This window comes from Anabrus simplex, chromosome 1, assembly GCF_040414725.1.
Source record: "Anabrus simplex isolate iqAnaSimp1 chromosome 1, ASM4041472v1, whole genome shotgun sequence".
NCBI classification, from domain to species: domain Eukaryota; kingdom Metazoa; phylum Arthropoda; class Insecta; order Orthoptera; family Tettigoniidae; genus Anabrus; species Anabrus simplex.
The window spans coordinates 107,782,975-108,339,451 of NC_090265.1; the positions used below are offsets into that span (position 1 = coordinate 107,782,975).

General features: G+C 40.8%; 1 protein-coding gene across 1 annotated transcript; it reads right to left on the reverse strand.

Annotated features, from left to right (window-relative positions):
• Window positions 1-75,637: 75,637 nt before the first annotated feature.
• Window positions 75,638-391,384, reverse strand: LOC136862242 (homeobox protein Nkx-2.4). The gene is made up of 5 exons (XM_067138871.2): window positions 390,774-391,384; window positions 211,918-212,075; window positions 159,803-159,898; window positions 95,093-95,179; window positions 75,638-79,107 (listed from the first exon to the last, which is right to left on the reverse strand). Exons 1-5 carry the CDS (start codon window positions 391,321-391,323, stop codon window positions 78,733-78,735), a joined length of 1,266 nt encoding a protein of 421 aa, XP_066994972.2. The 5' UTR covers window positions 391,324-391,384; the 3' UTR covers window positions 75,638-78,732.
• Window positions 391,385-556,477: the final 165,093 nt, after the last annotated feature.

Here is a 556,477-nt window from a genome sequence, read left to right on the forward strand (position 1 = left end):
GGTAATACGACTGTTTTGCAGTGTCTAAGTTTGGCCTGTCTTGATACGCTTTCCTTATTATAATGTGACCGTGTGAGTTTGTATGCTTTCTGGAGTTTTTCCGTTCGTTTTATGTTAGATGCCTTGTTTGATCCTCCTATTTTTATGTATTGCCCTAAATACTTAAATTTTTCGACTCTTTTTACAGATCCATGTACAGTATGCATGGTGTGCGCATTGTTGTTCTGTCGTTCCATGTATATTGTCTTCTCGTAAGATATCTGTAGACCTGTTTTGGCAGCTACTCCATGTAAGCGTTCCAGTGCTTCCTTTGCCTCCTGTGTATTATTGCTGAGTATGGCTATGCCATCTGCAAGTGCCAGACATTTTATGATGGTTTTTGTTTCACGTGTTCTTTCCAGCTGTATTCCTTTAACTTGTTCCCCCCACTGCTTGATAATTTTGTCTAACACCATGTTGAACAAGATTGGTGAGAGCTCGTCTCCTTGTCGGACACCTGTGTGTATCTGGAATGGTTCCGTAATTTCTCTCATGAACTTGATCTTGGAGGTGGTGTCTGTAAGCGTGTGTTGTATAAGTGCTATGGTTTTCTGTCAATGCCATATTCTTCCAGTACATCAAAGAGCGTCTGTCTGTCTATGGAGTTGGACGCTTTTCTAAAGCCCACAAAGGTAATTACAGTGTTTCATGTTTGTCTTTCAAAAGTGTTCTCAGGTTCCAGATCTGTTCGATGCATGATCTCCCTTTTCTGAAGCCTGCCTGGTATTCCTCTATTTGTGGATCTGCTTGTGGTTCTAGCCTGTTTAATAGCTCCTTAGAGAAAATTTTGTACGCAACTGGTACTAGCGAAATACTTCAATAATTATTATTTGGATCTGACTTATCACCCTTTTTATGTAATGGATGGATTAATGCACATTTCCATTCCTCTAGCACATTATCTGTGACCCAAATTTCTGTGGTAATATTGTACCATTATATTTAACCGCGAGAATGGATATTTAACGCAGTAAAAATTTTGCAGTGGGACGCCGCTTGTGAGGGCGTGATGCTATATGGGGCGCGGGAATCGAGAAGGTGATTTCCCGAGGCAAGGCGTGGTCATGTGTGACGAAGAAAGAATATGTGAGGAAGAAAGAAAGAGAGATGGGATTTTGTCTGGGGGAGAGACCTGCCATCTTAACAGAGATTTTTAGCGGGAGCAGACAGGCCCACCACAATACGGAAATTGAGTCGTAATTCCCGTAATTGGAGGTTTCTCAGGAAAATAAAAAGATGGAAATGATTGCCAGAATTTTACGAAGCTATAGATACCTCTAGGTTTATTAACATAGAATTAGATCAATAAATATGTAGCAAGCAGAACCACCGTGGGAAGCTCTGTAGTGGCCACATTCCAGACTCAAGTTGTTTCTCGGGGCTTTCCCTGGCGTCCTTTGGTGTGTTGCCTCATATAAAAGCTGAGTGATATGGGGGGAGATCATCCAGTCGACGATCATATTGCTGCCAGTACGCGTCGCACGTCTCCCTAGATTGCGCCAGAAACCTTTTGTTTAGAACAAAGACAGTGTGTAATTATTGCAGTGCGATAACTTTGATCCAGTGGATCGGTGACTTACAGAGTTACAGGTGGTGGATTTATAGGTGGGGCGATGTTCAGATACCTATCAGTGAGATCGCGTGTGGTTAATTGTATCAGCAACAAAAGAACGCCGTACTTATAGACTCTGATAAATAGCGGTAGGGGCGAAGCTCCCGAGGTGCCGAGGAAGAGCGGACGATCGGCTAAGGGGGTCTATATTTATCCTCTGATAGACTGTTGAATCCAAATTAAGCGGGCATAAAAACACAATAACCGAGTGGATAGTCTCTAGAGCAGAAAATATTTTGTGGCATAGTGCACAAGTTAGCGAGTATGCAGTTATACAAGAATTGAGGACAAGCAGTTGTGATATTGCAAAGTGTTAGAGCTGTATGCTAACTCAACATAAACGAAAGTCCAGAATGATGTGTTGTGTTTAAAGTGAATATTTCATTGTAGTAAGAAGTCGAGATATTCCGAGGGAAGTGAGGTGCAAGAACTTCAGAACGTGGCTTCGAAGACGCTACCTTGAACGAGGCATCCCTCAAGAAGAAGACAGCACCATGGGCCAGCGGGGCGGGAAGACCGGACTCCAAGAATCGACCCTGGCCGAGACCTCTACCATGATGGGCTAAATCATGATAGCCTACCCGGAGGGAGAGGGGAGGAGATCCTCATAATGAGATAAGTGGACCATGAGATACCAGACATGTAGTAGAGTTAGGGTGTCACGCAGAGATGGTAGAATTAAACTTGTAAATATTAACATAGGATTTGATTGTGGCCCATCAGGCTGCATATTAAGATAGTTTGGATATATCTAAATGGTAAGTGTAGATAGGTTTTCTTTCCTTTATGTAAAGCAGACAATGATGTAAATTTGTTAACGCGGCAAGAGGTAGTGTGCCTAGTTGATACATATTGTTTGAGTACGATAGACCGGGCATTTTTCTTTTGGGTCGGTTAGTTGTATACATGTCCCTTGTAGGATTAGGATCACTATGTGTAATTCCCATTATATCCCTGGGGGAAGGGCAGTCATACCTGCGTAAGATAAGGCATGCATGCTGATGGTATTTATTTAGTTAAGTGGCTCTATTTACGTGCCTTAGACGGGCATAAACTATAGCGGAGGCGCAGGTTTTAACGCTATTCGGCTCTGTGCTACTCTGCAAACGTTGGGTTTGAACCTCTGACCCCCAAGGTTACTGTTGACGCGCCGCATATTGACGGTGATGGTTTGATGTGATAGTATGGTAGAACACTTTACGTGATTCAACTGCGACCCGTGTGGGTGGTTAACTGAAGTCAGGTGCGCAATGTGAGATGTGTCTTTTCTCACTTATTTTGTGGCCATTTGCTGCTATGAGTAGAAGCTTGAAAGTCCCTTTGTGAAAGAATGTAGGGTAAGACGTCTAGCGGTAGTTTGTGTACAAGTTTTTTTTTGATGTAGGGGAGGCTCCAGATCAGACTGCGGGTCAGTGTTCGCCTGCTCTGTGTTGGGGTGAGCTCGGCCATTTTTAAATCGCTCTGGAAGTAGGTCATTCTCCTTTGGCAAAGAAGCATTTTGCAAACAAAGTGCGTCATTTATTTTAACCATTTTACCTCCCTTTTCCTTTCTTGTTTGATTCGCATTCTTAGGGTTGCGTATTTTACTAATGTGATCTTGGCACTATGCTACTGTTATGATTGCCCTGTTGACACAAAGTTCTGCCTGGTGGACGTGGGTTCACGTCCGTGTAAATATGTCATTGAGGGCGCTAGAGTAGGTTATCTGAGATTATTTTTATCACTTATTGAGCTGCTATTTTTGTGTATATAAATATCCCGATATGGGAGGAAACTTTCATAATAGCGGTAATCTCTGCAGTTATCCTTAATTCTACCATCATGTCATTTTATGTCGCTGGCATAGTGATGATGTTTTCCATGTTGGGGACACATCCGTTTCGTTTCCTGGTTCACAGATCGACAAACTTCAGCACAACGTCATAACCCAGATTATGTTTTCTTTTGAACTGTAGACGTGAGCCTTTGGGACATTTATTTTGGCACTACAGGTGAAGTCCTTGTAAATAACTTGTGTTGTGAATACAAACTTATGCTCAAAAATTCTGATCACAGCGAAAGTGTTCCTCATTTCGTAGTTTAATGTAATTGTACTAGCCCCCATGATCCTCTCGTCACAAGAACCCAACTATCGACCATTTCTGCCGACTGCAGCTGAGCTGGTGCCCGTATGCAAGAGCAGGTGAGCAGGTAGGTATGATCCTGCAGTGTTGATGTGCCCTGTAGGGTACAATATTACGGATTATTTTGGTGATATTTTCATCTTGGAGTGTCCAGATCTCGGCGGTAATAACATGCTCTCCTGCTGCTCTGTTACTTTTCATTTGTTTTATGATTTCCTCTATCTCTTCTATTGTGGGTGGATTAGGATCGGGGTTGGATGTAGTTTTTTGTAATACTAGTGTTTCTGTGGGTTTCTTGCAATTAAGAAGTTTATCAAAATAATGTTTGAGAATTTTACAATTTTCCATCGTAATTGTTCTTCGGAAGCAGAGTCTAGAAGGTTGATAGCCCTTAATATTTTGTGTGAAAGTTCTGTAAAAAATGTCTTGGGTTATTTCTCTTGAAATCTTTCTCAATTTCTTTCAGCCTGTTTTTGTCGTATGTTCGTTTTTTCTGATTTCCTTCGATGATTGTTTCTGAACTATGTGATATTCCTTCCATGTTTCTGATGTTCTGTTACTGCTGAACTTCTCCCATGCTTGTTTCTTCTCTCAATGGCTTCATCAAAAATTACGTTCCACCATCTATGTTTTTGATTTATAGGAGGTTGTCTCCAGCGCATTGCCTTCTGAACTGTCGTCGCAAGATCTGTCCAAGTGTCTGTTGAATGTCTATGAATTTCTTCACCGATTTTATCCCTGTTTATCTTCAAGTAATCCGGATCAGGTTTGACTATTTTGTTTTGCGCTGTCTTTTTCTCTCTTGGGATTGGCCTACTCTTAACTTGTAGTAAATAATGATCAGACTCTATGAATCCTTTATTCGTTCCGAAATTTAAAATTTCCCGCGTATTTTTCTTGGAAATGGCCACCTGATCAATCTGGAATTCTCCCCGCACTGTGTTGGGTACTTTCCATGTTGTAAGTTTTCGTCTTGGCTTTTGAAATTGCGTTGACAAAATTTTGAGGTTAACATTTTGACAATATTTTATGAGGTATTCCCCATTTTGGTTTGTGCGAATGTGTGCGGAGTATGGGCCTGTTATTTGTCTGTATTTTCTCTCCTTACCTAATTGCGCATTGAAGTCTCCCATTAAAATTTTCACATGTCTTTCTGGTACGTTGTTGGTTACTTCTTCCATGTCTTCCCAGAAGTCTACAATTTCTTGTGGCTTCTTTGTGTTATGGTCAATTATAAGTGCATGTGCATTGATAAATGGGTATGCTTTGTTAGCTGAGTTGAAGATACGTCTTGATATGGAATTGAAGTCCATGATGTTATCCACGACAGATTTGTGTATAGCAAATCCGGTACCAAACAATAATGGTCTGCCTCTTCTGGCAGCAGGTTTACCTTTGTAAATCCTGTAATGTTCTGTGTCAAAATGGTTTTCGTCTATGAAGCGCGTCTCTTGAATGGCAAGAATTGTGATGTGAGTCTGTGAGTTGTCTTAGTTTTCCAAGTTTGAAGAGATTGTTTGCTTTGAGAGTGCCAATGTAGTGTTTGCGAAGAGATTTTGAGAAGCTACGATTCTTCTCATGATGTTCCTGGTCCCCCAGAATCCGATGACCAGGAAAACCCAGTGCGTTGACTGGGGCTTGGAGTAGCGGATTTCTTTCCTTTTGTTCCATCATCATTACTTCAAGCTGAAGTTGATTGTGGTAATCTTTAATAAAGATCACAGTAATTACAGACTTGATCTTTGAGATCAAGCCATATTTCTCTGCCACACCAACTAGGTGAACAGTCGCAGACTAATTGTCACTGGATACCGGAACAGACACTAGTGGATTTCTTGATGTTGTGTGTTTGGTCCGCGACACGCCACGTCAGAGTATCACCTCTCCGCCTGCTACGACACAGTAGCAGGTTCATGGCATTATTATTATTATTATTATTATTATTATTATTATTATTATTATTATTATTATTATTATTATTATTATTATTATTATTATTATTATTATTTGTCAAAGTGAGTAGCTGCTCTATTTGATTAATTTCCTATAGTATCCCATACACTGTTTTTGGACGCCAGCTGGCGTTGGTCGCCACGTGGCCCGCAGCACACAGGAGCGGACGTCGCAATTACAAGTCGTCAGTGAGAGGAGCTCAAATAGAGTTCGTCTGGCTGGATATTAGCGCCCCAGGGAGCCATCATTAGACTGTGGCTGCTGTCACCAAACTTTCAGTGATGGACATCACCCAGCCACTTACTGTACCGTTCAGTTTCACCTCATTAAACCTGTCAGATTTCAGAATTCGTCCCACATATGCAGAGGCAGAATAAAATATTCATTCCATGACGGAGTGGCTGGAGCATTCCATGAAGTAAGAAAAGTAATGTTGATGTTAAAATAGCAATAATAATAATAATAATAATAATAATAATAATAATAATAATAATAATAATAATAATAATAATAATAATAATAATAATAATTAGCAAACGTACCCGTGCTTCGCTACGGTAATCTACAGTGTATACGGATATCGAAGTAAATTACCGTACATGCATTGAATAGGATTTTTTAAACTCCCTGACCCTTAGCGTTATCCAGAAAAAATAGGAGGAGGTTACCATACGTTGTTTCCAATGTAAATTGACGAGTTACGGATTTGTGATGATAATGGCAGGTTCACTTGCTTACTGCCATTAACAATCGAGTGGGTAAATTTTCATTACAATGGGATGCCCCATTACCTACTGCGCGGCCACAATCGATTTGACGGGTTTTCGTTATAATGGCAGGCACCACTTCCTACTTCCAGACAGATTACAATTGGAGAGATTTTATTATATTAGCAGGCAACATCCCTACTGCCAGTCAAAATTGAGTTGTGGTGTTAACATAATAACGAAAGGCCCCTTTTGTTAATGTCAGTCACACTGAGTTGGTGAGTTTCCAATAGGGATGGAAACCTTAGCACGTCAGTCATCATAATACAGTTCTTCGCAATGATATTCTACATTAAAAAATTCAGAGTTCATGACTTCATAAATTTATAAATTAAAAGGAGGAATTCCAAATTTTTTAAAATGATAATGTAATTGTGATACAGTGATGCATCACTTCCCACGTCCAGGTAAGACACAGCCATAAATTCCAAACAGTCAGATGTAATCTCAGGGTATCTCATCAAATAAGAAAATTATTTAATTTTTCTTGTAGGTTAGGCCTTACCTGAATTCAGAGAAAAACGTAGGGACCGTACGCGATAATCACCGATGAACGTCTCCATCCTATCGCATAGAAATGTAAATTCATCACCGACCGCATAATTCTAACGCGAATCGCATGATAAACACCTTACAAACTTACAACTACTACAAATTATCACTCAATGTATTATAAAATAATGAGAAAACATATTTATTAAACTGAGAAATCTAAGTAAGAATTGAGAACTCATGTCATTATAATCTTCCAGAATCGTTGCTCAAAATCAATAATTATTCGTGAAATTCAATTACAAAACAAAATAATAAGATATAATGAATTCTATATTTCTGAAATGAACTCAAGTTTCCATATTTATAATCATCTTTGAAAAATTAAACTAGTCATTTACATGCATCACTGTATCATAATTACATTATCATTTTAAAAAATTTGGAATTCCTCCTTTTAATTTATAAATTTATGAAGTCATGAACTCTGAATTCTTTAATGTAGAATATCATTGCGAAGAACTGTATTGTGATGACTGACGTGCTAAGGTTTCCATCCCTATTGCCTCTTAAATCACGGCTGCTAATCTACTATCTTCTCATTTAAAATTTTAGCATGAATTATAAAACAACACTCAAAATATAAAATAATCTATCTTACTATTCTATCTAAATAATTCTTAATTTATTGTTATTCAGCTCAATATGCATTCGTTAAATTTATCTCAAATATATCATATTGCAAGTAATTCAATAAGTGTCTACGTTATGATATCTCGGTACTATGAATATACGTCGCCTCAACTATATATATCGTCTTAAGATACCTCACACTTCACATACTGTATGTTACGAGAATACGTCAACAAATTCATATATCTTAATATTAACAGCTGTATTCGATACTACATCACCTCTTAAATCTCAACTATATACGAATATTCACCATCCACACCTTATCTCATGCCACTCCCGCGGTGTAATTCTTTCCCTGTGCTTGCATCGGCTAATGGATCCAATATCATTCACATTTAGCATCTACCATCCATAGATATGTCTCATAATTACCACAACGCACATTATCATATTCAAAAATCAATTCATATATCTTCTTACTACCTTATAAAACCTTCAATTAATTCCATTTCATCTTTCTCAATATCTATTCTCACCATTCATAACCTCCTTTATAATAGTTGCAACTACTGAGACATAACATTCTTCTGTACGTAAATACTCTTTTACATTGATCAATTCTCTTCCAAATTACGATGCTTAACCTTAAATACTGCGTTTGTGCATTTAACAACTTTACAAGGAATAACTCGACTATATCTCTCACTTCTCACATGCGGTCCACCTGTGACGTAATCTTTGACTGAATGGTTTCGCGAGATTCATAGATATTATTCTCCATATGATCATCCTTGCAATCAGCTATAAGATAACTTTTCTTCCTACTCGTATTATCAACTACCTCGTTGATCCATTTGTTCATACATAGTCATACTTCACGAGATATCTATTTAATTATACACTAACTTCATACAGTACTAGCAGCTTAAATGTAACGCACTTCACTTCACTGTTTCACTTGCACTCTTGAATATTTCACACTTAGAATACTCTATTCTAATGCATATGCCTAGTTAAATTAAGAATTATATTACTTATTATAAACACTTAGCTCGTCTTTCATCATATCAGCCGTCAGTTGCTCTCCTCCTGCTCAACACAGGGCTGGTTCATTGGCCCTGGTTCGAGGTTCGGCTGGACTCCTCATCTCATCTTAGGTAGGTTCGGCTGGGCGAATCCTTCCTCTCATCTTGGGTAGGTTGAGCTGTTTGGATGATATCTCCCTCCAGGCTGGTTCACCTGGATGCTTAGCAATTCATCTTCTTCTCGGAATAAGTCCCAATAAAATCAAATATTATCGAGAAGTAAATATTCATTTTAAACTATTCTTAGAGTAATATTTCTTTGAAACTATTCTCTTAGTCTTCTCTTGTGTTATAATTGACCAATTCTCTAAGTCTCCGTAAGATCACTCGTCTTGTATTACGAAACTCTTCAAATTTAAATTATTTATTTTCTAAAATATTATTCCTTCCTCGATTTTCCTTCTAATGGAGTAATTCTCTCCTATCCTTTTCTCTTCTTACGGCTTCCAATTTGTGATTTCCGAAGTATCGCTGATCTTGCGCCTCGGGTCTATCAGTATACGTATTTAAATAATTTCTCGTATATCTCGGTGAATTTATATCCTCCACAGTGTTTCTGTAGGTTGTTTTGCCGTCTTCTTTCAAATTATAATAGCTTTTCTTCAAAATTTCTGCCGTATTTTTACAATTTCCTCTCTTCTAAGCAGCAACAGCAATTTGCTTCTTGTCTTCTCGAGTTCAGTTTTTCAAGTAAGTTTTTTCAATAATCTATTCTATTTTACTTGGTTTTTTGAAACAATTCGCTTGGCCTTGCTCTGTTCTGCACCGCATTTGAAATGTAGTCGTTCCAAGTTAATCATGGCCTCTTATTTTATCTATATGTTAAGACTTTGTTGTATACTCTCTTGGGTCTGAGTGGTCTGTACCTTTCCTAGGCGCCATTTTGGAACACGTCCAAAAATGCAACGGGCACAATAGTAAGGCCACTATCCTTAATGCGATCACATTTAGATGGGTAAATTCGTTTATAATGGCTGGCACACTTGCCTACTCACAAACACAATCGGTTAGGTGAGTTTTGAACAAAATTGCATGCTCCCTTGACTTCTGCCAGTCAAATCTAGAAGGGAATTATTAATTAAAATGGTAGTCCCTCCTTACTAATGCTGGTTACAAAGGAGTTGGAGAAGGATCCCATTCCTACTGCCAGTCAAAGTCGACATGGAGAGTAATGATTTCAATAGCAAACACCCTCCTGCTGAGAGTCACTATATATATAAATTAGAATATTTCAAACCTTCATTTACAGATAAACTGCTGCTAAACGATACATCATATCGACAAAGGGATTGTACCATAATACGCCACATTTAGTGATCTAAATGACTGGTATTAAGATATTTTCTCTTGTCTCATTTATTTATGGGTAAAATTGAGTTAGAAACGTTGAATATTGTAAAATTTGGGTAAGGTTTTCTCACAGTGAATTACTTTTGAGTACTAATATGACAGCTACAAACATATAATTTGTCTCTCGTATGGATACTAGGGTGGCCAATGTTCTTGTAGTATTAGAGGAATCTATCTTTCGTATAAGTGATTCGTGCACAAAGAGCAACATGTAGGTATAATCGAAAAATAGAGACAAATCTAACATATAAGGAATAGAGATACGACGAAACGTCATAGGACCAAAGTTGTAGATCACTCCAAATTGAAGTGAGATGTGAGATTGTACAATCCGTTTTGTGATAGGACTTACAGTTTAGCCACGAAATACCTCGAAATGGAGGTCTGCAACGTCATTAAAATTGCCTCGATAGCCTATTTCGATATTCTTCGTGGATATAAAGTGAAAAATTATAAGATCTTGGAAACTTTCCGTCAGTTACAGGCTAAAACGTATAATTATGCCTAATTTCAATTTTCTAGCTCATCTGCCAGATTGTGCCGCAATCTTGATTTTGGGCGAGGGAGATAAAATTTAGGACCTTCAGAAAACTATATCTAAAAAGTATGCAGATGGTCATTAATACCCCTTAAAGGGATAGCTGTACGAGAATTTTGCCGAAGTAGTAAAAAGATTCCATCAAGGTTGGTCGATTTCCAGTCATGTTGGTCTTGTAAATATTGTGCAAGAGTAAAATCACTGTTTCGGTTCCCTATAAACTCCCAGTCCATTACGGAAATTTGAAATGGTATGGACCTGAAAACCTACCTTTGGACAGGTGGATGCTAAATACAAAGTTTGGTTGAAATATCTTCAGTAGTTTTCATGTTATAAGAAATACGCTTTACATGCACCCGCTCTGGAGTTAAATCCGGTGGGACTTGTACCGAAAAACGGTCCGTTAATGATATCTCCCGGATCCCTCTTCTCGTAAAATTTAGCCACAATGATCTTTTTTTTTTTTTTTTTTTTGCTAGTTGCTTTACGTCGCACCGACACAGATAGGTTTTATGGCGACGATGGGACAGGAGAGGACTAGGAGTGGGAAGGAAGCGGCCGTGGCCTTAATTAAGGTACAGCCCCAGCATTTGCCTGGTGTGAAAATGGGAAACCACGGAAAACCATTTTCAGGGCTGCCGACAGTGGGGTTCGAACCTACTATCTCCCGAATACTGGACACTGGCCGCACTTAAGCGGCTGCAGCTATCGAGCTCGGTCACAATGATCTTCTGTCACCAGTTCTACCCAGTACCTCTTAATTCGTGATTCGATATATCCATCTCACCTTCAGCATTCTTCTGTAACACCAAATTTAAAAGCTTCCTTTCTCTTTCTTTCTGAGGGAGTTACTGTCCGTGTTTCGCCAGCATGCATTACTTCACTCGAGAGGAAAGTCTCCAAAAATATTTTTCTAATTCCTATATTAATGTTCGAAATGAACAAATTTCTTAAAAAAGGCCTTCCTTGCTTGCGCTAATCAGCTTTTAACATAAGTTACTCCTTACATCGTAAGTTATTTTACTACTCAAGCAACAATATTCATCTACTTCTTTTAAGACTTCGCTTTCTAATCTAATATTACCTGTATCACCTGACTTCGAACGACGGCACTCTATTGCTTTTGTGTTGGACTTATTTGTTTTCATCTTGTACTCCTTACCCAAGATCCATCCATACCATTCAGCAATGACTCTAGATCTTCTGCAATCTCACATAAAATAACAATATCTTCCTGAAAACTCAGGGCTTTGATTTCCTCTCCTTGTATTGTGATCTCCTTTCCAAATTACTTTTTTACTTCCTTTACTGCCTGTTCTGTGTAAAAATTCAAAAGGCGTAAGGACAAACTGGAGCCTTGCCTCACTCCTTTCTGGATTGCTGCCTCTTTTCATATCCCTTGATTCTTATCACTGTAGACTGATTTCTATATAGAATGTAGATATATCTTGGTTCTCGGTACCTGTTCCCGATCAACTTCAGAATCTTTAATAACTTGGTCCAATGAACATTATCGAATGCATTTTCTAGATCCACGAATGCCATGTACATGGGCTCGTCCTTCTTAATTCGATCCTCTAAGATCAGACGTAAAGTCACCATTTCTTGAAGTGTTCCTACATTTGTTCTAAAGTCAAATTGATCTTCTCCCAACTCAGATTCAACTTGTCTTTCTATTCTTCTGTAAATAATACGTTTTGAATTCTGCGGGCATGAGAAACTAAATTAATGGTTCGGTAGTTTTCATACTAGTCAGCATCGGCTTTATTGGGAATAGGTATAACAGCATTCTGCCGAAAAGCGGATGGCACTTCTCCGGTCCCAAATGGAATACCTCGCTATGGTGGTTTCTCCGAAAGCAGTCAGTTATTCAGAGGAAATGTCACTTTCAGGTGCCTTGATACTCTTTAGGTCTCTCAAAGTTCTGTCGAATTCTGACCTCAAAATTGGGTCTTCCATTTCATCAGCATCAACAACCTCTTTTTGTTCTAGAACCATACCATCTACGTCTTTACCTTGATACAACTGTTGGATAATTTGCTGCCATCTTTCTGCCTTGTCTTCTTTCCCTAGAAGCGGTTTTCCACCTGAGCTCTTAATATTCATACACCTAGTTTTCCTTTGTCCAAAGGCTTCCTTGATTTTCCTGTATGCAGCATGTACCTTTCCTAGGACCATACAACCTTCAACATCGTTGCAATTCTCCGTCATCCATTCTTCCTTAGCTCTCATGCACATTCTATCTACTTCATTCTTTAATCGCCTGTATTCTTTCCACCCTCTTCTTTTTTTGCATTCTTGTATTTTCGTCGTTCGTCGATCACGTCTAGTATCTCCTGAGTTTTACATTGATTCATAGTTGATTCCTTTCTTCCTAACACTTTTTCAGCAGCCCTATTGACCTCATTCTTCATGACTATCCATTCTTCATCTACTGTGTTTCTTTCTATCCTTTCATTTAGCCATTGTGCAACATGTTCCATGAAACAATCCCTCATACTCCTTTCTTTCAACTTGTCTAATCCCATCTTCTTGGATTCTTTCCTTTCTTCAATTTCTTCAACTTCAGATGGCATTTCATCACCAACAAGTTGTGATCAGGGTCCATGTCTGCTCCTGGGAATGTTTTGCAATCAAACACCTGGATTCTGAATCTCTGCCTAATCGTAATGAAGTCTGTTTGATACCCTTCAGTGTCTCCAGGTCCCATCCATGTATACAGCCGTCGTTTGTTGTGTTTGAACCAAGTATTAGTAAGGACTAAGTTGTGATTGGTGCAGAATTCTACCAGCCTACTTCCTCTTTTATTTCTTTGTCCCAATCCGAATTCTCCTACTGCATTACCTTCTCTTCCTTGGCCTACCATTGCATTCCACTCTCCCATCAGAATTAGATTATGATCACCTTTTACATATTGTATTAAATCTTCTATCTCTTCATATATTCTTTCGGTTCCTTCATCATACGCTGAAGTAGTAGGCATACAGACCTGCACTATTGTGGTGGGTATTGGTTTGGTGTCTATCTTGACAAAAATAATCCTTTCACTATGCTGGTCGTAGTAACTTTACCGCTCCCCCATTTTCTTATTCATTATTAAACATGTTTAGTAAGAGTGATGTGTTGAGAATCAGTTGTTGATGTTGCGAGCTATCGTAGATAAATCGTACCATATTGATACTGCTTCGTAGATCGATTGTAAATTTATGTGTGTAGGGCCTACACAGTATTTCAAGTCTTCTTGTACTTGTGCTAAGTAAGCGTATTCAGTGTTAGTAGGGGTATGGTTATTTATCTATATCGGTTCAGCTACATCAAGGCGAGTTCCGCAACTGCTGGATCATATCTACGAGTACTATACACGTGGTGAAAAATATGGACCTCATGGTGCTGAAGGTGTGCAAATTTGTTTAGTAGGCCTACTAATAAATGTCATCAAGATAATTTCAAGCCTATGCTGACCGGATAATTTACTTCGACACTATCTAACACGCCGTACGTATTTTACACCAAAACTTGCGATCGTGACTCCAACACAGCTTCATTCGATTTTACCTTTCTTTCCATGTGTTGCTAAACCAACTCATTGAGGACCTTCACCTGCCAAGGCGACAGCTGCCCTGACAGGTGGTTGCAGACATTGGGGTGTCTCGTGTTCAGCTAGAAGAGTTTATCAGCTGCATTATTTGACGTCCTTGATTGCTACCTCATATTAGACAGCTTCTCAGTTCGCATCAGAAAGCTGAGCGCAGCCTATAAGAGCATCATTCCAGAATTAAAATTGTTTTCGGGAGCAGAAATCAAACCTGTGGCCTCTGGGTAAGGGGCAGGCACATTACCTCCACACGAATGAGTTGATAAGAATTTGTTTTGCTCCTGGTTTAACGTCGTACTAACACATGGAATGTTCTGGGAAACGGAAGGATGGGAAAGCGATAGGATTCGGAAGGTAGTGGTTGTGACCTTACATAAGGTCCAGCCCCAGCATTTGTCTGGTGCAAAAATGGGGAGCCATGGAAAACCATCTACAGGGGTTGGGATTCAAACCCACCATATCCCGAATGCAAGCTCACAGGTGCGCGACTTTAATCGCATGACCAACTAACTCGGTAATAATAATAATAATAATAATAATAATAATAATAATAATAATAATAATAATAATAATAATAATAATAGATTGAACTAATAACACCAAGCCAGTAGGCTCGCTATTGGCTTGCTTTTGGGAGATAGTGAGTTTGAATCCCGCTATCAGCAGCCCTGAAACTACTTTTCCGCGCATTTCCTTGGTTTTCTATTCTCAGACAGGAGAAAAGCTCTTCATAATAGCCACGGACACTTCCTTCCAAGTTCTAGCCCTTTCCTATCACATCGTCACAATAATACCTGTTTGATTCGGTGCGGCGTAAAACCAACAGAAGAAGAAGAAGGTAATAATACCAAATGACGGATAAGGGCTATTATTATTATTATTATTATTATTATTATTATTATTATTATTATTATTATTATTATTATTATTATTATTATTATTATTATTATTATTAGTCTATTATTATTATCATCATCATAGTCGGTTATTTTAAGATTATATAAATACCCTAATGCTCTACAGCGCACATCTTATTTAAGGTAGGGCTGAATGGTTCCCTTCTGACAATTGAAACTTTCGAGTGCATTTAAGAAGTCAGATAGCCAAGAGAAATGGATATGAAATTCCTGAGGAGAATGGTAAATTATCTTATCTTGCAAAGGGGTTGCCACGAAGGGAGCCTGAGATGAGGACGACAAGTAGTGCTTGTTCGGTTGTAGACTACTTGTCCTTTTGTAGGAAGGCCAACTTCATTGAGTCACCAACCAAATGTGTAAGATGTTGAAGATCCTCATGCAGTCTTGAGAATATCGATTGTCTGCCGGTAGAGGCACGTACGAGAAGTGGACTAGTGGTGGCTGATCTACCTGCAGTCACCCAGCCAGCCTTGTGACAGTAGCTGTGAGATTGTGATAACTAGAGGACACGCCACGCCCCTTATCCGCCATTACAACTTACTCTTCTCTCTTTTTTTCTTTACATTTTTTTCCTATCATCATTCTCTCACCCTCTACGAACTCTATCTCTCTCTTTCCCTTTCTCTCTCACTTCCACCTCATTAATACAGCTCCCGCCCACACATTGAGCGCGTGCGCGCCCTTCTCTTGCGAGCCTCAATCACTGCCGTGTGCTGCTTGCTTGCTAGCTTGCTTGCTTGTCAAAGCCCAAACAAGTGAACAAAGCCGAGAGAGAGCTAGCTATAGAGAGAGACATAGAGTAGAAGATAGGGAGAGAGCGAGAGAAATCCACTTGTAATGGCGACGCTACCAACCATGTTCTAATGACGTTTGAATCTTAATGACGCCTGGAGGGGTTGGTAATGACTCGCCTTGCAAGTGAGAAAAAACCCACAAGACTTGCCTCTGCGCCCTCCCCCATCCCTCCGTCGCACCCACCGACTTTCCTTAGTCCTCCTCCTTTCTTGTTCTTCCTCTCTACATTCTCAAAGGCATTCAGCGGAGATCTGCATTTCTGAATCCAAACAAAAATATAAAAGAGGGGGGAAAAAAGCTTCTCAATAAGGAAACTGACACTGAGAAACATTCTTGAAGTGACAGACAGAGCTGTGACGTCACGTACTCTTCTAGACCGTATCTTTGGAGGAGTGGAACCTCTCTCAGCCGACATTTCATGTTCCTTGTAAGAGGCTTAATACAAGATATTTTAAAGAAATGTACTACAGTAATTGTGTTCCTATTCACGACGATACAAGGGAATGATGACAAACTGCAACTACATAAGCGAGTTTGAAGTTTATTGTTAGACATGTTATTGGTACGTGTAGTGGACAATTATGGTGATATAACGGTGTGAGGCCTGGTGCAGGTCTTTCGATTTGACGATCTATAGGCGACCTGCGAGGCTGTAAGGATGGTGTCCAGCATAAGATGAATTCTAATGATGAAGACGGAGTAAATACCTAGCCCCCGAGTCAAAGGAATTAACCAGTGAATGTTAAATTCCCCACTCGACCAGAAATCGAAACTAGGATCCCTCGGACCGAAGGACAACATGCAAACCATTTATCCATGGAACCGGACTATAATGATAATAAGGAATTTTTAAGAATGTTTGCTGGAATCCAGACGGTCAGAATGGCAAATTCGTGAGCAAAACCTTTGAGACCATCAATTCAAATCTTGGAGCTACTATTCGTTATCTGACGAGCAACCAATCCCACTTCGAGGGCGCACAGTGGGTAATTTCTAGCATCCAGCCGGCCAAAAATAATATTTTCAACCCTTGTCTTTGGTGCGCATTTTCTGTGAGTCGTGTTTATAAGACTCTTGGGTACACTAATTAAGTATTGAAAAGTCGCGCCGTCTAATTACCTAATCTCACCGAAGGCCTAAAGTGGCTCTCCTCCGTTAGGGCATCATATTCTGGCGAGGCGAGCGCGCAGTTATTATTATGTGAGGGCTCAGTAAAGACGTCAGAACTAAATATTTCTTTAACTTGCAATGTGATTATATTAGATGAAGGTACGTATTTTACATAGTATGTAGCATTTTCTGAAAATTACTATATTGTTGTCTGCAATACGCACTTAAAATTCAGGCACACGGTGTCCAAGCTCTATCTAATTATACAAATTTGAGCTGACTTTCAAAATGGATTGCCTTTGATTTCCGCAATGAAAGTCTTTCGGATGAGTTATCTGTACTTTAATGAATAGAAAACTGTGACTTTTTGCTGCGACCAGGCGCGACCATGAGAGTAATTAATTTTTTTCAGAAGCCATGTACTCTGTAACCCGGAGGTCGGTTTTCGAGCTGTTGAGGAACAGCAGGGAATATAAGCGGAACGGTCATATTGCGAATGTTGTAATTGAACATTTAGGCTTTGAGGATTGTTCTGAGGATATATCCAAGTCAATAAGGAAATCTGTCAGTAGTTTGTGTGCTAAAATTCGATCACGCTGGACAAAATATAGTAGAAAAAGGGGCAAATTGCTGAAGTACAATAATAGTTGGTTCAAGCAGAGAATGAGCCTTGCAAAAGGACGTGCATCACAACAATGTTAGGATGAGCCTGCCAGTACTATAGCTCATTCCATGTTAAGAAAACAGTATTGTTCTTATAACAACAGCACTGCCATATCGAATGGATCCGCTCAACGCCATCACGGGAAAACGGCGGCACATAAATTTCCGAAATTCATTATGTAAGTTCAAGGCAAATGGCTGAAGAAACTAAGCTACAAATTACTTTTATGAACTAAAGGGGATATGGGGTTTACAGGGGCCACTTTTGGTTTGTACAGAATCAGAGGTAAAGTACGGCACATAAGAAACATCAGCACTGAAATATAAGGCAAATATTGCGAGAGAAAATAAACAAATAATGGGCTCGAGGGGCGGGGGATGTATTTAATTACATTTAATAAATTTATCCAGACAATAAAAGATAGAAAACAGACGCAATAAATACATACTGCAGATGACTACAAAAGATCACAGAATTTATGTCAAAGAAATAAATCGCACACGTAGGCTTATCGCATAACTCTCACTCAACACAGTACATTTACGCACTGATTTAAAGCCTAAAATACACACGCAATAAATAAATACTATAGATGACTTCACTACAGAAGTTCAGGGAGGAAACCCGTCTATTGGTTGATATCCGAAGCAAAGTGCTGGCAATACCAATGATGGAAACGGCTAGAAGATTCTTCAGAGAGGCTTCCACTTCCGCGGATATAACTGGAGTACATATAAATTTAATAAATCATCTACGTGCCATCGTAGAAACTCTTTCGAATGGGTATGCCATTGATAAAGTGACATTTGGCATGAACGCAAAGGAAATTATACAATTGTACTTACAAAAATACAAATCGTACTACATGCCTGTAACTTTGCACGAACTTCTGGTTCATGGAGAGGAGGTCATTAGGCACTGTATTATACCTATTGGACAACTCTACGAGGAAGCCCAGAAGACCAGGAATAAAGATAATAGGAAACCTTCCAGAAAGACACAAATACTGAGCTTTTCCATAGGCTGCTTATATTACCAGCTTAGGCCAATCAAGGAGGAGGATGTTGATTCCACTTTCACGAGAAGTACTCAACTTACTGTCGGAGCCTCCTCTATCTGGTTCTGCCGAAGGAGATAGTGACAGTGACGATAACGATTCTGATGTAACTGCATCTAATGAATAACTTGTTTGGCATTTACATGTATTCCTGTATCTCTTTTTAAACATTCTAAACAGCATGTCCCACTATTAACATCTATTTAATTTCTTAAAGCTATAACGAAAAATGATTAAAATTACAAAGATTACTAACGCTTCTTTCCCTCTTACTTGTCTATCCCTTCCTATCTTCCCATCCTCCGGCAAGGCCCCTGTTCAGCATAGCAGGTGAGGACGCCTGGACGAGGTACTGGTCATCCTCCCCAGTTGTATCCCACGACCCAGAGTCTGAAGCTCTAGGACACTGCCCTTGAGGCAGTAGAGGAGGGATCCTTCGCTGATTTAGAGGGAAAAACCAACCCTGGAGGGTAAACAGATTAACAAAGAAAGAAAGAAAGGTTACTAATTCTATTCCTGGCGTAGTAATTTGTTCTTTGTTCTTAATTGACCACACACTTAATTATCTCCAATAATAGCAGTTACATACTAAGTTTTATGTAAATCGGTCCATTAGTTTCCGAGATACGATTTTTGGCCGGCTAGATTCCTGAAATTACGCACTGTGGGGCGGGAAAGCACGATTTCATACATTGAAAGGGGCAGACAACATTCAGTTTGCGTGGCCAACATTAGCTGCTAATTACAAACCTTCCAACTTCTTCGAAAGAAAAGGGTAGCTAAACAATTGATAGGGAATCTGCCCCTGGGCGACAGCCCTAAATGCAGCTCATTGGTAATTTACTTAATTATTCATTTTGATATTATGTATTTATTTATTTAGACCCCTATTTATTTATTTATTTATTTATTTATTTATTTATTTATTTATTTATTTATTTATTTATTTATTTATTTATTTATTTATTTATTTATTTATTTATTTATTTATTTATTTATTGGTTGAACATTGTCTACATGAGAACGGTAAGAAGTTAAAACGTGGGTGTAAGCAAAAAGGATCTGCTTCTGAACGGAAATATATATTTATAGTAGATATAATTTGCATTTCACTCAGAGGTCATTTTCACAGGTAGCAAAATGATGCTTGTACCATGAGCAGTGAATAAGGAATAGATGTCTGTACTTTAACGAAAAAGTTCACTCTATCTGAATCAAAAGCGGACTCCTTCAGGACGTTCTTATGTGTAAAATCAAACTAAAGCAAACCCCATGACGCAACAGCCCCGACAGCTTCTAAGCCCGAAGGCCTGCAGATTATGAGGTGTCGCGTGGCCAGCTCGACGAGTACTCTCAGCCGTTATTCTTGGCTTCTTAGACCTGTGCCGCCCTCTCACCGTCAGATAGCTCCTCAATTGTAATCACGTAGGCTGAGTTGACCCCGAGCCAGTCTTCAGATCCAGGTAAAAGTCTCTGATCTGGCCTGGAATCAAACCCGGAGCCTCCGAGTAAGAGGCAGGTATGCTACCGCTACACCGCAGAAGCGGTGATCATATTATGCGTAATCACACATTTGAACACATCGCACATTTGAACCACCGCACTATACAGACATGATTGCCCTGAATCATTTACCACACTAAAGAAATTCGTTTTTAGGTAAATACAGTAGACTGAAATTTTGTAATCACTGTAATGAAAATCAACAGCCTATTTCCAGTCATTCAACTTGGACAGGAATGAAAATGAATGAAGCCCCCTTCTAGCGGCGAGGATATTGATTGTGCTGGCAGCCGTAGCCTGTCACACTCCCCTGGGGCAATGATTAATGAATGAGAAATGAAATGATATAGGAGAGTGCCGATGGAATGAAAGATGACAGGGAAAACCTGAGTACCTCGAGAAAAACCTGTCCCGCCTCAACTTTTTCCAGTACAAATCTCACATGGAGTGACCGGGATTTGAAGCACGGAACCCAGCGGTAAGATGCCGGGGTGCTGCCGCCTGAGCCTGAGCCATGGGGGCTCTGTAATCAGAGTAACCAGATGTTAATATAAGGAAAGATCTTCATTGGCTTAATCATAATTAGGAGATTGTAAATAAAGGTTACAGATCTCTTCATACAGTTGTGAGAGTATTTCGGGGTTGTAGTAAGGATGTAAGGAAAGGGAGTAACTTATAAGATTCAGGTAAGACCCCAATTGGAGTATGGTTCCAGTGCGCGGGACTCTCAGCAGGATTACTTGATACGAGAACTGGAAGAGATCCAAAGGAACGCACCATGATTTGTACATGATAATTTCCTGCAAACGAGTAGCTTTACGAAAATATTCCAATCTTTGGGCTGGGAAGACCTGTGAGTAAGGAGACGAGTTGCATAAGTAAGCGGTATCTTCCGAACTGTCAGTGGAGGAATGGCGTGGAATGACATTATCAGACGAAATATTTAAAGATAACGTTAAAATTCAAGAGGACAAATTAGGGTGATTATTATTTGTAGGAAAAGGAATTATGGATTGGAATAATTTATTTCTTCTCTTTTCTTAATCCGGTTACCCTCCAGGGTTGTATTTTCCCTCGGACTCAGCGGGGATTCCACCTCTACTTCCTCAAAGGCAGTGTCCTGGAATGTGAGAATCTGAGTCGGGGTTACAACTGGAAAGGATGACCAGTACCTCGCCCAGGTGGCCTCACCTGCTATGCTGAGCAGGGGCCTTGTGGGGGATGGGGAAATTGGAAGGAACAGGCAAGGTAGACGGAAGGAAACGGCTGTGGTCTTAAGTTAGGTACCATCCCGTCATTTTCCTGGAGAAGAAGTGGGAAACCACGGAAAACCACTTCGAGAATGGCTTAGGTGGGAATCGAACAAGCCTCTACTCAGTTGACCTCCCGAGGCTGAGTGCACCCCGTTCCAGCCCTCGTACCATTTTTCGAATTTCGTGGTAGAGCCGGGAATCGACCCCAGACCTCCAGGGGTGGCAGCTAGTTACACTAACCACTGCACCATAGAAGCGGACTATTGCAAAAATTTACCTAGGGAAATGTTCTAATAATTTCTAAATTCCTCGAAATCATTTAAAGAAAGACAATCTAAGCCGCTGATAGGGTATCTGCCACTTGGGCGATCAATGATTATTATTCGAATAATTGATTGATTGATTGATTGATTGATTGATTGATTGATTGATTGATTGATTGATTGATTGATTGATTGATTGATTGATTGATTGATTGATTGATTGATTGATTGATTGATTGATTGATTGATTGATTGATTGATTGATTGCGACTCAGTTTTCATTTGCTGCTCATGACATATGCTAGATGTCTCGCATCGCTGTGTGACATCTGGCAACGACCTATTTGTGAAATGCAATTACTTCTCCCGTAGTTAGCCCCAATCTTCCCAGTCAGAGACAGGTGATTTTTGCCGCATCCAAATAATATCTTCCCATCATTCTCCTATGAACAAGGCTCTTCATTTACATTAGCAGGTTATATTGCGCTTGCGAAGTAGACATTGCATGGCACTTTCAATGATATCAATATAATAACTTAATCTTCCTACTTCGAAGTACGATAGGTTCCGTGTGAGTGTTACTACTTCAGGAGCTTTCTCACACTCACTCACAGAAATATTTAAAGTTTGGGTCCATCTCCGGTGAGATATACCTTTTACAGATCATCATGTCTTCGATACGGTCTGGAACAAGTCTGAGTCTGATTTTCTTCTTTGAAAAATAAGAGGGTAATAGTGGCAGTGTTTTAAGGGAAAGTAGAACTAGGCACTGACGATGCAGAGGAAGACGTCAAGGCTCGAATCCGGAAAGCAAATAGCTCATTCGTACAACTATACCCTATTTAAAAGAATAGCAACCTGTTACGGAAACCAAAATCCGACTTATTAATACAAATGTCAAGTCAGTTCTCCTTTATGCCTGCGAATCATGGAAGGTCACTAAACAAGTCACACACTAACTCCCAGTATTCGTGAATAGCAATCTACGGCGTATAAATATAATGATCATAAACAAAAATCTGTGGAAGGAAACCATCTAGAAACCTACTCATGTAGAAATAAAGGAAAGGACACACAGAAAACAGGACGGAGCAGTTGAAAAGTCTATCTTCGAATGGAATACAAAAGGTAAAAGGAAATGTGGAAGACCCAGGAAAAATGAAAGCAAACTGACTGGAACTGGGTAAAAATGGAAAGTAATAGACCCCGCTGCAGATCGCACCGATTGGAGGTCATACCTGCATGCCATTTGCTCCACATGAAGAAATAGGAATTAGATAGATACAGAGTCAAGTATCCCCTTAACAGAATGAACAATTCGAAGAATTCCACACTTCGAAGTATGGGACATCGGTAAACGCAAAGGAAAGGTCATGATGGTGGTGAAAACTAAGTTTACGTGGGCATAAAAAGAGGAAACATATTGGCCAAGAGAGGTCGGACAGGAAATTTGGAAGCAATGAACTGGCTCAGCTAAGAGGAAGCAATGCCGGGCTCAGCTGTGGCCTCGAGGTCAGTAAATGTTCCTAAGCAATGGCTACCTCTTTTAGCCACTTTGTACGACATACTGGAGATGATATTAATGTATTGTATCCCCGCGTCCATTGGGGAAACAATATGAGAGTGATTAAGATATGGGCAATAGGCCCTACTAGCAACTCAATTTCTGGTATAACTTTATATTCAATGTGATGACTGATGTGAAATTATGGATTGTAGGATCGACTGGTCTATATGTTAGTATGGATATGGTATTGTTTCTACAAGAAAAGCAACAGGAAACTATCGCGCTCCCTATTTCCCTAGTAGATTCTTCATTGATTCCAGTGCTTTCCACACCAGCCGAATGCAGAGCTATTGGGGAGACTGCCAGCCTTCAGGCTGAGGATTCAACATACACTAGTGAAAAGACTTTAAGGTATCATAATATCCCAGTAGCACATAGGCTACAGTACGCACATTAAATATCTTAACATGCCAGTATTAGTAAATCTTAGCACCACCTTGAAACAGTTATATGAGGTTGGTGAAGTACGCAGGTCAGTTAAAGATATAGCTAGGGGTTTAAGTTCGGACACCCTTTCTAGGTGTTAATATAAGAAAAGATCTTCACTGGGGTAATCACATAAATGGGATTGTAATAAAGGGTACAGATCTCTACACATGGTTATGAAAGTATTTAGGGGTTGCAGTAAGGATGTAAAGGAGAGGGCATACAAGTCTCTTGTAAGACCCCAACTAGAATATGATTTCAGTGTATGGGACCCTCCTCAGTATTAGCCTACTTGATTCAAGAACTGGATAAAATCCAAAGAAAAGCAGCTAGATTTGTTGTCGGTGATTTTCGGTAAAAGAGTAACGTTACGAAAATGTTGCGAAGTTTGGGCTGGGAAGACTTGGGAGAATGGAGACGAGCTGATCGATTAAGTGGTATGTTCCGAGCTATCAGTGGACAGATGGCGTGGAATGACATTAGTAGACGATTAAGTTTGAGTGGTGTCTTTGAAAGTAGGAAAGATCACAATATGAAGATAAAGTTGAAATTCATGAGGACAAATTGGGGCAAATATTTGTTTATAGGAAGGGGAGCTACGGATTGGAATAACTTACCAAGAGAGATGTTTAAAAAATTCCCAATTTCTTTGCAATCATTTAAGAAAAGGCTAGGAAAACAAGAGATAGGGGATCTGCCACCTGGGCAACTGCCCTAAACCCAGATAATTAGTGATGTATTTATTTATTTATTTATTTATTTATTTATTTATTTATTTATTTTTTTATTTATTTATTTCCACTACGTACTACCTACCCTGGTGCAGCCGTTGTTAGGCAGACCCCCCCGACGGAGGTGGGCGCCATCTGCCATGTGTGCAAATCTGCATGTTAATGAGGTGGGGAATAGCGTTGTGTGTGTTGTGTGAGTTACAGAAATTATGGGGACAGCTCAAAGACCCAACTCCGACGGAATTAGTCTAATCATTTAAGAGTTAAATCCCTCGACCCTGCCGGGAATTGAAACCTCGACCCTCTGAACCGAAGACCTCGACTCTGATCATTCAGTCAAAGAGCCAGACACATAAACAATGAAAGATCTGTGCTGTAAAGCCTTACTATCTGTAACTCCCGAGCAGTGGAAAAATACGTATTCAACATGCTCAGAAAATTCAAGATCATTACTGGGAGAGGGATAACTTCTGGATGAAATTCCTTCTGTGGAGCCATTTATAACAAGCATGGATAATTCTGCCACATCTGAAGACAGTGACTCAACAGTTTTAGCATAAGCTATTTTGTGAACTGGAGAATTTCATGCAAATTATAATTATGTAAATAGGAATGACGCAGAGGAAATGTGACGTACGAATATCATGTAGGCTACGTAAGTAAAATAACATTTAATTACATCTCTTCTGAGACCAAACCTTTTTAAATATGTCGTTGGAGGTCGAATGATCACTTGCAAAAGTGCGAAGGGGCAAGTTTGGTATAACTGCACGAAACATTTTTTTTGCTAGGGGCTTTACGTCGCACCGACACAAATAGGTCTTATGGCGACGATGGGATAGGAAAGGCCTAGGAGTTGGAAGGGAGCGGCCGTGGCCTTAATTAAGGTACAACCCCAGCAGTTTTCCTGGTGTGAAAATGGGAAACCACGGAAAACCATCTTCAGGGCTGCCGATAGTGGGATTCGAACCTACTATCTCCCGGATGCAAGCTCACAGCCGCGCGCCTCTACGCGCATGGCCAACTCGCCCGGTAAACATTAATTTACAGTACTTTATCTGTTATTAGGGGCTGCCGGGCCGAGGCGGTAAAGGCGTGCTCGGTTCCCCCGGAAGGACGTGGGTTCGAATTCCCGTCAGGAAGTCGTAAAATTTAAGAAACGAGATTTCCACTTCCGGAGGTGCATATGGCCCTGAGGTTCACTCAGCCTACATCAAAAATGAGTACCAGGTTAATTCCTGGGGGCAAAGGCGGCCGGGCGTAGAGCTAACCACTCTACCCCATCACGTGCCGAGGTTAACAATGGTGGAAGCCTTTACCTTCCACTCCTCCAAGGGCCTTCATGACCTGTACGGAGGTGACTTTCCTTTTTTTAAATCTGTTATTTCGCTGTCAGTATCTATTGCGTTCAGTCATAATACAATTGAGGCAACAGTGAGTCCGATCATCATCAGCTAGGGGCCAATGACCTAGATGTTATCCCCCTTTAAGCAACAATCATCATCACCACCGATCATCGCTATGTTAACCCAGCGGCAAGCATTCGCTCTATCAAATAAAATTCTGTATGAAGTCACGCATGGACCCAAGTTTTCCGTAATTGTTCTTTATAAATACTCATTTGAGAGCTTGTAATGACGCTTGGTATGACTTCATCCGATCTCCTAACACTGAGAAAACATGTCTACACTTTATTAGTAATAACATTTTTTGTTTTGCAATTGTCTTTACGTCGCTCCGACACAGATAGGTCTAATGGCGATGGTAGGATGGGAAAGGACTAGGAGTGCGAAGGAAGTGGCCATGACATTAATCAAGGTACATCTCCAACATTTGCCTGGTGCGGAAATGGGAAACCACAGAAAACCATCTTCACGGCTGCCGACAGTGGGGTTCGAATCGACCATCTCCCGAATGCAAACTCACAAGTGCGCGCCTCCAAATTGCACGGCCAACTCGCTCGGTAATAACATAGATAAAATTCCATAATTTCAGACGCTTGTTAAAGAAAATTGAAGCTACGTTGTTATAAAATTTGAGTACGCCCGCTTAGTAAGGTTTTATTGTACGTGTTTTTTAAATGGTAGTAGGTCCGTAAAGGACTGAGAAAATATTCTTTTTTTTTTCGATACCATCAAATTATCTGAAGCATTAAACAAACGAAGACACTTAGAATATACACAACTTCTACACTTTAAAAGGAAGGGGATACATTTTGGTGTATTGTATGTTGAAATCGGACCCATCGTTCAGTATTTATGGAGATATAAACTCGAGTCTTCATAATTTTGAATCCCACAGGGGTACACAACTTCAGTGACATCTAGGACATCCATGGAAGCTAACAGTGAATCTGTCGGGGATGCTGTCAACCCTTGGACTTGGGGTTGAACATTACTACATTGAACAAATAAATGAAGTAACTACAGTGTGAAATGTGGCTAAGTGTTTCGGATATTCCCATTTAAATTACACTTGCCGAGCTGAATAGTTCAGAGAATTTAATAGCTGGACATCTGAGTTCAAACTTGTAATTCGTATCCTGGGTCAGTCCGGTGGACTTTGAAAGTGCTCAAATACGCCAGATTCGGGTCGATAGGTCTACATGCATGTAGAACGAGTCCTTCGGGATAACATTCCGGCTCGCCTGGTCTCTGACAACAGTAAAACTAGCTAGCGAGTCATAAAAACAGCAATACGTAAAATTACTAAAGTACACTTCTCTTCATTCCTCTACATTTTTATTTTGCTAACTATTTAATCCCGTAAGTGTTACGTGTTCTCCTCTTAGGTTCCAGGTGAAAAGTTTCAGTTAATACTATTTTATCCAGGCTATTTTTCATGCCGGGCTGAGTGGTTCAGACAGTTGAGGCGCTGGCTTTCTGACCCCAACTTGACAGGTTCGATTCTGGCTCAGTCTGATGGTATTTGACGGTGCTCAGACACGTCATCCTCATGCCGGTAGATTTACTGGTACGTAAAAGTATTACTGCGGGACTAAATTCCGATTCCTCGGCGTCTCCGAAAACTGTAAAAGTGGCACGTAAAGCCAATGACATTATGTACCGGTTACGACCTGTACATGAGTATTTTTTGAGCATAAGTTACGTTTATTTACCACGCGTAATGTTTCTAGCGCGTCTGGTTTGTTTCCCAGCAGCGAGGACCAGCTAGCGAAGTGTATGACGACTGTGAGCTGTGACGTAGCCACAGGGGCTAGCTAGGCCGCCCGCTCGTCTCAACACGTGTTGCCAGCCTTGACTGGTATTTTCTGGATTCCACGTCACTTGTTCTAGTGAGTTCGATGGAGAAAATTTGGAAATTTCTATAATAATTGTGCTACCGAGTGGAGCGATATGTCATCTTGTTTGGGATCACCTAAACGTCCCAATGCTCGAGTTTCAAGCAAATCCATCGAGGGATTCGGGAGATATTCAATCAAACCGTATTATGACGTAGACATCCCGGATTGAATAAAAAGGGGACCTACTGTAGCCTATTCACACAGTCTCAGCTGAGTAGTCAGCGAGGACACTCTTGCTGCTACTATCATCGTAGAACATTGTCATTATACAAGTGTGGGAAGACGATTCTTCCAAGTTTTATCAAGTGGACTCATAAGACTTCGAGTGTTGTGGAAATTTTTCTAAGTCTTCGTAACTGAACTCAGAATATTTACAAGTGTTCATTGAATGGACTTGTATTATTTACGTGTCATCGAAGTTGGAATTTTTCTAAGTGTTAACTAAATGGACTTGTATTATTTCCGTGGGTTCGAGACCCGAATTCTTCTAAGTGTTCACTGAACATTATTTACGTGTCTTCGAAGTTGGAATTTCTCTAAGTGTTAACTGAATGAACTTGTATTATTTACGCGTCTTCGAAGCTGGAATTTTTCTAAGTGTTCACTGAACGGACTTGTATTATTTACACGTAAACGAGATTGGAACTTTCCTAAGTGTTCGTAAAATGGACTTGTGTTTTTTACGTGGAATATTTGCAACTGTTGAGGAACTCATTCTTCTAATAGACAGTGATTGATTAACATTGCCAGTGATGAACTTTAACTTTCCAACGGCTTTGAACAAAGTTAGGATTTCACTTGCATTTACTCAAAGACTTGTACATTTGCCAGTGTTGGTTTAAAAGACTTATAAATTTCGTCAGTGAATTTATTTATGTGAATGGACTTGTGTTTTCGTCAGTGGTCACTCAAAGACTTTATGAATTTCACCAGTGATTAACTTTAAATATATTCAGACTTCCAAGTGAATGGACTTGTGTTTTTTCGTTCGAGTTTAGGCAAAGACTTGCACCTTCGCCAGTAATGAACTTTGAGTTTAACTATAATTTCGCAAGAAGGGACTTGTACTTTTCGTTGCCAAACGTTATTCAGAGAAGAAGATTTTCCTAGTGATGAACTCTAAAATTATTAATACCACTCATATCATTTTAGGAGTGTTGAAAGTCTTGATGTACAATTATCAAGATCTCTGCTTATAAGTTGATCATCCAAGGTGTTCATGGACTCAGTGCTACTAGTGACCTTGGGAACATCAATCCTCTCAGTCTCATTAGACTGAGGTAGTACGTGACTATCTACAACATCGCCTGGATCATCGGGGTTAAACCCGGGCCTCAGAGTTCGAGACATCTCTACTTGCCGTCAATCCAGACAGTCCAGCTGCCTCTGTCTGGAGTATCTGGAGTCCCTGGAATCCCTGGAGTCTTCTGGAACGTGCTTCAACCAGCTTGGCTTGGTGAGCTGGAGAACCCAAGCCATACTATTGGAATACGAGGAAGACAGTCCATTTCTACTTAGAGGTGATGTGCAAATTCATGACTTATTTGAATAAACTCTTATACAATCAGAGTCAAAGTTTTTCTGTAGATAGGACCCTACCTCCTGTACCGAGCCCTAGCTACAATTAATCCAGTTTTGCCCTGAGATTTCTATTTCATGCCCCTATCAAATTTAATCTGAGAGTCGGGCTCTTTTACTGGTACAATTATTACATATGACATTATTATTTATCTATTTTTCATGACATGGGAAGTTAAAATCGACGTTTAATTTACCGATTCATAGAGGAATATCAATGGCAACAGCCGATACAGCATCGTACAGTTTTCTTTTAAATTGCATGTACGTTCATAAAGTCGTACGGTGTAAGTCACTACTGGTATATATATCGGAACGGACGGTCTTCTTCTTCTTCCGGAATTTTTTCGCAATTCATTGGGGTTGAAACCTGTCGTGAATTTGGTCCAGTTTTACGGTCGTGTGCCCTTCCTTACGTCAATCCTAGGCTAAGGGATGCATTCACTATTGCGTATTTCTGTCGTGATTGGTAGTGTGATGCGTTGTGTGTAGATAAGGATAAGTGTGTAAAGACGAACACAAAGAGCCAATCACTGACCCCGAAGGTTAGGCCCAACTCATATGCTCATATGCAGTTAAAATCTTTAGCCCGGCGGGGAATCGAACCCGGAGCTCTCCGAACCGAAGACAAGTACGCTTACCATTAGCCGAGGAGCCGGATTAGTATATATTGAACAGTAATTGAATAATATTTTAATTCCTTTTAATTTAGTATTGAAAGGGCCTCCGTGGCTCAGGCGGCAGTGCCCCGGCCTCTCACCGCTGGGTTCCGTGGTTCAAATCTTGGTCAATCCTTGTGAGATTTGTGCTGGATATAGCGGAGGCGGAACAAGGTACTCCGGTTTTTCCTGTCATATTTCATTCCAGTATCACTCTCCAATATCATTCCATCTGTCAGACATTAATCATTGACCCAGAGAAGTGCGACAGGCCTCTAAACGGGGATTTCATTCTTTCCAATCCTGGCCCGGTTGAAACTGGAAGCAGGCTGTGGATTTTCATTTTAACTATTGAAAGGTGTGAGGACCTTAAAAAGACATGTTGCGCGTCGAAGTATCATTATGTGACAACGTTGGGGAAAGAAATACTGACCCGCAGCACATGTATCACCTCGTTGATACAGTTCAAGCAATACTGCACCTTAAATAAAGGAATCTTTCTGGTCTGAGTTCTAAGCTGAAATATTATCACATAGCGGTTCTTCTAGAGGCAGCAACGATATATAGAATAAGGAAACTGGAAGTGGTTGATCTGATGATTGGCGCCAGAGGAACTTTAACTAAAGAAACCCGGTACTTCTTGAGGAAGATAAAAACACCTCAATCCCCCATCCAGGCTATAGCAGACTCGGTGCCAAAATACTCGTTATCAATTATCAGCCATCACCTGCAACATTTTTGTTAATATATTTTTACCTTTTGATGCCCTTGCCGGCAGGTTCTAGTGTTTTTAGTGTACAATGTCTTCTGATATGGGCTAAAATAGACTTCTTGTTACTTTCATAGACCTGTCCATGTCTCATCCTTGACTTCGATAATATTAAAATGACTGAGGTATGACCGATGTTACTTACACCATTCCTTTAGGCAGCCAGTTCCTTATATGGAAGGGCGTGAAAATCTCCTCTCGTATGGTCGGTTGGTATATGCATTTGAGTGGGATTGGCAGACTGCTATGTATTAGTAGCCTAACTTCTGGATCGACGAGGTAGGCAACGGGAAACTACCTCACTCCTAATTTCTATTGGAAGCATCTTCAGCACCACCTAGACCATCTATGAGAATTGATAGCAGAGATTTTGAGGACCCAACCAGCCTTCTGGCTGAGTACTCAACATACACATACTTTTCCCTTACTGATTAAGAACCATAATGTTCTATAATTTCATTATGACTGGATAAAACAGTATTATCAAGTAGTTAGGCATTGTGCTAAATGGACCTTGTTTGTAATTCTGTCGTTTTGATTTCCACGACATGACTGTTTGTGTAAAATGATTCAAATATCAGAAAAATGTGCAGGAAATGCAACAGTTAACCCTCATGCTTATTACCAGATAAAAACCTACGTGTCTGCCTCTGTGGTTTAGGGGTTAGTGTGATTAGCTCCCACCCGCAAAGGCCCGGGTTCGATTCCTGGCTCTGCCACGAAATTCGAAAAGTGACACGAGGACTGGAACCGGGTCCACTTATCCTCGGGAGGTGAACTGAGTAGACGGGGTTCAAATCCCACCTCAGCCATCCTCGAAGCGGTTTTGTGTGGTTTCCAATTTCATCTCCAGGCAAATACCGGTATGTTACCTAACTTCAGGCCACGGGTGCTTCCTTTCCTCTTCCTTGCCTATCCCTTCAATTATTTCCATTCCTCACAAGGGCCCTGTTCGGCATAGCAGGCGAGGCCACCTAGGCGAGGTACTGGTTTTCCACCCCAGTTGTATCCCAGACCAAATGTCTCACGCTCCAGGACACTGCCCTTGAGGCGGTAGAGGTGTAATCCCTCGCTGATTTCGAGGAAAAAGTCCTTGGATGGTAAACTGATTAAATAATGATAATAATAATAATAATAATAATAATAATAATAATAATAATAATAACAATAACAATAACAACGCTTTTTTGTTATTTGCTTTACGTCGCACCGACGCAGATAGGTCTTATGGCGATGATGGGATAGGAAAGGCCTAGGAATGGGAAGAAAGCGGCCGTGGCCTTAATTAAGGTACAGCCCCAGTATTTGTCTGGTGTGAAAATGGGAAAACACGGAAAACCATCTTCAGGGCTGCCGACAGGAGCGTTCGAACTCACTATCTCCCGGACGCAAGCTCACAGCTGCGAGCCCCTAACCGCACGGCCAACTCGCCCGGTGATAATAATAATAATAATAATAATAATAATAATAATAATAATAATAATAATAATAATAATTGTACCGGGTGGTACACCTCTACGCCGCGCGTCCAAAATGAGCGCCTAAAAGAACTCCTCTATCTATTAAATGTGAAACCAATAATACAACAAGTTAGAACTTTACTCTGAAGATGTCACCACTAAAGTCTGATATAATTTTGTTATTGTGAAGTTTCCTGAACTGTGTGAATTTCTACTTGCTTTGTTTTCCATTAATCAAGAAGTTTGGACATTCTCTCATAGATAACACTTCCAAAGAACGATGATCATGCACCCTGGTGCGATGTGAAAGAACTTTTGATTTAAAGAAGTTTTGTATTCATAAGTTTTTTTCTAATTGATGTTCATTTATTTTTGGGTTGGCAAATTTCCTTTTTTATTTCCGCCATTTTTGAATCTAGCCAATCCCTAATTTATGTAATTAATTTCCTACCAATCACAGTCTTCTTCTTCTTCTTCTTCTTCTTCGATTTTCAGTGTAACTTTTAAATTCACCAATAAAAGTGAGAGGGTGTGGCTAGTTTAATCTTGAATGATCTCGAACTTTCCCCGAGGGTTTATAAACTGTGAATTTTCACGTCTCTTGGCCAATTGATCGTCATCCTACGGAGTGTGTATGTCAAGCAGGAGGCGGGAGGCCTCTTCGTCAGCTGCTTGAACTTCTACCAGGTAATGGCCACATAACATCTTTCTTTCTTTCTTTCTTTCTTTCTTTCTTTCTTTCTTTCTTTCTTGCTAGCTCCGCAGTTTAACCCGAGGAAAAGGTCCGAATCATCAACTATGTAACCTACTTTTCTGAAAATGTAACTTTCTGCCGGCTAATGCCATAACTTCATAAAATCTTCAAATGTAAATCGGGGATAGAGAGTGGTGTACCCTCTCGAGCTCCCCTTCATCTTGATTTGAGGTGCAACGCTTTTGTTTCTGCAATGTGTTTAAGTTATTTCCATCCGTGCTACCTCAATAGTTTGGGAATAGCCCCTGTTTCGTCGGCCAAGTGCCCTATAGGTTCTTTTTTCTTTTTTTGGAGCTCAGTCTTCGACTCCATTCAAATGGTACTCGGGCCGTTTATTTAACCTGTTCTTTTTCACTAAGGCCCTCTAGGTTGGGTACACGATACCTCTGTGTAATTCTATTTCTATTTGTAAATAGTGTCTTGTTAGGCCAGAGATTATTAGATTTTCAGGCTATGTTGCATTGATATAGCTTGGAAAACTGAGAGCATGTTAACTCTTTTTCAAGTCTTGTAAGACTGCCTCTGGGAGGCTTGATATTGTAATTGACGGAGCAAGTGCTCCATGTATTATGGGAGTTCTGCCCTTGTGTAAATTTGTGATCTTTGTAAATTTGAGCGGGTAGCTCAGGAAATGTAAAGCTAGGGGCTTAAAGCCCAAGGTGTTGTGGTTCTGAATCTTGGATTATTACCAATCCTGTTTAACGTTTGCTACTTGTAAAAATTGTCAAATTTTGATCTCAGAAAATATAACCTTCAGTTTAGTTTTAAATTCATTCTTGACATTGTAGTTACACCCATTCATCCCGGCACCTTCTTTCACCTCTGCGATCCACAAAAAACCACGGAATAATAATAATAATAATAATAACAATAATAATAATAATAATAATAATAATAATAATAATAATAATCATAATAATAATCATAATAATAATCATAATAATAATAATAATAATAACCATAAACCTACTTGATATAACAATAGCAATAAAAGAAAAAATCATAGTCATAATTATTGTTCTGTGTGAATTGATTAGGAGACTGAACGTTTCGATTCCATAAGATTCCATAATAGGGGCAGCTATCTTTCGTTCATTGTCTCAGGTAAGTAGAATTGTGGCATGTATGAATACTGCGTTTAATTAACTAGTTAGAGTAGCATTACATCCCCAGTTACGTGGATAATAACTCCGGTAAATGAATCTCCAGCACTTCTACTTGCATTAGGGTACTGTTTGTTTGAAATGTTTGGTGACTTTTGTAAGTAGCTGTTCAAGCTGAGAACAATGGTGGGTCTTAGTTTGGACTGTCAGACATTTTTAGGGGCAATTGTTTATTCATTTCAACTATATATTGTGAAGACTACCCATCAGGATATATGTGATTGTGCAGTAAATTCTGTAGAGCTTCATTCAGACAGTGTGATGCAGATGAAAGCCAGCTGGTTTGGAAGACGGATCAATGATAGTAACTAAGCTATCAGGAGGTTATCTTCACCATTCACCTTTCCAGGTATCTCTACGGTTGAACTGTGTGGTTATCTGGCTGTAGGTTACTTCAGCTTAAAACAGTTACCACTACTACTGCCACAACCGAATTCACTAGCGCTCTCTGTCAAGTATTTCAGAACTTAACAGGATTTTATGATTTTTTATATCCAATTAATAATATCAGTTCCGTAGCAAGTAACATAGCCGGCAGAGCAAGACTGCTTTATATGGCTGCTCAGGTATGCTCCTGGACAATATTAAGACAGATCGCCTCATCACTCTGCCTACCCATCGATTTTACTCGTCTTCGCAAGAAACTACCTCACTCGGCACATCCAGAAGATGCAAAGTATGCAAGGTTGCGCCTTTTTCTCAGTAGGCAACGTATGCGTTTTATGCCGCGGCCAAAAATGTAATAGAAGAAAGATATGATTTTTAAGAGTGGTCCATCAGCTCCTTAAAATACATGAAGATTTGCAATCTATTTTACAATGTTAGTACTTGAGGTTTACACAGCTCTACAGTACTTGCCACCTAAATGTCAACAATATAAAACGAGCCAACTTAGCACAGGAAAATTAATTTTATTATGGAATCGTCACACCAAGACAAAATGATCCATCCACAAACATTATTTCGTCTGTTATAACATATGTTGGCCTACTGCTTAATACTATACAGTTGATAGTTGCGTGAAGTGATCTCTTGTGGTGAACCCTCAATAAATGCATTTTTTAGAAGTTGCTTTACGTCGCACGGACACGGATAGGTTTTAGGTCGACGATGGGATAGAGAAGGACTAGTAGTGGGAAGAAAGGGGCCGTGGCCGTAATTGAGGTACAGCCCCAGCAATTGCCTGATGTGAAAATGGGAAACCACGGAAAACCATCTCCAGGACTGAAGACAGCGAGGTTCGAACCCCCTGTCCTCCACATGTAAGCCCACTCCTGCGCGCTCCTAACCACACGACATAAGTAAATGCATTAAAAGATGACTTAGTGATATGATGTCGAAATGAAATGCCGAGGTGAAAAGGACATGAATCAGTAGGGCGCCTCTTGCGAGCCAAGTGTGCGTCGTCATTGTGGATGCGTCGGTAAGGTATTCGAGAATTGAGAATGGTACCTTGGTTTGAATCTCTTTCTAATGAGATAGTTCTGAAGTAATTTCCAACTTCATTGCATCGAAGTACGGAAGAGCGTTTGTTTGGATACGATAGCACACTATTATTGATTCCTTAAGGACTAGTATTCAAACAGTAGGAAGTGGCCACTCTCCTGAGATATTTTTCGCGTTGTGCAAACCCCATTTCTATGTGCCCAAACATCCTACAAAACATTTGATCACAATATCTGTATTCAGAAACACAATGACGGCGACAGTGTTCCGGTTGCTCGTGCACGTAATATAATAATGGCGCGCGAACTCCAGATATTCCTGGTGCAAGTCTTTCGAGTTGACTCCTGCTCGTATGTGAGAATGAGGCCCTTCCTGTGATGAATTATAATGACGACGATGGCAACCACAACCAGCCCCCGACCCATCGGAATTAACCAACGAAGAATAAAATCGCCGACCCGGCCGGGAGTCTAACCCGTGCTCCCTTGGCTAAAGGCCAGCACGCGAACCATTTAGCCATGGGGCAGAAAAAAGTGAAGTCGTGCCCTCACGCGCAGGAGGTGCAGTTCCTTTCAGGTACACCTGTAATGGGAGTGAGCTGCGTGTACCATTTTAATAAAATACCAGTCCTCCAGCCAGTCTTAAATCTCTGACAGTACTGGGAATCGAACCCAGTCTTCCGAGCACGGCAGCTAATCGCGCTAACCGTTACGCTACAGAGGTGGGCACTCCTGCACATGTAAACATCTCTTGAATGAAGTGGGGCCAAGTGACCTGAGTCCTGTGTGATCGACGCAAGCTCCTGCATCTTAAGTCGATGTTCTAGAGGACTGTAGTGCGCCCATTCACCCTCTATGGATAAGAATGTTGGCCAGCACAGCAAAGCAGATGCAGGTTCTGCTCTTGAGGAAATGCAGATGCTCAGGTAGTGTCTTGGGTTTGACCATGGCATAAACAATGACGTTCGACGAAGGATTGGAGTTGCGCCATTTGGGGCGAAATGGTGGTAAACCGGGCTTGGGTGGTATGGACACATGGTACGCAGCAATGACAGCTCAGTTGCAAGGACAGGCTTGCGCCTTGTTTATGATGGACGGAGACCACGTGGTGGATGCAAGAAGTGGTGGAGGAATCGTATCATGGAGGTCACGGAGTATGTCAGCATCACCCATGAGGATACGGGACGGGGCCAAGTAGAGGCGAATGTGCCAACAACTGAACACCGCCACAGTGCGGGAATAACGCTAGGATGAAGAGGATATGTATTCTGCAAACGACACAAAATTTGATTTACGTTGATACTGTCCGAAATTTCACTACTGTTTGCTAACAAAAGGTTATTCTCTAATATTCTGGCATCACTTACATGGATATCTGACTCGGCACTAATAGTAACTCGAATATATCTTCTTTTCATTCAGCGAACGACTTGACCCCCACTTTTGTTCATAAAACGCGTTACTTGAGATTGTCACACACAAAGCCATAGTGATACAGAAATGAAATTCAGTTTGAATCGATGAATAACATATACCCGGGGCATAATTCGAAAGCATTGTAAATGTGACATAAACTCCGAAACATATCAGAACGTTCATAGGCCATATTCCACGTGTAGTAGGGAACATGCCGGTACGTGTGCAGTAATTGAAAGGTAAAGGATGTATTCTGCTCGAATTTCAGATCTGTAAAAATGGTCACAAAACAATTCTTGTTTATTGACTCATGTGGGGGAAGTGCACACAATTGCTTTTATTAATCTACACTCGTGGCATTTTCTAGTGAAAAATACGTCAGCGTGTTACATAAGAGAATACATTTCCTGAGAGAAGAAATTAGGCAGCCAGTACGTTCCACAGCCTTGAACGACATTTGTGTTCAATTGAGGCACTTTGGTATTATATAACGTTCGGTCATAATAAGGAGGTTATTTTAGATGCTTTCCGGAATGTCCCTCATATCGGTACACAGGCAATTTCACAACAGACCAACGCCAGCTGAATAATCTGTTATGTGAGTGTTGCGTTAGTATTAAAGTTAGTTCAAACAAACGGGGTACCCCAAGGAGACCCCTTAAGCTCGCTGCTATTCAGCGTAACAATAGCTGATATTAGACAAGTAATGCTGAACTCTCCCTCGACTACGCTTTCAATGTTGCTTGATCAATATGACCCTCCCCAGTGAACCATGTAACCTTGCCACGGTGTGGAGGCTTACGTGTCCCAATGAAGCAGGTAGTCAAGCCGTAGGTGCAACCATACTGGATGGATATCTGTCGAGAGACCAGAATAACGAGCGGTTCGTCGAAAGGGCGGGGGGGGGGGGGGGGGGATAGCAGCCTTTCGTAAATTACAACGGTGGCAGACTAGCTAATTGACTGATATGGTCTAGTAACTATAATTATTTCGTATGGCAAAACAAGGATACATTATAAATACATATTTCTTAAATAAGTATGTAATTTACAGGCCAGCATTCAAAACTTAATGGCCAGACTGTAGAGGCACTATGTAATTCTTGAACAGATCCATTGAATCTTCTTTTTGGGCAGTCCATAACAACGTGCTGGATGATCTGAGGCACATTATCACAGTCGCAGAATGGGTCTTCAGATTTTCCCCACTTGTGAAGCCAGAATTTACACCTTCCATGGTTTATCCTAATTCTGTTTAGAGATGTCCATTCCCTTCTCGGTAAATTGAAACCGGGAGGAGCTCTACAAGGATGGTGGATTAAACCCAGGTGGTCAGGATTTGAGGAGGTCCATTCATCATGACAGATCTCATCAGCATCAAAATGTGTTTCCAAGAGCTGCTCGCCTAACTTCCATGATGGGTTTCTGGACTTTAATCTGTTCGGTTTCTGAGGGTTGCAGTCCTGATGTAAGGGTAGTTGAGAATTACTGCGACATTTCTGCCATTCTCTTAAAAGAGTCCGTTCTCTTCGTATGTGAGGGGGATGGATGTTGGATAAAACAGGTAACCATTTTAGGGGTGTCGATTTGATGGTGCCTGATATTGTCCTTATGGTATCATTCAGTTGTGTATCAACTTTTGAAGTATATACACTGTTAAGCCACACAGGGCAGTAGTATTCTGCAACTGGATAGATCAAGGCAAGAGCTGATGTCCGTAGTACCGTCGCGCTAGCTCCCAATCCTGTTCCACTGAGCTTGTGTAATATGTTGTTCCTTGTTTTTATCTTGGCTGCAGTGTTAGAGAGGTGTTGCTTGTATGAAAGTGTCCGATCCATTGTGATGCCCAAATACTTTGAATATGGGTTATACTTACGTTTTTGGCCTTTGAATTTGACTTGAGGTACATAGTTGGCTTTTTAATTGTCTAGGTGGAAGCAGCTTACTTCAGTTTTCTTCAAGTCAGGTTTGAGTCGCCATGTACTGAAATATTTGTTCAGGTTATGGAGATCCTTTGTGAGTAAAGTTTCTGCTGTTTTGAAGTCACTCGATTGGGCAGCCAGAGCTATGTCATCTGCATATATGAATTTCCTGGAAGTAGTTTCTGGAAGATCTGCAGTGTAGGTGCTGAACAGTAGAGGAGCAAGAACTGATCCTTGGGGTAAACCATCGTTTAGTATATAGGGCTTACTCTTATTGCCGTTTAAATGTATTTCGAACGCTCTATTGCATAGCATGTTGTTCGGCAGTGTTGCAAGATTCTTACAGGGAATGATCTTCAAGAATTTCAAAATCATCCCTTGTCGCCATACTGTGTCATAAGCTGATGTCAAGTCCACAAAAACAGCGATGGTCTTCTTCTTGTCTTGAAATCCGTTCTGAATGTGTCTGGTGAGTGCCAAGACCTGGTCACAGCAGCTTCGGTTAGGTCGGAATCCTGCTTGTTCAGTTGGTATGTGTTGGAAGGCTATGGTTGAGATTCTGTTGTAAATCATTCTCTCCATTAACTTGTAGCAAATACTTAAGAGTGCTATTGGCCTGTAATCTTCAGGACTATCTCCACTATTTCCGGGCTTTAGAATGGCAACTATTTTAGTTCTCTTAAGCAAGGATGGAAGCCTACCACTTCTTAAGATATCATTAAAGAACATAAGTAACCAGTGTAGAGTTCTAGGTCCACAATGTATCAGGAATTCTGGACATATCCCATCCACTCCTGCTGCTTTGCCTGGTTTTATTTCTTTTAGATCTGTTGAGATTTCTGCAGTTGTGAATTCCCCTGAGAACTGGGGGTTTGATTTAGTCGAGGATAGCCTAGTTTTTAGCTCTTTCTTGAGTTTTTTATTCATCTTTATTGACATTTTCTGGTATTTTGGGTAGTTTAATGATTCTTTTAGCTACATCTACTGGAGATACCTCTGAGCTCTTATTAATATATTTGGGAGTACAACTACCAAGTTTTCTAAGAAGAGTCCATGCTTTTCTGCTTGTGTGTTGGAAATTCATGCTTGCTGTCATTGAGTTCCATTTGTCTTTTCTGGAAGAATCTAGGCAGAGCAATAGTTCATCAGCGACTTCTGTTCTGTTGCTGATTTGGTATTCTTCGTACAGCTCATCACATCTTCTATTCCATCCGGGGATATATTCTTTTCTAAATCCTCTGGGAATGTGTTTCTTTGCTATGGAACATGTTAAACTAACAAATCGCTTATAGTTGTCCAGTTTGGGTGGAATCCATTGAATATTGTGATCCAACTCATTAGTAAACGCTTCCCAGTTTGCTCTTTCAAAATTCCAGCCCGGTACAGGTGTTGATCTTATTATTGGGACTTCATTGCCAATTTTTAGAAGAATTGGTCTATGTTGACTTCGGGGAAAATTGTTCAGTACTTTCCTGCTGCACTGTAAAGGTCTTCGTGCTCGTCCCTTGAAACAAAACAGAGGTCTGGGTTGGTGTCCTCCTTCCATCTTCCTGAGTGAAAGGAGCCTCTCTCTTTTGCATCGTACACAAGGAAAACATCTTCTGTTTCAGACCATTCTAACACACCAAGACAATCTAAATTAGTTATCTCCTACTGTTGAAATCTCCCATGATGGCTGCCGGATGATTTACATTCTTGATGACTTCATTACACCAAGGTTGAGATGGCGGTTTGTAAATGTTTACTATTTCCAAGCCTGCAACTTTAATCCTGGTGGTGAAAATGTTATCAGAGCTGATGTCAAGAATTTTTACTTGCTCAATATTATTTCGAATGTGCGTAGAGATGCCATAGGTTTTATGGAAGGTAGCTGCAACAAGATTGAATCCGGGTAGTTTACATCTGGAGTGAAGTTGGTTTTCATTCTCGCAATGTGTTTCTTGAAGTGGTACGACATCTACACGGTTGTCTTAAGCAGTTTTAAGAGGTAGTCACTTTTGGATCGGCTTATACCCTCAACATTCAGTTGTAGGACCTTCAAATTGGGCCCTATGTCCTTTGTTTGGCTCTGAAAAGAGCCTTTTTGATTGGAATAATTTTCCGTCATTATAGTCGAAGTTTAATGTATCCTCTATTTGCTGGAATATCCGTTAAGCAGAGCTTAAGGTCCAGCAGCCAATTACGTTGCTTACTTAGCACCACCCGGGAGACACGTGTAGGGTAATTTAAGGTTATACCTACGGACGTAAAGCAACGCTTGTCTAGTAATAATACTTAACATGGCTTAGCTTCGTTGATACCGCTCCACGGCTGAAAGCAACGGGTAGCTATAGCCGTAAGTAACTTCAAAGGACATGCAGCTCTGTTTGTGAATGATGCATCTGTTGATGGCTTCCTCCCGGGTAAAATATTCCGGAGGTAAAATAGTCCCCTATTCCGATCTCCGATCAGGAAAATGGATACTGACATCCTGCGAGTCGGAGCGTGGAATATTAGAAGTTTGAATCGTTGTGGTAGGTTAGAGAATCTGAAAAGGGAGATGGATAGACTAAAGTTAGGTGTAGCTGGTATAAGTAAAGTACGTTTGCAAGAGGAGCAGGATTCTTGATCAGGCGACTATATAATTATCAACACAAAATCAATGCAGGAGTTGTTTTAACAATGAATAAGAAAATAGGGCAGCGGGTAAGCTACTACGACCAGCATATTGAAAGGTGTATTGTTGTCAAGATAGACACCAATCCAATGACCACCACAATATTGCAGATCTATATGCCTACTAAAGCGGAAGATGAAGAAATCGAAATAACATATGAAGAGATAGAAGATTTAATACAATATGCAAAAGGTGACGAGAACCTAATTGTGTTGGGAGAATGGAATGCTGTGGTAGGCCAACGAAGAGAAGGTAATACACGTGGGGGAATTCGAATTGGGACAATGGAATGAAATAGGAAGCCAGCTGGTTGAATTCTACACCGATCATAATTTAGTCCTTACTAACACTCGGTTCAAACACCACAGACGACGGCTACATACATGGACGAGATATGGAGACATTGGAATGCATCAAATAGACTTCATTATGATTAGGCAGGGTTTCAGAAACCAGATGTTGGATTGCAAAACTTTCTCATGAGCAGAGGTGGACTCTGACCACAACCCGTTGGTCATGAAATGCCTTTTAGTTGAAGAAATTGAAGAAAGGAATGCAAGGAGATGGGATATAGACAAATTGAAGGAAAATAGTGTGAGGGTTTTTTCAAGGAACATGTAACACAGGGACTAAATTAAAAGGCTGAAGGAAACACAGTAGAGGAACAATGGACAGTCGTAAAGAATGAGATCAGTAAGGTTGCTGAAGAAAAGTTAGGAAGAAAGTAAAGATCAATTAAGAATCAATGGATAACTCAGGAGATACTACACTTGATGGACGAATGACGAAAGTACAAGAATGCAAACAATGAGGAGGGCAGAAAAGAACACAGGCGAATAAAGAATGAACTAGATAGAAAGTGTAGGACAGCTAAGGAGGAATGGCTGAAAGAGAAGGACAAGGATGTTGAAGGTTGTACGGTCCTAGGAAAGGTAGATGCTGCATAAAGGAAAACCAAGGAAATCTTTGGAGAAAGGAAAACTAGGTGTATGAATATTAAGAGCTCAGATGGAAAACCACTACTGGAGAAAGAAGACAGGTCAGAAATATGGCAGGAACATATCCAACAGTTGTATCAAGGTAAAGAATTAGGTGACTGTGTTTTGGAACAAGAAGAGGCTGTTGATGCTGAATACATGGGAATCCCAATTTTGAAGTCATAATTCGACAGAGCTTTCAGAGACCTAAGCAGGAACAAAACACCGGTAATTGATGACATACCCACAGAATTGCTGACTGCCTTAGGGAAACCAGCTTGGCGAGGTTGTTCCGTTTAGTGTGTAAGATGTATGAGACAGGAGAAGTGCCATCCGATTTTCTGCAGAATGTTGTTATACCTACTCCCAAGAATGCCGGTGCTGACAAGTGTGAAAACTATCCCACCAAAGATGTAGTATCTCACACCTGCAAAATTTTAACACTTATTATTTAAGGAAGAGTGGAAAGACAAGTTGAATCTGAGTTGCGAAAAGATCAATTTGGCTTTAGAAGAAATGTGGCAAAACGTGAAACAATCGTGACTTTACATCTAATCTTAGAGGATAGAATTAATGACAAGCCCACATACATGGCGCTCGAGGATCTGAATAAGGCATTCGATAATGTTGATTGGACCAAGCAATTTGAGATTCTGAAGGTGAACGGGATCAGATACCGAGAAGGGATAATTATCTACAGTCTGCTAAATAAATCAGTCTGCAGTGATAAGAATTGATGGTTTAGAAAAAGTGGCAGCAATCCGCAAAGGAGGCAAGGCTGCAGGTTTTCCCGACTTCTTTTCAACGTTTACATAGAAGAGGCGATAACAGAAATCAAAGAGGAATTTGGAGATGTAATCAATGTCCAAGAATTGGAAATGAAAACCCTGAGATTTGCTGACGATATTGTTATTTTGTCTGACTCTGCAAACGATCTGGAGAAATTGCTGAATAGTATGGACAGAGTCTTCGGGAGGGAATGCAAGATGAAAAAAATTAAGTCCGAAACAAATGTAATGGAGTGCAGCCGAACGAAGTCCTAAAGGATATAGGTGAGTACTGTTACTTGGGTAATAAAATTGATGATCGTAAAAGTAAGTAGGATATAAAATGCAGACTAGCACATGCAAGGAAGGATTTTATTCAAAAAATCAATTTTTCACCTCGAACATTGGTATAGAAATTAGAAATATATTTTTGAAGAATTTCGTAAGGAGTGTAGCATTGTATGGAAGTGAAAAATGGACGGTAACTAGCTCAGAAAGACAGAATATAAGCTTTTGAAATATGGTGTTACATAAGAATGCAGAAGGTGAGAGGCATAGATCGAATCATGTATGAAGAGATACTGAACAGGACTGGTGAGAGGAGATCGATTTGTGCGGTAAATTGGGGAATATATGAGGGACAGCGCCAGTTTTCAGTTTCCATTTATCTCTAGGAATGTCCACCTGTTCGCTCTATAAATCTGGTTTAACTATAAATTCATCAGAAAAACGTGTATCACACACATAAAACAGAGCCTCCGACCCTCGGACCCTGTTACAGCCCTCATGCCACTTTTAATGTTTCTTGGCAGAGCCAGGAATTTAATCCGGGCCATGTGGGTAGCAGCTAATCACACTAACCGTTACACCACAGGGGTGGCCGCGGTTTATTTACCGACACTTTAGAGCATTTGCTCATTTTGATTCATTCCGGAGTACATAAAGACAGAAGGAGAGAGGGCAAATGTTACATCAAAACTGGACGGTGGGAATCACCTTTCCCCGTTTTGAAAATTCTGCTTCATTTTCAGGTGGTTTGAAGAAGTGTTATCTTTCGTAGTTTTATAGCCAGACTTACAACCTGCAACGAAGCAAGTAGGCATTTTTTCCTCCTCGGTATGTCTGTACGTTTTATAAACTCAGCACTATGTTTACACGAAATAAATGAATACCATCACCAAATCACACGCTCTTCACTTTAACTTAATAATAATGCACAACATTTAAGTATTTTGCCTTCACAGAACAACACTGCCGAACATAAATATATTACAACTACAGATACCAAACGTCAGATAGTAAAGGAGCTGTCCCTAGCAGACGATTCATCACAGTCCCTATACTAGCCAACAGGGAACAACTTAGAAGCTCACACTTTTCCTTCCACTCGTTATACATATAGGCCTACCATGTCGTCCTTGATGCGATTTATTCACGTTTTTTTCGTTCGACCATTGATTCGCTGGCTTTCATGCTCCAAACCAATGGCTGTCCTCGCTACAGAGCTCTCTTTGCTGTGAACGACTTGCCCATACCATCTAAGTCTACCTTCCCGTAGTTTTCTACAATTGGTGCGACTGTCAGTCGTCGTCGGACATCATCTTTCTTTGCGTGGTCGAATCGCAACCTGAGCCCAATATTTGGGAAGCAAGGCAATGCCTGTCACAGATCAGGACAAAGAGCGAATAATGGAGGAGGAACACCTCTTTAAAAACCTCGGACCAGTTAGCCCGGCTGGTAGATCCTTGTGAGCGCCCCTTTCCAGGGTTACAGAAGATGGTCATCGGCTTTTTATGCGGAAGAGGATCATACATCCTACCGGCAGATAAAACTTAGGAACAATCTTCATTCAGCAACGTATGCCCTGGAGTGAAGCGGCTGCAAGAGGCGTCTGTTCTCCATAGGAATAGCCACTTATTCACACCTTGCAGTAGGTAAAAATGCCTTCAAGACAGATGGAGCTTTACATCAGTTAGAGTACGCCTTGGTCTTTTCTATGGTTACACCTAGTCAAATTTTGGTTATGAATAATATTATATTAAATGGCTACAGTTAATTAAAATGTGCTCGGTCTCTTCTGCTGCCACTCATCTCAACTCAATGGGTTATGAACACTTACTTTCTGAAATATTGTACAAAAATTGACCCGTTAACGACGGGAACAACAGTTTGTAACTAACTAAATAAAGTATAACGATTCACAAGATGTGCTGAACACACAATATTATGCATAAGTATATAGAGACAGCTGGTAATTCCATCTGCATTTCATTACTTTCGGCTTTAGGATTATTTCGTGATATTTTTACGTCCGTATTGTAAATAGTTCACCTCGTCGTTAACGAGAATTATTTCTAAAAACGAAACGACTTTCCTTGAGTTCTATTATACCCAGTAAAATATTTATTATCCCTATTTTAAAATCTAACCCCTTAGAGGTTCTGGAACAATAAATAATTTTTATGCTCATAATCCTGAAGGTGGAGAAATGTGTATTACTATAGGATATAAGTTAGCTGCACGCGGATAGAATCCACCGTTCCGTACAAAGCGCTCTGCCTACAGGTAAAGGATTCTGCTTCAATGAGAAAGGTATTATGGTCCGAGCACAATATCGTCTGCCAAATATGACTGAGGGATTAGTGAAAAAAAGAGGTTTTTTTTTTGCTGTCGTAAGCAAATTCTCACAAGCCACTTGTGAAGCAGTGTTCAGTGGATATTGAGAACGATTGGAAATGCGCCGTGCCATTCCTTTAAAATATAATTACGCCTCCCTTATACGACTTTTGCAATTATACTAATATTTTGCACTCCGTCTGATAGACGGGTTTCCATTTACTTTGCCAAATAGGATCTATAGAACATAAATCAGGAATGGAACAAGTATTGTCTTGCTTCATTAATTTTTGTTTTAACACTCGGCTTCAATTTATACTTTAGATGTGTTTCTCAAATATCTTAGGTCATGGACCAGTGCTGATGGAGAGAGTATGTACGTAGATTAATCTCGCTCTTTCAATAAACTAAAATTTCATTGTCTGGAAGTAAACAAAAGTAAATTAGAAAGTTAGGTTGACCAATTATTCATTCCTTTCCGTCTAATATTACATTACTTTATTTTTGATTTATTACTCTACTGATCCTCAACACCGAAAGTCATAAGAAGGCAGCACAGTCACTTGATTGTTATTGTAGTGATAAGTATGGTATCTAAAAGAAGAGAGATATTAATTGAGAAGTGGTCAGTGGCATTTATGTGTGAGCATTCTGAGTTACTGAAATAAAAGATGACATATGTTCTTGAGGATGCTAGTAACAATGTAATCTCTGAGGCTCGTGGATAGTCTGAAGTTATAGCGAACTCCTCAAATGATTTCGGAATTGCACCACATGCATCAATAAGCAGACCTATTTCACTTACATTTCCCAGATTTTACTTCTTATGAAAATGTGTGGGATGTTTGGGTAATTACTACTGTTATCTTCCCGCAACAGTTGCAGGTTGCCCAAGGACAAAAATAAATTCCGATGAACGGATAATCCTTACATGAGATGGCTTACATAAGAATATGAAAAGAGTAGAAAAACACAGTGAGGCAAGTCAATAATTTATATGAAGTCCGTGGGCATGGTTCTTGAAGATCATGAATTCTTGAGGGCAGTATGTTATAGAAAAAATCTCTATTAATCACAAAGATATTGCAAAAATTTATGAAAGATGTAGTTATGGTTCCTCTGTCTCCTAACATCAAGACGATTACTGAGATATATGGGAACTTGTACGTTTGCTTATAATACTTGTGACTACTCCTACCACTACTCTTACACATTAATCTCCTTCACACAATATACATTACATTTGTTGAGCACCATTTGTTGCAAGAAACAACAAAATTCGGAGAGCATGCCTCTTATCTCAATTATCTCAAGGCGTGAGGTGATAAACTCACACATCTGCCAATATACAGGAATATGGATCAGGATATGGTAGATTACGGTTGCGTTTCCACAATTGAGGATTGCACATGTAAATAGAATCACTTATTATAATTAAAATAAAACTGAGTTTATGACTATAATTTACGTCACAATGGACAAGCATTGCCGTATTTTAATTTAACAAAAAAAAATATACCCAGTGCGATTTGTTGTTACAATCAAAAAGAAAATTTAATCTAAATAAAAAAGCTATTGGCATGAACTTGAAGTGAAATATGATATCGCCGCTGATTACATTCTTATTCATGTCATTAAAGCATAACATGTCGGATTCTGTAATTACCTGATGGCTGCACACACACCACTGTTGAACTTGAAATTCCTGGAAAAACCACTGAGTTGAAGTCAGAAGTAGTCTGCTGTAATCTTATATTATTATGTAACCTGGAGTTGACCTACATTTCCTTCTCGAGTGTAGTGACCTCCAATGCGGTTACGTCCACTCAATAGATTGTAAGAAATTGAAAAATACTATTGAAACACATTGTGAAGTCTATCCTCACAAGTAAGTGATGTTTCACTATCAGCATAGTACCAATCTCTACTCACATCCAACCACCACTCGTAGACTTCTTTGACGATTCTAAGACCTCTTGAAAAACACCTTTTAGCACTGTTTCCTTCACTTCTTAGCTCTCACCACCATCCTGAGACATCTAACCACTTCTTCTTAGATCACTAACCATCACTCTTCCTTTTCTCACCATTCTAGCATCGACTTTTATAACCTCATGATGACCACGCATCTCCCTACTCTCTGTTCATCCCTTCCACCTCAACATACGGTAGCTGGCGAATACAGACACTAGGTCGAAATCACGTGCCCACGCACTGATATCATCAGTCATGTGTCGTATTAGCTTGCCCACGCGGTCTACCGATGACTACCCTGCATGTGTAAGCGGAAAATCTACTTGCTCAATACAGTCTCGGTTAAAAATAGCCTCGATTGCAAAATAATATGCCAGCTCATCTGGCCAGAGTTACAAGCCACAGCATGACTATTTGAAAACAACAAATCTCACTTATTAATATACAGAATGATTACAAACAAAATTCACTTAACCTAAGATTGAATAAAATAATATGTGTGATACATAATTATATTACAGTATAAATGATGAAATCACAATATAAAATCTAATGAATCAGGTTAGTAAATAATAATAATAATAATAATAATAATAATAATAATAATAATAATAATAATAATAATAATAATAATAATAATAATAATAATAATAATAATGATAATAATAATAATAAATACTGAATGGAATCTGTAACCCTGTTGTACGGTTACATACTCCACCATTTTTTTCTATAAACATTTTTTCTTCATCGACCACTTCTCGCTGTTAGGCTGTAAGAGTTACCGTAGTTGTTATTTAAGACCTGCGAAGTTATGTTACTAATTTAATTAATTAATGGCATGTGGCCTCCGAAGAGGCCTGGTCCAGGTCTTTCGTGATGACACCATGTGGGCGACCTGCGCGTGTATGAGAATGAGCCTGTGATGAATTCTAATGCTGAAAACGGCACACACACCCAGCCCCGGAACCATGGGAATTAACCAATGAAGGTTAAAATCTCCGGCCTGACGGTAATCGAACCCGGGACCCTCTGGACTACAAGCCATCACGCAAACCATTTAGCCATGGAAGTGGACAGTGATGTTAATGAAGTACATCGGTATCCCGACGGCCTCGTGTCGATTGATATAGACACTGCGACCCAATAACTACACGTGTTTTCAGATTATACATCACGCAGTGGCCATGATGGCGGGGCAAAAGAACACTTTTGACCTGAATTCCAACACTATACCTGTAATTGTGCCCGTGAATATTTATTAATCCTTTACTGTGATATAATTTGGTATGTAGAGCTTCACAGAATGGTACATATACCATCTAAAACGGCTGCGGTATACATGATGACGATGGATGCTGAGTTCTTGATTTTGCCGTGGCAAATTACCTCATAGCTGATAACGCATTTTTCAAGAAGTGCTCCAGCCATCTCGTCGCCTACACCAGTGGAGGATATCCAAATTTAGTTTGTACTGGTTGTGTTTAGGTAATTCTATCTGACTGTGTAGCTCCTCATGGCAAGTTAGTTGCAACCGATAGGAAAAATTAGAAAACGTAGGAGAGGTGTTGGCTTAACTGGGTACGAAAAGATCAAATGATTTGATTTTCTTGACCAGGAGACAACCCTTATCCATAAGATAACGTTTCTCCCCGTCACTGCTGCCTCAGTTGATAATTCGCGAATCTGTTACCAGTGTACTACAAAACGAGATCACCCCATAAAAGCAAACATAGATTTAGAAAAGTAAAGTGAAACAGAAAGGGTAGCAAAAGAAGAATGTATACAAGTAGTAGCTATCAAATAACACCAATAAAAGTAGGAAGAATTATGCCATTGCACAGAGAAAATCCAAAAATAATATGGCAGAAGCAAAAGCAGCTCACTGCCAAGAAATCAATGCTCAACTGAGTTCTGCTGAGGTTGAAATAATCTACTACCTGTCTAAAGCACAGAAGAGAGCCTCACAAGGCAGAGACTATTACGTGTGTCGGAGGGATAGGAAAGGGAGAAGACTACAGGTCGAACACAAGATCTGAACTTGCTAGCGTGAGCACTTCGTGGAATATTCGAATGTTGAATTCCCATAGTTGGACCAATTCCACGAATAAATAGGCAAGAGATAAAGGAACCAATTAACAAATTGGAGAACATTAAAGCTCCTGGACCTGATAAAATTCCGCCAGACCTCTCGAAGCTCAATAATCTCTAGAGTATGACAATTGGTTGGCTGGTAACCTTATATAACGCAAGTGTAGAGGTATTTCACGTACCAGGGGATTGGCAAATAGTCTCTTAGTTACAGTTTTCAAAGGCAGAGATGATGCAGCAGTGTCATCCAATTATCGTGGCATTCGTCTTCTGTTTCACATAACGAAGATCCTTGAAACGATTTTCGGCAAGAGCTTGCATGACATTATACGGCTGAGACAGAATCAGCGCTGCTTTGGTAAAGGATGTGGAACAATCAATGCGATATTTACTGTTCAACAAGTCACTGAAATCTAGGAGAAAGGAAAACCTCTAACCATGGCGTTTCATGACCATGAAAAGGCCTTCGATCACATCCCCCACCAACTAACTAATCTGGTATTTTCAGCTTGAACATGGAGTAGTAGAGCAGCTCATATACCGGAATCAGATGCTCTGACTAAATACAGGGAGTCTAGTGAGGCTTGCCGCTGATGAGTCAGACAGCTTCCGCAGTAAGGTTGGTGATGGTGAAGGCTCTACGTTGTCACCATTAATTTTCATATGTATGAGGCGTGATCAAATAGTTTCCGTTTGAGGGAGTTGCTGCAGCGGACATGAAACGTATCGCGACTCCGATGCGGGTAGCTTATATACACACGGACATATAGAAACAAGGATTAGTATGGCAGCCGTGTCGTGCCGAGGTGCGTGCGATGCGGCCACGAGAACTATGGTGACGTTATTACCTACTGTATGTGTGGGACAGCTTATCGAAGACCACCGTTATGGAACGGTGCACCAAGTTTCGTACGGGTCACGTTGCAACATAAGACGCCGGTCGACCTGGGAGGCCAGTCTCATCCATTAAGGACAACAACAAGCGGGCGGTGGATGAGGCCTGTAGTCATGATCTCTATCCATGCGATTATCACACCTTCAGTACCCACAAAAAGGCATTGAAGGGTCTACGTTTCCTGTCGGAAGATGAGGTGCAACAAGCGGTCACGATTTTCTTCACGAAGCAGGACACGGTGTTTTAACACATGGGGATCTTCAACCTGGGGCGTCGGTGGGATTAATGCTTCAATACCCACGGCTTTGTCTGATTGGCATCCCGATTCAGGATTGTACCGACGTCGATTAGGGAAACTTTTTGAGGATCTGCCTAGATCTACAATGTGAAGCTCCTTGGAACCTGCATTATGCTGATGACATCATATTTGCCAGCACCATACGGGACGATCTGCAGCACCAGTTCCAAGACTGGAATGACAGATTTAACAGGTTTGGTCCACGACTTAACGTCATGATGACGCAGAAGTTGGTATCATGCTAAGGTGACAGTGAAATCCATGTCAATGGCGAGTATCTAGTGAAGGCGATTTACTCGTTTGTACGGTGGTACCGATGCCAGTGAGGAATTTTGAGCAGGGGGCGCGGTGAGGGAGGGGGAGACAAGCAGGATGGATATGCCGAAGAGAAGTCACTGGTGTGCTCTGTGACTGGAAGATGTCGATACTTATGAAATAAGGAAAATGTACCATACTGTATTTCAACCAGTAGTCCTCCATCGGACCAATAAAGCAGAGCACCGATTACACGTCATGGAGATGCGTATGCTGCGGTACTCAATGGGTATCTCATACCTCGAAAGCATTCCGAATGATGTCTTTAATGGGAAATTTTCATCGTCCCAATTAACAAGAAAATGCGTTACAAATGTCACCTATGGTACGGCCATGTTATGCGTGCTGCACCAAATACCACAGGTAACAGTGCTTACAATCTAGAAGCTGAAGGACATCGTGCGAGGGACATATCCAAACATTCTGGCCGAACACAACGCTGACATGAAGCTTCTGCATTTGAAATCAGACGACGATTTGATTGAGAAAAATGACGTTCTAAGATGTATAAAGTGGATACAAACTCGCGGGGCAAATACTCACATGACGTTTCTTTTCATCGTTGACAACTGCCGCTTGTTCAATAACCTATTCAAGTCGCATTGTGGGATCGATTACTAGCCTGTATCTGTCCACTCGACGCATGGGGTTTTTCACGTTAAGACCGACGCCCACTTCATGGACTTCAAGACCTCTCTCAGGGTGATGGCATTTCTCAGCAGCGAAATCTCAGTGGAAGGAAAGAGCTCATATGCTGAAAATATTCTTTATTCAACTTACCGTCTAAATTTATGATTGATTCCTTCCTAGGAAGTTCGTGTGGCAATTCCAAGGATTTCATTTGAACTTCTATATTTCGTAGACTAACAGAGATAACTAAGTGTTTTATGCAGTCGTAACTTCTTCTTCTTCTTCTTCTTCTTCTTCTACTACTACTACTACTACTACTACTACCGCTTCTCCCACATCTATGGGGACGCGGGTGCGAACTGTGTCGAACATGTGGATTTGGCCCTTTTTTACGGCCGGATGACCTTCCTGACGCCAACCCTATATGGAGGGATGTAATCACTATTTCGTGTTTCTTTGGTGGTTGGTAGTGTAGAGCGTTGCCTGAATATGAAGATGAGATTGTTGAGACAAACACAAACGCCCAGTCTCCGAGCCAGAAGAATTAATCACACGCTGATAAAATCCCCGATCTGGACGGGAATCGAACCCGGGACCCTCTGAACCGAAGGCCTCGTTGCTGACCATTCAGCCAATGAATCGGGCTTATGCAGTTATAACAATGTAAGAAATATGTTATTGTGTAACCAATTGCGATCGGTGCTAAATAAGCCCTTGGATGCTGGTCATTGGTCTATGGGACCCTGTACTGTTCGATTCTGGGCCAGGCTATCATATTTATACCTGGGATTGTTATTTCCTATGATTCGAGGACAGGGTGTTTGTGCTCTCTACACTTCCTTACAACAGATAGTCCTACACACATGTTTCTCCTCCACGCCTTTATGAAATACCTCAGATGGCAGACACCGTCCATTCAATGAAGGGTCGCCTGAAAAAGCTTGCACCCAGGTTATCTCAGTCACATGAATCTTATTCCTTCTATCACCACTTTCTATCTTATGTTTCACTGCGTTTCTCAGTAGGTACCGCTCAATGAAAGCCAATGAACCGTCTCATTGATTATCACTGCAGAGCCCAAATTTGAATTATGAGTAATATGTGTCGGCCGGCCCTGCGATGAAGGGGCAGCGCGCCTGCCTCTTACTTGGAAGCCCCGGGTTCGATTCCCGACTAGGTAAGGGATTTCTACCTGGATCTGAGGGCTGGCTCGAGCTCCACTCAGCCTACGTGATTAGAAATGAGGAGATATCTGGCGGTGAAATAGCAGCCCCGGTCTAGAAAGTCAAGAATAACGACCTAGAGGATTCGTCGTGCTGACAGCACGACGCTTCGTAATCTGCAGGCCTTCGGGCTGAGCAGTGGTCGCTTGGTAGGCCAAGGCCCTTCAAGGGCTATAGTGCTATGGGGTTAGGTTGTTTAGTAATATGTGTCGATAATGCAAGGCTCTGAAATGGAAGTAAAAATAAGAAGGAATCTGCTATTCTTCTGGGAAAATGAAATTGAATTCCACAGCTTACAGTATCTATCGGAATCTCACATATCTCAATATAATGGGACACATTGAACCCATAATTCTACGGGGAGAAAAATATTTTTTTCCCCAATATTTATTTCGTATCAACAAGCTACTTTTATCTTTGAGGGCAGCCATGTTGTGCTCCTAAGAGCCCCGATGTCGCGTGGGAAACATCTCACTCGCGGCAAGCTCGTGAAATACCGTGACACCTCGGCGAAACTCGAGTGCCCGATAATTCTTTAAATTCACGGAATTCTGCGTAACGAGGAATTTTGACAATACAGTAAATAAAGAAATAAATAAGTTACATTATTCGTAAACCCTACGTGAACACAGAGCCCCCAGGGAAAAACATAAATGCAGGTAAGCCTAAGTACATGTCAGCGTCAGATCAGTGAACTAGCTCCACGTGCCAAGGTCAATGGATGAAGAAAACGCGCGAAACGCACGGGCAGAAATAATTTATTTCCCCTGTTGTGAGTGTGGTAAAATTATAAGATTAACATCTAAAATAATTACAAGCCTGTCCGGTATTCTGGGACAAGTCTCATAAAAATCGGTCTATTGGACCCAAAATTGGCAGATTACGCAATCAAGCTTAATAGTGTGGATAGCGTCCCTCCTGAGATTATAAAAGGAACCCCCCACCGTATATTTTTCAGTGTCGATCTGGACCTTGAAGCCGCGGGAGCTTACGCCCGTCGTCAGTGGAAAATTGCGCCAGATTGAGCTACAAATATCTAAATACATGTCCGTGGCTGAGGTCCACATACTCGGTTAGCCAGAGAAGGTGATTGAAAGTTCTGAACGTTTGCCGACGAACTATGAAAGTGTAGGCGTTTGTTAAAATATACACAGCAGATTTTATTATATCATCTCATGTACGTTTGAAAGTGGTAAGAGAGTTGGGGAAGCTATTCAGAGTAGTTCTGCTTTCTTTATCTGTTGAACACCTGTTTATTGGAGTAACAGAGAGAGACAACTCTGGGAACGAGCCAGACAGTCGCAGTTGACTGCAGAACGAGGGAAGTTCGTGGTGTAAATTATAGAGAAAAGTGCGTGATTTGTGTGGTAATTTTTTTATCGTGTGAAAAAGGCAGTGTATGTAAGAGTGAGATGTTGGAAATGATAATGTTATTTGTGAAAATGTACGGCTAAAAGCACGAGGTCGGCTGGCGACGATGTAGCCAGAATACTGGGAATGACGCCATGTGCAGGTCGGTCTATATTTGTATTATGTTGTAGTTAGATTTCATTGTTCTGTCCCAACAAATCTTTCAAGATGATTGTCGGGTTGATATTTGTAATTATCAGGCGAAAGGTGTTGTAATTCTTGGTCAGCGTGTGAAAATTTCAGTGTGTAAATTTCACGTCAAGAAACTGTAAAATGCGACGTTTAAATTTGGTGTTAATGTTCGATGAGATATTGTCCAAAGCGAGGAATTTTTGGGAAGTTATAAGTGTAAATTAGTCGTGGCGAATATCTTGATTTCAAATATCAGTTGAATTCGGATATGTTTGTCGATAATAATAATAATAATAATAATAATAATAATAATAATAATAATAATAATAATAAAAATAATAATAATAATAATAATAATAATAATAATGTCTACCGCGGGATAAAGAAATTTTTCTATGTCAAAAGTGCATTTAACCAGTATATTTTGCAAGTATCGCAGGCATTTAAAGAAAATTTCAGTGAAATTCGATAGAGTTACATTTATTCATGGGAAGTAAAATTTCGAGACATCGTGTATATCAATGATACGAGAAAAATCGCGGTGTGTTCTTGGATTCTCGAGGTCCGAAAGTCGTAATAACAGTAAAGTAAGAGGTGTGTTTTATAGTGGTCGTTGTTTTCACCAGAGTATTGAATTAAGAAAAAGGGTCTTGGAAATATAAGAAAAAAGGATTGAGAGCGAAGAATTTATATGTATGTGGAGATGAGAGGTATAGGAATATTGAAGATGAAATGAAGCCTGGATTTTAAGTGATACCGCTGGGATAAGGCGAGGAGAATGAGTTTGAGACAGGCTATATTTTGCCGAGAAAGTATTTAGGAAACAGGCTGTATTGAGACAGGCTGTAGTGTTTTCTGCTACCAATCCGAAATTTGAGACGACTACTGTGTGAAGCACCCTAGATTTGTAGTAAGATCCCAAGTGAAAACGACTCTAGTAAAGGTTAAAAATCATGGTAGTAAACGCCCAGTGACTTGTTACGTAAAGCTCGTATGAATATTAAGATAATGTGACCTCAAGGATAAAAGAGCATTTAGAACATGGTTGGTGTTGTATTGAATTTCGTTCACTGGATATGTCATTGATATAAATAGTTGGAATTGACGATAGGCGATTTGAGAGTTTCTAATGCGGTAGGGATGATTATTATTTTGAAGGCATCCACTAAATGGTAGACGTGTGTTGGGGATTATGATTGCTTCCCTAAAAACTTCAGTGCACATGCTGAGATTGTGTTTGAGGTGGAGAATTGTATATTTATTTTCGAGTTAACGTATTGTAACGAGGTAGAGACTTACTGTATTTTTCGACTTGCATTCGTTTAATAGTAAGAGACGTTGTTCCGTTGTGTGTTATTAGTCAGACCAGGTTTAGTATTGAAATGTCAGAGTTTGTTTGAAATTGCTAGTTCGCCTGATATGTTAAGGGATGCGTAGTACGACCCATTTTTGACGCCCGACGATAGATTTAGGACGTCACATGTTATCCTTGGAGTTACTGATGATGAGACGTCCTAGTTCACGCCCGACGATAGAATTTGGAAGGTATCATGTGCATAGAGATTAGTGTTAGGATGTACAGATTTTAAGTGAGCCCGACGATACGTCTGGGATGTCAGCTGTACACACTCAAGTCTCAGATTAGATGTTTCTTTTGTTTTTGCGAAGTGGCCTGGACGAAGGTAGCACCTACAGTAAAATATAAATTATGAAGAGGGTCAAATCGGTAATGATGAGGCCAACTAGTGCGTAGCTCCAACAGCTGTTGGTGTTCCATAAGATAACGGGGCCGCTATCGGCGAATGAGGGTTGCCCAAATGTTGGATATCGACCTGATGGAGATGAAATATTTTTACTGTAATTCTCCGTGCGTGTTGAGTTTTAATGACTTCGATGTGTTATTTTATTTTACGGACTTAATTGTTTTGTCGTTCTGACGTCCGTTTCGTTTTGATAGTGTGCATATTGACACTCAGTGTATTAGTGTGAGACTTGAGTTGCGAATGCGGTTTCGATTCGTCAGCCAGTAACACTATTTTATTTTCAATCTTTGTCGTACTTTCATTTTATTCGTAGTTGAATTTAATTAAGTAATCACTTTATAAGTAGTGTGTTGGGACAGACAATAAATAGATAGATCTGTAATGGTAGTCATTGTTTTCAAGGGAAAGAATTCCTTAAAGTTGTAATATTTTTCAATGTGGATTGGTAATTTTATTAAGCGTAACAAAACCATTTCTAACCTGAAAATCGGTTCAATAATAATAATACTTTTCAAGTGACTTTCCACTTTTTAATAACTTCAGTGTTTGGCATTTCTTCTAAATGCATGATGAATAAGTGTTTCCTGCATTTCGCAGTTTTGTTCCCTTAGAACGACATAACGTAAGATCCTCACGGATCATGTTGTTGTTGGTTCCTTCCGAACAGCTGTTTGGGTGATGCACATTTAGCATCGGGATTACCTTATCACTTAAGGGTGTCATGAATGACAAATATATGGTGGAATTTTATTTCAATTGTGAATGATGCTGTTAACTCGTAGTGAACACCATGCTTTCCCATAACATTTCGCAACCTATCTAAAGCAACTGATAGTCAATTTGGTTCGATTAAGGGTCCATTCGGCGGGTGTTCCGTATCCGTAAAGGGTATTCGACTGGTGGATAACCTTAATTGAGAGAAAATCAGGCGTTCTACTTGTTGAAAGTCAGATTTTCCACGGATCGTGTGGATTAACTCTCAGTTCTCGTTTGGAATAATAAGTGCCCGGTTTTCAGGTCTTCCCTTTTTCAGTTTTTCAGTTTCGCTGTCCACTAATGTACTAACTTCTCCGAAGCAACTCTTCGATATTGTAAGAAACAAATCAACGCTATGCAATGTGACTGTGTTTGAAACATTCAAAAATAAATAATTCATTTTTTTATTATTTCAAGATTGTATATTAAATTAATAATGTTGTCGTGCTATTTCGATTTAATAAAAGTTAGTAAGCACATTTTGCTCCTCATTTCAAGTAGTTAGGCTCTCTTCTGAACCCCATCGTTTGGTTAAGATCGTGACCGAATTTATTCCCGCAACGACCCATGATTTAAGAGTTCTAGATTGTTCTACTGTAGCAGCCGTGGCCGACCAACGATGGAATGGTAAGTTCAAGGGCTCAACATGTCGATTCTGGGCATTTCCGTCCGTCTGTGAAATCCTATAAAGGCACAGTAAAATCACTAACTTCCGAGCCACTGAAATAGTGGAAGGAAATTTCAGGCTAACGTTCATAATCCGCCGACAAGTGTATTATTTAATAGGTTAATTGCTGCCTGCAAGCGATGAAGGTTTCCAATTTCTCGAAATGCATTTCTAGCAGAACGCCAAATACCCATATGAAGTTTCTTGACAACCGCCGCTTGTTCAATAACCTATTCAGGTCGCATTGTGGGATCGATTACTTGCTTGTATTTGTCCACTCGACGCACATTAAGACCGACGCCCACTTCATGGACTTCAAGACCTTTCTCATTTTCATATTCAGACAACTTTCTACACTGCCAACCACCACAAAAACACGCAATAGTGATTACATCCCTCCATATAGGGTTGGCGTCAGGAAGGTCATCCGTTCAGATAGTTCAAAGAACTGTATATGCTCCAAATTTAAAGTTTCCTTTAGTAAATGATTTGCAGTACATGTTACACGAACTTATATAAGAAGATTCTGAAGATGACTAAAAGCAATGCCGCACGGTGATACTAGCAATAATATTGTAATTGAGACCGCTAAAACTATTCGATGACAGATGAGGTAGCCATGTTGTTGGTTGGGAAGGATTGTGATAAATAAAATTAACGCTCCGAACCAGTGTCTATGGAGAATATCTGAAAGTTTTCGATCACAAGCTTCTCTGAAATACCCCCTGATGTTTTCTCGGGGAAAAGATGGCTGCCACTTTTAGCTGTACCATACAAACCCGCGAACCAGAGAATGAAAATTTCCTCTAAAGATAGTAACTGTTATTTTCTATTATTATCGGATTATGGCAAGGCTAAGTCGGATGCATTATTGGTACTTCTTCCATCAACTTTCTAATCAATTAAGGGTAGATATGTTCGGGAATATTGAGACTAAAAGTATAGTCTATATAAGAGCTCGTCAAAAGGAAGTAAGGGCTGAGACCTCTATTAACCTTGAGGATACCACAAAGTAGGTCTTAGGTAAATAATGAGATTTAGAATGGTAACTCATTTTACCGTCCAGCTTTACTTTGGTACCTGTATATATGCACGAGTGAACTCAAGATGTTATATGTGTAAGTATTCCTGTCCAGACCTTTCCATTACAATCACAACCAACCCAAAGTAGGAAGAAATCCGCAATCCCTCCTTGCAGCGATCGATTATCTAGTGATCGTCAGGGCATTACAACACGCGCATTTTACCTGAAAAAGTTCTCATGGACTTCACGTGAAGTATTAGGGCCAAATCTTCGTTTTATATTCTCGGATGAGTGGCAGTAATTTGGTACAGTTTCTGGCAGTTCCACTTATCCGTCGACGTAGTGCAACAAATATAAGGAGAGGTAGCAGACGAGCATTCTTACAACATGAGATGAATTCGCCATGCCTCTTAGAAAGGCATTCGAAGCAGTTGACCCAAGGCTGCGGTACATCTGTAAACAGTGATCACTTTAACCAATATTTTCATATTATTCCATGAGAGACAAGAGCAGATGGCGTTAACACATCGCTAATAGGACTGCCAGTTTGGGCAAATTTTAGCAATATCTCTCTGATACAGAATATTGGAAACAATGACAGGACCATTACTCACTATAATGCATTTTTTTCTGTTCGCTTCTATTGAAATTGTAACGCGATTGTATTCCGGATCCGAGGGGTCAACCTCATTAGCGGACGGACGATTTATTATTTCTTCTTCCTCTTTATCTGTTTACACTCCAGGGTCGGTTTCTCCCTGGGACTCAGCGAGGGATCCCACCTCTACCGCCTGGTGCTTCAGACTCTGGGTCGAGGGATACAACTGGGGAGGAAGACCAGTACCTCTCCCAGGCAGCCTCACATGCTATGCTGAACAGGGGCCTTGCGGGGGGATGGGAATTTTGGAAGGGATAGACAAGGAAGAGGGAAGGAAGCGGCCGTGGCCTTAAGTTATGTAGCCTGGAGGAGAGGTGGGAAACCACGGAAAACAACTTCCAGGATGTCTGAGGTGGGAATCGAACCCACCTCTACTCAGTTGACCTCCCGAGGCTGAGTGGACCCCGTTCCAGCCCTCGTATCACTTTTTAAATTTGGTGGCAGAGCCGGGAATCGGGCCTCCTGCGGTGGCAGATAATCACACTAACCACTACACCACAGAGACGGACCGATTTATTCTTTCTTTAATAAATCTCTCTCTCTAAAGCATTTCGTGGATAAATTTTATTCCAAGGAAAGAAGAATCCATCCTCACTATATTCTGTGGTAAAAAAAGGTATTTCATACGTTAGTGAATCAACTAATCAACTGTCCGTCTCCATGACTAAATGGTTAGCGTGCTGGTCTTTGATCACAGGTGTCCTGGGTTCGATTCCCGGCAGGGTAAGGAATTTTAACCATAATTGGTTAATTCCGCTAGCACTGGGGCTGGGTGTATGTGTCGTCTTCATCATCATTTCATCCTCATCACGACGCGCAAGTCGCCTACGGGAGTCAATTCAAAAGACTTGCATCCGGCGAACCGAACTTGTTCTCGGACACTCCCGGAACTAAAACCCATACGCCATTTCATTTCAACTAATCAACTCCGATGGGGATCACTATTGTCCTTGAGTTTCTTAACTCAGTAACGGTACCAGAGCGACCGCTCTGCAATATTTTAAAAACTATTTGCGCACCAATTCTTAAGTTGTTTAATAGGATTATACTTCAGATAAGAGCTCTCCATCTCTACTGAGTGTGCCCGGGAAAAGTTGTTACCTACACGACGACACCATTAATCCCGTCCAACTACCAATCTCAGGTCAGTGCCTGCAATTACCGGTGAAGCAGAGCTTGTTATGTACACCAGAAAACAGAACATGAAATGTTGTATAACAAGAGGTTCTTCAATGAGCCTTCTATTCCTACTTTTCGACACCTCCATTGGATGTTCTAAACTTATATCTACTGTATACTAACAGTGATCTATGGAAATAAATCCCTCCACATAGGCTTCGCGACAGTAAAGGCATCAGTCCGTAGAACTGGGCAAAATTTAGCAGAGTGCCGACCTCAAAATATGAGGAAAGGCCAAGAATAATAATAATAATAATAATAATAATAATAATAATAATAATAATAATAATAAGAACAACTTGTTCTGTGAAAATATGCTCCTTCCCGACAACAATGGTTAGCGAAAATAAGAAGAAGAAGAAGAAGAAGAAGGGGACGTGACAGATCCAAGCAATTACCGATGTATTTTACTTCTACTAATTGCCTTCAAAGTGTTCTCACGTGCCCTGCTTTCCAGACTGGAACAACAGACGAACATTTGATGGTTGAATACCGGGTAGGCTTCCAACCTGGCCGATCAAGTGCAGAACAGATCTGGAACCTCAAGATATCCTGCAACACTGCCAATCGAACCTCACAGTTGCCACTTTCGTACACTTCAAAAAAGCCTACGACACGATTGAACGCACCACCCGGTTCAATATACTTCGTGAATACGGTGTGGATAACAAAACTACTATATTCATCGAACAGACCTTGACAAACACATTCTCTAAAGTAAAATTCATGGATGAAATCTCCGAAACTTTTAAAATTAAAGCTGGAGTAAGAGGATGATACTGCCTGCTGTCATTGCTTGATGGATACAGTACTTTTGCATCCATCTCTTGGCACAGGCCAGAGTAAAGTGTAGCTTCCACCGAAGTCCCAGTCAACATCCATGGCTGTGACAATATGGACGCTGCTGGGGTATGGGTAGTGCTGAGTAATGACATTCAGAGCATAACTAGTGCATCTGAGTGTTATGAAAGGTGCTGCTCACAGGGTCAGTCGTGCTGCAATAGTACTTTCTGACCCAGTGAGGAAAGCAGTGGCAAACTACCTCACTCCTCATCTTGCTTAGTACGCCTCATTTTGGTGCTGCCATTGATTTTTGGGGTTTCCTTATAACCGCATAACCTTTGGTGGTGCTATTTGAGGATCCAACCAGCCTTTGGGCTGTTGACCTGACAGACAGACAAGAGGATGATGGACTATCCTCACTCCTGCTCAATCTGGTACTCGATAAGACCATCAAAACATGGGAGAATGAGTATGGGAACAAAAGATCAATGAATCAACATAAAGTACGACATACCAATAATTATCCGGACTCCCGAGGAAGCCTGCCAGTGTTAATTACCGGTTCTACGCTGCTCCTTAGAGGGCGATACGCAATATAATTAATAATAATATTCTATTTTCGGAAAGAATCAAGGTTTCAGAAATTTTATCCTGAAAAAGTTATTTTACGTACTAGTAAATCTACCGATACGAGGTTGGCTTGTTTGAGAACTTTTAAATACAATGGACTGATCCGAAATCGAACCTGTCAAGCTGAGCTCAGATGGTCAGTGCTCAATCGTCTGAGCTACTCGGTGCGGCTTTTGTAGTATTCCAGCTACTTTTACGGGCAGGCCTATGGAATATTTAAATAATTGAAAAGGAAGAATTGATTCATGGCTACGCTGTTTAATAACATACTTCGTATACTCTTGCAACCATATAAAATAGATATAAAAAATAATTCCGACTCATACAATTCAATCTGTCCTCGCCCGCCAAAATGACTGCTGTGCAGTTAGGTGATTTAGAGGTTCTGGAGTGCCATATACGAGTTGTTAGCGCCAAGAAATCTTCATCCGGTATTCCTACACCATCTTGACCGGGACCGATACCTCTTTTGTCAACCAGGTCCTCATTTAATCTCACGATGGACTACTTGAACATGGAGCATCAGGTTGTATGATTACCTAGTGAAGGAGTTCCTATAATCTCGGTTTATCACTCTTCAGTGGGTTCCTATGTATGTAGTAATAGAAACACCATAATGGCGATAATTTCTTTTAAGGAGAACATAATGAAAATATCAGCCTCTAATAGGAAGAGAATTTTGAGTTTTACAAACTGGAATGGGTATTAAATGAGTCCTCTTCAAATTTTCTTCGAAATCATCGTATTAATTATTTTTAAAAGGAAATAAGGAGGACAAATATGCAGTCTCGGTCTTTTTTTGCAAGTTGCTTTCCGTCCCACCGATACAGATAGGTCTTATGCTGACGATGGATAGGAAGGGATAAGAATGGTAAGGAAGCGCCCTTGGCCTTAATTATGGTACAACCCAAGCATTTGCTTGGTGTGGAAATAGGAAATCATGGAAAACCATCTTCAGGGCTGCCGACAGTGGGGTTTGAACCAATGTCTCCCAAGTGCAAGCTGACAGCTACGTGACCCAAACAGCGCAGCCACTCGCTCGGTTATTAATTTAATGACAAATAAAATACTTGAAAGAGTTCAGTTTGTGTGTCTGGGTGTTATGCAGTGTTGCAGCTGAACCGATGGGTAAGGCTGTGTGGCAGGTTGCATACATTTCCGGCGTTCCCTTCAGCATTCGATGGTCGTTTCGACTGCAGTAGATGGCCTTGCCACTCACAGTATCCATACGTTAAGTGAAAGGCAAACACATCCTAATTTGTTTAATGAAGATGTAACGTAAACCAAAGCATTCGGTTCTGCTAGGCACAGCTTTTAAAGATTGAGTCATAAGGTATGTTGGACTTTCTCGTTTGCATTAGTTCGTGTTGACAGAGTTATGCTTGTTTAGTGGTAGCTTCCTCTTGCAGTCATCACATTCTGCAACCTGCTTCCATTACACTTTGATCTGCTCTCTCTTGCCCTAATAATTGAATATAGATGAGTATTTCTAAAGCACTAACTACTAACGCTCTATTACAATGATATGCTATATTCCCGCATAAACGTTCCTCTGCAAAGTATCTTAGTCTTTAATAATACTAAAGAAGCATACTTGTAAGCATCTATCTTTCCCAGTCCTGTTTCTCTAACAAGAATATGCTGACATTATTCTTTGATTGTGTGAATACTTGCGACATTATACTGTTTTAAAATGGACACATTACTTCTGTGGTGACAGCATTCTTAACATTTACACATGTATCCACATTTCTAAAGCACATATTTTTTCTATGGTGTATTGTTCATGGTACAGGTTTCCGAAACACAGGTGGCTATGATGTAGCAATAATGCAGGCCAAACTTTCTGGACACATTCCTCACGTCTAGAAGAAGAAAATATTTTATATGGACATGGGTCCGAAAACGCGTTATTTCCACGTTGGAACTCTTTTTCTACAACTCTGTACTACAACGCCAACGGCTGTAGCCGTGTTGACACACCGGATCCCGTGAGATCTCCGAAGTTAAGCAACATTTGGCGTGGTCAAGAAGTGGATGGTTTGCCACGTGCTGTTGGTGGGGGCTAAGGGAATGGAGGAGCGAAAAGGAACTGGCCATCCTGGCGTACGTAAACTCCGGTTCAGGCACACCTCTGCGGAGGTTCGGACCTGTCTCCGAGCAGACTACACCCTTACCACGTACTACAACTCTACAGAGTACATTAATCTTTGGAAACACAGAAACAGAAACAGAACGTATCAGCATACGACATGCAACACTTTATTAAGTGAAATGTTCAAAATGCCCTTCATTAGCGTTGATAAATGCATTAACCCATCATCGCATTGAATCCCGGATACGCTGATTGCTGAGTATTTCCAAATTCTGCTTAGCATTTTGAGCTTTACTTATTTTTAATTTTCTCTCTTTGTCACATCCTTCTTTATTTCTGAATTACAGTTTCAACTCTTAGGTGATGATGTCAGAAATAATTCGATAACGCACTTTGGAATTCTGTACCTCATTCTCATCGTCGTCGTAGAAACTATTATTCTTGACGATAGGAAACAAATTTTTAAATATTTTTTCGCAAGTTGCCTTACGTCGTACCGACACAGATAAGTCTTATGGCGACGATGGGACAGAAAAGGGCTATGGATGGGAAGGAAGCGTCCGTGGCATTAATTAAGGTACAGCCTCAGCATTTGCCTGGTGTGAAAATGGGAAAGCACGGAAAATCATTTTCAGGGCTGCCGACAGTGGGGTTCGAACCCACTATCTCCCGAATACTGGTTTTTAAACCAAAATTCATTATTAAACAATATTGTAAAATCAGCATAGTAATAGCAATGCAATGTATAACTTACATTTCACTCACCCTTTTTAAGCTAGTGTTTGCGGTTCTGGTTTTTCGTTAGTTTTTTTTTACAACTGGCTTTACGTCGCACCGACACAGATAGGTCTTATGGCGACGATGAGATAGGAAAGATCTAGGAGTGGGAAGGAAACGGCCGTGCCTGGTGTGAAAATGGGAAACCACAGAAAACCATCTTCAAGGTTGCCGACAGTGGGGTTCGAACCCACTATCTCCCGGATGCAATCTCACAGCTGCGCGCCCCTAACCGCACGGCCAACTCACCCGGTTTTTCTTTAGTTACTCTGCTTTTGTAGAGTCTACTGTAAATGGAGTTTATTGTTGTTGTTCACTAAAGTAGGCAAGTAAATAAATAAATAAATAAATAAATAAATAAATAAATAAATAAATAAATAAATAAATAGTGACTCAAGATTCACAAATTATTTGGCTATTTCAAAACCCGCGTCCTCGGTGTTCTTAGAAACGTGCCTGATCATAATTAAAAAAATACTTTAGTCGTATTTCTTTTTGTTTCTGGATATGAATAAAGGTAATTTTTAATATGTGATTAACATATAAAAACATTTGAATATTTATTTGTATTTATCCGTGGTTTCACGCGGGTGGAATTCATTCCAGACTGATCTGAATTTCAACCGATGGTTGCTCGTACCTGCTTTCCCATGCCAGTGCTTTAGCGCTCCATGAGGACAGTATATCGATGGACTAGTTCTAATACCACGTATCTGACAACGCTCTTCTTATACATTACTTCCTTAAGACTGATGTAAAGGAAAATGAACCTTACCAAACGGTACTGTATGAATGTATGTTTGCGTGACGTATTTAGACACTCCTAGAGTATACTGTACTTCATTTCCCTTTATACTTTCGGATTCAACACAACGAACATTGTTCTGATGAACTGCATATCAATTTATGTCTGGGAGGCGTGACAAATCTTAAGAGAAATAATGGGTAGGGAGAGCATTGTGACGTACGAAGTGTTTTTTTTATTTTATTTTTTGCTATTTTGCTTTACGTCGCCTCGACACAGATAGGTCTTATGGCGACGATGGAACGGGAAAGGCCTAGGAATGGGAAGGAAGCGGCCGTGGCCTTAATTAAGGTACAGCCCCAGCATTTGCCTGGTGTGAAAATGGGAAACCACGGAAAACCATCCTCAGGGCTGCCGACAGTGGGATTCGAACCCACTATCTCCCGGATGAGAGCTCACAGCTGCATACGAAGTGTTGTTTCTTCACCGACGATTTAAGAAACCGGTACAATCTGTCTAGTACGTATAACGGTTATCACACTGTTGGTATGCGAGGGTGTAACGCTCTATTGACTTTCGCCGATCTCGGTAGCGTGGTCAGTAAGTAAGTATCTTTCTATTTCCAAGATTGGGGACTGAGGTTGGTACCATTTTTGTATTTTTAGCGTAAGGATTTTAGTGCCTAAAAAGGACCGTCTTTATCGGATGTTACGTAGCCAGATTGGACTACGCCATGATAGTCTGTAGGTAGGATGCAGGGTACCATGAATATTCACCACGATAAGTGCGTGAAATAGTGACCACATTAGTTTATGCAGATTTCAGCACAGTGTTGTAAAGAAATTCTTACTAGTTGTAACATCTTGGAAAGGTGTCCAGGATTTTTAGGCACATGTACATATACTGCTGGCTTTAAGTAACTCCCACAAAAATAAGTCGAGTGGGGTAAGGTTGGGTGATATGGCAGGCCAGAAAACGCGTCCTCCCCTTCCTAGGCATGTATTGTATGTTATGTGAAGCATGATGGTCGTTCCGGACGACAACTGATCGGTGAGGTGGTGCCGTTCCTACTTAACCCACATTTGTAATCAATTGAGCAGTGGCACGTGCTCAAGCATTTCTGGGGTGAAAACGAAGGTAGCGTGCTCCGGCAAATCACCGTCCAAGGAGTGTGGTCTGATTAGGTAGTCGTTCAATGTACCTTATAAGATATCTACCACCAATTCACTTGGCATGCCTGTATTACCAATGAGGATTCTTCACGCTCCAGTAGTGCATATTGTGCCGAAATCGTGGTTAATCTGAAAACAGGAACCTTAACAAAAGGGCCGCATCATTGGTCACACTGGGCAATGCCCATTGACAAAATGTTACTCGGGCATCCAAATCACGTCCGCGGAACTTTTGTAACAGTTGATGGTATAGGTGAAGTGTGTGGGTATCCAATATTCGCATAACAGACGACCGGCTGATGTTGGTGTGTCGTGCAAGTGTATGTGTAGTAATTTACTAATATGAGGATCATTCCAGACAGCGTCCAAAACAGACTCCTCAGGTGGACCAGACGTTACAGCCTCACCTCTAACAAGAGATTTCCTTGCAGAGTGCCAGTTGGCCACAATCATCGTTCAAGGTTTCGGAATTTTTTTTATTGGCTTTACGTCGCATCAACACAGATAGGTCTTATGGTGACGATGAGATAGGAAAGGGCTAGGAGTGTGAAGGAAGCGGCCGTGGCCTTATCTAAGGTACCTTACTGTACCGTATTGTAGGAATTTGCATGACATACTTACCCGCTCCTAGAGTATGTATTTAAGGTTCATTTTCCTTTAAAAAAGCGCATAGGAAAATGCTAAGGGCCCCTTTAAACAACAAGCACCAATAACACCGCCGTTCATTGTGTCGTTGATTACAGCAAGTGAGGCATGATATTTAATATATTTTGAGGCTATTAATAGACCATCACAAGGCTGCCATGTTTTAAGGTTATCAATTTGCTTCAGTTAATCTATAATAAGAAGGGCAAATTGGCATAATCACAGCTCTAGTGACAGGACGACCTTGGTTGCCCGTAAACTGGTATTCGACCAGTCATATATCTTTTGCGTACTGAGCGGAATGGATATGTCTCTGTGTCACACATCTTCTGCCCATGCTTGCGGTCAAGGATACTTTTGTGACATTTAATATTGTACATGTTAGAGATGTTTACTTGTGAACCAAAATGTGGAGCCTTAGTAACGTGCAGAACTACCTCCTTGAGGACAATGAGACGTATTAAGATTTCTGAGTTACTTAGTGGTGCTCTTGATGATTGAACTATAAACGTGATAATATTCCTGCTGGTATGAAGCAGCGAGCTAGTGCGAAAATGACACTGATAATACAAAGAGAGTGGGTTGTTAATGTTTCAAACGTCCAGACTACATAAAACTGTGTGGTTGGAAAATGAGAATGGCAACAAAATGTGTTTTCAATGTAACACGCTCTTGGCTTTCGTCACCAGCATTGAAGTCACACATAACGCACAGCTCGAAAGCAACCCGTCGTGACCTGTGGAGCTGTTAGGTATGACAGCAAATCACTTCTATTAGCCTATGTATCTATACCTCACTTTCGAGTGTCCCTTATAATATTCTGAGACCTAGGCTGCATCTTTGCTGGCAGTCTAGGACTCAGACAATTTTCTGCACGACAATGCTAGGCCACAAGTAGTAGTGAATATGTATGTCTGTTTAGGCCCCATTCACACGATCCACTGATTTCCACGTCACTCCACTTCACCACTCCACTCCACTCCACTCCACTCCACTCCACTCCACTCTACTCCACCAGAGGTAAAGTAAGGGAACCCTAGCATTCACACGAGACACTTCGTGTGGTGTGACGCAACCTCCCTCCACTCTCATCAACAGTAGGCTGCTGTCAACCGTCCTCATGTGTCTTCCACTCTTGGCGACCGGAAGATCACTAAACTAGATTAGGTCGTTCAGACGGTCAATATTGTGTGTGTCACAAGTTCGAAGTTTTTGTTTCAAAATGTCGGTTCTGTTCATATATGCTGAAAAGTTAATAATAGAAATACAAAACCTTCCTTGTCTGTGGGATTTACGAACGACAGACTATTCAAATTAGAAAACGTAGTATTCTTATTCCTCCTCAATCTTTTCGTAAGAATATAAATCCCAAGGGTAACGTTCGCGTCCATGTTCCAAAGTCAAACTGAGTCACAAAAAAGTGGTGGGGACTAGAAGTTGCCGGCAAGTTGCCGGAAGCGGACGGAAAAGAAAAATAGAGTGTCTGAGAAGTGGAGTGGAGTTGCGTGGCGTGGCGTCGCATGGCGTGGCGCGGAAATCAGTGGATCGTGTGATAAGAGCCTTAGCCTAATGATAACAATATCCTTCCTTTAATTTAGTCCGCTAGACTTCCGGATTTGTACCCCTTAGAAGTTTGCTGTGCGTTATCAAACGGTGGATGTAACATTGCAACCTGATATAGAAGAGATTGGCCATGGGCGAATGATGTGTGGATAACTGTTCCTAAGCATACTGTTGAAACATGTTAATGCGATACGTTGGTGAGTATGGCTACTTGTAGAAACCAGGGGTGAATATGACACGTTGATTTATTCTACACAACAGAAGCTAACAAGCTTACAGTATAACGTTAATTTTGATATCATTTTCATAGGCATGAAACTCCATTTGTGCGTGGAATTCAAGCTATATTTATAAATGTCATTGTTCATGAGATTCAGATACAGTAGAATGGGTGGTCTATCTGATCCGCTGTAGGAGCCTTGGTTGTGATGCATGAAACGGCTACACATTACCAGTGGAAGCTCGTGAAGTTTCACATAGAGGGTAATGCTATGGTTTAAATGAAAACATGTATATTAAAAGTGTAAAAACACATGTAAGTATAAACATTCAAATACAATATGTCAAAGTACCTCTTGGCTTACGTTATAATAAATACTTACGTCAGGTCAACTCTTCCTTCATTAGCCTGCGCATTTTTATATCAGTCGCCATTGGACTTCTCAGTAATTAATGTCTTTATTCTATTTAATGTAGAGAAAGATTGGTGTAGTTTATAATATTATTTTCAACAATAGGACATTCGGAAATACACATCAGTGAACAGTGTAGCTTTCTTTCTTCCAGGGAAAAGCTTGCTACCCTCCTCGGTCTCAGTTTCCTTGTGACCGAAGCTCTCTCATTACAGCAGGCCTCTTCTCCAAGCAACGTCGCCAATGACAACGTTAGGAGACTATGTAATTTAAACGTCTCTTCTGCGGTCACACAGGGTTGTGACCTGGAGCTGACATAAGCGACTTTACTCCCTATTCTGAAGCCAGATTTTGCAGTTCAGAATTACTAGTCACCTTCCTTTGGAATTTAAAAACCTATGTCCTCCGGTGTATAATGTATTGAGAAGTAAAAATTAAAATATTATTACTTATTGGGAGAACATGTGACCCTGTGATCCTATGTGCCTGTCCCTACTGCACGCTATAGAGGGAAGTCAGTCAAATTGCCGAATGTTTCTGAGGCTGCAGCAAATTGAGTTCTCGGTTAGCCTGCAATCCTTACCACGGGTTCAGATTTTGTTTACATTGTATTTTTGCATAAGAGATGATTTTGACAAGTATGTAATTGTCGAAATACCTGATAAGAATATCAGTCTGAGGCTTCTTAAAATTGCAGAAAAATGTGTGATTCATAGAATCTCTGTTGTAATCAATCAGCACTCGCCTTACACGAAGGAAGATGTATGTTGCAAGAGCCTACCTAAGCAGTTCAGGGAAATAACCGAAAAAATATGAATGGATTCCTAGATACAGAAGATAATACACGATATAATAAAAATCTTCCGGGCTATTGTTCCAGATGTTTCGACTACTGCTGCGGTAGTCATCTTCTGTGGCGTCGCGTAGGTAATACGTCTGGAAGGAATGAGAGGAGTGGACACGGCATAATAGCCAGGAAGACTTTTATTATATTGACACCGGCGTGAAAGCCATACTTTGATAATACACGATAGTTTGACAATTCGATATTGTTAATTGACAGATAGTTCTGTATAACCCGAGTCTATTAAAATAAATGCAATGCTTATCTGAATATAGAAGTTTGTATCTCTCTTAATAGTGTGAAATAGCTGTGTCTAAAAGGGGCATAATGCCGCATCCGATAGGCCGGGAAATGAAAATAGTAATGGAAAGCTCGGTCATGACGAAATTTTAGCAGTCATTTTCTTCATCTGGATAGAGAGGAATGCGTCTGGAACATAACTGCCAGAAAAATCATGAGTGTTCCTCCGGTTGTGGACAGTGGTTCAGTAGCGATCATAAGTGTTTTGTCAACAACGTTTTCCAGAATATATTTATTCAAAACATTGTTTTATCTCTTGTACAAACTTACCTTTTGGGAGTAGAATGTTGTTTGTAAAATTCAAAGCCCATAAATATTTTGACGAAGACATTTTGGACAAATAAACAAGTGTTAATTTTCTGACCGTGGCAATTAAAACTTCGTCGCATATCATTTTGCTTGTAGCACAGCATCACATCTCGCAGGCATGGAAGATTTAAAGGATCTAATTTTGACTTTAGGGAGTTTTGCCCATTCATGTTTCAAACTGCTAAAAAACTCTGCTTTATTTGTATGTGATCCTGTCCTCACCTATGCGTCAAGCAGCTCCCACATGGGTTCTATTCGGTTCAAATCCGGAATTTAAATTGGCCGTGGTAAAACTTTCATCATAATCTGCACATAATCAGATACACATTTACATCGATGTTTGGGATCATTATCAAGTTGCACCATTGTCAGGGTATACTTTTTCTAGCATACGGTAGCATTTGCTTGTCCGAAATATCATCGTAATCAGGATCCTTTTCTGTACCATCAATGTGTACTAATTGACCTACGTTCTGATGGACTAAATATCCATATGTGGCTTAGAGACGTGACCAGTCTTAAGGAAAATAATGGACAGGAAGAGCATTGTGAGATATGACCTTTTGCCCGAACAGCGACGATATGCAATCTTAATCCATGAAAATGTTAATTTGTCCAAATATTGATATACAGTACAACCTTCTTTGAGGGCCGCCTTCATTTCAGAGGGAATATTATGTAAATTCAGAAGTTTAGGACGTGATTGGAGATGCTAATATATGTATAAAGTATGCAAAGATTTACCGTTTTAAGCAATATTCTAGTATTATACAAACATATATAGTGAATTTGAATTTAACTGTTATGAAAAGTGATCATAGTGATCCTTCTTTTCTACCTTTAATTTTAAAATCTCTGCAAAGGATTCAGGTATGAAATTAAGTCATTTCTTTCGTGATTCTTTGCAAACCAAGACTGATTTTAGAAAATGAAACAAGTAATCCTGTCGTATAGAGCGTCCGTGGCTCAGGTGGCGGTGTGCGAGCCTCTCGCCCCTGGCTTCCGTGGTTCAAATCGTGGTCACTCCATGTGAGATTTGTGCTGTACAAAGCGAAGGAGGGACAGGTTTTTCTCCAGATACTCCGGTTTTCCCTGTCATTTTTCATTCCAGCAACACTCTCCAATATCATTTCATTTCATCTGTCAGTCACTAAATTATAATTGCCCCTGAGGAGTGAGACAGGCTTCGGCAGCACAATTCCCACCCTCGCCGCTAGATGCGGCTTCATTAATTCCATTCTTGACCCATTAGAATGACTAGAAACAGGCCATGGATTTTTCAATCGTGTCGCATGAACATTTACAGTTTTAAAATTAAATACAGTCGGTATGTCATTCACTTTAGTTCATAGATACTACTTAATTTAACGATAACTCTATTTGAGTTTATTTTTCGAAGTGTCATTATTTTTATTATTATTATTATTAATTGTTTTATGTCCCGTTAACTATTTTTACAGCTTTCGAAGATACCTAGATGCCGGAGTTTTGTCCCGCAGGAGTTCTTTTATCTGGTGGTAAGTCTACTAACACGAGACTCAAGAACTGGAGCACTTTCCAGTACCACTGGAATGAGGCGAGTTCGAACCACCAACTTGAGCTCAGTAGGCCACCGCTCTACCGTCTGTTCTACTCATCCCGGTAATAGCTACATTCTGTGGACTAGCACAAAGAAGAGTGCACTTCAAAGGATAATTTTCGAGTGAAAAGTGAGAGGCAAATTTTTTCTCTCATTTATTAAAATATCTCTGTACATTTGAAAGGAAATTACATTCCTAATCATCTCCTAAAAGATCAGACCTTACTTGAAAATCATAATGTAAAAATGCTGTTCCCGATTACATGATTAAATGTACGTTAAATCGTAACTATGATAATTATATAAATATTGACTTTTAGTCCCACTTTTCCTTGTAATATTAAGGACAACATCGTGAAGTTAATCCGTTTTTGCCTTCGTTCAACTCAGAACCGTTTCAGATGTGTTCAAACCCGAAGGTGTTTCCCGCTTTGAACAACGTTTGGGGCCAAGCAATTGTGCCAAATCATTTGCTTCATAAGTAATCTTTCAGAGAGAAGACCGATAGTAAAGAGAAGAGAGACACACTGAAGATTAAAATTACACGTAAATAAATAAATAAATAAATAAATAAATAAATAAATAAATAAATAAATAAATAAATAAATAAATAAATAAATAGACCCAAAATATAACAAAGAGTGGATACAAATCCTATTTCATTGAATAATGACAACTTACCTGTCTCAAGAAAGATACACCACAACTTACTTATTTCGTTTAAAAGTGATCCTTGATATACTTCAGTAAACTAATAATATAAATAATAATAATAATAATAATAATAATAATAATAATAATAATAATAATAATAATAATAATAATAAAAATAATAATAATAGTGTGTGACCTCTGGAGAGGTGAGGTCCAGGTCATTCTTCCTGGAACCCACGGAGACCTATGCGCTTAAGAGGATGGGGACCTACCTAGGATGAAATGTAATATTGTAGACGGCACAAAGATACAGATCCCAATCCAGAGGAAATGACCAATGAAGGTTAAAATCCCCAACCCAGCGAGTACTCTAACCTAGGACACTTTTGACAATAGCCCATAGAAGCAGTTAGTCACGGAGTCGGTTATTCAGTTAGATATCGCCTTTGCGCCTAGAAAACCCGCTATGTGATAATATTTCAGCTTAGAACTCAGACCAGAAATGTTCTCTACTGTAAAGTTCAGTATTGAATGACTATTTATATCAACAAATTTCCGATCTAAGTGGTACATGTGCTGCGGGTCGGTATTACTCCCCTTAACATTGTCGCAGCGGTATTTCGAGGCGCAACGACGATGTATTTGATGAAGAATACAAAATAGTCTTCAGAAGTGACTGAATAGTGTAAATTTAATGCGAGACCATTAAACTAGCCATGGACTGATCATACTGTATCTTTCTACATACCGTCGCTGCTGTACTAAAAGCGCGAATGTGACAATGCTCTTCCTACCCATTATGTTCCTTAACACTGGTCACGCCTCCCAGCCACATATTGATATCCTCGTTGCCGGGACAAAACCTCCTATGTGATAATATTTTTTAAGATATACTGACCCGCAGCACATACATTATGAAGAGGGAGAATGCTTTGGCAATATTCACACAATATTGCACCTTAGGACAGAACCTTAAGGCCAAAGTCATCATCATCATCGTCATCTGTTTACCCTCCAGGTTCGGTTTTTCCCTCGGACTTAGCGAGGGATCCCACCTCTACCGCCTCAAGGGCAGTGTCCTGGAGCTTCAGACTCTTGGTCGGGGGATACAACTGGGGAGTATGACCAGTACCTCGCCCCTTAAGGCCAAAGTTCTACGCTAAAATATTTCACATAGGAGGTTTTGTCCCGGCAGCGACGATATGCCGTCCATCAGAAAAAAAAATCGTTGAGTTCATCTTCCTATGCGCGCGGGTGAAGGAAAATTAACCTTAAATTTAATCATATTCTAGGAGTGGGTAAATATGTCATACAAACATACGTTCCTGCAGTACGGTACACACGCGTATAGGTAAATGAACTAAACAAAAATTGTTCTGTTGGACTTCGTATCAATATGGGTCTGGGAGGCGTAAACAGTCTTAAGGATAATAATGGATAGGAAGAGCTTTGTCAAATTCGCGGTTTTGACACAGGAACGGCAATATTTATTATTATTAACTAATTAATTATAATTTTAATAATAGTAAAGGTTATTTGTTCCATGTCCCAATAAATTCAAACCCCCACCGCGCAACAGCTCCGAAGAGCCTTAGCCAACCAAGCGACCAATGTTCGGCCCGAAGGCCTGTAGATTATGAGGTGTCGTTTGGTTAGCACGACGGATCCTCTGGGCCGTTATTCTTGGCTTTCTACACCGGTTCACGTCCCACTAACCACTTTTATTTGGGTGTATATATATATATATATATATATATATATATATATATATATAGGGAGAGAGAGAGATAGATAGATAGATAGATAGATAGATAGATAGATAGATAGATAGATAGATAGATAGATATGTGAATAGATAGAAAAGCGAATATAATACTTAAATGTATTTAGGGAATGGATAACAAGGTATAAATCATAACTTCAAGATCTTGGAGTTGATTTACCATTTATATATTTACACTTTTACAAATGACAAAAGAAACACGGAATATATTAACAAATGTTGGAATATTTGACGGGTTTTTCAATAAAACCTTTCTAATATTAACTTTAAATCTTCACCATGTGAACATGTACTGTTCTTAAATTTTATATCTTTAAAAAATTCGTAATGTTTTATGCATTTTTTGTACAAATTGCCCGTACTGATAGATCTTTTATTTGTTAAGACTATACATACTTTTTTAATGAAATGATAAAGGTTTTTGTTTATTTTGATTGAAACGTTCAAAACAACAGCCTATGATGTTTGTACGGCTGCAATGTCTCGTCCAATGTATACACCAAACAAAACACTACACAAGTCCGCATTCACTTGTTACTGGTCGACGCCACTTCAAAAGCTCTGTGACCGTAAAACATTTGCTACTTCATTGGCACATGGATGCTGTAGTGACCTGAATTCACATTAAGCCACGTTATTTTATTTAATATCTCGTTACATAGCCATTTGATATCAGGAGCGTCGATGTAATATCCCCAGCATTCAATTCATCAAATAATAATCTAGCTTTATATTTGCACCAAAATGAATGTTATGAAAGAGAGAATATCTCGCTTATTCTCATTAGATTTTCAAATATATTTGAATTTTTAAAATCTTCATTATGTGAAAAAGATCATATATGCCACTTCATACGACTGTAACGATTGAGAGTCACCTAGCAAAAACATAGGAAATAAAGGAATATTCATTTTGAGGAAATTGATCCATAACTTCTGTGGTAGATGTATTTCAGATAATGGAGTGATGCATCATACCGTCTCCTTGGTTGAATAGTCAGGGTACTGTTATTCAGTTCAGAGGACCCCGGGTTCGAATCCCGACAGCGTATGGCTCAGATACTGGATATTTGTGTTTGTCTCAGTAAAATTATCTACATACAACATATCACACTATTGACCACAACAGGGAGTGACTACAACTCTTCACATAGGATTGGCTTCGGGAAGGGCATCTAGCCGCAACACTGAGCCAAGTACATATTAATTGTAAACCCCAAGTAATTCGGAAAACGTCCAAGAATACGAGGAATAAAGCATCAGATGCCTTCCGGCATAACAATGTGAGGAGTCTGCAAATATGCAATTGATGAGATTTCCGACGGAAAATACCCTGTGGGTAGGGGTGGTAGAATAACACCCACGGTATCCCCAACCTGTCGTAAGAGGCGACTACAAGGGGCCGCAGTGGCTCTCAACTTGAGAGCTTGGGTTGGCGACCACAGGTCCCTTAGCTGAGTCTTAACATTACTTCCACGTACTTGTGCCGAGATTCTCACTTTCTTCTATCCTATCCGACCTCCCTTGGTTAACTCTTTCTTTTCCGACCCCGACGCTATTAGAGCATCGAGGCATAGGGAGTCTCATTTCCACGCCCTTCGTGGCCATTGTCGTTGTTGGTCGATACCTCCACTCTTCAAAGTGTCGGATTCCTTCCATTTTTTCTCTCTGTCGTATTATATAGAAGATGGTTGCCTAGTTGTACTTCCTCTTAAAACAATAATCACCACCACCACACCTGACAGAAACATTACCTACTAAATAATTTTATGCCGGGAACGGAACAGGTTACTTATTTTTAAGTAATCTATATCAATATAAGTTTTTCGGACACCTTATGGGCCATGGCATAACAATAGAGAGAGATCAATAACAACATTCTACCCATTATTGTACGTCAATATCAACCGTGCCTATAAGAGGCCTTGTTTCTCTTCTTCCTCATTCATAAGACTATACAAATATGTGACTCTGAGAGAGGTTGAGACCGGCCCCGTGGTTTAGGGGTAGCGTGCCTGCCTGTTACCGGAAGGCCCCGGGTTCGATTCCCGGCCAGGTCAGGGATTTTTACCTGGATCTGAGGGCTGGTACGAGGTCCACTTGATATTGCAGCAAATCGCCTTTGTATCTACAACTGTCCAGAATGATTTCGACTGAAATTCCTCGAGTATTGAATGTTATCCACTATTTCTTTATAGTGTACGGTTGCCCAGTTTTACTTCCTCTTCAAACAATAATCACCGCCACCATCACAACTTTTTTATATTTTCAGAAGCTTGCAGCTGTTTGTGGATTTTGACCATCCCCTGGCCAGAAGTGATTTCCAATCATTACTCTGAATAAAGGCACGAGAAATCGAGATGTCCATACAATTCAAGTGGCGGAAATGGGAATGGATTGGACAGGAAATGCAGCAACTTAGAGAGAGAGAGAGAGAGGCTTTGGGGAAAAGTAAGGACGGAAGACCAAGGCACTCATGACAAAGATATATCTACACTGGGGCACTAGAAGAGGGTAAGACCTGGAATTTAGTGAAGATTTTGGCCGTCAGAAGGACGAGATGGTGATGATTTGTTGATGTCCTATTTTCCACGAAGGACAACAGGAATTATGTCTGGTAAGTCAAGACATTCCTATCTTTACGGCTAAGCGCTATCAAATAAAAACTAAGTATTACTAAATTAACGATAATGTACGTAATTCTGGTGTACCATAAAAATGATATCATTTATAGGTACGCCTAAATGTATAAACACAATGCTGGTAATTTCATCGACCTAAAGATACGCTCGCAAATGGCTGAGTAATTAGTCTCATTCATCCTCAGATGTTTCAATTGACATTGTTTAGCATCCTCAGGGTACACTTCTCTGCTCCCCACCTATATCTACGGTCGCATCCAGTTGGATCATCCCTGACTATCATTCATTATGATGAAAATTTGACGAATGGAAGCGAACTTCGTAGCTTGTTCTATTAACTGGCGCTTCTCATATGTCGCTAAATTAGGGTGCGCGACATTGCACCGGGCATTACCTTCATTTATTTTCACTGGTATCCTTCACAGACGTGTTCCTGCATGTTGCTTCCAGCGCGAACAAAGGGCCTATAGCCCTAGGAATGCCCTTTAAGTCTCAACTTTGGTTCCGCTTCGGGAATGTTAACCATTCCCTTGCATGGTATTTCCAGTGCTGGATCGTACATCCAGACTTGGAGCTTTACCATCGAATGTTAATTGTGCCGCTATTACCAAGCCCGACCTTGGAGTGGCAGATAGGACGAACACATATTGGCAGTCTGTTGATGTTGATGCTGCATACCCATCCCCGCCAGGTTTTGACGCTGGTACGCCATGTTCGTGAGCAAGCTGGCCGTACTGCTACACGCGGATTGTTGTTGCTGCTGGTGCTGCTGTTGGTGCTGTTGTTGCTGTTGTTGCTGCTGGTGCGACATGCTCGATCCTGCAGGGCTGTGCGAGCAGTGGCTGCCCGTCTGCGGCGACTGCCCCGTTCCTCCCAGGGAGGATCGACCGCCCCCGACGGAGCCGTCCCCAGTTCCCGAGCACGGCTTGCCGTCCTTGACCAGCACTGGTACTGCTACCCGCCGAGGCGAACTCTGGGCCTGTAAAAAGGAGAAAACTTGTTAGGATGATCCAAGTGTTCATAGGGAGAGCGGGTTAGGGACTGAGTTTATCACAATTGGGAAGTGGTCGATCTGTTGATGAAAGAATAATTTATAGCATAAACGACTAAAATATATAAACATGAACTACTATATGTACAGTAACACTTGAATACGACGAGTGCAAGAATTTACTCAGAGAGTCAAGTATAAAATAGGACAGAGGGGATATCGTCGCAGCTGTGCCAAACCCGCAAATTTGAGATGGTTCCTTCTATCCATTATTTTGCTTAAGACTGGTCACGCCTATGCAGTCCACCTAAACAATGTTCGTTGAGTTCATTTTCCTATACCCGTGTGTAAAGGAAAATTAACCTTAAATACATCAGACTCTAGAAGTGGGTAAATTGTCATACAAACATACGTTCCTACAGTATAGTAGAGTAAGTGGTCTGCTGAAAGCTTTACGTCCCAATCAGACGGACGAATCACCATCTACAACCTCATATGTCCTCACTCCTTATGAAAACTGCGGAGAGGTTTGGAATTTTATCCAGGATTTTCGCACGCATTCTAGTGATTATAAATTGTATACCACCACCTCTCCTACGATATCGACCAACATTCTGATACCAAAAAATGTTTGGACCAATCAGTCTCGAACCGGCTAACCACGCTGTTAGACCATATAGACTTGACGCCCTAGCGACCGCGGCCGCCAGGCGAGATACAATTTTTGTGATGTGTCAGCATTTAAAGCAGGGCCTCTCAGGGTGCATGAACCAGTGCATTGCGTGGTGCACCGTGCAAAAGACGACTTCGCTTGGTTGACTAGAGTGCAGACCCCCCTCCTCGATTTGGAGCAATAGCGCTGTCTCTCTTTCCCCACACCTGTCTCGCTCGCTCCGCCTGTTTCCCTCTTTCTCACTTGCTCCGTAGCGCTCCAAATCCGAGCTGAGTTGAGCCGAGCTTAGCCGAGTCGCCCCGAGACGACGCGCTGGTCCGAACCGAGCCGAGTGGGACCGATAATAATAATAATAATAATCGTATGGACTCAGCTACCGTGTGCAGACATTTCAATTTGATGCCATCTGGCTGTCTGCTCGTCAATTTCGACGTTCCGTTTTACTCTAGGCCAACTAGATGGCAGACCGAGTAAACCGAAACTCTCTTGGGCGTCTATGGCTGAGATGTTAATGAATTTGTCGGGTAAACACCAAATGTGTCACCAGAGATCTTTTACATGCCGACATCGTACGACATGAAGTGATCCACAGAGGCAGCACTGTACATAGGACCACTGCGCCTCAGTTTGCTCTCGTGAGATATTGGGCATTTGAGAGGCCCTGATTTAAAGCAGTGCGAAAGGGAAAACTTATAATAAATACCTAAACATCCTATAAACATCCTAAAATATTCACTTATTATAAAGATAGAAACCGACCTGGCTTACGCCGGTCTCCGAAAACAGTAAAAAGTAGCTAGTGGGAAAGAAAGTTCGGGCATACCAGCGATTTCAAGAAAAGCCGAAGTTGGAAACAGGCAAGAAGTGAACTGATGAAAGAGAGGAGGCTCACACAAAGCGAATGTGGGAATACTGGGAAAGAATTAAAGCCCAAGGATTCAAACGGTTGAAATAACGCGGTCCATAGCCGAACAAAATGAAGCAGAGAGGATAATAATAATAATAATAATAATAATAATAATAATAATAATAATAATAATAATAATAATAATTCTGAGAAAAGCTTGAAACTCAAAAACTCATGGACACAAGAAAGACGGCAGGCCATAGTGAAAGGATGAGGAAGTTTTGGGTAGATAAGAATAACAAGAAGAAGAATACCAGTGCTATTTAATGGTTCAACGTGCTCCTTAGGAGGCTAAGCGAATGTATATAATAATAATAATAATAATAATAATAATAATAATAATAATAATAATAATAATAATAATAATAATAATAATAATAATAATAATAATAATATTCTAATAATAATAATAATAATGATAATAGTAATAATAATAATAATAATAATAATAATAATAATAATAATGAAAGTGCCTACCTAACCACAAGGGACGAGAATATGAACGAACGGGTTACATTTTAAAACAAATTAATTAAGTAATACTCGTATTTACATTAATTTTATCTTCACCCCATGCCACATTCAGTCCTTTAAGGGCTTTGGCTTGGAGTTACTGGAGTGATACGTAGACAACGTGACGTGTAACTTGGGTTTCGTGTCCGTTGAATCTCATATGAGACGCTCGTCAGTTGATCTCATAAGGCTGAATGAACCTCGTTTCAGCCCTAAGTCAAGAATGATAATCCCTGGACTGGCCGGGCATCAAACACGGGGCTAATAAACTCGTGTCCTCATCCCGAGGTGGTGCAGCTATTTTCAGACACACCAGCAATGGAGGTGAGTTGAATGTACCATTTCAGCCATATACCAGCCCTCCTGCCATTCTTAAATATCTGGCAGTACAGGGAATCGAAGCCGGGCCCCCGAGAACGGCAGCTAATAACACTAAACGTTACGCTACAGAGGTGGACTGTCCTCATCCGGAGGTGGTAGAGCTCTTTTCTGGCACACCGCCAATGGAGGTGAACTGCGTGTACCATTTCAACCACATATCAGCACTCTTGCCATTTTAAATTTCTGGCAGTACCGGGAATCGAACCCGCGCCCCCGAGGACGGCAGATATAACACTAACCTTTACGCTACGGCGGCGGGCAAATATTTCATATTAAGATGGAAAAAATTATCTAGAAATACATATGATGGTCCAGGATACTCAGAGAACACTTAGCCCTAATCACCCCGAAATTATATCTTTGTTATGCCCGGTTCCGCTGGAACAATACTGGAAAAAGACAGACGGTTGAGTGCTGGCCATCTGAGCTAACTGGATCACCGCTCATTCTCATGGTGTTTGGCTCAAATATACTAGTCTTGAGTCGGTAGTTTTATCGGCGCGTAACAGAAATCCGCGGGACGAAATCCCGGCACCTCGGCGCCTCCAAAAATGGACGTAAAACAATTGTTATTATTAGCATTAATATTGTTATTAATTATTCATGTCACTGTCATTGATCTATCGGAATGTAACAATGCTTATTTAATTCACATGCTAACTGAGAGTGAGGGAGTGTCAGTCGAGGGAAACAGATAGAATATCAATTTATTTTAATGACTAAACACTGAGATGTGAATATAAGGAGGTCTTTTAGAAACGCTCTCTGGGGTATGTATTCGATGTAGATTGTTATGCCTTTCGGCGTTCAGTCTGCAAGCCTTTGCGAATTTACTAAACGCCGCCACAATCCTCTATTTCTAACCAGGTCTGAGGCCTCCTTTAGTTCTAAACGTAGGTGAAGAAACAAATACTCATAATTGTGTTGCAATGCTCTTCTTAGTCATTATTTTCTTTAAGACTGGTTACGCATCCCAGCCACATAATATGGATATCCAGTCCATCAAAACAATTTCCGTTGTGTTCATTTTGGTATCCTGTGCGTAAAGGAAACTGAACCTTATATACAGTATACTGTAGGAGTGCGTAAATATGTCATGCAAAACATACATCCCTACAGTACAGTATGTTAAGGTTCACTTTCCTTCACACACATGTATAGGAGCGAGCTCAATAGCTGCAGTCGCTTAAGTGCGGCCAGTGTCCAGTATTCGGGAGATAATGGGTTCGAACCCCACTGTCGGCGGCCCTGAAGATGGTTTTCCGTGGTTTCCTATTTCCACACCAGGCAAATGCTTGGGCTGTACCTTAATTAAGGCCACGGCAGCTTCCTTCCTAGTCCTAACCCTTTCCTGTCCCATCGTCGCCATAAGGCCTATCTGTATCAGTGCGACGTAAAGCCAATAGCAAAAAAAGCACATGCATAGGGAAAATAATGAACGCAATGAAAATTGTTCTGATGGACTGCATATCCACATGTGTGATCTGTCTGGAACATAGTGGAGAGGAAAAGCATTGTCATATCCGTTCTTAGATGACGATATGGTGTTCACACGACAACATTAATAATTATAAACTCAGCCATAGACGCCCAAGAGAGATTCTGCTTACTCTGCCATCTAGTAGGCATAGAGTAAAATGGAACGTCGAAATTGACGAGCAAGCAGGCAGATGGCGTCAAATAAAAATGCTTGCACACTATAGATGAGACCATGAGATTATTATTACTTCCTAAGATTGTATGCTTTCCATTAACACTAGACTATATCTAAATAAATTCTTGAGTTAGAAACATTTTGCCTCCAGATCTGGTAAATTAGTTATTAGTACTATTTCTGTTTGAAGTAACCTGTATTAACACATTGACGTTGTACGTCTTTGACCACCCTTACTGCATGTGTAACTGGACATTCTTAGTGATGAGGTTAAGGATCATACAGATCAGAAATGTAGAAGGTACTCCGAAAGATGACAGGCACATTCACCTAACCTATAGAATTTGTTTTATTACACGGAAGTGATACCGTATAATTATATTTCATGCCACTTAATGTACCAAAGGTATTTCCCTTCTTAACGTTAATCTGATCCGATCTCTCTTTGCTTTGGTATTCACGAGAAAAGAATGTAAAACACCTGAAATAATCTGCTTGTCATTCAGAAAGCGCTCCTTATATTTACAAGTACCTACAATCAGACTTGTTTTTAAAATTTCTAAACATGACCAGCAAACCGTCTTCTTTAATGCTACACACCGTTCATATGTATTTTTTTAATCGAGAGAAAAATAATTGCATATGTACACAAATTCTCTTTGTGTTCTTGATTTTATGCCGCATGTTAAAGAGAGAGAGTGAGATTTATAAAGGAATAATACCAACAATTGGCCGCCACTTATGTGGAATAAACATGACTGCTATTTCATGCAGGAAACACCTCGTGCCTCTAGCACGAGTGGATAGCTGCTTGTCAAGTGGAGAGCAGTGGCGCGTAAAGACAGGAGAGCATGATTCCAACTTCGTGACAGCTTCTTGCTATCCGGGAACCTACTTAGTCAAGTCCGTGCTTATCCCAAAACAGGTGCACTATGCCTGTGTTCTGATTGAACATCAGATATGTCAACCCACCAAAAGTTCAAAATCTAAGCATTAACCCCTTTCAAACAAAACATGTCCTTCAGTATATTAAAAATGTTCCATGTGACGTAATTTATTTTACCTTTTAATTTGTTACCAGATGACTGGTAGCAATGAAGTAACTCAACAAATGATTAATGATAAATATTCCTTCACATGTCCGCCTCTGTGGTGTAGTGGTTAGTGTAATTAGCTGCCACCCTCGGATGCCCGGGTTCGATTCCCGACTCAGCCACGAAATTTGAAAAATGGTACGAGGGCTGGAAAGGGGTCCACTCAGCCTCGGGAGGTCAAATGAGTAGAGGTGGGTTCGATTCCCACCTCAGCCATCCTGGAAATGATTTTCCGTGGTTTCCCATTTCTCCTCCAGGCAAATTCCGGAATGGTACCTAACTTAAGACCACGGCCGCTTCCTTCCCTCTTCCTTGTCTATCCTTTCCAATCTTCCCATCCCCTCACAAGGCCTCTGTTCAGCATAGCAGGTGAGGTCTCCTGGTCATTCTCCCCAGTTGTATCCTCCGACTCAATATCTCACTCTTCAAGAGACTGTCCTTGAGGCGGTAGAGGTGGGATCCCTCGCTGAGTCCGAGGGGAAAACCAACCCTGGAGGGTAAACAGATTAAGAAAAAAAGAAAAAATAATTTCTTCATATTATAGATCCTATTCGAACGAAAAGAAAGTTAACACGAGATTAAATCCCTGGTAGAATGGTAGAGTACCGCAGGAGATCTCAGTATCACCGGTTCTAATCCAGCAGATATAGTCGAATTATTGAAGGGCGGGATAGTGTCCATTGCAACGTCAAAATTGACGTAGAGGCAGACTAAATAGTTTCAACTCAATATGCCTCCAAACGTTAAATGATCCCATGAGACTTCTATTATTATTACTTACATCGATACAGTCAACTATGCACTGCGGTTGCACAAACTACCTGTCTCTCTTTCTTAGATTTAAACCTTTTTGTTCATATTGTAACCAAATAATTTTTAACCTCACGCTACTTTTCAGCCGTTCTCCCGCTGGTTTATCTGGTTCCTTCTCTTGATCATCCCTCAACCCCGCAACTTTCTTCCTAAAGTTGGTCCTCTCCATTATGTCCCCTGGTCTTATATCATTTACCCGCGCCGGGCTGAGTGGCTCAGACGGTTGAGGCGCTGGCCTTCTGACCCCAACTTGGCAGGTTCGATCCTGGCTCAGTCCGGTGGTATTTGAAGGTGCTCAAATACGTCAGCCTCGTGTCGGTAGATTTACTGGCACGTAAAAGAACTCTTGCGGGACTAAATTCCGGCACCTCGGCGTCCCCGAAAACCGTTAAAGAGTAGTTAGTGGGACGTAAAGCAAATAACATTATTATCATTCACCCGCATAATTATAATTATTCAATCAGCGTGGACGAAATTTCTATTTTTCCTGAAAAGAGGGCAATTTTGCGCCAAATTCTTCGGGTGTATTCTCTTCAGGTGACCATAAAAGGTTAACCTTTGTTTTTCTATATTATTATTATTATTGGCATGATATAGGCTTTTGGGATTATGCCGTGTCAAGAAAATAAGGTGAATCTCTCTACGTTTCGCAGAGAACTATCCTCTGCGTCATCAGAAAAAACTTGACTGTCCACGAGAAAGCCTTCTCAAAGAATGAGGTTTGAATTTAGACTTTATAATATAATAATAATTGTAATATAATTACATTAATCACATTAATAATTAATTAATAATAATGATAATATAATTATATTACTAATAATATTAATAATCATTATAATTATAACGTCTAAATTCAAACCTCATTCTCTGAGAAGCCTTTCTCGTGAACAGTCGAGATTTTCTTCTGAAGACACAGAGCAAAGTTCTCTGCAAAACGTAAAGAATTTCACCTTATTTTCTTGACACGGCATGACCCCAAAAGCCTATATCATTTATGCAAGTACGGACCGTGAAAGCATCAATGGACCACTCGAGGGTACCTCGCCCAGGCGCCCTCACCTGATATGCTGAACATGCGCCTAGTGGGGGGATGGGATATTTGGAAGGGATATGCAAGGAAGAGAGAAGGAAGCAGCCGTGACCTTAAGTTAGGTACCAATCCGGCATTTGCCTGACGGAAAAGTGGAAAACCACGGAAAACCACTTCGAGGATGGCTGAGGCGGGAATCGAACCCAAGTCTATTCAGTTGACATCCCGAGGCTGAGTGGACTCCGTTCCGGCCCTCATACCACTTTTTTTTTAATTTCATGGAACAACCGGGAATCGAACCCGGGCCTCCGGAGTTGCAGCTAATCATGCTAACCACTACACCACAGAGGCGAACAAATTTATTATTGTATGTTCTTAATGTTCTCTTTCTTTTGAGTAAGTTACATACAAGTTAAACGAGTTTAAAGTAAGGTCTAATTCTTCCCAGAGAATTCTCAATTTATTGCGTAATAAAAGAAGAAGATAGCAATGCTTCCAGTAAAGAGGCAGTAGAGACGATTTTACAAGTTGCACGGGTCTAACATTCTTTCCTTGCCGAAATGAAACATAATTAACCCTTTATAAGGAGGTGGGAATTATTTTCCCACTTTTTTTATCATTTCTGGGCGCTGGTAGTTTATTTCACATGTATTGTTGTGTGCTCCACTGTTGGGAATATCTGTAGAACTATTCTGATCTCCTTGGAATCTTTAGCTTCTTTGGAAAACATCTGAATAGCGGTATCGTGCCAGCGCAACGCCTGTTGCGAACAAGATTTATGAAGTGAAAATAGCGTAAGAAATCAATATTTTTTTAGTCTATATACTATTTACATGAATTTTCTTTGTTTATTGTGCACTTTTCTCACTTGTTCTGAGACTATTTACTAATTTTGACCAATTGAAGAGTTCTGAGATAGGCCTAGAAATTTCTGTCGTATTGTGTGTGGGAATATGTTTCCCATAGCCCACACAGGTGTCCGAAGTATTTCTGCTAAAAAAAAAGGGAACTAACTGAACTGAAATGGTGTCCTTAGGTGGGCCATGGGAAATGGCAGACAGAAGGCGGTGGGCAGTAAATTACTATCTTATTACTGACCTCCTGAGCAATGGATTGTCTTTTTCCCTGTTCAATTGTATTATTTAGCACTTATAGAGCCTGTAAATAAAGTTAGTTAGGAAAGAAAGTGTTTTAATGAGTACTGCCTTATAAAGGTTAAACTAAATTACATGCATTATTACGTTGTGCAGATATCGCTTGGCGAAGTTAGTTCTAACGAAGCTTCGGTTTGCCAAGAAGACTAAAGCTCAATTATTTTTAAGGCAAGTAAGAAACGTTTTTCTCATCGTGAGTTTGCTTCCCCAAGATTGATTCCATTCAAAGGAGTTAGAGCGAGTTTAGCATTTCAGTATCTTGCACCCTTCAAATGGCCTATTCCCCTCTCCGCTTCATGGTGTCGCCTGCAAATGTCACGTCATAGAGGAGACAAAGAGTGTGTCCATTGTTCCCCGTTATTGCTCACAATCGATATGTGGACAAGTGGCATGGAGAGCAATAGCCCAATTAACCTCCTGTCGCCACCACCTCCTTATTGCTACCGGAATAAACATGTAGCTAGTAGGGTGGGATTCAAGATGGCCGCGAGCGCATCCATATAGACTACATGAATAATGAAACTACTTGTAAATGAAATCCAACTTGATTAACTCCATAAAAGGTGAAATGGCGTTATTGGTGAAACCTCACCCTCTATGTTCAGCTGTACAGTACATGTTCGAACCCTTATTTCTGATGTACAAATTTAGCATTTATGATTATTATTATTATTATTATTATTATTATTATTATTATTATTATTATTATTATTATTATTATTATTATTACACTTTAGGAAGGCTCGGATTGTCCCGGCAACATAATGGGATGACTCGGCCTAAGGAAGGAGTTACCCTCTTGATTATGAAACTATAGGTAGGCTACATATATCTACAAATATTTACAACAGAAATAATTACAACATATACATTTATACAATAAATATGCACAGATGATGTCGCGAAACAACTTCTTATCTCCCCGTTTTGGGAATATGTTCTTCAGTATTATTATTATTATTATTATTATTATTATTATTATTAGAGTATTATTATTATTATTATTATTATTATTATTATTATTATTATTATTATTATTATTATTATTATTATTATTATTATTATTATTATTAAATTTGATTGGACCGAGCTCGATAGCTGCAGTCGCTTAAGTGCGGCCAGTATCCAGTATTTGGGAGATAGTCTGTTCGAACCCCACTGTCGACAGCCCTGAAGATGGTTTTCAGTGGTTTCCCATTTTCACACCAGGCAAATGCTGGGGCTGCACCTTAATTAAGGCCACGGCCGCTTCCTTCCCACTTATAGTCCTTTCTTATCGCATCGTCGCCATAAGACCTATCTGTGTCGGTGCGACGTAAAACAAATAGCAAAAAAAAAAAAAAAAATCATTGCGAAACATAGACATAATTTTCATGGGCATGATAAAAAAGTTTCTGTCTCACTGTCGGCAGCCTCGAAGCGGTTTTCTGCGGGTATTGGTTATATAACTCCGAGAGAACCATTCTTTTAAGGCTACTGCCATACAGCTCCTGAATTTCCTGCTAAAACTCACTCTTGTAATGACTCCGGTTCGCCTCATGGCTGAGACTAGCTGGTTATCCGATGATCAATCATCTATTACGTGAATGTTGGTAGTTCCAAAGTACTATTTGCAAAAGTGGAGGATGCACTCTATGAGCAATAATTCATTATGAACTTGGACAGTAAAGCACGTTATAGTCCGGGAAAAGTCCGGCCCCGCGGTGTAGGGCGCAACGCGTCCACCTGTCATCCAGCGGCCCCGGGTTCGATTCCCGGTTGGGTCAGGGTCTTTTAATGATTAATGATTAATATCCCTGGCCTGGTGACTGGGTGTTTGTGTCGTCCTTAATGTTCCTTTCCTCAGATTCAACACTTTACACTTCCGCCCGCCATTTCGAAACACACGCAGGTTCACAACATATGGTGCAAAGTAGGGACAAGGGATCTTCTTAGGCCGACGCTCCGAATATATAGCATTTAAAAAAGAACACTTTATAAAGAATGATTGGCAGGTAAAGTAAATTGCTGGCCAAATAGACGATTGAAAAAGAAATCGTATTTCACCCACAATAATATACAATTTGTGAATTATAATAATTATTTCACATTGCGAAGAAGCATGCGAGGTCAATGTTAGCTACGAATATAATATTAGGAAACAATATTCAGTCATCCAATCCGATAAAGTTACGGATTGACGGATAAAGTAAAATGCTGGACAGGTAAAAGCTAGTCATGGAGGTAATGTTTGACTTGAACCTACAGTAACCTATAATTTGTGTGTTGAATTTTTTAAATTTGCTTTTCGTCGTACCGACACAGATAGGTTTTATGGCGGCGATGCGATGAGAAAGGACTATAAGTGGGAAGGAAGCGGCCGTGGCCTTAATTAAGGTACAGCCCCAGCATTTGCCTGGTGTGACAATAGGAAACTACGGAAAACCATTTTCAGGGCTGCTGACCCCACTATCTCCCGGCCAACTCTCCCGGTGTGCTGAAAATTTCCTTGCACACTGCGAATAAAGAGATGAGGTAAATGATAGGTGTGAATATACGATTAGGAAGATACAACCCTTCTGGACGTGGTGAACAAATCAATACATTATCGAAGAACCTGTGAGAAAAGAGGACTAATAAGGGACCCCCTTTCAATACAATACATTTACACAATTAGTATACGGTGATTATTAATTTCATTCCCATTTCATACTCGTGCATGTTTCGAGAAAAATCATTTCTCTTCTTCAGCGATAGGAAAATTCCAGACAAAACCTCCAACGAGATGCTTAAAATTACAATACATGAGATATCACTATAAAATTCTTGAACTGTATTGAGTGTATTATTCAAGAATTAGAATGTTATACTCAACAAACTGCACTCTGTTTTAAAATGTGAAAAAATGTTAATATTTTTCCTCAAGAGATAATATAAGATAGGTTTTAGGCAATGACATGAAACAAAATTATAAATTTCAATGTGTGATTTTGTTTATTTGGATATTCTGATCTGTAATACAACAATTTGCTTTACGTTGCACCGATACAGATAGGTCTTATGACGACGATGGGATAGGAGTGGGAATAAAGCGGCCGTGGCCTTAATTAAGGAACAGTCTCTGCATTTGCCTGGTGTGAAAATGAGAAACCACGGAAAACCATCTGAAGAGCTACCGACAGTGGTGTTCGAACCCACTATCCCCCGGATGCAATCTCACAGCTGCGCGCCCCTGACCGCACGGCCTACTCGCCCGGTAAGATCTGTTCATCGCTGTGTTTGCGAAAACTGCTGTGTGAAATATTTGAGCTTAGAACTTTGCCCAGTAATGTTTCGCCATTTAAAGTTCAATAATCGTGCGAGTTACCTCGTTCAAAATTATATAGTAGGTCTATATGTGCTCCGAGTCAGTACATCCCTAACATCACATAGCGGTTTTCGCAGGCACGATGACGATTTATACTAGGCTGACCATTTTCTTCGAGTTCTCCACCAGCCAATAACTCGCATCATCGATCAAATTAGCGAGAAAACGAATATTGCTTAATTTCGGAGATCTTTTTGGATGCCTGTTTCAGTACGACTGACTTGTTGGCTTCATTCCGCATTCATCACGTTTAGGAAAATCAACTAAATAATAATAATAATAATAATAATAATAATAATAATAATAATAATAATAATAATAATAATAATAATAATATTGTAATTTGCATCCCACTACCTAATTGTACAGCTTCAGAAGACGCCGATGTACTGGAATTTTACTCCACGGATGTTCTTTCAAATGCCGTTAATTCTGTCAACAGCCGGTATGAGTGGCTCAGACGGTTAAGGCGCTGGCCTTCTAACCCCAACTTGGCAGGTTCGATCCTGGCTCAGTCCGGTGGTATTTGAAGGTGCTCAAATACGACAGCCCCGTGTCGGTAGATTTACTGGCACGTAAAAGAACTCCTGCGGGACTAAATTCCGGCACCTCGGCGTCTCCGAAGACCTTAAAAAAGTAGTTAGTGGGACGTAAAACAAATATCACTATTATTATTATTATTATTATTATTATTATTATTATTATTATTATTATTATTATTATTATTATTGTCCGCCTCTGTGGTGTAGTGGTTAGCGTGATTAGCTGCCACCCCCGGAGGCCCGGGTTCGATTCCCGGCTCTGCCACGAAATTTGAAAAGTGGTATGAGGGCTGGAACGGGGTCCACTCAGCCTCGGGAGGTCAACTGAGTAGAGGTGGGTTCGATTCCCACCTCAGCCATCCTGGAAGTGGTTTTCCGTGGTTTCCCACTTCTCCTCCAGGCGAATGCCGGGATGGTACCTAACTTAAGGCCACGGCCGCTTCCTTCCCTCTTCCTTGCCTATCCCTTCCAATCTTCCCATCCCTCCACAAGGCCCCTGTTCAGCATAGCAGGTGAGGCCGCCTGGGCGAGGTACTGGTCATTCTCCCCAGTTGTATCCCCCGACCAAGAGTCTGAAGCTCCAGGACACTGCCCTTGAGGCGGTAGCGGTGGGATCCCTCACTGAGTCTGAGGGAAAAGCCGAACCTGGAGGGTAAACAGATGATGATGATGATGATGATGATGATGATTATTATTATTATTATTATTATTATTAATTCTGTCAACACGGGTCTAGCTTCTTGGCTGAATGGTCGGTGTAGTGGCGTTTGATTCAGAAGACCCTTGGTTCGATTCCTGGCGTGGTTATTTCTCTAACTGGGTGACTGAGTGTTTCTGTTCGTCTTAATATCTTCGTTGTTACAGCAAAACCTTTATACGTTTGCATAGGAAAATGAAGTCAGCGAAAACTGTACTGATGGAGTGCATATCCATATCGTAGCTGCTGTGCCGAAACCGCAGAAGTTACAATGCTCTTCCTATCCACGTTTTCCTGTCACATATTGATATGCAGTCCATCAGAACAATTTTCGTTCAGTTCATTTTCCTATGCTCATGCGTACCTGAGTGTACCGCACTGTAGAAATGTATCCTTGCATGACGTATTTACCCTCTCCCGGCCCCGTAGTGTAGGAGTAGCGTGCGTGCCTCTTACCCGGAGGCCCCGGGTTCGATTCCCATCCGGGTCAGGGATTTTTACTTGGACCTGAGGGCTGGTTCGAGGTTCACTCAGCCTACGTGATTAGAATTGAGGAGCTATCTGACGGTGAGATAGCGGCCCCGGTCCAGCAAGCCAAGAATAACGACCGAGAGGATTCGTTGTGCTGACCACATGACACCTCGTAATCTGCAGTCTTTCGGGCTGAGCAGCGGTCGCTTGGTAGGCCAAGGCCCTTCAAGAGCTGTGGTGCCATGGGGTTTGGTTTGGTTATTTACCCTCTGCTAGAGTATGCTGTATTGAAGGATCATTTTCCTTTATACTCGCGCATAGGAAAATGAACTCAACAAAAATTGTTCTGTGGGACTGCATATCAATATGTGGCTGGGAGGCGTGACGAGTCGTAAGGGAAATAATGAATAGAAAGAGCATTGTCGCTTTCGCGGTTTTCACATTGGAGCGACGATATATTAACACGAGACTGGTGTATTTGAGAACCTTCAAATACCATCGGATTGAACTGGCATCGAACTCATCATCCTGGTCTCAGAAGGCTAACAGTCATTCAGACCAGTTATGATTTTTCTTATAATCTACATTTCTTTTCATTTCCTAAGCAATTCTATCATATTTAACAGTTTTTGTTCTGGATTATTGGCTTTCTGTCGTAGACATAATAAAGAGAACAAATCATGAGCATTCTCTATTAAAGTTTGAGGGCAATGCAACTGCGGTTCGTACACCGGAGCCGTGAGCTGTGACAAGCTGTTTGGATCCTGTCCACATCACACAAACATGCGCTTGTCAGTTTTAACACAACCACTGTTATTTGTGCACGTGATCAAACACTAGCCAATGCCTGCAGGGATGGTGGATGTGACAAAAACATACGCCTCATTTACTGCACTAAATGCGTACTTGAACTTCTGAAAACCTGCACGCCATCCGCAAACAGAACACAGAGTCCCGTGTCATAAATTTATAATTCCTGCAAATCATGTGAGCTCGCAGTACCTATCAATCAAGTAAAATTATGAATTAATGAACGAGGGGGAAAAAAGGCTTGCAAATAAAATGTCAAGCTCGTTAATGGATTTAGTGTTTGTTCACTCGTTCCATTTATTTTCAAACACTCGGAGTAATTATATAACTCCAGATATTTCATGTCCAGTTGCATAGCTTTGTAGCAACTATTTTAAATAGTGAAAAAAATTTACACCCACAGCATCTATCGAATGGATTTATTTTCGCCTTTCAAAGATATGACTACCTCTGCGAGGCTCGATCCCGCGATCTTGGACTACAGAATCCGACACTCTATGAATGATCCAACTGAAGGATCTGTCTGCTACATTACTCTTCGTGGAATAATAAATGGTCATTGTTCGGGCAAAAGGTCATATCTCACAATTCTCTTCCTATCCATTATTTTTCTTAACCTCTTAAGACCCAAGGTCAAATTTAGACATTTGTTTGTTTAATGGGCTTTTAAATAACAAAATATGACAACACTGTAAAATAATATTTTAGGTGGGGGACAAACGTTTGGCCATGGGGGCCTTTGGGAGTTCTGTCGGGGAATATTTTGACATTATTTGAATTTCTTTTCTGTTCAGTTTGATCGTAAGGGGCAAAATACAACGGACATACCTGTAAAAGCAGTATTTTTAGAATATTTTGGAGAGGGGTTCTAGTGTTATTTTTGATACGTTTGGGACTATACTTAGTTTTGACATTTACTCGTGCAGCCCGCTATACCTTACAATAGAAGGAAATACAACAATTACAAACATAAAGCGCAGAATGTGTCATACAAAATGTGACCACAAGTTATCTGAGCCTGAAAAAGATAAAACACATGACGTACCGTACAGATATGATACAGAGTCGCTGGGGGCTAAGACTGGCCACGCATTCCAGCCATATATGGATACGCAGTCATCAGAATAATTTTCATTGTGTCCATTTTCCTATGCTTATGTGTAAAGGAAATTGAACTTTAAGCACATTATACTGTAGGAGTGTCAAAATAATTCATGCAAACATACATTCCTAGAGTGCGGTACGGTAAGGTTCATTTTACTTTACACGCTAGCATACGAAAATGAACACACGAAAATTGTTCTGATGGAATAAATAGCCATATCTGGCTGGGAGGCGTGGCCAGTCTTAAGGAAAATAATGTATAGAAAAAAAAAATTGGGAGATATAAGCTTTTGCCCGAACAGCGACGATGTATTCTCCTATGGTGCTTCCTTATTGACTAATAGAATAAGAGGCAAGTATAAGACACAAATATCGTAGATAACAGCAGACGTACGAATTTAAATGATGCCGCGTAATTTTTGAAGCTTCCGATGTTTCACTGATAAATATGTTCATAATTTTCAGGTGTTCAAACACATCACAAACATTATACTGCTAAAATCGAAAAGAAGAAGACTTATTTTCTTTCTTTTTTGCCCACTTCGACAAAACTTGTTCTATTCCAAATGTGAGTTGATGACATCCGAAGTATTTGAATTAATTTGAACCTCCAATCATTTAAACAAAAACTCAGAGAAGAACATACTAACAAAAATGAAATCAAACGTAGGAAACGTCGGGAAGAGCGAACACCTGAAAAAGCCGAATCCAATTTCCGATGGAAATTTTGGAAACTCAAACGCATAGAAGGAAAATTTATTTCTTGAAGAGTGTTACTTGCCTGGTTTTGCGCGTTCTGCTCCGCCATGGCCTTTTCTTTCGCCTGTCTCTTGCATTTGTACCGGTGGTTTTGAAACCAGATCTTCACCTGTAACAACAAAAAGGAAAGTGTTCTCTTATTTTTCCACAATATTCACATTCAAATTAAATTTATTTATTTATCAATATTATTTATCCCTCTAGTAATTTATACAAGATGTTGAACTCTAAGTATCACACTATGAGCTATTTTGAATACTCCCATGTGTAGTAAAAACTCGAAGTTGATGTGGTATTTAATCATCCCTCGAGATATATCAAGAGATTACTTAATAAGTACCTATACCGAGGTAAAATTACTCGTTAACTTTTCATAATGTATTCAGATTAGTTCTACTCTTCTACCGGCCAGTTTTATAGGTTTTTCTACACCCTCATATCCCCAGTTAGGTAGAAGCTACAACAGTGCACTGTTTATTCGGAGTTACACCATAACATTCATAATTACCAACACTATCAGAAGGCTGTGTAGTATTTAGAAAAAAAATATTTGTTACTGACTTTTTCTAAACATTAACAGAACACTGCAGTTTATATTTCTCGTTATGCATATCATGAATTTCCACGTTCAGTCAGCAGTTTTTATGAGTTAATTAAGCGCATCCTTGATCGACCAATCGCCATTTTTACCGTAGACTCTTCTGTCTCCTCAGTTTTGACCTTAAGATTGTAAAATACAGCGTCTAATCAATCGCCCCATAAATCTCTCTCTATACCTGTTCATATCCGCCACCGAATAATTTAGTGTCCTAGGCAACCGAATCTGGAAAGTAATCTTCACATAGCTCTAGCATTCAGCTCAGCTCATGCATACAATTTGAATACTTATGAATTGGCTGGGATTTGAACATCTAGTAGAGGATCAAGTAACAATCTCTCTTCGCGAACATTACCAAAGGTGGATCAATATTTGCGATAAATAGTCCGCCTGTGTGGTGTAGTGGTTAGTGTGTTTAGCTGCCAGCCATGAGGACCCGTGTTCGATTCCTGGGTCTGCCACGAAAATTGAAAAGTGGTACGAGGGCTGGAACCGGGTCCACTCAGCCTCGGGAGGTCAACTGAGTAGAGGGGGGTTCGATTACCACCTCAGCCATCCGCCACGGCCGATTTCATCCCTCTTCCTTGTCTATCCCTTCCGATCTTCCCATACTTCCACAACGTCTATGTTCAGCATAGCAGGTGAGGCCATCTGGGATAGGTACTGGTCTTCCTTCCCAGTTGTATCCCCAGAGCCAAAGTCTCACGCTCGAAGACACTGCCCTTGAGGCGGTGGAGGTGAGATCCCTCGCTGAGTCCGAGATAAAAACCAACCCTGGACGATAAACGAATTAATAAATTAATAAATCTTGTGTCTGGATTCTTGGCAGAATCATCAGCGTAGCAGTTCGTAAAGTCAAAGATTCGATTCCCGTACAGGACAAGGCATTTTTCCTCGTTTGATTAATAGTCTTTAGGATCAGGTGTTCGTGTTTTTCATAATACACACTTCTCTATTTATTCACACCGAGTCACACTCATAACCACCTCAAAACACACGAACGCATCCTTCTACACAGAGTTGACATCTGGCCATAAAAATGGCATGTAGTACCGACCCCGAGGCATTGCAAGGACCTGAATTAAAGATGTATTGGTCTAGTACGTGCGTACAAAGGAAGCGTGTACTTTTACGTGCCTGTTGATAACATTATCGTAGCCAAGGACTTCTAGCTTTACGCAGATTCTGAACCAAAGATAGGGGAATTCACTTTCAAAAGCCCACAAACATTAGTCGAAATTAAACCCACGGCTGCCTTCGTGAGATCCAGTAACAGTATTGCCATATATCACGTCTTTCACTTAAATAAATAAATAAATAAATAAATAAATAAATAAATAAATGCAAATTAATTAATTGTGTGCGGCCTCCGGAGAGGCCTGGTGCAGATCTTCCGAGCTGACGCCTGATAGCTGACCTGCGAATCTTTGAGAATGGAGCCTACCTCTCAAGAATTTTAATGCTGAAGACTACACACACACACACACACACACACACAGCCTCCGAAACATCGGAATTTACCAATGAAGATTAAAATCCCCGACCCGGCCAGGAATCGAGCCTGGGAGCACTTGGACCACAGGCCAGCATGGTAACCATTTAGCCATGGAGGCAGACAATAAATGTAAATAAAAAGCATACATACAGTACATCTTCATTGTAGACTGTTATGCCTTTCACTATTCAGTGTGTAAGCCTCTGTGATTTTACTATACGCCTGCCTCTGTTTGTAACCAGCTCAGAGTAATAATAATAATAAGAAGAAGAAGAAGAAGAAGAAATGAGATATTCACGATTATTTCATTTCTACACACTTCCAAATATCTCGGGATATATTTGTTCCATCTGAATCTTGCATGCAACAGAAGTTAATAGAAACTACAATTTCCTGTAATTTATGACTGTGAGATGTTTACCACACGGGATATGACAACAGACATATTTATGAATTTTGATATTTCCTGTGAAGTCCATCAACGCCGAACATCACTGATATTAAATTATTGTTCATTCGCCATGATAGTTAGTTAAATGGTGATGATCATCGTAGATGTCATGATTATTTTTTAAAGGTACAAAATCGCGTGACCATCAGCCCTTATTGTTCAGCACAACTTAGATAACCATCGAAACGTGAAGAAAACTAATACACAAATAGAGTCATGGAAGGAGGTGGAAATGAAAGTCTCCCTTGACCTTGGATGTCCTAATATCGCCGAGACGTAAGAAGGCTAAATGAGGGGCCCTACAATGTTCTAAATGGGGAATGTGATCAACAGTAGCACTATATTGACTTTCTCTCTTCTGCTACCATTCATCTCCGTTAGATGGCACTACCACTGCAATTGTATAAAAAGTCGTTCAACAACTAGTAAAGAAAAATATTATTTACGTCCCACTAACTACATTTTTATGGTTTTTCGGAAACGTCGAGGTGCCAATATTTTCTTCGGCAGGATTTCTTTTACGTGCCAGTAAATCTACCAACAAGAGGCTAACGTACTTGAGTAGCTTCAAATACTATCTAACTGAGCCAGGAACTAAACTGCCAAGATAGGATCAGAAGGCTTACCATCTGAACTAGTTCGCCCGGCAAGAAAGAAAGAAAGAAAGAAAGAAAGAAAGAAAGAAAGAAATGCTTCTTCTCTATTCCTTGGACGGGATTCTACTGCACTCTTATTCTCTATGGATATGTTACGGAAATTCCTCAGCCACTTGATTCCATTAGCCTGGAGGAACACCGTAGTAATAGCAGATAAACTTCCACCCACGACCTACTTGTGGTGGTAGTGGTGTTGTGACGAAGAGACATTTTTTTTTTCTTGTAGTGGTTGCTTTGTGTAGGCGGAATGCTCGTTGGAGATAAGTTGTAATAGATGAACGCAGTGTGCTGGAAATTCTCCTGACAATAAACTCAGGCAGGGTGCCCGAATGCTCTGCCTAACTTCCCACGCTATTCAGTCCGAGGTCAAGCGACTTGACAGGGAGACTAAAGCGCGCTATTCTTTAGCCATCCGCCAACGGTATAGGCTAATACAATAAGCCGAGAGGAAGATAGTGCCTCCAAAGTGTTTGCACAATTTCGTCGACAAACGTGAAACAACAGCGACGACGTGAATGGAATAAAATATACGAAAATATCATAAATTAATAAAACTACTTTCCCGGTTTTCGGAGACGCCGGGGTGCAGGAATTTCGTCCTCCGCTGGAGTTCGTTTACGTGCCCTCGAATTTACCAATATGAGGCTGACGTATTTGAACACCTTCAAATACCAGCGGGCTGAGCCAGGACTGAACCTGCCAAGTTGGGGTCAGAAGAAGCGCCTCAACTGTCCGAGCCACTCAGCCCGGCTTTTCAGGATGCGATTCAACCCTGAACTTTTGGTTTTTGATTGTCTTTAGAATTTATGTATTGGCGTTAGTTTAAAAAAATTAAACAAGAAAGGTTGTTCTTCAGACGGAAAGACTGGGAAATATTGGTCTAGATAGGACTTAGTGCTTATCAAAATGTGGTTCGCGTACCCCAAGCGGTACGCTTGAGACTTTTAGTTGGGTACGTGAGGAGTTTTCAAAGAAATATTTCAACAAGGAAAATTTAAAAAAATCAAGAAATCGAATATATATTCCGAAATTATGTATTATTCGTCGAATCTCGAACTGAATTGCTCGTAATGTTGTTGGTGAAATTTTAACTTTGCCGTTATCGATTCCGTCACAGCCTACAAAATATTTGACATTTATCAATGCCAATGTAGCACGTGTTTATGACTGTGACATTTCGAAGTTGGAAAAACCTGTGTTTAAATTGGCTAAAATATTTTACATCCAATCCCGTAGTAGGCCATTACAATTATTTCAAAACACACCAGTGACTGTTACAACGTTGATGAGTATTATTTCAACAATAGCGAGCATTTAAAACTAGGAAACGTCTTTAGAGTCAACAGTTTGTTGCCGCTTTCGCGTGAAATAGAGACTTGAGTTCAAAAATAATTTTACATTTTCGTAGAAATATTTTAGGCTAGCACCTAGTGTTTTGAAAACTTTAATATAAACAGGGAATGCTGTGTTCTTTTATTACCATCGCATTATAATTGATACAGACACATGTTTAAAAAGTGTGATGTTTTATGAAAACAGCATTTTCCTTCAAGGCCTTGTGTTATTTCTTAGAAAGAACAGTTTTTAAGCAATTAAAAAGGGACTTAATAATTCGCTAAGTACTCACATTTTTAAACCTGTCTTAAGGAAATTTTATCGAGGAGTATATTAAACCTTTAATAGGAGCGAAGGGGTACAATCTTAGAAATAAATGAGAAACACTGGTCTAGAAGTTTCGTATGCTGTTTGACACCTCATATGAAAATGTTGATGAACAAGTAGTCTAGTGGAATAGGTCCAAATCATTTATGACATCCTTACAAGTAGTATTTACCGTCTTCAGCAAAATATTTATTTTGAACTTGCAGCCTTTTTAAGGTAAGGTTAACTAATGTTTTTGTTAAGCAGATCTCCCGTCATGTTTCCATCGCTGACAGAAGGAAGTCAAAAGGATGGCCTGACGCACCTGAGTAAGCCGTGCACTTGAGGGTGTGGCCTCTGGTCATTGAACTGCGCCACAAGCAGGTAGCGAACAGGTGGCATTTAAAGCAGTCTACCGATTTGCTTTAATCTCTTCGAAATCCTGTTAGTGTCCTCCGGCTAAGCGCATTACGATCTGTATGCAATGAAGTGCTCACAATCCACTTGGCAGAGCAACTAAGAAGAGAAATGTAGTTTACCTAACGCTTTTGTGAAGTGAAATACTTTCCTAGCATTTATACACGCCTTACAATGAAGTAGCCTAAAGAATGCGAATAATGGAGTTCCAGAACAGTGCTTTGTGTGAAAGATTACAAAAGATAGAGCAATTTCCTCCTGCGTTAAATCATTACAAAGTGCCTTTGATACCTTTCCCAGTTCATAAAGACTTAACTTTTACACATTTTCCACTATACCGAGAGATTATGAGAACTGTCACATAACGATCACCCTTATTTTAGCAGTCGAAGTACACATATATTATTATAATAATAATAATAATAATAATAATAATAATAATAATAATAATAATAATAATAATAGTCCAATAATAATAATAATCATCATCATCATCATCAAACCAAACCAAATCCCATGGCACTACAGCCCTTGAAGGGCCTTGGCCTACCAAGCGACCGCTGCTCAGCCCGAAGGCCTGCAGATTACGAGGTGTCGTGTGGTCAGCACGACGAATCCTCTCGGCCGTTGTTCTTGGCTTTCTAGACCGGGGCCGCTATCTCACCGTCAGACAGCTCCTCCATTCTAATCACATAGGCTGAGTGGACCTTGAACCAGCCCTCAGATCCAGGTAAAATCCCTGTTCTGGCCGGGAATCGAACCCGGAGCCTCCGGGTACGAGGCAGGCACGCTACCCCTACACCACGGGGCCGGCTATAATAATATTAATAATAATATTAATTTCCTCAGCCTGTTTCCCAGTCATTCGACCGGGTCAAGAATGGAACGAATGAAGCCCCATCTAGCGGCGGGGATAGGAATTGTGCCCGCTGCCGAAGTCTGTCGCACTCCTCTGGGGCAATGATTAATGACTGACAGATGAAATGAAACGATATCGGAGAGTGTCACTGGAATAAAAGATGACAGGGAAAACCGCAGTACCCGGAGATGAACCTGTCCCGCCTCCACTTTGTCCAGCATAAATCTCACACTGAGTGATCGGGATTTGAACCGCGCAACCCAGCTTTGAGAGGCCGAAATGCTGCCGCCTGAGCCACGGAGGCTCTATATTTTAATTTATTGACGTATTGTATATGGAATGGCTAAATCTACGAAGCCTGCTTCTATGTCAAACCATTTCATTCTACAAACGTCCGACTCGCTGGCTGAATGGTCAGCGTACTGACCTTCGGTTCAGAGGCTCCCGGGATTTAACTTCCATTGTTTAATTCCACTGGCTCGGGGCTGGGTGTTTTGTACTGTCCCCAACATCCCTGCAACTCACACACCACACATAATACTATCCTCCACCACAATAATACGCAGTTACTTACAAATGGCAGATGCCGCCCAGCTTCATCGGAGGGTCTGCCTTCAAGGGCTGCACCCGGCTAGAAATATCCACACGAAATTATTATTGTACAAACAACGACGTCCTCAATTTATGAATTCCTTATCATCTTTTCCTATCCCGGCGCTTTTCCCAGGTATCTGCAGTCGGCACTATAACGGTTCAAATCCCGTTACAAGATGATATCTGTATTATTATTATTATTCTTATTATTATTATTATTATTATTATTATTATTATTATTATTATTATTATTATTATGTCGGTATTATTATTATTTTATCTATGATATTATTGTAATAATCACTCTTATTCAATTCAATTTTGCAATGCTTGTCGCTTGCAGGATTGTACTTAGATGTATGCATATATACGTATGTGTAGACAAACACTCAAGACATGAACAGTGAGAATTATTATATATCAGATGTTGGATATGACATTGCTATATTGTGCAATACTGCTGACATTTCTGTCAAGTCATCGCCACGTCATGGCTACGTCATCATGAGCATTTAGCAATGCGCTCAGATACTCAGGAGCCCCAGGGCATTTCACCATTACATGCAACAGTTTGAGGCGGGTGGGAGTAAGTTATTGTTATTTCTGGAGGTTACGTAGGTGTGCCACGCAACGTCTATAAAAGGTGGCTGCATATTGTAGCGTCAGTCATTAGTTAAACGGAAGCTGAAGAGTGAAGAAGTCAAATGGATAAGTGAACAGTCATAATTCTACTGGAAGCAGAGGCCACAGTTGGTCATTAAGGGAACGAGATGGAGAAGACTAAGTGAAGCATTAGTCTTTGGTCATTGAGAGAGTGAGGCCAAAGTTGGTCGGTCACCTAGTTGAAGATACGGACGCAAAGGCTTACCATGGAGTCATCGAAGGATACCACTTGCAATGAAGTAATGCCATCCAGACTTACAAAGAAGTCATATGATATGGAGAAGAAGCAGTCACATGGATACATCACCAAATTAGGCGTGACACATCTACACAGTAAACACCAGATTTAAGGAATACGTCGTAATTACACTCAAAGTGTTGAAGGTACAGTCAAGTGAAACAGTGAGGGATATATTTTATATAAATTGTTAAATGTCCGGTCAAGAAGAATTCAAATTCATGCCTAGTTTCTTTCAGTTGCAATGTCATAATTCCATATTCTCATCTGTTTTATCGTAACAAGACTCACTATTTTTTATATATTATTTAAAGAATATATTTTGTTCTATCAAACGAATTCATAGTTTTATTTCAGTGATAGTAAAATATCTTAACCTCAAAATTAATGGGGAAACCGAACGCCAATCTCCTTTTCCCAGAACTTATATGGTATGTTGTCAAAAGTAAGCTTATTACCGCACACCCTGTTAGTTGTTAGTATTAAAAATTTTACAGCACTAATGTAGATTAAGTCCATTTTTATGGCTGGCTGGGCTTCCTGACACCAACCCTATGTGGAGCGATGTATTCTTTATTGTGTTTTTCTTTTGGTGGTTGGTAGTGTGATCTGTTGAGTGTAAATGAGGATGTGTATACTTCGGGATAATACATGACGGCTTCAGTTCCTGGAAGCGAACTGGAAGCTAGCTGTCAATCACCCACTGCACGCTGCTGAGTTAAGGAGTTCAGAAGGATATTTGTGGTGTGGAGGTTGCCAAACCACCTTCTTCCACACTCTCCGGTCTTTACTCTTTCTTCATGTCGAGTGCAGTGTAGGGATCCTTTTAAGATTACTATTAGTAATCTTAAAAGGATGCCGCAAAAATAAATGCATAAATAAATTACCCAGTTTATATCGAACTGACAAATGATGAAAGCAATAAAAATATTCTCGCTCGGGCTCTTTTGGTGCTAACGAGTTAGACGATTTTGCAACTTCGGCTACAGTAGGCGTAGTAAATCCTATAAGCCGGTAAAAAAACACTGAATTGCCGCCGGGGCGTTGTCGTCTCAGGCGATGTCGTAATGATTTGTCCCCAAGTACATTAAGACGACCTCAAACAGACAGTTCCCGAGTTACAAGAATTAACGTGGTTAAAATCCTCTGTCCACCGTGAATGGAAACCGAGTTCCTCTGAACCTAAAGCTGCTACTCTGACCATTCATCCAAAGAGCCGGCCTTCTTAATTCCATACGGTATACATTCATTAAATTAACTAAATCATCTTCAACAGCTACAGTAATATAAGGAAAAGTTTAATTACGTAAAACCTAACCCCATGGCACTACAGCCCTGAAGGGCCTTGGCCTACCATGCGACCGTTGTTCAGCCCAAAGGCCAGCAGAGTACTAGGTGTCGTGTAGACAGCACGACGAATCCTCTTGACTGTTATTCTTGGTTTTCTAGACCGGAGTTTAATTACGCAAGTCACTATTTTCTTAAGTTTATGTCCACTCAAGCGCACAAAAATTGGCCGGCAAAGAAATATTTAACTTCATTCATTATCGAAACGCGTAGATAATCGTAAACCACTGATAGCCGGTGGCCATGGGGATAAAACTTAGAATTTTACCAACCGAAGAGGGTTTTTAAAAAATGGCCATCTTCTGGGACACCCAGGGTTCGTGCTAGATCTTCTAGAAGGCATGAAGACTATAATCCAGATCTTTGTATTGTTCCGTGGCTGGTTCAATGGCTTTTAGTGTGCATTCCTCACTCTCGTAACCTTGTTCCTAAATGTTGTTCTGTCCTCTATATCTTCCTCCTTGACACTCAATTCTGCTAGGTACTTGTGCACCTGTAGAAGTCATCCAGGTTGTGTTTTCCACTTCTCTTGTAGAAGGAGTATGTTCCTGGCCAACCTTGCTTCATTCATCACTCATCCTTTTAATGTGTCAATATCCTCATCGTTTTCATACTTTTTTTGATGATTTGTTAGAGTTTTAATATTATCTATATTTTTAAGACACTAGGCTGATATCTGTTACAGCGATTTTGATAGAACAACTGAACCGATTGACATCGTAAAGCATTCTGACGAAAGCTTATAGCCTGTAATTTTGCAGAGTGTCTTTAAAAGCATAAACATTTATTGCCGTATACTTTTAAATTATTAAAGAAAACTGTAGCATTCTGATTGGCCAAAGCGCTCGCCAGTACTTCAAGGCCACCTCCTGGTCCACTGCCAGCCATGTGCGCGACGGGAAATCTAAAAGGGCGTACACGCATGACGACTCCTCGGCTATGGTCTACATAACTGAGCGGTCAGTCGTGGACTAGTGGTCTGTGGAGAGTATTTCAGGTACAGTTTTCGCGTTCGCTTAGCTGAGTGGTGACAGCCCGAATGGCAGCTGGAATCGTATACATCATATCTATAGCGCTACGTGTAAATACATATAGTTATCACTTACTTTCATTACGTTCAAGGATCACCTATTTCCCAGACAATATGGGCTGTCAAAAGGACAAAGTTCCACGCGAAACCAAATAATATAAATTAAAAACTTTAAATTAAACACACAGCAATAATTCCAAAGCTACAAAATATATCGTAAAAACCTAGCGAGTGGCTGCGCGGTCTGGGTCACGTTGCTATTAGCTTGAATTCGGGAGAGAGTTGGTTCGAGCCCCACTGCTGGCAGCTCTTTAGGTGGTTTTACGCTGACCTATTTTCACACCAAGAGAGTGCTGGGGGCTGTACCTTAATTAAGGCCATGGTCGCCTCCCTCCCACTCCTAGGCCTTTCCTATCCCATCGTCGCCATAGATCTATTGGTGTCGGTGCGATATAAAACAAATTGTAAAACAAAACAAAATGTTCGTTAAATAGCATTTATCGTCACAATAAAGACATCTACAAAAATTCACTTTTTTCTAAACTTTTACCTTTTTTGGTGTTTCCTTTTCTCATTCCTTGTCTTCCCCCTTTCTTCTATTTCTAAGGACGACACACATACACAGTCTCCGAGCCAGTAAAAACATGCAATTAAGGTTAAAATAAACGACCCGGCCGGGAATCGAACCCAGGGCACCATAAACCAAAGTCCAGCACGCTAACCAATTAGCCATGGAGCCGGTCATCTCCCACGCAATTAACAGGTAATACAAATTCTGAAAGTAAGCGTTCAAAGAAGTACCCACGCAGCACATTGAGCAATTCTATATCAAAGTTATCCGACCTATTTATAAGGACGTGTCCTCTAATTATAACAATTATTATTATTATTATTAATCTGTTTACCCTCCTGGGTTGGTTTTTCCCTCGGGCTTAGCGAGGGATCCCATCTCTACCGCCTCAAGGGCAGTGTCCTGGAGCGTAAGACATTCGGTCGAGGTATACAACTGGGGGGAGGACCATTGTCTCGCCCAGGCGGCCTCACCCGCTATGCTGAACAGGGCCCTTGTGGGGGGATGGGAAGATTGGAAGGGATAGACAAGGAAGAGGGAAGGAATCGACCGTGGACTTAAGTTAGGTACCAACCCGGAATTTGGCTGTAGGAGAAGTGGGAAAGCACGGAAAAACCACTTCCAGGATGGCTGAGGTGACCACCTGAGGCTGAGTGGGCCCCGTTCCAGCCCTCGTACCACTCTTCAAAAAATGTCATGGCAGAGCCGGGAATGGAACCCGGGCCTCCGGGGGTAGCAGCAAATCACACTAACCACTACACCACAAAAGCGGACATTATTATTATTATTATTATTATTATTATTATTATTATTATTATTATTATTATTATTATTATTATTATTATTATTATTATTATTATTATTATTATTATTATGGATTAAAATTCCATTACTGAACTGAACATCAGCAATTTGAATGCCAGACTATCATACGTGATATCCTAGCAAACAAATAAAGCACATCGACTTAGTGAGAGTCAATACCAACGATCATTCTGAGGATCAACTAATTCGTAAACTTCGATTATCAATTCGAATCTGCCAGCTTAACATAGAGGGGATTAGCTGAACTAAAAGCATCCATTATTGGTGAAAACAAAGTTGATATCGTCTTACTTCAAGAGACTCATGTTGAGAATGAGATCCGGCTTAAAAGAAGGGGAAGAATTTATGGGTATGATCATGTTGGTGTTACATACCATCCACTATATGGCACTGCTACATACATCAGAAATGATATTGGAAATGTTATTGGTAGAGGAGTGTTGTCCAATGACATTTTTTCCATCGTCGTGGACATAGACGGCACAAAAGTTAGTAACATTTACAAGCCCTGTAATATCGGGTGGCCAGTCGTACCTTTCACCAGCTATGAACATCCTGCTATATGGGAGACTTCAATAGTCACCACACTAACTGGAAATACTCTTCCAATCACCAAAATGGGGAAGAATTAGTAGAATAGATGGATAAAAACAATATGCATCTGATATTTGATGTAAAAAATCGTGGTACCTTCAGATCTGCTGGATGGCATCGAGGCTGTAATCCAGATCTTTGTATTGTCACACCTGATGGAACTTAATCCCTCTCCCAGTCACAAGAAATGTTCTGAAGAGTTTTCGATATAGTCAGCATCGGCCTGTAATGGGTGAAACTGGATTTAAAAAATATATATTGTAATAAACAATGCTCTTTATTAATTCCTCGTTATTCGGGAATTCTTCCTGTTCCCTTGCTTGTAAATAGGTTCATTGTCCAATTAGAAGCTTTGATGAAGTCAAATCTTCAAAATAATTGATTATACAGTTCCACCTATTCAATACTTAATCATAACGATTATATTTAAAAATCACCTTAAACATCTAGGACTTGTTTCGGCCCTGCGGTCAAAATCACAGTGGTCAGAACAATACCTCGTCCTCGATGGAACTTTCAGAAGGCAGACTGAGAAAAGTTTGCAACTCAGCTTGATAATGTGATCAGGTGGATCTCACCAGAAGCAAATCAGTACAAACGATTTGTTAAAGCTACACATGCCACTGCTACGAAGTTCATACCAAGAGGCTATCGAAAGGAATACATTCCGGGATGGAGTCAGGAGTGTGATCAGTTATACTAAGAATTTATTCGAAATGGAGGGAATGAAACTGCAGATGACCTTCTCCAGCAACTTAGAAATGCCCGTAAAGAGATGTGAATCGAGCTTTTGTAAATATGAACTGTGAGCCTGGAACCTTCTCAGCAAACTTGATGACAACTGTTTTATGATTAAAAAGGAAGCTAATATTCATCTAAATGCAAATGCTAAAAGAATAGTACAATAGCGGGTACATCCCTCCAACAGCATAGCCATGGGGGAGGGGGTACTGGCGGGGTGGGGGGTGATATATCCTCGCATGGAAATTTTACAAAAACAAAAAATACAGAAACTGACAATTAACATTCCGAGACATAATTGTAGAACCAAAGGACATGTTGAATCTTTTTTTCTAGGAAGCCTCAAAAGTTGGATTTTACATAAACATCTACATTGTGTTCTATCATAATTTTGTAACTATAACCTCTCTATCCCCCTAACCCCCTCAATTGGCAGATCCTGGCTACTCTACTGTATCCCTCCACATAGGGTTGGTTTTAGGAAGGGCATCCGACCAAAAAACAGGGCCAAATCCACATGTGCTACGCAGTTAGGTCGCACCTGCAGCCCCACCAAGATGTGAGGAAAAGACTATTCAACCACTATACTGGCCAGCGGTTGTTTGAATTATTCTTAATCGGTGTTTCCCCCGCTCTACCTTGATTAGCAGGAATATCGTCAAGTAAAGGAGGAATTTTTCGTCCATAGATATCATTCCTGCCTGTATACAACAAAGGTTTTAGTTCTACGCCATACAAAATGTGAGAAATTTCGCAAGTTCTTAGTGTATTGCCAAGAAATTTACCCTGGGTTCTCAGAAGAATAGATAAATTGGTATATAAGGCCAAAATGTTAATTAAATGATGGCATAGATTTAATAAATATTTGAAGACGAAGTTCAAACCGGTTTCCGGTTTTGTACATATAACCTGAAAGTAATATCATATGTAGTATTCCAAGTCGTAAACACCTATATCAAAACATGTTTTTTCTATTAAGTTATAAATAACAATAATCGATGAACAATCTTCTAGAAAATAATAGCAGAAAGTCCTGCTCGCCAATTTACGGTTGGTCTGAACAGCAAGCAATTTGTCTCATTGTAAGCCACAAGTTTGTTTCCAGTTCATGTAACACGTATCTTGTTTACGTTTTCTTGGGCCCTTCCCTCTTCCTTGGCTTACAGCAAGCGCTCCCTTTGTGCGGTTTCCTGCAATCGATCATGCGTCAGCCATGATTTACCTTCTCACTAATTGAGCCTCATTTAACAATAAGGACAGCAGCAGGGGGGAGGGAGCAGGGGCACTTCATTAAATACACATCCGAATTGAGTTTATTTCATTTTCGTCGACAAGTGGGTTCCCTGCCAGCCTGCCTTTTGAAATCGCGTTCGGTTCTCTCCAGTCGGCCCATGCCAGACGGGGCGAGAGAAAGAGATGGAAAATCAGGGAGAAAATGACGGGTTCAGTAATTCGGGGGCGTCAGCTATCAAAACATGGGGATCCATGAAACTTTGATGATCTGCCTTCTATTGAAGCAAGTTCTTTCCCCTCTGTGTGCTTCTCTATTCAGCTTCCAGCTCGGGAAAGAAAGAGATGAAGAGAAGGAGAGAGAGAGAGAGAGAGAGGGAGGCGGATGCAAGAGAGAGAAAGACAGAGAGAGATGGGAGGGTAACTATACATAACTACCCCCTCCCCCTACAACACCGCCAGTACCACGACTACATTCATCTTCCTCATCCCTTCAGCAATTTGTATACAAAAACCTCACCATCTGTCCTCCCCAATTCTTTACACACCAAAAAATCCTCCCCCTAACAAACCACCCAACAATATACATCGCTTAACGCAACAATGCTCGATCAAGGGATAAAATGCAGCCTCGTTCGCGCGCTCTCTCTCGTCGATATACAAGTTTTTTTGTGTTATTGGTTGGTACTAGCCTTGCTACATTGTTCGGATGCATGCAGATTCTCTCTCTTGTATTAGGGGTACTTGAGTTCAGGCGATGTTGCAAGATGTGACAACTAGTATACAGCTTTCAGAGCCTATCAAGCGAGATAAACACATCAAGAAAACAGTTTTTAAAGCAGCCATGAGTAGTGACGTGGAACTGTTATATTCGTGACGATAATGCGCGATTACTCCACCACAGGGGGCTTTGGAGGCCAGATTTCTTTTATGAAATAAAGCCAACAACTTTGACAACATTAGACCAAAGATGCTGGTTTTAGATCGGTAACTAGTGATCCAACGAGTCATGAATAATGCACTTTACATATTATTATTATTATTATTATTATTATTAATTTAATATGCGAATAAGTCCATTAAAGGTACACACAGTACTTAGAGGCGCGAATCTGCCTTCCTCTGTGCCCATATTCCTTTCTTTTACGGTGGGCTTCCTTTCTGTCTTCAGACTGGTTGTTTCAGTCCTCTTCTGTACAATGGTCTGGGTCTTCCGAATGGTCTTGGTCAACTTGCCATTTGTGAATTTTGGATCTGAATATTACCCTGTTTTGGACATCTTCTGGTGTAAGTCCTGCCTGTTTCAAATCGGTTTTAATTTAGCGAATCCATATTATTATTATTATTATTATTATTATTATTATTATTATTATTATTATTATTATTATTATTATTATTATTATTATTATTATTATTATTATTATTATATTAATACTTAGATAATGCTCCATCATTTCGCTTTCATATCAGTATTCAAGATGTTTCTTTAATAACCTTGACCCAACATTCCTCCATGAATATTGTTGTATTGTTACTATATAGAGTATGCCTTGCATTTCGGACTCTTGATATGTTAAGTCATGTCCGGATGGTTGGAACTGCACATATTAATACTTAGATAATACTCCGCCGCTTCTGTGGTGTAGTGGTTAGCGTGATTAGCTGCCACCCCCGGAGGTCCGGGTTCGATTCCCGGCTCTGCCACGAAATTTGAAAAGTGGTACGAGGGCTGGAACGGGGTCCACTCAGCCTCGGGAGGTCAACTGAGTAGAGGTGGGTTCGATTCCTACCTCAGCCAACCTCGAAGTGGTTTTCCGTGGTTTCCCACTGCACCTCCAGGCGAATGCCGGGATGGTCCCTAACTTAAGGCCACGGCCGCTTCCTTCCCTCATCCTTGTCTATCCCTTCCAATCTTCCCATCCCCCTACAAGGCCCCTGTTCACCATAGCAGGTGAGGCCGCCTGGGCGAGGTACTGGTCATACTCCCCAGTTGTATCCCACGACCAAGAGTCTGAAGCTCCAGGACACTGCCCTTGAGGCGGTAGAGGTGGGATCCCTCGCTGAGTCCGAGGGAAAAACCGAACCTGGAGGGTAAACAGATGATGATGATGATGATGATGAGATAATACTCCATCATTTTGCTTTCATATTAGTATTCAAGATGTTTCTTTAATAACCTTGACCCAACATTCCTCCATGAATATTGTTGTATTGTTACTATATAGAGTATGCCATGGATTTCGGACTCTTGATATGTTAAGTCATGTCCGGATGGTTGGAACTGCACATAAAACTATAGGTTACGTGGTTATGTCGTCGCTGCACGTGCAAAACCTTGTATTCCACAATGCTCTTCCTGTCCATTATTCTCCTTAAGACTGGTCACGCCTCCCAGCCACATACGGATACGCAGTCCATCAGAGCACTTTTCGTTGTGTTCGTTTTCCTATGCGGAAGGGTAAACGAAAATTAACTTTAAATGCATTATATTGTAGGAGTGCGTAAAGTACGTCATGCAAACACGCATTCCTAAAGTACGGTACAGTAAGGTTCATTTTCCTATACACACTGTCATACGTGCCTGGGATACGTGACCAGCCTTAAGGATAATAATGAATAGGAAGGACACTGTGAGATACAGGGTTTTGCCGGTGCAGCGACGATGTTCCCGATATGAATGGTAACGTAAGATTTCAAGCTTTGTGTATGAGAGTATCACATGAAGAATAAACGAACTACAATCAAGTAGATTTGTAGTTGACATAAATATGTTTTATTGCTGGGGTCATCCGAAATTCTGTGGAACGAAATAGTGCCATGTAAAAAAATGTGTGACGTGATGTTACCTAGCAACAGTACCTTGAGAGTTGTACAGGCCATCGATCTGTACAAAGAGTACTGCACAGGCCGTGGACTTGTATGTCATAACCATCCATTAATGTTTCACATAACATCCTACATCGCATCGCACATTTTACTGAAAGACATATTTGTCATCAACTGATTTTGCTAGAGGAATGTTAATGACACTTATTATTGGTTATCTAGATCAAAAATCCCGCGTGGACTACTAAGCTCGGTTTAAATCTACCTGTTGTCATTATTTATTTACATAATTGTATTTCGTACACAAGAGGGTTTATTATGAACCCGAATTACAATATACCTACATTACTTATTAATAATATAGGCTACGACGCACCGACGCAGATAGGTCTTATGACGACGACGGAGTATTAAAGGGCAAGGAGTGGAATGGAAGCTCCATAATTAAAATACAGCCCCATCATTTTCCTGTTGTGAAAGTGGAAAACCACGGACATTCATCTTCAGAGCTGCCGACAGTGGGGTAATAATAATCGTATGGCCTCAGCTACCGACTGCTGGCTGCCTGATCGTCAATTTCGACGTTATGTTTTACTCTAGGCCTACTAGATGGCAGACCGTGTAAACCGAAACTCTCTTGGGCGTCTATGGCTGAGATTTAATCTATTTTGTCGGGTAAGTACCAAATGTGTCACTAGAGATCTTTTATATGTCGACATCGTACAACATGGAGTGTCGAACTGACTTTTTTTCGCCCTTCAAATATCCGACTACCCCTGCCGGGTTTCAACCCGCTATGTTGGGATCCGGAGGCTGACTCTCTACTACTGATCCAAATAAATATTACATTCATTATTAGTCCATATTAAATGTATAACTCAATTAAATATAATTAATTTAAATAAATAGCTCAAGAGAGGGGCACCAAATTACTGTAAATTACGAAGAATATTGTAAGTTATCTAGCGGTGTGTATCAAATATAAACTGACTGAGTTACTAACTAACTTGCTATTAATTCACAAAACGTTACATATGCTTCCACCGAGCGACCTGGCCTTGTGGTTAGGGTCGCGCAGCTGTGAGTTTGCATTCGGGAGACAGTGGGTTCGAACCTTACTGTCGACAGTACAGAAGATGGTTTTCCGTGGTTCCCCATTTTCACACCAGGCAAATGCTGGGGGCTGTACCTTAATTAAAGACACGGCTGCTTACTCCCCACTCCTAGCCCTTTCCTATCCCTTTGTCGCCATAAGATTTATCCGTGTTGGTGCGACGTAAAGCAAATTGTAAAATATATATCCTTCATGCCTTTCAGCATCGAACATACTGCATTTAATCTCGTAACACATCAATTTTCCAAAAAAATACCAAACACACTATCCGGTGACAATATTAAATTCCACGAGAAGCATCATGTCCCTTGAATTCACATTACTCACCACCTGAAGATAACATAGATAACCTGAAGTATGCGGTCTCATTTAGAGATGTTTACGTAAATGCGGACGTGATAAATTTAGAGAACAATCAAGCAATATACATACAAATAAAGGTCTGTCTTTTTTTCTTTTCTATTTGCTTTACGTCGCACCGACACAGGGTCTTATGGCAACGATGGATGGGGAAGGCCTAAGAATAGGAAGGAAGCGGCCGTGGCCTTAATGAAGGTATAGCCCCAGCATTTGCCTGGTGTTAAAATGGGAAACCACGAAAAACCATCTTCAGGGCTGCCGACAGTGGGATTCGAACACACCATCCCCCGGATGCAAGCTCACAGCTGCGCGACTCTAACTGCACTGCTAACTCGCCCGGTGGTCTGTCTTTTAACAGCCACAATTATCCAAAGAAAGCTCCCAAGTACAACTCGTAACATATATTCAGATCGCTTCAATTGATCAGCTGATGGCCTTCGTGCACTATTTTCAGCCTACAGCCTATACCATCACAAAAACATTGATGATAGTCACCACACGTTAGTCCGGCTCCATGACTAAATGGTTAGCGTGCTGTCCTTTGGTCACACGGGTCCCGGGTTCGATTCTCGGGAGGGTCTGGAATTTTAACCATCATTGGTTAATTTCGCTGGCACAGGGGCTGGGTGTATGTGTCGCCTTCATCATCATTTCATCCTAATTACGACGCGCAGGTTGCCTACGGGAGTCAAATCGAAAGACCTGCACCCTGGCGAGCCGAACGTGTCCTCCGACACTCCCGGCACTAAAAGCCGTACGCCATTTCATTTTTTACCACACGTTACACCAACAAATTTCTGGACAGTTGGTATGCTGTGGCCACCATGCAGCAGCACCTTCCATTTACAATTCTATGCAATCTAGAATAATATTAATCCGATATAACAACGCACATAAAGTATAGAGGATCTGCCTAGCCGAGGCGGTAAAGGCGTGCTCGGCTCACCGTGAAGGACGTGGGTTCGACGATGTTGACCACGATGTCCTATAGGACTATATCTTCTTGAAGCAAAAGCAAACCACATCAAATGGACTACCTTACACATGAAGTCGACGACTGCAGTGGTTGAAGAGTACACACCCCTGGATTCAACGTTTTTCTCTGGGAATTGAACCGCGGTTGAGGAAACATAATTTCATAGAAACTATTTAATGATGTCATGTATGACTGCGGGAAGCATGCCTGTTCATAATAAGAATAGTACTTGTTGTCCGCCTCGTTGGCTGAACGGTCAGCGTACTGGCCTTCGGTTCAGAGGGTCCCGGGTTCGATTCCCGGCCGGGTCGGGGATTTTAACCTTAATTGGTTAATTCCAATGGCACGGGGGCTGGATGTATGTGTTGTCTTCATTCATCATTTCATCCCCATCACGACGCTCAGGTCGCCTACGGGAGTCAAATACAAAGACCTGCACCTGGCGAGCCGAACCCGTCCTGGGATATCCCGGCACTAAAAGCCATATGACATTTCATTTCATAGTACTTGTTGTCTGTTTCTTGCTATTGCAGGAAAATTACTGTCAACAACCATATGCTCATTTCATGGTAAATCTTGAATTAGTAAACGAACCTGCCTCTCATACAAAAATAATTACACGCAGCTAATTGAACACTAGTAAGCTCTTCATCCTACAAAGTGCCTTGGTAAATGATTCAAGGAGATCACACAATATTGATTAAAATGTAGGCGCTTGTCAGATCCCCCCTTTGATTCTACAAAGTAATAATAGTTCTTAAGGACACAAGGAATCACTGTTCAAGGGGAGAAAGTAACAACCCTGAGCTTTCCATATTATAAAATTATTTTTTAGGTTTATAGACGACCGTCATATTCCTGAATAATAATAATAATAATAATAATAATAATAATAATAATAATAATAATAATAATAATCACCGCTTTTTCCACGCACCTGGGAGTTGCCCTGATTTATGAGCGGATGTACAGTGAGTAGGAATGTGAAGTATTCACTACTGAGGTACGATTTGCTGTGGTGGTTGATAATGTGGTGTGTTGTGAGTATATGAAGAAGAGTATATCAGGACAAACACAAACGCTAAGTTCTAGAGTCAACATAATTAGCCAGACGGAATTGAAATTCCCAGTCCTGCCGAAAATCAAACCTAGGACCCTCTAAACCAAGCCAATTGGTCGGATTCTGTTGGGCCATTTATGGTTAAATATTATTATTTTTGTCGGGTAAACACAGCCTCGATGCCATCTAGCAGATCTGAAGGTACCACGAATTTTTACATCAAATATCAGATGCATATTGTTTTCATCCATCTATTCTACTAATTCTTCCCCATTTTGGTCACTGGAAGAGTATTTACAGTTAGTGTGGTGACTATTGAAGTCTCCCATATAGCAGGATGTTTATAACTGGTGAAAGGTACGACTACAAAGACAAAGACACCTCCGTACAGGCCAAGAAGGCCCTTGGAGGTGTAGAAGGTAAAGGCACGTGATGGGGTAGAGGGGTTAGCTCTACGCCCGGTCGCCATTGCCCCCAGGAATTAACCTGGTACTCATGTTTGGTGTAGGCTGAGTGAACCTCAGGGCCATATGCACCTCCGGAAGTGGAAATCTCGTTTCTTAAATTTTACGACTTCCTGACGGGGATTCGAACCCACGTCCTTCCGGGCGAACCGAGCACGCTTTTACCGCCTCGGCCAAGCCAAGGGCCTTCATGGCCTGTACGGAGGTGTCTTTGTCTTTGTAGTCGTACCTTTCACCGGCTATGAACATCCTGCTATATGGGAGACTTCAATAGTCACCAAACTAACTGTAAATACTCTTCGTTGTAGACATGATATGGTCTTTTGGGCTCATGCCATGTCAAGGAAACAAAGTGAAACTCTTTAGGTTTCGCTTGTCTCCTTCTGAAGACGCGGAGCAAGTTCTCTACGAAACCTGTCTCGTGATCTCATTATCGTGGGTTCGAATCCGACAGAGGTAGTCATAATTTTGAAGGGCAGAAGAATGCCCGTTCACCACTCCATATATTACGATTAATTAATTTCGTGTGGCTATTGCTAGCCGAGTGCAGCCCTTGTAAGGCAGACCCTCCGATGAGGGTGGGCGGCATCTGCCATGTGTTAACTGCGTGTTATTGTGGTTGAGGATAGTGTTATGTGTGGTGTGTGAGTTGCAGGGATGTTGGGGACAGCACAAACACCCAGCCCCTGGGCCATTGGAATTAACCAATTAAGGTTAAAATCCCCGACCCGGCCGGGAATCGAGCCCGGGACCCTCTGAACCGAAGGCCAGTACGCTGACCATTCAGCCAACGAGTCGGACATATATTACGATGTCGACTTGTGTTTCTTGGCGTTTTTGCATTAGCCCAAAAGCCCATATCATGTCTACAAGAAGGGGCCGTGAAAGCATCAAGGTTAACAATTTCCGTTGTGTTCATTTTCATATGGTAAGGTGTAAAAGGTCCGCCTCTGTGGTGTAGTGGTTAGTGTGATTAGCTGCCACCCCCAGAGGCCCGGGTTCGATTCCCGGCTCTGCCATGAAATTTGAAAAGTGATACAAGGGCTGGAACGGGGTCCACTGAGCCTCGGGGGGTCAACTGAATAGAGGGGGGTTCGATTCCCTCCTCAGCCATCCTGGAAGTGGTTTTCCGTAGTTTCCCACTTCTCCAGGCAAATGCCAGGATGGTACCAAACTTAAGACCACGGCCGCTTCCTTCTCTCTTCCTTGTCTATCCCTTCCCAACTTCCCATATCCCCACAGGCCCCTGTTGAGCATAGCAGGTGAGGCCGCCTGGGCGAGGTACTGGTCATCCTCTCCAGTTGTATCCCCCGACCCAGAGTCTGAAGCTCCAGGACACTGCCCTCGAGGTAGTAGAGGTGGGATCCCTCGCTGAGTCGGAGGGAAAAACCGACCCTGGAGGGTAAACAGATTACGAACGAAAGGTGTTTTCCTTTCTTTCTTTCTTTCTTTCTTTGCTAGTTGCTTTACGTCGCACCGACACAGGTCTTATGGCGACGATGGCGCAGGGAAGGACTAGGAGTGGGAAGAAACCGACCGTGGCTTTAATTAAGGTACAGCCCCAGCATTTGCCTGGTGTGAAAATGGGAAACCACGGAAAACCATTTTCAGGGCTGTTGACAGTGGGGTTCGAACCTACTATCTCCCGAATATTGGATACTGGCCGCAGTTAAGCGACTGCAGCTATCGAGTTCAGTGAACGAAAGGTGTAAAAGGGAATGAGCCTTACCGTAACGCACTGTAGGAATGCATGTTTGCATGACATATTCACACACTCCTAAAGGTATTGTGTTGTAAGATACTCGGTATTGCTCGTGCAGCGACGAAATACACATTCGCTGCTAGGAATGTGGCACTTATTATTCGTGTACAGTTTATTGTAGAAGACATTCTAGTCGTCACGTGTCCTAAATTCTGATTTTGTTCGTTTCCATTCTGCAAATATTACTGAGTCGGTTGAATAAAAGTCTTCCCATATTCGATCTTCCTTCTCCTGCATGTTCCATAAAGCAGTCTTCACCGTAGCGTCTTTAGTAACAAGGTTTCAAAGTTAGATCTTCCAGCAAGAAAGTTTCTTTCACCATAAAGTAATTTAGACAGGATAGCGTGTATTTTAACAAACTCCTAGTTATTTCCAAGAATATAGCTTGAAGAGCTTCTATAATTTCCAGTCGTTTTTCAAATGGCCGGCTCCATGACTAAATGGTTAGCGTGGTGGCCTTTGGTTCATAGGGTCCTGGATTCGATTCCAGGCCTGATCGAGGATTTTAACCTTCATTGGTTAATTCTAATGGCACGGGGCCTGGGTATGTGTGTGCCATATTCATCATTAGAATTCATCATAGGTACAGTCCCATCCTCATAGACGCGCAGGTCATCTCGAAAGATCTGAAGCACGCCCCTTCGGATTATTATTATTATTATTATTATTATTATTATTATTATTATTATTATTATTATTATTATTATTATTATCCAAGATTATCTCAATCCCGTATGTTAACATGGGTAATATTTTTGCATCAAACATCATAGAAGATTCCAGTGAGAGAAGTTGAACAATTTTAATTTCGTTATTCTAATTGCTTTGACTGACCCTATTAGACTTTCCCTGAGGTGCAGTCACTTATATTGTAATTCCCAAATATCGGTACATATTTTTCTGTTTTTGAATGGTAACCCTTTACAGAATACTTCATCATTCAAGGCTAGTCTTCCGCTATTCCTGAAAATTATCAACTGTGTTTTGTCTCGGTTAATCTGTAGTTCGTCTTTTTCTGTGCATTAAACTAAAGAATCCATTCGTCTTTGATGTTCTTCCCTATGATTTGACGCCAGTACTATATCATCCCCATATAAGTATAACGATATGAACCGTGATACTTTATGAACTGAGGAAGAATATTAAAGAGCAGTAGGCTTGGAATAAGTACAGAAGACGTGTATTTCTATTTGGACAGTAGAGTCACGAATGGCGGCAGAAATAAGGAAAACTGAAAATATGACCCTGCCCAGGTAAAGAATGCCTTTCTTAGGAAGAGGCATTTTTTGAACATACAGTAGAGTAGGGCATATAAATGCATATTAGAATGATAATTTTTGAAAGAATTTTTGTAGAACGTTTAATAATATGTCTAAGTGAAACATGGGTGGTAGCGAATGCAGAAAGAAGGAGAACAGAACCTTTTGAAATCTGGTTTCTGGGTCGATGACCTACATCCCCCTTTAAACAATAAGCATCAATTTGGTTTCAAAGAAGCATTTTTTGATGAGGTTCTTAGATTAGAACGCGAATATTGAATCACGTTGGTGACTGGAGAATTAGTTTTCCAAAATTGCTCAGACTAATAGTACCTACATATCTTGAGACACATGCTATTTGTAGGCCTACAGTTGATTTTCGAGGGAAGGGGTAAAATGGCATTGGGCAGACCACGACATGAATATAACAGACAGATTAAAGTAGATGTAGGATGCTGTAGTTGTGTAGTTTTGAACAGAATGAAGTGGGGTGAAAGGCTGGAATAAAATAGTCTGCAGACTGTTGACACAAACAACAACAACAACAACAACAACAACAACAAAAAGGGCAAAACGTCGTCTACCTGCATGATAAGCTAATGAAATCTGTACTCTATATAACCTAAACATGTCTTCATAATTTTACTTTTTGAATATTAACCTGATATTAGGTTTTTGTACTGGGCAAAACAAATGCTAGCCTATGTCAGGTTCAGTTGTTTGTTTGTCTATATGTTACGGCATCACGGGCAAACGAATACTTCTTATTTACGTTTAGGATACGGGCGAGTTAGATATGATATTAGCTATAAATTGTTCATAAAAATGTACAGGAAGTGGAGAGGGGGATCCTTCAGACGGTGCTTAAACCATAAAACTCGATGCCACACTCCTGCAGTTGATTTTACAGGAAAATTGCTCATGAAAATGCCTTTTAGAATATCATTTACAAACTAGCCTACATATTTGCCGACAAGGTGAAAAATAAGGGAACTATCAGTGCCGGGCTTGTGAAAGTTTAAATCAAAGAACCGATAAGTCACTCCATGGAATGTTGTTGTTATTATTATTTCATGCTCATACGACTGCCAGCTTCCTCGAAGCCCCATTCTCGTATTTACTAGAATGGATGCGTGAGTCAGATTGGGAAGCTCCCAGCCGCCCTGAGAGCATGTGGCGCCAATTGCTAGTTTTGTGCTTTCCGTCTGAGGTCTCCATGGAGTTTCTGAATGGTGAAACTATTCTGACCATACCCAGAAGATACCAGAAGCCCATCAACAAGTACATAAAAGCAGGCTCGCCGCGAAAAAGATAGTGTTAGAGAGGAATGTATGTTAGTCATGTTAGCCGTGTTGAATTGTGTTGTGTAGTGTTTCCGAGTGATTGCGTTGAGTCATTCAGAGTGTGGATCAGTCACGTGAATTCATTGTGTGAGTTATCGACCTTGTCTGAAGTCGAGCCAAGTGTGCATTTGTCGTGCGTCGTGATAGCCAACGCTCGTATGGTCGAACCTGCCTGCATTGGAGCTGCTGTGTGAAATGACTGGTGCGTGCGTAGCCCATTGAAATGTGAGAGTTGTCAATCAAGATTACAGAGGAACTGTCCATTCCAGAGGAACCCTTTGCCGATTTACAACGGACATAAATACATTGTGGACTATACCAATAAAGATCAACTGACTGAATAGCGGTGAAATGAAATGGCGTATGGCTTTCAGTGCCGGGAATGTCCGAGGACAAAATTGGCTCGCCAGATGCAGATCTTTGTTTTTAACTCCCGCAGGCGACCTGCGCGTCGTGATGAGGATGAAATGATGATTATGAATAAAATTCCCGACCCTGACAAGTATCGAACCTGGGATCCCTGTGACCAAAGGCCAGCACGCTAACCATTTAGCCACGGAGCCGTAAATAGCGGTGCGTTGACTTCAAGGAAAGTAAAGTAAAGGAAGAATTACAAGAAAAAGTAATACAGTTTTAGGCGAGGCACGTCATGTTTGCATTCCGGATGAAGCAGCGAATGAAGTAAGAAAAAGGGCAATAAATGCAAAAACACGTGCGTGGGAAACGGAGGGTATGATTTAAACAATGTACAGCTCTTCAATTGAGGCTTTGTCCTTGTGACATCGCTGCCATTACACAGAAGTGCCAAGCAATTATTCTATCACATTCGACGGAAAAGACTAAGACCTACAAAAGACCCGATCGATTATGAAGGAGTAAACTTACAGGAAAACTGCATGGCCATGAACTAAGCTGAAAAATTCCTACTTGAAGAAAACGGGGGACCTAAAAGCAAAATATTGGTGTATGCCAGCGATTAAGTAAAATCTGCTTTATTAAGTTGTTCTTCTTTCTTCACCGATGAAACTTCAAAAGTTTCAACAAGCAGTTTGGGCTGTTATTTATCATCCACGCCGCTCTTGGAAGTTCTTGGGAAGAAACGAACACGATTCGAGCTGTCTACGCACTGTAATCGAACAAGAAACGGGAAACATATGATCGTTCCTTCAAAGCTGGTAATAACGACGTACCATTATGGAACTCTTTGGCACTTATTATAGACTTAGAAATCGCCTTCTTCCAGTCAGTTAAAATGCTGCTTCCTGAAGATGCGATATTTGTTGTAACTACCATTTAATCAGTGGCCTTGTTACTGCGTGCATGGAAATTAAAAATATCGACTTCATATTCGAATGTGTTCAGCACTACCGCACATTCCCCTAGAAATGATTGATGATGTTTGCTATGTGTTCAGGAATGTACGCCTGAAAACCAGAATCAACTGGTGTTTTGCGACTATTTCGTCGATCAGTGACTGGATAACGATCATATGCCAAGGAAAATGTGGAATTGTTGTGGAAGGGAGCACCGGATCAATAACGTTTTTGAAGGCTGGAACCAAAGAATAAACAGAGCGCACCCGAATGTATATTCACTGATCAAGATTCTTCGAGATGACACGGAGTACTACGGCCAGCAATTTGACATGATACCTTTGAATATCGATGTCAAAAGAAGGAAGAAATCGGCAGTGAAGATCAATGAGAAGATTTCAAAGGCCTTAAAAAAATTGAAGGTAATGGCAAACTAATTCATTGTTTACGTGGCTTACGCTCAGAAACTGCAGTGAAACTATTGCTGGAATATTACTGGACTACTATAGTAAATCATGTAAATAGTCTGAATCACTGCCTGCTGTCATTTCTTGATGGATGACGTACTTTTGCATCCATCTCTTGGCATAGGCCAGAGCACAGTGTAGCTTCAACCGAAGTCCCAGTCTCGTCAATGGCTGTGACAATATGGAAGCCCCTGGGGGATGGGTGGTGCTGAGTAATGGCATTCAGAGTACAACCAGTGTGAGTGTCATGAAAGGTGTTGCTCATAGGGTGAGTTGTGCTACAATAGCACTGCCTGGCCCAGAGAGGAAAGCAATGGCAAACTACCTCACTTCTTGTCTTGCCTAGTACACCTCATTTTGGTACTGCCATTGGTTTTTGTGGTTTTTCTATAACTGCATAGACTTTGGTGGTGCTATTTGAGGATCCAACCAGCCTCTGGTCTGATGACCTAACAGACAGACAGTCTGAATCAGAATTAAGGAAGGAAAAAATCCTGGCAGTGGAATATCACTGGATTATCATGTAAATTTGTACAAATTTTGAATAAGCGTTAACTTGCCAAACTTACATAAAGTGCAAAAATACAAGGTTTCTCTTATAAATCCAGACCGTCCAGTGGCATGTTTACTCTCCGAAACTTAAGCAGGTGTACGGGAGGCGCACACATAGTTCTTGACCTTGCATGTACGTGTTCGACCTAGCATCAATAGCCAGTCTGAATCTCAGCTGTTAACAAGGCGAGACAGTTATCATTGCAACACCGTACGTTCGTATGTAAAAGATTTAAAAAAAGTACAAATCGGTTCGATGGGTACGCGATGCATTTGTTGTGCAATTTTCTTGAGAAGTGCCACCTTCATGAGCACAGATTCACTTAATTGCCAATAAATTTTAAACTACTGGCTTGGTGCTCAATTAAAAACATGACGCGCACACGTATAGTTTTAACAGAAGAAACTTGCATCCAAATACACCACCGCGATTACAAAGGAAAGCGTGATGTATTCTAAACTTCAACGGGAGCAAAATGCCTGCATTCGATTCATTCTAAATGTTCCGCTCCATTCCTACATCAGCCCATTCCTCCATCAGATTATGTGATAGACGTAAGTACCATGCCGTTTCCTTTCTGCACAAAATCTGCGAACAGGTAAACCAGATTGCCTGAAAATAGATTTCAGCTACCTCTCTCCCTCAGGTAGAACACCCTCAAGGTCATCAACACGATCCCTGCTGTCCATCCCCACTCACCACAGTAGTATGTATAACAATTCATTTGTACCGGGGCCATACGTTCCTGGAATTCTCTCCCGGCTGAAATTACAGACATTAGCAACCTAAAGCTCTTCAGAGGAATGTGCTGGAAATTTTACCTACATTCAGAATAATTTACTCTAAGTCAAATGAATTAAATGTAAATGTAAGATTAGTAACATTATAAGTTAGTTGACAATTTTCGAGATATAGTTTTAATAACAGTAAATAATATAAATCAATTTTAAAATGTTAAAAAGAATTTATGATAATTTACATTTCAGTTAAATTACATTTCACGTTAATTTTAAATTATGTTAAACTTATTTTACATTTAAGTAGTTATAATGTTCAATACATTATGTTTATGCATTCTTTATGATTATATTAGACATGTTTGTGAAATTAATAGCTGGTTTGACAAAAGACAGTTTGGGTTTAGGAAAGGTTATTCGACTGAAGCTCAGCTTGTAGGATTTCAGCAAGATATAGCAGATATCCTGGATTCAGGAGGCCAAATGGACTGTATTGCAATTGACCAATCTAAAGCATTTGCTAGGGTAGATCATGGAAGACAACTGGCAAAAATGAGTGCAATTGGACTAGAAAAAAGAGTGACTGAATGGGTGGCTATATTTCTAGAAAATAGTACTCGGAGAATTAGAGTAGGCGAAGCTTTATCTCCCCCTGTAATAATTAAGAGGGGATTCCTCAAGGCAGTATTATTGGACCTTTATGTTTTCTTATATATATTAATAACATGTGTAAAGAAGTGGAATCAGAGATAAGGCTGTTGGCAGATGATGTTATTCTGTACAGAGTAATAAATAAGTTACAAGATTGTGAGCGGCTGCAGGGTGGCCTCGATAGTGTTGTGAGATGGACGGTGGACAATGGTATGTTGATAAACAGGGTTAAAAGTCAGGTTGTGAGTTTCACAAATAGGAAAAGTCCTCTCAGTTTTAATTACTGCGTTGATGGGGTGAAAGTTCCTTTTGGGGATCATTGTAAGTACCTAGGTGTTAATATAAGACCTTCATTGGCGTAATCACATAAATATGATTGTTAATAAAGGGTACAGATCTCTGCACATGGTTATGAGGGTATTTAGGGGTTGTAGTAAGAATGTAAAGGAGAGAGAATATAAGTCTCTGGTAAGACTCCAACTAGAGTATGGTTCCAGTGAATGGGGCCCTCACCAGGAGTACTTGATTCAAGAACTGGAAACAATCCAAAGAAAAGCAGATCGATTTGTTGTGGGTGATTTCCGACAAAAGAGTAGCGTTACAATAATGTTGCAAAGTTTGTGTTGGGAAGATTTGGAGAAAGGAGACGAGCTGCTCGATTAAATGGTATGTTCCGAGCTGTCAGAGGAGAGATGGCGTGGGAGGACATCAGTAGACGAATAAGTTTGGATGGTGTCTTTAAGAGTAGGAAAGATCACAATATGAAGATAAAGTTGGAACTCAAGGGGACAAATTGGGGCAAATATTCGTTTATAGGAAGGGGAGTTAGGGATTGGAATAACTTACCAAGGGAAATGTTCAATAATTTTCCAATTTTTTTGCTATCATTTAAGAAAAGGCTAGGAAAACAACAGATAGGGAATCTGCCACCTGGGCGACTGCCCTAAATGCAGATGAGTAGTGATTGATTGATTGATTGATTGATTGATTGATTGATTGATTGATTGATTGATTGATTGATTGATTGATTGATTGATTGATTGATTGATTGATATGCAGGTGTACAATTATATGGTTTGTCATTAATAGCAGACTTCATAGCCTGTGCCCCACCATGTACAGAAAGACATTATTAAATAAATAAATAAATAAATAAATAAATAAATAAATAAATAAATAAATAAATAAATAAATAAATAAATAAATAAATAAATAAATATTCTACGTGTCTATTAATACCGGGGTATATGACAATCGAGACTTGGTGCAAGTGTCACTCCGTGCAAATGTCACCATCCCACTTCTGACTCACCAAGTAGCCTACTGTTAGGTAGAGTGAAGGGCTCCATGCAAGTGTCACTTCGTTCAAGTGTTCCAACGCCAAGGTCGGTTTTCTTCGACTGTTTCCTTTGATCACTGTTACGGGAGGATGGTTGCCCAGTTGTACTTCCTCTTAAGGCAGTAATCACCATCACAACTATCCTCCAAACTACGGCATCAACAAATTAAACTCCTGATACTTATCGTTTATAAGGAACAGTAGATTACCGCCTCGAGGTGATCACAGCTCTATTCAATTCCCGATTATACCACTTGCTTTCATGAAAGTGTTAAATCTCTGTCGTGGATGTGGTTCTCTAATCTGTTCACGTAGACTTCATCTTGTCTGTGCCTCTTAATGTGATGTAAATAGAGTGATATCTGGGAAAGGGCATCCGTGATATTGAACGTTCATTAGAGACCACTTAATTCCAGTGATGGATTAACTGCTGTTACCTCTACGGCATTGAAAGGATGATTTATTTGAATTAATTGCTATATTGATGTGTAGGGATTGAATATTGCGTACACTGGTGTCTCTTTAAAACTAACTCGCTATAATCTCCCCTCCACCCCCAGCCTATCCACTCCCCTTCCCATCGTCAACGCTCACCCACACATTAACCAATTAAAAGCTTCTATCTGTTGGGCGAGAATGTAATTATTTATCCTGCTCCCACTTTGGTTTCCGGAAACATCCAATCAGGGAACACAACACACACAGAACTAACCAATGGGAATGCACTTTCCTCACCAAGTAACTTCAATTATTTTAATTTGTTCCTTGTCGACTTGTAGGAATGTTTCTCTCTTCTTGCCAGCCAACCCCCTCCTCCACCTCCACGCCCCACCAGGCCGTTCCAGTTCCGCTGAGACTAGGAGGTCAATATTTAGCTTGCCAATTTCATCTGACTCAACCGAGCGGAGAGGAAGAAAAAGCTGCGAAACAGAAAGAGACGAAACGCAAACGCGAGAGAATTGTTGACTCTAGCGGATGTACAGAACATCAGGCTCCCCAGGGTCGATAGAAAACGAAGAGCTATTTCAAATGGATTACTATTTATTTATTAACGTTTCTCTTCCTTCACTGAGACATCTGCGATAGAAATAATAAGCCTGGCAGTAATTTGGGCAATATTCGAATCTCATCATTTAATGTAATTGAATGATTTTGAACCCAAGGAAACTGCTTCGACTGTCAAAGGCCATTTTAACTGAATTAGCGCAAAAGTAAATGAATCTCTTTATATTATATTGACAAAAAGCAAAGCAAAGTCATCTCCGCACAGCCCATGAAGGCCCTTGGAGGGGTGGAAGGTAAGGGCCTCCACCACCCGTAACCTCGGCACTTGGCGGTGTAGAGTGGTCAGCTTTACGCCGGTCTTTGCCCCGAATAATTAACCTGGTACTCATTTATGCGTAGGCTGAGTGAACCTCAGGGCTTTGTGCACCTCCGGAAGTGGAAATTTCGTTTTTTTAAATTTTCGGCTTCCTGACGGGGAATTGAACCCATATCCTACCGCGTGAACAGACCACGTCTTGACCGCATCGGCCAGGCAGCCCCTCTACTATACTGACAGCTGGAGGTAAATTAAGTTCATCCAATAGCGTTTAAGTAACAATGAACAAAGATTGAGGTAAAATATTCCTTACCCTTTACAGAAGAAGGTCCATGGTATAGGGGTAGCTAGAATGAATCTTACCGAGAAGGGCCCCGGGTTCGATTTCCGACCAGGTCAGCTAGTCTATATTTACCGGAATCTGAGTTTTGTTTTGATGTCCATTCTTTCTACGTGAGAAGAATTGAGAAGGCATCGGACGGTGAGATAGTGAACCCAGTCTAAAAAGCCAAGAATAAGGTGAGCTGAAATTGAATCAATGTGTCGTAAAGCTAATGCAGTGAGCTCGCAGTTGCGATCAACAGTGTTCTGTAAGAGGGAAGTCAGCTCCCAGACGAAACTATCTTTACATCGGTCTGTTTTCAGACCAACTTTGCTTTACGGTAGTGAAAGCTGGGTGGACTCCGGATAACTTATTCATAAGTTAGAAGTAACAGACATGGAAGTGGCGAGAATGATTGCTGGTACAAACAGGTGGGAACAATGGCAGGAATTACGAGATGAAGGCTAAGTTAGGAATGAACTCGTTGGATGAGGCTGTTCGCATAAACCGGCTTCGGTGGTGGAGTAATGTGAGGCGAATGGAGATGGATAGGTTACCTAGAAGAATAATGGACTCTGTTATGGAGGGTAAGAGAAGTAGAGGGAGACCAAGATGAGGTTGATGGTTAGACTCAGTTTCTAACGATTTAAAGATAAGAGGTATAGAAATAAATGGGGCCACAGCACTAGTTGCAAATAGAGGATTGTGGCGACGTTTAGTAAATTAGTAAATACCATATGTTTCGAAATGCATATCTCAGATTTTTCGTGTTGTCTCTTGTTCGCGAGAAAAAAATAGTGGTCATGACTCAACCTCCATATAATAACAATAATAATAATATATCTGTAAACTATTATATATCAGACAAGGTGTCACACAGGCACTTTCGAAAAGAGGATGCGATAGGTGGTGAAGATTAGGCTAAATTGTTTGAAAACTAACGCGGTTTCAGACCACAGAGGCGGCATCACAACCATATTTTCAAAATGCGCCAAATAACTGAAAAAGATTACGAAAGAAATAGACATGTATGCTTGTCTTATAAATCTAGAGAAAGCATATGACTGAATACCAGGGGAATAGATATTGACAATACTGACCCAGATTACTTGATGTTCATATTGGTTAATATTCTATACAGTATATTATTTAAATTCTCGTATGCATGTACGAGTGTTAGTGAAATGCAAATCTGATAGATTATAAGTTAGTATATCTGTGGACAACAACCTTAAAACCGAGTGGTTAGGGGCGTGCAGCTGTGAACTTGCGTTCAGGAGACAGTGGGTTCGAACCCCATTGTCGCCAGCCCTTAAGATGGTTGTCCATGGTTTCCATTCTCACACCAGGCAAATGCTAGGGCTGTGCCTTAATTAAGGCCATAGACGCTTCCTTCCCATTCCTAGGCCTTTCCTGCACCATCGTCGCCATAAGACCTATCTGTGTCGGTGCGAAGTGAAGCAACTTGTAAAAAATAAAATAAAAATGAAATGACGTGCTTTGGTGTTAGGCGAGACATACTGGGAAGGGTTGGGAAGGGTCGGAGTGTCTGCAGCATTGAAGGGTGTTCCTCTCACCTTCGGTACTATGTTACCCATTCAAGGACAGATTTTCCTCCTCCCTCTAGTTCGTATCTCCCAGGATAAGCATAGCTAACCTTGTGTATAAGATAGTTGCAATCATCTGTAAAATATCTGAGCATCGAATTTCGATCGTTCTCAGAATTATAGAAGTGTAACTTAAGGAATGGATTAAAATATAGTAGAGCCGTACTTCAGATTTCGGGTTTTCATTAGAAGAATAAAAATGGGATACAGCACCCGAAATCTTATCATGAATTAGGATTTGGAGACGGGTAGTGTACCGGGCATACCAAACAATGTAGACCTAACGAAATTTCGAAAAATCAAGGTATTAAACTAATCTTAGAGTATCTCAAAGTCTTAGCTCGGTATAAAACAGTCAACACATTGTCTACGTACAAGGTGATCGGAAACGACATGAACCGGGCATATGAGCGTTGAAGGGTTGGTAATATTGATAAATAATTTGAAAAAAATAATTCGATATCTCGTGCCTTTGTCATTTTCTATCTTGAAGATAGGCAATCAGATCGTTTCGCGGGCGATTTCAAATGGGCTTTGCGAGGCGGAGTTGTTAAATCTCCACGAGGCTCAAGACCGTCTTGAGAGCACCAAACTTCGCCAGGGGAGGGACTGAAAACGGACCTCGTATCTGACAGAATCGCGCCACAACCAGTACGCTACTGTGGTACTGGTTGAAACCCACTGTGAGTTTGTCTTTGGGATTCTCATTTCTCGCCAGAAATATTGGTTAAGCAGCCATGTGGCATGTGTGCAGTGGACTTGGACTCACGCAACCCACTACGCTAAAATTACCCGGTTAACGTTGTTTCTGACTACCGTGTGTGTGTAGGCATACATACAAAAAATGATTATCCCTCGACCATGGCTACAAGAGGTAGTACAGCATAAAACCAAGTGGTTATTGTGTCCAGTAGTCTCCGTGTAACCATATGGTGGAATCACTTCCGATAAATGATTCGTCACGGACCGTTTCGTACTCTTTATTTGCGACTGATGCACTCAAGACTGACTCCAGACTGAGTCCGCGCTTTTTTTTACTTCAATCGGAGAGGGCACCCGAAGTCCGCTCCCACTCCCCCGAGTGGTGATCAACAAAATATACATCGTCTTCAGCATGCTGTTATTTCTAAGAAGAGTAAGATGCAGCAGAGAACGTTGTGAAATAGTGCCCGCTCCATGCTACGCATGCTATCAGGCAGATATTGTATTAAGGTGTGTTGTTCTGGAGGCTGGTAATGATAGCCAGGAGAAAATCCAATAGGCAGAATCAGAAATATTTTCACACCGTGTTATGAACATTAAATAATAATGTTACACGCGCTGGTAGTCGACCATATTGATTCATTTCAGAATGCAAAATATGATTGAGAATTTTTTCTGGACATTCTTCATTTCTGTTACCCAAGTTAGGAATAAAACGGAGATTCAGTGGTAACAGCGAGAAACTGCTTCTCTCTCAGATACTTGGAAAGAATAAACGAGGAGTGTGAAACGAAGTCGAGGGGAATATTTGATTTGCGATAGGAATCTCTAGATGATCAATATACGAGCTGTTTGTCTTTCACATTTTCCAATCTGCATAAGCTCCATCACAAAGAAAAACGTCTTTTAAAGGAGTAGTGAGGTTGGGACAAACACGTAAAAAGATTCTCTGAAAATAAACTGGTACCGTTCGTTCACATGTGAGTAGAAATCAACAAGCATACGAGTACAACACAGCAAATTACATTGTTATCGTTAATGCAGACGTAAAATGTGTACATGATGTTATATTAGAAGTGCAAGATCCATTATCAATGATAATAATAATAATAATAATAATAATAATAATAATAATAATAATAATAATAATAATAATAATAATAATAATAATAATCATAATAATAGCCGGGCTGAGGTGGTCTGATGGTACAACCCAAATTGGCTACTTCGATATCGGTTTAGTCCGATGGTATTTCAAAGTGCTTAAATACCCCATCCTTGTCTCGGTAGATTTACTGGCAAGGAAAAATACTCCTATGAAACAAAATTCCGGCACCTTGGCGTCGATGTAAACAGAGGGACATCAAAATTATTAATAATAATGCTGTTTCAGGTTATCTGGTGCCCGTAACACTAACATTACTGCACGGAAGGGAAGCGTATTTTATTATCAGTTAAATTCATTGTGTACAGTTAATCACAAGTTCATTCGCACTTGACTTGTCCACTCGACATAGTTTTTACTCACTTTACACACACACACACACACACACACACACACACACACACACACACACACGAACACCAGCGTATCGAAGCACTATTCTCCCTACGGCTACTCGCAGCGCAGTGTTCTTACAGAACAGTTGATAGTAGTAAGCCTCGACGAACTCCGCGTAACCGTGTGGTGGAATCACTTCCGATAAATGATTCGTCGCGGACTCGCAACCGTTTCGTACTGTTTATTCGCGGCTGATGCACTCAAGACTGACTCCAGACTAACTGAGAACGCGCTTTCTTTTTATTTCAATCGGGAAAGGCACTCGAAGTCCGCCCCCACTCCCCGCGTAGCAATCAACACAATCTACATCGCCTTCAGCATGCTGTTATTTCTAAGAAGAGTAAGATGCTGGTAATAAGAGCCAGGAGAAAATCTCATAGGCAGAATTAGAAAGATGCTTACAAGTAAAAGTTCTACAATAACACATTCAAGGATATCGCCGGCTTACTTCTAAAACCTCGTATGTTACAATGCTCTTCCTACCCATTATATTCCCTAAGACTGGTCACGCCTCCCAGTCACATATTTATATGCAGTCCATAAGAACCTTTATCGTAGTGTTCATTTTCCCGTGCTATCGTGTAAAGGAAAATGGACCTTATCATACCGTATTGCAGGGATGTTGATTTAATGGTGAATTTAAGCACTCCTACAGTTTAATGTATTTAAGGTTCATTTTCCTTTACACACCAGCATAGGAAAATGAACACAACGAAGATTGTTCTGATGGACTGTACATCCATATGTGGCTGGGAGGCGTGACCAGTCTTAAGGAAGAAAATGGATTGGGAGATACGAGGTTTTAGAAGTAAGCCATCGATATGCCCTGCAGTTCAGTATTTCGTCGTTGCCGGGACAATACCTCTTATGTGATAATATTTTTGGAGATATACTGACCCACAGCACATGCATTATGAAGAGCGAGAATGCCTTGACAACTGTCACACAATATTGCACCTTAGATGACAGAACCTTATCGGCCAAAGTTCTAAGCTGAAATATTTCACATAGGAGATTTTGTCCCGGCAGCGACGATTTATCCGGTACATAGCGGTCACATAGCGGATTTTTCAGGCGCAAAGACGATGTGCATCATACACAAAATAATTTTCCTTGTAGTTTCAGTTAGGCTATTCAAGAGATAGTCTTAGCACTGTCGGGTTCGAGCTCGGGTGCAATAGTGTCAGGCCTGTGGGACTGCAGGGCAGCCCCATGGTCTAGCAGCCAGTAGTCCCTGCCTCCGCGCTCCCACACATGCTCTTATATAGGCGTGCAGGAGATTCTTACAGCTTTTACCTCCAGATCACTCTGGGTACCTTGTTAACCAGCTTCTAGCTTCAAGGAGTCTCCTCATCGCGAGCGTCAACAATTCGCCGGCGCTATTGTTTTGCTCACTGTTAGCCTCTCGCTGGCTTTATTTTCGGCCTTCGGCCACCTTGTGTATAATAATAATAATAATAATAATAATAATAATAATAATAATAATAATAATAATAATAATAATAATAATAATAATAATAATAATAATTCCATTTTAAAGTTTTCGAACACAAAATACCCGATCCTTAAAAGACAATTGTTAGAAGTTGCTGTGAAGGTGACAGTACACTATTACGGACATTGGTACATAGACGCACCACCCCAGTCCCCTGCTCGCATGCATTATGCATCGGCGCCCCACTGGCAGCGCGCGGCCACTTGAAGTAGCGTGTGATCTGACGTCATCGCTGTTAAAGCTGCGTAATGAACTTCACTTCAGATTAATAATTAGTAATCTCTTCCTTTATTTGCAACGTCTGCACATTTCGTTGCAACCCTTATATTTACAGATTAAACATAAACTTTAAATTCAAGAGGTAGTTGTTAGTCAATTTCAAATAGTAATCGCTAGGAGATTTCTCCGTATTAAGGGAAAAATCATATAACCAGCTCTGTATTTCCCACTCCAGCGTCAAATCGGCCAGTTCACTCTATCTTCACACTCCTACGTTAGGATATCTTGAGGGAATATATGAAACAGCGAACATCTACAAGAGGATTGACCATCTAATTCGGAGAATAATCAGAGCTCTATCAAACTCGAACTGATGAAAGGTGTATCATAACAACTCTTCGACTATTCTGCACATTATTTTAAACTGTATTTCTTACGTAAAATGTATTAAATCACTTCATTACATTAATGTAACAAGGTTCTCTCTCCTTCATTGAACTCCAATATTCTGTTTATTCTTCCGTCAGTTGTCTGCTTAGGTCGTGACGTTTAAACACTAGACAATGGATTCAGACATTTATATCGCGCCTTCAGCCCGAAGGCTGATTGAATCCACACCCGGTCTACCATCAAAATTATCATTGACTAGCTGTCACTGACGAGAGAAATGAAAAGGGAGGAGAGAGGCAGTTTCTCATTGCTTTCCTCATCAAGCCAAGACGTGCTTCACAGGTCGGTCTGCCATGCCCATTGACACTGCAAGCGAAACTTTTACACCATTTACCGCAGGGGCTGAGTGTATTAGGAATAGTGTTAAGTTTATATTTTTATGGCTAAGGTGAGATTGAGACAGATCTATGAAAGCAAAAAATTTTCTCTAGCCCAGTCTAGAAGTTGCAGTGCTCTGTAAACACTACATCTCAACGGAGATGGATCTCGGCTTTGATCTAGAATAATCAATTCGAATTAGAAATAATATCCATTGGTTATACCCTTTATCAAAGATCTCTAATAAAAAATTTCATGACATCAGCAGATGAGGTTAAAAGAAGTTGGCAAGGAAAAAGTTAACAAGGCTGTGGAAAGACAAACAGATTTTCAACAACCTGAAAATAACGCTGGTGAGCTGTCTAGTCATGGCCATTATGAAAGAAGGAAGTAAATAAGATTGATGCAACAGAAATATTTTGCTGAAGAAGGATCTTGAGAATTCCATGGACCGATCACCGCACAAATAACTCAATCTTAAAAGAGTTTAAAATTGAAAGAATGCTCTTAGGCCAGATTCGGCTCCACGAAACTTAAGCCATTTGGTCATGTAATGAGAAGAGGACTAGAAAATATGGAAAAGTTAATCATTCAGGGAAAAAATAAGGGACAGAGGCCGCATCGAAGTGTCAGATTACTGGTACACGTGAAAGAATAATGCAGGCCTGTTATTGCATCAAGCAAGTCAATGACGGAGAAAACAAAATATGATATCACAGTGATCAGCACACCTCCTGAAAGACGTCACGTTTGAAGAGAGTCAACTTTAAACATCAACAGATGATGAGATCACAGATACCTTCTTCAACCTTATTTAGTGTGGCACATTAATTGCATAGTATTTATTGAATTATACAAACTGTCGAGTAGATATTTTAAAGTTTTTATTTGATAAGTAACCAGCTTATTTCATTATAGTAACTTTACGGGTGTAAGTTAAGGTCTACGTTCCAAATGGATTTCCGAATCAATGAGTAAGACTTCAGATAATTAACTTTAATTATGACTTATTATACATTTAATTTATTTGAAAGTCTGTCTTTCTGGCATGAAAAATTAATTAGCCATATTTACAGTCTCTGTTCCCCCTTTAATTATTTCATTTACCTATTTTATCACTTTGTATGTGGCGATTTAGGACTCTCGATCCCCTCTTACACTTGACTACAACATACAAAGCGGCATCATTTCAGTACCTAATACTGCGTGTCTGGGCTACAGTTATTAGCATTATTAACTACAGTAATAGTTTTATGTTAATAAGTATATAAATGATGATTTGGTGAGTTTTCTCCGTATATACACTAGCAGAAAAAATATACAAACACCAAGAAGGGGTTGTCCTAGATTAACGAACGTTGGTAGGCGTGTTTATTCTATCATCTGAAAGATGACGTTGATTCAAATTTCCCGCAAATCGCATTAGCGTGGCGCTAATGGCGGCCCCATGACGTTGCACATCAGGTTTGTTTTAAATACGGGCTGTACTGTGCGAGAGCGTTATTTACCTGTGATATTAGACGGAGTGACTGTGGGTGGGTCAAGATTGCCTTTACGACTTAAAAGAGGCCAGTATCAACAGCTCACTCCGGTTGAACAAGGTCGTATAACAGGGCTACATGAAGGTGGATTTTCCTACCGCGCTATTGCAGAACGACTTGGGAGCAATGTCTCCATTGTGCATGCGTGCTGGCAGCAGTGGTCACGAGAAGGTACGCTCGCAAGAAGATCGGGTTCCGGACGTCCCCATGGCACCACCGAGAGGGAGGACCGCCGTATTCGGCGTATGGATATGGCGCAGCGGACTGCGTCTGCAGCAGGAATTCGAGCGGCAGTTGGCACCACAGTAACGCAATGAACTGTTCGAAATCGGTTACTTGAAGGACAGCGCCGTGCCAGACACCCTGCGGCATGTATTCCACTTACTTCAAACCATCGCCGTCTGCGACTTCAGTGGTAGCAAGTATCCCACCTACCTATTCTGGATCTGAATTCGGGCCTCTTAGACCAGTGAACCAAAGTATAGAAGGCATGTCCCCAAAGTAGAGAGAGACAATAACGTAGACCAGAGGTAAAATTAAATGAATTAGGTTTATTAACATAAACTAGAGGGAAAATATTTGAATATAAGCATAAAACAAATAAATGGGGAATACAGGGAGTCAAATACTCACATACATTGTTTGTAAGGATACTCCAATCACAATGAAATCACTCGACTTATCAATCTGAATCTTATAGAATCTTACACCGTTGCAACAGAGGTATCGTGAACTGTGATCAAATTATTTTTATTTATTACAAGACAGTGGCAAATAAAACGTGATCCAAAGTATTTCTCTCTTAAGGACCATTTGCTATCATGAGGTGACAGAAACAGCTTTCACACGAAACAATTATCACGGCTCCCTAGACAAAGTCAAGGCCTTTTGTCAAAAGAACAAGGCTCCCAACAATCTCCATAGACACTGCATTCACAGAAATCACGGACGCCAGTGAACCAAGGCTGGCAGAAAAGTAAACGAGTATGGAACTCAAGGAAGTAAGGAAAGAAGTTGCCATAGTTACGGAAACAAATAAACATGAGTCAATAAAGTAAGCAAAATGAGAGAAAAGTCCCGAAATAAAAATATTCATTGGCTGAGGAAGCCGGAAAACATAACGAGATAAAACAAGAATAATGACAAAAGCAAATATCCATAAGATACTGAAAAGTAACACAGGTCCGATAACCATTCCACACCCACACACACTCAGAGACCAAACATCCGAAGCAGAGTGAATAAAAAATAACATAATATCAAGACACGTTAGGACAAGAATCGTAACAGATGACATGTATCAGTCAACGGGTCATGAGCTTGACCTGAGAGCCCAGGCCAGATACCTGGGTCACCGCAAAGAAGCCTGGCTCACCCAGTCAAAACACATAACGTAAATAACTCGCACGCCGCATGACACGTATTTATATCGCACCCCTAGGCGAACATGAATCGCGCTGTATCAGCGTTAAACCATAATGCAGAACATAAGATCGAGCCAAACGTCGAAGATATAGAGAAATAAAAAGTCTCCAGTCAAAAACTACAAACAAACTCATCACACACACGAATAATCGGATCGGTGCTACTTTTCGCTCTATGTAGGAACGTTTGCATAACAAGCAGACTAAAGAGAAAAAAAAGACAGTGAAATAAGTCTGTACCAAAATTATAAGAAAATAACGCACAGAACAGGGGTCTCTCAGAAAACAAACTAGCATAACTACGACAAGCCGAGAAAGGATAAGTAGGATAAATACCTTGAAATCGAGGAAATCATATTCATTGACTCTAAAGTAAGAGAGCCATACAAGATAAAGTGTGAATCTTTTTGTAGAACCATTTGTACGAGATGAAACCCGTCTCATAGACCAACGTCCCCGCCTTTTCTTTTAAAGCCATATTGTCCGAAGACCAGAGATAACTCGAATCAGAGAAAAGCTAGAAAGAAATGCTTTGGATGCTTTGGCAATCGGGACGAACTACACGTCAATTCAGGCGTAGGAAACACTAAACAGCCATAACAGACTGATCTATGACATTGTAAAGAATGCGATATCTTGTAATGTACAGAAGTAAGATATGAAGGTAAAGAGGTGCGGCTCACAAGCGAGAGCTAATTGGAGGATGGAGTGGAGTTCCATTGTGTTTTCCGATGAAATCCGGTTCTGACTTGGTGCGGGTGGTGGCCATGGGTTGGTTAGAACGAGGCCAGGTGAGCGCCTGCATTCCACCTGTCTGCGGCGTCGAAACACTGGACCTACACCGGGAGTTCTCGTCTGGGGAGCAATTTCCTATGACATTGGAAGCACTCTCGTGGTTATCCCACGCACCCTGACTACATATGTGCTGCCATTCATGAACAGCATTCCCGGGGGTGTTTCCCAAGACGATAATGCACGTCCCATGCCACTGTTGTAACCCATCATGCTCTACAGAGTTTCGACATGTTGCTTTGGTCTGCTCGATCCTCCGATCTGTCCCCAATTAAGCACGTATGGGACATCATTGGACGACAACTCCAGCGTCATCCGACCAAGTGAAACATGCATGGAACTCCATCCTACAAGCCGACATCCGGCACCTGCACGACACAATGCATGCACGTTTGCATGCTTGCATTCAACACTCAGGCGATTACACCAGTTATTATTGGAACAGCATGGCACATTTGCGATGGATTTTCTCGCGCGGATATTAATTTGTAGTCTTGTACCTTTAATCAATCAAATATGTTACCTCTACAAATATATTGACATTTCCGTATTCTACATTCCTTATGCCAACGGCTGTAGCCGTGTTGAAACACCGGATCCCGTGAGATCTCCGAAGTTAAGCAACATTGGGCGTGGTCAGGAGTTGGATGGGTTGCCACGCGCTGTTGGTTGGGGTTAAGGGAATGGAGGAGCGGAAAGGAACTGGCCACCCTACCGCACGTAAACTCCGGCTCACGAACACCTCTGCGGAGGTTCGGACCTGCCTTCGGGCAGAATAACCTTTACCTACTTTCCTTATTTCAAGGTGTTTGGATATGTTTTCCGTCAGTGTATTTTAACGAAGTCCGCCTCTGTGGTGTAGTGGTTAGCGTGATTAGCTGCCACCCCCGGAGGTCCGGGTTCGATTCCCGGCTCTGCCACGAAATTTGAAAAGTAGTACGAGGGCTGGAACGGGGTCCACTCAGCCTCGGGAGGTCAATTGAGTAGAGGTGGGTTCGATTCTCACCTCAGCCATCCTCGAAGTGGTTTTCCGTGGTTTCCCACTTCTCCTCCAGGCGAATGCCGGGATGGTACCTAACTTAAGGCCACGGCCGCATCCTTCCCTCTTCCTAGCCTATCCCATCCGATCTTCCCATCCCTCCACAAGGCCCCTGTTCAGCATAGCAGGTGAGGCCACCTGGGCGAGGTACTGGTCATTCTCCCCCGTTGTATCCCACGACCAAGAGTCTGAAGCTCCAGGACACTGCCCTTGAGGCGGTAGAGGTGGGATCCCTCGCTGAGTCCGAGGGAAGAACCGAACCTGGAGGGTAAACAGATGATGATGATGATGATGATGTATTTTAACGAAACTATAATTCTACTCTAACATTCAAACAGGTTGTTAACGTGTTTAAGACGAAATCTCGACAAGACCGCTTAAGTGAGGCTATTGAAGTGCTATTTCGCATACTATGAAGCAGGGAACTAGGCAGCCTTAAACCAGACACCAGGAGGGGCCGGTTGTATACTGACGAGTTATTCAAGTATAGTAATAAGAGGAGAAATCGATCTCGTGCTCTGCTCAAATTTGATGATAGGTATTCGTGTGTAGATTCGTTGAACAGTCGAAATATTAGAGTAGCAATGTGCAGGTTTCTTAGTTCTTTAGTTTTCAGCCATGAGAGATTCTCATGATAAGGGGATATGTGTGTCCTAAATTCCAAAGAAAATACAAATCGTATGCACGAGTTTCTGTAGTTTCATTGTTTGTTGTACAGTTGCGTCATATACGACATCATAGTAACTAATTATGGAAAAACTGAGTGTTTGATAATGATATTTCATCGTTGCACCTGCGAAAATCACTATATGAAATTATTTCCGCTTAGAACTTTGTCTGGCAAGGAACTGTCATCTAGCGTTCAATACTGTGCGACAATACTCAGTGTCAACGACATCTAGGTTCGTTACTGAATTTTGGAAAGGTATCACAGAGTATCAGTGTAAGTGGATGCGTGATGTTTAAGGCGTTTAGGACGTTAGGGGAATTTCAGCTGCAGGCAAATGGAGATTGTTCCTTTTCCGTCGAACAAGATACCTCCTTCCACAGCTTGGTGTGGAGAAATGTTAAATACTCTTCTTCTTCTTCTTCTGATTCTACCGTACTTCCCACACCTGTTGGGTCGCGAGTCCAAACTGTGACCCATTTGTGAATTCGGTCCTGTTTTAGGGCAGGACGCCCTTCCTGATGCCAACCCAGATGTAATCATTATTGCGTGTTTCTGTGATGGTAGGTAGTGCGGTGTGTTGTCTGAATATGAAGAGAAGAGTGTTGGGACAAACCCAAACAGCCAGAATAATTAATTAGATGCGATTAAAATCCCTGTCTCGGCCGGGAATCAAACCTGGGACCCTCTGAACTGAAGACCCGAACGCTCACCATGCAGCCAAGGAGTCGGAAAATAAATTTTTAATACATTAGAGCAGTAAAATAAATGATTTTGAAGCAATTACTGTAGGCAGTGCTGTTGAGAAAAATATGCCAGGCACAACAGCAAAATAAAATATTTGATTATAATTATATGTGTTACACCTATCCGTCCTCTCAGTAGAATGAACAGCATAGTGACCTTCTGTTCAGAGGGTCATGGGTTCGATTCCTTCATGATACGGATATTTTAGCCACGTCTAGATAATTCATCTGGCTCTCATTTATACAAACAACGCATCGCAATACCAACCACCAGAGAAACACACAATAGTAATTGTATACCTTCCTCCACATAGGGTTAGCGTTAGGTAATTAAAGTAGGGCTGGAACAGAGAAGAAAAAGATATACTGTACGAGGGTTGGGGCGTACGTCATGGCGACTCTTTTTTCGCACGAATGCAGCATCTTCAGACAAATGGAAATATACGGATGGGAGTGGAGTGCGTAAGACGCTGTGGAATGTCTGAAATATGCCGAGTAGGCTTACCAGGTGTGGATTATAAGGCGAGGACACTGCTAGCCATGAAATCCTTGTGCTACATCATGTTTATTCGCAGAGAGTGCAGTAAACTTCACGGTAAGCCCGCTAAGTAGTCTGCTAGATCGTCCACAACACGTCACCAACGACGAGGAAGACGTTGAATATCTGTCGCCTCACCATGTGTAAACTTTGCTATCTCATGTTTCACAACGTTGACAACGTCCTCCTGTGTCCTAAAATGTCTCCCACGCAATGTTCTTTCATTTTGTGATGAGGTCAAAATCGCACGGAGACATGTCCAGTGAGCATGGCGGGTGTTCCAGTGCTTCCCTCCCTCAGCCCTAAAGTTGCCTTCTCACATCAATTCTTCTCGGAGCCTGACTCACTACTGTAGTCCCATCTCCCTGTGCGTGGTACCAGTCCAACGCACCACCATCTCGTGCTATGTCCATGTACTATGAGTGTCATGCTTTCCAGGACGTATGACCATTGTAATGTAGCACCATGTAAACGTGAGAAAAAATTAGTTACCACGACTTAAGCCCCTGCCCCGCATATTTTTACGTCACCGGGCGAGTTGGCCGTGCGGTTAGGAGCGCACATCTGTGAGCTCGCACCCGGGAGATAGTGGGTTCGACTGTCGGCAGCCCTGAAAATGGTTTTCCATTGTTTCCCATTTTCACACCAGGCAAATGCTTACCTTAATTAAGGCCACGGCCGCTTCCTTCCCATTCCTAGACCTTTCCTGTCCCATCGTCACCATCGGACCTGTGTCGGTGCGACGTAAATCAACTAGCAAATATTATTACATCCCTTTATGTGATGTAGGAGACGAGGTGCTCGACTAAGTGGTGTGGTCCGCGCTGGCCGTGAAATGACAATATCAGACGAATAAGATAGACTGGAGCTTTTAAAAGTAGGATAGATCATGATATGAAGACAAATTTGGAACTCAAGAGGAGAAATTGGGCAAACATTTATTTATAGAATGGGGAGTTAGGGATTGGAATAATTTAGACCTACAAAAGGGAAATGTTTGATAATACTTCGAGTTCTTTGAAACTGTTTAAGAAAACGCTGCGTAAACAACTGATATGGAATCTGCCACTTGGGCGACAGCCCTCAATGGATATGATTGATTGATTGATTGATTGATTGATTGATTGATTGATTGATTGATTGATTGATTGATTGATTGATTGATTGATTGATTGATTGATTGATTGATTGATTGATTGATATTTGAAAATTCGGCCCAGAAAAGGAGCTCTATAACGTGCCCGTTGTCCGCCTCCGTAGCGTAACGTTTAGTGTTGTTAGCTGCCGTCCTCGGGGGCCCGGGTTCGATTCCCGGTAGTCAGAAATTTATGAATGGCGGGAGGACTGGTATGTGGTTGAAATAGCACATGCAGCTCACCTCCATTGGGGATGTGCCTGAAAAGAGTTGTACCACCTCGGAATGTGGACATGTGTTTACTTACTTACTTACTTACTTACTTACTTACTTACTTACTTACTTACTTACTTACTTACTTACGTACCAGTTGATCAACAAGCAGAGGTCTCTTTCACTTGAGCATTCTTAAATAATCACAAACTCTACCAGGATTCCATCTTGCAACCTTAAATAGGGCTGATTGTATTACTACACAAGTTTTCATTCTGTACCTGGAGGGGACGGCGGGGCCTTCTAGACGGTAACACGGCCTCTCAAGCCAGGGAGATTTCATTCGATGAAGGAGAATGTGAGGGGATTGGTGGGCGTACCCTATACTAGGAACGGTCCTGGCATTCGCCTTAGTGCAGGAGAACGGAAATCCCCGGGAATACGTTCTCAGGATAGCTGATTGTGAGGACAAGCCCCTCTCCATCTCGCCAATGCTAAACTGTAGAGCACCGGGCGAGTTGGCCGTGCGCGTAGAGGCGAGCGGCTGTGAGCTTGCATCCGGGAGATAGTAGGTTCGAATCCCACTATCGGCAGCCCTGAAAATGGTTTTCCGTGGTTTCCCATTTTCACACCAGGCAAATGCTGGGGCTGTACCTTAATTAAGGCCACGGCCGCTTCCTTCCAACTCCTAGGCCTTTCCTATCCCATCGTCGCCATAAGACCTATCTGTGTCGGCGCGACGTAAAGCCCATAGCAAAAAAAAAAAAAAAAAAAAAAAAAAACTGTAGAGCTACGGTTTAGAAGCGGTCACCGATAAGCCGAAGCTCACTCGGTTGGTCAGTCGGAAGGCAGAGCTAAAGAGATACAGCTGGACCGTATCTCTTCCTTTTGTTCTCTTAAACAACAATCGTATCACATTAAAAGCAAGCATCTGAATCTATTCTGCTACACAGTTTGTCAACAACAATAACAAAAGCAACAACAATGAAGACTAAACCTGAAGTTTATTTAGATTTATGCTTTCACGGTCTATCATTATAGACATGTCTGCTTCCGTAGAGTAACGATTAGTGTTATTAACTGCCGTCCTCGTGGGCCCGGGTTCGATTCCTGGTACTGCCAGAAATTTAAGATTGGCAGGAGCGCTGGTATTCGGTTAAAATGGCACATGCAGCTCACCTCCATTGGGGGGTGTGCCTGAAAAGAGCTGCACCACCTGGGGATGAGGACACGGCTTTAGTTGTCCGACTGATTGGCTGAATGGTCAGCGTACTGGCCTTCGGTTCTTAGGGTCCCAGGTTCGATTCCCGTCTGTGTTGGGTACTGTAACTTTCATTGGTTAATTCTAATGGCTCGGGTGCTGGGTGTTTGTGCTGTCCCCAACATCCCTGCAACTCACACACCACACATAACACTATCCTTCACCACAATAACACGCAGTTACCTACATATGGTATATACCGCCCACGTTCATGGGAGGGTCTGCCTTACAAGGGCTGCACTCGGCTATAAATAGCCACACGAAATTAACTAATTATAGACATGATAATTAGCTTTTACTTTTTTGCCGTGTCAAGAAAACAAGGTGAAAATCTTTACGTTTTGCAGAGAAATAAATGTTCATGCCTATGAAGTTTATTATTTAAATAGCCGTTGTGTACCAGTCCTTGACGGTTAAGTATTCGTAGTGTCATGTACCGGATAGGAGTGTCTACAGAAGAAACTAAGCAGACCTCAGCTAATATTTTTGTTTACATCCAGCTGGATGATGTCAAGGCATTCGAGGCTGAGTTTTTAGCCCCTTCTCCCTATTTTCTGATTCTTTCACCCTCCTCTTTCGCCTCCTCCTCCTTTAATTTTTCGAGTGATCGGTCCTCCTCGTTCTTCTTCATTATCTTCCTGGTCTACTGGGTTAGTGACTAGGCGGTTTTGCAGCTTATAAAAACAACCACGACAACAACCACTACCGTAACCAGTTACTAACCATGATTACTGAATATTATTTCCATGTTAGGTATTATCACCGTTGATGGACTTTTCTCGGGCATGGAAAGCGTGCTTTAACATCCAAAAGCGAAATAACCATTACAGTTGCAAGGAAATATTTTGTATTTTATTTTATAAATCTGGATTTCATGCAAGTTTTGTGATCCATTTTGTGATAGGACTGGCTGTTTAATAAATACCTACATACTGTTACGAATAAAACTCCATCTGTTTCATCTCTAATTTATTTCAAGATGGCCTAATAAATTCACACACACATATTTGAACACAAGCAATTCTAACCAGTTATGAATGGCCACACTGATTACAAGTCTATTTACAAATCTCCCTGCCTTATGGAGCAGCAAGGGTCCAGCCCGGTCCTTTACATGGGACGCTAATCCTTACTTTCACTTTCCCCCAAGTCCAGTCATCTCCTACAGCCGCTGTGCGTAGACAGCTGGATTTGAACACAGTGCCCCTGGCTGTACAACACCGACGACTGTTTGTTGGTTCGGCTCCACAGGTGTACTTCACAGAGTCCAATGCAGTGAACGACTAAACAGCTAGTATTCAACAGCAGGACGATACTCACAACGGCGAACATTAACACGGGTCCATTTATCCTCACACTCAAGATAGCGCGTTTCCTCGCTGGTTAACGGCGATTTTCAGTCAACAAAATTACAAGAATACACAGTACAGCCTAACGCTCTGTCACCTCCAGTTACACACTCACTGGTCTCTCCCGACACCTTAGCAACAGCTCCTGGTTCAGACCTCGGTGAGCCAATAGCAAAAGACAACACCTCTGTCGCCCTCGACCCAGCCACCGAACCCCAACTCACTGAGTGTCACACTGACTCCACCTCGGAGCCCAAAACACTCCAACTCTGACTGTCCGCGGCTAGCCTCCCTTTTTATAGCTCGTGTGATTTGATCCAGAAATTTCTAGATGTCACTACAGGTAGAACATTCCCGTTGAATCTCCAAGGAACTCACAGGTAAGCCGGCCGCCGAGATCAATGCACGGAAAGGCCGGCCCCACCCCACAGGCCGGCAGGAGATTCCAGGTCGTCTGAGTCAGCACTCCTTCCTGGAAGTACTGAAAAGAACTACTAGGGTGCTGGCACGTAACATTATTAACGACCACCATTTCTAAATGGTTAAATATCGAAAAATCAGAATAGCCGTGTTTGAATGGAATATCTGAGGTGTATCCGTACTATATTTCAATTCTGTTGATCGTAAGTTCTGACGTGATTGAGCGAGAAGCATGCAGATACTGTTCGATGTTAGGCTATAATACGATTTTTCTTAAATAATTTCACAGATAATGCTTTTTCAGCTCAATATTATGAAATAAAACCAAGTCATATAACAGTCCCCTTTGAAAATGTTTGCGCAAAGTTTCATGCAAATCTGCCCAGCGGTTTAGACATGATTTTGTGTCAGAATATCGACAGACAGACGCCATTTCATTTTATTTAGAAATATAATGTTTATAGTAGTAATGCTATGGTTTTGAACTCCCATTAACTTCATCAATAGTTTTCATATACGTCGAGGTACCATAATTTTCTCCAGAAGGAGTTCTTCAACCGATAACAGGCTGACGTATTTCAGGACTTCAAATGCCACTGTGATCAAGACCACCAATTTGGTCTCAGGCGCCAGAGCTCGTTCCATCTGAGTTTCTGCTCGGCGAGAAATTTATTAACTGCTGGATTCTATAGGTTTCCGATCTGAAAGCGCAATACTGTATTTACAGTAATTTCTCTGAGGGATGCAGTCGAGGGCAGCACTGCGAAAGAGTACTGTACTTAACCGCGTGTTGGTAAAAATGAAATGTCGTATGACTTTTAGTGCCGGGATATCCCAGGACGGGTTCGGCTCGCCAAGTGCAGGTCTTTCTATTTGACTCCTGTAGGCGACCTGCGCGTCGTGATGAGGATGAAATGATGATGAAGACAACACATACACCCAGCCCCGTGTCATTGGAATTAACCAATTAAGGTTAAAATCCCCGACCCGGCCGGGAATCGAACCCGGGACCCTCTGAACCGAAGGCCAGTATACTGACCGTTCAGCCAACGAGTCGGACACCGCGTGTTGATGAAAGATATCAACCTAAAAGTTTGAAATGTTTCAACAATCCAGCGAACATTTCGATACGTTCTATTACATGGACAAAAATCTGTATTGAAGCAGCCGAATTACCAAACATCTAACACCCCCCTGTGGATCGGGGTGGTAGATTATATGCACGGTATCCCTTGCGTGTCATACGACGCGTCTGAAAGGTGGCATTCACCCTGTGGCTCTCAACATGCGCGAGTGGGTTGGTGACCACGTGACCTCTAACTGAGTCTAGCTTTATTTCCTCTTCCTTTCTTAGGCTCCACAGTTTCATTTTTCCTATCCCCCCGCCCCCCTCCCTTGTCAACACTTGTTCTCTTTCGATATCGACCGTATTAGGTTTACGGGATGTCGGACGTCGTTCATCTTCACGTTCTTCGTTCCCCTTCTCAGGTACTAATTTTCTTCTAAGACCCAAGTAAACACCACTGAAGGTTAGGGTTGTGAAGAACAAACGACAGCTCAGATAAATGTAGGCGATTCCATTTTAGTTTCTGTCCCTGAATTATGTCTCAGAAAGAGTATTTAGAGAATTAGAATGAAGAAGTGTAAAATTTTAAAAAGTCTGTTGCCAAGGTTGTAAATAAGTAAGTAGTTAGAACATTAAATGAATACGCCAATGCTCTTGCTCTTCTGATGAATACTCCAGCCTCGATTCGGTAGTTTTACCGGAACGCTTTTGGAATGAAATTTCCGGTACCTCGGTGACTCCCAAGTTCTTGAAAATAGTTAACCGAACGTAAAATATTAAAAATATTATTAAAATGTTCTTTCTTTCTTTCTTTCTTTCTTTCTTTCTTTCTTTCTTTCTTTCTTTCTTTTTTCTTTCTTCTTTCTTTTTAAATCCGTTTACCATCCAGGGTTGGTTTATCTCTCGGACTCGGCGAGAGATTCCATCTTTGCCGCCTCAAGGGAAATGTTCTGGAGCGTGAGATGTTAGGTCAGGGATACAGCCGGGGAGAAGGACCAGTACCTCGCCTCACCTGTTATGCTAAGCCGGGACCTTGTGGAGGGATGGGAGGATTAGAACGGATAGGCAAGGAAGAGGGAAGGAAGCGACCGTGGCCTTAATTTAGGTACAATCGCGATCACAAGAATTCCGGGGGGGAAATGAAACAGGTAACGTTTGGGCGAAGACTTTGGCCAACCCTGAGTATGAAAGAGAAGTAGACCTAACCAACGCAACGTCACATATTTTCGTTTTCCAGGAGGTGTGGCTTGCGAGGTTGCGCACTCAGAGGTCACTCCCAACACCATTTTTTCGGGAACTAATTAAGATGTTTCTATGGTGAAACATTCTGGCTATACTAGCTTTTCCTAATCAAGTAAAACAATTAATTAACTCTAATGTAATTGCGATGAAGTGTGCACGATGTAATCTCACCCAAATTGTTTGATTTAATTGTTTGATCAGCGCTGACAATAACTTCATAGGAACGGTTGTCCAAACGCCCATGCGTCTCTGATAATCATAATTATTTTAATGCCAGGTTATTTTTACTTTGGTTTTTGAGGATAAAGATTATTATTATTATTATTATTATTATTATTATTATTATTATTATTATTATTAGTAGTAGTAGTAGTAGTAGTAGTAGTAGTAGTATTTTACAGGGGGTATATTGACGAAAATAAAGGTCATTCTTTCTTACAGTGGCTGAGCGCGATGACATTTGTAAAAATGAAGTCATAGTCGAGACCGCTAACTTTTCAGCCAGACTTTGCACACAGGAATTACAAAGAAACTGTTGCCTTGAAGGAGCCGTGTGGTTCCTCCCTTCATTGTCGAGCCAGTGGGACGTGTGATCTGGCGGGGAAGCAATTACCTTCCCTTCCGCGCGTGTTTCGTTCATGCTAGATATCTTCGTACTGCGTTTTCTCCACCTCCCCTCACTCTTCAGATGTGTGCATGTGTTAACGGGTCTAATGGATGTGGCCAATGAGAGAGACTGTGTAAGCAGGTACTGGGTGGTTCTGAGGGCTGTACTGATTTCTTGCCTGAAATGAATATTTCTGGCCACGAGATACTAGAGATTTCGAGTGTACCATCACGGCATTTGCCTGGAGAAGAATGGGGAAACCATGGGAAACACTTCCAGTATGGCTGAGTTGGGGATTGACACCCCGCTCCCCTTTACTCAGTTGACCTCCCGAGCCTGAGTGGACGCCGTTCCAATCCTCGTACCATTTTTCAAATTTCGTGGCAGAGTCGGGAATCGAACTGGGGCACTTCTATACTATCACTTATTTGTAAAATCACTCCGCAACGTAGGCTGTCGGTATTGTCACAATAAGACCTTCATACGAACTTTAATCGAAACTGTATCCCTCAACTGTGCACTTTCGACTGACTAGTCGTGCGTGACTTAGGGCACTCTGTAATGGGCTGCTGGTAGAGAGAAAGGAGAAGAGAAAGGCAGATGGAGGGACATTTAAAATGACATCACAATGTAGTTAAGCTGGAGAGCGAGGATACTGCCGGCTCGTGACTACACCGGTCGTCAATTTCCTATAGAGACCTGACTCCAACAGCGGAGGATGAAATGTAAAGCCTCTCCAGTTGCCTCCTTCTCCAGGATTATACAGGCCTCCCTAACAAAGCGTACTGTCAGTTTACAAAAATATGCGTGACCATTTAAAACGGACCTGTCATTAGTATGATTCGCGTTTAAAAAACTCAGGCAACATTCAAAGTAGAATAATTATAAGAGTACTACAGTGCCAGAGAGGCTGCGTAATCGAGGTGGTAAAGACAAAAATGAGGGTTCGATTTGCTGTCAAGAAGTCGATAAATTTATAAGCGAGAATTCGTCCCTGTTCCGGCTAAAGGTCATATCAGACAATGTTCTTCCTATCTTTATTTTCCTTGAGACTGGTCACGCCTCCCAGCCACATATGGATATTTGGTCTCTAAGAACAATGTTCGTTGTGTTGATTTTCCTATGCTCCCGTGTAAAGGAGAATGAATCTTACCGTAACGCACTCTAGGAATGTATGTTTGCATGACGTATTTACGCACTCCTACAGAATAATGTATTTAAAGTTCATTTTCCTTTACACGCAAGCATAGGAAAATGAATACACCGAACAGCGACGAATTTATCTTTAATTAGCACACCATTCTACTACTACAACTAATACTAGTAATAATAATAATAATAATAATAATAATAATAATAATAATAATAATAATAATAATAATAATAATAATAATAATAATAATAATAATAATCTTCCTTTCTTCCTTTACCGCTTTTCCCACGTCGCGGATGCAAACTGCATGTGACACATGTAGACTTGGCCCTGTTTTACGGCCGGATGCCCTTCCTGATGCCAACCCTATGGGTGAGGATGTAATCACTATTGCGTATTTCTTTGGTAGTTGGTGGTGTGACGTGTTGTCTGATTATGAGGGGGGAGTGTTGGTACAAACACAAATACCCAGTCCCCGAGGCAGGTGAATTAATCAGACTCAATTAAAACCCTCAACTCGGCCAGGAATCGAAATCGGGACGCTCTGGACCGTAGGCCTCAACGCTAACCATGCATCCAAGGAGAGGGATTACTATTATTATTATTATTATTATTATTATTATTATTATTATTATCGTATAGCCTAGTCAGCCTGGTGACCATGATCGTTAAGGCGTCAAACCTCTATTACCCGACACCATGGTTAGTCGGTTCCACTCCACTCCCGCTGCCATCCTGACATGTTCTACCAAGTGCACTAGTTTAGCGCGGATTAAAAACATGGCTATCCTCACTGCTGCCATCATAACTACCTAGGCGCGGATTTTAAACAGCTGTCAAGATGACAGCGGCTATCTTGTCGGACCCTAACCTCACGTTTTGGACAAGAGAACGTCGCTAACCTCACTGCTCGCATCTTGACAGGGCCCAACCTCACTGCTTCCCTCTTCCTTGACTATCCCTTCTAATCTCCACACCTACGCTGTATAAGGTGTATAAGATAGGTTATACCCTTTTGTGTTAGTTTACTGTTAATCGTTAAGCTGTTCACATCGTGGAAGTAGAGAGTAGCAAGTGTCCAGTAGATTTAACTTGTATCTTTTAAAGAAGAATTTTTTACCAAAAGAAAAAGTCCGTCATGGAACAACGCATTTCTAGCTATATTTGCAAAGAGTGTGGAAAAGCATTTTGCCCGAGGCATCACAAGAGACGTCATGATATATCTTGTCGGTCAATTTTTCAATGCATATATTGTAGAAGAGAGTTTAAGAACGCTTACAACGCTCAACGTCACGAAGCCGCGTGTGATGTAGCTTCATGGAGAAGGAAATACAAGGAGTTCAACCGTATTCAAGCAAATACTGATTTATTTTTAAAAAGTACAACTCTGCAAGAGTGAGCTAAACTTGGACTTTCAAAATTTCCGAAGTGGCACTGTTCATCTCAGCGACTCCGAAAACTATGGATTCGTCATTATTTTAGATTATTTTTATACCTCATTCCCTCCTCGCCCCCCTCACAAAGGTGGCTGAATTTGGACACTATTTTCGATCATTTTTATGTCTCACTCCCCCGTACCCCCCCCCCACACCTCCACCACAAAGGAGGCTGTACTTTGACTTCAAAAAATCCGGATTGTTATTATTCATCTTAGCGACCCCGAAAATTATGGCTTCAACCCTATTTTCGATTACTTTTATATCTCATATCTCCCTCACCCTGCCACAAAGGTGGCTGAACTTGGACTACAAAAAAATCCAGATTGCCGTTATTCATCCCAGAATCCCCAAAAAGTATGGATTCGACCCCATTCTCGATTATTTGTATACTTCATTCCCGCCTCGGCCCCCATCCCAAAGATGGTTGAACTTAGACATTAAAAAAATCCGGTTTGACTATATTCTTCTCAGTGACCCCGTAAACTACGGATTCGACACTGTGTTCGATTATTTTTATATTTCACCACCTCATCCCCATCCCAAAGGGGGCTCATTTGAACTTTTAAAAAATAAGGAGTGTCACTATTCATTTCAGCAACCCCGAAAAGTATGGATTCGACACTATTTTCGATTATTTGTATATGTCACTCCCCCCTCGCCCCCACCCGATTGGGGGCTGAACTTGGACTTTAAAAAAATCCGGAGTGTCACTATTCATCTCAGCGACCCCTAAAAGTATAGACTCGACACTGTTTACGATATTTATATATCACTCCCCCCTCGCCCCCCCCCCCCATCCCAAAGGAGTGAAATTTAAAAAATCCGGAATATCACTAATAATCTCAGCGACCTCAATAAGTATAGATTCGACACTATTTTCGATTATTTTCATATCGATGGCTTTCTTTTAAAACCTCGCATGTCCAAATGTTCTTCCTGCCTATTATATCCCTTAAGACTGGCCACGCCTTCCGGTCATATATTTGTATGCAGTCCATCAGAATAATTTTCGCTGTGTTCATTTTCCTTTGCTAATGTCTAAAGGAAAATGGACCTTAACGTACCGTATTGTAGAGATGTTGATTGCATGGCAAATTTACACGCTCCTGCAGTATAATGTATTTAAGGTTCATTTTTCTTTACAAATAGGCAGAGGAAAATGACCATAACGAAAATTATTCTTTTGGCCTGCATATAAATATGGGGCTGGTAGGCGTGACCAGTCTTAAGGAATATAATGGATAGGAAGAGTATTCGGACTTACGAGGTTTTTAAAGAAAGCCATCGATATGTCACACCCTCGCTCTCCCACTCCTAAGGGTGCTTGGGCTGTCTTACCCCCACGCGGTTTGTCTCCTGATACTAAGTCATAAGTGTACCAAATTTGTTGAAATCGCTGCTGTGGTTTAGGAGGAGATGCAATATTTACATACGCACATACATACAATGACATTTATGTATAAGTTATTATTATCATTATTATTTTGATTATTATTCAAAATAATACATAAGCAGTGTAAGAGTCAGTTTATTTGGAAACAAGTGGGTTTTTTCTTACATGATTTTAACTTTTTCGGTGTATTACCCAGTATTCCGATTGTGTGTAACAGAACGTGGTGTAGCCTACCAAATGAGTGTTAATTTTCTGCCGCTCGTCAAATGAGAATTTTGTTCATATGCAAGTCAACATTTCTAGTCAAGCGGGTTGGGCAACTTGGTATTTTTTGTGGGGAGGGGTCCATGACTCTAACCACACGTACAAAGGGTTGAACTGAATTAAACATTCCAGACACCCCCTACCCCGAAAATAGTTTACTTGTCATTTCATCTCTAGTTGCCGTTAGGAGTAGTCACACGTTTTTTGGTATAGTGTCCCAGTATTCCCAGTATTTTTCTGTTGTGCTGTACTTATACTGGAGTTAATCTAGACAGAGAAAGCGAAACCGTGTGCGCTTTATAATGGATACTCGTATCGTAAATTATGGGAAAATAAACACGGTGTAGTGACGTAGCTTTTTCTCAAGGAGAAAATCTCCAAGTGCAAAGGGAAGCTTATGAGTCAGGATGGCGAAATAATCAGGGTTATCGACCACCAGTGTGTTCTGGACGAAGATAGCATAGATGTGAAAAAGCAATTTACAATGCAAAGAAGCGGGCCCGCGAGGACAGCGATACGCAAGTACGTCAGATTTACAATCAAGAGTTTCATTCATTACAGAACAGGGGCTATGAATTTGTCACTTGTTTGCCTCAGTATTCTAATGTATGAAGCTCGTTGTATAGAAACCAGGCACAGGGAATACAAAAAGAACCAAAGCAGCCAGGGGAAGTTGTTTTTTGTGAAAAAAAACTTAAAATGAGCGATGAGAGCAGTTTTCATTTGGTTCACGATGGTGTGCAGGATAGGAAATTATTTTTTCTGGGGTGAAAGGAAAATGATCTATGAAAGATAAAAACCAGTTTATTCACGGATGGAACTTTTAAAAGTTTTAGCATTCAGTTTACTCAGATATGATATAAATATACAATCCACGTAGACCTGGGAAGTACTATAGCAGAAACTAACGTCCCCATACTCTTTCCTCTTCTACCCAGCAAGGAGAATGAAACTATGTTTCAGATGATTTTAGAAGAAGTGCCGAACTGGGCTCCTGATACGATCAACACTGACTTTGAAGCAAGTGCTATTTCAGCTCTAGAAGAGGTGTTTCCTACCGTGAACAAAAATGGGTGTTATTTTCATTTTACTAAATACTTGTGGCGACAAGTTCAAGACGTTGGTTTGACAAATTTGTATAAAGAACATAGTGAAGTTAAGTCTTACATTCGCTGTGGGCTGCACTAGCATTTCTGAAGCCAGAAGACGTTGACGAACGGTGGATTTTTATCCAAGAGACAGCTTCATCAAACGAGAGGCAGATGAAATTCTTCAACTACTTCTGGAACAGTGGCTAGACAGTCCAACTGTGCAAAAAGAGTTGAGTTTGTATATAAATTTAAGCATTTTAATAAATAATGACTGGACTAACTTACTACTACATACAACAACCATAAAAGTATCAATCGTATTTTTGTAAATAATTACATGCTAACATTTTTACCAACGTGTGGAGCTGCTATCGTCGTCAACACAGAACGAACAACTCAGTGGAAGTGTGGAACCACAAGATTAATAACCAGCTTGGAAGACCGCACCCAAGAGTCACGGAGCTTATCAAGAATTTAAAGTTTGAAGCGGAGCATTCCAACCTAAAAATAATGAGAATGGAACTGCACATGGAAGGGGTTATAAGGAAGAAGAAGTACATGGCGCTAGATGAAAGAATCGCGAAAAACATAAAACGCAACGAGGGAAACGGCGAAATAAAACCGTTTTTGAAAACAATGCAATATGTACTGAAACTGGAGTAGTACTGAAGCTGTTGTGGAAAGTTGTAAATGTAGATTTTTAATTATTGACTGTAAATATAACATTTATTTTAGGTGATGGGAATGTTATATCGTCGCTGCCGGGACAAAACCTCCTATGTGAAATATTTTAGCTTGGAACTTTGGCCGGTAAGGTTCTGTCATCTAAGGTGCAATATTGTGTGAATAATGTCAAGGCATTCTCGCTCTTAATAATGTATGGGCTGCGGGTCAGTATATCTCCAAAAATATTATCACATAGGAGGTTTCGTCCCGGCAACGACGATATGTTAGGTTAATTTAGAATGACAAGGCCTGACGGTCGCTTTGTTAATTGCCAGAGTTGGTTTGTGAATAAATTAAAATAAATCTGGTAATAATTAAAGCAGCTTTATAAAGTACTTAAGAAGACTGTAGGTGCCTCTAGTGATGCATAGAACTGCTACAATCAACCTAGGTAAGCAGCGTGACATATATAAAATGATATATTCTTCCTCATTATATTCTCGCTTAAGCGCCTGTGAATTATGCCTGTACGCAATCTGGAATCATTATGTGTGTCAAATCCAAATCATCCCCAACGTATGGAGCTGCTATCGTCGTCAACACAAAATGAACAACTCAACTTGTCCGAACAACTTGTCCGCAATCTGGACTGTTCGCAATCAGGATGACACCGCCGAAAATGTAGCGACTTTAAACCACTAGGAAGAAAAAAAGACTAGATGCGAGTTCCGTAAAGAAAGTCGAAAGATATTGAATTGAATTGAAGCATATACTACTCGTGAGAAATTCATTTACATTTTACTGAATACGTGTTCCTGTTAAATTCTTGGCTGAATTACGGACCAAAGCATTCTACCCGGTTAGGCCTTAGGAATTATTCTTATTTACTTACCATTCCTGGACACAACCAGAGGAAGCTACCGGCTTTAGGGGCAAAGTCAGTTGGGGCAGGGTTTACCACTCTATCTTATTAATGGCCGATATTAGGGACGGTGGAAGTTTGACGCATTGGTAGAACGGTCTTTGGTTCAGAAGGTCCCGGGTTCGATTCCCCCTAAGCTGGAGATTTTATCCGTTTTTGGTGAATTCCTATGTATCGGGAACTATGTGTCTGTCATCATCTAAACACACATATCCATTTACATACATCATATTACCAACTAGCAATGAAACACGCAATAGTGAATACATCCGGTCACGTAGAGTTGGCGTCTGAAAGGGCATCCGACCGTAAAAAAGGGATCAATTCATATTCGAGTTGGCCCAATATAATTGCGGAAAACTCCAGGAAAGAACAATATTTTCATTTGAATCCATTATGCCTCGTTATTTAGAGATTTTACGTGAACAATACTCGAGCGCCATCTAGCTTAGACGGTAAAGCTGCACCCGGTTCACCCGGAAGGGTGTGGATGCAATACAATGTACAGGAAGTCGAGAAATAAAGCACTGCAACGTCTAAATCTGTGATAAATTCATTTCAGTTTTACCAAATATGAAATCCGGGTAAATTCTTGGCTGAACTATAGCTGAATGTATACCAAAGCATTCTACCCCGGTTAGGCCTTTGCAATCATTTATCTTCCACTCCTGGTGAAGACCTCGTCCCTCGTTAGGTAGTATGGCGTCAGAGTGGACGATTGCCTGCTCTGCATTTTCAACGTATTTTTGTATAATTATTTAGATGCTATTTTTATGCATCGACGGACATGGAAACACTTCATGGAGAACTGTTACGTTATCATTATTGTATTTTATAGTAACTTAGAAATTGATCCTATATGTTCTTGAAATCTGGTAAGCTTCATGTAAGAGACTAACTAAATTGTTGTAATATGACACTTATTTTGTAATACATGTTATGTAACTGTGACGCTAAATATCTTGCAACGTATTTATTTATTTATTTTTTATTTATTTATTTATTTATTTTTATTTATTTATTTATTTATTCATTTATTGTTGATAGAGAATACCATGTAAGAAGTTCGGCTCCTTAGCTAAATGGTTAGTGTGCTGGCCTTTGGTCACAGGGGTCCCAAGTTCGATTCCCGGCAAGGTCGGGAATTTTAACCGTCATTGGTTAATTCCGCTGGTCCGGGGGCTGGATGTATATGACGTCTTCATCGTCATTTCATCCTCATCACGACGCGCGCAGGTCACCTACGGGAGTAAAATCCAAAGACCTGTACCTGACAATCCGAACAAGTCCTCGGACACTCCCGGCACTAAAAGCCATACACCATTTCATTTACCATGTAAGAAACTATAAGTACCCTAGAATGTGAAAAAGTATAGCTCAATGATTCTGATTTTTGAGTGAAAATCGGAGGGGAAAATATCAACAAACTTCCGACAAGTCGATAAGTTAATTCTGTTTGTTGATATTCTGGGGGATCTTGAACAGCTGATTATTTATTCTAAATCTAAACTGAAAGTGAAAAGATGGGTGGGCATTTAACTGAACATCAATAAAACAAGAACCTGACTACAGCTTTGAATGGCACCACAACAATCAAAATTAACAACGAGAGAACTGGAACTGTCCAAAATTCCATCTTTTTGGGGTCGAAAATCCATCGTGAAGAACAATACGGATCTGAAATGAAGCATCGGAGAGCACTTGGCTGCAGTACAATGCTAAACTTGAATAAGATCTTGAAGAGTAAATCCACCTGCACTGCGATAATATCCAAAATATCCCGTACCGTAGTATTTCCCAGCACAACCTACATTTTTAAAGCTGTACTCTGAAGAAAACTGGCCGGTGGAAGAGATATACCTTTGAATTACGGTGCAGGAGGAAGCTCTTGTGTATTTTATGGACAGGAATAGTCGCTAACAGAGGCGTCTTCAACGTATCATACCTAGGATATCACTAGGACATAATTATCAATCAGTATATCGTCGCTGCCGGGACAAAACCTCCTATGTGTAATATTTTACCTTAGAACTTTGGCCGGTAAGGTTCTGTCATCTGTTGTGTGAATATTGTCAAGGCATTCTCGCTCTTCATAATGTATGTGCTGCGAGTTAGTATATCTCCAAAAATATTATCACATAGGAGGTTTTGTCCCGGCAACGACGATATCTCATATTTTGGTAGTATAATGGTGTTGGTTGCTTGGAAAAATCTATATGTTTGGAACAGTAAGTGGTGAACGAAGATCAGGCCACCCAAGAATACGCTGGTTTCACACCATCAAAACAGAAACCAAGATACCAATATAATATCTCAAAGAAGCTGTAAGGAAGAGAATAATCTTGCGAGCCCTGATCATGTTCCATAAAGTGTCAAAGAGTCGGCCTTGACTGAATGGATAAAACCGTCATCAGCAACATCATAATCATCAACATCATAGCTCAAGGAAATAATAACAGGAGGAATAAATCGTAACCTTAAACCTTGAAAAATAGTCCACAAACGTATCTTAAGGACATCATTCATAATCTGAATTCATTATCTGTGAGATTCTGGAAGTGTAATTGAATCTGAATGCATTTTTGAAGGATAACTTAGAACCTCCATCATTAGGGAGATGTGGAAAATTATTCTCTCCGTGACCTGATTCCACTAGCATGATGTAAACATTCATATTTCCTCAGTAAAGTTAATAGTTCTTATCTACTTCGCAGGAGCATTGAGAAGTGTCCAACTCACCATGGAGCGGCAACCCTTATGATGCCTGTCGATACTTAGGCAAAGCGGCTCTATGTAGCAGCAATAGTGAGTGCTATTAAGCAGCTTTTATCTCCTCCACGTGAATGATCCCAAAATGAAGGGCATTTGTCTCGAGCATTAGAAGCTATTGTTAGCCCAGGGGTTGTGTAATAAGTGCATTGTTACAACTCCTTCCCCCTACAACACGCCCCAACGCGGCCGATTTAAGTAGCTTTAGCCGTTTCAAATGCGGCTTGTTATATGGACGGGAATTACTCGCCGAACGGCTCTTAAGATTGTTTCGCATTCAAGTGTTTTACATCCTGCCGATGAAACAGTTTTCATCCCGATTCTTGATTGCTGTTCGGTGATAAATCCTCTAGTGATTTATTCAGGCCGTGTTTGGAGGATTCCAGACTAAAGCTTACGAAATATCCGAACATGAAAAAGTAATGTTATCTATACAGAGACAGTCTATCATTAATAAATATAACAAATATTTTACTTCCACAGATTTGTTAACGAAAAGACATAATAAACGTTGGGTATAAATGTACACGTGTACATCTAAACGCGGTACCTTATTTATCAGCTTATGTCTAAAGCCTGCTATACAGCAGAAAAGTATTTTAAAATATTACTTTTTTAGAGATCAGATCAGAGAGCAAGAAGGTAAATTGATCAAGTTTTTACTGTAGCACGTCCATATCCCGTGACGGGGTGTGACTGTGAAGATCCAAGATTTAATAGGACAGGTTTTTACTCGGGAAGAAAAAGTCACAAAGTACATAATTTTTCATCAGATTCTCCTAGTTTTTTGTGATATTGTGATATAAAGTACACCGAAATTAACAAATCTTAACGTCTCGCGGAGTTTCATATTTCACGTTATCACGGTGGAATAACAAATATGATGTAGTAATAGTATGAATATCCGTACCACTCATGTTTTGACGTGAAAATATATTTCTGAGAATTCTATACCAAATATTCTGAGTTACGTCCTAATTTCAGATCTATTTAATGATAGGATTTCCAGGAATATTATTTATTTAAATTTTTCACCTAATATGGATATATCAGAAAGTCAATATTACTCCAGTTCAGAACGTAATTTTAATAACGTTAATTGGACCACATAGTATATTATTATATTTACTTCTTTATTACATTTTTATACGTTCAGGATAAGTGGTAAATCATCCGGCACAGTTGTCATTGTACGGTACTTACGTTAAAGTACAAAACAGAGATTATTTATTAATATTTTACATCAAAAAAATTACATACATAAAAATTGAAAATATTTCTATTTGCTTTTCTTTGGTTTGTTTGTTTGTTTGTTTGTTTGTTTGTTTGTTTGTTTGTTTGTTTGTTTGTTTGTTTGTTTGTTTGTTTGTTTGTTTGTTCCGTATTCAATTCCACGTTCCACTGATCATAACCAAATATTAGAAAAACAAGTTTTAGTTATTTTTGGAGATTTGAGATTCATTTTTCAAAGTTGTCCCAGAATAAATGTTAAAAGCCAACATAATCCTCCTCGCATGTACAATAAATTTCCGAGGGGTCCCTATAGGACTCCAGCAATTATCGTTTTAGGCCTTCGAATGCACAATTTCCTAGAAAATTACATAACGGCTAACTTATTTATCACTAAAGCCTGACTGTACAACGAATATTTTAAGAAAATATTTTGAGAGAGTTCAGGTCAGAGATCAGTAAGAAATGAATCAGAATTCCATTGTAGTATGCCTCCCACAACGTGTTCCAATTGACGCTTGTGGATTATAATTAACGACAAACATGTGAAGATCCCATTTTTAACAAGACCCAGAAAATATTACCATGAAATATATCATACCTTAAATAGATTGGCCTCTGCATAAGAAAACCTGCCCAACAATTTCAAATCCCCCTCCGCCCCCCCCCCCCACACACACACTTACAGAAGTCATAAAGCTCGGTTAAGGAGGAGACAGAACTGGACTATTTGGATAGATTCTTCCAGAATTCGAACAGTTATCCTGTCTAATCCATAAAAAGTAATGACTTTCAAATGAAGTGATTTAATTTTAGTTTCTGAAATTATTTCATGTAACATGTCGCCGCTGCTGTGACGAAACCTCGAATGTAACAATGCTATTCATATCCCTTATTTTCCTTATTTCCCTTATTTCCCTGAAGGATGGTCACGCCTCCCAGCCACGTATTTAGATGCAAACCATCAGAACACTTTTCCTTGAGTTAATTTTCCTATGCGCGCGTGTAACAGAAAATGAACCTTACAGTACCATACCGTAGGAATGTATGTTTGCATGACATATTTACTAACACCTAGAGTACGATGCATTTAAGGTTTATTTTCCTTTACATGCCCGCATAGGTAAATGAACTCAACGAAAATTGTTCTGATGGTGTGCATCTCAATATGTGGCTGGGAGATGTGCCCATTATTAAGGGAAATAAGGGATAGGAAGAGCATTATCACATTCACGGTTTTGGAACAGCAGCAGCGAGGTCATATAACTTTAAAAGCATGTTCGAATTATGGACATGCTCAACAAAAAATAATTTTACAACTCCGTTTTTCAATTATTGCATTTGACAAATATGAAGGTGATATTGTAGACCCTGATTTGAAGTTAAATACATTTCGATTTTCAAATGGAAGGTACAATATCCACCACTTTCCTGTTTTGAATCTGAAAAAGCAATTGAAGGCTAATTATGTTTTGTTACACTGTTTATCAATTGTTCGAGATCGTGACCTGGAAGTAGAAGTAACTGATTTCATTTTTCATTCTACGGTTACAAAACACTTGTCTCTAGATTGAAATGCGCATACTATTTGCCTACCTGAGTGGGCGTGAGGTGTATGAGGCTGGCGAGGTGCTCTCTTTCGGGAGCTGACAGGTACTTCTGCTGCTTAAACCGTCGTTCTAATTCGTAAACCTGAAAGAAAAACACAGTTCACTAAGTTTTAATTCCTTTGACGGTGAAGAAATCTACAGTATATGAGTGAATCGATCAAATTAAAAGAACTTGCTTAAAGACAGTAAGATTGTGCATTCAAAATTCTTATGCAAGAATTAATTCCCTCGATCCTCTCCTTGGATATCACAATAATAATAATAATAATAATAATAATAATAATAATAATAATAATAATAATAATAATAATAATAATAATAATACGTATTTTTACAACTGGCTTTACGTCGGACCGATACAGATAGGTCTCATGGCGACGATGGGATAGGAAAGGGCTAGGAGCGGGAAGGAATTGGTCGTGGCCTTAACTACGGGGAACCAAATTCAGGACTGCCGACAGTGGGGTTCGAACCCACGAACTCCCGAAAGCAAACTAATAGCTGCACACCCCAAACCACATGCCCAAATTTCTCGGAAATAATAATGATATTGAAAAATATGAAATGGCGTATGGGTTTTAGTGCCGGGAGATTCCAGGACGGGTTCGGATCGCCAGGTGCAGGTCTTTTAATTTGCGACCTGCGCGTCGTGATGAGGATGAAATGATGATGAAGACAACACATACACCCAGTCCCCATGCCAGGGAAATTAACCAATGATGGTTAAAATTCCCGACCCTGCCGGAAATCGAATCCAGGACCCCTGTGACCAAACGCCAGCACGCTAACCATTTAGCCATGGAACCGATCTTAATGATAATAATAATATTAATAAATAACCTGCGGTGTGGGTACGGATACCGTACTCTATTGTACTTTAAGTGATTGCATTAGTATTCCAAGAGTTAGAACTTCACAAATTACCTAGATACCCAGACGACTGGTTTCTTGACTGGTCAGCGATGTGACCTACAGTTCAGAAGGCCCTAGGTTCGATTCCCGCTTGGAAAGAGAGTTTTAGACTCGTCTGGGTAACTCATCTGGCTCGGGGACTGGGTTTTGGTGTACAGATTTACATTTTCCTCTACATAAACTACATCACACTAACAACCACCACAGGAACATTCAATAGTGAATATCATCGTTGCGTCTAAGCAAACAGCTATGTGATAATTTTTTTTGTAGAAATACTGACCCGCAGCACATATGTCATAAAAAGCGAGAATACCTTGACAGTAATCGCACAACATTGAACTTTAGATGACAGAAACTTACCAGCCAAAGATATAAGTTAATATTTCACATAGAGATTTTTAAAGGCACACCGATGGTCTAGGGGTACCGTGCCTCTCTCTCACCCGGAGGCCCCGGATTTTTACCTGGATCTGAGGTCTGGTTCGAGGTTCACTCAGACAACTGAGTGATTACAATTGGGAAGCTGACTGGCGGTGAGATAGCAACATCTGTATTGAAAGCCAAGAATAACGGCTAAGAGGATTCGTCATGCTGACTACACGTCACCTCGTAATCTGCAAGCCTTCGGGCTGAGCAGCGGTCACTTGCTAGGCCGAAGCCCATCAAGAGATGCGCCATTGTGTAGATAGATTTGGCTTTAGGAAAGGTATCCTGCTGAACACTCGGCTTAATCCGCTTGCAGTGCCAAGCCCAAGTAATTAGTATTAGTATTAGTATTAGTATTAGTATTAGTATTAGTATTAGTATTAGTATTAGTATTAGTATTAGTATTAGTATTAGTATTAGTAATCTGGCGAACTATAGTTTTTCCCTCTTCGAAAATCCATCAACATTGGCCGTAATCGAACCTGTAATCTTTGGCATAGGAAACTAGCATTATCAGAATAACAATACAGAATAAAGACATAATGAATAATGGGAAATTTGTAAAACCATCTTGGTCTCTGTAGATGATAGAGAAAACTAGAACAACACGGAGCCTAGTATAAATAGCTGACCAAGAGACAGGTAGATAAAAGGAGTGGAAGAGTGTGTAAAGAGAAGAGGAGAAGACTGGGCAAAAATGAAGAGGGAGAAGTGGTGGGAAGAGAATGGGAGATGGAGAGGCTTATGTTCTAAGCAGACCTGACCAACAGCTGGATACTGCAGATGATGATGATGATGATGATGATGATGATGATGATGATGATGATGATGATGATGATGATGATGATGATGATTACCACCCTAGCAAGGGGCCCTGTAATTTCTATGCTCGTGTGAGAAAGCAAACATCAAAAAATGTGAAAATGGAAAATAGTACATTTAAATTAAATTAGGTGAAATATGCCTCAAAACAGAGTGAAATCCAGGGATGAGATAAATAATGATAATTAAATAATGGGTGTTATCTCATTGTAAAGTACTGTAGTCCTACTGCAGATAAGTGGTAGAGGGCCGTCTCCAGATCCCGAGATCCCGAAGTCAAACCTGGAAGAGGTATTCGGATTTTTGAAGGCGGAAAGCAATCCACTCGGCACTCCATGTCGTACGATGACGACATGTAAACGATCTCTTGGGACACATTTGATATAACAATAATGTTATTTATTGTACGTTCCACTAACTACTTTTACCTTTTCTGAGATGCCGAGGTGTCGGAATTTTGCCCGGTGGGTGTTTCTTTACGTGCCGGTAAATCTACCGACATGAGGCTAACTATTTGAACATCTTAAAATACCATCGGACTGAGCCAGGATCTAACCTGTCAACTTGAGCACAGAAAGCCAGCGTCTTAACCGTCTGAGACACTCAGCTGGCGGTCACACTTGGTGTTTACGCTGCAACATTTAAAAAAATCTCAGCCATTGGTCTACGACACCCAAATGACTTCTGATTTATCTATGTGGTATAGTAAAATAGACGTCCGTCTCCATGGCTAAATGGTTAGCATGCTGACCTCTTGTCCAAGGGGTCCCGGGTTAGATACCCGGTAGGGTCGGGGATTTTCTCTTACAATAGTTAATCCCTATGGCTCGGGGGCTGGGTATTTGTGACGTCTTAAGCATCATTTTTCATCTTCGATAAGACCTCATTCTTACAGACCCGCAGGTCGCCTGTACGGCGTCAACTCGAAAGACCTGCACCAGGCCTCTTAGGAGGCCACAACCCTTTATTATTATTATTATTATTATTATTATTATTATTATTATTATTATTATTATTATTATTATTATGACTATTATAGTAAAAGGGACGTCGAAAATGACACACATGCAACCCAAATGAACACCGTAGTTGAATGCCATATTATTATTATTATTATTATTATTATTATTATTATTATTATTATTATTATTATAAGTTAGTTTACAGGAGAGAGAAAAGATCAAGATTAAGGTGATTTCGGACAGGTCGTGACCACTTGTCAGCAAAACTAATATTAGTGTCTGATATTTACCAATGAGGAAATGCTTCTCAGCGCAGTATTTACCCTCTAATTGGTCGTTAAACAGTTGAGTTACTCGATCTTGCGTTTCTGTCTATCATCATTGTGAAATTCTCCATCTGAGTCACTCTAAAATGGTTCAGACTAATGAAAGTACTAACATAAAGCTGAGTTTAAGAAGTTTAAGAATTTTTCTTTGCCTAGAAGCGCTCAAGTAAAGCTTACGACCAGAGAACATCTAGTAGTAGCAAAGGAACTGATTTTTATCGAAAATGCACCTCCTTAAAACATCATCATCAGTTACAAAAGTTAAAATGACAGGAACGATATCGAAGTAAATGTCCTGGTTTGAATTACAATTTATAGTTAGAGTACATCGTCGCTGCGCCTGCGAAAACCGTTATGTGATAATGCATTGGGAGAAATACTGACCCGCAGCACATATGTTATGAAGAGCTAAAATGCTTGGAAATACTCACATAATATTGAACCTTAGGTGACAAATCCTTACCGGCCGATGTTCTATGCTGAAATGTTGCACATAGCGAGTTTCCGCAGGCGCAATGACGACATATGCTATGAATCAGCATGGCTTAGCTGTGTTGATACTGCTACACGGCTGAAAGCAACGGGAAACTACAGCCGTAACCACCTCCCGAGGACATGCAGCTCTCTCTGTATGAAAGATGTACTGATGATGGCTTCCTCCCGGGTAAAATATTCCGGAGGTAAACTAGTCCCCCATTCGGATCTCCGGGTGGGGACTACACGAGAGGGGGCGATCATCAGGAAGATGGATACTGACATTCTGCGAGTCGGAGCGTGGAATGTTAGGAGTTTGAATCGTTGTGGTAGGTTAGAGAATCTGAAAAGGGAAATGGATAGGCTAAAGTTAGATGTAGTTGGTATAAGTGAAGTACGTTGGCAGGAAGAACAGGATTTTTGGTCAGGCGACTACCGAATTATCAACACGAAATCAAACAGGGGTAATGCAGGAGTTGGTTTAATAATGAATAAGAAAATAGGGCAGCGGATAAGCTACTACGACCAGCATAGTGAAAGAATTATTGTCGCCAAGATAGACACCAAACCAATGCCCACCACAATAGTGCAGGTCTATATGCCTACTAGTTCAGCGGATGATGAAGAAATTGAAAGAATATATGAGGAGATAGAAGATTTAATACAATATGTCAAAGGTGACGAGAATCTAATTGTGATGGGAGACTGGAACGCAGTGGTAGGCCAAGGAAGAGAAGGTAGCACAGTAGGAGAATTTGGATTGGGACAAAGGAACGAAAGAGGAAGTCGGCTGGTTGAATTCTGCACTGACCATAATTTAGTCCTCGCCAATACTTGGTTCAAACACCACAAACGACGGCTGTATACGTGGACGAGACCTGGAGACACTGGAAGGTATCAAATAGACTTCATTATGATTAGGCAGAGATTCAGAAACCAGGTGTTGGATTGCAAAACTTTCCCAGGAGCAGACGTGGACTCTGACCACAACTTGTTGGTCATGAAATGCCATCTGAAGTTGAAGAAATTGAAGAAAGGAAAGAATGCAAAAAGATGGGATCTAGACAAGTTGAAAGAAAAGAGTGTGATGGATCGTTTCAAGGAACATGTTGCACAAGGACTAAATGAAAAGGCCGAAAGAAACACAGTAGAGGAAGAGTGGAGAGTCATGAAAAATGAAGTCAGTAGGGCTGCTGAAGAAATATTAGGAAAGAAGAAAAGATCAACTAAGAATCAGTGGATAACTCAGGAGATACTAGACCTGATTGATGAACGACGAAAATACAAAAATGCTAGAAATGAAGAGGGCATAAAAGAATACAGGCGATTAAAGAATCAAGTGGATAGAAAGTGCAAGGTAGCTAAGGAAGAATGGCTGAAGGAGAAGTGCAAGGATGTCGAAGGCTGTATGGTCCTGGGAAAGGTAGATGCTGCATACAGGAAAATCAAGGAAACCTTTGGAGAAAGGAAATCTAGGTGCATGAATATTAAGAGCTCAGATGGAAAGCCACTTCTAGGGAAAGAAGACAAGGCAGAAAGATGGCAGGAGCATATCCAACAGTTGTATCAAGGTAACGATGTAGATAATTTCGTTCTGGAACATGAAGAGGCTGTTGATGCTGATGAAATGGGAGACCCAATTTTGAGGTCAGAGTTTGACAGAGCTGTGAGTGACCTAAATAGGAACAAGGCACCTGGAATTGATGATATTCCCTCTGAATTACTGACTGCCTTAGGAGAAACCAGCATGGTAAGGTTATTTCATTTAGTGTGCAAGATGTATGAGACAGGAGAAGTCCCATCCGATTTTCGGCAGAATGTTGTTATACCTATTCCCAAGAAAGCCGGTGCTGACAGGTGTGAAAACTACCGCACTATTAGTTTAGTATCTCATGCCTGCAAAATTTTAACACGTATTATTTACAGAAGAATGGAAAAACAAGTTGAAGCTGAGTTGGGGGAAGATCAATTTGGCTTCAGAAGAAATGTAGGAACACGTGAAGCAATCCTGACTTTACGTCTGATCTTAGAGGATCGAATCAAGAAGGACAAGCCCACGTACATGGCATTCGTAGATCTAGAAAAGGCATTCGATAATGTTGATTGGACCAGGCTATTTATGATTCTGAAGATGATAGGGATCAGATACCGAGAACGAAGAATTATCTACAACCTGTATAAAAATCAGTCTGCAGTGATAAGAATCGAGGGCTTTGAAAAAGAAGCAGCAATCCAGAAAGGAGTGAGGCAAGGCTGCAGTTTGTCCCCTCTCCTTTTCAATGTTTACATAGAACAGGCAGTAAAGGAAATCAAAGAGAAATTTGGAAAGGGAATCACAGTCCAAGGAGAGGAAATCAAAACCTTGAGATTTGCCGATGATATTGTTATTTTATCTGAGACTGCAGAAGATCTCGAGAAGTTGCTGAATGGTATGGATGAAGTCTTAGGTAAGGAGTACAAGATGAAAATAAATAAGTCCAAAACAAAAGTAATGGAGTGCAGTCGAACGAAGGTAGGTGATATAGGAAATATTAGATTAGGAAACGAAGTCTTAAAGGAAGTAGATGAATATTGTTACTTGGGTAGTAAAATAACCAACGATGGCAGAAGTAAGGAGGACATAAAATGCAGACTAGCACAAGCAAGGAAGAGCTTTCTTAAGAAAAGAAATTTGCTCACTTCAAACATTGATATCGGAATTAGAAAGATGTTTTTGAAGACTTTTGTGTGGAGCGTGGCATTGTATGGAAGTGAAACATGGACGATAACTAGCTCAGAAAGAAAGAGAATAGAAGCTTTTGAAATGTGGTGTTATAGAAGAATGCTGAAGGTGAGATGGATAGATCGAATCACGAATGAAGAGATACTGAATCGAATTGGTGAGAGGAGATCGATTTGGCTAAATTTGACGAGAAGAAGAGATAGAATGATAGGACACATCTTAAGACACCCAGGACTTGTTCAGTTGGTTTTTGAAGGAAGTGTAGGTGGCAAGAACGGTAGGGGTAGACCAAGGTATGAATATGACAAACAGATTAGAGCAGATGTAGGATGCAATAGTTACGTAGAAATGAAAAGGTTAGCACAGGATAGGGTGGCATGGAGGGCTGCATCAAACCAGTCTATGGACTGATGACTCAAACACAACACATGCTATGAATTGCAGGAAAACAAAAAACACAAACCAAACATTGGTTGTGTTTGCCCTTCATATCGTCGCTCCTCTGCCAAAACCACGAATGTGACAATGCTCTTCCTATCCAATATTTCCCTTAAGACTGGTGACGCCTCCTAGCAACATATTGATATGCAGTCCATCAGAACAAATTTCACTGAGTTCATTTTCCCATTCAAATGTATAAAGGAAAATGAACGTTACTGTATCGTAATGTAGGAATGTATGTTTCCATGATATATTTACCCACTCCTCGAGTATGATGTATTTAAGGTTCACCTTCATTTAAACATCCGCGTAGGAAAGTGAGCTCAACGGACATTGTTCTGATGGAATGAATATCAATATGTGGTTGGGAGGCGTGACCAGTCTTTAGCGAAATAATGGATAGGAAGAGCATTGTCACATTCGCGGTTTTGGCATAGGAGCGACGATACGAAAACAGCTGGAGGTTTTGTCATATAACGTGTCCACGAAAAAGTAAATCAATTAGTGGCTGTGTAAACGAGTTTTAAGACAGCGAGTTGGCCACGCGGTTAGAGTCGCGCAGCTGTGATCTTGCATTCGGGAGATAGTAGTTAGAATCCCACCATTGGCAGCCCTGAAGATGGTTTTCCGTGGTTTCCCATTTTCACACCAGGCAAATACTGGGGCTGTTCCTTAACTGAGGCCACAGTCGCTTCCCTCCCACTCCTGTTCCATTGTCGTCATAAGATCTGTCTGTGTCGGTGCGGTGTAAGGCAAATTGTAAAATAAAATTAAAAAACTAAAAAAGGACAGGAATTGTAAAATATGCGGCTGTGGTCTCTAAGATTGGGAGAAGAAACTTCCCAAAATAACGATTCACTTCGACTTAATGAAAGCACGTTGCTGTTAATATCATTAAAACTGCCATAGAATGTTTAGTTTTTATGCACAATATTAACTGCTATTGGGTCCGTCTCCGTAGTGGGATGGTTATCACTATTAGCTGCCGTCCTTTGAAGCTTGGGTTCGAATCCTGGTACTCCCAGAGACTTAACAATGGCGGGCGGTCTGGTTCATGGTTAAATGGTAGACGCAGTTCACCTCCACTTGGAATGTGCCAGAAAAGAGCTGTACCCTCTCGGGATGAGAACACGATTTACTCTTTGTTAACCTGATATTGGAAAACATACTCCACTGGAGAGTGATAGAGAGTGTACGTTTTGGTGGTTTTGAAAAGTATATATCTCGGAATAGGAAGATGATCTATTGTGAATAATAATTACATTTCATGCAGTGGTCATCTGCAGAGGTCACAAAATGACTGAAACGGGCTTTAAATATTTATACTATGAAGAGTAATTGCACCGACCACATCAGTTCACTTCATATAAATCAAAACTAACTCCTTCGGTGTGGTAAACGAGTCGGGAGGATAATATTTGCGTGGTGTTTCAGGACGCCTTCTACAAAGCAGTTAGACATACAAAGTAAGATCGCCCTGAATGGTTTACCGCACCGAAGGAGTTCAATGTTGATGTAGAACTTCTGTGAGCAGTGCTGTGACTAGTTCTTCATTCGCTGCTCATTGCACAAGTTAAAGACTTCTTTGCCCAGTTTACAAAATAACGAGGATCACTTCTACCTCCTATAGAGTATCTTCCTATTCATAAGTTGTTTTTGCGCCTCCAATAGACTAACTTTCTCATAAGTAACTAATATTTTGCCGGTCATCTAAATGTTGTGTGGAGCCTTTCATAGTTTTATCAATATTGTTCTTTCCTGATACAGAAGCGGGGCCAGTTGCTAGTAAGAAAATTTTAATGACATTCTTGTCACTTACTTCTAATAATAACAATATCATTTGTTTTTACGTCCCACTAACTATTTTTACGGTTTACAGAGACGCTGAGTTGTCGGAATTTAGTCCCGCAGGAGTTCGTTTACGTGCCAATAAGTCTACCGACACAATGCTGACGTATATGAGCACCTTCAAATAGCACCGGACTGAGCCAGGCTCGAACCTGCCAATTTGGGGTCAGAAGACCACGTCTGAGCCACTCAACCAGGCCCATTTATTTCTAGCGAAAACCAGGACTCATAATGTTCATTGCTCCTTGGTCTTATTTTACGACCAATACTTCTATCTTTCGAGATTAAGAACATTTAATCACCTATTTGAAGTCCGACTCGTTGGATGAACGGTCAGCGTACTGGCCTTCGGTTCAGAGGGTCACGGGTTCGATTCCCGGACGGGTCGGGGATTTTAACCTTAATTGGTTAACTCCAATGGCACGGGGACTGGGTGTATGTGTTGTCTTCATCATCATTTCTTCCTCATCACGACGCGCAGGTCGCCTACGGGAGTCAAATAGAAGGACCTGTACCTGGCGAGCCGAAGCCGTCCTGGGATATCCCGGCACCAAAACCCATACGACACTTCACATTTCATTTCACCTATTTGAAGAAAAATAAGACACTGGTGACCATTTCCATTTCTGTGCGGCATTATAAGCTGGAAAAAATTACTAAGTCTATTTTTTTTCTATAAGCCAACCACGTCATGTAGAGGATGCACCCTTGCCTCTTATAAATTCGATGCCTATCTTGTCCAGGGATCATAATCTTGGTACGACTTTCATTTGCAGAGATCTACCGGCGAGCTATCTGGCCAGTTAGGTCAAGAAATTGAATTAATCGATTGAGAAGGCTGAGTTCTTGGGGGCAAGACACACGAATATCTTCAGTCCAGGTCGGGCTAAATGCAGCAAGTTTGATCCTGGCCCAGTCCAGTTGTCTTTGAAGGTGCACATATAAGTCAGCCTTCCGTCAGTAGATTTAATGCCACAAAAAGGAAGTCTTGCGGAACAAAATTACGGTACATCGGCGTCTTCGAAAACCGGAAAATATTAAGTTGGACGAAAAACCAATAACATTATTGAGTCCATCTGCCTGGACAGCAGCCGTCTCTGTAGGACTAAGGCTTTGTAGGCATCGGTTCAGAGGGACCTGGGTTCGATTTGTGACCTGGCTGGTAGTTTAACGGTGTGCGGTTAATTCCTCTGTCTCGAGGACTGGATGATTTTGTTCGTCTTAATACACATTACTTCATTCACACGGCACTACAATACCACCACAAACACGCAACACATTCCTCCTCGCAAGGATGTTGTCAAGAAGGGCATCTGGTCGATAATCCCCCTGTGGGTGAGGGCAGTAAAATAACACCCACGGTAACCCCTGTCTGTCGTAGAAATGCGACGAATAGGAGCCCCAGAGGCTCTTATCTTGGGAGCGTGTTTTGGCGACCACGGGCTCTTAGCTTAGTGCTGGCATTGTTTCCACTTACTTGTACCAGGCTCCTCATTTTATCTATCCTAGCCGACCTCCCTTGGTCAACTTCTGTTCTTTTCCGACCCTGACGACATGAGGTATGGACACCTAAGGAGTTTTTCATTTTCACGTTCTTCGAGGTCCATTTCTTTCTTTGGTAGGTACCCCCATTTGTCAGACCTCTTCCATTTTTTCCCTCTGATTGATATTAATGAAGGATAGTTTCCTAGTTGTACTTCTTCCTAAAACAATAATCACCACCACCACCATTCTGGTCGACAAACTAAGCCATTTCCACACAATTTTCCACCTCAAGAACTGGGGAGAAAGACCAGAAAGAAGAAGACAAATATATGTCGTGCAATTGCCTTTTCAACAACAACAACAACAACAATAATAATAATAATAATAATAATAATAATAATAATAATAATAATAATAATAATAATTGTTTGTTTGTCTAACCCTTGTCCCGTTTCTCTACGGGGCCGGGTATGAGGTGAGATGAATGTATCATGGGTAGTTTTTATGACCGGATTCCCTTCCTGACGTCAACCTCATCAGAGGAGTTAATAAGATGAAATGAATGACGTAATATAATAATTATAATAATAAAAATAATAATAATAATAATAATCATAATCATAATAATAATAATAATAATAATAATAATAATAATAATAATAATAATAATAATAATAATAATAATAATAATAATAATAAAGCTCATACATCCCTAATCAGAAAAATGGCAAATCTCTTTTTCTCGTTTATTTATTAACACGGCTCCCTTTCAATTTAGCCATCTTAAACGGACATTGAGTCTGCTAGGATTCGATAAGGTTACCCTGAACATATAGGGAGGAGAGGAGTGCGTGATTTACGCTACGCAGTTGGTCACAAGTGTGTTTCTCTTACTAAATTGAACTGCTTCAGTCAACTAAATCACTTTATGCACACTAGTTTCCTTTGTGGTGAAATGTAATTTAACAAATGGATTACAAGAATGCCAGCTATAAGAAGCTGTGCAGTTTAATATGACTGTGATAAATATGGCTGTACTGATGTTGTAGAAGTTTCCTTCTTCGAACTGTCCCGCTCTGTTCGCGACCGCTCGCAGTGTAACCAGTGGCAACCCCTGTTGGTCGAGAGCGAGTCTGGAGGGCTCCCCAGTCGGCTCAAGTACCAGGGCGAGCCTACACTCACAAACTATCGATTTACTTCTTTTAAGAGAGCTTTTGTGAAATCACCGGATAAGATTGTATTCTTGTCAGAGGAAGCAGCATGCGTTCCTCCTTTATTTCAACTGTTCTCCTGATATTTATATAAAATTGCCAGCATTATCTCGTGCAGCAGTACTCATAATATTCTTCAAAATTACTCTATCCTATAAAAGAAGTAACAGAAATTTGATTTTATCATCGGTATCGTCATTATCTCTGACCGAATCATTTCAGGATATGAGATGCAAACCAGAGCTTGCTGTTTAAAACACATCCATGTACAGTTGTTTCAAAAGTAAAGCACACCCACCAACATGCAGGGCTACTTAACAACCATTATTCATAGTAACGAATTTCGACTCTTCCAGGAAGATCCATAATAATATAATGTTATTTGCTTTATGTCCCACTAGCTACGTTTTTACGGTTTTTGGAGTCTCCGAGGTGCCAGAGTTTTGTTGCGCAGGAGTTCTTTTACGTGTCAGTAAATCTACCGACACAAGGCTGACGTATCTGAATACCTCCAAATACCACCGGACAAAGCCAGGATCGAACCTTCCAATACCTCAACCGTCTGAGCCACTCAGCCCGGCCCAGGAACATCAATTATTCTTCATTGCACAATTCAAGGAGGGCATGATGCATACGAACGCCATCGCCACCCTGGAAGATGAGTTGGATCGGTCTAAATGGAGACGGACGTGCTGAGAAGCTGACATGCCACTGCGTGCGAATAACGCTTGGAAGGAATTCACAATTCTTACGACACACGTAACGACTACTAGCAGGTTCTGATTTTAAATGTTTATATTTTCTCATTTCCTTGTTCTGGCTTCTCTCCATCGTAACTCACTACTGGTACCCATCCACTTTACTGAATGTAGAAGCCATAATGGGTTGTAATAAAAACGTTCAGCAATAAAACCATATTAACAAGGTAATGGACCGTGTTACATAATAATATTATTGAATAGGTGAACCAGGTTCATCATGTAATTCAAGTTAGACGGGGAAAGGGGTGGGGGGGGGGGAATTCAGTGAGATATGTCTTCCTTTCTTTATCCATTTGGCGTCTAGGGTTGGTTTTTCCCTCGGACTCTTCGAACCATCCCACCTCCATCGTCTCAAGAGCAGAGCCCTGGAGCGTGAGGCTTTGGGTCGAGGATAAAACTGGGGAGGAGGACCAGTAACTCTCCCAACACGCCTCACCTGCTATGCTGAACAGGGGACTTGTGGGAGGGATGGAAGATTGGAAAGGATAGATAAGAAGAGGGAAGGAAACGGCTGTGGTCTTAACGGGGAGTGAAATTTTGCCAAAAATTGTCGAAGAACTTATTTTCTGATTTTTTTTCATCATGAATACACCTCTGACCTTTGTGGAACGATTAGTGATTTTTTTTCATACACCGCCATTTCTAAAGGTTTCTAAAGTCCGGTGCGTCGACCTTTAAACGCTAACTGATAAGTTTGCTTAACGAGTGCAATTTATCCAATTGTCAAGCTAATTAAATCAAATTTCCTCCAGCAGTATGCCTGGAGACTCTAATGGATTCCAATCTAGTGGCACCGATAAGAACTATCACTAGTAGTGCTATGTGATGCATATCAAAACTAAATCACAACAATAATATATTTAAGGTAAGCTGACATACTGCAAAAAATGCGTGTTTTCATAAAAAATGCTTTTTTAATCCTATTTCTGACTTTAAAGATAAAATGTGTTCCTTGTGTTCCTGTTTTACAGCAAGTAAGCTGTAAATTCTTATGTATATTCTTTGTTGAATTTTCTACAACTTCAAGCGTTATTTTTGATGTTGAAAAAATGGACTGCTCAGAAAAAATTGCAAACTAAAATATACGCTTTTCTTGAAAAAATATTGTATCTAGAATTTTACGCTATTGCAGTAATTAATAGAAAATGTTAAAATAAATGCTTAAATTAACTTGTACAGGAACAACCCACCAGAAAATAATTTAATGATTCAACTAACTTCCTTAGTTTTGCGCAATGGGAATTGTGAAAACTACAGAATTTAAAAAATGTTTTATCAATATCTCAGCAGCTATTTAAGATGGGTGTATATAACTTTTTAGTATGGTATGTAATAACACAAACATGCAGCATGCAAAAATATATTAAATTCGGAAAATATTTAAATAAGAGAACTAAATCCCAGTGGCCTTTAACATATGTACCATCCCGGCATTTGCCGGGAGAAGAAATGGTAAACCACTGAAAACCACTTCGAGGATGGCTGAGGTTGGAATCGAACTCTCTATACTCAGTTGATCACCCGAGGCTGAATGGAACCCCGTTCCAGTCCTCGCACCACGTTTCAAATTTCGTGACAGAGTCGGGAATCGAACGCGGGCCTCTGGGGATTGCAGCTAATCACACTAACCATTACACCACAGAGGCGGGCCGGTGAGATATGTACCTATATACATTATTTCTTTCCTACAGTTTTATATAACATTTGTATACTGTGACTTCAAGAGTTACCACTCGTGTTTTGTTACTAAGCATTCGTAAAGTCATATGTTTTGCTTTTCACAGGATACTCCTCTTTCATTAACCCTCTATCTTGTGGTCCGCATAAAGTACTGAGCACTTAAAAATTATCCCGCTTTTTATGTATTATCCTGCTAAAAGTCCTGCGAAGTATAATTTTAAATTCTGTCTTTCATAGTCAGCAAGAAGTGTCAAAACAGCGAGTGCTTATAATTCTTTCTATTTTCGATGGTGAAGATGGAAAATGGAACAATTTCTGTTCTTGTTCCCATTAAAATCACCAATTTACAAGTCACATGAATGAAAAGAGTAAATCTGGTGTGATATGCCAGCTGTCTAGATTATGCCAAAAATTAAAGGCAAAATAATGTGTTCTCATTTCGGATATGTAAATCATAAACAGTAACCTGAATTACAACTGTCCTGAATTCCACGACTTCCTTCCTGGACAACGACAACTGCTGAAAGTCATTGCGTAAATATAATTGGTTCACTGACTGTTGAAGAATAATCATGCTGCATTGTGTTTCTGTAGTGTTAAAGGATTAAAATCATAAATACGAGTAATAAATTGTATGGACTTGCACTTTTCCACATCTAGGTTACGTTATTTCTTATTATTAATATCTAGTTAGGTCTATAATTATTTATTTTGTTAGGTACATACTGTATTTGTATATTTTCCTTGTGTTAACACTGATTATTGCTTAATGTAGTTTAGGTTCATAGACACGTAATGATAACACAAATGGCAAAAATAAAAACATATCCGCATTTCACTTGACCACCTTCAGGACCACCTCAGAGAAAGCATCCGTCAGAAGATTGGTCGATGTCTTAAATGTAATGCCGAGAGTCTTAGTTTGCATTCCGCAATGCTGACGTATGACATATACTGTCGAAACAAGACGTGGAGGAATCTGAAAGTTATTGGACATCCTGAATTCCTTGAACGAAGATGTGACTAATTTGTTGATGTTTCTAATTTATAGGGACAAAGAAAACGTGCCTATAAGTCCTCCAAATATTCCGTATATTTGGTGTGTGTGAGTGAGAGATCGTCGTTATTTTTATTCGTTTTGGGATTAAGATTGAGAATTATGATGTTAATAGACTCTCGCCACGATTAATAATAATAATAATAATAATAATAATAATAATAATAATAATAATAATAATAATAATAATAATAATTATTGGCTTTACGTCCCACTAACTACTTTTACGGTTTTTGGAGGTGCCGAGGTGCCGGAATTTAGTCCCGCAGGAGTTCTTTTACGTGCCAGTAAATATACCGACACGAGGCCGATGTATTTGATCACCTTCAGATACCACCGGACTGAGCCAGGATCGAACCTGCCAAGTTGGGGTCAGAAGGCCAGAGCCTCAACCGTCTGAGCCACTCAGCCCGGCTCTCACCACGATTACTTAATTAGAGAAGTGTTTTTGATCCAAAGGAAAGCAACATGATTTGTTCTGGGCAATTTTCGACAAAAGACTAACTGTTATAAAAATGTTGCAAACTTGGGGCTGGGCTGCGAGTACTTAGCTGCAGGAGACGAGCTGCTCGACTAAGCGGTATGTTCCGAGCTGGCAGTAGAGACATGGCGTGGAATGACATTAGTAGACAAATAAACTTGAATGGAGTTTTCAAAAGTAGGGTAGAGGATAATATGAATATAAAGTTGGATTCAAGAGGACAATTTCGGGAAAATGTTCATTTATAAGAAGAGAAATTAGGGATTGGAATAATTACCAAGGGAAATGTTCAATAAATTTCCAACTGCTTCGGAATCATTAAAGGAAAGAGCCCTAAATGCAGTTCGGTTGTGAATAATGATGATGATGATGATGATGATGATGATGATGATGGAAGTGAAGTTTGTTTTAAGGGAAAATACAACAAAATAACAATCCGTGAGGGGCGTGATATACGAGTGACATCGCCACTGACATCACCAAGGTGCTCGCAGTTCGAATCCCGGCCAATGGCATGTGTCATGTCCCTGTAATTTGGATTTCATGTAAATCTGGAGGTGGTACTATGCCTATGCTCAAGACACATTTTCTACCATTTCTTGATGGATGCAGTACTTTTCAATCTGACTCTTGGCACAGGCCAGTCAAAATATAGCACTAGCCTCTAGCATCTTGTAAAGGTAGGACAATCTAACTGAGGAACTGGTTGCTTCATTGGGGCGAAACTACAGATTTCACGAATGGAAAGGCTTAGAGAACTCGAATACCAACACACTGCAGTGGCCTATCTATGCATATACACTGACTGACAGAGCAAATGCAACACCAAGAAGGAGTGGTTCGAAAGGGATGAAAGTTGGGGAAAAAACAGAGACGGCACGGACGAATAATTGATGTTTATTTCAAACCGATATGCAGGTTACACAATGCGCACGGCATCGACTCAGTAGGATGTAGGACCACCGCGAGCGGCGATGCACGCAGAAACACGTCGAGGTACAGAGTCAATAAGAGTGCGGATGGTGTCCTGAGGGATGGTTCTCCATTCTCTGTCAACCATTTGCCACAGTTGGTCGTCCGTACGAGGCTGGGGCAGAGTTTGCAAACGGCGTCCAATGAGATCCCACACGTGTTCGATTGGTGAGAGATCCGGAGAGTACGCTGGCCACGGAAGCATCTGTACACCTCGTAGAGCCTGTTGGGAGATGCGAGCAGTGTGTGGGCGGGCATTATCCTGCTGAAACAGAGCATTGGGCAGCCCTTGAAGGTACGGGAGTGCTATCGGCCGCAGCACATGCTGCACGTAGCGGTGGGCATTTAATGTGCCTTGAATACGCACTAGAGGTGACGTGGAATCATACGCAATAGCGCCCCAAACCATGATGCCGCGTTGTCTAGCGGTAGGGAGCTCCACAGTTACTGCCGGATTTGACCTTTCTCCACGCCGACGCCACACTCGTCTGCGGTGACTATCACTGACAGAACAGAAGCGTGACTCATCGGAGAACACGACGTTCCGCCATTCCCTCATCCAAGTCGCTCTAGCCCGGCACCATGCCAGGCGTGCACGTCTATGCTGTGGAGTCAATGGTAGTCTTCTGAGCGGACGCCGGGAGTGCAGGCCTCCTTCAACCAATCGACGGGAAATTGTTCTGGTCGATATTGGAACAGCCAGGGTGTCTTGCACATGCTGAAGAATGGCGGTTGACGTGGCGTGCGGGGCTGCCACCGCTTGGCGGCGGATGCGCCGATCATCGCGTGCTGACGTCACTCGGGCTGCGCCTGGACCCCTCGCACGTGCCACATGTCCCTGCGCCAACCATCTTCGCCACAGGCGCTGCACCGTGGACACATCCCTATGAGTATCGGCTGCGATTTGACGAAGCGACCAACCTGCCCTTCTCAGCCCGATCACCATACCCCTCGTAAAGTCGTCTGTCTGCTGGAAATGCTTCCGTTGACGGCGGCCTGGCATTCTTAGCTATACACGTGTCCTGTGGCACACGACAACACGTTCTACAATGACTGTCGGCTGAGAAATCACGGTACTAAGTGGGCCATTCGCCAACGCCGTGTCCCATTTATCGTTCGCTACGTGCGCAGCACAACGGTGCATTTCACATTATGAGCATACCTCAGTGACGTCAGTCTACCCTGCAATTGGCATAAAGTTCTGACCACTCCTTCTTGGTGTTGCATTTGCTCTGTCAGTCAGTGTATAATGAATGTTTGTATGTTTGCATGTAAATGACACATCTCCTCCTTAACCAGTCTCATCCATGGCTGTGAAAATATCGAAAAGGCAGGGGTATAAGTGGTGCTAAGTAATGACATACACAGCAAAACCAGTGCTTCTGATTGTTATGAAAGGCGTTGCTCATAGGGTCAGTCAAGCTGCAATAGCACTTTCTGACCCAGTGAGGAAAGTAATTACGAACTACCTCACTCCTCATCTTGCCTAGTATGCCTTGTCGAAACATACTGCGTATTATTATTATTATTATTATTATTATTATTATTATTATTATTATTATTATTATTATTATTGTACCGGGTGGTACACCTCCACGCCGCTAATTTAAAATGTGCGCCTTTTGAAACTCCTCTGCTGGAGGAGGGCTGAACTTTATCTACGCTATTAATTCTCTACCTTCTCAGAAGATGTCACCACGTGGAAAATTTTGAGTTTTTGAACTGTGTCATTTTTGATGTGGTTTTGTTTCACTTGAAGTAAGAAGTGTGAACTTTCTCTTCTAGAGGACACTACTGAAGATCAACAATAGTGCAACCTAGTGAGGAGTCAATGAACTATTTTTTTGGAGAAAATTTAATTTCAAGAGTTTGTTCTTTGTTAAATTTCTTTCTGTCATTGTTTAAGTTGGCAATATTTACCCCTTTCTTCCCCTTGTTATGAATGTAACCAATCCCGAATTTCTTTAATTAATTTCTGACCAATCAGGGGTATCTTCCCCCATCTTGAATCTGTTGCGGGGTCCTATCCAATAAAAACGTTGAGGGAGGGTGTTTTCATTCCCCTAACGCCTAGAACCTTCCGCGAGAGGATATAAACTGCTGATTTTAGGGTCTCCGGGCCACTTCTGTTCGATCTTTCAGTGTATTAAGTACATAGCAGGAGGCGGGAAGCGCCTCTTTCTTCGGCAGCGATCAACAATAAGGTAATGGCCGATTAATAAATTCATTCTTTTCTTGCTCAGCAGTTTAACTTTCGGGGCGGGTGCGAAGCGTTCTACCATGTAACCTTTTCCTAAAATGTAACTACTCTTTTCCTCTATTCTTTTGTAAAGCTACATACTGGGATAGAGAGTGCTAACCCTCTCGAGCTCCCACTCATATTGTTTTGAGGTGAACTTATTTTTCTCAACCTATTCTTCGATAACGTAAAACAAATTGTTCTTTTCTAAGTCACCTCTGTAGTATGGGATTAGCCCTTGCATCAGTGGCCTAAGAGCCAAAGTAGGTCTTAAAATCAAAGTGTATTAGGAGTGCAAGTTCGCCTCCTCTCAAATTGTTTTAGAGGTCATTTAATTAAACCGCTTTTCATTTAATAGACCTCAGTAGATTGGGTATTCTACCCCTGTGTTTATGTCCGTTGAGGACAACTTGAAGGTGGAGTTGGGTGTGGCCTGGGAGAGGCTTAAATTAAAGAGCGAGTGGCTCTTTTGGAAACGGAGTGTTGTGTGCCTCGAGGAGGCTTTACTGTGTAATTTGGAGCAAGTGCTCCAGGGTTTGATTGGGGTCTTCTGCCCCTTTGTTAAAATTTGTATATCGGAAAGTTGGGCTAGTTGCTCAAGAATTGTCAACTCAGGGCTCGAAGCCCAAACTCTGTAACCCCTGTAATTGTACATTTCAAATTGTGTTTCGGCTACTAAGTACCTGTTCTTTGTTATTACTTAATCTTGAAAAGAAAATATAACCTTGTTAAATTTTACATTAACTTTGATTCCGTAGTTTGAGACCCATTCACGCCCGCACCTTCTTACACATCTACCTACCACCAAAACACGGTAACAAGTGGTAGCAGAGCGTGGTTGAATGGGTCTCAATTTAGCCCCTTTTGACGGCTACACATTGTTTTGATCCGAACTCTAACCATTTTCTCAGTTGCTGGAATTTTTTTGACTTGTTCAAAATTGTTCTGTTATCATGCCAGGCCCTCGCGATGTTCTCCATCTTAATTATTTGCGCAAAGAGGAGTTGATCTATGAATTAACTATCAGAAATGTGCAATCTGGAGGCACGGTTGCAGTAGACACTAACAAGCTTAGAGAGTCCCTTGATTTGCCCATTTCCATCCCCAATTTGGGAGAGAAAGAAATTGATGACTCTCTTTCCACGATCGTCGAGAATATTACTGGGCTAGCTTCGGTAGTTAGTTTTTTTGATGAAAATGATCCGTCTCCTAATCAAATTAAGCGCGTGCAAGGCAGGCTATATCATTTTTCGAATAGGGTTAACGATCTGTTGTCTCTAAAACTGAATGACGTTCAGAGGAAGGAAGCTAGTACGCTCCTGGAAAATATTTCCGAATTATCTAGTAAGGTCACTCTATTGTTAACTGGGGAAGTTCCTCCCAAATCTGATCAACCCACCATAGTGAATGCAGGTAGTGAGGAAGCGCCTCCCAAGGGAGAAGTTAATAGGATAACCGTTGCTGCTCAAACTATCCCTGCCCCATTGGACAACGAATCTGAACGTCGTGCATCATTGAGTAACATCCGTTCTGAATTAACTTCCTTGCCACTTAAACCTTTACCCACTATGTCACCCGGATTCAGCAGCTTGCCTCATCCATTGGCAATGTTGCTCAGAGGTATATCCAAGTTTTCTGTTAATACCACCAGTGACGTAATTTCATTTTTAAGATTTCTAGTGGAATTTCAGGATCATGCCCTCGTGTTTTCTCTTTCTCCATGTCAAATTTTGCAAATCATCTATCCCTATGCAATTGGCATTCTCTCCGACAAAATAGTAAGAGCCATAGCTGAACAGTCGTCCATCGAAGATTTTCATGCACATCTACTTGCAAATTTTATTCCTGCCCGCGCTAGGTCATCTCTGATTCAGAAATACTATTATCGAGTACAGAGGTTGGATGAAAACTTGGCTGATTTCATACAGGACATAAGTTTTATACTAGGGTGTTTGCCCTTCATTTTCCTGAAGATCAAATTGTACAGGCTATTGTAGAGGGAATTTCACCTCCCTATAGGTCATATTTGTGTTTCGCGGCGTGCCCGCAAACTTTCTCTGAACTTGAAGCATTGGCCGTTTCAGCGGAAGGAGTTAGATACGCCGATTCTTTGCGTGTCGCGAAAGAACCCCCGCCTTCCTTTAGTAACACTCGGCCTCCACCTCGCCGACCAGTCAATCCCCGTAAATGTTATGCTTGCGGGTCGCCTGATCATCTGCGCAACAAGTGTCCACTGATCAAGTCAAGTGGGACGAGGAATGGAGCCGGGTCATCACCAGGCTGTTTTAAGTGTGGGGCCTTCTCACATATCGCCAAGAATTGCCCAAACTCGAATAGCACCCCCTCCTGCTCAACTTCTGGTGCAAATTCCACCTACGCCAATAACAAAAAGTGACTAGTGGCTTCGGCTGAGTCGACTAATCCATCTTCCCGAGACTCAGCCCCTGGTAAACAGGTTGTAAATTCAGAGGACGATCAGCCTTCAAATTCATCTTTTGAATGCCCTAAAGAATGTCTTAGGATTGCGGCGGATACCCCCGCACCTGTTCCTTTTCTTAAGATTGAGTTAAATAACGAGCCTATAACAGCTCTCTTAGATTCAGGCAGTGTTTGTTCGATTATTTCGGCTGAATGGTATTCTAAATTGAAAACGGTTTGTAAACTTCCTGACTATGTCTCTTCTCCTGTTCAATACGTTTCGGCTAATTCATCTCCATTAGAAATTCTAGGTTCCTTACTGGTCAAAATTCGTGTTTTTAAGTTTACATGGAAAGTTAAATTGTTTGTGGCCAAGCAATTGTCTTGCCCCATTATATTGGGAGCGGACTTTATTTCTCACACTGGTCTTGTGCTCGATCTCCAGTCTAGGTCGTGCACATTCAAATTTGCTTCTAATTGTAAAATCCCACTATTAAAGTGTAATTCTGTGTCATGTTCTTCTATTTCGCCTACCCAGGATGAGATGTTGTTAGACCTTAGACATCTACCTGAGGAGCAGGCTGATAGTATTCGCAAACTGTGTCAGTCGTTTCCCGAGGTGTTCTCTGATACTCTTGGTGTTACTGACCTTATTGAATACAAAATTGAGGTCACGGATTCGATTCCTGTCCGTTTTCCACCTTATAGGCTATCTCCTCCTAAAATGAAGGCTCTGAAAGAAATTATCGATCAGATGTTGAAGGATGGTATTATTAGGCCCTCTAAGTCGGCGTATTCATCGCCTATTTTTCTAGTCCCGAAACCCCAAGGAGGCTTCAGGCCTGTCATTGATTACAGGGCTCTCAATCGGAAGGTGGTGTTGCAATCTGTGCCCCTTCCTGACCTTCATTCTTGTTTTTCATGGTTTCGTAAGGCCAAGTTCTTCACCATCTTGGACTTGAATCAGGCCTATAATCAAATTCCCCTTGCCGAAGAGTCTAAACATCTTACAGCGTTTGCTACGGACTGGAATTTATACGAATACAACCGCGTGCCTTTCGGGCTCCCCACCGGAGCAGCTGTACTCACTAGGCTACTAGATAGGGTCTTCTCCGACATCAAATTTGAGTACTTATATCACTACTTGGATGATGTCGTCGTATTTTCAGAGACTTTTGAAGAACATCTAGATCATCTGCGAGAAGTTCTCGATCGCCTTCGTAAGGCTGGGTTAACGGTTAAGTTGTCCAAGGTTGCCTTTGCTAACCCCTCTATGTCTTTCCTAGGGCATATTGTGTCACCGGATGGTGTAGCAGTCGATCATTCTAGAACACAGGCCATTCGTGATTTTAAACCTCCCAAGGACATTAAAGGTATCGCCAGGTTCATTGGTATGGTGAATTTCTTCAGGAAGTTTATTCCTAACTTCGCTAATAGAGCGGCGCCCTTAAACCTTCTTCGTAGGAAAGGCATCAAATTCGAGTGGGGACCCTCTCAACAAGCCGCTTTTGAAGACCTTAAATTAGCACTTTGTAATGCCCCTGTACTTGCTATGCCTGATTTCTCGAAGAAATTCATCGTCCAAACCGACGCATCGTCGTCAGCAGTAGCTGCAGTCCTTCTTCAAGAGACTGAACTAGGGAGGCGACCCATCGCCTATGCATCTAGGACTTTGTCGGCTCAAGAAGCCAAGTATTCCATCTATGAGCTCGAAGGTTTGGCAGTCTTATTCGCCTTAGAGAAGTTCCGTCTCTATCTGGAACATGTTAAATTCGACCTGGAGACCGATAATCAAGCCTTAAGCTGGGTCTTAGGTAGGCCGCGTCGTACTGGTCGTATAGCCCGTTGGGCCATCCGTATTTCTGCCTTCCAATTCGATGTCAGGCATATCAGAGGTACTGAAAATGTTGTTGCTGATGGACTCAGCCGTATGTTTTCAGACGACGTTGATAACCATGAACCGGTCGACAGTTCATCACCTCCCGAGTCCATGCTATCTGAGGTTAATGCCATCCTAACGGATGCTCCCATGCTTTTTAGGGATATCGAGAAATACCAACGTGAAGATCCGACGCTGGCTCCGATAATGGAAACCCTTTCTTCTGGGGAACATGTCGTCCCTTATGTTCTGAGGAATGGTGTTTTATGTTGCCCTTCGAGGCAGGACAAGATGATGAAAGTTGTCGTTCCAGCTGTTCTGGTGCCTATGATCTTCAAATACTATCATGAGACCCCATTAGGGGGGCATCTTGGAATCTTTAAAACCCGTGAAAAGATTCGTGAAAGGTTCATCTGGAAAGGTATGGACGGTGAAATTCGGGAACTTGTAAAAGCTTGTAAATCGTGTTTGCTCAGTAAACCCACCATGTCCACTAAAGTAGGCCTTTTGTCTTTTCATCAAGCGTCGCGACCCATGGAACGCCTGTATATTGATTATGTAGGACCCTTCCCCCAGTCGAAGGGAAATGCCAACAAATTCATCCTTGTATGCGTAGATGGTTTTACCAGATTTTCTTGGTTATTTCCGACTAAGCTGGCTACCGCTCAGTCCACCATTACCTGTCTAAATTCTATTTTTGCTTCTTTTGGTCCGTGCCAATATATTGTATCTGATAATGCTAAGGCGTTCACATCAAATCTTTTTCGTAAATTCTGTTTTGACTTATCCATCTCTCATGTAACCACTTCTGCTTATTACCCTCAACCATCTCTGGCTGAACGGGTTAATCGTAATCTCAGGTCCGCACTTATCGCCTATCATCATGAAGATCCTTCCAGGTGGGACACGTCCCTGCATTGGTTAGCTTTTGCTTTGAATTCGGCGGTTCATGAATCTCATAAGTTCACTCCAGCTTCCTTGATGTTCAAGTTTGTTCCCAACACGCCGCTCTCTAACCTCTGGTCTCTGAGTGACATTCTACCCGAGACAATAGATCCGGATAATATCAAAGATCTTTGGAAGAAGGCTAAAGCCAATCTTATGGTATCTCATGAAAAGGTTAGGGAAAAGTATGATCGTGGACGGAGACCCTCCCCTTTGAAGGTAGGTGACCAGGTGATGGTCAAGAATTTTGTTCCCGCGGGCAAGCTTGCCCCCAGATTTCATGGGCCTTGTATCATTCTCGATTTTCTTACGCCAGTTACGTTGTTAGTAAGCAATCCAGCCACCGAGAGGATATTTAGGGTTCACCTGTCACAGGTGAAACCAGTGTAAATTTTGTGTCAACTTGCTTCATATAATTTGAAAGGAATATGAGGGTTATATTTTTTGTTTGAGTTCCACTCTTAAGGCATTCTGCTCCTTCTATTTTATTTTATATGTAAGCATTTCTTGTAAACCTCCCCCGATTGTTAAACTGCCATCCTGTCCTTGTCACGGCCATTACCACGCTCCCGTCTCCTGCTCCACTACACACAGTGGCTGGCTTAGATGAAACGCCATGGATATCTCCACGCCGCTGGCCCTCAATCTCTCTACATGCCTGTGCCCTCAAAAGATACATGATGGTCCAACACAATTCTGCCGCCTAGTTTTAATGTTTCAGTGCCCCCGCAGCCGCGCGGCGCCGTGCGGCAACTGGGCCCGAGGACGGGCCCCCTCGGCCCCAGCGAGGACGACATGTGCACGGCGAGCCGGAGCTCTCCTCCCGGCCAAGGCTGATGTGCGGCGCACGGCCTGCTACTTGCCCGCAGCCTGTATATGTTCACCGCGGGCGCGGCGTGATTCAACACCTCTGCTCCCCTCATAGTGCGGGCGAGCGGTATCTCAGGGTACTTGAGGGGTCCGAGCGGCTTCCTTTGGACGCAAGCTGTAACGGCCGGTCTGGCCATCCAACTTAGCCTACATCAACTACATAGACATTCCTGTTCAACCTTAATACCGTTTCATGGGAATTCAACAGCAATATTTGGTGGACATTGCAAAAATTTTCATCACCTTTTAAAAGATCATCTTCAGAAATTCGCCTTCTACAAACATAAATACTTTACGTTACTAATTACAACAAAATTTTGGAACTGAATCAAACCCCATTTAGGAATTTCTCAAATACTTCTGCAATTTATTTTAATATCAACATCAAAACTTGGACTTTGTTTTCAAACAATTTCATGTGTCACCCCTGGTGGAACTTTTGGGGGGGGGAGGTCTGTACCGGGTGGTACCCCTCCACGCCGCTAATTTAAAATGTGCGCCTTTTGAAACTCCTCTGCTGGAGGAGGGCTGAACTTTATCTACGCTATTAATTCTCTACCTTCTCAGAAGATGTCACCACGTGGAAAATTTTGAGTTTTTGAACTGTGTCATTTTTGATGTGGTTTTGTTTCACTTGAAGTAAGAAGTGTGAACTTTCTCTTCTAGAGGACACTACTGAAGATCAACAATAGTGCAACCTAGTGAGGAGTCAAAGAACTATTTTTTTGGAGAAAATTTAATTTCAAGTGTTTGTTCTTTGTTAAATTTCTTTCTGTCATTGTTTAAGTTGGCAATATTTACCCCTTTCTTCCCCTTGTTATGAATGTAACCAATCCCGAATTTCTTTAATTAATTTCTGACCAATCAGGGGTATCTTCCCCCATCTTGAATCTGTCGCGGGGTCCTATCCAATAAAAACGTTGAGGGAGGGTGTTTTCATTCCCCTAACGCCTAGAATCTTCCGCGAGAGGATATAAACTGCTGATTTTAGGGTCTCCGGGCCACTTCTGTTCGATCTTTCAGTGTATTAAGTACATAGCAGGAGGCGGGAAGCGCCTCTTTCTTCGGCAGCGATCAACAATAAGGTAATGGCCGATTAATAAATTCATTCTTTTCTTGCTCAGCAGTTTAACTTTCGGGGCGGGTGCGAAGCGTTCTACCATGTAACCTTTTCCTAAAATGTAACTACTCTTTTCCTCTATTCTTTTGTAAAGCTACATACTGGGATAGAGAGTGCTAACCCTCTCGAGCTCCCACTCATATTGTTTTGAGGTGAACTTATTTTTCTCAACCTATTCTTCGATAACGTAAAACAAATTGTTCTTTTCTAAGTCACCTCTGTAGTATGGGATTAGCCCTTGCATCAGTGGCCTAAGAGCCAAAGTAGGTCTTAAAATCAAAGTGTATTAGGAGTGCAAGTTCGCCTCCTCTCAAATTGTTTTAGAGGTCATTTAATTAAACCGCTTTTCATTTAATAGACCTCAGTAGATTGGGTATTTTACCCCTGTGTTTATGTCCGTTGAGGACAACTTGAAGGTGGAGTTGGGTGTGGCCTGGGAGAGGCTTAAATTAAAGAGCGAGTGGCTCTTTTGGAAACGGAGTGTTGTGTGCCTCGAGGAGGCTTTACTGTGTAATTTGGAGCAAGTGCTCCAGGGTTTGATTGGGGTCTTCTGCCCCTTTGTTAAAATTTGTATATCGGAAAGTTGGGCTAGTTGCTCAAGAATTGTCAACTCAGGGCTCGAAGCCCAAACTCTGTAACCCCTGTAATTGTACATTTCAAATTGTGTTTCGGCTACTAAGTACCTGTTCTTTGTTATTACTTAATCTTGAAAAGAAAATATAACCTTGTTAAATTTTACATTAACTTTGATTCCGTAGTTTGAGACCCATTCACGCCCGCACCTTCTTACACCTCTACCTACCACCAAAACACGGTAACAATTATCTTGTATAGTTCAAAACATCTATGTTTGGTTTGGAGGTGTTCTATGCGGATCACGAATTTCATGAGGACATTAAATATATCTGTCCAGGTAGAAGGTGTAGTATATTAATTATTTTGTAATTACCTCACACACATTTCACCCAATCTTTTCCCAAGAAATGCAGTAGTCAGATGGTCAGTAGCCCAGGCACTAAGGCGACTGTAATACCGAAGCAATTTGACATATTATCGTCACCTCATTCCCTATTTCCCACATCAATGACTATCATTCTGAGCATATACTATAGAGAGCATTCATAAATTGTGATTTCCATTCGTGCGATGTTCTACATCAAGTCTTCCTGATATGACAATCCTAAACTGAACCAGCTTTAGCAGGCTAACAGAACCGTCTCCAGTGAATATGATAAATACATGAATAGATGAACCCGACAACATTCAGTCGAGTTTGCATTCCTCTTCTCATTCAGACCAGAGGAATGAAGACAAAAGGGAAGGCAGATGTGGCGGCTACATGAGATACATCACGCTCGCCAAGGCCTGGAGCGGTAGAGCGACTGTCCCGCGATACGGCACGTTGCGATATGTATCTCATTGCGCCGCGACCTATCACTCATCTCGTTCTAGCGTCCCCTACCCTGCACCAATTCTCTTCTTCACAGAACTCACACGGCAGCGTTTAACAGACTTCTCAGAACAGCAATAGCCAGCCATTTGTTCATTTCTCCTTTTCTGATGTTCCAAACTCGATGCAGAACTGCAATCCAAGTCGGAAGATACGAAGTCTATGCAAAGAGCGCTTTGATCAAGAGAGCGGGTCTTAAAATCTGAGAAGACGGATCTAAACCTTAGTCCGGTGATCTATGCAGCCACTGGAACCAACCTGACTCATACTGGGCTTCCGCGAGAAGCATACATTTATTACATTTCAAATAGTATTGGTTAGCACCTAGAAATGGTACTTAACCCATTAAACCTTACTATCCTATTTTAAAGACGGACTTTAATCCTAATTTAAAAACGATTGCTCAATCAAAAAAGTTATCTTTGTTAGAAAATTCGACGTTTATCAGTAATAAATATTCCATTGATAATGTATTCGTCAACGGATCAACAGGTTGGCACCTTTACAATTTTCAGCAAAAATTCAGTTGTTCTTCCATGCAAATGATAGGTTTTGCTTTTATCATAAAAATAATTTCATAAACAAAATCATTTGTGCTTTCTAATATAAATACCGTTAATAATCATATCCTCAAGAAATATAATGCTACTAATTTTGAAAAATAGTAAAGTATATATTTAAAAATTAAGTTCCCGGAAGGGAACCACAATTTTATTTCACCGATGCCAAATATTAAAGTATTCGAGTTCTTTAGGCCTTTTCAAATTTGAAAATGTCTCCCCTAGTACACCGTCACTGAACTGTAATACAGAAGAGGCTTGCAGTTGTGTGTCAACCGCGCACTAACCTCTGGCATCTTGTAAAGGTATGACAATCTAACTGAGGAGCTGGCTGCTTCATTGGGGCGAAACTACTGATGTCACGATTGAAAAGGCCGAGAGAACTCGAATACCAATATCCTGTATCTTTCTCGCTCTATCTATCTCTCTCTCTCTCTCTCTCTCTCTCTCTATATATATATATATATATATATATATATATATATAATGAATGTTTATATGTTTGCATATAAATGACACATCTCCTCCTAAACCACTATATCAAACTGAACGAAACTTGGTACACTTATAACTTACTGTCTGGAGATGAGCACTGTGTGGGTAAGCCATCCCTAACACTCTTAGGGGTGGGGGGCAGCGGGGTTATATATAAAATTAATCGAAAATAGTGTCGAATACATAGTTTTCGCGTTCGCTGAGATGAATAGTGACACTCTAAATGTTTAAAGTCCATATTCAGCCCCCTTCGGGATGGAGAAATGGGAAACCGTAGAAAACCTCTTCGAGGATGGCTGAGGTGGGAATCGAACACTCCTCTTCTCAACTGACCTTCCGAGGCTGAGTGGACCCCGTTCTAGCTCTCGTAGCACTTTCGAAATTTCCTGGCATAGCCAGGAATCGAACCCGGTTGTCTGACGATGGCAGCTAATCACATCAACCACTACACCACAGAGGCGATTATTATTATTATTATTATTATTATTATTATTATTATTATTATTATTATTATTATTATTATTATTTCTGTCAGTACTTCAATGTTGTTTTCAACATTTTTGCTGCTTCTATCCTTTCTAATAATAATGTTATTTGTTTTACATCCCACTGACTACTTTTACGGTTGTCGGAGACGCCTAGGTGCCGGAATTTTGTCCAGAAGTAGTTCTTGTACGTGCCAGTAAATCTACCGACATGAGGCCAACGTATTTGAGCACCTTCAAACACCACCAGACTGAGCCGGGATCGAACCAACCAAGTTGGAGTCAGAAGGCCAGAGCCTTAACCGTCTGAGCCACTCAGCCCGACAAACTATCCTTTCTACTGCATCTGAATGATGTTAGAAGTTAAGTATTCTAATTAGAGTAATCACATTAATGAGCTTGTAAATAAATTTTAGAGACCTCTCCATGTCGTTATGAGGGTATTTAGGGTTTGTAAGGATGTAATGGAGAGGGCGTGTACAGTTCCAGTGTACGGAACCCCTCGTCAGAGATTGGAAAACTGGAAAAAATGCAAAGGAAATCAGCATGATTTCTTCTGGGAGATTTCCCACAAAAGAGTAGTGTTACGCAAGTGTTGAAAACTTTGGAGTGGAGTTGAAAAGACGTAGGTTGAAGGAGACGAGCTGCTCGACTAAGCGGGATGTTCAGAGCTGACCTTAGAGTGGAATCACATAGCGCAGTAGATGAATGAGCTTGAATGGAGATTTTAAACGTAGGAGAGATCATAATGTGAGGATAATATTCGAATCCATGAGGACATATCAGGCCAAATATTCGTTTATAGGAAGAGGAAATCAGGACTGGAATAATTTAGAAAGTGAAATGTTGGAAAAATTTCCAACTTCTTTGAAATCAGTTAAATAAAGACGTGGTAAGCAACTGATAGGGTACCTGTCATCTGGATGAAAGATTTAAATACAGATCAGTGGTGACTGATGATTGATAATGTTATAGGTTTTACGTCCCACTAACTACTTTTCCGATTTTTGGAGACGCCGAGGTGCCGGAATTTTGTCCCTCAGGAGTTCTTTAACCTGCCTGTAAATCTAACTACAAGGGGCTGACGTATTTGAGCACCTTCAAACACAACGGGACTAAGTCAGGGTCGATGACAGATGATTAATCCCAGTAATACAATAACCAGTTCATCCACTCCCTGTCAATGGTTCGATTTTGACTCTTGCTAGACCTTCACTAATTGTTATTGTTATAACTACTTCATCAAATATCCTTTCCGTATAACCAAACCTATCAACCTAGATTTGACTACAAAGACACCTACTCAAATTAGCCTTCATCAAATTTGCATTTTAGTTTGTCTTCCCTGCTCCATTCAACGAGAGAAGATCTTATCTCATTTGTGCGACTAGGCAAGCACAATTACGCACATGAATAATGTTTATTGGTGGAGTGAGCGGATGTTGAGCAAGAAACTGCAGGTGTTGCTTCTGTGCGCGGTTTGCTCTCAAGAAAAGCAAACTCAATCTCAGGCTTTCTTTATATTTGCCGAAGTGAGGCCAGCTATCGCTCACTGAATGAGAAAGCCTCATTCCTATTCCGCGTGCCACGCAAACAGAGAGTGGTACTGGTTTTTTTGAAAACGTAAGAAGTTATATCCATGTATATTCTTGTCTTCTTTTGAAAACATCTGTACATACGGTACTTAGTATTCGGCCTTATAAGCCAGCAGTTGCGTAGGAAAGTGCAACACTCTTACGCTGAGCGTTCCCATTTGCTTTTGCTTAGTTCATAAGAGTACATTCTTAAAGTAAGAAGAATACCATACAGCTTATGCCTGCTACTGTTCTTATTGAGCGCCTCATGATTTGGACCATTCAATTTGCTGAGTCGAACCGTGCTGTGAAGTAAGCTGATGCTCGCTCGAGCTGGCTTCCCTCGGCAGCCCCTTAGAATCTTAGAGCGCACGGTAATGGTCCAGCCCAGCATTGCTTTCCAAAGCATGCCTCTGCTCTAGCGTCAGAAGAAACAGATAACCAACAGCACTGCTACTTTTAAGAAAAATGTTCCGTTGCTAGCAGCCACTGCCGTTCCCCACACCTTTACCGTCATTACTGAACTACACGCGTGTAAATTTTGCGTTCTATATACGTCCAAACATTAGTGAGTTTATCATTTCCGATAATAAAAAGAATATTCGACCTCCCGTAAACAACACCTAGTGTTAGTATAACATTAGAATAGTGGTGTTTATTAAAACAAATACTACTCCCAAACAATCGCCTATGCCAACTAAGAAAAAGAAGAAAACAAAACTGATGTACAAAATCATACAATGTCGTATGGCAGACCTAGTAAATACTATTATGATTTGTATGTGTATTTGGCGTGTTTGAAGACGTCCTTCTGTACATTGCATACGATATTTACTGGACTTTCATAAAATAAAAAATGTGTTTTGAATAATATACAGGTTGTTTCAGAAATTTCTAATTTCAGGGTTGGATTCCTCACATACAGGGAAAGAGAAACGTCCGTATAAACAAGAGTCCGAAAAGGCGTACTTTTCGAAATATCCGACTCTGTTGTGGGCTAGAACCTCAAGTGTTGCGGGCTAACTTGCATGACTTGCATGTACTAATGTACCTCGGTCATTACCTTACAAGAGGTGTTCAAAATGCCCACCTCCTCCCATACTATAGACTTATGTGCTCGACGACTCATGGAGTTACGAACGCACTCGAATATGTCCGGTGTTGTGCTTATTGTTCGAAAAGACTTTACAGTTCTGCCGTAAAGTGTTGCTTCATCTTACACAACGGCCGTTTATACCAAAGAATCTGCTTAAACCTACGCAAAGAAGTCCAACGAGTTTAGATCAGGTGATCGTAGAGGCGAAGAAAGTACGCATTTTCAAATCGTTGTTCACATATCCTTTTTTTCCTTCTCTGTATGTGAGGAATGTAACCCTGAAATTACGCCGTGTATTTGTGAAACATTCTGTATACAGTACATTGTCGGCGTCTCCGGTGCTTAACATTCAGCTACACTACTATAGACCAGAGCTTAATATCCAATATTTCACCGCCTACTACTGCCTTTCTCAGCGGATCAAGGATATGGAAGTCTTATGGCGATAGATTACAACTATACGGTGGATTGTCAGTTGAAAAAGGCATTTAAAGTTCGGTGCTTTCATTCGGATAACGAAGTCATGAATAATATTCCCAACTGGTTCCAATCTCAGTCAAAGAAATTATATGAGCACGGCAGACTATTCAAAGGTTGGTTATAGCGTGGGACAAGTGCTTGTGCAACTTTGGAGACTACTTTTGAAATTAACCTTGTTATGACAGCTGATGGTGGAACTGTTGAGAGGATCCAACCACCCTTTGTGCTGAGGATCAAACTTACTCATCCTCTTCGTTCCGTCCTTTCAAGTCACAATTTTGAAGGAAAAGTTGTTGGGAAGAGGTTGAATATGTTGAGTCCAAAGGATGGTTGGATCCTCAACAGCTCCACCGTTAGCTGTCATAGATGGCCTAAGTAGACATCATTGAAGAAGCGTACTGGGAAAATGAAGAATGAAGTAATTTCTTGTTGATTTCCTCAAGGAGTCAGATGGTTCTCTTACAAATTAGACTGCCAAGTCAAACAAAACGCATGCACCAACATACCTATGAGTGACACTTTCTCACCATTCATAACAGGCACAGGCTGGAGGAGGAAGAGTGTTACCGGAATAGCTCGTACCTCAGTCAATTATGTTATTCTGGCGATATTGAACCCGAGTGACTTAGGCCCATAATCAATCATGATTTCATCGGTAAAATAATATGATACATTTATTGAAATACAGAGGAGTGTATTTGAAAATATTTCGTTTAGGTAATGTCGAAATCGGAGCGAAGGAGCTAATGTGATCAATTAGCTCAACCCGACAACTTTTAGCTACTTCACAGCAGGGAATATCATTAGTTGGCGTACAAGGAAATACAGAGTCCACAAATAAGTCTTGGTCAGAAAGAGGAAGGGGGGAGAGTCATACAAAGAAAACCCACCACATGAGTAAGACCTTGGGATATTTTTGGTAGGACGGAAATTCCATGACCTCATGGAAAATTACAGCGGCTGAGTGTACGTTCGCTAGCCTAAGTTCGAGCAGGTGGAGATTTAAATCACGTGACCGCTTGCCGGCCAATAGTAAAAATTTGATGGGAGACTCAGTGATACCATCTTAAGGAATGATGGATGAGATATTTTCGTAACTACAAAAGTATTCAGTAATAAATTAATATGAGTACGCGGATGAATGTAATGAATTTATTAGGGGTCATGCATGGAAAAATAATCAATACTTATTGGCAAATTAAATAAATTGAAGGCTGGATTTCTTGGAAACCGGACAGCTTGAATCTCATTGGCTGAAAGGAGACCACGTTGTCAGGGACGCTTACGAAGGCGCGAAATGTGAGGAGCGAAATCCACCCATATCTCCTAAATCTGTGATCACCTGGAGTTCATATTTTATCCAGCAGATATGCTAGCGGAGTGGATTAATTTGATGTAAATTTTAACTTCCAATTCGGAGTGCAAGTACCGATATTAAAAATCCACCCCCTCCCTAAGGGGTATGACGTCAACAAATCCGCGGGAAAAAGGCTTCATCCATATATACGGAGCTGAATTGACGGTCGCCAGCCACTAGTCTTGAATCGTTGGAGCTGAATTGACGGTCGCCAGCACACGTGAATTGAATATCGGGAGTTGAACTGTTGGTCGCCGGTAACTTAGAATTCTACGGACGTACAGTCATTTAATGGCGCGAGCATCCGCCGGTGTTTGTAAAATGTGATCGCGCTCAAGCATCAGGAATTAGAAAATGTTAACGTAGGACAGTGTTTATCCTTTGTGAATATCAGTGATGTAAAGTAATTATCCTGCAAGAGAGTAGTATAAAATATATCACCATAAGTACGTACATAATAGACTGTGTGACGAACAGTACTTTAAGGAAGTAGTAGCCTGTACTTAGCTATACCGAACCGATGTAATGAACACGTCAAGAATGCCGTATAAATCGGGCGTATCGCGACGGGCGAAATAGTTGACACCTCGTCGTACGTGTCCAGGTCCATTGTGCGGTAGGTGGACGAAGATTAAATAGTGTAAATATATTAACTTCTTGGGTCTAGGATAGAAATTTGTTGTGTTAACGTTGTAAATGGTGAAGGTTTGTGGCAGTCAAGATATGAGTGTAAAATGATAATGTGCCAGGAAATCTTTTGTGAAACTACGCCATCAAGGATGGAGGAGTAAAACGCAGAGAGGGGCTGGATGAAGCCTCTCGTCTGCAAAGCTGCAATGGAATACCGATAACTAAGATGAGTACTAAACTGTAAAATATATTTGGGAAATGTTATCGTGATGGGAAAAATGGGAATAATTTGATTAGACTTGGTTACCTTCTGTAACAAGATGGGTCGCTTAACGACCCCATCCTAAATTTGTAGCACGGACAGTAGTAAATCATAATAATGTAAATAATCGGGTCTTTTATGTATTCAGTTTGTTGGAGATGTAAATTTGTATATATAGTGTAGTACGTTAAGTCATGCATGCATTCATATTTTCTTTGTAGTCGATAATGTTCTTTACATTTGATTTTGATTATGCTAGTTAAATAAGACCCGATATGTGCTTTTATGTTTTGTCATTTTAACGAGCCATTTAATGACATGGAAGGAAAATCCAGCTTCGCCATACCAAGTGTGTTTTGTTGAAATTAATATGGTCATATTTTCAAAGTGAAGTTGTTAAATTTGTGAGATGCGATTAATATAATATTTCCAAGTAAATCATATCTGGAGTGTTTAGTGCCAGAATGAATTGAATTTGAAAAAGGGGTTATGCGTTAAACATAATAAGAGTGGACTACCGTATTACAGGCGAAAATATTATTATTTTTTTTTAAATAATAATAATAATAAATAAATAATATAACTATTTTTTTTAAAGAAGATATTTCTATTTTAAATATGATTTGGAGATAATAATAATTCATGTAGTTCATGTGATCAAGTGTTGAGTTTATTGGAAATCATTTAATGACGGGAGGTCGTTTTAATTTGGAATTAAAGTGCGTGATAACTTAATTTGATCGATTAATAATATTGAAATGTAGATCGGTGCTAATAATCCGTACATGTTAATGAACGTGTGGTTTAAATTACGGTCCAATATTTTTTTACGTATAAATGTCGCGTTTTGAAGTTGCGATTCATTAGCCGGAACATGTAGTGCTAATATTACGAGACCATGATTGTCAAATTTTGGTAAATATAATTTCAAGATGTTACGATTATTTGTGGAGAATGAACTAAGGCATAGATCCAAATGAGATAGAAAATGTGAAAGAATTTGCAGTCAGATAATAAAAGGTCGTACGATGTCCGAAATGAATAAATAAGTCAGTTGATAATTCTGTGAGGAATAAATAAATGAATCGAGGAATATTGAGATAGAGAGGAAAATAAATTCCGTACGAGAGACACTTAGGATATTGATATGAGTGTAAAATGTACGGGCAGTGTCACAGAGAAATACTGAGTTACGCAGTGGGTAGAATTCGAACCCGTGACAGCATGTACGAAATAAATAGACTGCACAGCTGTTCGTTGAGATACAACGGATCTAAGGATAATGAGAGTTCAGATTCCACATAAATGGTCGTATATTGTATTCATTGTAATAACGAGTGAGGACAATCATGATGTCGTGATAATAATAATAATAAATATTGCAGATAAAGGATTGGACCGCCTTAATTAATTGAGCGTTGATAAAGATGTTAAACGGGAATCTAAATGATAATGTGCAACCGATAATAATAATAACAATGTAAGGACGATGTTAAATCACCGCGGTCGGATTAATAATAATTGTCATAATAATAACTGTAATGATGTCGTTGGTTGATCAGTGAATTAATTTGTAATTGCGACCGATATCTTAATATATAATTTGGCGGAAGTGACCGGTCCATTAATAATAATAACCTCTTAAGTGACGTGAATAATAATAATAATATCTTGAGTCACCTATTCATTAATAATAATAATAATCACGAGAGGGAAATAATTATAATAACAGTTATAACCATTTGTGTTTGCATCCCGCATAATAATGATGATATTAATCAAACGTGACAGTGCCAGGAACCGTTGAATAATAATAATAATAATAATAATAATAATAATAATAATAATAATAATAATAATTTCGAGGATGATAATTTCGTGGATTAAATTATTTGGTGACGATATCCCTCTATTCGTATGTTGAATAATGAGAGTGATAATATTAGAGTCTTTTGGTACCTCTTTATTGTACGGTTTCCGTATGGGACGATGTTACAGTCATACTTGCGTGTTGTTTACTTCGCTCGCGATGCGAGGGGGGTCACTGGCCACGGTATTTCCCACCGCTTCTCGTTATCTCATCTGTGGCAGTAGTCTACTGAGGCTAACTGGTGACAATTCAGATCACATGTAAATAATATGTATATGCTAATTCATTGGTATGGCATCAGCTGGATATCGTAAGATAGGGACTGTCCGTGGAATCCAGTTTTCGCACTTCACGAGAAACATTACCCAGTCCGAGTACCGGTCTCGGAAAAATGTATATAGCCGGAGTACATCATCTTAGTTAAATCGGGAAGCCGACCGTAACATGGGTTATGCTCGGGCTCCCGATAGAAGGAAGCTATATCCTTGAGTAACGGTTCGATTCAAATGGAATCGATCCGTAAATTATACCTCCAAAATGTCATTTTATTTCAGAAGCAACGCAGCAAGATATTGATACCACTTGCGGTATGGCAAGTGATTTATATATGTAACATGTGTGTAAATTCAAATATTGTTGCCACGTGTATCAAAGTTTTATACGTCAAATGGCGTAATAAACCGCTCCTTCTGGCAAATTATTTCAAAGGAAACCACTCTCATAATCTTTTTATTGTAGTTAGATGATGCCCTTTTTAAAGTAACAGTCACTTCCTAGTCCTATCATGGAGTCCTTAAATTCAAGTTACAATCGAGCCTTCCCCCTTTTAATTTTAAGTTGCTCCGTTCATCCCCGTGTTCTATTATGCCGTTATATTTATATTTGATGATTTAAATAATGAACCGACACCCCTGAGATAAATGCTAGTCTGGGACTCGGGAGGTGGACGGGTGCAATATATAGTAGTTGATTGGTTGCAAATCCTGATCCACATCTTATACAGGATTGGTCATTGGAGCCATTAGGTAAATAGTCAACTACATCTGAAGGAGGGAATCATTCCTGTCGAAGGTACAATTTGAAGAGCCATTCGAAGTAGGCACTTATTAACACCACTTGCTGTCCAGTGTCTAACTTCTCTGTGTGGAAAAACGACTATTCTTTTAGTGATTGTCTATCCTGGATTGTTTAGGAATGTAGAGAATTTTAGAAATTTGATTTGATTTATATTGCGTCGCAGTGAGACAGATAGATCTTATGGCGAAATGGCATAGGAAAGGGCTATGAGTGAGAAGTAAGTGGCCGTGCATATTATGAACATGGGAAACCAAGGAAAGCCCTTTTCAGGGATGCCAACAGTGAGGTTTGAATCCACTATCTCCCGTATACAAGCTGATAGCTACGTGATACAAACCGCGTGTTGCTCGGTATAAAAATTGTTCATTTTGTTGTTCCTGGCATTTCCCGGATTGCCCAGATGCATGGCATCATTCTAGACTATAATACACTATGCTCCTATTCGAATGGACCCTTCTATTGCACAACTTCAGTTTCCGCATAACTTTTTGAATTACTCTGTATGTACAGACTATCATACCTGAAAAATTTATTGAAGTGGTAGTCATTCCAGAAAAATATCTCTAGGGTTACACGGTAAGCATTAAAGTGTTATTTGTGCAAATTCTACTAATGATTTTTTTAAAAATAAATGTATGATCCGCTTTATGCGTCCCTTTGGCCAATTTAACTGGATTATTATTTAAATAAAAGGTGAAGCCTCCGTGGGTCAAACAGCAGCGCGTCGGCCCCTCACCGTGGATACCGTGTTCAAATCCCGGTCACTCCAAGTGAGATTTGTGCTGGACAAAGCGGAAGCAGGACAGGTTTTTCTCCGAGTACTCCGGGTTTTCCTGCCATCTTTCATTCCAGCAACACTCTCCATTAACATTTCATTTCATCTGCCAGTCATTTATCATTGCTTCGGCAGCCGGCACATTTCCTATCCTCGCCGCTAGATGGGGCTTCATTCATTCCGTTCCTGACCCACAGGCTGTGGATTTTCATTTTTCATTTCAAATAAAAGGTTTTTAAAGTGCACACTAAAAAAAATGATCGATGCTATGTAGGAAGGTTATCATTGTCATTGAAACTGCCATGTCATCACATGAGTGAAAAAACGTCTGACAGTGCAAATAATTTGACTGTTGTCCAACTCGTTGGCTGAACGGTCAGCGTACTGACCTTCGGTTCAGAGGGTCCCGGGTTCGATTCCCGGCCGGGTCGGGGATTTTAACCTTAATTGGTTAATTCCAGTGGCACGGGGGGCTGTGTGTATGTGTTGTCTTCATCATCATTTCATCCTCATCACGACGCGCATGTCACCTACGGGTGTCAAATAGAAAGACCTGCACCTGACGAGCCGAACCCATCCTGGGATATCCCGGCACTAAAAGCCATACGACATTTCGTTTCATTTCATTTGACTGTTCTGCACCTTGAAGTATTGGATTAGTTCTCATTTAGTACACCTTATTATTTACTTACGACTTTCATCCTTGTAACTTAGTCTATATTAATGACCTACGGTTCTTCTATTTGCTATCTTTCTATCACGCTCCCAAAAAGCAGATTTAGCACTAACTTAACTTCGAAAGCAAAACACTTACTCTTTAAAAAGCGAGAGATTAAAATATAGCATTTGCCTAAGTAGCGGCTTCTGATGGTAGTTTTCAGAAGTTCGCTGCTGATTCACTGGAAATCACAGTGTCTTCTTGTTGAAGTTCTACGTTTCTAATACTTTACAGAAGTTGTCTGGAGAATAGGAGGAGATTATGAAGAACAATAACCAACATAGAGGTTTCCAACTTGTGTGATGCAGTGGAAGAGAAGTTTGCAAGGTAATTACAGTGAGGAAGGAGTTTCCCGTTAGGTCCGTATGGTGGAGACCGGTAGCGACTACTTGACGGCTCAAGAGCCCTACATGCTACCCGACTCGACTCTCTTCTCCTCTTCTTCGTCAGGAATTCCCCTGCCTGGGCGTTGCATCACAAGGTCGTGCCGAAGAGATTTACTTTGCTGGTCGGTACGGCGGTGTTGACCACAGACCCACAGCACCAGTAGTGGAGCCTGCCAGTCAACACAAGTACACGGAACTCACGGTCCAGCTACACACGAAGAAAGGAACCTTTGTCTTTCTCCTCAAACAAACAACTCCTTGTGCTGCTATCTGTTTCGAAACTCATTTCTAGACACACTTACAAGCTTCATAATCGTTATCTTACTTTAATATGCTTTCACATAACATCCTCCTTTTGTTATTAGAAAGTGGAAATTTTGATAATTTCGCCGGTTTGAAGTATATTTACACAATTTTGAACATAGTATATATCAGTTATTTAGCTTCCGATTTTTCCGCGATTTTATATAATATGTCTTGAAGTCTAATAATGTTATGTATGTATGTATGTATGTATGTATGTATGTATGTATGTATGTTTAGTCCTCAGCCCGAAGGCTGGTTGGATCCTCAACAGCTCCGCCATCAGCTGTCATAAATGATCTAGGCATCACTGAAGAGGCGTACTAGGGAAATGAGGAGTGAGGTAGTTTCCCCGTTGCTTTTCTCACCGAGCCAGAAGTTGCTATTACATATCAGTCTGCCAAGCCCACTGAAATGCATGCACCAACTGACCCTATGAGCAACATTTTCACACCATTCATAGCAGGGACTGGCTGCATAAGGAATGGCATTACTAGCATCACTCATACCTCAGTCACTTTCATCTTGTCAAAGCCAAGGATAAAGCTGAGACAGATCAATGAAAGTAACAATATTGCTGTAGCCCATACCAGAAGACATAGTGCACTGTAAACACTACGTCCTGCCAGCAAAGGCATGAAGTCTAATAATAATAATAATAATAATAATAATAATAATAATAATAATAATAATAATAATAATAATAATAATAATAATAATAATAATAATAATAATAATAATAATAAAGTCCGATTCCTTGGCCTTCGGTTCAAAGGGTTCCAGGTTCGATTCCCGGCCGGGAAGGGGATTTTAATCGCATATGATTAATTCTTCTGGCTCGGGGACTGGTTGTTTGTGTTCATCCCAACAATATTCAGACAGCACACCACGCTACCAACATCCATAGAAACACGCAATAGTATTACATCCCTCCACATAGGGTTGGCGTCAAGAAGGACATCCGGCCATAAAACAAGTTCATGTGCACGAGTGCGGCGCAGTTCGTATCCGCGACCCTACAAGATGTGGCGAAAAGTGGTAGAAATAATAATAATAATAATAATAATAATAATAATAATAATAATAATAATAATAATAATAATAATAATAATAATAATAATAATAATAATAATAATCCGGCTCCATAGCTGAATGCATAAGGAATGGCATTACTAGCATCACTCATACCTCAGTCACTTTCATCTTGTCAAAGCCAAGGATAAAGCTGAGACAGATCAATGAAAGTAACAATATTGCTGTAGCCCATACCAGAAGACATAGTGCACTGTAAACACTACGTCCTGCCAGCAAAGGCATGAAGTCTAGCATGAAGTCTGGCCTTTGGTCCAAGAGGCCTCGGGTTCGATTTCAGGCAAGGTCGGAGAATTTTAACATTCATTAATTAATTCCTCTGGCATGGAGGCTGATTGATAGTGCAATCTTTAGCATTAGGACTCATCCTACGTAGAGCGTAACAGACGTGCAGGTCGCCTTATGACGTCAACTCGAAAAACCAGACCAGGGCTCTCCAGAAGCCACACGCTGCTATTATTATTATTATTATTATTATTATTATTATTATTATTATTATTATTATTATTATTATTATTATTATTGTTATTATTGTGCAGTTCTGTTTCTAGTAGACGGACTATAAGCGACCTTTATATCTGTGTGAATGGGGCCCTACCTAAGTTGATTTCTAATGTTGAAGACATCAAAAAAAACCTAACCCTCGAGCTGGACGAATTAACCAATTAATCCCCGACCCGGTCGGGAATCGCACGCGGGACCCCTTGGGTCAAAAGCCAGCCTGGCAACCATTTAGCTGTGGAGCTGGGCATAATAATAGAAATCACGGCCAATACAGTGTCATTTTTTTAATGAATCAAGTAAGCTTCAGATTCCACATAAAACTAGATGCCCCATGGCTATGATCACGATATCAACGAACACGGAAAACTATAAGCTTACCGACTTAATAATAATAATCGTACTACCACAACCCTGCTGAGTAGCTCAGGCGGTAGAGCGCTGGCCTTGTGAGCTCAGCCTGGCAGGTTCGACCCTGGTTCAGTCCGGTGGTATTTAAAAGTACTCATACACGCCAGTCTCGTGTCTGTAGATTTACTGGCATGTTAGAGAGAACATCGGCGGGACAAAATTGCTGCACCAGCGCCTCAAGGGTTAAGCCACTCACCCGGCAATATCAGCTTGTTTATTGACACTTACATAGAGAACTAATTTTCATGGTGAATTCCCATATTCACATGCCTACTAAAATGAACAATATCTGAAGGGTCATTTATACATTGCAATATTGCTGTGCAGCAGTTGTCAGAGCAGGCCAAGTGCCTTAATTGGTTTTGCGTGCCACAGTTTTGTGTTTTGTTTATTTAGCCGTAGTGGTGGGGCAGATACACCTCGTAACCTTCGGGCTGAGCAGCGGTCGCTCGGTAGGCCAAGGCCCATCAAGGGCTGTAGTGCCATGGGGTTTGGTTTGGTTTTGGTGGGGCAGATTTCAACACGCATATGGGGAATTTGTTACTTTCATTGATGTGTCTCTGTCTTATCCTTGGCTTTGACAATATGAAAGTGACTGAGGTATGAGCGATGCTAGTAATGCCATTCCTTACGCAGCCAGTCCCTGCAATGAATGGTGTGAAAATGTTGCTCATAGGGTCAATTGGTGCATGCATTTCAGTGGGCTTGGCTCGGTGAGGAAAGCAACGGGAAACTACCTCACTCCTCATTTCCCTAGTACGCCTCTTCAGTGATGCCTAGGCCATCTATGACAGCTCATGGCGGAACTGTTGAGGACCCAACCAGCCTTCGGGCTGATGACTAAACATACACATGAGGAAGAAGAATCAATCAGTCAATCCATAATCTACATTTAGGCCCCCTCCTACCCTGCCGCACAGGTGGCAGGTACCCTATCATTTGTTTACCTAGTATTTTCTTAAATGATTTGTCAATCATTATTTTGGACTAGACTTGAGGACTTCAAGCTACGTATTATTACAGCATTGGCTTGGAATAGGGTAGAAAAGCGTCGAGTAAGTCAGCCTTGGGTCCGACAATTCATAATTGGCTTCCCAGTCTTTTTAGGAAGCTCACCGTGAATAAAGGGATGAAAGTTTGGTTATCATGGTTTTAAAGACGAAGGAAGATGGTCAGTCCTACGATAATCCGTAGTGAACGATACATTTTCTTCTAGTGTATGGACAAATTTCAGTACTGTAGATTCACAGTTACTTCCAAACATATAACAGCTGAGAAGCTGACTACATTCAAGGAGACCGAGGGACGGGCGTCTTCAGTCATTGTTTGCACATACTGTAGTTGGGTACACAGAGATTTTCGTTTCCTCTGTCTATCATAGTATCAAGTAAGTTTATAATTGCCAGCCCTAGACTGGAAACCATAAGTGTTGGTGGTGATTATTGTTTAAGGAGGAAGTATAACTAGGCAACCATCCTCTATGTAACACTAATCAGAAAGAAGGAAATGGAAGGGGTCCGACAATTGGAAAAATGAAGGTATCGGCCAAAGTAAGACAAGAGCCACGAAGGGCATAAAAATGAAACACTCCCTAGGACTCCATACGTAATACCGTCGGGGTCGGAAAAAGAACAAGAGTTGACCAAGGGAGGTCCAAAAGGATAGATAAAAGTGAGCAACATGGCACAAGTAAGTGGAAGCAATATCAGGGCACAGTTAAGGGCCACGTGGTCGCTAACCCACGCTCCAAAGTACAGAGCCCCTGGGCCCTTTTAGTCGCCTCTTGCGACAGGCAGGGGATACCGTGGGTGTTATTCTACTGCCATACCCACAGAGGGATGGAAACCATAACGCCGATTTGTGAATTCTTGGTGAAGCCAAAAATAGAATACATATTCTTTTAATCAGTAGCTAATTTCTTTATCCAGTTCGATCAAACGTGGTGGAATGTGTGAAATGTGTGAAAAGAGTTTCTTCTTCTTCTTCTTCATCATCTTCATCTTCTTATCGTTCTCCCGAACTTTGGCGATCAGTAGGAATAGTGATCTTCGATTTTCAGAAACAGTTCTTTAATGCTTCAATACTCTTAAGAAATGATGTTCGCCGGCTGCCTCCTCTGCAGCCTGTAATATTCCTTTCAGAACTAATTCTAAAATTACATTTTTTCACCATGTAGCACATGCCTTCGAAGTAAGGTTCTTCTACATGTGATGGTGGTCAACAGTTTTCTTTTGCAGTTTTTCTTTCTGAAATTTATTTTCATTAGTGACATGTACAACGCGGGAGACAGTGAGAATGTTTCTGTGAAGGCGTAGTTCTAGAGCTTTCAGTCATTATTTTGATGGTGTCTTGTTTTATTGTCCTAGCTTCGACACCATAGAGCAGGGCCTCTCAGTGCATTGCTCTGTGCACGGTGCAAAAGACGACTTCGCTTGGTTGACCAGAGTGTAAATCCCCCACTCCTCGATTTGGAGCAATAACGCTGTCTCTCTCTTTCCCCACGCCTGTCTCCCTCTTCCTCACTTGCTCCGTAGCGCTCCAAATCCGAGCCGAGTTGAACCGAGCTTAGGCGAGTCGCCCCGAGATGACGCGCTGGTGCGAGCCGAGCCGAGTGGGACCGACGCACTGTGCACAGGAACTCTGCGCCTCAGTTTGCACGCGTGAGATTTTGGACGTTTGAGAATCTCTGCCATAGAGTAGAGTAGACCAAACGTAACACTTAGCAATACAGCACGTCTGGTGGTCATGATCGTTAAGGCGTTAAGTGTATATGGTCTGAACCCTGGTTAGCCGGTTCGAGTCACGTTAATGGAAAATTGTATCCGTGAGAATATTGGACGGCAGGGTAGGAGGGGTGGGGTTATCTCTATACAATTTCTAATCACTAGACTGCGCACCAAAAGCCTGGACTGAATTCAAAATCTCTCCGCGGTGTTTATATGGAGTGAGGGCATATGACGCTGTTGGGTGGGACCGTTAAGCCTTGAGCATACCCCATGATGTTCTTCGACATGACTAGACTATGTGCCAACAGCGGGTTTCAACATCTCCCTACCTTATTATCATCATCTCACACTCAGACGTCATATTGAAAGGCCTCGGACATTCCCAGCATTAAAAGCCACACGCTAAGTAAAGAAATATAAAAATACGCTCCAGAAGTTTTAAATGTAAAGCGTCATCACACAATAGCGCCACTATAAGTCCAAACTTCAATCAAAATTGCCCAACGGTTAACTAAACGACAAGATGTCATCTCTCAGAGTACTTCACACTAACTCAGAATATAAGACAATTCCTTTTGATGCCCTTTGTTAGAAGACGACTTGCAATCAGAATGGAATAAGTGACAGCTACAAGAATGGGGGAGCATACAGACATGCGTGCATATTGATCAGTCTTTATACTCTCCGACTCCTCACATTTCCACTGGTGGCGACGTTCAGTTAGCACGCAGATGACACCGCCGCACCAGTCCAATTTTCCAGAGCGCATTGTTATGCGACAGAACCGATTTGTTCCATGCTAGCGTAGAAATAAATGGTTTTCATGATTGTGCTTCTTTATATCGAAACTCTTCGGGTTTAGGACTGCCCAGAATAACGAGTCAATATTGCACTGCATCCCTTATGAAAAAGCTCGATTTCAAATGAACAAACCTTGGTGCAACTACCCATTAATAATCTTGGCTTGCGGGAATGACTGGTATCTAGCCTCGTGGCGTGGAGGTATGCTATTGAAAAATCATGTGGTAAGCCTAGCGCAGCTTTTTGCTTGATTTTCACGACCGTGTCCACTGCCTCCATTAGCGCAATGATCCTAGTTAGTCACACGAGAATGAGTGAATAGGCCTACAGATCCAGACCTCAATCCAGAATTAAAACCTTTGGACTGGCTGGGGATCAGACCAGGGGACTCTGAATAAGGAGGCTCGCTATCATTGTATTACGGGACTGGCTTTAATGTAAGTAAAAATATGCTCCAATTGCCTGTCTATCCATATCAATACTATAATTAATCAAGAATAGCTCAGACGGCACAGTGCTAGTTTTTGTGCCCAAGATTGCTGTAAGAGTTCGAACATGGCTCAATCATTTAGCCAGCCTCGTGTCGGTAGATTTAGCGGAACATAAAATAACTCCTGATGGACTAAATTTTCGGCACCTCGGCGTCCCCGGAAACCGTAAAATTAGCCTACTTAGTGAAAATGTAAAACCATTATTATTATTATTATTATTATTATTATTATTATTATTATTATTATTATTATTATTATTATTATAAACAATTTCCTTTACGTCGCACCGGCACAGATAGGCCATATAGCGATAATAGGATAGTAAAGAGCTAGGAGTGTGAATGAGGTGGTCGTGATATTAATTGAGGTATAGCCCCCAACATTTGCCTGGTGTGAAAATAGGGAACCACAGAAAACCATCTTCGGGGCTGCCAACAGACGGATTCGAACCCACTGTCTCCCGAATGCAAACTCACAGCGGCACGACCCTAACCACACGTCCAATTCAGTCGGTCATTATTATTATTAATATTATTATTTTTTGCTCTTTTGCTTTACGTCGCACTGACTCAGATAGGTCTTATGGCGACGATGGAATAGGAAAGGCTTAGGAATGGGAAGGAAGCGGCTGTGGCCTTAATTAAGGTACAACCCCAGAATGTGCGTGGTGTGAAAATGGGAAACCACAGAAAACCATCTTCAGGGCTGCCGTCAGTGGAGTTCGAACCCACTATCACCTGGATGCAAGCTCACAGCTGCACGCCCCTAACCGCACAGCCGAATCGCCCGGTGTAATTATTATGATGTGTAGTAGTAGCAGGAGTAGGACTAGTAGGAGTAAGACCGAAGGTTGGTTAGAACCCCGTCAAGTCCACCATTGGCTGTCATCGAAAGCCTAGGGGTCTCTGAAAAGGGCTACTAAGGAAGTGAGTGGTGAGGTAATTTCCTGTTGCTTTCCCCACAAACGAAAATTTAAGAATCATGCTTCAAAGCCCACGCTACTGAACAGTACCGTCCGTTGACCCTATTAGTGAAACATTCACTGTAGGCCTATTCACCACAGGAGCTGGCTGCATTAGGTATTGCGTGACTAGCATCGCTCATACACAGTGTATGCCATACTGTCAAAGCCAGTGACGAGCCTGAGAGATCTATGAAAGTAACAGACTTGCTCATAATAGAATACACACTGAAGCAGGGTTGAATCCGGGTTGTTATTATTATTACTAGATGGACATGTAGGGAAAGATTTTTCTGATGGTAAAAGCAAATCCCTTCTTTAGGGAAGCTTGTAGTCAATAAATTGATGAAAAGAGTTCCTGCTAAATACAGTACAATCCGAATTTCACCCCATTGCTGTGCAGCAGATTCCGGGTCCGAATTCCTATCGTGCCTTACTCATTACCAATTTACGTTTCCACAGTACATGCAGGTAGCCATGTCACCTAGCAGGTGGTGTTTGCTCAGTTAAAATATGCTCGACTCCTTGGAGACAGGAGTCAGTGTTCTTCCAAACTTTCCCTTTCCCTGACTCTTTTGTTTCTCTTGTTTGTCTCTAGCAAGAACGTCTTAATCAGGATGAAAAGCATATTTAACGCTGCTCATCAGCATAGTTCTTATGTAAATTACTTTTTAAATTCCATGTTTACGAATGCGTCATTTATTTGGTTGATTTCACCGTTCAAGGGAGCTAAACGCTCCACGGCGACTTGTGGCCACGCTGCAAAAGAAGTGTGTTTGATGCTCCCATTAATAATTTCGTATGGCTATTTCTAGCCGAGTGCAGCCCTTGTAAGGCAGACCCTCCGACGAGGGTGGGCGGCATCTGCCATGTGTAGGTAACTGCGTGTAATTGTGGTGGAGGATAGTGTTATGTGTGGTGTGTGAGTTGCAGGGATGTTGGGGACAGCACAAACACCCAGCCCCCGGGCCACTGGAATTAACCAATGAAGGTTAAAATCCCCGACCCGACCGGGAATCGAACCCGGGACCCTCTGAACCGAAGGCCAGTACGCTGACCATTCAGCCAACGAGTCGGACGATGCTCCCATTAACTGTTGATTGACTTAAGAATCCAAAAGGAACTAGGGAGTGCAGTTACGAGCGATTTATTAATAATATTTCAAGACCGATAATTTCGCATCACATTCTGGTTGCAGTAATGACGACCTCATTGATAATTTTAATCACAGCTTATCTCTTTATTTAGTGGATAATTTTAAGCACGGGTGTCATATTTACGTTCCCGGAATATCGTTTCAAATGGCCCACGTCAAGATATCGGTTTTCTATTAGGTTTGGCCCTACTCTAGTTGAAAATCGAATATCAAAATTAAAGAGTTGTATGACAAATGGTAGAAACCTCCACGGCTCAGACGGCAGCGCGCCGGCCTCTCACCGCTGGATTCCGTGGTTCAAATCCCGATCACTCCATGTGGGATTTGTGCTGAGCAAAGCTGGGGAGGGACAGGTTTTTTTACGGGTACTCCGGTTTTCCCTGTCATAATTCATTCCAGCAACACTCTCCAATATCATTTCATTTCATCTGTCATTCATTAATCATTGCCCCAGAGGAGTGCGACAGGCTTCGGCAGCCGGCACAATTCCTGTCCTCGCTGGTAGATGGGGGCTTCATTCATTCCATTCCTGAGCCGATCAAATGACTGAAAACAGGCTGTGGATTTTAATTTTCATTTCATGACAAACGGTGAATAAAAATGTATTCATTTATATTTATTTGGTTCGTGTAGAGACACCTTAAGATCACGAGTCACTTTTCATTCAGTTGCAAATAGTTGTATATGAAACAATATATCGCCGTCGTTGCGCCTGCTATGTGACGATGTTGTTGGAAAAATACTGACCCGCAGCACATACCTCATCACGAAAAGGAACTATCTGAGGATCTTCGCACAATATTGAACCTTAGTATCAGCCTAAGTACTAAGCTGAAATGTTTTACAAGGTGATTTTCGCAGGCGCAACGACGATATAAAAGCAGAACTTGATATACCAAGGTAAAACTTCTTCGTTGATGAGCACATGATAAATTTCGAAAATTATTGTTTCACACATATTCCCTGAATCTCGCTCTTCCTTAAGAGTGATCTCTCATTCCAAAATAGCGACCCTTGGTAGCTCTGAGTCCTAGGCTTTGAAATCATTATCCACCTTTCACTCTTCTGTGATTCCTTTTCCCCTCTACGTTATATTCGAGCGATTCTTCTTTTATGTTTTATTTTTCATTTCTATAGTAATTTTCATTATCTTTCTGAAAGAGGGTCTTACGTGGTTTAGCAGCTTATAAAAGCAATAAAAAAGACCACCCCCGTTGTCAGTTAGCTTGTTATTATGACGATCGTCCCATACCCACATTTTGGCCATGAACATCTAAACTGTCTCGAGTATTCGAACTTTTCAGGTAAAAATATATGAGGTATCCAGTTGCTCCTGGAAAGCCAGAAATTTCAGCTTAGAACTTTTGCCGGTAAGGTTCTGTTATTTACGGTTCAATGTTGTGCGAGTGAATTCAAAGAATTTTCGCTTTTGGTGAGATATGTGTTGCGGGTCAGTACTTCTCCCAAACCATTATCCCATAGGGAATTTCGTAGGTGCAACAACTTTATAAAAGTTTGAATTTTCTATAATTTTCTATGTGTTCCTTTTAGATAGAACTAATATTTTCGGAAATATTTGAAAGTTGCGCGAAATATAACATTTGGAAATAATGTTTTTCATGTGAATATGTGTCATAAATTGGGATGACGGTTTGAAATGTTGAGTGAGATGACAATAGAGAATGTCACCTTTCATTCCAGCAACACCCTCCAGTATCATTTTATTTCATCTGTCAATCATTAATAATTACCCCATAGGAGTGCGACAGGTTTCGGCAGCCGGCACAATTAATATCCTCACAGCTAGGTGAAGGCTTCATTCATTTCATTCCTGGCCCGGTCAAATGACTGGAAACAGGTTCTGGATTTTCATTTTCATGACGATAGGGAAGACTTAAAAACGTTATAAAATACAAACCTCACACAGTATTGGAATAGTCAATTTGCTTACACAAATTGGTCGAGCAAGCGTTAACGCGAGTGTCAATAAGAACATTTCTTAAAATTAGTGAAGATTATAACGAGCAATCGACGCACTTTTCGATCGTTCATTTCCGGACGGCCATAGTCGACTTTGAGAGTGCGTAGCGAATACACGGATCAATCGATTTAAGTGATATGAGAGTATTTTGTGAAGATACTATGTTGAACCCATGAACTTCAATATAAAGCATGCATAGAGAGTTATAGCAGTGTTACGCTGTAATAAAGATGAGACGAAATTTAAATGAAAATAGTGAAAAAAATGTAATGTCAATGCTTAGGGCGATTTTATACAAGCGAAATTTTAGGGAGCGACCATTAGAAGAAATAGCAACACGTGGTGATCCCGAAAAATTCACCAGCGCCGAACAGAATAAACTACAGGGACAGGAAGAAACATAAGCGCGAAGATACCACCCGGCCTCGTATCAGTGCAGTCATTAACGTCAGTGATTTGCCAGTGGAAATACTCATCGATATGAGTTCCATTGATGAATCCATGGACATCGACACCTCTGAGTTGCTCGTCACCACCACCGTCGTGGACCATGCTCTTCGGAAGAGTTGATAGTCTGCGATTGAGACGAGAAACAAGTAATACTTACTTTAAGTATGTTATACCGCTTTGTGGGACTTGTTGAACAACAACTCGTTCGAAGCGCTGTCCAGAGTGTGCGATAGCTTGTGGTTACAGAGAATTCTGACAAAGGCGAGTAACAAGCGCGTCGAGGTTTTTGCGTTCATACTTCTCTGACGAGTTGGGCACATTGTCAGAGTTCCGGCTGTGCGTTTCATCGAAGCAGTCGGTGAATTACAGCAAACTGCCAACTCCGGCGAAAGCCAATGGCTTGGTTAACCTGTTCAAGCCATGAGTGTTACCGAAGCTCAACCCGTTGAGGGAGCGGCTCATAACACCGCGACTGGCATTCAAGTACACACAAACGCACAAAATTTGCCCGATAGTTAAAATCGAAGAATCCGCTAAACTTGTACAGCACTGGCCATGAAAAAGAAGCACACATAGTATTTGACTTATAGATATCACTTAGAATGTATTTCTAGATCGGAGTATAACACATGAACAATGGATAGCGCAGGAAATAGTTTCTAGTAGGTAAAGTACCACCTGTCTTTCCGAAAAGGTTAATAACATATCTCATCCCAGAGTAGAGGTTTTGCAACTTGTTGTGACACTGGAAAGTATCAGCTTAGTTGGTAGAGGCTTAGCATATGGGCCATAAGGTGTAAATTGCTATGGTTCGAAATCACTCAGTGCTCCCTAGCTTTCTTTTTATCGCTAACTAGAACAACTTGCAAACACAGGCGGTTTTTGGCACACGCTTACAATATTAACGAGGAACAGTTCTTTTTCTACAATCCCTTCTACATCGCACCGACAGAGACAGCTCCTTTGACAAATTAAGTCCATCTCCATACAGTTCACGCAGGTCCACGGGAAAGAAAGACCTCCTACTATGCGTTACCTCGGCACTAGGTGAGATAGACTGGTTAACTGTACGCCCGACCTTCCTTACCCTCAAGAAATTCTGTGGTATAGGCTGAGTGAGCCTCAAAGCCATGCCAAGGACAATGAGTTGTTGAATTTAAATATGTTTAAATGGATTCGTCCTCGACCAGAATCGAGTCTCACCTTTTAGGGGACAGTAGGTCAACCACTAACTGACAACACAGCTGAGGTTAGAATTTTCCTACATGTATTCAGACTTCAAGAACTTGACAGGGACCTTGCGAGCAACAACAGTATGAAAGTCCTATTCCACAGACGTCAGTGGCTGTCCTGAATTTGAATATCCTACTTGGATTTCCGCATAAGATACCGGAATGGTATCATACTACAAGCCGTGGGACGCTATTCGATATTAATCGTATAATCCAATAACACACACAAACACATACGTAATTATACTAATGTATTCATGAAATCTATTTGCATAAATTAAACACTTGGAGCTAATAACTTACCTACCCCTACCCCAGAGAAAACAAGAATATGGTATCAAAAACACGATATTTTGGAAACAAAATATAGTCCTATTCCCTTTTCAAAACAAAGGAAGCCATGTGAGGTTTAGAAGGAAATTCGGGAGATAAATGAATGCGGAAATGATTTCTCGTTTAATATTAATGTACGTAAGGATCTGAATGCAATACTGGAAAGAAATGCAGAAATGATTTCTCATTCAATATTTATGATTATTAGCTTCATTCATTGGCTCAGAATGTTATTATTAGGTTGTCGTGTATTATATTGAATTTTGTCACAGACATCAAACGCCAGACTGTGTAAAAATAATGAACCTAACTAAAAATGGATGCTCAAAACATTTATTTTGAAACTCTATCAAAATTAATTTCTCTTAAGAATGGTGATCTGATGGGTACTTACCTGCGCTTGAGTGAAGAGGACTCGTCTTTTCCGTCGCTGCGCAAGGGGAAATTGCATGGGTTTGGTATCGCTTGTCACATTGCACGCTGACAGGCCTGACATGTTACCCATGTTCATGTTCATACCGGCCGTGGCAGACGTACCCATCAGCCGGGAGACTGCAACATAACAACAATAACAGCTTACAATGGTGTAGCCAACATAAGAAAGAAATATCGCAAAAAGCAGCGAGCATTTACTCCTGTATTGTCAGCCAAATAAATAATATAACAGATGATGATACTGTTACCAGACAAAATGTCAGTGAAATATGTAATCAATAAAACAGCTTAAATACGAAGCCAACACTCATGATTAAAAAATTCAGATAAGTTTTAAAACCAACAGGAGGCCCTCCAGCCCCGTACTTTCTAGTTATAGGTGCCCCGCATGCAATAGTGATGAATGGGATGCCTAACCGATAGTTTACAAAGGAGCGCTACAACGTGCTATATTATTTTGGATGTGAAACAGATAGCAGTCATTTTACTACAGGCTATTTGTAAGAGGGTGCATTTGTAAATACGTTCAATATACAGAAAGAAAGTACTTATATAATAACTCATTAATATATACACATACAGATATGCCACTTCACCAAAAAGATCCTCGTATGTACCTCGACGGTCCATTAGCTCTTAATTTCATTTATGTTCGACAAAATACGTGTATAAAAGACAGCCGGCTATTCGGAAATTCCTGCTCATATCGTCTGCGAGCTTCGGCTACATTCCGTCCAGATTCATCATAGATTAAAATTATGCCGGCGCATTTGTCGTTGCTGCTCACACCAGACATTTATGATATGATATATTGTAGTGCTTCTGTAGCAAATGCCAGCCTACTACTATGCGTTCGAAAACGAAGCTTACTAGTGCAAGGGGGCGCATTGGGTGGGTAGCGTTGAGAAACATGCAGCCATCATCGGCCGTCCGGCTATTATTTCTTCACATTCTGACGACACCAACCTGCAGGCAGTTATACCCCTGTGAAAAATCAGTTATTAAACATCCCACTCATCATTCGTGCATGCGAAACATTTCGATGGCTTACTTCTAAAACCTCGTATCTCCCAATGCACTTCCTATCCATTTTCTTCCTTAAGACTGGTCACGCCTCCCAGCCACATATGGATGTACAGTCCATCAGAACAATTTTCGTTGTGTTCATTTTCCTATGCTGATGTGTAAAGGAAAATAAACCTCAAATACATTAAACTGTAGGAGTGCTTAAATTCACCATTAAATCAACATCCCTGCAATACGGTATGATAAGGTCCATTTTCCTTTACACGATAGCACAGGAAAATGAACACTACGATAAAGGTTCTTATGGACTGCATATAAATATGTGACTGGGAGGCGTGACCAGTCTTAGGGAATATAATGGGTAGGAAGAGCATTGTAACATACGAGGTTTTAGAAGTAAGCCGACGATTTATAAGTAGAAAGTACGTTACTGGCGGGTCACCTGGTATTGTTAAATCTAATTAAATATATATTTTTACCAAATTGAAGTAAGAATAAATTTGCTGTTGACATTAGAATAAAGATGGTGGTAGCTGAAATAGTGGTGCCAACAAATGATATGAGATGCGAATTGAAAACAATGATATCAACATTTGTGGTCAGATGGAAACTGAGGGGAATGTTGTACTGTATAAAGGGAAGTTAAGAAGACAGCAAAGAGCAACTCCTCATGCAGAGCAGGTAAAGTATCAACCGAACATAATGCTGTTAACAGATAATCCAAAATACGGGCTTAGGGTAATGTTGCTGACGGTGGATATGCTATTAGCACTACACATACAGTATGTCTATTTTACTTACAACGTCGAATTATCACCAGATCAACAAACATGCGCCTACTGCCTAACGAGAAAGCGCTGGGTGTTGGCCGTTTTAGCCGTTGTCTAGAAAAGGAAGGGTTTCGTGTCCAAAATGTGCGCAAAATATTTAGCTTGTAGATAATTATCATAATTTTATTATTATTATTATGAATCTTACGTTATTTTGTCCTTCTTAGATGAAATCACTCCAATTCGCCCATGTGATCGAAAGGGAAATCTTTCAAAATATCTATAAACATTGAATCCTCCGTGCTGTAATACATACTTCTATTCCTTCTTCGTTTTTTTCCCAATAGCCTGGGGTCGGTACTTTGTATGAATTAAGTCCAGTTTTACGCCAACCCTGTTACTAGGGATGTACTAATAATAATGTAACTGATTTACGTCCCGTGAACTACTTTTTTGGTTTTTGAAGAAGCCAGGATCGAACCTTTCAAGTTACCACTCTACCGTCTGAGGAACTCAGCCCGGAAGGGATGCATTCTGCATTACGTGTCTCTGTGATGTTTTGTAGTGCAATACACTGTGCGTCAATTGAGATGTGTGTTGAGATAAACACAAACAAACAGACCCGAGCTAGGGGAATTAACCAGACGTGGTGAAAACCGCCAACCCGCCCGTGAATCGAATCCATGTCCTTCTGAACCGAATACAACTAAGCTGGCAGTTCAGCCAATGAGCCGTAAGTGGTGTAGCCTATACGATAAACAAAAATATAGGCACAACATAAAAATTTAAAAATGCACATAAAATCTCTCAAAAACATATTGAGAATTATCTGTTGGAACAAACGCTCAAATACCAGTGTTCTGAAGGAGGCTGATAACATAAGCGCAGAAGCAATGCTAGTTCAACATCAGCTCCAATGGTTAGCGTGCTGGCCTTTGGTCACAGGTGTCCCGGGTTCGATTCCCGGCAGGGTCGGGAATTTTAACCTTAATTGGTTCATTTCGCTGGCACGGGGACTGGGTGTATGTGCCGTCTTCATCATCACTTCATCCTCATCACGACGCGCAGGTTGCCTACTGGAGTCAAATCAAAAGACCTGCATCTGGCGAGCCGAACTTGTCCTCGGACACTCCCGGCACTAAAAGCCATATGCCATTTCATTTTTTCCAATGGGTTGGTCGCATGACCCACATGTCGGATCATCATATTCTAAACCAAGCATTCTACTCTGAACTAAGCGACGGTAGCCGCCGTGTTGAAGGTCAGAGGAAGAGCTATTACGACTGCATTTAAAGCCAGCTTGAAGCAGTGTAACATCAATAATCAATACCGACAACAGGGAAACATGTGTCCTGGATCACTCGACCTGAGGACGTACCACTCACCCAGCACTAGAACTATTTGAAGAATGGAGAGGTTGCGTTGCAGCGGAACAGAGCATACGGAGAATAGATAGATAACTGCTATGGAGGATGCTTCCTTGTCGCCCATAGCATCGTGCACAGTACATCGCTGAGTAGGATTATCTGGCATCTCTAGACTTACCCATCGGGAGACTCGATCATACTCAATCACGAGTGATTACGAGTAATACAATGGCGTGTGGCCTTCGTAGAATTGAACCAAAGGCCAGCATATTAACCATGTAGATAAAAAGCCGGGCATTACCAGTAATGATCGTACGATAAACAAGTGAGTATCTAGGACAGTTGTATAAATATTAGTGGTGACCAACTAATTCTTCATGACATGCACGATTATCACATTCATTTTAAACAGTGATTACTCATGAGCAGAATTGGATATGGAACAGTCTCTTTGGTAAAACCAAGCAAATTGCCTGCCAAGTAGACCTATACCTTTCAAAGTGTATGAATTAATTGTTTTGATCAATATAGACACGTGCAGGCTTCACTACTCTTTTTTATAGATTCACGAACGCTGTAGTTTCTAGAAGCAGTTGCAGAGTGTTTGAATTTTTCTTTTAAAGGGGCTAATTCAAAATGTTAAATGAAAGTTAAATGATATAATTATCAATTATGATTCACAAACATTCGAAAACTAATGTAGCTACTCAACATCTTTTCATAGCTCTCCTTCTTCTGATACAATTTCTTCAATCAATCAATCAATCAATCAATCAATCAATCAATCAATCAATCAATCAATCAATCAATGATCTGCATTTAGGACTGTCGTCCATGTGGCAGATTCCTTACCAAACTTACAGGGTGTTTAAAAAATGGGGGGCATAATTTCAGGTATTTGCCTTTGCTGGCAAGATGTAGTATTTACAATGCACTATGTCTTCTGGTATGGGCTAGAGCAATTTTGTTAATTTCATTGATCTGTCTCAGCTTTATTCTTGGCTTTGACAATATGAAAGTGGCTGAGGTATGAGTGATGCTAGTAATGCCATTCCTTATGCAACCAGTCCCTGCTATGAATGGTGTGAAAATGTCGCTCATAGGGTCGGTTGGTGCACGCATTTCAGTGGGCTTGGCAGACAGATATGCAATGGCAACTTCTGGCTCAGTGAGGAAAGCAACGGGAAACTACTTCACTCCTCATTTCCCTAGTACGCCTCCTCAGTGACACCTAGGCCATCTATGACAGCTGATGGTGGATCTGTTGAGGATCCAACCAGCCTTCGGGCTGATTACCCAACATACAATTTCAGGTATTTGTTATATGTAGACAATCAAAACAGTTCATTACAACCTGTGTCCGGAAATGTTTCATTTTCGAGTTATGGCCTTCACAATACTGAACTTCACCGGAACGTTTTTCTTCCGCAGGTCATTGTCATTACAGAAGATGTTCAAAATGTCCACCTCCTGCTTGAATACAGACCTCACATCGATGTCTCATTGACATGGATCGAATGTTTCCTGATCGATGGATAGGTAGAGGTGGCCCGATTGCTTGGTCTCCAGGCTCACCTGATCTGAACCCTCTCGTTTTCTACTTGTGGGGCCATTTAAAATCATCGGTGTATTCGTCTCCGGTGCCTGCTGTGGAAACCCATCGGAATCGAATTGTAGCATCGTGTGAGGACATACGCAATACTCCTAGAGTTTGGGATCATGTTCGCTATTTTGATTGTCTACATGTAACAAATACATCCATGGCACTACAGCCCTTGAAGGGCCTTGGCCTACCAAGCGACCGCTGCTCAGCCCGAAGGCCTGCAAATTACGAGGTGTCGTGTGGTCAGCACGACGAATCCTCTCGGCCGTTATTCTTGGCTTTCTAGACCGGGGCCGTTATCTCACCGTCAGATAGCTCCTCAATTCTAATCACGTAGGCTGAGTGGACCTCGAACCAGTCCTCACGTCCAGGTAAAAATCCCTGACCTGGCCGGGAATCGAACCCGGGGCCTCCGGGTGAGAGGCAGGCACGCTACCCCTACACCACGGGGCCGGCAACAAACACGTACCTGTAATTATGCCCCCTATTTTTGAAACATCCTGTATAACTATTTTCTTTCTTAAATTATCTCAAAGAACTTGGACATTCATCAAAAATTTCCCCTTGATAAATTACTTCAGTTCCAAATTCCTCTTCTAGTAAATTAATATTTACCCCAATTTGTACTCCTCATAGAATGCGGGCAATCACCATGAAGTAATTGTACCTATTTTTTTCTTTTCCTGTATGAGTTGCTGTATCGTGGATTATTTTATAACAGGAAAGAAAATTATCTCAGAGCCGTGCACAGCAAACGAATTCCTTAAAAATTGACAGGGCAATATAATATTCATTAACAGGCAGAACATTACAAGTTGAAAATTAAAAGTACGTGAAATAACCACGGTATGTTGGAGACTGCCTAACCGAGGCAGTAAGGAATGGGTCAAAGTGGAGAGATGTGGTTTCCTTTCCTGAAAGGAAGTCGAGAAATTTAGGAGCGCAATTACCACTTCTTGAGAGTCACATAGTTCTGGCTACTTTACTAGCTTAATTTGCGAAAGCAAAGGTAGACAGGTATATGGTCAACAAATATGTCGCATACTTAGTAGCGTACACTGTTACAAATAATGGAAGTCTTTACCTGCACTCTACCAGTGGCCTTCGTTGCCTGTGCGGAGAAAGCTTTGCATTTTTTACAGCTGGATGTCATACCATGAACAAGAAAGTCCATCATCCTTCATTATTAGCACCCTCGATACTAGATGGAAATTACAGTAGTTAGCGCTGAAGATGACGGACGACACATATCCGCACTTTAGCCTGTATTGACATAAAACATGGATGGGTAGAAAAAAGGTAAAGAAGTTAAAATTCTACTGTCGCCAGCATGAAGAGTGTTTACTGACGTGATGCCAGCAAATGGAACCTCACGTCTGTATTTCTTCCTGCATCTTCCATTTAGTTTAGCCGCGAGGAGAGGTTAAACTTTAGCTGTAAACCACGGCAACCACTGTTAATAACTAGGAAACATGTAAATGAAAATACAGTTATTTTATGTTCATTCTTTTATACTCGTATTACTTTTAAACAGTTTTTCAACGGAAGCACTTTCGTCTACAGTTGAATGTATGAATCTATTATTCAGTTCTAAGAATCATGAGTTGTGTTGTCTTTGACTTTAAAATATGGGACTTATACGCTTTAACGGAGAGAGTGGCTACGTGGTTTGTGTCTCGTAGAAGTGAGCTTGCATTCCGGAGACAGCAGATTCGAGCCCTACTATCGCCAGCCCTGATGATGGCTTTCCGAGATATCCCGTATTCACACCAGATAACTGCTGGGGCTGTACATTAATTAAGGCCACGGCTGCTTCTTTTCCAGTCCTAGTCCTTTCCTGCACTGTCGTGAACATTAGACCTATCTGTGTCCGTGCGACGTAAAACAAATAGTAAAAATACACTTTTACCTCTGTAGTAAAAAAAGAATTCAATCCACCAAGGTATTTTAAAAATATAAAGCAAACCCGTGGTACAATAGCTTATTAGGGCCTTGGCTTGTCAAGTTGACCTCCAGATACTGGAGTCTGTATGGTCAGCATGACGATATATTCAGATATTTTCATTGGCTGTCCTGACCATGTCCGCTGTATCAGACAGCTCCTCAGATAGTCTCACGGGGCTGAGTAAATCCTGTTCCAGAATTAAACTCCATTTCAGAGTTGAAATCCAGGACTGTCCGGATATTGAACCTTGGGCCTCTGGATAAAAGGTCTGTACTCTAATCCCTACACCACAGAGCTGGCAAAAAGTTATAAGGATTTTAATTTGAGTCCCGAGAGTCGCCGTCATTTGTGGATCAGATCAATTTGCTTGCTACTGAATCATCTGTATCGTGCAGGTAGAAATTATCTGATAAGAGTAACCTGTGGCTTAAAGGTTGCATACCATTTTCACCCTTGGGCTGCATAGACGACCACTACCTAGCTAGATGGCCAGTTGGCCGTACTCCAGAGATGGTTTGAAGCGAGTATCTAGACGAACAACATGCAAGACAGATGTTCTTTTTCCCCTTCATCCTAAACTTTTCCCACATCCTATTGGAGTCTTGGATTTGATTCGTGGCGCTCAAAATTGGTCTAGGTTTACGGCTGCATGCCCTTCCCGAAACCCCCACTTTATGGAGCCTATTCACCAGTTCATGTACCTCTGGTGGCCAGTAGTGTGGTGTCTGGTTCCAAACCAGAGGAATCAGCCAGATGCAGCTGACTTCCCCAGCCCGGTCGGGAACTGAACATAGGACACTCTGAATGAAGGGCACTATGCCAACCATTCAACCATGAAGCTGGACACAGCCCGGATATCCTCGGCGTTGAGATTATCACTTCGAATGTTCAAACAAAGTTGAAATTATTTTTTGTTAATATTGAAATAATTTCTTAGCAGACAAAGTAGGGATCCCATAGTCTGAGTGGCCAGAACACTGGCCTTCGATTCAGAGAGTCCCCGGTTCAATTTCCGGGCGGGTCTGGGATTTTAATCGCTTCTGATTAATTCTTCTGTCTCGGGGACTGGGTGTATGTGTCCGTCCCAACACTCTCCTCATCATATTCAGACAACATACCACACACCAACCACCAGAGAAACACGCAATAGTGATTACATCCCTCCATATAGGATTGACGTCAGGAAGGGCATAGGGCCGTAAAACAGGGCAAATCCACATGTGTGGGAAAAACCGGTAGGAAAAGAAGAAAGTAGGGGTCCCATAGGCCTACTACGAAAAAACGTAAAATTAAGCAATTTTCTCAATTGTGACGAAAGTTGAAGGGCTAAAGGTCCCGCAAAGCAAAGCAAATTCATCTCCGTACAGGCCATGAAGACCCTTGGAGGGGTGGAAGGTAAAGGCTTCCACTATCCGTAAGGGCCCGGAAAGTTTCAAATTGTGAGTCTTGTATAGCGCTATCAAACTAAAAGCCGAAATTTTGAATATCACTTCTGACCAAATACAGCTCCGAAAAGCAGCCTAAAATCACGTGTTTCTTACTCCTTTCGATTCAAATCCTAGCCAAATTAATTTACCTTAATTCTTTCTGTATGTTCCTTGGTTCCATACTCTCAGGCTTTTATTGATTTTTTGAAAAACGTCCACACTACATGTAGTTATTCATACCTTATTATATTTCATTTACCTATAATTCGTATCTCATATCCCTAGGACGATTTATGCATTGAGTTGTTTGCCTGAAGGTCTAGAACTGTAGATTTTGTTGAACGCGAATCGATGTACTTGGTATGTCAGATGTCATAGGTATTTCTAGAGTTCAAAAATTGTTCGGACTTCGTCTTCCCACAGAAAAATATACAGTGAAAAATTGGATAGTGTTTAATCGGGTATTTACTGACTGTGAATGTTTTAAGGGACTGGATACAAGCTTTCGTTTACTTCAAGGAATTTCGCAAGAACAAAGCAAAATCAATAGTCTCTAGAAATGGGTTGTACCAACATAGGACTGTATCAACACTTCCACTTGGCTCACTTTATTAATTTCCTGAACTCATGTGAAGCTCTAGACACAAGTTACAACAAGTTGAGGAACTACTGGAACGTGTTTTCACGTCTCCCTTACTCTCAACGGCACGTCGATCATCGCCACGTTACATTCAACGGCAGCCGCTTGCTGGCTCCAGTTTCAGACACGGCTCACACCCACTTCCAACCTAAGTGCTCTTCTGTGCTCTCGTGGCGCGGATTTAGAGCTTGAAGAGGTTTCACTGCTTCTCCCCGCCTGCGAGCCTGCTTCCTTCCAGACCTGAGTGCAGGCCTAGTGCACGGCAAGTGGAATCTTTTATTCAAAAGTTTACTGTTTTCACATCGGTTATTACAACTGCTTGGGCTTGAGATGAGTGAAGGAAGTGTTTTACATTCCATGCAGTCTTATTAACCCTCAAACGTTGTTGTGGGGTCTTTTACGATACCAGTAGAACTGGACAGCCCTGGCGTTGCGTCAGCCTGCTACTCTGACCTTCAACATTCCTTGTACCTTATCAGCAGTGCAAGCTTGACTTGCAGCCGAAGTGGATGTGTAGTGGTGTGATTTGTTTTCACAGTGCATAAGTTGAAATATCAAGTGGTGCCATTATTGACCCCACGACAGCGTAAGTGTTTGTATGTTACGTTTGATAACAACGTCGACACCCGTGACACTTCGTGTAATTTTGAGTATTGTTTAATATTATTCTTTTCTTTTCAGTGGTATTATGGCTTCTACATCTCGTGGACGTATGCCTGTGCTTGATCCTAATTTTCCTGACTTTGTAAACAGTGTGTTAGAAGAAGATGAAGGAAGTGATATAAGTGATCGCGAAAACGAAAACGATCCGGATTATAATTCTGAACATAATACCGATTCCGAACAAGACTATGATTCTGACGATGCTAATAGTGATACAGTTAACCAGCCCAATAGCGGAACAGCTAATTTCTTTGGTAAAAATAGATACAAATGGTCATCGAGTGAACCCACTAGGAATGTGAGAACACCTGCCCACAACCTGATCATCAAACTTCCTACTGTCAAAGGGCCTGCAAATGCATTGGGGGATTCATGCAGTCCGTTACAAGCATGGGAGTGTTTGTTTAGCACAGATATGTTAGAAGAAGTAGTCAAGCGCACTAATGAGAAACTTTATTCCTATCGTACTCAGTTTTCTGCCCAAAACAGAACTGAACTAAGGGACACCAATGTCACAGAGCTTAGGGCTTTTTTTGGGCTTCTATATTTCAGCGCTATATTTAAATCTAACCATGAAACTCTGGAATCAATGTTTGCCACAGATGGTACTGGCAGGGATATTTTTCGGGCCATATTATCGAAACAGAGGACCTCACTTCTCATATATTGTCTAAGATTTGATGACAGTACCACCCGAGATGAAAGGAAGAAAACAGATCCTGCTGCGCCAATATCATGGATATTTCAGAGGATGATTGAGAATAGCCAGAATTGTTACAACATAGGCTCGTATGCATGTATAGATGAGATGCTTGTTGGCTTTCATGGTAGGTGTAAATTTAGGGTGTACATGGCAAGCAAACCAGAAAAATATGGTCTGAAGATCATGATTTTATCTGACGCCCGCACAAATTACCTTCTAAACGCCTACATATATACTGGGAAGGACAGTGATGGCGCTGGCTTGACAAATGAGGAAAAGAAGTTCAGCAAACCAACTCAGTGCGTATTGAGATTGGCAAAGCCACTGAATGGTTCGAATCGTAATATTACAGCCGATAATTATTTTGGATCTATGGAAGTGGTTACAGAGTTGAGGAATCGGAACCTGACATACGTGGGAACGCTGCGGAGAAATAAAAAAGAAATACCACCCGAATTCCAGCCACAAAGGAAACGAATTGTTGGTTCAACGGAGTATGGATTTACAAATGATCGTACTCTAATTTCGCACGTCCCAAAAAAGGGTAAAGCTGTCATCTTAGTTTCCAGCATGCATCACTCAAGAAGTACCGACCCTGAAACCGGCAAGGAGGAAATCATTTCATTTTATAACAGTACTAAAGGTGGAGTAGATTCTCTCGACCAGAAGTGTGTTACGTACAGCACAAGCAGACGAACACGTAGATGGCCCCTTGCTATTTTCTATGCCATGTTGAATATAATTGTAGTAAATTCATACATACTACACACATCATTCAAGAAGTACACTCCTATTTCTCGATTTGACTTCATAAAAACACTGGCTACACAGCTTTCTGAGACGTATCTCAACGAAAGACTCATCAATAACCGGCTACCGAAGGAACTCCGTATGGTAATCTCCAGGATTTTGAAAAAGCCTTGTCCTAAACAGCAAATAACTGCTCAAGGATTAAAGAGGAAACGATGTGCATTGTGCCCCCGTTCTACTGAGAAGAAGACCAATCTCTATTGTGTCAAATGTGATCGCCCAGTCTGCCAAACTTGTCGCTCTGTAGTGTGTAAAGAGTGTGGAGATGATGATATGTCATGAATATTGAACACTTGCGAAATCAAGCTAAAAGTGATTTAAATTTAAATGTCATTATGTATAACGTAACTGCAACTATTTAACATTACTCTTAATATAACACTTTAAAATTTGGTGATTATTATCATATTCTTAATATATTTTTAAAATATTCATGTTCCATCGATTAATTTTCATACCGAGTCATTTTCTAATAACTTTTAATGTTACTTCCTTTATGAGAATTTTGTTTAAAATATTACAAATTATTCTGGTGTACATATATTACAACATTATCTATGAATGGTTATGATATAAATAATATAAAGCATGTTATAAACCATTAATTAATGTGGTATCATTTTCGACCCCACAACAACGTATATTTAACAGGTCAGCCACGACAACGTTTGAGGGTTAAACTACAGTAATTGCGCGCTAATTTCCAACAGATTTAACCGAAAACTGGGAATCACTAGTACGAGAATAAGTCAATAATAATAATAATAATAATAATAATAATAATAATAATAATAATAATAATAATAATAATAATAATAATAATAATAATAATAATAATAATAATAATAATAATAATAATAATAATAATGGTTTTACTTTCCATTAACTGAATTTACGGTTTTTCGAAGACGCCGAGGTGCTGGAACTTTTGTCCGCAGGAGTTCTTTTACGTGCCTTTAAATCTATCGACACGAGGTTGACTTATTCAAGCACCTTCAAATACCATAGCCCACCGTCTGGCTATGATAGTCTGTTTTATTATTTTCTTTCTTTCTTTCTTTCTTTCTTTCTTTCTTTCTTTCTTTCTTTCTTTCTTTCTTTCTTAATCCATTTACACTCCAGAATTGGTTTTCTCCCGGACTCAGCGAGAGATCCCACCTCTATCACCTCAAGGGCAGTGTCCTGGACCGTGAGACTTTAGGTCTGGGATACAACTGGACAGGAGGACAAGTACATCGCCCAGCCGACCTCACCTGTTATGCTGAACAGGGACCCTTTTGATGGGAAGTTTGGAAGGGATAGAAAAAGAAGAGGGAAAGAAATGATCTTGGCGTTAAGAAGCATACCGGAACTTTCCTGAAGGAGAAGTGGGAAACCACGGAGAACAACTTCGAGAATGGCTGAGGTGGGAATCGAACACCCCCTACTCAGTTGACCTCGTGAGGCTGAATGGACCCCGTTCCAGTCCTCGTACCACGTTTCAAATTTCGAGGCAGAGCCGGGAATCGAACCAGGGCCTCCAGGAATGGCAGTTAATCACACTAATCACTACACCACAGAGGCGGTCGGCTATGAGAGCTAAAGCTTAAAGTATGACGCCGCGGTTAGCTGGTTCAAGTCCCACTGGTGGAGATTAATAATCGTCAAAATGTTGGCCAATTAGATAGAAGAGGTGGTGGTATATAATTTCTAAGCGTGCTAAAAAGCCTGGATTCAACTCCGAACCCCTCCGTAGTGTTCATATAGAGTGAAGACATATGACACGTCACTGTTCGTGATTCGTGTCTTGGATAGAAACGTTATGCCTTGAGCAGACTTTCTGGTGTTATTTGACAGGAGAAGGTTATGTGTCGACACCAGGCTTCATCCTTTCCCTACCCCATTATCGTAATCTTCATCGCACACCTAGACGTGCAGGTCCCCCATGAGAGTCGACTAGAAAGACCTTCACCAGGACTCTCAAGAGGCCACACGACATAACATATTGTCACCTTTGAAGTTGGACTGGACTGAACCGAGTTCGAACTCGCCAAGGTGGGTTCAGAAGGCCAGCATTCTATCATCTGAGCTACTCAGCCAGGTAAGTCAAAAATTACATTTGTGTAATGTTATGTAAATAAACCACTAAAGATAGGTCGTTGGGAATACTGTTTTTTTTTTCAGCATGTCTCTTTCATCTTTCGACGTAATTACGAAGTTCGCATTAGCGATATTATGCGAATGCTGATAAAGGCGTGTATTTTTGTATTTTAATTTTTCACCATCTGAAACCCAACTTTTAACTGGTTTTGAAAATGCGATAAAATAAATTCGTATCCTCGTCTGGAGGTCGTGCACATCTTTTCAGGCAAACCCCTAATGGGGGTGAATTGCATGTACCATTTTACTCACATACCAGCCCTCCTGTTATTATTAAATTTCTGACAGCACCGGGAAAGGATCCCAGGCCCCCGAGGACAGCAGCTAATAGCGCTAACCATTAACGCCATAAAATATGAAATGTACTCAAAATGTGAAATGTAAGTTATATTTTTAAAATATTTAAATACGTAAATGACAATAAAGCTTATGTTTTTCAATATTCATCTTCTAGAAACTTAAATCGATGGGATTTTATCCCTTGCACTTACTGTTTGCAAATGTTGATTGTTAAACTCAACAAGTAATCGTAAGTGAGCCGTCCCATTATTCAAGACTTGAAACGACAAAAAATCAAGTAGTAGCACAAGGATGCGATACTAGAGATTTGGACTTCCATCTTTTATTCCAAACATATCCAGAGCAGAAACCTCAAGGAATCTCCAAACAGAGACGAGAAGGCAGTAAAATAATATTATCCGCGAGATTCGAGTCCTGCTGCCATCTGGTGGCCGAGATGTGACATATTTAGAAAGATTACCTAAAGCAGACATTAACAGTATGTCCTATTAATTCGAGGCCAGAAGGCTCAAAACATATACTGAGACAGAAATCTGGTTCACCCGCAGCCACGTCCATCAAAAACCAACATGCTAACCAATTAAGCATGATCGACAGCCATTTCGCTCTTCGTCCTTCACAGTCGCTCGACGCTCTGCATATCCTCGACATCACTTCAACACATGTTGTCTTTTGACAACCACAATCCTCCTGTAAATAGTGGCAGGTTTCGTAGGTTTTCTCTCGCAGAAAGTGAATAACTGTGTGGATCACCTCCTGTGACCACTCGTTCAGTATCTTTGCTATTATTCAACTGACTCTATGCTAAGGTTGTGATATACAAACATGCACATCTGTGTGCAATCTACCAGTGTAACTTCAAACTATCGAATACATGCAGCAGCTCCGTTCCTATGTTTCTGAGCAATAAAAGAAATACCATTACTTTATGAATTACCCTCGTCGTCATGTACTGTTAGATCACTATACTCTTAACGCCCACTAATGCCCACCGTGTGATATATCCTACCCAAAACAGGCTTTCAAAATACGTTTTATCTCCGTCACCGCAAATGTTTTGTAATTGTTAAAGCCATCATTTAGCGCGTCAAATACGCCAATAATGTTTCCTAGCTAATGGCATTATTGTTTTCTTCCAGTTACGACGATAGTTGGCAAGAAAGTGTGGGTAGCGCAGCAGGCTGACAAGAATGACGCGCCAGTGAATATTTATAATTATTGTGGAATTGAGCTATGAAAAATTAATCTTATTTCTGTTTGTTAAGGGAATAGTATGAGGATTTATCCTCGTATGATAGTTACTATCTTCACTGATCGACATGGCATTCAAACACAAATATCTTTTAACGTATGAAATATCATACGCTGGGCATTTACAAGATGAAAATTTGTCAATTTCAGATACAATACAATAACAGATGGGGAGGCCATTCTGAACATTCTAGACAGCTTAGAAAATGTTGATGATGACGATGAACCCTTTTCAGAAGCAGATGAAATAGAATTAGTGTTTACGGGAGCTGTTGATGGCAATGACAATGATAAAGATGATAGCCCTAGTGATGATGATGAGTGTGCTACAGCTTGGAACCTAGGGAAGGGTCTACTTAGACAGTAAATCGAGGTCAGAGGTGTAAAGAAAACTCCACATGGCTTAGAAGAGAGACTCGATACATGCATTTCTGAAAATTTAGAGAGAGTATTTACTGCAGCTGATGAGAATCAAATACCACTACAGAAGGCTCCTACAACTATAGAATCCATTGACATATTGTGCCCTTTTAAATCGCTTATGGGTGCAATATGCTATCTTCTGAATGGAATAAATCCAGGAATCCACAGATGAAAGTAATAAAAGTAAGAAATTGGTTAAGCAAGGAGCTTAAAAAGTCATTAAAGCTTATAAAGAGAGATGTGTCAGAACCATCATACATTCGAGAGTGGCGTGTCAGGAAGTACTCTCCAGTTGATATATTCCGTCTGTTTATCAGCCACGATTTTCTCAAAAAAAATTGCAAGCAAACTGTTATTTATGTCATGCAAAAAAGGTCATAGTATTGAGTGTTCCCCTGATGATATCCTCAGATGCTTTGGTATTTTGCTTTTATCTGGTTATGTTCCTGTTACGCACAGACGAATGTTTTGGGAAACCCGTGCAGATTCTAACAATGCTCTCGTTTCTTCCGCATTGACAAGGAACAGATCTGAATTAATCCACAGATTTTTCATTTGAATGACAACTCGAATTATGAAACCACAGATCGTATTTGCAAGATAAGGCCACTCGTGGAACATCTCAACGAGAAATTTCAAGAATTTGCTACTTCTATAGGAGATAAGTTTCCCCTTGACGAGGCCATGGAGCATTATTAATAGCCGTCAGTATGCCAAGCAGTTAATTAGAGGGAAGCCGGTACGATACGGATTCAAATTTTGCTCTCTTGCTACCTCAGAAGGCTACCTGTTAAATTGGAACCATATACGGCTCCGTCAGGGAATAAAAATCGGGAAATGACTCTTGGTTTGAGTGTTAGTGAGAGACTGTGTGTGTGATATCTACCACATTAGAGTATATTATTCATTGACAATTATTTCAGTTCTCTACCTTTATTGGAATTGTTCAAAGGTAAAGGGATAAAATGTGTAAGAACAATAAGAACCGATCGGATTGAGAAAGCACCCCTCAGAGACTTGAAAAAGAGCCACGAGGAACATTTCATGCCACACAAGACGAACAAAGTTCGCTCACTTTGATCAGATGGCATGACAACAGCCAAGTTACCACGGCAACTAACATTGAAGAGGCTGCAGTACTTGGGGAAGGCCAGTGTCAACGACGGATTCGTCAAGAAAGTAAATACAAGTACGTACCACAGCCAACTTTGATACAGCAATACAATAGTCATATGAGTGGTGTTGATATTTCTGACGAGTTGAGAGGAGCACACCGACTGAAAATTAGAAACAAGAAATGGTACTGGCCGCAGATTAGATTCTGTATCAATTTTGCAGCAGTCACTGCCTGGCTCCTCTATCGCCGGATTAATAATAATAATAATAATAATAATAATAATAATAATAATAATAATAATAATAATAATAATAATAATAATTTCGTGTGGTTATTTCTAGCCGAGTGCAGCCCTTACAGGGCCAGAACGCTCACCATTTAGCCATGGAGCCGGACATCGCCGGATTGAGTATATGCCTCTACTGGAATTTACAAGGTGCATAGTAATGGCTTTGCTCACGGGGCCAGAATATTTCAGTCCACGAAGAGTGCGTCCTAGCAAATGATCACAGGTAAAAGGCTAGTTGCTTCGCGTCGCACCGACACAGATAAGTCTTATGGCGACGATGGGACAGGGAAGGGCTAGGAGTGGGAAGGAAGCGGTCGTGGCCTTAATTAAGGTACATCCCCACCATTTGCCTGGTGTGAAAATGGGAAACCACGGAAAACCATTTTCAGGGCTGCCGACAGTGGGGTTCGAACCCACTATCTCCCGAATACTTGATACTGGCCGCACTTAAGCGACTGCAGCTATCGAGCTCGGTACAGGTAAACGGAACATAACTTTCTCATATACTGAAAACCCAATTGTTAAAGCATAATGTGGAGTATTTACTGTAGTATTTGTTTACAGGTTCTTGTTGAAATCCGATACGATGGGCGTGACCATCTAGTAGATGCTACTGATGTTCTCAACGACGCCGTGGAGCATGTGGGAAATGTGCCAAGTTTGAATGCATCAAGTGCAATGTTGGACTTCATCCGAAAAAGTGCTTTGTTCAGTTCCATATGAAGAAGTTATTACTAATTGGTGATGGAGAGAATCATGAAAAAATACAATGTTTTCTGTGGTTGCTGTTACTAATAAGTTTATGTTGTACTACAAAACAACAGTAGGCTTCAAAATTCGTTTCAGATCATGTTCACACATCATAGATAGGTGAGAATTAGGGACTTTGCCTGCCAGTAAGTTTATTCCTTGCCCCAGATGGTTCTGAATTATTTAAATTCAATCTAGGAGATCAGTATTCTGCTTTTAGTGTTAATTTATGTGCAATAAATTACATATACAGGTTTTCGGCAACACTGTGACTAGGTTTGGGAGAGAAAGCAGCCAGGGTCGTAATTGAGGTACAGCTCCAGCATTAGCCAAGTGTTAAAAATTGGGTAACAATTTTGATATTGAACCCATGACCTTTGGACCTAAAGGGTTCAATATGCACAGAAGAAACAAGGCGTGAAATGAGCACCCTGAGGAAGATCATGAATCATGGCTTACCAGATCTGGAAAAGAAATGAAAAATGTTTGATAATCCTGGAAAATTAAACAAATCACTGATTGGACAGCTTCAGGATGGGGAAAAAGAAATTAACATTTCACCTGAAAGTACGAGGAAGGAATCGTGAGAGATATCAAGATCTGAAAGACCAAAAGAGAAGAGAAGGAATGGACGATCGAGGTAAAAATAGAAGGATAATTCATCCTGTAAATAATATGGGATAAACAGTCCTCTGGATTATGAGAAGGAAAAGAAGAACGGAAGACCATCTTGAGGCCTGCTGAAGGTAGGCCTCGCACCTATTATCTCCAGATTGCAAGCTTACCGCTTCAGGATCCGTGACTATCTCATTCGTTCTTCCTTGAAATGTCTCGTTTTTCTCATGAGCTATAGAATTCCACTTAACATACGTCGCTTTCTTTCTAAATTTCGTCCTAATTAATTGTAACTACAGACACCGGTACAAACATTGTGTTAAAACAGATTATCAACAGATATCACACGCAGTAAGTACAAGTAAGTCTACCCATTACAAAGAAACTACATCATTTTTATGATCCAAACGAAGGAAATAGAGGATTATAACCTAATAACCTTTGAGATCCATTTTGGAAACTTTTGTTCTTCAGATTCTTGGGACTTAACCTCGGTTTCAGAATGTTCATGAATGAAGATTCAGAAATGATACCGATGCACGTCATTTGTATTTAAGAATAGGTACTGTTTACATTACTTAATTACAGCGATGTAACTAATAGCTATAGAGGGTGATTTAAGCTGATAGTAAATGAAATGAGAGTACAGTATACCTGTCTAGAATCACTTAATTATTTCCATAATATGAATTAGGAAAAACGATGGTGTAAGGGATGGCATTTCCTTGTCTTAACTGGAAGATCCAGGTTTCATTACACGTCTTTCTACCGTTATTAACCTAAGAACTGGTAATGGGTCCTCTCAGCTACGTGAGAGATGCAGAAATCTCAGTTATGAGTGTCAAACAATCCGGCTAATTTCTTGAAACTCCCGTTTCTGTATGACAGTCGTCTTGGTAATCTATGTTTGTTCCTTTTTACCATTCTTAACAGGCGTGTTTCACTCTAATTGCCTAATTTCACTTTACCCTAAAACAATCATCACCACCACCACCATTTTCCATTGCAACATTCAATTATCGTTCGTGCTATCGAATACCGGCATAGTGCATAAATGCTAGAGAATGATGTCAACGAATATCTACTGGCATCTTAAAGAACTCCTTTCCAAGATTAAATTCCGTTACTTTGCCGTCTCTTAGGGTAAACACGTATGATTATTATTATTATTATTATTATTATTATTATTATTATTATTATTATTATTATTTATATGGGTCCTTGGTTGCATGATCAACATACTGGCCTTCCGTTCATAGGGTCCGGGATGTGATTTCCGGCGGGGACAAGGATTGTAACTGCTAACGTTTACCTGCTCTGGCATAGGGACCAGGACCTATTGACCCGAAAGTCACTACGCTGACCATTCAGCTTAGGATCTACATTATACTTTATCCTATACAAAAACTGAATATTAATTTGCTCGTTAGATACATCCATTTTTAAAATATGCGTGTGGTCACCAAGTTCATGCTGACAATATTGTTGTTACTGCGTCCGTATGCAAAACTATATTTTACCCTGTTCTGTAGGAATTACAAAATTGGGTCTTCGGATACAAGTAAGTTTTTCATGTTTACAAGTTTTTTACTTATTTTCATGAAGGTATATTTGTATTATCATATAATCGACAGGGGCCAATAATTTTGGTAGTTTGACCCTTAAAACACAAACTATCGCCATTCCCACAACTGATATCACTCGAGTCAGTCATCAATGTTGTTTTATCGAAATCTGAAATGTTACAGTTAATCATTTGAAATCGATTTAAGGAAACACATCTTTCTACTTACTTCATAGTTTCAGTACTTAGCATATTCCCTTCTTTCTGAGCTTATATCGGTGCTACAGTCGATTAGTCGTTGGTTTTCATCCCCAAGATGGGGGTTCGAACCTGGCGGAGGTCAGTGGGATTTTAAGTCTAACTAAGAGAGCTCCATGTCGTTGCCATCCAGCACTTTAAAGAAATCCCCTGGCAAGGAAATTTGTGTACCCTCGGAGTCTGTTTACACTGATATCACTTGGGACAAACTTCAAACAACGATATTTCTCATTACTCCGTAGAATAATTCCTAAATATGAAGGAGTCCATCACTTCGCATTCACATGTGCGTCCGTAATAGTTTCTGACGTCGTAGCTGTCAGCTTGCATTCGGAAGATAGTGGGTTCGAATTCTGCTGTCGGCAGCCCTGAAGATGGTTTTCCGTGGTTTCAAATTTTTACTCTAGGCTGTACGTTAATTAAGGCCACGGTCGCTTTCCTCCTACTCCTAGCCGTTTCCCATCCTATCGTCTCCATAAGACCTATTTGTTTCGGAGCAATGACGAGTAAATTTGAAAAAAAATGTTAAACAAATGAAAATGAAAACCTACAACATGTTTTCTAGTCATTGACCGGGTCAAGGATGGAATGAATAAAGACCCAACTTGCGGCGAGGATAGGAATTGTGCCGGCTGCTGAGGCCTGTCGCACTCCTCTGGGACAATTAATGACTGACAGATGAAATGAAATGACAGTGGAGAGTGTTTCTGGAATGAAAGATGACAGGGAAAACCGGAGTGCCCGGAGAAAAACCTGTCCCGCCTCCGCTTTGTCCAGTACAAATCTCACATGGAGTGACCGGGATTTGAACCACGGAACCCAGCAGTGAGAGGCCGACGCGCTGCCGCCTGAGCCACGGAGGCTTTGTTAAACAAAATTCCGACAAAATTCTAATTTTCTCCTATGCAGTATTTCATAGCAGTTACTTGTGACGAAAACCATGCAGCTAAACGAGCCATTAAACTTCAACTACGAAGAGAAGATGGACCTAAAAAGAAACTGGGCCTAACAGATGACACTACAACAGCAGAAACATTTTGGGCCTCTGATACTGAAAGAAAAATAATTCACCAGTAACAGAATAAAGTAACGTAACTACGTTCCGTTAACCGTGAATCTGCGTCGGAGTTACCACAACCTGGATGCCATCGAAGAAATTGTCATTGATGACGAAGTGAGTAGGAAGAATTTGGTTTAGCCTCTTATAAGAAAGAGTTACGTGGTATAACTTTGGGAACATTTTCTTTCTTAACGATCAGGAAGGCATTTATCACCATGATTTACAGCTTAACATTATTTTGGCACATTATTAGCCCAAGTTCAATTCCAGACTCTATCACAGCGGAATTAAATCCTGATATAAAGTTTGCAAAAGGGAGCACTCAGCCTCGTGAGGACAGCGGAGGTGAATATCACTCTCGGTCATCGTAGAAGGAGTTTTTGGAGGTTTCTCACTTTAACTCCTGGCAATAGCCAAAATGAGGTGGCATAATGACTACAGCTACTTCATTAACTACTAATGCACTTGTCGTTACAAACACCACGCTGGACTTCATGGCTCAGACTGTAGAGTGGTGAACTTCTGAGCCAAAATTGCTGGGTTCGATCCCAACCCAGTCGGTGTCAGTATATTTACCGGCATGTAAAATAATTCCTATGAAAAAAATGTAGTTAGTGGGATGTAAATTCAATAACATTATTATCAACAGACAACGTGCAAGGAACTTCACAAGCAAAGATTTACGCGGTTTTCGACCTCAGTGCAAAAAACTTCAACGCAACAATCGCTTATTTAAAATAATTTTCCATTTCAATAGCACTGATTTCTACTGCATATCAATTTGCGCAAATAATGAAATGACTTCATGAAGCTGAAAGGAAACAATTTGAATTCCGTTTTTTTTTTTTTTTTTTTTTTCGAATTAACTTGTCTTTATATGATGCTACAACCCTTTAAAATTCCTTTCTAGTGAAGATTAGACCTTACAGGTAACACTTTCCATCTTGCTTTAGCATCCAGTATAAAGTAATTAGTGACGAAATGGCACCAAAGATAAGGCTGATGTAGAGATCACACCGTTTGCTCGTTACGGCGCTGGCCCGGAGACTTGGCAACCTCAGTGGAGCACCCTACACGTAACAAGTAGAACTGACTGCTGCTGCAGCTCGGCAGAGGTCAATTTACTTATTGAGCCAACCCACCCACACTCACACCAGCAGCCAACGTCGTTAGCACTCGCGATTAACTACTGCTCCTGCAATTACTTCCTACTGACAGCACTCACTACACCACCATCGGCGTTCCTAACGTGGAATGTCAATCACCTTTGTTAGGAAGCATTTCACACTTATAATAAAGTACCTAAATTGATAAAATTAAGATAAAAATGGATCTAATGTATTATCTCACTTCTGAATTATATAAGAAATGCTGTAAAGAAAAAGCTTGCTAGCTACATATATTACAGGGAATTTTCAGCGCCAATAAGGATATTCTCAATCTCTTGTGTTTCTTCAACAGCAATTCGTCACTGTTCGATGGTTTCTTTTAAAACCTCGTATGTCCAAATGTTCTTCCTAGCTATTATATCCCTTAATACTGCCCACGCCTCCCAGCCGCACATTTATATGCAGTCCATCAGAATAATTTTCGTTGTGTTCATTTTCCTATAAAAAGATGGAAAGGAAGGGGGTGTAGGGGTGTTGTTTGCATGGCGAAATTTCCGCGCTCCTACAGTATAATGTATTTAAAGTTCATTCCCCTTTACACATTAGCACAGGAAAATGAATCCAACAAATAGTATTCTGATGGACTGCACGTAAATATGTGGCTGGGAGGCGTGACCAGTCTTAAAGAATATAATGGGTAGGAAGAACATTGGGACATAGGCCTACGAGGTTTTAAAAGAAAAGCATCGTGTTACAGCAAACCGTCGTACGGTATCCCACAATGCTCTTCATATCCATAATTTCCCTTAAGGTTGGTCACGCCTCCCAGCCACATATGGATATGTAGCCCATCAGAACAATTTTCGTTGTGTTCATTTTTCTCTCCCGATGTGTAAAGGAAAATGAACCTTACTGTACCGTACTGTATTAATGTATGTTTGCATGACGTATTTACGCTCTCCTCCAGTATAATTAATTTAAGGTTCATTTTCCTTTGTACTGTACCAGATAAAAATTAACACAGCGACAATTGTTCTGCAGGAATGCATATCCATGTGTGGCTAGAAAGCGTGACCAGCCTTAACGAAAATAGTGGATAGGAAGAGCATTGGTAAATTTGTTATCCATTCTGAATATCGATGGCTTTCTTTTAAAACCTCGTATGTCCAAATGTTCTTCCTACCTATTATATCCCTTAAGACTGGCCACGCCTCACGGTCATATATTTGTATGCAGTCCATCAGAATAATTTTCGCTGTGTTCATTTTCCTTTGCTAATGTCTAAAGGAAAATGGACCTTAACGTACCGTATTGTAGGGATGTGGATTGCATGGCAAATTTACACACTCCTACAGTATAATGTATTTAAAGTTCATTTTCCTTTACAAATTGGCAGAGGAAAATGACCATAACGAAAATTATTCTTTTGGACTGCATATAAATATGGGACTGGGAGGCGTGACCAGTCTTAAGGAATATAATGGATAGGAAGAGTATTCGGACTTACGAGGTTTGTAAAGAAAGCCATCGATATATTCTTGAACTGAGCAAATTTGGCTATTACTGTGCCTCTAGATCCAACCATAAGACTCACCATTTGTGTAGGTGTAAATGCAAACTTTTCTTAACAGTATGGAATTGTGGGTTCGTAGACGTCGCAATTTTCTTTACGAACATCCGCTTGTTGGGTTTAGAAGTCTTAGTTCTAACTGTAGTATCAATTATGAAAGCATGAGTCGAGTCTGTTGGAACGACTAGCATATCTACCCGCTTAGAGTTCAATAGTTGACCGTAAGTCCATGCACAGAGACCACCAAACAAGAGTGTACGGCAAACTAAAGTGAGGAGTGGATAGCGAGCTCAGAAACTCACCAGGCCTTCCCGAGGGAGACAGCAGCTGTTCTTTTCAACAAAAAGAACTGGGAAGTAGTCTTATTATAATAAAAGCAGGAAAGAAATCAGGTAATAATTTCCCTTTTCCATCTTAACGTCAGAGCATCGGCTGTGGATATCTGGTATTTTCGAGGTAAATTCAGTGACATGCGTCGTAATTCTCCTTCTGTGGTTTCACGTATCACTCCCGTAGTTTCGTTTTCCAGGGCCTCAGCTGTACATGGACTATTCCGATAGATTTGGTTTGAAACTTCTCTACAAATGAAAACTAAGCTGCTAAACGGTTTAGGAGGGGGTAACTTGAAATTTGGCTCACGTTTCTTCAAGTTTTTCATCAGTTTAGTCCCTCTTTTTTCTAACGCCTTTTTCTGTTTAAGCATGATGGATAATTGTTACTGTACACTTTATAATCGCAATCACTGAGCACGTCAATTAAATCACGTGTCTCACTAGAACAATAATAATTTCGTGTAGTTATTCCTAGCCGAGTGCAGCCCTTGTAAAGCAGACCCTCCGATGAGGGTGGGCGGCACCTGCCATGTGTAGGTAATTGCGTGTTATTGTGGTGGAGGATAGTGTTCTGTGTGGTGTGTGAGTTGCAGGGATGTTGGAGACAGCACAAACACCCAGTCCCCGGGCCATTGGAATTAACCAATGAAGGTTAAAATACCCGACCCGGCCAGGAATCGAACCCTGGACCCTCTGAACCGAAGGACAGTACGCTGACCATTCGGCCAAAGAGTCGGGCAGTAGAACAATTACAGAGCTGTATTAATTAACCGAGCCTTACAGGATAGAGAATGGGTCGAAGAAGCTGTTGTCTCCCGCCAGGTAGCTCGTCCCTTGAGTGCACCGTAAACTCTTATTTGGTGGTCGTTTTACTGTACTTCCTCGTTTACTTCAACTGACGTTTCCTCAAAGTATCACCAACCATGGTTCGAATACGGTGATGGTGGGAATTTCTAAGAACTTCGCCATGTTTGTAGGCATCCAATAATGCGTAAGTGTTTCTATATAACTGTGGAAATAATGGGACTTTCCTAGAATTTCCCGGGCGGGATAGACGTTAACAATGATTTTGAGTGAATCCCTCCATTCACTGCTTAATAATTCCTCAGGATTTGTCACCCGTCTGTTCGTAGCCGATGGTTCCTTGTTCCAAAACCTCGGGAATTTTCTCATTTAATGTAGGTAGGGCAGAAATAATTTAAACAGTGATAAATAAGTATTGTTATATATCGCAAACTTAATTGCAATGTTCTATATTGTTTACCCAGGGTATATTGCAATAAGTTTACCAATTTGTCGAATATAATTATAGAAATATCGATATTCTTCCGCTTCAAATTTTGAAACAACCTACAAAGTAGTCTATGTTTAGATATAAAATAATAATAAACTCAATTTCCAATATTCCTGTTTTCAACTAAACTGTGAATTTTACATCATATTTGACAAAAGTAATGTTAAGCTAATTGAAATGAATCTGAGTTATTATTCGCCATTTCATCCTCCAAAGGATATTGATGGAAAGCCAGCACCAATGATACAATTACAAAGAAAGTGCATTGAAATCGTAGGTTTACAATGAACACTAATTATAATAAAAGTTCAGGTAAATTTGGAAATACAGTGCATTTGAAATCCTTAAAATTAAAAATACACCCTTGAATTGCTCAAATATGTAACCTGTCTTACAAATGCGTAATTGACTCAAATTCAACTAAAGTGAGCGAGCAGTACCTCGGTTGCCACAATTTTCTTCCTATTTGTTTTACAATTTGTTTTATGTCACCACCGACATACCTAGGTCTTATGGCGACAATGGGATAAGAAAGGCTTAGCAGTGCGAAGGAAGCAAGGAAAACCATCTTCAGGGCCGTCGAATCCACTATCACCCGGACGCAAGCTAACAGCTGTGCGCTTCTAACGGCACGGCCAACTCGCCCGGTCTTCCGATCTATTATCTTCCTTAAGACTGGTCACGTCTCCCAGCCACACATGGATACGCAGTCCATCAGAACAAAGTACTGTGTAGATGTGTGTAGGTGTGTAAAGGAAAATTAACCTTAAATGCATTATGCTGTAGGAGTGCGTAAATACTTCGTGAAAATTCACTTTACATTCCTACAGTACGGTACAATAAGGTTAATTTTCCTTTACACCTTCGCATAGGAAAATGAACGCAACGATCATTGTTCTCATAGACTGCATATCCATGTGTGCTTGGGAGGCATGACCAGTCATAAGGAAAATTCTTGATAGGAAGAGCGTTGTGGGATATGAGGTATTGCTCGCGCACCGTCTAAAAATATTAGTAAAGTAATGGACCAGTTTCAAAGTGAAACACCGTGTAGAAATACCCGTTATTATAGACCTATAGCGAAATAACCCTTATTATTTTCTTAGAATTTCTCGATTGTTTGTTAAACCATCACATGTAATCAAACTTAGAATACCACATTACAACCAATCAGAGCAAGGTACAGGTAGTATTATTTTGAGTAGCTGCGTATAAAACTGAGAGTGAATACTGGAGGTATTTAGTAAACATTGTTCATTTCGTGTTATAGAAAATATACTTCCAAAGAAATTGTCTGATAAGATTGGTAAACACCGTTCGGAAGTGCGAGTATCGAATCCTTTCCATTATATAGTTGGCCTAATTAATAGCAAGATTTTGTCGTCAAATTAGAGAAATATTTTGGTGAACTACTTTCAGCTGATTCAGAGCACAAAATGACTAGGATGATCCGTATACTAAACAACACGTCAGAGAAGTCCACACTAAAAATAAACACAAAGAAAACGAAAATGATGGTCGTTCAAAAGAAGACGACTGAATTGAAAACAAACATTAAATTAGACTGTTAAAAAATAGGTCAGGTTAAAGAATTTTGTTATCTGGGTAGTGTTATTACCAATGATAATCAGTGCCTGACAGAAGTCAAAAGAAGAATTGCTATAGCAAAACAAGTGTTTCAAAGCAGGAAAATTCGATTGTTAAATAAGCACATAGGAAGTGAAACCAGGTAGAAATTTGTTAAAACCTTTGTTTGGAGTGTGCTAACCTACGGTTGTGAGACCTGGACGTTGGGAAAACAAGCACAATCAATACTAGAAGCTGCGGAAATGTGGTTCTGGAGAAGACTGACAGGGACGAGTTGGACAGAGAAAAAGACTAATATCCAAATCTTGAATGACGTTAATGAGAAACAGACCTTAATTTATTCAATAGAGCAGAGGAAAGCTAAATTTCTTGGACACGTCCTACGACACGACACCTTTCTCCAGAATGTCTTCGAAGGAAAGGTCCTAGGGAAGAAGTCGAAAGGAAGACCTCGTCTCCCATACCTTAGGAACATAATCACTCAGCTGGGTTTTGCTTCCTATGTCACGATGAAAAGGACTACTGAAGACCGTGGAGTGTGGCTGCAGCAACAAGGCTTAGCCTTTAGATAATGGATGGATGGACTTTTAGTTGAACGATTACTTTGAAACCTTTCGTGGAAAATATTTCATTCACTTTGTTTTCTCCTTATTTATTATCCATTTCTTCAAAGCAGTAATTATTACAACGTCCATAAGGACATTAGTAATAAATTTTCCACTTTAAATTTCATCAAAGTTCAAGCACGGGAGTTAAAATAATTATTTTTACCTCATCTTAATAGCCTTATAAACTCAGTATCGCAGTCATAAATAGTCCTTTTCGGGAAAGACGTCCGTTCTATTTCCTCATACCTGTTAATTTAAAATTCTTATTGATATATTGGAATCTGACGTGGGGAAAGAAACATGCTAATTCCCTCCTCCAAGTGCAGCAATAGGCTACCTCGACACATATAAGTGAAAACTTTAATCTGAATCCTATATTATTATTATTATTATTATTATTATTATTATTATTATTATTATTATTATTATTATTATTATTATTATTATTATTATTATTATTATATTTCTTTAACGTTCCTTCGTTTCTAAATTAATTCAAGAAAAGTCGGGATTGTTCCGCTCGCTTTCGTTAGAGAACCAAAAGTTGTCACATTTAAACATACTCGGAGTCTGCGAATCTCGTTGGGATCGAATGCCTTCGAATCTTGGAAAGAGAAGAAGGACTGCCGGACTGCGTCACTGGGGTTGGCCTTAGAAAATGGATTTTGCTTTTTCAAGTACTATAATTGCACTGGATAAGATTCCTAAAAGGATATGACGAGGAACATTGCATTGCAATTCCGTGAATGCTTCTCTTCATCCCAGTTCTGTTAGTAATTATTTCCACTCGCGATTGTAAGGAATGTGGCATGCATTTAGCAGCCCTTTGTAAGCTATCATTGCAAGACATCCATATTCATTCCAGCACTGGAAACACCAATAAATGGTTTAATAGGCGCTGGCCAAGCCTGCGTGGCCGACCTAATTGTCGGTCCGAATCAATATCCAATCACAGTCCGCTTGCTACCGACACAAGCTAGTCACGCCCTTCCATTCGCTGGAAACCGGATAGAGACGACATCTGGACGTAGTTAATTTGCATAACAACAGATTTCCAGTTCAGTAGCTAAATTCGTGGAGTTTCTTTACAGCACAATGCACAGCTACGGTTTGATCGTCACTTCATCTACATGATGACAATCTGGGAGATACAGTAATTGGTTCCGGAGAAAATATAGCTATTGGCCCTTCTAATGAATCAATCTATTCTGTGCTTGGACATGAGGGAGGTAAGGCATGAATGCAGTTCGTAATAAAAGAGAAGCTATTTTGAAGCCATAAATTTCACTAACTGTAGTCTAATGCATCATTCCATCTGTGAATCAAGCAATTTAGCCCAACTGTCTTGAGTGAACACCAATAATAAATAAATAAATAAAATATAAAACCAGAAATACCAGGAATCGCAAACATGAACCGAGGAATGTTTATTTATTTTAATTTTATTTTTGTACGTGACTTGTCCAAGTATCTATGGGCTCGACGGAATTCCTATGACCAAATTGGATCTCGACTGGGAATTTAAGGCCTGATACGCTTTCTTATGCTATGCGCTGGTCTTGACGAAAATTAAAAACAAAGTTGCCTGTAGGCCCCATTTGAACCTGGCACCTTCGGATTCGGTTTAGCAGTTCTGCAACTGGACCTCTGTAGAGTCAAATAAATAAATAAGTAAATTAAATAAATAAATAAATAAATAAATAAATAAATAAATAAATAAATAAATAAATACAGGACAAGTTCATAAAGCATCAAGAACCGAACAAAACAAAATGCAAACCTGCCACTTTACTGCTAGCTTCCATTTTTATACCTCCCTCCCCAGTCTTAGTCCTCTTCTTAACCCAGCGGAATTAGATCTGAGAGGTCTAGATTGACTTTTATTTATCATTTATAAACCTTCCGTATTCCCTCTCTTTCTTTAGCCGATATCTCCGTTCTTATAAGGGTTATAACTCTGATTGGTGTTACGGTGATAAACTCATTATTATCTTCTTTATACAACAATCATTTACCCTTACCCACTAGACTTCGGCATCAGTTATTCTGTCGTATCAGTAATCGCTGCGTTTATTTAGCTGACTAAGCGTGCGTTTAATTCTACATCTCGCCTCACTGTAGCATGAGAAGTACGCTTGGATAGCAAACCAGGTAGGTTCAAAGCCAGGACCGAATGCTGATCAACTCTAGAATTTTCAGTATCCTGGAAAATTGTGATAAATGAATAATTTCCAAAAATGATCCGAGTAGAAAAGAATTTCATTCATAAATATTGTAGCAATGCGAGCAAATATGGAAGAAAATAGGAGAATAATATCGAAGTATTGTCTAAAACAGATTATTATTCTTAAAACTACACCGTTGCAATTGTGGGCTGAGGGCTGGAACCGGTGCCACCTGTACGGTACTATCACCACTGCATTTTTCATGCCCATTAAAAGAAATCCCATTAGTCATTCTTGGTGAATTTCTAGACTCAAGGTAGGGTAGTTTTGATGGGAAAGTTTTTATGTATTGCAAGAGGAGTGGTATATTTCACCTCAAATACTATAGAGCCTCGAGGTTCTACTGTGCTGTACGAGATGGTGGGTTTGAATTCCATCATCGGCAGCCCCTGAATGTGGTTTTGCTTAGTCTCCCATTTTCTCACCAGACAGATGTTGGGACTGTGCTTTATTGAACGCACTCGAATTACATACGAGGTCAGTGCAGGTCGGAAAAGTAAACACTGACTTGCATGCTGGGATTTCTGAAGGTACACTTCAAACTGTATACGGCGATCCTTTAGATGCCCCTTAACAATCGTATCTGAAGCAGAAACATATTTCATAGATTCATACGCTAGTTGACTACATCGCTTCCGGTGGTCCCTTCAATTTCGCAACAGAACTGCGTAAGTGAAACAACCTAATATTCAATAAGTTTCATTTTCTTCTATTCAATTAAAATTACCTAAAGAAACGTGTAATGTTTAAATGCATTCAATCGAGGGAAGGCTGAATAATGGACCATACTGTGATTACCATGATGAATTCAAAAATAGGAAACTACATGTCGTTGATGGTTTTAAATTTTACTTTCAAAAGACACTATCTTATAATAAGGCTAGGTGGGCGTGCTGCGAGAGTGTTTGTGAATGGTATGAAAAATTGAATGAACAGTGCGTTGTAATACAGCGAATGATGAACCATAATGACTGAATGATGAGCAAAAGTTAATAAACAGCCCAAGAATAAGCAACGTTTTGAAACGGAAAGATATTGGAAACTCTTCTGAGAGACGAGTTAAAATGCTCCATGCTGGATTATCAAACGGAGTTATTTTGATTCCTTAACAAGTAGAGATTGTGATGGACAAAACGGAGGTGAGACAGGTTTTTCTCCAGGTACTCCGGTCTTTCATGTCATATTTAATTCCATCAATGCTCTCCAATATCATTTCATTCCATCTATCAGTCATTAATCATTGCCCGAGAGGAACTGGACAGACTTCGGCAGCCGGTACAATTCCTATCCTCGCCGCTAGATAGGGGCTTCATTCATTCCATTCCTGACCCGGACGAGTGATTGGAAACAGGCTGAGAATTTTCAGTCGACAACTACAGACGTAACTGGAATTCACAAGCCGGACTGAGTAGCTCGGACGGTAGATGGCTGGCCTTCTGAGTCCAACTTCGCAGGTTCGGTGCGGGCTCACTCCGGTGGTTTTTGAAGGTGCTCAAAAACGTCATGTCAATAGATTTACTGGCACGTAAAAGAACTCATGTGGGACAGAATTCCGGCACCTCAGCCTCTCCGAAAAATCCAATAACATACAGTTGAGTTCATTTTCCTGTACATATACGCATATCAAAATGAACACAACGACAAATAATTGTTCTGATAGACTGCATATTCGTACGTAGCTGAAAGTCAGGAAGATCATGGTTGAGTAGAGCATTGTCATATACCCGGATTTTCACGCTCGTTACAGAATTATACTAGGGAATAAGTCCCGTGGTGGTTAAGGAATAGAATACTCCCATACACAAGTTTCAGATAATCTGAAACTGGGGAGGGAGTAGTAATTTATTGTAATCCAAAATATGTTTTGATACATGCATTCTTTTCCTTATTACTACATTAAACACTACCATTAAACCTATTAACTATTTCTATATTCTTCTTTTGCTTTATCTGTTATGCTGAACAGCGGCCTTGTGGGGGGATGGGAAGATTGAAAGGGATCAAGGAAGAGGGAAGGAAGCGGCCGTGGCCTTAAGTTAGGTACCATCCTGGCATTTGCCTGGAGGAGAAGTGAGAAACCACGGAAAACCACTTCCAGGTGGCTGAGGTGGTAATCGAACCCACCTCTACTCCGTTGACCTCCCGAGGCTGAGTGGACCCCGTTCCAGCCCTCGTACCACTTTTCGAATTTCTTGGCAGAGCCGGGAATCGAACCCGGGCCTCCGGGGGGTGGCAGCTAAGCACACTAACCACTAAAATCAATCAATAAATCACTACTGATCTGCATTTAGGGCCGTCGCCCAGGTGGCAGAATCCCTATCTGTTGTTTTCCTAGCCTTTTCTTAAATGATAGCAAAGAAATTGGAAAATTATTGAACATTTCCCTTGGTAAGTTATTACAATCCCTAACTCCCCTTCCTAAAAGCGAATATTTGCCCCAATTTGTCCTCTTGAATTCCAACTTTATCTTCATATTGTGATCTTTCCTACTTTTATTTTTTTTTTTTGCTAGGGGCTTTACGTCGCACCGACACAGATAGGTCTTATGGCGACGATGGGATGGGAAAGGCCTAGGAGTTGGAAGGAAGCGGCCGTGGCCTTAATTAAGGTACAGCCCCAGCATTTGCCTGGTGTGAAAATGGGAAACCACGGAAAACCATCTTCAGGGCTGCCGATAGTGGGATTCGAACCTACTATCTCCCGGATGCAAGCACACAGTTTCCTACTTTTAAAGACACCACTCAAACGTATTCGTCTACAGATGTCCTCGCACGCCATCTCTCCACTGACAGCTCGGAACATACCACTTAATCGAGCAGCTCGTCTCCTTTCTCCCAAGTCTTCCCAGCCCAAACTTTGCAACATTTTTGTAACGCTACTCTTTTGTCGGAAATCACCCAGAACAAAACGAGCTGTTTTTCTTTGGATTTTTTCCAGTTCTTGAATCAAGTAATCCTGGTGAGGGTCCCATACATTGGAACCATACTCTAGTTGGGGTCTTACCAGAGACTTGTATGTCCTCTCCTTTACATCCTTACTACAACCCCTAAATACCCTCATAACCATGTACAGAGATCTGTACCCTTTGTTACAATCATATTTTGTGATTACCCCAATGAAGGTCTTTTCTTATATTAACACCTAGGTACTTACAATTATCCCCAAAAGGAACTTTCACCCCATCAACGCAGTAATTAAAACTGAGAGGACTTTTCTTATTTGTGAAATTCACAACCTGACTTTTAACCCCGTTTATTATCATACCATTGCCCACCGTCCATCTCACAACACTATCGAGGTCACCCTGCAGCCGCTCACAATCATGTAACTTATTTATTACTCTGTACAGAATAACATCATCTGCAAACAGCCTTATCTCTGATTCCACTTCTTTACACATATCATTGATATATATAAGAAAACATAAAGGTCCAATAATACTGCCTTGAGGAATTCCCCTCTTAATTATTACAGGGTCAGATAAAGCTTCGCCTACTCTAATTCTCTGAGTTCTGTTTTCTAGAAATTCAGTCACTCTTTTTTCTAGTCCAACGGCACTCATTTTTACCAGTAGTCTTCCATGATCTACCCTATCAAATGCCTTAGATAGGTCAATCGCAACATAGTCCATTTGACCTCCTGAATCCATAATATCTGCTAAATCTTGCTGAAATACTACAAGCTGAGCTTCAGTGGAATAACCTTTCCTAAACCAAACTGCCTTCTGTCAAACCAGTTATTAATTTCGAAAACATGTCTAATGTAATCCGAAAGAATGCTTTCCCAAAGCTTACATGCAATGCATGTCAAACTGACTGGCCTGTAATTTTCAGCTTGATGTCTATCACCCTTTCCTTTATATACAGGGGCTACTATAGCAACTCTCCAATAATTTGGTACAGCTTCTTCAACCAAACAATAATCAAATAAGTACTTCAGGTATGGTACTATATCCCAACCCATTGCCTTTAGTATATCTCCAGAAATCCTATCAATTCCAGCTGCTTTTCTAGTTTTCAAATTTTGTATCTTACTGTAAATGTCATTGTTATCATAGGTAAATTTTAATACTTCTTTAGTATTATCCTTGTAACCAACAATCTTTACATACTGCTGACTGAATACTTCTGCCTTTTGAAGATCCTCGCAAACACACTCCCCTTGTTCATTAATGATTCCTGGAATGTCCTTCTTGAACCTGTTTCTGCCTTAAAGTACCTATACATACTCTTCCATTTTTCACTAAAATTTGTATGACCACCATTTATGCTTGCCATCATGTTATCCTTAGCTGACTTCTTTGCTAGATTCAATTTCCTAGTAAGTTCCTTCAGTTTCACCTCACATTAATAACCATTTCCAACTCTATTTCGTTCCAACCTGCACCTTCTTCTTAGTCTCTTTACTTCTCTGTTATAATATAGTGGATCTTTACCATTCCTTAAAGGTACAAACCTATTTTCACATTCCTCAACAATTGCTTTAAACCCATCCCAGAGTCTGTTACATTTTTATTTACGATTTTCCAGCGATCATAGTTACTTTTTTTAAACTCCCTCATGCCTGTTTTATCAGCCATGTGATACTGCCTAATAGTCCTAATTTGAATACCTTCCTTTTTTCCAAATTTATTTTTAACTACGACAAAAACAGCTTCGTGATCACTAATACCAGTGGCGTATCCTGGAATCTCCACTGAGGCGTGCAACTAGTAACACAATGTATTAAGTAAATTTCAATTCTACTCACCCTAATTACATGTAGGTGAACTCGACCCTGCGATTCTTTTTGCGAAATTCCTCGGTGACGTCACTGTATAAGTCATCACGTGTTTTCTTCTTAACAAGAAGATCTTTCTCTACAGACATCATTCCTAATGCAGTGAGGCGACTTTGACTTTGAGAATTGCGGACGAAAGATTTTATTCGCTTTAGGGCCGAGAAAGAGCGTTCTACAGATGATGATGTAGCGGGAATAGTAGTAATCAATGTGCACAACTTATAAAGCTCGGGAAGATCGCTGAGGAGACCACTGTTCAATACGAATTTCTGGACTTGAGCCACAGTCTTATCTTTCAAGTGTTCAGAAGCGAGCATTGCCCTCAATTCGGATTTAAGTCGTACTATATCAAAATATTTTCCATAAACTTCGATCAATTTACTGAATTGCTCTTCAGGAAAATCGCCAGAAAAAATTAAAATTTCTTACAATCAAGCATTTCAATGAAGGACAGATCTCCTAATGAACAGAAGCGATATTTTAACTGTGCTAGAATAGTATCATGTATTTCCAGGTAAACCCTCATATACTCATCTTTAACCGAAAATGAAGTTTTATCCTTTATTCTCTTCCTTAGTGGATCAAATTTATCTTCTGTTCTATCCCACATGTTATCAAAGCCACTGTTTCGCATTATAGATACTTTAGTTTCTAAGGAATTCACTTCTCTGGTGCAATATGCAATGTCTAGGGTCTTAGATTGAAGGATGATATATGTAACATCAGTCAATGAAAATATTTCATTAAAAACGTTCAGAAGAAAATTGAACTGAAATTCTATTAACTTCGCGAGAAACCCGCTTGCCTCATTAATTGTATTGTTAATCCCAGTTCCCAGGTTCCTCCAAAATACTTTCGAAACGCTCTTGGAGAGGAGCACGATATTCCGCGATGGTCTGTACTAAACGGCTGGAATAGTTCCACCTTGTTGGAGCAAGTTTAGGAAACCTTTTCTTGAGGATACTGTCCAGCAGGTTAGTTCTCTTAGAAGAATTGCTAAAAAATGTCGCAAAGCCACTCATCGTTGCGAAGAATATACGACATTCTTTCTTCATGAAACGGCTTGAGAGAAGACTAAATTAAGCTTGTGAGCGTAGCAGTGGGTGAATACAGCCTCAGGAACTACTTTTAAATTAGCTTGCATACCATTCAGCTGACCTGCAAGTACCGCCGCTCCATCGAAAGTCTGCGGCAGTCAAAGTCATCCAGACACTCAATCGCAAGTCTCACCAATGCATTCGCTGCCTATCAGAATTCACATTATAGAAACCAACAAATTTTTCATCAACATCACCATTGTGAACGTATCTGAGGTCAATAGATAATTGTGAAAAGTTCGAAACATCAGAAGTCTCATAGATCATAATTCCTACGAATTTAGCTTCCCCAACCTGAATCTTTATTTCAGCGCTCATTACGATGCAGATGCTTTGAATTAAATCGTTCTGAAATGAAATCGCGTATGGCTTTTAGTGCCGTGAGTGTCCGAGGACAAGTTCGACTCGCCAGGTGCAGATCTTTTGAATTGACACCCGTAGGCGACCTGCGCATCGTGATGAGAATGAAATTCACCCAGCCCTCGTGCCAGCGAAATTAACCATTTATGGTTAAAATTCTCGACCCTGCCGGGAATCGAACCCGGGACCCCTGTGGCCAAAGGCCAGCACGCTAACCATTTAGCCATGGAGCCGGACAAATCGTTCTGAATGAGTGGAAGCAGTCCTGTAAATGCACTCGCTTTTGTGAAGTGACTCTAATATTTCATCAAACTCGGCTAACAATTAGTTCTATGTAATTCCCTCTGTTGTTGGATTCACTAGCCTCATTGTGCCCACGGAATGGTAACTGTTGCTACCCCAAAAAGCATTTCACCTCAATCAGCCGTTTCAGAATTTTCCTGTTTTTCTTAACGGCTTCGTTGTGCCTTAGAACATTCTCCTGCTTCTGCTTATCCAACTGCAAATCTATCCTAGTTTTACCAAAGGTACCTAAGGATATCCATGCGTGGATATGATAATCGTTTCTTTATGTTCCAAGGGGAATTTTCAGTAACAAACAATAAGCAAGGCCAGCAGAATAATTTGTTTAGTGACTCAGAGCCAGAGAGCCAAACAGTTTTACTGTAAGTTTCTGGATTGAACGTGCGAACACAAATCTTGTTTTCTGCTTTAAATTGTTTTATTTAAATTTATTTAAATTTGCGAGGGAAGAGAGAGGTGATTTAAGTATTGGAACCTTTTCATCAAACGAACGGCCAATAAATGGCTTTTCAAACAGATTTACAATTATATCCGTTTTAGACTCATCCATCGTTAATACCACACATGCAGAGAATATTAAAAAACACCAAAAACGACGAATAGCACAGGGACAGCGCACATAGAATGAACTCACTAAGCAGCAAAACACACAACGAATGAACTCAGTAGTCAGCCACAATTCAAGCACTGGAGGTAAGTCACCCCACTGGCATTTGTCAGTTTCGTCAGGTTGGGTTCTCGCTAGGGGGTAATCCGTGGGTCCCGTTCGCCGTAAACTTGGACATTCCGACTTTCTCCAAATTGCTATCAGATGGCAGAGAGTAGAACTTGTATGGGGTGACAAAGTGTGACCAAGTTTCAATTGCAGCGACATCATTCGGAGGGTTTCAGAACTATGTCTGCCACCGAATGCAATTTTAAGATTGAATGCCTTACATCCTTAACTCCTCCATTTGACGTCTCTTTCTTTCAAGAGTGGAATAGATGGCGAGACTACACCACCACCACACGTAGTCAAGCAACGGAACTAGTACAGTTGCGCGGAACTTTTGAACTTCTGAGAGATGAAATCATTAATATTTGACTTGAAACAACCTAAAATCATACTTCAGACAGTTCTTTGCGTTATCGTAACGCGTGCAATGAATGCCTTGCATTCAAGGAGGATACGCCTCTGACTAATACCATCTATTACTTCGGTTTCTCTATAGAGCTCATCTGGTTTTATCAGCACCACATCCAAAATATTCTTCCCTACACCACAGAGGCGGACTGTATTTTTTTCCTTTAAAGTTTATTCATTTATTTTGTCCTAGACGTTAACAGAGTCTTGAACAAACATGTATCTTACCCTCCCTAAGTTGTGTTAGTGCTTACTTTTGTCTGATAATTCTTTATGGAGTTATCCTACAATTACACCATACATGTTGAATGAATTGAATGACTGAAAGAATGACTCAGCCTATATGGATTGACGAGTGAATGATTTCATGAGTGAATGTGCTCATGCATGAATGAATAAATAAACACTCTTCTCACCCCGACACGTATAGGTTGGTTGAGGGCAGTGGTATGGGTGCTAAATGAAGAACGTGTGTGGTTCAGTAATAGAAAGCGATATACTGTACCTGGTTTGCAATCGGAAGCGTAATTAAGCAAGCTAATATCTCTCATGAATTACATGTCACTGTATGTCAGCACAGATTGATGCCAAGTACAGTCAATGATCATTGTACTTCAACTTTTTGCTACCGGTCAAGAAAAAAAAACACCCGAATCAATCTCTACCAAATATTATGAAACCATCAAATTTGTTGGGTAAGTATTTGTAGAAGTTGTACACACAGAGTTTGAGCTCCCAACAGAAGGCTGTAGGCAGTATTAGCGTAGTCCGGTTCTTGTTGACTTTGCGTTAAACTTTCTGGGAAACCTTGTGTTAGTCTATTTACTGACTCACCAACTCATTTCTTTGAACGTCCACGCAGGGCTCCGAATATAGCGGCAAGTGAGACGTGCTTTTGAGGCTCTGTAGCCTCTATTCGGGCAAGATTTCTTGGAGGTACTCTAAAATACACTTGCCGAATACATTATTATTATTATTATTATTATTATTATTATTATTATTATTATTATTATTATTATTATTATTATTATTATTATTATTATTATTATTATTATTATTGAGCCTGCGTGGCTCAGACGGCAGCGCGTCGGCTTCTCACCGCTGGATACCGTGGTTCAAATCCCGGTCATTCGATGTTAGATTTGTGCTGGACAAAGCAGAGGCGGGACAGGTTTTTCTCCGGGTACTCCGGTTTTCCCTGTCATATTTCATCCCAGCAACACTCTCCATTATCATTTCATAGCATCTATCAGTCATTAATATCACTTTGCGAGTGGCGACCCCATTCATTACGTCCCTGACCCGGTCAAAGACTGGAAAACAAGTTGTAGGTTTTCATTATTATTATTATTATTATTATTATTATTATTATTGACAAACATATTTCAGTACTTCTTTGGTTAGTAAATAATTACCTCGCCAGGGTACTTTCAAACATTTCATTCTTTTCGGACGACCTCAGATTCAGACTGACGGGACAGGATGAAGGCCGATCAAAAGAAGTTGAAAGTTCTCCAACAAGCTACTTTATTTACCATAAGAATCATTGAACTTCCTTCATGGATCAGTGATAGGATGTCGACTTCCATTGCAATAGATTGCGATTTCAAACCCGGCAGAGGTAATCGTATTTTGAAAGGTCCATTCAGCACTCCCAAAGACCTCTGGTTGAACAGTGGATGGTTACCGACATAATTAATTAAAATTCACTAGACTTATAGTTGGCCCAATAGAGTTCTAGATTCCCTGACATTGGATAGAGTAAAACAGAAAGTAGAAATTTCCACAAAAGCAGAGTAAATGGTGTCACATTTAAGCGGAGCTGCACCAGATAACTAAGAACATATTATTATTATTATTATTATTATTATTATTATTATTATTATTATTATTATTATTATTATTATTATTATTATTATTATTACCGGGCGAGTTGGCCGTGCGTGTAGAGGCGCGCGGCTGTGAGCTTGCATCCGGGAGATAGTAGGTTCGAATCCCACTATCGGCAGCCCTGCAGATGGTTTTCCGTGGTTTCCCATTTTCACACCAGGCAAATGCTGGGGCTGTACCTTAATTAAGGCCACGGCCGCTTCCTTCCAACTCCTAGGCCTTTCCCATCCCATCGTCGCCATAAGACCTATCTGTGTCGGTGCGACGTAAAGCCCCTAGCAAAAAATATTATTATTATTATTATTATTATTATTATTATTATTATTATTATTATTATTATTATTATTATTATTATTATTATTATTATTGTGGACCTTGGTTAATTTGAACGTCAAGGGTTCAGAAAAATATAAAATTAACCATGAATTTGAACTGAACAATTTCACGCAACGACCTAATACGTTTTCGTTTTAGCAAGGTAACGATGGAAGAAATCGCAAGTAGTTCTCAACACGAAACAATACACTTCACAATAAGTGAACCAGGGTGGCCTCAATGCTGTATTGAATAGCAAAAGCAGGTATCGTGACGCGGCACACTGTAGTACAAGTACTTTAGTGTAAACAAAAGCTCTGTTCATTCCCTTATTAGTTTTGAGTCGATAGCAATGCCAAGCCGTTGTCGCTTAATCCATCTGCGATTATTGACGGAGCTTGAACCTTTTCTTAGCTTCCCAACAACTACAATTCTGTTTCCAGCACCAGCTCGATTCTGCGCACTGTTTTTCTTCCACCCAAGCATCACTCCGTCATCCATAAACATAACTTTTTTTGAAAATTTGAGGGGTTCCAGTACGGTGCTTTTTCTTCGAAATAAATAATCCAGTGTTGGGTTGCATAGGAATTTCAAGGTACCGCAAGAAAAGTTTGATTAATTCACAAATACGAAAAAAACGTTCTAGTTTTACTGATTTATTATTATTATTATTATTATTATTATTATTATTATTATTATTATTATTATTATTATTATTATTATTTTCAGCCAGCTATCGATCACGTTGTTTTAACTGTTTTCTTCCATGGTATTTAACATTTGCCCAGTATTCCTGCATTCGATTCGAGTTTCCTTTCTCTCTTCAGTTTAGTTCTTGCCTGTTTGGGCTTTTTCTTGAAACTATGGTGTCCTCCAGGTTTCTTTCAAAGAGGATCACATTTCAAGCCGTCATCACATGTGATCCCCACTTTCTGTAAGTCCTTTCACATCTCAGCGAACCAATCTCCTTTGGTCTTCTTATCCAGAAAGTAGGCAAAGATTCGACAGAGCAGTCTGTCTTAACACATTCGTGTTATGTGAATATGGAAAACGATCTTCCTTTTTCCAGTGGTGTCAGTTATCTTTTCCACATGTAAATATAGTTCATGGTTGTTCCTTTCTCCGTACTTATTATTTTTTGACAGGGCCCAAGACTTTCCTCAGGATCCCTGCACAGAATTGCGGTAAATAAATAAATAAATAAATAAATAAATAAATAAATAAATAAATAAATAAAGGGATTGCTTTCTAAGGACACCTGTATAGAATGGATTCCCACAGGCGGTCCTACAAAATCTTCAAAGTAGCCAGCGAGGGTAAAGCCACTGGATCGCTGTGACTCCAGCAGGTAGAGAAGGATATTGCAGAACTTAATATTAATAATACCATCATAATTAACCTGAGCAACTATCGTTCAGCTATCAAAATCAGACCCTTCCTAACATGCCTTGAGACCAGGAAATGGTCCGTACAACGCAAAATAGAGTTCAGCCAGAGAATGAAGGATTACTGGGCTAACAGAAAAGATCAAGGTACCAAAAAGAATGTAGCAGCCAGACCTACCATTAAGAACCCCGCGAGCAGCAACCATCGAAATCAACAACGCAGTTAAAGCATAAGCACCGTGGTCCTTAGGTGGCCCAAACGAACTTATAATAATAATAATAATAATAATAATAATAATAATAATAATAATAATAATAATAATAATAATAATAATCATCATTATCATCTTCCTTTTCTTGGTTCTTAGTTTTTCTACCGTATCTAATTCATCGCTGCGTTCAGAGCCTGTGTTCCAATGACTGTTCAGTAGCAGTGTCTGAGCTTGCGTTGAAGGACTCTGATCGTTTATGATTAGAGTATGGTTCTTGTGTATGGGATCCTCATTAGGATTACTTGATACGAGAACTGGAAAAGATCCAAAGGAAAGCTGCACGATTTGTTCTAGGTGATTTCCGACATAAGAGTAGTGTTACGAAAATGTTGCAAACTTTAAGCTGGGAAGACTTGGAAGTAAGGGGACGAACTGCTCTACTATGCGGAATGTTTCAAGCTATCAGTGGAGAGAGGGCTTGAAATAATATTAGTAGATGATTAAGCTTCAGTAAAGTTTCTAAGAGTAAAGATCACAAAATGAAGTTGGAATTCAGGAGGACAAATTGGGGCAAATATTTATTTAGAGGAAGAGGAATTAGGGATTAGAATAATTTATCAACAGAGATGTTTGATAAATTTCCAACTTCTTTGAAATCATGTAAGAACAGACTAGGTACAGAACTTTTAGTGAATCCGCCACTTGGGCGACAACGCTAAATTAAGATCAAGATTGATTGATTGATTGATTGATTGATTGATTGATTGATTGATTGATTGATTGATTGATTGATTGATTGATTGATTGATTGATTGATTGATTGATTGATTGATTGATTGATTGATGTTTTTTGGCTAGTTGGTATACCATTTTCATTTTGCTGACCCTGGATACAAATGCTTCTTTTTCTGATATGTTAGGTTCTATTCACTCATCTAGGGATTTAAACTTCTTTGCGTACTTTTTGTGTCACACGGCTAGCTCAGTGGCAATCGGCTTGATGTTCGTTATGAGCTCCGTTTTCTCAAAGATGATGATGATGATGATGATGATGGTGTTTATTATTATTATTATTATTATTATTATTATTATTATTATTATTATTATTATTATTATTATTATTAAAGCTGTTAATGAAGTTGTCACTTTTGTTAATGAATATCTGCATTAAAAATATTATTATTTTATTAATAATCAAGAAAATAATCGGGGAGTAACTTAATGTCCCTATAGAATAATTAAACATCATCAAGAAGACGGCTAGTTTCAGAATTTTGTGACTCATATCTGCCTTATAAAGTGAGCTGGAAGATGAAACTCATCTTCCTCGCAGAAGATACTATGGCACGCAAGTGGAAAGAGAATTGGGAATGAATGATAACAGTGAAAAGCTTGGCACTTATATATTAATGCAATTATAAGCAGTTTTAAAGCACACCTTTCCTTGACTGATGTGATCCCCTGGTGAAAAACCATCGTTTAAAATGACGAGCTCCCTCCCTTATTTTTCTGTGATTTACTTCATGATTAACCATTGAACTGGCGGTAATTTATACTGTGGTGCCTTGGTTATTTGACAAGCATTGCATATTCTAGGCATAAGTTCTGCCAATATCATTCAAATGACAAAAGTACAAAGTACATGCAAATTTATCAGTTTACTTATAAAAATCCAAAGAGTGAGGAGGTGATATTACAGAAATTGTTATCCAACTTTCAGAATACTTTAGTTCGATGAAAGTTTGAATTTGTTTAAATTATTTATTTTTGTCAAATTGTCACTGTGTTTTATATCTTTATACCTAAAATAAAATAAAACAAGGCGTAAAAATGAGCATCGTTTCATAAAAAATAAATGTGCATATATAGTTTATAGTATTAATCTGAATTGAAAAACATATAGTTTATTACCTATCGTTCACATCCTTAACCAGATTATGTGTGCATAATTGCAGTAGTTATGCCATCTAGCGAAGGTAAATGGTACCAGAAGATACAAGGCACACCTCATCTAACGACAGTCAGTGTAAAGTAATTTTTAGTAAGTTTTATAGACTTGGCACATTTTCTTCCTGTTCAGTGATAATAAGTAATTCCAGGAACTAGGCTTCGAATCCCCCTCTTTTATTATTTCTTTCTCCCTCACCCTTCGAGTGAACGTTCCTTCAAGTTTTCTTCATACTTCGATAGTCTTCTTCATCATCTTTCTGCCCGGCTCCTTACTGAATTGTCAGCGTATTCGCTTTCGGTGCAGAGGGCCCCAGGTCTTGTTCACGGCCGGGTAGGGAATTTTAACTTTAAGTGGTTATTTCCCCTGGCTTGGGGACTGTATATTTGTACTGCCCCAATATTCCTGCAACCCACACACATCACTATCAACCACTACAAAACAGACACTTCCCTTACACAGCAAATGTCGCCCACACTCGTTGGAGGGTCTGCCTTACAAGGGCTGCATCGGGCTAGGAATAGCCACGCGAAATAATAATAATAATAATAATAATAATAATAATAATAATAATAATAATAATAATAATAATACATAGTTCCTTATTATTATGATGACTGAACAACATTCCCACGTCAGCGATGTTCACCATTGATGGATTTAGCAATTTAAAAAAATTTGTAAATAAACTTATATCCTTTATTATAGTTTGTAAGGTGGAAATGTATCACACATAAAGGGTTGACAAACAGAATTTCTATAATTGTTGGTACGTACACTTTATAGATAGAAATAATATAGAACGAAATATCTCCCGTTATTCTTCGCACTGTAAAAATGCATAAAATAGAATCGATCGAAAATTCCCACAACGTTTATAATGTACAGTTTCCCGATACTGAAAATATTAACGGAGAGATTTCCGATTTTGATCTCTTAATGTTGCAATGCTTCTGTGTCTGTCTGTCTGTTAGGTCATCAGCCCAGAGGCTGGTTGGATCCTCAAATAGCATCACCAAAGGCTATGCAGTTATAGGGAAACCACAAAAACCAATGGCAGTACCAAAATGAGGCGTACTAGACAAGATGACGAGTGAGGTAGTTTGCCATTGCTTTCCTCACTGGGCCAGACAGAGCTATTGTAGCACAACTAACCCTATGAGCAACATTTTTCATGACACTCAGACACACTTGTTGTGCTCTGAATGTCATTAATCATGCTTCTGTGTACTAATCAAATATTGTATAGTCTCGTGCACTTTCCTCATAGACTATCCATAAACTTAACGAATTTCAAGAAATTCTGTTAAGCCATTCTTCCCGTCATGTTCACAAAATCGTCCAGGTGGACAGACAGACAAAATTAGAACTTAGCCTATTTTCGACTCTCATACACGTAATCCGACATGCATACGAAGTACGGAGCAAAACATTTGAAGTGCATTTTACAATATTATAAATTTATTTATATAGATATAGGCCTAAACAACCGTTCACCGAAAATTCTGCGCTTCAGTCAGGATCGATGGAGGGTCTTTTCTTTTTTTCTTCCCCGAATGTCAGGTGTCCAGAGGTTTTCTAATTTGTAATATAAGTGCTTATAATACCACTTTTTCAACCCGGAAGGAAGACATTCTTCAATTCTTTCTGAAAATTCCTCCAGTTTCACTTCATTGTTCTCATCGATCTCAAAACCAAACCCTCATAAACACTGAAATCGGCCTCAAGTATTCCTCTCTCTCTTAGTCCAACCCTTCGTAAGGGTGTAGTGGCATCACGCGACAATCCTTTTGGTGATCTTCCTCCAGGAGTCTCTGCTTTGGGCATGGTGACTTGCTTGCTGTAAGCTCATCGTAATGCGATCCCGTAAATAATAATGGTAATCGCACACACATAAACTCGAAAGTGTGTACAACTCTATTACAGCAACATTTAGAGACATGAACACAACATGGAACATTGTACAACAGAGTGCCAAGAAAGCAGAGTAGTGCATTATCACGGAAGCATGAAGCTTTCTTGACTTTTCGAAAATTATTAGTACTGTGCTCGATTGTAAATCTATTTCTTAAAAATGATAGAACATTTCTTTTCGAGTGATATGCAATTAGTACAACAATCGATAAATACCTAACAGTTCAGCCTCCTAATATATATTTCTTTTTTTGAATGTAGTACTTTTGCATCTTCTGTCTTGGCACATGCGAGAGTAAAATGTAGCTCCCATCGAAGTTCCAGTCTCATCCATCGCTATGACAATATGGAAGCTGCTGGGGGTATGGGTAGTACTGGATAATAACATTCGGCGCTCAAACAGTGCGTCTGTTTATTATGAAAGGTGTTGCTCATAGGATCAGTCGTGCTGCAGTAGATTTTCAGTTTCTCAATGGCTTTTCTCTATTAACTTTAGTTCGGCCGATCCACTCGAACTCAGCGGGAAAGCTCATCTCGATACCCGGCCTTTTGCTTTGACGGCTACGTCCCCTAGATCGAACGGGGACATTAAAGGAATGGAAATAAAAAAAGGGATAGACTAGGATTTGAAAGAGGACAATCGATGCTTTAGATGATATACTATCGCTACATTTGCCTAGAGTTGAACCGAGAAACTACAGAAGAAAACCACTGTTACTGTAGAAGGGTCGAGGATTGGGAATTCAACACATTCTATTTCGTTATCCTCACGCAGCTAATGGGCCAGTTCTAGCCATCGCTCTCGCCAGAAATACAACACGGGATCTTCGAAAAGCAGAGTACTTAACTTACATGTAGCCATCCACAGATCAAGGAAGCGGATGTAGCATTTTTCCGCTGAAATGTTGTGAGAGTTTCCTTAAATATAGAATGATTTCAGTTTGTTCTGGGTTTTAGGATTTGATATTCTCTTCATTTCAGAATGTATGGATTATATTTTTTCCGACTCATTGGCTGAATGGCTCAAAGAGTCCCGGGTTCGATTCCCGACCGGGTCGAGGATTTTAATCGCGTCTGATTAATTCTTCTGGCTCGGGGACTGGCCATTTGTGTTTGCACACAACATTTTTCTCTTCATATTCAGATAATGCACAACACTACTAACCGCCACAGAAACACGCAATAGTGATTACATCCCTCCATATAGGGTTGGCGTCAGGAAGGGCATCTGGCTGTAAACTAGGACCAACAAACATGTGCGACATAGTTCGCATCCACGACCCCACACACGTGGGAAAAGCGATAGTAGAAGAAGATTAATGGACTTTATTTCAGTCAAAACTGTAACACAACAAACTTCTTAAGGTTTGGGTAATGTCTGTCTAATCATCCACCCTTGTGTTAGTTGGATCCTCAAAAAGCACCATTGAAAGTTATACAGATATAAGAAAATCGCAAAAAACTGTTGGTGGCGCAATAATGAGACAAAATTAGGTGTCAGGTGGTTTGCCATTGCTTTTCTCACTGAGCCATAAATTATTATTGCAGCGCGACCGACCGTATGAGTGGTGGCTTTCACAGCCTCCTGATGCATTCATATTGTCTCAGCCATAAATAAGACTGAGATTTGAGTGAAAACCTGTTTCCCTGGCCTGTGCGAAGGGACGGTTGCAAAAATAATACATCCACCCAGAAACAGCCACAGGTGGAGTTTACTTAATAACTTTTAAGGATCTTTAAACCACTAAAACGAGACAGCTGTAGGTTAACATAGCACATACCAGTAAGTCTCTACAATAAGTGTGGTGCAAGAATGGCAACGATAGGATCAAAATTACACAACTTGCTGTAAATATCGGTCATTCCTTCCCTGAGTAAATGAAATGGCGTATGGCTTTTGGTGCCGGGGATATCCGAGGACAAGTTCGGCTCGCCAGATATGCAGGTCTTTTGATTTGACACCCGTAGGCGACCTGCGCGTCATGATGAGGATCAAATGATGATGAAGACGACATATATACCCAGCCCCCGTGCCAGAGAAATTAACCAATTATGGTTAAAATTCTCGACCCTGCTGGGAATCCAACCCGGGACCATTTAGCCACGGAGCCGGAACCTTCTCTGAGTTATACAGTTAGATAAAATAGTAGTTGAACAGACAAGTATGCTAAAAAAGTAAACGGACTACGAAATTAGTTGTTGGCAGACGGGAGAAAGTGGAGAGGGTCTTGGGAAGTAGGACGAGTAGCACCAGCCCCGTGCCGGCCGACCCTCTTCAGTCTAATGATGATTCAGCCACTCATCCTCCATTGGCCGTGCTGCCTGCTGGCCTGAATCATTGTATCCTAGCTAAACGCTCAGTCTGCCATAGCACAACATCGCTTAGACATTCAACATACAGAAAGCAGAGGTATCAACTTAGGTCCGGAGTGTTCTGATCTCATCTTCAGACTGGCCGACAAGTTTCAACCTAAAAGAGTCTTGCTTAACATCTCTATTATTTGTGAAAGCTAATAATTACTCAGTGACAGTTATTACATCCTTATAGCACATTTGACCCAAGACAAGATGTATCTAAACAAGTACTAACGTTTCAACTGGACAAATATTTGAAGCCACTTTGACGTTTCATAAGCGCAGTTCATGTTTTCTACGTCAATCTAGATGTGTCCGGCTCCTCGGCTGAATAACTATCATGGTGACCTTCGCTTCAGAGGACCCCGATTTCGATTCATCAGGAATTTAAATTTTCAATTCCCATTTTCCAGGCACTGAGTGTTTGTGCTCTTTGCAACAACACTGCAATTTATAAACAAAATTAACAATATTCGACCACTTTTTGGTACTCGGTTTTATTGTTCAGGTTCTGACACACACTAACTTTGATCCTGCTCTTATTCTAGAAATAAGAATAGCGTCACGCAATCTGGCAGGCTCATACAAAATCTAATGTCACAGCAGGACTTTATCCGCACTGTTATATTTCTGGCAAATAATAATACAAGACAAGGTCGCTCCGTTAGTAATTTGTAAGTTTTTCAAAATGGGCTTCACAAAAGAAATGGAGTTCTTTTCTGCTCTTGGCAGATAGGTCTTATGACGACGATGGGACAGGAAAGGGCTAGAACTGGGAAGGAAGCGGCCGTGGCCTTAATTAAGGTACATCCCCAGCATTTGCCTGGTGTGAAAATGGGAAACCACGGAAAACCATCTTCAGGGCTGCTGACAGTGGGGTTCGAACCCACTATCTCCCGAATACTGAATACTGGGCACACTTAAGCGACTGCAGCTATCGAGCTCGGTAAGAAATGGAGTTTACAATATCATAAGATACTGACGGCCTTAACACAGACACTGAACTTTGTAAAAGTGTTGTTATTAAACAAATTGTAGCTGGCCTATAGACTAAAAATGGCATAAGCATCTGATTTTCCCACTATATTATATTGGTGAAGCATTACACAAACTGTAGCTTCTGTGGCTCAGGTGGCAGCGCGCCGGCCTTTCACCGCTAGGTGCCGTGGTTCAAATCCCAGTCACTCCATGTGATATTTGTGCTGGACAAATCGGAGTCGGGACAGGTTTTTCTCCGGGTACTTCGGTTTTCTCTGCCTTCTTTCATTCCAGAAACACTCTCCAAAAGCATTTCATTTCATCTATCATTCATTAATCATTGCCCCAGAGGAGTGCGATAGGCTTCGGCAGCCGGACAATACCTATCCTCGCCACTAGATGGGGGCTTCATTCAATGACTGGAATGACTGGAAACAGGCTGTGGATTTTCATTTTCAATAAACCTCTCCCTATAGTTTTTGTTAATATATCTAAATTAACTTCTCGGCTCTAAGCTCCCTTAGTTTTTCCACTCTGCAATAATTGCTCGAGCAACAACTGTGGATTATTGCCTTGACAGTATAGGCCTATTTGAATATATGTTGTCATTTAACACCATACTCCTTCTGTTCTGTCGTTAGATTACAACAGAATTATGCTCTGGTTTGTTGATAGGCTATGTTATATTTGCCTCATGAAAGCGAATGCAGAAAGCAATAACCGTATCTGAACCCTACCAATTAATACGCTGTTGATTCTACGTATTAACAAGCTTCTATGAGACATTTTTCGATTTAACGTCAAATTTTTGAAAGGCGTAATGTGTAGGACTTGCAGAAGGTGCTCTATTAAATGGTAGGGGATACCTATACGAGGTAGTAAAGGCGTTCTCGGTTCACCTGGAAAGGCGTGGGATTAATTCCCCGTCAAAAAGACTTTCTGTTTTCCTAACTGGTTTACGTCGCACCGACATAGGTCTTACGGCGACGATAGGATAGGAAAGGGCTTAGAATCGGAAGGAAGCAACCGTAACCTTCATTAAGGTACAGAACCAGCATTTTTCTGGAAGGATAAAGTCAAGACTATTGACAACAATCATAATATTATACGAATAAGGAGGCAAAAATTTACGGAAGCATGCGTTGGTTTACCCCTACAGATATATTCACATCATGCATCTCAGTTCATTGCAGTCACCACATCATAATCTTGCCGGCTCATAAATTCTACATGAGTTAATTATTTCAAAGCTAGTACTGACGAGGCTGCTGCATGTGAAATCACCTGATGGTACATTCTCTCGGGTATTATTTATCTTCAAACATATTTAGGCCAAGTCAGAATAATAGTGTTTCCAACAGCAAATGCTATACGCTTTCCTGGAACCGAGGACGGCTAGTTAATAAAGCATTCGAAGCATACACATCCATCTCTATGATCAAGATGATGAAAGTGAATAATGTATTCTTGCGAAGAAAGGTAGTTGTTGCGCATGTCACTCATAGTATTATATAAATAGTTCCTTGTATGTACTGTACAATAAAGAGCTTTATACAGCTTCCAAGGCCACCATGTTCATAAAGGTATCCAGTCTGAAGACATAACAGAACTGGGTACAATCTACTTGTTATTGTGCTTTTAGTTCCAACTATGGAACCCTACGGGTGTAATAATAATAATAATAATAATAATAATAATAATAATAATAATAATAATAATAATAATAATAATAATAATAATAATAATAATAATAATATACGCCTCTGTGGTGTAATGGTTATTGTGATTAGCTGTCAACCCCGGAGGCTCGGGTTCGTTTCCCGGCTCTGTCACGAAATTTGAAAAGTAGTACTAGGATTGGAATGGGATCCACTCAGCCTCGGGAGGTCAGCTGAGTAGAGGGGAATTCGATTCCCAATCAACACCTAAAAGTGGATTTCTGTGGTTTTCCACTCCTCCTCCAGGCAAATGAAATGTCGGGATAGTACCTAACTTAAGGCCACGACTGCTTACTTCCCTCTTTCTTGCTTATCTCTTCTTAACTTCCATCCTCCACACGGTCCTTGTTCAGCATAGCAGGTGAGGCCACCTGGGTGTGGTACTGGTTCTCCACTTCACTTGTATCCCCGACCCAAAGTCTCACACTCCAGGGCACTGCTTCTGAGGCGGTATAGGTGGGATCCATCGCTGAAACCGAAGGAAAAACCAACCGTGGACGGCAAACGGATTAGGAAAGGAAGAAATAATAACAATAATAACAATAAAGAATTTTATCGTAGTATTAATAATATTATTTTAATCGACTATGAAGATCCAGAAGTTCTTTAAATAACCAATAAACCCATTAGCATGGCAGTTAAACATTACGTACTCTTAAATACCAACCGAATGCATTAAAATTGAGTAACACAAACTTGGGCGCTGATAGCGAGAGGCTAATCCATTACGTAAGCCAATTATGCGATCTAATTCTTGTCTTCTTATTCTTCCTCCACTTTTCTCACACCCTGGTGGATTCTCCGATGCAAACTGTGTCACGCGTGTTGATTTTGCTAGGTTTTACGACAGGATGCCCTTCCTGACGGCAAACTCATGTCGAGGGTTGTATACACTGTTACTTGTCTTTGCGGTGGTTAATAGTGTGATGATTTATATTTAAATGAAGAGGTGTGTACTAAGACGATCAAAATCACCTAGTCCCCGAGCCACAGGAGTTAACGAGATGTGACGTCTAAATTTCCCAGCCCTACTGTCAATCGAACCCTGGTCACTCTGAACCGTGACAATACAACCGAAGAGCCAGACATTAATAATAATAATAATAATAATAATAATAATAATAATAATAATAATAATAATAATAATAATATACTTTTATTATTATTATTATTATTATTATTATTATTATTATTATTATTATTATTATTATTATTATTATTATTATTGTTCTTGTTGTTGTTGTTGTATGTTCATCGAGAGAGGTCATGAATTTATTGATGCAGATACCAAATGGAAGTATAAAGAGGGAGACTGAAGATGAGGAACAAGGGAAAGCGAGGGCAAGGGAGATGAGAATAATATAATTAATACCAACATCAACGAGCGTAGAGGAGAAATCCTAGGGTAGGTCTCTAATTCAAATTAAACGCAGTAACGATGATAAACAAATGCCTCATGCGTCAGCCCTCCCTTGGCAAGGACCCTGCTGTGGAACAGGAAGTAAATTAGATTCGTTAAGGACGCATCTGACCGGCACCGCCTTCTATACTGGCGGCACTAGGCGTCACTTAGCTCAAAGTCAAACTCTGTTCGCCCTGTATTATTGATTCGGCATCACAAGTCAGTCGATAAATATCGACTCATAACTGCAGTATACGACCGTTAGGAAGACCAAGTCAAGTTATGCCATGTTTCTCGGTAAAGTATCAAACAAAGAAATTGATGGCTAGATTTAGTTATCAGTTATGAATATCCGTAAGCTCATTGCATGAAATATCAGTTAAGTTCTATTTGATCTGAAATATATAAATCATTATAGGCCTATTATAAATAACTAATCTGGAAGCCTGTCTTCGACAGTCGAAATTAATACGTAAAATTTAATTGAGTAATTGCAATGAACATATTAAATTACAGTAACTAACACTAGTTTAAGATCACCAGCAAGAAACAGTTCTTCTGACTGATAATAATAACTTCGTGTGGCTAATTCTAGCCGAATGCAGCCCTTGTAAGGCAGACCCTCCGATGAGGGTCGGCGGCATCTGCCATGTGTAGATAACTGCGTGTTATTGTGGTGAAGAATAGTGTTGTGTGTGGTGTTTGAGGTGCATGGATGTTGGGGACAGCACAAACACCCAGTCCCAAGCCACCGGAATTAACCAATGAAGGTTAAAATCCTCGACCCGGCCAGGAATCGAACCCAGGACCCACTGAACCGAAAGCTAGTACGCTGACCATTCAGCTAACGAGTCGGACATTTATATTGATATCAACTTATGAAAAAGAGTCGTTGAAATATTAAATGAAGTGAATGAGTCATAATTGTTTAAACATTTTTAGAACCTATCAATGTACCCCACTTTTGGCTGTGAAGGCAACCCTGTTTACTAAACTACGGCAGGTATTATGGCTACTTAATTTTTTTCTAAATACCTATTCAATTGAGTGTAGAATATATTCCCGTAAAAACAGAAAAATTAAGGTATCACAAGGTAGTTTCATTTCTACTTTTTTTTCATGACACACACTTTCCAGTTCGGACGGTGACTAAACTCAAAAAAATGAAATGTCGTATGGCTTTTAGTGCCGGGATATCCCAGGACGGGTTCGGCTCGCCATGTGCAGGTCTTTTGATTTGACTCCCGTAGGCGACCTGCGCGTCGTGGTGGTGGTGGTGATGATGATGATGAAATGATGATGAAGACAACACATACACTCAGCCCCCGTGCCATTGGAATTAACCAATTAAGGTTAACATCCCCGACCCGGCCGAGAATCGAACCCGGGACCCTCTGAACCGAAGGCCAGTACGCTGAGCGTTCAGCCAACGAGTCGGACACTAAACTCAAAGATAAGACGCCACACAGTAATAATTCTCAATCTGTAGCATGTATCGACCCCGAGCAAATCCTCTACTACGCGAGGAGTGCAAGCTCGGTGAGGTTGCTCATCCCCCCCAAAAAATTGAAGCATTTCTAAATACGGTGTTAGTTTGTATTATTTAAATGCGAAATTTCGAAAAGAACATCCCCAGAAAACACGGGTAATCCTTTGGCTTGTATGCCAATATACACCCTATTGGATAGTTATTTTTAAAAAGTAGCCATATTATCTTCTATAGTTTAGTGAATAGGATGTTCTCTACACCAAAAAAGTTGGGTATTTTTATGGGTTCTCAAAAAGTTTGAAAAATGATAACCCTTATATTTCATTCGCTCTTTCAACGGTTGTATTTAATTAGCTGTATAACAACACGAATAAGTCACAAAATATTTTTCAGACCAGTTCATACAATAAATGTAGGACAAGGAGTTCATTAACTGATTTTCGCTAGTGGCCTTAAACTTGTGTTAGGTACTGTATGTCTTTCTTTCTTTCTTTCTTTCTTTCTTTCTTTCTTTCTTTCTTTCCTTTTCTTAACCTGTTTACCCTCCAGGGTTTCTTTTCCCCTCGAAATCAGCAAGGGATCCCACCTCTATCACCTCAAGGGCAGTGTCCTGGAGCGTGACTCTTTGGTTCGGGCGGATAAAACTGGAGAGGAGGACCAGTACCTCGCCCAGGCGGCCTTGCCTGCTATGCTGAACAGGGGCCTACTGGGAGGATGGGAAGATTGGATACGATAGACAAGGAAGAGAGAAGGAAGCGGCCGTGGCTTTAAGTTATTTACCATACCGGCATTTGGATGGAGGGGTGGGAAACCACGGAAAATCACTTCGAGGATGTCCGAGGAGGGAATCGAACCCCGCCTACTCAGCTGACCTCCCGAGGCTCAGTAGACCCAGTTCCAGGCCTCGTACCACCTTTCAAATTTGGCAGCAGAGCCGGGAATCGAACCCTGGCCTCCGTGGGTGGCAGCCAATCACACTAACCACTATACCACAGAGGCAGACAGGTGATGTATGTTAGGAATAGCATGTACACTTCCCGTGTTACTTACAAGCCGACTGTATAAAATAATATCAGACATTATGAAATGTCTTTATAAACTATACTGAGTGAAGTTGTAGATGGGAGTTTTTACTGTTATGTCTATGGATCTGCGTTGTCCGACTCCATGACTAAATGGTTAGTGTGGTGGCCTTTGGTCACAGAGTTCCCGTGTTCGATTCCCGACAGGGTCGGGAATTTTAACCATCATTGGTTAATTCCTCTGGCACAGGGGCTGAGTGTATGTGTCGTTTTCACCATCGTTTCATCCTCATCACCACGCGCAGGTCGCCTACGGGAGCCAAATTAAAGGACCTGCAGATAGCGAGCCGAACTAGTCTTCGGACACTCCCAGCACTAAAAGCCATACGCCATTTAATTTATGGATCTGCGAACTCTTGAGAAAGCTGCGGATTATAGTTGCCCATGGATAAACACCAGTGTGGAAAGATTTATCCCAGCTGTATTTAAAGTTGTTCTTATGTCTTGTTAATTGTGACAGAGAAGGCTACATTTCTATGAAATTGACTCCGTTTAAGAACGAAATGTACAGTATATCAGAATTTCCAGATCTATTTTTGAAATAATACACGCTCTTTCTGTAGCTACGCCCATCAAAATTTCTGCTTGAACAATGTTGTCTATCTTGAGGGGTGCGTTGTTAGCTCAGTGGCTTACCTGCTGGCTTCCCACGCGGAAGGCTGAGGTCCGAATCATGTTGATCCTGGGTTCAGATTTTCATCTCAAAACTCAAGTGGGGTGAGGAAAGGCATTCGGTCTTAAACCCCCAGCCGAAACCTAAATGAGCCTGACTGACTCTAGTGACCCCAAAAATAACTGGAATAAGTTGAAGAAAGTCTTTTTTTTTTTTGCTAGGGGCTTTACGTCGCACCGACACAGATAGGTCTTATGGCGACGATGGGATAGGAAAGGCCTAGGAGTTGGAAGGAAGCGGCCGTGGCCTTAATTAAGGTACAGCCCCAGCATTTGCCTGGTGTGAAAATGGGAAACCACGGAAAACCATCTTCAGGGCTGCCGATAGTGGGATTCGAACCTACTATCTCCCGGATGCAAGCTCAGAAGAAAGTCTAAGGTGTCCGACTTCTTGACAATGATCTACATTGAGGCCTTTGATTCAGAGGGTCCCGGATTCGATTCCCGGCCGGATAGGGGATTTTAATCGCATCTGATTAATTCTCCTGGCTCGGGGACTCCTCTTCAAATTCAGACAACACACCACACCACCAACTATCACAGAAACACGCAATAGTATTTACATCCCTCCACATCGGTTTGGCGTCAGATAGGGCAGCCGGCTGTAAATGAGAGCCGAGTTCACCTATGTGTGACACAGTTCGCACCAGAGACCCCACAGGTGTGGAAAAGCAATGGAGAAATGATGATAATAATGATAAGAAGAAGTAGGGGGATGTTGTCTATTTTCAGTACAGTTCCGTTGCACAATCCAGCATTGATATTTAAATTTGCAAACAAGAATAAGACGCATCCAACTTTCATGTCTAACTTGTGAGGCTGCATGCCTGAAAGACGAAAAGAGTTAAGAAATTCCACAAGATTTTGTACTGCTAGTGTAACATCATCGCATTCTACGGAGCCATTTCCTAATGTACGTTATATTGTCATCTTTAAAAATGTTCAAAACGTGTTGGTTGATGACGTTAAGTTGCTCTGGTACTTTAAACAAAGTTAAGTAGGATGCGAGAACTAAAAACTAAAATACTGTAGACCTACAGTATTTTTTGAAACCTGCCTATGTGAAATCTCAGTAGTGTAATATTGGCGCAGTTCTCCATAGTTTTCTATAGTTGGGACCTACAGCATTTAGTGTACATATTTTTAGTTTGAAAATCCTATTTTTGGCCTATTTTTGACTGAACAGGATCGGGAACAGCGTAGATATAGATCTTCCTGGCACTGATATTTGAAGTGTTTTGAACTGGTTCAAAATTCTTGCAGCTACTTTCATTGTCATTTTCAATCTCATATCATTTACATGTCCGCCTCTGTGGTGTAGTGGTTAGCGTGATTAGCTACCACCCCCGGAGGCCCGGGTTCGATTCCCGGCTCTGCCACGAAATTTGAAAAGTGGTACGAGGGCTGGAACGGGGTCCACTCAGCCTCGGGAGGTCAACTGAGTAGAGGTGGGTTCGATTCCCACCTCAGCCATCCTGGAAGTGGTTTTCCGTGGTTTCCCACTTCTCCTCCAGGCGAATGCCGGGATGGTACCTAACTTAAGGCCACGGCCGCTTCCTTCCCTCTTCCTTGCCTATCCCTTCCAATCTTCCCATCCCTCCACAAGGCCCCTGTTCAGCATAGCAGGTGAGGCCGCCTGGGCGAGGTACTGGTCATACTCCCCAGTTGTATCCCCCGACCAAGAGTCTGAAGCTCCAGGACACTGCCCTTGAGGCGGTAGAGGTGGGATCCCTCGCTAAGTCCGAGGGAAAAACCGAACCTGGAGGGTAAACAGATGATGATGATGATGATATCATTTACATGTAGATTTTTCATTTTCTTTGCTAAGTGCATGCCTTTCTTTATGTTGCAAGTACTTTATATGTCTCAATAAACTCAAATCTTAATACAAAATTCTGGTATTTACTTTAAAAAATTGCAAAATGATCAATTATAGACTGCGTGAACAGTGTCTAATGTTCTGGCCCAAGGAACAAGGTGGCCACGCTTGTCCGTTGGCTTCAACTCGACGGCACATTGGTCTTACTCTTTGCTAATATGAGATGAGATAGATACAAAACTCGCCTTCGGCGAGCGAATACATTGAGGTACGTGTCGACATCTCTACATCATTCTGTGCTCGTTGGTTACCACATTCAAAGTCCGACTCGTTGGCTGAACGGTTAGCGTACCGGCCTTCGGTTCAGAGGGTCCCGGGTTCGATTCCCGGCCGGGTCGGGGATTTTAACCTTAATTGGTTAATTCCAATGGCACCTGCACGTGGCGAGCCGAACCCTTCCTGGGATATCCCGGCACTAAATGCCATACGACATTTCATTTTACCACATTCAAAGAAGTTTCAACCCTCATTTCTTAGATATCACATTCTATACACGACAGCTTCAAAGCAGACAAGAGGACTTAGTTCAGACTTACGTCAGTAGATGTCACCATTGCTATATGTATTAAAATGACAAATTCACCTCGTTGAAAGAGAGGAATTCCATCGAGAAGTAGCCGAGCATATGAAGAGTAACCGCATCATATTTCTACCAAGGAAATACAGTACCTAGACCAAAATTTGTTATATCTCACTTCTCAATCTCAGCGGTAAGAGTTCTCTCTCGTGCTTATACCATGGGAGACTACTGGCAAAAATGAGTGCAATTGGACTAGACAAAAGAGTGACTGAATGGGTTGCTATATTTCTAGAAAATAGATCTCAGAGAGTTAGAGTAGGTGAAGCTTTGTCTGACCCTGTAATAGTTGAGAGGGGAGTTCCTCAGGGCAGTGCTATCGGATCTTTATGTTTTCTTATATACATAAATGATATGAGTAAAGGAGTGGAATCGGAGGTAAGGCTTTTTGCGGATGATGTTATTCTCTATAGAGTGATAAATAAGTTACAAGATTGTGAGCAACTGCAACGTGACCTCGAAAATATTGTGAGATGGACAGCAGGCAATGGTATGTTGATAAACGGGGCTAAAAGTCAGGTTGTGAGTTTCACAAATAGGAAAAGTCCTCTCAGTTTTAATTACTACGTTGATGGGGTGAAAGTCCCTTTTGGGGATCATTGTAAGTATCTAGGTGTTAATATAAGGAAAGATCTTCATTGGGGTAATCACATAAATGGGATTGTAAATAAAGGGTACCGATCTCGGCACATGGTTATGAGGGTGTTTAGGGGTTGTAGTAAGGATGTAAACGAGAGTGCATATAAGTCTCTGGTAAGACCCCAACTAGAGTATGGTTCCAGTGTATGGGACCCTCACCAGGATTACCTGATTCAAGAACTGAGAAAAATCCAAAGAAAAGCAGCTCGATTTGTTCTGGGTGATTTCCGACAAAAGAGTAGCGTTACAAAAATGTTGCAATGTTTGGGTTGGGAAGAATTGAGAGAAAGAAGAAGAGCTGCTCGACTAAGTGGTATTTTCCGAGCTGTCAGCGGAGAGATGGCGTGGAATGACATTAGTAGACGAATAGGTTTGAATGGCGTCTATAAAAGTAGGAAAGATCACAATATGAAGATAAAGTTGGAATTCAAGAGGACAAACTGGGGCAAATATTCGTTTATAGGAAGGGGAGTTAGGGATTGGAATAACTTACCAAGGGAGATGTTCAATAAATTTCCAATTTCTTTGAAATCATTTCGGAAAAGGCTAGGAAAGCAACAGATAGGGAATCTGCCACCTGGGCGACTGCCCTAAATGCAGATCAGTATTGATTGATTGAGATAGAAGGTTAGTATCGTTATATACGGTATAATGGTAGAGATGAGTCATTCTTTCCATTGAAAGAAAGTATATTTCACTCAATAGTTCAAACATTATTATCAACATTGTATAGCTTTTGTAAGCTAAATCTTGTGCCAGTTTCAGCCTTCCGAATGTTCTCATTTTTACAGGGCCGCTGAATATTTTTGAACAAGTTTTAGCTAAGATCCAATTCGCTCAGTGACGATATACAGGCCTACTGAACGTGATCTAATATGTTCCATGATTACTTAGAGTACAATGCCGTCGTAAAAATTAAATATACAATGCATTTACCACCACTCTTAGTATATACGTATACATTAAATTTGTAGAAAATCACTCCATTCAAACGTAGATACGTTTTTACACTGCCGATCGGAAATGATTTACTTCATGTGACGCGATTGCAATAAATATATGAACTATTGTTAACAATGTTTTAGCTACCATTAATTCATGCTGTTGCTTCTTTAGCGAAAATTTGCACAGTTATAACATTCCTCTTCAAATATAATTTGGGTTATTTATTTTTTTATATGTCATGACAGCCTGATGGGCGTTCTTTGCTTTGTGTTATAAAAATCAAACCTTGTTTGGTTCTTCTATCTCTTATCCGGCCGTGAAGATGGTGTAAAATTATTCGGAGAAACTTGCGTCAATGCTGATAAAGTCTCGGTTTGTCCCAAGGTCTCGGAATTTCCAAGTGCCTAGCTGCATGTTCTTTCAAGGTGGAAGTGTACTGAATAATAATGCATTTCGTTTACGGTCCATTCAAATGCTTAATCATTATAGGCGTTGGAGTATCAATCAAGGGAGTAGGTAGGTAAGGGTTATTCTGCCCGAAGGCAGGTCCGAACCTCCGCAGAGGTGTTCCTGAACCGGAGTTTACGTGCGGTAGGGTGGCCAGTTCGATAAATTTCCAAGTTCTTTAAAAATGTTTAAGAAGAAGCTAGGTAAACAATTGATAAGGAAGCTACCACCTGGGAGATAGGCCTGAATGCAGATTGATTGATTGATTGATTGATTGATTGATTGATTGATTGATTGATTGATTGATTGATTGATTGATTGATTGATTGATTGATTGATTGATTGATTGATTGATTGATTGATTGATTGATTGATTGATTGATTGATTGATTGAATAACGTGACTTTCGTTTACGCGAATGTCTGACTGCCTTTTCAAATTAGATACAATTGGAAGAAGGCTTCATTTTTGTTCCCTATCCAGGGACGATGATCTAGATGTTAGACACCTTTAAACAACAATCATCTTCATTATCATCATCATCATCTTCCTGATCCTTAGGGACCTCCAGCTTTTAATACAATTTGCTCAGACAGACCTTTGTGAAATCCTTAAGATGCTCTACATAATTTCTGTTGATGTGGAATTTCTTCTACTATCACATCAATACAAAACACATTTTACTGTATGACTGAAGGTATACAAATCAGAACCGATGTGAAGGTCGCATGAAATATCAAGTCATCCTAGACAAGCAAGGAGAATAAGAGAGAATTTATTTTGCCAGTCATTCTGCGACCGACTGGGTAAGAGATGCAGAAAGGCTAGTGCAGCAACGACATACAAGCTTACCTTGAATCCTTACGTTTCGTGACTAGTACATTATTTACAGATGTGTATAAAATATTTGCATCCAAAGACTGACATTACCACCACGTTTTGTTTCTTTTCACAGAAGTTTCATTATACTTCGATAGCATGAATTTTATTTTTCATAGTAATGATAAACAAAACCTTGAGTACATTTCTCTGTGTTGGTATTTTACGAATTCCATTTGATGGTATTTACACTAGTGTTCTGTATTTATAAAGCACGTATTCCTTAACACTCATAAATAAACATCTCAGCTGACAAGATATTTTTGCGTTGAAATTGGAATTTGAACTGCTAAACTCCTCATATTCGTCCCAAATATCTAAGAATTCAGTGAAGTTTCTTATGTAAATTTTGTCAATTTTTTCACTTAAGTTGTTCCCTAGACATTTTAGCGTGAATACGTCGGTGTGCTCATTGCATAAGGGTCAGTTCGGGAAACCGAGTGACACGAAAATGGCACAAATTTCAAACGCTTATATTATAGCCTACGTAGATCCTGCACACAAAGTTGCCTTTCTCTCTTCGTAATACAGATGACAAGATGGGGCGATACGTAAAAGAAATCACGTCAGTACCTGAATGAATATTCTACAAATAATCACGAAAATGTTTTTCCGTAATGGTATAAATCAATCAGAGTTCAAAAGATGGTGTTGTGTAAGAAATGTTGAATTTTAGTTTCTTATGTAAAATTATTATTTGGACAATTTAGTTTAATTCGATGTGTTTCGTTGACTTTGGGGGACTGCAAGGATGTATAAATTTAAAAAATATATTATTGCACGAGCCATTTTCCAGATTTCATGAGCACTTGTTCAGTTAAGACAAGATATTTATATTTATATTTATATTTATATTTATATTTATATTTATATTTATATTTATATTTATATTTATATTTATATTTATATGCAGTCCAAAAGAATAATTTTCGTTATGGTCATTTTCCTCTGCCACGTTGTAAAGGAAAAATGAAAACCTACAACCTGTTTTCCAGTCATTGACCGGGTCAGGGATGTAATGAATGAAGCAGATATAGGCTATTAGTACGATGGGGTCGCCACTCCCAAAGTGATTATTAATGAATGATATATGCTATGAAATGATAATGGAGAGTGTTGCTGGAATGAAAGATGACAGGGAAAACCGGAGTACCCGGAGAAAAACCTGTCCCACCTCCGCTTTGTCCAGCACAAATCTCACATGGAGTGACCGGGATTTGAACCACGGTATCCAGCGGTGAGAGGCCGACGCGCTGCCGTCTGAGCCACGGAGGCTCAACTTGTAAAGGAAAATGAACCTTAAATATATTATACTGTAGGAGTGTGTAAATTTGCCATGCAATCAACATCCCTACAATACGGTACGTTAAGGTCCATTTTGCTTTAGACATTAGCAAAGGAAATTGAACACAGCGAAAGTTATTCTGATGGACTGCATACAAATATATGACCGGGAGGCGTGGCCAGTCTTAAGGGATATAATAGGTAGGAAGAACATTTGGACATACGAGGTTTTAAAAGAAAGCCATCGTTATGTTCATTTATAGTACTGCTGAGTAAGTTGGCTATATCGGTTGCTATGATATGACTTCATACCTGCTGTTTACGGAGTAAGAAGAATTATATTTTCAAGTGTGATTTATGAAAAACTACGTATTTTTTACGAATGTTTCCCATTTTCTCAGAAACTATTTAAGGTGATTTCTAAAATACTTCTCAATAACATTATTATTGTTTTTATATGTATCTACAAGGGTAGAGATACCACATATTGTTAGAGTATAAATACATTTCAAAATTTAAGAACTTGATTTAAAAAATCCATACCTTGATTTATAATAAAAGTAGAACCAAGATAGTGGATCAGTATATGTATTAGACATGAATCGATATCCTGTCAAAATTTCGTTGTATTACCTTGGATAGTTCCAGAGAAACCGGGATGTCAATCTGTTAAATTTAACATTGTCACGATATGCATTTTATACTTCCCTTAAGGTGAATTCTTCGAAGTGTGATAGTCGTGAAGATGAAAATAGGAACCTTAATATCGTCAGATGGTGATTTCCCGTTTATTAAGAAACCCGGATCCGAAAGTTATATGCAGGTCTCGGAACTTCTGTAAAGATGAGTGTGTCGATACTACATCAAAATTATTTTCAATAAGGGGAAGAAATGATTTGTTTTTGTAACATTTTAACCGTTGATATGTGTACAAGTCAGTTGTTTATACCGTTGAAGTCTCTCTAAATTATGAAGTCTTACTATGTTCAGGAAGTTCAAAGTTGAGAAGACAGGTAGAGAGACGGGCACATTAGGCGTTTTCGCGGGCTTGGTGGACGGATGCACACTAGTTCAGTTGGCACTTCTCGTAAGCAATAGGAATTTAGATTTGTTTATTAAACCTACTGCAATGGACTGAGCATCACAGTGAAGAACAACCAACATAATTGAGCACAACATGCTACTGCCCTTAGTATATGAGTGCTAGGGCTGAATCTTGAGAAACAAACTTTGAATTGTTCATTGTGGAAGTATCATGAAATATCATGAACCTTACCATACCGTACCGTGCTATAGGAATGTATGTTTGCACGATGTATTTACAAATTACTACAGCATAATATATTGTATTTAAGGTTCATTTGCCTTTACACGTAACCATAGGGAAATGAACACAACGACATTTGTTCTGAAGGACTGCATACCCATAGCCTATGTGGCTGAGAGGCGCGACCAGTCTGAAAGAAAATGATGGTTAGGAAGAGAATTGTCAGATGCGTGGTATTAGAACTAGACCATCGATAAGTTGATGCACTCCAATACTTCCTGTAAAACTAATTCAGATATCCATATGTACCACACCAGAACTGTTTCAGAAATTTAATTTACTCAAATATATACTTGTAAATTTCGTACAAATTCATTATGAAATAACTCTATACATATTTTTAACAGCCTCCCTGACAACATAAGAGAAACATGCATATTGTTTACCTTTAAACATAAACTAAATAACTACCTCATGCCAGACACCGTTTGTACATAATTTAGATTACATCTGCTGTAATAATAATAATAATAATAATAATAATAATAATAATAATAATAATAATAATAATCGTATGGCCTCAGCTACCGTGTGCAGACATTTCAATTTGACGCCATCTGGCTGTCTGCCCGTCAATTTCGAGGTTCCGTTTTACTCTAGGCCCCCACTAGATGGCAGACCGAGTACACCGAAACTCTCTTGGGCGTCTATGGCTGAGATTTAATGAATTTTGTCGGGTAAACACCAAATGTGTCACCCGAAATCTTTTACATGCCGACATCGTATGACGTGGAGTGTCAAATGGACTTTTTTCCGCCCTTCAAAAATCCGACTACCTTTGCCGGGTTTGAACCTGCTATCTTGGGATCTGGAGGCCGACACACTGAACTATTACGAGCTTAGACTCAGATTCCCCTTGAATGAATAAATAGGGGGAGGGGATTCTCCTGAAACTTATGTTTCGTGTTTCCAAAACAAACCATCGTGATATGAGTTATGCGTCCAAAGTTTAAGAAGAAATAGTTAAAACGATCCATTTACATCATTCTACACCAAAGGACAAGGGCTTATAGAGGGTACAAGAGAGCCGACGCCACAATGGCAAACGTTCCTTATTCCATTCTCTTTACAGCCGTCCGACTGCCAATACTAGTTCCACGTTAAAATCTTGTAGCGGTATCACCGAACACAGACTCTAACTTCTTTCTTTAAATTATTTGTGAAAATTTAGAGATTTTTACTCAATTAATTATATTGAAGGTATGAAAAGATAGCATGTAACATTCTAACTCACTAAGATACCGCTTAGATAAAACCATAGATTAACTGGAATGGTCTGACGTCAAGCTTTATGGGCGGACCACCAAACAATCCGGTCCTTTCCGTCTATGTGAAATGTGACCCATCAGGTTTCACCAGAACACCACTACAAACAACAACAGCAACGAAAACAACAACAACAAAGTCGTAGATCATGGTGTTTTTCTGCTTTAATTGAAGTTATGGGTGAGAAAATGATTTTATTTCATTTGTTATACGCTAGTCATTAAGTAATAGATAATATGTTTCTTTAACACAATGAGAATACTGTGATAACATAAAAAATGCCATATTTAAATCATTTAGAACAAGAATAAATACCCCCTCCCCCGCTCAGTTCTATATCATTTATCTTACAGTTACAAGTTGCGAATTGCAAATGTCTATAGACACAATTAATATCGCTTTTGAGTGCCGGAACCACGCAAGAACAAATTTCAGTTTTTACGCCGGAAGGAAAAATATCGTCACTGTTCGAGCAAAAGGTCACATCTCACAATGCTCTTCTTATCCATTATTTCCCTTAAGACTGATCACGCCTTCCCGCCACATATTGGTATTTAGCCCATCAGACCAATATTCGTTCTGTTCATTTTCCTATGCTTGCGTATAAAGGAAAATGAACCTTACCGTACCGCACTCTAGGAATGTATCTTTGCATGACTCATTTACGCACACCTGAAGTATAATGTACTCAAGGTTCGTCTGATAAGTTTCGTTGGGTTCATTTTCTTTTGCTTATGTGTAAAGGAAAATGAACATTACCGTAGTGTACTGTAGAAATATATGTTTGCAAGATATATTACACACACCTACAGTATAATGTGTTTAAAGTTCAAATTCCCTTTGAAGGTAAGCAAAGCGAGAATAGTTCTATACCACCGGACTGAGGTGGAATGAAAACCGCCAACTTGGCGTCAGAAGGCTAGTACCCCACAGTCTGAACCACTCAACCCGGTATGAGGATAGCAACCAACCATACATAGTAACTCGCAATTTTCGTCCACATTCAAGTAAGACAACTGGCTTAATGCCATTTTAGACGAGGTCTGAGGCCCAAATAACTTTTGAAGTTTCTCGCAAGCACCACATGACGACTTATTGCAATTATACAAAAAAAAAAAAAAAACTTCCTTGATGTCTAGGTATCATGGAACATCACGTTAAAAACCAGAAGTCGAATGTTATCACAAATACAGTACCGTACTACCTTCACTTCTATCATCCCTCAAAAGTAAAAGAAAATGGAAAAATACAGTAGAGAATTCCATCTGATAAATTAGGATTGCAAATCTACATTACGCAACTTTACCCCAGTTGACTATGTACGAAAACTCCGTTTTAGAGTGTTGAATCGTATCACAGTACGTTATTATTGGGCACTATTTTTCGTAGGCCTATATCTTGTATAGACGTGAGCATAAAATTGGTTTAGGCCTACATTTCTGGTTGAGAGCTACAGTGACATATTGCGACTCTAATACCAAAAATTCTCAGTACACATGACTTGTCTGCTTTCCCCATTTGATGTCCTCATTCGTGCTGGCGTGTTGCACGTGGTTAGCCCGACCAGCTTAGCATCAACTGGTCTTAGAAAGTGCAAATAACTCCTGGAGAACGCAGTGCAAACAACCTACATTCTCACTGGACAGCACGGGCACGGCTTTTAACCATACTCATCCACTCTCTTCTTTCTCGTCATAAGAGATCTTTTTGCAGCAATATGTGTAGCGTAATATTCAGACATACAATTATATATTTATCATTGCATACGCGGGAAGAATGGCGAGCGGTTATTCTTTCTCACTTGAACAGAAATGTTAAACGAGCCCTCAGATTGATTTTCTTCATCGTACTTCCTTGAACGTACAATGATACTAATCCCAGAACCGGTATTTGACGATAGATCGACATATATGCGCCTTCCTCATATTCCTCTGTCGAAATAACGACAGGTACCCTTTATCGGTAGTAACTCCTGGAAAAGCTGTGTACCTATTGTTCAGTTGAATCGTAACGTACTTGACGTGCACTTTCTCTTTGGATTTGGTGTTTACATGTGATCATTTAGAAAAGAATGAAGGTACTGTAATAATTCGTAGTTCCTTTGAAATACGTTGACTAGTTTCTCGGAGCAAAACAAGATATATTGAGAGACAATTAAATGTATCTACACTCATGTTCATGAAAAGAGAACACCTTGAAAGACTAGTGGTAGGAAGTTCATATTCACAGGACATGTTCATTAATATGTTCTGCAGAAACGATTAGCATTTCAGTCGCCTAGGCTCAGCATGTGTCCTGTTGCCTATTGGGCACAGGGTCCTCCACGGGCAGTGATAACTTGTTGCATGCGTGATGGCATCGACGCGTATAAGGCGCGAATGGCGCCTGGAATATAGCCATCCATGCTGCATTCCCCTGGTTACACAGTTCAATTTTGGTGGTTGGCATTGGGTCACAGTGCCGCACCAGTCGTTTCACCATACCCCACAAATTTTCTATTGGCGCCGAGTCCGGTGATCGGGCGGGCCAGGGCAACAGTCTGACACCCTGTGACAAGAGGCACGTGTTCGTGCAGCAAAGTGTGATCACGCATTGTCCTGCTGGCGTCTGGGGTGTCGTGCAGAAAGGGTAGGCCTATGGCTACGGTTTGCAGGATGTCATTCACGTAGGTCAAACTGGTCACAGTGCCCTGGACACGCACCAACTGTGATTTGTGGTTGTACCTAATAGCACCCCACACCATAAGGCCTCGAGTTGGCGCTGTATGTCTTGTGCGAATGCAGTCAATGTGATGCCTCTCACCCTGTCTGCGGCGAACCAAAATGCGGCCATCATTTGCAAACGAACAGAATCTGGATTCGTCCGAAAACACTATCTGCTGCCATTCATGCCCCCAGTGCCGTCGTTACATACACGAATCCAGTCTAGCATGTTTATGCACATTACTCAAAGGTAGGCGGAGAAGTGGACGACGCACCGGTAACCGGACCATATAAACGGCGAGGGACTGTCACTCCTGATAGTGTACGATGCGTTACAATGTTCCACTGGTGCGCCAGAGCCGAGGAGGACGAAGATCTCTCCTGTAATGGCATTCGGATGAGGTGTCGATCTTCTCGGGGGATGGTCTGGGTGGTGCGACCAGACCCATCTCGTCGTGTTCTACGGCCTTCTGTGAACCATTCTGTACACACCCGTTAAACTGCCGACACACTTCGTCTCACACGAACAGCAATTTCCGGGATGGATGCATCACGTTCTCCCATGCCAGTAATGCACCCTCTTTCAAAATCACTAATTCGACGGTACGGTTCTCGCATACGGCTGCGAGGCATCTTGCACGTCTGCTCAAGTCATACTGATCCATTACCTTCGGTTTATAGCGACAACGAGAGGCGCAGTCACAATTTACCAGTCGGTGGTAGTGCGCCGAGATATCGATGTGAACCTTGAACCTGAGGGCCGATATGGTTCAAATGCTAATAATTTCTTCAGAACATAAAAACGCACATGTCCTGTGAATATGAACTTCACATCTCTAGTCTTTTAAGGTGTTCTTGTTTCTATGATCATGAGTGTATAAATTCAAGTAACGAGTCTTATTTAGATGATATTTATTTTGGTTGTTGTGAAGAGCAAAATAAATTCAGACCAAGTATCACAATCCTTAATCCGGACACTAATTATGTTTTTCTTTACCTAAGTATTTTACGAAAAAATTATGATAGGTCCACAACATAGAACGTAATTTCATAAATGCAGCTTAATAATTTCACTGAAATGGCCAAGTCTTCACTACTACATGTTACAAAATGCAAACCTACAAACTGTTTTTTTTATTATTGTTTCTAGGATATCGAATTTACTAGCAGTATTCACTCCAAATTTTGTATTAATATTTTAAAAATTAATTTCGCTTTAAATACAAATTTTTAATGTTTCCAAACATAGGCCTATATATAGCTTATTTTCATTTGAACAGAGACCGGAGATACTGAATACAAATATTTTGGGAAAGAGCAAACCACTTATCAAACAATTCCCTAGAATATGAAAGTGTTTATTACTGCTGTATTATACCGGTATGTGTACTGCGACTGAAATTTTGTACTGTGTGACTCTTGATAAACTTACTTATCGTACATTACGAGCTGATATACACATTAAAAATAATTTCCCAATTGATTACTAAAACTTCGAAATAACGGACAAAAGTACATCTATGCGCATGCATAACATTTTTTTAAAAATCAGGTCAAAATATGTTTCTAGTTAATTTAATGCACATCATGACTTTATAACCAGGCTTAATTTATAATTTGTTCTGTTAAATGGCCAACGGCCGTAGCCGTGTTGAAACACCGGATCCCGTGAGATCTCCGAAGTTAAGCAACATTGGGCGTGGTCAGGAGTTGGATAGGTTGTCACGCCCTGTTGGTGGGGGGTAAGGGAATGGAGGAGCGGGAAGGAACTGGCCACCCTACCGCACGTAAACTCCGGCTCAGGAACACCTCTGCGGAGGTTCGGACCTGCCTTCGGGCAGAATAACCTTTACCTTACCTGTTAAATGAGTATAAACTATTCATTAAAAACTACTAGATATTCTGATTCCATATTATGATCGCCTGAAAAGCTTCCCAACATTTAGACTGCCATCCAGATAACTCTGATAATTGTGAATCGGCATACTTTGTATTACATAGAACTATTGACATAGCCAAGTGGGATGATAATTTAATTTTGCGTTTGAAAAGTTTCCCGGAGTGAAGAATATGATTGTCATACACTTCTAAGAATGTCGATAAATTTTCCAAGGGAAGCAGAGAGAAATTTGTCCGAAACTAAGGTGATGAGGCCTATTGCATCTGTCTAATCGTAGTGCAGTACGTTAAATGCTAAATGAAAATTTTATGGTAGGCAGTAAGTTTTGTATGTTTTACTTAGCACTCTCTTCATTATAAACAATCTCCCTGCCGTAGTGATGACGTTGGATATGTACATTGCATTATTATTGTTGTTATACTTAATATTAAACCGTTATGATACAGAACTAAGATGTCGTCATAATTGCTTTTGATGTGTAGGAAATTTTCGGCTTCCACCCTCATTCGCATCTATTAAATAGGTCACTGCTTGGAATAACAAGAATTGAAATCAGCCGGCTACCACACATCGCCTGTCCGCCTTCACATTCACCTTCTACCAGACAAGAACTTTTCATTTTATTTAAGTGTCTTTCAGCTAAAAATATGCCCTCCATGCTTCTGCTTTGCTGCACATTTTTCAAACTCCTTTTTAAGATAATATGGTTTTCTATATGCTAAATCTCCCTCTATTGTTGCTTCGAATGTGTCCATCACAGAAAGCGCTTGGTTGCCGTGGAGATACGGCGCCAATTATCAGCTGGCCTGGGTTTGAGGGAGGGATTCCATTGTTCAGCTCAAGTGGCTGGCAGGCGGGATGGGAGAGAGAGCGTCAGCAGGCCTTGCCCGGCTCTACTCTGCGAGGAATTGTCCTGTCCAGTATACGGTAGGGCTCGACCCTGTTTGTTTAAACTACTGTCATGCGAAACGTGCAAAATCCTCTCGCGCCTTCCCTTTTTCTTCACCCATCACACTCTCTATTCTTAACTCCCCAACCCCCTCGTCGGAAAAAAGTAAATACATCTCAGAAGCAAAGCAAAGAGAATCTGGCCATTCTTTATATCATTCGTCAAATGATTTAAAAAGCAGTGAGAAGGACAGGGTAATTCCTTTCTCTTTTTTTTTCACTCCCGTGAGCCCTCCTTTGTGCTGAAACAAAAGGAGATTTAGGTGCTTGATTCATTTTGCAAAAGCTACCTTGAATTTTATATCCTTTTTTTAAGAGGGAAGTTTTCTGTTCAAAGAATTCTTTTGTTACAAGACAGTGTTTAACTTTAATAATCGTCTTACAGATTTTATGTACATGCTTCAAATAAAGTCTTTAGTTGTTATTAACATGCGACAAAAGCTCATTAACACTTCAAATGAAACAGCATTGTTTACTTTATCTCATCCATCAACAATTTTGTTTCATTCATTCTTTTTCTTTGTAAGAAAATATTACCGAAAGGGCTTGTATTGTTAGTGAGATTAGAATCGCGTGAAGGTCTAAATTAGACAATTGGACGTGTACAGCGAACAAGAAAATCTGTCAACAAACAGTTTTCCTAGAAAAACCATCAATCACGGACTCATGAACTAGGTCGATAAATTTCCCCACTGGTCTGCAATAAACTGGAAAAGAGTGTGATGTTTAGTGAAAAAGTAGTGCATTTTGTGATGGAAGAACAGAAAAATAGAATTGTCCAACGGAGTACTGGGGACCCTATCCAGGCGGCGCAAACACTATGCCTGCGGCGGGGTATTTCACATTTGGAGAATCTTGCGACATAAAGCATGGTGAAAATTGCTAAATACTGTGAAATTCTTCAACAAACTATTCTGCCCTGCATAGAAATGGCACTTTTCAACAAGACGTTTTGGTATTTTGCTTTACGTCGCACCGACACAGATAGGTCTTATGGCGACGATGGGATAGGAAAGGCCTAGGAATGTGAAGGAATCAGCCATGGCGTTAATCAAGGTACCTGGTGTGAAAATGGGAAACCACGGAAAACCATCTTTGGGGCTACCGACAGTGGCATTCGAACCCGCTATCTCCCGGATGCAATCTCACAGCTGCGCGCCCCTAACTGCACGGCCAACAAGACGTTGTTCAACGTCATATGAAAAAAACCAGTCAAGACTCTCTTGCATGATCTGAATACTGAGCGTTGATTGGCCTGCGAACGCTACAAACATCAGTCCAATCGATAACTTGTGGGTTATCGTGAAATCTAGTGTCAATAACATGGATTGTTCAACAACTGAAAGACAAATTTCTACCATAATACTGAAAAGGTATCTATGACACTAAACTGAAGACTACAGTAGTATTTTTTCAGCACCTGATGCTTCCAATTCCGAAACATAAGTTAATGCTAGTAGCCTATCATTAAAACAACAGGTGATCATACCAACTACTAAAATGTAATGTTGCCTTTCTCCATAGGCCTATAAGAAATGCAATAAATGCTGATATCTGAGCTTGTCCCAATTAACTGCAAACAAAATATTAGCTTCCTACCTGACAGATCTCTGTTCCATACCAGATTTGCCATGGGGGCTTTAATTTCTGCTATAACGGTTTGAACTGAGTACACTTAACCCAGTGAGGGCAATGGAGAAAAGGGTTTTGTTTATTCTAACTCATGGTAAATTCTAAATGTATGCTTTACATGATTTCTCGCTTTAGCTCGAGACGATTTCCAGGATAATAACAAATACACAGATCGTGGCTTCCTCTAGTCCGGATAAATTACAATTAGCCTACAACCACTAGTACAAAAAACACAACCATGCAGCTTATTGGGCACGTATTACGTGCACAATGAAAAGTCCTAGATCCCTCAAATCAACATTAACAACGACATATAATAATTATGGATGATGATTCTGTTGTTGCTGAGAAAATGGGTCCAGTTTTTTTAAAGAATCACAATGACACCGCTTCATCCAATTTGGATTTCAAACCTCTTCGGAAATTAATTTTGTTTATAAAGTCAAATGCCCCACGTTCCAACTAATTACATAAAATTCATGCTTTTCAGTGTCGACAAGTCAATATGATAACAGTGAAAATGTGAAAATGTGAAAATATTTTCAGTCGGTCTAATACACTGACCGATTTATTTTGATAAAATATTACTTAGGGCATTAACGCTGTAGTAAATAAAAATTCTTTCAAGGTCCAGAATTTTATATCACAGCATTCAATTCTAATATAATTTTAACTTATCGCATGTATCATCACTGTAATGTATTTTATAATGTGTTAACATGTGTTTTAGATGTTTTAGGCATATGTATATAATTGTTTAATTTACACTTAAGGCTGATGATTGCATATTATAGTCCGACTCGTTGGCTGAACGGTCAGCGTACTGGCCTTCGGTTCAGAGGGTCCCGGGTTCGATTCCCGGCCGGGTCGGGGATTTTAACCTTAATTGGTTAATTCCAATGGCACGGGGGCTGGGTATACGTGTTGTCTTCATCATCATTTCATCTCCATCACGACGCGCAGGTCGCCTTCGGAAGTCACAAAGAAAGACCAGCACCTGGCGAGCCGAACCCGTCCTGGGATATCCCGACACTAAAAGCCATACGACATTTCATTTCATTTCATTTCATTGCATATTATAGATGCCGAAACTAGTATCATTTGACATGTGATTGAATCACAATAAAATGTTATTGTACTGAAAGTTGGACCTTGAAAGAATCTTAATTTACTGTAATCCCACTTCAATACGGAACACAATAAAATTCATTACTAAAAATCAACGCTGCAGCACAGAATGACATGTTTTATCCAGTCAAGTGGCTATCTTCAGAAAGCGAACCCTGCCACTGTGCGAGAATAACGCTTGGAAGATGACGAAGTGAATGTCTTCAGAGTTTTCAAATTATATGAAGTATAAATGACTTTGAAAATAGTGGAAATGCAAAGGTTTACGGCCCGTACTTGTTTAAGAAGGCTTTCTCGTGGACAGTCGAGATTTTCTTCTGATGACGCAGAGCACAGTTCTCTGCGAAACGTAAAGAATTTCACCTTATTTTCTTGACACAGCATAAGCCCAAAAGCCTATATCATGTCTAATAGTAGTCTTGTCGCAGTGCTGGTAAAGAGAAGTGGATTAAATAGTTGCTGACTAAACATCGTCAGGCGGCTAATGTATATCGATGGCTTTCTTTTAAAACCTCGTATGTCCAAATGTTCTTCCTACCTATTATATCCCTTAAGACTGGCCACGCCTTCCAGTCATATATTTGTATGCAGTCCATCAGAATAATTTTCGCTATGTTCATTTTCCTTTGCTAATGTCTAAAGGAAAATGGACCTTAAAGTACCGTATTTTAGGGATGTGGATTGCGTGGCAAATTTACACACTCCTACAGTATAATGTATTTAAGGTTCATTTTCCTTTACAAATTGGCAGAGGAAAATGACCATAACGAAAATTATTCCTTTGGACTGCATATAAATGTGGGACTGGGAGGCGTGACCAGTCTTAAGGAATATAATGGATAGAAAGAGTATTCGGACTTACGAGATTTTTAAAGAAAGCCATCGATATATCGATGGCTTACTTCTAAAACCTCGTATCTCCCAATTCACTTCCTATCCATTTTCTTCCTTAAGTCTGGCCACGCCTCCGAGCCACATATGGATGTAAGTTACAGTCCATCAGAACAATTTTCGTTGTGTTCATTTTCCTATGCTGTTGTGTAAGGGAAAATGAACCTTAAATACATTAAACTGTAGGAATGGTCAAATTCGCCATTAAAACAACATCCCTGCAATACGGTATTATAAAGTCCATTTTCCTTTACACGTGTAGCACAGGGAAATGAACACTACGAAAAAGGTTCTGATGGACTGCATATAAATATGTGACTGGGAGGCGTGACCATTCTTATGGAATATAATGGGTAGGAAGAGCATTGTAACATACGAGGTTTTAGAAGTAAGCCGACGATATTTTACGTCTCCAGAACCTATATTGGCGGCTAGGGCTTAAGTACAAATGATGTCCAAAAAATTGTACACTATGTTTCAGACACGTCGGGATTTAAGGGCATCTGTTCCTATTATCCAACATTTTCAATTAATTTTTCAAATATTGCTTTTATGTAAGTATGTAACATTATCCAAATGTTATTAATCCCATTAGTATCATTAAAGCAGGCAATTACAGAGGCGGAAGTATTTACTGCTAAGTGGCATATCAAAAAATGCATAAATCGTCCAGATATAATGCTCTACTGTGTACACTCCCTGATACAAACGCTCAACAGATTCTTGTACGGAAGACTCAGTGTCAAATGCTGTTTAACTCATCCAGTGCTTTTGTAATGAAATATTTATTGTCCGAATCTCTAGCATACATCTGTCCAATGAAGACTTTGGCAGAAGGATTACGTATTTCCTTTAAGGATGTCGGATACTAGTCGCTTTATCACGTGTGAATTTTTCAGTCTCATGTTTCACTGTGCTGTCCCAAACCGTCTTCCATGCTATCGTTCTTTCACTTTTGGAATGAGGTCGAAATCGCATGAAGGGAGGTCCGGTGAGTATGGCAGGTGTTTCAGTACTTTCCACGCCAGTACTGAAGTTTCGTCCATTCTGCACGGAGCCTGACTCACTACTGAAGTCCCATCGCCCTGTGCGTGCTACCTATCCAACGCCATCTCGTGTTCTGTCCATGTACTATGAGTGTCAAGCTTTCCAGGACATATGACTATTGTATAGTACCACCGTACAAATGTGATTAAAAATCGACAGTTCTAACCCTTCCGGCAAGCAACGCAATGTTGAAAACATCCTAGGGATATGAGCTACGAATTTCAGGTAAATAAAATAGGATAATAAAGTATGAGAATATATTCTTTATATTACAATCCTTTTCTTAGTCATCGTTATCCGGTCGATTAGATTAGCAGTTTGCCTTTTGCCTTTTTCTACCAGTACTCGCTCTAATGTGAGTCAATGCATTGTTTCACTTATGCACCACTAAGAGCGCTAATGTGAGTCAATGCATTGTTTCACTTATGCACCACTACGAGCGCTAATGTGAGTCAATGCATTGTTTCACTTATGCACCACTACGAGCGCTAATGTGAGTCAATGCATTGTTTCACTTATGCACCACTAAGAGCGCGAATGTGAGTCAATGCAGAGTTTCACTTAAGCCTTCATAACTACATTCGGTGTGGATTTTTTAAAAGTAAAAAAAAAAAAAAATGTGAGCGCATTGAACCAAGGAACACATTAGAGAAAGTATTATGTAAATAAGTTAATTTGGCTAGGATTTGAATAAAAAAGAAGACGAGTAAAGAAAGAAGCGAGTTTAGGCTGTTTTTCTGGAACTGTATTTAGGCCGGAAGTGATTTTCTTTCTTTTTTTTTTGTTTTGTTTGATAGAGCTATCCAAGACTCGCAATTTGAAACCTTTCCAGCCCTTTAGCCCTCCAACTTTTGGCAAAATTGAGGAAATGGTTTAATTTGACGTTTTCCGTACGAAGGTATCCATGGTTACACCCTGAGATTATTACTGGAATCACTGTATTACATCAAAATTACTTGATAAAATGCACTGGATATTTAATGCTTGATTATTGTGCTCTTAATCTGAAAAAAGTCCGTCTACATCGCTCCGGATGAACTAAATCCGACAGGCATATTATACCACCATGTTGGGAATCACACTCGCGCATTACACTGCGTTCTTAACTACAGTATGCATTCCCAGAAATGCGTCTGTGTTTAATTCCTTTGATTCACTGGTTATAAGGCCAAGTATGAGTATATTGTACCTCTTGTGAACTAAACCCTCGCGTATGCAGATTATATTGTGGAGATATTCAGTCTCCTTCCTGCGTAGTATACATTGCAGGTTGCGCTTTAGAACTCCGGTATTATTTAAGTACTTCTTCACAGGTCTATTAAAGTGTACAAAATGAACCTTAACTGTATTTTGTTGTACATAAATACTTATTTTCTTGTACAGTTCTTTAATGCTTGGCGATTAGTGCTGATTGTGGTTTTAAGGGATAAAACAAGCAGATTATTAGCCAGTTAAAAATTAACATCTCACCGGGCGAGTGGCTGCGAGGTTTAAATCAAATAGCTGTCAGTTTGCACCCAAGAGGTAGTGGATTCGAACCCCAATATCGGTAATCCTAAAAATGATTTTCCGTGGTTTCCCATTTTCACACCATTCCTAGCCCCTTCCAATCTCATCGTCGCCATAAAACCTATCTGTGTTCGGTGTGACGTAAAGTAAATTGTAGGCTAAAAAAAAAATTGACGTTGTGTTCACTTACTAACTACTAACTAGCGCTCAGCATGGACAACTGTTAGTCTGTATTAGTCAAGTGCAGGTCTTTTTCTAGTAGACGGCCTATTAGGCGACCTGGATATCTGTGAAGATGAGAGCCCTACCTAGGATGATTTCTAATGATTAATACGCCACACACACCCAGCCCCCTAGCCATTGGAATTAACCAATTAAGGTTAAAATCCCCGACCCAGCCGGGAATCGAACCCGCGACCCTCTGAGCCGAACGCCAGTACGCTGACCATTCAGCCAACGAGTTGGACACTAGTCAAGTAGGAATGAGAATCAGGCCGTAGTGCATGCTAAACAGTTGCTCTGCCGGGATTCAAATCGCAATGAATTGTGTTAATAAGTAACCTGCCGGCGTGATGGACTACGGGGCGGGACAGGGAAGTGTCCGTTGGCTCTGTACGGAGCTCCACAGTTTAGAAGTTGTTTGGAATGTCATGGTTCGATTCGTAATGACGTGATCATTATTTAGTGCGATTTGAGTCGCAGCGAAGCATTCAGCTGGACAGTTACGAGATCCGAATCATGGTACCTAAATTAGCTCACTCTACGTCCGGCTTCATGGCTAAATGATTAGCGTGCTGGTCTTTGGTCACAGGGGTCCCGGGTTCGATTCCCGGCAAGGTCGGGAATCTTAACCACAATTGGTTAATTTCGCTGACACGGGGGCTGGGTGTATGTGTCGTATTCAACATCATTTCATCCTCATCACGACGTGCAGGTCGCCTACGGGAGTCAAATCGAAAGACCTGCATCTGGCGAGCCGAACTTGTCCTTGGACACTCCCTGCACTAAAAGCCATACGCCATTTCATTTCAGCTCACTCTACGGAGTAGTGAAGTGGGGCAGCCCTGGTTGTAAATCTCAATACTGGTATATCGCTGAACTACGGAGACAGAGAAAGCGGTATTCTCACGATTTTCGTCAAACTGTGACCTGCCCGTTGAGTAAAGAGGAGCTAATGGAGATGAAATTGATGAGTGAAATTGTGTAAGGCGACGGAAGGAATCGGCTGTGCTCTATGATTTTGTTTTTAAAAATTGTATGAAATACTTCCCCTCGTGCAGAGGCTGACTTGCGACTTACATTAATTTTTAGAAAAGAAATAGTTTCAGTTGAGAAATTTAGATGGTAACCTAATTGTGACAATGATTTCTTAGAAGTATTAACTAACCCTTTAAGGCAATGATGGCATTTCCCCTAACGTTGTCACTGGCAGCAACATCTGTTTCTAAAAATTGGAGGCAAAAATGGGTATTGTTGGTAAGTAAATATTCCTTTTCTCGAGGTTGGCATCAGCGGATTGCGACTTGTGGCTTTCAAAGCGGACAGTTAGGTCGATTATGTAACACCTTCTCTTATTTTTGATGACAATGATGTCCATCCTTCTGTGAATCTGTTGTCCACCAAGCCATGAAGCTCTTCAAATACCTGTAACCGTGGTCTTTCAGTGTTGTCGCAATTAACGTGGGGATCTTATGATGACACGTATTCCTTAAAAGTTCACCAGGAGGACAAGATCCCCAGAACATGCTCAAGAGTGTCTATCTCTTTGAGGCAGTACCTGCAAAGGCAATCGTTCTGAGATCATCCTGGCACCGATTTGACTTCTGAAATGTTCGCTGTCATCTTAATTGCCACACCATTCACTACATGACTCGCTTTGATGGTCTCGAAGCCATGAGTTGAAAGGAGTATATTCACTGTATGAACATATACCTGGAAATTAAAATAGGAAACCACAGAAAACCATCCTTAAGACAGCCGACGGCGAGGTTCGAAACCACTCGTCTCTCGAATGCAGAACTTCGCTCTATAGCCATGGTGCGTTAACAGGTGTGGCCACTACACTCGGTTTCAAACGTAAATACTGCAGTTTTCTATAAATACAAAGTGTAGCCCTTGTAAAGGAAATACACACACACACACACACACAGAGAGAGAGAGAGAGAGAGGGAGAGACACACACACCAATTAGCAATTGCGGAGCCGTTATTTAATGAGCAATAAACCAACTTCTCATATCGTTTACTTATCTTACATAATTCTAGTTAATTTAACCAGTGTGTAGTGCTAATGATGCACAGCCTGTAAAGGCCACCACTGTGGTCTTTTTTCGTTCAAAGTGTTTTACGTCGCACCGACACACATAGGCCTACAGTAGGTTATCTGGCGAAGATAGAATAGGAAAATCTTAGGAGTGGGAAGGAAGCGGCCGTCGCCTTAATTACAGCAAGGTACAACTCCAGCATTCTCCTGGTGTGAAAATGGGAAACCACGGAAAACCATCGTTAGGGCTGCTGAGAGTGGGGTTCGAACCAAATATCTCCCGGATGCAAGCTCACAGCTGCACGCCCCTAACCGCACGGCCAACTCATACTCTGTAGTCTAAAGATTAGTTGCTTAGTATATTCAGGATTCTATCTTGAATTTAAAACGAGTTAAATATTAACCAGATTATTGGCTGAATAGTCAGCGCAGTTGCCTTCCATTCATAGGGCATCGGGTTTGATTTTAGCCACGTCTAGTTTATTACTCTAGCTCTAGGGCTATATGTTGGTGCTTCTCTTACACCTTCATTTTCATACAGTACGCGTCACATACCAACTACCACGTGACACACGTAATGGCAAATACATTCCATCACATAGGTTTGGCTTAAAGAAGAGAATAAAACTGCCGAATAAAACGGAACTAATTCGCATTAGTAAGCTACCGACCCCAAATATTTGTAAAGAAAGACCAGGAATACTACTACTACTACTACTACTACTACTACTACTACTACTACTACTACTACTAATAATAATAATAATAATAATAATAATAATAATAATGTGTTTGTCCAACCCTTCTCCCGTTTCTCTAAAGGGTAGGGCATGCAGTGAGATGAATCTGTCGTGGCGGGTTTTTATGACCGGATGCCCTTCCTGACGTCAACCTCATCAGATGAGTTAATGAGATGAAATGAATGACGTAATATACGATAGTAGGAAGGGAGAGGGTGAAACCCGGCGCCTGCACATAGCCTACTCCTGTCGTATAGCACAAAGGGGTCTGCTCAAGGCTAAACGTCCCCATCCGACGGACGAATCTTCATCAACAGCGTAATATGCCGTAACTCCATATGAGCACTGCGGAGAGGTTTGGAATTTAATCCGGGCTTTTGGCACTCAGTCTAGTGATTAGAAATTGTATACCACCACCTCCCCTACCCTGCCGGCCAACATTCCGATGGTGAAATATTTTTCCACCAACGGGACTCGAACCGGCTAACCCCGGTGTCAGACCGTTTAGACTTCAGCACCTTAACGATCGTGGCCACCAGGCGGGCAATAATAATAATAATAATAATAATTGTACCGGGCGGTACACCTCCACTCCGCTAATTTAAAATGTGCGCCTGTTGAAACTCCTCTGCTGGAGGAAGTCCGAACTTTATTGACAGTATTAATTTTCTACCTTCTCAGAAGATGTCACCACGTGGAAAATTTTGAGTTTTTGAACTGTGTCATTTTTGATGTGTTTTTGTTTCGCTTGAAGTAAGAAGTGTGAACTTTCTCTTCTAGAGGACACTACTGAAGATCTACAATAGTGCAACCTAGTGCGGAGTCAAAGAACTATTTTTTTGGAGAAAATTTAATTTCAAGAGTTTGTTCTTTGTTAAATTTCTTTCTAGCATTGTTTAAGTTGGCAATATTTACCCCTTTCTTCCCCTTGTTATGAATGTATCCAATCCCGAATTTCTTCAATTAATTTCTATCCAATCAGATGTATCTTCCCCCAACTTGAATCTGTTGCGGGGTCCTATCCAATAAAGAGTTTGTGGGAGGGTGTTTTTTTTCCCCTAACGCCTAGAAACTTCCGCGAGAGTATTTAAACTGCTGATTTTTGGGTCTCTAGGCCACTTCTGTTCCATCTTTCAGTGTGTTAAGTACATAGCAGGGGGCGGGAAGCGCCTCTTTCTTCTCCAGCCGTTCAACACAAGGTAATGGCCGATTAATAACTTCTTTCTTTGCTAGCTCAGCAGTTTAACTTTCGGGGCGGGTTCTAAGCGTTCAACCATGTAACCTTTTCCTAAAATGTAACTTCCCTTTTCATCTATTCTCTTGTAAAACGACATATTGGGATAGAGAGTGCTAACCCTCTCGAGCTCCCACTCACATTGTCTTGAGGTGAACTTATTTTCTCGACCTATTTTTCGTTAATGTAAAACAAATTGTTCTTTTCTTAAGTCACCTCTTTAGCATGGGATTAGCCCTTGTATTAACGGCCTAGTGCCAAGTAGGTCTTAATCAAAGTGTATTAGGAGTGCAAGTTCGCCTCCTCTCAAATTGTTATTTTAGAGGTCATTTAATTAACCTGCTTTTCTTTTAATAGACCTCAGTAGATTGGGTATTTTACCCCTGTGTTTATGTCCGTTGAGGACAACTTGAAGGTGGAGTTTGGTGTGGCCTGGGAGAGGCTTAAATTTTGAGAGCGAGTGGCTCTTTTGAAAATTCTGGGTTGTATGCCTCATGGAGGTTTTCCAGTGTAATTTGGAGCAAGGGCTCCTAGGTATGAATGGGGTTTTCTCCCCCTCTGTTAAAACTTGTGTTTGAGGTAAAACTGAGCTGATTGCCCAAGCATTGTGAAGTCAGGGCGCGAAGCCCAAATTCTGTAAATATTGTAACTAACCCCTTTTGAATTGCTACTTTGTACCTGCCATGCTTGTTATTTCTTTGTTTTCGAAAAGAAAATATAACCTTGTTAACTTTTAAATTAATTTTACATTGCACTATAATTTCGTAGCTTGAAACCCATTCACACCCGCACCTTCTTTCACCTCTACCTACCACGGAAAAGTCCGTAACAAGTGGTAGCAGAGCGTGGTTGAATGGGTCTCAATTTCGCCCCTTTTGACGGCTAAATATTGTTTGTTCCGAACTCTAACTATTTTCCCAGTTGCTGGAATTTTTTGAGTTTTTCAAAATTGGTCTGTCATCATGCCCGGCCCTCGCGATGTTCTCCTTCTTAACTATTTGCGTAAGGAGGAGTTGATCTATGAATTAACTATCAGAAATGTGCAATCTGGAGGCACGGTTGCAATAGACACTAACAAGCTTAGAGAGTCCCTTGATTTGCCCATTTCCATCCCCAATTTGGGAGAGAAAGAAATTGACGACTCTCTTTCCACGATCACGGAGAATATTACTGGGCTAGCTTCTGTAGTTAGTTTTTTTGATGAAAATGATCCGTCTCCTAATCAAATTAAGCGTGTGCAAGGCAGGCTATATCATTTTTCGAATAGGGTTAACGATCTGTTGTCTCTAAAACTGAATGATGTTCAGAGGAAGGAAGCTAGTACGCTCCTGGAAAATATTTCCGAATTATCTAGTAAGGTCACTCAATTGTTAACTGGGGAAGTTCCTCCCAAATCTGATCAACCCACCATAGTAAATGCAGGTAGTGAGGAAGCGCCTCCCAAGGGAGAAGTTAATAGAATAACCGTTGCTGCTCAAACTATCCCTGCCCCATTGGACAACGAATCCGAACGTCGTGCATCATTGAGTAACATCCGTTCTGAATTAACTTCCTTACCATTGAAACCTTTACCTACTATGTCACCCGGGTTTAGTAGCTTGCCTCATCCATTGGCAATGTTGCTCAGAGGTATATCTAAGTTTTCCGTTAATACCACCAGTGACGTAATTTCATTTTTAAGATTTCTAGTGGAATTTCAGGATCATGCCCTTGTTTTTTCTCTTTCTCCATGTCAAATCTTGCAAATTATCTATCCGTATGCTATTGGTATTCTCTCTGATAAAATCGTAAGAGCCATTGCCGAGCAATCATCTATTGAGGATTTCCATGCCCATTTGCTAGCTAACTTCATCCCTGCTAGGGCCAGGTCCTCCCTTATTCAGAAGTACTATTATCGTGTACAGCGCTTGGATGAAAACTTGGCTGATTTCATACAGGACATTAAGTTTTATACTAGGGTGTTTGCCCTTCATTTTCCTGAAGATCAGATTGTACAGGCTATTATAGAGGGAATTTCACCTCCCTATAGGTCATATTTGTGTTTCGCGGCGTGCCCGCAAACTTTCTCGGAACTTGAAGCATTGGCCGTCTCAGCGGAAGGAGTTAGATACGCCGATTCTTTGCGTGTCGCGAAAGAACCCCCGCCTTCCATTAGTAATACTCGGCCTCCACCTCGCCGATCAGTCACCCCCCGTAAATGTTATGCTTGCGGGTCGCCTGACCATCTGCGCAATAAGTGTCCTCTGATCAAAACTAGTAGGGCAAATAATGGAGCTGGTTCATCACAAGGCTGTTTTAAATGTGGGGCTTTCTCACATATCGCAAAGAATTGTCCCAATTCGAATAGCACCCCCTCCTGCTCAACTTCTGGTGTAACTTCCAACAACAATCAAAAGTGACTAGTGGCTGCGGCTGAGTCAACTAATTCTGCTTCCCAAGGCTCAGCCCCTGGCAAAAAGGTCGAGAATTCAGGGAACGATAAGTCTTCGAATACATCTTTTGAATGCCCCAAAGAGTGTCTTAGGATTGCGGCGGATACCCCCGCACCTGTTCCTTTACTTAAGATTGAGTTAAATAACGAGCCTATAACAGCTCTCTTAGATTCAGGCAGTGTTTGTTCGATTATTTCGGCTGAATGGTATTCTAAATTGAAAGCTGTTTGTAAACTACCTGACTACGTCTCATCTTCTATTCAATATGTTTCGGCTAATTCACCTCCATTAGAAATTCTAGGTTCCTTATTGGTCAAAATTCGTATTTTTAAGTTTACTTGGAAAATTAAATTGTTTGTGGCTAAGCACCTGTCTTGCCCCATCATACTGGGAGCGGACTTTATTTCTCACACTGGTCTTGTGCTCGATCTTCAGAGTAAGTCGTGCACATTCAAATTTGTGTCCAATTGTAAAATTCCCTTGTTAAAGTGTAATTCTGTGTCGTGTTCATCTATTTCGCCTACCCAGGATGAGATGTTGTTAGACCTTAGACATCTACCTGAGGAGCAGGCTGATAGTATTCGTAAATTATGTCAGTCATTTCCAGAGGTGTTCTCTGATACTCTTGGTGTTACTGACCTTATTGAATACAAAATTGAGGTCACGGATTCGATTCCTGTCCGTTTTCCACCTTATAGGCTATCTCCACCTAAAATGAAGGCTCTGAAAGAAATTATCGATCAGATGTTGAAGGATGGTATTATTAGGCCCTCTAAGTCGGCGTATTCATCTCCTATTTTTCTAGTCCCGAAACCCCAAGGAGGCTTCAGGCCTGTCATTGATTACAGGGCTCTCAATCGGAAGGTGGTGTTGCAATCTGTGCCCCTTCCTGACCTTCATTCTTGCTTTTCATGGTTTCGTAAGGCCAAGTTCTTCACTATCTTGGACTTGAATCAGGCCTATAATCAAATTCCCCTTGCCGAAGAGTCTAAACACCTTACAGCGTTTGCCACGGACTGGAATTTATACGAATACAACCGCGTGCCTTTCGGGCTCCCCACGGGGGCAGCTGTGCTCACTAGGCTACTAGATAGGGTCTTCTCCGACATCAAATTCGAGTACTTATATCACTATTTAGATGATGTCGTCGTATTTTCAGAGACTTTTGAAGAACATCTAGATCATTTGCGAGAAGTTCTCGATCGCCTTCGTAAGGTTGGGTTAACTGTTAAGTTGTCCAAGGTTGCCTTTGCTAAGCCCTCTATGTCTTTCCTAGGGCATATTGTGTCACCTGATGGTGTAGCAGTCGATCATTCTAGAACACAGGCCATCCGTGATTTTAAACCTCCCAAGGACATTAAAGGTATCGCCAGGTTCATTGGTATGGTGAATTTCTTCAGGAAGTTCATTCCTAACTTTGCTAATAGAGCGGCGCCCTTAAACCTTCTTCGTAGGAAAGGCATCAAATTCGAGTGGGGACCTTCTCAACAAGCCGCTTTTGAAGACCTTAAATTAGCACTTTGTAATGCCCCTGTCCTTGCTATGCCTGATTTCTCGAAGAAATTCATCGTCCAAACCGACGCGTCGTCGTCAGCAGTAGCTGCAGTCCTTCTTCAAGAGACTGAACTAGGGAGGCGACCTATCGCCTATGCCTCTAGGACCTTGTCGGCTCAAGAAGCCAAGTATTCTATCTATGAGCTCGAAGGTTTGGCAGTCTTATTCGCCTTAGAAAAGTTCCGTCTCTATCTGGAACACGTCAAATTCGACCTGGAGACAGATAATCAAGCATTAAGCTGGGTCTTAGGTAGGCCGCGTCGTACTGGTCGTATAGCCCGCTGGGCTATTCGTATTTCCGCCTTCCAGTTTGATGTTAGACATATCAGAGGTACCGAAAATGTTGTTGCTGATGGACTCAGCCGTATGTTTCATAACGACGTCGAGACCCACGAAACGGTCGACAGTTCATCACCTCCCGAGTCCATACTATCTGGTGTTAATGCCATCTTAACAGATGCTCCCATGCTTTTTAGGGATATTGAGAAATACCAACGTGAAGATCCGACGCTGGCTCCGATAATGGAAACCCTTTCTTCTGGGGAACATTTTGTCCCTTATGTTCTGAGGAATGGTGTTCTATGTTGCCCATCGAGTCATGATAGGATGATGAAAGTTGTCGTTCCAGCTGTTCTTGTACCTATGATCTTCAAGTATTATCATGAGACCCCATTAGGAGGGCATCTTGGAATCTTTAAAACTCGTGAGAAGATTCGTGAAATGTTCATCTGGAAAGGTATGGACGGTGAAATCCGTGAACTTGTAAAAGCTTGTAAATCTTGTTTGCTCAGTAAACCCACCATGTCCACCAAGGTAGGCCTTTTGTCTTCGCATCAAGCGTCGCGCCCCATGGAACGTCTGTATATCGATTATGTAGGACCCTTCCCCCAGTCAAAGGGTAATGCTAACAAGTTCATCTTTGTGTGCGTAGATGGTTTTACCAGATTTTCTTGGTTATTTCCGACTAAGCTGGCTACCGCTCAGTCTACCATTACCTGCTTAAATTCTATTTTTGCTTCTTTTGGTCCGTGTCAATATATTGTATCTGATAATGCTAAGGCTTTTACATCTAATTTATTTCGTAAATTCTGTTTTGACTTATCAATCTCTCATGTAACTACTTCTGCGTATTACCCTCAACCATCTCTGGCTGAAAGGGTTAACCGTAATCTCAGGTCAGCACTTATTGCCTATCATCATGAAGATCATTCCAGGTGGGACACGTCCCTGCATTGGATAGCTTTTGCTTTGAATTCGGCGGTTCATGAATCTCACAAGTTTACTCCAGCTTCTTTGATGTTCAAGTTTGTTCCCAACTCGCCGCTCTCTAACCTCTGGTCTCTGAATGACATTCTACCCGAGACAATAGATCCGGATAACATTAAAGATCTTTGGAAGAAGGCTAAAGCCAATCTTAAAGTGTCTCATGAAAAGGTTAGGGAAAGGTATGATCGTGGACGGAGACCCACCCCTTTGAAGGTAGGGGACCAGGTTATGGTCAAAAATTTTGTTCCCGCGGGCAAGCTTGCCCCCAGATTTCATGGGCCATGCATCATTCTCGATTTTCTCACACCGGTTACATTGTTAGTAAGCAATCCAGCCACCGAGAGGATATTTAGAGTTCACCTGTCACAGGTGAAACCAGTGTAAATTTTGTGTCAACTTGCTTCATATAATTTGAAAGGAATATGAAGGTTATATTTTTTTTTTGAGTTCAACTTTTAAGGCATTCTGCTCCTTCTATTTTATTTTATATGTAAGCATTTCTTGTAAACCTCCCCGATTGTTAATCTGCCATCCTGTCCTTGCCACGGCCATTACCACGCTCCCGTCTCCTGCTCCAACACACACAGTGGCGTAACTTAGGCCATGGATATTTGCACGCCGCTGGCCCCTCAACCTCTCCACAAGCCTGTACCCTCAAAAAAGATGATGGTCCAACACAATTCTGCCGCCAAGCTTTAATGTTTCAGTGCCCCCGCAGCCGCGCGGCGCCGTGCAGCAACTGGAGCTGAGGACGGGCCCCCTCGGCCCCAGCGAGGACGACGTGTGCACGGCGAGCCGGAGCTCTCCTCCCGGCCAAGGCTGATGTGCGGCGCACGACCTGCTACTTGCCCGCAGCCTGTATATGTTCACCGCGGGCGCGGCGTGCTTCAACACCTCTGCTCCCCTCATAGTGCGGGCGAGCGGTATCTCAGGGTACTTGAGGGGTCCGAGCGACCTTCTTTGGACGCAAGCAGCAACGGCCGGTCTGGCCATCCCACTTCATCTCCATCTACTACATGAATAGATACTATGAGTAATGACTACACTTGGGAATTCAACTGCAATATTTGGTGGACCTTGAAATTTTTTTTCTTCACTTTCAAGCATAAAAAGTTATCTTCAGAAATTCAACTTCTACAAATATAAAGACTTTACTTCATCTGCAACAACAATTTTGAAACCAAATCAACCCCAAATTAAGAAAATCTTATAAATTTTTTGGCAATCAATCTTCATACCCACAGCATAACTTGGACCTTGTTTCAAACTGATTTCATGTGTCATCCCTGGAGGAACTTTTGGGGGGGGAGGTCTGTACCGGGCGGTACACCTCCACTCCGCTAATTTAAAATGTGCGCCTGTTGAAACTCCTCTGCTGGAGGAAGTCCGAACTTTATTGACAGTATTAATTTTCTACCTTCTCAGAAGATGTCACCACGTGGAAAATTTTGAGTTTTTGAACTGTGTCATTTTTGATGTGTTTTTGTTTCGCTTGAAGTAAGAAGTGTGAACTTTCTCTTCTAGAGGACACTACTGAAGATCTACAATAGTGCAACCTAGTGCGGAGTCAAAGAACTATTTTTTTGGAGAAAATTTAATTTCAAGAGTTTGTTCTTTGTTAAATTTCTTTCTAGCATTGTTTAAGTTGGCAATATTTACCCCTTTCTTCCCCTTGTTATGAATGTATCCAATCCCGAATTTCTTCAATTAATTTCTATCCAATCAGATGTATCTTCCCCCAACTTGAATCTGTTGCGGGGTCCTATCCAATAAAGAGTTTGTGGGAGGGTGTTTTTTTTCCCCTAACGCCTAGAAACTTCCGCGAGAGTATTTAAACTGCTGATTTTTGGGTCTCTAGGCCACTTCTGTTCCATCTTTCAGTGTGTTAAGTACATAGCAGGGGGCGGGAAGCGCCTCTTTCTTCTCCAGCCGTTCAACACAAGGTAATGGCCGATTAATAACTTCTTTCTTTGCTAGCTCAGCAGTTTAACTTTCGGGGCGGGTTCTAAGCGTTCAACCATGTAACCTTTTCCTAAAATGTAACTTCCCTTTTCATCTATTCTCTTGTAAAACGACATATTGGGATAGAGAGTGCTAACCCTCTCGAGCTCCCACTCACATTGTCTTGAGGTGAACTTATTTTCTCGACCTATTTTTCGTTAATGTAAAACAAATTGTTCTTTTCTTAAGTCACCTCTTTAGCATGGGATTAGCCCTTGTATTAACGGCCTAGTGCCAAGTAGGTCTTAATCAAAGTGTATTAGGAGTGCAAGTTCGCCTCCTCTCAAATTGTTATTTTAGAGGTCATTTAATTAACCTGCTTTTCTTTTAATAGACCTCAGTAGATTGGGTATTTTACCCCTGTGTTTATGTCCGTTGAGGACAACTTGAAGGTGGAGTTTGGTGTGGCCTGGGAGAGGCTTAAATTTTGAGAGCGAGTGGCTCTTTTGAAAATTCTGGGTTGTATGCCTCATGGAGGTTTTCCAGTGTAATTTGGAGCAAGGGCTCCTAGGTATGAATGGGGTTTTCTCCCCCTCTGTTAAAACTTGTGTTTGAGGTAAAACTGAGCTGATTGCCCAAGCATTGTGAAGTCAGGGCGCGAAGCCCAAATTCTGTAAATATTGTAACTAACCCCTTTTGAATTGCTACTTTGTACCTGCCATGCTTGTTATTTCTTTGTTTTCGAAAAGAAAATATAACCTTGTTAACTTTTAAATTAATTTTACATTGCACTATAATTTCGTAGCTTGAAACCCATTCACACCCGCACCTTCTTTCACCTCTACCTACCACGGAAAAGTCCGTAACAATAATAATAATAATAATAATAATAATAATAATAATAATAATAATAATAATAATAATAATAATAATAATAATAATAATAATAATAATATGTATGTTTAGTCCACAGCCCGAAGGCTGGTTGGATCCTCAACAGCTCTGCCATCAATAATAATAATAATAATAATAATAATAATAATAATAATAATAATAATAATAATAATAATCTATGTGCTACTGTACGCTGACATTTTATTTGACGCCACTTAGGCTGCTTGCGTGTCAATTTCGAAATTCTGTTTTACTGTACCTGATGGCAGAGAAATATATGTCTATTGAGTGATCTGTGGTTGAGGTCTTTTTTGTCAGGTAGGCTACACAACGGTTTTGTCGCCAGATATCTTTTCAGAGCCGACATCGTAGGACATGTCCGGCTCCATGGCTAAATGGTTAGCGTGTTGACCTTTGGTCAGAGGGGTCTAGGGTTCGATTCCCGGCAGGGTGGGGAATTTTAATCATCATTGGTTAATTTTACCGGCACGGGGACTGGGTGTATGTGTCGTCTTCATCATTATTTCATCCTCATCACGACGCACAGGTCACCTACGGGCGTCAAATAAAAAGACCTGCATCTGGCGAGACGAACATGTCTTCGGACACTCCCGGCACTAAAAGCCATACGCCATTTCATATCATTTTTTCATCGTAGGACATAACGTGACGAATGGACCTTTAAAATATCCGACTATCTCTGCCTAATTTTGAACCCGCTAGCTTGGAATACGACACTTTGCTACTGATTCACAGAAGTAAGACTAGTCAAAGCCAGACGTAAGTTTCATCCACGGCTCACTTTAGCAACACCGTAATTGCTCCTGCAGAATGATCGTTTCCGTTAAAATCAATGGCCCTTTATTCTCCAGTAGGATGCTTTGGACCAAGATTTGGACCATGAGATCTTGGATGTTAGAACATAAGGGAGAGCAAACATACTTGTAGAAGGAACCGTTGCATCGTGTAAAAAATTTTACATTTATTTTTTTAATTTTGAGTGGATACTTGTGACGTGAATTATTCTTATCACTTGGGGTCATCTGAAAATTCCCGTCACGAAATTAGCGATACAATTTGTGTGACACAATGTTACCTAGCAAGCGTGCAGGCTGTGGTGTGAAGTGTTGATGGATGACCATGACTGAGAGATATATCAAAGAGGAGCGTTAGAGTACAGATGGTCTACGTGATCTTGCTGGCTGTGATGTGAAGTATTCATGGATGACCATGACTGAAAGAAGGCTCTGTTATCAAAGAGGCCTCATATCATCCTACCCTACAGAACTGATTATTTCATTTGTCGTTTCATAGGCCCTCAGACAGTTTCCCACTTTCGATGTACTGAATCATACACTTGTCAACTTCAAATTCCAATTTTGCCATTTGCCTTTAAACGGAGAGATGAATTTACTGGCAGTTAAATTAATGATTTATTCTACTCACGAAAGCCATTTAGCCGATTAGGGATTTATTTACACCTGTACAAATTAAAACGGCACCGAGCTCGATAGCTGCAGTCGCTTAAGTGCGGTCAGTATCCAGTATTCGGGAGATAGTAGGTTCGAACCGTACTGTCGGCAGCCCTGAAAATGGTTTTCCGTGGTTTCCCATTTTCACACCAGGCAAATGCTGGGGCTGTACCTTAATTAAGGCCACGGCCGCTTCCTTCCCACTCCTAGCCCTTTCCTGTACCATCGTCGCCGTAAGACCTATCTGTGTCGGTGCGACGTAAAACAACTAGCAAAAAAAAAAAAAAAAAAAATTAAAACAAAAATGTTCTTTAAGAATTTGTGATTATGACGGCAAAAGTGGCCCGACATTTTATCAAGGTATCAATGTAGTGGGAAACTGGTAAATAATGCAGAACTTGACAAATTTTCCTATATTTCAGAACATTTAAATTTAGTACTGGCGGGCTGAATGGCTCAGACGGTTAAGGCGCTGGCCTTCTGACCCCAACTTGGCAGGCTCGACCCTGATTCAGTCAGGTGATAGGGCCTATTGAAAAGTGCCCACATAAACTACGTCAGATTCGTGTCGGTAGATTTACTGGCACCTAAAAGAACTCCTGCGGGACAAAATTCCTGCACTTCGGCGTAAAAGTAGTTAGTGGGGCGTAAAACAAATGACATTATTTGTGCCATCTGTGGGGATGGTGTAATTAAAGTTTCATTGACTGGTGGGGGATGATCATCTACAGGTATAGTGTCATGTTGAGGTTATTAATTTACGGGTTCAGTGAGATATGGCTAAGGAATTATGCTGGGGAGTTCCACTGCCCTGTGTCTGTGTGAGCCCAAGCAAACAACGCTCAGCGCTAGCTTCTCTACTTGTCTTACCTTGCCTTGGCTTGGCTCTGGTTTGCTTTCAGTGTAGAGTTACTGCGACCCGTGTGTTTGCCGAATTCTTGGGGCTGGGCGTGCAACCGCGGTGTCACCTCAAAGGAGACGGGAGTCGGATATTACTCGTATCGCGTAGCTAAGAGCTGCAGACTGCACAGCTTTTCTGCTCACATTCCTCGAGCCGCAGTTTCGAACGAGCAATATTTTTTAACAGTCACCGGTGTTACGGCTATTAAACGTTCGCGACGGAATTCAATGTTAATTCCTCTACCCGGACATAAATCGAATTTTACCATCTTCTGTAGTGTTGTGGAGATGTAAGAAATAGGACCTGTACTACCTTGATCAGTGCTGACAGTGTATTTTCCATGATTTTCCACCTGTTTTTTGATATAGGCCCTACCACCAATGAAACAGCTAGCCTCGCGGTGTAGGGATAGCGTGTAAGCATCTTACCCGGAGGCTCCAAGTTCAATTCCTAGCCAGGACGGGGATTTTTACCTGCATCTGTGGGCTGGTTTGAGGTCCACTCAGCCTAGGTGAGGCGTCTCCGAAAACCGTAAAAATAGTTAGTGGGTCGTAAAGCAAATAACATTATTATTTTATTACAGCCTATGTGATTACAACTGAGGATATATCTGACGGTGAGATGGCGCCCCGGTCTAGAAAGCCAAGAATGACGACCTCATAATCTGCAGGTCTTCGGGCTGAGCAGCGGTCGCTTGGTAGACCATGGCGCTTCGGGGCTGTTGCGCCATGGAGTTTGGTTTTGGGTTTTTACCAGTGAAACAGAAAGGCCCATGGGAAGCCGTGCATGTACTTTCACGATCTGCACCTTCTTGTTTATTTTTTTGTTTTTTCCACATAGCTAAAATATGTTTTACAGCTGAGGATCATCCGAAAATTTGTCCAACGAAATTATGTCGTATTATGTTACCTAGCAACAGTACCTTGAGAGCTGCACAGGCCATGGATCTGTATGCTATGGTCTTCCAAGAACACATCACAACATGCACGGTTGCTAGGTAACATCGCGGCAAACATTTTAGTGAAAGGCGTATTTACGGTAATTTGATTTCCCCAAAAGGAAACTTAATTTGGTGTAATAGGTTGCCAATTCATACCTCGAAGATAATGGAGATCTTCCGATTAAGCACTAGGGAGCCGAAATGTCACTAAAATTTTCGCGGATAGTGCAGGAAACCGAGTAATCTGTGCCCGATATGTGGACGCTATGTTTTAATGTAGAATTCCGCACGCCTATAGTTTTTTAACCGTATTTGGTCCGGTCAGCATTAAAAAACTATGAAAATGTTAAGATCTAAACAATTTCTAGATAACAGGTGAGGCGATAGTGTTCTATATCGCACGGTAAATTGGAAAGGCCAGTGTACTTTACAACAATAATCTGATGTCAGACGACATCGGTTGGCGCAATATCACAGTCATTTTGAGGTACTAAAACCGCCATGACATGCGGACTCCGGCGTGGTAACATGTCATGTGAGGGACATTTTGATTTGTTTCAGTGATTTTAGCAAGTACTGTAGACTATGTAGCAAAAACAAATCAAATAGTGAACATTTGTTGTGGTGCAAATCTGTGCGAAAAATGCTTTCTATCGCAAAATATCATTACATATAGAAAATTAAAGGCCTTAGAACTATCGAGAACTATTCAAAAGAATATAGCCTCTCGTCATAATTCCAAAATAGTCCCAAATCGCCAATACTGGGCTTATTGGGAGCCTTGCAAAGTTCAGGCGCCAAACTGGACCGCTATCCGAGCACATCTAAGTTACTGATAGAGTGGAGGAAAAATCACTCACAATAATTACACAGTTTATTATTTCGATAATAATAATATAAAATAATAATAATAATAATAATAATAATAATAATAATAATAATAATAATAATAATAATAATAATGGCGTATAGCCTCCGGACAGGCCTGGTACAGGACTTTTTTCTAGTAGACGGCCTATATGCGACCTGCATGTCTGTGAGGATGAGGCTATACCTAAGATAATTTCAAATGATGAAGACTGCACACACAGCCATCCCCCTAGCCAGAAGAATTAACCTGGCCGGGAATCAAACCCGGGACCCCCCAGACCAAACACCAGAACGCTAACCATTTAGCCATGAAGCCTGGTGTTTATTTCCATAATACATATCACTTGGTTCGTGCTGCGCGTCCAGAATTGCGCCAGTGGCACCAACACAGCCCCATTGATTTAAAAAAAAATTACTGGTGTTTTAACGTTCTACTAATATCGAAGGCTTTCGGCGACGCAAGGATTGGGAAGGTAGCGGCCATGTCCTTGTTTGAGGTACAACCAAAAATGTGTCTGGTGTGATAATGGGAACCCGCGGAAAACCATCTTCAGGGATGCCGACAATAGAATTTGAATCCACTAACCCCCAAATGTTAGTTCACAGCTACGCCACGCTAACCGCTCGGCCATCTCGCTCGATCATTCGAATTATGTTTTGCTAGTCAAGACTACCTCGAAATAGAATCCAGTTCTCTTCAGGAGCATTAGTTCATTTGGTAATCACTAACACAGTTGGTAAGACAGCAGAGATTTCTACACAAGCCAAGTTTACCCGCCATTATTGATGATTTCGGGAGTCATTTGTCATCGTTGTACGTCCCATAGACTATTATTGTCACCAAAGCGACCGATGGTCGTACCATATTCTATGACTCCTCCTAGAAACCAGTATCGCAAGAATTGAAATCCCTGCTAAATCTGCTGAGAAGGTTAAGAGATACGAATCAATATGAAAGCATGGACCATCGGTAGAATATGACGCCTCTGAGGATGACAGTGTGTATTATCGTGGTACAAACCATCATGAATGTGTTAAAACAGAGTGGTTACCGAGCGAGTTCGCCGTGTTGTTAGGAGCACGCAGGTGTGGGCTTGCATTCGGGAGATTGTGGGTTAGAACCCCACTGTCAGCAGCCCTGAAGATGGTTTTCCGTAGTTTTCCATTTTCACACCAGGAAAATTCTGGGATGTACCTTAATTAAGGCCACGACCCGCTTCCTTCCCAGTCCTGGCCCTTAACTATGCCATCGTCGCCACAAGACCAATCTGTGTCGGTGCGACGTAAAGCCAATTACAAAACAAAAAAGAAATAGAGTGTTAAGAGAGAGAGAGCCGGTTTCCTTATTTTGAAAGTTCAAACTGTAACTACCGACATTTCGTCCTTCCGCTGGCGGAAACCGCTGTGATATTATTATGGGAGAAATACTGAGCTGCAGCACATATGCCATAGGAGCGAGAATTCTTTAAAATTACAGTACACAAAATTGATCCTTAGATGACAGAAACTTACCGGGAAAAGTTATAAGCTGAAATATTTCACATAGCGGTCTGCGCAGGCACAAAGACGATTTGTCAATCAAGGACAGAAAAGGTGTGAATTTCTACATCCCACCTTCAATGTTTGATGGTGTTTGATGGGGGGATATAACCCTTACCATTATTAGGCAAAGGATAAAGAAAACAGGTTCCATTTCCAGGAAGAATGGAGGTATCGAATAAGGAAGAGATATGGAAGTGTAGGGCAACATGGAAAACTCACAAGGAGGTGTCGTGGTGGTGGTGATTACTGTTTTTCGAGGAAGTACAACTGGGAATCCATCCTCTACATAACAGTAAAAAAATATTAAAACCTACAACCTGTTTTCCAGTCATTGACCTGGTCAGGGATGTAATGAATGAATCATATATAGGCTATTAGTACGATGGGATCGCCACTCCCAAAGTGATTTATTAATGACTGATAGATGCTATGAAATGAGAATGGGGAGTGTTACTGGAATGAAAGATGACGGGGAAAACCGGAGTACCCGGAGAAAAACCTGTACCGCCTCCGCTTTGTCCAGCACAAATCTCGCGTGGAGTGACCGGGATTTGAACCACGGTATCCAGCGGTGAGAGGCCGACGCACTGCCACCTGAGCCACGGAGGCTTCTATATAACAGTAATCCGAGAGAAAAAATGGAAGGGGTCCAACATTTCGAAAAATGAAGATATCGGCCAAAGAAAGACAAGGGCGACGAAGGGCGTGAAAATGAAGCCCTCGCAACCTAATAGCGTCGGGGTCGGAAAAGAACAAGTGTTGACCAAGGGTAGCTGGATAGGATAGATGAAAGTAAGTATAAAGAAATGCCAGGTTTTAGTTAAGGGCCCCGTAGTCGCCAGCCCACGATCCAAGAGTCCCTGGGACCCCTTTTAGATGCCTCTGATGACAGGCAGGTTGTACCGTGGGTGAGACTCCCAAAGCCTCGCTAGCCGGATACTATTGAGATACTCTGGGGACATAGCGATTATATTCCTTTTTATTGTCTATGAATCTTTTCTTTGAATGCCACGTTGGCTACTTCAGGGAAGTAAGAGTATAGGCCTATAATTATAAAAACATCATTATACTTTTCATTGAGCCCTAGGAACAAGTACATAGGCCTTCTCGCAATTAAAGGAAGCATTATATTCAACATCACAGTCCATCTCCTTGGCTGAATGGACAGCATTGAAGCCTACAATTCAGGGGATACCGAGCGAGTTGGTTGCGCGGTTAGGATCACGTAGCTGTGAGCCTGCATTCCGGAGATGGTGGATTCGAATATGCTGAGGCTGTACCTTAATTAAGGCCACGTCTCTTTTCTTTCCAATCCTAGCCCTTTCCCATCCTTCCTTCGCCGAAATATTTCAATGTATTAGTGCGAAGTTAAACCACTAGAAAAAATCAGAGGACATCGGGTTTAATTCCAATCCGAAATGGGAATTATTTCCTCATGTGATTAATACTTCAGTATCACTCTAAATTCCCTTCCATTTTTAACCTATCTTGGAAGTCGAGCAAATAATAATAATAATAATAATAATAATAATAATAATAATAATAATAATAATAATAATAATAATAATAATAATAATAATAATAAGGTCCGTTAGCTGTTACCCCTGGAGGCCCGGGTTCGATTCCCGACTCTGCCAAAAATTTGAAAAGTGGAAAGGGTCCACTCAGTCTCGGAAAGTCAAGTGAGTAGGAAGGAGTTCGATTCTCACCTCAGCCATCCTCGAAGTGCTTTTCCGTGTATTCCTACTTCTCACGCCCGCCCCCCCCCCTCTAAGAAAATGACAGGATAGTACCCAACTTAAGGCCACGGCCGCTGCCTTCCCTCTTCCTTTTCTATCCCTTCCATTCTTCCCATCCCCCCACAAGGCCCCTGTTCGGCATAGTAGGTGAGGTCGCCTGAGTAAAGTACTGGTCCTCCTTCCCAGTTGTATACCCCGATCTAAAGTCTCACGCACCAGGAGACTACTCTTGAGTCTGTAGAGGTGGGGTCCCTTGCTGAGTGCTAGGGGAAAACGAACCCTTTAGGGTAAACGGATTAACAAAGGAAGAAACAAAGACATATTTCGTTCTAAAAAAACATCATCATATTCAAAATATTTAGAAAGATACAATCATTTTTGTTTCTGATTAAATACTTGCGAGCTTGAAATCTGGAACTTATCTTAATGAATTCCTCTTACGTCTCCATCCAAGGATATTTTTCAACTACGAGCATAATACTGTTACCACGTGTTTTTCTTTTCCAGATACCATAGTTTATAAATGTATTAATCAAAATTAGTTTCGGTGGACTAAGGAACATAAGAGTTAAAAACAAAATAAAAAATAAACACAGAAATATAAAATAGTGAATACATCAGGAAATACTGTAGGCCTACATACGATCGTAATAACAGGGTCAAGTTTACATTTGTGACACAGTTCGTATCTGGTGAACCCATAAGTATGTATGCAAGCATGTTGAAAGAAGAAAAACAATAATTTCACGCTTGACGCTGCTACCTGTCCTAATTCCATACTTCAATAATCAGCATACAGTTACACAAATTAATATATGGCCCACAATACAGGCTCCCAGGTACTTGAATGTGCAAGTGGGCACGTCAAATGGATTTTTAAAAAAGGCTTGGTGTACTCTTGTGTTTCCAATGCAAGCTTCTTTTTCAAACTCAGAGAATTGTGCGGAAAGCGAGATAGGCTACTATTCTACTTATTAAGTATGCCTGCCAAGATATTTGATTTCAAGAAGTAAGTGCCCTTGAGCAAACCAATATTTCTGTATATTTAAGTGTATTATGGAATCTTCTTATTCCTTCCAAGCCTTTTCCCTGAAACTTAGGATTGGAATTCCGTGCATTTGGCCAGATTTTACGGCCACATGAACTTCTAGACCCGAATCCTGTGTGGAGGGATGTATTCACTACTGCAGTACGTCTTTCTGTAATGAATGTTAGTGTAACATATGGTGTATAAATGATGAAGGGTGAATTAAGATGAAAATAAACACCCAATCTCTTCTTATTCTTATTCTTCCTCCAATTATTTGAGGTCTCTACTTCATGTGAGGGGCTGCATGGCCGAGACGGTAAAGGCATGCTCGGTTCACCCGGAAAGACGTGGGTTCGATTCCCCGTCAGAAAGTCGAAAAATTTAAGAAACGAGATTTCTACTTCCGGAGGTGCACATGGTCCTGCCGTTCACTCAGCCTACACCAAAAAAGAGTACCAAGTTAATCCCTGGGGGCAAAGGCTGCCGGGCGTAGAGCTGACCACTCTACTCCATGATGTGCCGAGGTTACGGATAGTGGAAGCCTTTACCTTCCACCACTCCAAGGGCCTGCACGGAGATGACTTTTGCTTTGATTTGTGCATCATGTGAATTAACGCCAATTTCACGGCAAATATCTTTCCTGACTCCAAATCTATGCGGAGGTATGTTCATAATATTAATAAAATAATAATTTATATTTATTGATTTTAAGCCCCACCGACTATTTTTCTGTTTTCGGAGACGTCGAGGTGCCAGAATTTTATTCCGCAGGTGTTCTTTAGCATGTCAGTAAATATACCGGCATGAGGCTGATGTGTTTGAGCACCTTCAAATACCACCGAACTGGGCTCAGAAGGCCAGCGCTGTAACGTCCGAGCTACTCAGCCCAGCGGGAAGAGATGTATTCACTATTGTGTAGGCCCTATGTGTGTCTCTGGTTGTAGGTAATGTGATGAGTTGTATATAAATGATTTTTTTACTATTTACTTTATGTCGCAAAGGGGCTGCCGGGCCGAGGCGGTAAAGGCGTGCTCGGTTCTGCCGGAAGGACTTGGGTTCGAATCCCCATCAGGAAGTCGTAAAATTTAAGAAATGAGTCTTCCACTTCCGGAGGTGCATATGGCCCTGAGGTTCACTCAGCCTACACCAAAAATAAGTACCAGGTTAATTCCTGGGGGCAAAGGCGGCCGAGCGTAGAGCCAACCACTCTACCCCATCACGTGCCGAGGTTAACAATGGTGGAAGCCTTTACCTTCCACTCCTCCAAGAGCCTTCATGGCAAGTACGGATGTGACTTTGCTTTGCTTTTTTGCTTTATGTCGCACCAACACAGATACGCCTTATGGCGACGATAGGATAGGCAAGGCCTAGGAGTGGGAAGGAAGTGGCCGTGGCCTTAACTACTGTAAGGTACATCCCCAGCATTTGCCTGATGTGAAAATGGGGAGCAACGAAAAATCATCTTCAGGGCTGCCACAGTGAGATTCGAACCCACTATCTCCCGGATGCAAGCTCACAGCTGCGCGTCCCCTAAATAATGTGTATTATACGAACACGAACACCCATCCCCCGAGCTGGAGGAATTAATCAGACACGGTCAAATCCCCGGCCTCTCAACCGAAAGCCACTACTTTGTTCGTTTATCCATGGAGTATGTTAAGGAAAGCAGGTTTCTAACATTTAAAAAATCTAGTGTTTGGCTTTAGTGTGCCAGTGAACTCTGTGTCACTATATAAGTAATAAGGATGGTATTCTGTTGCTTGTGATTCTATTTTAAGGAAGTACCAGAATTAAAATATATATGTATATGTGGTACGTTTTGTGAAGGATTACAACTGCTACGTTCTGTTTCCAGAGTCTTCAATTTCACTCTCAAGTCTCTTTACTATCTTCAGCTTCCGGCAGCTCATATGCATAGGGCGGACCTATATGCTGGTATCACACTTCCTTGGGGTGCGAAAGGGAAGTGCGTGAAGTGAAACACGCCACGTTACGTCCATTCATGTGTGTCATGCGCGTTACTGGTCACACGGGAAACACTTCATCTTTACACGGAGAAAATAAAAGCTTCCGCCAACTTCACCCGCAGGGAATCCTGTAAACTAAAGCCTCTTTCTTCTCCAGGAAGGGGTGATATATTTTGTGAGCCACAGCACATTTTTCTCATTTGCTCCGTGCTATCACTGGGTATGCTTTCAAAGCAAGAAAGAGCTTTTATGATATACCGAATACGTATCATCAGTTCCATACTTGAGAAGACTAAATACTAGTAACTTTCAGTTGATCCACCTGAATGTATAAAATACAGTCGATCTTCGATATCTCGAAGTGCCTGGAGAGGCTCAAAATACTTCGAGTTATCGAAAATTTGAGGCATATAAAAACGTACATACTAATACATACATACTGAAAAAAAAAAGAGTGCAATCGGATTACACAAAACAGTGACTGAATGGGTGGCTATATTTCTAGAAAACAGAACTCAGAAAATTGGAGTAGGCGAAGCTTTATCTGACCCTGTAATAATTAACAGCAGAATTCCTCAAAACCGTATTATTTGACCTTTACTTTTCTTATAATAATACGAGTAAAGAACTGGAATAAGAGATTAAGGATTTTTGCGGATGATGTTATTCTGTAGAGAGTAATAAATAATTTACAAGATTGTGAGCAACTCAAAATGACAGTAGGCAATGGCATGGCATGACGGGGTTGTAAGTCAGATTGTGAGTTTCACAAATAGGAAAAGTCCTCTCAGTTTTAATTACTACGTTGATGGGGTGAAAATTCTTTACCTAGGTGGTAATATCAGGAAAGAACTTTTGTTTTTTTTTTGCTATTTTGTTTTACGTCGCACCGACACAGATATGTCTTATGGCGACGATGGGAGAGGAAAGGCCTAGGAAGTGGAAGGAAGCGGCCGTGGTCTTAATTAAGGTACCCAGCATTTGCCTGGTGTGAAAATGGGAAACCACAGAAAACCATCTTCAGGGCAACCGACAGTGGGGTTCGAACCCACTATCTCCCGGATGCAAGCTCACAGCTGCGCGACCCTAACCGCACGGCCAACTCGCCCGGTCCCGCCGGAAAACGAAAATTCCTTCGAGAGATAGAAAATTCGAGTTAAAGACGTTCAAGTTATAGAAGTTTAACTGTAAATGAATTCTCGGCGTAATAATACAATGGCACATACATTTTCAAAATTTATTCTTGGTGTTGAAAGTCAAGTCATGCGGCTGAAGATATCGTGACGCCGACCTTATGCCATTCCAAGGTCATGTGACATGGCAGGAGTTGTCCTGGCAGTCTGTCATTGGCACCTGCTGTACGTTCGGAACCGTTCCATATGCGCTTTTAAACAAGTATAGTTCGCATGACAGTCAAGAAATGGGTCACATGTTTTTCTAATTTACTCCAGACAGCTTCCTAAATTGAATTTAGACTATCCATTTACGTTAAAGAACGCTTCTTCTTGTTTTCAGTCCTGAGACTGGTCTGTTGGCATGAAATGACACGACCATTGACACCTCTCTTCACTGTTACGTAATTGGATGTCCTCCTGTCCTAATTTATCTGTTTTATAAACGTTTTCCTTGGTCTTCCTCTTGGCTTCTTTGCAGTAATGTAGCCACCTGTTATAGTTTCTATCAGCAGTGAGTGTCGTACAATATGGCCCCACGATGACAGACGTCGGTTGTTTTGAGCAGTTATTTTCTCCGCTTCGTCATTTGTAAGACTTAGGAATTTGTTTATTTTTGCCGTTCATGAAATTTTTAGCATTTGTCTGAAGCACCGCACTTTAAATGATTGGGAGATCATCAATACCAGGCGCCTTTTCATTAGGAATAGATCTTTTTCCTTGATATAATTCATCTTTCCGGTCTTGAAAGCCAAGCATAACGGCCGAGAGGATTCGTCGTGCTGACCACACGACACCTCGTAATCTGCAGGCCTTTAGGCTGAGCAGCGGTCGCTTGCTAGGCCAAGGCCCTTCAAGGGCTGTAGTGCCATGGGGTTTGGTTTGGTTTGGTTTTATAATTCATCTTTGGATATCGGAAGAATGCATTTTTTGTTAGCATTAGGGTGAGCAACGTAATAGTATTTAATGTCTTCTTTGTATAGTGTTTTAATATACAATTCTCACTGATTCTTGATTTGTTATCTTTCCGCAACAGGGGAGTACAGTACTTGTCATCCTGAAAAGCTGTCTTTATGCGACCTTTGTAAGGAAAGCAGAATATCTTCACTATATAAATGTTTTAAAGTAAATAGGGCCTGTGGCGCCTATTAGGGAGGGTAATTCGAAGTGACTTTAAATTGCCTCTGATGGCGAATACACGAACCCATTCTTTTCGGCGAAAATGATTGCAATAATTGAGTGAATACACCTGATAGTCCGGCTCCTCGGCTGAATGGTCAGCTTACTCACTTTCGGTTAAGAAGGGTCCGGGTTCGATTCCAGGCCGGGTCGATGATTTTAACCTTCCTTGGCTCGGAGATTGCATGTGTTTACTTTCCCCAACATTCCACCAACTCATAGGCCACACACAACACTATCCTCCACCACAATAACACGCAGTTTCCTGTACGTGGCAGATGCCACTCACCCTCGTAGGAGGGTCTGACTTACAAGGGCTGCACCAAGCTAGAAATAGTCACAAGAAACTATTTATTATTATTACCCGATAACAACGTTAGCTAAAATAATCGAATATTATTTCCAGTACACTCATAAATATACCATTCAGCACCCTCCGGTTCAATACTGTGTAAAGAAAAGAATCACAGCTATAGAGCACTGGGACATTTATTTGTACATAATACAGCTATGTCGAATTTTTATTTATTAACTATAAATTAGGTTGCTCCATTTTTCAAGAGATTGGTAGGAGATAATGGGGCCTGCGGGGAAATAATTTACTGTATTCAGTTTCCAGTGGGTTACCACGGTGTGGCCTATGTGACTCGGGTTTGCTGTTGTAGGCTAACCATATGTCTTTTGAAATTATTGTTCTTATTACTCAGTGCCGAGACCACTACGTTGAATATCTTGATAGACCCAACAAAACTGGAACTTTATAGGCCTACCATCAAGGTCACGGGCATTATATTTCCAATCAAAGGCCTTTTCTAACCTAGAAAATAAATGGATCGTTTTAGGAATTACGAACGCCATCCCTATTAAATGCTAGCTCCCCAGTGAGGCCAATGCAGCAGATGGGACGTGTTCTGACCAAGTCAGTGATTCGCTGGCCGACAAATTTGGTCAAGGTTAGTTTCTCGGCTAGTCCTTAACACAAGAGAATTGATTGAACAGTCGAGCCGCTCTCAATGTAAAAATAAACGGCGCTGCCTTTGAACATGGTTTATTACGAGTATATCAACGTTCCTGAATGAAATGCAACTTAATGGTTAAGATATATGTAGGGTGGACATTTACAGGTTGGAATATATGTAATAACTTGATTTGGAAGACATCTGGCGCTTTTCACTCACTTTCTAATAGATAATTTTGTTTTAATAATAATAATGTTATTTGCTTTACGTCCCACTAACTACTCTTTTATGGTTTTCGGAGACGCCGAGGTGCCGGAATTTTGTCCCGCAGGAGTTCTTTTACGTGCCTGTAAATCTACCGACACGAGGCTGACGTATTTGAGCACCTTCAAATACCACCGGACTGAGCCAGGATGGAACCTGCCAAGTTGGAGTCAGAAGGCCAGCGCCTCAACCGTCGAAGCCACTCAGCCCGGCAATTTTGTTTTAAAATAATGATTGGTATATAATTAACCGTTATAAAAAGCAGAGTCACCTCCGTACAGGCCATGAAGGCCCTTGGAGGAGTGGAAGGTAAAGGCTTCCACCACTGTTAACCTCGGCACGTTATGGGGTAGAGTGGTTAGCTCTATGCTCGGCCGCCTTTGCCCCCAGGAATTAACCTGGTACTCATTTTTGGTGTAGGCTGAGTGAACCTCAGGGCCATATGCACCTCCGGAAGTGGAAAATTAACCGTTATAGTAAATGAAAATGTTCATTCTTTCCCAGAGGAATACTGGAAGTTAGGAATCCATACATTTTTACGCTCAGTTGTCTACTAGGTATCCAGTAGGCCGAACGTCTTTGTTTATATCGAATTTGAATGAACATTTACCCCTCAGGAAAGCCCAAGATGAAGAAATTTCCAACCTTGCTGGTTAAGGAAGATAGAGAAAAGGCTACGTAGTCAAAAGCGTAAATGTATATTTGGCTCATGTGGAAGGCCGTGGGTTTGATATTTCTCAACTCAGTTCAGTCAACGCTGATCTGCATTTAGGGCAGTCCCCCAGATGGCAGATTCCCTATTGATTGTTTACCTAGTACTTCCTTAAATAATTTGAGGTAATTTGGAAATTCATCGAACACTTGCCTTGATAAATTATTTCAATCCCTACCTCATCCCCCTATAAAAGAATATTTACCTCAATTTGTCCTCCTAAATTCCGATTATTATTTACGTCTATAAAAGTCGAGAAAGTTGGCTGTGACGATTGCAGAGGCATGCAGTCGTAAGATTCGAAGGGCTTTAGCACCAGTTTAATCATCATCATCATCATCATCATCATCATCATCTGTTTACCCTCCAGGTTCGGCTTTTCCTTCGGACTCAGCGAGGGATCCCACCTCTACCGCCTCAAGGGCAGTGTCCTGGAGCTTCAGACTCTTGGTCGGGGGATACAACTGGGGAGTATGACCAGTACTGTTGTATGTCCGGCACTCCCTTCTCGCTCCGCCAGCCAGCAGCACGCGCGCCTGTGTATCATTCTGCTAGCTTCGACGCGCAGCCCTCAGTGCGCGTGCCTGACCATCGAGTGTACTATAAATAGGAGCTCCCCGGCCTGCTCACTGGCCCACTTGCCCCGGTGTCCAGCTCCAGAATACACCCTACGTCGAGCACGGAGGCTACTCCTCTTGAAAATGTGCTTCGACCAGGTGGACTGAATTTCTGGCAGTACGAGGTTTCACCTCTGGTCACCGCTCCCTTACCTGTTTCCGCTGCCTATGTTCCGTAATTCTTTTACAAGCCATTTTCATTCCCTAACTTGTGCAAGCTCCCTTAGTTTCGCTAGGTGGAATTTCTTCAATCAATTGAACTTGCTTTTTAGGAATTCAGGCACTTCAACAAACAAGGACTCTCATGAACATTTATGTTAGTGTGCCAGATAGTTCTCGACTATCAACGTGTCAATTCACAAAGACTATCTTTTCGAGATAGAAGTGTATATAAAGACTGTAAACCTGTACATATTGTATAAAGACAGACTTTTCTCAAGATTCAATATTACTTTTTGCTTCAAAATAAATTTCAGTTATTTGTGTAAATATCATAAAGTGAAGCAATAAAAGTTGTGTTTTGTAAACTTCAACCTTGGTTACAACAAGTACCTCGCCCAGGCGGCCTCACCTGCTATGGTGAACAGGGGCCTTGTAGGGGGATGGGAAGATTGGAAGGGATAGACAAGGAAGAGGGAAGGAAGCGGCCGTGGCCTTAAGTTAGGTACCATCCCGGCATTCGCCTGGAGGTGAAGTGGGAAAACACGGAAAACCACTTCGAGGATGGCTGAGGTGGGAATCGAACCCACCTCTACTCAGTTGACTTCCCGAGGCTGAGTGGACCCCGTTCCAGCCCTCGTACCACTTTTCAAATTTCGTGGTTGAGCCGGGAGTCAAACCCGGACCTCCGGGGGTGGCAGCTAATCACGCTAACCACTACACCACAGAGGTGGACGCACCAGTTTAATTCCAGGGATAAACGGCATTCGAACACAGAGCTAACCGTTTTACTAGTTAAAATTCTAAAGAAAGTAATCACCTAACTGAAGATGATAAGCATTTTCTCCATTAATTTCTTAATTTAATGTTAAAGCTGCTTATTTTAGAGTTGGAGAGTAGATACAAGCCTAAAGCCCAGTTGTTCCATTATGGCTAAATCTTAAGCACCATGACACTGTGGAATTATAGTAACAACAATCTCCGCCAAGGTTATGAAACCCGTTGAAAGAGTGGAAGGTAAAGACTAACTAATTGAGATAGAGTAGTTAGTTTGCCCACCACGAATTAACCAGGCACTGCCCGGCTCCATGGCTAAATGGTTAGCGTGCTGGCCTTTGGTCACAGGGGTCACGGGTTCGATTCCCGTCAGGGTCAGGAATTTTAACCATAATTGGTTAATTTTCCTGACACGGGGGTTGAGTGTACGTGTTGTCTTCATCATCATTTCATTCTCATCACGACGTGCAGGTTGCCTACGGGCGTCAAATAAAAAAGACCTGCATCTAGCGAGCCGAACCCGTCCTGGAATCTCCCAACACTATAAGCCATACGCCATTTCATTTTACCAGGCACTTATTCTTAATGCAGGCTGAATAAATTACCTAGTCGATATGACTGCCCAGATTTTTTCCAATTTCCTGTCAGAGAATCAAATCCACGTCCTTGTGGGTGAACCGAGCACTCCTGTACACCTCGACTTGGCAGCCCTTTTACGCCCGATTAGCCAAAATCACCAAGAATTGTCGTGTTTTCGTATAGAAACACTTAGCCTTTCCTCTCTAGTCCCATATGGACCATGGTGTCTTAACAAGCTAGGGCTATTTACCGAAGATTGCTCAAGTAATTTGTCTCGAGTAAGTGAGAAGAAATCCGCTCTTTAGCTTCATTGTAAAGTAAGGAGCGTATCGTACCCTAATCCTTTCCTATTAGCGAGGATGGCTTCAGAGGGCACATGAGTCAATCGACACTGATCCTTCGGGTTTAAGAACCCTTAAGAAGATAATGTTGTTACCCTGTCACTGAGCTCATGTTTGTAAAAAATAATTACTTCCGTTTTAATCACCATGTTATCATTTTTTTTCACGATTGTCGAAAGCTGAGTTTTCAAAACTCAGGATCTTGGTGAAGCTGAATAACATGTTTCGACTGTAGTGCGGAGGAGGACAAATATAGTCTTATATATATATAAAGGGCAAAGGCAGTCATTTATATACAAGTGGAGGCACATGCTTCCCCTAGTGTACCGTCACTGCATTGTCCTACACAGGAGACTTGCAGTGGTGTCCCAACGGTGCACTAGCTGCTAGCGTCTTGGAAAGTTGTGGCAATCCAACTGATGAGCCCACTGCTACGCTGGGGCGAAATTTTCACGACAGAAAGAGCATTAGGAGCGTAAATGTTTTTAAATATAGTTTTGTTATTACATTAATGCTCAATGTTCTTGATGTATCCTTAGGCTGGTACGATCCGCCCCTTCACATATCGAATACATTTTCACTCACCCCTGTGTGTGGAAGTGGTAGGATACACCCATGGTATCCCTTGCCTGTCGTAAGAGGCGACTAAAAGGGGAGCCCAGGGGTTCCCAATTTGGGACGTGAGTTGGTGACCCTAGCCGAGTTTGGCATCGCTTTTACTTACTTAGGCTATACCAGGGTCCTAACTGTCATATTCCCTCTCGGACCTGCCTTGCTTAACACTTGCTCCCTTTCGACTCCGATGGTAGCCTACTAGGTTTGCGAAGCCTAGGGAACTTTTTTTATACCCTTCTTTTGTTGATACCTTCATTCTTCGAAGGGACGGAACTATTCCATTCTTTCTTCTGATTAGTGCCTGTTAAACATTCTTCCACTCCGCCGCCCCTCTATATATCTAAACATTCTTACGGGTCGCATACTATAAATAACTTACAATTGGCGCCGGGACCGGTAGAATAGTGCCCAACCATTGGCGTTTTCTTTTTTTTTTTTACAGGATACTTTACGTCGCATATACACAGATAGGTCTTATGGCTACGATGGGACAGGTAAGGGCTAGGAGTGGGAAGGAAGCGGCTGTGGCCTTAATTACGGTATAGCTCCAGCAGTTGGCAGATGTGAAAATGGGAAACCACGGAAAACCCGACAGTGGGGTTCGAACCCACTATCTCCCGAATACTGGATACTGGCCTCACTTAAGCGATTGCAGCTATCGAGCTCGGTAACCATTGGAGTGGCGTAGGCCTTATTAGCTTTGATAAATAACTCCTTTCTTTGTTTCTTTGTTTCTTAATCGGTTTACTGTGCAGGATTGGCTCCTTTCCTCGAATTCGGCGAGGGATCCCACCTCTACCGCCTCAAGGGCAGTGACGTGGAGCATGAAGCTTTGGGTAGAAATATAATTGGGAAAAAGGCCAGTATTTCACCCACGCGGCCTCACCTGCAGGGGATGGAAGATTGTAATGAAAAGACAAGGAAGAGGGAAGGAAGCGGCCGTGGTCTTAAGTAGGTATCATCCCGACATTTGCCTGGAGGAGAAGTGGGAAATCACGGAAAACCACTTCGAAGATGGCTGAGATGGAAATCGAACCGCCTCTACTCTGTTGACCTCCCGAGGCTGAGTGGACCCCGTTACAGTCCACGTACTATGTTTCAAATTTCGTGGCAGAGCCTGAAGTTGAACCCGGGCCTCCGGGGGGTGGGAGCTAGTCACACTAATCACTACACCACAGAGGCGGACGTTGATAAATTACAACGTTATTAATTAATGATAAACGGTAAATTTTGGATATTTGTAATGTGAGTGAAGTGGCTAGACTCCTTTTGTTTTAAACAGAGACATGTTGAGTGTTTACCTTTTTACTTTTGTTCTCCATCACAAGATTTGTTTGGACGTGCTTGCCTGAAGACCAAGCTCCTAAACATGTTCCCATATATTAATGTTTTTTTTTTTTTTTTTTTTTTTTTTTTTTTTTTTTAAGTCTGTCGAGAGCGAGCTTCGTTAAACACAGAGCTCTGTGTAAGTTTCATCACGTCTATCAGTGATTGAAGTTCCAGACCCTCGCAGGTGTTTCAGACTGTCTCCCGCACGCGTCGCGTCGGCCAGTAATAGACGTAATATATGCATCAGCAGGGGATGGCCGGGAAATGGAAAGGGGAATGGAATATGCTCTAAATAAAAAGATATGCTAAAAATCCCTCCTAAACCAACAGGCTGCCATAGGAACTCCTAAGTAAACCAAACTACAACTGAAATCTATCAGCAACAGGAAATCAAATCTTCTAATAAATTAGTCTGCAGAATCAGGAGAAATTGCTGAATAGTATGGAAACAGTCTGGGAGAAGGAGTACAAGATTAAAATTTAAAAAATAATAATGAAGTGCAATCGAATGAAGGCAGGTGATGTAGGAAATAGATTAGGAAGTGAAGTCTTAAAGGAAGTAGAAGAGTATTGTTACTTGAATAGTATAATGATTTATGATGGCAGAAGTAAGGAGAACATACAGTGCAGACTAGCACAAACAAGGAAGGCCTTTCTTAAGAAAATAAAATTGCTCACTTCAAACATTGGGTTCGATTCCCGGCCGGGTCGGGGATTTTAACCTTAATTGGTTATTTCCACTGGCTCGGAGACTGGGTGTGTGTGTGTCGTCCTTAAGCAGAAAATGCATTGAAAACAAGAAAAAGAATGAGGAAAATAAGAAAATATCGGTAAAAATAATAAAGTCTAAATTTTTTTTAAATTGATATAGGAATTAGAAACATATATCTGAAAATTTCGTCTGGAGCGTGGCCTTGTATGGAAGTGAAACATGAACGATAACTAACTCAGAAAGAAAGAGAAATATGGTATTACGGAAGAATACTGAAGATTTACTTTTTAATGGCCTAGTGCAAGATTTTCGAGTTGACACCGTATAGGTGGCCTGCTCGCCTGTGAGACTAGGGCGCTACATACGATGAATTCTAGGACGGTACACATACCAAGCCTCCGAGCCATCGGAATTAACCAATGAAGATTAAAATCTCCGACCCGGCCGGGAATCGAACCCTGGACCCTCTGTACCAAAGGACAGCGCGCTAACTATTTATCCATGGAGCCGGACATGCTGAAGGTGAGATGGGTAGATCGAATCACAAATGAGAGGAGAACAGTTTATGAAATTTGACCAGAAGAAATAGAATTATAGGAAGCTCATCTTAAGACACCGAGGACTCGTTCAGTTGGTTTTTGAGGAAGTGTAGGCAGTAAAAACGACAGGGGTAGACCAGGGTACGAATATGACAAACAGATTAGACTACATGTAGGATATAGTTGTTACGTAGAAATGAAAAGGTTAGCACAGGATAGGGGGCATGGAGAGCTGCATGGAACCGGTCAATGGACTGATGACCTAACAAAATAATAATAATAATGATAATAATAATAATACATATAACAAAAAATCAATCTCAATCATTGCGAAACTCAGACATTACAACACTGTGATAAAGCTAGAAAGTTATTATGCAATCGAATGCATTCCACTGAACAGGAAAGGATTACTAGAGAACATTGAGAAAAAAGAGAGAAAAGTCTTGAGGAAGATACTAGGGCGTAGGAAAGTGGGACAATAATTTAGACTGCGACCAAATGAGAACTATAGAAAGGACCGAGAAAATCACCACATCCTTTAAAAAGAGAAGACTTTGCTTCTACGGACACATTAAAAGAATGCCAACAGAGAGAACAGCCAACAGAATTCTGGAGTACATGGAGAGCAGGAAGACGCAAACTGGCTTAAAGGAGTCAATGAGGATCTGGAAGAAAAGAAGATAACACAGGAGGCAGTATACAATAGACAACAATACAGGATGGTCATCAAGAAAATTAAGAGATTCCAAGATCGAATGAGCAGAAAACAGACCGGCAGCACCTGGTCGCTAGAACGCAAAGCAGCCCATTTCGAAAGGATGAAGAAGTACTGGGCTGATCGCAGGAAGAAGAACCTGAAATGAACTATGTTTGACGTGGTCCATAGTAGACCTATCCGAAGACAATAATAATAATAATACCACAAAATTACAAATTTATCTTTCAAAGCAGCTAGCCTGTGGAAATGGGAAGATCATTTCAGATATAGCCTACTCTGTTTAGCAGACACAAATACCGTAATTCTGAAACGGTGATTGGTACTTAGAGGGAAGCTTTAAATTTACGTCTTACAAATGCTCTTAACAGTATAGCTTCTAAGTTGATGTTTTGGCCGACTTTGGCGCTATCTGCTGGTTGTGCAAGGAGGCACAGATATCCAACCAATCTCAAGCTACTATTCATATCGATTTAGGCCTATATCGGTAGAGCGCGATCTCAAAACCTGGTTGTCAACTCTATTGTGTACATTCACCACGTGATTAAACTGTCTCACTCAGCAGTGAATGGTATTCGGTAGGGTTCGCGATCATTTGCACTCTCTTAAGTAGGTCTAATTTACGTTTTTCATATAATTATTTCTAGTCTTTATCTTTCTAGTAGAGTATAGTGCAGTATAGTACCTACAATATAGTATAGCGTCGTTTAGAGTTTAGAATAACAGAGTGGACTACAATACAGACTTAGTATTTCAGTGTAGTATCGAAAAATTATAAAAATAAGTAATCTGTTTGGGAGCTAGTGAGGGTTACAGGTTCCAGTGATTCTGAGATCAGTGGAGTGTTCCCTTTGTAGGCCATAATCTCTTTTCTGTCCGCCTCTTTAGCGTAATGGTTAGCACTGTTAACTGCAATCTTCAGTGGCCCGACTTGGATTCCCGGTACTGCCAGAGATTTAATAACGGCAGGAGGGCTGGTATGTGATTAAAATGGTAGGCTACATGCAGCTCACCTTCATTGGGATGTGCCTGAAGAGAGCTGCGCAGCATCGGTACGAGGACATGCATTTAGTCTACTTCACCTCCTTCCAATGCCAGCCATTAGAGGTGAGTAATGTATTAATTATTATCTTTTATCCTTAATAATTTACTTTTAATGTTAATGACTTTGCGTCCCACTAACTACTTTTACGGTTTTCGGAGACACCGATGTGCTGGAATTTTATCCATCAAGAGTTTCTTAACGTGCCAGTAAATCTACCGACACGAGGCTGACGTATTTGAGCACCTTTAAATACCACCGGATTGAGCCAGGATCGAACTTGCTCTACCATCTGAGCTACTCAACACGGCTAATTTACTTTCCACGCTTTTTGTGAATTTGTTTTCCCTCGTGATTCATTAGTGTTTCTGAATACGGTATTACATTTTACAAAGGATGTGTGTCGCGTTCGAATTGTGTCAGATGTTGTCGCAGCAATAGAACGATGCCAACATAGATAAGGCGTTGGTCACGTGATTTGGGAACTGCCAATTTAGAAGTGAATTGTGTGGGCTTAGCTGCCTAGCCCGAAATCACACACTTACACACTTAGATGACTCTTCGAGCCTAGTATCTTGCAAAATAAAATGAAATGGCTTTTGGCTTTTAATGCCGGGAGTGTCCAAGGACATGTTCGGCTTGCTAGGTGCAGCTATTTTGATTTGACCCCCGTAGGCGACCTGCACGTCGTGATGAGGATGAATTGAGGATGACGACAACATATACAACCAGCCCCCGTGCCAGCGACATTAACCAATGATGGTTAAAATTCTCGACCCTGCCGTGAGTCGAACCCGGGACCCTGTGACAAAAGGGCAGCGCGCTAACCATTTAGCCATGGAGCCGAACAGTGTGTTGCGGACAATTCTGCACACAAATGCTTGACGTTAAGTTTCGTGCTTTTATACATATGCTACTGAAATGAACATGGTGAAGAATCCTCACAATAGCACAGGGCAATTAAAATATCACGTGTGTTAAAATCATAAGACGGAAAACAAACTTTTACCTATGATTTCTGACTTAAGCATCAAAACGTTGATTTGATCATGAATACCACTCTTTTCATCACTGGCTACTCAGCTAGCTTCGCTGCAATGCTTCAAATATGGTGTCGAAGAAAGCTGTAGACGCATTTGCCTCCTATGACTCACTTGCCCCACAATCCCTGTATGGTGCATTGAAGTGCGTTTGCTTTTACGATGCAGCTTTCTACAAATTTTATTCCCAACATTCGTTAAGGTATGGGGCCTAGTAATTAAGAGTTCGAAATTTGAAATATAAAACACGTTCCATTCAAAAATATACAGACCTACTTCCGCGGCTAATAATGAAATACCTTAACTGTCTCTCAAGTAGGCCTAATTCGTTTTGTTATAGTTTCATCCTTTCTTCAAGCGAATATTTAAGGTCCTAAGTGAGTACGGAGATCCGTTATGAGAGTCTGACTAGTTGAATATGGGGGGCCGCGCGGTCTTTAGTGAGAATGTTAGTGTTTAATTGGAGGAGTGGTGGGAAAGGGTAAGGTGATATGAACTGGAGAACTGCATCAGTCTAGTCCAAGGCCCGATGACGTAAATAAACAAGCAACTAACTAACTAACTAAATATTGCACCCATAAGGCGAGAAAGGGCACAATATAAATAAATAAATAAATAAATAAATAAATAAATAAATAAATAAATAAATAAATAAATAGTGTGAGCCTCAGTCGATTTGCTGTATATTCCCTGTGCCCCGTTCGGGCGAGGAGATGATGTAATAGCCACTTGATCCATATAGCTCGCCCAGTGATGTCATGGTCTCAGATAGTTTGCGATAAGCTTCCGTACAGCGTACAGCGTGATTGCTTCTTATACAGAAGTAACTGATCGGTTTAGTGCCTTTCATGGCTTCTGAATTAAGTGCCGAACAGCGTATTTTCATATACTGTACATTTTTAAATGCAATTCGCACTAGAATGTTGAAGATTCGTGAGGCTGAACAGCAGAGAGTAGGCTAAATCGGAATATCATCGCATCATCCACACAGTACAACGCTTGTCTACAGGCTGAGGGAGAGCATTATCAACACTAATGGGGTAAGTTTTATTGTTTTCTTTTAAATCGTCGCTGCGCGAGCAATACCGCGTATTTGACAATGCACTTCCTATCCATTATTTTCCGTAAGACTAGTCACACCTCCAAGCCATATATGGATATGCAGCAGTGGCAAATTTCCCATACATGCGATTGATGTGTTACATCCCTTGTATTTTCAACGAAAAATAAATATTAATTTTTCATATTTTAATGGAAGTTATTTATATAAAATTCAAACGCACATTTATTGATACTCAGAGATGGATGAAGCGAGCGTCGCCGGCTAGTGACTGCTACTAATTGCCAAATTACTCCAGAGATGGCACCACCAGCATTGGACCTTTGTTGTTTGTTGATCTCTTTCGTGGGGTTGGAATGCGGAACGAACAGCCACATCCATCAAGAGGGCGGTGCAAGTGGGAACCCTGAACTGTAAGTTATCGTGTGTGGCCGGGATTTATTTGCTATTTCGTGAAATATTGGAGTACTTGCTTGTGAGTGGTTCTTTTCTTGTACTATAAATGATGATACATGACAAATGTATGTTGTTGTAATATAAATGATACAGTTTAATGTGCTCATAGTGTAAATATCAAACAAAGAAAATGTGGGAATGATGCGATTTTGAAATGACGTCACACCGATCAGAGAGTCGTTTAGTAGGCATGGATGTAGGAGCGCCAGGGTCACGCGTATCTACCGCGCAAACCGAATTGGTTTCTAACCATTGTATAATTGAACGATTATTAAGAGAACCATTTAGTATACTTTCTTTTACGGAGAAAAGTAGAATTATAAATGAAGTAGAACCGCTTTCAACTCTGAATGTAACTACACAGCTTAGGTCGTAAGTTGTGTGTTCATAATTTCAACAGAAATATTTATGAAACAGACCGTTGAATTAGTGGATGTGAGACTTAAATAAACTTTTCTGTTGGCCTTGTTTGTTGTTTTCTCTTGAAAAATTTGTTTGGAATGACGGTCTGTTTGCATTGATGTGTGCAATTTTTTCTCGGTTACATCCCCTAAACCAGAAGCCAGGAGTCGCCACTGAGATGCAGTCTATCAGAACAATTTTCTTTGTGTTAATTTTCCTATGATAATGTGTAAAGGAAAATGAACCTTAAATACGTAATATTGCAGGAGTGCGTACGCCTAAATACATCATGCAAACATACATTCCTATAGTACGCTACAGTAAGGTTCATTTTCGTTTAAACATCACTATAGGAAAAAGAATGCGACGAAAATATCTGTGATGGACTGCATATCCATATCGTCGCCTACGGAGCAATACCTCGTATCTGACAATGCTCTTCCTACCATTATGTTCCTTAAGATAGGTCTCGCCTCCCAGCTACTTCTGAATAAGTTATGCAATCCATCACAACAATTTTCGCTGTGTTCATTTTCCTATAGTGACGTGTAAAGGAAAATGAACCCTATCATACAGTAGGCCTACTGTAGGGATGTATGTTTGTATGAGGTATTTAGCTTATGCGCTCCTACAGTATCTTACTGTATAGAAGGTTCATTTTCCTTTATACACAAGCATAACAAAGTGAACACAACGGAAATTGTTCCAATAGACTGCATGTCCATATGTTGCTGAGAGAAGTGACCAGTCGTAAGGAAAATAATGGATGGAATTAGCGTTGCCTCCGCAGCGACAATAAGTTTTTCAATCTGATTATCCAATCATGGAACTTGTTATGTGAACGTGCAGATAACGCTACTGACCTACTATAGTTTTTGTAGGTGCTCAAATATATCAGTTTCGTGTTGGAAGATCGAAATTCCGGCATCTTGGCGTCTCTGGAAACCATAAAAGTTGACCTATCTTAAGTTTCGTTGAAAGCAGAAAATTTGTTGAATAATAACGAACACCTACATGTGCTGAATCGCAGAAACTAAGTTTTAAACAACGGCAGGAACAAGAAAGACCCAGTTAGTTCTAATGTTCAATTAACTTACGTTGAAGACACCTTTCAGACAAAGGTTTGATTACTATGAAGTCAGTTGAGGATGAACTGAAAAAATCAATATCCTCAGGAATCGAATACGAATTCCTTGAGACTTTTCGATTGCTTTGAAAGATGGTCATCTCTAAAGACATTTCTAAGATTATTTATTTATTTATTTATTTATTTATTTATTTATGTATTTATTTATTTATTTATTTATTTATTTATTTATTTATTTATTTATTTATTTATTTATTTATTTTTGTCCGCCTCTGTGGTGTAGTGGTTAGTGTGATAAGCTGCCACCCCCTGGATGCCCGAGGTTCGATTCCTTGCTCTGTCACGACATTTGAAACGTGGTACGAGGGCTGGAACGGGGTCCACTCAGCCTCTGGAGATCAACTGAGTAGAAGAGTGCTCGATTCCCACCTCAGCCATCCTCGAAGTGGTTTTCTGTGGTTTACCATTTCTCCTCCAGTTAAATGTCGGAATGGTACTTAACTTACGGCCAAAGCCACTTCCTTCACTCTTCCTTGTCCATCCCTTCCATTCTTCCCATTCCCCCACCCTGTTCAGCATAACAGGTGAGGTACTGGTCCTCCCCCCAGTTGTATCCCCTTATCCAAAGTCTCACGCTCAGGACACTGCCTTTGAGACGGTAGAGGTGGGATCCCTCGTTGAGTACGAGGGAAAACCAACCCTGATAAACTGATTAAGAAATAAATAAATATTTATTTATTTATTTATTTATTTATTTATTTATTTATTTATTTATTTATTTATTTATTTATTTATTTATTTATTTGTCTAATTGTACGATACAGTGCTTTAGCTTCGTTACTATCTCGTGGCTGAAACCAGCTACATCACGGCATTCAAACCTTTCGCAACTGGCGTGAAATTTGATTGACTCAACTTGTGGTTTCTCTGTACCATTCATCCTAGGAATGTTCTGGGAGCCAATATATTCACGCTGCGCGCGAGGTATGTCAGGACTGCCTGTATGGAATTTGAGCCCCCGAGCTCACGCATGCCGAACGGTGTGTGTGCGCGCGGTTAGTCCAGCCCTAGCCAGGCCCGGTCCTATCAACACCTCGCCTCTCCCCAGCGTCCTACCTGCAGAACGAGCATGGCGGACCTCTCTCCTTGAGAGCTACACTTACAAGTCTACAAGACTGAGATGGAGAAAGAAGTGTCTTGCTGACTGAGCGATGAAGACCTGTGCTGACCTCTATAATAAAGAAGATAAGTACCGTAAAACTTGTTCACTTTTCGTGGTTCCATTCAATTCGCCTCTCTTAAACAAGTGAAGTTAACAACGTTGAAAAAATGACTATCTACTGTTAATAAATGTGGTCAATTCACTTCTTTATTGCCCGACTCCGTAGCACAATGGTTAGTACTGCCGGCCTCGGTTGCCCGGGTTCGATTCCTGATACTGTCAGAGATTTAAGAATGGCAGGAGGGCTGAAAAAAGCTGCAACACATCAGGATGAGGATACAAATTTACTTTATATTTATTTAATTATTTTTTAAAAATACTTCAAGATCGCTGTGGCTTACTTTCTCGATTACTAACAAGATCACCCTGGGTTCGAATCCCCGTGACTTGTGTGGGACTTAAAACAAGAACTAACACTTGGAGACAGGACCTCCGCTAAAACTCACACAAACCTGGAATGGCGATAGCGATAAAGAAAATAGAAATTATGTGTTGACTATCCCTAAGCTTCTTCAGGAGTCGAATCCGAATTCTTAGATGAATCACTCGACGTTTCCATAGCTTTTAGAAGAGTCAGTAGCCTGCTATTAATATTATTTACTAGTGTATTTATCCTCCAATTTCAACTTCGTCCACAGACTACGTGACACAGTGTCTTAAGGGTGACACCACCCAAGTAGGATGCAGCAAAGGAAGTTGATTAGAGTGACCTCATCCGATATGACGTCAGACTCGTTGGCTGAACGGTCAGCGTACTGGCCTTCGGTTCAGAGGGTCCCGGGTTCGATTCCCGGCCGGGTCGGGGATTTTAACCTTAATTGGTTAATTCCAATGGCACGGGGGCTGGTTGTATGTGTTGTCTTCATCATCATTTCATCCTTATCACGACGCGCAGGTCACCTACAGGTGTCAAATAGAAAGACCTGCACCTGGCGAGCCGAACCCGTCCTGGGATATCCCGGCACTAAAAGCCATACGACATTTCATTTCATCCGATATGACGAAAAGAGGGCCGTTTGGATATGGATGGAAAACTGTGAAGGAAAAATGTCGTTGCATTATTATTATTATTAGACTATTATTATTATTATGATTATTATTATTATTATTATTACTAGGCCTATTATTATTAACTTAAGGCGTAAATTTTATCTCACTTGCCATTATTTTTACATGCGTTTAGCATTGGGTATTGAGTCCGGCTCCATTGCTAAATGGTTAGCGTGTTGGCCTTTGGTCACAGGGGTCCCGGGTTCGATTCCCGGCAGGGTCGGAAATTTTAATCATCATTGGTTAATTTCCTTGGCACGGGGGCTGGGTGTAGGCCTATGTGTTGTCTTCATCATCATGTCATCCTTATCACGACGCGCAGGTCGCCTACGGGAGTCAAATCAAAAGACCTGCTCCTGGTGAGCCGAACCCGTCCTGGAATTTCTCGGCACTAAAAGCCATACGCCATTTAATTTCATTTCATTGGGTATTGAGAAAAATAGTTGTAATTCAAGTACTATAGTATTTTCTCGCAGTTGTTATGTAGACCGCTATAACAACCTGTATGGAACTTCACCAATCTTGGGAATCATGCAGGACTCTTTGGCAAATATCATGATAGCTCAAAGATATTATCTATAAAATGAACACTTACGTAATAGGAGAGTGAAGAACTTAGAGGAAAACAGTAAAAATATCTCTTGATCACCCAATATGTTTAGGCCTACTTGATTTTTTAAAGAGTTAGGACTTTTCCCTCTTTTAACACGAGTGAAAACTCGCTTGAAAAAGGCTATAGGCCTATTTTCCTAAAGTTTATTTCTATTTTTTGCATTTTGTTCGAAGGGTCAAAATCGTATTCTCAATGTTCCAGATTCAACAAGTAGGAATTTGAAGTTCCAGTCTATATTTACTAACTCTGCAGCATTACCTTATGATAAATTCCTTTTCTTGAGTGTTGATTTCTTCGATGTTATAGGGACGCTTATTTATCTGCAGTCTAAAGGTGAATACCATACCATTAATACTATTTGAGATAGAAAAACCTTATATTTAACCCTTTTAAGAAGAAAAATACACCAGCTTCTAAATTTCGTGTTACCATGTAATCCATGCTTAGCGTAAAAATATTGAAAATTTTTGTCAGCGATGATATCAATATGTGGCTGGGAGGCGTGACCAGTCTTAAGGACACAACGTAGGTTTGGGAATAGACTAGAACTAAGCACATAAAGCACTATATATAACTACACCTCGCTTACACACCTCCTCTCTTAATTAAATCGCCTTTTACCCATGTCCCTTATTTTTTTCACTTCTTCCCAACCCCGTCTAATCTCCTGGCCAGAGAGAACGCGTTATCCTTTAGGTGGTGCGCCCCACCCCTTCAATACATGTTTTTTATGATGCCACCTTATTCCCATTCTATTACATATAAGATAAAACACTTACATTTTACTCATGCGTCATAAAATTCTTTAATCCAAAATAATAAAAAATTAGCATTAATTTTGCATTTATTTCCAGAAAAATATTTTTAACTTCATGTGTAAAATAATAGTTTTTAATGTATTGTTCTCTAAAGGTGTGCTTTTCTCAGAAACCGTTGAACCAATTGACCAAATTGTTAATAAAATGAATTATCTCACTTAGTGTGTAAATCTACGTCTATTAGTCATATGAATGAAGTTAAGTAGCACTCTCTGGGCCATATTACCGGGCGAGTTGGCCGTGCGGTAAGGAGCATGCAGCTGTGAGCTCGCATCCGGGAGGTAGTGGGTTTGAATCCCATTGCCGGCAGGCCTGAAGATGGTTTTCCGCAGTTTTCCATTTTCACACCAGGCAAATGCTGTACTTTCTGAGCAAAGTGCACCTTTAAAGAAAACGGCATTAAATATTTTTCACACAAAATTTAAAAAGATTTTTTCTGGAAATGAATGTATAGGCCTTAAATCATGCCATTTTGTTTTGAGTTGATGGAGATCTATATAGTGCATGCGTCCATGTATCCTTAAGGGAAATAATAGTTAGGAAGAGCATTGTCACATTCGCGGTTTTGGCACAGCCGCGACTATCAACATAAGTTAACTTCGTAGCCTATTAGTACAAACAAGGAAACTATGAAACTGCTGTTGAGAATCACCCATTTTTCCACGTTTCACGCAGCCAGTGTAACAATGGCAGGAGTACAATGTTCTGGTATCTTAATTGATCATCCTGACAGATTTCATGGCAATTGATGCCTTCGATACATCATGTTTTATTTAAAGTTCTAGCAACAAAATATTGTTTTCCAAGTACGTGTTTATTATTTTTCGCACCGGGCGCTTAGGGGCACACAGCTGTGAGCTTGTATCCGGGAAGTAGTGGGTTCGAACCCCACTGTCGGCAGGCCTGAAGATGTTCTTCCGTGGTTTTCCATTTTCACACCAAGAAAATTAAGGGGTTGTACCTTAATTAAGTCCACGACTGCTTCCTTCCCACTCCTAGGCCTATCCTATCCCATCGTCGCCATAAAACCTATCTGGACCGAGCTCGATACCTGCAGTCGCTTAAGTTCGGCCAGTATTCAGTATTCGGGAGATAGTGAGTTCGAACCCCACTGTCGGCAGCCCTGAAGATGGTTTTCCGTGGTTTCCCATTTTCACACCAGACAAATGCTGGGGCTGTACCTTAATTAAGGCCACGTACGCTTCCTTCCCATTCCTAGCCCATTTCTGTCCCATCGTCGCCATAAGACCCATCTGTGTCGGTGCGACGTAAAGCCAATAGCAAAAAAAAAAAAAAAAACCTATCTGGGTCACTGCGCCGTAAAGCAAAATTGTATTATTTTTCGGAAGAATGAGTGTTACCATTCGATGCCTTTCTTTAAAAACCTCGTAAGTCCGAAAACTCTTCCTATCCATTATATTTCTTAAGACTGGTCACGCCTCCCAGTTCCATATTTATATGCAGTCCGAAAGAATAATTTTCGTTATGGTCATTTTCCTCTGCCAATTTGTAAAGGAAAATGAACCTTAAATACTTTATACTGTAGGAGTGTGTAAATTTGCCATGCAATCAACATCCCTACAATACGCTAAGTTAAGGTCCATTTTCCTTTAGACATTAGCAAAGGAAAATGGACACAGCGAAAATTATTCTGATGGACTGCATACAAATATATGACCGGGAGACGTGGCCAGTCTTAAGGTATATAATAGGTAGGAAGAACATTTGGACATACGAGGTTTTAAAAGAAAGCCATCGCATTGTATTTTAATGTCTTAATTGGTCATCTTATCGAATTTCGTTGTTATCGGTCTGGACTAATACAAACAATTCCCTTGTTAGCAGAAGGCGACAATTGGATTCACAAAATGCGTTTGTTACTACATCCAGACCTATGATTGCAGCTTTACGATTACTCGTACTTGGTTAGGGGGTGACGAGGATATTTCTGCGCTAAGGCGGAATAACCGTGTTTAGCTCACCACGGGCAATTACACCAGAATAGCTGCTGTTGTACCATTGTTGGAAGGAAATTGCCGATGTTTATATCCGATTACAAGTCTTGGGGGCGAGGAATTAGGTTATGTAGGCGTCGGATAAATGGGTGCGATAACACATCCCCTCTGCAAAGCGCCTCCGGTGAAATTCCGGTTTGGCGTGCGTCAGGGGCGGGACACAGACGTCATTGCTACCCTCCAGGAAGTAACTACCTTATAAGCTAGTTCCGCTTCATTGAGAGAGTAGAAAGGTCCCCATCAATCAAGGGGCGTAAAAGAATCATGTTATACAGAGTGAAGCACTTTAACAGCACCACTAACTCTTTCCTAAACGAACGCTTAGAAATTCTGTTTATGCAAGTTATTAACCAAGGAAGAGGCTGAAAATTTGAGGAATATTAGAGTATAAACGTAATGAAAGTGGGATTTTATTTATTTATTTATTTATTTATTTATTTATTTATTTATTTATTTATTTATTTATTTATTTATTTATTTTAATCCGTTTACCTTCCAGGGTTGTTTTTTCTCGGATACTGCGAGGGATCCCACCTCTACCACCATAAGGGCAATTTCATGGAGCCTGACCCATTTGGTCGGAGATACAGCTGTGAAGGGGGACCAGTACCGCGTCCAGGCGACCTCACCTGCTATTCTGAACAGGGGCCTTGTGGGGGATGGGAAGATTGGAAGAGATAGACAAGGAATAGGGAAGGAAGCGGCCATGGCCTCAACGTAGGTACCATCCCGGAATTTGCCTGGAGAAGAAGTGGGAAACAACGGAAACCACTTCGAGGATGGATGAGGTGGGAATCGACACCCCTCTACTGGGCTGACCTCCCAAGGCTGTGTGGACCCGGTTCCAGTCCACGTTCCACGTTCCACGTTTCAAATTTCGTGTCAGAGCCGGAAATCGAACCTGGGCCTCCGGGTGTGGCAGCTAATTACACTAGTTATTACACCACAGAGTCGGACGGGATTTTCTTTCGTGGTTAAATCGTGTAAGTCCTGTTCCTTGGCTAAATGTTCAGAGTTCTGACCTCCGGTTCAGACAGACCCGGGTTCGTTTCCTGGCCATGGCGGGGATTTTAACTACGTATAATAAGTTCCTCTGGCTCGGTCAGCGGATGTTTGTACTCAATATGTTTTTTCATACACATGGAATACGCCATACTACTAGAAACACGCAGTAGTGAATACATCCTTCCACACAGGCTTGGCCGTGAGAGAGGGCATCCGACCTAAAAACAGGGCCAAATCGACATGAAATTCTGACTCCAATAAACTGGAAAACAAGACTAGGAAGAAGAATAGGAAAAACAAGTTAAATGTTACATGAAAGAATATGATGAAATAATTTTAGGATAAAAAATGGTCACAAGTTTTTGACCAAAATAGTTGGCCTGTTGAATACTGATCAATAGAAACTAACAACGATAATTTTGCTAGTATTGCGCCCCACTAACTACTTTGACGATTTACGGAGATGCCGATGTGCCAGAATTGTGTCCCATAGAAGTTCTTTTACGTGCTGTTAAATCTACCGACACGAGGATGGCATGTTTGAGTGGTGTCCTGTCAATCGCTCCCAGCTTAACATGTCTGACAGTCGCTCCTCCACCACAGATCTACTTGCTCTGAGGGACATAGTGAACCCTTGCTGGTAAGGTCATGGGTTCAGTAGTTACCGTCTAGAAGGTCCACTGTACCTTTTCCGTGTATAGAATGAAAACTTTAACACCGACTACCACCCAATGACCTATGTCGGGATCGAACCTAATATGTTTGGAACAAGAACACAACGAATTTCTTTGAGATCACCAGAGAAATAAGGCAAAATACGTCCGGGACGTCTCGATTCCCCTGTCAACTAATAAACAGTAATAATCTACAGTCAAACCGGCTGTATAACGTTGTTCATTTGGCTGTCACATTAAGTTATATGCTCAAAGTTGTGGGATCGATTTCTGGATCAGCTGATTGTCCCCTGAATTTAGAAGGTTAAACTAGTAGTAGGCCTATTTCTTGTAATATTTCCTTCCCATGGAATTGCTTGTTGTACTCTTGTTGGTGTTGTTTAATTATGTTTAAGTCTTACTTTATTAACACACTATTGTTACTGACCATTGCCACCGGGATATTTCCCATTTGCGATGTATTTGTTAATAATAATAATAAAAATAAAGGTGTGCTTAAATCCGAGGAATCGGTATCATAGGTATAATGACACATTCCTACGTCTACTGGGCGAGTTGGCCGTGCGGTTAGGGGCGCGGGAGATAGTGGGTTTGAGCCCCACTGTCGGCAGCCCTGACGATTGTTTTCCATGGTTTCTCATTTTCACACCAGGCAAATGGTGGGGCTGTGCCTTAATTACGGCTACGGCCGCTTCGTTACCATTCCTAGGCCTTTCCTATCCCATCGTTGCCATCTGTTTCCGTGCGACGTAAAGCCAATTCAAAAAGTTCTACGTCTTGGTGATCACCAGGGCTGAGATTCTGATGACATGTCATCTTTTAAATGGTTCACAACAGACATTGCTAACCTGACAGGAATCCTGATCATAGTTCCCGCATTGTAGAAATGCTCATTTATTAGGTCATTTTGTCATTTTTTGCCATTTTGCAATTTTTAGGTCATTTTCTAAAATTATACGTAATTATTTGGTCATTTTATGGAATTTATTAGACTATTTTATACGTTTTGAGTCATTTTCTTGACTTGAGAATCTTCACAACGCTTTGTCAATCTGGGGACTTTGTTCACCACTTACTCCTTGGAAAAGTCTTCCTCGCGAACTGTCGAGATTTTCTTCTGAAGTCACGGAGCAAAATTCTCTGCGAAACGTAAAGAATTTCACTCTGTTTCTTTGACACAGCAAAAGCCCAGAAATAAATAGAGGCTATACCAACTTGATTAGTAAATTGCTTATAAAAATTCATTTAAATTTTATGTCATTTATTTAAGTTTTGTGTTCATTTTACTTGATTTTTGCCGTCATTTTATAGACTTTTTAAAAAATTTTAGGTATCAAGAACTTAACCCTGGTAATAATACACTCTTACCACTCTCATTCAGCTAGAATCCCATTTACACAATCAAATTGGATTAAATTAAAATAATCAATGTCTTTGGACGCAGAAATAGATCGGAACTGAATGCAATGTAGCGTTTTCTTATCGTAGTTACTGTCAAATTTGTTACGCATTTGACAGCATGGATGCAAGGCTGCCTGCAAACAGGCCACTTAAGAATTGAAGACAAGCGGTAAACTTGGCTTTAAGTAGGCCTAATATACAGTAGTTAGCTCTATGTTTGGCTGACTTCTAGGAATTCACTCATTTCCGTTGTAGGCCGAATGAACCTACAAGCTTTTTGCTAAAGTACTCGGATTTCTAATGGTGAATCAAGTCCCCTTTCATTCAAGTCAAGGGTATTCGTGTTTACGGCAATGAGCATAATTTATGAGAGTCTGTCTTATTAGTTCACTTCTGCGGTGTAGCCTACTTCGAGAGATTATGCTTAATGAAATGTTTTTGTTCCACTGATCAATTCTTTGTGTTCAAAATAAACATTCTGACAAAGTGAGATATAAAAGTTTATTTTGTTTCTTAGCGCTTTGCTAGCCGAGCATGTCAAGTCTTTCCTTCGCGCCTCATGAGCACAGTATGACAGAAGGTTATCCTGCTTCGTCTGCTACATACAATATAAGATACAACATTTCAAATGTAAATCAGTGTAGCATATTCCCGTCTTCTTCAATATGGAACCACTAGAGTCTGATGTAAGCGATCCCCTTCTTGTAAACTTAATTAGTTAATGCCCTGTTAATTAGTTTTAATGAAATTTAGTCCCGGTGTCAGCATATCTACCAACATGAGGCTGACGAATTTGAGCACTTTCGAATACCTCCGTCTGAGCCAGGATCGAACCGGCCAAGTTGGGGTCAGAAGGCCAACACCCCAACCATCTGAGCCACTCATCCCGGTAAACTTCTATTGAGAAATTCTATGTGTTATTATGGCGACGATGTGATAGGAAAGGGCTAGGATTGGGAACGAAGGTACAGCCGCAGCATTTGCCTGGTGTGAAAATGGGACGTGCATTGAGACATCGTTAACGAGAACGATTAAACGTGTCATGACGAAACGAGCGTAGCCTATAGTCTACGCCAGATATTCAAGACCGAAAATGATCGTCGATCCGTCTTGAACAGCCATCTTCAGGGCTGCAGACAGTGGGGTTCAAGCTGATAGCTACGCGACCCAAATCACGCAGCCACTTGTTCGATCCCAGTAGATGGCTCCAGAGACAAACATTTCAATTTCAGAAGAGCTGAGTACTGGGTTTTGTCACATTGAATAGGCCCTATTCGTTAATGCACTGTTTGGACAGAAGTGTAAAAATCCACAGTCTGTTTTTAGTCATTCGACCGGGTCAGGAATGGAATGAATGAAGCCCCATGAAGCCTGTCGCACTCTCTGGGGCAATGATTAAGTAATGACGGATGAAATGGAGAGTGTTTCTGGAATGAATTATGACGGGGAAAACCGGAGTATCCGGAGAAAAACCTGTCCCCCCTCCGCTTTGTCTACCACAGATCTCACATGGAGTGACCGGGATTTGAATCATGGAACCCAGCGGAGAGAGACCGGCGCGCTGCCGCCTGAGCGACGGAGAATCACCGGACAGAAGTGTATTCGGGTTAATTCTCAAAGGTGGCCAGATACTCAGTTCCTTTGCCTTATAATGAATGTTCCAGTAATTATATATTACTAATCTCTCTTGCGAGTAGGCCTACATAAGTTATAATAAATATCTAGCAATTAAGCAAATCTGTAAAATATCTCAGAGAAAGGAGTAAAGAGAGGTTCGCTTTATACCGATTATTTTTACTCCCAGGAAGTGGCGTGGAACTGGTTTCTGTTATAAGTTGTGTGAACCCATGGCCATATCCCTCTCTACATTTTGAAATTTGGTTTCTAAATACTACATCTGAACTTCCTGACGAGAAATTGAACCCGTGTCCTTCTGGATTCATCACTTAAATTGAAGCGCAGTATATTCAAGGGAATCTGGACATTGGCTACTTAGTGCCACCAATTAAGCAACCTGAGCCAGAGTTCACGTGTAATAGGACGGCCGATCACCCCCGACTCTCCCCCCGCCGCCAACCCCACTCCACCCGCCACTCACTATTCAACAGGGATGAAATGCTGACAACATCCATTACTGCTTAACTTCGATGTCTCTATGGCATTCCGTGTTTCTACACGGTTGTGGTGTTGATCTGGAGCCCTCATCCGTAAAAAGTATTTTACTGCTTTTTCTTCAATAATGAGTGAAGTTTCATTGTCGGGAAAAGTTGTTGTTCATTTGTTTCGGATGCCTGGATCATATCATCATCAGTTCCGTTTAATTTGTATGTACGAACGATCTGATATCCTTGTTGTTGTAGAGTCGGTTATAGCAAGAGTGTCCGCAAATTATTAAGATGTTGGAATGGGTTCGATGCCCTGCTATTTTAAATATATCTCGATGTTTACCGGTAGTGAGTGAGGAAAAACCCGAAGTGAAAATTCACAAACTGGACAACCGTTTCAGCCACTGTAATTCGAACATCAAATCTCAGAACAATGATTTTTTTTCTAGATAAATTATGTTATTGAAAGTTGGTTCATTAGCTAACTTACGTAGTATGTAGGAAGATGATTTGGATTTGAATATCGGAATCTCGCCATGTTCCTGGAGTATGTCAGGTAAGATTTGGGAATAAATATCAGAAACACATTTCCTTACAACAGTACAATAATTGAAGGGACTTGAGTCACATAGGCTGTATTATCTAAATAGGTCTACCATTGAATGATTTGACTTGTGCAAATAATAAATGATTAAATAAATAAATAAATAAATAAAGAAAGAAAGAAAGAAAGAAAGAAAGAAAGAAAGAAAGAAAGAAAGAAAGAAAGAAAGAAAGAAAGAAAGAAATTCTTCCATACAGCTTTACAGGACCATGAATTTGAGAGATGTGATTTTTAAGGGATGGAAATCGATCCCACTCGTTTTCTAAAAAATAGACAGGATTTGCTTTCACCTCTAGATGGTGTCCAAATATTCATCATCATCATCATCATCATCATCATCATCATCATCATCATCATCATCATCATCATATTAATATTATTATTATTAGTCTATTATTATTATTATTAATAATAATATTAATATTATTATTATTGCTGTTATTATTACGTAGAAACTAAATAGGTCTAAGGATGCAAGCAAATATAAACTTACCCATCAAATGGCACACATAAAATATGTCAGAATAATTTTAATATATTAATAATAATGATGATGTCCGACTCGTTAGCTGAATGGTCAGCGTACTGGCCTTCGGTTCAGAGGGTCCCGGGTTCGATTCCCCACCGGGTCGGGGATTTTAATCGCTTCTGATTAATTCTTCTGGCTCGGGGACTGGTTGTTGTGTCCGTCCCAAAACTCTTCTCTTCATATTCAGACTGCATACCACACTACCAACCACCACAGAAACACGCAATAGTGATTACATCTCTCCATATAGGCTTGGCGTCAGGAAGGGCATCCGGTCGTAAAACAGGGCCAAATCCACATGTGCGACCCAGTTCGCACCCGCAACCCCACAGGTGTGGGGAAAAGCGGTGGGAAAAGAAGAAGAAGATTGATGATGATTTTATGTCCCACTAACTTCTTTTATGGTTTTCAGCGACCTCGAACTGCCGAAATTTTGACCTGCAAGGGTTCATTCAGCTGCCAGTAAATCTACTAATACGAAGCCAGCTTCCCTGTGCACCTTCAAATACCACCAAACTGAGCTAAGATGGAACCCGCAAACTTCACCTTAGAAGCCCGGCTAAGGTGGTTTCTATGTTAAATCTAGTTCACATAGAATAAAATGCGTAAGGATGGTTTCTAATTCCTAAAAATGTACCATTAGCAACTCATGAGAAAGATTTGCCTATAAAATAAAACCTTTGTTTAGTACGGTATGTATTCTACTGCCAACTGTGAAAACAGAACTTGGTTCCGGTAGTAAAATCTCTCCACTGTATGACTGCACCCTTTGGAAGTATAATGCACGCAATACACTGTTTGAGAGAAGAATAGGTTCGTTTCTGCAATACCATCTGGAAAAAAGAAGTAGAATATTTCTCTCCCTGTTAGTTTCCACGACGGTAAACATAATAATAGGCGTTACGGAAATGTTGTGCTGGAAGCTAAACAGCAGCGAAGTGTATCACGCATTATTCTGTACGTACAGAGGATGCCTTCATCAGAACACTTAACTGGGCACACAGCTACCGACTACATTCGCAAACAGCAAGCTCGCAAGCCCTGCAAACAACGAACACTCCTTCCACACGTGTGGCGTGGGACGGGACCGACAGCTTGGCTCGCGGCCATTCAGACGCGGGCTCCAATACCGCTCGCTATTTGCCATCGTATTATCACGACTCATATGACAAAAATTACACACCACTCTCACATGTGATTGGTGATATTAAATGACAGAAAACTTGTAGTCTAATCGTTCGCCTCTAAACTTAGGTAGGCCTATACCAGTTACAAGTGCAACATCGAACGCAGTAGTTAATATTTATACTAGTAGGTCTACATAAGCCTGTCCTCGACAGTCGAAATTACTGTCCATAAATTTATTGGAAATTCTAAATGGTTTTATACGGCATTAGAATGGAATCAAAACAGGTATTACAGTATTTCCTTACAAACCATAGAGAATGCAGTTGCAGCTTGGAGTTTACTCTGACCTCTATGGATCTGCGTACTCTTGAGAAAACTACATACCGGGCGAGTTGGCCGTGCGGTCAGGAGCGCGCAGCTGTTAGCTTGCATCCGGGAAATAGCGGGTTCGAATCCCATTGTCAGCAGCCCTGAAGATGGTTTTCCGTGGTTTCCCATTTTCACATCAGACAAATGCTGCGGCTATACATTAATTAAGGCCACGGCCGCTTCCTTCCAACTCCAAGGCCTTTCCTATCCCATCCTCACCATAAGACCTATCTGTATCGGTGCGACGTAAAGCCGCTGGCAAAAAAGCTACATAGGCCTACAACTGTCCAAAAGGAATTACCATCAACAGCGTCATCTGTCTCCCTCCATATGATCACTTCGGAGAGGTTTGGAATTTAATCCAGATTTTGGCACGCATTCTAGTGATAAGAAATTGTATACCACCACCTCCCCTACCGTACCGGCCAACATTCTGATGTCAAAACTGTGTATGTGTATGAGACAGATAATGAAAGTACCGTAACAACTTTCTCTAGTCTATACCAGAAGACTTAGTGCACTAGGTCTAGTCAGAAAAGGCCAATGTTATGTTAAAAGCATTTTCCATGAACGGGACTCGAACCACGGTATCAGACCATGTAAACTTGACGCGTTAACGACCATGGCCACCAGGTGCGCTGTTGTAATTTGTGCTTATCGGCAGCGATAAAAGGAACAAAAAATGATTCATTCATTTCACTGAAAGATAGCATTTTTCACTAAATAGTTCAAGAATGATGATCTTCATTGCATTATTCCTGTAAGCCATATCTGGTACCAATTTAACCCTCGAACGTTCCCGTTTTCTCCACGTACGGTATCTATGGAAGTCAGCATGTACGTAGTTCGACCTCATGCCGATAGATATAACCGTGTACCTACAGCATCATGGCGATGGAGACAATAACTTGGCTGATACAAAGGTATTTTTCTTTTAAAAAATACAAAACTCGTGATCGTGGGTGGTTCACTGTATTTTTATTGTAATGAAGACATAATCTATAAATGGTAACAATTTCAGCTGTTGAAACCGTCTCGTTTCCTCAATATCTCTGTGAACGACAGGCAGAATTAGTGATTTTTCTTTCTTTTTCTTTCTTTCTTTCTTTCTTTCTTTCTTTCTTTCTTTCTTTCTTTCTTTCTTAATCTGATTACCCTCCAGCGTTGTTTTTTTCCTCAGACTCAGCGAGAGATCCCACCTCTACCGCCTCAAGGGCAGTGTCCTGGAGCGTGAGACATTGGGTTGGGGATACAACTGGCGAGGATGACCAGTAACTCGCCCAGGTGGCCTCACCTGCTATCCTGAACAGGGGCCTTGGTGGGGAATGGGAAGATTGGAAGGGATAGACAAGGGAGAGGGAAGGAAGCGGCCGTGGCCTTAAGTTAGGTAGCATCCCGGCATTTGCCTGGAGGTGAAGTGGGAAGCAACTGAGAAACACTTCCAGGATGGTTGAGGTGGGAATCGAACCGACCTGTACTCAGTTGACTACCAACGCTGAGTGGATCCCGTTCCAGCCCTCATACCACTTTTCAAATTTCGTGGCAGAGCCTGGAATCAAACTCGGGCCTCCGGGGATGGCAGCTAATCGCACTAACCACTACACCACAGAGGCGGACGTTAGGGATTTGTTATACTCGTGTTATCGATTAAACACAATGTTTACATATGATTTTAAAAATACAGAAATTCATTGTCCGTACTGAACCCTTTAACTTGTAGAATTATGAGTTCAGTACAATGTTTCATCTTTTTCATAATGAGAAAGAGGAAGTGTTCTTTGTGTGCAGTTTGAACAGATGGTAGCCTATAGTCTAGTGAACAATGTGAGCCGCATGTTTTACAAACACAGTCACTGGATACCTAGTAGAAACCTTTCTTATTAGATATAAGTTACGATGATGAAAGCCGTGAATTGCTCCTCTCGTATAGAGGTGATGTAGTTCAAAATTGGTCGCTTTCATCATTGTTCATCGCGCGAGTATTGAAGAATTCTGGGTCTATTTCTGAAGTTTTCTGGAGTCGTTCGTCCAGGAACATTTTCGTAGCTGGGGTAGGTGTAAGATTATCAGTTGCTATCAGGTCTTCTATCGAGGAAGATGTTCCTGCTATATAAGCCGATTTGGTGAAAACTCTGAAATGCAGAGCTCTCTTCTTGTGTCTCTGACTTCAGTTCTATCTAAAGTTTTCAGATTTCTGTATGAAAGGCACGGCTATGTTATCTCAATTTCATACGATGCTACTGGTGCAACCTTCAGCTTGAATAATGACATTGCTGTTAAGGAACATATAGCATGGTCATGGCTTGTATAGATGACCGTTTAAGAAACTGCGTGCATTTGACTGAAGGAGGAATCAAATTTAAATAAACTGACCAATTCATCGCAGACATTTTAATCTCGCAATACTCCCCTTAAAATAACATTCGCCATCCTATTGCTTCCAAACTCCGGCTGAGATGTCGTCTACGGTAGAGCATCAAGGAGGATACAATTATACTTCCATCATTAAATACAGGTGTACATAAATAAACACCTCAATTTCTCATGAACCCTTATAGGCCTACGATGTTTACTTATTAACTTTTTTTATTACAAGTTGCTTTGCGTCGCACCGACACAGACAGATCTTATGATGACGGTGGGATAGGAAAGGGCTAGGAGTGGGAAGGAAGTGGCTCTTATCTTAATTAAGGTACAGCCCCAGCATTTGTATGGTGTGAAAATGGGAAACTACGGAAAACCACTTTCAGGGCTGCCGACTGTGGGTTTCGAACCCACTACCTCCTGAATGCAAGCTCTCAGCTGCGCTCTCCTAACCGCACAGCAAACTCACTCGGTTCGTTTATTTTTAAGAGCTTCCTGTTTTACGAAGAGGAAAAGTTTAGCCTATTTTTAAAAATCTAGATACTGGGCTGAGCTCAACATGGCAGGTTCGATCCCACCTCAGTACAGTGCCAAAGCCTCGTGTCAGTAGGTTTACTGACACGAAAAAAGAACTTCCAGGGGAGAAAATTACGGCAGCTCGGCGGCTCCGAAAGCTGTAAAAATAGTTAATTGGACGTACTAAGTTCTTTTAATTTATTTTAATTAATTGACCTTTGTTGTAACAACATTTGATCATCCTCCATGCACAATGGACACTTACAGCACACATACAAGAATATGAATTGTCAGCGCAAAGTACTTATAAGGAACAAAAACCAAATCATCCATATTCATCAAGTACAGGCATACTAAGTTATACAAATATTACTGCTATCATCCCCTCAGGCGCCATTTCTAAAAATATATTTTCACAAAGGAAGTCTAGTGAACTGTTCCACTAGCGAATTTATCCCGGTAATTTAGGTTTTATTATTAAGCAGTAATGATTAGGCCTATTAATACTGTCTGAATTTGTGGAGCATGTTAATAAAGTGAAATTTATTCACAATGGAGAAAATTTGATCGGGGATATTTACAGTTGTGATATGTATTTTGGATGGAGGAGATCAATTAGCGAACCAAATTATTTTTAATTGCCCATCCGCGGTTACTTCTCGTCAGATTCATGAGGTCTGGGCGAATTCGTAATTTCTTAAGAAAGTCGGGTATACTATGTCTGGCCCCGTGGTGTAAGGGGAAACGCGTCTGCCTGTCACCCGGCGTCCTCGCATTCGATTCCCGGCCGGGTCAGGGGTTTTTAATAGTCTAGTAAATGATTAATATCCCTGGCCTGGGGAATGGGTGTTTGTGACGTCTTAAATGTTCCTTTCATCACATTCAACACTTTACACTTCCGCCATTTCCAAATACACGCAGGTCCACAACATATGGTGCAAAGTAGGGGCAAAAGATCTTCTTAGGTCGACGCCCCGAATAAATAGCATTTAAAAAAACGGTGTGCTATCAGTCGCAACTATTCGTTTATAGGTAGAAGTGTGAGTGAGATGAATTTACCAAGGGAGATGTTCAATAAATTTCCAAATTCTTTCCAAACATTTAAGAAAAGGCTAGGAAAACAACAGACTTGGAATCAGCTACCTGGGCGACTGCCCTAAATGCAGATAAGCGTTGATTGATTGATTAATTGATTGATTGATTGATTGATTGATTGATTGATTGATTGATTGATTGATTGATTGATTGATTGATTGATTGATTGATTGATTGATTGATTGATTTGTTTATTGTGGAGGTAGTGAGAATGCTTGCTGGTGCGGATATACAGCCTGTTTGGAAATAACGTGAGCCGAGTATATGAGCGTTAGGGGATTGGTCATACTAATACATAATTTGAAAAAAAAATTATATCGCGCACCGTTGCTATTTTATCAGTTCCTGAAGTTAGCGAATCAGATCCCTCCACGGGTGAGTTAAAATGGGCTTTACGAGGCACGTGGATTAAGATCGGCTTGAGAGCACAAATCCAAGAAAAGAACTTCACCAGAGGACCTCTGAGCTGACAGGATCACGCCGCAGCGAATACGCTACGGTGACTCCAGCTGAACCCAGGGTATGTTTGTGTTCGATGCATATATCTTGGGATGGCACTCACGGTTGTCTTAAACCACGGGTAGAAATAACCTTCAAACTTTCTTTATAATGGTCCTTTTATTCCCTTCCATTTTCAATGAAGAACTACAGTTTTCTCAAAACTGGAACAGACAATAATAATAATGGGTGAGAAGAATGCAAGAAACATTTCAACGAAAAGATGAAGAGATTTTTGGTAACTAATATAGCAAACACGTCCGCTAAATAAATTCAGTCGTGTTCTTCATTGGGCATACCGATGTCAAAAAAATATCTATAACTAATAGTTTTTGCGTCCCCGTAATTACTGTTCTGGTTTTCGGACGGCGAGCTGCTGCAATTTTGTTCAGTAATAGTTATTTTACGTGTCAACTAAATCTATCGACTCGAGGCTTACTTATTTGAAATAGGCTACCACTGGACTGAGCCGGGATCGAACCCACCAATTTGAACTCAGAAAGCGAGTGTTCTACCGTTTGAACTACGCAGCTCGGCCTTTTGATAGGTAATCATATAGACGTCGTATTTACAAGTTATTGGTTTATTAAAAGAGAATTTCAAAATAGGCCTATGCCACAAACGCGCAGCATTTATTTAAGAGCTAGTATTTCTAGACACACACGTCTTTAACAAGCCTGGTCCCAAAAGGCTTAATGTTATGCAGCATAAACACCAGGCTTAAATAATGTATTTCTAAAAAAAATAATTTTAAAAAAATACAATATAATTGGACAATTTCCATATTGAGTTTTGCACACCTCTCTCTGCATGATGTTATTGCTCACAGACAGTTTATTTCCTGCTCTATTTTGGTATTCATTTATTTCAGTAACGATGTTCAAGTAGCCACTTGGTGGTTTAACAACATACAACATGGATGATTAAAACTGCAATAATCTACATAATGATGCTAATTAATTTATAATAAATTAACAATGCATAAAGAGAGCCGCTATAACGATCTCTAAAGTTTAACCTAAAACAAAGCCGATGACAACATTCATGGACATTCTATTATTCTATTCTAAAGTTTAGCGATGACAGTGAAATAAATTTCTGTCTCGTGTTGAAATGAAGTTGTATCCTTGAATTTCCTTCCGTTCAATTTAACAGTTAGATTTAAGAATTTTTTTTTGTAGTCGTTCCTTCTTGAAGTTAATAATAATAATAATAATAATAATAATAATAATAATAATAATAATAATTTTACGATTAGCTTTACGTCCCATCAACTCAGATAGGTCTTATGGCACGATGGGATATTAAAGGCCTAGAAGTTGAAAGGTAGCGGCCGTAGCCATAATTAAGGTACAGCCCCCAGCATTTGCCTGGTGTGTAAATGGGAAACCACGGAAAACAACCTTCAGGGCTGCCGACAGTGGGGTTCGAACCTACTATCTCCCGAATACAAGCTGATAGCTACATGACCCAAACCGCATGGCCACTTGCTCGGTATAATAATAATAATAATAATAATAATAATAATAATAATAATAATAATAATAATAATAATAATAATAATATCCAATGATTTGTCCGACTCCATGACTGAGTGGTGAGCGTACTGCCTTTCTGTTCAGAAGGTCCCGAGTTCGATTCCCGGCCGAGGCAGGGATTTTAATCGCTTCTGCTTAATTCTTCTGGCTCGAGGACTAGGTGTTTGTGTCTGTTCCAGCACTCTCTTTTTCACATTCAAGCAACAAAGCACAGAAGCACGAAATAGTGCATACAGCCCTCCATATAGGGATGGCGTCCGGCCGTGAACAGGGATAAATCAGGATGTACGTCGCAGTTCGCACCTGCGACCTCGCATGAGTATGAAAAGCGGTAGAAAAAGGAGAAACATATTCTATGATCTAAACTAGCGAACAACGTCTGCTGAATGACTTGCACATCAATGTCGAAGTTCCATTCTTCCCTCCAGGTCATAACATCGTAGACATTACTGAGTTTAGTTGCGAAACTGATGACTCAAAGTGGACGGACTAGCGCACTGATAATTCCCTACGGTTCTTTTACCAGCCGATGTCAACGACACGGCCATCTCTTATGTGCAAACACCCTCTGATTCGGATGCTAGAATAACACCCACGCTACCCCCTGCTTGTCTTAAGATGCGACTAAAAGGGGCCCATAGGGTTCTCAAAATTGAAGCGTGGGTTGGCGACCACGAGACCCTTACCTGAGTCCTGGCATTGCTTCCATTTATTTATTCCAGACTCCTCACTTTCATATGTTCTATGCGACCTCTCGTTCTTTTACGACCCCGGGGATTTTGCAGCATTCTAGGGCTAGGGAGTCTTTAATTTTCAAGTCCTTCGTGGCCTTTGTCTTTCTTTAGCCGATATCTTCATTTTTCGAAGTGTCGAATCCCTTCCAATTTTTCTCTCTGTTGCAGATGGTTGCCTAGTCGTACGTCCTCTCAAACGAATAATCACCACCAGAACCGCCCGGCTCCGCAGCTAAATGATCAGCGTGCTGGCCTTTGGTCACAGGATTCCGAGTTCGATTCCCGGCAGGGTCGGGAATGTTAACCGTCTTTGGTTAATTTCGTTGCCACGGGGGCTGGGTGTAAGTTATGTGTCGTCTTCATCATCATTTCATCCTCATCACGACGCTCAGGTCGCCTACGGATGTCAAATCAAAAGTTCAGCACCTGGCGAGCCGAACATGTCCTCGGACACTCCCGGCACTAAAAGCCATACGCCATTTCATTTACCACCACCACCACTCTCATGTGCAGTCCTACTAAATACGAGTGGAACAATAATTTTACCAATAAAGGCTTGAAATTCTTCTTACTGGCCTTTCTCCAAATGATTTGAGGTCCGCGCTATGTATGGAATTATGTCCAGTTTTAGAGCCAGATCCTCTTGCCGGCACAAACCCTATTATAAGGGATGAAGAGACTTGAAAATATGTTAGTTTTAAATTAAATCGCTTCCATATTGTTGGATCAGTTGCAAAGTTTGTGGGTTCAATCTCAACTGAACTAGTCGATTTTTGAAGGACGGCCAAATACTTCGACACTAAATGGCATTACCAGTACATTCACATTATTTTCTCTCTACCCTACTTGGTAGAGTATAAGCATTATAAAAGTCTGTTTTCTGTGTTCATTGTGATGGGTGTCGACGATGTAACATTTTGAAAAGTTCATTTAAGATGTCTGTCAAAGACTACCAGTAATTTCTTGCTCTGTAAGAATTTTCACTTCTCCTGGTGTATATGAACTACAAAATGTCTTGCTGTTATTTTTAATGGCTGATTTATATGGCTGAATGTGAACTGCACAGTTGATGCGATAATGCACAGAATTGAGTTGTTGACAGTAGTCGAGCTAAAGAAAAATTCCCGTTTTAGTAGTCGATCATGTAAAACTGCATTAGGGTTGGTTGTAGCGGCATATTAAAAAAAAAAAAAGTAACCACTTTTCCCTTAGCGAAAATCAAGTGATCATAAATATCGATGGCTTTCTTTAAAAAACTCGTAAGTCCGAATACTCTTCACATCCATTATATTCCTTAAGACTGGTCACGCCTCCCAGTCCCATATTTATAAGCAGTCCAAAATAATTTTCGTTATGGTCATTTTCCTCTGCCAAGTTGTAAAGGAAAATGAACCTTAAATACATTATACTGTAGGAGTGTGTAAATTTGCCATTCAATCAACATCCCTACAATACGGAACGTTAAGGTCCATTTTCCTTTAGACAGCAGCAAAGGAAAATGAACACGGCGAAAATTATTCTGATGGACTGCATACAAATATATGACCGGGAGGAGTGGCCAGTCTTAAGGGATATAATAGGTAGGAAGAACATTTGGACATACGAGGTTTTAAAAGAAAGCCATCGATATGTCTCCCGGTCATGGCTATCCATCAACGGCTGCTAATTTCAGATGGCCACCAGTCGTAAGACATAGCCTGCACGGTTTCCGAGTAACAATGTCTGGCAATCCATCCATACATCACAGTCTTTACGGTTGCTAGGGTTACACTCCCATCACACATTTTATGATGCTAACATTCGTAACGCAAATTTTCAGATCACATCCTGTCATAAGACATATTAATGTCAATGACCGTCGCCATAAATTTGCTGCTCCTGTGTAGGCTGTTATGCCATGGACTAGTATGTCATTTTGTTGACAGAGTCCACAAATATTCATATCTGCTCTTCTCTGTCTATGCAGCTTCTCCTGCGTAGCAAATATTTCCCTCATGAAACCGTATGGAGTCTCTTTCCTATGTAACGGTAACAATTTATTGCGCACATTGGACCATATCACTGACCATCGCCGAGAAGGGTATTTTTCCTGTATCCGTGGCAACTTCCTTACATCGCCTAGAACGTAGGCCTATAAGTATAGCTCCTTTATTGCGATAGCCGGATCACCGGGCGATTTGGCCGTGCGGTTAGAAGCGCGCAGCTGTTAGCTTGCATCCGGGAAATAGTGGGTTCGAATCCCATTGTCAGCAGCCCTGAAGATGGTTTTCCGTGGTTTCCCATTTTCACACCAGGCAAATGCTGGGGCTGTACCTTAATTAAGGCCACGGCCGCGTCCTTCCAACTCCTAGGCCTTTCCTATCCCATCGTCGCCATAAGACCTATCTGTGTCGGTGCGACGCAAAGTCACTTGTAAAAAACAAAAAAGAAAAAAAGCTGGATCGGGAAGCTGACGGAAGTGCTGCGGTAAAACTGTTATTAAGATTTTTTAGTCCTTAAATGCACAGCATTGCATGTCCCGCTTCATGGTTAACTGGTTAACGTGCTGGCCTTTGGTCACAGGGGTCCCGGATTCGATTCCCGGCAGGGTCGGGAATTTAAACCATAATCGGTTAATTCCCTGACACGGGGACTGGGAGTATGTGCCGTCTTGATCATCATTTCATCCTCATCACGACGCGCAGGTCGCCTACGGGAGTCAAATCGAATGACCTGCACCAGGTTTCTCCGGAGGCCTCACGCCATTTATTATTATTATTATTATTATTATTATTATTATTATTATTATTATTATTACTGTTGTTATTATTATTTTATTACAGCATTGCTTATGTGCAAAGGAGAATTTCCCTGTTTGTTAGAATATCATATATCTGCTTGACGAGATTTGGGCATTTATTTCTACCTTGCAGACAAACTCGCTAGATGTTGCTAGTGTAGCAAAAATGAACAATCTTTTATTCGATGATTTTTCTGGCTAATCAAACGGAGTGGTGTAAACTTTAAACAGCTCACGTAAAACAATTAAAATGTTGTTTACCTCAGATAATTCATGATCAAGGACATCCTTAAGACTGAAATGTTGCAGTAGCTACAGTAATCAGACAGCTTTGCATATCGATGGCTTTCTTTTAAAACCTCGTATGTCCAAATGTTCTTCCTATCTATTATATCCCTTAAGACTGGCCACTCCTCCCGGTCATATATTTGTATGCAGTCCATCAGAATAATTTTCGCTGTGTTCATTTTCCTTTGCTAAAGTCTAAAGGAAAACGGACCTTAACGTACCGTATTGTAGGGATGTTGATTGCATGGCAAATTTACACACTCCTACAGTATAATGTATTTAAGGTTCATTTTCCTTTACTAATTGGCAGAGGAAAATGACCATAACGAAAATTATTCTTTTGGACTGCATATAAATATGGGACTGGGAGGCGTGACCAGTCTTAAGGAATATAATGGATAGGAAGAGTATTCGGACTTACGAGGTTTTTAAAGAAAGCCATCGATATACCGGTTCGTAAAACATTCAAAACTCTTTAACATTTTGAGTGATACAAAAATACAGATTATTTTGACATAAATACAATTTTGAGTTATTTTTCTGCTAATAATGTATTGCTTTTGGAATGGAAAACCACAAATAATAAGTCGCTCTTAAGGAATAAGTTGGAGTAGAAGAAATGTTACATGGTTATCTTGCGAACTAATGTCGTTCTTTGTCCGAAGGCACTGCAGAACGGATTTTGCATAGCATGTTAGAAACCTCTGGTAGCGCAGTAAATGGCACTACATAAATTATCTCAACCATAGTATGCGGTCTAGGGATAGTGAACCTAACTCGGGTTCGATTCTCTGCCACGTCAGAGATTTTTACCTGGACCTCGGGGCTGGGCTGGTTCAAAGTCCAAGCCTACGTGGGAACAATTGAGGGGCTATGTGACGGTTAGAACACAACGGCCAAGAGGATTGATTTTGTTCACCACGCGTCGCCTCGTAATCTGCAGGCTTTCGGTCTGAGCAGCGGTCGCTTGATAAGGTAAGTCCTATCAGGGGTATATCGTCATTGGATTTGGTTTACAGTATCCGTCCGGTGGAATACTGCTTCGCTGCTAGGCAATGCCCCACAATCAGAATTTCGAAATTGGTAAGCAGGTCGCGTAAATGGCATCACTTCAGTAACTCTGAAAATCTGCAGCTGAGACCATGCAATTATTATTATTATTATTATTATTATTATTATTATTATTATTATTATTATTATTATTATTATTATTATTATTATTATTATTATTATCTTTATCAGAAATATTGTATCATTAAAGGTTCCATATTCGAATTTCTCATAGATTAAGATTATTTCAAGGTTTGTAGATCCATGTCGTTATAGTTCACTTAACCTGGGCGGACAGTGGCGCTGTTATCCAAGGCCGCTTAGGGCGCAAGCCCTTGGCCCAGGATAATTAGTACTCTCTCTCCAGCAGCTGTTGTTTGTGTTTTTAAACCAAACACTCGCCCTGGAAACATGGGTGTTATGTCTATAGATGGCTCTCCTTTCCTTGTACAGGTTTAAAAATGCAAATTGTAAGCATGTGTAGGCCATGCATTTGTTTAACCTACTTGTCTGTCATAGGCAGTCACACTGACTTCTGCCATCCACAATGCACTTGACTGGAGCCTACCGTACTGGACATCAACATTTCTACTACTTCATACGTCTGGCGCAAAACGCTTCCAAGAAGAGCACCACTAAATTTCGATGTTAATTAAATTATGCTTAATCCTATAATAATTAAATCAAGTACTCTCAATTGCTTCTTGGCTGAGTGGTTGGTGGAATAGCCTTCGGTTTATAGGGTCAAGAATTCGATTCCAAGCTGGGCTGGGGATTTTAGGTGCGTTTGATTAACTCCTGTAAGTCTGGTGCTGAGTGTTCGTCTTCGTAGTATTCGTTTAAGTACAGATTTTCTTAATACAACACACAACACTATCGAGTACCTCAGAAGCACATAGCACATCGTTCCATATAGGGTTGGCGTGAGGGCAAGCATCTGGCCGTAACTCACAAGTAATATCGACCCGAAGTTATTGGGAAAATACCAGGAACAAGAAGAAGGGGAAGAGGAAGAGGAATTATATGTTATAGTCGATCATGCCGGTTCTATTTATCTTGCTTGATTATGCTTGTTGTTTAAAGGGGCCTAACATTTAAGGCCATTGGCCCGTTCTATTCATCAGTGGATTTTCTGCAGCGTATCACATTTCCAAGATGAATATCATCGTTACACCTCGAAATACCGCTATGTGACAATGTGTCGGGAGAAATACTGACCCGCAACGCATGTATCACTTAGAACGAAACTTCGTTGATACAGTTCATGCAATACTGAACCTTAGATGACGGAACCATTCTGATCAGAGTTCTAAGCTGAAATATAGTCCCATAGCGGGTTTTATAGGCGCAGTCACTATATCATAATTTACAGTGTCGATTTACTAACGGTGTTAATGTAAAGGAACAGCAGCCTGTCGAGCACAAGTTATACTGTAGGCTAATGCCAAAGAAAGTTTAATAATGCTTCTACGAAGACTGCATTAAACACAGAATCTTTTGAACGTTGATAATATTTTAAAAAAGCATTACGAAACACAGGAGGTCCATTCTTAAGTCTTAGAATTTTGTTTTTTAATCCATTGTTTTCGGTGGACTAGAAAATATAAAGATATTTTTTCTGACGTTTTAAGCCTTTGACGTAAAGCACAACTAGTATTATTCAACTACACATACAAAGTCTATCTCCCGTGGAATAGAACTCACGTTATTCTGAGGTCTGTTGAGTTGCGAGTCAGTGTAACGAACATGTCTTGCCATTCAAAGTCAAGGAGTACCACATATGCTCATGAATGTGCCTTTGACTAATGGTAACGCCAGACAGCAAAATTGCATCCATTGTCGCAATCGGGTGGTAACAACAGCAAGATAGCCTTCATGATTATGTAGTAAGGATAAATTAGGTACGAAGACACTGCATGAAGCATATGGATCAGGTCATATGGTACGCAACAATTTCACGTGACTGTGGGTATCGCGATCACAAATTTTAAACGGATTTTGAACCACATGTGTATGAATTTTCAATTCGAAAATCTCGGTTTCAATGGCTGGGATTTGAACGGTCATGAAGTCATTCAGCTATCGTAGTCCTCAAGCCATGCAACTTACCTAGGAGACAAATGAACTGTAAGCCTGGAGCAGAGAATCAGTAGTTGTGTTCATTTTCCTATGAAAAAGTGCAAAGGAAAATGGACATTGTAGGGATGTTGTTTGCATGGCGAATTTACGTACTCCTACAGTATTAAAGGTTCATTCTCCTTTACACATTGTATGTATGTATGTTCAGTCCGTCAGCGATGCCGCTGGTGGGATCCTCAACAGCTCTGCCATCAGCTGTCATAGATGGCCTAGGCATCACTCGAGAGGTGTATAGGGAAATGAGGTGTGAGGTTGTTTCCCGTTGCTTTCCTCGCCGAGCCAGAGTTGCTATTACATATCAATCTGCCAAGCCCACTGAAATGCATACACCAACCGACACTATGAGCAACATTTTCACACCATTCATAGCAGGGACTGGCTGCATAAGGATTGGCATTACTAGCATCGCTCATACCTCAGTCACTTTCATATTGTCAAAGGCAAGGATAAGACAGAGACAGATCTATGAAAGTAACAAAATTGCTCTAGCCTTTACCAGAAGACATAGTGCACTGTAAACACTAGGTCCTGCCAGCATTAGCATAGGAAAATTAATCCAACGAAAATTATTCTGACGGACTGCATATAAATATGTAGCTTGGAGGCGTGACCATTCTTGCAGAATATGATGGGTAGGAAGAACATTGGGACATACGAGGTTTTAAAAGAAAACCATCGATAATGAATTAAATTACGCTCGCTTGATGCTGACTTTTGTTTTAGACCTATGCAGTACTACAGTACTTTAGCTTCTGTCTCTCAGCACAGACCATAGTAAAATGTAGCTTCTACCGACGTCTCAGTCTCATTAACGATTTTGACAGTATGGAAGCTGTGGTGGTGATTATTCTTCGGTATGGAAGCTGCTGAGGTATGAGTGGCACTTAGAAATGGTATACATAATACGACTAGTGCGTCCGAGTCCTGTGAAAAATGAGGTCAGTCACCCGCAATAATACTTTTGGCCCAGTGTGGAAAACAACGGCAAACTACCTTACTCCTTATCAGAGTTGGGATGTAATTGAGTAAAAGCGAATTACTTGTAACAAATATCTTTACGCTATAGCCATTCTTACTTGTAATCATTACTTTTTGAGAAAATGTAATTCCTGCTTTAAAAAAGAATCGTTAAATTCTATTAATCGATGTACAGGGTGAAGCCGAACTTCACCGACAAACTTTCGAAGGTTGTTCAGGGATACATTCTCAGTAAATTGGTATCAGTGACCTGTGGTCGCCGGTAGCTCGTTACGGAGTAATTACATCTCCTTCTGTTTGTTGCCCCAGTTAGCTTTATACCTGAATTGCACTGAAAATAAGAAAGGCTAGTTCTTGACAAACGCCGGGGTTTCGGAATTTTGTCCCAGAAGAGTTTTTTAACGTTCTGGAAGCCAGTGATGCCGTGATCATAGTGATCTACATTTTGAACAACACCTGTAAAGGAACAGTTCTGCATTTGTTATGCACTGTGATAAAAGTGCATGTGTTTCGTCCAAGGGGTTATTGGATTACTCTGTGTGTCGTGCTGTGCGTTTTGATATTTGCATGTGGCTGGCTTTTTCACTGATATAAATATATTTTTACAGAAACAATGATGATTGGGGTAACAAACCGAATAAATCGTAATTATATTATTACTCTGTAACCAGCCACCGGAGACCACGGGTCCCTTATACCAATATACTCAGAAGGTATCCCCGAACAACCTCCGAAAATATGTCGGTGGAGTTCGGCTTTAACCTGTAGGCCTACATTGCATGGATGAAGAAACGGGGGAATATTAAGTGAAGATGAAGATAACTTTTTCACTTATTGCAGTTATATTAGAGCAGAACCAGTAGCTTCATCAGTGCATAATGATTTATTTATTTATTTATTTATTTATTTATTTATTTATTTATTTATTTATTTATTTATTGCACACTACAGTGGCAACTACGGTATATAGGCCTAAACTACAATTAACATGACGGTATAAGTCATCTAAACTATATTCTAATTTTAACTAAACTATCACCTGTAATATTAACATAAAATATCAAAATATATTTTCTAAAAACTAAAGAGCCTTATATTAATATGGTGAAAAACACAGGACAGGTAAAAAGACAAACGAAATGAAGCAATTCACGTACAAGCGTAATATTATAGAACTTCACCTTACAATGCATAGTTCTTAGATTTTCCTATTTTTTATAACTTTATACAATTGCACGATGAAATTACTAGAAAAACTAAAATAATTCTGAAAGTTCCAAAGTAAATAAATACAAACTTTGGTATTAGAAAATAGGAAAAAGGTCAGCAATTTCTTTCAGAGTAGAGTTCTGTGAGGTAACTCTAATTTTAATTACAATTTAACTGATTAATTGTTTAATTGTTTAATTAATTGTTTAAAAAGTTTCCCCAATAACGGTAATTCATCCTAATTACCCTCTTCTTGTACTTTTCTCATCACTGCTCCTTATTACGCTTAGTACGACATAATGGCATTGGTATCAGTTTCTGCAGTTTTTTATAACTGCATAACCTGAAGTGGTGCTATGTGAGGACCCAATCAACCTCCGGGCTAATTACTTGGCAGACATCGGAATACTGAAGAGGCCCTATATCACTTATAGTTTGTCAGAAGCAAATACAGCAACCACTATTATAAATTATGGCCAATATGAAGCAAGCTGCATCTTTTTCGCAAGTAGGGCGGTATGGTGTCAGCTACTCTACTGTATGTAGACATTTTTGATTTGAAATCAAATTCGACGTTCCGCTATAGCCTAGCCCAGGGTTTCCAAACTTTTTTGCGTCTGCGGCCCCCTGAGCATATCGCATGCATGTCCAAGGACCTCCTAGCCATGGAACAGGATACTGCTTTTAGTAAACAAATACGATGTTTGATTTTATTCGTATAATTTTGAACTGATATTTACTTTCTTTCATAGTTTAACTTCATTTACATAAAAATACTTTATAAATGCACAGAAAAAAAACAATGTGACACTTGGTTAATAATTTCACCAGTCTGGATCTGGAAACTTACTCTAAAAAGTCATTTTGTTATGGTTGTTGGATGAATGGGATGGCGCTCCTTTCCAAAGATCAAGCCACTTACAAGCGTTATCACTCGAGCCGAAGATCGACCTCTACATTAGCTCAGTTTCTGTACTTCGTTTTCATGTGTGTGATAGCAGAAAAGGTACACTCACACAGGTAAGTTGTCATGAAAAACTTTAAACTCAGTAATACCGGGCGAGTTGGCCGTGCGGTTAGGGACGTGCGGCTGTGAGTTTGCATCCGGGAGTTAGTGGGTTCGAATCCCAATGTCAGCAGTCCTAAAGATGGTTTACTGTGGTTTCCCATTTTCACACCAGGCAAATGCTGGGGCTGCACCTTAATTAAAGCCACGGCCGGTTCCTCCCAACTCCAAGGCCTTTCCTATCCCATCGTCGCCATAAGACCTATCTGTGTCGTGGAGTTGTGATACATTCATGGAACTTCCTGGAGCTAAACGTGCCAGTCTATCTATTTCTGTACCTAAATCATATTTCAATTTATTTTTCACTTTCTCTCTGTCAAGATATTCGGCTAGTTGATCTTCCTCAAGGGAGAACAGAAATTATTTCAACCAGGGGCGGAAAATACGTTTTTTTAATTACGTGTGGCTATTTCTAGCCGAGTGCAGCCCTTGTATGGCAGACCCTCCGATGAGGGTGGGTGGCATCTGCCATGTGTAGGTAACTGCGTGTTGTTGTGGTGGAGGATAGTGTTATGTGTGGTGTGTGAGTTGCAGGGATGTTGGGGACAGCACAAACACCCAGCCCCCGGGCCATTGGAATTAACCAATGGTGGTTAAAATCCCCGACCCGGCCGGGAATCGAACCCGGCACCCTCTGAACCGAAGGCCAGTACGCTGACCATTCAGCCAACGAGTCGGACGGAAAATATGGTGAGTGTGGATAGTAGCAATTCCAAGTGTCTCACAATTACATCACTTACACTGTCTTGAAGCATTTCTTCTTTTTTCGCTGCTACCTTGTACCATCCATCGGCAGAATTAAGAGTTACATATACTGTCCATAAGTTATACAACAGTGAAGACATACGTCCTAATTGAGTATAATGGTCTATGAATTGTGTATGTTCAATAAAATATTATTCTTTAAATAATCACTTATACGGGGCGCCAGGAAATGTTCTCCGCAGCACCTAGGTGCTGCTGTGCGAGGTTGCATCAGCAGTTAAGTTGGCTGCACGGCTGCTGCCGCTTGAATCAAAACAAACAAACAACAAACAGTAAACTTTGCACTCACCACAGCAATTCATAACAAATGCTGGAAGTGTTGCCCTTTTGTTCGAAGACAGACTTCAACAAGTCTCCTCATATTGTCGACGACTTTCACTAAAGTTTCTTGCGTAATGGACTGCACATAATTAATGATATTCACTTTAAGTTCATCAATTGTTTTTGGATTAGTTACGTACACCGGCCTGTTTCCGGTACATCGTGGACTGAGCAGGTCACACGAAATTTACTTATCAAATCCCGAACGGTATCCCGGTTTGGACACTTTAAATTAGGAAACCGTGCCTGAAATTTTAGTTTAACATTTTCTGTAAACCGATCGCCTTCGCGAAAAACGTATTTCACCAAAAAGAACTATCTCTTCAGTAGTAAACATTACCGCCTGTATTCTGTTGCACTATTGCAATAATCTATCTGAACGTTTGCTCAGCCCACAGCTAACACGTGTGGCTTTTCCTGTACTGCTACCCTATTGACCTTGGCCTGTCGGCGTGCGATTGAGCGAGGGTGACAGATGTGACACCGTGCTGTCAACTAAACTGCTCGTGCTAGCTTACTCAGCAGCACGCAGGCACTGCGGAGAACATTTCCTGGCGCCCGTTATTATTATTGCGGACCCCTTGGATTATCGTTGCGGCCCCCCAGGGGTCCGCGGACCACAGTTTGGGAATCGCTGGCCTAGTCTATCGTACGGCATAGAAACTGGAACTTTATTGGGGGAGCATTTTAATTAATCTTGTAAGATAAACACCGCATGCGCCACCAGATTTCCATGACAAGCTAGCCTCGTACGACACGGAGTTCTTTCGGCCGTTCAAAATCGGGTTACTTATGTCAGGATTGAATCCGCGATCCGTTAATAAAGAGGTGAACACTTTGCCTTTGATTCACAGAGAGAACTACCTACTTATAAAGTACAGTATACTTTAATGAAAACCGCATCAAAATCGATCCAATAACGTTGGAGATTACAGTTTACAGACAGAATGACAGACAGAGGGACATATTGATAATATTATCTTCTATGCATGGAGAGATTCGAGAAACAATGTAAGAGAACATCGCTGGAGCAGTGCAGAGAGTTCTTAAATTTGATTTATGTCATTGATTCCTCCAAAAGAGGGAGAATATTAGAATCTATACAGGACAATAAATCGGCTCTTGCGCTTCCGCTAGGATTCTTACAGTAGTTTATATTCAAGTGAAACTCATAGGTACATTTCACACAAGTTATAAAGTTTTGAAGACACGATATTTCACATAGACTGAGCCGCGATTATATACTTCCAGTAATGCTTTTTGTTAGAGGAACAAAATAAAACAAGTGACACATACAGCCCATTATTGTTACTATTATTATTATTATTATTATTATTATTATTATCGTGTGATCATCGTGGCTACAAGTCTGACGAAGAAAGTGAGTTACAGAGTGAATCAACGTGGTAAAACAGGTTTAATCAGGTAGACTAAGCTTCAGGGATATATTGAAATCTCTACTTACTACTAGAATAGACAATACTGAGATAAAATTGAAATTTTAGTGTCGAAATTTTCTTGTTGTGAGAAGCCATCTTGTCAAAGATTTTGAACACACTAAGGTCGCACTCCACATTAGGAGTACGTTGAGTGATCTAAGCGCTAACGCGTGGCGGAGATTAAAGATAGTCAGTCCGCCATCTTGAGTCCAAAAGAGAAGAGAGAGGCATAGAAACACAATCATATCATCCTCAATAATAAATCTCCCGGAGAAGATAATTGGAAGTTCATATCCGGTAATATTTTAAATCAACATTTTAAATTAAACAGTATATAGTGAGTATCTTATATAGAGCCCACCATGCCTTCCAACAACACTTCAGGAATGTCAAACGAAGAACTACTTCATAAATGTCCACAATGCGATAATACCTTTGATGGTTATAGTGGCGCTGTCGGCTGCGATGGAAACTGCAAAAGATGGTTCCACAAAGACTGCACTTCGTTGACAACTACAGAGTTCAACGCCCTCAAAAGCAAGAAAGGGAATTTGCTATGGATGTGTAACTTATGCAGGAACCTCCTAGAAACATATGGCATAAACACATCCTCGCAAGAAGAAAAAGAGGTCGGGAAAGAAATAAAGAAAGCCGTAGAAGAGAATAAAAAGACCTGCGACGAACTAAAGGATAAGATAGAAGATATGGGGAACACACTCTTGAAGAAGATGGCCCTCATACTTGAGGCACAATTACAGCAAGCAGACTGTCTAGTAAATAATAACACATCATACAGTCACGCCACAGCAACGTGCCAGAATATAGAAAAATGTCATGAGTTGGACAGTACTCAGATAAATCTTCCAACAGACAGCCTTCAACCTCAGGAAACAATAATCATGACGGGAAGAAGGGGAAGTACAAACGAACAAGTTAAACCTACTCAAATACAAACGAATAAGACGCAAGACCATCAATTTGTAAACACTAGAGTACAAAGAAATGGAGTAACCGTCATAAGAGGAACAAAGACTGTCGGAAGTGAAGAACTCCAGTCAGGGTCAGCCTGGCTATACGTTGGAGGCCTGTACCACAACACTGAAGCAGTGAAGCTAACGAAATACCTAAAGGACAACGGAATAGTGGGTAAAACACAAGTAGAACAGCTGCCATCAAGAGGCACGAATAGCGCCTTCAAGGTTGGCATACCACTCGCAGAACTGGAAAAGGTGAAACAGTCAGATTTCTGGCCACAAGGGGTAACGGTCAGAAGATTCAATCTAAATTTTCGTCGCCAGAGGAACACGGGCGTGGAACTCTAGGATCCCGATCACAAGAAACCCACATGAAATCAAATTATCTGAACCAGACAATAAACGACCCATAAATAACAAGGTTAGTGTACTCCTATGGAATGTGGAAGGTCTAAGAGGTGTGATAAATAATTCCCCAAACGATTTATTTAGAGATTTTGATATATGCCTTTTGACAGAGACATTTGCTACTCCAGAAAACAGAACCGATGTCCCGGGATACTATAACATACATGCTTTAGCAAAGAAAGATGTCAGAGGAAGACCATCTGGGGGGGTGGCCTGTCTGATTAAACCAAATTTGGCCCCATTCCAAGTATTGATGACAGAAGAAGACTTACTAGTGGTCCGTGCAAATATTGGTATAATCATATGTGTATATTTCCGCCCTGACTGCAGTCCAATAGACATACTTGACAGCCTGCAAAGTGCCTTCAACATAATCCCGCAAGGGGAAAGCATTATCCTTGCAGGAGATCTAAACTGCCCAATCGATAGAGCGAGTAGGAAAACAGAATTAATACTGAACTATCTAAATGAAGAGGGTATGACCCTAGTGAATGATCGAAATATGCAGACATACCTATGTCACAATGGTGGAAGTGCAATTGATTTAGTGCTAATACGAGGATTTGAAGCAAAGGCACAAAACTTACTAACGTATACTGACGGCTCGGTAATGCGGAAACATATACCAGTGATTACAGAATTAAGATGTAAAAACTTAAAGACGATACAGAATGAACAAAAAGGGGCTAAGAGAACAATAGACACCAATATCTTGGAAGATAATATAGGAGTAATACAAGATATACTGAGGGAAATCAGAGAAGGAGAAATAGATGCGGCATTATCCCTAATAGAGAACTACATCAAAGGAGCGACAGTGAATGCAACAATCACAGGTAGCGCGAAAAAATGGTTTGACAGAGATTGTTACCAAACTAGACAGCTAACTTTGGAGAAACTAAGAAAAGCAAGGCAGACTAAGGAGATAACTGACCTAGCAGATTATCAGAATGTTGGAAAGGAATATAAATTTCTAATAAAACAAAAAAGAGTTGAATACGAGGAAAGGCAAAATCTTGAACTAATAAAGCAAATTGAAGAAGATCCGTATAAAGCTCTCCGTACAAGACAATCGCGCTTTCCAACGGACATACCGATGGAGGTTTGGGAAGCACACTTGGAACAAACACTACGCTACAATAACACAACACCCACAACCATTACAGATGATGAAATAGAGCAGTGCACGCCCTTCTCAATAGCTGAAGTAAAGAAGGTTATTGAGGCCACGAGGAACCATAGAGCTGCAGGTCCGGATGGGATTTTCAATGAACATCTGAAAGCCTCAGCACCATACCTATTGCTAGTATGGACAGAACTGCTGAACAAATGTCTAGAGACAGGGAAGATTCCATCATCTTGGAGGAAGTCAACCATAAAAATGCTCTATAAAGGAAAAGGAGAGGTGAATAGACCTGAGTCCTACAGAGGAATTGCACTGGAACAAGTAGGTTTTAAACTGCTTACGAGATTGCTGACGCAACGCATAGGCACAACAGTAGATCCGCTTTTGCCGGAAGAACAGTATGGCTTTAGATCAGGCAGATCAACTTTGATGGCAGCTGGAAATCTACTTCAAGACATCCACCGAGCAATTGCCGAACATCGAGGGAAGATGTATGTAGTTTTCATTGACTATACCAAGGCCTTTGACAGAGTAAACAGGACAAAGATGCTGAAGAAGCTGGAAGCTTTAATTGGAAGAACATGGCTGACAAGACTAGCAGTAAATATATTAACAGAAAATTTCGTACAAATAAATGACAACCTTTGCACGTCCAAATGGATCAGCCAAACGATTGGAGTGCTTCAGGGCGACCCATTGAGTCCATTACTATTCAATGTCCTAACGCATGATGTGACAGCTAAGATCAAGAGATGCACTAAGAGTGTAAACGCATACATATATGCCGATGACATGGCATTGGCCTCAGAGAATAGAGATGAATTACAGAGTGCGATGGATCTCATCACAGAATGGGCAGATGAGAATGAAATGGCGCTAAATATAAACAAAACTGAGTTAGTAGTATTCAGAAAAGGTGGTAAATTAGCAAAACAGGATTTTATACAATGCAAAGGACAGAGGCTCAGGAATAGCAATGCCTACAAATACCTCGGAATCACAATTCAAGTAACTGGAACGTTTTTCTCGATACACCTGAGGGAAAGAATAGCCGCAGCAATTGGGAACATCAACGACATCAAGCAACTACCACGCCTGTCCCTGGAGACAGCCATGCGACTTTTCGTAATCAAGGTTATGCCTGTAGCCACATATGGTCTGGAGTTAATATGGGAGTTCCTCTCGAAGAAACAACTGCAAGAATTGGAAAGTCTGAAAGCGAGGTTCCTCAAGCGAGTTCTAAGCGTCTCGAAATACACTCCATCTCGACTAGTCTATGTATTGGCGAGGGAAACGTTTTTAGTGGAGGATGTAAGACTTCACCTACTGCTACCATCCACAACAAGTTATCGAGAACTCTTACAAGAACTAAAAGAAAAAAGAGCAGATATTGGGATGGATTTCTACGGGACAGACGCCATGATCAACCGTGAATGGACACGCACAGGATATGACTTACGGCATACAGTTACGAGGTTTGCCATACATGGGTTTCATCATAAAGTATGCCAGACCTTGAATTATCATGAACCAGGCCCGGATTGCGTGTGTAGACTCTGTGACCAACACTGTGAGAAGTATCACGCTTTACAGTGCAAGCGTAGGCAACAAACGATCACCCAGCTTGCTAATGAATAGTGGAAATGACAATTAAAAGTGCAAAAAAAAACATTGTGACAATAAGTGGAAAGATATTTTATTTTATTTATTTCTTAAAATGGCCATTGGCTGCAATAAAATTCTTCTTCTTCTTCTTATTATTATTATTGCTATTATTACTATTATTAAATTTCCTTGAATTGTGAATGTACAATCTAGGGTTGGTAGATGGAGAAAGAGCAAACCCCAAAAACACGGAAGTGCCTCCATCCCCTTGGGTAGCTAAGACGACTACTGTCCAGTTTCTCACGATTCTTTCCAGATTAATGTTGGAATAGTATCGTATTTCCACGAACATGAAGGATGTGCACTATACATAACCCTAAGTAATAAAGCCTATAGACACGTTCATACCTAGTCTTCGTAATGAAATACACTAGTGTCCAAAAGTTAAGCATAAGTTACGAGTAAGCAGGGCAACAGGAATTAGACCGCAAATCGCACGACATACTGTATGCACCTACCAACCTTACGTGTTCGCTCTGTATAGGAAAGGAGTGTTCCCTGCTTTGACTAGCGGCGTAACCACAAGGTAAACACAGCCAGTGTCTGCGCCCCGTATTCCTTCAGTCGTGCTTGCCCTGTTATAGTGTGGAGAGTATAGCCTCGTGGTGAACGTCACAACATAATGGCACAACGACGCCTTTTGGACCCCGTTTTGCAGGGTAGAATACGCGGCCGCCGGGAAGCAGGCCAGACACAGACCGAAGTCGCCGTATCTTTGAATGTCACAAAGTGCCATTTCCAGGCTTGGAGACTATTTCGAGACACAGGAGATGTTAGTTGTAGGTCAGTACCGGGTCGACCAAGGGTAACCAAACCACAGCAGGACCGATATCTGGCCTTAACCGCCCGACGAAATCGGAGTGCACCTGCAAGACAATTGTTGGCGGAGCTTGAAGCCGTCTCAGGGTTTGCCGTTTCCCGGCAAACTGTGTACGGGAGTTTCAGAACAACAGGGCTGTTTGCCCGACGTCGAGCGGTGTTCGTCCCGCTCACTCCAGCACAGAGACGGGTCTGTTTACTGTGGAGGCGTCAACATCGAAACTGGACCATGAATGAATGGAGGCTTGTGCTCTTTACAGATGAATTCCGCTTCAGTTTGCAGAACGATTCTACTTTAATCCTGAGAGAACGGGTTATCCGATACAACCACAGGAACATCGTGGAACGGGACCAGCATGGTGGTGGTGGCATCATGGTGTGAGGCAGCATCGTGTTGAATGGCCGTACGGACCTGCACATCTTCATTGGTGGCCCGAAGAACACTGTTAACGCTCAGAGATACAGGGATGAGGTACTGAGACCACATGTTCGACTCTTCAGAGGTGCGGTTGGTTCAGACTTCCTCTTAATGGACGATAATGCCCGATCGCACCGCGCTGCTCTGGTGGATGAAATTCTGACTGGGGAAGACATTCATCGCATAGACTGGCCAGTGAGGTCTGCGGATCTGAATCCTATAGAACATGACTGGGATGCTTTGGAGAGGCGAATTGCATTCCGTCAGCCTCCATATAGGACCCTCCAAGACCTTCGCATTGCCCTTTCTGAGGAATGGGGTCGACTGCCATAACATCTCTTGGACCATCTGCTAGAGAGCATGCCACGTCGCTGCGAAGCATGTGTGGCCGTTAGGGGTAACCATACACCCTATTAACAGCATATTTTGTTGTGGAAGACATTGCCAAGTTTTATTGGTTGTTGTGAAAGATGTACCTTAGTTATCAGATCCTTTCTGACCCTGGTTTTTTCGGACAAGTTGTGTGACATACGGTGTGTGATTCAGCTTCCGTTTGTTCAGCAATCCGTCTAATATTTTCCTATCAGGCGGCATGGCCTCGTTTAGTGATTATGCTTAACTTTTGGACACTAGTGTACATTATCACATACCTCTAATATTGGGCTGATAATTCCGTCGCCCCCTCTTAAGGCAACATCATTATCACCACACGTAGTCAAAGTGCAATAATGAGTTCTGATGACACTAAAGTTATGATATTATTTGAAATATATGGTGTTTATTTGCCCGTGCAAGTTTTGGATATTCTTCTTCTTCCTCCTAATCCTTTTCCCATGGTATGGTTGTCGGCACTTCATGTGGATTTGTTCTAGTTTTACGGTCAGATAACCTTTCTTACGCCAACCCTATGTTCAGGGATTTACTCACTATAGCGTGCTTCTAAGGCATTTCGTAGTATAGTCCAATGTATAATGTATAATTGATACAGTAGATGTGTATTAAGACGAACACATTTAGTTATTCCATCCCCGAGATGCAGTTATGAACCCCAACGTAGCAGGGTATCGAACCCTGAGCCCTCTGAACTGAAGGTCTCTACACTGCCCATTCAGCAAAAAAAGACAGTAAGTTCTGTACTTTATGGTAGCAAACTGTTGGAACGTACATAAATATGGCCTGATAATGTATATATCCCACAGATTTTGTTTTGTCATGCTCAAATTAAATCGTATATCTCAAAAGTCATATGTTTGGCTAAAATACAAGCAAAGTTAATGCAAAAACTTGGGCTTTTGAATCGGTTAACATGATACATTTTCAAATTAACATAAAAATTGAGAAATATAGAAATGTAACATCCAGCTCTTAAAATATAGGAAGACCTGTAAGTATCTAAGTGTCGTTCATCCTAAAACCGAAATGAGAGAGGTGAACTTCTGGAGGCAAAGCCATCTCTGTATAATCTATGAAACACCTTGGGGAAATTGAAAATAAAGGCTTCCTCAATCCGTAATCATTGCGCTAAGAATGCTCGTCTCCATACCTAGCCTCCTTAGACTGCGCCCTCAACTCGCAAAGTGTTTCAGTAACGATCAAAGAACAAAAATGAAGAACCTAAATAAATATGAAGCATATCGATGGCTTTCTTTAAAAACCTCGTAAGTCCGAATACTCTTCCTATCCATTATATTCCTTAAGACTGGTCACGCCTCCCAGTCCCATATTTAGACTATATACAGTCCAAAAGAATAATTTTCGTTATGGTCATTTTCCTCTGCCAATTTGTAAAGGAAAATGAACCTTAAATACATTATACTGTAGGAGTGTGTAAATTTGCTATGCAATCAACATCCCTACAATACGGTACGTTAAGGTCCATTTTCCTTCAGACATTAGCAAAGGAAAATGAACACAGCGAAAATTATTGTGATGGAATGCATACACATATATGACCGGGAGGCGTGGCCAGTATTAAGGGATATAGTAGGTAGGAAGAACATTTGGACAAATGAGGTTTTAAAAGAAAGCCATCGATAGGAAGTAAATAACACAAAAATGATGAACGCTTTGAAGAGAAGGACATACAGGCTATTAGTTCAGAAGACATTTCCTGCAATCTTACGTTGATAATCCAGTGAAATTTATGTATTTATACTCAATAGTCAATATATATACACATTTTCAGGCCAGATTTAAGTACGCACCAACAGTTTGCTACCATAAAGTACAAAACTTACTGTCTTTCTTTGCTGCATGGGCAGTGTAGAGACATTCAATTCAGAGGGCTCAGAGTTCGATACCCTGCTACTTCGGGGTTCATAACTGCATCTCGGGGACGGAATGACTGAATGTGTTCGTCTTAATACAGATCTACACAATTCTACCTCAATTCCTAAACATTTTGTAAAGTAAACAATAAAACAAAGTAAACTCATGTCCTCGTCCCGAGGTGGTGCAGCCCTTTACAACCCCATACCAGCCCTCCTGCCATTCTTAAATTTCTGGTAGTACCGGAAAACGAACCAATCCTCAAAGGAGGGCAGCTAATAGAACTAACCGTTACGAAACGGACACGGATAACAATACACTTTTATTACTCACTAATAAGTCTGACTCGTTGGCTGAACGGTCACCGCACTGGTCTTCGGTTCAGAGGGTCCCGGGTTCCAATGGCACGGGGGCTGGGTGTATGTGTTGTCTTCATCATCATTTCATCCTCATCATGACGCGCAGGTCATCTACGGGAGTCAAATAGAAAGACCTGCACCTGGCGAGTCGAACCCGTCCTGGGATATCCCGGCACTAAAAGCCATACGACATTTCATTTCACTTACTAAAAATAAAATTAATTTCTCTGGATCGGAAGATGATAGCTTGCTCATCGAAACATGCTATCTCCTCCCCATTAACACAATATTGCATTAACCACTTCTGCCTGATTTGTTTCATCGCTAGTGGACAATTTCGATATTATCCCCCTCCTTAATCACTTTGTTTTTGTTCTATCTGAGGACTGTTTTACATTTTTTAAATGGTACCCACTCAAATTAAATTGAAATTTTATCTCATATTGATCAATCAAAATCCCAAGTCATACATTATACTGGAACTAATCACCAATGAAATTTAGAGCTTCTGAACAAGCATTATGAATCCATCAGTTTGGTTCGAGTTCGGTTTCCGGCTCTACAATGAATATATGACTGACATGAACGTTTTATATCCTACGGTCGGCCATCCTAAAAGTGGATTTCTACGGTTCCAGCAATATGGTTACTAACATACCGGCCACGGTCAGTACATTTTCAGTTATAGCCACAGCTGTGACAAATATAGTCTATACACGAATACAAATATCGCACCTACACAATTCATGCGGCTATTAGGACGTCACCGGAAATAATTATGCTTTGACAGAAATGCAACAACAACAACCATACCAGTGAGTAATTATCATTATTTTGGGCCTAGTAATAGTCAAAAATTCCATTTAGGACTCAAATATGCACATAATACTTGAAAAATGTGTCATATAGAATGTTTAAAATACAACGATACCAAGAAAGTGAGCGAAGAAATTATTGTATGATGTCAGTGAAAATCAGCGATGATTTATAAATTACTTTAACGTAAGAAACATGCAAATAGTTTAAGATTTATGTAGTTATAATATTATTATTTAATATTATAGCCCAATGACACATACTAATTTAAATTTAAATTTTATCGAGTTGAGTTAAGTTTCATCACATTCTTACGGACGATAACGAACCTGAACGGGCCTGCAACAAAACAAAATCCCTCACATAGGCATAGTTACTCAGTAATTAATACCCAGACAATTTACTCCGGAAAATGATCTTGTTGGTTTTGAAATTAATGTCGGTAATCGCCACCATTCGTAGCCTAATTGTGATCCGTAACTTGAAACAAAGTCTATGGATGTTTATATTTTTGTTCACTGAAGACGTACTTTTTAAAATGTACTGTTTTAATGACTAAAATATCATCGATATCCATTCATTAGAAACAGCTACCGGCAACTTTAAACGGCCTACATTTGATTTTTACGTACTCAATCAAATTTTATTGAACTATCAATCACAACATTTCCTTGATTTACAGATTAATAACTTATCGGAATCTGTATAATTTAATCACAAAAATAACTTATCATCAGAATTATTAATATTAAAATGAACAACTCCTATTTTATTACATAAATCCACCGAATGACATCTTCAAGTTATTAAGAAACCATTTTTAAAACGGAGTTTGCAATCGTAAGGACGTTCTAGAACGTCGATTTTAGTCATGAGGACATGAAAATTATACCAATCTCCCTATACTGACAATATTAGCGTAAAAAAGTTTGATAGTTGGAATCCTTATATCTTACAGTATTAGATAGGTCAAGTTGCAGCACGTAAGCATGTACTGTACATCAATAGCAATTGCCTCTCACAACACAATGATTCATGATTTTGTAGATTTTGTAGATCTACGTTGTATAAATTGGCCGAAATTTCAGATACACAATGCGCGTGATACGCTAGAATACTCTCGTGGAATCTGCCACTGATAACCATTTTATTACACCCAGGCCATGGGAATCTTCACAAATATTGAAAGTCTCCTCATTAGCCTCAAACGGTACGTCTTTTACGCTAGAACAACACACACTCACGTCGTAATAAAATGCTCCAATCAATATTCGCAATAAACAGGCGGAATTCATATCATATAACTTACTCGGTACAATTACATCTACAAACACAGTGTTGTGAATAAACACAGAACAGCTGGGGCTGTACTTTAATTAAGGCTACAGCCGTTAACATCCCATTCCTATCACTTTCCCATCCTTGCGTTGCCAAAAAACTGATTTAGTGGAGCTTTAAATTACCCACTATAATACATACATATCGTCGTTGCCGGGACAAAACCTCCTATGTGGTAATATTTTTGGAGATATACTGACCCGCAGCACATACATTATGAACAGCGAGAATGCCTTGACAATATTCACACAATATTGAACCTTAGATGACAGAACTTTACCGGCCAAAGTTCTAAGCTAAAATATTACACATAGGAGGTTTTGTCCCGGCAGCGACGATATAATAAATCATCAAATATTGTTTCACTATGAAATATTAGAGATATTATAGATAAAAATGAAACAGAAAGTACATTCACCAGATCTTATCAAAATTATTTAGAAAGTAAATTTTCCGACTGTATCAAAGTATTACATTTTCTCGCACTGTAAACAAAGGTTTTGTATTCAAATTATTTCTAGTACTAAGTTATTATTATTTATTATTATTAACAAATACGTCACAATTGGGAAATATCTCGGTGGGATTGATCACTTACAGTAGTGTGATAATAAAGTAAAGTTAAAACATAAGAGGATTTGAGGATACCACTTAAGAAAGAGAGGGGACAAGGAAAACACAAAATTAGGAATAATTAAGCTTTGAAAATCTAAAAATGTCGGGTTCGGAAGATAAAATGAGAATATCAAATGAGCTGGCTGCGTGATAAAAGCACGGGGCTGTAAGCTCCCATTCGGGATATGGTGGGTTCGAATCCCACCATCACGCCGGGCAAATGTTGGAGCTGTACCTCAGTTAAGGCCATGGCCACTTCTTTTACAGTTCTAGACCTTTGCTGCTGAAAACTTATCTACGTTTGAGCGACATTAAAGAAGACAACTCATTAAGGGAGATCAGACAGGAAATTGAAAGAAAGGAACCTCGTTCAATAAAGCTGGAATAACATCAAATTCATGGATACCACATGACAGGTGTGCACACCATACAGTACATGTTTTATACTCGCTTTAGCTATCACTCATATCTCAAGGAGAAAATAATAGTGACCATTGTAGGATGACACTGGATGACGGAAGAACAATGTTCCGAGACACGTTTTACTGACATCACTATTACGCAATCCCTTCTACAAATATTATTTTAAAATGGTGGAGAATTTTTTCTTTTAATTTCCTGGTATCGGCCGAGTGTTCTGCAACTCGGTAAACGTAGAGAAGTCATAGCCTAATTCTTGTGCAAACAACAGTAGCGAGTTACTCAAGTAGGTGACATCAATTGGCGTGCAGGAAGCAGACGGAGGTACTAACTCAGAAACGATGACAAACGTGGCTGATATTATAGGCATGGGAAAGTAAACATATAGTGGAAGTTCGGCATCTTTGATCAATTGGGATTGAGCCTGCAAGTGAAATGTGTCAGAACCACTAGCTCTTTGTGCGACTGGATAAATAAATAGGCTATTAGATGACAGCATCATGTTGAGTCTTACATCCCGGAATATCACACATGTACGTTAAGACATAGGGCTAAGAAAATTAATAATAGGCTATGTCTTTTCGCGTGTTCCTATTTAAATATTAGAAGAAGTACATTTAAGCTTTCAGCTACTGTTCCTACGTTAAATACAATATACCATAACAGTGAGTAAATTCGTCGCGCAAACATATTCCTATACGGTACGGTTCATTTTCCTTTACACCAAAGCATAGGAAAATGAAGTCCGACTCGTTGGCTGAATTGTCAGCGTACTGGCCTTCGGATCAGAGGGTCCCGGGTTCGATTTTCGGCCGGGTCGGGGATTTTAACCTTCATTGGTTAATTCCACTGGTTCGGGGGCTGGATGTTTGTGCTGTCTCCAACATCCCTGCAACTCACACACCACACGTAACACTATCCTCCACCACAATAACACGCAGTTACCTACACGTGGCAGATGCCGCCCACCCTCATCGGAGGGTCTGCCTTACAAGGGCTGCACTCGGCTAGAAATAGCCACACGAAATTATAAATCATTATATTGGAAAATGAACGCAACGATAATTCTAATGGACTGCAAATCCATATGTTACTGGGGGCGTTATCAGTCTTAAGGAAAATAATGGATAGGAAGATCATTGTGACATACAAGGTTTGGTTTCTTCAACGATGGTAGGCCTATTAACAACGTGCCTTACAGTTGTAAAAATCTAAAACAGTTTGGATCAATGGGGAATCAAATCCGGAGCCCTCCTTTGGCAATCGCAGTATACCTATAAACCGAATTTTAATTAGCTTATACGTTAAAATTCAATACTCTTATGAAATATAGGATACACAATTTTTTACAACATGCTTACGTCGCACCGACACAGATACCATAGATCATATGGCGACTATTGGATAGGAAAGGGCCAGGAGTCGGAGGAATAAAACCGCGAACTTATTAAGGTACAGCCCCAGTATTTGCCTGGTGTAAAAGTGGGAAACCACTGAAAACTATCTTCAGGGCTGCCGACAATGGGGTTCGAACCCACTATCTCCCGACTGCATGGAGGTTTCACTGGATGAGTTACTCAGTTCTTGTGTGCACGAAGTTGTGTAATGCAAATTGTTTAGATAGATGACACGATAAAAATGTTACTGAAAACTTGTGAACACGATCATTTTCTCAAAGTATTGAAAATTTAAATGTTGCCTAAATGTATTTATCTTAAGTAGAGAGTAGGTTCAACACAATATTCCCCAAATCTGGGTTGCCTTTATTCATAAGTTGTTGTAAAATGAATTTAGTGTGTAAACACGAAGTATACAGCATGCAGGCTTACCTGTTCATAAATATAAGCCAAATCCACGTTCAGTACAAACAGGCACTTTCATAGTTTAAGGATAGCATAAGCTTGCGTATCGGTAGATCTTCCGAAATATCCATGATTTTCCGGGGAAAGTGCCTATTATTATTATTATTATTATTATTATTATTATTATTATTATTATTATTATTATTATTATTATTATTATTATTATTATTATTATTGAACATCAGACAAATATATATACCAAATTTAATATTGTCGTTATGTCTGTGAAAACTGCTACGTGAAATATTTCCACTCAGAGATTGGGGCGGGTTTTTCTTAAATAATTTTCATTCTAAATGCTATTACTTTCCATTATACCGTAAGTCTAGAACTACAGTACATTGTCACTGAATATGGACTACTAATTGGAAATGAATTGATTAACTTTCAATATTAGTCGATAAAAGATGTGAAATGGATTCAGGGGGTCCACTTGTAACTTGGTCACGTTTATCACACGTTAGAAAATAAATTAAAGATTTATTTTCCATGAATAATGTTGTCACTACAGTCCAACTCCTTGGCTGAATGGTCAGCGTTGAGGCCTTCGGTTCAGAGTTCTTCCAGCGATCACGTCTTCAAAACAGGAAATAGGAACGAAATTATTGTAAAATTTAACAAATTTTCGAAATAGAATAATTAGTTCGTGAATATTTCTCTTGCTGAATCCAATGGCGGATAATCATATTAATAATATTATTAAAATAATACTAACAATAGGAATAATAATAATCAGAATTTCACACACCAGACTACAGGGAACTTTATCAGCAAGTCCTTCGTCCAAAATTCCAGTAATCGAGCTCGATAGCTGCAGTCGCTTGAGTGCAGTCAGTATCCGGTATTCGGGAGATAGTGGGTTCGAACCCCACTGCCGGCAGGCCTGAAGATGGTTTTCCGTGGTTTTCCATTTTCACACCAGGCAAATGATGCGGCTGTAAATGAATTAAGGCCACGGCTCCTTCTTTCCCTCTCCTAGCCATTTCCTGTCCCATCGTCGCCATAAGACCTGACTGTGTCGGTGTGCGACGTAAAGCAAATTGTAAAAAAAGAAAAGTATTCAGTAACTAAGAACTAATTTCTATTCGCGGCCAGATCCGGGATTTTAATCGCCTCTGATTAATTCTTCTGACTCGGGGACCGATGTTTGTGTTTATCCCAATCTGTTCCCCTTTATGTTCAGACAACACACTACACTACCAACCACCACAAAAACACGCAATAGTGCTTACATCCCTTCATACTGGGTTGAAGTCAGGAAGGGCATCCGGACATAAAACGAGACCAAATCCACATGTGTGACACATTTCGCACCCGCGACCTCACAGATGCGGGAACAGCGGTGGAAGAAAAAGTTTTACTATAGTGATAGCCTTACGACAAAGTAGGCAAAGCTTTTACAACTGTTTTCGATCTACGTTGCACTGGAGTAAATAAGCACTGTGTTAAGATCAAATCAGGTATTTTTAATCTTCCAGAGATTACGTCTTCAAAATATGCAAAAAGGAACTAAATTATTAGTCTATAAAATATACCAACTTTTAGCAATTATTAATTCATGGCTATTTTTCTTGTTGAATCCGATGGCGGATAATAATAATAATAATAATAATAATAATAATAATAATTGGAGAAGGAAGTGTATTATGTGTTTTACCTGAAGAAATATTATTATCATTATTATTAGAGCCTTAGTAGTAGTAGTAGGCCTATCGACATTTTAATACGGTAGTTATTATTATTATTATTATTATTATTATTATTATTATTATTATTATTATTATTATGATTATTAATATTATTATTATTATTATTATTATTATTATTATTATTATTATTATTATTATTATTATTATTATTATTATTACTATACACACCAGTCTACAGGGAACCTTATCAGCATGCCCTTCGTCCAAAATTCCAGTAACTCTGAGAAGAATATAAACAGTAGGAACTAGCACTCTGGACAAATCCGCCTTCATGAATCAATTGCTAATATTAAAAAGATATGTAGCGTAGTACCGGAAACATTATAGCCTATAGGCTACAATATATGCAAACAAAATACATTTCCCTCTTCAAAAGTTATTTTAAAATGGCGGAGATTTTTTAATTTCTTGGTGTAGACCAAGTTTTCTACAACTCGGTAAACCTGGAGAAGTTCTACATGACTGACGATAGCCTATTGTGATCATAGCCAATGGGCCTTCAGTTTTGCACGGATTCCAAACCACAAGAACAAATCTTTTCAGACAAAGATCCTACTAGCATTGGTCGGGATTGTTAAAGCAAAGCGAGCGTTGATTTGAAACTCCTATGAGATTATTATTATTATTATTATTATTATTATTATTATTATTATTATTATTATTATTATTATTAGAGCCTTAGTAGTATTAGTAGTAGTAGGCCTATCGACATTTTAATAAGTTACGATAATAATAAAGTGTTTCTAACGTAGGCCACCTTTAAATAAAAAATGACCTCAAACGACCGAAGTGTTTGAATGTTTCCCCTCAGCGGAGTTCTCTAACTTGCCACTAAATCTTCTCACACGGATATCTCGTAATTAAATTCGCTATCCATCAACATCGATCGATTGTGTTGAGATTCGATTCCCCAAACTTAGGGCGTGTCTATCAGCTGACGTTGACCTGAATACACTTGATATATAACGATTGTCTTCTTTGAGACTCTGTACATTTAATACGAATGAACCAATTTAGAAAATTTCTCGTCTAAGAATTAGTCATACGATGAATACGTATGCAGCACTGACTTCAACTGCCATATGTTGCAAATGAGATGACTAGGAAGCAGAAGTCGAGTGGTTCAAATCCGGGCCACGGCGGCTTTCAGTGGAGTACTCTACAGGACACGTTTCTCGCATTTACTACTCTCACACCGCCTAATTGCTGTGAAATGCACATTGAAAAATATAGAACTAAATCTTAGTTTCCTGAAATAAAACCACGAAACAACCCACATTTATCCAAGGGAACTAGAAATCTTAAGTTATGAAAGTTTTGAGGTTCCCGTGCAAACAGCGACAGAGGTTAAACTAGTTGTTGGTTTTTCTCAATGATTGCTTCACTCATTACGGGCAAAGTCCCGGCATACAGCTTCAATCATTTCAGATCAAACAATTTATAGTTACTTCAAATTCTTGTATGTTAGAACTTCTTGCATCGTTTTTATATCTGATTCCTTAAAACAATAATTGTTATTATTATTCCCACCACCAGAACTCACAGCACCTCTACACATATCCACCTTACCCAAAGATCAAAGGTGACTAAAAAATCCTATGTAATTCGTTAATAATAATAATAATAATAATAATAATAATAATAATAATAATAATAATAATAATAATAAATACACGTATGGATCAAGTGCTGTTTTGATTCCGACTGTAGTAATGCAGTCGGTTAGTCCTTGGGTTTGCCGGGCTGAGTGGTTTAAACGGTTGAGACACTGGCCTTCTGATCCGAACTTGGCAGGTTCGATCCTGGCTCAGTCCGGTGATATTTGAAAATGCTTAAATATGTCAACCTCGTGTCGGTAGATTAACTGGTACGTAAAATAACGCCTGCGTGACTAAATTCCGGCACTTCGGCGTCTCCGAATACCATAAAAGTAGTTAGTGGGACGTAAAGCAAATGACATTATTATTTATTATCTTCTTTTGAGTGACTTTACATTTTTATTTTTAATACAACCTAGAGTCCACAACATGTGAAGTATTTTAAACAGGTCCACGAGAAGAGAGCAGTGTGCCGCAGACAAGTTTTGCAAGAAAGCCTAATAATGGCTTATGCAATAGTAAACTTCGTCGCCATAAGACCTATCTGTATCGGTGGTGACGTAAAGCAAATGGCAATAATAATAAATAATAAACTTCAATGCAGACATATGTAAATGTTGTTACAAACTTCCTTGCAGAAAAAGTTGTAACCTAATACTTCCCGTAAATTCACAAATCAATAATTGCGTTATTTACCCTCGGATTTCTGAAAAATATTAATAATTTAGCCTTCTAAAGCAAAAATTGCTCAAGGTAAGACACACTCTTTAGTGATAAAAATTGTATTGCGACTTTCTTAACTCTTATTTATTTAATTAATTAATTAATTAATTAATTAATTAATTAATTTATTTATTTATTTATTTATTTATTTATTTATTTATTTATAATCCACCCTGGCTACTGTAATTGAAGGTTCATACTACAAACACAATATAAATTTTCATATGAAATACACATTTATCCAGAGTCATCGATTCATGTTTCATTCGAAATTAGTCCGTAACATCGGAAAAGGTCATTTAATTAGGGATAAATGTTTTTAAAAAATCCTTTTTAACTAACATTACTCGATTATAAAAAATATATTCAAACTAAATACACAAACACGACTGAAATATTAGAGATAACTTATGATGATGTTTAAATACAATTTACTACTGAGAATTCTACAGAGGGAAGATTAAGTATTGATGTAAATGTTTCTCTGTTAGCTGACAAAAACAGAACTTCCCATGTTAATTGAACTGATTTCTTTCATAATAAACCGTTATTTTATTTGATCCCACATGTTCAATAAAATAAACCACTTTCAAAGAAATGCAGATATTTAAACAAGTTATCACGTAATACAATGTAACTTATTTGAATAGGCACTATCAGTTCTCAAGGGCAATTGTATTACATAAATATATTCTTTTAATAAATGACTAAATAATACTATTACGTCCAAGGCGTATACATGGAATCAAAATAAACATTTAAGTGTAATCAATCATCTGCTAATGTATAGGTGCCGAGGAATGTAACCTACAGACACATTGAATATTTTCATTACGTTTTAAGCTCATCTCATGATTTTTGTACAGGCACATTCCTGTCCTTGTTCCCCATCAGATAGAGTATACGGTACTAGCTGTTACCCGCTCGCGTAAACTTCGTAATTTGAAAGAGGTAATCGTTCCTTTGCACTGCACTAAGACACTATCTGAAAATCCCTAAGTATAAAAACTCACCGAAATTTTAGTTTCTTTTACCCCAGAACCTCTTTGCAAACCACAGTTGTGGTATTGCCTTTTGGGGCCATGATGACCAGGCTACCACCTAAGCTTTCTCCGGAACATGCGACATAGAACTGCACATGTGAGAAACAGTCCTCTCTCAAGTCGAAAACAACAAAAATACGTGTTCCTACATTTTTAAAGGAGATTCATAATACCTATTTTCACATCTAGAACGTGTTAAGTTTTCCAGCTATACTGTAGATACACTCATTTTAAACATTCACCCGCTTTTGAAATTCCTTCACCCCTTAAGTGGATTTTTCTAAAACAAAAGAAAAACGTGTTCCTTTATATTTAAAGGAGATTCCAAATACCAGTTTTCAAGTCTGTAACATCTTCAGTTTTGAAATATAACGATGGCTTTCTTTTAAAACCTCGTATGTCCAAATTTTCTTCCTACCTATTATATCCCTTAAGACTGGCCACGCCACCCGGTCATATATTTGTATGCAGTCCATCAGAATAATTTTCGCTGTGCTCATTTTCCTTTGCTAATGTCTAAAGGAAAATGGACCTTAACGTACCGTATTGTAGGGATGTTGATTGCATGGCAAATTTACACACTCCTACAGTATAATGCATTTAAGGTTCATTTTCCTTTACAAATTGTCAGAGGAAAATGACCATAACGAAAATTATTCTTTTGGACTGCATATAAATATGGGACTGGGAGGCGTGACCAGTCTTAAGGAATATAATGGAAAGGAAGTGTATTCGGACTTACGAGGTTTTTAAAGAAAGCCATCGATAAGTATCCTCTTAAACAGAATTCAACTCCTTCAACACTTATTTTCACCTCTCCCTTAAGTCGATTTACCGAAAACAACATATAGATATTTCTTTATTTTAAAGGAGATAAGAAATACACAAGAACCTCGTTTATCCGGCCCTCATCAATCCAGATCTTCGGTTTATCCGGATCGAAAATAATAAAAATTTATTTTTACTTGTACGGTATTTGTTTTACGGGGTCGAGTCTTCTTGAATGTCTTCTCCACCAAGGATATTAAGGACAGGAATTGTAAGTAAGTCTACCGCGATCTATCAAAGGTACCGTCCCGGCATTCGCCTGGAATTAAGAATGGGAAACTGTGGACTCTTCTGAGTTCCTTGACTCATTTGCACACATTCCCGGATGCTCGGACGTAGATGTGAACGACTTAAATGACTGGTTGAAAAATGACTGTGATTCAGGCTACGGCATAATGACAGAGAATAAGTTATTGCCTCTTGTTCCTCGGCAGGTAATGACGAGAGTGATGGTGAATTAGAAAATGAAACCGGCGCTTCATCAAATGAAACTATGACTCATGGAGATGCAACCATGGAGCTGGACAAACTGATGGCCTGTTTATAATCCTAGACTGTAACCACACTGGTAGAACTGCTAATAGTAAAACGTCTTCGTGATCGTGCTGCGCGTAAATGCTATACAAATCGATGGCTTTCTTTATAAACCTCGTAAGTCCGAATACTCTTCCTATCCATTTTATTCCTTAAGACTGGTTACGCCTCCCAGTCCCATATTTATGTGAAGTCCAAAAGAGTAATTTTCGTTATGATCATTTTCCTCTGCCAATTTGTAAAGGAAAATGAACCTTAAATAAATTATACTGTAGGACTGTGTAAATTTGCCATGCAATCAACATCCCTACAATACGGTACGTTAAGGTCCATTTTCCTTTAGACATTAGCAAAGGAAAATGAACGCAGCGAAAATTATTCTGATGGACTGCATACAAATATATGACCGGGAGGCGTGGCCAGTATTAAGGGATATAATAGGTAGGAAGAACATTTGGACATACGAGGTTTTAAAAGAAAGCCATCGAAATGTAAAACAGAAAATGCTCACACATTCTTTTAGTGCATAAAACAGGGTTGTAAAGGTAAGAAAAGTGTTCTTATATTTTTGTATAATTGAAAGAAAGGCATTACTGTACAACTTATCGTCGCTGCCGGGAAAAAACCTCCTATGTGAAATATGTTAGCTTGGAACTTTGGCCGGTAAGGTTCTGTCATATAAGGTGCAATATTGTGTGAATATTGTCAAGGCATTCTCGCTCTTCATAACGTATGTGCTGCGGGTCAGTATATCTCCGAAATATTATTACATGGGAGGTTTTGTCCCGGCAACGACGTTATGTTAATGTATAACATGTACTGTACTTTTTTAGTTTTTCCGGATTATCCGGATTTTCAATCATCCGGATGAGTTCCGGTCCCACTTAATCCGGATAAACAAGGTTCTTGTGTACCAATTTTAGCGTGTGTAACATGTTAAGTTTATGAGAAATACTCTCAGATATACTCATTTAAACATTCTTTTCAATTCTTTTCACCCCCTTAAGTGGATTTTCCAAGAACAGAAACACATTTTTATTTTCAAAAGAGACTCCAATTGCCAATTTTCATCTCTGTAACATCTTCACCTTCTGAGATATCCTCAACTCTTTCAATTCTCTTCATCACCCTCCCGCAATAAATGACCTTTCCGAAAACAAAAATACGTGTTTATTTTTAAAGGACACAAATTTTCAAGTCTGTAACATCTTCAGTTCTTTAGGTATAAGTATCCGCATAAAAAGAACTCAACTCTCTTTCCATTCTTTTTACCCCCTCTCCCCCTCCGTAAGTGATTTTATCCGAAAACAAAGAAATACGCGTTTCTTCATTTTTTAAAGATATTCCAAATACCATTGTTAACGTCTGTAACATCTTCAGTTTTTAAGATATAAGTATCCTCATATAAAGAATTCAACTCCTTATTCACTTCTTTCCAACCCTCCACCACCCCTTAAATGGACTTTCCGAAAACAAAAACATACGTGTTTCTTTATTTTTAAAGGAGATTCCATGAACCAATTTTTACGTCTGTAACATCTTCAGATTTTGAGATTGTAAGTATCCTCATAAAAAGCATTCAACCCGTTTTCACTTAATTCTACCCCCTTAAGTGGATTTTAAGGACACAAAAAATTCGCGTCCCTTTATTTTTAAAGGAGATTCAGAATACCAGTCTTTGTACTGTAAAGTTTTTGAGACATATATATCGTCGTTGCCGGTACAAAACCTCTTATGTGAAATATTTTAGCTTAGAAATTTGGCCGGTAAAGTTCTGTTATGTAAGGTGCAATGTTGTGTGAATATTGTCAAGGCATTCTCGCTCTTCATAATGGATGTGCTGCGAGTTAGTATATCTCCAAAAATGTTATCACATAGGAGGTTTTGTCCCGGCAACGACGATATACTTATTTAAAAATTTCATCCCCCTTTTCACCGCTAGCAACGGAATATCTAAACATCCTTCCTTAGCGAGTACCTACACTATAATACATAAATGTATCCCCAAGCTTTCATTTCTGTATGTCCAGTAGTTTTTAATCGGCGATGATGAATCAGTCAGTCAGTCAGTCAGTCAGGACAAGTTTTAGATATACAGGTATAGCTTATACATTGAATCTATGTTACGCTACCTTTCCATTACCAGTTACGATAACATTGAAATCATTTACGATAGACCTAAACGAAAGCAAGCTTGAAGTTTATAGTGTCGTAATCGATTACGATTAATTCATGTTAGAACTTGGAATATAATTCGTCACCGTTCGGGAAAAACGTCATATCTCACAACGCTCTGCATATCCATTATTATCCTTAAGACTGGCCACGCCTCCCAGCCACATGGATGTGCAGTCCATCAGAACAACTTTCGTTATATTCATTTTCGTATGCTGATGTGTAAAGGAAAACGACGTGACCAGTCGTAAAGGATATAATTGATAGGAAGAGCATTGTGAGATATGACCATTGGCCCGAACAGCGGCAAATTTTATTAGAGTTGAAGTGTGACACCTTGAAAACCACTTCAAGAATCGTATTATGGTCTAATCCTCTTTAATCCTCTTCTCTATTCAATCTTGAAAACGAACTCTGAGTGTATCCAAATTTTCAGACCAGTCTTAAATTCAAGGTAACATTGGGAATTAAATTAGAGCCAACATGGTGGTGAGCTACCATGACAAACTAAATCATGGAAACGGAATCATTCTCAAAAAGGAAAAGAAAAAAATATTTTTCAATTGAATTCTTAATTAGCGGCTACAAGTCTGGACTAACGTCAATATTTATTCCGAACAACAATCACCTCCCGAATTTCTTAGTACGAAACTATAGGCATTCTAGGCCCAACTTCTGTAAATGAAAGTTCTACGTGCAGCAGGCCTAGATGTTAGAATTTGTTATCGGTAAGTTATTAACGTAAGTTACTAGGAAAGCCGGCAGTCACCAACATTAAACCCTTTGAGTATTTACCTGAGACGAGTAACGATCAGGAATGTTAACCAAAATGTTCAATATGTGCATGGTTTCATTTATAGCAATATAAAGTACAATTTGTGATTTCAAGGTGCTCTTTAAGGACTTCATATCGGACCTAGAAACTGGAGACGGCAATCCTCTCATAAGATCGGAATATTCTGTTCACTGTATCAAAATGAATACATTAGCATTAATGAACTTGACCATTTTCGGTTTCTGATAGACAGTCTTATTGACTAACTTACTAATGATTTAACAACCTGTGAGAAAACAAAGCTAATAAGGGCCCGCTTGTCAATACAATTGATTTACCCAATTAGTAGATGGTGATAACTAATTAATTCATCTCATCATCGTACATGTTCCAAAAAAATCATTTCTCTTCTTCAGAGACAATAGAAAAAAACAGCCAAAATCCCCAAAGGCATGTTTGAAATTACAGTACATAAGACCTCACCATAATCGAAAATATAAACACACATTAAAATATATGCCTACAGCAATTCCCTTTCATGTCACTTTATAATACCTATCTTATATTCTCTCTTGAGGGAAAATATTAAAATCTTATCACATTGTTAAAAACGAATGTAGTTTGTTGAGTATAACATTCCAGTGCTTACTGTATTGAATGTGTTAGTCTAAAAGTGTTGATTGATGTATTCAAATTGATCAAAAAGCAAATAAGAATTGCTTGTATAATTATTGTTTGGCACGCGGAAACCGATAGGGTGAATTTCAATGTTAATGTTCTGCCAGCCGCAAAGAATCTTGTCAGTGTCAAAAGCGTAACTATGCGTGTCAACTGAGGGTCAAGCGGGCTTGATAGGCCTATATACACTTCTAATAGATCACGTGATTATTATTTCGACACCCAAATTATACTTTAACATTCAAGATACGTGAAAATGTAATACTAGGTTACAGATGATACTTCAACTTCAATTTATGTAATAAATCCTGATTATTATTTTCTTTTTTTACTTTTTTAATGTTTTAACAGAATAACAATAAGCCTACGTTGTAAAACATATCTAGACATTATGCAATTTCCTGAAATAAATGGGAAACAATCGTATTTTTTTATTAACTCTCAATTCTGGATCTTTGCAGTGGCTTAAACATTTATAAGAACACATTATTACATATCTGGTATCAAAATTTACTCTTCATTTCCAATTAAGAAGCACGCTGAACACTGCAGTACAGCAGAGGCCTATACTTGCACGACTTTTAAGATAAAATTCCGGTGAAATCAATCACCAAAATTTACTTTCTGTGTTTTATATTAAATTAATTTTGTGTTTGAATTAACTGTAGACTGAGCGGGTTGGGCATGCGATTATGGTTGCGTAGCTGTGAGCTTGCATTCGGGAGATGGTATGTTCGAATACCAATCTTGCAGCCCTGAATTGGTTTTCTGTTGTTTCTCACTTTCACACCAGGCAAATGATTTCCACGCCGTTGAAGGATGGAAATGATTCAAGTTTGATATACAAATCAATAACACCAAGGCAATCTGTGACATGTTAATATAACAAGATGTGAGGTTTTTATTAGCATATAAACTCTAGCTGAAGGCTCCGTACGAAACCTACAAACACTATACCTTAATTAAAACCACGGCCACTACCTTCCCTATCCTAGCCCTTACCATCCATGCGTCGCCGAAAACCTACGATGTGTTAGCGCGAAGTTAAAACCATTAGCAAAATAAAAAAAAAAGAAGTAGTGAGTCCTTATATAAATACCCAGTTACATAGATTGATATTGACCTACTTAGCGCAAATTCTATAGTGTTTGGTTGATAGTGCGAAAGTTTGACTACGCAGCCTATTTTGTACGACAATTACTAAAATTTTAGTACTTAGGCTATAGATTTCCGTCTCACCCTCATTTCCATCCACGACCTTGACATAGCGATTAGTCTGAACCATGGCAGTTCTGGGAACCATCCTTTGGAAGTCCGTGGATCGAATCCCTCCACGATATCAACAGATAACTTACTGTACATAATACTCCAAACTTCTTTACATGCTCTGTTATCCTAAATATAAAAGCAGTTTTACTTGTCTGAGAAAATCTAATCCTTCATTTAGCCCTCAAATTACAACTTCGTAAATTTACGCTAACATTGTCAATTTATTATTATTATTATTATTATTATTATTATTATTATTATTATTATTATTATTATTATTATTATGGATTTTTTCCGTTTCTTACATTCTCACACTCTGAAAATACAGCGATAGCGTTCAAGTTCCATTGATTTCCGTTCTAATCCAAGTAGGTTTTTCTCAGTTGCACACACTACCAGAGACCCTACAGAAAACGGAGGTGTTTTATCAAATGATTTCCACATTCGCACGTTCACCGTTGAAGGATAGACAAGATTCAAGTTACATATAAAAATCAGTAACACCAAGACAATCTGTAACATGTTAATATAATAAGATGTGAGTTTTTTATTGGCATAGCCTACAAACCCTAACGGAATGCTCCGTACGAACTGAGTGCAAAGAAACGAACGCGCAGAAAAATATAGGCCTACTGAAAAAATAGGCCTACTGTTAAATTTATTTCAGTGAGCCCACCGGTGATGTCATTGGGGCGACGGGCAGTAGTCGATTTCACGGGGAAGTAGCTTATCACATATACACAAAATTCAAACGAAGTCTGTCATGGTCCATCATACAACCAATGCAAATAGAAGTTAAGAGAAGAAAAGTCACACCCTTGTTGCTCGGAAGAAACAGTACCACGTATCTGACAATGCTCTTCCAGCGGCATTTTGATATGCAGTCCATCAGAACAATTTTCGTTGTGTTCATTTTTATTTGCTCATGTGGAAAGAAAATTCAACCTTAAATATATTATACTGTAGGATTGCGTAAATGGCCGGCTCCGCGGTGTAGGGGTAACGTGCCTGCCTCTTACCCGGAGGCCCCGGGTTCAATTCCCGGCCAGGTCAGGGATTTTTACCTGGATCTGAGGGCTGGTTCAAGGTCCACTCAGCCTACGTGATTACAATTGAGGAGCCATCTGACAGTGAAATTGCGGCCCCCGTCAAGGAAGCCAAGAATAACGGCCGAGAAGATTCGTCGTGCTGACCACACGACACCTCACAATCTATAGGCCTTTGGGCTGAGCAGCAGTCATTTGGTAGGCCAAAGTCCTTCGGGACTGTTGCGCCATGGGGTTATGTTTTGGTTTTAGGAGTGGGTAAATACTTCATGCAAACATACATTCCTACTGTGCGGTAAACCATTAGGAAAAAAATAAGTTAGAAGATAAAAGATGTACGTAAGGAGATAAATGCATTTAAAAATTATGATACAACCTATTTATGGACCGCAGAAGAAATGACGCCGTGATACAAAAAAACGCATCACCCTAAGTCTCCAGTGTACTTCGCCTTAAAATGAAAAGTGCCGTTACATAGTCTAAACAAAACCAGCATGCCATTATGATCGGAAATGTAGGCTATTTTCTGACTTCTGAATGTTTATCAAAGTAGTCGTACATCCATTATCTTTGTTTTCCATCTCCATCGTATGGTCTCAAATATAAATAAATAAATAAATAAATAAATAAATAAATAAATAAATAAATAAATAAATAAATAAATAAATAAATAAATAAATAATAGGCTTATAATGGATGAAAGAAAGGGAGAAAATGTGGGCTACACTGAAATGTATCGGAGTAAATTTTTAAAATATATTGGAAAAGTTCAGTTTAATAACATTTCTTCGTAGCCTACAAGAACAACATTCAAATGTGTAAAAGAGTGTTTTCAAATGTATTACATTCAGTTAGATTATACACATTTCTCTCTGAGTGAATCGTTGTTCTCGTCATTTTTACATACTGTTTTTGAATGGCTGTAGGCATAGAATTTCGACGCTCATTTGCTACCTAGGATCGAAACACATTCCAGTCGGTTGTGTGCTTAATCGCGTCGTAGAAGTGGATCCTCCAATATACAGTAATTTATCATGAGTGTAAATAATCGGCTTGTTACTTAGCATTAATTGTCCCGAAATTACTGTGCATTCAATATCGTCATTGCGCCTAGAAAACTGCTATGTGGCCTAGTTGGCGGGAATATAGGCTACTGACCCGCAGAGCAGGACAAGAATCCTCTTACAGTATGTAAAAATAAAATCTAAATATTCATTCCAAGGAATAGATACATTTTCACATAGCGGATTTTGTGGGCACAACGACGTTGCACTGTAGGGCCTTCAACACGGTAAATATAAACGATTTTCGAATAATTCATACATTCTTAAACCATTTAATTCTTAATACATTTTTAAAATACTGAGTTGATTTTCTAAGGCAAAGTTAGTCTGTTTTGAAGGATATTATTCAGGAACCCGTTCTCTGGTATGGTTAGCGTACAGTTGAGGAGCGATAAACAACCTTAAATTAAGATCAAACATTAAAATTTATAAGAAGTAGGCCTATTACTGTTCTGATTTCCATAAACACAATTGGATACATTTTACTGCAGACTTCTAGGTCTACACGTAATGTTAGATAATTTGGAACGTTACCTGTGAACTGTACTGAAGCAAAAGATATGGCAAACAATCATTTACTGAAGATGGATTTCCGTGGTTTACCATTTTGACACCAGGCAAATGCTGGGGCTATATTTTAAAAGGTCACGGCCACTTCCTTCTCACTCCTAACCTCTTTCTATCCCATCGTCGCCATAAGACCTTTCTGCGCTGGCGCGACATTAAAGCAATTTGTAAAAAACAAAGAAAACTATCATTTAATCATTATTCCAGTTTTTCACAACCAGTCGTATACTTCAAACTAGTACGCGAATAAGTAAAGAATACCCCGGAGTAGAATCGTAATATGACACGTGATAATAGCGTTACTGTCCGACTCGTTGGCTGAACGGTCAGCGTACTGGCCTTCGGTTCAGAGGGTCCCGGGTTCGATTTCCGGCTGGGTCGGGGATTTTAACCTCAATTAGTTAATTCCAATGGCACGGGGGCTGGGTGTATGTGTTGTCTTCATCATCATTTCACCCCCATCATGACGCGCAGGTCGCCTACAGGAGTCAAATAGAAAGACCTGCACCTGGCGAGCCGAACCCGTCCTGGGATATCCCGCCACTAAAAGCCATACGACATATCATTTCATAACGTTACCGGATTTACACTTCACTGAATACTTTTGCGTTTTCGTACATGTTGAGGTGCCAGAAGTTTGTCCCTCAGGAGTTCTTTTAATATGCCATAAACCTTCCGATATTAGGACGGCATATTTGAGCATCCTCATACATTACCACGATCGAACAAGATACGTGGTGCATCCATATTGCTTCCTAATCGAAAGCTAAACTGCAGTTGTTAACCCGAACCTTGCCTCTAATTCACTAAAAGACGTGAATGTCGGAGAATACAAAACAGTACATTATTAGGCCTACTACTAACATATTTTTTAAAAAATCTGTCAGCGTCCGATGAATTAACAAGAGATGGCATTTCCTTATTTCGTTGTAAATACTGGCATTCCATCAGTCACTTCGGCCACATTCAATACTGGCTACATGCAGTATTTTCAGTGATCTATTGGTGATAATAAGTTAAGCTACATAAAAACATTCACACAGAAATTCATTCCTATCTGCGATCTGTAAATTTTATGAAGAGGCTGCTTGGCTCAGTTGGTTAGTCGTTCGCTCTCAGCGTTCAAGATTGAATTGTTGATTTCCAGAAATGCCCATATTTATAATTGAACTTCGTTAATAATACTAATATTATTAGTCTCATGTCACATTAACTATTTTTATAGCCTTCGGAGACACCTAGTTCTTTTGCGTGCGGCTTTATCTGCCGACGTAAAGCTGGAGTATTTGAACACCTTCAGGTAACAAGAGACTGGGGAGGGACCGAACCAGTGAACTTAAGCACAGAAAACCACTTAACATATCTTCTGAATTTCGAGGGGGCGGTTGAAATGAATTTGAAGGCACGTTAAAGAACACCGCCGGCGATTGAGATCGATAGTAACTGAAGATTGTTATTACTAATTTATTATTAATTACAATTTAAAATTAATGTGTCATACTCGCATGCGATGATTTAGGCTTCATAGCACATTCTGCTTTTAAAATAAGTTATTGGCGTAAGTAACACTGCGTAAGAATTTTACTGGCGGCAGTACGGTAGACCTATTCCTCAATAACAGCACAAATTTCGTTCCGCGTCCTCTATTTACTCAAACTTGAAGAGTTATTTTATTATATTATAAAGTAAATATTTCACGATACGATAATAAGCAACTATTTTCGAGAAATATCAGAGAACTTAAAATAGGATTGACGTCTGGGAAAAATCTTAATCTCGAAATATCGTCGTTGCGCCTGCGAAAACCGCTATGTGATAATATTGTGGGAGAAATACTGACCCGCAGCACGCAAGAATTATTTTAAATTATTCACACAATATTGAACCTTAGATGGGAGAACCGTACTGGGCAAAGTTCTTAGCTGAAATATTTCACATAGTGGTTTTCGTAGCCGCAACGTCGATAGGGCCTATGTTGTTTTCCGTTAAGTCTCTTTTGTGTAGACTAATGCAACATAATCACACTCTAATGTATGCGTACCGCGTGCAATTACAGTATGATCTCTATTGATCTTCAGGTCGTAATTTCCTCGTAGGTATGAATACACATTTATTTTCAACAGAAAGTTTATGCCGAAAATTTGACAAAGATTGCTGCAAGACACATATAGGCATTCCTATAGGCTACTTAAATGGTTCGTACGTTGCAAAAATCCCTTTGAAATGGGTCTTAAACGGATAGTTAAATGATTTCCCTTCGTTGCAAGTTTTAATAAATTTTAAAATTATGAAATTATTATTATTATTATTATTATTATTATTATTATTATTATTATTATTATTATTATTATTATTATTATTAGTCTATTATTATTATTTGGATTGACTTTTTATGACAAAAATAACAAAAATAGTCTATATGGTTTTGGATTTATATCATGTGAATAAGACAAACTGTCGAGAAAAATTCCGTTTCTCGAAGACTTAGGCCTACTTCATTTCCTTAGAAATAAACGACTACTAAACACGACTCTTGTATTCTTAGAATAAAAAAATACTGTATTTTATTGTAAGACTGTGTTACAGGAATAGTTTGTATTTACAATTATTACTTAATCTCAAATTTGTCGTAAGATGTATTGTTCTGGATTATATTCTTGAGTTTTTTCATGTAACCTATGAAGAGAACACTATGATAAATGTATTTTTTACGAACATAGCCCACGAGTTCGTGGAATAAATGCTGGATAGACGATAAATTCAAATACATGTTTCAGTTTCTCTAAGTGAAAAACTAAGCCTTCAAATCAAACACTTTATTAATTGCCTTGCCATCCGTACTTTATTCTCAGGTTTATCACCTATTAAAAACTCTTGCACTTCTGACAACGACGAAACGAAACTTGAAGGTATTATTTAAGTGAAAGAGTGATTCCACAAATTTGATTCAGATATCGTCGTTGCCGGGACAAAACCTCCTATGTGATAACTTTTTTGGAGACATACTAACCCGCAGCACATCCATTATGAAGAGCGAGAATGCCTTGACAAATTCACACAATATTGCACCTTAGATAACAGAACCTTACCGGCCAAATTTCTAAGCTAAAATATCTCACATAGGAGGTTTTGTCCCGGCAACGACGATATAGGCCTATTAATCTGATATCGGTTTGGTTCTGTCGAAATTTAAGTTTTGTTGACGTTATCCGGTCAACAATAGAGGTAGCCGTTACGAAACGGGTTATCGGAGTATTTTTTCTCCTAGGTTATGTTAGATCTACAATTTTGGTGTCAAAGTTTGTGTATATTGTTCGTATAACAATAAAACCTCGAACAGGTCTACTAATTATCAGCCTGTACGATAGTTAGGCTATATTTGAATACAAACTGCAAGAAATTCCCCCAAAACTTATTTTGGAATAACATAATATTTAGAACAGAGCAGTAACAAAAACTTACGGCACTGTTTCTAAAATGCATATAAGAAACCGACGATGTCATTACTGAAGTTTAAGTTTCCGTCAGCTAGAGTTACTAAGGCGCCCGTTGTAAAAGGGTTATCCAATAGCCTATTTGAAATAAGTATCTTCTTACAACCTAAGTGGTAGGCTTATTTTACACTGCGTGAGAATTTTACTAGTGGCGGTACGGTAGGCCTATTTCTCAGCAATTGCCTAAATTTCGTTCCATTTCCTCCATTTACTAAATTGTTCACGATAGGATAATAAGCAATTCTTTTCGAAAAAGAAAAATATTACAGAACATGAAATATGAATGAAGTCTGGTAAAATCTTAATCCTTAAATTAGGCCTATTATCCTAATTCTCTCCACAATAAACGAAGACAGATTTCGAAGGCTCATAACAATTGTATAAATAAATTATACTAACAAAATACTATTGTTTGGAAATAGTGACAAATTGCATCTTTAGTATCGTAGGCCTATTTGTGGGTGTAAAGACCGCAGTTGCACTTCTTTCTGAAAATGTAGGTCTAACTGTTATTTATCACTAACCTAGCCTCTCAAATGCATTGTGTTAACAGAAATAAGCTTTACGCAGGCTCCAAGAAAATGAAGTGGTTTTCTTAGACTTCTTAGAGTGTAGGCTGTAGGTGCATGGTGACTCTTAAGTAACCAATATCGCTCTGAGAAGGGCATACACTAGAGGAAATGATTACAAGCTTCAATGTCTATATTCTAGAAATCAGCAGCCTTATTTCGTCTCCACTTTAGGGCCTATCTACTAACATTTTAAAATTTATCAACTGAGACTTTAGTCCCGTCCCCACCGCATAGGTTGAAAGATATTTGGCCACTTATACCGTGGAAAAGCCTTCAAATTACTCATATCGGCCTCTTTCACCACCAGAGAGAACGTAAAATGAACTGTAACAATACTGAAAATAAGTTGCAACAAAATGAACGCCCGCTCTATGAAGTCTACTTAGTAATTCAGCTGTAGGCTTCACACACTGAAACGCTACAGTTCGATTCCTGATCGAGACTGTAATGATACTGAATATGCTTATCTCTGTATAGATCTACTGGCAATATTACAATGAGGTACGAGTGAGACAAGACAGTTAAGCTTGAAAAGCTGGCCATAGAAATATCACATAGTATAAATCAGTGCAATTTAAGACGTGGATTAAGGTTGCATATTCTAACCAACAAAGGTGTAAACTTACTCGAGTGCACAATTTATATTAGTACCGTGATTTAACCACATTTTAAATATTTCCCTTCTTACAAGTTTTAGTAATTAGGCCGTCTTATGATATAATTTAATTAGAATTGTCTAGCTCTTTTCCCAAGTATTGACCGTTCTCATTCAGCTAACTATATGATATTTAGCAGACTATAACTTCCGAACTTTTCGTCTGTACATACGAAACAAAAGTATTACAATAAAAATAACAGTAGGCCTATTGAACGTGTCCTTATTCACTCTCCTTCTGAAATAAGGAAGAGGCGAATCTGGATTTCACTCACTTGAAAATTAATAGTTAGGAATATATCTCACTTACGAAGTGCAACCCCATGGTTTCAGTATTGTATCGCAGGATGCGAAAAATAATAGGGCGTGTTTCTCTTTAACAAGGACGTAATAAAATCCCATGTTTTTATCGATGAGATAGGGGAAAACGGCAGGGATGACGCCACTACAAATGTTCTTCGTAAAATGCATGTTTCATTTTTTAAAATGTAACGACTATCATAGTTTCTTTTGGAATTTATAAAACTGTTTAGTTCTAGAAAATATATTAAGAAGTATGTTTATTGCTGTCAATGAAATGATTCTTCAGATTCATTCTTGTAGGTCTAGGATAGAAATATTTATATATACAGATTTCACTCGGTAAAAAGTTGTTGTATTAAGGATGCGACTTACTTGCGAAGCGCGGGTCGTTGGCAGTAGCGCCGTACCACCCCGCGGCCGTGTTGCGCATGTCGCCATAGTGCGTTGAGATGTCGGAGCCATTGCAGTACTGAGCCGGGAACTGATGATGAGACAACTGCATGTAAGGGTTAGCCATGACTGCTGCAGTAGCCGCTGCTGTCCCAGGACTATGTGCAGGGGCGGCCACAGCCGTGTTGCTTGCTACTGTGCTACTACTACCTGCACTGCTGCCGCCAGTACTACTACGATATGGCGAGGGCGGCAATTCCAATTTGCGATACGATTCTTCTATAGGGCTGAGGATGTCGGTGACGGAGAAAGGTGTCGTGTGAGGCTGATGACTGCTGTTATGTTTGGGGCTCAGGGACATCGCCAGATCCGCACCATTGAGCTCTGGCAGCAGCCCTTGCAGGTCGGCCGCTGCCGATCTTGCCAGTGCCGCCGCCGCTGCCGCCTCTTGCTCGTGCTGGCTCAGGTTGGCCAACAGCGAGAAGCTGCCAGCTGCTGTGGACGAAAGCGCCAGGGTGGCAACCCCAGACATGCGCTACTACAACCTCAACACGCCGCTCGTACACACACCGAACACTACTAACTTACAACACTCCTTCCTCTCACGGCAGTGCGCCCTCTTCAAGTGGAGGGCTCCCCTGCTTGCTACTCTCTTCGCCAGGCATTCTGGGTAATAAATCACGAGTAGACAGGGAAGGGCGGAGTCAAGCGCCATGACAACCAATGGCGAGCTTGCAGAGAACCCTCCAACTCCATCGCTGCTCGTTGACCCCGCCTCGATCGAGCCGCGCAGCTCAACCCCTCTCGCAAACAAACAACACACTGACCACGCAAAGGAACACATGTATTGTAACAGGTGACCCGCTCTATTACATAGCACGTGCCGGCAAGGCTCGAACTCCGTCCTTCAGCACAATCACTGTTTACCACGAACAAATAACAGATACATAGGTTACTTTTATCGAGAACAAGTGCTGCAGGAAAGAAAATTTGTCACTTCTCTTTCACGCCAGCCAGGCTGAGCGTTTCAGACGGTAGAAGTCTGGCTTTGGGAGCAATCTTGGCGGGTTCATCCCCAGCTCTGTCATTTTGCGGAGTATTTGACGTTGCTCAAATACGCCAGCTTCGTGTAGGTAGATATACAGTAACTGCTGAAAGAAATTCAGCAGGTCAAAACTCTAGCTTCTTGGCGTCTTACATAACCAAGAAAGTGGTTACTTAAACGTAAAAACTATACAATTATTCTTATTATTGCTGTTATTATTGTCATTATTATTAGAGGTCTATTACTAGGCTCTATCTTGCGTTGCTACATTGAAATGTCGTAGCTAGTAATCTCTTCCTGAATATTCCAGTGTTTCTGAATCTGTTCTTTATATTCTTTCTCCAAGTACTTTCAGCGTAGGCCTATTTCTGAAGGTCGTTTGTAACGGAGGTATCAATGAAGAGGCGTACCTGGGAGATAAAATGATTTTCGATTACTTTTCTCAACGAGACAGAAAAAGCTGTTTGTATGTATATCAGTCTGATATGTCCACTCAAAAGTATAACTGACAGTAGTAAGACTGTTCTAGCCTATGCAAGATCTAACACATTAGACCTGCGTCTCACGATAGTTGGATCTGGGCTTATAAAACCAGGCAAATTGTTGCAATTTTCCGAACCACTGTTTCGTTGGACCGGACTAACTGATAGCGGAGTTAAAATTATTACTGTTATGTTTAATATTAATAATAATAACAGTGATAATAATAATAATAATAATAATAATAATAATAATAATAATAATAATAATGAAATGAAATGGCGTAGGCTATGGCTTTTAGTGCCGGGAGTGTCCGAGGACATGTTTGGCTCGCCAGGTGCAGGTCTTTCGATTTGACGGCTTAGGCGACCTGCGCGTCAAAATGAGGATGAAAGTTTTTGACAAGTAGGCCTAAGTTAATACAGCGATTAGAAATTGAACATTTTTTACAATTTGCTTTACGTCTCACCGACACTGATAGGTACAGGTCAAGTGTATGTCTGGTGTGAAAATGGGAAACCATAGAAAACATCTTCAGCGCTGTCGACAGTGGGGTTTGAACCCACTATCTCCCGAATGCAAGGTGATAGCCACATGGCCGAAACCGCCCAACCAATTACTCGGTAAATTGTATACCACATTTCCTTCCCTGCTGGTCATTATTGTGTTGGTGATACTTTTTTTTCCTCTAACTGGACGCGAACTGGCTAACCACGGCATCAGACCTTGTAGATTTGACGTCTTAACGATCACGACAGGCATGGCAACCACACAGGATTTGTGTTGATAAATTATTATAGTCTATTAATAGTTTGCACGTTTACGTTATGTATCGATGACCAAGATACTTTAAATTCCATTATAAACGACACAGACGCATTCAAGCCCTAACATTTGCTTACGTTCGTATAGGCTACTGCGTGTTAGTAAGATGGGTTTGTTCATTCGTTTTTCTTTCTTAATCTGTTTACCCTCCAGGGTTGGTTTTCCTCGGATTCAGTTAGGGATCCCACCTTTACAGCCCCAAGGACAGTGTCCTGGAGCGTGAGACTTTGAGTTGGGGATACAACTGGCCAGGAGGACCAGTACCTCGTCCAGGCAGCCTCACCTGCTATGCTGAACAGGGACCTTGTGGGGGGGGATGGGAAGATTGGAAGGGATCGACAAGGAAGAGGAAAGGATGCGGCCGTGGCCTTAAGTTAGGTACCATCCCGGCATTTGCTTGGAGGAGAAATAGGAAACCATGGGAAACCACTTCCAGGTTGGCTGAGATAGGGATCGAACCCCCCTCTACTCAGTTGGCCTCCCGTGACTGAGCGGACCCCGTTCCAGCCCTCGTACCACTTTTCAAATTTCGTGGCAGAGCAGGGAATCAAACCCAGACCTCCAAGGGTGGCCGCTAATCATACTAACCACTACACCACAGAGGCGGACAAGATAAGTTTGCAGAGCGTGAAATTCTGTTTGTGTTGTTAAAAGTTTTCGGTATCAACTGTTTTATGCAAAATTAAAACAGAATTGTCGATATAGGTCTATTGGTACACTGCATACGCAAGGTCATTCTGTATCATCAGCTAACTGCTCTGAGCCACTCAGCTGCTTCTTCAGCAACAAATTATAGCGCTACTGTTGATTTTACGGTAAAAGTATTCACCTTAGTTTCCTTGAAATCTGTTTGTTCTAACCCAGACAGTAAAGGATGGTTGCCCAGTTGTACTTCCTTTTAAAACCGTAGTCACCACCACCAGCAACACCAATCCGGACAATTACCTTGTTATTAGAGCTACTGGGAATTGTTGAGCTCAATGCCTCTTGCCTATAAAATGAAGCTCAAACAATCATAAGTTATCATCGTTCCGCCTGCGAAAACCTCTAAGAGATAATATCGTAAAAGAAATACTGACCCGCAGCACATAGGCCTATGCTGTAGCATAAAAGCGAGAATTCTTTGAAATTACTCACACAATATTCAACCTTAGATGATAGAACCTTTACCGGGCAAAACGTCTATGATGAAATTTTTCACATAGGCCCTAGCTGTTTTCACAGGCACGACGACGGTATTTTCAACTTATTATTCTTCAACCTGGGAGCCTTCGTGGCTCAGGTAGCAGCACACCGGCCTCTCACCACTGGGTTCCGTGGTTCAAATCCCGGTCACTCCATGTGAGATTTGTGCTGGACAAAGCGGAGGCGGGACAGGTTTCTCTCCGGGTACTTCGGTTTTCCCTGTAATATCTCATTCCAGCAACACTCTCCAATATAATTTCATTTCATCTGTTATTCATTAATCATTGTCCCAGAGGAGTGCGACAGGCTTTGGCAGCCGGCACAATTCCTATCCTCGCCGCTCGATAGGGACTTCATTCATTCCATTTCTGAGCCGGTCAAATGACTGTAAACAGGCTGTGCATTTTCATTTTCATTCTTAAACCTAAATCAATGGAATGGTAATAGACTTTCTTAATTATTTATAATTGCATTAAAAGTGTTGATAATAATTTCGTGGGACCGTTCCAGATGGATATATCTCTTGCAAGATAGAACCTCCTGTACGGGTGGGTGGCGTCTTCACGAATGGGAACCTGCGTTCTATTATGATGGAGGACAATGCTGTGTGTGTTGTTTAAGGTAAATCCGGGACAGATGCCGCCCCGGTAGAGATGCCGCATACACTGTAGCTAAAGGTTCCCATCGTTACAGCTAGATGGCAATATGTGTGGTTTTTCAGTTTCTAAGGAAGGACTACTGTCTGCGAGTGTGACGAAATTTGCTCGTATATTACGCCAATTATAGCCGATATCATGAGGCGAGTACATGTTTCCTCCTGACAAAGTTTTTGCGTGTGTTAATTTATTGTATATTAAGTTGGCTTCAAATGCTTAAATCAGACGTTTTTAGTACAGTCGACGTCAGAAGCATAACTGTAGTTGAGAGTAAGCTAATTTTGGGCCATGATAGCCCTGAGGTATGAAAACAGGAGGGTGCGGCGTCTCTCCCTGATAGTTGGGAGAGTTGCCGCACAACAATCCGGCTGAGATGCCTCATTGCTATCATTCTACAAGCGATCTGGAAACATTCAATACTATTCAGAGTGTACCGGTATTTTATTCGAATATTTTATCGTCTCACGATTCTTAATATACATAATCTATTTTTATTAATTTCATTGGTAACATTATTTTATTATATAAAATTATATTATTTTCAGCAATAAAAATTTGCGACATGCCTACTCAGTATAAACGTAAGGGCACTGTTAAAAGACCTCAATGGACACAGGAAAATTTAAGAGAGGCTGTTAAAAGACTGAACCAAGGAAATACTGATCAGGAAGACAGAATGATACTACAGAATTCCGGAACGAACACTGAAACTTAGAATGCAGTCACGAAATCTGGAAAAAGGCTATCTGGGTCCAGCAGGTATAGCTACTTCAATAATCACCGAAGCCAAAATGATATTCAAAAAAGGATGACTGTATCCATTGTTTGAGTTACAAACAGTGAGTGCATGAATCTTGCTCTACATATAACGACTGTTGCAGCAAAATTGCTAGAGAACAAAGTTTTAAGAAACAATCTGCAAAAACTTGTAAGAGGATAAACATCAGTTTTTGATTCAAGAATCCTGCCTTAGACATGTTTCCAGATTACTGTGTCAGGACAGAATTATATTCACTATGATTTTGATGTTTCCTTTATATAACACGAGGACCCCGTGGTGTAGGGATAGCGTGCCTGCCTCTCGCCCGGAGGCCGCGGGTTCGATTCCCGGCCAGGTCAGGGATTTTTCTCTCCACCTGAGGGCTGGTTCGAGGTCCACTCAGCCTACTTGATTGGAATTAAGAATCTATCTGACGGTGGCATGGCGGCCCCGGTCTCGGAAGCCCAGAATAACGGCCGGGAGGATGCGTCGTGCTGACCACACGGCTCCTCGTAATCTGCAGGCCTTCGGGCTGAGCAGCGGTCGGTGTGCAGGCCAGAGCCCTTTCAAGGGTGTTAAGTGCCGTGGGGTTTTATATAACACAGTGAAGAATCCATTGCACATGCACATTTATAGTAAATCGAAATTAAAATATGATTAATTTAATGTTGTAAATTATCAGATAGATTCTTTTACCATTGAATGATTATATTACGTGGATATAATTGTCTTGTAGTACGTTCTAGTGTTCGGTTATATTAAAGTTGAAGAAATTGGCTTAAATTTGATTTTGTCATTAATTATTTTACTTGCGGCATCTCTCCCGAGCAAAGTCGGCATCTATACCGGGATCCAAGGAGAGACGCCGCAGATGCAACAATTCCTTTGTTCCCTCCTTTCTCCCATTTACGTTCAATTGCCAATATTTTGTTCATCTCTGATCAAATGTACATGTTTTCAAATTATGCTCGATGAATTTGCAACAATTTTTAAAGTAAATATACCGAGATATAACAAAAGACATAAAAAGTGCGGCAACTCTACCGGAATTACCCTAAGTTAAATTTTAGGAATATTGGGGCTAGCGAAAAAATACCCTGTCCCCGAGAAAGTGGAATTAACTGTTTACTATTGAAATCCTACGACCCTATCGGAAGCCAAACTCGGGGTGCTGAGGCCCGAATGCCAAGAAATTGGCCACTCAGCCACAGATGAGGTGATAATGTGTATAGTTGTTCGTGGTTATGTTTCCAAGCCACGTCATGAGCCAGCTATTCCAATTGGACGACCCCTGATCTTGGTCCGTGACATCCCTGGGCTGAGAGAGAGCCCCGAAGGAGAGGGAGAGTGAGTGAGTGGTGGACTAGACGGAGGGAGTGAGGTGTGCATTAATGGCAGATTTTTTGAGACTTGGAAAGAATTCAAGAATTACAAAAATCATGTTTTTAAATATAACATCGTAAAACTGTCCTTTTCTTCTGCAGTTAGCACGACAGTTTACATTCCTTTGATTTCACCAACTTAGTGATATCAGGGAAAATTATTTAAGCAGAACGAATGCGTAAATGCACCACCCTGCTTCAAACGCAACATTCGACAAATATGGTCTTAGTTTTTTCATGACTGAGAATATGTGTTCGCAAAAATACGCAGAGTTATGAATCGTAACTATTTGCATGCTGATACGCGGGAAACTCTTTATGTTCCAATTTCGTGTAAAATGCAAGGAAGCCGCCTCGAATATTGTAATAACTATCACTAAAAATTGTGTTACATTTAGGCCTTACCATTTCTCTCGGAAATTTGACTGGTGCCTGCTCCATATCTATTAGAAAGGGCGTCATAGAATTGAGGTGACAGTCACAAATGGCTACACCTCTTGCAAGACAGAGCTTCTTATGAGGGTGGGTGGCGTCTTAACGAATGGGAATCTGCATTCTATTATGATGTAGGTAAATGTTGTGCGTGGTGCTTAAGTTAAATTTTAGGTTTATTGGGGCCAGCGCAAATACCCTGTCCCCAACCATTGTCAAGTTGTTCAAGGGTTTCACAGTTAGTATCAGTATTACAATCGGACTTGGTTTTTAAAGTTTGAAATTCTTCAGATTATTTCTGTAACTCTTTTTCGAACAATGAAAGTTCCATCTTAAAACCAAAAATTCTGTCCCACATAACGCCAAAACCAACACATTTTACTCTATAAGGAAATGTTTAAATCACTCAAATGGTTTTATTGTTGCCTAGGAATGCAAGGTCAGCAACCCAGCACCTGTATTCTTACATCACAGCCACGACAGAGAGTAGTTTTGGGGTCAGCCCTGGACTGTTATGGGACAGAGTCAGGAATACTTGGCCCTCAAACGTTGAGTAGAGCTACTATGTAAAATGTTTCAGCTTTGTACTTTGACAGAATACTCTGCATTATTCCCTATTGCTAATCTCCAGACCACACTTCGGCAATGGTGAGGCAATTATTGAATGTTACACATGAGTAACCGACGAATTGCTCATTCCTCGCTCTGAATTGTGTCGCGGGTTGCATACATCAAGTGTAATCGGCGCCGGCAGCGTACAGAAATGTTCTCACTGCTAGATGTAACTTTCTACTTAGCTGACCTGGCTTCAGTTTCAGCCCTGGTATGATGGACTTCAATCTTGCTATGACATTCACGACAGATGCTCTGGGCTATGAAGATAACTTCGGACACTCTCTGTCATCCCTGGAGTGTTTCTGGCTGTTCTCATCTTCAACATCAGGCCAAGATCTAACAAATTACAAATATCAGTACAGGCACTATGGTGACACAGGATGTCTGCTAGACTTACAATGCTATAAATACACAATACTCTTAACTACACTGTCCAAAACCTGTGAAGTGAATTGCTAAAAACGAAACTGATTTCGTACTAGGTAGGCCATACTATTCAACTCAAATAACTGAAACGTTAGACTTCCTTAATTTATTCACGTGAGCACAAGTTATTGGTCGTAATTCTTTATGTCTTAAAAGTCATTACAGGCCTAGTGGCTATTATTTCTTCTTCTTCTTCTTCTTTGCTGACCTTGTATGTACTCATAAAACAGGCACTTCCGAGCTCACCCAGGGTCGGCTCGTCCGACTCGGAGAGAGTATGACCGACGTTCTTGTACCAGATCTAATGGCACTTCACTTTTCCTTAAGGCAGCCTCATAGTTCGTTTCCATGTTGTCCTAGCACGCCCTCTTCCTCTCTTCGGCCATTCGATGGCAAGACCTTGTTGTTTGAGTCATCAGTCCATAGACTGGTTTGATGCAGCTCTCCATGCCACCCTATCCTGTGCTAACCTTTTCATTTCTACGTAACTATTGCATCCTACATCTGCTCTAATCTGTTTGTCATATTCATACCTTGGTCTACCCCTACCGTTCTTGCCACCTACACTTCCTTCAAAAACCAACCGAACAAGTCCTGGGTGTCTTAAGATGTGTCCTATCATTCTATCTCTTCTTCTCGTCAAATTTAGCCAAATCGCTTTCCTCTCACCAATTCGATTCAGTATCTCTTCATTCGTGATTCGATCTATCCATCTCACCTTCAGCATTCTTCTATAACACCACATTTCAAAAGCTTCTATTCTCTTTCTTTCTGAGCTAGTTATCGTCCATGTTTCACTTCCATACAATGCCACGCTCCACACAAAAGTCTTCAAAAACATCTTTCTAATTCCGATATCAATGTCTGAAGTGAGCAAATTTCTTTTCTTAAGAAAGCTCTTCCTTGCTTGTGCTAGTCTGCATTTTATGTCCTCCTTACTTCTGCCATCGTTGGTTATTTTACTACCCAAGTAACAATATTCATCTACTTCCTTTAAGACTTCGTTTCCTAATCTAATATTTCCTACATCACCTGCCTTCGTTCGACTGCACTCCATTACTTTTGTTTTGGACTTATTTATTTTCATCTTGTACTCCTTACCTAAGACTTCATCCATACCATTCAGCAACTTCTCGAGATCTTCTGCAGTCTCAGATAAAATAACAATATCATCGGCAAATCTCAAGGTTTTGATTTCCTCTCCTTGGACTGTGATTCCCTTTCCAAATTTCTCTTTGATTTCCTTTACTGCCTGTTCTATGTAAACATTGAAAAGGAGAGGGGACAAACTGCAGCCTTGCCTCACTCCTTTCTGGATTGCTGCTTCTTTTTCAAAGCCCTCGATTCTTATCACTGCAGGCTGATTTTTATACAGGTTGTAGATAATTCTTCGTTCTCGGTATCTGATCCCTATCATCTTCAGAATCATAAACAGCCTGGTCCAATCAACATTATCGAATGCCTTTTCTAGATCTACGAATGCCATGTACGTGGGCTTGTCCTTCTTGATTCGATCCTCTAAGATCAGACGTAAAGTCAGGATTGCTTCACGTGTTCCTACATTTCTTCTGAAGCCAAATTGATCTTCCCCCAACTCAGCTTCAACTTGTTTTTCCATTCTTCTGTAAATAATACGTGCTAAAATTTTGCAGGCATGAGATACTAAACTAATAGTGCGGTAGTTTTCACACCTGTCAGCACCGGCTTTCTTGGGAATAGGTATAACAACATTCTGCCGAAAATCGGATGGGACTTCTCCTGTCTCATACATCTTGCACACTAAATGAAATAACCTTACCATGCTGGTTTCTCCTAAGGCATCCAGTAATTCAGAGGGAATATTATCAATTCCAGGTGCCTTGTTCCTATTTAGGTCACTCACAGCTCTGTCAAATTCTGACCTCAAAATTGGGTCTCCCATTTCATCAGCATCAACAGCCTCTTCATGTTCCAGAACCAAATTATCTACATCGTTACCTTGATACAACTGTTGGATATGCTCCTGCCATCTTTCTGCTTTGTCTTCTTTCCCTAGAAGTGGCTTTCCATCTGAGCTCTTAATATTCATGCACCTAGATTTCCTTTCTCCAAAGGTTTCCTTGATTTTCCTGTATGCAGCATCTACCTTTCCCAGGACCATACAGCCTTCGACATCCTTGCACTTCTCCTTCAGCCATTCTTCCTTAGCTACCTTGCACTTTCTATCCACTTCATTCTTCAATCGCCTGTATTCTTTTCTGCCCTCTTCATTTCTAGCATTCTTGTATTTTCGTCGTTCATCAATCAGGTCTAGTATCTCCTGAGTTATCCACTGATTCTTAGTTGATCTTTTCTTCCTTCCTAACATTTCGTCAGCAGCCCTACTGACTTCATTTTTCATGACTCTCCACTCTTCCTCTACTGTGTTTCTTTCGGCCTTTTCATTTAGTCCTTGTGCAACATGTTCCTTTCATAATCGGAACTCACCACCTTGAACAAAATTTCCATGTCAGTGATGTTCGGCGTTAGTGATGTTAGCACTAATAATTTAAATTCATTGATATTGGCATTTATCATGCACAGGTTTTCGATACAGCTAATACAGTACTTCTTTCTCTTTCTTTCTTTTATTCATTCATACATTCTTTCTTTCTTTCTTTCTTTCTTTCTTTCTTTCTTTCTTTCTTTCTTTCTTTCTTAATCGGTTTATCCTCTAGGGTTGGTTTTTTCCTCAGTCTCAGCGAGAGATACCACCTCTACCGCCTCAACGTCAGTGTTCTGGAGTCTGATACTTTCGGGCAAGTGATACACCTGGCATGGAGGACCAAGTACCTCGCCCAGGCGGCCTCACCTCTTATGCTGAATAGGGGTCTCTTGCGTGAATGCTAAGATTGGAAGGGATAGACAAGGAAGAGGGAAGGAACTGGCCATAGCTTTAAGTTAGGCACCATCCCGGCATTTGCCTGGAGTCCGGCTCCATGGCTAAATGGTTAGCGTGCTGGCCTTTGGTCAAAGGAAATCCGAGTTCAATTGCCCGCAGGGTTCGTTATTTTAACCATCATTGTTTAATTTCTCTGGCACGGGAGCTGGGTGTATGTGTCGTCTTCATCATCATTCCATCTACATCATGACGCGCAGGTCGCCTACGGGAGACAAATAAAAATACCTGCACCTGGCGAGCCGAACTTGTCCTCGGACACTCCTGGCACTATAAGTCATACGGCATTTCATTTCATTTGCTTGGAGGAGAAATGGGAAACCACGGAACGCCATTTCGAAGATGGTTGCGGATGGAATCAAACCCTTCTCTACTCAGCTGACCTTCCGAGGCTGAGTGGAACCTGTTCCATCCATCGTACCACTTTTCAAATTTCGTGCCAGAGCCGGGAATCGAACACGGACCTCTAGGGGTGGCAACTAATCACGCTAACTACTACACCGCAGAGGCGGACACAGCTAATACCAACGGAGAAATTTGACTATTCCTGCTTTGGTCCCCTAATGTTAATATACTGTGTGCTATACAAACAATAGCCTATTGAGAATAGTGCAGTTGAACTTGAATGCCGAATTTCAAGAAATTGTGTCAAGATTACTCTATTCCCCGTGATGTTCACACAAACAGACAGACAGACTAACAGACAACAATTGAACTGAACCCACTTTCTATTTTTGCATACCTAGTCCGAGACAGTAACTAGACAAAATTTTAGAAGTATACTGACAAAATTGTAATATTATTTCAGTAGGGAATGGATTCCTGATTCCGAGAGAAGACAAATGGATATAAAACATGGGTGCGGAAATGAATAATTTCAGAGTTATTCAATCTTTATTAACTGACGAACAATCCGACAGTCACAACACTGTTGCACTGTTATGTAACACTGAATACCTCTGTAACACCCGCTGGAACACAGTGTTCACGTATGAGAAGAAACGTCCAAAGTGATCTCCTCCTGCCTGAATATGGGCCTCTGCCCGTCTTCACGTTGGGTGCCGAACACTATCAAAAAGCCTGCTGTAGTGCGTACTGTATGACAGGCGACTATAATACAGGCGCCGAGAGTTGTTTCATCAAAAGGTAAAAGTCCCAGAGGTTTAAGTTCGGAAAGTGCGGTGGCCTAGCAAAAGTCGGTTAACGCTGGAATGATAGATTTCCGGACCCACATGAAGAATCCATTCGTTAAGTTATGCCATTTAGCTCTGAAACGCCTGTTTGTATCTAACCTTGTAGCCTATGAACCCATGAAGTCATAATTCTTCTTCTTCTTCTTCTGCCGGGCTGAGTGGCTCAGACGGTTAAGGCGCTGGCCTTCTGACCCCAACTTGGCAGGTTCGATCCTGGCTCAGTCCGGTGGTATTTGAAGGTGCTCAAATACGTCAGCCTCATGTCGGTAGATTTACTGGCACGTAAAAGAACTCCTGCGGGACTAAATTCCGGCACCTCGGCGTCTCCGAAAACCGTAAAAGAGTCGTTAGTGGGACGTAAAACAAATAACATTCTTCTTCTTCTTCTTCTTCTTCTTCTTCTTCTTCTTCTTCTTCTACTGCCACTTTTACCACATCTGTGGGGTCGTGAGTGCTAACCGTGTTGCACATGTGGATTTAGCCTTGTTTTACGGCCGGATGCCTTCCTGGTGCTAATGCTATATGGAGGGATATGATCACTATTGCGTGTTTCTCTGGTAGTTGGTAGTGTGGTGCGTTGTCTGAATATTAAATGGAAAGTATTGGGACATTGTCGCCATAAGACCTATATGTGTCGGTGCGACGTAAAGCAAATAACAAAACAATCTATTGGGACAAACAGAAATACCCAGTCCCGGAGCAAGAAGAAATGGAGAGCCCGCGCAAGGACCAACACCTCCACTTTTTGGTAAATTCGTTTTATGTTGTAAGCTATCATAAAAGAATACTCTATCTCCCGGTGCAAGAACTGTACTGCTCCACTGATTTGGTGTGTAGTAGGAATATAAAAGGAGCTGTCGGGGTTGTTTTAACTGATTCTGCCGGCGCATGAACCTAGACAGCTCCTGGAGATTTTGTATACACTCTGGAAAGACAGGCAAATCATTCTGTTATATCAATGATGAAACTATTGGTAGAAATGGTCAAAATTAGGTGATTACAAAGCGAGATAAGTGATGACATCACAGTCTTGTACCTGTTCTCGGCACAAAATAAGATCCTCGTGATGTTTCATTTTCTGTATACACTTGCCTATGGACATGGGAGATTTGAGAAAAAATACACCGGTATCCAGAGCCCGGACACAGCTTCCTGCCCTGCTATCGGACCTTTGGTGTAATCGGGAAGGAAAACGAAAGCGAGGGATAATATCTATATTTGCCACAAGATTATCGTGTCCTGGTACAGAATGCGAGTCGCAAGTTCATTGTTCATGATGTAACATGAACACTGTTTTCGGACTGCACAACTCACTTCAAAACCTTCTTCAAAACTTCCTGTGAACTTCATTACCTTGGTGTATATAAATCTGGTTGCATTGTACCGATATTTACTCTCACAGTAAGTCTGATGTATAATAAAGTATCTTACATTGGTAACTCAGGTAAATAGTACTGGTTATTGTATTCTCCACAGTAAACAGCTCCAGCGGTTATGTGGGTAAACTGAGAGTAGTCCAGTAACACAACCTGTATCATTTCCACTTCAATATACATATTACTACTTATTCTAGCTAGTGCAAGTAGGTAACCCTTACTTTTTCAATATATAATTATTTTACGAAGTTTTTGTATCTCCTCAAAATGTTTATATTTTGGAGCTGTCTGTTTCTTGCGCCGGACTCTTCAATTAATCAGACGAGATTAACATCCCCGACACGGCTGGGAATCTAACCCGGACTCTCTGAACCGAAGGCCTCAACGCTGACCATTCAGCCAAAGAGTCGGACAAAGTCATAATTAATAGGTGCAATTTTTATTGTGATATAGTATGTATTGAAAATGATGTTCAGTAGCCTGCTGGTTGCATAGAACTAAGACAGGAAAAACTGAGTGAGTGTTATCTCTTCTTTTCGTAGCCTGTTAGTGGATATAAAGAGTGAAAGGTTGTTGGAATGTGTAACCGTACTCACTTTCGAGGAAATGGGGTATATCGGGATAGCATGGGACTGTATGGTGCTCCTATCAAAATAGATGACCTTCCAGTGGTCATTTCGGAGAAAATGTAGAAGCGTGGTTTCAGTGTTATTACGACGCTCATCCTCCAGTCCTGCCGGCATGTTTTATGCGTGAAGAAGAACTTCGTCATCGTCATAGTTACTTGACTAGAGTAAACTCCAGTAATCTAACGTATCTTATTGGGAAAATCCCAGGTAGGTGAATTAACTGCTTCATCAGTAGTGAGAATGGCGAGTTCGGCTCCCATTTGAAATATGTGAAAGTACTTCTATTCCAGTTTAGTGTGCTGTGTTGAAGTGCACCAGTTCACCCTTTTGCAAATCATAAGTGTTCAATATTTTTGTTTTTAACGTAGCCCATAGATAGCAAAGCTAGTCATAGGTGCTATTGGCCACGACCGAGACCAGGTTACTCTATTGTGGCAGACAGCTGTCCGTAAGGCTACAACCCGCACAACACAGTTAAAGGTGGGCGACACATTGTGATGGCTGCATTCAAATCAATATAAAGAATTGTGGAATCAAAGCAGTCGGAACAAAATGAAAAAAATCACAATGCATTCAAGAGGAAATTTAGTTTTGTATTTTTCTCTTCTTTTCTTAATCCGTTTACCCTCCAGGGTTGGCTTCTCCCTCGGACTCAGCGAGGGCTTCCGCCTCTACTACCTCAAGGGCAGTGTCCTGGAATGTGAGACTTTTGCGTCGGGGATACAGCTGGGGAGGAGGACCAGTACTTAGCACAGGCGACCTCACCTGCTATGTTGAACAGGGGCCTTGTGAGGGGATGGGAATATTGGAAGGGATAGACAAGAAAGAGGGAAGGAATTGGCCCTGGCCTTAAGTTATGTACTATCCTGCATTTGCGTGGAGGAAAAGTGGGAAACCACAGTGTACACCGGGGGTACCTTCTCCGACATTTAAAATGCGCGCCTTCTATAAGGCTATCTATGTAACTGAACTTCAACTAATGTTATGCAAAATATTAGGGTTACAACTATTAGATGCCTTTACCAACGGCCTAAGTGCCCCTTCTAGCGGGATTAAGAACAATCAATTCTTAAGAGAAGGTTGATTTTCACTGTTACCTAACCTTAGATTTTGAAGATTGTTTTCTCCTTGTGTCAAGGTTGTCAACACTTCTGCCTCCTCTAACTCATGTATCTAGCAACCAATCAAAAATTTTGGGGATATTTTCTCTGGCCAATTAAAATTGGGGTTATTTACAAGCATCCAGTCCATCTGTAGAGAGTTCTGGAAACTTCCCCTCGAAATGCCATAAAAGCTGGGCACTTTAGGGCTGTGCCGTCATCTTCATCGCTCCGGTTGATTGTGTGCGGCGTGTACTAAGGAGGCCTGGGCCGCAGGTCGGCTTTCGGAAGGCCCAGCAACTCAAGTATTGGCAGAATTTTCTTAACATGTGATAGCGCCGGCAATTAGCGCGAGGGGAAAGGTTTCAAACTCCTTATATTCACATACAGTTCTAATTTCATGGTTTAAATGTAGATTTTCGGCAAGTCTGAGGACTCTGTTTAAATCCCTGCTGGGAAACATATAATGTAAGGGAACAAAGAGTGATTTCCCTCTGCTGATTCCCATTCGACTTGGTATGGGGTGACTACAGTTTCTAATCATTTAAAATTCTTAACACTCTCTTGGACTTTAAGTCATTGTTGTTGGAGCTGACGAGCTCATTATTATATTCAAACTGTTTATTCAGATCTTCTATTTATCAAATTTTAAAGACAGAAAAAGGGAAGGAAAGAAATAAAATTTCACAATTTAGTGCTTTAACTTATGCTCTGGTCATTTCCTTGTCCTCCCATTCACCTCGACACCTTCTTACACCTCTGTAAGCCACAGAATTTCCGAAACACACGGAAAACCACTTCGAGGATGGCTGAGGAGGGGATCGAACCCCCCTCCGCTCAGTTGACCTCCGGAGGCTGAGTGGATCCCATTCCAGCCCTCGAACCACTTTTCAAATTCCATGGCAGAGCCGCGAATCGAACCCGGGCATCCAAGGGTGGCAGCTAATCACACCCACCACTACAACACAATGGAGGACATTTTATTTATTTATTTATTTATTTATTTATTTATTTATTTATTTATTTATTTATTTATTTATTTATTTATTTATTTATTTATTTATTTATTTATTTTATTTAGTCATTTTTACAAGGTCTGTTATTAATCGTTGAATTTAAGTTTTCTATTACCTGACTCTTAATAAAAGGAAAGTCGTGTTTCTTTGTAATTATTGAAACTCATTTATTTATTATTTTGTTAACTAGATAACGTTACGAAACGTGAAATGTCTTCTTTTGAGCACGGTTGAGTCGTTGGCCTTCTGACTCCAACTTGACAGGTTCGATCCTGGCTCATTCCGTGAATTTCGTGAATTCGTGTCTTCACGCTCTCCTTTTCTACCGATGTTACTGTTATTACTTCACCTAAGTGTTTGAATTGCTTGACTCTTTTAATTCTTCTGTTTGTGGATATTTGAATTTCTGCAGGTGCATAGTTGATACCAGTGATCTTTCTTTGTTGTTTACCGTCCAGGGTTGGTTTGTCCCTCAGATTCACCTAGGGTCTACAGCCTCAAGGGCAGTGTCCTTGAGCATGGCCTCACCTGCTACGCTGAACAGGGACCTTGTGGGGAGATGGGAAGGTCGAAAGGGATAGACAAGGAAGAGGGAAGAAACCATCCGTGGCGTTAAATTAGGTACCATACCGAAATATGCCTGGAGGAGAATTGGGAAGTCACGCAAAACCACTTCAAGGATGGCTGAGGTGAGAATTGAACTCCCTCTACTCAGTTGACATCCCGAGGCTGAGTGGACCCCGTTCCAGCCCACGTACTGTGACCGTTCACCGTTATGCCATGGAGATGTTAGGAGGTCTGGCTAATTATATATGCCGTTTTCCGCAACATCCTGTGACATATAACGCAGTAGTTAGCATTCTGTATGCTTAACCGGGGTATGATCCGCGACGCGCCAGTCCGGAGGGAGCAGTTTCCCTACGCTGTGACGAGAAGAAGACAGCGCAGTATTGTTAACCTTGAAACCGCGCTCTCTTTCCGAAGGAGTGAGAAGAGATGATAACGCTACGCACGGAGATGGAGGTTTTTTGAGACAGGGCCAAATTAAGGTGTGTTAACCGTTGAAAAATAAATGCCCACTATAAATTCAACACCGCATTCATTAGTACCACTTCACCATAATTTACGAAAAAGAGGAAGAAGAAGAATATTTCTATATGAGATAATTTTTCTAAATTTATAAATCAGGTCTCATTCGAGCAAATGTATTTTATGCTGACTGTCAATGCATATAAACACAATACTTTAAATGTGGATCAGTAATGACGCCTATCATACAGTAGTACGCAGATCAAGGGCGACTACTGAAATCTGACAACATGTGGAAAAAAGTGGGAGATATTGCATGATGAAACATGACGCATGATTTTCCAAAAGGACGCTTTGGAAATTATGAATAACCTACTGATCGCTTTGGTTTCACAGATGTTCAGTAGAAAGTAGAGGTCATGAGCTTTAATTCGATTGTTATCACGTCGTTCAAAAAACTTCGATTACCGGACCGTCATTTCCAACAGGAGCATATTTCACTTCCCCCCTGACCATTTTTCCGGAAATTATAAATATAGCCTGGACCGAGACACTGTATCTCATTCTCATCCGTGTAGCTGCAGTGGTAACACGTTACTTAATTGTCGTCTGTGTAGTGGCAGCCCAACATATCAGAAGCGGACTTGGATATCAGTTACTTGGATATCAGTGTATCAAGTGTTGTGCCACTGAAGAAACACATCAATGTGATTTAATATTTTTACGGAATAAGCCGTGTGGTACAAGTTAATGTACATAATTGCCGAATAGAAGCCTTAATTTGGCATTTCAACATCACAATCGTCGAAGATAGTTAATTAAGACTGATGGTGCAATCACCAACGGAGGGCAAACGCTTCAGGTTATTTAGCGTGGGGAGACAGTTAATTAATATATGCAGGGGCTAATTATCACCGCTCTTGAGCATTTAAGAACGAGTGACATTTAGCAAAAATTAAATAACTGTTCTTGACAAAATTAATATTCGCATCCTCCAGGGACATTCGTTGTGATAGTCTGTGTGACGGTCAGGGAATGAACAGTGATTTTTACAAACGTATCACTACTTATGTTAATCTGTTTGAACTTAAGAGTGGATCTTGTTACAAGTAGGCCCCTTTTGAAAGTGCAAAAAACAGTATTTGATAACTCATTCTCCATTTTTCTGTATGTTCGTGAGTGGTCGTCAAACCCAAGACTCGGAGCCTGCAAGAGTCACGCCTCAGTGCCTGCAGTCAGCTTTACAAGGATCGTCCCGAAATTCAACTGAGAAAACAGCAGTTCGAGTCATGGATCGTCGTATGAAGAAGAACCAAGGACTACTAGGAACAATAATATTCATCATGTTCGTGTAAAGATCTAAGATGTACCCTAGATGACAGCAAACCTTATTCACCAAGTGTTAAGTACATACTTTAATATACCCTAAACACGAGAGATGCATGCCAGTAATAATAATATTTGTAAATATTATAATGTCATAATTAAATATTAAATATTTAGGGAACATTATGCGCGTATGATTGGGAAAGATTTATTATTATTAGTTAGGATCATCAAGTGATTTTAAGATAATCATTGATATTTAACAAAATTCATTTGCATGAATTATTATATAGACTTCAAAGTTCTTAGCTTATATGAACTATCTTTGGGAAGAACGGCAAGTTAGCTAGATTTATATTTCTTCGTCTGGTAAAGATCTTCAGAGTAGTTTGGATATAAATGATACTTTGAGATTCGGGTATTTATAATCCCGGATAATATTAGATAATCATTGGAGTTTATCCAACTCGAGGTGTATTTAATTTATAATTATATATATGAAATTGTGAGAATAAAATAACCTGAAATAATGGGGTTTTCTCTGTGAATTAAATGAACGGATTGAGATACGATGCCAAGACATGAGAGGGCGAAGCTGTAACATGTTTTGTTGTTGGAGTGATAAGGAAGAATAAATAATTATAGCTGTTGTGAGATATAAAATTGGGCTGAATATATAGCCAGATAACGAGTAATAAGAAATAATGGCTTTCAAGTCAGTGCATACTTGACAATGAGCCGAGATGATATGTAAGAGAAATGAAAGGGAGAGTGACAGACGATTTATGGTATCCACAACCCAGGACTGGTCACAGCTGTTATTGTGATGAACAGGTATATGCTGGTCGACCGTAGGCCGAGCAAACTTTGCAGTCTCTAGCAAAGCGATGTTAACGGGCCAAGCTCTTTTCATTTACCAAAGTAATCTCAATCCCATTCTAATTATACGTTGCAAGTAACACGGATAATTTCCGGATTTTGTGAAGGATATATCCCTTCTCGTGCTAAGCATTAATTTAGCCCCTGGTTGGAGTCCAAAAAATTTTACCTTGGAAGCCGAAGCCTGTTGGTTAGAATGATGCTGGAGCGAAGATTTAACCAGATATTATGGCTTGGTTAAGCCATATCTTCAAGATGTGTTGTGTAAATATATTTGATATATATATATATATGTTTCTGTGTGTTTTATTATTTCCCAAAATGATACGGTGATGGGTTTGATTCCAGCTTTCACTGGTTTTCTTTAATATATAATTTGTTAGGTAAACCCAGGATACGCACATATATGTTCAGAGTGTATGTTCATCGTAAGTGTTCAATGTAAATATACATTTGTCGTTGTCAAATGGATCACATCTTCGATACTCGGCAATGCAATCTCGTGTGTATATCAGATGTGCTTATATTGTGTTATAATTTCTTTTCTTTTCTCCAAATCATGACCGGTAGACAAAGGACACTATTTTATATCCAGTTATGACTAACACATGAAGGATATCTGGTTCTTACCCAGGATGCTCGAGTTCGATCCTAGGTACCGGAACCATATTTAATATCCATTTGTGACGAGAGTTTAACAAATAAATTCAATATCCATTTTTTTTAATATCATGTATCAGTGTATGTTGATCGAATGGTGTACATCAAGAATTAATTATGCCAAGACAATTTCAAGAAAAGAAGGCATATAATGTATATAATGGTATCAGTTTAATTGTTTCTTTTATTCATATGTTGAGATACAACATTATTTGTGTGGTTCATATCAGTATAATAAATATGTTTAGAATATATACTTGAACGGAGATTCTTCTCATTTAACAAATATTAGCATATTCCTCTCATATTATAGAATCCTACTTTCATTATTTTAGATAGTACCTATTTTATTTCTTTATCGGACATTCCATTACCCACATTGCTCTACGAATTCAGCCGGTGATCTTATGAAAGTAAGGAGGATGAGACTTCAAGCCTGGTAAGTGACTTCTGGCGGTTCTCATCGAAATGTTCCATCTGTACATCTGTTTGTGAAACCAAATTAAGTAATATTGCCTTGATATACCTAATGTAAGCCTTATTTTTGTTGCCCAATTTTTGGGGCCAGTTTCATTTTGTCGCCCGATGTGTTCAGAGCTGGTTCATACTTAATTTGGTGCGACGATTAAAGCCCTAACGGTTGCAGTACCACTTTTCAAATTTCGTGGCAGAGCCGGAAATCGAATCCGAATCTCCGGGGGTGGCACCTAATCACATTAATCACTACACCACACAGGCGGACTAATAAGGATCAGTTCTGTTTTTTTTTTCATAGGAAACTTGTAGTCCTATTTAGACTGCACACTTTTCAAGTTCAATTTTATCCTTCCTTACCCCATGGAGTAGGGGCAGTGTGCCTGCCTCGTACCCGGAGACCCCGAGTTCGATTCCCGTCTAGGTTAGAGATTTTTACCTGGATCTAAGGGATGGTTTGAGGTCAACTCGGCCTATGTGAGAAGCTATCGACGGTGAGATAGCGGCTCCGGTCTTCAAAACCAAAAATAACAGTAGAGAGAACGGGTCATGTTGACCACATTACACCCAGTACACTACAGGCTTTCGGGATGAGCAACGCTCCCTTTATAGGCCATGGCCCTTCGGAGCTGTTGTCCCGTGGGGTTTGGTTCTGGTTCTTCTTCTGGGGAAATCAGCAAGGGAATGCCTAGGAACAACTGTGTGTAATGATACGAAAAAGCGAACGTCTGATGAAGTGAGAGCAGCTTGTAAACGTAAAACAGAAAGCGTATCAACAGTTGCTCCAAGCAAGGACTGGTGCAGAGAGGGAATTGTACGTAGACGCAAGAAACAGTTCGAAATAAATAGTTGTTGAATCCAAGAAAAAGTCGTGGTAAGATTTTTTCAAAACCCTGGAAAGGCAGGAAAACTTTACAGGACAGTAATAAGGAATCATAAAAAGGGAGGGAAAAAGGAAATTTATAGTGTTGTGGGTAAATCAGGTGAACTCATAACAGACCCTAGGGAATCACTGGACAGGTGGAAGGAATGTTTTGAATATCTTCTCAATCTTCTTTTCCTAGGGACGCCGCAAATAACGGATCTGACAGAATACCGAACCCACGCCTACTGGATGAACTTAGCACGCCTTTATCGCCTCAATTGGGTAACCCCTTACATTTAACATGATATTGATTAATTAGATCAGTAAACGTCGAGAAAGAAATTATTTGAATTTAGATATATACTTCAAGCAATAAAGTTATTACTGTTCCAGTAAGTGCTCGACATGATTGTGAATAATCATAGGGAGAAATGGAGTGTCAACAATTAGTACTGTGATGTGTTTTTGAAGGTATTGGTTTAACGATTTTAGTAATGTCGGGCACGAGGTCTGTCAGCTCACAGAGAGTACGATGTTGGACTCTTCAAGCACAATCTTACGGTCTCTTGTCCTCTCAGCATGAGAACAGGGGTAGGAGCTCTCGACATGCTCTCAGGACCCGATCGAAAGGATGTCCAGGCTCGCCTCATAGAGTCTGACCCTTGTACTCCTTGAAATCTATGACACAGAATACTTGAGTAACTAAGACAAAATGCAGATTAATGAATCCGAATCTAAAAGTCCAGCCATTTCAAATAGTTCCTTCTGATTTATTCATTCATTTTAAAGTCTCGTACTGACGTGTGGTATTTTTCAATAGAATGTGTTACTGTGGTGCCTCTGCAAAATGCAATTATTTGAATTTATATGTAAACTGCAGGAATAGATTTATTACTGTTCCAGTAAGTGCCTTACATGATTGTGAATAATCACAGGGAGAAATGGAGTGTCAACAAATGACCTCCAACTCCAATCGTAGAAAGCGGTTGTGTTGTAGAATCTTTTTGAAAATACGGATATTGATCTTCGTTATGAGGTGACTGTTCAAGAACATTACAAGTCTTTCATTGGTGCGCCTGAGAAAACTACTGTGTGAAATATTTTAGCTTAGGACTTTGACTGGTAAGGATCTGTCATGTAAGGTTCAATATTGTGGGACGATGTCAAGAAATTCTCGCTCTTGATGAGGTACATGATACGGGTCTGTATTTATTTATGTTACTTATCGTGGTTCATTTATATGAAAATGAAAATCCACAGCCTGTTTCCAGTCATTCGAGCGGCTCAGGAATGGAATGAATGAAGCTCCATCTAGCAGCAGGGATAGGAATAGTGCCGACTGCCGAGGCCTGTCGCACTCCTCTGAGGCAATGATTGATGAATGACAGATGAAATGAAATGATATCGGAGAGTGTGACTGGAATAAAAATATGACAGGAAAAACCTGAGTAACCGGAGAAAAACCTGTCCCACCTCCGCATTGTCCGGCACAAAACTTACATGGAGTGATCGGGATTTCAACCACGGAACCCAGCGGTGAGAGGCCGGCGCGCTGCCGCCTGAGCCACGGAGGCTCATTTGGTTCATTTATGAATTATAAATTATAAATATTTACTCAAAGTCAGTTTCTGCAGACTGAAAATACTAACAGTTATAAATAAACTAAAATGTATATTCATAAAGTCAGATAATCAGCAAGCGGAAAGTAATCTACTGAGTTATTACCCTATACGGAACACCCCTTTGAAAGGGAGTTACATTTCAAATACCTAGGATGTTGCCTAACGCAAGAATGGTATCGGGTTGCAGAAATCAAGACCAGAATGGCATCGCAAGAAGTATGTTTGTGAAATTAAAAGGTTTTCTTTTCAACAATGATCTCTGATTGGAAAAACTTTAGCGTGTCGTGAAGTGTTACCGGCGCTGTATTCCGGTGTGAAATGATGGAAATTAAAGGTTTAGTCAATGAATCAACTGCAGGCTTTTTAAATATGATTACATCTCAGAAAGTTGAAGATCACTTAGCTTCACCATGTCTGGCTTTGTGGTTAGCGTGCTGGCCTTTTTTTAAAGGGGTCCTGGGTTCGATTTCAAGAAGAGATCGGCGATTTTAACATTCATTGGTTAATTCCGATGGTTCGGGAACTGGGTTTGTGTCCCGTCTTCAGGATTATAATTCATCATAGACAGGGCCTCACCCTCACAGCCTCTCAGGTTGTCTATAAGACGTCAACTCGAAAGAACTGCATCAGGCCTCTCCAGAGGCCACACGCTGTTATTTTTCTCCTTTTTCTTCTAAAGCTTTCTCCAGCACCTGTGAGGTGACGGGTGAGAACTACGTCGCACATGTGGATTTGGCCCTGTTTTACGGTCAGATGCCCTTCCTGACGCCAACCCTATGGAAGGATTTAATCACTATGGCGTGTTTCATTGGTGGTTGGCAGTGTGGTGTGTTGTCTGAATATGAAGAGAGAAGTGATCGGACAAAAACGAATACACAGTCCACAATCTAGGAGAATTAATCAGTTGCGATTAAAATCCCTGACCCTTCCGGGAATCGAACCCGGGACCCTCTGAACTGAAGGCCTGAACGTTGACCATTCATCTAACGAGTCGGATTATTCTTATTCTTATTCTCATTCTTATTCTTATTCTTATTCTTATACTTATTCTTATTCTTATTCTTATTCTTATTATTAACCACATCACCACCGTGGGGATACACATTCGTTCCTGGAAATCATGCTACGTTTTCACCTTCACAAAACACAAAAAAGGTACTACCTAACATCTTATGAAATGGTAAATACATCCATGTAACTAATCACATCAGGGAAGAGCGGGTCGTGAGTAAACATCAACATACAGTAGGCGGAAAGATTAAAAGATTATTCTGGGCGCTGAACCTCGACACTGGTTTGATATCTACGATACGACAAATCCGAAATGGAAAACGCAAAGTAGGCAAAAGGTTGATTCCTGATTCTGTGAGGAAATGGCACCAGAATATTAACTATCTGTATATCCACCTTAGTCCGCCTCTGTGATGTAGTGATTAGTATGATTAGCTGCCACCATGGAGGCCCGGATTCGATTCCCGGCCCCACCACGGAATTTGAAAAGTCATACGAGGGCTAGAAGGGCGTCCGCTCAGCTTCGAGAGGTAAACTGAATAGAAGGGTTTATATTCCCACCTCAGCCATCCTCTAAGTGATTTTCCGTGGTTTCCCACTTCTCCCCCGGGCAAGTGCCGGGATGGTGCCTAACTTACGGCCACGGCCGCTTCCTTCCCTCTTCCATGTCTTTCATCTTCTGCTATTCCCATACCCCTACAAGAACCCCGTTCAGCATAGCAGGTGAGGCCGCCTGGAGAGGTACTGGTCCTCCATCCCAGGTGTATCCCCGAGCCAAAGTCTCAAGCTGAAGGACACTTCCCTTAAGGTGGTGGAGGTGGGATCCCTCGCTGAGTTCAAGGAAAAAGCCAACCCTGGAAGATAAACGGATTAAGAAATAAAATATCCAACTTAACCTAAAAAATGGCATCTGCGAATCTTACAAAATATGGGAATCACGTGTACTTCAATCCCGTGATCTCAGGACTTGGTTTCTGAGATATTATTGATTGATAATAATCTGAATGAATTCAATTTGAACGGTTTTAATAAACATTCTAGAGACCAGTGACCCATTATATCGAATTAAATAACCTCAAATGTCACCGACAACACAGGATTTGAACCCGCTATCTTGGGAACAGAAAGAAAACAAAATTTACCGCTCAACGTGACAGATTTTTTTCAGACTATATTTCGTAGTCAAGTCTTGACGAACCTAGACTAGCTCTTACTGTTTATCTCGTTGTTATCTAACTCAGCTTGTTACAATGAGGGATCATCGCTTTGCTCATCCCTAGTCAGCTGATAGAAAGACATCTTAATTGCTCTCGAGACAGGCTGCAGGTCCGGTGTATTGACTTGTTTACATAAACGGCGCAGCTTCTCGTGTTCCTCGTCTCATCTCTTCGGCCGAGTGTTCCATCCTGTGGAGGGTACTCCGCGGTGAGAGGGTGCTGAATGCACAAGTGTCTATGGTTCTCTGCCTCCCGCCACGTGCGCGTGATGTTAACATAACTGTAGTTCTGCCATGAAGAAAGGCTGGAATTTATTATGGATTATGTTGGTATTTATCTCTCATTCCTTATATTCTGTTTGTCATACACTCAGAAATATTTGAGAATGCTACTTCATTACTGAGTCGTCTTAGAGTTATGACGACGTAATGCAGACGAATTAGAGGAGATTAATGAACTCAGATATAGTTGGAAGGGGAAGAGGAATATATAACTAATTATGATTAGCCAATGCACTTAAAATGATTGACCGATACATAATGTAAAGGCATAAAATACAGCAGTGAAAAATCCACAGTTTAAGGCCTTCAGATAAGCAACTCAATGTTAAAAACATGCTAGGAGTATGAGCTACGAAATTTAGGTGAATATAATAAATAAATAATAATAATAATGTAGGAGAATATATTCTTCATTAATTCCTAAAATTTATAATCCTTCTATTAATCATCGTTATCTGTTCAATTAGATCTTTTTTCCTTTATCTACCACTACGAACGCTAATGTGAATCAATGCATTGTTTCGCTTAAGCACCACTACGAGAACTAATGTGAGTCAATGGAGAGTTTCACTTGAGCCCTTATAACTACATTCGGTTTGATCACTGATAAAAAAGTAAAAAAAAAAAGGTTGAGGGTATTGTACCAAATAACACATTTCAGAAATAATTATGTAAATAATTTAATTTGGCTATGAAAAAGAATGAAATGGCGCATGGCTTTAGTGCCGGGAGTGTCTAGGACAAGTTCGGCTCGCCAGATGCAGGTCTTTTGATTTGACTCCTGTAGGCGACCTGCGCGTCGTGATGAGGATGAAATGATGATGAAGACGACACATACACCCAGCCCCCGTGGCAGTGAAATTAACCAGTTAAGTTAAAATTCCCGACCCTGCCGGGAATCGAACCCGGGACTCCTGTGACCAAAGGCAAGCACGCTAACCATTTAGCCGTGGAGATTTGTCTATGATTTGAATGAATAAGAAAACAAGTAAAGAAATAAGCGGTTTAGGTTCTTTTTCAGAAAATGCATTTAGGCCGGAAGTGATTTTCTGAATATGGTTTTTAGTTTGATAGAGCTAGGTATCCGAGACTTAAAATTTGAAATCCCTTCAACTTTCGGCATAATTCAGGAAATTGCTTAATTGCACGTTTTTCGTAGTTTGGGGACCCCTACGTTGCCTGCTAGGAGATGTTTTCAACACTAAAATTCGAGTACAGTAAGCTACCTACAATATGTGAGGTACAGAAGACCACGAGAGAGAGATATTGGAACATTTTGGAAACTTTGCAGATCCAATGTCGTCATGGTCGATAAAGAACAAGATTGTTGAAGAAATTAGTTTGGAGAGTAAACAGACCAAAAAGATGCCTGGTACATATAAATGAAATCCATGCCTGCTGGTGTCCCGCGATTGTCATACACCTCTCACATGATTCTGGGAGGAAGTGTAGCCTTTTATATAAAACCTGTGACAATAAAGTTCGTAGAAGAACAATACACGACAGTGACCTTACTGCCATTCGTAATAGTCCCCTCCCAAAACTATGAACTGCTGAGATCGGCGATACATGTCCTGGAAACTTTGCAAGAAGGCTTCCTTTGGGATGGTGTTCAAAAGCCTCGTCACGTTTCGTTGAATGTCAGGAATATCGTCAAATCTCTTTCAAGAAATCTCGTCCAGTTCCAGAAATTTGGTGTCGCATCCACCGTTTCGACAACATCCTGTGAAGCCTCTAAACGTGCCTGCTTCTGATTGTTAGTCAAGTGATGTGGCACAAGACGAGAACACGTTCTCCTCTTCCCTAACTGATGGGTAACGATTTGTCGCACTGATTCACGGTTAATCTGCAGTTCTCCCGCTATCATGCGGAAAGTTAATCGCCGATCATTCGTGATTAATGTCCTCACCTTCTCAATGTTTTCGTCACTGACGGCGGTCGCCGGTCTTCCGCTACGGGGGTTGTAAAAAACACTTTCCCGGCCTCCTCGAAAACGGGCAAAACACTCGTACACACACTTCAATGACAGTGCTTGATCTTCATAAACACGTACTAGCATCGCATGTGTTTCTTTCGGTGGCTTTCCAAGCTTAAAACAAAACTGTACATTCATCTTTTGGTCGTTCATGCTCCTGTTCGCAGTTCAGAACCAACGCACTAAACACCCACTGTGTCAAACAGGTCTTATATGGCACACACACGATGCTCAACTGAACAACGTTGGGAGCAGGTGGTCAAAACCTGCTGCTACGCAAGTACAGCGTTGCGTGTCGCCAGTGTTGCCGGATCGACCTTTCTGACTTCATTCACCGAACTTTATTGTCACAAGTTGTACTTATGCATGCAGTGCATGTACGTATATGCACACGAAGGTATACATACATTTTATACTTTCATATACAGGGTGTTAGGTGTATACCTGCAGATATTTCTTCTAGCAATAGAGAACGATGTGACGAACCACTATATATCAAACTTTTAGTAATTCTCGGAAGTTATTTTCGAGAGCAAAGAGATACGATGTTTTTAGAATAGGTAGTATGCCTTGTTCTTGTGAATGAATAGCTTCCCTTTGAGAACAGGCGAGTCACGCGCCATGCGTGCCAAACTGGTTTCTGTTTATGTTTACGTACAACAGCTGAACGCTACCACGAGATGTTACGTAACATCCTTGTCAAACTGGTTTTATGTTTAAGAGCAACTGAGCTACGATAACAGCTGAAGGTGGCTACTACAGTAGCGTATGCCTTGTTACGTTACATTCTCGCCAGACTGGTTTCGTAGTTGTCAGTATTCAGTTTCCGTCTTAGGGGCTTCAGACAACCCTGGTCATCGGTTTCGGACCCTGGATGTACCGAATTCTCAGTGTTAATACTGGTTCATTTGCTGTTATGTCCTTTAAGGGATTGGGATACGTGTGGTCATCAGCCCCGTGGTCTAGTGAGTATGGAAATGACCTGAAAACCTGAATCGGTGAGGGACCTGTACGAGCGTGTGATATAATTATTGGTTGGTATAGGCGCGCCGGGACGTGAAATACAGTAGATCCCCGTTGTGCATTGCGTAAAGGTACAAGAAAGATGGCAGGTCCTTACGCCAACGAAAGCAGTTATGGGATGCCCAAATGAGTAGGATCGGAATTGAATTATCGAAACACATCGAACGTTTAGTTTCAAAGGAATATTGGACATGTTATACAACTAAATAAATTAAACGTACCTACATTTCGTGCCTCCTTCCGGGCTGAGTTGCTCAGACGGTTGAGGTGCAGGCCTTTTGATTCCAACTTTACAGGTTCGGACCTGGCCCAGTCCGGTGGTATTTGAAGGTGCTCAAATACTGTAGGTCAGCCTCGTGTCGGCAGATTTTCTGGTACATAAAATTAACTCGTGCGGGACTAAATTCGGGCACCTCAGCGTCTCAGAAAACCGTAGAAGTAGTTAGTGGGACGTAAAGCACTTAACGTTATTATTATTATTATTATTATTATTATTATTATTATTATTATTATTATTATTAGGTCATTAAAAGCTGAAATACGTGGAAGAAAATAGTAAAATATGCGTGGTTTAAGAGGAAACAAGATGAAATGTATGTCACGTGAGTTAGCATCGTTCGCAGTAGTTACCTAGAGATTACTATGCGTAAAACGAGAACCAGGTCAAGCTCGTGGGGATGAGTCAGCTGTAATCTCGTATTGTGTATAAACATCAAACATACACATCAATAAATATAAGAAACATAAACAAGGTTACACGTTAGAGACATGTAGCTATTAACCTGAACGCCAGGCCGACGGTCGCTTTCATGAGTACAGATGAGTTATCAAATTATACACAATCTACAGATGTCGAACTTATCTAAGAAGATTCCGCCACAACTATATTACATTTTACTATGATGGTGCTAATAACAAATCGCAGCAGCTATTGGCTTTACGTCGCACCTACACAGATAGGCCTTATGGCGACGATGGGACTGGAACGGGCTAGGACAGGGAAGGAAGCGGCCGTGGCCTTAATTAAGGTACAGCACCAGCATTTGCCTGATGTGAGAATGGGAAACCACGGAAAAACATCTTTTGGGCTGCCGAGAGTGGGGTTCGAACCCACTATCTCCCGAATAATGGATACTGGCCACACTGAAATGAAATGTCGTATGGCTTTTAGTGCCGGGAGTGTCCGAGGATAAGTTCGGCTCGCCAGATGCAGGTCTTTTGATTTGACTCCCGTAGGCGACCTGCGCGTCGTGATGAGGATGAAATGATGATGAAGATGGCACATACACCCAGTTCCCGTGCCAGGAAATTTAACCAATTAAGGTTAAATTTCCGACCCTCCCGGGAATCGAACACGGTACCCCTGTGACCAAAGGCCAGCACGCTAACCATTTAGCCATGGAGTCGGACTTAAGCGACTGCAGCTATCGAGCTCGGTAAATCGCAGCAGATTACGCTACAGCGTGTTGAGATGATGTCGGTAGAATACAGTATACCTGTTAAGACATAAGGCTGCAGTAGAAGAAGAGGAAGAAGAAGGTAACGAGAGCCACATAGTCAAGCAGCACACAGCTGAACAAAGTGCACATTAGTGACACAGACATAAGAGTGGCGTGGTCGCGGGAACTACAGTCGCATTCGTAACACTCTGTTGTAGAAAAATAATGAACTAATATACAGTACGGGCTCCGTAATTCCAGGTGGACGGTAACAAGACTATCTCGAATAGAAAAGTACGGATTTACGAACGTACACGAAAACGCCTGTGAACAACATAATGTACCTATGTTAAACATTACAGTACAACAGTTTAAAAAACAAAAACATACAGATTGCATTAAAAGAAATGTTAAACTTTCTTTTGTAAATTAACAAAACACTCTAGGCAATCTTCTTAAGTTAAATGTTAACTTATAGTTCCTATTTCAGTAATGAGGAATATAAAACGATTATTTTATTGAATATTTATACGTGACGACGACGACGATGATGATGATGATGATGATTGCTGCCTTAATGTCATCGGCCCTTAAAACGCAAAGTGTCCTCTGTTTTAACTCGTAGGGAATAAGAAATATAATATAAATTGCTGGAAGCCTTTCCCGATAGATTCATGAAGGGCGACCCGTGTTCTGTTCTGCCACACGATACACTAGCAGCATATAATGGTATTCGTGGTATTCATACACTGGCATTATTCAAATACTACTACTGATGCTACTTCTACGAAGTAACTCGCGTACTAGTACGGAGGAATAGTTCGCATCTCTGACAGCTGTTATTCAGGTCAAGGTCAGACAGACCGGTTTCATGTAGGGGTGGGGAACCCGTCCAGCGACATCTCCGTCGCTAAGAACAGCAGACAACCGGCATGTGACAGGTCTAGTGCTTTTGTCGAACTGCTTACGTGGAATATTCTCCCACAGTGCGATTTCAATATCATGGTCTTTTGGGAGTCCAACTCGCCGTATGCAGAAACAACCCGTGTTGACGTGTACGTAAATAAAGTTTATTACGTCAACGAAAGAATGCATGGGATAGAATTTCAAAGTGAGTAGTATCGGGATTGAAATGTCAAAACACATCCAACGTTTTACTTCATAAAGTAAGGGACATGTTATAAACATAAATTAATTAAACGTACCTTCCTTTCGTGCTTCCAACCGAAGAGAACATATTTAAATGTAAATGAGAACCTTCTAGCTTACTGCTGATTTTGCAGTGCCTATTCAACGTATCAAAATAAACGTTGCCAGGCTGAGTGGCTCAGACGGTTCAAGCACTGGTTTCATGAACTTAGCAGGCTCGATCCTGGCTCAGTCCGCTGGTATTTGAAGGTGCTCAAATACGACCGCTTCTGATCGGTAGATTTACGGGCACGTTAAAGAATACCAGTGGGCAAAATTCCGACACCGCGCGTCTCCATTGGCACGTGAAGATTTATTATTATTATTATTATTATTATTATTATTATTATTATTATTATTATTATTATTATTATTATTATTATTATTATTATTGGGCGAGTTGGCCGTGCGATGAGCTTGCATCCGTCGAAAAGCAACTAACAATATTATTATACAAACTGTGTTAGTCTATTATTACTGACTATTATGAAAATAAAAGTTAATCGCCCCACTCAAACTTCGTAGCTCGTCATCTGTCAGAAAACACTAAAGAAAATTGTGAACTTTTAACAGGTCCGAATTATTATTAATAATATAATTGCAGACATGTCTCAGAAATTACCGAAGCATGTACTTACAAATTGTTTTACGTCGCACCGACACAAATAGGTCTTACGGCGACAGTGGGAGAGAAAAGGGATACAAGTGGGAAGGAAGCGTTCGAAGTCTAATAAAGGTACAGTTCCAACATTTTCCTGATGTGAAAATGGGAAACTACGGAAAACCATCTTCCCGGGTACCGACAGTGGAGTTCGAACCCACTATCACCAGAATACAAGCTCACAGCTGCGCGCCCCTAACCGCACGATCAACTTACTCTAAGCCCCATTGCCGGTCTGCGTAGCTCGGACGATAGAGCGCTGGTCTTCTGATCCCACCTTGGCAGGTTCGAAGGCGGCTCAGTTCGGTGGTATTTGAAGGTGCTGAAATACGCCAGTCTCGTGTCTGTGGATTTACTTGCATTTAAAAAAGTACTGCTTTACAAAATTCTGGCACTTCAGCGTCTTCGAAAACCGTGAAAATTAGTTAGTGGAACGTAAAGATAGTAGTAGTAGTAGTAGTAGTAGTAGTAGTAGTATTAGTAGTAGTAGTAGTAGGAACATTATTATTACGGACGTTTTAATTAAACGGGTCCGTTACATTACCTATCGGCACTTACTGTCCGGTAATTAGCCTTCTGTCCACCTCTGTGGTATAGTGGTTAGTGTGATTAGCTGCCAACCCCCGTAGGCCCGTGTTCCATTCCCAGCTCCGCCACGAAATTTGAAAAGTGGTACGAGGGCTGGAACGGGTTCCACTAAGCCTCGGGAGGTCAAATGGGTAGAGTTGGTTCGATTCCCACCTCAGCCATCCTGAAAGTGGTTTCCCGTGGTTTCGCACTTCTCCAGGCAAATGCCGGGATGGTACCTAACTTAAGGCCACGGCCGCTTCCTTCCCTCTTCCTTGTCTATCCCTTCCAATCTCCCCATTCCCCCGCAAGGCTTACACAAGACCCCTGTTCAGCATAGAAGGTGAGGCCGCCTGGGCGTGGTACTGGTCATTCACCCCAGTTGTATCCCCCGACCCAGTGTCTCACGCTCCAGGACACTGCCCTTCAGGCGGTAGAGGTGGGATCCCTCGCTGAGTCCGAGGGAAAACCAACCCTGGAAGGTAAACAGATTAGGAAAAAGAAGAATAAGCCTTCTATTAGAAATGCCCGGCGGCAATTCCATAGTAGACCGAGCTCGATAGCTGCAGTTGCTTAACTGCGGCCAGTATCCAGTATTCGGGAGATAGCAGGTTCGAACCCCACTGTCGGCGGCCCTGAAGATGATTTTCCGTGTTTTCCCATTTTCACACCAGGCAAATGCTGGGGCTGTACCTTAATTAAGGCCACGGCCGCTTCCTTCCCACTCCTAGCCCTTTCCTGTCCCATCGTCGCCATAAGACCTATTTGTGTCGGTGCGACGTAAAGCATCTAGCAAAAGAAATCCACAGTAGCTATTGTTCCTTCGAGCAATGTTCACGCATGGTTGCAACTACGGTTTTTGAAATCTGTCTCATTAATAACAATATGACTGAATACTTATAGCCTTTTCTTTCAGTGTCCACCGTCCTTTCATTGACCTGAAAAGTTTATGAATAAGCATAGACAACTCGCATTGTCTATTGTCAGAAATTCATCGTAGACTGTCGCAATACGCTCATTTTCCATTTACTTATTAACTATTTCCTTTCATTTTGTCAGGTTGGATCACTGAGTAATGCCATTGACGTCTTATAAATCACACACAACTACACAATACTTTATTCGCACGTATGTGCTGGTGCGTATCTTCGAGGTCACTGTAAGGATCCTGTGTACATTTCACACAGAGTACCCTAGACCGGTTTTCGAGTACAGCAAGTGGCCTGGCACGTGAGTCATCCTCGCCTACTTGCCAAGCCTTTAGGGGAAGTGCACAACAACATGTGTTGGCCTGCGATAAGAAACAGGTTCAACAAGCCCTAGACTCTGCTACTGTACTTCCACTACGCGTGGACAGAATGACGTAACCGGTATATCCTGCTACGGCCGTTCAAAACACATTAGGTCCTGAAATATTTGGCTCAGTTATGGGCAAACTAATAGGACAAGATAAAAAGTACATAGCATATATTGTGAGATGTCTTTTTCTTTGCCGACTAGCTTAATATCTGCACGTATACACCTAACACCCTGTATACTGTACATTATGTATGGAGTGTGGCTCCTTGATGAACGGTCAGCGTAGTGGCATTCGGTTCAGAGATACCCACGTTCGGATGGAGCGTGGATTTTAACCGTGTCCGATTAACCTCTGGATCGAGAGCTGGACCCTTGAGTTCATCTTATAACACATCTTTATCTACATGCAACATATCACACTACAAACTATCACAGACACAGACAATTGTGAACTCAACGTCAGGCTGGCGCCAGGAAACGCATCGGGCCGTAAAACTGGACTAATCCAAAATTAGTGCCGACCCCAAATAGGTGAATAAAGGCGAGGCAGATTAAGATAATTACTTGTGTATTTATTTCCCGCATTTATTCCTTTGGTCTTCAAGCAGGATAGTATTAATTTCGGACACGAATATGCAGGCTCTTAAATTTTAATTGTCTGATGATAAATTATAAGCATCCTTTCGGATCGAAGGGGATATCACATTTATGATACGGCAATTCGTCCAAGTTTCACTGAAATATTAAATACACTGACTGACAGAGCAAATGCAACACCAAGAAGGAGTGGTCAGAACTTTATGCCAATTGCAGGGTAGACTGACGTCACTGAGGTATGCTCATGATGTGAAATGCGCCAACGATAAATGGCCCACGGCGTTGGCGAATGGCCCACTTCGTACCGTGATTTCTCAGCCGACAGTCATTGTAGAACGTGTTGTCGTGTGCCACAGGACACGTGTATAGCTAAGAATGCCAGGCCGCCGTCAACGGAGGCATTTCCAGCAGACAGACGACTTTACAAGGGGTATGGTGATCGGGCTGAGAAGGGCAGGTTGGTCGCTTCGTCAAATCGCAGCCGATACCCATAGGGATGTGTCCACGGTGCAGCGCCTGTGGCGAAGATGGTTGGCGCAGGGACATGTGGCACGTGCGAGGGGTCCAGGCGCAGCCCGAGTGACGTCAGCACGCGAGGATCGGCCCATCCGCCACCAAGCGGTGGCAGCCCCGCACGCCACGTCAACCGACATTCTTCAGCATGTGCAAGACACCCTGGCTGTTCCAATATCGACCAGAACAATTTCCCGTCGATTGGTTGAAGGAGGCCTGCACTCCCGGCGTCCGCTCAGAAGACTACCATTGACTCCACAGCATAGACGTGCACGCCTGGATGGTGCCGGGCTAGAGCGACTTGGATGAGGGAATGGCGGAACGTCGTGTTCTCCGATGAGTCACGCTTCTGTTCTGTCAGTGATAGTCACCGCAGACGAGTGTGGCGTTGGCGTGGAGAAAGGTCAAATCCGGCAGTAACTGTGGAGCGCCCTACCGTTAGACAACGCGGCATCATGGTTTGGGGCGCTATTGCGTATGATTCCACGTCACCTCTAGTGCGTATTCAAGGCACGTTAAATGCCCACCGCTACGTGCAGCATGTGCTGCGGCCGGTGGCACTCCCGTACCTTCAGGGGCTGCCCAATGCTCTGTTTCAGCAGGATAATGCCCGCCCACACACTGCTCGCATCTCCCAACAGGCTCTACGAGGTGTACAGATGCTTCCGTGGCCAGCGTACTCTCCGGATCTCTCACCAATCGAACACGTGTGGGATCTCATTGGACGCCGTTTGGAAACTCTGCCCCAGCCTCGTACGGACGACCAACTGTGGCAAATGGTTGACAGAGAATGGAGAACCATCCCTCAGGACACCATCCGCACTCTTATTGACTCTGTACCTCGACGTGTTTCTGCGTGCATCGCCGCTCGCGGTGGTCCTACATCCTACTGAGTCGATGCCGTGCGCATTGTGTAACCTGCATATCGGTTTGAAATAAACATCAATTATTCGTCCGTGCCGTCTCTGTTTTTTCCCCAACTTTCATCCCTTTCGAACCACTCCTCCTTGGTGTTGCATTGTCACTGTCAGTCAGTGTATATGGGTGATTAAATCAGAAATATACTGATTCTGTACTGTTCGAGAATGAACTGAGATTGTCATTTCTAGACCGGCACAATTCTTTTAGGCGGAGAGGAGTATATTTTGACTCACGATTACGCATTTACTTACTTTACTTACCCATTCCCGTATCGGCTCCCTCTGTATTAAACTAGCGTAATTGTCGGAGAAAATATATTTACATTCATATGAATTAATAGCAAAATCTGCTTGGATCAGTGACTCACATTGTAGAAGTGATGGCCTTCTGAACCCAAGTGTGCGATCCCGGCGCAGCCCATCGGTATTTGTAGGTGCTGAGAAACGGCAAGCTCATATAGGCAGATTTGCCAGCACGTAAAAGAACTTCTCCGGGACAAAATGTAGGCACTTTGGCATCTATGGAAACCATAAAAGTAGTTAGTGGGATGTACAATCGAAAGCGATATTATTAACTAACAAACAATCTAACAGCTAATGTCCGCTAACCTTCAACCTTCCTCTCTTCCACTCTGCAATACTACAAACTGTAATTGCCGTGCAGGTTGCATTTCGGAAGTGTGCCGACGACAGCAGCATTACATGTAATCTCAAGTTGTTCACGCATACACCAGTTACTACAATAATACACGTAATTATAGAGGCCTCAAGATCAAACGTTACCAGTACAGTGCAGCTAAAGTCTTTCCCACGTGTTACTTCACATTATTGTATTTTATACATATCTCCTAGGCCTTCATCAACCAAATATTCTCCTGACACCACAGGAACACCATTATCATATTTTTTCTACGTTGCACCGACGCAAATAGGTCTCATCGAGAATACCAGGTATTGCCACTGAATTTGCCTATTGTTAAAATGGGGAATCCACGGAAAACCATATTCAGGGCTGCCGGCAGTGCGGCTCGAACCCGCTATCTCCCAAATGCAAACCGATAGCCACGTGACCCAAACAGCACAGCTATCTTCCTTAAAAAGAAGAAGAAGTACGATTTTCCTCGTTTCCTACCTGTAACTTATTATTATTATTCGAATTTATTAGTACCAATACTGAACAATATTATTACCATCATTGTTGCGCACTCTGGAGTGCTGAAATGGAATAATAATAATAATAAAATAATAATAATAATAATAATAATAATAATAATAATAATAATAATAATAATAATTTCAGTACCCTGCTGTATCTTTTTATCTTCTTGTCCTCCAATTTTCCTTAAGAAGAATAAGCGGAATATGAAGAATAATTTCAAGACCCTGCCTTATCGTTTTCTCTTCTTAATCTTCCATCTTCTTTAAGAGGAGAACAAAGAAGAGGACGAAGGAAAATTTTAAGATCCTCCCGGTTTTTGTCTTGTTCTACAATATTTCTTAAGAAGAAGGAGAAGAGAGGAAATTTTTCTTCTTCCACGTTGTCTAACTCGTTCTGATAATTATTTTACTATTTCGATTACTGACGATTATTATTTTCTTGTGATTATTGTGATATCGCTCTGTACCCTGACCATCACTGCACACACTACACGTCTGGAATTGTCTACCAGAAGTGCTACAAAACGTGATGTCTAATTTATCATTAAAACAGTACAAGCATACCTACATACATACTGTTCATCTTAGTTCACTCTGCAAGCTTCTGTGAATTGTCTAAGCGCCTCCACAGTCCTCTATGATCTCTGTGACCTCGTTTAGCCACACCTCTTATCTTTTAATCATGAAAATCCGCGTCTAATCACAGCCACACAGTCTCCCTCTGCTTTTCTTAACCTCCATGTTCGAAATACTTTTGTGCGTGATGTGACCGTTCACAACGTCACTTATAATATGTCATGATACCCAGGAGATGAAATATGCCGTGTTCCGCGTCATTCTACGCTAAAAACTGCCCAAGTTAGAATTTTTCTACCCGGTTCACAACGTCACTTATAGTATGTCATGATACCCAGGAGATGAAATATGCCGTGTTCCGCGTCATTCTACGCTAAAAACTGCCCATGTTATAATTTTTCCACCCGCTCCGGGATACGATTGGCAGTATGGTGAGTCGCGCGACCCAACTCTAGTTGCTGGTAATTAGCAGCGAGGCGGTGCAAAAGCGCTGGTACTCGAAGTTTTCTCACTCCAACCACGAGCAAGACAGAAAGAGACGCGTTATCACGTGACAGAGAATCTAGGTCACTAGCTGAGCTCAGGGAGTATATCCACCGTGAGAACTAACATTATACCCTATTTCTCTCACTCATTCACCACTGCCAACTCATCGAGTTCAATTGTTTTTCCCCTGATCATTTTCATAAATGGCAAGATACTCGACGGAGAGTCACGTGCAAACATTCATTCGAATCAAGGAATTTTATACATAATTATGAGACCGAGAAGTTCTCTACTTAATTGAAAGAACAGTAGCTACGCCGTAACAAGGGCGCGTCTTAATGGTTACCAGATGTTGGGTTGCAACCGCGGCAGCCAGCTCGAGGATTCCCCTAGTGCTCGTCATCATTTACCAACAGAGACAAAAGGATGCTTTTAAGATTGCTAGAGAACCTACGAAGCTATTTTAATAATATTCACTCAGTGAAAATGGGAATACTGGAGCTACAATTTGATATCCTGTTCGTCACTCTACGTTGCGTATTACCGGAGCACATTTTGAGAAGGGGTTGTATTTTTCCCCCCACTCTAGGTCTCAGAGCATTTCGCCTACATAGTAAAGGAGCTGAAGATCAGCAACCACCAGTTCATCTACAGTTCATCGTCAGTTCGTTACTAGTTCGTCGTGATTTGTGTGTGAGTCGTTTATGAAGAAATCATCCTGTGATTTGAGCAATCTAATGCGGTGTTTTGTTAAAGTCTGTGAATGTATGTGGAAATAACCACAATCTGATTAAGCTCTCTGCGCGTACAGTGTGCCGCAAACTAATATAGTGGGAACGGTACGAAATGGTAATGACCGCTGTCCGTGTGTCGAAGAGGTTGTGCATCGAGCCTCATATATGCCTAAACTAAGACGGCTCAATTAACATAAATAGGCACGTATTTAACAAAGTGCGTGGTGCGAGTGTACTCGATATAAATGAGAAATATAAGGAAAGTGAATGAACGGCTCATTGTCGGCATGATTAAGGGAAGTGCCACGTTAGATCAATCCCTAACGTAGTAGAGAGCTCGACTTACGTATGACTAAGTGCAATAGAGTACGCCTGAATTATTGTCGTGAAATACGAGAGTGCTAACGCAGTAGTGGCCTAGCCAGGAGCGTTTCTAAGTGAACCAGTGGAATTTCATGGCCCAGAGTAGCTGTCTGCTGTCTATAAAAAGGATAGGTAGATGAGAAGGGAATAATGTCGGGCTTCAGGGACATTACCGACATTGGGTTGGGATGCTTGTGCCATTGAGCAGATCCAAGCATACATTTAATTTGTGATGTGTAACATTAACTAACGCATTCACATGAGATAACTTCCCTTCATTTACATAAGGAGTCTACAAGAACGTCGGAGTGAACGAGACATCTAGCTGTCTGCCGGAACTTCGCCTGTGTAGCAGAGAGAACGAGACATCTAGCTGTCTGCCGGAATCTCGCCTTGTCTGGAACGTTGCACGAGATTAAGCCATATTGTTCATGACTTGCCAGTTGGTCACCAAAGAACTTCACATCGCTGACGACATGCGGTCCGAAAAAATTCATGGATGTGCCCTCCTGTAAAGCTGTGTTCGTGGTATCCTGAAGGTTGTGTATATTTCCAACCATTAGTAGCTTTGAAAGTCGTTTCCTATTGTAAATATAGAGTAAATTTGCATGTAGATGTAACGTAGATCGCCAATATGCTATTTCAAAGGGATAATAATAATAATTTCATTTTATTTTGGGTCTTTTATGGAATACCTTCATCATGGTTTGGAACGGCCATACTTTACTTCCATTTTTTATATAAGGGTTTTGTAATGCATGACGTAATTCTAAGGACCTTAGATTAATTGTGAAGTGCTGTCAAGTAAAGAGCGCTTACATATTCTGTATAAATGACTCCAGTTATCATCTTCTATGTAGCAAATATGAGTCGTCAAAGATCTTTCAGTAATTTACTTTTTTTGTGCATTTCACACCTGGTAAAGAGTCCCCCTAACTAGTAATTAAGGCTGCTGTGAAACAACGGATGGAGACATTGGGGTATACATATATTGTTAAATTATTTAGCTCGTGAATGCGTAAGGTAATTTGGACCCGTGTGCCAGGTGTTCATCATTAAATAACATTGTAGTCGAGGTACCGAGAGGTGGAACGTGACGGCTAAGCAGGCTGTAGCCCTAAGGTATATTGTGCAGTAAAAATGTGTAAAGTTCCCCTGGAATCTGTTATTAATTCGCGCAAAGTGGATACCGCGCTACGAAGATGATGTTTACGGCCGGATATAGAGCCGATATATAATGTGCTGCCATGGTGGCCAGAAAAGAATGAAATTATTTGCCGTGAAGCAAGTGTATGAAAGGACCCCGTGGCCCGCTGTTGGAAGTGGGTCGTGGGCGGCTTACAGCTGGGAGATTTACGAGCCCGTCAAAGGGACGAAGGAAAGTGTTTGTTCCACTGAGAGGGAACAGAATACAAGTAGCTGGTTCGTTCCTCTCGGCACAGCGATTACGTGCGTCAATTTAAATATTTCCAACGTCGGATGGATTCCGATGTGTATTAAAAGAAGGATCCCTCCAATTCATTTCCTTAATTATTTATAGCCTGTAGGGAGTTCCAGGTTAGATATACCCCGTCTCAGAAGATCCTGGGTTCATTCCAGGAGACAGTGAAAGCTTATATGTACTGTCACCAGCAGCAGATGACTTGGGCCATCTGTGACTCATTGTGTATGTTTGAAGTGCATTTGTTCTTTCCCATCTCTTACAGGAAGGGCTATGATACTCTGTCTATGATGTCTGGCATTCGAGTCGCTCTATGCTTGTCCACAGGTAGCAACGTTGTGTAAATAATGTCTTGATATGTGTATTGATAAAAATCCTAATGAAACGATCGTGTTTATTACATTGCCTATTCAGCAGTGGTTAACTTAAGGAAGTGTTATGGTACGACTTTCAAAGGCTTCGGAGTGTACACATAAGTAACATACGTATATTTCAGTTCATTCGATGTTAGTGGGCCTATATCATAACTTGATATAATTTGATTATATTAACTCTCGGCAGGTAAGCAGAATTATAGCAGGGTATGCCCATACTGATTAAATATATGCGTAAAGGGATAAGTGTAAGTGTAGAGTGAAAATAATTGGAGGGGAAACGCCTGTCTAAGTCTGAGATAGTGTAAATAGTTCAAGAGGGAACGCCTCTTAAGTTTGAATAATTGAACGTATAATGAAGTGTAGAGAAAGACTACCGAACATTTAAACGTCAAGATCACCTTCAATACCATATGTAAAGTGTTTGTATGGCATATCCATGTGAATAATATGTGTTTCACTAGTATAGTAAAGTTGTTATACGAGATATTGTTTCGCTTCTCATTAGTAATGAACTAGTGTTCCTCTCATAATTAATATTCCCCTACTATAGAGATATTAGAAAATTATAGCCCCATCGGACGTACTAGTCAGACCCGAAATGCGATACTGACTCAGCTAGCGAATCATTCTAGTAGGGGAGGGTGAGACTTCGACAACCAGGCCGAGTTCGAAGCTCATCAGAGGTGCTCCATTCTAATATCATACGTATGAACCGCGGTAACTTATGTACTAAAGTCTTGGACAGGCACAGTACGTCTTCATCCATCGATTCTGTTTTTGCTAGAGGCTTTACGTCGCACCGACACAGATAGGTCTTATGGCGACGAGCCATCGATTTTATTCCTAACATTACCTTATCTCCTCGTTGCGAGTACCCCTCTACCGTTGTTGCCAACTAATTGTTACGGTGGCAATTAGTCTGACTAAATCCATAACTAACGTATTACAGTAATTTCAACTTATGAATAAGATAAACCTATCCAAAGTACCCTAGGTTTTACTCCTGTACACCACAGTCGATTAGCAAACAGTCCAAAATATCATTCCGTCGGAGAGATGACTTCTTTCTCGTAGAATGTCGCCCTGGAAGAATACATATCCCATATTCATCGAACAAACCACCTATTGTAGTTGCATAGGGCTGAGTGGCTCAGACGATAGAGTGCTGGTGTTCTGAATCCAAATTGGCAGGCTCGATCCCAGCCCAGTTCTATAGTAATTTAAGGTGCTCAAATACGTCAGCCTCATGTCGATAGATTTAATAGCACGTAAATAAACTCCTGTGGGACTAAATTCTGGCAATTCAGCGTCTCCGAAAAACGCCCAGAGAAGTAGCTGGGACGTAAAACAATAACATTATTATTATTATTACACTACCTTGCCTTGATGGCTGACGGACGTGCGTGAGATCAGCTCCTCAGTCAAAGTGAATTAGCAGGTGTTATTTCCTAGTAACATATATCAAACGTTGTGTTAAAGTGTGCAAACATAGTTTGAAAGTGTTTAAAGTGAAAGTGTCTCCCTGTTGTGGTCATATTTTTATCAGTTCATTAAAATATTCCATTGTAAAACAAGATGACCAGGAGTAACAAGCGCAACAGCAAGGAAGCGAACGGTAGTGCCAACCTCGTGGAAGAGACCGTCACGAGGATCCTGAATGAGACTCTCAGCTCGGGTAAGTTTCTGGACAGAATTATAGAGGCGATATCGGAGCGAGTGACCACACTTGTCGTTAAGGAACTAGATAAATCTCTCCAGTTCAATGCTGAACTTGTAGCGGATTTAAAGAAGAAACTTGAGTGTCGGGACAAGGAAATCCAGGCACTTAGGTCAGAATTCGAAGCTAGAAGCGACTCTCTCGAACAATATAGTAGGAGAAATAACCTTAGAATCTTTGGAGTGCAGGAGAGCTCACAAGAAAATACTGACGAACTTGCTGTAAACGTCTTCAGAGATATAGGCGTGAATATAAACATCAATGATATTGATAGAAGTCACCGTGTTGGGCCTAAATCAGTAGGGAAAACTCGGCCTATCATTGTCAAGTTTACTTCCTATCGTACACGACAAGAAGTATTCCGTAACAAAAGGAGACTAAAAGGCACTCATGTTACCATCCGCGAAGATCTCACGTCCGTTAGACTCTCCATACTGAAGGCTGCCATTCACCGTTTCCATGTAGAGAACTGTTGGACTGCAGACGGCGATATCATCATTAAGAAACCCGATGGGGGCAAAGTGCGCATTAACCGGCTGTGTGACTTACCGGAGGATAGAGATAGCAACTAAACGGACAATTCACTTGACTGTTCTGATCTCTATTTACTATATTTCATTTTATTTAAATACCACCTTAGTGTAATTTAATTAGATTAGCTCACTGTACTTAGATTATTTCATTCACATAATTATTAATTTTTCATAAGGTAATTAGATTAGCTCACTTTAGTTAGATTATCTCATTCGCATAATTATTACTTTTTCATAAGGTGGCAACGAGCACTAATGGGTTACTCTCCTCTGACAGTACCGGACATTCCTTCCCAGCCACAATCCCGTTCAAGGCCTCACTCACCCCTCCCCTCTCCACAAACAGAACACGACCTTGTGACAACTGTCCACTGACCCCTCCTGGAATTAACCCCCTTCCTTCTCACTCAACTAGAGACCTGCTACTAGCTAAAGTTTCCTCTTTCCCGAAAGGTCTCCATATAGCCCATCTAAATGTACATTCATTGTCTGCCCATTTCCACGAACTTCAAGAACTTGTCCCGGACGTATTTGATGTTTGCCTTCTCACTGAAACCTGGCTTCATGATCTGATCCCTTCGAAGACTTTCAACATACCTGGCTACTGTTTACTTCGGAACGACAGAGCTGGAAAGAGGGGAGGAGGTGTAGCAGCGATAGTCAAAACCAGTTTAAAGCCTACGATAATTGCATGTTCAGATAGCGAATACAATAGAAGACCGGAGTTCCTGCTCTTGGAAATAATCGTAGCCCATCAGAAATGTGCTGTCTGTGTGGTGTACAAGCCACCTGCGATTGGACATTTGGAGGACGTAGAAAATGCTTTGTTACGCGTACTCCCGCAATATGAACATGTAATTGTCATGGGCGACTTTAACACAGACACCGGAAACAACAATGCCGAATGTCGGCAGCTTTTAAACATGACTACATCTTGCGATATGAGCATTTTGCAAACACTCCCTACTCACCACACCGCCACGTCACACACGACAATCAACTTAATGATTGTCAAGAATACAGAAAAAGTACTACAACACGGACAGACATCTGTACCAGGAATTTCAGCTCATGACCTAATATACATATCCTACTCCTTAAAGACCCGAAAGACAAAACCAAGGACTATTACATTCAGAGATCTCTCTAAAATTGACTACAGTATGTTCACTGAAGACGCACTAGATGTTCCATGGCACAATATACTAACAGTTGACGACATTGACGTTAAAGTAAACATATTTAACGAATATCTGACAGCGCTCTATGATCGACACGCCCCGCCGAAAACAGTACGGGTAACGAGAGCCCCAGCACCGTGGCTAAACTTAGAGCTAAAGGAGTTAATGGCAAGACGAGATGCCGCACATAGAAAGTTTAAGCGACAACCGACACAAGACAATTTTGACGCATTTAAACGGCTACGAAATAAAACATCGCAGTCAGTACGCAACGCTAGAATTAGACATGCACATACCCTGCTAAATAAAAATACTAGACCTGCTATGGCTTGGAAAGAACTAAGACACATGGGAATAGGTAAACAAAGAGACGACCATCCTATTGACGTATCCCTCGACTCCCTCAATACATATTTTACCACTCCCGGACATACCATTGACAGAGAAAGGAAACATAGAACACTATACAGCAATTACAACTCCCCTGCACCTGACAGAGAAAAATTCTACTTTTCACATGTGACACCCTCGCAAGTTAAACAAGCCATATTTAGAATAAAATCGAAGTCCAAAGGGATAGACAACATAGAAATAGAACTTATTAAGACAATAATTGACATAATTTTACCTACTATAACTCACATATTTAACCACTCACTAATGACTGGCACGTATCCCTCCTTATGGAAATCTGCCGTTGTCGTCCCGCTCGCTAAAAAATCACCGCCTGAAGACGTAACTGACTATAGACCTGTGAGCATATTATCGGTCCTTTCAAAAGCCCTAGAATTCATTGTACACCAACAAGTCTCCAACTACTTGCAAATACACGATATTCTTGACGAACACCAGTCTGGTTTTCGACGTAACCACAGCACTACTACTGCACTACTTAAGGTTACAGACGACATTCGCAATGCGATGGACAAAAGACAAGTTACCATACTAGCTCTTCTTGATTTCTCTAAAGCTTTCGACTCTGTTGACATAGACATACTACTTTCCAAACTATTTAAACTCCAGTTCTCGACAAACAGTCTTCAGTGGATGAATTCATACCTCCGTGGTCGTCTGCAGTGTGTAAGAAACAACAACAATGAATATTCATCCTGGCGATCCGTAGAGGTTGGTGTTCCACAGGGGTCTGTCCTAGGACCGCTTCTATTTTCTGTCTATATAAATGATATTACGTCGTCGGTAAACAGCTGCAGACACCACATGTACGCTGACGATATACAATTATACTTGCACTGTGAACCGGAAAGACTAACCGACGAAATTAAAAATTTCAATAGAGACTTACAAGAAATCTGTAACTGGACTGACATGCATGGACTTAGATTAAATAACGTAAAATCTCAAGCTATAATAATTTCACATCCTCGGCTTTGTTCAATAACTATAAGCAAATTCACTTTAACAAAACTTTACCTACAAAATTCACCCATTAATTTCAGTGAATCTGTCAAAGATCTCGGCGTTATGATAGACGAATATCTTTCTTGGAAGCAGCAGGTTACCAGCATCTCCAGGAAAGTATTTGCGACACTCAACTCACTTAGAAGATTCCGCAACATATTTTCTCGAATATTAAAAGAACGCCTTATTTGCACTCTGGTATTGCCTCACTTCGACTACTGTGACGCCGTGTACAACGACCTGACTACTACTCTTAACGACAAACTACAACGCGCGCAAAACGCCTGTGTTCGCTATATATGTGACCTACGTTACTTTGACCATGTTACACCTGCCTACGATGAACTCGGTTGGCTAAAACTCAAACAGCGCCGTAATCTTCATGCTTTATACCTTCTTCGTCGAATACTCTCCTCATGCTCACCTCCCTACTTGTACAGTCAATTTCATCACCTCTCATCCAATCACAGTTTTGGAACACGGTCAAAATCTGATACACTCTTATCTATTCCACCTCACCGCACCACACGATACACAAACTCATTTGTTATTTCTTCGGCACGACAATGGAATGCACTGCCCGTCTCTGTCAGAGGAGCTTCGCCTGCTAGTTTTAGGCAACTTTGTCACCGCTACCTACTAAGTAATGCTATGGAGATATTGTAGATTTAACCTCCCTCAAACTAGAGACTTTATATAATCCCACTGTTATTACTAAGGATAATAGAAATTAGCTAATCATGTCATAATTGTGTAAATAATCATCATCATCATCATCATCATCTTCATCATTCTCCTATTTTTTTCCTTTTTTAATCATAATATTGTATTGTTTAGTAGTTGCAAGATATTTCAATTGTAAGTGTAATTATTTCAATTTTGCACATGTAAAACCTGTCTTTTCTGGTTAGATGGAAGAGAGGGCCTAATGGCCTTAATCTTGCCAGACAAAATAAATCTATTGTATTGTATTGTATTGTATTATTATTATTATTATTATTATTATTATTATTGCGTCGTACCGACACACATAGGTCTTACGGTGACGATGGGATAGGAAAGTCCTAGGAATGGGAAGGAAGCGGCCGTGGACTTAACTGAGGTACAACCCCAGCATTTACCTGGTGTGAAAATGGGAAACCACGGAAAACAATCTTCTGGGCTACCGACAGTGGGGTTCGAACCCACTATTTCCCGATTACTGGATACTGGCCGCACTTAAGAGACTGCAGATATTGAGCTCGGTACAGTGGGGTTCGAACACAGTAGCTCCCAGATGCAAGTTCACAGCTGCGCGCCCCTAACCGTACGGCCAACTCGCCCGGTATTATTATTATTATTATTATTATTATTATTATTATTATTATTATTATTATTATTATTATTATTATTATTATTATTATTACGAGGATACCGTGGATTACAGAGGTGAAAGATGGTGCGAGCATGATTGGGTGGATATGAGACAGTCAGAAAATTAATTTAAAACTTTAAAATTAGAGCTATATTCCTTTCTCTGCTATTTTTTGGCTTCTCTTCAAAGTCTCAACTTTACAAATTCAGGTACAATTGTTCGTAAGATTGGGTAACAATCGAATAATAATCAATTAACAAATTTGAGCTTGAAGCTCCCTAATTTTAAATTCTCCATGAGCGCTGAGCTCCTTTCAACAAACAGCCAGGGAGACGGATCTCCCAATTTATTTTACATCAATAGTATGAACATTTTTGCTCAATCAATTATCTAGGCGACTACACTCCAAACATTATTTCATTCCAGCCTTCCAAAGACACTATTCAACCTTGACAATAATCGGAAGAGCGTGTTAGTTCTATAAACTTATAATTAGTAATCTATTTTCGAATTTTCACATCTTCCAGGCTTATCAAAGGCACAACTTACAGTTTACAAAATAGAACAGTATTCTCTATTTTAAATGCTCAACAGTTTAACGTCTTTACATGAAAAGAATGAAATTGAGTTTAACAGGTGTATCGAGTACCCATTCTGCCAGGCCTTTGTGGAAAACAACAGGTTAAAGATACTGGCCCAAAAATCAAGATGGTGAGAAAGCGGACACTTGCGCTCCTTGAAAATTGAAATGAAAACCTTAAAACCATATTTGGGCTTATGGCCCGAAGTTGAAGAAGCTATGCCTATACTACTGAGGTGACTAGACGGAGAAAAAATATTTAAGTTACAGAGATTACAAGATGAAAAAGGTCACAAAATCATGGTTACCTCAAAATCAAGTTGAGAGTGAATGCGAGAGGGTAGCTCACTCTCTGTTCCATGAAATTTTAAAATTTATATTTAAAGTTTGATATTTACACTTTTAGAAAATTAAGTTACATTACTAAAAACTTGAAACGTTCCCCTCAAGCTAGTATTGAAAAGCTATAAGATTTTAATCGTGATCTGCCATTACCTTGAGCTGGTGGACCTCTCGAAGATGGACGAGGTGATCCCGCTCTTTTATTAATACACACACTCTGTAGACTGGAGCGATCACAAAGACAACCTGGTCCGAAAATGTGCCAGTTTTTTCAGCCGAGGGGAAAATTCCAGAAAACTCTGGGCTAACGCGCGACACATCCCTAATTCTGATTGGATAATTGATTAAATACCAGAAAATTATGATTGGATGAAAAATAAATATACAATATTTTCTATTGTCCGACATCTTAAGGTAGCGGGAAGAGAGAGAAGTGTTGTAAGCTTTAACACACCGAAAACAAAGAATAAACTATTCAGTTTAGGAAACTTTAACCTACAAAATTACTCTTCATTTTTTTGCAAGTTGCTTTACGTCGCACTGACACAGATAGGTCTTATGGCAGCGATGGGACAGGAAGGGGCTAGGAGTGGGAAGGAAGCGTCCGTGGCTTTAATTAAGGTACAGTCCCAGCATTTGCCTGGTGTGAAAATGGGAAATCACGGAAAACCATCTTCAGGACTGCCGACAGTGGGGTTCGAGCCTACTATCTCCCGAATACTGGAAACTGTCCGCACCTAAGCGACTACAACTATCCAGCTCGGTCTCTACATTTTTTAAAGTTCATCTTCACACCAGAGGGCATAACATAAGTTCATATTGGCGACATCTATTGAGAAATGTCCAAATTTCTTGTCTTAGTTGTTGCAAACTTCATATATCAGATGGCATTCTCCAAGGCGCTTTATTTAAATGTACGGGGGAGGGCTGTTCCTGCAATACAGACCTCCCCCCCCCCACAAAAAGTCCTTACTCGGGTAACACAGTTTTAGAAAATTTGATGAAAGTTCTTTTCTAAGAAATTATACAGTAAATAAGTCTTGAAGTCTTCCTGAAGCCGTAGAAGTCCGGGATGTCCAGTTGAGGTTTGACGGCAGGAGCGGCCGCCACACACGATACTCGGGTGGGGTCCGCCGGACCCGCCAAGTACCATCAGATACATCTCCCCCGCTACCATGAGAGGAGTAGCCATGGTGATGTTCGCCACAGACCAGATATTGAGACACTGCTCCAAGATGAAGTAGGCGGTTGTGTTACCGCACCTCAGCCCTCGCCGGTAAGGATGGTGATCACGTACGCAGTCATTAAGGAGACTGGGCTAGAGCGGGGTGGACCCTTACCCCACGCCAACATCACTCACCTGATGTTTTAGCTCTGCCGCAGATGACGGAAAGGGTACTGAAACAGTAATTTACTTGGCGAAAGAGATGGAGAGCGATGGTTTGTTTATATTTAAGCTGCAGGTTCAGATACGGTATGCGGCATCGAGGATGAGTGTGCGAATTGCAGGCTTGGTTTTGGATGCGGGGAAAGGTAATGGCAGACAGGCAACAGAAGGAAAGCAAATTTTTACCGGAGGAAATGGTTTCTACAAAATTTAACTAATGAATTTTAAGTTTCTGTGTTGTTAAGGAAAGAAATATAACTGTTTTCTTACTGCCATGACTTAGCAGCCTTTACTGGAAAGCAAAGATTTCATACAGGTTTTATTTAATAAAAGTTCACGCTTAATATCCTCTCAGTGGCTGGGTTTCTCACCAAAAGTGTGACCGGTGTTAAGAAATACAAAATAATATATGGCCCGTGAAATCTTGGGGCAAGCTTGTCTGCCGGTACAAAAATCTTAACCATAACCTGATCTCCGACATTTAAATTGGTAGGCCTCCGTCCACGATCATATCTCTCTTTAACCTTTTTATGACAGGCCTCAAGGTTACTTCTAGCCTTCTTCCCAATATTATCTGTATCTATTGTCTCTGGTAATATATAATTGATGGACTAAAGATTTGACAACGGCGTGTTATGTACAAACTTGTACATGAGAGAGGCAGGCGTAAACCTGTGTGACTCGTGAACAGCTGAATTTAGTACAAAAGCTAACCAATGCAAGGAAGTATCCCACCCAGTGATCTTCATGATGAACGGCTATCAAAGCAAATCGAAGATTACGATTGATCCGCTCAGCCAGAGATGGATGAGGATAGTAAGCAGCAGTAATTACATGGGATATGGACAAATCAAAACAGAAATTTCTGAATATATTTGAAGTGAAAGCCTTTGCATTATCGGAAACTATATATTGACCAGCACCAAAAGAAGTAAAGTTAGTAGTCTGAGCGGTAGCCAGCTTAGTCGGAAATAACCATGAAAATCAAGTGAAGCAATCAACACATACAAGGATGAATTTATTCCCGTTCCCCTTAGATTGAAGGAAGGGTCCGACGTAGCCTGTATACAGCCGCTCCATTGGGCGAGATGCTTAATGCGATGACAATAACCCTAGCTTAGTATGCAAGATGGTCTTACTAAGCAAGCAAGTTTTACAAACTTTTACCATTTCTCTGATTTCACCGTCCATATTCTTCCAGATGAACATTTCTCTGATCTTCTCTCTGGATTTGAAGGTGCAAAAGTGTCTCCCTAATGGGGGTCTTATGATAATATTTGAAGATCATGGGGGCAAGAACAACTTGAACCACCACTTTCATCTTCTGATCGTGCCTTAAAGGGCAGCACAGAACCCCATTCATCAGCACATAAGGGACAACATGTTCCCTAGAAGAAATGGTTTCCATTATGGGAGCCAGCATTGGATCTTCCCGCTGATATTTCTCGATATCACGAAACAACATGGGGGCTTCGGTCAATATAGCGCTAAACAGGAAGGTATGGGCACGGAAAGAGATAAACTTTCCTCCTGTCCACCGGTCTCACTCGAAAACATGCGGCTTAGTTCGTCTGCGACCACATTTTCTGATCCTCGAATGTATCGCACGTCGAATGGAAAACCTGGAATTTGATACGTCCGGTACGACGAGGCCTACATAAAACCCAGCTTTAAAAATTGATTGTCTCTTTCTAATTCAAATTTGACATGCTCCAGATAAAGGCAGAACTTCTCCAAGGCAAGCAAGACTGCCAAACCCTCTAATTCATAGATGGTGTACTTGGCTTCTTGGGCCGATAAAGTCCTGGACGCATAGGCAATAGGCTGCCTTCCGAGTTCCGTTTCTGGAACAAGGAGAGCAGCAACAACACATGAAGAGGCATCGGTTTGGACTATGAATTTCTTACAGAAATCGGGCAAGGCTAATACTGGGGCGTTACAGAGAGCTCACTTAAGATCTTCAAAGGCAGCTTGCTGCGATGGCCCCCATTCAAGTAGGCATACGGACGCCACGCTATTGGCGAAGTTAGGAATAAATTTCCTGAAGAAATCCACCATGTCTATGAACCTAGCGATTCCTTTGACGTCCTTAGGCGGCTTGAAGCCCCGCCTACGTTCTGGAATGGTCGATAGCAACACCATTAGGCGACATATTATGCCCTAAGAATGAGGTAGAAGTCTTCGAAAAAGCTACTTTAGATAATTTGACAGTCAGCCCAGCCTTTCGAAGGCGATTGAGAACTTTCTTAAGATGATCTAAGTGCTCTTCAAAGGTTTCCGCAAACACAACGACATCATAGAGATAATGATAAAGGTATTGAAATTTGATGTCGGAGAAGACTCTATCCAGCACTCTAGTAAGGACAGCCACGCACGGGGGTGGCCCGAAAGGCACGCGATTGTATTCATACAAATTCCAATCTGTGGCGAAAGCCGTTAGATGTTTGAATTCTTCTGCCAGAGGTATCTGATTCATGATTCAGGTATCTGGTTCAGATCTAAGATGGTAAAGAACTTAACCTTGCGAAACCATGAAAAACACGAATGAAGATCAGGAAGGGGCACTAATTGTAATAAGATCTTACGGTTTAAAGTCCTGTAATCAATGACAGGCCTGAAACTACCTTGGGGTTTAGGTACAAGGAAAATGGGCGATGAATACGCCGACTTTGAAGGTCGAATAATACCGTTCCTTAACATTTGATCTATGATCCCTTTAAGGGATTTTAGGTGGAGATAGTCTATATGGAGGAAATACAGAAATTGAATCCGTTACCTCAATCTTATACTCAGTCAGGTCAGTGACACCAAGGATTTCTGAAAATACGTCAGGAAAAGACTGACACAACCTTCTAATACTTTCAGCCTGGTCCTCAGGTAGATGCCTAAGATGTAACGACATCTCACTCTAGGTAGGCGAAATAGATGAAAATGACACAGAATTACATTTCAAAAGAGAAATATTAACGTTACTATCAAATTTGAATGTGCACGACTTGCTCTGACAGCACAAGACTAGAATGAAACATGAACTTGGCTCCCAATATTGCAGGGAAACACAACTGCTTAGCCACAAACAACTTAACTTTCCATGTAAATTTTGAGATACGAACTTTAGCAAAAATAAAGCCTAAAATTTCTCACGGTGATGAATTTTTCGAAACATATTTAATGGGAGACAAACAACAGCCTGAAAATTTACAACAGGCTTTCAACTTAGAGTACCACTCGTCGGAAATAATAGACCTAACACTCCCAGAATCTAATTTTGCTAGTAGAGATTGATTGAAACCGCTACCGAACTCTCAAACGATGTAGAATTCGGGAAAGCCAATCAGCAACAAAAAAGGAAAATGACAAGCATAATTGTTAGTGAAAAATGGAAAGAATGTATAGGTACTTTAAGGCAGAAACAGGCTCCAATAAGGTAGTGGCGTATACTGAGCGCTACCAAGGCTATCAGTGAATGCCAAGCCTCAAATGAGAACGATGGAAATCTAAATCTTATTATAATGCAAGCATCCCACACATTCTTACATTTACAAAACTTCAAAGCGTTGAGAAAGAACATCGCTCGTATTTCTGAGAGCAAGGCATCGGAGACTAACATCGCAGCCCAGGCCTTCGGCACACTCCCCTCGACCCGCCGGGCGAGGCTTGCGGGCGAATGTCGGAATGATGCGGGGAACGAGGGGATACTAACCTTGACCTGTCCTAGGCTTCGGTCCGTCAAATCGCCGCCGCTAACGAGAGAGAGACAGCGGTGGAAAGAGAAGGCCCAAAGACTCGAAGTTCTCCGGAAGTGTCCGAATTGATGGGATTCACCCATGTGCTACAGTATCACGAGTTTGTTTTGCATGTGCAGGACATCTTATGGGTTGCTTATAGTTGGAAATTATTGGTATATTTCAGTTGATCTCAGAACAATTTTAGTATATCTGAAGTTATAGTGTTTAACGTGACTGTGACTTTGTGATGTTACTTTTGTGATATGGCTGAACCGTGTGTAAGTTGTTGGATAAACCATTCTCGCAACTCAATTGTGAAGATAAATTGCTGATGATTAAAAATACAGTAGTAAGCCTACCCCACTTCTTACTCAGTTACAGTGTGAACAGGAGGAGAAAAACAATAGTGCATACAAAGGCTATTTCAACTTAAGTATGAAAAGTATTTGTGGTTATGTGGCTCATGCGAACTTCACAAACTTTATTGTTGACCATGCTAATTGTTTGCAACTGAGAAAATAATAATAATAATCATAGTAATAATAATAATAATAATAATAATAATAATAGGATAATAATAACAATAATAATGTCCGCCTCTGTGGTGTAGTGGTTAGTGTGTTTAGCTGCCACCCCCGGAGACCCGGGTTCGAATTCCGAATCTGCAACGAAATTTGAAAAGTGGTACGAGGGCTGGAACGCGGACCACTTAGCCTCGGGAGGTCAACTAAGTACAGGAGGGTTCGACTCCTACCTCAGCCACCCTCGAAGTGGATTTCCGTGGTTTACCACTTCCCCTCCAGGCAAATGCCGGGTTGGTAACTAACTTAAGGCCACGGCCGCTTCCTTCCCTCTTCCTTGTCTATCCCTTCCGATCGTCCCATCCCACACAAGGTACCTGTTCAGCATAGCAGGTAAGGCCGCCTAGACGAGGTACTGGTCCCCCTCCCCAGTTGTATCCCCGACCCAATATCTCACGTTCCAGGACACTGGTCTTGAGTGTAGAGGTGCGATCTCTCGCTGTGTCCGAGGGAAAACCCAACCCTGGAGGAAAAACGGATTAAGAAAGAAATAATAATTAATTTTAATTTCGTGTGGCAATTTCAAGACGAGTGCAGCCCTTGTAAGGCAGACCCTCCGATGAGGGTGGGCGGCATCTGCCATGTGTAGATAATTGCGTGTTACTGTGGTGGAGGATAGTGTTATGTGTGGTGTGTGAGTTGCAGGGATGTTGGAGACAGCAAAAACACCCATTAATAATAATAAATAATAATAATAATAATAATCGTATGGCCTCAGCTACCGTTTGCAGACATTTCGATTTGACGCCATCTGGCTGTCTGCTCGTCAATTTCGACGTTCCGGTTTACTCTGTCTGCCATCTAGCGGACCTAGAGTAAACCAGATCTCTCTTGGGCGTCTATGGCTGAGATTTAATTAATTTTGTCGGGTAAATACCAAATGTATCACCAGAGATCTTTTACATGCCGACATCGTACGACATGGTGTGTCGAATGGATTTTTTTCCGCCCTTCAAAAATCCGACTACCTCTGCCGGGTTTGAACCCGCTATCTTGGGATCCGGAGACCGACACTCTACCACGGATCCACAGAGGCAGCTACAAACACCCATTGGAATTAACCAATGAAGATTAAAATCCCCGACCCGGCCGGGAACCGAACCCAGGACCATCTGAACCGAACGCCAGTACGCTGACCATTCAGCCAACGAATCGGACAGAAATAATAATAATAATAATAATAATAATAATAATAATAATAATAATAATAATAATAATAATAATAATAATAATAATAATGCATAGCTTCTGGAAAGACTTGATGGTGACCTGATGAAATGAATGGTGAAGACGTCATAAGCACCCAGCCCCCGAGCTAGGGGAATTAAGAGTACGAGGAGGCTCATTCTTTAGCTACCATCCACATTGATCAGGTGTTGAATATTGGCAGTAGCAGAGACTAGGACTTGTGAACCATCCTTAACACAGCAGGCTACTCCGATGGCTATTAGCTGCAGCTCAAAACCCTTAAGGCTTGACGTTCACTAAACCAACTATCGAAAATTGGTAACCTAAGTCTAGTGATAGCCCATGTCTTGATTTCAGCATACGCCACTGGAAGAAGGTTATTCCAGGAATCATTAATGAACAAGGAGAGTGTGTATGCGACGATCTTCAAAAGGCAGAAGTATTCAGTCAGCAGTATGTAAAGATTGTTGGTTACTAGGATAATGTCCAGATAGAGGAGATGACTAATACTAAAGAAGTATTCAAATTTTCAAGGCACGCAAGTGTCCGCTTCCTCACCATTTTGATTTTTGGGCCAGTATCTATAACCTGTTTTTTTCACACAGGCCTGGCAGAATGGGTACTCGATACACCTGTTAAACTCTGTTTCATTCTTTTCATGTAAAGACGTTAAACTGTTGAACATTTAAACTAGTGAATACTGTTCTATTTTGTAAACTGTAGGTTGTGCCTTTGATAGTCCTGGATGATGTGAAATTTCAAAAATAGATTACTAAATGTAAATTTACAGAGCAATCACGCTCTTCCTATTAATGTAAAGGTTGAATAGTGCCATTGAAGGGCTGGAATGATATAATGTTTGGAGTGTAGTCGCCTAGATAATTGATTGAACAAAGATGTACTTACTATTGATGTAAAATAAATTGGGAGATCCGTCTCCTTGACTGTTTGGTGATAGGGCCCTCAGCGCTCATGGAGAATTTATAATTAGGGAGCTTCAAGCTAAAATTTGTTAATTGAGTATTATTCGATTTTTTAAAATTGTTACCCAATCTTACGAACATTTGTACCTGAATTTGTGAAGTTGAGACTTTGGAAAGAAACCAAAAGATAGCATAGAAAGAAATATAGTTCGAATTGTAAAGTTCTAAATTAATCTTCCCATTTATGCCCGAACCATCTTTCACCTCTGTAAACCACGGTATCCCAGAAACAAATGGTAGCAGAGCGTGGTTGAATGGGTCTGGATAAAGCCCCTTTTGACGGCTACTCATAGAAATCGATACTGTTTTCTAAACGTTTTCTCGGTCACTGGAATTTTTCAAATTTTGTTAGATTTTCTCTCACTATGTCTGGTTCTCGCGAAGTCTTTGCACTTGGGTAATAATAATTATCTACTAACTATAGCTACTTACTACATTATCTACTAACCAGTAAACAAATCAGATTGAAACCCTATGACATCAGTATTACTGTCGATGTCATCTCACATCAGGAAACAACGCTGGCATCATTTATATGAAATTTAACAATTTAAGTAAGTGATATACTCATACATGGGGAAACAAACCAAACCAATCTCCAGATGTTAATTTATAAAATGCAAGCAAAGTTGAGAAGAAATCCATTTTACAAGAGTACCTTACGCCAAATCAATTAAACTAACTCTTCAGTCCACTTTCTGAATATTTCTATTTTTGCTGTTTCTAATAATCTTCTTTGTGGTTCAAAATTGTTAACTTATATTTAAAACTCTCCAAGATTTCATATTAATTGCACAAACATCATCACCTTTATAATGATTGAAATAGAGGTCTCCGAAATTAACATTTAAGTTCATTATTCAAATAGACATAGGCTTAAAGAGATGGAGCGTATGGTGAAAACGATGAGGAAGAGGCGGATGAGGATGATGACGGTGATTTTATCAATTCATTCGAAGCCAAATCTCGGACACGTTATGAATAAAGGCTTTCGCCAGTTTTACAGTTTCCTTACGATGATTATCGACCCCTTGGAATATGTTTTTAAGTTGTCAAGCCAACGGGTTATTGGACGGCCTGGTTTTGTTCACCGCTTACTGTTCCAAGTATCATTTCAAAGAACCAGCACGCATTACATGACCAAGGTATGACATCCGCTGTTCGCTAGTTTTGCCTTCTAGCAACATCCTTATTATGATACGGTCAAGAACAACTCTATTACTAATATCTGTAAGTGCAAGAGCTTCTTGCAGAACCATCATTCAGTCGGTCAGGTTTTATGCGTTGTGCTGGGAAAGACTATAGCACTGGATATTCGCGATATTGTTCCAAAGCAGAAGTGATTGTTTCTCCAGATCTTATTCAAATTTAGGCGTGCACACAGAGATATGCAATGCGTTTATTCTCGATATTGAAAGTGATCTTTATTTTGTTTTATCTCATGTTACTTTATTTTATGAGTTTTCAAACTCAATCAAGAGTTCATAATTTATAAAATTCCTTTCCTATTTGGTCATTACAGTTTTCAGTTTGACACGTGTGCATGGTACATTATCTAATTATCTGATACATTATCTAATTATCTACTCTATCAAATTATCTGATCTTCGTTTATACAAACCTCGTTATAGCCTATTAAACATGGGGAATTTGGAGTTAAAGCCGTAAAAAGATAATGCAACGAATCTTTCAAATATTTAACAACCATGATTGAGTGAATGTGAAAATATAATGAACTTCTTATGATAATTGTCCATTCTTTTCATTAATTCATTTAATCACAATATGGACCATAATAAGCAACACTTCTACCTAATCAAAAGGGGCTGCCTGGTCGAGGCGGTAAAGACGTGCTCGGTTCGCTCGGAAGGACGTGGTACCAGGTTAATTCCTGGGGGCAAAGATGGCCGGGCGTGGAGCTAACCACTCCACCCCATCACGTGCCGAGGTTAACAATGGTGGAAGCCTTTACCTTCCACAACTCCAAGGGCCTTCATGGCCTGTACGTAGATGACTTTGCTTTGCTCCACTTAATCAAAGTGGGTTCCAGCACTCCTGGGATACAATTGCTTTATTTATAGAAGATGTTGCCCTTTAAACTTGTCTTAATCTAATTGTTTCCTCTTTCGTGTGACTATTGCTAGCCTGGTGCAACCGTTGTAGTTCAGACCCTCAGACGAGAGTGGATGGCATCGGCCGTGTATGGGATACTACGTTTTATTGTGATAGAGAGTAGCGTGTGTGTGGTGTATGAGTTGCAGTGATGTTGGGGACAGCACAAACATCTACCCCCCCCACGCCAAGGGAATTAAACACTTTAAGATAAAAATCACTAACCCGGCCGGAAATCGAACCCAGAGCCCTTTAAACTCAAGGCCACTACGCTGAACATTTAGCCAAAGAGCCTGACAATAAAAATATAATATTTATTATAACAGTTGCTGGAATTGTTATCCGCCGGATTAACGGGATATATGCTATAGGCCTACAAGCAAATTCAAATTGTTTTCTAACATTTTTATTTTGATACATTGTGGCTTAAAAATACTGTTTATAGAAATTGTACCGGGAGGTACACCTCAGCTCCGTGCATTTAAATGAAGCGCCTGGTTAACTTTTTTTGTGGGGGTATCACAGTTCGCAACAGCTATTTCAAGGAGTGTGGACTTTTCTCAAATCTAATCTAATCTATGGTCACTTAATGACATATTGCCAGAGACAATAGATCCCGATAATATTATAGATCTATGGGAAAAAGGCTAAAAGTAACCTTAAAGCTTGTCATGAAAAGGTTAGAGAAAGATATCATCGTTTAAAATCTCACGACATAAAATACTAAGGTAGAGCGTATAGCACGACCAGGGATTGAACCAAGAAAACAAGAATAACATGAACCAGATAACTTACCGTGCAATCCCAATAGTAAGGTCGTCGCAATGTGTAGAAGCAACCGGGGCCAAGAGGCCAGGCGAATCAATAAAAAAATAAAATTAGCTAAAGGCTGGAATAATAACCACTGAATAAAGTTTGAAGAAAAGAAAACTTTAATTAATATTAACCTCTAAAGAAAAATAACCGACCTCTCAAACTACAATTGTTTTAAAATTTAAAAGTTGCAACTGGATCAATTAAAAGGCAAAATTAACTGAAAATTAAACCATCAAGGTCGATGCATTAATTTAAAGAATCAAATCACAATTAAAATCTATAAATTCACAGTTACAGTCTTGAAGGTGAAAACTTCTCCAATGACAATCTCGGTCATACCCTACCAACCCATATTACTTCGGTAATCTTCAAGAAATAACCCAAATGAAGGTACATGATCCACAAGAAGGATAACTAAGAGAACATTACATCAGAGACCGAAACTTAAATCACTTGAATATCATCAAACAGCAACCGGTCCACCACAAGGCGACCAAATCAAGACCATTACATCACACGGTTCTACCCGTCAATAATCAACACAGATCCTCGCCTGTCACAGGCAACAGGACAACGCCCACCCACGTGTGCATTCTATTACATCGTACAGAAACAAAACAGAGTCACCGTAATTCAAAATGGCTACGCCAGTACCGAGTAGCTCAAAAGAAAAGTTTTCATCTTAACAATATTCCAATATTACCAAACACCCTCGAATAGGTTTGAAAAATTTAGTAATCAAATAATTATTATTATTATTAAAAGGGAAATAAGAAAAATGAATTAGGTTACACCGATACTACATACATATTTACCAATGAGGAGCTCCCCAAATATAAAAATCTTGTTTCATGCGCATGAAACCTTAAGTGACAGAACCAAAAGTTAAAATTAATATCATAGTTACCATTGAACCTTGAAACCCCAAACCTAGATTGAATTTTACAAGCTCATAACAAGACCAGTAGGAAAAGTCCTTCACTTTAAATACCCAAAAGAAATGCCCGAAACATCAAATATTCTATTTCTCAGATTTCATAGCCATAAATTTTCTTCATGTCTTCAAACGTCATTATTAGTAGTTTCTTCGGCGATATCAACCCAATTCAGAAGTACATATGAATCTACTTACGAGGTCGGCTAGTTAGAAGAGAATATTTTTTTTAAATGACAAACCAAACAACGAGCCTAAGGCTCAGGTGGAAGTCCTTTAACCCGGATCAAAATTCACCAACATCTTCTTTCTTGAATAAATAACTTGTTGTTAAACCACAACCAAGAGCTTAGCTTCAGAGCGTCTCTTCAATTCAGTCCCAAGAATTAAAAACAAAAACGCTCAGACATCATTGTCGAGGACGGAGCCTCGCCAGGTAAACTTCACGTTTCGCAGACAGATCGCAGCACACACTAGCCACCTCGTGTTTCTATAACCAAGTCCACCCCAAGATGGCTCCCCATGCGCAAATCCAAGAAGGGACCATGGTATCTCGAACTCTTAATTCGTGGACACGCACACCATAATATTAAACTATATAAATTGAATCCAATATATGTAGTTCTAAGGTAATGGAGTAATACAACTCCATTACAGCCTCCCCCTCGAAAAGATCTACAAGGGGTGGGGCATGACGAGCAGGTCCGATGAAAATTACACTTACATATATGAAAATTTGGTTTCCTCCAACAACCAACACTCACATGTCACGAAGCGAGTAGAGGCACATGAACACACATGCCAAACCAAGTGCTACAGCTCGCCCACAGTTCTTTAAGATTCCATTAAGTTCTTTTTTTTTCATATTACAATCTTCCTTGAAATGTTCACTTAATTCCGAAGCGATTGACCTAATACGAGTAGTACATGAGTGCACAAGTTCGTTGTAACACAATTAAACCTCAGGAACACACTACGCTGAGAAGACTGGTCTTACAATAATTTTTAGAGTGTTATTTCCTAACTGTCAAGGTGTCCTTAAAAAGGAAATTTCTAAGGCTATTAGCAGCAATTTAAGTGTAAATGAATTTCACGAGTTAATCTTGGCAAAGTTTATTCCGTCCCTTGCGTTACAAAGTCTAGTTCCAAAACATTGTTATAGGACGCAGTACTTGCATGAAAATCTATTGGCCTATGTCTTGGATTTGAAATTTTATTGCGAGGTTTTTAAAATCATGGTACAGGAAGAAGAGATGGTAGCTCGTATAATCAAAGGCATTACTCCTCAATATCGGTCCTTTTTATCCTTGACTAAGTGCCCGAGTAATTTTGCAGAACTTGAGGAAGCATGTACCTTTGCTGAAGACGTAAAACATGGAGATGAGTCTCGGCACACTAGGTATCCTCCTCCCTGTGTTTCTTATTAGTAGTTTCTTCGGCGATATCAACCCAATTCAGAAGTACATATGAATCTACTTACGAGGTCGGCTAGTTAGAAGAGAATATTTTTTTAAATGACAAACCAAACAACGAGCCTAAGGCTCAGGTGGAAGTCCTTTAACCCGGATCAAAATTCACCAACATCTTCTTTCTTGAATAAATAACTTGTTGTTAAACCACAACCAAGAGCTTAGCTTCAGAGCGTCTCTTCAATTCAGTCCCAAGAATTAAAAACAAAAACGCTCAGACATCATTGTCGAGGACGGAGCCTCGCCAGGTAAACTTCACGTTTCGCAGACAGATCGCAGCACACACTAGCCACCTCGTGTTTCTATAACCAAGTCCACCCCAAGATGGCTCCCCATGCGCAAATCCAAGAAGGGACCATGGTATCTCGAACTCTTAATTCGTGGACACGCACACCATAATATTAAACTATATAAATTGAATCCAATATATGTAGTTCTAAGGTAATGGAGTAATACAACTCCATTACATAAAAATCGGAGATCAAGTTATGGTCAAAAATGTTGTACCTACGGGCAAGCCTGCCCCCAGATTTCATGGGTCATGTATTCTTTTGGATTGATCACCGCTCGGCTACTGAGAGGATATTTAGGGTTCACTTTTCTCAGGTGAAACCAATATAAATTCCTTGCGGTAGTACATAGGCCACTAAAGTTTGACAGTAAGAAAAGGTTATATTCCTTAGAGTAAGTCTTGAATTTTAAAATTTAATGAGGTAACGTATTTGTAATATGGAGGCCTTCAGCCCCGACAATAAGGGCATTATCTTGTACAACCAAAACCAAACCCAACCAGATGGCACTACAGCCCTTGAAGGGCCTTGGCCTACCAAGCGACCGCTGCTCAGCCCGAAGACCTGCAGATTACGAGGTATCGTGTGGTCAGCACGACGAATCCTCTCGGCCGTTATTCTTGGCTTTCTAGACCGGGGCCGCCACCTCACCGTCAGATAGCTCCTCAATTCTAATCACGTATGCTGAGTGGACCTCGAACCAGCCCTCAGGTACAGGTAAAAATCCCTGACCTGGTCGGGAATCGAACCCGGGGCCTCCGGGTAAGAGGCAGGCACGCTACCCCTACACCACGGGGCCGGCATCTTGTACAACATTCCCCTCTAATAAAATTTACCTGTTGTCCAACCTAGCTCCCGTCTCCAAATCGCGGCAATACCGGCACACACTCATCATCTAAACCGCCCGCCTCATCACAGCTTACAAAAATAGTACTCTCAATCTCTATCAATCAATCTCTGTCACCGAGTAAATTACTGTTTCAGTGCCCCCTCAGCCATCGGCAGCCGTGTCTCAACATCTGGCGAGCGATGCCGTCGTGGGGTGAGGGCCCACACCACTCTGGTCCAGTCTCTTTCTGAACTGCGCACCGGAGCTCCATCCTTTCCGGCAAGGGCTGAGGTGCGGTAAACCTACCGCCAACCCATCTTGGAACAGCACCTCTACATCTGGTCTGCGGCAACCATCACCATGACTACCCCTCTCATAGTAGCAAGAGAGGTGTATCATAGGGTACTTCAGGGGTCCGGAGGACCACACCCGGGTATCGGCAGCGGCGGCCGGTCTTGCCGTCAAACTTGAACTATATATCCCAGACTTCTACGACTACAAGAAGACTTCAAGACTCGTTTTTAATGTAATTTCTTAAAAATGAACATTTTCAAGAAAATGTCCGTCGCAACCTTGTTATTTTCCTAACAAGTAAATTTCTACTTTAACTGTATGGAGAGACTTTTTTGGGGGGGAAGGGGAAGGTCTGTACCGGAAGGTACACCTCAGCCCCGTTTTAAATGAAGTGCCTTGAAGAACGCTAAATTCACATAAAAATTGAAATAACTAGTGCAAGAAGTTGGGACCTCGATCAAAAGACGTCACTACTAAAGTGATAGAGTAATGTGTTATTTTAAGGTTTCCTAAAATGACTGGATAACTTTTGTTTTTTGGATGGGTGTCACAGTTGGTAGCAACTATTTCAAGAAGTGTGGAGTTTTCTCCATAGATGTCTCTATTAAAGAACTTATGTCATGCACTCTGCTGCAAAGTGGAATAACTCGAAAGTTAAAGAAATTTTGTGTTCATAAGTTTTCTGAACTGAATTGATCTTCCATATATTTGATACTTCAAGGTTTGCAACACTTCTTACTTATCCCGCCAACTTGGGATCTCAACCATTAGAAAATGTTGTGTATTTATTTTTCTACCAATCATAGGCTTCATGTAACTCTTCGACTGTTCAATAAAAATGAGAGAGTGTGTTTGGTTTTAGCCCAGAGCCCTCTCGAACCTTCCTCTCGGGTATAAAAGCTGAAGCCTTTTCGAGCTAAATTGTCTTATTGATCGTCGTGCTATTGAGTGTGTGTACTAAGAGAGGAGGCGGGTGCCTCATCCATCGGCGAGTAGAACATCAGCTAAGGTAATGGCCACCATTTTTCTATCTCTGTAGTTATCTCTACAAGCTAATTTGAGGGGAAGGTTCCTATCTTTAACTATGTAACAGTCATTTTCCGAATATGTAAACTTTATTCCTTCTCATGTAAAAGTTCAAGTAAGTCACAAGTACTTAACTGAAAACTGGGGATAGAGAGTGCTTTACCCTCCCTAATTCCCCTTCAATTAATCTTGAGGTGACTACGATTTTGTAACTGTTTTTTCTTATAAATTTTAAATGAACGTGTCCATCTAGTCACCTCAGTAGTTTGGGATTAGCCTATGCATCATAGGGCCACAAGCCCAAGTATTGTTTTAACTTGATTTCAAGGAGCGCAAGTGTACGACTCCATACATTTTGAGTTTTGGGCCAGTAATTGAACCTGTTATTTTCCACAAAGGCCCGGTAGAATGGGTACTCAATACCCCTGTAATATTTCTCTCATGTAAACTTAAAAGACTACTAATACGGCTTTGTAAAATACACGTTGTGCCTAGAAAGCAAAGACGCTCTAATCTCTAGTGTAAAAGGTAAAAGTTGCCTTGAGTAGGCGGTTAGGGTTTGGGAGCGCAGTCTCCTTGGTTTAATTATAGATCATGGAGGATCTTTTGTAATTTAATAGATATTTGTGTGATATTGAAGGGTGCCTTTGGAAAGCCATGTCTTGTAATATTTTGGAGAAAATTTGCTTTTGATAATTCATATCCTGTAAAAGTAAACTGGGTGGTCTTTCTCGTAGAATGAGTTAGAAATGAGCCTCAGTCCTCGTGTTAAACTGTCAATTTAAATAGCGATAAGCTCAGGTTCCTAAAGTCTATGTTTTCGATGTTACCTACCTTGTACTTGATCTAACTAAGTAGTTCTGTAACCCCATTTTCGCTAAGCGAATTGATTGTTAACATTTTATTTCTGAAAAGAAATCAAAAGAAATATAACCTTTATTTTCAAAGTTTTAAATGAGTTTTCTGACTGTCAAAGATAGACCCATTCAGGCCCGCACCTTCTTTCACCTCTGCGTTCCACAGAAAACCTCGGAACAGAAATAAATAAATAAATAAATAAATAAATAAATAAATAAATAAATAAATAAATAAATAAATAAATAAATAAATAAATAAATAAATAAAGCATCTGCTTTGATCACGGGTCAAGCATGGATGAGAGAGGACTGTTTATTCTGCTGTACCGTATCTTGTTCTATTGTCTGTTAGGCCATCAGTCCCAACACCAACAAATTTTATATAGTTATAGGTCAACCGCAAATACATTGGCAGCGCAAAAAATGAAGCTTAGCCTATTAGGCAAAATGAGGAGTGAGAGAGTTTTCCACTGCATTCCTCAAGGGCCCAGAAATGACTATTGCAGCACAACTGACCGTATGAATAACAACTCTCATAAAACTCAGACACACTGGTCGTGCTCCCAATATCATTACTCAGTACCACCCATACCAGCCATGGATGTGACTGGAACTTCGATGGAAGCTACATTTTGCCCTGGTCTGAGCCAAGAGAAATGTGCAAAAGTACTACAGTACATCCATGAAGAAATGGCAAGAGATGGGCCTGTTTTATTGAATTATATCATATCCTTTTCTGCCCTATTCTATTCTACTTGAGAAGTGAGGAGAGGCTTCAGTAAATATTTCTCTTCATGTACAATAGACTTTAAATTTTCCTCTCATAACCATTTTACATGGAACTTTCATAATTGACTGGAAATATTTTTTTGAATAATATTGATGTTACAGGATTTACGTCCCACTAACTACTTTTACGTTTTGGGAGAAGCCGAGGTGCCGCAATTTGGTCCCGCAGGAGTTCTTTTACGTGCCAGGAAATCTACCGAGACGAGGCTGACGTATTTGAGCACCTTGAAATACCACCGGACTGAGCCAGGAACGAACCTGCCAAGTTGGAGTCAGAAGGCCAGCGCCTCAACCGTCTAAGCCACTCAGCCCAGCATTTTGTGTTGTTGTTGATGAAATTAGCGATGTCATAGCTGTTTTGAAAATTAAAGGTTTTTACTTACAGTATGTCGTTTCCTCACATATTTCTTGTCATCCACCATGTACTGATCTGGTAGCTTCTGTACACCCGTAGAAAAATTTTCCAAATCTTGCTGTCCTAACCTTGCACACAGATGTATTGACTAAGTTACTACTAAGGATTCTACATTCATCCTATTCATTTCTCCTTCTGTATTTTTTCAATATAAAACAGGCCAAGTTCTCCTATAAGCTTTACTATAGAATAAGTGTAATAATTCAAGCTTTACCAAGTGCTTCGATAAAAATAACGTCACACATTTTTCAGTTCATGGTTTTAACAAAGGCACTTTTCCACTCAATACATTATTAAATATTGATAGCGAACTATGTGATTATTATTTTACAAAAATAACAATTGGATTTGAAACTGAAATACTAGAGCGAATGGAATGCAATGTGATAGAAAATATACGGCAGCCAAATTAGTTTTTGTGTGAGGGTCTTCCAATGTCATTGTATTGAAACTCTCAAAGGGCAGCAATTTCCAGTTGTGAATTGGAATCGTAATGAATACACAAGGTTTTGTGATTGCAGAAGGCAATTCTTTGTAACTTGCCAGGCATGAGCTCTTCAAATATTGATTGCACTCCATGTGCGAGCGAAATTGCCACCAATATTGGGAAACACACTGGTGTATATGCATGCGGAGAAGTGAACCGTTTGTGAGGCGACACGAGCAGCAGAAGAGTAGCGCCTGTCAAGCAGCCATGTGTGAAGTTCTATCGTGAGGACACATTTCATTTAAGAGTACCGTGCGTTCAACGAATTAAGTGGTTCAAATTAATTAGTTCACAAAGACAGGAAATGGACTAGAGCTTAGGATATTTGCTACTATGGTCCATTTTGTAGACTTCGAAGTCATACGTAGAATCTCAAATCAAGAACTATTCTCATACAGGAACGAAACAACTAACTACTCTTTATTAAAGGAATATCACTGAGCATTCAATAACATTGCAGCTAAGATTTTAAAATTAACGTTATAATAAATACATTTTACAAACACGCCAACTGGACGGAAATGGTAGTTCCAAATACGCAGAAAAGACTTGCAAACTGATTTTCTCTTTTGATTTGCTGTTTATTGCTGCTTCAATACAGGTAGGAGAGGAGAGAGCTAAGCCTTGTATGGTAGCAGCCGTGGCTTCAATAAGAAAGAACACCGATATTTCCTAGTGTATTTACCGATGCTAATTAGCTTATTGGGAAACGAGATTTCGCTTGCGAATCCTGTCTGGCACCAGGTTTTTTTTACCTCATCTCAATTAATACCCATTTTTGAAAAATTACAGTCATTCGGCGGAGATGACGCTGAACGTTTCTGTAGAGTGCTAGATCCACTAAGCATTTTTCTCATCTTTGTGTCATTTCGAGAAGAAACGTTTTAAGTATTATTTATGCAACTTATTTTATGGCCATTGGCTGCATTGACATTATATTAAATTGGGAAGGTACGAAACCATAATAACTTGAGTTTTCCACTCAAAACGAGTGGCCATTTTTAAATAGGAAAAGATAGGTAAGTCTTAAAATAATGATGTTACTGGTTTTACGTCCTAATTTTACGGTTTTCAGACACGTTGACATACTAGAAATGTTGACCCAGATTAGTTCCTTTATGTGCCAATAATTCTACTGAGATGGTCCGGTATATTTGAAATATTATCGGATTGGGCCAAGAGCGAACCCACCGCCTTGGACTCAGAACACCAGCGCTCTATTATCTTTTCCACTCAGTCCGGTGTGTAAGAAACGAATAAGAGTATTTTTTAAATATCTAAACGTGTTCTTCCACTCCTTTTAAAATTTTCCATCTACTCAATTATAAAATCAAACAAACAAACAAACCCCACGGGCAACAGCCCCGAAGGACCTTGACCTACAAAGCGACCGCTTCTCAGCCCGAAGGCCTGCAGATTACGAGGTGTCGTGTGGTCGACATGAGGAATCTTCTCGACCGTTATTTCTTGGCTTACTAGACCGGGGCCACTACCTCTCCGTGTGATATCTCCTTTATTGTAATTATGGAAGCTGAGTGTGCCTCGAATCAGTCTTCGGGTCCAGGTAAGCATCCCTAACCTCGCCGGGAATTGAACCCGGAGCCTTCGTTAGGAGGCAGGCACGCTACCCCCACACCGAGAGGATCACTGATTGAGTGAAAAGCGCAAGATATTACAGTAATTCAAAGAAGGCAATGGTGAAAATTAAGATTCTGAACTAAACCATGCCACTGAGCCTTCTTTAAGGTTACCATTGTGGCATTCGATGATTTCTTTCGAACAGAAAAAAGTAAACTGTGGGACCACACGTGCAAAAAATAATTTTTAAAAAACGACGACTTAAAAGCTTCAATATACGCTTGTAAAATAATTAAGAAGAATGATAATATTTGGTTAGTGTTGTAATTACTACAGCTGTTATGAAACGCTTAGCTGCTCTATCTTGGCGTGTAAATTTGTTCACACGCGTTTCTCACACAGTAACCGCTCTTATGTGCCAACTTATTGCACTGGAATTCGGTTCCACAACATTTAGCATTGAAGTCAAACTCCTCACCATCGAATGGAAAAGATAAACAGAAATTGATCCTTTATTGAGCACCTGTGTTATGGTATTCATATCTAATCTCTTAATGCCACTTTTGATGCATACTTTTACCCACACAGCCTCCGTAACGTAGTGATTAGCGCCATTACCTGCCTTCCTAGGACAGCCAGATACGGTTCCCTGTACTGCCAGAAAATTAAGAAGGCCTAGTATGTAATTAAAGTGGCACATACAAGCTAACCTCCATTAGGGGTGTTTCTGTAATGATGTGTACCACCTCGTGACAAGGACACGTCTTTACTTTTCTATACTAATATTATAAAGAGGAAATATTTGTTTGTTTGTAACGAATAGGCTCAAAAACTACTGAACCTATTTTAAAAATTACTTCACCTATAGAAAGCTACATTGCCAGTGAGTAACATGGGCTGTATTTCATAGTCGAAACAATTCGAGGTGGGGGGTACGGGGCAGAGATATAAAAATAATGGGCTAATATAGGCAAAATATCGAATTTGTCGTATAAGGACGAGACAAAGCTCAATTTAATCCTCTTGACATAAAGAACAAAACTCGGTAAGCCCTACGGGCCCGAAAACCATGTTTTAAGGCCCTGAAACCAACCGTTACGGAGATATTGGCACCACACTACCCCTGCTCTAGGAATCAGATAAAGTAATGAACTGCCGTAACCATGGCAACGTCAGCTCCAGGATTCTACAGCAGCGAAATTATCTACAATAAATCACAAGAACCTAACATGTTACAGACATGAAAATTGATATTTGGAATCCCCTTTAAAAATAAAAGAACACAAATATTCGTTTTCAGAAAATCCACTTAAGGGGGGGGAAGGGTGAAAAGAGGTGAGGAAGGAGTTGAATTATTTATATGAGGATACATATATCTCAAAAAATGAAGATGTTACAGACTTTAAAATTGGTACGTGAAATCTCCTTTAAAAATGAACACCGTCTTTTTGGAAAATACACTTAAGGGGGTGAAAAGAATAAAAAGCGGGTGAATTTTTAAAATGAGTATCTTCTTCTTCTATCGCTCTACCAACACCTGTGGTGTTGCGGGTGCGAACTGTGTCGCACATATGGATTTGACCCTGTTTTACGGATTGATGCCCCTCCTGACGGCAACCGTGTGTGTAGGGGTGTAATCTATATTTCTATACTAATACTACAAAGAGGAAAAAATTTGTATATTTGTTTGTAACGGATAGACTCAAAAACTACTGAACCAATTTCAAAAATTACTTCACCTATTGAAAGCTACATTGCCAGTGAGTGACAAGCCCTGAGAATTATAATTCTCGATAATTACAGTAGTTTCTTTTATGCATCGCGTATTTCCTTGATGATAGTTGCGAAATGTCGGATCAAAAAAATACATTCAATAATATTTATATTTGTGGTCCTATCTAGCGGAAGTATACTTCTATTAAATCTGCAGCTTTGTGAAGGAAGCAGGTATACCCAGGTGGGAATGAAGGAAAACATGGTAGCTTAAGATCTTAGAGGTCGACGCTAATTACGAACTAATATTTAGAGGCCCCCATGAAGAAAAGAAGAAGAAGAAAAAGATACACTATAACTCCTAACATGACAAATAATTTCTACGTACTTAAGTAAATACACGAGTGATATAAATATCTAATGAAGTCGCTCACACCGATAGTATGAGTACGAAGAACGGGTACTTCTGCTAGTCTACCCATATTTCTATATAAGTCAGCTTAAGTCCGCTTCTCAGTAAATGGCTGAAATTTGGGAAAAGAATTACAGATAGCTTTTATCAAATTGAAACAGTAACACGACTGCTCTGACTGCAAATTTAGTAAGGAATCGTTATCAAATATTAAAATTATTGGTTTAAGTTTCTTTAATGTGGAGTAATTAAGACAAAGAGAAATATAATCTTGACCAGGTTAGGGTCGCGCAGCTGTGAGTTTGCATCCAGGAGATACTGGGTTCGAATCCTACTGTCGGCAGCCCTGAAGATGGTTATCCGTGGTTTCCCATTTTCACACCAGGGAAATGTTAGGGCTGTATCTAATTAAGACCACGGCTAGGCCTTTCCTATCCCATCGTCAATATAAGACCTATCTGTGTCGGTGAGACGTAAAGCAACCCATAAAAATAAAAATAAAAATAAAAATAAAAATAAAAATAAAAATCTTGACGAAAGTTACGGGCGTCCTTGAGTCACCTGTACACTGAATGTTCGCGCCTCATAATTGGACAGTCGATTCATGCTGGCAGATCGTAACGAAATCACGGTTGAGATCATTCAATGTGTTAGGCTCGTAACACATCTCCAGTTACGGTGTATTAGCTGAGTGAATGGCGGTGACTTAGTTCCCCTCCCCAATAAGGCTCGAGTTACAGCAGGGCAGGACCGTTATGCACACAGCCCGATACATCCCCAGGTCGTAGCACGTGCACGTTACTTGATCCCCCTGCAGCTTCTTAGCATCTTCTCCCTCCCTCACTATTTGCAAGATAACTCATCCCACATCCGAATCAGGAGTATCTCTATGAGCTGAAAGAGTGGAGAGCAATAATCCACTAATCGAAGAATTGTGAAAGCTTAAATAGCAGTATCAACGAGGGAAAGACAAAGCAAGATACAGTATGAATGGTAGGTTACACCTTTCGACGTAAACGCCAATTTCATGCAACTCCCTTATTGTGTTGTTGTTGTTGTTGTTGTTGTTGTCATAGTTGATGCATGTCATGTAGAGCCCGGATATTTATCCATTTATAGGTTAAATAGAGGCTTACTGAAGCGAGTAACCAGTATACAGCCGTCCGGACAACGGTTATGTTATGAGATTTGCATACATATCAGGAGACCGGCCTATTAGAATACCTAAAAGTTATGTTACTCAAGCTAGATTACGGGAGAGTGAGCTTGTTAACACTATTAACTAGCCAAATTAGTTTGCCTTCTAACCTATTGTACCTATACATCTGGCTTTAGACATGACGACGATGTTTTGATCATCAGGTTATAATCTGTTTTGATATAGCCCCCTATGTCACCCTATGCTTAACCTAGTGAACTATTTTAGCCTACATTTAGTTGAACTGTTCTACTCAGCGCTACCAGCTAAAGAGAAATTTTGTCAGGCATAACGAAATTTAAATCTTGGGAAGATAAAATCTAAAAATAAAATACAGTTGTGTTTTGTTTTGTTGTGTTGTGTTTATGTTGTATTTGTGTTGTGTTGTGTTGTGCTGTGCTGTGTTGTGTTGTGTCGTGTTGTGTTGTGTTGTGTTGTGTTGTGTTGTGCTGTGTTGTGTTGTGTTGTGTTGTGTTGTGTTGTGTTGTGTTGTGTTGTGTTGTGTTGCCGTGTGATACGTGTTCAGTATTTCAGAGTGTGGAGCGGTCACGTGAATTGATTGTGTGAGTTATCGGCCTTGTCTGAAGTCGAACCATGTGTACCGCCGTCGTGCTGCGTTATGATCAACGTCCACGTGATCGAATCTGTCTGCAATGGAGCAGCTGTGTTAAGTGTATGGCACGTGCGAAGTGAAAGTGAATGGTGAGACCTGTCAGTCAAGAATATGGAGGGATCGTCCATTTCAGGTAATTACCTCCCAGCCGAAGACCCACTGTGAGAACTAAATTCTTTGTAAATATCCACTAATTATTAAAGTGCTGTCATTCTATGTCAAGTATAATTGAGTATCTGTGTGTGTGCTCGCGTGCGCATCAATTGGGTTATCCTAGATTAAAGTAGATCAATGAAACAGACATTGTTTTATTCGTAACAATACGTTAGACCTCTTCATGTCTTTATTTCTATCTGCTGATATCTCTAGAAAATGTAATAGTCTTTTCATTAGGACCGATCTTTTTATTGGTAATCTATCATATGCGGCAAAACAAACAACAATTAAGTGTTATTTAATTGCGCTGGTACAGTATGTGTTAAAATGTGTACCACAACGTGCAACACATTACACATAATGTTTCTGAAGACTATTGAACATGTCTATGAACAAAGATGTATGTAATGACACAAAAATGACGTTATCTCCGCGCGAAATTCGGTAGTAATTCTGGGTGGGTAATCGGTCTTTAAAACTGATTCCTTCAACATGCAGCGCGGTGAGATCCGCGTAATAGGAAGGGTACGTAAGTGGAGTTCCACGAGAAATTAGTGCAAGTGTCACCCCCTTTCGGTGTAGGCTGTGGCTCCATATTGCTGCATCCGTTGTCATTGGAGGAGTGTGACAAAATCGGCACAAATTCCGCACGAATGGGGTAATTATGATGTCTGTGTAGACTATCTGATCCTCCGTTTTTGGATCTCTGCAGATCGTCGACGGAATAAAGGCCCGATATTCTATGATCAGGCAATGCGCACGAAATCGTGACCTAGGCACTGTGTGGTATTTTCTGTATAACGACATTAGGGCGTACAAACCCCAAAAGACAATATGTTTGTCGGTTGATGTAGCATCATGGTGAATGTTGATTTCTCCTGAAAACCATATGTTGCAGAATAAATATAGATTCTCATACGTTATGGCCAATACGAATCAGGCTCGCTCATCCATTTCTGTTAGAAACTGGGAAACATGAATACTAAATACGAATCCACCTAGCACTTTAAACATCGTCGTAGGCTACACATAGGGGTCTGTACTAGTCTCATGCAAAACATGCACCATGCTCGGTTAATATTTGTCGAGCATGACCATGATCGATGTTTGCTTCTCAAAGGCGAGGCGAGCTATGTTCATTCGACCGGGCCCCTTCATACTCGCTCCTTCACGCGCCACGTCTGGCACAGGTAGAAGTGCTTCCATCCTTTTGTCCTTATTTCTACTAATGGTGGAACGATGTGATAACACATCAGCAATATCTACTTTGCAAAAATTCGCACCGATATTAATTTCTTCCCCTAATTAACATGGGTATGTTTTTGGGTGGTTGGTCTATATGGAATTACTGCGAGGTTTTAATTCAATAATTTTCCGACACCACGGTAACCATGACAACCATATGCCAGTCTATGCAGGCGTATAGGCCTACTACAACAGGAAAAATGTATCCTTGCTTCTATGCTTCTCCTTGTAACGAAGGAACGTAGTCAACGATTCTTTGAAACCTTCTCCGGCAATAGCTATGAATGGTCGGAAATCTTGGGCACACATGAGAGCACGCAATAGTTATAATTTGTTTTGTATTGCCGGAAAATGCTTGGAGAGAAGCGCTAACGAACGTGTTTTCTTTTAATGAGTTGTACAAGATGTCGGCCTATATGTGAATAGTGCATTGCATGTTTCACAGGAAACCAACCCTTTCTGCCAACCGTCTGCAGTGATCACAAGCAGTAACGTCTTCCAAATATCAGAACTGAGCCCATCTCTCTTGATTAGTTTATATTCACTGTTCTGAATTTCATCCATAGCGCTGCCCATCGATTCACGTGGCATGGTGAAGTGCAGTTTAAAACTAATGGTTAAATGAACCATTCCATCACCTATTTTCCTTTCGAATTCCTGGACTTTGCTCTTTGTAAACAAGGGCTTAGTCATCTCTGGATGAACCAGATTGCCGTCAACATCAGTAAAGCAAGTGAGGTTATCCAAAGTCAGCAGACTTTGCTTCGAACGTGCCCTGTCGATCGGATAGGAGCAAACTCGGGCAGTTTATATTACTCGCTCTACTCATGCGTGATGGTGTTGCTTATGCAGCAAGGCACATCTTGGATACCCCTCTCAAGTACGAACAATGTACGTCACCAGTATGTATGTAAATTTTTTGTCGAAGTCGTCCATAATTCTCATTTGTAGTGGTCCTTCTTGGGCGATCTGATGTCCCCTTTCACTGACATAAAATAGATCATCTAAAACGAAACTTGACGACCCTATTAAATCGCTCCTCGTACTGTTTTCTAACGTGAAGCAAACGCGGATCATTCTGACGTCCCACTCCTTAGACCGGAAATAATGCTCCACGATAAACACCTTACCCTATATTGTGGAAATCAACACAACTCTGAATTCGCATTATTCCAACTATTAATGTACAAAGTAATACTGTGAGTTTGTATGTAACGGATTATCTCAGAAACTACTGGATCGATTTTAAAATTTCCTTCACCATTTGAAAAACAGTAACATTCCGGCTAGCATAGGCTATGCATCATTTAGGAATATCAAAGAGATCCCGCGAGAAACATAATTCAAGTACAAAATGGCAACGATATTAAGATGAAAGTGTTTATGTTTGCCTACCTGTGTTTCTTTCAGGCAAAAACTACTTGACTGATGGTAATCAAGTTTGGCAAGGTTATAGCTCATAATTTTGGTTAACGTCGCCGTTAGACCTATCTGTGTCGGTGCGACGTAAAACAACTAGCAAAAAGAAAATTTGGTTAAGACATAGTCTACTTACTATCACGTTAACATTTTAAATGGACTAGGTGTCTAAAGAAACTGTGAAGCAAGTCAGAGGAAAACGTACGCTTGGGACCCTTAAAATAAATTACATTGCCTAAACGGTTAGTCCTATTGAACAATGGAGTATACTACGTGCACGTAAAATTAGCTTTTCCAGAAAAATGTTTTAATAATATTTTTCCGTATCGAATGGCTTTCGAGAAAATATGTGTTGCTATGTTTTGGCGCATGGTGTCTTTACCTTGGTATTTTTCACGCAAATACTACTTGATAGACCATGCTCAAGTTTGGCAATCATACAAACGGATATTTGGTTAACCTATAGGCTAATTACTATTATAGGGTATCTTAAGCGGGCCGTGAAGAGTAATGAATTGTGAAGCAAGTCATAGGAAATTAGTGAGCCTCCGTGGTTCAGGAGGCAGCGCGCCGGCCTCTCACCACTGGGTTCCGTGGTTCAAATCCCGGTCACTCCATGTGAGATGTGTGCTGGACGAAACGGAGGAGCGATGGGTTTTACTACGGCTACTCATATTTTCCCTGTCATCTTTCATTCCAGCAACATTCTTCAATATCATTTAATCTGTTATTCGTTAATAATTGCCCCAGGGGAGTGCGACAGTCTTCGGCAGCCGGCACAATTCCTATCCTCGCCGCTAGATGGGGCTTCATTCAATCTATTCCTGACCCGGTCGAATGTCCGGAAACAGTCTGTGTATATTCATTTTACATTCAAAAATATGCACCTGAGACCCTCTGAAAATGAATACCCTGCCTAAATGGTTAATCCTATTAAGTAATGGAGTCAGCGAGTGTAATTAAAATTCGATTTCCTAGAAAAAAATTATAAGCATTTTCTTCGTAATTCTAACAGTATTCCAGAAAAAATATGCTTTTCTATGTTTTACTATCAAACTATCTCTTAAACGGGCCATGTAGCGAAATAAACTGTGAAACAGTTCGGAGGAAAACGTACGCCTGGAGCCCTTAAAAGTGAACGAAATGCCTGAACGTTAGTTCTAATAAACACTGCAGCGGAACAGGTGTACTTAAATTGAATATGCCAGAAACATGTTAATATGATTTTTTCTGTAATTAATTATCTATACTAATATATAGGGACTGTGAGTTCGTTTGTATGTTACGGATTATCTCTGAAAATACTGGACCAATTATGGAATTTCTCCTTGACACAATCAATTATTTCCTCCTCGCAAAAAATGAAATTATTTAATGGCAGATTTTTCATTCATTTCATTAATAAATGCTGTGTCCATTGCTCGAAATTATTATCCATTCTACGGTGGAACATCTTTCACACAGTCAATTCACATTTCATTTACATACACTTATATTTCTTATCAGACAGATCAATAATGTAGGGACAGCCGTATATGCTTCTTACTTGAAGACCTCAGGTTCGATTCCATTCCTGAATGAAGACTAGAAGGGGGTTCATTTAGCCCCGAAAAACCAACTGAAGAGTTATCTTCTACTACAAAGACATGTCCGCCAAGGAGGTCATCGAATTGACCATGTACTCGTAGCACTTCAGTATCTACTGATCATCCCCCTACGGTAAAGGTCTAATCCACAAGGTTTGTTATCTAATATGTTGTTAATCACTCACCAGATATGAAACTCACATTCTAGTTAAATTCCATCTTCTGTTCATTAAGGCTTACACAAGGTGAATCAGGTGCCCCTACCAATATTTAGTTCTGCATCCCAAGAAATGTGTGAGGTGGTCGTGAGGTCGATATTTCTCTGCTAGAATCTCGTATTGTACTTATGTTCGGTAAACACAACCTGAAAGCAAGTTGGAACACTTTAATTGTTCCCGCAATGTGACTATAGACCGTTCAAAAAATATACCATTATTTCAAGCATTTATCGTACATCATTCTACCATGTAACTATGTTAAGGAATCGAGTATTGAAAAAAAAAGCGAAGTTAAGGTGTAAAACTACGATACAGTGAATACAAATCACACTCGCAGATGTGGCGTAGCGCATGTGGTCAAATACTAGCCAACCAATTAATGGAACGGAGTATTGATAATTCGATCCTACATCTTACTTTTTTTTTACATCGATATGAAATTTCAACGCTTAAACGCAGGGCGTGGTGTGCCATACTAAAGCAGGAAAAACGGTGCTATCATTGTATTTGAGCAATGCGTACACTGCACTGCTATACGGTCGAAATAAAATCACTTCAGTCGTGTATTCCACGGACGAATACGTTGACATGCTCCTTATCTACGGGGAAGCAAGGAATAATAAGCTACAGGCATTGCATCTGTATCAGGAAAGGTATCCGGACAGGTGGCATTCAACTGTAAAGACTTTCCACAGTGTTAAAAGATGTTTGCGAACAGAAGGGGCACTTTAGACGTTATCACCTGTTCGAGAGAAGACCGTAATAACCGGTGAGAATGAGGAGGCTGTTCTGGTAATAGATCGCAATACCCCCAAAAATGAGTACAGGAGCAATTGTACGACATGTGAACGTCAGCCGTGCTTCCGTACTTCGAATACTGCATGCGCATAAATATTACTTCTACCATAATCGGCTGAATCAGAAACTCCACGAGAGGAATTTCGAAGCTCGAAAGAATTTATGTCACTTGCTGATGGGAAATCTAGAAAATGATGCAGCATTCTTAAGGAAAATCCTGAACAAAGACGAATCGCGATTCCACAATAATAGTACCGTCAACTGCAATAGCATGCGCAATTGGGGTGCTGACAATGCAGCCTATCAAGTTCAATGGGGAGTAAATATATGGCGCGGTGCGGAATCTCGGGTGATCGCTTATTGGACCATATATCTCTGAGGGCCATGTAACAGATGCACGCTACCTGCACTGTCTGGGCCATGAACTCCCACTTCAACTGGATGATGTGCCACTTGAAAAACTTTTAAATACGTGGTTTCATCAGGATGGAGTTCCACTACGTTGGACGTGAGCCGTACGTAACCATCTGAATGAGACACTCCAAGAAAAATGGTAGGAAGAAGTGGACATGCCTCTTGGCCCTCCAGGTCACCAGTTGAAGCAAACAATTTACACCCAGGAGCCAGAAAATTCTGAGTCACTTCGATAACTCATCGCCGAAACCTGTAGATCAATAACACTGGCTATGCTACAGCGCACTAGAACATCCATTCAGCAGCGTGTCGAGATGTGCATAACCCAAGCAGGTTCGAGCACTTGTTAACGTAAATAACATTTGTCAGTGAACTTTGAAAATGAACCTTAAATACATCATACTCTAGGACTTGGTAAGTATGTCATGCAAACATAAAATCCTACAGCACGGTACAGTAAGGATCATTTGCCATTCCACACGCGATTAGGAAAATGAACATAACGAAAATTGTTCTGATGGACTGCATATCATGTGGCTGGGAGGCGTGACTAGAACTTGAATAGAAAGAGCATTGTCACATTCGCGGTTTTGGCACAGCACTGGCGATATATTGACTCAATGTACTGTAAAGGCACAAAAATAAATTTAGTCACTTTTTACAGACTTTCAACATCATTGTACCTTCACATATTGGGCTTGGTATCCAAAAAGTAGTAAAATAACGTTTCTTCTTTATATGAAAATTGGCGCCATGGTCGTTGGTTTCTTTGTGGTGTTTTAGTAAGAATTGCAATCTTCACGTAATACAAATAGAAGGGCGTGCGAAGTTTGGTCTCAGTACATGGCCTTTTTTCTTTACTTGATGACTCATGGCAGATCGTATATATCATGGAAAGGAGCGAGGGAAGCAGCTCTCGTCAGGTGAGGCTTCAAGAAGGTATCCTTCAGTTCCAAGTGTCCAGAATGATGGGGGTTGCCCAGGCATTTTAGAAACGTTTCCAAGAGACTAGAAGCATAGCTAGGCACCCTAACACATGCTGACAAAGGAACACAACACCAGTCGTTTTGTGCGGCTACAAGTCTTGCGAAACCGCCAAGCAACTGCACGAGCACTAGGGAATTATTCCGGAGTACAAATTAGTAATCAAATCACCGTGAATAGACACCGAGAAGCTGGATTAAGGTCACGACAACCTGATAAGCCTCATACACTGGAAAGAAGACAGACTGAGGCTGCAGTTCACAAAGTAACTGAGAGCTAAGACACTGGCATCCTGTGCATTTTACTGAAGAGTCAAGATTCGGTTTCCATATGGTCGCCTACGTGTTTCGCAAATACATGGAGAGCAATTCCATTTTTTTTAAACAGGTCAATCCACTGTTGCCTTTGGAGGTGGATCTGTACTTGTTTGTGGATATTTGAAGCCTTGTCACATAATAATTATCTCGTTATCATTCGAAATGGATACATAACTGTTCAACCGTATATTGAAGAGATCTTAGTGCCTCAATTTATTACACTAATGAGAGTAATTGGAAATAATGTGTTTTTCATGCAGGACCGCGTGATGACAATACCGTTCGTCAATTCCTACAGGAGCACTATTTACCAAGAATGGTGGTCTAATGTTTTAAGGGGAAGGAGATTGCAGGCTAATGGCTCCATTCAGGATCAGAATTCAGGACAGGTGTCGGTGAGAAATCGTTACGAGTCACTGCAGGTAGAACAACCGAGGGAAGACGAGGAACAGGGAACTGTTGACGAGAAGTGTGGAAGTAGGATAAAGGGAAGAGGTAGGAAAGGGAAATGTGGAGTGGTGGATAGGAAAAGACAGGTGGAGCAGGGTCATGGGATGGAGAAAAGGGAGGAGGAAGTAGCTTCTGCAGCTGTCAGGAAAGATAGGACTGACCAGGAGGGGAGGGGATCAAATGAGGTGGGTAGGGATGAGGCTCTGGTCTTGGGGGATTCCAACGTTAGACATGTCGGGAAAGTGTGAAGAGGCTTGCAGACTGAACGCTGAAAAGCAGAAAACCTTGATTTAAAGATTTGAACTTTGAGATCGCTTTGGTTGCAGACTCCAGATACGGAGTATTTCGTAATTTTATGTACTCCAATTAAGCTCTCTTTCCTTGAACATGCCAGCGATTTTTGTTCCCGTTTCCTGACCCAATTTTCAGTTAACCGATCTTTAATTCTATAGCAATAAAGAGTAATAAATAAATCCATGTACTCATTCGACGTCAATAAGGCGAAGGGAATGAAAACTGTTAGACTCCAAACTATTCGCTTCAGCTGATCCGGGGCTTCAGTGCCATGGAAAACGTAAGCTCTGGAAGTAATTGGAATTCTGATAATGTCTAGCGGTGTTATTCCGAAATTCTTTGAATTGTTTAGGAAATAAATTGTATTATCCCAATCTTTACGAGACGAAATTTATACATTTATTCTGAAGAAATCGTGCCAAATTTTAGTCCATCACTTACATAGTCTAAATGAAAAGTTGTACATTGTAAATATATACTGAGAGTATACTGAGTCCAACGGGGTTAGGCCTATCTCCAATGGGAGACAGTTTTCAATAAATAAATAAATAAATAAATAAATAAATAAATAAATAAATAAATAAATAAATAAATAAATAAATAAATAAATAAATAAATAAATAAATAAATAAATAACAGTGAACCGTTCCTGCGTCCAGGTGAGGACGCATGAGATCCAGACTAGCTCTTACTATAAGTAATTCTTGCTGATTAACGTTTATGGGCTATTAGTTCCGCTTGAGAAAGTACACCGGTGAACTTATGGTAAATCTCAACCTACATCGAAGGACGTCTCCCACATGCTATCAGTCAGATACCATATACACATGTCGGCAAATTAATTGCAGATAAAATAAGTTAATACGGTCTTACAACTAATCCATATATGTCGCCAAAGAAATCGCAGGTAGAATAAGTGATTATAGTCTTACAACTAATTCTTATCCTAAGTAGATATTCAAAGAATTGTGAAGTTTTACCATTCATCATTTATTGATTGCTCAATTCAAATATTGGGAAAAAGGTTCACCTAAAACCTCATTGAAATATCTCATATTGAGTAAATAATCTCGTAGTACTCTAAGAATTCTTGTTTGTCAAACTAAGATGCTTGGAATTAAAGTTATTCGATCTTCGTTGATCCATTAATTCAGTATGCAGTGGTCTGTCACTGCTAAATTGAAGTAAAAGAAAAATTAATTTTGGAAAGCTAGTAGCAGGTAACTAAAACCTAGGCCATAATTATCAATCTATTAACACTTTGGCCTCTTGAAAATATTTAAGTAAAATATAAGATAATATCCAGAAAATCAGTTGAAAAATTAAAAGTATTGGATAAGCAAAATATACTAAATAACATTGAAAATATTAGATGCATCTAGCTAGAAGAAAATGAACATAAAGTTACATTAATTAATATGTACATTATTCCAGATCACAGTTGTTCAAAAGAATGTAGAACGCAGTTTGAAATGTCTAATAAATATTTCATTAAGAGTTGGAATCTCTTCTTCTTGAGCCAAATTGCTCCTCAAAATAATTTTAAAATTCTGTCAATTAATATTTAACTCATACAAGACTAGCAAAACGAATGTCATCCTGTGCTGTACTTAATATTTTGTGTCCATACACAACTGAAAATCACATGGAAAATCATTCGCAATCTTCTAATAACTTCAGTTCATTAATATATGCTTAACTGGTATTTGCATCATCCTTTATTCTTAGTATTTGACCTCAGCATAAGCAAAGTCATGTCCGCTCTAAGTCGTAATTGATCTTAAAATAATATAGTCATATGGCTTATGTGGCAAATCCTAGAAATTATTACCTTAATCCAAGGTTAAGAATTAATTTGAGTGCGTATTTGGCTAAAAGTAGCATTATCAAGTGTATTTTGCTAATTTTCTAACAAGTCATACCACAGGTAGGAAATCTGGCATGTTAGAAGACTCTATCTTCAACAAAAATATCCTTATATGAGTAACTAGATCTCCAGTGATATGTCAACTTGCTTAAACAAAATCAGAAATTAGGTTATCATGTGTGAGAGTTCTCTAAAATTGTCATAAATAATTCAGTGAAGGACAGATTATTATCATCGTTAGCCTCATGGCTCGTTTGATGACCCTTAATACTCAAAATAACATTGCACTGATGGTATTGAGATCGTGTCCTAAGCTACCTTGAGTGTACCTAGGATTAGAATTAGCAATTGAAAGTAGTAAGGTTTTTTTCAATATATACCTCAGAATGCATAACTTGGAAATAACATCATCTCACATAAGACTACTATGACCAATCTCTCGAAGAAAAAACAAATATTACCATCACTAATAATCATCAGCCTATATCATCATTCTTATTCATCAATTATCATTCCATACTTCACGTAATAAACATCTCAATACATTATAAGCACCGGGCGAGTTGGCCGTGAGCGTAGAGGCGCGCGGCTGTGCGCTTGCATCCGGGAGATAGTAGGTTCGAATCCCACTATCGGCAGCCCTGAAGATGGTTTTCCGTGGTTTCTCATTTTTCACACCAGGCAAATGCTAGGGCTGTACCTTAATTAAGGCTACCGCCACTTCCTTCCAACTCCAAGGCCTTTCCTATCCCATCGTCGCCATAAGACCTATCTGTGTCGGTGCGACGTAAAGCCCCTAGCAAAAAAAACATTATAAGCACATCATTTCATTAAACACGATGCATATCTGCCACAATCTTCTCATATTATGACATTATTCCTACCGTCATAGTGTCAAAAAAATGTATCATAACTCTAAGCTGTACTACTTCATATTTCACCGTAGACATTTCCTAAATACGATCTCTTAACTCACTAGCCTGATGAAATCATCGCACATGTGTATTAACATCTATCTCGCACTTTATACACTTCACTGATAATGATAAAAATACGAGTTACCTTCTCTCACACCACATTGATAATATTACGAACGGTTATCACTGGTTGACTATGCCTACATGTGGATTTGACATTAATAGCAGATGAATACCTACATCCTGTAACCTCATTTTGATGTATATGTACGCACACACTCACACTGTCACAAAACATATTATCACATAGCCAAATAAAGACAGATTTTTACTTACGAAAACGACTCATAGAGGACTTTACTTATTGAATCCTGTTGCCATCTCGCATCTGGTCATCGGAAAGGTAGACCTCGCTCCATGGTTCTCTTTTAGCTGTATGGGTACATCTCAGCTCCTCCCAGTCGATCTCTAATCATCCTGGAGTATCAACATCGGATCGCGCTGCCATAGACCGAGTAGTATCGCCTTCGTCCTTTTACAGCATCATTGTAGAATCTCGTGCGTTTGGAACAGAATAATAAAATATGTTACTTAGTGTCGTCATCTTACAATTAATATCTGTTTTGGAATGCTTATGATATGTAAGTTCTGCTTTGGGACGATTAATCACAATATAGTAGTTTCAAATAAGGTGAGATAGGTAATAACTATCTATCTTGCTTGGAAAGCGAATGTGATTTCTCTATGTTCTCTTTATTATAAATGCACTTGACAGCTGGTCAGTCTCTGCTGTCTGTAATAAGCAGTATCGGACAAATATAGGTCTTCTAAGCCAAGTCGTGACGTATCGTTGTATCAATCTTGATAATTCTTTTCGCTGGTCGTTTAATTTCGCGCAGCAATTTAATTTCTGCAGCTGATGTCATGCGTGTTGCCGCGAATTATACTCTCTGTCAATATTAGATGTTTAATTACAATAAACAGGTTTCTTTACTTGTACTCGTCTACGTCTTGCTTGCTGAAGTTCAGATTAAAGAATGAATGTCCTAGAAAAAAAATCTTCTTTCTAATAATTGGTTTAAATAATCTCCATTTGTCATTCATTTTTCACCGCCTTCTATGTACGGTTCTTTTGGTAACTACCTGATGAAAAGATCATCATTTTAGTTCGTATTCACGTTAGCTGTTTTCACATTGACATTTTAGTAACTTGAACTCCATTTTTGTTCCGACTAGTGCATATATAGGACTGTGAAATGGCACAACTGTCTCTGGTTAATGTTAGCCTTCTGCGTGCATGGGAGGTAGAGTAGACGGACGATGAGGCACAGCGATGTACGCGGACAATTTTTTATTATTTATACAATTTCTGTCATACTTTCGGAATTTCTATGTTTTTTGAGCAAAACTACATACGTATGCAAAGTTTGAACTTCGTAAATCGACCGATGTCGGTCATAATCCTTGGACACACCAAAAAAATATGAATTTCATGATTATTTTATTGCAGTTCACAAAATCTTTAAACTATTGATCCTATTAGGACAACTTGAACAACAACAACTACAACTACAACAACAACAATAATAACAATAATAATAATAGTTGTACTGGAGCTACCCCCGCTCCGTACGTTTAAAACTAGCGCCTTGAATAAGGCCATCTGCTACATAAACTTTGAAACTAGTAGTACAAGAAGTTTGGACATTATTCGACAGATGTCTCTACTATCGACTTAGGTTGTGCCCTCTCGGATGTTTTTTTTATGTTAGTTGCTTTACGTCGCACCGACATAGATACGTCTTATGGCGACGATGGGACAGGAAAGGGCTAGGAGTGGGAAGGAAGCGGCCGTGGCCTTAATTTTGCCATGTGTGAAAAATGGGAAACCACGGAAAACCATTTTCAGGGCTGCCGACAGTGGGGTTCGAACCTACTATCTCCCGAATACTGGATACTGGCCGCACTTAAGCGACTGCAACTATCGAGCTCGGTCCCTCTGGGATGAACATTAACTGTCAAAATTCAAGATAAATTTTGTGTGTTAAGGTTTCCTAAACTGGAATGTTAAACTCTATTTCATACATTTCATTATAAGGCAATTAGACCTTTGAGCAGTTAAGATAGTGAGTACTGTTTAATTTTGTAAAAAGTAGGTTGTGCCTTTGATAGGCCTGGAAAGTGTATTTTTTTAGAGCAAAGGAGCTATTTCACAGATGCAAAAAGAAATTGGGAGGTCCGTCTCCTTGATTGTTGATTGAATGGAGCAGTAGTGCTGAGTAACGTTCGTAATTATGGAGCTTCAAGCTCAAGGTTGTTAATTGGCTGATTGTTCTGATTTTCTAAAATAGTTACCCAGGCTTACGAGCTTTTGTACCTGAATTGTAAGTTTTAACCTTCGAAAAGAAACCGAAATGATATAAGGGAGAAATACAGCTCTAATTTTAAAATTTTTAAATTAATCTTCAGACTTATCTATATTCACCCATTCATGACCGCACCTTCTTTCACCTCTGCGTTCCACAGAATCCCCGAAATAATAATAATAATAATAATAATAATAATAATAATAATAATAATAATAATAATAATAATAATAATAATAATAATAATAATAATATTTGCTTTTCGTCCCACTGACTACTTTTACGGTTTGGGGAGACACCTAGGACAATTTAATTAGATCATGTACACCATCATTTCAATTGCCGCGATAGCAGAGTTTCACTATCATTGTCCTCCATCGAAGGCACCAGTAGTTTGAATTCCGGCCTATGCATGTGTTATTTTTAAGTCATAAACTATGTCCCCGTGGTTCAGATTCACGTAAACCTGATTGTTACATGGCCATGATTGTATTATCAACAGCCGAACAAAACTACTAGCATCTTTGCTTGCTTATAACACAATTTCTTAATTTCTATAATCTGGTAAATCTTACAGTAGATCTATCCATTCCAAATCAGTTAAATACATTCATTTCATTTGGTTTATCGTCTCTCAGTTGTTCCTCTGTTTTCCACAAGGCCAAACATTTATAATTAATGTTCATTTTCTACCGCAAATAGTTTGTTATACTTATTTGCTCTAGGAGGATCTTTTGCATTAGTGACGGAAGCTGTGATCCGCATGTCTCTCTTTTTTTTTTTCCTATTTGTTTTACGCCGCACCGACACAGATAGGTCTTGTGGCGACGATGGGGTAGGAAGGGCTCTTATGTCTCTTATGATTATGCAAACCTTCCTACACGAGTGTAAATATGGACATTACCTTGACCTTTAATAGCAAGAAAGTAGGGACATTTTTAATAATATTCAATAGAAAATGGTAGGTATGTCACGGAAGTACATTAATCTCTCAGTAGCGTTCCCTGACGAGGATCCCGCCTATAGCGAGGTGAAAAAGAAAATGCGGTCGCGTAACACAATAGAAGGCAAGATTAATTGAAACGTAAACATACCTCTATAACATGCTATAATCCTTTAAACATATGAAAGGGACCCAAACAAATGTTAGCTTATGCGCACCCCATCTAGCGGTCAATAGAACGAGATACCATCTCTGACGTCACGATTAATGCCAGGTGGGGCTGGAGATTGTATCGGTACCGCATGGTAAACAGTTTTGCCAGCAGCTACAAGCCTGTTAATAGACGTATCCGCTGACAATAGCTGTCACAGCCAATCGCCTATCACAGAAGTTCATCTACAGTGTGTTGTGATAGAACTGATACACCGAGTGCCGTCTACCTTGGCCAATGTTATCTTTTCTGTCATCTTGTTCCATTTATGCTCAACTTTCTTCTCCGCTTAAACTGCCCTAGTTCCTTTTCTTTTCCTTCGGGTTGGGCCTTGTAACCAATGATAGGCATTTTATATGATCTGGCTTTTTACCTGAAGTGGTAGCGCATGCTGTAGTGTAGAAAGCATGAACGATTTCAGTTACTATGGAAATCACCTAAAGAGATAACAAACAGCCGGCCCCGCGGTCTGGTTAGCGAGGTATCTTATCTAGGACCTCCGGGTTCAATTCCCTGTGAGGTCAGGAATTTTTGCCAGGATCTGGGGACTGGTTCGATATCCTCCAGCCAGCATGGTTACAGCTGAGGACCTCTTTACGGTGACATAGCGATCCTGGTTTAGAAAGCCAAGAATAACGGCCGAGAGGATCGGTCGCGATGACCACTCGCCACCTAGTAACCTTCGGGCCTTCGAGCTGAAGAGCGGACATTTGGTAGGCCAAGATCCATTAGGGCTGTTCTACCATGTTTTGTTAGTAGTTAAATGTCGCTCTAACAAGTATGGGAGAGGGCTAGGATTGGGAAGGAAGCGGCCGTGATTTTAGTCAAGGTACAGCTCCAGAATTTGCCTAGTTTGAAAATGGGAAAGCACGGAAAATCATCTTCGGGGCTGCCACATTCATGTTCCCTTGTTATTTCCAAGTTATGGAAAAGATATGCTGGGCCCACCCAGCTTTTACTCCCGTCTGAAAACAGACCGGTATCAATTTAAAGATAGTTTCGTCCAAGAGCTGACCTTTCTTACAGAATACTGATGATCGCAAATGTGTACCCACTGCATTTGCTTTGTTGCCCCTTGATTTACTTTCTCTTAGTATACCAACGTCCTAGGAGATTACACGTCCTAAATTATTGATATGATCTACCTGTTCCAATTTTGTATTCCCAACATGACACTTCAGTTCTCTTAGATTTCTTCCCTACTAACGTCACTTTAGTCTTGGAAATAGTAATTTTCATATCAAACGGCACCTAATTTCAAATTACAAGGCAGCCTATTAGATTTCAGGCTGCTAATTCTATGTCAGTTATTTCTAACTTTTGAAGAAGATATCCTGAGTCCACACAGTTTTAACTCTCGTACAACAAAGTTAGTCTGAAAACAGACAGGTGTAAAGAGAGATTCGTCCGAGAGCTGATCATTCTTAGAACGTAATATTGACCACAACAGCGAGCGAGCTAGCTCCATTAGCTTTGCTACTTTTTGATTCACTTTCACATTATATTGTAAATGATGTAGTAAATATGTATTAATATTGTAATTAGAGAAACAACATCATCATCATCATCATCATCTGCTTACCCTCCAGGTTCGGTTTTTCCCTCGGACTCAGCGAGGGATCCCACCTCTACCGCCTCAAGGGCAGTGTCCTGGAGCTTCAGACTCTTGGTCGGGTGATACAACTGGGGAGTATGACCAGTACCTCGCCCAGGCGGCCTCACCTGCTATGCTGAACAGGGGCCTTGTAGGGGGATGGGAATATTGGAAGGGATAGGCAAGGAAGAGGGAAGGAAGCGGCCGTGGCCTTAAGTTAGGTACCATCTCGGCATTCGCCTGGAGATGAAGTGGGAAACCACGGAAAACCACTTCGAGGATGGCTGAGGTGGGAATCGAACCCACCTCTACTCAGTTGACCTCCCGAGGCTGAGTGGACCCCGTTCCAGCCCTCGTACCACTGTTCAAATTTCGTGGCAGAGCCGGGAATCGAACGCGGACCTCCGGGGGTGGCAACTAATCACGCTAACCACTACACCACAGAGGCGGCTAGAGAAACAACAACAAATAATAATGTCATCTAAAATAATATTGTACCAAAACATAACATTAAAAGAAAAATGATAAATAATACGAAATCAAAGTCGGATCCGAACTCGCAAACTTCAATTCCCTATACAAACGCGCTAGCGACTACGCCACCAAGACAAATCGAAAGCAAATCCGGGAGTAAGACTACAAATGTCCGAGGACAGATTTTAAACGCTAAATTTTTGAACAAAATAAGGCCCTTAACAAAAACGCGTCCGCCTCTGTGGTGTAGTGGTTGGTGTGATTAGCTGCCACACCCGGAGGCCCGGGTTCGATTCCCGGCTCTGCCAAGAAATTTGAAAAGTGGTACGAGGACTGGAACGGGGTCCACTCAGCCTCGGGAGGTCAACTGAGTAGAGGAGGGTTCGATTCCCTCCTCAGCCATCCTGGAAGTGGTTTCCCGTGGTTTCCCACTTCTCCTCCAGGCAAATGCCGGGATGGTACCTAACTTGAGGCCACGGCCACTTCCTTCCCTCTTCCTTGCCAATCCCTTCCAAACTTCTCATCCTCCAACAAGGCCCCTGTTCAGCATAGCAGGTGAGGCCGCGTGGGCGAGGTACTGGTCATCCTCCCCAGTTGTATCCCCAGACCAAGAGTCTCACGCTCCAGGACACTGCCCTTGAGGCGGTAGAGGTGGGATTCCTCGCTGAGTCCGAGGGAAAAACCAACCCTGGAGGGTAAACAAATTTCGAACGAACGAACGAACGAACAAAAACACTCTAACAGGGCTAAAATATGTTCTTAATGATGAGCAGTCCGACTCTGTGGTGTAGTGGTTAGTAAGATTAGCTGCCACCCCCAGAGGCCCGGGTTCGATTCCAGGCTCTGCGACGAAATTTGAAAAGTGGTACGAGGGCTGGAATAGGGTCTACTCAGCCTCGGTAGGTCAACTGAGTAGAGGTGGGTTCGATTCCCACCTCAGCCAACATGGAAGTGGTTTTCCGTGATTTCCCACTTCTCCTCCAGGCAAATGCCGGGTTAGTACCTAACTTAAGGTCACGGCGGCTTCCTTCCCTCTTCCTTGTCTATACCTTCCAATCTTCCCATCCCCCACCAAGACCCCTCTTCAGAATAGCAGGTGAGGCCACGTGGGCGAGGTACTGGTCATCCTTCCCAGTTGTATACCCTACCCAATGTCTCACGCTCCAGGACACTGCCCGTGAGGTGGTAGAGTTGGGATCCCTCGCTGAGTCCGAGGGAAAAGCCAACCCTGGAGGGTAAGCAGATTGAGAAAGAATGATGGGCAAATCCTCAAAATTTGAACACTTTTCTAGAAAGCTATATGGTGACCTCCACTTGTTAGTATAGGGCCTTCTACATCCTCGGAGAGTACGCATCCTAAGTACTTGAAATAATCCACCTGTCTCAGTTTCGTATTTCTTCTTCTTCTTCTTCTTCTTTCTATCTGTTTACCCTCCTGTTTAGTGTGATTAGCTGCCAGCCCCGGAAGCCCGGGTTCGATTCCTGGCTCTGCCACGAAATTTGAAAAGTGGTACGAGAGTTGGAACGAAGTCCACTCAGCCTCGGGAGATCAACTGAGTTTCGATTCCCACCTCAGCCATCCCGGAACTGGTTTTCCGTGATTTCCCACTTCTCCTCCAGGCAAATGCCGGGTTAGTACCTAACTTAAGGTCACGGCGGCTTCCTTCCCCCTTCCTTGTCTATCCCTTCCAATCTTCCCATTCCCCCGCAAGGCTCCTGTTCAGCATTGCACATGAGGCCGCCTGGGCGAGGTACTAGTCATCCTCCCCAATTGTATCCCGACCCAGAGTATGAAGCTCCAGGACTATGCCCTTTAGACGGTAGAGGTGGGATCCCTCGCTGAGTCCGAGGGAAAACCGACCCTGAAGGGTAAACAGATAAAGAAGAAGAAGAATAGAATTGGTAATTTCAGTAATTTTTATACATTTTTCGTTATAGTTTCGAGAAATTAAATAGATGTTAATAGTGAAAAATGTTATTTACAATGTTTGAAAACAGATACAGGAATACATGTACTTACCAAACAATTTAGTCAGTAGATGCAGTTCCATCAGGAACGCTATCTTCTCTGTCATTATCTCCTTCGGCAGAACCAGATACAGGAGCTCAGACAGTGAATTGAGCACATCTCGTGAAAGCGGAATCAACTTCCTCTTCCCTCATTTCCCTAAACTGGTAATACGAGTCTCCGAGGATATAAACAGCCTATGGAAAAGGTCAGTATTTGTGTTTTCTGGAGGTTTTCCTGGTGAATAGTTGTCTGAAACGCCTAAACCCAGTGAGCGCGACCTTTCAATACTTTATTACTGTATCGAAGAGTCTTATAAACACGGCTCACAGAAAATGTGCACCAAAGACAGGGTGGAAAATATTATTTTTGGCCGGCTGGATGCCAGACATTACCGACTGTGCGACGGTGTGACGAGTGTCGACAGAACTATACCAGCCAGCGTGTGAGAAGCCAGTAATAAATTATAGATCAGATTTCAGTGTAGAAAAACATTTCATGGAACAGATCTGATCTCCTCGTAATACTGCATGAATATTTAACTAAGGCTGTACGGGAATGGCTTTTGAACAGTAAGGCTACACAAAAATATACTAGCTGTTCGTGATATACCATACAGCAACTTTGGGATGAATTGCGACAGCCATCTCTCTGAAATCTAATGGATAATATCAGGATTGCTAAAGGCACGGCTCTTGGCAGCAGAAGGGACTGCGATTTCTCATAGGACATTTTAACAATTTGTAAAAAATCTTCCAAGAAAAGTAACAGCTACTGAGAAGGCAAAGTGTATTGACGTTGCCTTTTTTATTTTACTGTTTACAATTTCCTTTACGCCGCACCGACACAGGTAGTTTATATAGCGATGCTGGGATAGGAAAGGGCTTGGAACGAGAACGAAGAGACCGTGGCGTTGATTAAAGTACAGCCCAAGAATTTGCCCGGTGTGAAAATAGGAAACCACTGAATGCCATATTCAGGGCTGCCGACGCTGGAGTTCGAACCCACTACCTCCCTAATGCAAGCTGGCAACTGCGTGAACAATACCCCGCAGCCACTTACTCGGTTGAATGTCCTCTATGGAGAAGTATATGGCAAGGATAGTCTGATTATAGTTTCGAGCATGTATTCTGATACTTTATTCGGAGGTTTTAGGTTAAACAAATAACGTTTAGGCCTAACATTTTGTAATATCTTAACTCTAAGATATCCATAACATTTTGGACGATATATGAGTATTACCGGGGAGGTGTTGAATCAGACATATCCTTCTTTACAATCTAATTATCTTGGCAAACCTACCCAGCAGACAAGCAACGTACCTAGCTTGTCGTTCACAAGGTAGTCTTCTTCATCGCCTTTTACTCTGCTTTACTGCGGTTAGCAGCTGATGTGGATTAGAACCACTTTTATGGCTGGATGTCCTTCCTGACGCCAGCCCTATGTGCAGGGATGTATTCACTATTAATTGTGGTGTTTGGTAGTGTGGTGTATTGTATGTAGATGCAGAGAAATATATCACCACGGAACTGCATTTAGTGTTGTCACCCAGGTGGCGATTCCCTATCAGTTGAATACAAAGTTATATTTAAATGGTTCAAGGAAGTTTGGAAATTTATCAAACATCTCCCTTGGTAAATTATTCATATCCCTAATTCTTCTTCCTATAAACGAGTATTTTCCCAAATTTTTCCTCCTGAATTCCAACTTTATCTTCATACTAGCAAATGTACCCGTGCTTCGCTACGGTATTCTACATGGTATTCGAATATCGAGGTAAATACTGTACAGGCAGTAAATAAGATTGTTTTAAAATTGCATGTCTCTTAGCGTTATCCGAGAAACAGCATGGGGAGGTCGCCATACGTTGTTTCCAATATAAAAAAGTCCTTCTAATTCCTATATCAATGTCCGAAGTGAGAACATTTCTTTTCTTAAGAAAGACCTTCTTTGCTTGTGCTAGTCTTTATTTTATGTGTTCTCCTTACTCCTGCCATCATTAGTTATTCTACTACCAAGTAACAATATTCATCTACTTCCTTTAAGACTTCATTTCCTAACATAATATGACTGGCATTAGGCATAGTGACCTGCTATTTTGATGGAAACTCACCAATTTGGTGTGACTAGCAGTAAGCTGGCTGTCAGTAGGAAAACGCATTTGTGAAGATAACGGCAGGCTCGCTTGCCTACTTCCATTCACAATCGAGTTGGGAAGTTTACGTTATAATTGCAGGCCCCATTGCCTGCTGCCCGGTCACAATCGATTTGGGGAGTGTTCTTTAAAATGGCAGGCCCCTTTCCTACTTCCAGACAGATTACACTTGAGGAGATTTTATGATAATGGCAGGTAAATTCTCTACTGCCAGTCGAAATTGTGTTGTGCAGCTATCATTATAATGGCAGGCCCCTTTTCCTACTGACAGCCAGCTTATTGCCAGTCACACCAAATTGGTGAGTTTCCATCAAAATAGCAGGTCACTATGCCTAATGCCAGTCATATTATGTTAGGAAATGAAGTCTTAAAGGAAGTAGATGAATATTGTTACTTGGTAGTAGAATAACTAATGATGGCAGGAGTAAGGAGAACACATAAAATGCAGGCTAGCACAAGCAAGGAAGGTCTTTCTTAAGAAAAGAAATTTGCTCACTTCGAACATTGATATAGGAATTAGAAAAATGTTTTGAAGACTTTCGTCTGGAGCGTGGCATTGTATGGAAGTGAAAAATGGGCGATAAGGAGCTCATAAATAAAGAGAAAGAATATTTTGAAATGTGGTGTCGGCAGCCCTGAAGATGGTTTTCCGTGGTTTCCCATTTTCACACCAGGCAAATGCTGGGGCTGTACCTTAATTAAGGCCACGGCCGCTTCCTTCCAACTCCTAGGCCTTTCCTATCCCATCGTCGCCATAAGACCTATCTGTGTCGGTGCGACGTAAAGCACGTAGCAAAAAAAAAAAAAAGAAGAAATGTGGTGTTACAGAAAAATGCTGAAGGTGTGATGGGTAGATCGAATCGGAAATGAAGAGATGCTGAATCGAATTGGCGAGAGAACAATTTGGTGAAATTTGACCAGAAGATGAGAATGATGGGGCACATCTTAGGACACCCAGGCCTCTTTTAGTTAGTTCGTGAGGTAGGCCAAAGTGTAGGCGGTAAAAACATCAGGGATAGACCAAGGTATGAATATGACAAATAGACAGATTAGACTAGATGTAGGATATAGTGGTTACGTAGAAATGAAAAGATTAGCACAGGATAAGGTGGCACGGAGGAGAGATGCATCAAACCAGTCTATGGAATGATGACCCAAACAACAAACAACTGGGCAACCGTCCTGTATTAACACTAACCAGAGGGAAGAAATTGGAAGGTATACAAAACTTCAAAAAATGAAGGTACTAACAAAAGGAAAACAAGGATCACCAAGGGCGTGAAAATGAAAGACCCCCTAGGCTCTATACGTAATACCGTCGGAGTCGGAAAAGAACAAGAGTTGGCCAAGGGAGATCGGATAGAATAGATGGAATTGAGGAGCCTTGCACAAGTAAGTGAAAGCAATGCCAGGACTCAGCTAAGGGCACCATGGTGGCTAACCCACGTTCCCAAGTTAAGAGCCCATGGAGCCTATTTTGATCGCCTCTTAAGACAGGCGGGGAATACCGTGGGTGTTATCCTACCACCCCCACCCACAGGGGGAAGATCTTTCCTACATCTCCACTCGAGCTTATTCGTTTACTGACGTCTTTCAATCCACCGCTCCACTGACACCTCGTACGAAGTGTACTAAGAGGAATACAAACACTTAGTCTCCGTATCAGAGAAATTAATCACACGCGGTTAAAAGTCGCGGCGTGGCCGGGAGTCAAATCCTGTGCAATCTGAACCGAAGAACACTACTTGACTATTTACTCAAAAATCTGGAGATTTTCGTGATAACGAAAATGAAAATCATCCTGAGCCTGTTTTCGGTAAATGGAATGGAATGGCGTGTGGCTTTTAGCGCCGGGAGATCCCAGGACGGATTCGGCTCGCCAGGTGCAGGTCTTTTGATTTGACTCCCGTAGGCGACCCGCGCATCGTGATGAGGATTAAATGATGATGAAGACAACACATACACCCAGCCCCCGTGCCAGGGAAATTAACCAATAGTGGTTAAAATTCTCGACCCTGCCAGGAATCGAACCCGGAACCCCTGTAACCAAAGGCCAGCACGCTAACCATTTAGTCATGTAGCCGGACTGTTTGCGATCATTCGACCGGGACGGGAATTGAATGAATATCCCCATCTAGCAGTGAAGATAGGAAATGTGCCGACTGCCGGGGCCTGTCGCACTCATCTGGGTCAATGATTAATGTCTGACAGATGAAATGAAATAATATTAGAGAGTGTTGCTGGAATGAAAGATGGAAGGGAAAAACGGAATACCCGGAGAGAAACCTGTTGCGCCTCCACTTTGTCCAACACAAATCTCACATGGAGTGACTGGGATTTGAACAACGGAACCCAGCCGTGAGAGGCCGGCGCGCTGCCACCTGAGTCACGAAGTCTTTCGTTTTCTGATAATACTGTACATTATTATCATATTTGTCCACCTCTGTGGTGTAGTGGTTAGTGTGATTAGCTGCCACCCCCGGAGGTCCGGGTTCGATTCCCGCCTCTGACACGAAATTTGAAAAGTGGTACGAGGGCTGGAACGGGGTCCACTCAGCCTCGGGAGGTCAACTGAGTAGAGGTGGGTTCGATTCCCACCTCAGCCATCCTGGAAGTGGTTTTCCGTGGTTTCCCACTTCTCCTCCGGGCAAATGCCGGGATGGTACCTAAATTAAGGCCACGGCCGCTTCCTTCCCTCTTCCTTGTCTATCCCTTCCAATCTTCCCCATCCCCCGCAAGGCCCCTGTTCAACATAGCAGGTGAGGCCGCCTGGGCGAGGTACTGGTCATTCTCCCCAGTTTTATCCCCCCACCAAGAGTCTGAAGCTCCAGGACACTGCCCTTGTGGCGGTAGAGGTGGGATCCCTCGCTGAGTCCGAGGGAAAAACCGACCCTGGAGGATAAACAGATGATGATGATGATGATGATGATGATTATCATATTAAGCCAGGTTAACTCCGGAACCTATATTTCTTGTAATTCTGAAAACCTGTCCTGCTTCAGTCAGGATTCGAAGTTAAAAAGAAGAAGCAAATGACAGTGTCGGTAAACTATCACGTCCAGTCCAACAGACAAGAGAGTGACATGAGAAACATTCCGTAAGGCCTTGCAAAGCTCAAAATAACATTCCCTTGGTAAACTCCGTGTGTCAGGGTACATTGTTCATTCACCCCCAAAACTGATGTTTGGAGTAGATAAACGCATTCATTCACTTCACATATCACTGGGTTAATTGATTGACCTTAACATGTAACTTAACTGACTACTAGTTGTATGAAAGCCCCCCTGCCACGTAATTGCTGTGGGGAGACGAATCCAACGTTCTCAAAATTAAGTTATTTATTCGTAACCTGGCATTTCCCCTCGACCTCCTGCTGAGTTCATACAATGCTGCGTGCTGGCTCGTGAAGACGGTTCCCCCCCCCCATACACTGCTGAATGGTCGATAGGTTGTGCTAGTCCAGTCTGCTTCCGGCATACGGTCCCACGCGCATTCCTCCTTCTTTGAACAACTTACTTACCAATGTTAGCCTTGTTTACAACAGGTCTTTCACCCAAAGATGCTTCATCTTCATTACGATGCTGTTCAAATCATTCCGCCTCAATCACTTCGTAACCCTTCTAGTCATTCTTGTCTCCAGTATCCCCCAGCGGATTATAAATTTTAAGAGATTGGATGTCATCATGGATCCTGAACTGAATACGGCAGTGCTTTTTTTTTGTACGAAAAATCCAAAGTTCTAGCCCATCATGCATGCAACTCAATGTTGACAACATCCTAGGGATATGAGCTATGAATTGAACCGGGTGAGTTGGCTGTACGGTTAGGGGAGCGCAGCTATGAGCTTGCATCCGGAAGATAGTAGGCTCGAATCCCACTGTCGGCAGCCCCGAAGATGGTTTTCGGTGGTTCCCCATTTTCAGATCAGGCAAATGCTGGGACTGTACCTTAATTCAGGCCACATCCGTTTCCTTCCTACTCCTAACCCTTTCCTATCCCATTGTCACCATGAGACCTATCTGTGTCGGTGCAACGTAACGCCACTAGAAAAAAAGTAATTGTAGATAAATAAAATACAAGAAAGTATGAGAACATATTCTTTATTTATTCCTGAAAATTATAATCCTTTTCTTAATCATAGTTATCCGGTCGATTAGATTGGCAGTTTGCCTTTTTCTACCACTACGAGCTCTGACGTGAGTCAATGCAGAGTTTCACCTAACCACTTATAACTACATTTGGTGTGGACATTTTTCGAAAAGTCAAAGAAAGGCATTGAACCGAGGAATACATTACAGAAAGTATTACGTAAATAAGTTAATTTGGCTACGATATGAATAAAAAAGAAACTAGTAAAAAACAAGCTATTCATTCTTCTTCTCCTTCACGTTCTTCTTCTTCTTCTTCTTCTTCTTCTTCTTCTTCTTCTTCTTCACGTTCTTCTTTATCTCTTTACCCTTCAGGGTCAGTTTTTCCCTCGGACTCGGCGAGAGATCACACCTCTGCCACCTCAAGGGCAGTGTCCTGGAGCTTCAGACTTTGGATCGGGGGATACAACTGGGGAGGATGACCAGTACCTCACCCATGCGTCCTCACCTGCTTACCTTGCGGGGGGGATGGGAAGATTGGAATGGATAGACAAGGAAGAGGGAAGGAAGCTGCCGTGGCCTTAAGTTAGGTACCATCCCGGCATTTGCTTGGAGGAGAAGTGAGAAACCACAGTAAACCACTTCCAGGATGGCTGAGGTGGGAATCGAAACTACCCCTGCTCAGTTGACCTCCCGAAGCTGAGTGGACCCCGTTCCAGCCCTCGTTCCACTTTTCAAATTTCGTAGCAGAGCCCTGAATCGAACCCGGGCCTCCGGGGGTGGCAGCTAATCACACCAACCACCACACCATAGAGGCGGACGAAACAAGCGATTTTAGGCTCTTTATTCTGGAACTGCATTTAGGCCGGGAGTGATTTTCGAAATTCATTTTTGTAGTTTGATAGAGCTATTCAAGACTCACAATTTGAAACATTTTCGGGCCCTTTATCCCTTCAACACCGGGCGAGTTGGCCGTGCGGTTACGGGCGCGCGGCTCTGAGCTTGCATCCGGAAGATAGTGGGTTCGAATCCTACTGTCGGCAGCCCTGAAGATGGTTTTCCGTGGTTTCCCATGTTTACACCAGGCAAATGCTGGGACTGTACGTTAATTAAGACCGGCGCTTCCTTCCAACTCCTATGCCTTTCCTACCCCATCGTCGCCATAATACCTATCTGTGTCGGTGCGACGTAAAGCCACTAGCAATATACAGTATATATTGTGCCCTTTTCATCGCTTATGGGTGCAATATATCCCTTCAACATTCGGCACAATTGAGGAAGTTGCTTAATTTTACGTTTTTCGTAGCATGGTGACACCTACTTTGTCTGCTAAGAAGTTGTTTTCACCCTTAAAACGAATATACGAGTAGGTTGGTTTGCAGCAGTCTTTCGTTTCTCTCTTCTTTCGGGTTTCCTTTTCAGTTCTGTGTAGTTCGCACTTTTTATAATTATCCAACATAATTTTGCTCACGTATTTCAGACGTAGACTTGCAGCCCGCTGGTTGCCATGATCGTTCAGGTGTCAAGTCTGTTTGTTCTTACACCGTAGTCAACCGGTTCGAGTCCCGTTGGTCGAAAAAATGTTCACCGTCAGAATGTTGGCCGGTAGGGTAGGAAAGGTGGTGGTATAAAATTTCGAATCACTAGGTTGCGTGCAAAATGCCTGAATGTAAACTTCTTCGAATGGTATATGAGGCTGTTGATTGTGACTCGTCCGTCAGACGGTGAAGTTAGCCTTGAGGAGACCCCTTGGTGCTATTCGACAGGAGTAGACTCTGTGCCAGCAATGGGTTTCACCCTCTCCCTTCTTAGTGTAATACACCACGTCATTCATTTTCTCCTCTGATGAGGTTGAAGTCAGGACGGGCATCCGTTCGCGATAACTTGCTGCGAAGATTCACCTCACTTCATATCCAAGCCCGTACAGCAATGGGACAAGAGTTGGGCGTACATAACATACATTCCAGACGTGGCCTTCCTCTCCGATTTCATCCTTCTGTGCAGCCCTTTGCTGTTGTTGTCAGCATTGTGTTATGGCACAGTAGATGGCCTAGTAGTCGGTCTCGTCTAATCTGAATCTAACTCCAAGACTTCTCTATTCTCTTGCTCTAGCGAACACATCACTCGTTACTCTGTACGTTCAGCTGATTTTTTTAGAATTCTCCGGTAGCACCAGGTTTCCAAAGCTTTAAGTCTGCTCCTCTCACCTTGCGGCTGATTATCTCTCAGTTACTTCGACCGTCTCTTGTTATTTTACTCCTTAAGTAAGCAAACACTGTCACTTCTTCCAAAGATCGGCGGATGCAGAGAGGGTATCGGCCCACAAGTGGGTACGGCTGATCTGTGGTCTGACAGCTCCGCACTCCGACCGGTCAACCGAGCAAAGGAAGGTTGGGCACGGCTCTACCGTGGCTCCAGACCTCTGTATTCGGGATATGGAGAGGTGCTGATCCCCCACCGTCGGCTGTTCTGAGAATGGTTTTCCGTGGTTTTCCATTATTCTACACTAAGGCGAATGCCAGGATAGTTCTTAGCAGAGCCCACGGCCGCCAACCCTTTCACCTTCTCTACATATCTCCTTCTCCGCTACAAATCTGCTGGCCTAAGAGACAGCGTCACCGTCTAGGAGGCCCGCTTCCTCCTTCAGGGGAGGAATGGAAACATTTAGGTGTATTTGTTGGTAGTAGTAGTAGTAACAGTAGTAGTGGCAGTAGTAGTTCTTCCAAAACATGATTATCTAGTTTGACTCACATGGGGGTATTTCTGTCCTCCTGTATATATTCTACGCTAAAACTCTCTTACATCATTCTTGCAGCTTCAGCGTACCGGCAAACAGACCTAGAAAAAACTACTTGAAACACACTGGTTTAAGCTACAGGGAAGGGCTTTTAGTGGATCTCGTAGGAACAACGGTATTATGAAAGTTAATCTAGCCACATCTCTGCACATATGATGACAATAATGATGTTTTTGCTGATGATTATCGGGATATGAGGGCAATTGCAGGAAGATTGAGGTTGTATAGACAGGCGGGGAGAATCCCTTCTCTCGCTTTTACTTTGCCTTTCAGACCGTGCACAATCCCTTTGACTCTCTCTCCCCGCACTGATGAGCAAGCAGAAGTGAAGTTTGAATGCAAAGCAGTGAGGGAGAAGGGTGGGTGGTGGGGGAGGCTAAATTCCACGGGACGTAGCTAGCAAGCGCTTGTGTCAACTGCATTATCGGCCCAAGCTAGTGGTGAATGGAGGCCTCACCGCTCTGTTATTCCTGCGTCGTGCTCCACAATGGACCAGCCCAGCCCATCACTTTCTCGCACCTGTCAAAATATGACACTCGCTGGACATTCGGGCTTAACAATGCACTAAATGGTTTGTGGCTTAAAACTAACTCACTGCATGCCACTGTCCCAGCTTAACTCTCATGCAAATCTCTGCCAAACAATTTTACACGTTTAAAGTGCTCAGAAATAAAATCCCTTTAGTATTCACTAATCTTTACTTTAGCTATTCATGAAAAGATGAGAGTGGACTAGAATTTATTTTCTTAAGGGAAGTTTAAATGTCCTTTCTTACCAATGTTAAAATTGCCGAATTTGTACTATAAATAATAGTTGGCCTAATAATAATAATAATAATAATAATAATAATAATAATAATAATAATAATAATAATAATAATAATAATAATAATAATAATAATAATTTCAGACAGCTTTCAAATTAATACAGGAATGGGACAAGGAGATGAGCTCTCCCTCCCCTGGTCTTCAACTGTATTCTGGAGAAAGTTATTCGATAGTGGCTCAAAAATCTGAGTAATGAAGGTGTTGAGAAAGGGGTTAGACAAAGTTTTAAGAACAAGAACCTAACAATAGATTGCTTAGCCTTCGCGTATGATCTGATGATTTTTCGGATTCACCTGACTCAGAAAAAAGCTAAGTAAACCAACTTAAGATGCAAGTGGTTAAAGCTGGTCTCCAGATTTCATTTGAGAAAACACAGTTCATAAGAAATATCAAGACAGCTAGCTCTCAGAAATATACAGGTCAATCAGGGCAAAATAAAACGAGCAGAGAAATTCAGATATCTAGGCGAGTGGATAGAACTGAATATTTCTGAGAAAGAGGCTTTCAAATCAAGAATCAACAAGATGTAAATGGCCTACCACTTCACCTCTATAACAAAACAGTCAATATCCTTCAATTCCAAGCTTAGACATTACTGCACAGAAATTCGACCTGAAGCTCTATAAGCAGCAGAATGCCTCTGCATGAATAAGAAGGTCTGTAGAACAATTATAAGCCAAAGAAAGGGAGATTCTAAGGAAGATCTTGGGTCCATTAAAGGAAAATTGAGAATATAGGAGAAGGCACAATCATGAACTATAACATCTGCATACAGAGAAAATAACAGACACTATTAGGAAAAGAAGGATTTCTTGCTATGGTAACTTAACACGAATAAGGTCAGAAAGATTTAAATAAAAATCAAGTAAATCATGATATTCAACATGTGATTCAAACCCGAACTGGAATGCTCACATAGACTTTATTTCAAGCAAACTATCAAGAGTGGTGTATCTCCTGAGAGCCACCAGAGATAAAGTTCCAAGTAAATATCTTGTAAATGCCTACTTTTCATTCTTTCACAGTATTCTTCAATACGGAATTCAACTGTGGGGAAACTCCATCCGGATTTCTAAAATTTTGCTTCTTCTTTGATGACCCACTGTAGGCCTATATTTATTAAGCTGTCCGTTATAACTGTTGTGAACACACATATATTTATAATGCACGTCTTAAAGTATGCAGAAACAGACAAAATCACAGAAGTGATGTTCATAAATATAATACCAAATCGATGTACCTCGTCATAGGTTACGAAAAACGGCTTCAAGCCACTACATTCCTCATTTGAAGATGTTTAATAAACTGCCGCAGACCTAAAAGAACTAGCATCTAATATATTCAGAAATAAGCTTAAGAAGTGGCTACTCATGCATCCCTTTTACTCAGTGCAGGAATACCATGAAATTAATGAATTTGATATAAATTATATTTAAATTACAATATTTTATTAGTTTGCGTATGTATTGTATATTATGATTTTATTTTTGACAGTGTCTATTGTATGTAACATACGTAATGACTGAATAAAAATTCTATTCTATTTACTCGAATGTTTGCCTTCTTGCTGAATAAGAAAACTAAAGGAGTCTGGTTCACCGAGATAGAAAACGATTTACAAGAATTGGGAATCTTACTAGATAACGGCACCGTGGACCTTAAAAGAAGAAACTTGAAGTTCTACAGAGTTTTCGAACACACTCTAAAATGAGGACGGACAAGACGTAGACCGATAAACGAAGGAAGCTCACCGAAGAAGGATGCGGGAGTACTGGGCGAGTGTTAAAACTCAGAACAGAAAACGGCATGGTCCATAGCTGGCCGAAACGAAAGAAATAATAATAATAATAATAATAATAATAATAATAATAATAATAATAATAATAATAATAATAATAATAATAATAATAATAAAGAAAGAGTAAGAATGACTTTGGATCACTGAAACAAAGAGCAGTTCCTCGAAGTGGCAATACATTGGAATTCAAGCACCTTAAGAATGGTGATGACTTTAAGGAAACAACAAGAATGTCACGCCCTGAAATCGATGTTTTCACGGTCTGCTGAACGAGTCCTTGTTGAACCATGTCGTTGTTTTATGAATCTCATTTGTAGGTTTCCGATGATTCCAATACATTACAGTATTATTTATCAAGGTAACTGACGTCATTTTAGTTTATTTTGGGTAGTAATAAATAGACTAATGATATTGGTTTTGCATCCTACTAACTATCTTTGTGGTTTTCAGAGACGCCAAAGTGCCGGGATTTTGTCTCACAGGAAATATTTTACACGCCAGTAAATTTACTAACACGATTCTGACGTATTTGAACACCGTCGTGTACCACCGGACTGAGCCGGGAGCGAGCCAGCCAAATTGACGCTTACGGAGACAGATTACCTGGGATCAGTCAGGGGTAGTCTACATTAGTCGCCTTCATAAAGAGTACTGTACCGAGCTCGATAGCTATAGTCGCTTAAGTGCGGCCAGTATCCAGTAATCGGGAAATAGTGGGTTCGAGCCCCACTGTCGGCAGGCCTGAAGATGGTTTTCCGTGGTTTCCCATTTTCACACCAGGCAAATGCTGGAGCCGTACCTTAATTAAGGCCACGGCCGCTTCCTTCTCATTCCTAGGCCATTCCCATCCCATCGTCACCATAAGACATGGCTGTGTCGGTGCGACGTAAAGAAAATAGCAAAAAAAAAAAAAAAAAAAAAGAGAGAGTACTGTCATATATTAACAAAACTTCAGCAACTTGTACATAATTTACGTAGAGCAACACGATAGAATATATGAATAGGCTACCATGGCCTAAACATTTCAACTACCTGAGAAATAGAGAGAGAGAGAGAGAGCGCGCGAAATGACGTGCAGAATATTTCACCTAACGAAACTCAACAAGGGAAGTTTATATGGCCTGATTCTTCACATCCTGGCTGTCAGCAATATTTTATGTAGGCCCCTTCCAGGTACGGCTCTTACCCCTGATATGTTACAGAACATCTCTATGTAATTAGTCGTTTGGGAGCGCAAGTCTTTCCTACTGTTCACCCACGAATTAGTCTTGAAGTAAATAAATAAATAAATAAATAAATAAATAAATAAATAAATAAATAAATAAATACACTGAACAAAAGAATTAACGGAACGCATTCTTGAAATTATACCATATTGTACAGAACAATAATTGACAACTAGTAATGCTATCGGATATACCTGTATTCTTAGCAGATAAATTACACACACGACTAGGGTTACGTAGCTGTGAGCTTGCATTCGGGAGATGGTGGTTCAAATCGCACGTTTGGCAGCCCTTAAAATTGTTTTTCCGTGGGTTCACATTTCCACCTAGACAAATGCTGGAGCTGTACATTAATTAAGGCCACGGTCACTATCTTCCAAATACACTGACTGACAGAGCAAATGCAACACCAAGAAGGAGTGGTTCGAAAGGGATGAAAGTTGGGGAAAAAACAGAGACGGCACGGACGAATAATTGATGTTTATTTCAAACCGATATGCAGGTTACACAATGCGCACGGCATCGACTCAGTAGGATGTAGGACCACCGCGAGCGGCGATGCACGCAGAAACACGTCGAGGTACAGAGTCAATAAGAGTGCGGATGGTGTCCTGAGGGATGGTTCTCCATTCTCTGTCAACCATTTGCCACAGTTGGTCGTCCGTACGAGGCTGGGGTAGAGTTTGCAAACGGCGTCCAATGAGATCCCACACGTGTTCGATTGGTGAGAGATCCGGAGAGTACGCTGGCCACCGAAGCATCTGTACACCTCGTAGTGCCTGTTGGGAGATGCGAGCAGTGTGTGGGCGGGCATTATCCTGCTGAAACAGAGCATTGGGCAGCCCCTGAATGTACGGGAGTGCCACCGGCCGCAGCATACGCTGCACGTAGCGGTGGGCATTTAACGTGCCTTGAATACGCACTAGAGGTGACGTGGAATCATACGCAATAGCGCCCCAAACCATGATGCCGCGTTGTCTAGCGGTAGGGCGCTCCACAGTTACTGCCGGATTTGACCTTTCTCCACGCCGACGCCACACTCATCTGCGGTGACTATCACTGACAGAACAGAAGCGTGACTCATCGGAGAACACGACGTTCCGCCATTCCCTCATCCAAGTCGCTCTAGCCCGGCACCATGCCAGGCGTGCACGTCTATGCTGTGGAGTCAATGGTAGTCTTCTGAGCGGACGCCGGGAGTGCAGGCCTCCTTCAACCAATCGACGGGAAATTGTTCTGGTCGATATTGGAACAGCCAGGGTGTCTTGCACATGCTGAAGAATGGCGGTTGACGTGGCGTGCGGGGCTGCCACCGCTTGGCGGCGGATGCGCCGATCCTCGCGTGCTGACGTCACTCGGGCTGCGCCTGGACCCCTCGCACGTGCCACGTGCCACATGTCCCTGCGCCAACCATCTTCGCCACAGGCGCTGCACCGTGGACATATCCATATGGGTATCGGCTGCGATTTGACGAAGCGACCAACCTGCCCTTCTCAGCCCGATCACCATACCCCTCGTAAAGTCGTCTGTCTGCTGGAAATGCCTCCGTTGACGGCGGCCTGGCATTCTTAGCTATACACGTGTCCTGTGGCACACGACAACACGTTCTACAATGACTGTCGGCTGAGAAATCACGGTACGAAGTGGGCCATTCGCCAACGCCGTGTCCCATTTATCGTTCGCTACGTGCGCAGCACAGCGGCGCATTTCACATCATGAGCATACCTCAGTGACGTCAGTCTACCCTGCAATTGGCATAAAGTTCTGACCACTCCTTCTTGGTGTTGCATTTGCTCTGCCAGTCAGTGTACTTGTGTCGTCGAAAACCTTCGATGTGTTAGTGCGACATTAAACCAGTAGCAATAAATACGAATAATAAATTTCACAACAAAACATCGTTCGATTTTCGTTCATTTTTGAAAACATGTCAGATGTACGAACAGTGAGAATAGCCGTCCATTCAGTCATCCAGTTGGGTTATTTTTCGACTTTGAGAGCTTTGGTATCATGCATGCCCTCCGAATACGCCTGTCAAATACGTGGCGTACTCCATGCAAGTCTACGGAGGTCGTTGTGCGGTATCCGTTCTCAGTCTGCAATGAAAGTCAATGAGAGTTCTTGGAGAGTCTGTGGTGCAACAGAACGACCACAAACACGTCTGTCAAGTATCTCCCACACGTGCTTAATGGGATTCACCGCTGGGTATTCCATCACTTGAAAGTGAAACGTTCTCAATACGTCTCTCGTTTTGTCCACTGCATGTGCCCTGACATTGTCGTGCATGAGAAGGAATTCAGGGCCATTCGCCATACGGTCTAACAAGATCTGGTCGATGTACTCCATGGAGGTAAGCCGGCTACGGACAGCCCTCAAACAACATGTGTACGGTTGTCGCACTCGTGCCACCCCACGCCATCACAAAACATTGTCTGAATCTGTCCACCTTCTAACTTATACAATATCTAGCAAATAACGCTGACCAGAGGTTCTCCATACATGTACATGGTCATCACCTTGAGTCGGGATAAATCGTGACTCGTCTGCGACCAACACAGCTGTCCAATAGTGAAGTTGCCTATTGTCGTGGTTACTGGCGAAGAGAATGCAAACTGATTAATGTTGCCGCATTATGCGAGGCATTCTAACAAGTAGTCTGGGTCGTAAGTTCCTTTCCTTTTCTGTAACTTGTTCCTTATAGTCTGATTGGATACCGTGACTCCTGCTGCTCTTCTGAGGTCTTGTTGCTGTTGTCTGGCACTGGCGGTACGATGACACAACGCAGAAGTGACCAGATATCGGTCGTCATTTTGGGGCTGCGTTACGTTGACGACCTTGTCCAACCCGCTTGGTGAAGAGACCTGTCTCGTTGTATCGATTCAATAACCGATAAATGACAGATGGGGAGACACTGAAGTCCTCGTCAACACGACGGTTTTAAGGGGTCTCCTGGCACTGAAAAGCAGGGCTAAGACTGAGTATGACAGTATGACTGAGATGTTTCCTGATTTGAATACACAAGGTATCTCTATGTAATAAGACCACTAATGCCAAATGTATCAAAAGTACAGCAAGATACCGAATGTTCAAAACTTGTTCCCCTAATCCTTTTGGACCGTATATACACGAGTCCTCAGAAAGGGATTAAATTCATACTAGAACATGCTTGTTGATTTAGCATACCCATAAAATAGTTATTAAAATGAAGTTTGGATAAAGAAATATTCGATAGCTGAGAACGAAAGGTTTACACCTTAAAAAATATATATTTTTGAGATTTTACCATCAAAGTATAGCTTATTTCGACTTCTACAATCTCCGAAAGTGTTACAACAAAAATTCTAATATATTCATACCAGGAAGCACTTCTAACGGTTTTCAATTTTATGACATTAGTCGCCTTGCTTAATTCGAAAGCGTAAAATTGAGTTGTAACTCTTTTCCAGATTATTATAAATGATGTGAGAATTATGTACACACCGAGTTTCATAAAAAGTGTGTAACAAGTGCATTTTTGAGAGGCAATGGTGTAAATTGCTCAAATTAAACTCTTCTCGTGAAAAATAAAGGATTTTGAATCAAAACCCGTTCATTCTCCGATATCGTACTGATCCAATGGTTTTTAATCTTACTGTAGTCCTAAAGTGAGGATGAATAAACTAATAGAAAGTGGGCTTACACTTTGTCTCAGGTGATATATTCTCCTTAACCGTAGCGTGATGGCTAGCGTTAATAGCTGCCGTTCTCGAAGGCCCGGGTTCGATTCCCAATACTGCGGGAAATTTAAGAAGGTACGAGGGCTGCTATGATGTTAAAAAGGTACATGCAGCTCACCGCCATCGGGAGATTTTTCTGAAGAAAGCTGCACCGCTTCGGGACGAAGACACGAACATTATAGTAAGGAATTAAGCAAGTAAGTAACAGATTCATGCATCGTATGCTTGCACATTCTATCAAATTATAATTAAACTAAGGCTACTGAAATGGTTAACTGTCTCCGCATTATTGATCACCTCTACACCTGCCGCTGGAGCCGCAGAGAATATGCCTTGTCACTGCTCCGACATGGCATTCACCTTCATAGCTCAAACATTGACCTGTTATGGCTTAAATCTATAAACACAATTTTAAAACACTATTGATGTTCATGTATTTATCTGGCGGAAGAATTTCACCATTTTCTTTCTGTTAACACAGCAGCTACTAAAGGCATTCCATAAGCAGTTTGTTTTGCATTGACACTAATGGACAATACAAGACTGTAGTTAACACTTAAGAAGATGCTTCTACAACGTGCAGAGTAAACACGCAATCTTAACTTCTATACCTTGCGGAATGAGACGGACAGGGTCGTAAACTGCGTAATAGAGTGACTGGTCTTCAGATTAAAACAATTAGGTTTTTTTGCATAATAACGCCAACTCTTCATTGGTAAGCATGAAAATAATTTTCAAGTTAGTTATAGGTAAAACATAAAATTAATAGCACAGGGTGGCCCATATAAACTTTTTGTTGCTAATGGCTAGGAAAGGCCTAGGAGTTGGAAGGAAGCGGCCGTGGCCTTAATTAAGGTACAGCCCCAGCATTTGCCTGGTGTGAAAATGGGAAACCACGGAAAACCATCTTCAGGACTGCCGACAGTTGGATTCGAACCCACTATCTCCCGGATGCAAGCTCACAGCTGCGTGCCCCTAATCGCACGGCCAACTCGCCAGGTATATAAACTTTTGCAGTGATACAACTAATGATATCAAACATGTTCAATCTGTTCTGAATTAGAGAGCAACTTTGGGAGATTTCTCAGAGCTATTGTTCCCGCATCTGTAGGGCGACCAAGGACATCCTGCAGCTCAGAGTATTTTGTAAATGTCCCACACGTGACCTCATTTCTCCCGCAATTGTTTCGTTTCCTATCAGAACGAATTTTCGTGTTATTGTCATCGCTACGAATTTTCTATGTAAGCAACTGCCCCGCCATCTAGCTTCATCTAAACCAGGGCCTCTCAAACGCCATAAAGTTCACGCGTCCAAACAACTGCGCAGAATTCCTGTGCACAGTGCATCGGTCCCGCTCGGCTCGGAGCAACGGTTCGTCTCTGGGCTAGTCGGCTGAGCTCGGCTCAACTCGGCTCAACTCAGCTCGGATTTGGAGTGCTACGGAGCAACTGAGGAAGAGGGGGTCAGGAGAAGCGAGCGAGACAGGCGTGGGGATAGAGGGAGAAAACGCTATTGCTCCAAATCGAGGAGTGGGGGTCTGCACTCTGGTCAACCAAACGAAGTCGTCTTTTGCACCAGGCGCATGCTCCCTGAGAGGCCCTAATCTAAACCGTTGCCACCGATGCAAAGAAGCATCTTATAGTACTTTGGAGAAGTGTTCCGGAATAACCTTCCAACTTCCGAGTTACCGTTAGTCCGTAGCGTGACGTGTGCGGCCATTCTGTAGCACTGAGCGCATCAATATAGACGTATTAACTGGAGTTCTTTAAATTTTTGTGATTTTTGAAACGGAATCTGTGTCGAATAGTGATGACTGTACTTCTTCTTATTCTACCGCTTTTCCCACACCTGTGGGGTCGCGGGTGCTACCTGTGTCGTACATGAGGATTTTGTTTATCGGCCGGATGCCCATCCTGACGCCAACCCTACAGAGATGTACTAACTATTGCGTGTTTCTGTGGTGGTTGGTAGTGTGTTCTGTTGTGTTGTGTTGTATGAAGATGACTGTATTTCTACTTCGCCAAAAAAGGAAGAAAACCATCATTTAAATCCGAGAAGGCAAAAGGGAAAAATAAAACGCTTATGTGCATACTGTATACTGCAAAGTGGGAACACAACACGCCGTACTTACCTCCTGATCAAGGTATTGTCCATAAGAAATTTTGTAAACTGTACTTTAAGAAGACCTTCAGTCAACCAGACACCAGTGGGATCCACCATAGCTCAATTGGTAGAGCTACCGACGTGAAATCGGGAGGTTGTGGGTTGGCCATTTTTGTTCTGTACTTAACATCTCTTCAATACGTACTAAATGTACGTAACACGACCTGATAGGTTGAAAATCGGTTTCGATTACAATGCGGTCGTGAAAATTCAATATTCATTGACTTGGCCCTCAACGGGCAACTTAAACGCACTCTACAGTGTGATGGTAGTAGTACCAGACCTGTAGCTCAGATCCTTTCCAACAGAACAAAGATGGCCTAGGCCGCCATAGCTCAACTGGTAGAGCAACCGACGCGAAATCGGGAGGTTGTGGGTTCGGATTCCACTGGTGTCTTATTGGCCATTTTTGTTTTGTACTTAACATTTCTTCAATCTATATATATATAATAAGAGTTTTGTCTGTACATTGCACAGAATTTGAAAAAAATGGTATTTCTATATCGGTCATAGACACAGTAACAAGGAAATGCACGTTTTACTTTTCCGTAATGTCTGTCTGTCTGTCTGTCTGTCTGTCTGTCTGTCTGTCTGTCTGTCTGTCTGTCCACGCATCACTAGAAAACGGCTAAAGAGAATTTAATGAAAATCGGTATACTAAGTCGAGGAACAAGTTGCTACAATCTAAGCTATAAATAATTTTATTCACTCTAATGGAAATGGTAGTTTAGGGAAAGGCCTAAAATGTAATTTTCAAATATATATGTTATTATTGGTCCTATCTTAATAAAAATTGGTATGCAAAGTTGGAGAACAGGTCGCTACAATCTAGGGTATAAATAATTTTATTCACACTGAGTGAAATGGTAGTTTAGGGGAAGGCCTAAAATTTAATTGTCAAATATTTATATTATTAGTGGTCGTATCGATAAATACTTCATAACCAAAGTTATATAGAATTAAATTTCCGACCATTTATGTCATATATTTTTACCGTATCGGCTATGATAACACAGATATTCATAAATTTGTATTTTTGTTGCTAAGTGCATATCGACGCCGAGCCACGATAAAATGGGTTAACCGAATTTACTGAAAATCGGTATATAGAGTCGGGGAATAAGAAACTACAGTCTAGTCTATAAATAATTGTATTCACCCTGGATGAAATTGTAGTTTAGGGGAAGGCGCCTAAAATTTAATTTTTAAATACCTACGTTTTCGGTCCTATCGAAAAGTACTACATAACAAAAGTTACAGAGAATACAGTTTCCAACCATTTATGTTTTATTCAGTTTTACCGTACCGACTATGATTAGCGGTATTTCAAAGTCGGAAGAAAACTAAACGTGAAGGACTACAATACCGAAACCGTATAACATTGATCAACAATAACATTACATTGACCATTGTTTGTTGTGATGATTGTCTCTTATGCTGCCTCTCAGCTCCAATAGATTGGATTACTGCTGCGTACGGATTATAATAGCCTGACCGAATATTGGCGGGAAATAGCTGGGGAGTTAGAAAACTTTCTTCTTTAGGATGCCATTCCTCTGGTTCACACATTTTCTGATACAGTTGGTACGTAACAAACTGGTTCTTCATAGTATTCCAGTTATTCGACGTCTACTCTGACGTGTTGTTTCGAATGATTAGTGTACATATTTAAGGCAGAGGCGGACTTAGTAGTAGTAGTAGCAGTAGTAGTAGCAGCAGTAGTAGAAGTATGGCCTGGTCTAGAATAACAATTTAGGACTATTCCAAATTATAGCACCACAATTCACTAAATAACTCAAAATTCAACCCTGAAAATAGTCGTATCTTAAGAAAAGCTTCTTCCTCTTAACTTTTATTAAATTGTACATTCATTTTAATCCAAATTACCAGTGAAGACGGGGTTTCTCCTCTGGCTAGGAGGAAAAATTTGCCTCTAAGTCAGATAGATTTTTCCGCCGCCAGTGTAGTGAACTGATATTTTCCGACTTATCGGGTACTCCTAGGAAACAGGTTAGTAAAAGGGCATAGTTTTTGCCCTGGGAGTCTCCACTATTCGACCCTCTCCCCACCGAAAAAGGACGAAGAGTGTTCACAAATCACGGCTGTCTGCGGCTTGGTCATTCCAGCTCTGGAAATTTGGACTGTTTGATAGACAGTGTAGTCCTGTTCATTAAAAGTGAGAAAATGTGTGGTGTTTAATTTGAACGAGTATTTCATATGGAAGCATTGCTTTTAATTGCGCCATTCATACTGACGTCACTGTAATATATGTTCATTTCAGTTGGGAAAACCACTAAGACACTCTTTCTGAGGATCGAAAAAGGCAGGTGGAGAGTGAGTGTCTACCATTATAATGAAAACTCCCCAACCTGATTGTGACTGATGGTATGCAAGCGGGTCTACCATTACAGTGAAAATTCCTTAACTCAGTCTTCACATGAGAAAAGATGTGTGGTGATTTCCCTGTCGCGTTTCTAGGGTAACGTTAAGAGCTATGCAGTTCAATACAATTTTGCTCACAACGTGTACACTAGAATTCCGTATACAATGTAGAATTCCGTAGCGAAGCACGGGTACATCATCTAGTACGTAATAAATGTAAATAACACGACCTAACAGGTTGAAAGTCGGTTTCGATTACAATGCGGTCGTGAAAATTCAATATTCATTGACTTGGCCCTCAATGGGCAACTTAAACGCACTCTACAGTGTGATGGTAGTAGTACCAGACCTTTAGCTCAGACCCTTTCCAACAGAACCAATATGGGCTAGGCCACCATAACTCAATTGGTAGAGCAACCGACGCGAAATCGGGAGGTTGTGGGTTCGGATCCCACTGGTGTCTGGTTGGCCATTTTTGTTCTGTACTTAACATCTCTTCAATACGTACTAAATGTACGTAACACGACCTAATAGGTTGAGAGTCGGTTTCGATTACAATGCGGTCGTGAAAATTCAATATTCACCATTAGGATTTTCTGCACACCAATAGTGAGAGTTATGACTGTTAATATGACCATTAAGATAAAACCAGAACTTTTACATACAAAAGATCGGTGTTGCGATGATAACCGCCTCGCCATGTTAACAGCTGAGATTCAGACTGGCGACTCATGGTTGCCAAGTCGAACACATGCAGGCTGCTTGCAAGGTCAAGAACTATGCGTGCGCCTCCCATATTCCAGCTGCCTTAGCCCAGAGTACAAATACCGTGCGTTCGGTCTGGGTTTGTATTAGAGACCCTGTAGTACGGGTACCAACATAGATTCTCCCAGATCCAATGAGGTCATTAAACTCACTCTAAAGTTTACATTAGGTTTCAGAGGGAAATTATAAATCATTACAATTGTAAAGATTTATGTGGATAACCCTATCAGCTGTTTAGAATATTGATATGAAACCGAAATGGATGCCGTAAACGGATACGAGAGATTAAATAATAACAGGGAATGGTAGGTACTTGGTAGAGGTTGCCTATCTGAAGCAGTAAGGAAGTTCACTTTGATGGATGTGGGTTCGATTCCCCATAAGAGTCGAAATGTTTTGAAAATATATGTTTTTCTTCTAGGTAGCCATATGATCCTAAGGCTCATTCAACCTTCACCAAAAATAAGTGTCAAGTTAAACCTTGGCAGCAAAGGCGAGTGTCGAGGTTAATGATTGCGGAAGTCTTCTTGGCCTGTATGTAAATAGCTTTGCTTTGCATAGATATGTACCTGGAAGAGATTGACATAGATTATGTGCAATACAATCTTAAGTTTAGCGGTCATGAAAGTGTTATATGTTTCGATCATAAGATAAATCAGATTACTGTTCAGTCGGGCACACCGACAGGTTTCAGCAACAGAATAAAATTCGACAGAAGTACAGATTGAAGGACTGATAGGATTAATGACAGGAGCTCGAGAGACTATTCTTCGATTCATTGTAAATTTTTGGTAGCAGTTTAATTTAGAGGTTCCGGAACTACAAACAACGTCTTTGTTAGCTTTACGAGGTCCAGTTTCATTACTGAGAAATCATTGCTACGTGGTAGGCCTATAACTCTTATAGTTTAAAGACATTATGAAAATAATGTAATCAACAAAATTATTGTGAATCAAAATGATAATTTAATTTGTTTCGCTATGCTTTGTCCAATGTGGCAACATTCAACTGAGGTAAGTTTTTAAATTTAAAAAAAATAAAATTAAAAAAAAAAAAAACATTCCTAGCTACTACTCGCGCAACTTTTAGTGATAGTTCTTTGTACGGGGGCCAGGAGTAAGGAGGGAGCTAGCCCGAATCCGAGGTACTGCCAAGCGAATGGAAATTAAATCTGAATTGAATCGATAGTATGATCGATCGATATGTATTTACTACTATTTCATTGACATTAATTCTTAGACAAATCACCTTCACAATCGTCACTGCTCTCTGCCAGCATATTCCAGTTGTAAAATTGTCAATCCAGGACTCGTCCAAGTAAACTACTACCTTGCCTTCTTCCCTAGCATGTTTAATAAGGACGAGGAATCTTGCCCGCCAATCAACGATATCTTCCCGCTCCAGCAATAAAACACTTTTTGTTTTGGACCTTCTTCCACACAAAACCCATACTTTTCAAAACGTATCGGAGAGGCGTTGGGCTCCGCTTCCACTTAATTTCTTTCTGCACCACAGGGATCAGTTTTTTCACGGCAGCCACAACTTTTTGGATGGTATATTTTTCGATGGTGCCCCTTATCACTCGTTTGTCGAAATCATCCAGTTCTATCTTCCCTTGCGTTCTCTCCCAATGAGAAAGAGAAGAACATCACATAACGCTTGCACATGACAACCTACTAGTATCTACACTGATATTGGTTAGAATAGATTAGGTAGAATGGTTAGACAGACATACCTCTTTTTACCAGGAGTGCGTGGAGAATCGCCGGGTTGAGAGGCAGAAAATGCCTAATCCCATGAATAGTTGCAACAGATTTTCCCGTATACGCGGCAGCGCGTTGAATAGACTTGTTGAGAGGAAAGGGCAGCTTTTTATATTTTCTCCATAGAACAGCACTTTGCAACTTGGGCTATTATTTTTCGTCCCTCGCTGTGTATAGCCCTTGATGGTCGTTTCCGTGTAGGAGTTCCAGGTGATTCCTGTGATGTACTTATATTTTCCGCACTCATGTTCACTCCTAATATATATCTTGGCGTTGTTGTATAAACAACAACAGTACGTAAAGTGTTAGCCAGATGTCTCACGGCGATGCATAATTGATTCAATCAGTCAATCACTACTGATCTGAATTTAGGGCAGTCGTCCAGGTGGCAGATTCCCTATCTGTTGTTTTCCTAGCCTTTTCTTAAATGATTGCAAAGAAATTGGAAATTTATTGAACATCTCCCTTGGTAAGTTATTTCAATCCCTAACTCCCCTTCCTATAAACGAATATTTGCCCCAGTTTGTATTATTGAATTCCAACTTTATCTTCATATTGTGATCTTTCCTACTTTCAAAGACACCATCCAAACTTATTCGTCTAATGATGTCCTCCCACGCTATCTCTCCACTGACAGCTCGGAACATACCACTTAGTCGAGCAGCTCGTCTCCTTTCTCCCAAGTCTTCCCAGCCCAAACTTTGCAACATTTTTGTAACGCTACTCTTTTGTCGGAAATCGCCCAGAACAAATCGAGCTGCTTTTCTTTGGATTTTTTCCAGTTCCTGAATCAAGTAATCCCGGTAAGGGTCCCACACACTGGAACCATACTCAGGTTGAGGTCTCACCAGAGACAAATGTGCTCTCTTCTTTACATCCTTACTACAACCCATAAATACTCTCATAACCATGTGCAGAGATCTGTACCCTTTATTTACAATCCCATTTATGTGATTACCCCAATGAAGATCTTTTCTTATATTAACACCTAGATACTTACAATGATCCCCAAAAGGAACTTTCACCCCATCAACGCAGTAAATAAAACTTAGAGGACTTTTCCTATTTGTGAAACTCACAACCTGACTTTTATACCCGTTTATCTTCATACAATTGCCTACTGTCCATCTCACAACATTATCGAGGTCATTTTGCAGTTGCTCACAATCTTCTAACTTATTTATTACTCTGTACAGGATAACATCATCTGCAAAATCCTTATCTCTGATTCCACTTTTTTACACAAATCATTGATATATATAAGAAAACATAAAGGTCCAATAATACTGCCTTGAGGAATTCCCCTCTTAATTTTTACAGGGACAGATAATGCTTCACCTACTCTAATTCTCTGAGTTATATTTTCTAGAAACAGAGCCACCCATTCAGTCACTCTTTTGTCAAGTCCAATTGCACTCATTTTTGCCAGTAGTCTCCCATGATCCACCCTATCAAATGCCTTATATAAGTCAATTGCAATACAGTCCAATTGACCTCCTGAATCCAGGATATCTGCTATATCTTGCTGGAATCCTACAAGTTGGGCTTCAGTGGAATAACCTTTCCTAAACACAAACTGCCTTCTGTCAAACCATTTATTAATTTTGCAAACATGTCTTATATAATCAGAAATAATGCTTTCCCAAAGCTTACATACAATGCATGTCAAACTGACTGGCCTGTAATTTTCAGCTTTATGCCTGTCATCCTTTCCTTTATATACAGGGGCTACTATGGCAACTCTCCATTCATTTGGTAAAGTTCCTTCATGCAAACAAAACTCAAACAAGTACTTCAGATATGGTACTCTATCCCAACCCATTGTCTTTAGTATATCCCCCGAAACCTTTCAATTCCAGCTGCTTTTCTAGTTTTTAACTTTTGTACCTTACTGTAAATGTCATTGCTGTCATAGGTAAATTTTAATACTTCTTTAGTATTAGTCACCTCCTATATCTGGACATTATCCTTTTAACCAACAATCTTTACATACTGCTGACTGAATACTTCTGCCTTTTGAACATCCTCGCATACACACTCCCCTTGTTCATTAATTATTCCTGGAATGTCCTTCTTGGAACCTGTTTCTGCCTTAAAGTACCTATACGTACTCTTCCATTTTTCACTAAAATTTGTATGACTGCCAATTATGCTTGCCATCATGTTATCCTTAGCTGACTTCTTTGCTAGATTCAATTTCCTAGTACGTTCCTTCAATTTCTCCTTACTTCCACAGCCATTTCTAACTCTATTTCTTTCCAACCTGCACCTCCTTCTTAGTCTCTTTACTTCCCTGTTATAATATAGTGGATCTTTACCATTCCTTCCCACCTTTAAAGGTACAAACCTATTTTCACATTCCTCAACAATTGCTTTAAACCCATCCCAGAGTCTGTTTACATTTTTATTTACCGTTTTCCACCGATAATAGTTGCGTATTAAAAACTCCCTCATGCCTGTTTTATCAGCCATGTGGTACTGCTTAACAGTCCTAATTTTTATCTCTTCCTTTCTTTCACATTTATTTTTAATTACCATAAAAACGGCTTCCTGATCACTAATACCATCTATTACTTCGGTTTCTCTATAGAGCTCATCTGGTTTTACCAGCACCACATCCAGAATATTCTTCCCTCTAGTTGGTTCCATCACTTTCTGAGTCAGGTATCCTTCCCATATTAACTTATTTGCCATTTGTTGGTCATACTTCCTGTCGTTCGCATTACCTTCCCAATTGACATTTGGTAAATTAAGATCACCCGCTACGATCACGTTCCTTTCCTTATCGTTTCCCACATAGCTGATTATCTTATAAAATAATTCTGAATCAGCATCTGCGCTACGCTTTCCTGGTCTGTACACTCCAAAGACATCTAGTTGCCTATTATCTTTAGAAATGAATCTTACCCCTAGAATTTCGCGCTTGTCATCTTTAACTTTTTCGTAGCTTACAAATTATTCTTTCACGAGAATGAATACTCCCCCTCCTACCTTTCCTATCCTATCTCTACGATACATCCTCCAGTTCCGTGAGAAAATTTCTGCATCCATTATATCATTTCTCAGCCACGATTCAACTCCTATTACAATATCCAGAATATTCTTCCCTGTAGTTGGTTCCATCACTTTCTGAGTCAGGTGCCCTTCCCATATTAACTTACATACCCACCCCATTGTCTCATTTACTCAATTCTATTCCTTTCTTTATAATACTTCTACAGTTGAGCACTAACTGTTTTATGTCATCCCTACTTGATTTCCAGTTCTCTGTTCCCTTAACACCGCTGCCTAGCGCACCCTGTTTCCCTGAATGTACCTCCCTATAACCCTTCTAAACAAATTTCCTAAGTTATATGTATCACTGCGGTTTAAGCGAAGGCCATCTGAGCGCAGATCCTTATCTCCTACCCACCCATTAGGATCTAGAAATTTCACTCCCAGTTTCCCACATACCCACTCCATAGTCTCATTTAAATCTCCAATCACCTTCCAGTCAGTATCCCTTCTACACAGTATTCCACTGATAACAATCTCCGCTTCCTTAAACTTCATCCGTGCTGCATTTACCAGATCCCACACATCTCCAACTATGTTGGTACTTATGCCTGCTTGTCTTACGTTGTTAGTACCAACATGAAACACTACTACCTTCTCCTTTCCCTCCTCCTTCTCTTCTACTTTCTTCAACATCTGCCTTAATCTAATTCCTGGATAACACTCTACCCTGGTACCCTTTCCTCCACACACTTTCCCGATATGTCTAACGATAGAATCCCCCATGATCAGAGCCTCAAACCTACCCACCTCATTTGATCCCCTCCCCTCCTGGTCAGTCCTATCTTTCCTGACAGCTGCAGAAGCTACTTCCTCCTCCCTTTTCTCCATCCCATGACCCTGTTCCACCTGTCTTTCCCTATCCACTACTCCACATTTCCCTTTCCTACATCTTCCCTTTCTCCTACTTCCAAACTTCTCGGCATAGTTTGTGTTCAAAGGTTGCCAATACGAATCTCGAAGATTGCCGAAGTCCACCGATTCAACACTACGGTGTCCATCCATCAATAAAAATTGCACGAGTAGTACTATTTACGGCCGTTGAGGGGTTGGATTTTGTATGTGTAGCAGAAATTCGGAGATGAGTGTTAAGGGAAGTGCCAAAGTACACCTCAACTAACAACAAAATTCAGTCGGTGAAATGGTATTTTTGAGAAGTTTTAGGGGCTTGATACATTGCAGGCCATCACATTTTGTTTCCTTACGTTCGGCGATATTAGGACGCTTACAACCCTTTTAGAATTAATTTCCCCTGAACCTTTGGGTGATTACTTCTGCATTCTTTTCTTTATATTTCGATAATCACCTTTAATGCCTTCGCTGGCGAGATGTAGTGTTTACAGTGCACTATGTCTTCTGGTATGGGCTATATGAAATTTGTTACTTTCATTGACCTGTCTCAGTCTCATCCTTGGCTTTGACAATATGAAAGTGACTGAGGCATGAGTGATGCTAGTAATACCATTCCTTACGCAGCCAGTTCCTGTTATGAATGGTGTGAAAATATCGCTCATAGGGTCGGTTGGTGCATACATTTCAGTGGGCTTGGCAGACTGATATGTAATAGCAACTGCTGGCTCGGTGAGGAAAGCAACGGAAAACTACCTCACTCCTCGTTTCCCTAGTACGCCTCTTCAGTGACGCCTAGGCTATTTATGACAGCTGTTGGCGGAGCTGCAGAGGATCAAACCAGCCTTCGGGCTGATTACCCAACATACAATCACCTTTATTATCTTCGTCATCAATGATCACGTGGTTTTCTGCTTATGATGACGATCACGACAACAACTACCACCATCGCCAGTTAGTTCGTTAGCATGACGATCATTCAGTACAGATGATTTCTCGTGGTTTGCCATTTTCACATCAGGCAAATTCTCGGGCTGTACGTTCATTAAGTCCACGACCGCTACCTTGCAAATCCTAGCCCTTTGCCATTCTTGCGTTGCCATAAACCTTCGATTTGTTAGTGCGACATTGGACCACTAGCAAAATAGGTAAGGTAAGGGTGTATTCTGTCCGAAGGCAGATACGAACCTCAGCAGAGGTATTCCTGAGGCAGAGTGTACGTACGATAGGTTGGCCAGTTCCTTTCCGCTCCTCCGTTCCCTCACCCCCACCAACAGCGCGTGGCAACCCATCCAAATATTGACCACGCCCAATGTTGCTTAACTTCGGAGATCTCACGGTATCTGGTGTTTCAACACGGGTACGGCTGTTGGCACTAGCAAAATAAATACACAAATAAGAAATAAATACATTAACACGTTCATTTCAAATTTTGAAGGACTTTTCGAGTAGTAATTTCGTGTATCGAAGACAAGCTTATATGCTAGTATAATATAATAGCCTAGTGCATAAACCGGCTATTGCCGGGCTGGGTAGCCCAGGAGGTAGAGCGTTGGCCTTGAAGGTGTTCAAATACGTCACCATAATGTCGGTAGATTTACTGGCACGTTAAAGAACTCTTGTAGGAAAAAATGCGGCACATCTTCCTCTCCGAAAACCGCAAAAGTAGGTAGTGTGACGTAAAGCTAATAACATTATTATTAAACCGGCTTCTCTGAACTTGAATACTGAGCTTCGAGAAATTTTGTTTATCCGCTTTCCCGTGATGTCACAACGAACAGACAAGCAGACAAAACTGAACTGAACCCATTTTTGACTTTTGCACACCTAATCCGAGGGGTAAACAAACAAAATATTGGATAAACATTTGAAGTGTGCAAAAAAAAAAAATGTATATGTTAAGTGTTCATTTAAGTCCACCTCCGTAGCGTAAAGGTCAGTGCTATTAGCTGCCGTCTTCGAAGTTCCAGGTTCGATTTCCGGTATTGTCAGGAATTTAGGATTGGTAGGAGGCCTGGTATGTAGCTGAAAAGATACATACAGCTCACCTGCAGAGAGTGTGTGCCTAAAGAACGTTGCACTACCCCGGTACGATAAGAAGAATCTATGTACATGATTTTGCCAGTCATTTTGTCTATTCATTAACGTTCAATAGCTTCTTCATTTAAGAGTATGTAAAATCTACAAAACAGTAACTCCATTCGTAAGCCAAAAGTAACCTCCATGCAGGCGATGAAGGTCCACGTAGGAATGAAAATTAAAGGCTTTAACTATCAGTACCTCGACACTACGGACGATACCGAAACCAAGCATTAACCTGGTATTTATTTTTGGTATGGGCTTTCTCAACCCCAAGGCCAAGTGCCCCTCCACAAGTGGAAGTCTCGTTTCTAAATAATTCAACTTATTGACGGAGAATCGAAAGCACGACGTTCTAGGTAAAACGGACATGCCTTCACCGCCGCGAGTCAACAGCCACATTTGACGCGTTATTTCATAACCAATACTAGAATTAGTTTTCTCTGCGTGTTGCGATCGACAAAACAACATATCGGACGCACATAACAAAGTTATAGGTGCACAAATACAACTTTGTAACAAGTCAGATGGACAACCAGACTGCCCTAAAGGAGCAGATACATCACTCAGAAGGTAATTTAACACATTTATTACACATGAATAAATGCTACATATTTACACATACAGTATGTACAAATACCGTAGAGATACACCGAGATGCGTGTACTGCTGCCGATCGTCATGTTCAGTCTGATGATAATAATGGACGCGGCAACCGGCTCCAAGGCTAAATGGTTAGCATGCTGACCTTTGGTCACAGGGGTCCTGGGTTCGATTCCCAGCAGAGTCGAGAATTTTAACCATAATTGGTTAATTCCGCTAGCACTGGGGCTGGGTGTATGTGTCGTCTTCATCATCATTTCATCCTCACCACGACGCGCAGGTCGCCTACGGGAGTCAAATCAAAAGACCTGCATCTGGCGAGCCGAACATGTCATCGGACACTACCGGCACTAAAAGCCATACGTCATTTCATTTCAATGGACGCGGCAGCACGTTGCCAACTGTGACAAATGACAAATCAAATGAGGCAGGCGTGTTGCCAACCAAAAAGCCGCAACACAACGTCTGAAGATGATTACCTCGCAGTCGAGAAATGAAACTACTATTTTCTCGCCTTAACATAAGATTACAGAGTAGTCGCATATAACGTAATACAGTGGAACCTCAATATCTAGAATCACCGCGGGAGCTGAATTTTATTTCTAGTTATAGAAATTTCGAGATATGGAGAATTCTCGCCTTTGATGATTGCACGTTATCGAACAACGTGGGACTACGTCTTGATGTTGTCATAAGTGTCATTTGACCATATAAACACAAACTATAAGTATTTTGACATTTTCATTATAACACTTATTGTAGCAAGTCGTTGAAGGGACAATGCATACAGTAGATGAAAATTAAACATACCTCCGTTAACAACTTGGAAAAAAATCATTGCTTTCTTCTGTTTTTACCCTCAAAATTCTTTTCTTCCACATAGGTTTCAATAACAGCTATTGCTGCGAAAAGTAATTACATTCGACTGTCTTTGTATGTGGGATCGGGGAATAGTCGGTGCACTTAATGCCTGATCTATTGACGATCCAGGAGAGGGTTCATGCAGCTCCAACTATCTACAGTCAACACACCAGGGGTGGACAAATTAACCGCTACGTAAATATGTAACATGTGAAGTCTGATGGGAAGATATACTGTAGTGTGTGAAGGAATAATAACACACAAACATTAAATGCTGTATTGCACAGTTAATGTTGTACAAAATTCGAGTTACAGAATATTTTTAGCTTCTGTGGAGGAAACGTTGCCGGCCCCGTGGTGTAGGGGTAGCTTGCCTGCCTCTTACCCGGAGGCCCCGGGTTCGATTCCCGGCCAGGTCAGGGATTTTTACCTGGACCTGAGGGCTGGTTCGAGGTCCACTCAGCCTACGTGATTAGAATTGAGGAGCTATCTGACGGTGAGATAGCGGCCCCGGTCTAGAAAGCCAAGAACAACGGCTGAGAGGATTCGTCGTGCTGACCACACGACACCTCGTAATCTGCAGGCCTTCGGGCTGAGCAGCGGTCGCTTGGCAGGCCAAGGCCCTTCAAGGGCTGTAGTGCCATGGGGTTTGGTTTGGTTTGGAGGAAACGTTTGCTTCGAGAAATAGAGAAATTCGTGTATTCGAATGTTGTGTAATAGAGAAATAAATAGTCCTACACGTGAAGAATAGAGCAGACGGTAGGGAAATTGAAATAATTTCGAGGTACTGAAAAGTCGAGGAATAGAGTTTTGAGATATCGAGGTTCGACTGTATATACCTTTATCTTCCAGGTACTTGTTATTTCTATTGTTTAATCTCTAACATTCTATCATGATCTTCACTTTTAATTTTTTATGACTCTACTAAACAATAAATGTTAATAATTCTACATTTTTTAATATTGACAAGCAATCCAGTTAACTTGAAGATTTATCATGTGTTCGCGACTCAAATTCTCAAGCGATTTTAGTTTAAAGGTAAATAAAAAGGGCTTCCGACTGTTACTGATGTCTTACCAAATGACAAAAATGCAGTGCAAGAGTATTCAAATGATTTTCTGCACGATCTATGCTCACAAGTCTCACACTTGTATAAGGTGATCAAATATTTGCCAGTTTCTAATGGATCAGAACAGGTTTCATTCATTCCCGCACCTCAATGTAGCATAAATGGCGAGCTGATCCTGTTTGCTTATTCTAACATTTTCAGTAATATTGTACTGGATATTTGGAATGCGGGCAGGATCACGAAATGTTTAAGTACTCTCAACTCACGTCCATAAAAGAGCATATCTGTCTGTAGTTACCGCCTCTCATGTTTATTTAATCTACTAATGGCATAACTACTGTCTATGCCTGTCATTAAAAAAACTGTATCGAGAGGATATCTTTCCAATGACCGCTAAAGACAACTTTAAGAGCAAAGAAGTTTATCGGAATAATAACTCATTAAAATGAAGAAATGTTGACGAACAATGATTAGGAATTCAGCAAGGAGTGCATTTCGGAGAGTCCTTGATCAACGCGAGATTACAAGAGTTTCGACCCATTGTGGCAGCGACCTTGTTAGTTGGATGCCACACCTATTCAAGACACCGGTGACTAGTGTGCCGTTGAGAAACCCCGTTGAATAAACCACTGCAAGACTCCTTTGTAGGACAACGTACGTACACTTCTGTAAATGCCTGCATTTGGCTTTAATATAAAAGAATTGTGTTCCCAAATGGGTGGTGGTAGTGGTAATTATTGTTTTAAGAGGAAGTATAACTAGGCAACCATTCTCGCTTAACATTAATCAGAGGAAAAAAATGGAAGGGGTCGACACTTCGAAAAATGAAGGTATCAACCAAAGAAAGATAAGGGCCATGAAGGGCATGGAAATGAAAGACTCTCAGGGAATCGCAAATCTAATATCGTTGGGGTTAGAAAAGAAAAGAATTGACCAAGCCAGGTCGGATAGGACAGATAAAAGTGAGGAGCCTGGCACAAGTAAGTGCAAACAATTCCACGACTCAGGCAAGTACCCTGTGGTCACAAACTCACACTCCTAAGTTAAGATCCCCTGGGGCCTTTTTAGTCGCCTCCTACGACAGGCGAGGAATGCCGTGGGTGTTATTCTTCCGGCCCCCTGCTGCAAGGGGATTCGATTGCTAACATTAAAGTATTTAGGCTCTTAGGTGATATCAGTAGTGAAGCTACCACCGTTCCGCCCCAGAGTGGCAACCGGCTCGTAAGCTGAATTGACGTATCTTTCCAGGTTGCTGCGGCTAGTGCGGATTGAATTACTCGTCCTATTTAGGCCTACAGCTAAACCACGCATGTTGCGGGTTATGTATCATAGGTGGTCAGGTATTTTTCTGAGCTCGATCTTGCTTAGTGGTGATGGAATTGTTTGTACTGAGGGGAAAGACAACGTGATACAAAGACCTCTTAATAAATTGAAACAAAGTGAATAGGGATATGTTTTTATTTTTTACAATTGGTTTTACGTCGCACCGACACAAATGGTCTTACGGCGACAGTGGGATAGGTAAGGGGAAGGGGTGAGAAGGAAGCTGCCGTGGCTTTGATTATGGCACAGCCCCAGCATTTTCCTGGTTTGAAAATGGGAAATCACGGAAAACCACCTTCAGGGCTGACACAGCTGCGCGTCCCTAACCACACGGCCAACTCGTTCGGTGTTCAATTTACTGTAGTGGTAATTCCTGTTCCGTATATTTTATTTATTTACTTATTATTATTATTATTATTATTATTATTATTATTATTATTATTATTATTATTATTATTATTATTATTTAAAACAATCAAAAGCATTAATGTTGACAATTGGGCTGCAGTAAGAATTGATTCTAGAATGTACTTACAGGGGTTAGACAAGGCTGTAATATTCCACCTTTATTAAGTTCATAGTTTAGTCTATATAGATCATCTACTGAAAGAGGCAGGGAGGGTTTTCACTTAGGTATAAATGTAATAAGTTGTTTGGCCTATGCGGGCGACTTGGTCTTAATGGTGGATTGTGTTGAATGCCTGCAGTCTAATACACTTAAGAAGAAATACAGATTATGATGAGCCTTGGACTGCGACGTTGACTGCTACTCGGTCAGATGGACTGCAGATATTGAAGTGCGATCATGACGACTTCCCCGGCCGTACTGCTTGGCTTGTTTGACCGGATCTACTACCTCTCATATCGCACAACTTCTCAGTTGAACTCACGAGGCTCAAGATTAAAATCCTTGGAGAGCTGGAGTATCAAACCAGGAGCTTCCAGGTGAAAGGCAGATGCGCTATCCTTACACCACGAAGTTATTCTATATAAAAATAATATTAAGGAAGCAAATGTAACTTGTTGATAGGTTTAAACGTTCTGGACCGTCGGTTAAATGGTCGACACAGTGGATTCAGTTCATAAGGCCTCGGATTCGATTCCCGGCCGTACTGAGGATTTTAACAACGTTTGGTTAGTTCCTCTAGCTCGTGGGCAGGATGTCTGTGAACATCTTAACACACACCATCATTTACACACAACGTATCACACTACTAACCAACATAAAAGCACAAAAAAGGCCGTAAAAATAGGCTTAATCCACAATACTGTCGACCGAGGCCGTGCGGTTACGCAGCTGTGAGCTTGAATTATGGAGATAGTGGGTTCGAACCCCACTATCCGCAGCCCTGAAGATGGGTTTCCGTGGTTTCCCATTTTCGTACCAGGCAAATGGTAGGGCTGTACCTCAATTAACGCAACAGCCGCTTCCTTCCCATTCCTAGCCCTTTTCTACCCCATCGTCACCATAAAGCCTATCTTTATCGATGCGACGTAAAGCAAATTATTCAAAAAGAGACATTACTGTAGTGCCGACTCTCGATAACTAGGAAAACTGCGACGTAATAAGAAGATAGTTTTAAACAATAGTTTTTTCTATTTTTGATCTGAATGCGATTTAATGGTGTCTTAGGTTGTTAAATTTCCATCTCGTAAAGGTAAAAAGACATTTTAACTATTCATATGCATAATGGTGACTTACTGTTAGTGTGTTTCTTATACCCTTACACTACTAGACTCACTAGTTCCAAAATACGTTACTTGCTCTGCCGACCTCGGAGGTGAAGTCAGATGCTTTGCTTCTGTTCTCAAGGTAGCGGGTTCGATCTCGGCTGAGTCTGGTGGTATTTGAAATAACTGGGTGCCGTTAACTTCCGAAATGCTAAAGAACTCCTGCAGGACATAATTTTAACTACTTGGCATCTCTTAAAATTATAGTAATTAAAGGGACATTAGGCGCCTCTTTGGCCCAGGCGGGAGGGTGCCTGTCTCTCACCGCTGGGTTCCGTGATTCAAATCCCGGTCACTCCATGTAAAATTTGTGTTGGACAAGGCAGAGGTGGAAGAGGTTTTTCTCCGGATACTCCGGTTGTCCCTGCCATCTTTCATTCCAGCAACACTCGCCAATATCATTTCGTCTATCAAGTCATTATTCTTTGCCCCAGAGGAGTGCGACAGGCTTCGACAGCCGGCGAAATTCCTATCCTCACCGCTAGATGGAGATTCATTTCATTCCTGACCCGGTTGAAACTGGAACCAGGCTGTGCACTTTCAGATTTCAAAGGGACGTTAAATAATTAAATTAGTACTTTCATACGCTCCGCGGTCTGGGTGTAGCGAGACTGCCTTTTTCTTGCAGGGCCCGGGTTCGTTTCTTGGCAAGGTTAGCTTTAAAAAATTCTAGATCACAGGTCTAGTTTGTGGTCCACTCAGCCTCGTGAAAACAATGAGAAGATATCTGACGATAAGATAGCGGCCCCAGTCTAGAACGCCAGAAATAACAACTGAAAGTGACACATGAGTACGCATCACTTCGTAATCTAGAAGCCTTGGGGAGGAGCATCAGTCGTTTAGTACACCAAGGCCTATCAGGACAGTAGCAGCAAGGTATACAATGTAGGATTAAGTTCTCATAAGCGTTTAGCATCTGTTGAGAGTATTTCACTATATTTACAGCACTACTACATTCCATCCTATACTGGTTTATCCTCTGCAGACAGTTTGTCCTCGAATTTCTTTCAAGGTAAGGCTGAAATGTGTCGTCCGAGGCGTACCTAGCCTTGGTCTCATCAGAAGAACCGTGTGACAGCTGTCCTCGTTGTGGGCGTGGAATAGAAAGAGACAGCTACCAGTCACCTAAGTCAATATTGACATGCGCCGCTAGCTGGCACTACCCTGCTCCCCCATGCCAGAGATACCAGCACTGTCACTTCACTCTCAATTATTGAGACCACAGGCAGACATCCCCTCCCGTAAAATACAAATATGGACATATAATATACAGAATATTTCACCGTATTTTCGGATACTCTTTTACCCACAATCGACTATTAACTTAGGAGTCAGTCAAGCTGAATAGTTTAACTCTATTGCTGGGAAATGTTTATATTCTTAGCATCGTTTCATGATGCAAGGTTCGAATAAATAATGTTATTGTCCTTACGTCCAACTAATTACTTTTTAACGTTTTCGGAGATTCCGATGTGACGGAATTCAGTCCCGCAGAAGTTATTTTACGTGCCAGTAAACCTACCGACATGAGTCAGACGTACTTGAGCACCTTTAAATACCACCTGACTGAGCCAGAATCGAACCTGCCATGCTGGGGTCAGAAGGCCAGCGCGTAAACCGTCTGAACCACTCACCACAGCAGGTTCGAATTTGGTCACTAACAACGACCATTGTATGGGTGGGTTTCCATTTGAGATTAACTTGGAGAGTAACTTTTGATATCCGCTCTCAGGTTGTCCATTTGAGAGTTAATTTCGGCCCAAATAACTATCGAGAATACCCGGCGAGTCCCTCGCCAAGATAGCTTCCACGAGTTCTCGTCACACCCTGTCCACTTGTGCACCTGTAGAGAGTGGAGAGTAGTCGAAATGTTATCACACTACTACTGACTAGTCGCAGCAGCTGTGATTATTCTATGTAAAAAAAAAATCTACTTTGGCAATTGTCATCTGTCCCGCTACCGCTTTTTCTGTTTTTCATTTTTTTCGATTCTTGAGAGATCTTAAACCACTTTAGTGATTAAATATTGTATATATATGTAATCTGTTATATATTTGTTATTGTAATAATAACCAGGCTACAATCATTACAATATATTTATTTCCATGCAAATTGATGTGATTAGCCTATAATAAAATATAAACTAACAATTTACTGTTAATTCACATTTATTAAACAAACTTAAGTTACTTGATTCCTTAAGTTGTGAAGTTTCCTTTGAACTTCAGCTCCGGAACACGAAAACTTCACTCCTATTTCATCTAAAGTTTTATGTTTCTTCACTCTGTCACGGTAATCGGTACATTTCACAATGAAAATCCACAGCCTCTTTTCAGTCATTTGACCGGGTCAGGGATGGAATGAGTGAAGCCCCATCTAGCGCGAGGATAGGAATTGCGCCGGCTGCCGAAGCCTGGAGAAAAACCTGTCCCGCCTCCGCTTTGTTCAGCACACGAATCTGACCGGGATTTAAACAACGGGACCCAGCGGTGAGAGGCTGGCTCGCTGCCGCCTGAGCCACGGCAAAATGTTTCTCGACTTTCATACATTTCATTAACAGTTTTGTTTCCTCCAGTGACCAATTTTTAGTCATCTTGAAATTGAAAATAGAACCAAGCTTTCGATAGCTTCGCCACAATTCGAACACAGTTCGTATCTGGAGAGCTTACCTCCGAGAGGGCCGAGGAGTACGTGTCGACTAGCGAGCACGTTGAGACAAGTTAACTCTTGGAGAGTTGCGAGCGAATTTCCGTTAGTTGCTCTCGGCACTGTGTCCATTGGCGAGTAACTGCTATCGAGAGGTTCTCGCCAGCATTTACTCTCAAGTGTACGGACACCTTAAAGGTTAATTCTTGCAATGTTTTAATACTCCCAGCACTTTTCGTTTTTAAACAATACGAAATCACCGATTTACCAAATGTTGCCAAACCATTCTGCGTTATATGAAACAGCTTTTTAAATAATGGTTTTAGTGGGACTTTATTAAAAAATGAATGAAGTACCTGCTTTGGATCGTGAGTGAAAGTGATTGTCCTACATTGATCAGGCATTACTTTATTATGAGGACCAGTGAAAACCAAAACGTATGTCACATTTGTGTATTGTTAGCTAGTAAGATTTAGGGCCGGTATTATAATGAAGGTTTAAACTGAAGATTGAGTTAAACTGTAACTTGAGTTTAAACCTATGTTGAGTTTTATAATGGCCGGCCTAAGTTAAACTGAAGTGAAGAAGTAAATATACGATCTTGGTAGCAGTGACTTGCGAGATAAGGTGACTGTCGATAATGTTTTGCAGTGACTTGCAAGAAAAGATGCCTATCGATAATGTGTTGTTTACTTCTTGTAGGTAAAATGGCGGATAAAGACAATAAAAGTTGTCCTAATTTTACTTGTAAGGAAATAGTATTGCTTGTGCAATTAGTACGTGAAGCAGTGGCCTAATGAATTCCTCCGAAATCTCCCATTGTAATGAACATACTACCGGAGGCATAAAACCGCAGTGCTATTACGATAGTACCTGACTGAGGGGTTCTACACAGCATGATTTCTGAAACACAAGGAAGTTACTTTATTTTCTAAAATTTACACTTTTGACATTCAAACAGTTCAAAAAGTCATTTTCACATTCTTACCTTTTCTTTGCATGTTTCATTCCAGCACCAATTTGCTGAAATAGGGTTATGACAATCTGTTTTGTAAGCCTAAACCTATTTAAAAACTCTGTTTCGTTCCATATGTAAAAGTGACGTGCCCTTGCTCGAAAAACTCGTGATGCCCGTGATCGTTCAATAATTTGAACCACTACATCATCGCTTAGTATTTCTTCAAACACCACAAAAATATCTTCGAGATCCATTTGTTCTGCCATGTTGTAAGGTTATGTTTTCTTAAACTTGAGTTTAAACTGTAGATGAGTGGTAGTAAAATTAATCTCTAGGTAAACTTAAGATTAAGTTTTATAATACGCGACTAACAGATAAACCAAAGTGTAAACTGAACCAACAGTTTAAACCTCTATTATAATACCGGCCCTTAATCGTTCTCTTTAACAGAACCATCTTCCCAATTTGTGGAAGGTCCGGCAGTTGCTACGAGACAGAAAAGTTTTGTCATGGATGAAGCTGCCGCACAGAGGAAAGGGCGTTGGGATCTTCCAGAATTACATGTCAGGGAACAAATGGATAAGAAATCACCGATGCTTATCCTGTGCGGAATGGAGAGAGGCTATCAAGATGACAGCGAGTGTATCTGCCATTCGCTCCGTGCCGGGAAGGTCCCAGGACAACACCCGCTGTCGGCGTTGTCACAGTAAGCACGAAACCCTTGCCCATGTCCTGGGTGCCTGTCCTCACGGGGAGGTATTGAGAAATTCCCGCTATCATTTAATACGACACATGATAGTTAACTCGCTGAGAGATCACGGTTTCCCAGTGCACGAAGAGGTTTCTGACCTAGCGACCGATGGGAGAAACAGGTGTATTGACATGATAGCAGCTTAGTAGATTTAGTTCGGGGTGGTGCCTTACACGGTGTCTGGTATCCCGCCCGTGTGGGGGCCACCAACTTAGTTGTAAGATTAGAGGGTTGTAGTGTGGGCCCTTACATATGGGCTGGTCATCCGCCCATGTAAGGGGCCGCTTAGTATTGTAGTTAAGGTAGCATTTTACATGTGGTTCTGGAGATCCACGCATGTGTGGGATGCTACAGAGTAGATTAATAGAGTTTAATTTAGGCATAGAAGATTTAGATTAAATTAGTTATAGATTTAGTTGTAGTTAAGCAGTTAGTCTAGCAATGTACTATTTTCTTTATTTCCACATACCGATGGTTTGTAACTGTGGTGGGGTAATAAAGATGTAATGTAATGTAATAGTGACATGATAGCCTTTCAACCAGCTAGCAAGCAAGGACTGATCTTAGATCCCACTATACGCCTAGAGTTGCACATTGGCCAGCCTGAAGAGGTGGACGCCGAGAAGAATTCGATTTACCAGCCAACGGTTAAAGTATTATAAACGCAAATGTCACCTAGACAACATCTCCGTCCATGGACTCATGATCGGTGCTCGGGGCACAATCGCTAAATTTCTTGTACAGCAGTGGGATTCTCTTAGTCTCAACCAGAAATGACTTCACGACATCGCTATCGTCACAGCACGAGGTTCAATAAACCTACTCCACAACCATCTATATAGTATCTGACGAGCTGTACATAATGCTATATTTCCAAATTTATTTTTGAGCCTTGTGATTGTTGTTATTTCTATCTGGCACATTCAAGAAAATTCACCAATTACTTAGAAGATATAATTATTTTGTAATTGATGTACTTTGTCCTTGTGGCAGCCTCCTCATGGAGGAAGCTGTATTATTTATAATAAATAGGAAAATCTTGTTTCTACATATCCTGTGGGTATCTACAATTCAAGTTATACGAGTTTAGTAGCCTTTTATACTACGGAATCAAAGTGATGGTTCCGGATCACTATAATAGAGTAGTCTACATGTGAAGCTGCCTCATAACAATATCTGCCATTGCTTTGTTTCAGAGAGATTTGGAAGAGATGAGATTGAATTCGAATTATTGTAACATGTGCCATGTTACATCCACTCAATTAAAGAGGAGTTTGCTACGTTGATTGTAATGTATGTATAAATTTTTATAATAAGTGGATTTATATTTATATATATATATATATATTAAATTAGTTGTATATATGGATATGCATTTTTCAATAATATCTAATTGCAATAAACATGTAATGAAATTGTGGAGGGTAGTTTATATTGCATGCACTATTATTTTAATATGTAACTGTATCCTGCAGAAAGGTATCCAATTAGGGTAAATTTGACGTCTCGTCTGTCAATCATGTATGTTTTGAAACAAGGAATTAGGCAAAGATGGGATAAACAGGTGAATCAGTGGGCTTGCACGTTGTTGACGAATAATCCAGTCGCGTCGCACTCAAATCGGAACGCTGTCTGCTGGCTTTCTTAGCGAGCACTGTGACCGGTTAGTGAAAATGTAGCGAAGTGTCATAAATAGGTCTTGCGAGGATTGACAAGAGGTCACTAATTGCGAGGAGCTACTACAACATTCGTTACTGACGATGTAACTTGATTACCTTTTTATTTCTTACTGCCTTCCTTGCGAGACTTCAACTGTACGGGACTGATTGTCAACTCGACTTGGACCGGCGGAAGGAGTTGAATTTGTGAATTTGTGTGCTGGCTATCTGTGAAATTGGTTGTTTGCATATTACATGGAGAGAAATTCTACTTTGCGCTTCCAGGAACGGGAGTACGAGACATCATGGCTGCAGTTGTATGGGAGCTTTTGATAATATATAGGCTACGGGATGTTTTCAAACATAGGCTACACGGCAAAATTACAGGAATGGATTCCTCATATGTAGTGAAAATGAAAAGGTTAAACTGACATGGGCCCGAAAATTCGTAATTTCCGAGCTGACAGACATGCCTTGGAAGACATGCCCCTAACACTTGGTCAAGGGAGGTACTTTTTGAACAATGATCTCCCTGCGCATTTTAGTATTCGTGTTCATGAGCAATGCACGTAATCAGGTAGAAGTAGACCAATTCCTTGACCTCCACGCTCACTTGATCTCAACTCGTACTTTTCTCTTTGGGGGGATTTAAAGTCGTTGGTATACGTCAGAGGTATATGTCAGAGGTCCGCAAAGTAACCTAGGGAGGCGCGTCTAAGTTCGGAAGTTCATCTGACGATACAAATTTCATCTCATTTTCAGTACAGTAAGCTAGGTAAGAAGCTCTTCCATTCCTATTCAAAACTAATATAATTTCAAGGAAACACACGGAAAAATGTTCACAAGTGATGACCAGAAATGCTGCAAATTAGGCACTGTCGGCAGGAGGTGGTGTCAAATATCTCAACAATTACCCCAGCATCCTTTCAGATCCGAACCTATCACCCGTAATGCCAACTTACACCCATTGTAGCTTAATGAAAATGAGCATCTTGACAATGTTACCGTCACTATCTCACTACACTACGAAAATATGTAGATTCAAATCTCTCAGCCTAGTTTGTCAGTCATTGCAGACTGTGGGTGAACAGTACACAGTGCTGTACAGAAGGGGGTAGTTAACCATTTTTAGTGGAAAATTTATCCTCATAATCATGGACAAGTGGTCGATTCACAGTGCGATCCCGCGATATTGTTTCGCCGAGTGCCTGTTCTTCCACGAGAATACCGAATAAAGAAGAGGATGCAAACTTAGGTGTCTATTCACCTTCCACATCTGAAGAGTTATACTAGGGAAATAAGGAGTGATGTAGTTTCCCGTTGCTTTCCTCACCGCTATTACATCTCAGTCCGCTAAGCCCGCTAAAATGAACGCACCAACTGACCCTATGAGCAATACATTCACACCATTCATACCAGGGACTGGCTGCATAAGGTGCTGCATTACTAGCATCATTCATATCTCGGTCACTTCCAAGTTGTCAAAGTCGAGGATGAGACTGAGACAATAATAATACTAATAATAATAATAATAATAATAATAATAATAATAATAATAATAATAATAATAATAATAATAATAATAATAATAATAATAAAAATGCTGTATGCTTTACGTCCCACTAATTACTTTTGCGGTTTTCAGAGACACTGAGAGGCCGGAATTTAGTCCCGCAGGAGTTCTTTCAGTGCCAGTAAATCTACCGACACGAGGCTGACGTATTTAGGCACCTTTAAATACACCGGACTGAGCCAGGATCGAACCTGCCAAGTTGGGGTCAGAAGGCCAGCGCATAAACCGTCTGAACCACTCAGCCCGGCGAGACTGAGACAGGACAATGAAAGTAAAGAGACATAGTGCACTGTAAACACAATGTCTTTCCAGCAAAGGAATAATAATAATAATAATAATAATAATAATAATAATAATAATAATAATAATAATAATAATGTGTTACCTTGTTTTCGTGGAACAGAAAGGTGAAAGAAGGTGCTGGCTGGAGTGGGTCTATCTACGACAGTGAAAGATTAATTTAAAACTTTAAAAATAAGGGTTATATTTCTTTTCAGATATTAAATTTTAACAAAATTAATCGCTTGGTGAATGAACAAGATTACAGGTAGAGAGCTAGTTTGGTATAAGGTAGGAAAACAAAACAGAAAAACCAATAAATGGTTAGTTAAATATGAGCTTCAAGCTCCCAATTTACAGAGGTCCCAACATCACTACTGTTGCGTTTAGTTTGCTAGGCCTGGAGACGAATATCCCAATTTGTTTTATAGGAAATTTAAATCACAAATTTCAAGAGCACCTTTTGCTCCAATGGTTACAAGTAACGGCCTTCCAAAGGCACCATTCAATATTTACACACATTACAAGAAAGAGCCTCTATGCTCGATAATTCTACCAGGGAGCCTACCTTCCCAAACCATAACAGCCTTTAACTTTTACATTTGTGATGAGAGCGTCTTTGCTCACTAAAATGTACACTTTCAGGCTTCTCTAGGCACAACCTACAATTTACAAGACCGTATTAGTTGTCTTTTAAATTTACATAGAAGAAATAATACAGGGGTATCGATTACCCAGTCTATCCGGCCTTTGTGGCAAAATAACACGTTCAATTACTGGCCCAAAACTAAAAAAATGTATGGAGGCGGGTCATGCGCTGCTGAAAATCACAGCTTAAATCCCAACTTGGGCTTGTGGCCCGACGACACAGGGGCTAATCCCAAACTACTGAGGTGGCTAAATGGACAAGTTATGTTACAGTTTACAATAGTGAAAACAGTTAAAAAATCTTAGCCACCTCAAGATTAAATTGAAGGGAAATTCGAGAGGGTAACACGTTCTCTATCCCCGGTTTTAGTTAAGTGCTATAGAATGCTTTTACATGAGAAGAAAGAAAAATTACATTTTCGGATTTTTACAGTTACATTATTAAGGATTGGAGACCTTCCCCTCGAATTAGCTTGCGAAGATACCTACAGAGTTAGAAAAATGGTGGCCATTACTTTAGTCGATGTTCTGCTTGCTGGTGGATGAGGCCGCCCACCTCCTCACTTAACACACACACTCAGTAACACGACGATCAATAAGACAAGTTAACTTAAAAAGGCGTCAGCTTTTATATCCGAGAGGATGGTTCGAGAAGGCGGTGGACTAAAACCAGACCCACCCTCTCACTTTATTGGTAGATAAAATAGATACAATATAAATATAATTGGCTGAAAAATAAATACACAAAATTTCTGATTGGCCAGAATCCAAATCTGGCGGGATAAATTATAATTGTTGCAACCCTCGAAGTATCAAAACAAAGAAAAATTAATTCAGTTTAGAAACCCTATAAATAAATGTTAGTTCCACTTTACACCAGAGACATCTATGGAGAAAAGTCCGAATTTCTTGAAATATTTGTTGCAAACTTTATGTGTTAGATAGCGTTCTTCAAGGCGCTTCATTTAAATGCACAGGGTAGAGGTGTACCTCTCGGTACAATAATAATAATAATAATAATAATAATAATAATAATAATAATAATAATAATAATAATAATAATAATAATAATAATAATAATAATAATAATCGTATGGTCTCAGATACCATGTGCAGGCATTTTAATTTGACACTGTCTAAGCTGCCTGCGTGTCATTTTCAACATCGTCGTTTTACTCTACCGGGTGGAAAAGAAATGGATCTCTGTTGGATGATGAGTTAATTAATTTTATCGAATAAACACCGTATGTGACATCAGAGATCCGTTATAGGGCCTATGCCAGTATCGTACAAAATGAAGTGCCCAATGGATTATTTTCCGCCCTTCAAAATACTTCTGCAAGGGTTTGAACCACGCTCTAGAGACCGGGGGCTGATCCATAGAGGGGGAATTATTATTATTATTATTATTATTATTATTATTATTATTATTATTATTATTATTATTATTATTATTATCATTATTATTATTATTATTATGATTATGATTATTAAGAACAACTCGATACAGTTACGTTTGACTTCCCAGTCTTATTATACAGTGTGTATTACTGTGTTCGTCTGTGAAGAAGAGTAAAACAAGACTGACTTTCAGGAATATTTTCATTCCTTTTCCAAGATATATGATAAAGAAAGAGAGAGATGCACTTGAAATGTTCATCAAGACAGTCTAAGTGGTGGGTTTCATTCCATCTCATTTCCATAACAACAAGAAGTAATTGCAGAGTGAGCGACCCTCTTGCATTGCCACCTTAGCAGTTCTATCTGGTGAATAGTTTTAAATTTGACGTCGATTTGTGTCTGAAGAGAAAGGGAGGAGAGAGCAGTACTAAACAGGGGACAAGTGTCCTCCATGGAGGAATGGAGCACCATCTCACTCCCCCTTGTGGCCATTTCCGGAGAGCCAAGGAAGAGCTAGCTGAGAGCCCTCAGCGTCAGCTGATCGCTTGCACACCGCGCCCGATATAACCTACTACGGTGCAAGGAACTAAAACAACACTCCAGATGATTTCATTCGAGTGAAGGGCCTTCAGATGTGTTATCCAACACTCACAACGTTTCAAGCCATTCAATCCAAGAGTGGCTTTAAAATATTCTTTTTTCTCCTTTTGAAGGAATATAATCGACGTGTGTTTTGCTCTGATTAAGGATTCCATCGCCCATGATGTTGCCGTCTGAATAAATAATTATGCCTACTTCAGCATAATTGAGTTATCGTGATTTCGCAAGAACCAATGATGTGATGTTTGTAACTTACCTTAAGGCCTACACTTTTGAAAACAGAAAAATAGGGCGTATTAAACTTTTTCCCACACCAACTGAAATGAATAAAAGAAAAATTAGCATGGCAAACACATCATTCCTTAATGAAATGAAATGGCGTATGGCTTTTGGTGGCGGGAGATCCCAGGAAGGGTTTGATTCGCCTACTACGGTGCAAGGAACTAAAACAACACTCCAGATGATTTCATTCGAGTGAAGGGCCTTCAGATGTGTTATCCAACACTCACAACGTTTTGATTTGACGGCGACCTGCGCGTCGTGATGAGGATGAAATGATGATGAAGACAACACATACACCCAGCCCCCGTGCCAGGGAAATTAACCAATGATAGTCAAAATTCCCGACCCTGTCGGGAATCGAACCCGAGACCCCTGTGACCAAAGGCCAGCATGCTAACCATTTATCCATGGAGCCAGACATCAGTCCTTAATATATGCCTATATATTTATCAATCATATAAACCTATGTCATTATCATGGCCCCTATTTTGCCGTATCCCTGATAATTTCCAAACACATGACTATTATTCTATGACTCTTTTCTATTATGATTAGTAATGTTATTGTTACAACATGTACTAGAATCATTGAAGTCCATCAAGTATAATTTTTTTCATAAAGTCATTTTCTAGTAGTAATTTTTTTCATTTGAATTTTCTTTTTAAACTTAACCAATGATGCTAAATAATTCTAGTGTATCTTCTTCTTCTCTGTGAAATATACATGCTTGCAAAATTTCATCTTACAAAAACTTTCAGTTATCAGGGAAAAGGTTCTGAAAAACAAAAGTTACGGGAAACGAACAACAAACTTACCGATAAAGAGCTTACTTGAGGGACAGGGCTTCACGTTCTTGGTCAAACTCCGAAAGTATTGGAGATATTTAAAAAATGCACTCTTATGAAGAGAAAAGTACCATTTTAAATTTTAAAAATGTAAATTGATAAATCGCATTTTTGGTCAGTCAAAGGTGCTCTACCCTTAACCGAACTCCTGCCTCTCTAGAGAAAAGACTCTTACAATTCACTTGACGTTCTTAATAAATTGTACATGATTTATACGGCCACTAAGAAGTAATATTGAGATTTCAATACTCCTAACCATCGTTTAAATGCATACGTGTATCTCATTAAAATAATCATCTGTGTTCGTTAACAAACGCAGTTAAGCTCAACAAAACAAAAAATATATTATCACAAGTTGTTAATAAAATTATTTTTCCTGATAGGAAAACAATTTTAATTCGTCTTTAGCGTTATATCTGCAAACCTCCGTGAATTAACTAAGCACCTCCTCAATCCTCTACTTGCAACTATTTTTTGCACGGATGCAGGATCTACCAGACAAAAGGAAATATACAGCTTGGATTGTGTGTGTGGGGGGGGGGTAAGGTTCTGTAGAGTGTATGAATAATGCGAAGTACGTTTACCAGGTGTAGGATATAAAGCGAGGAAATTGTCAGCTATGAAATCCTTGTGCTACATAATGTTCCTTCTAAGAGAATACAGTAAGCTTTACGGCAAACCCAACACTTTGCCGACGAAGCGGGAGACGTCGGATACCAGTCGCCTCTCCGTGCACAATCCCATGTTTCACAACTTTGGCAATGTCCTCTCGTGTCCCAAACCGTCTCTCACGCAAGGGTTCTTCAATTTTGGGGATGAGTTCCAGGCGATCGGGAACTAGGAGATGCGATTATTCTATTCTATTCTATTTTGGGGATCAGGTCAAAATCGAGTTAGGTCGGGTGAGTATGGCGGGTGTTCCAGTACTTAACACCCCCAGCGCTGAAGATGCACTGAAGTTCCATCGCTCTGTCCGTGGTACCTGTCCAACGCACCGCCTTCTCGTGCTGTGTCCAAGTAGTATGAGTGCCATGCTTTCCATCCTCTTCTTCTTTTTTCTACCGCTTTTTCCCTTACTTGTGGGGTCGTGGATATGAACTGAGTCGCACATGTGGATCTGGCCCTGTTTTACGGTCGTATGCCCTTCCCGACGCCAACTCTATAAGGAGGGATCTAATCACTATTACGTTTTATCTGTGGTGGTTGGTAGTGTAGTATGCTGTCTGAATATGAAGAAGAAAGTTTTGGGATGAACACAAACACCCAGTCCCCGAGCCAGAATAATTAATCAGACGCGATTAAAATTCCCGACCCCGCCAATATCCCGCAGAATGGCCGACTGACGTCTCTATTGCTTTCTACGCAAGGAACAACCACGAGTTTACAGTGTAAGTTTCCTATCTCTCTTACTAAATTTTACAAATATTATATATAAAACTGCATTTAATATGAAAAATCTGAATATCTGCATTTAAAATGGAAATTATGAAAATTAACATTCATTAAATAAAATACACACTCGTCGGACCTTGTACTCACACTTACTTGTTACCTGCTTACTTACACATACGTTATTTGAAGGGCGCCAGCTGCCACTCAGTGCAGCAATAATAGAATGAGACTCTTTTGACTATCTCTAGGGTGTGGGGTAATAAGCTTACTTTTGACAACATACCATATAAGTTCTGGGAAAAGGAGATTGGCGTTCGGTTTCCCCATTAATTTTGAGGTTAAGATATTTTACTGTCATTGAAATAAAACTATGAATTCGTTTGACAGAACAATATATATTCTTTAAATAATATATGAAAAATAGTGAGTCTTGTTGCGATAAAACAGATGAGAATATGAAATTATGGCATTGCAACTGAAAGAAACTAGGCATGAATTTGAATTCTTCTTGACCGGACATTTAACAATTTATACGAAATATTTCCCTCACTGATTCACTTGACTGTACCTTCAACACTTTGAGTGTAATTACGACGTATTCGTTTGATCTGGTGTTTACTGTAGATGTGTCACGCCTAACTTGGTGATACATCCTTATGACTGCTTCTTCTCCATATCATCTGACTTCTTTGTAAGTCAATATGGTATTACCTCATGGTAGGTGGTGTCCCTCTCTGACTCCATGGTAAGCCCTTGCGTCCGTATCTTCAACTAAGTGACCGACCAACCTTTGGCCTCACTCTCTCAATGACCAATGATTAATGGCTCACTGAGTCTTCTCCATCTCTCGTTCACACTCGTTGACTGACCGACTGAGGCCTCTTCATCTCGTAGACTTCTTCACTGTACTGCTTCCGTTTAAGTAATGACTGACGCTACAATATGCATCCTCCTTTTATAGACGTTGGTTGACACAGCTACGTAATCTCCAGAAATAACAATGACATACTCCCACAACGCCTCAGACTGTTGCATGTAATGGTGAAATCCCCTGGGGCGGCCGACTTTCTGAGCGAAATACTAAAAGCTCACAATGACGTAGCCATGACGTAGCAATGACTTGGCAGAATCGCCAGAAGTGCAAAATATAACAACGTCATATCCAACATCTGATATATAACAATTCTCACTGTACATGTATTGAGTGTTATTTTACACACACGTATATATGCATACATCTAAGTACAATCCTGCAAGCGACAAGCATTGTAAAATCGAATTGAATAATAATCATAACAAAATAATAGTAATCTCACAGATAAAATAATAATAATACGTACATAATAATAATAATAATAATAATAATAATAATAATAATAATAATAATAATAATAATACAGATAAAATAATAAAAATACAGATATCATCTTGTAACGGGATTTGAACCGTTACAACAGGAATGATGAAGAAAATGGCAATACGTCACTCCCCTGCTGGAAAGCAGTCAGAGACGTTGCCATGGTAACCTGCAAGTTCGTTATCGGTCTGTCGGTCACTCAATGCAGAGATGATACCCGCAGAAAATAGTAATTTTCTCCATCATTTGAAGAGTAATCTAAATTATGAACATAACAAAAGTTGTTTATAATGAAAAGACGTTTTACATGAGGTCCACGGAGAAAATGGAGGAAAATTGTTCTGGTTTGCCTATAAACCCCCGTCTATTCAAATATTTTAAAATTATATGCATATCAAAACCTTCCCCGGAATGATGTGACGTTTGGTCGAGATCTATTTAGCCGTTTCGCGGTGATGGTGGAACAGACAAACAGCCGAACTGACACGAAATATATATATATATATATATATATATATATATATATATATATATATATATATATATTGCTTGTTGCTTTACGTCGCACCGACACAGCATTTGCCTGGTGTGAGAATGGGAAACCACGGAAAACCATTTTCAAGGCTGCCGACAGTGGGGTTCGAACCTACTATCTCCCGAATACTGGATACTGGCCGCACTTAAGCGACTGCAGATATTGAGCTCGGTACGAAAAATAAAAACCACAGATTCGTTCTTGAGTTGACCTAAAAAAGGGTTAAATACCTGAAAAATTGGAAAAATAAATGAAATTACAGACAGCGAACCCCCTACAACTTTATTTATATAGATAAAAATTGAGTCTGAACATCGTCGTCTCGGCCTGCCACTACTTCCTGAGTCTGACCATCGTCACCTTGATTTCCGATTGCTTCTCTTAACTTCCATGGCCAAGCCCACTAGAGTCCTAGGCAACGTATCCTCTCTAATAAGTTTGATGACTTCGTTTTTCAAAGTCAGACAGGTGGTGTAGCGGTGGCGTGGCTGTCTCTTTCCTGGAAGCCCTACACTCAGAGAGGACCGCTATATGGTCAATTTTGCACTCCGACGGTGGATTGGTACCGCGCGCGAGCACCAAAATGATCCACAGGCAGGGTGCAGTTGTCAGTGTCCAGACCGTTCGTAACAAAGGGCGAGAGGCAGGTTTAAGGTCATGAAGGTCTTATAAAGATAGCCTATGCCCATTAGAGCCTCGTCACAGGGGAGATCGAACGATATTCTCGCGTGTACATGTGAATTGGCAGCTCCGACACTAGCGCAATGTGATTTATTTATCGTGAGGTCAAAATCGAGTTAGGTCGGGTGAGCATGGCAGGTGATCCATTACTTAACACCCCCAGCGCTGAAGATGTACTGAAGTTCCATCGCTCTGTGTATGGTACCTGTCCAACGCTCCGCCTTCTTGTGCTGTGTCCATGTAATACTATGAGTGCCATGCTTTCCATCTTCTTCTTTTTCTACCGCTTTTTCGTACACTTGTGGGGTCGCGGGTGTGAAATGTGAATAATATTAGGCCTATATATAATACTGTACATTGTATATATATATTAATACTTTGAAAAAAAAAAAGAAAGAACACATAAACTATACTATGTGGTCTCAGGATGAGACTGCAGAAGACCAAATGCTGGCCACTTAAAGAGTATTTGGTGTTGTATTGAGCAAGTCTTCCACTGTACAAGGGGCTGAGCATGCACCACATTGCGATACGTTGTGCTGTGGTCTATTCTTCTCCACATTCACACAAACTGGAATCTACACTGCAGGTTTGACCTGCATATCGTGACACCTGAACGCAGTCTATTTAGTGACTTCCAAGTCACCCTGTCCGCTGTGCGACCAGCAGGGAATTATTCATTTGGCATCACCCATTCATTTAGATGTTGAACGTTCTCTTGGGAAGGGACGGACACCAGATCACTTGGCAGAGAAGAGACTCTGTAGAATAAAGTCAGTGAAGATAGCAGTATATGGAGTTAGTCAGATTAGGCAGTAGTTGAGCCTGCCATCAGTTAGTGAAGACAGCAGTATAAGAAGTTATTCAAATTAGGCAGCAATTAAGACTGTCAAGCAGTAGAACTGGTTAGCAGTGTCCCACAGGGTAAAGCACAGAGACAGTACTTAGAGAGCTCACTGAGTGTTCGAAGGAGACTGTAGCTTCAGTTAGTATTCGCCTTAGAGTTCTGTGTTCGAGTCCTGAAACCGTCAGGGAAGATTCAGAGGAACACCACAACTAGGATTCAAGAGAGAAGCAAGAAGAAAGAAGCTTCAAAATCCGAGATAAGTATCAACTAGTTAAGAAACTTTAAAGACTGAAGGGAATTTATAAATGTTGTAAAGTGAATCATAGAAGTGTGTGTATTTTCCAAGGAAGTCAGAGACTGATAAACTGGTTATTTAAAAGTAATATTGAGAAGAGAATAATTACAAGTGTGATGTAATATTATTGGAAGGGTATATTTGATAGTTTGTTTAAATAAATTAGACTAAGAATTTAATGGTGTCAGAAAGTATTCATCAGATTGACCTTTATTCGAACCCAAGTCCTCAGCCTGTCCTGTTCATAGAATACGACACCGTGATGTACCTGGAAGTGTCCCAGCAGATCTTCTTCTTGATCTAAGGCGTTGGCAAGCTGGCTGACAGCCAAACAGAGGATGTGGCTGAGATTTCATTGACAGTGGAGCTTTTCCAGAGGTGTAGGACGCAGACAGCCAGTGGCAATTCGGCATGCCTCGTTGAGTGCCACATGAACAGTTTTGTCTTAGTAGGATTTATGCCACACTGAGGAAGCATATTCAGCTGCACAATAGCACAGCACAAGGGAAGATGTCTTCACAACATCTGGATGTGCACCCCAAGCTGTTCCAGTCAACTTTCTAGCAGCCACTTTCTGCTTGATGTTCGAGCAGTGCTGTCAGAATGTCAAAGCACGGTCATGAGTAACTCCCAGATATTTGGAGGTACAGCAGTGATATTCACTAATGAATAATCTAGTTTCCGTCTGACATAGTGTGATAGACGTCTGAGGATATATCGTCCCCGTAAAGAGCGGTATATAGATACAACAGTCCAGGAAGCGGACAAGTTCGGTGCTAGGTCTGTCATGATTTGGGGTGGTATCACTCAGAATAGCCGAACAGGCCTTGCGGTGATCAAACACAAACTTAAGGCTGCCAGTTACAGAGAGAACATTGTGCTCATGCTATGCCCATTGCAGTGGTTATGAGTCCACAGTTTGCGCTGCAACGAAACAATGCAAGATCGCATACAGCAGCTGCCACCAGGACTACCCTCGAGGAACTTCAGATTCAAACCATGGAATGGCCCGCTATGAATCCCGACCTGCATTCCATCGAGCATTTATGGGACAAGCTAGATCGACAAGTCCAACAGCGTCCAAGATCCCCTCAGACACTTCAAGAACTTGCAGATTCTCCGGTCGAAGTATGGGAGGAGGTGCGGTTGACTGGTCAGAAGAATGCCTCGTATATATGTGGCAGCCCAACAGGCAAATGGATGCCGTACCATGTACTAAAGGGTCTCTTGTCTTACTTTATGTGACACTACTGTATGGTAATTCCACTTTGGTTTATGACATGGTGTCCTGTTTGCCGCATCCAGGTGTACAATGCGACATGAACAATCTGTGTATTCCTGTTAGATGAAGGTCTGAACTGTCTGGAAACACGTAATATGTCACCGTACATATAATATGTACAACAATATATTTTTTCAAAATCTTGTCCCTCTAATTTTTTGAGCAGAATATAGTACCTAGTATTGCATAGTTCCTCCCCGCGTAATACGCAGTATTCACGTAGTCCCTTCGACAGCGCCTAATCGAGGTTTTACTGTATAAGCTTATGTAACTTACAGGTAATAAGCCGAAGAAAGTTATTTTTAAGTGATTTCAGTGGCCCTCGGCTATGAATATACGACTATCATCCACTAGCTTATTCAAAGCTTATTTCTATGGGATAATGCGTTCTGAAATTTAAAAAAAATATAATGATTTAATGATTTAAATTCGCTGGGCGCGCGGTACAGGGGTAGCGTGCTTGCTTCTTACCTTGAAACCCCGGGATCAATTCCAGGCCAGGTCGGGGATTTTTACCCTGATCTGAGGGCTGATTCTAGGTCCACTCATCCTACGTTATTATAATTGAGGAGCTATCTGGCGGTGATATGGCGTCCCCCGTCTAGAAAGCCAAGAATAACGGCCGGAAGGATTTGTCGTGCTGACCACACGACACCTTGTAATCTGCAGGCCTTCAGACTGCTTGGTAGACCACAGACCTTCGGGGCTGTTGCGCCATGGGACAATACTTTCCATTTTGAAAGTCTCTGTCGCATAGAGCAGGAAGAAAACAGCGGTCACCTTGGTTAGGAATAAGTCATTCAGTTATCACACCTCACATACCTCGAGGAACGAACGAGCAGTACTATAAAAGGTTAGAAATGAAAATGAAAAACTCCGTAGTCTTTGTTAGTAAAATACCGTCAGATTCATAAGAGAGGACGAGTTGGTCAAGTGAGCTCACGTGAAAGAAGATGCCGAATTAAGCAAGTAAAATGTATACAAAATTCCAAAAAACCGTGTGCCTCTGCGGGGAAAGTAGAAAGGAGTGACCAACTCATTATTTGAATGAGATCCTCAGGCACTCTCTACTCATCTCCCAGTAGTTGGTAATTGTACGTTACGAACGCGTTTCCATGAAGGATACATTGCTTTAAGCGCTTTATTTTGATGTCTTATGAGTAGCTTGATGCTGGGATTAAGGAGAATGGTAAATTAATGGAATAAAGTGGCCTTAAGTAAAGAATCTCAATTTACCTGGACCGAAAGTGCCTTCGTCCATGTGTGGTGGTGATGACAATCGTTTATAAGGGAAATACGAGGAGATAACCATTCCTTATGCGTTTGCCCGAAGACGTTTAGCAGGCATAAGCCGGCCATACTCTCTGATGTATACATGAAGAGGCTGAAAGAGTAAGTTTTCCGGTCAGGTATGTTACTGATTATGAAGTAAATATCTGATTGATAGTTCGATAATACCTCGAGAAAGAATAATCCATCAGTTGTCAGACCTATAAACAATCTTGAAAATGGAACGGTGAGATAATGATTGATCTCCCATGTTAAGTTCAGTATTTTGAGGGACTCTTATCATGACACTCTAGATTCCCAGATCTTACTCCTAGTAAGACACCTAAGTGTAGGGATGATGAGAAGATGACTAAAAATATTTCTTCAATTATCTTTTTAATGTCAACAACTCACAGTAGCAACACAGCACTCATGGAAACGGATTCCACAAGGAATAATTCAGGACTCGATTAACTTATGTTAGAAAACATTGAGAAAGATATTAAAACCACTGTTGGGCAAAGGCTTACTCTGTATTAGTTTGTGTAATGAAGCAAATAAGCTACAGCGCATTTATCATTATTAGCATCACTTCGCAAACCCTTTACTCTGAACGATCACATTCCCGTGATTCTGAAGTTCTTTTATAGCATCTTAAGGATGCTAAGGCATACTTAAAACAATGAATAATTTACATGCGGGGTTGTAACAGTGATCTCGTTATTGTATTTGCAATTTTGTCTTTTCTGCTGGAATCTCATTGATTCTGCTATTTCATGTCTCTTGTGTGTGAAATACGAAGCGCCAGGGAAGATCGTATGTTCCAGAAGAGGAGTTTGAAAGCATGCTTGTTTCAAGTTGCAATGAATAATTCAGTCGATTGGCAGTCAGGCAAGCAGCCTTATTACTGATAAAAGGCGACCCGGCTATCCATGTAGTGGAAGTGGAGCAGCTTTGGCTGGCGCCCTCTGGAGAGTACTCAGGGAGAGTGGCCAGTTCAAGCGGTACGGCACTCATCCCCCACCTTCTACCCTCTTTTGCCGCGCGAACCCACTCAAAGAAAAGCACACTTTCTTCCGACAAATGTCATAAACATACAATTTAAGCACTATCTCACCACCACCAACTCGACTTACATTTGAAAGTGAGATGCACCGTAGCTCAAACGAGACCCCCATTGTTACATGTTAGGTCATTCAGCCTCTCAATTCCATCACTAGTCTAATAATTTTTCGATCCAGCACATAATACGAATAACACCGATTCCATCCCAAAACCAGGTTCTGATTCCCCCTTCTGAAAGGTTACGTCACTTTTACCTCCCAATTTAACGTTATCTTTCAATGTTGTCTGATCCCCTCCATAGCAAATATTTCAACGAGGCACGCAATTGTCTGTCACACTTAACACAGACTTCGGAATTTCTTTCTTTCTTTCTTTCTTTCTTTCTTTCTTTCTTTCTTTCTTTCTTCATACGGTTACTCTCCAGGGTTGAATTTTCCTCGGACTTAGCGAGGGATCCCACCTCTACCGCCTCAAGGGCAGTGTCCTGGAGCGTGAGACTTTGGGTCGAGGGATACAACTGGGTAGGATGACCAGTACCTCGCCGAGGCGGCCTCACCTGCTATGCTGAACAGGAGCCTTGAGTGGGAGGAATAGTGGAAGGGATAGACAAGGAAGACGGAAGGAAGCGGCCGTGGTCTAAATTTAGGTACCATCCCGGCATTTGCATGGAGGAGAAGTGGGAAAAGATGGAAAACCACTTCGAGGATGGCTGAGGTGGAAATCGAACCCCTCTACTCAGTTGACCTCCCGAGGCTGAGTGGACCCCTTTCCAGCCCTCGTACCAATTTTAAAATTTCGTTGCAGAGCTGGGAATCGAACCTGGGCCTCTGGGGGTGGCAGCTAATCACACTAACTCCTGCACCACAGCGGTGGCTCTTCGGAATAAGGGTATTAAAATCAAGGGTATTACTGAATAATACCCATTAATACTCATTAATACCCTAGGTGTGTTTAAGGGACTGCCTAGCCGAGGCGGTAAATACGTGCTCAGTTAATCCGAAGGAACGTGGCTTCCATTCCCCGTGAAAACATTGACATTTTAAAAAATGAGATTGCCATTTCTGAAGCGGCACATGGCCTTGAGTTTCACACAGCCTGCACTAAAAGTGAATACCAGGTTAATTTGTGGAAGCAAAGGCGGCAATGGCATAGAGCTATCCCACTTACAAGAGAGCATCAATCAATGCTAAGAAAACTTGAATCCGATGTATACACCCTCCGAAAGAGCACACTGAAATATGTGAAACTCTCGAGAATTACATCCTGTCATGCACGTACACGAGTTGCAGGGCGGTAAAGATGTGCGGGTGGGGGCTGTCAGTGTCCAATCGAAGTGAAGTTATTTTGAAATATAAGCGGGCGAGAGAGAGAGATAGGATGTAATATTCGACGGTTTTACATATTTCAGTGTGCTTCTTAGGATGGTGTATAAATTGGTTTTATGTTTTCTTAACATTAATTGATGGACCCTTGTTAGTGCCGAGGTTACGAAAAATGGAAGCCTTTACCTTCCACTCCAAGGACCTTCCACTCCAAGGGACGTGATGGCCTGTACAGATATAGCTTGGTGTGTTTATAAATTATCTATTGACTATGTTTTATTCCGCGATAGTCATGTCAGTTAATTAAAACTGAAATCGTAATTAAAATATTAATTAAGTATTTAACAGAACAATTGTAAACGTGTTTTGATTGATTGAAAAGGCGCTTGAGTACAACCGGGAAGTATACATAGCCTTTATACCCTACGCGAAAGCATCTGACTTGGTAGAACACATACTGTACGACAACTATCAGCTCTGAGAAAAGTGCGCACGAATACTTTCCAAATTGCACTCTAACATTAGAGCAAAACTGAGATTGGACAAAATGAGGAGAGACTGTTCAGGTTGGAAGATGAGTTATAAAGAGTGTCCTTGGAAAAGGTTCCAGTATTTACAGGGAAGGCAGCACGCAACAAACGAAGGAAAAAAAAGAAAAAGATCCTTTAAACATTGGTCGCAAAACGAATATCGTCGGAGATATGGCCCGGTACCACTACCATCAATGATCACCATTGCTTTGATCTACTCCTCACAACATGTGCTCAATGTTACCACAATCCATTCAACTGGAGCCTTCCGTCCTACAGTACTGGAGTGTCACAACAAAATACTACCGGACACCTGACGAAACTAACCTCCCTGACCGTGAGAAAAATACGGTCTGTAGAACGCAGTGGAATACTGTGTTTCGTTCTTGCTTGATACAGTACAAATGCACACACACGCTGGACTGTATCATCTGTCTACGTACAATGATTTCACATTTGTCTCGTGACAACGTGCTCGGAATGCGAGATATGCCCCTCTTACATGATAAGACCAAACACAACACGCTAGTAGGGTTATGACCAATGTTTGGATAGGAACGGATTTCCGTCTTTTGTTGCGTACGACACTTCGTAAATTATTGAAACATTGTGATCGTTGATAGTAGCGATAGCGAACCATAAGTCCAAAGATATTGGATTTGCGGCCAATGTTTGTATGACTTCTTTCTTCATTTCTCATGTTCTTCCTCCTCTCTAAATATTGGAAAGTTTTTTCAAGGATGCCTCTATAGGAAGATAAAATGTAGCCGAAACTCTTCAACAGTCTTCTAGAGGAAAAATTTAGCAAACTTGATGATGATTATGATGATGCTTCTAGGACATCGACCCCTAATGGTACGAAATTAGATGAAATGTAATGATAATTTAAAAGTTCAAAATCATCCACTGACCAGAATTCAAAGCCTGATGACGAAGAATGACTGAATGGATATGAATTGAAAACAATCAGTGGATCCGACCCGCAATGCACCACATTCCCAGAAACTATCGTTAAATAATAGTATTACTGACCAAGGGACTGCTTCTAAAGCACAATCCTGAATCGATGATGCTTTTAGTCTAAAGGGGTCCAAAATCCAGGTCATCGGCCTCTTGTAATGGTACTGATCGCTAGGAAAGTAGAACCATGGTATTTGTCATGTCGCGGTACTAATCAAAAGTAGCGTAGATTCGCGGTATTCCACACATTATGGTACTACTCACAGGTAATGCAATACGCACATGTACTGCAGACATATGTTTCTCACACTGTGGCGACATATACAGGCAACCCAAACGTATGGTGTTCCTCACATAGGTGTACTAATCACAACGACTCGTACTATCCCGCGGTGTTACGCGCATAGTGGGTACTAATCATAGGCAAGGCAGACCCATGGTGTCGCTCATATAGTGGTACTAATCACAGGTACCGTACTGTAAAACCCACCCTGATTCACACACTCTCGCTACTAATCACAAACTGATTGTGTACTTAGCATACTGGTACTACGCGCAAGTAAAGGCGACCCATGGTGTTCCCCGCGTGGTGGTACAAATTACAAGTAGTCTCATGGTTCTAATTCGATCATCCCTTGGTCGCACCTTTTAGTCACCTCTTACGACAGGCAAGGGATACCGTGGGTATATTCTTCACCTACGTCCCCCGCCCACAGGGGGAAGTGTGTTTGGTCCCCGAGGGCTATTTTATTTCGCTCAAGTCCGCCGGCAAGCCGGTGAGGACCCTCCTATCCGCCACCTAGGACGCGCCACGTGAGAGTATCATCTCTCCCCCTGCTACGCCAACGTAGTAGATTCGTGGCTTGAGCAAGTTTAAAGGTGACTATGGAATCAGCGAAGACTGAAAGAGATTGCATGATCTGCGGTTTGCTAACGGATTGTCCTAAATCTACCAAGGAATTAACTGCACTGCACTGCATGTTAAGGAAGACAACGAATGAAGAAGATAGGTAGGCCTAAAAATGAACCGCCAAAAGATCAAAGTAATGGCAAACAGCTAGAAAGAGGAAACATCAACGGTGACCGCTTGGAATACTTGAAAGAGTACAACTGGCCAGGTTGTGTCATTCAATAACATAACCAAAAAGGTAGTACAAAAGCGTATAGCAGCAGCAGGGTCAAAATTCTGAAGCCTGAAGTTCGTACTGAGAGATAAAAATTACATTCTAATATTTGAAAGAGGTGCCTTTGCTGGCAAGATGTAGTGTTTACAGTGCACTATATCTTCTGGTATGGGCTAGAATAAATTTGTTACTTTCACTGACCTGTCTCAGTCTTATCCTTGGCTTTGACAATATGAAAGTGGCTGCAGTATGAGTGATGCTAGTAATGACATTCCTTATGCAGCCAGTCCCTGCTATGAATGGTGTGAAAATGTTGCTCATAGTGTTGGTTGGTGCACGCATTTCAGTAGGCTTGGCAGACTGCTATGCAATAGCAACTTCTGGCCCAGTGAGGAAAGCAACTGGAAACTACCTCACTCCTCATTTCCCTAGTACGCCTCTTCAGTGACACCTAGGCAATCTATGACAGCTAATGGTGGACCTGTTGAGGATCCAACCAGCCTTCGGGCTGAATACCCAACATACATACATTTGAAAGAGAAGTAATGATTATGTGCATCCTGTCAGTTCGCCTGCACGACTCACAGACACACGCACCTTAACCCAAAGAGACGGAATCGTAATGAGAATCTGCAAGAGAAAAATATTATGCATCACCTCCAAGGACAGAATAAGGAACACGGAAATGAGAAAAAGGACGGGTAATCAGGACAAGAGAGACTGTCTTAAATGGAAGTGGGCCGTACCCACAGACAGGAGAGACTTCAACAGATGCAGACTCACTGCCTAGGTCCCACGGATCGGATGAAGGAAAGCAGGAAGATAGAAGATGAGGTGGCCAGACGCGTTGAAGAAGATACTCGGAAAATAGTGGTCGACAAAGGCTAAACAAAGAAAGGACAGGGGCAGACTTCAGAAAGTTATAAGAAAGATAGACTGAAAGTTCTTGGAATGGCTACCCGGAATTGTTCAGACTAGCCACTTTGCAACCCAATGTGGAATGTTCTGGGTTAATTCTAATTCATAAACACAAAATAAGACACGGCACTTCAGTACTGTGAAATAGTAATTTCTCCATTATCCAATTCTTCAACTTTATTCAGTTTGTTTGTTTGTCGAAACCTTGTTCCGTTTCTCTACGGGGTCGGGTATGAGGTGAGATGAATCTGTCGTGGCGGGTTTTTATGACCGGATGCCCTTCCTGACGTCAACCTCATCAGAGGAGTTAATGAGATTAAATGAATGACGTGGTATATGATAGTAGCAAGGGAAAGGGTGAAACCCGGTGCCGGCACATAGCCTACTCCTGTCGAATAGCACCAAGGGGTCTGTACAAGGCTTAACATCTCCATCCAACGGACATATCACCATCAACAGCGTCATATGGCCTCACTCCATTTGAACACTACGGAGAGGTTTGGAATGTAATCCAGGCTTTTGGCACGCAAATCTAGTTATTATAAATTGTATAGGTACCACCACTTCTCTTACCCTGCCAGTCAACATTCTGATGGTGAAATGTTTTCGAGCAACGGAACTCGCACCGGCTAACCTCGGTGTCAGATCTTTTAGGCCCCAACGCCTTAACGATCATGGCCACCAGGCGGACTTCAACTTTATTTAGTAAATAACCGATTTCTTGTTCGGGAGTCTTGGTCACAGGTAGGTTGATAACAGTTATTTACAGCAATCCTCTTACAGCGTTTTTCAATTATTGACTGAAAATATAATCTTTGCAACATCTTTTTTGTCTAAAACTACACTGGCTTTATTAGAACTACCTTAACAATTGATCGACCCTTCCTTTCCAAAATGCTTCCGAAGACCTTGCTTGGTATAACCTACATAAATAGGTATATACTGTATATTATATACATAGATATATAAAGCAGAATGTCTGTCTGCCTGTCTGTCTATCTGTCCGTTAGTTATACAAATCCATACCGTTCCATCAATGTGAACCAAATATTGTATACATACCATGTAGGACCCTGCGGTAACCCTGTCTACAAGAAACTTTAACAGCCCTCTTCATTCCCTGGATTTAGGCCCTTTGTAACTTTAACCTAGGCTAATCTAAGCAAAATATCGAATTTGTCGTAGGCCTACAAGGAAGGGACAAAATTTTAAGCCTTACGATGCGAAGAACAAAACTTGATAAGTCCGTACGGGACCGAAAACCATGTCTCAAGGCCTTAAAACCAACCGTTATGAAGATATTGGGATTACACTACCCCACTTTAGGAATCGGATGCTGAAACCATGGCAATGTCAGCCCAAGGATTCCACGGGAGAATACAGACCTGGTATTTGAAGTAAGTACGTGCGTGAATGTAGGCAAGGCAAGGAAAGATTCTGTTTAAACAATTTAAACTCATAGCTAGCGTTAATCTGTTGAGATATTGCTTTTGGAACCACATTTCCATATTCAATCAATCAATCAATACTGATCTGCATTTAGGGCAGTCACCCAGGTGGCAGATTCCCTATCTGTTGCTTTCCTAGCCTTTTCTTAAACGTTTTCAAAGAAATTGAACATCTTCCTTGGTAAGTTATTCCAATCCCTAACTCTCCTTCCTATAAATGAATAATTGCCCCAGTTTGTCCTCTTGAATTCCAACTTTACCTTCATATTGTGATATTTCCTACTTTTAAAGACGCCACTCAAACTTATTCGTCTACTAATATCATACCACACCATCTCTCCACTGACAGCTCGGAACATACCACTTAGTCGAGCAGCTCGTCTTCTTTCTCCCAATTCTTCCCAGTCCAAACTTTGCAACATTTTTGTACCGCTACTCTTTTGTCGGAAATCACCCAGAACAAATCGAGCTGCTTTTCTTTGTTTTTTTTCCAGTTCTTGAATCAGGTAATCCTGGTGAGGGTCCCATACACTGGAACCATATACTAGTTGGGGTCTTACCAGAAATTTATATGCCCTCTCCTTTACATCTTACTACAACCCCTAAACACCCTCATAACCATGTGCAGAGATCTGTACCCTTTATTTACAATCCCATTTATGTGATTACTCCAATGAAGATCTTTTCTTATATTAACACCTAGATACTTATAATGATCCCCAAAAGGAACTTTCACCCCATCAACGTCCGACTCGTTGGCTGAATGGCCAGCGTACTGGCCTTCTGTTCATGGGGTCCCTGGTTCGATCCCCGGCCGGGTCGGCGATTTTAACCTTCATTGGTTAATTCCAATGGCTCGGGGGCTGGGTGTTTGTGTTGTCCCCAACATCCCTGCAACTCATACACCACATATAACACTATCCTCCACCACAATGACACGCAGTTACCTACACATGGCTGATGCCGCCCACCCTCATTGGAGGGTCTGCCTTACAAGGGCTGCACTCGACTAGAAATAGCCACACGAAATTATATTATATCAAATCAATACAGTAATTAAAACTGAGAGGACTTTTCCTATTTATGAAACTCACCACCAGACTTTTAACCCCGTTTTTCAACATACCGTTGCCTGCTGTCCATCTCACAACATTATCGAGGTCACGTTGCAGTTGCTCACAATCTTGTAATTTATTTATTACTCTATACAGAAAAAGCCTTACCTCTGATTCCACTTATTTACTCATATCATTTATATCAGGGATGGCGAACCTTTTCCAACTAGTGTGCCATTTTAAGTCTGGTTTATTACTATCATCTGTTCACTGTGCCACTTGTTATTTTCCATTAGGGGACGTCTACAACTCCCCCCCCCCCCGGACTTCCTTTATAAATTCCCGATTATGTTTCATAATATGTCATTTGTTTATTCATTTACAGATTCATTTATTTATTTATTATACATACATCTGGTAAATACATTTGATTGCATGTTCCGTGGGGCTGTGCCTCAATTATGGCCACGGCGGTTTCCTTCCCACTTGTACGCCAATCCCATTTTCGCCACAAGACCTATCTATGTCGGTGCGACGTAAAACAAATTGTAAAAAAATAGTTATTTGATACAAAATTCAAAAGTACTAATATTGCGAATGGACTTAACTTCCTCCATTAGCTTCATTATCATTCCATGTTGTAGTTTGTATGATCAACAATTAAACTAATTTCTCCCTCATCACATTTCCATAACGAAATCTAAAATTAAAAAAAAACAGGTATCCTTTTATGTAAGGTCACATTCTGCCTTCATCAAAACATACTGCATACATGTGGGAATTATCCAAATTAGCTTTCAACTGCTCCGAAACTTCTTCACTCATTTTTAATATTCTATCCTTGACAGCAGTTCAGCTGGCTGGCATTCCTTTAATTCTGTTAATGATTAGTTGTTTGTTAGGGAAGTTTTCAAATAATGTGTCGGACGTCAATAAGAAACTTTGTTTCAACAACTCACCGTCAGAAATCGGTTTCCCATGCATGGTGTACTATGCAGTGAGACAGATGGAAACAGCCGCACTGATATTATTCCTTGGCCGGAAAGATGATACAAAAGAATTAGTTTGTTTTGTGCAATGTTCGATATTTAGTTAAACGAACTCTCTTCTTTCTTCATTTGAAATGGAACAAATGTTCGAATGATCAGTCTCGAAGTTGCGCTTTACATTAAATATGGGGGATACAATTGTTTTCGAACACAGGCAACACATCTTTTTATCAGTCCGAATTCCCTTGGCCAGAGTTCTTGAAAAATACGGTCACCACATTTGTTAAGTTTCTGTTCTTTTCGGCACAGAAAACATGTTTGCGATGTCCGTATACAAAACCATCAGAAAACGACACTATTTCACTTGACTTTCGGACCTATCAGTGTAGCAGTGTTGCCATATTGCACGTCCGAATGGAACTAGTATTTAGATTTTCGATATTTATTTCTTACTCGTGAAACTTTATATGTATTGTCTGCAGTGCAAGACGTATATATAAAATATTATTATGTTCATGTGGTGTGCCACCGAAATCGTGTTCGCGTGTCACCTAGTGACACGCGTGGCATAGGTTCGCCATCCCTGATTTATATATTTAAGAAAACATAAAGGTCCAATAATACTGCCCTGAGGAATTCCCCTCTTAATTGTTGCAGGGTGAGATAAAGCTTCGCCTACTCTAAATCTCTGAGATCTATTTTCTAGAAATATAGCAACCCATTCAGTCACTCTTTTGTCTAGTCCAATTGCACTCATTTTTACCAGTAGTCTCCCATGGTCCACCCTATCAAATGCTTTAGACAGGTCAATTGCAATACAGTCCATTTGACCCCCTGAATCCAAGATATCTGCTATTCTTCTTAGCATAATTATTGTGAATAGCACTAAAGTGCCTTGGCTATATTCAAGGCCGATTTCTAACTACTTTCAATCTGCCGAGATTCTTACGGCTATTGGATCCACATTTCCATATTCATATCAATTGCTTAATGTCTGGAGAAAAACACTCTGGCACGTAAAATCGAAAATAGTGTCGAATCCATAGTTTCTGGGGTCGCTGAGATGAACAGTGACACTCTCGATGTGGTTCAAGTCCAAGTTGAACCCCATCGGCATGGGGGATGAGAAGGGGTGAAAATCCTAAATGGTCTAGATTAAGGATGTATGTTTGTACGTTCCAACATGGCTGTCAACATAGATTGTACACATATGGCTTACTATCTAAAATAATAATAACAATAATAATAATAATAATAATAATAATACCGTAGGAGTAAGACACCCATAACAACCCTTTGGGAGGGGATGAAATGGGATGAACTGAGATGAATAGCGACACTCCAGATGTCGTTTAAGTCCATGTTCGCCGGGCTGAGTGGCTCAGACGGTTAAGGCGCTGGCCTTCTAACCCCAATTTGGCAGGTTCGATCCTGGCTCAGTCCGGTGATATTTGAAGGTGCTCAAATACGACAGCCCCGTGTCGGTAGATTTACTGGCACGTAAAAGAACTCCTGCGGGACTAAATTCCGGCACCTCGGCGTCTCCGAAGACCTTAAAAAGTAGTTAGTGGGACGTAGAGCAAATAACATTATTATTATAAGTCCATGTTCAGCATCATTGTGATGGGGTCAGAAGGGGTGAAAAATAAAATATACCAAATGAACTAGATTATTAGATGAATGTGTGTATGTTCCAGCATAGCTCTCAATTAAACTTGGTATACATATGACTTACTATCCGAAAAAACGAATCTGGAGAAAAGACACCCCTATCACACCTCCGGGAGGAGTGAAGTGTAAGAAATAATCGAAAACTGCCGATATTAGTGTCAAATCCATAGTAATCGGGGTTGGCGAGATGAGCTGTGACACTCTGAATGCCGTTTAAGTAATAGTTCAGTTCCGGTCGGAATGGAGGGTGAGAAGGGGTGAAAAAATGATGTCCAAAGTGACCGAGATTATGGATGTACCGGTATGTGTGTATGTTTCAGCAGGCCTATAGCCTACTTCTTAAACGAACTTGGTACACTTACGACTATGTACAAAATAATAGAGTAGGAAGAATAAACATCTTGTATCCCTTGTGGCGGGGATGAGAAAGGATGACATGAAAGAATAATCGAAAACGACCAATTAAGACAACACTTGTCGCCCTAGGGCCGGAGGTGGAAAGGGGGTGAAATAAAAAATAACAGAAAACAACCCATATTCATGTAAAATCCATAGCTTTTGGGATCGCTGAGATGAAGAGTAACATTCCGGATGTCGTTCCATTTTCAGCCCCCAACGGCATGTCCAAAATGCCTAAGTTTATGGATGTATGTTTGTGTGTTCCAGCATAGCTCTCAAGTTAACTTGGTACACATATGACTTACTATCTGGAAAAATACTGTGGGGGTGAGACATCCCTATCACTTGTAGGTGTAGGGGAGGGGGATGACACGTAAAAATTAAGCGAAAATGATCGGGGTCGCTGAGATGAATTTTGACACTCTGGATGCCGTTTGAGTCCAAGTTCATCCTCAGCATGGGGTTCAGAAGGGGTGAAAGAAAATGTCCAAAATGACCTTTTTTATGATTTTCTTTACGTCGCACCGACATAGATAGGTCTTACGGCGACGATAGGATAGTAAAGACCTAGGAGTGGGAAGGAGCGGCCGTGGCCTTAATTAAGGTACAGCTCCAGCATTTGCCTGGTATAAAAATCGGAAACCACGGAAAACCATCTTCAGGGCTACCGACAGAGGGGTTCGAACCCACTATTTCCCGGATGCAAGCTCACAGCTGCGCGACTCTAACCGCACGGCCAACTCGCCGGCAATCGAAAATGACCGAGGAGAGCGTTGATTCCATACTTTTCGGGATCCCTAGGCTGATTGGTGACAGTCTCGTGACAGTTGGAATCGTGTATATAATATCTACTGCGCGACATGTAAATACATATAATTTTAGTATAACTTACTTTTATTATTTGTTTGAAAAGATCAACTTCTTCCCAGACAATTTAGGGTACAACAAGGAAATCATTTAATGTGAAACTAAATAATCTCAAACAAAAACTTACAATTATGAACGTAACAGTATTTCTAAATCTAAAAAAATATCACTTCAAACAGGTAATACAAAAACAAACCAAAACAAACCCCATGGCACTACAGCCCTTGAAGGGCTTTGGGCTACCAAACGACCGCTGTTCAGCCTGAAGGCCTGCAGATTACGAGGTGTCGTATGGTCAGCACGACGAATCCTCTCGGCCGTTATTCTTGGCTTTCTAGACCGGGGCCGCTATCTCACCGCCAGATAGCTCCTCAGTTCTAATCACGTAGGCTGAATGGACCTCGAACCAGCCCTCAGGTCCAGATAAAAATCCCTGACCTGGCCGGGAATCGAACCCGAGACCTCCGTGTAAGAGGCAGGCACGCTACCCCTACACCACGTGGCCGGCCAAACAGGTAATACACATCCTCAAAATAAACATTCAAAAAAGTACCCGTCTAGAGCCGGGCACTATAGCCAGTCATTTCATAAGATTGATATTTCATCATAATCACAAAAGTCTTCTTTCCCCATCCTGAAGGGATGGGCGGACTACCAGGTTATGCCCTCTCTCCGGCCAAGTTTTCGTTGTACAAAATTGAATAGAAATTATGTTTTTCTTTGCTGGTTGCTTTACATCGCACCGACACAGGTAGGTCTTATGGCGACGATGGGACAGGAAAGGGCTAGGAGTGGGAAGGAAGTGGCCGTGGCCTTAATTAAGGTAAAGCCTGGTGTGAAAATGGGAAACCACGGAAAACCATCTTCAGGGGTGCCGATAGTGGGGTTCGAACCTACAATCTCCCAAATACTGGATACTGGCCGCATTTAAGCGACTGCAGCTATCGAGCTCGGTAGAAATATGTTTGTCGGTTTGCTATTCTACTGCTTGTGGGTATATTGGCTAAGAAATTTGCTGTTATATAAAAAAAGTAGAAGATTCAAAATGTCCGACTCTGTGATGTAGTGGTTAATGTGATTAGCTACCACCCCCGGAGGCCCGGGTTCGATTCCCGGCTCTGCCACGAAATTTGGAAAGTGGTACGAGGGCTGGAACGGGGTCCACTCAGCCTCCGGAGGTCAACTGAGAAGAGGTGGGTTCGATTCCCACCTCAATCATGCTAGAAGTGGTTTTCCGTGTTTCCCACTTCTTCTCCAGGCAAATACCGGGATGGTACCCAACTTAAGGCCACGACCGCTTCCTTCCCTCTTCCTTGCCTATCCCTTCCAATCTTCCCATCCCCCCCGCAAGGCCCCTATTCAGCATAGCAGGTGAGGCCGCCTGAGCGAGATACTGGTCATCCTCCCCAGTTGTATTCACCGACCGACTGTCTGAAGCTCTAGGACACTGCCCTTGAGGCGGTAGAGGTGGGATCCCTCGCTGAGTCCGAGGGAAATATCGACCCTGGAGAATAAACAGATAAAGAAGAAGAAGATATTTTAACATACATCACAAAAGTTTTTTCTTTCCCCACCATGAAGCGGTGGGTGGGCCAGCAGGTTATGCCCTCTCTCTGGCATAATACAAAATTGAATAGAAATTATGTTAGTCGGTTTGCTATTCTACTGCTTGTGGGTATATTGGCTACGAAATTTAAATAAATAAATAAATAAATGGAATAGAAGACTCAAAATATCGCTTCAATATGATCGATTTTCGAAAGCATAGCGAAATAAAGTAACTAAGTTACTTTACCCTTTGCGAAAATCGAATGATCGTGAATGTGTCTCTCGGCCATGGCCATCCATCAACGGCTGCTAATTTCAGATGACTACCAGCCGTAAGACATAGCCTGCACGGTTGCTAGAGTTACACTTCCGTCACACATTTGTCGTGCTACTTCCGTAACGCAAATTTTCACATGACCCCCTGACATATTTTCTAAAAACACATGGAAGGATAGTAGACTAAAGTGAAACAGTACAGTACTTCATCTTATTGACTTTGGTGAACGCAGCACTACTGCCGATTCTTTTCTTCTTCTTTTTCTACAGCTTTTCCCATATCTGTGGGGTCACGGGTGCGAATTGTGTCGCTACATGTGGATTTGACCATGTTTTACGGCTGGATGCCCTTCCCGACGCCAACCCAAATGGAGGGATGTAATCACTATTGCGTGTTTCTGTGGAGATTGGGAGTGTAGTATGTTTTCTAAATATGAGGAGGAAAGTGTTGGGACAAACACAGACACCTAGTCCCCGGGCCAGAAGTATTAATCAGAGGCGATTAAAATCCCGACTCAGCAGGGAATCGAACCCGGGACCCTCTACCCTCTGAACCAAATGCCTCAGCGCTGACCATTCAGCCAATGAGTCCGACTCAGTACCGCTGCCGATTATCTGTCGTAATTTATTCCCCAATCTATTCCAAGCAAAGTTGAATAAATGATCAAATATACCGTACATAATGAAGTGTGTCAGATATCCGGAAACATTTGACCACTTCCGTTTCTACTCACTCTTTGTGTTTTAAACGTGTAGTTATGATGTTATTATCAGGATTCGTCTAAGGATTGATCACGAAGAAAAAGGGCCTAACAAACAACAGACAACCGAGAGTAACGATGCAAGGTTCCTTCACAGCGCCAGCGACTACTGAATCGTTATCCGTATGAATACTGGCAGTGACATCTTGTGTAGCTCGTCATCAACGTAAGCTTTACGATAAACTCTACAGAGGGCAGCAGTAGACTAACATGTTTGCCAGTCGTGGTGAGAGTAAAGATTTCTAAACTACAACCCTCGCGTACGTTTATCATCGTAACAATGACAAACGGCCATTCTCCGTTGGTCTTGGGTGGGAGGTAAAAAGCTTCTGCTATCTGTCGTATAACCTCGGCAATATGTGAGGTAGAGTGGACATCTGTATGACCTATCATTCTTGATCCAGAAATTAATCCCTTGTTTCTTTTTTTACTGTAGGTTGTGATTCTAGAGCAGAGTGCTCATCAGAAATTGAAAGTAATGATTCCGAAAGAACACTCCAGGGATTAGAAACTAAAGAGCAATAATAATAATAATAATAATAATAATAATAATAATGAGGCAAAGCAAAGTCATCTCTGTGAAGGCCATGATGGCCCTTGGAGGGGGTGAAGATAAAGGCTTCCAGTAGTGATGGGCTAGCGACGGAATCGAGTAGAATCGAGTAATGTGCTCTTAGAATCGGTATACTCGACTCCAGACTCGAGTCCAAGCATACTAGAGTCGCTATCTGTGGACATGTCTTAGAACTATAATCTATTGTACTGGATTACACGGCATTCAGGGTCACTCACATAATATTTTTGTGATGTGGATTACAATATGTTTGCTGCTGATGATTGGTTTCATTGAGTCATCGGTCGTCAATAATTAGATCGTTACGATAATTATTATCATCATAGGCAAAATATTTAAGACTTACTAACAAACCGTCAACTTGAAATATAGACACGTAGGACCGAAGATGAGCGTGGGATGGGGACAATTTCCACACTGTGGTGGGGACCTTTTCTAATGTCGATAACGACAGCGTTCTATTATTATTATTATTATTATTATTATTATTATTATTATTATTATTATTATTATTATTATTATTATTATTATTATTATTATTATTATATGCCTTTGCTGGCAGGACGTAGTGTTTACAGTGCACTATGTCTTCTGGTATGGGCTAGAGCAATATTGTTACTTTCATTGATCTGTCTCAGCTTTATCCTTGGCTTTGACAAGATGAAAGTGTCTGAGGTATGAGTGATACTAATAATGCCATTCCTTATGCAGCCAGTCCCTGCTATGAATGGTGTGAAAATGTTGCTCATAGGATCAGCTGGTGCATGCATTTCAGTGGGCTTGGCAGACTGATATGTAATAGCAACTTCTGGCTCGGTGAGGAAAGCAACGGGAAACTACCTCACTCCTCATTTCCCTAGTACACCTCTTCAGTGATGCCTAGGCCATTTATGACAGCTGATGGCGGAGCTGTTGAGGATCCAACCAGCCTTCGGGCTGAGGACTAAACATACATACCTACATTATTATTACTTTTATTACTGTGCAGCCTGGAAGTAGCCACCAGGGATTTTTTGATAGCTATGAAATATTATTCTCGCGACGTCCTTGTAGGAAAACGTGTAATAATATTGTGCGAAATAATGACAATATTACTGCCAGAGAATTTATTGCAAAGATACATGTGTAGGGGGTTCAGAAACATGCATGTGCTGTAGTATCACTTATTCTTATTGTCCAACTCGTTGGCTGAATGGTCAGAGTACTGGCCTTCGGATCAGAGGGTCCCGGGTTCGATTCCCGGCCGGTTCGGGAATTTTAATCGCTTCTGATTAATTCTCCTGGCTCGGGGACTGGGTGTTTGTGTCCGTCCCAACACTCTCCTCTTCATATTCACACAACACACTACACTACAAATCACCACAGAAACACGCAGCTCGGTTAGGGGCGCGCGGCTGTGAGCTTGCATCCGGGAGATAGTGGTTTCGAATCCCACTGTCGGCAGCCCTGAAGATGACTTTCCGTGAGTTCCCATTTTCACACCAGGCAAATGCCGGGGCTATACCTTAATTAAGGCCACAGCCGCTTCCTTCCACTTCCTACGCCTTTGCTATCCCATCGTCGCCGTAAAACCTATCTGTGTCGGTGCGACGTAAAGCAAATAGCAAAAGAAAAAGAAGTACTGCTTACATCCCGCCGCTATTCTTCGACCTTCGCTCAACTTCTAAAGACTACACTCGGTTTTGTTCCTTTGCACAGTCATGTGTTGCAATGATAAATGTCAAAACGGAGGGTGGATTTTGTTCATTGCGTTCATTGTTTAGCTAGAACAGAATGACGTTCTGTCTGATGATTTTGCTTCGTGTACATACATCACATTCTGGACGCCTAACCTTAATACCCTACATTATATCTGCCGATAGTATGATGTAAGTATAAACTAGTCACCTGTCCCCTCGGACGATTGTAGGCATACCGTGGCAGTAAAAAAAAAAAAAAAAAAAAAAAGAAATGGCGTATGGCTTTTAGTGCCGGGAGATCCCAAGACGGGTTCGGCTCGCCAGGTGCAGGTCTTTTGATTTGACGCCCGTAGACGACCTGCGCGTCGTGATGAGGATGAAATGATGATGAAACAACACATACACCCAGCCCCCGTGCCAGGGAAATTAACCAACGACGGTTAAAATTCCCGACCCTGCCGTGAATCGAACCCGGGAGCCCTGTGACCATATCCAACACTCTAAACATTTAGCCATGGAGCCGGACTCCGTGACAGTGATTTTAAATAATAATAATAATAATGTTATGAGTTGGATCCCTTCATTTTCTCTCTGATTAGTGTTATATAGAGGATGGTTGCCTAGTTGTACTTCCTCTTTAAACAATAATCACCACCACCACCACTTTTATGTCCAACTACGTAAATTTTTATGGATTTCTGAGATGCCGAGGTGCCGGAATTTAGTCACCCAGGAATTCTTTCATGTGCCAGCAATTCTACTGACACGAGGCTGACGTTTCTGAGCACCTTCAAATACCACCGGACTAAACCAGTATCGAACCTGCCAAGTTGGGCTGAAGGCCAGATAAGCTATGCTATCGTTATTAGAATATAGGGCATATTCAGTGGAGTGGGCGAGAGACGGCGTGAACGGATATTTTCATACTTTATTATGCGTATATAGTTGTAGTATTATCTTTCGCAAGTCATCATCAAATTCAGATTATTTATTTTGCTCACTCGTTAAGAATATTTATATTGTACCGGTCCATCGCATCCCATAAAACCTCGGCGACCACTTGTACATATTATGCTCCATCCATCCATCCATCCATCCATCCATCCATCCATCCATCCATCCATCCATCCATCCATCCATCCATCCATCCATCCAAGAGCGGGCGAGAGAGCGAACGTGTGACGTCATGCTGTCATCGAATCTTCGCAAGCGAAACGAGCCCGAGCCTGGACTCGAAAGAGTCGAGTACCGCGATTCCAGGCATCACTCGCGCACATCACTAGCTTCCACTATCCGTGACCTCGGCACTTGATGGAGTAGAGTGGTTAACTCTACACCGGTCGCCTTTGCCCCCAGGAATGAACCTGGTACTCATTTTTTGGTGTAGGCTGAGTGAATCTGAGGACCATATGCACCTCCGAAAGTAGAAATCTCTTTTCTTAAATTTTTCGTCTTCCTGACGGTGAATCGAACCCACGTCCTTTCGGGTGAACCGAACGTGTCTTTACACACTGTGCTGAAAGGCAGTGATCGAATATCTTTGAATTTGAAAAGAGATGCAGGACGTATGACATGAAAATTAGCATTTCGGATATTAAAGCGATTTCATTTGAGAAGAAATCAAAGAGGACTGAACGTCAAGTAAGGAATACGAAATTGAAACAGGAGGATCATTTCAAGAACTTAGGTGTAAGTATATTCTCCCCGATGATAGTATAATGCCGGCCCCGTGGTGTAGGAGTAGCGTGCCTGCCTCTTACCCGGAGGTCTCGGGTTCGATTCCCGGCCATGTCAGAGATTTTTACCTGGACCTGAGGGCTGCTTCGAGTCCACTCAGCCTGCGTGATTAGAATTGAGGAGCTATCTGACGGTGAGATAGCGGCCCCGGTCTAGAAAGCCAAGAATAACGGCCGAGAGGATTCGTCGTGCTGACCCCCCGACACCTCGTAATCTGCAGGCCTTCGGGCTGAGCAGTGGTCGCTTGGTAGGCCAAGGCCCTTCAAGGGCTGTAGTGTCATGGGGTTTGATAGTATAATACGTGAAATCGAATCAAAGAGTTAGCAGTTGCGAACAACGATATTCTGTAACAGGAAATCAACTCCTGGACGAATTATTGCTATTTACATTGATCTCTTTTCAGACGAACTATGCTGTACGAGATTTTTTTTTACTAGGGGCTTTACGTCGCACCGACACAGATAGGTCTTATGGCGACGATGGGATAGGAAAGGCCTAGGAGTTGGAAGGAAGCGGCCATGGTCTTAATTAAGGTACAGCCCCAGCATTTGCCTGGTGTGAAAATGGTAAACCACGGAAAACCATCTTCAGGGCTGCCGATAGTAGGATTCGAAACGGCAGATGAACGCAACCTATCATGTACGTAATTTGGAAGTAACGGACATGAAGGTAGCGAGAATGGTTGCTAGTAGTCTATCATATCTACAAACATGTGAGAACAATGGCAGGAGAGTAGACCTCCTCAGAATTAGATGAGAAAGGGTAGGTGTAAATTAAGAGAAAACTCGATGGAGGGAGCTGTACGCATAAATCGGCTTTGGTGGTGGGATCATGTGAGGTAAATGGAGGAGGATAAGTTCCCTAGGATAATAATAGAGTCTCATAGCGGGTAAGACAAGCAGAGGGAGATCAAAGTGGTAATGGTTAGACAGTTTTTATTGGTTTAATGTTAAGAGGTGTGGAATTACCAAGTCCACAGGGCTAGTTGCAAATAGAGGATTATGGAGGCGGTTAGTGAATTCATTGAGGATTACAGATTGAACGATGAAACGCGTAATTACAACAGTATGTAATGTTATGTATGTATGTATGTATGTATGTATGTATGTATGTATGTATGTATGTATGTATGTATGTATGTATGTATGTATGTATGTATGTATGTATGTATGTATGTATGTATGTATGTATGTATGTATGTATGTATGTATGTATGTATGTATGTATTTTTAATAATAATTATAATCTATATAATAAATTCCTGAAAACAGCTTATTCTAGTCCGTCCGGCCGTTTTACTGGACCGATTTGATTCAACCTTTTTATTCTCTCCGCAATTACCTGCCAGTGAATCATCAGGCAATGATAGGTCACTAATTTCAGTCAACTCTGAATAACCGTCAAATCAAATTACTAAATGACTATTCCAATAATATTGCAGGCGAAGGCTTGCCCTAGCCTGCAACTCATTCATATGTACTCAGTTAGGAAGCAATATCTTCACGTAAAGATATTGGGAAAGACAAACCTTAAAATTTCAACCAAAAAAACATATGCCTTAATAATGTTTGGATAGAAATACTGTGGGGTTAAGACGCCCGTAACACCCCCAGGGGTGAAGTGGGAAGTTAGTGACATGTTGAAATAATCTAAAACGACCTATATTATTGTTGAATCCATAGTTTTCGGAGACACTGATATGAATAGTGACACTGTCGATGACATTTAAGTCCAAGTTCAGTCACCGTCAGCATGGGCGTGAGAAGGGGTGAAAAAGAAAATGTCCAAAACGACCGACATTTTATATGTATGTACCGTATGCATGTATGCATGTATTTATGTATGTTTCAGCACAACTCTCAACAAAACTTCGTACACATAAGTCTCACTATGTGGAAAAAACATTATGTGGGGGTAAGAAGAGATATTGAAACGAATTGTTGAGAGGAAATCGACTTGGATAAATTTAACGAGAAGAATTGATAGAATAATAGGACACACCTTTAGACACCCAGTATTGTTCAGTTGGTTTTTGAGGGAAGTGTAGGCAGTAAGAACGTTAGGGATAGACCAAGGTATGAATATACCAGGCCGATCAGAGCAGATGTGGGGTGTAGTAATTACGCAGAAATGAAAAGTGTAGCACAAGACAAGGTGGTACGGAGGACTACATCAAATCTGTTTATGGGCTGATGACTCAAACAACAACAACAACAACAACAACAACAACATATATATAAATGTTATGAGTAAAGAGCTCGAATCAGATATTAAGCTTTTTGCGGATGATGTTATACCTTATAGAGTAATAAATAAGTTAGAAGATGGTGAGTGACTGCAAACAGACCTCGACAATGTTATAAGATGGACAGCAGGAAATGGCGTGATGTTAAATGGGGTTAAACGCCAGGGT

What these genes read in the sequence shown, in the direction of transcription:
- LOC136862242 (XM_067138871.2), bottom strand. Translation starts at nt 391,323, where the DNA reads ATGTCTGGGGTTGCCACCCTGGCGCTTTCGTCCACAGCAGCTGGCAGC. An exon ending in CAACGACCCGCGCTTCGCAA is followed by an intron (nt 212,076 to 390,773) that starts GTAAGTCGCATC and finishes GTTATGTTGCAG; the next exon opens with TCTCCCGGCTGATGGGTACG. An exon ending in TACACCTCACGCCCACTCAG is followed by an intron (nt 95,180 to 159,802) that starts GTAGGCAAATAG and finishes TTGTTGTTACAG; the next exon opens with GTGAAGATCTGGTTTCAAAA.